General features: G+C 35.9%; 1 protein-coding gene across 3 annotated transcripts; it reads right to left on the minus strand.

The window, feature by feature from the left end:
* Positions 1–196,361: 196,361 nt before the first annotated feature.
* On the minus strand, positions 196,362–479,156 carry FSTL5 (follistatin like 5). Of its 3 annotated transcripts, XM_051619523.1 has the most exons (16): positions 478,943–479,156; positions 450,778–450,916; positions 430,961–430,994; positions 385,818–386,066; positions 326,276–326,472; positions 313,283–313,403; positions 288,086–288,252; positions 267,982–268,102; positions 258,543–258,704; positions 256,368–256,502; positions 239,697–239,723; positions 235,561–235,679; positions 231,648–231,797; positions 227,138–227,245; positions 225,507–225,631; positions 196,362–198,822 (listed from the first exon to the last, which is right to left on the minus strand). In XM_051619523.1, exons 2-16 carry the CDS (start codon positions 450,898–450,900, stop codon positions 198,120–198,122), a joined length of 2,541 nt encoding a protein of 846 aa, XP_051475483.1. In that variant the 5' UTR covers positions 450,901–450,916; positions 478,943–479,156; the 3' UTR covers positions 196,362–198,119. The 3 variants fall into 3 exon arrangements, with proteins under 3 accessions (XP_051475483.1, XP_051475484.1, XP_051475485.1); XM_051619524.1 differs by lacking the exon at positions 239,697–239,723; XM_051619525.1 differs by lacking the exons at positions 450,778–450,916; positions 478,943–479,156 and adding an exon at positions 435,836–435,868.
* Positions 479,157–576,716: the final 97,560 nt, after the last annotated feature.

A 576,716-nucleotide genomic window follows, 5' to 3' on the forward strand; every position in this document is an offset into this window, starting at 1 on the left:
TGGTACAGTAGTTGCTATTGTAAAACTGTTATCTGAATCCCTGATGTTACCCCCTTCCCTTTCTGTTTCTCCTTCCTTTCCTTCCCTACAAAATGTCACCAATCTCTGTTTTTTTCTTTACCTTTGAAAATGGAAAAAAGGTCATAAAAAAACCCCTCTCAGTTCAGTTTTAATTTTTGGGCAAGCTGTCACATGCAAGATGCTACATACTGTAGATTCTGGAACTGCTTTTGTCTGTTCAGAAGATGAAAAACAGTATCTCTCATAAAATATGCTGTTACTTATTCACAGATTTATCTGCTTTCTACAAATAAGTGAAGACCTTCTATAGTGGCATTAGAACTGTCACACAGGATACCTGACAAGCAGTCTTAGCACAGAAGTTAACAGTAACATTCAACTGATAGCAAAATAGTAAAGTTTACTTATTTCTATTAACTTAAACTGCTCTGTCTACAACAGTGACTTGAAATGGTTTAGGTAACTGAAGTTCTCCATAAGTGATTCTTATCAGTGACTGGCCTCCTAACCTGTGAATTACTAGCTTTTTCTGAGTCTTATTTCAAACTGTAACCATGTTTAAATTATTTAGAATGAAACCCAACACATATTCCAGGTGATTAATACATATTAAACTGGTGAAAAATTGTACATGTATTCTCTCCCTTCCAGCTTATTCAGTCAGTATAATTCACAAATGTGGGTGAGAAAATTTACAGACTTCACTATGATGTTTGACTGTAGTCAGGTCTTTGGGCCAATGAGCAAAGGTATGATTAGCTTTTTATCATAATTCAGAATGTCATAACTGATTTATTTCTGCATGTTGAAAGAGCTTTACATAATCCATAATAATAAAATCCACTCTTAAATCTCACAAACATGTGCAAATAGATGAACTATTGCATTCAATCCACCTGACTCAAATGATATGCACTATGAATATAACATGATTTTAAAGCTGAGGTTTAAGCATCATACACATAGGAGTATGAATGATATTATTTTATTCATAATGTCACTATTTCCAGTGATATTATTATTTTTAGTGACCTGTTTAGAGTTTATTGAAAGCTGCAGATAATATATAAATAGAAATAGTAACTTATGGTCTGATTAGGAATTTCTGCCTTGAATATTACTATGCATTGTGGAAGATGAACAAATTTGATGAGTCAGGTAGTAAAAACAGCTGTGACATTTTAAAATACTGCTTTCCATCATCCTACCTATAGCCTCTTGCTTTCTTATTATGTAAGTTTAAGGTGAGTGGAGTTTAAACAAACCCTAACAGTGTTTTGAAGCAACTTGGCCAGCTTTGCATGATAGCAGATAATGAATATTCATAGATCTTTTTCCAGCTGAGCAAGGATTCAATAGCCTCCCAATGAGGGATAAACATGGACAGACTGTGGGTAGTTAACACATTTAATTGACACAAGATGTTCTGTGGTGGACCAAAAATCCCTAGCTTTTCCAGGGTATTTTCTGGGTTAAACGAGAAAGCGTTCCGCTTTTAAACCAACTATGAAGTGCAACCTTACTTTGTTCACAGAAGGCCCTTTGAAATGAAAGACAACAAAAGGAAGAAAAGCACAATGTAAAATATGTTTCATAGCCAATCAGTACTGAGTAGTTTTCATTGTTTATGATTTTTAAATAAAAATTTCTGTTTGTTCACAGAGAAGTAATTTTTAAAAATATTTTATTATTTTTACTCTGTATAAATTGTAAATCTTTATAATTTCCTATATTTTCTTTGTATCCTATTTTAAACTTCCTTTTGGGTGGGGGTGAATTTTTTTAATGGTATTTTCCTTTTGTCTTAGTCATGAAAGTTTGACACTGAAATTAATTTCAGCCACTCAAAACCTATCCTGTTCCAGGTATCGTAAGAGCATGGAGAGAAATACAGCATTTAACTTAGCATAGGGATAAACTATTAAACTCAACAAACTACTTATGCTAATGTAATGCATTTTTTTCCCAGGGTAGTCTAGAGGAAAATGCTGTTCCATACCTTAATTTGCCATTTCAACCAGGAAACTTTAATCACTGATGGAAGGTTCTTATGGTACAATGTAGGTGGTACAACTTGCATGTAGGTATCGTAATTCTACAGCTAAGAAACCTTTTTTAAAATATTATCTTTGAAACATTGTACATTATTCCTTCTTTTATTTTCTCTTTCTCCTAAGGTATGTTACCAATACATAATTTAATTCTAATCTACAAGGAAAGCAGTTTTATTCTTGTGACACCAGGTAACATGGACTGGAAAAACAAGGAGATTGAGTAGTAGTGTAAGAAAATCAAAGAACAAATAAAGCATCCAATGCACAGATACTTGTAATCACCTTAAATATTTCTGTTACTTCTGCAAAAGGGGACAAAATACTCAGCGTAACTGTTTCTTCCAGTTATGCTGAAATGACCATGAATACAGTCTGTTGGAGTTTTTAACTTCCAAGCTGACGTCCATACAAGAAATTAAGTGGGCAAAATCAAACATATACAGTTGAACATTTTTGCACATAGTATACACTAATATTTACACTTCATATATATATCAAAGTATGTATTTATTACTACATATATAGTTTGGTTTCAACTGAAGTTGAGTACTGGTTTGTTCATAGTAATACTATTACTGCAAGTCCTGCTGCAGTCTGCTACCTTACTATTTAGGACTGATTTTCTTTCTTGTCCCACATGTGTATCACTTTCAAGTAAAAAGACAATGAAGAAATGTTTCAGCTTTTTGTGCATTTTCATCTCCCAGTTTAGAAGCAACTGTATGACAAATCAGGACATTTTCTATTGGAGTTAGCTTTTTTTTTTTTTTTTTTTAAATTGCCTGGGCATGTATCCTTTGATCCCTCTTCAGCTGCAAGAAATTGTTTGATTACAGCCCATCTCCACTTCCATTTGATTGCTAGCTTTGTAAAAATATCAGGATAATAGGATCTTTGTGCACCACTACATAACCACCTATGGTGTGGCTGTGTTTAACTCACCCAAAATAATAGAAGGAATCATAAATTTGCCAACTTACACTACTCCTTTTCAATATATTTGAATGACCGATGTTCGTGTCAAAACACAAACTACTCAAATTACTTACTTATGGCATAAACTAAACTTTTCTTCCAATCTGATATAGTCTTTGCATATAACCTCAGAACCAGGATTTTTGTGATTTTTAGAAAAAAAGAGCCTATTGTATCAAAGGAGGAATAAGTGGCCAAGTAAAACAGGAGGTAAGGATGAGTATGAGGATAAGGACTTATGAAGGAAGGAAAGGGAAAGGGGGAATTAGGGACAGCAGATGTTAGCAAACATGCAGGATCTCCAAGTGCTGGGGGAAAGAAGAAAATAAGAGAGCAGGGAATAAGGGTAATTTGCAACACTGGAAGAAAATACATAGCAAAATGCATATAAAAAAAAAATATGTGTTATCTATACAAAATACAAGGCAAAAAATCATGCTTGGCCTATTATCAAAATATCCTAAACACAACATAGCAGCAAATCATAAACAAATGGAAATTACTAGGAAATTATCAAACTGATGAGGAGTTTGGTTTTTTAACAGAAAATTTAAAATTACAATACTGATTAATTCAAAAGGTCTGTTGCCCATTAATCTATCTAGTATTTTGTAAAGCATCTGTTGTTATGTAAAAATGTAGAAAACAATATAGATTCTCATCTTCCCTCCAGTACTGGTTATGAGTAGTTTATAAGGCTCTCCAAAGCTTGACTTTTCATCCAGACCATTATGTCTCATAGTCACCAGTAGGATTTAATTATTCTTTGTGCATTTGCCTACACCACTTTTTAGTCTCTATTCATTCTGATCTTTACTGCACCCTAGAGCAATGAATCCAGCAACTTTAATTCTAGTTATATGAAACAATATTTACATTTGTTTAAACTTTACTGTTTATTTAATTTGTCTTACTATGCAAAACTCCATTCCTGCCTTCCTTACTCACTGCAGTATTGGCATGCTGTTGGGAATAAGCCCTAAGTGGCAGAGAAAATAGTAAAGGCTCTAGAAGAGGAGCACAAATATTTTTTTTCTATTTCTGTCAAGTCTTATGTATAGCAAAACCTAGCTTTGAAGATCAGGGACATTACTCAGGCTTCTTACCAAGCCTATATACAGTGGAAACTAGATTTTTCAGATAATTATGTCTGGCTATAGGAACACTGATTTCTGATAAATATTATTTGTGTTAGTGATTTTAAGAGCATAATGTATGAATTATTAGATGTGTGGCAAAGATTATAAACATAGAATATTTGCAGCACTTTTTGTAAATTTGTTTGAATAAACAACAAGAAAAGCCTACTCCAACAGTATATCACTGTAAAAGTATCACATACACCTGACTTTAAAGTACTGGCCAGAGTCCTAGCAGACCATAGACAATTCAACACGTTAAATGAAAAGTATTGGGAAATAAGCATTTCTGTGCTACCACAATTTGTCAAAGTCTTTTTTTCTCCAGAGGCAGTATCTGTCACAGTGATGTCTGAAAACATTTACAAGATGTTCAATAAATTGTCATCAGAATGAAAATATTTATCTTCAGTCTGCACTGACAAGTATCCTTGGGCTTAAACCTTACCCAGACTTTAAAGACACTTACAACAAAGTTCTGTTGACTATAGCTCCAGTGCAGCATATTACATATGACTTTGGGCTAACATACAACAATCTGCTAGAACAAACAAATTAATATTGATTCTTGTGGTTCATAGGTTTATGTATGTGTGCAGTAAATTGAAGAGTAAGTATTCATCTTAAGTGTTTTTTGTGGATGGATGAATGACTGTTGACACACACAAATATACATTTGGCAATATCTGTGTAAACATGTGGATGTCTGTGTATATATTATAATGAACTCATGTATTTTGAAAGCATTCACACAGACCTATAACATGAAATAGAAATATTTCATTCTAAGGCAGTTCACCACTGCAAATATCATTTTATTACCCTAGATGAAATACTCTTTTATCATAGGGAATAGTGTATATTTGTAGTTGAAAATCATGTTTGCTTAAAAGGAATGTAACTTCACTTTCTTGAAGTATTGAACAGTCTGAATGCAAGTGCAAATACCCTCACCTCTCCTTCCCCCACCAAAAAAAAACCCAAACAAAAACCCAGAAACCTGTAATAAAATAAGCACTGAAAGTGAAATGTCTGCCATGGGAGGAAAGAGCCAGTGTAATGGTAGTTAAAGCATAGTATGTTTAAGCCTGGGGATATCGTGAAACACAGATGTGTCATTCCTCGAACAAACAACAGACTAATAGTTGTGCTATACAGTCATAGGTGCAAGGTTTATTTAGAAGAAGCTGAGACTACATCAATTCTTATGTGCCATCCAAGGTTTCATATCATAGTCTCTAGCTGTTTGGGTTTTTTTGGATTAAGGAGCTCTCCTACTCACAAGTTCTATTAAGTATTCCAACTGTAGGCATTGTTTTTCTAACCAAAAATCCTAATTTGTGAAGTTTCTATGTGGGTATTTTTGTTTGGATTGATTTTTATTTTTTTTTTTAATTCACACAGGATCTGAAGCCACACAGACTGATACTTCTTGTCTTCTGTAACTTCCTATTCTGCTTGAAAGCATTCATCCTACTTTTGCATAACTGCCAGGCAACCAGTATTTTGCCTTCTATCCATGTGCATTATTACCTTTACAGAAAGTAATAAGGATGAGGGAAATCACTGTGCCACAAAGAAAACTAGTCTAGTGTTAAAGGTCTCATACACAAAAGCTTGGGTATGGCTATGCCAGACTCCCTGAGCAATATGAATCAAGTTGATGGAGACAGTATTGTATTTACAGATTGCCTCTGAGCAACTAGTAACCACTTCAGCCTTAGCACATGGAGCTGACCACTACATTTTACCCACAGTTCAAACCTCCCCACCGCAAACTCTGCTAGAGAAGAGACAAAACTATCTCTTTATAAATGAACAGAGTCAGAAGATACTTTCATAGAAAATTACCCTCACGTAAATCAGTTTACACACATGTATATATGTCTCCTGGGTAAGCACAAAAGATGTGTCAGAACTCATGAGTGGTAATTGATCTTCCACTCTATCTCTTCAGTCATCCACCTTTTAATCTGCTTTCATCTTCTTTAGATGAAGAGGTACTTTTCAATTACATTAAGTCTAAAGTTACAATCCTCTACTTCATTTACTTTTTCACATTAAGTGTTAATAAAACAGGCAAAAGGCCTGTATGTGTACCTAGATAAAATACTTTTGCTATGTGCTTGTACCATTTACACTACCTTATGCTGCTATAATACACTGTGTAGAAGTGCAACTCTAGGCACAAATACAGGCTGGAGAAAGAATGGCAAGAGAGCAGTCCCAAGACAAATGACTTGGGGTGGTGGCAGATGAGAAGCTCAATATGCTCCATCAGTGTGCACTCACAGCCCAGAAGGCCAACCATATCCTGGGCTGCATCAAAAGAAGTGTGGCCAGCAGGGCCAAGGAAGTGATTCTGCCCCTCTGCTCTGGTGAGGCCCCACCTGGAGTACTGTGTACAGCTCTGGAGCACTCAGCACAGGAAAGGCACAGAACTGTTGGAAAGGGTCCAGAAGAGGGCTATGAAGATGACCAACGGGCTAGAGCACCCCTGCTACAAAGACAGGCTGAGAGAATTGGAGCTATTCAGCCTGGAGAAGAGAAGGCTCCAGGGAGACCTTATAGCGGCCTTCCAGTAGCTGAAGGGGCTACAGGAAAGCTGGGGAGGGACTTTTCACCAGAGAGGTTAGTGACAGGACAAGGGGTAATGGTTTTAAACTGAAAGAGGGGAGATTTAGGTTAGACATCAGAAGAATTTCTTCACCATGAGGGTAATAAGGTCCTGGAACAGGTTGCTCAAGGAGGTGTTTAAGGCCAGGTTGGATGAGGTTTTTTGTGCAGCCTGGTCTAGTGTGAGGTGTCCCTGCTCGTGGCAGGAAGGTTGGAACCTGATGATCCTTAAGGTGCTTTCCAACCTTAACCATTCTATGATTCTATGATTCATTTCAAATGTATGAATCATATTTGCATATACATGCAAATGCATGTATAAAAAAAAGTCTGGAAATATGAAAGGCAATGTTTAATCATGAAGAATCCTTTGATTTTCTACACAATTTTGTTACAAAGAGCAGTATTACAGTAGAGAACTGTTAGGGTGCCTAGAAAGGGAGAGAGAGAGAACAGCACCTTCCATGAAGAACCTGACAAGGAATATTTGCAGGAGGAAAATAATATGTTACAGTGAAATACTTTTTTCTTTTCAAAATTATGTTTAGCTAAATCTATTTTTGTAGTGACATTAGCTGTAGAAAGGAAAAAATGTGACTGCCAGCAAGAGATGGAAGGACAATATTAATGCTCAAAAAGAATGATATTAGAGAAAACTGAAAATCTTTATGTTCCAGCAATAATACTATACAACATTCAGGTGTCATATAAATACTTTTAAAAGGCAGAAAACTGTAATTTCCAGTATACTTTCACTATTAAAATTATAATTATACACTGACAACATATTTAATAGCTCTTTTGCTTCCATTTTGCTTCTATGAGAGAACTGATTGTATTTATACAGTCAAGGGGAGCTTTTCTAAATCGCTGTCTATGATTTTCCTTAAGAAGTCAGCTAAGTAAAACGCAGTAGCAGTGTTTTATGAAATTTGATTATAGGCTGATATTGTAGGACACAGCATGGTTTGTGTAACATCAGTAGAATTTTTCATTGCTATTAAGAGCAGAGAACTACCATACTCCACACTTTTGCTTGATTATTTATAGCTTATTTACTACTGAAGTCATCTTACTAAATAGCATTTTCTGATCTACAAGATAACAAAACATATCACTTACACAGATCTACAATTTCTACTTGTTTTAAAAAATCAAAGCATGATCTCAAGGCTCTCTTGCTGTTATCACTGGACTATCTGAATTTCCAATTAAATATAATCCCTTGAAAAGTTTAATATATATTTTTAATAAATGTTCTCTGCAACAGTTTTAACAGTAATGACAACTCAATTTAGTGTTGGGTTTTTTTCCCTCTATTACTTTTCTTCTATAAGTATACCGTCAGTGATTTTACATGGAGATTGTTCCAAACAGCAACTGAAATTTTATCTTTCACCATTCAATTAAACCATTCTGTAGAACCATGAAAAGGGTAATTTATGCCAAATATTTACAATTCAGATCATTTCTGTATGGAACTGTTTTTAGAAATACATCAAACACAACAACAACAAAAACAACACACAAAAGAGAAATCTAGAAGAATGTAGTGTATGAATTTTTATCAAGGTTACTGTTCTCAATCTAGCCAGTGTCAGTTCATTATCCACCTGGAATAGTACCGGTTTGTCTAGTTGGTTACCATCTCTTTAGTTTGTTTTGCTTTGCTAGTTTGGGTTCTCATATTTTGGGGTTTTGTTCATTTGTTTCTCTTCCAACAGTGCAATTAACTTCTTAACTGAGATTTTGAGCTTTACAAAATGTTCTTTTTTTCTGAGTGCTGCTATCACCATGAGGTACTGCTACTGACTGCTTCTATGGAACCTGTTTTATCTGTGGGAAGAGAAGCTGCAGGAGTACAAAACAAGCAAAGCAGTCAAAACTAGGAAGGGCATGTTGTAAGGGGATTACCTCTATAGCATTTGATAAAAGACATATAAAGTAGCGTGAGAAAAGGATACAAATGTAAGAGCAAGCCAAAGAAATAAAAGTGTACAGTATTAATGCTTCATTAGAATAACTGCCCAGACATCTCAATTTTAATTGTCTGACCCATCTTCTAGAAATTATTTCAAGTAAGGAGAATGTCAATGCTACTATATGCAGAAGCAGGACCACCATAAAATTAGGCTTACTTTAGCCAAAAGCTAAAATCAATCTGTATCATTCAACTAACTACATTTTATTAATAATACCTAACTTTCCAGAGATTCAGATAATGCCTTGTGCAATAAGGAAAGGGTATCCTAATGTAATTTTAAGGCAATCCAAGCATTAAGTAGAAACAAATCTATAAAATAAATCAAAATATCCAGCAGGAAATGTACAGTGTTTTAATGCACAGTAGACAAATGCACATGCACATTTGACCATCTTTGTTCAAATCTACAAGTCTGTGTTCCCAATATATGTTTATCCTATCCTCAAGGAGAGGCTAGCTCCAGCAGAGCCCCTTGTGAAGGGAGGAGGTCACTCATTTCCCCAGAGAGCTGTTGAGTATCATCGGGGCAGGAAAGGGGCCAGGCTGGCAAGAGAGATCCAGCACAAAGGCTGGAGCTCATGCAGAGACTAAGAAGCAGCAGAGAGGCCACAGACACAGTGGAAAGAACTATTTTGGCACAGCAACAAGTTAACTGAACTGAAACACAGAAGTAAATTTCAATCTACAGGGACACAATATACAGCAGAAGATTAGTGTACTAATCTCTCTAATTCTGTTCTATTTCTTCATTGCTTTGAGTTATTTTGATTTTGGAAGTTAACATTCCCTTTTTAAAATTTTTATTTTTGAATACAGGTTACTTTTATCCATGAGGAAGTTAAGCACACCTGTTCTGCAGCAATGGCCAAATCATTATCACAGTTTATATCTGCACAGATACAGTGCAAGGCTACAGCTGCAACAATGTGTTCACAAAGGATAAAAAAATAATAATAATAAAAAATCCCTTATGACATGACTACAGCAAAGACGAAGACTTGCACAATGTTCCTGTAGGTGATGAGATGTTCAGGTAAAATGACACTTTCACCTTCACTGTCACCAAAAAAAAAAAAGGAGACAGAATAAAAATCCCTTTACTCCCCACTCTCTTTAATTGTTTCCATCTCATTCATGTCATTTCCAGAGCTGCTAAAATATAATTTGCTATGTTTTCTGACTCTTCATTCTGGAAATATCACTGTTAACACTTCATTGCCCTGCAAATATATGTGTTTTGTTTTTTTTTTAAATGTCACTCTGACTTAAATCCTACAATATTGGTCCATTCAAAACCTTACTAATAGATTTCAGCTTCTTGAACAGATGTATTTCCCAAAGTTTTCTACTTTCGGTATTTTCTAGCTTTCTAACCTCACTTTCTTCAGTAATGCCTGATTTCCATTGTTTTCCTTCTCCCTCTTCTAATGTTCTATTAAGTCGCTGAGCCCTGATCATGCCTGTTTTGGGTCTGGTTTTATGCACATTAAAATTCATTTTTAGCAATCCAGTTTCTGCTACATTTCTTTATCCTCTAAACTTCCCCAAAAAACACAGTAACACAGTATCTGTGTTTCCTTTCTCTGCACAAACAGAAATAATCCATATTCTGGCATAACATTAAAGACACAAATAAAACACACACTGAAAAATTCACTTGCTGCTGTGTATATACTTGGTTTTGACTTCAGTATGCATTAATATCTCAGGACTCCAAATTCCTTCTGTTTCTCTCCTTTAAAAATTTAAAATATGTGTATGTGAACTGAGCTCCTTGTCACTTTTGTTAAAGAATTCAGGAAAATTGTATCTTCTTTTTCTTACTTTTTAGAGCTTGAACTTTGAACTCTTGGCCTCTGCAGGAAAATGTCCCCTATTGCTTCTTTATAAAGAACTTTTCAGGAAGCATACTGCAAACTCAAAACCAAGTCATAGAATCATAGAATCATAGAATCATAGAATCTTAGGGTTGGAAGGGACCTCAAAGATCATCTAGTCCAACCCCCCCTGCTAGAGCAGGGTCACCTAGAGCACATCACACAAGAACGCATCCAGGTGGGTTTTGAATGACTGCAGTGAAGGAGACTCCACAACCTCCCTGGGCAGCCTGTTCATCCCCCATTAAGTGGTATAGCTAGGTATTCTTTTGGTATTAAACATTGCAACTTCTCTATGGAAATAAATAAACCTTTGTAATCTTGCTAAGTAAAAAATACAAAAAAAATTACACTGACATAACTCTCCAATTGGTTTCCTGTTTTCCTGCAACAAGACTACTTTGACAATTTGTTCTTTTTGTGCACATTGTGTATTTAGATTAGGTTCTTATTTCCTTGTTGTTAAGTTCTGAAAAGTATTATCAATTGTCATCACAGCACCATTGCTTTTTTGAGTGCAGTAGAGGGAAAGACTAAAAAGTCTATTGTGCCTTAGCTTTTCAAGACAAAGACATGGCACGTAAAACAAATGTCATCAGGTGATAAAGGAGTAACAACCTGTTGTCTTCAATTGAGCCAAAATATTATCATATATATCCTTTTTAATACTTCTAATAATGGCATGCCTTACTCTCATTGAAGCTTCTTCCATTTTTAATACAATTTGTGTACTAAAATGACATCTAGCAATCTGGAGTTCAACAAACTCCTATTTCACATATGCTTGTATTCTTCCCATTTCCCTGTTCCTAGAATAATTTATCCCCACATGGCTGCATGTTTACTCAAATAAAGCTTTCTCCCTGAGTGACTTTCTTCACTGGTATCCTCACTTCCATATTTAGAGTTGGGTGTAAATGTATATGACTAGGTTTATCCAAATCAGTTAACAATTTTCATTTATCGATTCGTTTTTAGGTTTATGCCTTAGATTACAATATCAACTGCAGTTGGATAAAATAGACATGACCGTGCGTTTTGGTAAAGACACTGATGTGACATTGATGGTAGTTGAGATAAAAGTCTAATTCAGGAGGTAAGTTGTTTCATCATTGCTAACAGAAAAGCAAACAATCCTAGCTAACCATTAAAATAGTTTGCTATTTTAAGTAGCAAGTAGCTATTTTAAGTAACAGGATAATCATGCATACTGAGATAAACCTTCCCCCCGCCCCCCCCCCCCGCCCTTTGTTTGAGATTAATATTTTCCATACCTTCAGCATAATATCTCAGGACAACCACTGTAGCAAGACTTGAACAGAAAATAAATAAACTAATTTGAAATTGCACAAATTTCCAATTTCTTGTAATAGATTAACAGTCAAGGAGAGCCACAACTGTAGGTTACATAACTGAAAATGAGAGGGAGAGAAGGCATATTTAACAACCTCATTGGTAAAGGCTGTGAAGAGAGGCAGTAATTACGTTACAGGTAAGTGGCAGTATGTGCTGGGAAAGAGGAAGGCTCTAAATATAAACGAAGGTGGCAAAAGTAGAGCTAAGTTTCCATCATGAAGTTATTAGGTACAAGGTTACAACTTGGATGCACAAAGTAAAAATAACTGGAGATAAATCAGTTGTACAGATGGAATTTTAAATGGTTAATTTTAAAATGTTTTGTGAATTTCTCTTACATTGCTCTGACTAACGGACGTTCTAAAGAAAATCTACTTTTTATTAAAAATTAATGAAAGCAGGGATTTAATAAAGGAAATTAATAGCAGAGAGGTGAGTCAACAGAAACTTGAACAAACTGAAAAGAAACTCCTCTGAGTTTAAAATTACATTTTGATCTTGCCATTAAGAGGAACCCTACTAATTTTGTTTCAGTGAAGTTTGGCAGCATTTATGACTATTGTTTCAATTCTAAGATCTTCGGGTTTTTTATACGATCCATTATATTAGAACTGATTATGATGCTGTGATGTTAAAAGCAGATTAAATTTTAAGTATTTGTAGTTTCCTCTGCAGCTTAAAGTATACCAAAGCATAAAAATGTCTAATGCTAGCATATCACAAGGGAACAGATACTTCATTGCAACCCTCCATGGCGGAGAGATGCAGAGGGATCATGTTTTTGTAGGGTTTTAATAGCTAGAGTTTGAGCCATTTAATCTAAGAAAAAGACAACATATTCTGCAACTAATAATTACGAAAGTTGTAATTACTGCAACAAAGAGAAGTTACAGGAGGGAAAATGGGCTGCTGCCATAATCAAAATTAAGTATTTCTGTCCATTTTCCAACATTCGTATCTAACGTGCTAGCTAGCTATTAAAAAGTGCTGATCTATAGTTAGCTCTTGAAATGCTACTCCTTTGGTGCTGGCACCTGCAGCAGTTTTCTAGTTTGCTCACAGGATGGTCTTCTCCTGTCAGCACCCCTGAGCAGTTTGTAAAATGCATGTGGATTCCCTACCCTGCACACCCCTTATCACCAAGCCCCACATAATTCATCTTAGTTAAATCCACATGCTCCAACTTCAGACCCTATTTTTCCTAGAATGCTGCACCAGGTCCCTTCACTAGAGCCTCAGGATGTTGTAAAACTCTTGCTTCAGTAAGATCAGCTGTGTTAGACTGCTTATGATGTACGAACAGGCTGCTCATAACTTCCATATACCCAGTTAAAACATGGTGAATGGCTGAAGAGGAAACAAAAAAAAAAATTACTAGAAGAACAAATTTGAGGCAAATTTCCAGTTGTGGTGCATTAGTTCCACACTCTGGGAGACTGCCTGCTTGGTGTACCAAGTAAAGTGATGACATCAGACAAATGAACAGTTTGACAGGCACAGAGCCACATAACAGAAAGAGGAAAGAGGTAAGCTTTTTCTGCAGTACCTACAGGTTCTTTTGTGGCCCAGAAGTAAAGGATTTCTCAGAAAAGAAGCTTCAAAATCTCCGTGTTTGGTTTAATAAATGTTCTTCCCTTTACCTTTCTTCTGAAGCAGCATTATTGGTACCAGGCATTTGGAGGTCCAGGATCTCTGTGTCAACAGCTCCAGTGGTTTCCTTGAAAATCTTGTAGTTATTACATATCTGTACGAAATAAACAGACATATATGATGAACACTCAAGAGACATTCTTCCTTCCCAAGTGTTTTAGATGTGATGTTGTGGTAAACAGTTGTCACCGTTTGACAGGTCTGACAACAATGCTGTCGATCCCCTCTCCCTCCCACCCAGGTAGGGAAGGAGAGAAAGAGAGAGACTTGGCTGGATTGAAAACTAAACTACACAGCTTTAATTAAACACTAATGATAGAAGAAAATATATACAATTATATACAGATATGTTCAGGTATGTGCAAGAGCTTCTCGCCTCCCCCCACCCCCAGCAACTCCCACCACACTCCCCTGAGCTGGAAACAGTCCTGAGAAATCCTGGATCTGCTGCTGGAGAAAGCACAGAGTGATGAGGGTCAGGAGAGCTCAAGCCTAAGGGTCGACGCTGATGGATGGATGGAGTCTTCCCCAGACGCCGGCCATGAATGGAAGAGAAAGGAAGACGAAGCAGGAAGGAAGTTGTCTTCTGTGATCTCTGACCTTCCTCTGAGCTTACGTAGATATATGGAATGGAATATCTCTGGTCAATTTTGCTGTCTGTCTAATTCAGCCTCCTACGGGGGGGGTCACAGATCTCCCCGTAGTGTCTGAGCCGGCAGAGTAAAGGTGCGACCTTGAAGCCCCAACAGTTAGAAAAACATTCCAATGTCTTATCAGCCTAGCTAGAACAGAATGTTGCTAGTTAAAAGAAAGCTCACTGAAGAAAAAAAAAAAAAATCAATAAAAAGGAAAATTGGCTTCATCCTGGCTCAAACCAGGACAACAGTGCATAACATAACCATCATGAGGTGCATTCTTTTATTGGCCTGAAACACCATGATCTAACTTGAGTGTTAAATTCTTATCCATTACCACTAGGAAGGAAATTATATCAGATAACTCCAAAATGCTAATGAAATAGCTGAAATCAACCAAGCCTCTATTTCCAAGGTCATAGTAGCACAAGTTAAAAGGAATACATTGACCCCGACAGTGGGTTTGGTGAGCAGTTTAACTGAGACCAAGGTATAAGTCTGTGATTATTTTATCTGCTTCAAAAATTTAATTTCAAGGCTTTACATATCACTCCATGTCATAATATCGACGTGAAAAACCTGGAATTCAAATTTAAAAGTAATTTTCAGATTTATAATGATGGGGTTTTTATTTATTTATTTTAATTATGGCACGTTTAGTGGTGTTAATTAGTGATTACTCAAAACACTACCATCCCAGCCAAAAGAATGCCTAGAACTCAGAGTAGAAAATGAGGTTTTATGAGATTGTTTTTGTAGAAACAGCAAAGAAATGCAGCACATCAGAAGTATTTTTACAGGAGCATTCTGACATTGCAGTCTTCCTTTATACTCTATTTTTAAATTTTGCTGGAGAGTGTAAATATCCCTGTTATTCTTGCATTGTTTGGTGTTTCTTTTTTTTTTAAATCTCATCCAGGACAGCAGTTAAATGATTTGAACTCGAATCTGCTGAGTGTAAAATATGTTGTGGTTTGTTGGTGTTTTGTTTATTTAAATCCAAGAGTATGAAAAATGGAAAGAGAAAGTTGAAATGACTGCCAAAGACAGTAATGCTTTCTTCCTTAGTTCACTGATTCTCTGCTGTCTTGTGCTCAGAGCCTGCAGTGATTTTCTAAAGTTATGCATTTTTGTAACATAGGTTGTTTGGGTTTTTTTGTGATAAGGAATGTGGTTGCTTTTAGACAGGGGAGGAAAAAAAAAGTTGGAACTTTTAACAGTATTTGAGTACAACAGCCCATTACAAAGTGAAGAGAAGAGAGATTTTGCTTTGGTGGATGAGACGTTACTACACTCTTACCTTTTACATGAGGCGTGTAAATTTTTTTTAAGAAAAATTTACCTGAAAGAAATCAAGATTCAAAATCATCCCTTATCAGACAATAAATTAAAATGTAAGTTCATTGAGAAATATTTGTATAAAAGAATTTGAGATAGAAAACATAACAGATTAAGAAAGATGTTCTCTTACTTACATGTGCAGATTTGGTGTACCAAGAACCAAGTTTATGAGAAGGAAGAAAATTCAGAAAACCTTTTCACTTATGAATTCAGAAATATGCTTTTGAAAACTCCAAAGCCAGAGAGTCAATTGAGATATTTTGTAGTTCATCATGCAGTATTTTTAGCTGCTTTAACAAAACCAGAAAATTACTGCCTTGACTACTGAGCATTGCAAAAATATGAAGATTATAAAAGGTTTCTGAAGCTATTTTCCAGAAATGCTTGAAATAAATTGTCATTGCTTTTCCTGTGTTACATGGATTTCTGGACCAAGACTGACCTTTTATATCCTTTACTCCAGGTGTCTCCCTGGTTGCCAGTACAAATCTGAAAGCTACTCTTCCTTTATTTAAATATCTGTGGTTTTATGAAGAGGAACAGGATCACTAGGAAAGAATTTGTAATCTTGGTTCACAGACTAACATGGTTATATCATGAAAGGTCTCCTTCACAAATGAAAAAAATCTTTTAAAGTCTTCCTTAAGGTAAACAAATACACTAAGTCAATCCTTCTATACAGCTCAATTCAAAAAGTATAGCTTAGCCTCACAGAAAATCCACAAACTGGTGGGTACTGAAGTCCACATTGCTTGGCCTGTATTAAAAAGGAAAAAACCTGTGTAACTGCTAATTGATAAGTAATGTAAAACTTTAATTAAGTGACCTGATAAAAGTCCAAATACCTATGGAATATCAGGTAATGAATGGTAGCAGTGTTTATCAGTGTTGATATCTGTATTTATTAGAATGTTAATTAGGAAAATAAGGTTACTAGGTAGTTTAGAAAGTTAAAAATAAAGCACCTGATTCTAACCTCTAATAATTATACTCAGGAAAACACAGTTCCAATGGTTTTAGTGATAACAGGGATATGTGATTATATCATCAGGGAAAATTCATAAGCCATTAAAATACTGTGCTAACATCCTAATATTTACTGTTACTTTTATTCTAAAATATCTTACACACCAAGAAACACACTACATTCCCTGTAAAACCTGAATAAATTATCTTTTCACAAGACCCACTATTAGTCGTGAATTCTACAATGTCGTAAGAATTGAGCCACGATACAGAACTAATATAAATAGCTATTTAACAGAAAGAAGATACTTAGAAAGACTTGTAATAGAACTGACAATGAACTTCTCATGTTGAATAGAAGCCAAATAAATCTCTTAGATTTTAAAATAAGGTGCATATCATGACATTAATTGCATCTGTGGTATGGCAGAGATCCCGTGTATAGCCATATTACCACTTTTTCAATAAGGCATTAGCAATTCCAAGAGAACTTAAAAAATGACATTGGCCAACATATGAAAGCTCCTTGTGAAACTGAAAAAAAGGAAGACACATATACCTTGGCTAAAAGAAAAATCAGAAAGCAATGTGTTAGGACAACAACAAACTGTTACTGAAGGATGTAAAACCTCCTCAAGTTAAGTGAAAAGAGTTTAGTAGGTCTGCAGAAGTAGGAGCACTGACAAGTTCAACTAATAAAGGTCTTAAGAGAGAAGGAAAAAAAAGAAAGGGAAAAAAGCAAACCACACACATTATCTTACTGTAAATGGTTTAACTTTGAAACAATATCTTAAGGAAACCAGAGTAAATTATATAATTTGCATAATTTAAGTACTATGCTTAAATCAAAGCACTAGAAAATATATTGCTTCTGCATTCCTGCCCCCTGAATCCAACTGAAAGCAATCTGACCTGCTTTTCTGTCTCCAGCAGCTATTATTTTGCACTGATAAAATATTCCAAGCCCTAGTAACAATATAAGAAACTTCTAGACTGGAGCAAATAGTGTTGCTTTCTTTTATGCATTGCTATTATACCTTAGATATCTATTATATCCATCAGCAAGTTTTCAGGCAAGATTGTGCGTTTCCTGTATTTCAGACGTTTAAATTTCCTGTATAAAAGTTATTGGTAATTATCAGCAGGTGACAGAGGCACTGAAAAGAGAGAGAATTCCTACAATATACTGTTCTTTTTGATTGCCTGAAGCATAGCAGGCTAAGCACAATGAATATATGCTGATAACTACCTTTTTCCTCCTTTTGTAAGTAAAAACTCCACCAGCATATTATAATGCAGATCGTTCACTGAAAATCTACAGAAATTAGTCAAAGCTGATATTTCTCACAAACTCCAAAGGACAAAAATAATACATATGAAGTAGAACATGCCTCAAATCATTCAGTCACATCTGCATACAGTATAGAATGAAGAAGGCAGTATATGACCAAGTGAAAAAGTTGTGCAGGATTGTATGTTTTCACAGGCAAAAATGATGTTTGAATGTGCTGGAGGGGTCTTACATATAAACACAATGAGAATTTCTAGAAATGTAGTTGGTTAAAAGTAAAGCATATTGATGCAACAGTACGTGAAAGGTAGGAAAATAGTAAATAAAGCTTGCAAGTCCAGATGGCAGTATATCTTGTTAGGTCAACATTTTATGCCTGATGCATTCCTACCTTTGAGGATTAGTAGCCAAATGAAATTAAGAGTGCTTTTTATTTGTTTCATAAAATGTCATGAAACGGTATTCTTATCCAAGATTTGTTCATGGGAGGACATCTCATATTATCAGATACTATTGCACTATGCCCATCTGGGAAGAAAAACCTTGTAGGATAGATTTTCCAAACTCTCACTGTGTTAGTAAGTAGTTATATATATTGATAACACAATGAGCAATTCTGAATTTTATTATTAGTTGTAAGATAATTTAATGCTAGAAATTTAATTCTACTTTGAAAATCACTCAAAATTACTAGTCTGCAAATCACTTTTAAGATAAATGTTTAGAAAAAGCAGTGTAAACTGACAGGAGCATTTGTTTTCTGGCCAACTACTAAGGAAGTAAGAATACCAATGGGTAAAAAGAGCAAATAAAAAATAAAAGTGTAATAAATTTTCCACATCTTAAAATTTTTGAGAGCAATATTTTTTCAAGTAAAATTGATATACAATATTTTCAAGTCCTGTGTTTCCCTTTACATCTGAATCAACAATATTTTTTTCTCTTTCTTCATTTTATTACCCCAATAAAGTTCTATGATACCCTCAACAGACCCAAAAAAGGATGTGCTCTCCTTCTGGTGATACAACTTCTTAGTTCCTTTTCTTCACTATTATTTTTTTTCCTACAAAAAGTAAAACCCCAAAGCTATCTCTAACCTCATTTAATCCTTTCAATACCTGGATAACCTGCCCTGCAGTATTTTATCTTTATCACACTCATGAAAGAAAGTGCTTTTGTATGCAACTTTCCATAGCAAGAGACTGGCACCTCAGGTTTGTGCTGTAAGACATGACACTATAATGCATGAAACATGAATTATTGAAAAAGTAAAGGAATCCTGAAACAGAACCTTTTTTTCTAAAGGCAAAATTGCAATTGAGATTCACAGACTGGATACCCTAAACAGCAAAGCCAGCCAAAACATGACTTGCTGAGAGATGAGTCAGGCTGTCATCTCAGGTCACTTCCTGGCAATTATGAGCTGTAGAGTCCACCTGCAACATGAACTTTTCAGAGAGAGACAACAAAACAAAGAATTGCACATTCACATTCTACGTTTTCGAGTAATTCTTCTTCCTTTACCCCCACTTCAGCTACGACCGAAGCCAATTATACAGTAAGTGGAAAAAACCCCCAACAATACTCCCCCTAAAAGTACATTAAAAACACAACCCTACCGCCCCAAATAAACAAATAACAACTAAAAAACCAAACAAAAAACCCAACCAAAACTCCAAACAAACAAACAAAAATCCTCAAAACAACTCAACCTTAAAACAGCTCCCAGAAGAGCTCATGGACCCTCTAGTTTTGAAATGTCAAGATGAGTAGTTAAGAGTACTGAATTCACACGCAAGATGTAGCCCAATCCAGTGGAGTGAACAACACACGTAACCCACCCCCTGAAAGGCTGGCTGACAGGAGTTGCTTCTGCTTCTTTTCCAGGCACTACTAAGAGTGAGGCTGACCACTAACCCCTCATGAGCAGACATTAGGGTCTGCACAGGCACAGTCACCTGCAAACACAATGGGAGAAGCCTTCACAGGCACCCACTGAAAACAGGGACAGCATGAACAATCTAGTCCTGTTTCTCAGGACTCTCAGGGTAAAACTCTTTCTCAGGTCTCACCAGTGTCCCAGGCGATGCATCCCTCTGGGGTCCAGCTTTCAGATTCCAACTCTGGCTAACCAGCTCCCAGACACTTGGTTACCCTACTAACCACCTCCCAGACATTTACTGCTTGCCAGCTAGTCTGCCTTCAAGCTTGCTGCTGGGTCACAAAGGCAGAAGAAAGACCACATTCACACAGAAAAAAAACACCAGTGGTTAAAAATGGGAGTTAAGCCAGAAGATGAGGTGTAGGGTTGGCAAGACAAGAGCACTAAAAAAGAGCCTGCTTATACATCCCTGACCTTTTTTATGCCCCTTTCTCTTAATTCCTCTGCATTTTGTTCTGTTCTGGTTCACAACTGTCCCTACACTTCAAAGATTTTCTTGTCTGTCCAAACATTCCATAATAATTTTTGTGCAACCCCTAAATTCTTGTTCAAAAGCAGAACATGCCTCTCTACCCCTCTCCAGGTATTCCCTAGTACATTCTGTCCTTTACGCAGTCAACCCTCTTAGTTTGTGCAGCATCCCTCTGTGGAAGCTCCAGTTCTGCAGCAGGGATAAAGGCTTAGGTCTTTGGGATTAAAAGCTGAGCTCTATCAGTCATGCTGGTTTTAGTAGCTGATTCAGAAGGACTAGGTTTCCTATCTCATTGCTTTTCTGATCACTGCTTTCCCTTTGTGTTTATTTTCAACAGCCATTGGGTATCCTTTCTTTTGTCAGTATTTCTGCAGAACGGTGAACAGAGATGTGTGCAGGCATTCTATTTTATTTTTTTATTATTAAATTATTTTTACATTTTATACAGTGAGGTCTAAAACTAGACTCCCTCAGACTGCATGAGTCATATGCTATCTATAAGACACTGAGAGGCTACAAAAGATGACAGTAGTTACAGACAGTAGCAAATCAGTGACATGAGGAATTATGTACTTCAATATATTATGTAAATAGAAGTATTAGGGACTTCAAAGACTTTAAAATCTATCAATTTAAGTAGAAATAAACTGACACATGTAATGGAATATTTAATGAACTCGAAGACAGCAAAATGGTTATAATCTTAAATTTGCTATAGTAAGTAACAGGAAGTTTGATACAAATACTGTATTGCAGATAGAACACTGTGCAAGCAATTAATGTCAAGGGATTTTTCCTCCTCTACAGGATTTTAAATATTTTTTTACTAGATGTCATTCTTCTGAACAAGAGAATATGAACTTCAGGTTTATTAAGACAGAAGCTTGTACATCAAGAATATTTGTAACTAACACATGAAAGCACTCTGAAAAAAAAAGTGTGTTGTTTTTTTTTAAAAAAGGAAAACTAGGTAAGTGCTAATTCATATGAAAAATATTTAAAGGATTAATACTTTTGATCTAAATGCCAGAGTTCAGAGAAAGGATGAAAAAGAAAATGGTACTATAGTGAAATCAAAGATGGATTATTTCTTTCTTTCTCTCTCTCTCTCTCTCCCCCTCTCTCTGGATTTTTTTTATGCATTCCTTCACCTAATCATAAGGAAGGTTAATAACTGTTGATAACTGTTCTTCATGCTTTTCAAGAACAAAGTGAGCAATCAATATTCTTTTCCTCCCCCCCCAAAAAAAAAAAAAAAACCAAACATTTTTAAACTGGAACATCTTTAATTTTTTAAAAAAATACATTACAGTACTTTTATCTGCTTTTTAAATAAAGATTCTTCTATCTCAGGCTCAAATCCTAGAAGTGCTTTGGAATTTTCCAAGGTTCACCTTGGAAACGCTAAGTGTCTACATAGAAGACTTTTAACAAGCTTCCAGCTCCAAAGTGATGGAAAATTTGGGATGTTTAGGTTATGTTTTAAAAATTGCCACTGTCTATATTATCCTTTTGATGTAACAAGATGGGACCAGATCAGAAAATACATACTGATTGAAAACATACATTCATACGCATACTTTATGTAAACCCCAATGTACCTGCTGGGCTTCTATGAAACTCTAATCAAGTAATACCAGAAACAAAAAAGATGTAGAGTTACATAGTGCTATTTCTATTAAGTGCAGGCCTGTCTTCTTAATTTACAATTATAAGCTTGCATTTTTCAAAACAAGTATTTCTGACATGTTTGGGCTTTGATTACGCCTCTTGGTTTACGCAGTCATTCTGGGTTCTTTTACGTCAGAGCACCCTTGATCCACAGAGAAAAGGTTTCTGAGTTGTTCAGCCTCTGCAAATTATTTTCTGGCCCTAATATTAAAGTAGTTTCAGAAAGATATGTGATGAGTTTTTCCATGTCGAACTCCATATGGACATATTTCTGCTGAAGTTCTGCTGGTACCCTGTGTACTTTTGCACTTTCACGTTCTAACATGGTCACCCTTTGCTTCTTTTAGGCTCTACCTGATACAAGGGCACTCCAAGCTGTGCTACAAAGAGCCAGCTGCTAACAGAGCACACCAGCTTGTGCCTGCATGCATGTATGCCTTCTACGGCGTAATGACAGCATATTTTACATTCATCTGCTTCTCCTGCTCCGTGTTTCCTGCTTCCTTTGTGTCCTTCTCCATTTATCTATCTAAACTATCTCTAAATTAATCCAAGACATTGAAAGCTATACAGGAGTGAAATTTGTAAATCAGCAACAAAAAAATTTTACACTTTGTATGGAGACTGCAGTCATATCAAAACTGTCCTTCTTTTCTCTTTCTTTCCAAGCCTCAGTTGCTGATACTAACACAATGGTGCTGTCCTTCAGTGAATGTCAGCTCATTCATGTAAGGAGATGCAAACATTTCTGGAGAGCACAGTGAACTCTCTTAGTATAGTATGGGCTGCTACTATCTCCAAATTAAAAAGTTTTAACATTTTTTTAAGACTTCCATCAAAAGATTTGAAAGGGAAGGAAAGCATTCTCTTTAATTAAGGTACATGCTTCATTCAGTAACTACTTTCCAAATGTATGAAAATTTAGAATATCTACCCAACAACTTTCATCTTTACTTCTGCATTTTTGTTTAAATAATTTTCTGAAATTTCTCTATTTACCTAATAAAAGCACACATTCTGCCATGCTGAAGAGACCTCTCATGTAGATGCCACACTGTGAGTTTGAGAACACAGCATGTGTTTCTATGACAGTGTCTTCAGATGCGATGAAATTCTGCCAGATGTAAGAGAAACGTCTACTCAAAGCAAACCTGCCTTGCCCCCTACACTCCCACGGACCTATTTTGACTGAATTTAAAAAGGTCAGGCACACCTGCAGTGCCACAGTACCAGTGTTCAGCCTCTCAGAAATCTTTTGCTTTGAAAGTGACGCAATGAAGACGGATGTGGAAGCAAAACCAGATGAAGCAGGGAAATTATCCAGTATGATTCAAAGCTTCATAAAAAAAGAAGCCACAAATTATTTTAGGGATACTTGATCAGGGTTGAGCCATTGTCTCAAAATGTTAAGCATTTCCCAAAAGATACAACATAACATTAAAAGACAATATGGTGAGTACAAATTGCATTAAAGTAGGTGTGCAAAGTATACACCAAATTTAAATTCTAAATGTGACCTTTGGAAGAACATCTTAATTTAAGTAAACACTTGAAAAAAGAATTTTAAAAGTCCCTTAAAATAAAATCACCACACATTTTCTCAGGTCAAAATTGTGTTGAACACTCACAATAACCCTCATATCAATTATTAGTAGTGATTATGGATTTTGATGCTTTTAAAAATCAGATCTCAAACTAAAATCAATCGGGTAAAAGTGTGCTCACATTCAGTGAGAAGAAGGACAGGGAAGTAGCGTTATTGCTAATGCACAAAAACACTCGTAGGGAATCCAGTAATTTCACAAACTTTTTATGCAACATTAAGTAATATATTAAGTAATAGGTCATCACCTATGAGGTCAGATTATGACATTCATCTTGCTCACACATTTTAAGAAAACTTTTTCTTCAAACTCTAAAACCATAATAAATTGCAGACAATGTTTTTAAAGACAGTTATTAATAAAAGAACACATGAAAAAGAGAAATTTTATATTTGCACTGGTTTTCTTCTGCAGTGCATTTTACTGTCTACATTTTAAGTAAGCAAATGCAGGTTTTGGCTGATTTTTTTTCTAGATGCTATGTTTTCTTTTTCCCTGTGATCCTCATTTAAATCCAATATGCGTGTTCATTGGCAATAAGAAAAGCACAGAAGCAGTCTTCTAGTTTAGAAATATTAAACCAATCCTATATTCTTAAAAAGTCTTTTCATTATCTCCACTTCTACTGTTATGTATCAATTTTTGAGGCACATTTGTGAAACACAGCTGATTGATTTTTTTACCTCCAGCTTTATTCTAGCTGCAAGAAACATCATACACTGCTAATAATGCTATCAGGATTGGTTTTTTTAGACTTGACTTGCACTAGCACTTTGCAGATCTTCTAATATTGATCCACGCCAGGAAGAATAATTAATTTAGTTCAAATTGTGATTATAACACGATTTATCATACCTTAAGGTAGCCTTGACCTGCATGTCATGAAATGTACCACAGGCAATTGTGGTGGTGACATTTCAGGGCTACAAACTTTTCCCATTTGTTTCTCTTTCTAAAAGTAAACAGACAATTCTACTAAATGCTTTGCTGAACTCATAAATTAAGCTTTTATAGTCCACATAACCATTTAGAATTGAACAATTTTCTTTGAAAGAGAAAAAGCCCAACAAAAATAACTGTCTTCACTTAAGTGTGACTTTATGTCTTATATCTAACTATAGAATCAAACTCACCTGACACAGAGAGGGTAACAAGAGCTTGTTACAGACTATTGCTGTTACAGTAACATCTAGGATATGAAGTCAATGACCAGGACTCTAAAGCCCTGAAGCTAACTGCATCAATGGTAGCAGCTGAAGTTCTTGTTTTGAAAGCCAACTTTTTTGAATGCAACAGGCCTTCTATGTGTGGAAAAAACCCATAACCATCACATAAGATTTTCTTCAGCTGGGTAGGAGGGGGTTCATCTAGTTTTATTAACTGTCAAGAGGGACCCAACATCTTTTATTTCTGTCCCTTTTTATTAGGAGTAATCATTTGACAGATTACAGAAACATGAAACAGTATGAACAACTGACTTTCCTACTGTGACAGGCCGCCGCACATTGCACTTGCATCTTTACCTCAGACTTATAAAAGGGAGAGACAACTGTGACCTACAGATAGCATACCACTAACCATGCAGCCCTCATGATTAAATGGACTGGTTAAGCTACATGTGCTTGCCAAATTTCTACTTCTTCAGAAAATTAATACAAGGTGTTTGGGAAACAGATGGCCAGGCATCTAAAAGTGAAATCAGAATCTCTTTTATGGTCTGTCGGGAACAGTTACGGGCAGCAGAATTGAAAGAGATTAACATGCTGTTGACAGTCTACTAAATCTTTATCATTTATTTAAAATAAGTAATTATTCTTTGCAAGAGGCCTTACTTCTACTAGTAGAGCTGTGCCTGAGAGAAGACCTAAAAGTTTTTTCTGTCACACTGAGTTTAGACCTCTCTGAAAGACAAGAAGCCACAATGCTGGTGTTTTCAGTCTCAAAAGAGAAATTTTGTGAAATGCAAATCCTTGTTGCCATCTCTGTCAGGACTTAGGAATGTTGTGTCCTGTTATTCAACTTAACTTCAATGTTTAACTTAGAGAACATTATCCTACTCTCTGTTACTGACTAGGTAAACAAACTTAATGGGAAGTTAGCTCAGTTATGGGTTTCATCACTTCGAACTCCTGCTTGTCTTTGTAGCTCTCCAGCTATTTCTGTTGCTTTTCTTGGGAAGACTTTCAGCTTGGTTTTTTTTGGCAGTAGGGTAAACTATGCTGTTGTGCAGTACAAATACAATGCTACCAGAATGCATGATCAGAACTTTATCCTTATTACAGGATGCTTCTGTATGCCCCACAGAAAGCCACCATTTCCTTCTTCTAGTATCCTCTTAATTTGTTGGAAAAATAGTCTCTAAGAGATGCTTCTGAGCTCCTAAGAAACTCAGACAAGTGAAAAAGTTCTGACATTTTTTTTCTTGCTGTATTTTGGCTGTAAGTTCATTCCCTTGCTTTGCATTAAGTATTTAAGAATACTGTCCCAATTCTTCTGCCCCATAAATTGACAGGGATTAACCCTGATATGCACTCAGCCCTTTTTGATTGCTGAATAGGAGTAAATCAACAAAACAGTTCCCATATCTATCCAAGCCTTTGGCAAATCAAGATGGGCTGTAAAGCTCAGACTGGAACAATTTTTGTGCCCTCACTATAGACAGTTTTGTTGTCATAGCATTTCAAGAAAGTATAATCAGATACTGCCCTGCAATCCATATGGAAAGAACTCCCAAGGGATTTTCCTCCTATCTTAAACTACACTTTCTTTTTTACTCATTATAAAGACATTATTTTTTGCTTTATTCTATTATATTATATGATTTTAAGGACATACATTTTTTAGTCCACTCAGTCTACTACATATCCTAGACAAAAGGGTAATCTTGAATGAGGTTGAATATATGTAAGATTTTATTCTGATGCCTTGTAAAAGAGGAAAAATTTTGTATATACAGTTGAACAGCAGATAACTGTAATGCAATGAAACAATACTTCACAAAGAAACATCTTCCCTTCGTCTCTAGGGATTTTTAAAAGCTAAGATTTTTTTTGCTTGTGAGAAAGTGGTAGTGAAGTAGACTAGAATTAGAATTAAGCCTATTACTGAAGGAGTTCTTACCAGGAAAACTTCAGACGTTACAGACCAGGCAGATTTTCTTTCTAGATGCAGGTTGGTCTACATATTTGTCACGAAAAAGTAACTTTTGAATATTAGACAACAATCACCCAACAATAAACATCTGATGAGTACTATCAACAAGACAGTATAAGTTCAGACCAATTAATATCTCAATTCTATATTACATTACAATTTTTCATTAATAATTAACACATACAAATCAACTCACATTCATGTAATGCATTCAAATAAGGCAGCAAGCTGAGGAAAGTTAAACTTAGCTGCTCATACAGGCCAATCTGTTTCTGTAACACTGATTTTGATAATTGTGTCAGTTATTATTATAAAATGAATTTTTTTAATACTTACATGGAATAAAGTTAACTATGGAGTGGACACAGACTCTTCCATGGGTTTTCTTTATTTTTTAAGCCGTATTTGCAACTGAAGTCATTTATGTTTGTTTCATATGTGTGAATACAAAACAAAAAAACGGTAAAATCTGCATTCAAACCCTAACCTTGGGAAAAGAGAAAAGCTTAGCTCATATTAGTTGTTAAGAAAATGTGTGGGTTTGCCACTTACTTTTTTTATTCCCTTCTGTATCATGGCTGGAGACATAAAAAAATCTTAACTAGTACAATACCAAAAACAATAGATCTGACCTGTTCTGAATACAAGTGTGAAGGTTGCTGAAGATGCCTTTACGGCATGAATAAAGGCTGACAGCCTTTATTTTATAGTAGTAAATTCATTCCACAGGACAGCATCCAAGCTGAATGAAACATGGGTTAAACAGCATTCCTGGTTGCACTAGCTGGTTCATTCAAGACTTTTTCCTAATAAGGTATGGAACTTAGGAGATCATTAAAAACAATTCAATAACTAAGTATGACTATAACACCTCTGTTAACTGTCACAGATCCCTTCACAGAACTGCTGGAATTGGAAGGGACCTCTAGAGATCATCTAGTCCAACTCTGCTGCTGCAGTAGGATAATCTAGAGCACTTTACACAGGACTGCATCCAGGTGGGTTTTGATTATCTCCAGAGTTGTAGACTCCAAAACCTCCCTGGGCAGCCTGTTCCAGTGCTTTGTCACTCTCACTGTAAAGAAGCTTTTTTCTTCATATTTAAATGGAACTTCCTATGTTCCAGCTTGTACCTGCTGCCCCTCGTTCTGACACTGGGAACTACTGAAAAGAGCCTGTCTCCATCTTCCTTGTACATACCCTTTAGATACTTGTATACATTGATAAGGTCTCCCCTCAGCCTTCTCATCTCCAGGCTAAAGAGTCCCAGCTCCTTCAGCCTTTCCTCAGAAGAGAGATGCTCCAATCCCCCAGTCATCTTCGTCACCCTCCTCTGGACTCTCTCCAGTAGCTCCCTGTCTCTCTTGAACTGTGAAGCCCAGAACTGAATGCAGTATTCCAGCTCTGGCCTCACCAGGGCAGAGTAGAGGGGGAAAATGACCTGCCTCGACCTACTGGCCATACTCTTCTTTATGCAACCTAGGATTCCACTGGCCTTTGATAATCTTAAGTTTGTGATGGTCTATTCACAAAAGATAATTTTAAGCTGGTTTTCTGAGGCTCTTTCTACTAGTAGGAAAATGAGAGACATTCTTTTAGAGGACAAATTGGAGCACATAAATCACCCTCTGGTAAGGACTTTTCACTTCTCTAAGTATAGGAGAAACCTAGGGAGACAAATCTCCTGGGCAGACATGAAGACCACTGAAATCAGAGGGGTTTGGAAATTTGAACGTTTATTAAACTAGGCGATTTTCTTTCTATATAATTTAAGCAAAGTAACATGCTATAGTAAAAAGAATGAATATCACTAAATCATGTTAATGTATTGGAAAAAGGATGTTAGGAGCCATCACTTAGAATTTAATATCTCCTTTTCAAGTAAGTCTCTCATCTTCCCTTGAAGGAAAGAAGATGCTTTAATAATTCAAGAACTCAGTTATTCAGGGAGGCTAGATCTATCTGACTACTAAAGCACTGATGGCTACACTCCTCTTTTTTCATATTGTTTTCTGTCCAGCCTTGACAAGCCCATAACTGACTGTTCAAAATGACACTGCAAATCTGAAAACTACGGTTCTTCTGATCACAAATTAATTCTTGTTGATGTATTATTAGCTAGCCATGAAACCAAAGGGTGGGTGAAAAAAAAAAACAAGCATTAAAAGTACAGACCTTTCAGTACTGTCTGCATCTATTTTCATATTCATATTGCCTTCTCCAAAGGAGGAAGCCTATAGTCATATAGGAAAGCTGTTAACTTTCCAAAGTTTTGGACCTCTACATGAAATTGTTTTAGCATTCTAAATGTAAAAATAGCTGATGAACGTTTAATCTACAACTGTACAAGAACATTTACTTCTGAACATCAAAGTGACTTGGTACAAAAGTTACAATAAACTAAAACAACAGAAAATATATCTGCCCTGTACACAAAAAAGCATTATAAGACATACTGCTTGATTAACCTTAAGAATGTTATTGAACACTAAAGTCTGTATCTCAGGATGTGCAAATGGCTGATGTGGCAGGTTAAACTGAATCTCCATTTTAGTTGCTTCTAAGTTACATTACTAAATAAGCAAGAAAGGATTGATTTTTGTGATGTTAGTATACATTTGTCTATTTACCTACCTGTTTGGTCTTCTACTAAGTACAAATATTAATAAAGGTAAATATGAATATATTTAGAAGTAATATAAGAACACTTCTATGATATTACTGCAATTGATTAGTTCAGGAAATAGTGCCACTAGGTATCTAGACTTCTACCACAAAGGAAATAATGTAAATTACTTTTGATTTTGTGGAAAATCTGAGAAAACTAATGAGTGGGAATGAACCATCTTTTTCACCATGTGGAAACAAAGTTTTCTCTGAAGTAGGTATCTCCAAGAGAGAAATCTAATGTCAGTATGATACCAAAGAATTTGAATGCTCAAATTGAATTAATAACTAATGTGATCTATAAGAAAAATATCAGATTTTTGTGTTGGTTTTTCTTTCATACAGTTATTAGATGTCAAGTTTCTACAGTGAAAATAATTTTCACAGGACTGAAGTATTTGGCCAACTTACTTTTTACTAAGCATTAATCTGATAAAAGCATAGCTTTAAGGTCAACAATAAATTTTAGAAAACTTGGGAAATCTCCACTCTGTCAATTAACAACAATGAAACTCTTAGTTAGACCCTCCCAGCACGAAGTATATCTAACTTGAACATTCAATAGCATCAACTGTGAGACAAAATGATTTTGGTAGTGTCTTCTGTACTTGCATTCTATGTTGTATATGACATTGCTGTACGCAAAAACAAAATTTTACACTAGATATAACAGGGCTTTGATAGTAGAGCAGGATTAATTATTCCATAGGATTTCAAGGAAGAATTATAAAGAACTATTTAAGAGTTTTCGCTAATGTGGTCCACTGTGCAGCACGTCTTGCAAGTCTGTATGTTATATCTAAAATAGAATATATGTTTAGAAAGATATTTAACTTTAGTTTATGATCTCTTATCCAGTTATCAAGAATACTAGTTGCCCTTTAAATGGCTCTATTAATTTATTATAATTAAGTGGCAATATTAAAAATTATTAAAATTTAAAATTTGCATATTTTTTCCCCCTCAATGTATCCAATGTCAGCTTCTGAAGTACAGATTCACTCATGTCTTTTCCTGGATACAGCCAGTTCTGTCTAATAAGGACTGTATTCTGATGTGCGTGACTGGTGACAGTAACATTGCTTCATTAACTTCAACTTAATGAGCTAAATCAGACAAGACGCTCATTGTTTGAAAGATTAGTTCTAGATTTTTTTTTCCAATTCTTAAAACCTTTTTTTCCAATGCCAGTTTTGAGTGTGGACATTAAAATTAGTTATATCATTCTAGTGTGGATCTCAGTAGCATCGTAAATTATTTACCACATTAATTCAACTATCTTCCACAAGAATTCAAGAATCACAAATCTTACTTTTTAACAGTTGTGCTCCGCTCCTCAGGTGTTTTTAATAATTTTTTTTGTCCGTTGGGATGCCTGAGAATTAATTAAAAAATCTGGACACCCATCCTAAAAATATGAATTGTAATATTCAGAGATACGTTTGTGATCCTGGTTTGTTTTTTGTTGTTGTTGTTTGTGGAGTTTTTTTTGTTGCGCCTTTTTTTTTTTTATATTCATTCATACTGTACAGTGAGCCAAGATGACTGAAAACAGTCTGTAGAACTTTATGGTTTCCCATTTATTAAAGCACAGACTAAGTCACTAAGCCGAATCCTCATTTTTACCTGGCTAAGACTGGAATTAACCTATTTCTCCTAAACATTTCCTGTTTTCTCAGCACTTCCTGCAACACACAGATTGCCAAATACTGAGTATATTTAAAATACTAGAGATTTCTTCAATAAATACGATATTATAATGAGAACTTTACTGCAGAGATATGCTTCTGAAACATTTTGCTCTACTTACGTGCAAGAAACAAGAAATCAACCTGTACATGTATATTATCCTGCTTTATTCAGTTAGACAGACAGTCTTTGAGCTGTCTGCAGATATGTTCTGCAGTGGTAAAGAACATGCTCATAAGGACAATACCTTGCTAAAACTGAAAACAATGAGAGTATAGCAGTGCGACAGTAACTCTCTTCTCCAACTCTAGGCTTTGAATGTTTTATAAAAGAGTTTTCACTACCTGTACTGAAATAACTATAAAGACTAATAACTAACAGCAACAAAGTGCTTTTCAGTGCAAACATACTATGTAATATAACTAAAAATTAACAAGAATAAATCCTCCAATAGAAGAAATTATCATTGCCCCAGGGGACTGTATGCTTCAAGATACATAAAATATTATTTCTTGTCCAAAAGGCCAGTTTAACATTCCAGGCATGCCTTCTAACATCTATTCTGCAATCAGTGAAAGCAAAGAGCTGCTAAACTAATAACAAAATTCAAAGAATGGTTTTCTTCCAGACCCTCATTTTTAAAAAAAACAAACCAAACAAAAACCCCAAAACCTAACAATTTTATTTTCTAAAATTGAACGACTACACTTAAAGAAGCAGCAAAAGTTTATTGCTCTGACCTGACATAATCATATGCAATACTCTATACATCAATACAATACGTATATGTTTCTATGTTGTTTAGATAAGAACTCTTTTTTGCCTTGTCTTCAGTAAGTTAGTTTATTCACCTATTTCAATACAGAAAATATCAATCTAGTTTATTTGGTTCAGGCATTAATTATGGGGTTTTGTGGTCCTTGTTGAAAATCCTTCATCTGGATTACTGTAATTAAGTAATTCTTACTTTATGTAACTTCTCTTTTCTTCTCCCCCAAGTCAACAGTTTCTGATCCAGGAAATAATTTCATGTGAGATAATTTTTGCATCTAAATCCCTGAAAGTCTATTACTTGAAATATTTATATTTATTCATTCACTGTTTATTGAAGTAGCATTTTGAACCATTCAGTTAAAGGCCACAACAGACTGTGTATAAACAGCGTAAACTCAAGTCTCCTACAGCATCTTAATGCACAGATTGAACTGCACAATGTGACTCAAGGCCATTTCACGTGTGTGTAGTCCTTTGTGGGCAATATATCAATGTGCCTGTTTTGAAACAATATCTTAATTTAGTGTCCCACAATATCGAGATTAAGTGAATCTTGGGGTGAATCCTAGGCTCTTAGCAGTTCCCTAGGAACTGCCTGCAGTAAATTGTTTCACTGCACGAGGAGGACCTAGAAAGCACATACACATGAAGGGTCAGCCTCTGCTGCTAAAGACACACTTCACTAATTACAAAGGCGGGGAAATGAAGGAATGCTTCCACAGATTTTTTACTGCCTCACACGACACAGTATGTTGATATCCATCTCAGGTTGGTCAGAGCCTGCCCTTCTGCCACTCAAATTCTGTGCCGTGAGCACAGCTCCTACACTTGCTGCATCTTCTGTGTCCCACATACTGAGACAGCATCAGTGCCTGTGTCAAGTCAAGACATTGGAAATGAGTGCAAGCAGCCTCTGCTGCTGCTTCTGAGAGTGCAAGGGAAGGAAAGTCCTTGCCACCATCCTCAGCTGTCCCTACAACCAAAACGGTTTGATAGGCAATTACAGATACAGCTCTGTCCCTATCTGAAAGGTACTCTCAAAGATGTCATGTTACGTAGCACAGAAGAGGAAACTACTCTCTAGAATCCACCAAGAGCTAATTCTTTCCTCTTCATGCACAGTTATTTCCTCTGCCCCAATGGAAATGTGAAAATAAGAGCTCTTCCAGGCAGAAATCTGACTTAGACCTTGAGAGTTGACAGTACCCAGGGACTGGTTGCTCCTAGAGCTATTATTTTATAAGGCAGCCCTTCAATAAAACAGCTGGTCATACAGATGCATCTAAAACTAAAGGCTGTTTATTTAAAAAATAAATCGAAATAGTTAAATAGTTAAAAAAATTAAAAGACAACAACTGGGAAAGTAAAGTCCTGATTTGAAGATCTTTCCATCACTTACTGTCTGAGCAATGAGGTTATCACCTACCATTTGGGTTATTACTTATCACAACAGACAAGAACTAAGATGAAACACACGCACAAAGAAATGAAGAAAGAAAAATCCTCCATGCACATAAAAGGCTTGTCCGTATTGATTTTCTATCAAGTTATAACTACAATGAAGCATACATCATCTTCTACATGTATGTGTATGTATGTGACAGAGAAACTGATATCTTACAAGAGAGAATATAGAAGAAGGATGAACTACTTATCAGCTGATTCAGCAACTGCAAAAAGTTTGCTTCAGTTTCTATAAAATGAAAACTTATTTCTTTACAGAGATAGAATCTTTTGCACATACGTTGGCATCATCAAAAGGAAGGACATAAAAAGAAATGTTTTAAAATACTTCATTAAATAAGCAAATAGTTCAATATACAGAGCCTCCTAATTTCATAATACTGGCTTTGGAAAGGGACTAAACCCCAAAGGGAAACCTTATCTCAGTTCACTCCTTTTAAAACCCAAAAGAAATAAATACAATCTTGTGCAAACATCAAGAACTAAAGAACAATTCCATTTTATCTTCTATAATTTTCATTATTAGTTATACTATATAAAAGATACTTACATGAGGTTAAATATCTTCACTATTTCATAACAGAAAATTCTGAAATGGGCTAATAGCTTACTTGAGGGAAATGGGTGTCAATGTCAGAAGTACAATTAAAATTTCACAGGTTTAGAGATCCTTGTTCTACACTATTACTTTATGCTTATATCTATAATGTCAAGAACAAAATTACATCCTACAGCCACTTATTAACATAAAAGCCTCCCAAAGCAGTGCATTTGGTATGTAACATCATCTATGTATCAGAGTGGTGTAAACCACACTGTAAGACTCAGCTTTACAGAGAACCATTAATGTTACTCAGAATCAAGGCTTAAACCTCTGCTGCTGCTTGACAAATGATAAAACATGGTGGCAGAGAATAAATTAAATAAACTGTATGCATCCTGAAACATTTTCTGAAGTATCAAAGATACTCTAAGCATCTTTCCAAGTCATTGAGAAGAAAGTGAGTTTTCTACATACTTGAGGGCTTTCAAGCAGCCTATACACTTAGTCCTGACACGACCATCAAGCTGTACCTTGCTGTGCATCAATTTAGCATCTACGTAAAGACTGAGAAATAAGCTGACAAGATTTAACTTCTACGGATTCTATTTATATGCTGTGAATAAGTAATCCCACATATTATTGATTATAATTTGAAAAATCGCATTCTAAAAGTGACAGCTTCTTCTACTATAATTTCCATACTGGGACACTTGCCAGGCAAAGCGGCTACTATGTAAGTAACAGGGCATCTCAACACATACTGGCTTTGTGTTTAGGCTTCCATCTGTAGCCTACATCTCTTTACTATCTATTTATGTCATTCATAGCAAAGAGAATATAAAATGTGGTTTTTATATATGTACATTTATGCATGTATATATATATGCATATGCATGTGTGTATATTTGTATATACGCAATCTATGGTTCGCTAGTGATTCATCAGGTTAATTTTTTTTTTCCTATTTTTCTAAGAAACATTAAAAAATGAGAGAGACCTCTTCTGTCATTTCTTCTCAACTATCTTGTTTCCTCTTTCTATCAACAAGTAATATTACATTAGTTTTTTTGAAAACCCCAAAGTATTTACGTCTGAAGGTATGGGAAGATAGAAGAGATGATGTCCAAAAATATGGTCAGAAAAGGGAAGTACACAGGGTTTTCTTTCTTAATTCACAAATATGTATCTTACTACAATAAATGAAAACAAGCCTATATTCGTTACGGAATCGTAAGGCTAAAAAAGATGAAAAAATCCCACACGCTCAGGTCACATTCTCTAATAGTATATGTAATAACAAAAAAAAAAGTGGTGCAAGAATACCTGTTTTGCTGCAGTTTTCCACTTTAAGTAAAAGGGAACACGTTCTATGTGGAAATGATTCCTTGTTTCCCTAACAATTCATATGTGACACCAAAACCTAGTTAAAACAGATCTGAGTGATGGCGAGGTTGGAAATACAGTACAGGTACAAATATCTTAGTAATAAAGCAAAGGTATCCATTAAGGTATTGATGACACAGAGTTTTTCTTTGGCATTAATCTCTTTCTCCAGCTTTTTTTAAATTGAAGGGCACTGGCTTACCATCATTTTAATATAAATAGAGCATTTGTTCCTACAGTGTTAACTGATCTAGGGAATATAAGACCTTTCCAAATCTCAGTTAATGTAATATATGTTCACTTCCTAGAATTAACAAAAAAAAGAAAATGAGCCACCAGTGCCCTTAACTCAATTAATTAGCTGTCCCTTGTCTATAGCTTTGTAATAATCAGGATTTTGATTCAACTTCTTGGAAAATGACTTTGAGAGATACAATCAGTTAGGCTATCTATTTCATTGTCTCGTGTGTTGTGTTTGGTGTTTTTTTTTTCAGCTGTACTGATACAAGAAGACAAAGCCGTACACTCGGTTTTGTCTTCAAACTTTTTTTTCTGATAAAGACCTGTAATAGTCCAGAAACACCTGTTTAGATAACTGGTGGCTTAGAAGACCTATTTGCAGTGAAGAGATTTTGTCCAGTATCATGCCAGCTCTTTTAAGATGTGCTTTTTGGGATGCTCATGCCTAGAGTCAATGAATTATGAAGTTGCTGAATCCTAAGACATTCAAGCAACTTTTAGTCAACTAGGTAAACTGATGAAAAACCTGATGAAGTTCAACAAGGGCAAGTGTAGAGTTTTGCATTTGGGGAAGAAAAATGCCATGTACCAGTACAGGTTGGGGGCTGACCTGCTGGAGAGCAGTGTAGGTGAAAGGGACCTGGGGGTCCTGGTAGACAGGAGGATGACCATGAGGCAGCAGTGTGCCCTTGTGGCTAAGAAGGCCAATGGCATCCTGGGGCGCATTAGAAAGGGGGTGGTCAGTCGGTCAAGAGAGGTTCTCCTCCCCCTCTATTCTGCATTGGTGAGGCCGCATCTGGAGTATTGTGTCCAGTTCTGGGCCCCTCAGTTCAAGGACAGGGAACTGCTTGAAAGAGTCCAGCGCAGAGCCACAAAGATGATGAAGGGAGTGGAACATCCCCGTTATGAGGAAAGGCTGAGGGAGCTGGGTCTCTTTAGTTTGGAGAAAAGGAGACTGAGGGGGGACCTTATCAATGTTTACAAATACGTAAAGGGTGAGTGTCAAGAAGATGGAGTTAAGCTTTTTTCAGTGATGACCAGTGATAGGACAAGGAGTAATGGATACAAATTGGAGCATAGGAGGTTTAAGGTGAATATCAGAAAAAAATTTTTTACTGTGAGAGTGACAGAGCACTGGAACAGGCTGCCCAGAGAGGCTGTGGAGTCTCCTTCACTGGAGACATTCAAAACCCGCCTGGACGCCTTCCTGTGTGATGTACTCTAGGTGACCCTGCTCTGGCAGGGGGGTTGGACTAGATGATCTTTTGAGGTCCTTCCAACCCCTAGGATTCTATGATTCTATGATTCTACTTAATTATCTGCTTCAATACTTTAACAAAAAAGAAAAATCTCGTTAGAGTAAAAAAACCTTAGGAGACCTTTGCCAGCTGAAGTTCATAGGCCAGAAATAAAAATCTGTTCTTCTCAGCCCTCTATCCCACTCTGCTTCCTCAGTCCATTTTCCTAACTCAGAACAGTCATAGTGAGAAAGGAAATAAATTCCATAGAATGCTCAGCACATGGAAAGCAGTCTCAGTAAGCAGATTTTAATATAGAAGAGTAGGAGAAGATGGTTCTTGACCCTTTTATATTTCCTGACTTACAATCCAACTTTCTCTGTGCCAAAGAAAATTCTCACACACATTTCCAGGAGCTGGTCAAGATCACTGTGTTCTCTAGATTTATTGCTACTTACTATTTTTTATGATATAAAAACTAGACTTCAGGTCTGGGAAACTAACATTTGAATAGTAGATATTTCAATACAGTAGGCAATCAAATAACTTTGATGGCAAGAATTATTCTGGCCAAGTGTAGACAAAATCACTTACGCCATCCAATTATGCAATTAGGTATCATTCATGCCAATTTTGCTCTCTTATGAAAGCTTACATATTAGAAACATTTATAGAATGTTGTTTCCTTTCTCTGTTTCATGAAAAAAATACTAGAACAAAATAAAATTATTATACTGAATCAAAGGAAATAAAAGAATGGGATTTACAGCTCTTCAGCTAACATTGAACTTGCTGGGTGTACCTACATCACTCTTGAAAAACAGGAAAGAAAATAAGCCTTCTGACCTAAGAACTGTTATGAATCTCTGCATTAATGAAGGACTACTAGTTGTTGGAGGTCATAATTATGAATATTTAATACTACAGAGAAGTGCTAATTCTGTTTGAGAAACACAGAATTGGGTAAATATCTTCTGCACAGTTGTTTTAGGATCATAAAATATTGTTCTAATTGGGCAGTTATAAGTGCTTGGAAGGAGAAAAACAGTTAGAAAAGAGCCACTTAATTTTATCAAATACAGGAAAAATAGAAACAGGAGTACTGACTGTTCAGGGGAAAAAAACATCTTTCTCCACAAACTGCTTTCTTTGTATCATCTGCATAGGAGTCCAGGTCTCTCTTGGACAGCAAAAGCTTTCATCATTGACATCTTTAACATGAAGAAAAGGCTGGCAGACACATACCTGGAAAGCTGTCTACAGCTTTATTGTACCACCTAAATATGCAGCCCTCGACAATAATGATGAAAAGATAGCCTTTGAATCATTGCTAGCCTCTTGTTTTTATGCTGATGGGAAAATGTTTGAGTTAAATGTGTATAACAAAATGCCAACCATTTATGAACAACAAAGGACTGACTTCTGACATCATTCCAGATTTACTTAGGATTAACTGGAGAAATGTCATGCTGCATATAGCTTAATTTTGAAATTATGACAAATGATTCATAAATTTCTGTTATGCTAGAGCATAGTTTCAGAAGTGTTTTGGCCATAAATCTGTCCTTTTTCTTTATGTTGAAAAGTAAATGTTATCTCAATAGATTATACTTTACTACCACTTCCTTGCATTTTGCCTACACAAAAATGGCAATAGAATTACCATTATAAATATTTTCAGGTTTTATATATTCATATTTGTAAAGCAGAAAACACAGACTTGTGCGTATAATACAGGAGATTGTCAAGAAATACTAAAATCAAATACTTATTATAAAGTAGCTTGGTGAGGACAGCAGTGGGTATTGATTTTTAGAACTTTTCAGTTTTAAGTTAATGGCATTAAAATAATAATGTTATCTTTGTGTAGGTTTGCAAACAAAAAAAGTAGCTTAGATCTTCATTATATTTGAGTGCTTTAACTTCCATGGCCCTGTGTCTGAAGTCACAGACTGGTTTATAGGAGCCTAGCTGTGTTCTTCTCATAGTTATGCACCTTCCACTAATGGAGATCCATGACTGACCTGCTGTGTGGCCTTACAGTTGAAGAAACTTTATACCCCATTATAGTCAGTTATGCAACACTTTAGATCTGAACACTTCAGAACCTATATTAGCTTAGAAAACATAAACAGAAGCCATGAACATTCTAACTGCAAGCAAAATAAGACAAAACCTGCTGCTAAAACATCAGCCCATAAAAGTTAGTGAACATAGAAACATCAAGCAAGATTTAAAATTTTACCCTAACTCTTACTCTAAAAAATCAGTTGGTGAAGTCATTCCTCAGGCCATCAGCTCTCAATGTCTTCTGAATAAAAAAATTAAATAAAAATATTAATGAAAAACAAGTATGCATAATGAAAAATAATAACACTCAAAATTATAAAAATATATGTAAGCATCATCCATATTAAAAAGACCACTCAGCAAATACTAACACCAACAAGAGTAACTAATTCTATACAAAATTACAGTGATCATATCAGAAGAAACAGAGGACTACCTAAATTCTTTGTTCACAATTGACTGGAAGTGCCAAGTAAAACTGTAACCCCAAGAAAAATTCAGTTCATGCAGATGGTTCCTTCTTTTTTGCTTTTATCCTTCATCCTCAAATGTGACAGTGCCTTCTCCCCAGGCCTGAGCAAGATGAAAGCACTAGTCTTCATCTTCTTAAAAGATAAGCTACAGCAGTGCTTAAGGTTCTTGGGCAGATAACCATAAACTGGTATGGCTATACAGGTGCAACAAACTATGGATGTCCGAGAGCATGGACAAAGCAGCTACATAGTTCCTCCAATTTAAATAGCCCTACTGGAGAAGAAAGAGTACATTGTTTTTAATTCTTCACTGAGTTATGACCATAATTACCACTGTTCTCTAAACTGCATGAAAGCATGTCTCAAAAAAGAATATGGTGGTTGGACATTGCTGTGACTAAACTATCACAAGTGCAAAGTGCATTTTTCAATGAATTTACCTTAACAATACTTCAGAGGAAATTAGAGATGTAACAAATATTCAAACAGTAGCAATTAGTGAGTATTCCTTCTGACTTTGATGCTAATTCTTGGTTGTTTGCTGTTTTAGAAAGTGTAGAGATTACACGAAGATGCACAGTAAGATACTTCAGGATAGTTCTCTGTGAAGATTAAACCTATATTGCAGAAGAGGACACTACTTCAATGCTCTTTGTAAAGGGAAACTAGTGCACAGTGAGCTTGTACAGTCTTATTGCAGCGTAATTTATTACACCTGAAACATTTCATGGACCACACTCCTTGAGTGTAAACCCCAAACGACCAGACCCACAGGTACAGAATGAGGAGTGAGAAACCCTCATGTAATTAATGAAATAGAATCACAGCTAATCTTTTAACTGCTCCTTTTTCAAAGATTCCTTAAAACATGCTCTGTCTAAAAAAAATTCTCTAGGGATATGTAATACAACTCTATGCAAATGGATGTAGCAGCCTATGACATATTAAATAGTGTACTGTAGAAGTATTGAGAGTACTCCATGAGACAGAATGTAATTTTCTGTGATGTGTTATAGGTTGTCCGTTATATTCACAAGGGCTTTTCCAAGAAATTATTAAATTTTAGGGATTATGCTTTCAGCAGCAAGTATGGCAGAAAAAATCCCAGTGGTTACAATTAGTGTAAGTGGGAACTGCATGACTGATTCTTAGCACGCAGCAGCTTATTCATAATAAATGTTGGTCTACATCAACCCTTATTACTTCCTGGAAGAAATCTGCTGTACAGAGATAGGATCCACTGAAAAGATGTACCTACTTTTTCCATAGCTGCAGATGCTTCAGAACAGCTGTGGCCCATATGACTGATAAATTACATAGGAAACTTATCTAGTACCAAGCAAAGTTAACTATGAAGTCCCTACAAAGGCATTTATTCACATAAAAAAAGAAGCTGCTCCATGGACAAATCAGATAAAACTATTAAAGGAGCAAATACTATAGAAGGCTAAAATAAGCTAAAAAGAAGAAAATCCTCAGGAATTAGGAAATTGAAACAATTTGTTTGCAAATGCATATGGAAGCACCCCATGCACATTTTTCATACAAGTGCAAAGGCTGGATATAACAGGGAACTGTATCTGGTACCATTATACAAAACTACAGAGCTACAGCTCTCTTGGCTTTAATGGTTGCAAACGGTCTATTACATAAATATGCTGCTTAATGTCATTTAGAAGAGCCCGAGAGAAGCTGTATTATTAAGAATATTTTTGAAACCACTTGGCATAAAACCAATTTTTTTTTTTACTCATTCTATTTACCATGTATACAGAAGGTCAAATTCGCCTTTTTGGGCTTGGTACAGTAACACAATTGTGCCTTGTGTTAGGATTATCAAAATATTTGCTTTAATTGACTCTTCTATTGTGGTTCAATTTGTCTCCTGTTATCTTAAGAGAATAAATGATAAATTGGGAGGGTAGAGGGGTGGACAAAAAGCCATCTATTAAAATAAACCCTATTTATGATGTATGAGAGACACTAACTGAAGCTCCTGAGGAAAAAGTACGAAGATTTGCTCGCTTGGTTGTTGCATCATAACTAGTAAAATCTTAATAGAATATTAGATTACCATATCAGTACAAAGGCTTTTAATGGACAATGAGAAGAGAAGGAGGAAAAGCTGTCATACAAGCACACAGAGTAGGTACACAGCTAACAATAAAGCTATTCACATTCAGACAAGGAGTTCACTGCAGTGATACTTCTCCTTTACAGAGATACTGAAGAAGAGTCACAAAACCAAATTTTACTGTTAATGTCCTCTTTTTCAGTTTGAGGCTTTATTTTCAGCTTCAGTAAGCAAAACTGATGCTTTGTAAAGGAAAAGCTTTTGGGAAAGGAAGGAATTTTTTTTTTCCAATAACAACAAAAATACTACCAAAACCAATCCTCTAGTTTTGCTTCTTATAAGAAAATCCACAGATAAGTCCATCTCAGCTACTAACAGCTGGTGAGAATTACCAATTTACAATTTAGTGTTTGCTAGAATTGTTATTGGAAGAAATACTATAAATGGAGATTATTTCCTTAAAAAATAAACCAAAATTGTTTCTCATCAGAAGTGAGGATAAAAGTTTCAGAATTCTCTGGTCTATAAATGATCCTTAAAATAGCCAGAAAATCTCTTACAACTTCCTCCTCTTCTAGGAATATCTCAGAAGTGGAAAGATGAATGAAACAGCTCTGCCATAATCTCATTTGCCAGTCTCCCCAATCATTTGAATTGGAGGAAAGTGCAGATATTGAGCCAGAAAAATAGTAGCTTTTCTTACTTTGTGGATGAACAGAAAAAGTTACGAAAGTGTATGGGATTAATAAAAGAAAATATTTAATAGAGAAAAATGCTAACCCTCTACCTGCTCTAGTAGTTTAAAGCTTTTGGGTCTTCCTTAAATCTTTCTTTGACTTAATGGCTGAGTTAACATGAGCAATCAGTGTGCAGTGATCCCTCTTTTAACATCAGTTCAATCAAAGCTGCACTTTAATGAAAAGTTAAAATTTAATTAGAAAACAAAACAAACAAAAACCCAAACCAAATCAAACAACCAAAACACAAATGAAAAAATAAAAAAAAAACCCATAACAACAAAAAACAACAACAAAACACACACAACAAAACAAACAAACAAAAGAAAACCAAAAAACCCCACACATCAGCAAAACTTGTTCCTTCTTTCAGTTAGATTAAATATCAGAAATCTTTCAGATTGAAAAAAATCTTGGGACTGCTCTAGAAACATTTTCTGAGTTCCTACTTAACAGCTTGACACATTTTACAGGTGACTGAGCTTGACTTGGAATTTTTGCTGCTTGAGCCTCTGTTCTTAGTCCTGTGCTTAATGCCCTAGCTGATGACATGAGCTGCTGGGTCTTTTTAATTTTTGTTATTACTCACACATCTGGCATTATTCAAATAGCATCATAACAGATCCTGGAGAAACAGTCAAGCTTCAAATGTTATGTATTCTCTTATTTTTTTCTTTTGCTTATGGAACCAGAAAGATTACAGTTATTTATTATTTTTACATCTGTGCCTATACTGTTCGCTTTGTATCTCACTAGGGACAAAACATTTATATTTCTGCTGCAAAATTCTGTCTAAGGATATTATGACATATTGATACAAACTTACAAATAAATTTTGTTCATGTATAGTGGAATAGCTGCAGACCATATCTTTCCAACTTGCAGAGATCAACACTCATTGAAAGTTTTACTTCTCTTTAGATGCCTTGCACTTCTCTGAAATACTATATATACTACTGTAAACAGTTTACTCCACACATTAACACCCTCCCCCCAATGGAAAAAAAAATATCTTTAAAAGTCTCACTTGTACTTTCCTGGAGACAACTTAGCGATGACACATCTTCCACCAAGGATCAGAGTTTTCACTGGCCCTTCCCAGCCATACTGATCTGTTTGCATGCTATTCCTTGGCAAATATATTATTTGACTGTCCAAAAAGGATGTGATTTGCAGTATTTAACAGTGTACAACTGGTTCACTTCATGTGCCGTTTCCAGGATAAAAACCACCTCTAAGAGGGCTTTCCCAAAGGAAGGTGAAAAAGAAACAGGGTGTGGGCTCCCCCCACATAAGACTAAACAAAATGCCTTTCAAGCCAGCACAGCAAGAGTGGCGTCTTTTTACTAATTTAGCCAAGGAGGGACTGGAACAGGCCTCTTGCTCTACCAGATAACTCCATAGCAAGAAAAACAGCACAAGGGTTACGATAACTGGCAGAAAAATGGACACTAGGTTAAAGACTGCCTCTAACAGAGCACGTACCTGGCCAGTGCTAATTGGCTAATTTAAACAGTGGTACTTTCTCGAACAGTGACTTCTAATCTATAAAAGAGGGCAAGACCCGCAGGCCGGTGCTCTCTGCCTGACTGGGATGAGACTCTGCTGCAGCACCTGAACGGGCCCGGAACGCCAGCCTCGCTGTCCGGAGGAGCCGAGAGGGAAGGGGGGGCTGCCCCGCGACCGCTGCCCAGAGAAGCGGAAAGGGGGGGGGGGGGGGGGGCGCCTGTGCCCGCTCCGCGGGGACCCTGCCCAAACCAAACTGGACCAAAGTAGGAGCTTGCCCAGCCTGCATTCGCCACCTACTGCTGGACTAAGGCCGTGCTTGCCGCAGCTGCTGCTGTTGGGAGGGGTCGCCTCGGCTACCGGGAAGCCGGCCCCACACAGACACACAGACACTCCAACTTTCCTGCCGGGCTCAAGTCCTGCCCTTTCACTCCATTGATTTTACACTCATCCTCAGAGTGTGCATTTGATAAGACCATAGTACCTTCGAATCCCTTTTCCAATATACACCTAGACAACCTCTCCTGAACCTTGATCCCTTAATTTGTGTTAACCCTTAATAAACCGATTCATTCGTAAACTAAAGATTGGTTTCAGTAGCAATTTGTGAGCGTGGTGGGAGGGTATTCTAATCTGCCCTCTAAGATACGGTCCCGCAGCGGCCGTTCCTCCGAGAGAGGGGAACGCCACGTGTGACCCTCGGGCTCATTCCCAAATCTCTCCACATTGGGGGGGGAAGTCGCGGAAACATCCTGACAGCAGCCGGTAGCCCCCCGATACCGGCCTGTGACACAGGGGGACAAGGAAACAGCCCAGAAGGCTGATCATACACAACAACAGAGCTTGCTGTTTACAAAACTAGATGAAGTAGTATAAAAATAAAAAAATACTCATTCAGTGATTTAAGTGTAGGACCTCCATCTTTTCCTTGTTAAACATGATGAGTATTCAAAATAAAGTGCATCCTGTAACAGGGACTCAAACCCAGACCGTGTATTCACAATTAAAGTAATACTTAAATTCTTTAGGAAATCTCTATCTTCTGTAGCTAAAGCACAAACCTGTTGCTCCCACAGAAGTAGAAGCACACTGAGCAGATTTTAAGATTAGCTTTTTCTGTGTCCAAATATAAGCACATGGATATAGCAGAACTGCACTTTTTTTTTTTTTTTTTTGGTACCAATTCCATGTAAAAACATTATCATAAGTGCCAGTAAACGGTCAGAAGCTTTATATTACTTGTGTTTGCTGCTCACAGTGCAAGGTGCCAGGGATGACCTGCTGGGCTTCTCATCAGCATGTTAGACTGGGCTGTGTGACCCTCAGTTTGATACCAAGTGTTTCTTGTAATGATCTGCCCTTTGACTGCAGGATAACAGCAAAGGCTACGACAATGGGGGCACAGCTTGGAAGCTAAGGTCCAAAAACTGTAAGCCACTCATTAATAGTCAGTTACAGGTCGCTGAAGAAGCCTGACCTTGAAAGCTGGGACAGGAGTGGTTTTGGTTTAAGTAGCAGCAGCTCAGCAAGGGAGACAGCAGCTAGAAACAGCACAAAGCACCTGCCCTGACAAAGTAAAGACCCTGAAAATACTTAGCCCAGGGACAGAGGTCAGAGCTGTAAACTACCTAGAAACTCAGCTGTCTTATGGAAGAATAGATCTCAGATTTTGAGGGAGAGAAAGCAGATGCATGGTTTTGTTTCAGCTCTCCTCCTTAGAGAACATCTCTGAAGCCTGACTGCTTTGATGGCTACAATCCGCAAGAGCCACTGCCATCAGAGTGAATCAAACATCACCTATGTGGTATTATAAACTAATTTAGATCAGTTTTCCAAATGCTTCTGTCACAGTGATCTCTAATTACCCAAGAAATATCAATGCATATATCATAATTTTATAATAATATTATTTCTTCATCTTTGAAGCCTGCCTTGACACTCAGGAGCCAATGAAAAGTGGTGACGTTTCATGGCATTTTCTTAAAATACTGCATTTGCTATCTGAAGCACATATACACAAGAGTTTGGGATTTTTTTGGGAGAGGGAAAAGGAAAGGAGGGCAAGTTGATCTACCACGGAGAAATACATATAGGAGTTTTGTTTTCTTTAATGAATACATGTATTAATTATAGATGTAAAGATATTTAAGAGCTTTTAGAAAATTGCCAGGGCTGGGCACTGTTCTACCACAAGCAGCTTTACATTGTACCCATCATCATGTAGGTGGCTTAATTATATTAAAAAAAACCTTGAAACTTTATACAATTCCTTTTTTTTACTTCTATTATAAATAATCAGGAGTTTCTCATGTCATGTCTCTTCCGGATCATTAATGCAAACAGTACATTAAACTATTATGGTTCTCCTTCACTATCCAAACACACCACTGTTAACATTTCACCCTCTTCAAAGCTGAGAAGTTATTCAGGCTCTTTGTTTTCTGTGTCTCATCCAGCTTCTGACCTGTGACAGAATATTAGCTCTCCCCTTATGACTGATCATTTTTAATGGCTTCTTCTGAAAGACTTTGCCAAAGGCTTTTGGAAAGCTTAGACAAACATCCATACCTATCTCGTTCACTCACCATTTTATTGACACCCTTAAGGAATTGTACTACATTAAATTAGAGGGCATTTTTTTTTTCCTTACAGAAGCCAATCTCTTTGTAAAATTACAATCCATTAAGTATTTAGTAACTTGATTTTTAAAATTTTACTTCTTCTAAAGTTTTTACTGAACACCAGTGTTTTCTAGAATCTCATCTGCCCCTCCCTCATAGGCCAGTAAAACACCTTCTGCTACAGCAACTGATTTAATGAACACCTATCTAGGTTTGGGTTTTTTGTTTGGTTGGTTTTTGTTCAGTCTCCTTCTCTCTGGTCCTTGAAAGTTCTTGGACATCTCCTGGGAACTTCTGCTGTAATTTGTCATTTGTTAACAGAATTTCTGCTTTTGACACTTCAATCTCCAGTAGTATCTTATCTTGAACATCTGAGAAACTGATACCATTTTTCTCCAAAAAAAGAACAGGAATAATTTAGAGAAGATGCATTTAATAGGCCTTCATCTTCAATTAGTGCTGTTCTCTCTGATTACACAAAGATAGTTCTGTTTGCTGGAGAAAAGAAGTGAAGGTATTTCCTCTTTATCTTCTCCACTTCCCTGACAAGAAGGCCTCAAGTTCCTCTCACAAGGGTCTACTATACATGAAGACAAGCACAGCTATGGAATTTATCTTGAAAAATTGTATTAGTATATCTGAGTACTGCACATATTTTTAGGTTTATATTGCACAAATTGCATGTGTCACTAAATAACTGGATCAATGTGGGAAAAAGCCAGTAAAAAAATTCACATTTCATCTCTGTGTGACCAGATTATCTTAAACTATCTTTAAAAATTACTTCTTTTTCGTGAACATTGGTGAAATTAGGAAGACGAAAAGTAACTTTCACTATTCTATTGGAAGCAATTAATGAACTAAATTACTGGAGTGCCAGCACGCATCTACCTTTTGAAGTATTCTTTCTAACATTCTGAATATTTCTTAATATTCAGACCAGTGTATGCACATTTATTTCAAGATATTTGGGGAATATTATGTCCTGTTAAAATTGTATTAATTCCAAAATAATTAGGCTGTATATGAGGAAAAGAAATTGTATCTTTCAGAATAAGAAGAAAGCTTTAAACATGAAAAATTCTTGTTAAGGATTTACATTTATCCTACACGAACTTGAAAATTATCTAAAAATGAATAAATTATTCTCCACTTCTACTTTCTTGGGTATATTGAAACAGTGATTTCACCTATAAGATACAGAGATTAATTTATTAACTATTGTGGAAATAACAGAGCTGAAGGGCTCTTCTGGAAATGCCATATCTGCAGTATGTTAAATACATTTTTGCAACGTTCAGGAGCCAGAGATCTAATTTCTTACTTCACTAGAAAAAAACACTGCTTGGAAACAAGTACTTTACAGTAAAATGTTACTGATTATGGCAATGATACCAACATATTTTAAATGGAAAAATCATCATAAAAAAAAAAAGTCTTTTAAAGAGTTTTTCACTTTTCATGGACATACAGAAGCTGTTGATAGGAGAGATTTTAAGGGCATTTAAAGCAAACTAACAAAAAACCCTTGAGCTTTCTGGTAGAGTAAATTATCGTGATTAATATTTCCACTAATTTCACTTTATAGAATGAGCATTTAATACAATTTTGGCATTTGTTATTGAAAATTATTCTGCATCCTAAAGTAGGGGATTTTTCACCAAATCATTTTTTATATTTTGTAGAGCATCTATATGAAGTTATGACTAAAATACTGGTAAACTATTAAATCTTTTATTAATCATAATATAGAATTATATGAGAAAAACAGCATAGCTGAGGTGAAGGCAAATCAGATGGAATCATGTATTTGTAGAAAATAACATATCAGCTTTTGCACAGGTATGGAAAATGTCTTACAACTTCCTCATCAAAAGGTGACAAAGGAAAGTTTCTCTCATAACTATATATATACACATCCATGCATACATACATGCATATGCACACATACACAGTCCCAACTCTCATTTTAGCAAAAGTTCAGCTCTAAAATCTTTCAATCATACTTGGATTGGTGTACAGTCTCTCATTTGTTTAAGAGTTTCCTCTGTTCCTTTTAAATCTGTCACAGGGTCAGTCTTTAAAGCTTCTACTCAAGTTCCTGTTTCAGTTCAAGGAGCTTTCTTTAAGGAAAAAAAACAAAAATAACAAACCTGCAGCTACCTTAAATACTTTTAAATGCTACTCAGAGTTTAAAAATTTTTTCTGATTAAACCCTAATTTATCATCTTTCCACATTTAATTGAACAAAAGTGAATCATGCAGACTTACATTTTTACATGTTTCTTAGCTGCCTAGATGAAAGATAGTTCATATTAGGCCATAAGGATCTATATATATATATCTCATAGGCAAAGATAACAAAAAATAAATAAATCATTTAAATGTAACCAAAAGCTACACTTCCACACAAAGAAAGAAACCTTGCCCTATTCTGCAGCTCATTTGGATGGTGCCAGTAGGCAGGGATGGGAACCAATCCATCAGGGGTTCATAGCAGTGCCCTTAGGAGCTGGGGTGAGCTAAGCACAAAAGTTCAAATCCTATTTCAGTTTTAATCCTCCCCAAATGTACTGATATTTAAAACAAAACCTTGTGTTCCATCCCAATTCAAGTTACCATGAGAAACCATAACAGGGACTTGTGGCAACTGCAGTCTGAGAAAACTGCTTTGCTGGAGTGTTACCAGTAAAAGAACAACTAAGTGCGCTGGCACACATCCAGAAAAGCACTTACATGAATGTTTCAATCAAAACTCCTGACTCATCTCAATCAATACACTAAAATTTCTTCTTTTTTTCAGATTTCTGTCACTTTATACCTGTTCGTGACACTTCGTAGCCTTTAGTTACAGCTAGCCTTCACTGTTGAAATTCTGAAAAAAGAAAACACTAAAAAAACCCTCAAAACAAACACAAAACTCTTTATGGCCTGATAGACAAGGTAGTGAATTACAATGTGATATGGATATATGCATAAAAGAAAAATACTGTAGCTTCACTGGTTTTAAAATAAAATTAAATGATAAATTATTAAAACTAATCCTATTTTTTAAATCATCTTGCTTTATACACATCTGTTCCTTGAAGAATAGTTTTCTCAACAGTGACTTTGTGATTTTGACTGGTTAATTAAATTCACTGTTTACATGACTGTTAAATTTTACTTGCATTTCATTTGTAACCACTTAGATGTTTACTTGTGCTTCAGATCACTTCACCAACCAATCATTCCTACAAATGACAGCTACAAAGATAACTGGTATATACTTCTGTGGAAATCAAATAGGATATTTTACCTGCACCAAATTGTGAAAGGTAGCAGAGCAAGAAACAGTTTTTCACATCTTGAGTCTGCAGAAATAGAACAGACACCCATAACAAAAATAATAGCATTGTGTTTTGCCTCTGCATTTGATTTCATTGAATACTTAGCACTTCTGAGGAAAAACAAAAAGAGGAAAGAAAAGGAAACTGACAGGAAGTAAATAGTGATTTGGATGTTCTTCAAATGCATGTTCTCATTCAATTATTTTTTTCAATACTCGCAGAATTTTCTTTTTCTGCATTTTTTCAAACAACTTCTTTAATATGTCAGTGAAGAACAAAAAGGTCATGCTGGCTTTGTTCTTCTGTGTGTTTCAAATAATCATGTGCTTGCTAGATTACCAATCACATAAAGTCTATTCAGCAAATAAAAACTGATACAAGCCAGAAAATTCAGACATCTGGCAACAAAAGTTTTAACTTTAACCTACCTGAAGTTCAAACAGCATTCAAACTTGTAGTGGGTAGTGAACCAAAACCATACAAATTAAAAGCCCACTGCAACATGCCATTCTCCTTCACTAGCCCAAAGTATCCTCATATGTGTAGTAATGAAACAGAGGGGTCCTGCACTACTTTTGCAGATGACATCAGACTGGGTCAACTGGTCTACACTGGAGGGCTGGCACACAATCAGAGGGGTGTTGGATAGATAGAAAAGTGGACTGACAGGATCCTTTTGAGCACCCTGAGAGCTGGCTTCCACATAGTAACAGAGTTTTTCCACATTTAATCAGTTTTTTCCTAATGCATTTCTAATGATGTGTCTATCAACCCATCTATTGATATTCTTAGATCAGATTAGACCATTTCTTATGTCAGTTGCAAGTAATAGGATTTTTTTGTGCTTTTCAGTTGCATGCAGCAGTTGCAAAACTTTTATGCCTTTATTTGTTCTTGCACTATCTGACCATGGGGTCATTAAAACATATGTTCACTTACAAAGCCTAATTATTTGTCCCTTTATATTTTATGTAATCTTAGCTTGTAGTATGGCAGTAACCTATGTCTTACTCTGACCAAAACAGCTGCAATATGACACTGTCTGTAGCATGCTAAATGCAGAACAATGCAGTACTTCTGACTAAGGACAGAAAATGTAGTATTCCTCTTTTTAAACTTCAGAAAAAAGGGTGATTCTCTTGATATGTGAATTAATAATTTCTTTCTATCTTTCTAGTCTTTTTCTTTAAAATAAAAATCATCACATTAGAGTTTCGGGAACTACATAAAGATGTTGCAAAAATAATGGCTTTTCATACATGAACTTGGCTGAGGGGTAAACATGAAACAAAGTAATTAAGGACAAATTGAGAGAAACCACTCAGCATCAACACTTCCAGACATCAATACTCCATCTAAGATACACAACATATTTTTAACTTTTCAAAATAAAGCCACTTTCTTAGATTTACCTACACAGGCATCCATCCCATTAATATATTCTAGTCTTCACGTAACATAACTCTTGATTCTTGCCTCATCCATCAGCTTTCTGAACCCTTTTTTCCTTCATTACAGGATTTGCCCCACCTATTCTGCTCACTTTTTTTTTTTTTTATCACTGACATCTTTGCAGCAACTAAGTATAGATCCAGAAACAAATGTATACATCACAGTAAGAAACATGACATCATTAGTTTTTAGGTGACTTGCCCTCCAGAACAAAACGCAAACCTGGAGACCTAGTGCCAGGTTTCTAGACGCTCTTTGTAAACAATCTAAAACCAAAGGAACATTTAGTAGCCAGCCACCTGTGTTAGCCCACACAAAATAACAGGCTCTTACAGAAAGGGCCACTCATCAAAAAGGATACCTGTATCTCAGTGGTTATCATCTTACTCATGTAAGATCCAGGTAGTATTTGATACTCTGCCCAAATGCCATAGGAGTTCTTCAGTTTCTGACAGAAAAGGCCCTGAAAGCCTGTCAGCTCCTCCTCTTGAAGTTTATCCACCCTTAGTTCTATGAACGTTGTTATAGTTTACATTTGCTGGCTCTGGAAACTTACTCTCCCCTGTGCACCAGGTGATTGGACTCATTACCAGCTCAGATTTAGCCACTGTTTAGAACATCCTGTGAAAACAGAAAAGCTTTAACAGGCTGAACTGAAACTGCTCCACTTTAAAATATGCTGTTCCTCAGCATCTGCAACACTCTTTATGCTTGAACCAAGTTAGAAGAAGTAAACAGAAAGGAACTAATTCTGCAAGCTGTAGGGGGAAATATGGATGAGCAGCTGGAAAGTAGAAGTAAAGAGAACAGTGAGGACAGGAGAATTACAGAGGGCAAGAAAAAATTCTTAAATATACCAGCACAAGAAAATGAGAAGTAAATGGAGTAGGTCACTACAGAGAAACAAAAATGTAACAACTCTCGATCAGAAAATATCTAAGACTTTGGGGAAACAAAATGGACAGTACATGGACAAAATTATCTGTATCAGAAGGAGCGAAGAAAAAGCTCAGGGATGTCTGGCTATGGAACAAACAAGAAAGATACCTTCACTATTTGGTTTGACATCCTTACAAAAGAGCAAGAAAGAAAACAAACATTTCTGTCTGTGAAAGAAAGAGACAAGCCAAAAGAGCTTTTGGAGGTAGCAGTATAGCCAAAAAATCCCAGAAGGTGGGACTCTGTAGTAGTCATAACAAGGAGCAGGTTGTGTTGAGTGTCTGACAGGGTGGGGCTGAACTTTCACTGCAGCTCTGCTGGACCAGGAAAAGCTGCATTGCTTCAAAAGCTGTAGCTGCCTCATGGGCTGTCAGTAGAAAGCAGACAACAAAGCTTCTTCATTAAGTTTCCTACTGTCTTCTCAAAACGACAACACTACATGACTTAAATTATGAAAAGGAATGCCTGAAAAATGTCCTGCATACAATTAGCCAGAAAATGCTAATACTTTCCAAGGGGTAGAGGCCCTGTTCTTTTTGACTTTAAGAACAATTCTGGACATAACACTTTAAAATGCACAATAGAGAACATCTGTGCAGTGGTAGGAGATTAACTCAGTGATCTAATAAATGTCTTTCCCCTCTAACTTCCATTACTCTGCTTTAGATTGTTCCTTAAATTTGGAGAGTTAAAATTAAATAAAGACAAGCTGTTGCACCACTGTAAGCCTTTGAAAAATCTGTTCAATTCATTCATGTGTGTTATCTCTCCATGGGCCAAATACTTTTTTCACTCATCTTGGTGTAGTGCTGTTGAAATCAGTATGAGAACTTTGAGTAACTGTTCTCCATTTCAGATTATGTTGCTTGTTTGGGAGTCTAACAGTCCTGAGAGTTTTACAACTCGAAAAACATCTGAGGGCTTACCGTCAATTATCCAAATACTGCTTGCAACTCCAGTGAAATAAATTAGAACAGAGCTCTGAGCTCCCATTGCTATTTAATGATAAAAGCTTTAAAAGACAAGTGGCCAGAGTCACACAGACCTCTCTGATGTCTCTGTGATCTCTAAGAGTGCTATTGAAGCAATGGTCTGTTTCTTAAGTGGCTCTGTCAACTGATCCCTCACTGAGTTTCATTTGATGTGTCTTTATCAGAGAATCACAGAATAAGCGAGGTTGGAAGAGACCCCCAGAGTGTCTGGTCCAACTGCCCTGTTCAAGCATGGACACCTAAAGCCAGCTGCCCAGGATCATATGCAGACAGCTTTTATATGTCTCTAAGGAGGGATACTCCACAATGCCCCTGGGCTGTACCAGGGCTCATAGTGAAAAAAATGGTTTCCAGATGTTCAGATGGAGTGTCCTGCTGTTTTGATTTGTGACCATTTTGCCTCTTGTTCTGACACTGGCATCACTGAAGAGAGTCTAGCCCCTTTGTCTTTGCGTCTTCCCTTCAGGTATTTTTATATACTGATCCACCCCACAAGCTTCCTCCAGGTTGAACAGTGCCAGCTTTCTCAGCCTTCTGTCAAAGAAGACATGGTCGGGTATCATCATCAGCCTTTTGATGCACTCTGTCCAGTATATCCATGTGTCTCTCATACTGAGAAGCTGAGAATCATTCAAATTTACACATTCTCTCGTCTGTGTTAGGAGGCTGAACATGCATGGACTACACTCACAGTGGTAATAGATTTTTGTAGTATTCTGACAAGTTCAAACATGTTTAGAGAAGGACTGCTTTCTGAATAAATGACCCTTTGATTCTTCGGGCCAGCTCAAAAGAAAATTAGCCCTATTATCTCTTTAGTCATCTGCACAGAATGCTTCTTTTGAATAGAACTTAAATTTTTTGTTACAAGCTTCTTGGTTTCCTTTAATTTTTGTATATTTTTTAAAGTGTTTGTTGAAAAACACTCATGAAGTAACCACTTGGAACAAACTAAAGCCTTCATTCCTTGGTTTGTAACTGCAGTAATGTCAATTATGTCCCATAGAGGGGCATATGATCAACCGTAACAGTAGAAGTGAACTCTGCATCTAACTTACAAAGTAAGCAACAAGAATGTTAGAAAAAAATTGCTGTAGCAGATTAAACCATTTTAGCTAGCAGCATGGTAACTCAGTATGAGGACCATTTCTAATGCAGGACTTGCTGTTGTCAGTTTCTAATGCATACACTAGGATTAGAAAATATAATAGCAGTCACAGCAAGGTTTCTTTAGTAATTATTCTAGTGGTAGAGAAATAAGAGTTCTTTACATAGGGAGCAAGAAACCACTACATGCCCTCAGGGAAAGGTCCAGCATCTCAATTCAGCAAAGTTCTTAGTCAAATATTTAATCCTAAGTACATAAATGATCCCATTGCACTAAAAGGTCAGCCTGCAGAAAATCCTATAAAATGGAAAAGCCTCTGGTTACTTATGCATACTGACACATCAACTCAAAACATACTCCCTCTGTCTGTTGTACAGTGAAAAATAACTGAGTACAGTGAATATAAATTATTATATATAAAATGGTATGGTAAAATCCTGGCATCAAATCATTCTCTTTACCAATAAAAGGTGCATAATATAGTTTCCCTTAACTCATTCCATTCAAGCACTAGCATTTGTCAGTCAGCATGTGTTGATACCAAGCCTGTAACAGTCCCAAAGGAACAGATGGAAAAGTCATTTTTGCCTGAGCCCTTAAATACATTGTTTTTCACCTGGGGGGGCGCAGGAAATTAAAAATCCTGTAACTTCCACTATAATACTGATTGGTTTTTGCTCTGCTTGGCATTAAGTCTGCTGTCAGAGCTAAGTGCAACACTGTCCTGGCTAACAACTAGTCTTCCACCTCTACAAGTACAACTGATGTGCCTCTTGCAGCCATAATTCACCTCCTATCGCATAAGCGTGCACTTGGTATAGAGTCAAAGTTAGTTATAATACAAGGACATTAAGATTTGCTTTGCAATGCACAGAATGGATCACAGTATGATTAGATTTGCAAATGTGTGAAGGGAAAGATGGTAAACCTGAATCTTTTTTGTGAACCTGTAAAACCACACACTGCGCTCTGCCCCACGTGATACAGCTTGCCTGCGTGATCAGACAATAATATGCAGCCATAACCACTCCTGAATTCCCCACTTTTCTGTAGAACAGAGGTTTTCCTGATGAAAATAATGTTGTATTTTACAGAATTGAGTAGCATGAGCAATCTGTCTGAGGCTCGGTCACAGAGGGAAGCCATGTGCTTTGGTGGCACTCGAGACCTTTATTTGAGAAAATAGAGTAATCAAGGAGAGGGGACATAAAAAAGAAAATGCAATGAAAGCTTCACAGAAAAGCAATTTCTAAGGCAGAAATAAAGAACAATAAGGATATGCCTATGAGTACATTATTGGTTCAGTTGTTAGTCAGCCTTTAACTAAGCCAAATATTGCACTTTTTTTTTTTTCTTGCTTTTCTCATATTCTACACATTCCACACCTTGGCCTTGTTTTCACATCCTCAGCACAAGAAAGACCTGTTAGAGAGCATCCAGAGAAGGGCCACCAAGATTACCAAAGGCCTGGAGCACCTCTGCTATAAAGACAGGCTGAGAAAGTTGGGGTTGTTCAGCCTAGAGAAGAGAAGGCTCCAGGGAGACCTTATAGAGGCCTTCCAGTACCTGAAGGGGACCTACAGAAAAGCTGGGGAGGACTTTTCATCAGAGAAGATAGTGATAGGACAAGGGGTAATGGTTTTAACCTGAGAGAGGGGAGATTTAGGTTAGATATTACGAAGAAATTCTTCACTGTAAGGGTGGTAAGGAACTAGAATGGGTTGCCCAGGGAGGTTGTTGATGCCCCATCCCTGGAGGTTTTTAAGGCCAGGTTGGATGAGGTTTTGTGCAACCTGATCTAGCGGTATGGTTCCCTACTCATGGCTGGGGAGTTGGAACTTGATGATCTTTAAGGTCCCTTCCAATCTTTATGATTCTATTAGTTCTATGATAATAATGAAACATCCTGTTACACCACACACCTTGTAATAAATGAAGCTAAAACTGCTGATGCAAACTAAAACACAGTAGACATAAAAAAATATAAAAAAATATAGTGAAACAAATCCAGTCAGTCAGGAGTGAAAGTCCTCAAAAAGGAGTAGTGCAAAAGGCAGCATCTCAGGATGCTTTTTGTATATTACTCCTTTTGTAGAATGGTAACTATGGAATTCAAGCAAGCCTATTACTGCTGTCAATGAATGTCTGAGACAACATGCTCCACAGCTAATCTCACCAGATTAACAGGACATTCAAAACACATTTACTGTTTCCATATGAGCTTCTCTTCTCAGCATTATCATAGCATAGTTAGTAATTCTCAGTGGGATTTTGAGTTTAATGAGGTTGTTTAATGAGGAAGCCTATTAACATTCACATGTGGGAATTAAAAGGTCATCCCTGTCTATGAGCAAATAAATCTTATTCCCCTTGGAAACTATTAGACAACCTGTGTATGTTTTTGTTTGATAGTCATCGCACCTGCACTACAAGAGGATCAGAAAGTTTTGTGGCACTCTCCAAACAAGAAGCTTTGCCACACCTCGTGAGGATTGGCCTACTCATTACTCCTCCTTTGGTTCACCACAAGAGGCTGCTGTTTCATCAGCTGCATTGACAGACTTATGATTAAGTACGATTCCAAGACAGTAGTGAAGGAATACTCTACCATATTCAAAATAAGAACTTCCCATGCTCTTAACTAATCCCTTTCCCACCTAGTACTTTCCTTTGTATGTAGGCTGTACATTTTTGTCTACATATGGCTAATGCTTTCTTTGTTTTAAATGGGGTTGTGGTGGGGTTTTTTTCTGGGAATTTACGTGCCGCCCTTCAGTTTTTCACTATCTTTTCAGTAACTTTGGCTAAGAAGACCACAGTTACGTTTAGTAACAGTGCAGCTTCCCTTCTTTCCCTCGTTTTTCCTAATAAATGCCAATGACTTGCCAGGCCATCTTGCATTCTTTTTGCATACTGCCTGCTCTCTTTTAAATACAATACATATGTCCAGCACTACAGAACACATGCACAGGAAGACAGTGACTGAAATTATAACATAATCAGTTCAGAATATAAACAGAGAAATGAAGGACACATACAGAAATAAATGAAGGGTGTCAGGAAGAAAACAAACAATCCAAATCCTCACCATCAAGGAAGAAAAAAGGGAAAGCAAGCCTTACTTGGGTTTCAGAGTGGACTATTATTCTGACAGCCAGATTTACAAGAAGGCCTGGAGGAAAATAATCAGAATTTCAGGACACCAGTCATATTTTGCTGCCTTCTGAAGCTCAATTTAAAGATAATTCCACCATGATCTCTAGGCATTTGTAATATTCCTCCCTGTGGGCTGCTGAACTCTGAGTCTCTGAGGTCTTTTCCTTTTTCATAGTCCATACCACTTCATCTCTACCTTATTTAGTCTGACAGGCTTCTCTTTTAGTGATCCAATTTTGCTTTTCTCTCTCCCCTAGCTTTGTGCTTTGACTCCTCTAGTAGGTACTCTTTTTGGTATGTGGCAATCAAGATCACTCCTGCTCTCTCTAGGAGGAATTGCCATGTTCATTTAAGCTTCAGTTTGACAAACATGCAAATACAGGTTTTATTTCAGGTTTAGAATTCAGTGAGATACAGCTCATGTCCAATAGCTTCCTTGAATCAGGACCTGTTAAATAATTCTTATGCTCTTTCAAGGTGTTTAGATAGTTATTAATGCAACAAGATATTAATCAATCATGCTAAAATTTTAAAATCCATGTGCACACAGAAGCAGTGTCTCCATAAAATTTATTGACATAACAAATTTACAATTTTTTTTTAAACCTTTCCTTGCTCTAACAATGACATCCAATTTTTTCAATGAGAAAAACGGTTCATGGAAGATGAAAGATAATTTTAGCAGCAATTCACATTGTATGCTGCTTCTACTCCCATCATGCAGTACATGCACATCCCTAAAAGATATTCCACATGTTTATCACTTTCTTATGTCATATTTCAAGCCTTTTTCTATTGAAATGCATGCATGTATTTATGTTCATAAACTAATGATAGGCACTGGTCCAGAATCTGCGCTCCACTTCACTGGTATAAATCTAGAATGTCTATTAGTATCAGCAGGCCTGTTTGTACTTATATCAGTGTAATGAAACTTAGATAAGGTACATTATCATCCCTCAACAGGAATAGCTATTGTCAATTGTCATTCTGTTCTGAAATTGCATTTAACAATAAGGTTGGGCATCCGTGCCAGAAGACAGCAATAGAATTCTCAATCAGTAATTATTAAAATAATAAATTAAAACAATAAAATTATGGCTTTTTCTGTGTTTGCTTATCAGCAGTCTTTCTCTACTTCAACAAAATACCTACCCTAAAAGACACTATCACAATACTGGGAATTTAACTAATGTGTAGCAGCTTTGTATGCATGGAATCAATGGACAATCTCAAAAAACAAACAAAACAAAACAGCCCAGCTTTTGCTTTTTTGCACTGTACCAGTTTACCTATTTCCCATGTCCCATTTCTAAGACAAAATATATTTCTGAAGCATGACACATTTTCTTTAGAGTATCACATATAATGCATTTTGAATACAGAGCTCTTGGGTGTTAACCTTTGGCAGGTTACAGTGCAGTCGTGAAGCAGAAATATGTTCTATAGTAGTGCAAATAATACAAGAAGTTCAATTCATACCTCCATTCCCTCCCACTTAGCTCAGCTTTGATCCCTACAAAGCATCAGATGGAAAAAGCTAATTCAAGATATATTTTCAAGAGCCAGTTCAGTAGGCTATTGAAGATGTGGATGATGTTTATGAGACAGTGATAATTATGGTTTGTTTTGCTAATATTTATTAAGCAGAAAAGATAAATTAATCCCTCAGTAATTAAATGGAAATTAAATGGCAGTAATTCCTTAGATTAAACAGAAAGCTAGGCCTTTTGTTATGTCTTAACTTCATTAAGCAATGTAAATTTTTCTGTAGTTTGTACACACTTTTCTAGGCTGTTAAAATTATTCCCAAATTAAAAACCAACATTTACTTCACATTTTTTATGTAGTGCACAACCATCAATTATAGAACACAAATATAAAAAATGTAAAAAAAACCCCAAACCAAAACAGCAACAAACAAACTGACCCACAAAAATATATAAATATAAATCTTAATCTTGTTACATTCCCTAGATTTATCTTCCAGAATGCACCTTTTTGCCCTTGGGTCTTGACTCTCATTTTGCTTCTAGACTACTAGCTTTGATTTAGCAGATTGGTTATTGGCTCCTCACAGTTAATTAACTTAAACCACAGCAGAAAAATTAAATCCCTTTTTAATTTAAAACAAAAGCATCCATTTTATTGTATCAAAGTCCAGTTTACTTTTGAAAATAGTGTTTACTGAAAACTGATACAAGCTACTGCCATGCAAGTGATGTAAGCAGCAGCATATTTCAGCTCACAAGACAACTGTTCAAAATTATCTTAAATGGTTCCTATGATCTATAATTCTCATTGTTCTGTAATAGCATGCTGCTAAGAAGCCAGAGTTTGCTGGCCTCATATGCTGGTCAGGTAGGAGAAAATAAGACAAAAACTGTTGCTTGCTTGGGGATCCTTATTTAAAATATGTAATAGTGTATATTCTAAAAAATGCACTGTCTTTGAAATGTTTTTTTCCTTAGAAGTGTGTTAAGGTAACTGGATTATCTAAAATAATCTGAACACTAGAGCTATGACAACATTAGAAAAAGCATGATTCAGTCTTAAAATTCTGAAATAATTCTTATTTAGTGAAATTCATATTAATCCAAAACAGCATAGCTAGGCATGTGAGAAAAATATTCAAAATAAGAATCAAACAATAATAAATGTATAGGTATGCTGGTTATCTTGGAATTAGAAGACAGACACAGCCACGTGACTGGATAACTAACTAATTCTGCTGAAGAAAATTAGTCTTCATTATTACTGTTGGAACAATTATTCAGTTTTCTGAATAAATCTACTAACAATCTAAGAACTGTCAATATTTAGCACACAGGAAAAGGGTTCTCAGAGAAGTTAGTTATTTTCAGTAGCCCACTCAGATCTAGGAATGACAGTCAGAATAAAATAAATGCTGAGGGTGAAATTAAGGCTCCACCAGCTTTGTGAAACTCTAGATAAGAGGTTTTCCTTATGTTTGTATCTTTCTATGAAAAAGCAAGATTAGAAGATTACATAATCATGCAGTTGGATTATCGGATATCACTAGAATTAGGCTACAGAGAATTACTAGACTCCTTTGAGTGTACCAAATCACTATCTTTTAAGTTAATCCATCTGCTCTGAAGTAGTTCAGACAGAGGAAACAATCAAAGCCAATGTGAACAAAAAAAAAGCTGTTACTCTGATGTTATTTCCTACCAGAGAAGACAGGAGAAAATCATCAGCCCTGTGTATCCACCCAGCTGCAGTTGCACAATACAGGAAGGTTATACAGTCCATCAGAAAATGTCACAATAAGAGAAAATCTGAACTAACCAAAGCTCTAGGACAGACGAAAACCAGAGCCCTGGCAGATCATTATAATGTCTTTAAATACAGCTTGCGCCTGCAAGGAAGGCATATTTTATTGAGAAGGAGAAAATGTGATTTCTAAAAGGATAACAGTTTCAAAAGCTTCTCATAAACATTTTTATTATCTGAAGTCTGAAGAGTTTAGTCTCTTCTTGCTAGATGTTTCAAGTATCTATATCTACAATGTCACGATGTCATACCCATCAAACAGAATTTTTTCAGGGTCACATTACTTGTCAGTCAACTTGCATTGAGTATGAAACTGCAATAGGAATAGCTTTCAAAGATTTTACCTTCTAAAAAGAGCATTCTTACATAAATCATGGTATACTATCTAGGCTGTAACAGTTGAAGGAAATCAGCTAGTAATAACGAAAGGAAAAAAAAATATTCTATGAAAAAGAACATGGAAAAAGCCTTTTAAAAGGGGGAATGAAATGAAAAAAACAACCAACAAACCAACAGTCAAACAGCAACAGAAAAACCCAACAAAACCCCACCAACACAAAAAACCAAGACAAGATTCCTTTAAGCTCCTCCTCCTGGCTTCCCTAACTATGCTCAATATTTTTGTGTGGAAAAACATAAATGCAATTTCTGTTTTTCTGTCACCTGTACAGTAGTTGGAAGTTAGTAGAAAAAATACAACCTGTTTATATGTTGTGTACCTGAAAATTCTGAGTTTTCCCTGATGAAAAAGAAAAAATAAACTTGGTTTATTTATCAATCCCAAGATATAGTGTGAAACATGATAAAATCTTTGAAACTAACATCTGAAAAGGGTGAATGAGAAAACTCTCTATGAACTCATAAAAGTATGTGAAACATTTTAAATTATAAACTGTATTTACAAATGTATTGCACACGTAAATCTCAGTATGAGTAAACCTGTCTGATGCAATACATGTGCAGTGCATCTATAAATCAATACACTTTAAATATAAATTGAGTTTATGTCATATATTCTATTACCTTTCAATCCTGGAAATAAAAAAATCAGTAAAATGGCCAAACACAACACAGTTCAATTGAAGTTTCATAGAAACATAAATACATGGGCAAGATTATAAATTATATTAGTTCCACAGACACAACTTGAGCTTTGCTCATCAAAAACCAGCATGAATAACTGAAATAATAGTGGTAGCAGAAATTTCAGTGTGACATATTTCTCTTTAGTGAACATCACTCAGAGTGGTCCCATAAAAAGACAGGAAGGCAAAATACATTTAATTAACCGGTCTCTGATGCAAGGATACGAATTTTCAGCAGTTTACAAATGTATTACACTATATGATATGTAGTAATAGTAGAAATTAACAGATGGTATGGGACTGGATACAAGGAACCCAATCACCGTAGCATTCTAGCATATTTATGAGACTCATCAATACAGTCACCTCTGGAGTAGCAAAGACGTGAGAAACAGTTTAGAAACAGAAGGTTTCTGCTATCGAATTATATTCTTTAGTTCATATGTTCATAATTGGGGAAATATAAAGGAAGACTGGCAAGGAAGACTGTAAACATGCTCAAGCGACCTTCACCTGAGATGCCGAAAAACACATACATGATGCTACTAATTGTTTAGTCTTATACATCTGACTAGTGGAACATCTGCGTTTAGGTAACGCAGGCGTGTGATAGACTCAGAGGCACCATTTTTAAAACGTTCTAGAGGTTCTTGCCTTGCTGTGGGAAAAGTCAAAGCACAGTGGAAAACTACTGCCTGCAAGAAATCCTTAATATACAAGCGAAAGCAGAAGGCTCAGAATCTCTCGTAAGACTTAAACAGGCATCGAGTGCCGTGGTGCCTGCTTTCCCACCTACGTGCCCATCCCCCTGGTGCGGCTGCGGAGATTCCCTGCTCAGCGAGGTGATGGGAATAAATTTGCTCTTCCAATTTTTAACTGTGGTTTTGTGGTTGTTCCTAAGTCCTGCTTGTGTGGGCTCACAAAAATCATCTTTCATTTAATGAATAAAATAATCTGAGAAATGTGTCATAAATATTAACCTTTTGCACCGTGGTGGGTCTAAACTTTAAAACCTCTCTTAGATACTTTCTTACTCATGATTAAAAAATTGTCAATTATTACATAAGCATTGCACAAAACACGAGGCTAACACTGCAAGGTGGAAGACATCCAAGAAAACATAGTAAGAGCTTAGGTAAGAGGCCTGGAAAAGTCTTTAATTAGACCTAAAATTTCATGTTAATTTCTAAATTCAAGCCTCATTAGGAAAGACTTCGTGTACTAAAAGCAAAGAGCAACATTACACTGGGAAGAAGTAGACTTTTACACTGTACTGCTGGAGGTTAAAAATACCATGAAACCAGCAAGCAAAACATTTTTTGGTGCCTTGGTTTTGAATGTTTCCAGGAATGGGGCAACTACCATCTCTCTGGGTAGTTTTATCCAGGACTCCCAAAACCTAAACACCACTTTTAAATAGGTCCAGATCGGATTTCTTTATCTTCAACTAGAAAAATTGATGGTTTTGAATGAAAATAATCCAAGATATTTCGGTTCCTCCAATTTAATAAGCACGTTGTGATAACATAAAATACTGCAAATTCATAAATTCAGGAAAATACTTTTGGATGTCATTAATTCTAATTATTGAGTGTTCTTTTACATACATTTTTCTTGACTCTATTTCCAAGTTTAAATCCCTTCTCTGCTGACAGATGATGCAGACCTGACAATCCAAAAATCTTTATTAGAGAATATGCTCGTAGCAGTGGGATTTAATAGAAACACTTCTGAAAATTGGATCACCAGCTGTATATTTTCCCTATTTGAAGCAACGGGCAATATAAAAATAAGATTTTTACTCAGTAACTGTGACAGAGGCACCCAAAAAGACACAGGAGCTAAGAATGAATACTTTTTCCAAGCAACGCTATTTAGCCCTCTGATAAATAAAAAATAATACCACAGGTTCAGATGTTAGTTGGGAATATTTATGCACTACACCATAACTACCTAAAGAATTCCTAAGCTTTTTTGACTAGTCTTAACATATATAATCTTAACCTGGATAATAATAATCCCACGTACACACTCAGACAAAACGGAAAGCCTCCCCCCTCGGGTGCCTGGAATCACTTGTCCAATAGAGAAAAGGCTCACCCAAAGATATATCTGGAAGAATTATCACTCACCAAAGATGAGGTCATTCAATCTCAAGAGGTTTCCTCAGGTGGTGTCCCGACCTAATGGGGAAGGCTTCCTGGCAGACCTCCCCTACTCCGAGGGAAAACCCAACTAGCTCACCTGCGGCGAACTCTGACCTAATAGACTAAATCAGATCTAAGCTGTGGTCATTAATTCCTGGGTCGAAACACCCTATTGGCTGTGGACCCAGCTCATTCTCAAAGGGTTCCCCCTGGCAATCCCCAAATTGCCCTCGAACACCAGGTGCCACCGTGTCTGCTGGCAGTTGCACAGCCCAGCAGGGGGTAAGACAGGTCTCGGCACCACTCAGTCTGACCTAACGAAGGCGGGCTCATCAGGTTTCTTTTGCCATCTCCAGCGAGCTTAACAGGTAATACAACAGCCCCCAGCACTGGCGGCGGGAGCCACAAATACTCTGGCACAGCAACGTTAGAACATAGTTCCTTCGCTATAGCAATAGTAAATAAGCCATACTGTATGTATACCTCCTTGCCATGAAAAATATCCAGAACAACAGACCCATTTTTGTATGTTTTCTTCATTTTGTAACTAAAATGCCTCCACTAAGAGTAATAATGCCTTGCTGACAACTCCAAAGATCAATAAATGAAGTATAAACTTGTAGTCGAGGCTGTTAACACAGTAGGTGATTAAGAAAACACATATAGTCCTAAAGTATTAAATAAATAAATAGATACAATTAAGGGAAGTAGCTGAAAAATTGCAATACTACAAAAAGGATCTGTGAGGAACTTAAGTTTTCACTTTGTTTTTCAGTAAAGGTTTTTCAAAACTAGCCACAGGCTTCAACACCCTTCACCTCACATCTCAGATCACCAGTCAACTAAGGTTCATTCACTAAAGGTTTATTAATTCCTGTCAATCTTAGTAATTTAAGTTCAAATTTTAAGGCCATTATTTAGAAGAAAAACCAAACCCACCACACAAAGAACTCCACTAGAATACAAACCTTTGTCAAGCTCTGGAAAAACAAGTACCAGGGAGAATGTTTTCTCTCCTTAACTTCTTCCACAGTCTTTAAGAACATTGTGAACTCTTGTACTAATAGTCTAAGCATAAAAATTTCAGTATTAATCAATGAATTAGAGTAGACACAATACAAGGCAGTCACTATTCCACACTAATTTCCTTAATGGTTCAATTTCCTTAATAGTCTTTATAATTTCACTAACATAAGAGAATTACTGAAAAATTCGTTTGACTTAATTTTACAGTAGGGGGGAAAAAAAAAAAAAAAAATGTCAGGGAATGAAAAGTGACCTTTGACAGAAACAGCAAAAATGCATGCATCTGCAGTGATCATTCTGATAAGAAACTCTCCAACTACATACCATAAAAATGTCACCTGAGGGTTGGTTTTTTTTTTTTCACAGATTACTTTCCTAGGCAAAGAAAGATTAATACATGGGAAAAAGCTCTCACTTTTATATATCTGATGTGGAAACTGTTATTTAAAACAAACCATTATTTCATTCATCCTAGAAGTATTCACAAAATTGGATGGGAAAATCTGTGTGAAACCAGGTACGCAAAACTTCCAGAGAACTAAGTAATTTCTTAGATACTTAACTCCCTCTGAACAGAATGTTAGGTAATTTTGGAAAGATATTTTTACCTAGTGAAATGTTTTTCTGTTATCTATAAAATGTCTACTTTAGTCCTTATGAAGAAGAAGTAATGACTCAAGAACAGCTAATTAGGGCATCCCTCTGGAAAAAGGGAGAAATAGTTTTAGGGTTTTTTCCCTGTTCTGTTTTCTGCATTTAGCATTATTTCCTTTCCTCCCCTAGAAAAGCCTTAAAAACTCTGGAAGTAATATTTAGAACTTTATGTTACACATAATCACTGGTGTGTTTTAATGGGAAATAACAAAACCCCCTCAAAACTCAGGCTATATTTCTTTGGTTTCCCAAACTTCTAGTGATCAGCATGACCTATCTGCAGAGATTTAACAGCGCCAGTTGTGAAGGTACTTTATAAAGTATGGTCTGTTAGTACTTAGAAAGTGACTTGAGATCACCACAAAGCTTGTTCCCGAGGCACACGCATTGTATTATTGATTTGTATTTGCACTGTTCTTTCTGCTATTTATCTTCTCAACAGAAGGTGACCTGATAGCTGTCTGTTAAGTAGGTGCATAGGGAGATGGTTTCTGGCTACAGAAGGTTCTTTATCTGGTAGTGAGAGCTGTAGGATTTCAAGTTAAAGATTAAGAGTTACAAATGAGGAAATTCTGCTTTTAGTGTGGGTCTTGTTGGGGTTTTCTACCTGTAAGTTTTTATCTGACAGAAGTATTCTATTACAATAGTTTTGGAATAGGAAATCTGGGTTTTCACCTAGCTGTGAATGTTTGAAAAAATATAATCCACTTTTGTGTGAAACTCTGCATTCTCTTTGAAAAAAATCAAATGCTTGAAAAACGCATCTTTTGAATATTGATTTACATGGAAAAGGTATCGACAGAAGCTGTCTTTTTTCCTGAAAAACAGTTATAGGGAAGGCAGCAGACTCATTAATCTGGGCTAGAAATGATAGCCACGGATAAAGGCAGATTTTGATGCAATAATTTACAAGTGCCCTTTGTATACATGTGAGTCTTCAAAGTGGAAACTGCATGTGATTATAATTTACTTTTGGAAATTACGGGTTCACCTAATCCTGATTGAGTTTCTTAAAGACACAGAAATTTAGATTGTGTCAAATTGTGCCTTCCTCAAATCTGACCTCCTAAATACCTTCCCAATATTAATTTAAAAATGATCTGCAGTGAGTATTTTGAATATGAGACTTTTACAGGTCATTGTGACCTAGGAAAAACACATCCATTTCTCTAGTGGATGAGTAAACAGTGATAAAGATTAGTCTAATGACAGTGAAGTAACCAATGAAAGCAATGAAAAGGGGTCCCAACAGACTCAGGTGCTGGCTACTACACTCTTATCTGCATTTAGTACTGACTAATTGTTGATCTTGATTTCCTTCCTTCACCAGCTTCCTTTACAACTCACATTAAATTGTACAGAATATGAGGTAGGCTATTCAAGGCACAACTTTATTATCCGTTTATTGTGTCTGATTAGCTAAAACCTTCATTGTAATATGCAGTGAAATTCATTATACAGCTACTGGAGTTTAACTCACACATAAAACGCTTAGAATAATCTCTTCAGCCTGAAATTAGACTGCCTTGCTTACCCTAAACAGCTCACTTTTATTTCCAGATCACTGGAGCTAAGAATGGCTTCAGCTAAAGATAAATCTTTTTTTAACTGGGAGAAACATTTTCACATTGAAAAAACAGGACAATCCACATATTTTTATACATTCCTTGAAGTCATAGCATAGAGAAATGTACCAAAATACAAAAACCAAATTCTTGTTAACCTCTAATTGTTTTCTAAATTAAATTTTAGAAATGTAGAAAGAATTTATTTTCTGACAAGTTACTGAATACAATTTTACTCAGAACAATGCAGCTGCAACGACTAGACAGGCTTGTTTTAGTTACTGTTAGTATTTTACTTTTTTTAATTACCAGTTCTTTAAATGGAACCAAAACCATGTCTCACTACCTCCAAAAATAAATCCTTCTTAGACTAAGTAAAAAAATGTAGAAACATCAGGGTGCTCTTATTATCTTGTCTCTGAAGTTTATAAATATGACAGGAGAGGTTAGGAAAGGGTTGTACGGACATGATCTCTTTTCTATGAAATGAAAGTTTTCCTGTAGCTTTAGCCTAGGAAACTGTTCTTAAATGCAACACTCTGCTACCCTTTATCAGGGAGTAAGATACCTCCAGCACACCAACATATCTTACAAGATACTTTAATTATTGGTCACACAATATCACATTGAGCAACATTATTATATTTTCTTACAAATAAAAACATTTGAGAACCCTCAGAAGTTTGCAAGTATATTTATAAATCCTCAAGATAGTACTTTTACACACCATTTCAAAGCTTTGTATATTTAATTGAATAGTTATCATTCACAGCCACACCAGACTGCAGAAGATATAAGTTTTTTATTAGAAGCTATAAAAATACAGATTCTGTCTGTTATGAAGTATTAGTAATTTATAACTCTGAGGCAGCACCAATATATACAAAGCAGCAAAACTAACCAGGAGAGCTAGAGTTTTGGGGAAAGGTGTCCATTATTTCTAATGAACTCTCTTTACACTGTCAGAGATTCCTGTGCAATTTCATTTCTGTGGAGACATAATGCATTTTATGATGTAATATTTTCTACATGATTATAGTTACACAACTACTCAAATCAATAAGCTACTTCTTAAGAGTCACTTAATTTCTGTTCCACTAGGCCAAAATTAAGTAAATTCCTTTTTGTGTTTTAAATATTCTGTTTGATTGACAGGGGCTGAACATGAGCCAGCAGTGTGTCCAGGTGGCCAAGAAGACCAACAGCATCCTGGCCTGCATCAGGAATAGTGTGACCAGCAGAACCGAGGAGGTGATCCTGCCCCTTCTACTCAGCCTTTGTGAGGCTGCACCTTAAGCACTGTGTACTTTTAGGCACTGCAGTATAGAAGGGACATCGAGGTGCTGGAGAGGGTGCAGAGATTGTCAAGTAGGCTGATCAGGGGTCTGGAGAACAGGTCATGAGAAGAGGCTGAGGGAGCTGGGGCTGTTCAGCCTGGAGGCGGAGGCTGAGGGGAGACCTCATTGCTCTCTACAACTACCTGAAAGGAGGTTGTGGTGAGGTGGGTGTTGGCCTCTTTTCCCTAGTAACTAACAACAGGACAAGAGGAAATGGAGTCAAGTTGCACCAGGGGAAGTTCAGATTGAATGTTAGGAAAAATTTCTTCACAGAAAGAGTGATAAGGCATTGGAAACAGGCTGCCCAGCGAGGTGGTGGAGGTGTTTAAAAAGGGATAGATGTAGTGTTTTGGGAGATGGTTCAGTGGTTAGGGATTGTGGGGCGGACAGTTGGACTTGAAGGTCAGTTCCAACCTCAATGATTCTATGATTCTATTTGATAGGTAAATTATATCTGATAAAGTAAAATATTTTCTTATTTTGGATAAATTTGTCAGTTAAGGCTAAGGAAATAATTTTTACAAAACAATGCAAGCCATGCCTTTTTATTTTCTCTAGTATCCCTACTGTGAAATATCAAAATGTCAGGAGAGAGAGAGAGAGAGGAGAGGCAAAATACTGCTAAACAGAATTAGAACTAAAATAAAGGCAAAGTAATTCTAGCCAAGTATTTAAAGATCAATCAAAAAATAAAAAATTACATACATCTAAACCCAATTACCTGACTGATGCATGATGCCTGAGTAATACCCAATAAATATCACAATAAATATCACTGATTTCTGATACATGAACAGAAGGATTAGTGCTCTTAATAGAACCTGGTCCCAAGGTAGAAAATCTGTGCAAACACAGTATCTGTGTCTCACATCAGAAACTTGTCTATATTAAAATTAGGATAATTTGAGACTATGAATATAGAAAACAAAGTATTTTTGCAATATGCAATGTGCAATCAGAGGTGAAGTATCTTCTTTTATCAGTCTAAAATCCTGGGAGTATTGAGCAAAATTATGCATGAATTTACTGTAGGAAAGCCAGCCCTAGAAATTTCTTGCAGCTCTAATGAGAGACATCATACATTTGGAGGAACCATTGTAGTAACTGTCAAATTAATTCTTGTGTGCAGCATATTTTAGGGTAAAAGATTTCCCTTGCAGAATAATGTTTGGGAAACACAAAGCACAACAACAACAAACATATTTCTGTATTGCCACACCAAAATGGAAATTATGAGTTAATCCACATTCCTTTTACCAAGTGCTTTAATGAGAAAATCCTGCATGGCAGTAAACAAAGACATACCTTTGTTGACCCATTGAAGTAAAAGGTTAGCCTTGACATATCTATGACTAATTCACAAGACAAACAGATAGGTAAGCGTCACACCATGCCATCAAAAAGAGAAACTCAGTAATTCTGTTTTTAATAAGCTTACTCTCCCTGAAATACTTGATTTCTCCAGAGTCATTATAATTTCTTCCTGCATCTCTTGTGGGCTAACTCTGTGTAGCACCCTATCACATTCATATCTATGAATAAAATTAACATACTGTATTAGTATAGTAACATTAATATATATTCATCAATTCCGCTTTAGAACCTTCAGATCATACAGACCTCTTTTATTCTCATGCCAGGAATTGCTTTCAAGCTATTGGGAATAACTGTTGTTCTCCATCCAATATTGTTGTAAAAGTTCTTAAAGTTCTATAGTTCGTGTATTTATCCAATATAAAAAGGAATTAATTCACTAGCCAGTGAAGTGAGAGAAAGCTCACATTTTGTTGTTGTCTAATGGCTTGAAGTGGTAGTATGAAGATTTCATATTAGTATTCAGACTGTTTTGGATTTTCATCTAATATGCAAATAAGGCAATGCAATTTAGACCTCTTTGGGATTATATTAACATTGCTTTCAAAAATACCAGAGCAGCTAGGGTAGTTATTTATTTTTCTGCAATAGATATAGGTAGGGACTTTCTCAGAAGATTAGTTTTATTAGTCAAATGTCTGATTAGTGATCAGACTATCAGAGATTAGTGATTTTACTATCACAAAGTGAATATACTTTATTTTTTATTTTCCTTTAACTATTCAGAGCTATTTGGCAGTAAGACCTGTCAAAACTATCTCAAAGGGTTGCTAATAAAATGAGAAGCTTTTAGAAGCCTATGTGGAGACCAAATGCCAGTACATCTTTAAGTTGCAAATAACCTTTCTGCTGAAATATGCACATGAACATGCACATATAAAAATATTCATCCTGCCTACAACTTGCTTTATCTAATATAAGGAAAAGAAGATTAAAAAAGAACACCCAGCTAGCCAAATATAACAATTTTTTTCTTTTTATTCTCTGAGGCCCAGTTGTACATCAGTTCAAAATTAAAAAAAAAAAAGAAAAAAAAAGAAAGAAAAAAGAGAAAGAAAAAAAACCCAAAAACTTACTATAAAACTGAATTGTTGACCATGACAATCTTTTCTTTCAATTGCTTCTACTAGTTCAAGTATGTTTACCCTCAACTTTTCCATATTCACATGACATTTTTTGTTTCCTGGGCAAATAAACTTCACCCTTTCCTACGCTCTGTCATAGCTTTCTTCAGTTACTTAAATATGATTTAGCTATTTTTTTTCCTTTAACCTTTTGCTTTTTCTGTATTGACATGACATTTATTTTCTTACCTCTATATACTTTGGACTGCTTGGAGCCAACCTGATTTTAAACAGAATTTTGGGCTGCTATAATAAATAATGCTGAGACACCTCGGAACTGAAGGCTTCAGAAGTTCTGCCCAACGGTGCAGAACAGGGCTTCTGTTTCAGGGTAGAAATAAGTATCTAATCATGCATCACGTGTCATACTGTCTTACAGTTAATCTGGCCAATTTCTGTTATAAAGTTATTTTTCAGGATTATTTTTGAGGTGATGTGGTCATGGTCAGTACAGCGTTACAAAACTGATATGTGCATGATTCTAAAAGTAAAAAATGCTACTGCAGCTATCAAAAATGACCTGACTGCATCTTGTATCACATCTATATTCAAAAGTAGAGCATAGGAGCTATTGCAGCACAGGGCTTGTAAAGGCAAAATCCAGTAGTCGTCAGGTTAAGGTGTTTTAGCAAAGCTGGTGAACTTCCAATACAATTCCTATGTCTTTCTGAATTAAGAACTATCGATAACTTACTGTTATGTCTTCAGTGACAACAGATTTTAGCCAGAGCAACCCCATTGTTGGAACAAAATTATAGCTGAAAATTATTACTACTTATGTAAACTAGCCAGGCTGAAATAAACTTTCCTCTTTCGTCTTTTTCCTCTTTCTTTATTTCCTGTGAAATGTAATCCCTCTGCAAGTTCTGTATGGATGACTTGCACAAGTAATAACTTGAGATATTAAATACATTTGACTTACAGTAACAATCACAGAACAAAACAATCCTGTTCTTCAGTGGTATCTATCTGCTGTTCAAAAATAAAAACAGTGTCTGCCACAGAACTTCTATATTGTAGAAGCAGTTGTCGAATAGCAAGAAAAAGCATTGTTTTCAGTTCCTTTTACAGCATGGAAAAAGGATTATATTCATTATTATCTTTCACATAAATAAACTTTGATCTATCTATTCCCTTGTCTTTTAATTAAAATATATATAATATTTTTCTTTAATGAATGCAAACTAAACATCTTACCAGTCCACTCCTTTTCACTTTATTACACATTTAGTCCTCCATCATGAGCTGTTACCTTTTCCAGGGAGAACTGGTACCACCACCTACCACCTTTCGAATGAAGCCTTCCATTTATCTATGAAAAGATATTTTTACAATTATTTAAAATGGATGCTTTGCTTCAACATACTGACATGCATAAACCTTCATCTAGCTTCTCTTTCTCTCCCAATCCTTTGATGTATAATGCAATAATATAATCTTTCGTTGTCTGTCATTCAAAAAGATCACAGATCATATACAGCCTACCTGTTTTTCACCATCCATCCTTATGTAACATCACAGGTTTGCTTCCCTTGATATGCAGGTTATTTATATTGTGTTTTATAATCTCTGAAAGATTATTTTATGGTTAATCCTAGACTTTGATGTAAGAGATTTTAAAATCAGTTCTCTTGGAAGGACTTTGACAATCGGAAGTGTTTAATTACAGCTCCTTATAACGCAGAATGGTAAAGTTCCTGAAAATGGAAATTCCACAGCTCCAAATGCCCAAAGCATTTCCAAAACTTGCATTACATTAAGGAAAAATCTTAGTCTTTTTTAAATGCAGAAAAAGTGTCAGTTTCTTCCCTTTGCTAGTGTTCAAATGCCTCACTGAGAATACTGGGAAAAGTACCAGAAAAAACAATCTTAGTAAGAATTACATGAGCTGTAGAAGTGTTACATCACATTTCTCTTTACATAGGTCTTCAAAGCAAAAATAGGATTATGGAACCCAAGCAATCTGCAGTTCATGCAATCCTCAGAAATTACTATTTAAAAAAAATGTTACTTGTATCTTCAAGACTCTCTGGATCTTCCTATGCGTAGTTTTTTGGTTGGCTGGTTGTTTTTTTTTACATCAGTGCTATGAAAACTTGAGCAAAACAGTGAAAAACAAACTAACCAATGGTTGAGTGTTTTTCAAAAACATATCCTTGTAGCAGGACACTTCATCTCTCTATATGCCTGCCTCAGTTCCCTTTTATGATTCAAGTGCTTTTGTGTCTCAGTTTTGCAGGCACAGGCCTGACATGAAAAGTTCCCACAAGAAGGGAAAAGGCCTAGCAAACTCTGAGCTGGTAACAACCTTGAAAGGTATAAACAGAGGGCCAAGTGGATGTGCATAACACCAGCTGCTCTCCAGTGATGAAGAACATGGAGCTCAGCCCAGCCACAACTAGGCCTGAAACAGAGATAAAGTAATAACAAACAGATAAACAACAGAGTTTGCTTCGTGAGAACAAGGCCTTCGTAGTTTTTTCTACTGATTTCCTTTCATTCTCCGATGAGAGATGTCAAAGGTATGGATAATGGTTAAATGACAGCAGTCAATCCACTTTATTCTATAAAAGCTTGGTCCCGTTTTTGATTAGAGAGATCTCCATACACTTTCCTCAGGAAGTTGCTGGACCTTCTTTCCTCCAGTGGGGATGTCAGCCAGAGAGACTGACTCTCAGGAGTTGTGGTCTGACCAAGAACACCCAGCTGTGGCCTCACAAGAGTAAGAAATACTACTCATTAACTGTCTTTATTAGCAAACTTAACATTCAGTAATCTTCATTATTAAGGTTAAGATTGTAAGATCCTTTAAAGATGATGGCTGATGTTTTAGGCCTAGTATGGTACTGGATAATAAGTAAGTTGCCAGCATTTTAGTGGTCAACCTTTGTTGTTTGATTTAATTAAAAGCAGTAAATTCACTGCTATTATACCCTTTGTATCCTAACTGTATTCTGTTCTTATCTCCCAGTTTCCCTACACTTTTACTGTATTCATGTCTCCTGTCCAGAATAATTAAACCCCCAACACTGTATGCAGTGAATCTTGATTACTGCATATATGCATTGTCTGTCATCAATCCCATTCGGGACAATCATACATTTACAGATCTTACTAACCTGTACCAAAACCTTGGCTACATATGTAGTTAAGGAGTACTCTTGTCAGCATCCTCCACAGCTTCAACAATTTTGATAATGTATAGGTGCAAGCATGAGAAAGAGTGAAGAATAAGGCTGAACAGGAAGAGTTTTTCAAGTGCAGCAACAAATCCTGCCATGAGGAAAAAGTAGGGACTTGAGAAGTATGTTGATGAAAAAGTGAAGGAAGAGACCCATACAAGTGCAAGGATACATAGCAAGTCCTTGGTCAAGTCTTTCACCCTTACAGCTCCTGCCCACCTGGCTCAGGGCAGTGGCCTTGTCCTGCAGCTCACATACTGCAGGTCAAGTTCTTTTTCCTAGGTTTTGAATAACTGGCCATGGAACAAATTCCATATTAAACTCGGGTGTGCTTTCAAGACAGAAATTCCCTTTAAACTGAGACACTCACCACCAAAAATTTTCATTTCTATTAGCCACATAATTAGAAATTACTGTGTAATAGTGATCATGATAAGCAATAGAAACTATGGTCTGAGTTTACACTCATGGCAGGATGACTTAATGTGATGTTACAGTACACACGAATGTCCAAGGCCTTTTGAGAAAGGCAAGTGAACTCTAATTTTCACATTCCACTGAATGGTCTATGGACCCGTTATATCACCCTGAAAATTAGTTGAAACACAAAAGTACTTAGACAGTGGCCTGGCTTCTCTGCCAGCTGTCTTCTGTTCAGCCCTGGCCACAGCATGGCTGGAGAGGGTGAGTAGCAGGGGAAAAGGAACTTTTGTTAGCTTGAAGTAAGATTTTAGATGGAATTATACTTAGCCCCCTGTAATATCAGCCCTCCATTAAAATTTTGTCTTACCTCTCATTGCTTTAAAGGGGAAGATGTTCAGAAGTTTATACATATATATTAAATATATATCTATATACAGATGTTTTTGTGTATTTTATGTAGAGATACACATATACCTTTCTCTCTCTATATATATATATACACACCTATATATATATAAGTTATTACTTGAAAAGAGCATTTCTCCATAGGCAATTGTAGCCATACTAAGCCAGAGGAGGCTGACACTGCATTCAGGCAGTATGTGCAGAAAGAAGTTAGATAAAGAGGGATGTCTCATAATGAAGTGCACTTTGTTGATAAGAGGACAAGCTGTCTGAATGCTGAATTCAGCTTGCTTCCTGTTGCAGAAACATCATGTGTAAAGGAGGCAGACAACAATGTGACAGTAATTTCAAAATTAAATTTGAAGATGTAAAGTCATTGTTAAACCAGGGACAGATTTTTAAGAAGCTACAAATGTCTTGCTCACCTCCCATTTGGATTTAAATCCTGAAACACTTGTAGTAAAGAGTTACAGAATGTGTGTCACATTTGAGATTTATAACTTTGGCACTAAATTCTATAAATGTACATTAAAAACATAAAAGGGAATCTTATCTTTACATTTGCTCTCTGGATAGTGACTACACCCCGAAAATCACTTGCTTGCTTCTTTGAAAACTGGTGCCCAACGGAAACTTTTATTTTTAATGTCATAGAAGCATCTGTCATTTCAAGATTCATTGAAGCTTGAAACCCATGAAGGACAAAATAAACAAATAAATAAGTTAAATGTTTTGCCACTTTCAATACCACAATCAGAAAAGGTCCACCGAAAGTATCTTGCAACTCTCTAGTGTATTTGATTGCCCAAAATACAGTATATTAAAAGCATATAAAATTACAAAATCCATATAATTATTAACAGATATCTACATAATTTCCTGCTCAACAGGTTAATACAGAATTGCAAGATAAATTTTGTAATAATTTTGAATCAATGTGGTAGGATATGCTACATGTTCTTAATATTACCTTACAGAAGCATTATTCTTCACAAGAGTGTGGAAGAAATTGGTCTAGAGAAGAAATTTTACTCTAGAGTTAAAACAAATGTACACAAGCAAGTACAAATTATTAAATCAGTTCCTTCCTTGCAGTATGTTTTTGAAGAACTTGAGCTCATTTCTCCTCTGACATGCCAAAGAAGTCTGTAGACAAACAGTGGAGATGAGAACTCTAATAGAGAAAAAGATTTGACAGACAAACATAAAGAAAAGAAGAAGAAAGGAAAGAATGGAAAAAAGGGATTAGTTTACAAAATCAGCTACCCAGAAGCAGAATTGCATGCACATTGAATCCTGAGGGGAATTTTTGAATTTGTTAGATTGACACAGTCATTCTTAAAGAAGATGGCATTCATTTAGAGCTGAATGATTATTTTTTTTTAGCCTCCTGCTGCCATAGTGACTCTCTTCACATCAATAATATCACTTTTATCTTCTCTTAAGAACAAAATTATCTATAAAATTGTATTTGAACAATTTTTGCTATAACTAAACATCTTGAGGTTTTTTTCCCTCTATAGATCCGGATTTAAGATGCACTAACAAAGCAAGTAGTCTCACACTTTAATTATGTTTTTTTTACAATTGCCTAGAAGGCAGGACCCATTTTGTTTCCTTTGTGTCTCTCAGAAGCCTTTGATACATTGGATGACAAGATGTCTGAGGATATAGATATGAGAAACAAGCTCAACTGACTGCATTCTTGGCTTTTCTCTGAGTGAAATGAAGACTAGAATTATGGATCACCTGGTCTTGGTCCCATTAAAAAAAAATATTGACGTGTTTTACTTTGCTCCTATTCTGAGGAACATATAAAAGCACACGTGTATACATAAACATAGGAGTAAAAAAATTAACCCCTGAAGAATATAACTTAGAAAGCACACCTGTTTTTTTGTCTCTATATTTAGATGCAGATGGTGTAATCACTCAAGGTAGCAAGATTAGATTAATTCTCTGCCTTCCCCACATAGGCTTCCTGTGTACATAATACATGTGCATTACTTACAGCTGTCTCCGTCTGCACAAACTATTCCATAATTTTCTGCTGGAGTTCATTCTTCTACAATTACTAGAATAAATTTTGACAGTTTCTCACTGCAAGAGAGAACTACTTTTACATATTCTTCTGCTAACTTTGGTGAGCATAAAAGATCATAAAAGGCCTAAAAGCACGTATGTTTTTGTATAAGTCATATTAGATTACTGCATATCCTGCTATGAAAAGCTGAACATCCTGGAGTTCTTGCTCACTTCGATATAACAACCCTTTTGAAATAGCAAACATTGAAATAAGCATATGCCAGCATAAACACAGTCCAAAGAAATAACGGTCCATCACATTCAATTGACCTGATCCTCATCTCATTGTGATCCCTGAACACAGTGTTTCTGTGTCTCATCACAGACAGAACTTCCTACATGTATCAGTACTTTGTTATATCAACATTGGACAATATTTATTTCTAACATGAGTAGCTGTCCTCTGAGCTAGGTCACTTTCTAGCTTGTCTCTCAGGTTCCACCCATCTTTTCCACTGAAAACAACTATATTAATCCTAGTAATTATTTTTTCTCCACTCCATTCTTTATATTTCACTTTGGACGCTCCTGTCCTAGTGGAGGTCTCATGGAAAACATCACTTGTTTAATCATTCTTGGCTAAAAATAGATGATAGAAAAATATTTCTCTCAGCTAGAAGATAATTTCTATCACTTTTACTTTCAAATGGATTATTAAACTACCTAGAGAGAAGCAGTGATGGCAAATTTCACATAAAAATTAGCTGTACTCATAAATAACTTATTGTCTAAAACCACCAATAACAAAAACCCTAGCTGAATTAAAGCTATTAAAGGCTATCATGGATAAACTAGTTAATTATTATGAGGCAACTAATGGCACAGCTAGTTGTAGTGACCAGGCTTCTGATCTTTTTAAGAATGGCATTCTATAAAATATCCTGTGGGTGGGATTTGGTGCCTGGTTTTATTCAGAATAAAATTATTTTCCTAACAGGCTTGTTTAGCCTACTGCCATTTCACAAGATTTGTCATATAACTCAAGCAATGAAAAATTTTCAGCACACCTATCAATGCCTGTGTGTACAAGGTGGCAGGAGAATGATTTGTATCATTACAATTTAGGTCACAGTCCCAAATTTTCATTACAGTGCGATAAATTCCAAGCTGTGAGAGCTTGATGCTTGTTAGGCAGTAAAAGTGCAACAGCAATTCAGCAAGGGACATTAAAAACATTAATGAACAAACTTAGTGGTCTGAAAATGAAACTTCTAAGAATGCAGAACAGTTCTCTTCAAAACCAGGAAACCGGAACTGTTTAAAATAAAGGCATTCCCAAAAGACACAGGTGATGCCACTGAAAGCAGAAACTCTTCAAATAAAATAGTTACTTTAGAGTATAACTGAGTCCTGGACAAGGAAACTAGCAAGACCATGTTGCTAATTAAAGACAAAGTTGTGAATTTGTCTCAAAGCAAATATTTGGTACTATTAAATTCCACAGAATATACCCAAAATAAGTCTATATTATAAAAGACATATTAGAGAGATGTTGCATTTTTTTCTCTCATCACAGGAAAAGGTTCTCATAGTGGAAGCATTTTTTAAACTGAATTACCACTTCAGTAGCCATAGCCACTGGTCACTTGTGTCCCCAACATTTCCTTCAATGTCAGTCTACAAGTTTAATTGGCAGTGTTTCCACTATAGCAGAATTAAAGGGGAGTGCCAGTCTGCAATGGTTCAAGGCCATACTGTGGCTGCTGTGTGTAGTGGACATGCATGACTTGTAAGTACCTAGCCAGATGGTAAGTAATGGGTGCCCAGCTGATATTTTTAGCACTGTGTGGCATGTATGACCATTTGAAAGATTCCCACATTAAGGAATAAGAGTAATAATTCCTGCAAGTGTTTAAAATATAGTGTTCGGCTATAAAGCTGAAGTACTGCAAGGCTGCAGGTCTAGAATAAACATTTTTCTTCAGGACAACCTCTGGAGAAAAATTGTTTGCATATGTCTTTCCAGATAATCACATAAAAGTAAACTCTTTTGGATGCTTCAATGATGGTTGTACTTATTAATTTAGAATCTATTCTATATGTGATATCCCAGGCTGAACTGGAAAAACGCTGTTAATCACTTTTCTAAGAAATAAAAATGAGGGCCATGATTGCTGCAGAATGGTTTAATATAAAATGAATTATTCATTTACTTTAAAAAACAGAGAAAAATATGATTCTGTCACTCTAGAGCCATTAAACAACACTTCATTTTCTTCTTAGTGCTTTCCTTAATTTTCATCTTATCTTTTTTTTATTCCATCTGCTTTTTTTACTTTTATAAATCTCAGACATAATATGACAAAAATTACATTGGTGGAGCTCTTAGATTAATGCTGGTTAAAGAAGTACGTGCTTAATTATCTTCCTGTGATTACCCTTCTTGTTAACCAGACACATTTAAAAAAAAATAAAATAATAAAAGTAAATTTTAGACAGATATGTGATGAAGGCTGCTGCAGGAGGGAGAAGAGATGGATATTGCTTCAGGTGGGTAGAGTGAAAGTGAACATACCATGAAAATTAGATTTCAAATGGTGTTGCAGATTTCCACTGTTTTGTTACACCAATATCAACAAATAACCGTTCATTCCCATTCTGGTCAGCTTTACCAATTTAATCCTTATATTGTGGGGTCAGGAGCATCAATTATTTATCCAAGTTAATCTGAAACATGATCTACTTTGCAGGCTGAAAGGCTGCTGTAAGGTGAATAAATGGGTCACTTGTTGATTTTATTGCTCACACCTGACCCATCCTGCACAAAAACACACAACAAATTTCCAGTGGGCACCATTTTTTTAAGTGGGCACTATTTTTCCTTTAAACATAATGGTTCGTTTGCTCTGCTGTACCAGCCTGCAAGAAAACTTGCCTCCCTGGTGAACAAACCATATTTAAAAGCTTTGTTAATGTTCACTACTATGTTTGCAAGGATTTGAAAACTCAGGCCTCACAAAACTTTCCCCAGAGAAGTGAGGAACCAGCACAAAAATAAGAACAATAAAAAATCGCTTCTACTTTTCTCCAATCTTGACTTCTATTAAATGTAATTCAAAAGATGTGTTTTCAGATGTAGGATAGAAACCAAAGCTGTTGCTGCATTGCATGATGAAGCATTGTGCATCTAAGCAGAGCTGACAGATGCTCCTGAGCAGCAGGCTGACAGCACAGTGGTACACCGCTCCCTCTAGCTGTTTGTGGGACAACACAAATATCCCTGCATGCCACTACACAGTATGGACATGCCAAATATCCTCTCTCTATAATAACTATTGCACATGATCTCACTTTTTCAGACCAAATTAAATCTAAAACTACATCCAGCCACTTTCTAATAATGCTGACTGAAAGTACATCAGCTAAAGAAAACATTAATAATTGGACTGATATAAATTTTTTTTCCATTATATTTTTCCCCACAGTTACTTAGTATGACTTGGTTGAAAGGAGACCAAATAAACATGTATTTTGACCTAAAATAATCAGGAATATTTTTTAGAAGCAAGGTGATACTTTAGACCACATAAAAGGCAATAAAAAGGAACCTTTTAACATCCCTTTGAACACACTGACTTCCAGGCAGTCAAAGATTCTATTCTTTGTCTTTTGAATGATGAGGAGAAAAAACCCTCACCCAAATCTTCTAATCTGGTATGGTGGGGGGAATATCCTACTAAAAATCCTAATGATTACTTGACTACTTATTTTTGAGTGTAAAATCTATATTATATCTATATTATATCTAGTAACATGAATAGTTCTCAGCTCTCCAGGGGAGGAATAATCCCATGTAGCAGTACATGCTGGCTGCCCAGAGAGGTTCTGGAGCCTCCATCTGTGAAGATGCTCAAACCCCAACTGGATACAATCCTGGACAACCAGCTCTTGACAGGTGAGTTGGACCAGATAATCTCAAGCAGTCTTTTCGTAGAATCATAGAATTATAAAGGTTGGAAAAGACCTTAAAAATCATCAAGTCCAACCATCAGCCCTACAACCCCTAATCACTAAACAATCTCCCAAAGCACCACATCTACTTGTTTTAAACACCTCCAGGGATGGTGCCTCCAACACCTCGCTGGGCAGCCTGTTTCCAATGCCTTATCACTCTTTCTGTGAAGAAATTTTTCCTAATATCCGAGCTGAACCTCCTCTGGCACAACTTGACTCCATTTCCTCTTGTCCTATTGTTAGTCACTAGGGAGAAGAAGCCAACATCCACCTCACTATAACCTCCTTTCAGGTAGTTGTAGAAAGCAATGTCTCCCCTCAGCCTCCTCTGCTGAACAGCTGAACAGCCAAACACCCCCAGCTCCCTCCAGATCCCTAACCAGCCTAGTTGCCCTTCTCTGCACCCTCTCCAGAACCTCGATGTCCTTCCTATGCCGTGGTGCCCAAAACTGCACAGAGTACTTGAGGTGCAGCCTCACCAATGATGAGTATAGGGGTGACCCAAATCTGAAAAGCAGGGCAGAGTAGCTCACTGTTTGCAGAATGTACTACTGAACTTAACTGTGTCATAGTACATTGCGTGCCCTGACATAAAATTTTAGAATAAAACCAACAATTAAACATTATTTTTTGACACCATTATCTTTACTTTCCATTAAAATGAAATCACAAAACTTTTCTAGATTAAGCTTATGCAAGGCAAAAGTAGCACAAGCAAAGCTGGATTTTTTTTACAGTGCTTACCAACTCTCAGAGGACAGAGGAAAATTTCTTGCAATGTCAAAATTTGCAGTTCACTTGTTTCCAACTAATTGACATTATGCTACTAGAATCCAGCTTGTACCATGGAATAATTATGAAGGCAAAAAGAAAATTACTTCATTCCTATTTAAAGCTCCCAGTAGGGAAGAGACAGACAAGTCTGGGAAATGTAGTGTCTTGCTAAGAAAGGTCAAGCTTTTGGGCTGCATTCAGAGCTACAAATAGAATGTCATCTACCTCAAAGGCACATGACTTTTAATTCCATAGATTTAAGTGTTTGAATTGTGCTTCAATGGCTTAAAACACAAAGAAACCTCAAAAGAGTTGAAGCTTCCATTGACATAAATGAGGGTAATTTGGACTTCAATACAGACATCATTTTGCCTTTCTTGCCACCTAAATAAGGGTGACCAGAGAACTAAAGTCTGAAACAGAACTAAAGGCAATCAGTCTTCCTTTCTAGGAGAAGACATTTTGGTAAGTATAGAAATGATACTGAGAAATCATTCCTAACATTCATCTTGCCACCCTTTCTAAATGTCACAATGCATATGATAGCTAAAAGCAGTTTTGATTTATTGATTAGGAATTTAAGGTCATGCTATCTCATGGGCTTGTGCAGAAAGAAAGAGTATCTGAGAAATCCTGTTATATACAGGAGCTATTTGTCATGGAAGAAGGTTTCCTCTTCTACTATAATTTAAATGAAAAATGTATCATTTGAGTTTCTAAATTAGCCTGTGAAAATGATTGAAGGCTGGATGCCTAGCTCCAGAAGGATTCCTTTGAAACCTGCTCTTAGATCTTTTAAGCATGTTAATTTATACTATCCATATGCAGATTAGTCACATTCAGGAATGGTCAAGTGCTTAAGAGATTACTGAGGCATATAAATTCTGTGGAAATGAATATTATACAAATTCGGATGGCATTTTGGAACAAACAATTTTTAAAACATAGCTATTTAATCTTATGTGTCTCCTTATTTATATATGTGGAAAACTTGAATAAATTGTGAACTTCAAAGTGAAGAGGTTATTTTTTGTTGTCTTTAGAAGTTGTCTTTACTTAATAAAAACTGTGTTTAGTGGCTAAAGTTAACTTTAAAAAAAATTGTTTTAATTTTTTCTTATCTGCTTATAACTTACTTTAAAAATGCATTCTCAAAACAAGTCACATATACTAATAATTCTCACAGAAACAGTTATACTTCAAGCTCACTATGAAAATTCTGACACATTTCAAGTCTTTTTTTTTCAGCTGATTTCCTTCTAGATTTTTAACCTTCAGTATCCATGTCTATCTTTTGACCTGAACTCTTCTTGTTTAGAAGACCAAAAAAGCAGGGAGAGCAGATTGTGTAAGAATGGTTTTCTTCCAAGTGATGAAAACAGTTTATGAATTAATTATCATTGCAGCCAAGCAGCAAGTGACTATGACAGTGCATTTTGACATAATGTAAAAATATATCAGGAAAAAGTTAAAATATTTTTCTGCAGAAAGCCAAAATCTAAGTGAGATATATCTATGTAAAGGTTCTACCCAAATTTGTGTCATCAGCAGTGAGTGGGCCAGATTCGGGAATCATATGCAAGACATATATAAATGTGTATACACAGAGAGACAGTTCCTAAATGGTACTACAGCCAGTAACAGAATTACTACAGTTAGGAATCTACATAAGCACTAGGTGTCTAATTCCTAATATTGCTATGGGGAATCAAGCACCAGTAAACATTAGATGACAGTTTGGAATCCCACCCAGAAAGTGGGGTTCCCACCCATTACCAGGTGTCATATGAGATTTCAGATCTCACATTTACCGTAACATAAAACAATGATGCTGCTTATACTGAGGGACAGAAAGATGGGAAAGCTTCATTACCCTTCAGAGTGACAAGCCAAGGAAAGTGTACATTACTTACTTTTTTTCCAGGGGTGATAAAGAAGGCAGTTGATATACATTACATGGAAATACAAGACCTCAGAGGCAAGATGGTCCTTATTGCTCTGACTACCTAACGTTGTGCAGCACAAGACTACTGAACTAGTGTGGTGCCCCCAATAAGCCATTGCATAGATGGAAAGAAACACAGAGCATTCATGGCTCCAGATAATGGAATCCTCTGCTGCCTCCAAGAATTTTCTTCAAGCTGTTCTGCTAGTCCCACATACTCTCCAGGGTAGGTCTGTGTGTTTAGAAAAGCTCAGCATTGACTCATACTTACTCTGTCACAAATCAGCTGAGACCACATTCAGTCAAAGATCTTGGAAAAACCTTGCTTTGACAAAAAGAGATAAGAGATTTTTATAGGAATGAACCCAAAATATAACATAGCAATAGGTCTGTGGCAATATTGTTGAATTCAGAATAAATCAACACTTGCTAACTGCCAAGTCTCTTAGTCAGGTTTGTCCATCTGTGCTCTGTGGCTTGACATCTACCCAAAGTAATTCTCAATATTTTAAGGCTGGCACATTGGAGATTAAGGGAGAAGAGGAGCCTACAAAAAGTTGTGCATTGCCTTAGTTGAGACTTCCAGTTGAACTTGAACCAAAGTACAACAATAAATAAATATCTTATCCTGTCATTTTGTTAATAATTTTGTTTTTCTTTTAGTGCTAAGGTTGTGAATCATGCTTTAAGACCCTGAACCCACTTGGTTTCTACTTTATTTGTCAAAAGGACTCAGCAAATGCCTTTAATGTTGAAGAAGTTTTACTGTTGTCCTGCAGCTGTAAGTTTTACATATCTCTGGAATTCATCTCCCTTAGGGAGCATGAAAGAGACAGCTAAGGGATGATGTTTAAGACCATCAGTACATATTATTAATATACTGAAAATAACTATTTTCAGCACTGATTTATTTTGTTGTGTGAATACATTTCTAATACAAATTACTAGGTTTGATTAATCCTAATTAACATTTCTCCCAGTTTCCATATTTAATGGCTAAAAAGGAACTGAAAGAAAGTAAAAGAATTTCCACACAACCTATGAGCCTAGAGGAAATACCAGATGTATATATCTATGTTTGCATTTCTTCCCTTGCAATGAATTTGTGTCTGAGCTTCACGTGACTTCATCAAGGTTGGAACCGGTCAATGGGCACAAATTAAACATGTAATTCCATCTAAATGTGAGAAAAACATTTTTACTATGAGGGTGCTCAAAGACCAAAACAGGTTTGCCCAGAGAAGTTGTGCATTCTCCGCTTTTGGAGATATTCAAAGCCTGACTGGACACATCCTAGACAACCTTTTCTAGCTAACTCTGCTTGTGAAATGAAAGGTGTAGGGTGGACTAGATGATCTCAAGAGGTCACTTTCAAACTTCAAACATTCTGTAATTCTGTGAATTTTGAGCATGTTAATGTGAGGTATCTAACATCCTTAGAATACCTCCTAGTTCATGTTTGAATAAAGACTGGCCATTAATTTTCTTTGGCACATTACATTTGAGTTTCAATACAGAAACTTAAGAGGTGAGGGAGATCCCATATTATATAAGAGAGACAAATTTAAAGCAAGACAAACAAAACATCAACAATGAGGATCTCTGAACTCCTTCCTTCCTTTGCAAGCCTGGCTGCACATCACTTTGTAGAGAAGCTAAAATAGGAGCTGCGATTTTAGTTTTGTTGTTTCAGCTGAATGGCAGCTGAGCTTCCACTCCAGATCATAGTTTTTAAAAAAATATAGGAAAAAATTCTATTATATCTATGTCTTTATAGCTGAGTGGAAAATCTAGAAAGGAAATATCTCTTCTAATTTAACCCAGGCTGGGTCACAAGTTATGTATTCTATTTAATTATTGGCAACAACTTTGTACAGTCCTTTTACTTATGAAAATTTTTTATTTTTTTTTTTTGGTAAGTTTATAGAGCCATCCCAACTTCGTAAATAACTATATTCATATCACTTTCTTGATTTTTAGAAAATAAATCCCATTCTAACTGATTAGGACTGAGCATATTTTGGAGACAGAGCTGGTCTAGCCAGACTTCTCCTTCACCCACAAATCTTTTGAAGCAGACTATGAATGTTGGGATCCTACCTAATCTTCAGTACTTAAGATCACAGCTAATTATTTTAAGAATAGGGCTTGTTCCTTGTTCAAACATTGCCATCCAACACAGCATACTAATTAAGAAAATTATTCTTTCCCACGTGAAGAGAGTGATTCAACACTCTAATGGAGTCCAAGTATATTTCTAATGAGAACTGATTACATTAACACATTCTGTGCTACTTCCAAAACTATAAATCCTTTTTGAAAAAAAACAACCTTAGTTCTTCATTAGGAAAAAAAACACGTGGAGACAGTAAAATCACGGATCACAAATTTTCAGCTAAACTAACATCCAAACACTGGTTGAGAAATTTTGTTAATGATAAAAATTTAAGACAGTGGACCAACATTTTATCTTAGACTTGCAAAAAGTACCAACTTCAAAGGCGTCATGGTGATTTTGCAGTCTGGCTAACACCACAGGCATGAAGTTAAATTAATAATGTCTGCACTGGATGTTTTTTCATATAACTCAAGCAAGGACTACAGAAGTTACTGAAGGTAGAAATATTAAAACATTAGATTTAGAGCTGCGTATCAGGAAACATAGAGGCTACACTTTCAGAAATATAGTTTTCTTCAAAATTTGATTTAAGGCTGTGATTTGACAAAATACTACTAAATAACAGAAACAAGAGCAGAGATGTAAGATGGCAGTAAATAGGGAGCAGTGTAATGAGGAGTCAGCTTTAAGACAGAAAAGTAAAAATCCTGGAAAGTAAAAGGAATTTATGGTAACTCATGTATGACATAAAAAAGAAAGACAAATTACAGTTTCACTATCAGTACACGATACACTAATAATATATACATATATTGAACCTAATCCCATCTTATATATATCATCCTGGTGAGTCAGTAAATAAAACTGTCAAGAAGAACAAAAGGAGAATGATTGTTCAGCACATTATCACTACTGCATGTACAATCTACATAAAGAAAAAGTAGTTTCAATAGAAAAGATGAAAATAACAACCAAAAAGCACCTCCTTTTTTTTTCTTTTCTGAAGAAAAAGTCAGAAACCTGCTGAGCAACAGCGAAAAGGATGTATCTGAAAATTCATGAAATATGTCAAAACATAAAAGTAAAAATTGGGTAGCAATTAAACCAGTTGGACACCATGAATAAGATGGAAGTAGTTAAGACCCAGAGGAGTAAACTACACAGATGGAAAGAAAAAACAAAATAGGCACCTAGGAGAAGGCTCAAAAAAAGTGTCTGAAGTAAGATGAGATGTAACAGCCATAGACATGCATAAATTGAAGTAATACCAATGAGGAAGATGTGAAAATAATCCCAATTAGAAACTTAAATTGTGCATGAAAACTGTTCTGCCTTGAAGCCAAGGATTAAAAGGGGTATAAAAAGGGGGTTTATGTAAGATCACATTTAAATAACTAGAATGAAAGCAACAGAACTTGTATCAAAAATAAGGAAGCCAGTACATTGCAGTTTGAAGAAGTAAAGGAGGCTGAGTATGGAATTTTTTACTCATCTCTGTAGACTAAGTCTTAAGCTTGAGCAGTAAATCAGTAGAAGGTAATCAGATTCATTACTAGGAACTGGAGCTAATCAGACATTTCAGTTCAACCAGGGACATTTCTATTCCTGAGGATATAAACAAAAATCTATCAGGCCGGACATAAAAACACAAAAATGAATGTGGTTTCAGGCTTGTAGTTAAGGTACCTCCATTCTAACTAAATGAAAAATACATGTTATGGTTCCTGCCACAAGCAACATTTGACTTTTGAAACAAATAATTACTTCCTAACAAAAGAGAAAGAGACCCTAGAGGAGCAATTTAATGGCTATAACTATTCTATCCTTAAAGCAATACTGTGTAAAATTGCTCTTGATCATTTTTCTGCATTGGACTCCAAAGGTCTGAGAAAGACAAGTTAAATAAGAAGCCATGTAAACATGGAGCATTAATTTAATTTTAACTCAAAATAATCAGAGCACAAAGACATGAAGAAAAACTGCATTAACTAGTAATCTAGAATTTGCTTGGGTATGATTTTTCTGAAAATGATATAAACAATTTTGAATAATTTTCTCTTTTATTAAACAAGTTGTAAAGTTTTGTAGGTGACTCAGCACCTACAGGTCACACATGTAATAATAACTTTCTGCATCTGATGACCCAACCCTATAAGGAAGTTCAGTCCTGCTTTTATAAAGTAGATAGATTTCTAAAAAGGAAAAAGAAAAACGAATCATTCTGATCTGTGTACATGTGCATTTTTTTCATCTTTCTTGATCAGACCTGGAAAACTAGTCTTCGGTTTATTGGTGTATGCCTTACTGTGTGAGAATTATACTATTATTGGCAATTGTCTTATTGCTTTGGACAAAAACAACAACAAAACAAACCCACAGGTAACAACTCAAAGGGCTTGAAAAGTTATGAGGCTGCCCCTGCCCTTGGACTTACCAAACTGATTAGTTAGGGTTACCAGCAGCCCAGTTGCTAGTGTTACTGAGGTGTCTCAAAGCAGAGTCTTCACAGTGTAGCACAGAATTAGAGTCTCAAATTAAGGAAGTAAATACTACTAAAACTTATTTAAGAATTGCTGGTTTATCCTTTGTTCTCCACTTCTTAAAGTTATTTTGTTATTCCCCATTCAGTCAACCTAACTTAAAATATGATATTTTCAGTCTGTTTTCTCTGTACACAATTCCCTGCATTGAGTGTTTTGTTACTGTATTTTTTATTTACAATCTTAGCAGCATTCTCAGTATGGAAAAAACTCTCATATTTTGAGGAAAAAAAAAATTATTCAGATATCCTTCAGAATGCAACCATTGCTATCCTCAGCTACAGGGAATCTTGATGACAATGGACCGACTTTTAACCCAGACAAACTTTGACTTTGCAAGAGTTGTTTTAAATGCTGTTTCGGCTTTTTGATGTTCCTAATTCCCACAAAGGTAGACTAAGCAGTGTGCCTGGCTAAAAGATAAATGCACTTTGAATCACATATGAATAAAAGTATTTTCTTGGAAATTCTCTTGAGCTGAAAGGCTGAATCCAACTATGTATTTACTCTGCCAGAAGATAAAACATCCATTGAACTCCATCTGAGCTTAAGAAAATAAGTTTTTATCTTTTTGCTCTGATTTTTTTTTGTCCACTTTGATGGTGACTGTTCTGAACACACTATTATTGGGTAAGAGCTGTGATGGTACATTTACTTGTAAAGCACCTGGTTGGTTTGTGTCAAGATAAACTAGGAAGTGTGAAAAGTAAATGTTAGAGATTATCTCAAACACACTTCAAAGTTTAGTGAATGTCTTTAAACCTGGTGACTCACTTACTAAATGCAATCAAATGTCTACTTTCCAGCACCTTATCAAACCTCTCTGCAGGCTAAAGTAATTAAGAATGCTTTTCACTTCACATTACAAGCTCAAAAGGTTATATCTGAGTTTAAATTCCCAACATTTTTTTTGTGGGCTTGTGTTGGTTTTGGTTGGGATAAAGTTAATTTTCTTCTTAGTAGCTAGTATGGGGCAGTGTTTTAGATTTGTGCTGAAAGCAATGTTGATAACACAGTGATGTTTCCATTGTTGCTGAGCAGTGCTTATACAGAGCCAAGGCCTTTTCTGCTTCTCACACCACTTCACCAGCAAATACACTGGGGGAGCACAAGAAGATGGGGGGGTACACAGCTGGAACAGCTGACTCCAGCTGACCAAAAGGACATTGCACACCATATGACATCATGCTCAGCACATAAAGCTGAGTGAAGAAGATGGAAGGGGGTGATGTTCTGAGTGATGGTATTTGTCTTCCCAAGTAACTCTTATGCCTAATTGAGCCCAGCTTCCCTGGAGATGGCTGGACATGTGCCTGCTGATGGGAAGGAGTGAATTAATTCCTTGTTTTGTTTTGCTTGCATGTGTACCTTTTTTTTAACCTACTGGACTGTCTGTATCACAACCTGTAAGTTTTCTCACTTTTACTGTTCTAATTCTCTCACCCATCCCATCAAGGGAAAATGAGTGAGGGGCTGTGTGGGATTTAGTTGTCAGCTGGGATTAAACCATGACAGGGTGTAGTGACAAATAACCTTTGCCTTCTATAAGGCTTTCCATTAAACAGAAACCTCAGAACTACACCAACATAGTTTTCTCTCCAACAGAAGCAATAATGTACTTTTGAAACTGAATTGTGGATTGTGCAATTTGATTAAGGAATTACCAGTGTTCTGTGACTCTTTAGTACATAAATATATGTAGTTTTTTTCTGTACCCAAAGATTAAAGTGCTCTCTCTGTTCCTATGTTACCTGCTAAGCACTTGGCAGTTAAGATCAGTGGTTCCACAGCTCATTGCCTGTTACTGAGACCCACATCTGAACTATTACAGATGCCGGGTTTATGATTTTGCAAAGCACCCTACCTACCCACAATAGTCCCTCTTGGAAAACAAATCAATCATTCACATTCTTATTTATTGTCAGCAACTTCTGCTGACAGAAGCTGCAGCTGCATGTCTCTTCATAGACTCCCATATATTTCATTCTATAGCATTATGTAAAGCCACATTTTTTCATTCTGGAAGCTATTTTGTGTTTGCAAAATACATCTGTCAAAAATCCCAGTATTTAAAAACACACAGTCAAGAATCAACATAGTATATCAGACATAGTAGCTTTGCAATGGCAAAACTTGCTTACACAGATGTAGGATTTACAAGCTTGCAACATCAAAATTCAAACTTCATGTTGAGTCTTCTACAATTAGGCCCTACCTGGGTGTCTGTTTTTCTCAGACATTCCAAGGAAATGCAGATCGATTATGTTGTTTATTTCTTACCCACAGACCTTCCCATCTGAAATGCAGGTACCAAACCTACAAATTTAAAAGGGAAGATACATAAAATATCTCTTCCATTAGAAAAGGTTAAAAACCCTACAAACAACAACAGAACCAATTACTAAATCATGCAGACTCAGGGAACACTTTAATCATATTATACAAAATTTTTAACTTACTTCTGTGCTTAATTCTTCATAGCTAATTCCCTTCTTTCTGTGCATTGCAGCATTTAAAGTTTCAGAGGGAAAATCAAACTGGCAAACAAACCACTCTAATACATTTCAGCACACAAGATTCAATAACAGATTTATCTGTATGCTCTCCTTGAATCAGAACAAATTTGAGGGCAGTTAATGCCTAATGATATAATCCAAGCACAACTTCTGCAACACGAAAACATTATACCAGCTTACCAAAGTCTCTGGAAAGGTCCTTCTCTGCTTTCTAACACAAAAATAATTGTCACCACTATACTAGGGAAACTGTAGAACACAACGAATAAGCAGAGGCAGTACTGGAGACTGAGACTCTATGTAAGTTTTTTCACAGTGGCCAACAGGACCAATAGCAGAGCTGAATAAACAGCGGCTGTCTCGTAGTTGTGTGTGATGGCATGAAACACTAACAACTCAATCTTTTATTTTTAGAGGTAGAATTACTTTTGCCCTATTTTGACTCTGAACACGAGTGTTTATTTGTATGAACACGATCAATTATATTTTTTCCAGTTGCAAGAAGGATCTTGCTTACCATAACAAACTTAAACTAATAACGTGACTACTAACAGATATTCTCAACTCCTGAACCATTCAGAACTGCTAACTAGATCACAAACTTAGTCTGTATTATCTTAATGAGTGTATACTGTAAGAACCTTCTCTTTTTCAGATTTATTTTTTTTCCCCTAGCTTATAGGTAGCAATCCTTTAAGAAGTCCAAAGTTAGAAGAGGAAATGTCAACTCCTCCTTCCAGAAACAATTTCATTTCTTAATATATTTGTGCAGGAAAATGACGAGGACTCGCTACATCCATTTTTGTGTTCACAGGATGACAGTGGCATAAGAAATCAGGCCACATAAACTTTTCAGATTTCACACTGAGTATGGAGCATTTGTCCAGTTTAATAAAGTTTTCTGGTAAATTAAGTGGTTAGCAAAAAATAAGCAATATGTGAACTTTACACAGCAACAAACAGAAATAAATAAGCACAAACACAATGTGACTCTTTCACAAACGAAAAAGATAGGTCTTCAACAGTACTGGTTTAATACCTGATATTAGAAAGAAATCTGTTTTGGAAGATCATGGAATGGAACGGAATAGAATCGTATCAGTCGGAAGGGACCTACAGTCATCAATTAGTCCAACTGCCTGGTCACTTCAGGGTGACCAAAAGCTACATCACTTTATAAAGGGCATTATCCAGCACAAACATCAGAAAGTGTTAATTTTTTTTTCCCCAGTTATTCTAAATGTGATTCATAGCTCTGTATAATCATTTCTACTCATAGCTAACATACCTTTCCAGGAATCAGCAAAACATTCATAGAGTTAATAAACTAATAACTGCTAGCAGTCTCTCAGGGAAAGAAAAGATACGATATGTTTTCCTCTATTTTATTTTTGGGGGGGTTTTGTTTTTTTTTTAAATGTATTGATCAGCATCCTGTTCCATGTGGCCTCTGTCCCCCAAGAACAATCCAATCTGGTGCTTTAAAAATCCAAACAGATTTATGGAGACTGACCAAATACTGGGAAAACTTCCACTCAGCTAATTTATTGACTCGCACTCAGGTGTTAATGGAAAACGCACTCATCCAGACATATTTTCAAGTTCTACTGAACTGCTTGAGTTTGTGAGCTTCCTGTATATATAGTGTCTTGAAAGCTAAGTTCAGTTCTCTACTGAATACATAAGTTTACTCAGAAGAATTTGTCAACTAGTGCAAAAAAATTCTTGTCCTTCTGCAGTAGCCTGTCAGTTTGGGAATCACATAGCACAGTCTGCACAGCATTTACAAGGACACTATGAGAAGTTGTGAAGACACAAGCAGACACAGTGCACGTTTCTTATTGTGGAGAAGGTGTTTAATTGTAGATCAAATGCAGCTGGAAGTTTTGCATAAATGTGACAAAGTGTGAAAGTGTAGGAAAGTCTTAATCCAAAACACTTGTACAAACCCTTGGTAAGCTAGGAATGGGATCAACAACAGGGTGCTTTTGGCTGCAGCCAGTAGATTGGAAGAGTAACTTAAACAATTATAAAGACGGATTTTTGTATTAGACAGACAATGGCTATTTGTGAACTTGACTGTAGTGTACTGCAGAGCTCATGTTTTCTTCTCAATATCCACTTCATCACATAAAGCAATTGAAGCCATTTCAAAGCTTTGCTAGTATTGTTTATACACATAGTATTTCAGTATTTGATGCAACATATTACTCTATGGTAAGCCATGCCTACCAGTTGGCTGAAAACACTGAGCTTTGTCAGGAGAAAAGTACTCCTGAGTTGCTAAAAAGATTTTTCACAATAAAGGCTGTTCAGATTCAGGAACCAAGATAATTTAACAGGCTGTGTTGAATCACACCACTTTTGAAGCTTTTGACCAGTGTTTCAATTGTACATGAGCACTTAAATTTACACAGCTTCATAAAGAACAGACTTAACTAACTAGCTAAATTACATAGCGTAGCATTAAAAAGGCAGCATCAGAACAGTTGTTACAGGTGAACTAGAGATATCACTGTTTGTTACACCAGGGCTCACACACTTCCTGGTTAAGTACCAGTCTTAGGTGCAAATCCTGCTGTAAATCCACCAAATGCTGCCTGTACTGCAGCAGGTGTATAATCTTGCAAATGAGAATGGCATGCTAGTTTTTGAGCACTGTTTATGGGTCTTTTTGCACTAGGTGGAGATCATACATCATTCACTACATGTCACCCAGATTCTGTTAAAAACATAAATTAGTACTTATCCATTAAACAAAAGAAGGAAATCTATTTTATTAGTCCCCTGGAAAATCTAAACAGATTATGCAACATCACACTTCCACCTACTAGAGAGCAATAAATTATGTATGTAGAAAGGGGAAATAAAAGTGGAAGTATCAAAGAAGAACAGCATATATCATAAGAATGCTGTTCACACGACAGGATGCAAGGCTCTATTGCTTTTTCTATTCTGAACTGGAATCCTCTGAGGATCATTTCAGCCTTAGAGCAATTCTTTTCACTTGATGTGCTACTCTAAAGTGGATGTGCTGTTTTTCTTTTGGATTTGTCCATCCCTGTAACTAGCAAGGAAATTCTAAATGCCACTGTACAGATACCCATACTGCTGAGATACAATAGGCAATTACGTCATATAAAATGTCAGCTTGAACGTGTATTTAAAATAAAGCATAAATGCTGCTCTTAGTGGTTACTTGAAAAACACCAAGAGATAGAGACTGGGAATTACATTAGAATTCCAAAGACTATCAATTAAATATCTCAAGAAGTTTCAGAGTGAGTGAGAAGCAGTAGCACAAGAAACAGACTTTTTCAGGAAAATAGCAAACTATTCATAGCTATTCAATTACCTTTTGGTGCCCAAGCAGCTCAAATTCCTCAGCTAGAAGTATTAATAAACCAGCTTGTGGGCTTGGGGGTTTTTTGTTTGTTTGATTGGAGACGTGGGAGGGGAGATACTTCAAAACATTGGACTAACTCAAATTCACACAACTTCTTACTTCATTTCCTGTTTTGCCTAAAACTGGTTGAACTGAGCCTGTTATGTCACAGAGCACATCGAAAACTTCATTCTTCTGTTTCTTGATAGGAAATATCGTACACAGTGCCTCTAGCTCTCTGACCGTTTTGGAATCATCTGCTCATACACGTTCAAAGCTTCTTTCTCTTGTTTCCACAACATGTGGTAGGAGCACCAGTCACTGCAACAAGTTCGTAACTGTCAACTGGTAATTTCACAGCAGCTCATTGCAGTGGTTAACTGCAACATGACTGTCATGTCAAATGACAGGGCATAAAGTTGATATGACTCATGACATTTCTGCATCTAAAATCTTGGCTCCTGTATATTACTGCAGCTGCTTTGAACTTCCTAGAGTAATCTGTTCCTCACAGAATATTCTGATACTCTTCAAGTTTAATTCTATTTGCTATTAATCTAGTTATGAGAAAACATAAAAAATATCACATTCACCTTTTCCTCTTGGAACTTCACTGTGATAGGAAGGCATATGTAGACTGCTAATCATGCTAAATGCCTAAACTAAGACAACTTTGGTTGATGCAGGCAAGATGTCATTTTCTTCTAATGATAAGCTTCAGTTTGCAAGGAATAAGCATGCAAGAGGTTTTCAGGGTTCAGCATTTAAGGCAAGAAAGTCTCAGAACAGATGGTATTTTTTCTTAATTACCTTTCTATTTACATTTGATCCTTTTATTCATAGATGAATATCCAATTATCCTTTTCTGTAAATCACACAATTTCCTATCTACACTTGCAAAAAACAAATCTAATATCAAGAAGTATATTCTGTGAATTACTTCCCTCTGATTCACACTTCCAGAAATTTTAAATCTATTTACTAAAATTTCTTAACTCAAGGTCTTATTGCCTCATCCAGATTTCCCTATATTTTATCATAAACAAGTTCTTCTGTTACTAATGGCAATAACAAACCCAATTCCCCTTAAATGCATACTGCCATCCCTCTAACTTCTTTACTTTTGCAGTCTTCTTTTCCTTCCTTGTTTCATCTGCATTTCTTGCTGATGATGTATTTTAGACACTAGATGTTTTTTCTTGGTTTGTTTGTCAAGTTCCCTTACAAAGAATGAGTTAAAAGAATTTCCTTCAGAAGAAGTCATGGAACTGGTTGAAACTGTCTTGAAGCAAGAATCTGTTCTGCTCTAAAATGATGAGCAAAAGACCACCTGCATATAAATATCTTTTTGCTTTATTTAATTTCATATTTTAGCTAGGCACTTTAGTCTCTCATTTAAACAGATATGTTTTCATGTTCACATTTAATAAAATATGGCTTTTGCGGCTGAATGTTATAACTCTTTTGATTCTTTTCAGATTTTACAAGGAAAAAGACCTAGACAAATCTATCACAAAGCCCTCACCAAGCTGCATATGTTAATTGGCAACAATCAGTTGACCAAGATATACATTATTTCAGCAACAAGCTAGAAGGTGCAAGAACTGAGTTAAGCCTCTGTTTTTTTTCAGGCTTGGCAATGCTGACCTGTATCTTTCTCTCTATTGAATTTTCACACCACCTTTGGGGATTTGCTTTTCTCTGACACAGCTCCACTTTGTCAAATTTGGCTGGACTTGGACAGGAAAGTGCAGACGTTTACAGGGATGAGAGAGAAATACTGCAAAATTACTGCATTCATTTTGCATAGTCTAACCCTTTTTTAGGATCAAAAATCAGAAGCATTCTGAACTAGGAGAAAGTAAGATTATTTTTTAAATGGTATGAGAGCAAAAAGAGATCTATCCACCAATTTTGCTTAGGTGTTCAAATGTGATAAGATTAGTGAAGGAAAAGACTATTGAGAACACCTAGTATATGAGCAATGGGAAGAGAAAGAAAAAAACAATAAAATAGTTGTTCCAAGAAGTGTAAGTGAATTGGCAAATAGATCACCTAAATAATACAGAATTAAATTATAGTAAGATAGTAGGGTAAGGATTTAAGAACGTGATAGACTACATTCCCTGGCAAGCTAAAAAGGATTACAGTGTTTTGCTGTGTCCACAAACCTTTTCATGTTTCTCTTCTATTATAGGCAGATGCCAATGCTTAGAAGAATAGTTCTAATAAACAAGGTCAAGTATAAATAGGTTTCCATTAAAAAAAAACAAACACACACACACACCTTTCAACCGGACATTTGCTCATGTGCTTTATCCCTACCTAAACAGTTACTGAAGAATGAACATACATGGAAAACCAGTCCTCACAGTATGTTGACATATGTACAGATACTGAATAAATGTAAAAGTAACTCTCATGGAAAGTACATATAATAATTTCCTATATCACTTATGCCAAACACACAAATGCAATTAGTTAGTTTTGGGGTTTTTTTTCTTATTTACTGAGAAACTCCTGGCTGTCACTATTTTGGGTAGAGAAGCAGACAAAATTTTTTAAGCAAAATAATGAGCGGAAGAAACCTTCAGTCTTTCATTTGCTAATTTCCTCCTTATTTCACGAGAAGTCTTAAGATGTTATTAACTTTGTTTCATCTTGCATCCATACAAGATGAACAGAGGGGGTAAAGAAAGAAGTGTTGAGAGAACTTCTGATGTTGTACTATAAAACTTTACTAGCTGAGCTAGGCAGCTAGCTCACTACATTGCTGTTTCTTTTATAGCAAGCTAGAGCAGAAGATAATACAAAAAGGATTTTTCAATAAATATTTCTAAAATGAACTATGTTTGCACTGGGATAAAAAGCCATAGCTTGAGGCACACAAAAATAAACAGACCAAACAGAGCTAATATTAGATCTAATATTGGAACAGGTTCCTGTGTGTTGTTTGCTGTTACTTTGGCTTGTAATAATCTGTTCAGCCTTAATATTTACCTTTTTGTACTACAGAGATTAGCATGACTCTACTTCTTTCTAAAGTCTTGAAATAGGCAAGAACAAATGTTAAAACAATTTTTTTTTCTTTAAACACCATGATCTTTAGGAGTAGCTTAAGTCAGCAAATCTTTATTGTCATACTGTCAAATTTTATCTATTTTCTTGAGAGTTTGGTTTTCATCTAGTCCCCTGTACTTCTGGCACATGGAAAAATTTTGTTAGCAGCAAAAATTTCAGTATATTCTCAATTTCTCTAGATTTGGAGAATCCACAGACAAGGAAGTTTACAGAAACATCTAGAGATTGTGAAACAAAACAAACAAACATAAACAAAACTTTAGAACAATTCAATAACTACTATTTGACATACATTTGTGCATGCTCCAATACATTCAAATCAACTTTTTCATCTCTAATTTAATTGCTCAAATTTAAAAGGTAATAAAGTTTACAAAAGACAGAAGGTGAAACCTTATTCCAAAAAGCATTGAAGAGATTTAGCAATAATGGTTTAGTCTAAACAACATAATCACTTTCAAAAAATGGATTCATAAATGAAAAAGTCCTTACGTGCACTGTCTCAGCTGCTGGAATTGGTACATATGTGCTCAAGTACTTTATAGTTGCTTAATGCAATCAGTTGATGTCAAATAAAGTTCTTCAATCACAATAAATTACTGTGTACAGGAGACAAAGGCAGAATATTTCGTATGAACACAGAAAGCAAGGAGACTTCAATTGGTATAAACAATTATGGGGGGGAAAAAATAGTTCAGTTTTCTTGTAGCAGGTTTTTAAATGCATTTTGCTCTCAGAAGCTGTCAGGTCTCACAATTTTTAAATAAATTGGCTTAAGAAAGCAGGTTATCATGAACTGTAAAGGTTTTCATGCTGCTTGCTGTCACAGAGCATTTAAAATGATCGTATGTTGTCACATTGGAATGTGTATTTTTGCCTTATAAATAATCCAGAGAATTAAGCAATACTAATCTTAAATGGTGTTAACCGATCCTTCCACACTTTTACTACCTAGAGTAGGTCTATTAATGTCTGGATCAAACAGATTAAAGAAGTTTGGTGGCTTCGGAGCATATTCACTTCCTCTTGGTCGACAAAATATATGACCAGTAATGCCTTAAATAATGCTTGCTCCTGAAACCCAGGACAATGGGGTGGATAGCAGACTTGTAATCAAAATACGTTTGTAACTTGACTTTGTGAAACCAAGAAACTCCTCTGATTCCCACCACTGATACCTATATGGTACCATCAGCAAATCCAAGCTATATAGAATGACACAAACACACAAGACAAGGACAAATAGATTTGAAGCAGGAAGGGCACAAAATTGGCTTACTAGAAATAAGCTGGGGGGCAGTACGTAAATGTTTGAGGGATGGTGGGCTAACAAGGTCTTTCAGTGTGCTGTTTCAGTGGAGGTAGGAGATGGAAAACCATGCGACAGCAAAGATGTAAGGGTTATTGTTGGGCTACTAACCATGGAAGTGCCTGAGAACAGGCAGGTAGGAATTAATCCTTCTCCCTGCAAAAAGACAGCAGGGCCAGCAGCTCAACTGAAGCACATCTACACAAATGCATGCAGCATGGACCACAAACAGGGGCAGTTGGAAGTCATTGAACTGGAGGAAAATATATATGATATAGTTGCCATGACAGAAATGTGGTGGGATGACTCGCACTAGTGGAGTGCTGCAGTCAGATGCTACAAGCTCTTCAGAAAGGGATTGGCAAAGAAGGAGAGGTGATGGGGTGACCCTGTATGTTAGGAACCAGTACAAATGCCTGGAACTTAAAGATAGTGACAACAGGGTTGGGTGTGCATGGATAAGAATCAGGGTGAAAGGCAAAAAGTCAGGGTGGTGGGAAACTGTTATAGACTGCCCAACCTGCGTGGAGAGACACAGTATTCTTTAGGCATGTGAGATAAGTCTCATGATCATTTGCCCTTGGAGGACTTCAACTTATCAGGTGTCTGCTGAAAATACAATGTAGCAAAAAGGAACAGCCCCAGAGGTTCTTAGGAGTGTGGAGAGGATAACTTCCTGACACAGCTGTGAGGGAGCCCAGCTGGACCTGCTATTCTTTACTGTATGCAGAGGGAAACAAAACAAGCAAGGATGAGGAAAAGGCTGAGGTACCTAATACTTTCTTTGCCTTAGTCTTTAGCAGTAGGACCAGTTGTTTGCTGGGTACCCAGTCTACTGAGAAGGAAGATAGGGATGGGGAGCAGAATTAAGCCCCCCCCATAATCCAAGAGCAGGTGATTAGCCACGCGTTGTACCACTTAGACATACACAGGTCTATGGGGCTGGATGAGGTCCACCCAAGGGCACTGAAGGAGCTGGCCAAACTGCTCATCAAGCCACTTTTCATCATTTACGGGCAGTACTTGCTAACCAGGAAAGTTCCACTTAACTGGAGATTAGGAAATGTGCCACCAATCTACAAGGAAACCTGGAAGGAGGATGCAAGGGACTAGAGGCCTGTCAGTTTGGCCTTGGTGTCAGGGACAGTTATAAAGCAGATCATCTTTCATGGTGCAGCAGGTAAAACCACTCAGCATGGGTGCATGAAAGGCAGGTCCTGCTTGATGAACTTGATCTCCTTCTATGACAAGGTGACCAGCTTAATGGATGAGGGAAAGACTGTGGATGTTGTTCACCTGGACTTCAGTAAAGCCTTTGATATGATTTCCCACAACATTCTCCTAGAGAAACTGGCTGCTCATGTCTTGGACTGGTGTATACTTCACTGGGAAAAAAAAAACAAAAACACAACAACAAACACTGGCTGGCTGGGCCCATAGAGTTCTGGTGAATGGAGTTAAATCCAGTTGGTGGGTGGACACCAGTGGTGTTCCCCAGGGCTCAGTATTGGGGCCAGTTCTGTTCATCTTTATCAGTGATCTGGACAAGGGGACCAAGAGCACTCTCAGTAAATTTGCAGATGACACCAAGTTGAAAGGGAGTGTTGATCTGCCTGAGGTTAGGAAGGTTCTACAGAGGTATCTGGGCAGTCTGGACTGAGGGGGCAAGGCAAACTATGTGAGGTTCAATAAGGCCAAGTGCAGTGTCCTGCACCTGTGTCATAAAAACCCCAGGCAACTCTACACGTTGGGAAAGAGTGGCTGGAAAACTGCCCAGTGGAAAAGGACCTGGTTGACAGCTGGATGAATATGAGACAGCAGTGTGCCCAGGTGGCCAAGAAGGCCAACAGCATCCTGGCTTGTATCACAACTACTGGGGTTAGCAGGAGCAGGGAAGTGATTGTCCCTCTGTAGTGGCACTGGTGAGACTGCACCTCAGATCCTGTGTTCGGTTTTGGGCCCCCCACTACAAGAGGGATATTGAGGTAGCACAATGTGTCCAGAGAAGAGTAACAAAGGTGGCGAAGGGTCTGAAGAACAAGTCTTATAAGGAACATCTGGGGGAACTGGGATTTTTTAGTCAGGAGAAAAGGAGGCTGAGGGGACACCTCATTGCTCTCTACAACTGCCGGAAAGGAGATTGTAGTGAAGTTAGGATTGGTCTCTTCTTCCCAGTGACAAGTGATAGGACGAGAGGAAATGGCCTCAAGTTGTGTCACGGGATATTTAAACTGGATATTAGAAAAAAAACTTATTGACTGAAGTGGTTATCAAAGACTGGAACAGGCTGCAAAGGGAGGTGGTTGAATCACGATCCCTGGAAGTGTTTGAAAGACATGTAGATGTGGTGCTTAGGGAGGTAGTTTAGCACAGGAGTCAGAAGAGTTAGGATAATTGTTGGAATAGAGAATTTTAAAATACCTTCCGAAAATCTCCTGTATTTGATGACATCTCCTCAGACTTTCTTAAAAACCTCAGATGAAACAGAAGTCTCTAGATGACATATTTCTTAAAGTTTAACATTATCTGATTAACTTTATATTTTATGCATCACAGTACTTACATGAATACATGTGTCCAAGAATGTTTACATATATTCTTAAGAAGAAGCAGCTGAACTCTGGGTACTATTCAACTTCTCTATTTTGCAGGTGTTATGAGGCAATGTAAAAAAAAATGTAAATTATTTAAGCTGAATTTGGAGCAAGCTGTAGAGATAGAGTGAACAAGGTTAATCACATTTGGAAGAACTGCTCAGGTCTCTTTTGAGACCCACTACATTCAGTCACTTTTCATGTACAACATTGTCTGTTGAGAACGTCTCTTTCCTAATAGATCAAACACCATAAATTCGCTCGATTCTTATACTTAGGAATAGAGAGGTTCTTATTTCCCTTGACAAATGAAGTAATTTATGTGACAATAATCAGTTACAGACTAAGCTTAGGTTCTTTGCTTTTAAGCCTGTGCCAGCAGTATGCCACACACCTTCTCTGCAAATTTCTTTCTTGGTTGAAGTGCATCAGCAATATCCTTCTCAACTGTCTAATGTCCCTTCTCATTACAAACCTTCTCATATAGTTATCACTATTCATTAAAAAAAAAAAAAAAAAAGATGAGGATTGGTTTTACCCCCAAGAACTGCTGCAGTTTTCTCATAAAACTTACAGCTTTAATATACTTATAAATCACAAACCCCAATTTTATTTTCTGGAAAAAGGATTATAATTCCCTGTTTTCCACTAAGTGACAAAACAAAAAGAAATTGTAGTTCTTTGGAATTATTGATTATTATTGATAGTTGCAATTCTAGAGCTGATTATCTTTCCCGTTAAACTCTTAAAAAAAAAAAATACACAGAATTTATTTTTTAACAAACTTAGTTTAACAGTATCAAAGTTCCTCTTCTGTTCAGGTGTCTCTCTCTACCTATATATAGAAGTTCAACCACCAGGATATCAAATCTTACACTTTTTTGTCAGTCTGTCTTTTGCATTGCCCAAGGAGCAACATTTGTCAACTTGGAATCATGTAAATGTATTTTTGGAAGTAATTCCACATGCCACTTAGTGTGACCTTCTTCTCCAAGTAGGGGCAACCTCATAGGTAGACCAGGTTCCTCTGAACCTCACACAGAGGCATTTTGAAAACCTTGAGAGCATCTCTTGCCAGCCTGCCCAAAAGGGTCAAGCACAACAAAGTTTTTCCTTATGTCCCTACATCCTATTGAAGATTGGGACTGCCACCTCTTGCCCTTTAATTGTGGATGTCTAGTAAGAGTCTAGCTCTATCTTTTCTGTAACCCTCCTTTATGTTGTGCCAGACTACAATGAGATTTTGTGCACTACCACAGGCTAAATTAATCAAGTTCCTTTGGCCTCTCTTTGTGTGTCTTGTTGTCCAGCCCCTCAGTTCATCTTAGTGGCACCCCACAGTACCCTATGCAGCTTGTCATCTCTTTCTCACTGGGGAGCCACAAACTATAGAAAGATGCCCTGCACCTGTTGTCAATCCCTTGAGGGAAGGAAGAGTATTTTAGAAAAAGAGCAGCAGAGAGATGGCTGACAAACAAATGCTGAGGATCAATAATCAAGCTTCATAACAGATGCTTAATAGAGGGGACAGTACATATGCAATTAACTGTATTTCATATCGACTTCCTCAACCCTATTCTGTCATCTCCCCCTGCCCCCATCAAAATTACAGGAGATATATCTAGTGAGATAGTAATTGCTATAGGCCCTAGACACTACCATTCACTTGGTAAACAGAGCTTGAAAAAGAAACTGCACAGAAGAACCAAACAGCATCAATCTAGCAGAACAGTCCCATAAAGCAGCTCAGGAAGATTCTACTTTATCACAGGAAGGGGAATATAGAACTTGTTTGAGATTAACCCCTTGAAAACATCCTTTAGATGAGCTGTGGATACAGGTCTTATACTGTGTAGTCACAGTAGGACCTATACAGATTTCCCCTCACCCTGGCCACATAGACTTAGGAAAGATGTTGTAGAGAGTGGCTGAAAATCTGAAGTTACCAGAATAGCAACATAAAATAATTCAAGGAAGGTCCATCATCATCTGTTCTCTGTACCTTCCCAGTCTTTCCCTGTGCAATTTGGCTGCTTTCTACAATTCCTTCCCTTCCCTTCTCACATAGCAATTTTCAGGTTTTGGCTTTTTTTTTGTTGTTGCTTTTAATTTTTTTCTTTCTCCATTGTTATATTCTTTCAAACATTTCTTTGCACATTAAAGTTTAGGTCAGCTGAACACCAGCTTGCTTTCTCTGAATTGTTTTTAAACTTCACATTAGAAGCCTTGGGATCTGGGACTCAACAGCATGTTGAAAACCACTGATCGCCTCCTAAAATTATATCATTTACAGATGTGGTATACTTCTTCTAAAATTATACCACTCACCAAAGCTATTTGTGGGCCACTCAGAGTGCTCTGCTGTCAAGGTCTAACAGCAAAGCCTGACAGACCTCTTCGACCCTCTCTTCTCCTTCTCAGCCACTCAGGTTTTCTACTTTCCTACTACACATGCTCAACCAGTCTCACTCTCCTGTTTTTACTAGAATATAGTATTTAAGCACAAGTTCATTTTGAGTCATTCAAGCAGCAAGCTAATTCTCTCTAAATATAATTTAATGGTTACCTGTGGTTCCTTGCAAACCTCAGCCCCAAGCAGTATGACAGAGCTCACAACCTGGGATTTTTTTTTACCCAAGGTCTGTGAGGGAAGTATAGTTTGTTTTCAACAAGCAGCCAGTCTGTTGTTTTCCTCTTGCCTGAATTGTATACTGTCTTTTACCAACTTATACTGATATATTTTATGTCAAGTAAGCCTTGCCAAGTTACTTGTCTTTCATTCCTTCACAACCAAAACCTCCTGCTGAAGAAAACATATGGTGTAACCCACCCCTGCACTGAACAATCTGTCTCTCCAATTCTTAGCTTTTTTCCTATTTTGATTAATGACATCACCAAAAAGATATTAAAAAAAAAATAAATTATTTCTTCACTTGTAAAGTTTCTGACATAGTTAAGTTTAGGCAAAATGCTGCTAACAGTCTAAACAGTAATAATAATAAATAAAGTAGAAAAAGCTGCGTCTTTCTGTGCATATCCAGCAGTACATCTGACTTATACTATGTTGCTGAGGATGATCTGTGTTTGATATATCTAACTTTTTACTTGAGAGCTGTCACATTAATAAAACCACTGAGGCCTGAAATTTGAGATTATAGAAATATCTTAAACCTCTCATACAATAATTTTAAGGGAATAATGGAGGTCTCTTTCCACACTTTTGTTAATGTCATTATCAAAGAAGACTTTCAATGCCTTATTTATCCAATACCTTGGATATATACAGCATAATACTGATTTTGTGTTGGAGAAAAAACCCAAGTACAACAATAGTACTTCACATAAGCAAAAAATCTATTTTTTACAGTTTTCCAATATACTTCTGAACAGAATACAAAGAATAACAAGCATCAAGTGCTGTTTACTAGTGAGGTTTCATCTATTCTGAAACTTTGCCTTGTTATTTTCTGAAGGAGATTGGAACAGATCAATAGTTACCTTTGCACGTTAATGTTTCTTACTTAACTTCTACCATTAGCTTTGTTATTGTTTCCAACATTTTTTAAAGCAGAATTTAATCTACAAAAGGCACTAAGCCCAGAAGGAGCAAAAAAATAGAGCTAAAAGATTCTGAAGTAATTTACAGAAAAAGGAGATCTTTAAAGTACATTTTATTACAACAAAAAGCTTATTATCTCTGATACGTATAGGGTAATTAAGCCCTGTTTGGAATTCACTCTCACTTTTCAAAAAGCAGCTTTCTGTGAGGGACTTAAATCTATTTTGAAGTTAAAAATTATACAGATTTTAAATTCTGTTCCAATACAAAATGTATTCTGTATTTAAGGCTGTCAGTGGTAGTTACACCATGCTGCAAAGGGATGAGTAGAATTTCTAGTAGGAAAACTGTTGAAATCCTTACAATAAAACTCCCTCCTAGAATATCTTTATGTGGTTTTCCTCTTTACACAAAGAATATATTGCTTTAATTCTCCTTACAACTGTTGTATTATGACAATATCTTTGTAGAACAAATTCTAGGACTACATTTGTTCCATCATTATATTTTATTGTGTTAGAGACAATTTGTTTTCTTGCTTGGAGTCAGCTAGTAACCTTTTGTTGTCATTAGTGTGGACAAAAACAGGTAAGAAAAGGAATTTTCTAGAGGAAGAGCAACAAAAATAAACTTTTATTCTGTCTGAGAATTATTACTTGTCAACAGGTAGTATAATAAAAACTGGGTTTTTACTTTTGTCTTGCCAATAATATGTTGAAAATCTTCTTAAAGAGGCTTGCTTTATTTGGGTCTGTCACTTTGAAAGAAAGACATAAGTTGAATATTTTACTTCTTATTCTGCACTGCAAAATACACTGGAAAAATGTTTTGAAATAGAGCTGCTCAGCTGCTCTTAATAGATTAAGAGAAATTGCTGGTTAGGTCTCATGTACTTGGAGTCTCCTCATTCATATAAGCCATCAAATACTTTATGGGGTTTATGTTAGATAGCGTGCTGCCCAAATGACAGCAGTAAAGGAAGTTTTTAGAAAGATGTGGAAGGAACATATTTCTGTTTTGCACCAACAGGCCATGCTAGAAGACAATTTGCTGAGCCTAAATTTTTTATTTTACAGTCAGACTTTTCTTCAGCCATTAATAAAAGCATAACCCCTGTGAAAAATAAAAAGAAATTGAAAGCTTTTAAAATGTATCCAGGCCACTCACAGACCAATATTTAAAGGAAATGGATCTTGTAAACTCAGCAGTTCAGCATTCAGCTTTGCACTGCAACTTCACTTTTCATTTGAAATTTTCTGGCAATGCGGCTGTAAAAGGATGTCTTATGGTCAGCCTCAGGAGTCCAACAGCAGCTTTACAAACATAACTTTGAGGCAACCTGCATTCACTGAAAATTTGGAAAAGTGCTAGACACCCACAGACTCTCATGTAGGGGTGACACAAACCACCCTGCTCAGAAGGCCAGAAGCCTTCAAAAACAGTGTCCTCTAAAAGTGTGCAGCTCCTTACATCTTCATGTAGCTAGAAACTGTCTAGAGAAAATAAGAAAACACCATTCATCTGAGTTCAAGCAACTGTATAAATATTATGCAAAGTCTCCTCTTATTATTTGCTGTCTACATCCAGGAACTCTTTGTTTAAATTAAGAATTTTCATTCAAAAATGAGGCAGCATAATTCTTTTTTTCCCTCCAATAAAGAGAGACACCTATGACCCTCCTTTAACAGGGATCAATATCAGGTTTTGCAAGAACAGAGAGCAAGTGCTTTGGAAGTACTGTGTATTTTACCCTCATGTTATAATATAGTTGGCTAAAGTTACATGAAATTGAGCCACAGATCACTTACATAATAAAATAATGTTATTCTAACTACAAACTGCAAAAAACATGATGGAGAGGTAGGTGAGACTCTTAATGTTTAAGCAGTTTTCAGTTTTTTTCTGGTTTCTACAGCAAGATTCACTTGCCTCACTGGAATGGATAACAACCTATAAAGAAAGAATTGAAAAATATGCCATGCAATGGAAGACTAAAGGGGGTCAAGCTTTTTCGATTACCAAATAGGTTGAGTTGTGAATCAATCTCAATTTGTGAGTATCTACAGCAGGAACAAGACTTTGGTAATGAATTCTTCAGTCTAGCACACAGAGATACAACAAACATGTAAGAGCTAGACAACAAAACTATACAAATCCAACCTATAGTAGTAGAGTGCACACCTCTTTACAATAAGACATTAAACACAAGAACAAGTTGGCAATTTTGCTAGATTGCAATGGATTCTCTGTCTCTGCCATTGTCAATAATACCTGACAGGATTAAGCCATCCTGCCATTTCTAATTTTATTTTCAAAAAAAAGCTATATTGTTGCTCAGGGACATGGAAGTTCTGTTTAGTATGTTACAGAATAGCTGTGTTTATACTGTTTCCTTCTTGCTTAATCATGGATGAGTAATTATATCAGATACTTGTAAAATGTACACACATTAAGGGTTCCCACCAACAAAACAAATCTGTCACTTTAAGTACTAGCAGTGGCATAATTTTCCTTGTCTTAAGAGGACATTTCCAGAAATCTTGTTAACAGTCAGATTTGGAAAGAAGGAGATGCCCCTAAAGAATCATACAAGGTATGTGGACATTCACTTTCATTCTTCTTGTTAGGGGACTACATGGCAAACTCCAGTGCTTCACACAAGAAATATTCCTTATGCTAAAAAAAAAAACCAAACACTTGCCCAATGTTAAATTGCCATGTTTGTCTTGGATATATAATGTTTTGTTTAGCTAATCCTAGTTATTATTTTTTCTTTTCTATTCTAGTATAGTTCTGAAAATTCCCCTTTATAATATGAAGTTCAAGTAAAATGAAACTGGATTTTTGTTTGTTCTTTTTCTGATTACTGTTTTTTATTTAAATGATTTAACTATTCCTCCCCAAGCAATAATTTCTTCTGGCTAGGAAGAAACGAATCTTTTTTTCTGGAAGCTTGTGGTATGGGAGAACTGAGCCATGTTACATCTAGCCCATAGGAAAAGTTCCATCGAATGAGGAAATTCAGTGTAGAATTTTTAGGTGAAGGAGTCCCCAACACAGCTGATGGAAGTGCAAAAAACCTTAAATCACTGCTGATCTTAGTGCAAGAACATTGGTTGGAGAGTAATAACAGACTGCGGCTGGATAAGAAATGAACTTCAGATCAAGCATGAGAGATTTCCTACAGACGGTGCTTGTGCAGAGTTTTATCTTTAGCTAAAAGAAACAGACCATGTTTTTGAGCAGTAAAAGGTTTCTTTTTTAATCCCATAGAGGATTTTCCAATATAAATTACTTCCAATTGCACATTTATTCTTGTGTGGGACCGTATGCAGGTATACATGACAGCTTCTGGTTGTACTTATATGGAAAATGTCACACTATAAATAATTTTTATTTCATAGGAGAAGAAGGAGTCAATAATTCAAATGTGGTGTAACCACAGGCAAAACTCCCAGCTATTTCTATCCATGACATACTCTGCACTATATTTATTCAAGAGCTTAATTTCAGGGTTCCTAGCTATTCTGTCTTTTTCTCATTTTAATTCCTTTGTTCTTTCTCTAGTCCTTAATATTCTAGTCCCTGAGATTCCAATTATATTCACTGAGATTCCATTTGCTGCAATTCATTCTTACAAGTTTCTGAATAATTTCAGTGACTAAGAGTAAGGTCATTTTCAAGACCAGTAAGCATTGAGATTACTCAAAAATCAGAAATTGTATTCTGATTGAGAAATACAGCAAAATTAAGAGGAGTACCTAAGAAAAGGAAGCTCTAAAACACAGAATTGCAAACAAATACATTCTGAAAAAACAACATAGTCTATATTGGCTTTAATTGGTTGGGCTATATATTTGGAGAAAACACTGATTTTTTTTAATTTTTGATTTTATTTTTTTTTAATTTCCTGAAAAGTATTTTTATGATGATGACTACAGCATAGGAAAGGCACTTTTATTTGCACAGTCATAAATCTAAAAAAATAAATTATACTAGTGATGTAATTTTCCTCCCAAATAAAACTACTACATCTTGCTATAAAAAGGGATGAGGGGGGAAACAAAGAGGAACTGTTTTTTTCATAGCATCAGTCAATTTAGAATCAATTTAACTTAGCTACATAAGGAAAATTATATGAGAAAATTGTGCACTTTTAAGTGTCAACAAAATGTACTTGTGCTAAAATATTCTCACCTTCAGTTAGTATGATAGTTTCCATTTTATACTGTTAAATTTTTTGGTTTCCACAATAATCATTTGCCTAAGAGAGATAATAGCAGACATTGTGCAGTACTATCTGCAGACAAACTGGAAATATGGATAAACCTTGCAAATGTGCAGCCAGAGAATATCACTAGAAAAAAAATATTCAAAAAAAATTCCCCCAAAATCCATTGGAAATGGACTGCTCATAATTTCTATTCCTATCTAAACCTTTACTAATATGCTTAACATTAGATATGCTGAAAATATTTAGATTTTAGAGTGGCACTGAAATTAAGTATGACAGACACATAGTAAATGAAAGAAGCCATGTGAGACTTGATTCTATAAAATAACAGGTTCAAAGAGCCGTATCTGGACAAGAGCTTAAGGATATACCTTATTATAAAGAATAAAATAGTACCAGGAAGGACTAAGGTATTGAGGATAAAATGAGACAAAAGGAAAAAATCATGCACATTAAAAACTACCTGGGTGTACAATGCAGAAAAAGCTTTCTTCAGTGCCCATCTACTGTTTAAAGTTTGACAAAAATATAACAGTTCTAATTCTTCTGTACATCTCCACGACCAGCGTAAGTTGTGGGATTGATAATCCATGCATATTTCTCATGAAGTTCTGATTCCTACGTTTTTCCAAACTTTCATTTTCTATATGTTCAGAGGCTGACAGAGTACACATCTTTCACATGTCTGTTGGGATGATTGTGGTGATGACACACTGGCAACTTTGAAGTAAAATTCATCAAAAAACAAAACAACAAATTAATTTTTAAAGCACAGCATATTAAAACAACAGACCAAAAGCATAAAAAGTTCAATTAACTTTCAAATGAGAAAACCCAAAAAAGAGCTGGCAAGTTAAATGGAAAACTACAGTAAAGCAGGACAGGTAATACTTTAAGATGAAACTTGCAGAAGGCATAAAAGATAATAACAGGAACGTTTTCAAACAGAAGAAGTAGGATGACTGTAGTCAGTGGGGCAAGTAGATTATCAAATTACAAAAGGAGCAGTAAAGCAAGGTGAAACTACTACAGAAAAATTAATCCTTTCATCAGTGTTCGCTATGGAGAAGGTCATGAAGGTTCTCTTCTTCACAAGGATGAGATGGAGAAACTATTTTTTTTTAAAGCCTCAATAGAAGAGGTTTTAGTGTGAACTAATAAATTGAACAGTAACAACTGTCAGGACCAGACAATTTGTTCAAGAGTGAAGGAAGTCTAGTATGAAGTTGTTCAGTGACCAATTGTGGCATATAAACTATTGCTCAAATCAAACACTGTGGCAAGAGGAATAAAAGACTGAATTGGTACAACTCTTGAGGAAGGACTCCTGCAAAGACTCAGGGGGCTACAAAATAGTACACTGGATATTAATCAGCAAAACATGTAGGAATTACAATGGAGAAACAATGGATGCACAGATATAAAGATAGATATATATAGATATTTCACAAAACTCCACACAGCTTCTATAGTCATTAATCATACAAAATCTACCAGATTACTTTAAAAGATTTATTGAGCATTGATTAATTCATATAATTAATTTGGATTTTCAGAACACTTTTAAGAAAGTTCCATTCATGGAACAAATCCTCCTGAAAACTATACTAAGGCACATGAAAAATAAGGAAGTGATTTGGTGTGATTCTGTGATGGTTTTGCAGTGTTAGTGGATAAGGAAAAAGCAACTGATGTAATCTACTTGAATTTGTGCAAGGCATTTGACATTGTCCCATTCAACACCCTTGTTTCTAAATTGGAGAGGCATGGACTTGATGGATGAACCACTTGGTGGCTAAGGAATTGGCTCTATGGTTGCACTCAGAGTTATGGTCAACCACTTGATGTCCAAGTAGAGATCAGTGACGAGTAGTGTTCCTCATCGGTTGGTAGTGGGACCCGTGCTGTTTAACATATGACTTATTGTTATTAAAAGTGGCTTTGAAGCACTACAAAGACACATTGCTTACATCACCAGAAGATGTTGGTCTTTGAGTTTCTTCTTTTACTATAAATCAAGCTTTGCAATAATTTTGAAAAGCTATTTGTTTTTTGCAGAGGTGCTATTAAACTAGCTGCAAATTTTGCAGTTGTATTCCTGTTTTTCAGTCAGTTCAAATGAAAAAACTCATACTAATAGTCAGAAATGTGGCTTATAACATCAATTTGTATCTGATAAGTTACATGTTCAGCCAATGCAAGTGCAGAATCCAAAATTGGGTATGACACAATGTTCCTAAAGGTAGTGTAAAATGGCTTCACAAATATTTTGAGGATGTTTGGTCTTTACAGTAAGCTATCTTGAGTTATACAGGAAAACAGTATTACCAAATGAAACTGGAACAAGAACATAGGGGGAAAAATAATGAAGAGGGAAAGGCAAAGTCAAAAAGAGTGAAGTGAGTAGGCAGAAAATTAACACATGAAATTTGAAAAAAATGGGAACAAAGTAAGTGAAAATTCAGAGATAAAAGAATGCAGGAAATGAGAAGACATTTTTACCAAGTCCAAATACTACCTGTGCTAATGAGCACTAGACAGAAAAAGCTTAACCACCTCTCTTGAAAACAAGGGAAAACTCAGAGAATAAGACCACAAGGAGACCAACAGAAAAGTTTAGGAGTGGAAGACTAAAGTTTTTTCTATACAATGTATAGTACCCACTGCAGTAGCAAGGAAAAAGGATGTAATTGTAGTGAGTCAAGACTATGCTTTTTACAATTTTTTAAATAATTTTTTTGCATAATGAGGATTTTTTTCTCTTAAAAAGAATCAGTGTCTCATTACTTGTAGCTATGCTTATCTAAAAGGAAGGAGCAAACATAGGTTGTTTGGACCGTGAAATGAACACTGGCTCTTAGACTAATAGACATATTTTGGTCCTTCTAGGTTGAACCATTTTTGGTATCTCTACCGAGTCTGCCTAGTAGGTTGAGACGTGTTCACAGGGAACAGGGACGTACTATCATTGTGCCATAAGAAGCTACTAAACATTGATACAATATCCCCTTTTGTTAAAATCTGAGACGACCTTGACTCAGACTGGTGCTTTAAGGTGAAGGGTAGTTCGGTAAATCAATGCTGATATATCTTCCAAAACTAAATTTTAGGAGATCTGGCATAGTACAGATTGTCATGTTATTGTCAGTTGTAACACTTAAAGAACTCTTTTAATGAGAATATGGCCAGAAACCATTCATAACCTCTGGCAACATGGGAAAAGATTTTTTAATCCAGTCTACTCTCTAGTTGACTGGCAGCACACACAAAAAAAGTAAATTCCAACTTGTTAATGTCAGAGACTTAATAGAGGAACAATCCCCACCGGTTCCTTTCCACAACATTAATAAATTTTTATAAATATTATGATCACATATAGTTTTAAATATACTCTGTTAATTACATTACATCATTGATATCTGATCAATTAACCCTCAGTGTGTGCTGTATTCGTATTTCTCTTTGCACCTGTGTATTACTTTGGAATTATCAGCTCTCCTGTTTGCTGCTCCCAGACACTGGAAAAAACTCACAAATGCTGAGTATAAAACATCTCTGGTAGATCTTTCCTACAACTAAGTTTACGAGTGAAATAGTGCATATAAAATAAGTTTCAGTGACTAGGGCAATGTTTAGAACTTTGTTTCTGCAGCTGTTACAGTTTTCAGGCTGTCACCTAGTGAGGTGGGGTAGGCTCACTTTCATGGAGTAAATAATACTACTAGTAAATCATACACTTTGTGGAGTACATTGGAAAGGATTTTTGTACTTGTATTGCATTGTCTGGCCCAAAAGAACACTGGTTGGTTGAATCTCCGATAGAGAGGCCATGTTAAAAGTGACAGCAAAATAAAAGCTACCCTGCTTAGAGTCATGATGCAGAACCTAAGAAATGGTTTTTTAATACTGTTCTATAGAGGATGGTACAAAAATCAAAAGAGTAGAACACAGACTGAAATTCTTTGTAAATTTAACAACACTGGATCTCCAAATTCAATCTGAATTGTGCTGTTTACTTCTTAGTCCCCACTGAGGATATGGATCTGTTTCTCAAAATTGCTACCCAATTAACATCTAGAAGGGCACCTGAATATTTTAAAATCTCAGCCGGAGGACAGTCTGTGATGAAAAGGTCAGTTTTCAAATGAGAGATTTCTCTTCCCCCCGCTTTTGTATGTAATATCCCATAATGAATGAGCAAACTGTTTTTCATGATTGCACCGCAACTGGAATAAGGAAATTAATTGTGCCAATCAGTCATCAAGTAGAAACCTGACACAAGTGTCTGCACATATTAACTGTGAAATTATTCAAAAGAATAAATATTCAGCATTAAAGTCTTCTGAGTGCATAGCACATGGTTATGTCTTCTTTCAGTAGTACTCACAGCACAGCTGTATTTGCTGCACCAAACAGAGATATAAGTCTAAAGCCAAAATGGGATTAATTAAGCAAGGGTTGTAGGATCACCACAGGCTGGTCCCAGCATCACAAATGAGATGAAGCCTCCAGTTCCTCCTGAGTGCTGGCCAAATAATTGTTCTGTAGCAGGCTGTACTTGGAAAGACAGCTCTGAATGCATGCTATTTGTGTAACCTCTTACAATTAAGCTAAGGATTAATCTGCTTGTTAATGTTTGTCATCATGGAAAGACTTTCCAAAGCCCTAGATACATTACTGCTGCCCACTATGACCATCTGCAACAATCAGCTCCTTGGAATAAATTTTGAAGTAGTGGTGCATTGAGACCTAAGACCATGCTGAAATTTAGAGGCTTGGAAAGACTGAGTTCTATCCATTTTATTAAGTATCATCTCCCAGATAAGCCTCTATTTCTGTTAAAGGAGAGTGACCCAGTTACCACGATTGCTGGTGAGAGAAAATAAGCCAAACAAACAGAACCACCAGAACTGCATTCTTAGCAATTGAATACTACAGATGCAAAGCTTGAAATGAAGGGAGCCATGGATCCCTCTGGGAAAAGAGGTGAGGGAGGGAACCCAGGACCCAAAAAAGAACCCCAGGCAGACAGGCTGAGGCTAAAAGGGAGCTGGTCAGCAATTGCCCAACAAAACCTTAGGGCTCAGTATTGAAAAGCAGCACACATCTTTAAGTTTAAAAATGTTAATTTAGGACAATAAATGGATAAGACAGATCAGAACAACCAAGAAGAATTAGTCTTAACTACTGATAATTTTACTTGTTAATTTTTCTTTTTAATCTGGTTTTCAGCCTCACAATTAAGACCACAAACTTCTGATTTGCTAAAAGAATTTTGTGCCAGTTTTGACCCACAGATCCCTTTGTAATAGAGAAGCCTCTAGGTGAAGGTGGCACAGTTCTGCAGAGTCATTAAAATTAAATGGTATATACGCATCACATATGCTAAAGAATTTAAAAAATCTCAGGTGTTTGAGGTATTGCAGCATCCTGCCAAACTAAATTAAGATTCCTTGTGAGAACTGGCAGCACCTCTTGTTTTCCAGGGAAGAATTTCCACTAGAAACACAGAGCAGCACCAGCCTGTAAGGAACAGGCAATGATAAACCCCCTAAATATCCATGGTAATTAAAAATAAAAAGTTATTATTACTTTATAATTTAAGGATACTTTTCATGTCTACTTGCAGTATTTTAAATACCTATTACCATACTATTTATGTATCATTGTTCACACAGGCATTAAATGAGAAAGGAAAAAAAAACTAATGTATTTGGTTTAAAATTTTCTTTCTATATTTGTCTTCTCCCCCCTCCTTCTATTACTAAATTACTACTTGTACCTAAACAAGAACTCTGATTTAGTTCTACTCCTGTAAAAGCCTTACAACTTTTTACTCACTATAGAAAAATGCAAACAGAGAAGAGGCACCTGGAGTCAACCGATATGTACACAGAACACTAGCTGTACTTACAGCATCCCTGCCGGGGGACATATGTTTCCTTAAAAAGATCATTTAACATTTTAAGCAAATAGTCTTTTCATGTTCTCACCCACTGAGAGATACATGAAGCATGACATCTTCCATCAGACCAGTGAGTACTCCTACCACCAAATGTGTTTAACAGGGCCAGAAAAGCCAAAGAAAATCTGGTAAACTCAAGCTGTTGAAGGTTGTGGAGATTTTAGAGCAACATATACTATGACAGATGTAGAATCAAGCTCTTATCCAACATTAAGAGCTGTCAGAGAGGTGAAAAAAAATATATGGGGGAAAAATGTAGAATTTTTTTTGTTTCTGTTTAAAATTAATTAGAAGTCAACCAGAAATTATGTATGTAAGATGCCTGAGACATTAGGACAACCAATAACGGTTTGACTGCATTTCAAATAAAGTGAGCTAAAGAGATAACAATTATTTAAATATTTATTTTTATAAGGGAAACCAAGGGGCAAAGAAGTTTGACACAAACACCCAGTATTGGAAACATTAAGGATGCTTCAATGGAAGACAGGTGCTTAGGGTTGTGCTACATCAGGTTCTCAGACTTAATATTGAAAGATGCATCCTAACAGTCATCAATAAAAGGATGTGAAAAAATTATTTTCTGATCTAGTAAGTTATTCAGTAAGAGAAGAACTAATGACTTACACTTGAAATGAAACAGTTGAAGTTCATAGTGTGGTTTTGGAGCTAAACTTTGCACTGCAGGTAGTAGCTGCCATCTGTTCAACTGTCTTATTTCAGCAATATTACTTGACAACAGCCAGTCACTTTCTAGCTAGATTGTGAAGTCACAGTGCTGGGTTCCACAAATATTAAGCAAGGGCTAAATTTTAACATCCCTTTTCAAATGCCCACTAGACGCAAAAATTCCAGGAAACAAAGAATACTTGGAATTTAATTATCAAAGAATCCTGCAAAGAAGCAGCAGAGAATCAGCACTGCAAGATTTGAGTACAGTTATCACCACGTGAAAGAAGACTGAGATGAATCTCCATGGATACAATTTAATATTTATCAGGGTATGTCTTAAGGAGATAAACATGCAGGAGGCAAGCTTGCACTAGAAACTTTTTCCCTTGTGGAATCCACTGAGATGGATGGAGATGCAGAGTTCTGTCTCCCACCAGCAAGTCTCTATAATTACAGCACCTCAGACTTCTTTGAGTGTATCAGCAGTCTAGTGAGACAACTCTAAAGTTGTAAATTTGTATTCATGAAATTACTAACAAGTTGTTACTTGGATTTTGCAGGGGAGCAGGTGGGAGGAGAATCAAATTATTCTGATCAAAAAATATGGAAGAAATTATTTATAGGCATGATCAGCAATCTTTCTTAAGTATGTACATACATAATCTTGTGGGCTAGTGAGCTGGAGTGTTTGATAAAGAAAACCATAAAAAAGAATGCTGTACCCAACTGCTAAAATAACGTAGTGCTCATGAAGTTATTTTGAGATGCTTCAGAGAACAACATTAGGACCAACAGTAGTGCACAGACAGCTTTCCTTTATAGGAACTAATAGAGACATGACAGAGAGAGACACTGATTATGATCAGGTAGATATATACAACCTGCAGAAACTGTGGAAATTAAAATTCAGTTTTCACCTTTGGGGCAAAAGCAAGTTTGAAGTAAAATTGCAAGCCAAACTACTGCTTAGTTGATCAAAACTCTGCAACATTCCCTGCATGATAAGTCGAGGATAAAGTCCGTAGTACTAGAAGGTGGCCAGAACAGCGTATAATTTACAGTGTATCTGTGCACAAAGAATAAACCATTAACATGTTACAGTTTGGCTGTATTTCTGATGAAGGACTTGGAGCAATCCAATAAATCACTGAATGGATGCCTTGCCACAGGCATTAAAAAAAAAAAAGTTATTCCTGGGTAAAGTATTTTCAAGATAAGTGCCACCTGAGCTATGTTGCAAATAGTACTTAATTTATGGGAAGGGGACCAAGGCCTCATCTCAGGAGTTTTAAACATGACATCAAATCCACAGTCCAGACTGTAAAAGGCATATTTCAGAGGTGATAGCACAGGTGCAGTATTTTCAGAGATGAAATAAAAAAAGATACTTTGACAAATGAGGCATAGTCCAAATCTAAAATTCTTGAACTAAGGCTCACCTACTAGGCTGGCCAAAGGGGAAGGAATAAGAAGGGTGAATAAGTAGTACCAATAGTATAAGCAAGAAAAGGGATTCTGTATTGAAGAATTTGAACTAGGAATCAGTAGGGCCATAATATGATATCAGAGCTATTTCCCTTGATAGGGAACACATCTTTGTCTAAAGGGACTCAAGTCAACAAACCCCTGCACAAAACACCAACAGCAAAAGTGTTAAAAAGAAACAAGCCAAGAACAGTACAGGTTACAAAATCAATAAATGGAAGTTGCACCAGGACTTTCCTCTCTATAGGTTTCTTGGAGTGCTATACAACATAATGGTGTATCTGTAAAACAAACAAAAAAACCCAACAACAAAACAAAACACAATTCTGCAATAAGATTCCCATATAGTTTTACAAGGGTGGCATCCCTTTATGTTAGTACCCAGCAAGCAGCATATGAAATACTTTGAGAGCAGCCTGGCTTTACTGAAGTAAGTGGAAAATTTGAAATAATTTTCAGTGGAGACAGGATGAAAGTCAGAGAGCAGTCCTATCGATTTCAGCAAGACTCCTAATTGTCTCAAACTATGCAACAGCCATAAATCTTTCAGGGAGCAGGGCTTCCAATTATTTGGTAGTGTATATTTACCAGATAAGAAGACAAGGTTTTGAAGCAGGCTGCAATGCTGACAAGTGTTTCAAATTAAATTAACTGCACTACCTCATTTTGTTGAATCTTAGGTATACTCAGTTTAACTGAAATGAGCATTCTGGATCAGCAGATATCAGAACCCTACTGTGAAATGAATTGGATAGCTAAAAGCAATAGCAACATCCTGCAGCAATGCCAGGAGCCATGGATGCACTAGCTCTGCGTCAGGGAACCTGGGTGGGCCAGGAACCATCTTTCAAGCCAAGCCTCTTAAGGTTTCCACACTTGCAGTTTCCAGGGTCCTTATCTTTATGGATTAGAAAGGAGGGGAAATCTCCAGACAGAAAAGATTTCAAGGTGTCTAGGCTGCTTGCCTCATGAATAGGATTTCCTTAAATACTCAGACTCTTTCCAGCCCACACGGAACAACCTTATTCCCTTGACTGCACTGTTTTTGAAGTCAAAGGCAGCAAGAGGAGGCCACATAGTCAAAACAGTTCAAGATGATGGAACAACTCTTCAGTCAGTTTTGCTTCCACATATGAAAGACCAAAAAAATTTAGGGATTCAACTTCTACAGTACTTACTTCTTTTTTTTTTTTCCTTGTGCTTGCTTGCATATATACAAGGAAGAAAGAGAAAGTTTATATATTCAGAATTGCAACTTGTTCTAACATTGTCAACATTTTTCTTTGGAAATTTGGTATCAGGTTCACACAAGCAAATTTCATACCTTGTCAAATAAATTAAAACTGAGGACTAGGGCAACTTGGACATCACACACACAAGTGCTTTTGTCAGCACACACGGAAAATACAAAATCACCCCTGTATAAATAATATGCCCTTTAATGTTTTCTATTAACTAGAACAATCTGATTTGCAACTGCTAGTCTAAAACTTGTTTAAATCAGCTCTCTAATCAATATTACATTAAATTCATCAATTGGTTATTTTCCCTTACTATGATTTCTTCTACAATTGATCTTTTAGTTCCGTAACATTATCCATAGCTATAAACTGTATTTTTAAAGTAATTAAGCTTCAGTGTTACTAGATAATATCAGATGTACTAGAACTATTTAACATTAGTCTCTTATAATCTTATTTCCTTAAACTATACCTTTTTTCAGTATTTGTATTTCACATAAATGTCATCAATAAAATTTGAGAAAAACACGGGTAACCTTTTTTGAACATACATGACAAAATTAAACACCAAGGATTGTAATTCTTTAGTTTATCTCCACTTTAAAATAAAGCTACTTGTATTAAAAATACCCCATGCCCTACACCCTATACATTTTAATTACTACAATTTACAAACTGCCACATAAAGTAACATTTTTAGCAAAATATAATGGTTACTGAATAATTTTTTTTTTTAATAGATTACTTAAAACATCTACAACCATTCCCTAGTGTTAACTTCAGATTTGAAAATATTACTATTGAAATGAAAATACAACATTTAATATATAATTTGCAATCAAGTCAATTTTGTAACATTATATAAACAAATATTTAAGAAATACCTTGTAATGCAAATTACGCTTTTAATTTTCTCATGTCTAAAAAACTGGTAAAAGAAGCCAAGTTTTCTGTATGGAAAAGTACTGAAGTCCTCAATTTATAATTACTGCTTGTGAAGCCAAACCAGTTGGGATTTTATCATTAGAAGTTCCATTCTCCATTAAAACTTCATTGTAATTTTATTAATACTGTTCAATTTGTTTTAACAGTGTTTTTCTACATAGAGGGTATTTGAAGGACTGACTGTACTAAAGGACAGGAAAGTTTGTGAGAAGAGCACAGTTTTAATTAATTTTGCAGAATACTTATGATAAATGAATCTCGTATTTATACTGATGAACACCTGAGACAATTTGAATCCTAAGATATATTCAGCTATCCAGGGAACAGAAACTGTATTTTATTATTTGTATCATTGATCAAAACAACAAGGATTTCACACATCAACCAAAAAAAAAACCCAACAAACCAAAAATCTACAACTCAAGGAGCTTCTTATGAACAAGTTACATATCAGTATCAAATTACTAAGAGAGACTTTAAAAAATATTTTCAGCTTTTTTTCCTGAAAACATGCACAATACATCTGAAAAATTTTATATTGAAATATATTTTAATCCTCATTATGAGCCTCAGGTATAAAGTGGAATGTGCCCCACCATGTGAACTTGCCTGACACCCTGAATGGGGACCTGCTTGGAGCATCATCCTGATTTTGTTCTTGTACTTACCCTTACAGAAACCCATGGCTAAGAAGCAGCCAGGGCACCACCTCCTATCCCAACACAAGCCAAGGACTGGCAGAGCCAGGATCAAGAAACCCTAAGGTTCACCATATTGTTGCAGCTAAAATCCCACACATGCTTTAGAAGAACTGAGTCAAGACTTTCCTCTGGTGGATTGCATCATTATTAGCTGACCTATTCAGTTCAAACAAGCTTATAATAAATCAAGATCAAAAAAAGATGTCCAGATTCTCCATTATCAGAGCTCCAGAGAAATTTTCTTAAGCAGACATAAGCAGAGCACTCCAGGTTTACTGAAGACAGAAAACCTAATCTTCCAGAAAGCTGAGAGCATCAGTGGATTTGCATGATTTTATGCTCTTCCTGAGGTATCCAGTTTTAACAACTCCTGGAGACACATGGTGGCTAGATGGACCTTTGCTCCATGAAGTAGGTGTGCTTTACTCTCTGTGTCAGCCCACCAGTGCCTACCAGCACAAACTGAGGACTTAACCAAAGGCTGGGGTCCCTTCTCACCTTTGTACACTATAGGACAATTTTGCCGTATTGTGTGGGATTTTTTTTTACAGGGAAAAACACTGTAAATAGAAAAATAAGAAAGTAACATTAGGTAGTTTAATTTAAACCCTATTCATCAGGATTTTATCCTACTTAAAAAGAGCATATGGTCACCAAATAAAGCATGCACCTTCCACCTGGTAAAGTCAAGTATACAGGAAAAGGATAACGTCCTCCAGAATGGGAACTTTTTCAAGAATACAAGTGTATTTTTATAGATAACTATCATACTGCTACACAAATATACACAGATATTTTTCACACTAATAATACTGGGGGCAAAGACAACAAGCAAACACACCTGGTCTTCTCAAGGTCTGAAAAACCCAGATGAGAACACAGAGACTGAGGTGATAGCATATCAAACAAAGCATTGTAAAATAATTGGACTATTCCTATGCAAATTAGAAGGGGGACTGGAAACTGCAATTGCAGTAACAGTGTGTCATGTTGCTGTGGCTACTTTTCCCTTTGTCAATAGTAGTTCATTTATGACACCTTAAAATATGCACAATAGAAGTACCACAAGAAATTAACCTAATAAAACAGTTAAATGGCACACGCACAGAAACATACTGCAGGGGGCAAGCAGGGCATGTGTTCACTTGTACATAAAGTACTTGCACATTTATTAGTGAAGTATGTATATTAATTTTGATTTTAAAAAAATATCATGTATTATTATTATAGCTTTTTTAATAGATGAAAACAACTTACAAGTGATGCCTAATAGATATAAACCAAAAATACTAACACATGTACCAAAATGTATAGTGTATTAAAGCATCATATTCAAGTATTTAAGTGTTGGCATTATCGTAATTTTTTTTTGAAGCTGAATTACTGAAGGTAAGAAAGATTTAAAATATTGAAATATTTGAGAAATTAGTATACGTTATATCGGCAGTAACTCCAAGTACTGTGCTCAGAGCTCACGATTTATTTCAGTGGCCAAGTGGAATTTTTGACAGCTCACAGAGTTCTGTAGGATAAATACCATCAGGCAACTTAGAGTATAGAACAGAATAAAGTCAGGGTTTTGTTTATTAAGAAACAGAGACATATATGAAGGAGTCTAATTACTTTGTACCCTGCAAAGAGGAACTAAATTACCTGGAAAATGAGAAATCTTTGAAAATGTTTCGTGTTCCATCCATACTGTGCACTAGAATGCAGGTTGAAGTTAACAACATAAAACTTACTAGTTTTGTTGTCATGATTCATATGAAGTATTAATTAAAAATAATACGTTTCATCATAATTTCTTGAAACAAAGTGTTTATAATAAAGGCATACTTAGTGAAAAAAAAATCGAGACAGACATTTTTCTGAAAGTTTTTTGTTTTGTCACTCCATGCTATGTGAAATGGGGCTTTTGAAGGAGGTTTACAAGGGAGATTCTCAGTATACAAGTAGTTTTAAAATCATGACTCAGAATCAGTTAGAAAAAAAGTTTGAAAATACACTGCAAACTTTAAGAGAAAAAAATATTTATGATGTTGTACTTAAATATTATTTTTAGGAGATGTATATAATCTCAGCACTCCAAGGATCGTTTGCACTGGGCAACATCTTATTATGTCACTATTATTCATTAATTTAAATCCATTCCTTGATTTGAATCTGGGCTGCAGTTGGGCAACTTTACAGGTAGTCTTGCTATACTTTCCACAATAAAACCAATGACTCCATAATGAATCATCCGTGAAGTCCTTACAGGATATTAGGTGTTTGTTGGGTGGTTTTTTTTGTTTGCATTTGGATTTTTTTACATCTCATACTGAAGTTATGTACAGAAAACCAGATGAATAATTTTAAGTAATGACATATTAATATATTTCCAGAACAATTGAATATATATTTTTACTTTTCCATACACAAGAGGATATTTACAGATGGGAGTTTGCTGAGTCTAACATATATAGCATCATATTGTCTTCCATCATATTAAAAGTAATAAATGTTGGTGAAATCCCCATCCTACTTAAATCAACCAGATTTTTCCCTTCACTTCAGTAACATAATTAAAAATATTTTAACTTTTAAATCCCTACATAAGGGATTACATGCAACAAAACCACAGAAGTTCATGAATCTTGGCAAAACAGTTATTTCTTACTGCTTTTATTGTTTAATTTTTAAAAATTATATTGCATTGATAATTTCTATGTTGCATGGAGAAGGAGTAACTGCTGTGACCGGGGTAATGCTGCACAGCTTGGTGCTTAATATCCCCTCACAGCTCTCAATTGCTCTCCAAGACTGGGGTGAAGGGAAGGGTCTCACATTTCCCTGACTTCTAATTTCTCTGAGCATATGATCTCTTTATCTCTTTCTGATAGAGGGCAAATTTTGTCCACTCTCTGCCCTTACGGTCACTTGAAGCAGCACTGACAATATGTTTTGTCCTCCAGCCCTGTGTAACTGACAGCTTCCACTGGAGACCTGAGCTGGGAGCCCTGACAGCATCTGTGCTCAGACTCATACCAGACAGCTTAGTCCAAATTTTCAAAAAAGCATAATAATAATAACAGTAACAACAACAATAATAATAATTAGAAATCTTCAAAATCATAGCTGTGTGGTTCTAAAATGTCAGTGTTTTTCCAAATCCAGGCTAAAGAGTAATTCTCCTGTTACTAAAGGTCTTAATAAACGTAAAGGGAATTTGTTTTAGTTCAAAAAATATCAGAAAATGTGTAAGAGGTAACAGGTTCTGTGCTGGTGTGATGTGGATTGCCAGCACTGGAAGTGGGCCAGATAATTTGCAAGACAAATATTAAAATCATTAATTAATAACTTTCTGAGCAGAAGGAGTTCAGTAAAAGAGGTAGGAACTAGCACTGTATGTTGTCAGTGATCAAGTGATTAAGAACTAGCCTATGTAGGATGTCTAATGAATAGGGGCCATGTTAATCAATATAAGCAGAGAAGACGATACATTTGGCTCCCGGAGACTACCAAGCGCAAGTAGAGAACAAACTATGTTATTTAGCAACCTTTCTGTAGGCAATATGCAGATTTTAGAACTGTGGTAGCAGCAGGAAATTTAATTTGAGAGATATACATTCTCAAGCTATTAGCAGTAAGACTAAACATTTTGTAATAATTTAAAAATATCTATTTTCAGACACAAACCACACTACATTCATTGTCACTCTGCACTCCAAATTGACAGTTCCAAATTCAGCAGCCACTTTCTTGGAAATCAGTATCTTTAAATAGATATTCAAGTAGTGGAAGAAATCTTTCCCTGTGTCATGGCACCACTACTAAACTCTTTATTGCTGTAACCCCAAACTGAGTTTAACCAGCAGCATCTTGTTCTCAACTGATCAGGATAACTTTTGGGAACAGCTACAAGCATCATTAACCCCAAGATATTTGATGACTAAAACTGAACACTGATTATCTGTGAGGGAAAGGACAATTTTCAGACTTGAAGCCATTTTTTCTCTTTTACAAAGAAGCCAAAAACGAATTAAGTAAATTAAGTTCAAGATTCTAGCTCAGTTTGAACACAGAAATTAAGCTTGGCTCACGACTAGAGCAAACGATCAGAAAAGTAATGGATTATCCATCCCTTGAAGTCTTAATTAGCTTTATGGAAACTATAATGCAAGGTGTAGTTACCAAAAATGTGTCTGATCTTATGTTTCTGTTTACATATTCATAAGATACTTAACAGTAAAGGAAGACAGACAATGGTTTCTTATACACAAACAGACTAGATAATTCAACAGTACCTTTTAAACTTAATTTTTTTTTAAATGTGGTGATAAAATACTTTTTTTTTTTTAAAGAAGCCAAACTGGCGCTATTGTAACAAAAAACAGTATATTCAAAAGAGAACAATAATTAAAGTCTGTTATCTGTACCACAGACTACTAGCTTTTGTTATTACCTGCCAGAAAGCATCTAACAGTAACTAGAAGAAAAAAAAAAACCTGTTATTTTTGCAAAACTTTAAGGTATTTCAAACAAAGAACTGTTATAAATAGCAGTGACTATAACACCAAGTTCTTACCACACATCAGTTTCAGAAAACATGAGATGATTTTTTCCCTACAGGTAAAAAAATTAGCTTTTTTGATAGACTTTAGTACACATAAAACATGTGTACTAAAAACGAAAACTACAAGCCATCTCTTACAGTGTGCAGGTTGAATGTCTATCATTACTCTAATATTAAAGTAAAAAATAAATAAATTTGAAAACAAGTAATCTAATCTCTGTTGCTTAATCAGAACAGTCCTAGAGGGGACTAGTACTTGGAAGTTCAGTGTGGGCCCAACTCTGGGTCACTCATGTGACTCAAAACCAAGGTGGAACAATTAAAGAACACATCTTATACCTGTTCTGTCTTGCATCAGTAAATTGTAACATCATAACAGTGACCATTATTTCCTACTTCCCATCCTGAGAAATTTCACAAGCTGAATATCTTGAACTTTCTAAAAGGCTCTAAACAGTCTCTCTTGGGCTCTAAAAATTTGCTCACATCCCGTTTGGGGGTTTTGGGTTCTTTTGGTTTTAATTTGTGTTTAAAACTTGTTCTGATGCTTATAATGAGATTTCAGTTGTTAGAGTTATTTTTAAAATGTATGGGTGAGTCAGGGAGCAAATGGATGATGTGATGCCTTAATGAGAATGTTTGCTGCCATAGAGATTAATACAGAAAATGGATTACACCACAAACCATTGCTGGATTGGATCTGAATTCATAGATATGTGAATAAAATAATAATTAGTGTTGATGAAGTGCATTACGGAGAGCATAAATAGATTTTTTGATAGTTTCTAAAGATTAAACATTGTAAATCATACAATACATTATTTAATTTCAGATGAAGCACTAAAATATCAAAATAGTCAAGTAGTATAGTCGTATGGTATTACACTTTTGATACAAACAAATGAGAAAGCTAAATTATTACTATAAAATGAACAGTGGTTACAGACGTTATAAAGCCAGTGAAACCACATCATTTCATGGTTTTCTTGAAAAGAGAAAATAAGTATTCTAACTTTAATATCTAGTATCATCAACCCTATATACAAAGGGAAGTCAGGAAAAATAATCTTTTTTCTTCTGTTAAATGGTCAAAGAGGCATCAACTAGGAGTGCAGAATGGACCTTCAGGAGACCAAGCATAAGATAGGTACAGCAGTGTGTTATGATAACAATTTGCACAAGCTTTTAATCTCTGAGACTTGTGATGGAGCATGGAAAAGATTATAGGCTAAAACCCCAAAATCTATACACTGTTTCAGATATTTTTCAAATAGGACAAATTTTGCATTTCCTTTTTCATTTTTCAGCTGAATGTAAGTTTACTACCAGCACACCTTAATTATTCTAGAGCAGTATAAACCAGGAAGAAATAATAGGATCAAACAATGACCTACCTACAAAAAATGTGTCAGTAGTCACATTAGTCATTTGTCTTATAGCTGAAAAGAAGAAAATCCTGTCTCTTGGTGGTGTAGTCTCTTTTACTCTGTATTTCTCTTAGACTTTTGTTTTTCTCTAATTTTTCCTGACTGACACATTAACTGTCAAAACTACACATGTTTTGAAAAGTCCATAGCAACCTTTTAGTTATGCTTTCTCCCACAGTACATTCTCGTTATGGAGTTAGCTGCAAATAAGCATATTGAAATTAACTTCAGAATTTTTAGCTTATTTATTTTTATGTTGTTTGATGCTTTTTTGTGTCTTGTTTTTATTTTTTAAACAAATCCATGACATTTCCTGTCATCATAATGAAAAGGTTATTAGGGGAGAAGTGTACTTGTAGAAAGTAAATAAGCAACATTGTTTTTAAATGTAAGATTAAAGGCCTATAGACAATAATTGGTAGCTAGTAGTAAATTATAACTTGGTACTTTGACTTTTAGTTTCATGTGAGGATAATAGTAAAATGCATACTACTCTGTCACATAATGAAGAACGAAATTACTCTAAATTGCAGGGAAGATCCAGTGTTGTGCTAACCAGCAGCAGCCACAAGTCATTGTTGTAGTGTATCTAAATATATTAAAAAATAGTTGCTATATTGTCAGAAGTGAAGTGCTCAAGGGAAGAACAGGGAAAACATGGGCCCACTGCTGAATAAATGGGAGCCTGGAAACAGAGGATGCAGGGAAGGCAGAGTTACTGAATACCTTCTTTGCTTCACTCTTTACTCCTAAGACCAACCTTCATTAATTCCAGACCCTAAAAGTAAGAGACAAAACCTGAAGGAAGACTCTCCTCTGGTCAATGAGGATTGGGTTAGAGATCAGTTCGGTAAACCGAACATACACAAATCCATAGGCCCTGATGGGATGCACCCATCAGTGTTGAGAGAGCTGGCTGATAACATTGCTCTACTATTCTCCTTCATTTGCAAAAGATCATGGCAAACAGGAGAGGTGCCTGAGGATTGGAGCAAAACCAGTGTCACTCCAGACTTCAAAAAGGGCAAGAAGGAAGGTCAAGGAAACTACTGACCAGTCAGTCTCACCTTCATCCCTGGAAAAATGACAGAGCAACTCATTCTGGTGGTCATCTCTAAGAATGTGAAAGAGAAGGTTATCAAGAGTAGCCAGCCTGGATTCACTAAGGGGAGATAATGTTTGACTAATCTGAAAGCCTTCTATGATAATATGGGTAGATGCTGGGAGTGCAATGGATGTCGTCAACCTCGATCTTAGCAAGGGTTTCGACACTGTCTCCCATAACATCTTTGTGAGTAAACTCAGGAAGTATGGGGTGGAAAAGTGGACAGGGAGATTGAGAACTGGCTAAACAATAGAGCCCAGAGGTTGGTATTCAATGGTGCAGAGACCAGCTGGAGACCTGTAACTAGTGGAGTTCCCCAGGGGTCCATGCTGGGTCCAGTCTTGTTTGACATTGTCAGTAACGACCTGGATGAGGGGAGAGACTGTATCCTCAGCAAGTTTGCTGATGATACAAAATTGGGAGGATTGTCTGATTCACAGGAAGGCTGTGTGGCCATTCAGTGAGATCTGGACAGACTGGAGAGCCGGGTAATGAGATTCAACAGGAGGAAATTCCTTCCCTGCACCTGGGAAGGAATAACACTACACACCAGTACAGATTAGGGAGTTGACCTAGAAAGTAGCTCTGTGGAGAAGGACCTTGGAGTTCTGGTGGACAAGTTAGCCATCGGGCGACAATGTGCCCTTGTGGCCAAGAAGGCCAATGTCATCCTGGGATGCATTAAGAAGAGTGTGTCCAACAGGTCATGGAAGGTCCTCCTCCCTCTTTACTCTGCCCTAGTGAGTCCACATCTGGAGTATTGTGTTCAATCTGGGCTCCGCAGCTCTAGAGGGACTAGGGGGACAGGGATTTACTTGAGACAGTCCAACGGCAGGCTATGAGGGTGATTAAGGAAGGGGACGTCTGTCTTAACAGGAAAGGCTGAGAGACCTGGGGCTGTTTGGTCTGGAGAAGAGAAGACTGAGACAGGATCTAATTGATGCATATAAATATGTGAAGGGTGGATGTCAAAAAGGAGAGGCCAATCTCTTTTCACTCATGCCCTGTGATAGGACAAGGGGCAATGGATGCAAACTGGAACACACAAAGTTCCACTTCATCATGAGGAAAACTTTCTTTACTGTAAGGGTTATGGAGCAGTGGAACAAGTTGCTCAGAGAGGTTGTGGAATCTCCTTCTCTGGAGACTTTCAAGACCCATCTGGATGCATTTCTGTGTAACGGTCCTAGGTGCTCTAGCAGGTGGTTTGAACTTGACGTCCAGAGGCCCCCTCCAACCCCTAAACATTCTACGATTCTATGATTGGCCAGTAGACTGTTACTTACCATCTATTTAATAAATTTTTAACAACTTAAAATTATTTTACACATAATATTGTTCTATCATTTATCATAGCCTCAAAATATGAAGGTGTCCTGGTTTGAGCCAGAATGAGACCAATTTTCATTTTACTGATTTTTTTTTTTCTTCCATGAACTCTCTTCTAAGCAGCACACTTGCTGAAAGCAGCAGCAGGTTTACCAGCAAGTGGACTGATAACATTCAAATGTTTATAGATACTGCTGAGAGACCAAGGACACTTTGCTCTACTTGTCAGATTTTCTACTTCAGACACTAAAGGAGCAGAAAAGTTCTATCTACAACCCTACAGTAGGGAGGAGCGGAGTAGACAGCAAAATTAGTGAACAGAAGTATTCCATTCCATGTATCTACATAATACTCAGTATAAATTCAGGAATCATGGAAGTCAAGCCCTTCTTCTTCCCTTCTCTTCTGTCCATAGCTGGTGTCCAGGGAGGACTCCCTCAATTCATCTCCTTTGATCCCTAGGCTCGTGCATTTCTGAGCCTCATAACTCTTCCCTCAGCTCCTGTCTGTTCTGCCACAATCTCCAGCAGCACTCCAGGACATTTCAGAACTGCTCACAGCTAAGGAGAGTACTGTGGGAGTTGCTGGGGGTGGGGGGACATGATAGGGGTTTCACACATTCCCTTGTATGTACAAATATACATATTTGTACATATTTTATCATTAGTATTTAAAGTTGTTTAGTTTAGTTTTCAATCCAGAAAGTCTCTCTGCTTATTCTCTCTCTCCTCTCCCTACATGTGTGGGAAGGGATCAAGAGCACTATTGTCACTCATTCAATAGCCAATCCTGAGTCAAACTATGACAGAAGTGTGTTTAAATATTAAAAAAAAAAATAATATTTTCACAGTAAAAGAAATGAAATTCAAATATCTTGCTTCCAAAAGAAGATACAAGAAATTTCACTATTATTACAAAGGCTTTGTTATTTTGCACATTTACTTTTTATTTAATTTTTAAATTTTTTTTGCTAAAGATCTCACCTCCACTTGGAACACTGAGCTGACGCACAAGAGCGATTCACATTGTTATTAGTTAGCATTTTGCTTCTTTTGGATCTGAGTAAAGATTTCTCTTTTTATTCTCCAAGTAGGCATCAGTTTTATGGACTTGCCTTTCTTCTTCTGTCACTGACATTTTGAGACAGAATGAAAAATTAAACATTGGGAATTTATCCCATTGCACTTTTTGTAGAGTGATGAAACTTCCTTCACCTTGAATGACATACTGAATATATGGAACTGTGGATGTGGGAGCTATGAAGTGAAACAGCAAAGTTATTTGTGATTTATAAGCTCCAGAAGGCTTTACATCAAAACAGCAGGAAGGGCTTTTATATGACCTAGAATGAATCCTGCTTCTTAGCAAACAGGAAAAACAACCCTAAGAACACAAGCTGATTGAAAGAATGTGATCTTCCTGTCGGTGAAACTGTCTCCCTACTGCTACTTATTCTAAATGAGACCCTCCGTTTTACTCCTAGTACTAAGCATTTCTCGGCCTCCAAAGGATTTATCACTTTCCTGTCTGAGTTTCCAGCAGACACTTTTCTTCCTCAAAAGATGAGATCACTGACCTTAGACTTTTAAAGGTCTAGTCTTCCATAACTTTGAAAACTTAAGTTGTATGCTGGCAAGTTACAGCAGATATAGCCTGTCATGAACTGGGCTATAATAATAACTTGTGTTTAAGCAGCTACTTAAAAAGTTGTCCTGGAATTAAAGGAGAGAAATTCACTCATTTCTCACCTATGTACACTCATATCTATATCTATTCTAACTCTATCTTCGTTTTAGCAGACAACATGCATATTCAACAGAGATGATGGTGCAATGCAAATATATTATTAATAGAATCATAGAATTGTTAAGGTTGGAAGGGACCTTAAAGATCATCTAGTTCCAACCCCCCTGCTATGAGCAGGGAACCCTACCACTAGATCAGGTTGCACAAAACCTCAACCAACCTGGCCTTAAGCACCTCCAGGAAGGGGGCATTAGCAACTTCCCTGGGCTACTTATTCCAGTAACTTACCACCCTTATAGTGAAGAATTTCTTCGTAATACCTAACCTAAATCTCCCCTCTCTCAGTTTAAAACCATTACCCCTTGTCCTACCACTATCTTCTCTGATGACAAGCCCCTCCCCAGCTTTCCTGTAGGCCCCTTCAAGCACTGGAAGACTGCAGTAAGGTCTCCCCAGAGCCTTGCCTTCTCCAGGCTGAATAGCCCCAACTCTCTCAGCCTGTCTTTGTAGCAGGGGTGCTCTAGCCCGTTGGTCATCTTTGTGGCCCTTCTCTGGACCTTCTCCAGCATGTCTATATCTTTCTTGTGCTGAGGGTTCCAGAGCTGTACACAGTATACCAGGTGCAGTCTCACCAGAGCAGAGTATCCCACCAGGGAGATCCCATCAGGGAAAGTGATATAATGACATAAAACACCACCACACTGGCTAGTACAAAGGCCTTCACAAAACTAAAAGGAGGAAGCCTCCTTCATTCTCCTTGCCCCACTGTATATTCCACAAAAGGCCAATCCTACCGTGGTATACTACCAAGCACACAACCCAGCTACTATGACTGCTGAATTCCTGAGAGAACTGTGCAGACTGCCTCAGGCACTTGGAGGTCATTATGAGACTACACTAACAGGTAAGGGCCTATTTTGTTAGGTACAAAGGCTGACAGGTAAGCACAGCAACAAAATACATGGAACAAGTTACATGCAGGTGTACCTGTACAAATAAACACATTCTTTTCCTACAATGTTACAACAGTTCTTCCAGCTCCCTGTCTTCCTTGTGCTGAAAATGACTTTGAAATGATTGTACCATTTCTTCACTTACCTGGCAAGGTTTGGGTTGCTTTCTTGGGGATTTGGGTTTGGTTTGTTGGGGTTGTTTTTTTTGTGTGTGTGTTCTTCATTTGGTTTTGGTTTTGCATGCAAAAATCTGAACTTTGAAAGACTGTTCACATGACAATACTGGAAGGTATTTAATTAGTTTGTAATTAGGTTGCTTAGGAGAAGTCACAGAAACTTCCTTAGCTTAGCAGCTGTCTTGTGCATACTCAGTACAAAAACTGATCTGAGAGGGAAAGCTAAAGACTGTGTTACTTCTCCAGGGTGCAAGAAGCCAAGACTGCTTAGAAAATTGAGCACTATGAAAGGAAGTCATCTCCACAAATTGAAAGCTGCTGGTATCCATCTTTTTCAAATGGCAAATCCCAGAGCATATGTTGCTCGACTCAGGCAAAAAGGTATCTCTGTATTGCTACTTTTATTTTTTTTTTTCCTGTAAGGAACAGTGCATATTTTTTTCTTGTCTGAAGATTTTTGGCCATGTCTTACAGTGTGGTCTGAACTGAGAGAACTAAAACCATGGCTGTAACTATTTCACAGAAATCTCACTTGCTGAAAACTTGAAACAGCTCATTCAGACACCACAACCCCTAGGGCAGTAACATCTGTTCCAATATAATGGTGTTATTTATTATTTGGTTACCCTATTACAATTTGCCTCTAAAACCTACTAAAATAAAGGGTGATTTTTTCCTTTCCATTTCCTATAAGCAGGACGATTACACAGTTTTCTACTGTTTTATTTGAAATGTAAAAATGTATCACAGACAAAGACGTCCAAGAAAATTTAGTTTCATGGAAGATCTCAACTTATTTTCTCAGGTTTGTTTTTCTTTTCCTCTTACCCAGAGGCAGAAGGCAAATTGCAAACATGTGCAAATACATGTAATACTACAGAATATTAAAAATAAAGCATTCTGGACCTTCTGTCTCCAATTCTTTTAGAGGAACCTGAATGTTTATCAGGCAAAAACTCAGTGTTAAAATGGCCAAAATAGGGAGGCATTCTAAAGCAAACTCCCAACCACCCAGTAAATAGATGATTTTTTAATCATGAATGTTTCAGTAAGGTGCAGGGTGTATAAATTGATTGTCCTATTGCAGGTTTCACTAAGATGCATGACAAAGCTATGGTTTAAATAAGAGAAATACATATGCTTTCTGTCAAAATGGTGAGAAGGGTGGAGTTTGTCTTTCAGCTTTCTCAGATGTGTCCACAGGAGCATGCAGCTGAAGGTGTTTGGGGATAGGCACTCAGAGCAGTAGTAAGCTCCCTTATAGGCACAACAGTGTAGCTTCACTATGCAGAAGAATAAAGTTTCAGGGACAGCAGGAGTGGGGTGCAGAGATTTTCATCTGCTCTTACAGATCTTATCACGGTCAAGGGGTAAAACACTGGTGGGTAAGGAGTCAGAGTGCCCTACAGCAAGGCAGCACAGAGGCAAAAGCAGCTGCTGCTCTACAGTACGTCACTGCTTACTGCTATGATGTCCATGTACAGCATGGAAGACCCTACTGCTTTGGGAAAAACACATTTCTTCTCTTTCTCTGCTAAATGGTTGTGACAAGGGCCTACTATCCTCTGAAAAAAAAAGTTTTGAGTGTGTTAGAAAACACAGAGATCTATCTTTAAAATTTTGCTAAATCTATGCTCATATACACCTTAAAGAAATCCTATACATAGTGGAAAAACACGTTTTTGACAGGTTTATTGTTCATTCCATTTCATGTAGCTGTCTGCATCTGATATCCTCCCCATAACTATTTTTAACAGAAATTCACATGCAAGATTAGCAGGTTGTGGCCTTTCTGAATTATATTGAAAACCAGGATTAAACATTTCCTAGATTTTGGTAAGATAACCACTTGCATCTGAGTTGCTGAGTGGTGGGAAGACTCTGGAGTAAACAGACAACTAATACAAATTCCTTACAGTGATGTTGCATAGACCTCTGACACTACTTCACTACAATAACAACTGTTAATTAAATCCACTCAACTAGAACATACTCTAGGAATCACTGATTTAATTTACTGAGCACTTCACATTTTAAATTATTAAAGAACAAATGGTACCAAAAAAAACTTGATCAAGCATGTTGCATTTTTCACAAGTTTTATAGCTTTCTTATAAAGGAGCAACATAAGTCAGCTTGTCCACTATGATATTAATTTTTCCAATTTCAGAGCTATTTGTCATGCCAAAGATCATCCTATTAACTGTTCTTTTTGGTGTCATAAATATCTGCAGTCATTTGTCAATACAGTTTCATCCTCCCTAAGAACATCTTTTATTTTAAGGTGGGATTTTTTCCCCCCCTTTTCCTACTTGTGAAGATATCATAATTCCCCATGGATGCACAAATCCCCATGGATTTCTTATTCTTCCTATATGCAAAGTATCTTAATATTCAGTATGCTAAGCTACCATTGCTCATTTTAACATCCATTGCTTGGAGCCAGCAAGCACTAGCAGTGCTGGGTAAAAACTTTACCCTAGTTTGATATAGCTGACAGCACAATGTTCTGTACAGTGACATGGCCATATAGTGTGAAATACCCTGAATATCAGTGTCCATTTTCTGACATCTGAAAATTGTTGAAAGATTTTGCAAATTCATCATTAAGGTTACCTATGACCAAAAAAATTAAAAATAATAGAATAAATAAAATAAAAATGCCACTTGTTTCACTGACACGTACATCCTCCAGAACAGCCCTGAACAGGCACCTCGAAGTCCAATAGCTGTGGGTTTCCAGAGGTCTGCCTTGACAGCAGATAGATCACAGCCCAAGGAAATCAGCACAACTAGTTTTCTTAGTCTCTGGTGTATACACTAAGGAACAAAAACCAAGCAGTGAATCATTAACCATGACAGAGACATCCACCTACAGACTATCACCATGTTGAATTACATGAGTATTTATCTTGACAGCCAGAATAAAACAGGAAGCTCTGAAAAACCTGTTTCAGCTGTTGTTAGTCTTTGATGTGCTTAACCATGCAGCTAATTCATGTAGCAGTAAACCTAATGAGTTAAAGATTATTATTAGACTGGTTTCAAAGAATAAGAAAATGGTTTAATGGCTTATTAGTATTATGCTTAATGGTTGTATCATGGCAAGGAGCTACTCTTAAAAATCATATGCATTATGGCACATCTCATGCTGTGTAAAGCAGATAAATCTAAGGCTTTCTTGAAAACAGCATATTTTCTATTTTCTTTAAAAGCCATTTTAACTGCTTAGAGAGATGTAGGAAAACACTATCGCTACCTCTTTGCCTATTTCTCAGCAGTTATGCATTGAACAATGTAGATAATGCACATCTAATGAGTATTTCATTTGCTCTGCTTGAGATCAGGCAGAGCACAGTAAGTTTCACTGAGACTAATTATTGTCCATACAAAACAACACTTGTAGAGCAAAGTTTAAGCAATTATTTTTCCTCTGTAAAAATGCAACTACCTTTAACACTTATATTTAGGGAAGAGGGGAAAAAATATCCAGGATACTGCTGGCATTTTGTAGCTATGTTTCTGCAGTCATTGTTGAATTCTTGTTACAGTTATGCTAATTTAATTCTGCAAATGTCTTCTGCTACTTGTCATGGATTTTATCATACTTCAAAAAATAAATTACTATAGAAAGAGCCTAGCATGAAACAATTTCAAGTTTTCTGAGAACTATTGATTACCTTCCCTCATTAGCTGCTACTGAAAACTGTTCAATAAGGTATAACAAAATAATAAAGGAGATAATACAGCTTTTTAGATAGTGCACACCTGTGGAAATTATTAAAGAACAGAGTAAATCTTCGAAGTAATGCACAGACCATATTCCTATTTTGTCTAAAGATGTTTTATTCCCCTAGCATACCAGCGAAAAGCTGTGTTCATATGTCACAGAGTCTGTTTCACAACAGTGATGCTCTGGGTTACAAGCAAATTGCTTGTTGTGGGGAATAACATTTCTAACACTCAATGTACTGATACCAAACCGTTTTTGGAGAGATCCTTAAAATCACTTCTTATTGCCAGAATGACTCCCAAATTCAGTAAAATTTGTTAACAGGGGCAGAAGGGCAGGGGGGAAGGCAAGAGGGTGACAAAATGTTAAAAGTGACACAGTGTTACTCCTGCTTAAGGTAAACATGAGACATTCAGAATTAGAAGAACACTACTAGTACTGATAGTACTAGTTCAGGAGAAATCCCTCATAATAGAAGCCCAGGAGGCTAACAGAGATCTCTAAGGTTAAAAACAAAAGCCAAAAAGGTTAGTTACTAGTTATGTAGTAGTAACTAATACTAGTTATGTCCTCTTTAGAGGACATAAATGAGAACAAGAACACATCCAATACATTTGAAACAGCACAATATAAAGACAATAGAAAAGAGATAACAAGAAATTACACAAGAGTTACAGTACTTATGAGAAGAACAACAAAGGGAGAGCAAAGAGAGAATTGCTGCAACATTATCCTCTCCAATTAAGGATGCAACAGCTAACCGATTCCAATACTTGAACATCAACATGAGCCACCTCCCCTTCAGTAAAGGAAGAATGTTACTTTTTTTATTTCCTGCTTCCCACATTTTATATACGATTTCTGAAATTGCAGTATTTTAAGGAGCAGCCTATGCATGTGTTTTGTGTCTAACCCAAAGTGATCAATTTCATAGCATCAAGTCACAGTAAGCACAGGTACAACAGCAGGCATGTGGCTGGAAAGGAGCTGGGATGATGGCAGGGGATGAAGTTTGTGATGAGTGGCAAATGGGGGCTGAAGCACAATTGTAACACAGGAATGTGTGGTTAGGGAATAAGAAGTTATCAGGCAACAGAAAGAAGATCGCAGGTTGTTGAAATTATATATATGGCCCAATGTCTGCTGTTGCACCTCAAACACCCCAAAACAAAATTCCCGCAACCATAGACTAACATGATTTTTCTCCATCTGACACCCAAGTACAAATTATTGTACAGTCCTGGGGAAGAAAATAATTACTTTACTGTAAAATCTGTGATAATGAATTCAAGTTCTGAGCTCCGTTGCACCACTTAGATACCTTAAAAACCAAGTATTATATTAATATACTCCTGAATCTATAAAAAGCCTGAAACCTACAAATTTTCATTCTTTTCTAAGGAAGTGTATATCCTGTTACATTAGACTGCATTTTTGCTGCTTAGGCATTCAGTTTTCCCAGGCACACTGGTAATATTTGACACATGATGCTTGCAAATATTTTCATCTCTGCTATTAAATCAAAAAACCTACCCTACATACACAAGCAAAGAACCTCTATGTATCAACTAAATCCCAACTATCCTGGTTAAGGTATTGCCTACCCCTAATTTTTCAAGAAATAATATACAACTAACATCAACATAGCCTTCTAAATTAGATCTGTATCATTAGATTTCCTTTCTACAGTTTAAGGACTTTCATCAAATAAGATACTGTATTTGCATACAGATAGGCCCAAATCTATGTTATATATATGGAAATATTATATTATTTTGTATTGAAGCTTATTAAGGGGTCAATATAATTAAAAGTAAGCAATAACATTTCTGGGTCATGCTTAATTTGTTATCTATTTCAAAACATTTCTCTATCTTTCTGCTATAAGCAATTTAAATGCCTTCTTAATTCATGATTGGCTTAAAAAAATACTTTGTTTAGTTCTTCCCTATAAAAACTAGGTACATCAAAACAAATTCAAGTACAGATATGAAGAACTTTTGTCAAAGGAAAAAAATTGTTACTTCACAGTCTCTCTTACTTGCCACCTATTTTTCATTGACTTTTCTTGTCAAAACTGGTATAAATAATGAAATTAATAAGATAGCTGTGAACATTGTTATTTCATAATAGCCAAAATAACTTCTATAATATGAAAGAGCAACTAATGAAGTTTCTGTTAAAGTAGATAAATACATGCCAAAGGCTAGCCCTAGAGAACAGTATCCTGGTAATATAATAATACATGGTTCCCATCAGGCTTTGTTATAGTTCTTGGATTTATTTAATTCTATTCAAGCCTAGCACAGTGCACGGAAAGAGCTTTTGGAGTATATAATCTAGCTTGCACAAAAATAAATATAACTAATTAATTTCAAACCAAAAGTAAACTGCAAAAAAAAAAAATCTAAATCACCTTTACCTACTATTTCAACATGCTCTTTTATTGTTAGTGCTAAAGTTTCTGTGACATCCATATTGTGACAATGCATATCTGGGGAATTCTGGATGTATAAGCTATGGTTTTTGTCTGAAATACAGAGTTGGAAGAATGTAAGTATGGAAAAACAAAGTGAAGTTTGGAAAGAGAAAGCCACATCTGGTGAACATTTTAAACTTATATCCACATTGCTTTCTTCTCTTTCTAAATCTCTGAACATGTGAAAAGTTTAAAAAGGAGGTAAGTTCAGCCAACTCTTTCTTCCACTCATCAAGACAGGAGAAGGTAATGGTCTCAGTGACCATCACTGCAAGGAATCCTAATTTTCTTGTTTCTTTAGCTAGTTTTTCCTGTGCATGCTGCCTCACACTCCTTAAAAGAAAACAAACCTATGCATTCTTTTCATTCAAAATGTGGTGCAACAAACTCAAATTAGAACAGAATCTTCATAGAGCAGATAAATGTGGTTTCAAATATTATGCAGAATACAATTAAGATGTGTCAATATTCTTTCCCCTCTTCTAATAAGGTACTGCAGCTCAACTGATTAAATGCATCTACAGTGAAACTGAATCAGAATGGCATGTTAAACCTTGAGTACTTTTTTTTTTTTTAAGAAAAACTAAAGAAATATGTAGTTTTTTACCTTTTAAATAAATAGGAAACATTTTACAAAAGTAGTTTTCAACAAAACTAGTATATAGAGTAACTTTTCAATGGCACATTGTTATTCTGGGAATGTACCTGTGATACTTTGGCAAATGAGTCTAAAATTGAATAAAAGTTGTAACACTCATTCAATTTTGAACATAACATATTTAATTTTGTTGATCACATACAGCTTCAGTCTCAAGCTTGCTTACCAGAAAATAGGTAAACTGGAAAAGCAGAATTTTGTTGACCATAGAACATACTGAAGACTGATTTGGTCAGCTTACATTCCAGATAAGAATTTGAGAAAGATAAACAAGAATTTTATTAACACTTTGTTGCAACACACAGCAAGCAGTAAGAACTACTTCTAATTTATATGTATAAGGAATTAACAATCTGAGTACATTGCTCACTGATGGATTTGGTTGTTATTTAGAGTAGTAAACAGAGGAAAAATTAAGGGTTTATTTATTTACACCCCTTACATTATTTTCCTCTTTTTATAAAAATATTCTTATAATAATTTCTCAGTCACAAAATCTGATAAAAACTGTAGCAACAAATTTATTAATTACATAGCAATATTCAACATTTGTAAAACTGCAAACTTATTTTACAAGTAATTAGAAAGATTTTAATCACTTCAGGAAAATCAAGATTTGTATAAGAACACTTAAATGAAAACTATCCACAAATACATGATAATCTTCTTCAATAACCAGCAGCTTAGTGCTGCAAAACAGTCACTTAAGAGGGATTCATCTGATTAAGAGACAGGTGCACAAGAATGAAGGAGCATAAACCTCATTTTCAAAGGAAAATTACTGTGACTGACCTCAGGTGAAATGGATTGCATTCTGGCTTGGACCTCTCTTTTACAACTGCCTCCAGAATTCTCATGACAAGGCTAATCTATATCCCTGAATTTTAAATGCACAGCCTTTTGTAAAAGGAAACACATCACTAGGTTTTATTTATTTTAATCAAAGCACTTTTAAGACAAAAGAAAAAAGGCCTCAGCTACGTGTCTCATTTTTTATTAATTCCTTCTACATTGTCTAGGCAAATCCTCCAGATCCACTATAAGATTCCCTTTTCCAGCTACAGCAGAATTAAAGCCTTAGGTCATCTGAAACCATGTACTCAGAAGACTTGCAAAAATTGAAGATTTCTGGACTAACCTAATTGGAGCTTGCCACTTTTCAATTATGCAAAATAATTGCCTGAATCTGCACCCCTCAGAATCCAATCTTTTTTGAATTTTACTCTTTCTACCTGAACTCAAAGATTTTTCTATATTTTTCTTTATAATATCTCTCAGTGTTAATAACTAACAGCAATACAGTGACAGCAATGCTTTTTCCTGAATGACTGCAGCAAGGTGAAGCCCCAGACCTGTGAAGCACTGAACAATTTGAGTTATAAGAAACCATCCTTGAGGAGCAGTTCCAGTATCTTCCTGGGAGAAACCACCTCTTTGAAATATGAGGCCTCAGAAGTTTCTCTGGTTTTCTGAATACACTCCATTTTAGTATTTGAACATATATATAATAATTACTGCCTTTTTTTTTTTAATATTCTCTTTGCCTTGTGCTCTGCAAGTAGTACTTTTGGCTCTTCTGTACTCCAGTGATTTTTATGCAAGTTTTCTGCTGTTGACTATCCTCTAGTTAAAGCACTTTTATTTTTCTGCTGGAAAATATAACATTTAGGTTTATTATCTAAGTGAAACAAGGAATGAGAACATCTAAGTTTCATCCTGGGCTCAACCAAATCATAGGTCTGATTTCTACCAAGTACTTCACTTGTGTCCCCTTCTCCTCTCACATACAGCTGGAAAAACATTTTTGTCTAAAGAAAACAAGCTTTACTGGGACCTGAAATTTCCTCTTAGCAAAACTATCCCAGTTTGCCCATCCATTTCCATTTATCTGAGAATTCATTCAGTTACAACCTAGGAAAGTGAATTATCTAGATATTAAATATTTGTTGTAAAGTATTTTGTTTGTGTTCCTCATTTCTGTGTTTATTGCTACTTGATGCTGAAACTTTCAGAATTCTAGAATAATTGTTTTTTTGTTAATGAAATTCTAGAGAAATAAAAAACCTTTTATTACTCTAATATTAACTCAGCCTTGTGCTGCACCACTGCAATTCAACCCTGACCTACAAAAGTGGTCAGGATTGAATATGTTTCAAATGTGTCCTTTTGCAGAAATTATAAAAAGAAAATAATTACATTTGTTCTATTAATATACTTGGAAAGCAAACAGCAAAACTGGTCAAAGTATAGAACCACAGAATCATAGAACAATTCAAGCTGGAAAAGACCCTTGGGATCACCGAGTCCAACCACCATCCCTACTCTACAAAGTTCTCGACATTAAACCATATCCACCAAGACCACATGCAAACAACCCTTAAACACATCCAGGGATGGTGACACAACCACCTCCCTGGGCAGCCTATTCCAGTGTCTAATCACTCTTTCTGTGAATTTTTTTCCCTAATGTCCAGTCTAAACCTCCCCTGTTGCAGCTTGAAGCCCGTCCCTCTTGTTCTGTTGCTAATTACCTGTGAAAAAGAGACCAGCAGCAACCTCCCTACAATGTCCTTTCAGGTAGTTGTAGAGACTGATGAGGACTCCTCTCAGCCTCCTCTTCCTCAAATTAAACATTCCCAGTTCCTTCAAGCATTCTTCATAAGATTTATTCTCTAGGCCCTTCACCAGCTTCGTTGCCCTCCTCTGTACTTGCTCCAGCACCTCGATATCTCACTTGAATTGAGGTGCCCAAATCTGGACACAATACTCCAGCTGTGGCCTCACCAGTGCTGATTACAGGGGGACAATTACCTCTCTACTTCTGCTGGTCACACTATTTCTAATAAGAAGCCAGGATGCCACTGGCTTTCTTGGCCACCTGGGCACACTGCTGGCTCATATTCAGCTGCTTCTCAATTAGAACCCCTAAGTACACTGTTAACTTGCGTTTTCTAAAAGATAATGTAAATCTTCACCATTGTCAGTCATTCAAAGTGAGTTTAATTTAATTAGAGTGTGTTTAATTATTCATTATTTAGAATAATCTGCACGGTGAATATCATTCCTATCCCCATTTGAGCAAATATTTGTTTTGTTACAATGCCAGCTTCAGAAACCAGATTTATTTTAAACAAAACCTTCAACATAATAAACTAACAAAGAAAACCCTATGGTTCTCATGCAAACAAACAAAACTCAACAATGAAAATTTATTGACAACTAATGTATGCTGATCAGTGGGACTGCTCTACCCTTGTAGGAAAAGTGATGCTTGTTAGCTTGAGAATGTCTAATATTCAACATAAAGATATTATTTTACAATTTTTTTTTCCCTTAGGCTGCCTTTAAATACAGACATGAGAACTAAACCCACTGATCTATCTCTACTCATCAATAGAAGTCCTTAACTTCAATTTAATAAAAAGTACTCTGTTGAAGTTTGCCCCAAATTAAATTAATTTCATAATTACCATAATAGAAATGAATGAGAATAAACATAACAAAAAGCTCATGGAGCAAAGTTAAGATGAACTAATATTAAACAAGATTGTGGGGGTTAAGGTTCTTTAATTGCAGCTTAACTTAAGAAAGTGAAAATCATTTTTGTGTGACTTGGAATACAGAAGCAACTGAAATGATTGACTAATAGGAAAAGTGTAGCACCCCATTCCGTCCCCCCTTGGTTACACAAAAAGAAGCCATCTCCCAAATGGCTTATTAAAACTGAGGAAACTAACCCTTCCACAGGTGGGAAAGCATACTGTTTTACCTCCCAAACTACAGTGCTGCAACACCAGTAAGGATAGTTCCTTACTATGTTACTCTATTTCAGATATATTGGCTTTTTCTATTAGTAATTTAAAAGTAGTTACAAGCAGGCAAAATAAAAATTCTTAATTTAAATACCTCGGGGAAGCTGTGAAATAGCTTGCTCTAAGCTATTGTTCTCCCTCTCAATCACTTCAAAAACTTAAATTTGTTGCTTGTAATTCTTCAATATCTAGAGATTTATAGCCAAATTATTTTTCCATGCTTTTCCCATTTTCCTCCCAAATTTTTCTCTGCAGCCAGCCATCAGACTGATCTCTTCCAATTAAGTTGTTTAGTTTTCTGTGTGCTGTGATAGCTGACAGACTTTAATATTAAAAACTAAACTGGATCCTTGATTCAAGTAGCTTTTTATTCTTTTGACATGATTAGAACATATTAAAAATTCCAATGACCTGCAGCTGGTAGGCAAAAGTCTTCAAAATATTGTAGGTGATAGGTACAGAATTGTGAAGGGGTAGGAAATGACGGCATGGGTGTTTTATTCAGAGGCTATGATGAGAAGGAAGAGCTGATACAAGTGGGGGAGCAGGAGTGTGGCCAGGATGGGGGAGGTGGGGAGGGATTCTGTAGCAACAGTAGCCCCAGCCTATGATGGTGATGCAGGATACAGTGCATGAGTCAGTCTTAGGAGAGAGCTAAAGTTCCCTTAGCTCCAGAGTACTTCCATATCTATAATCTTAGAGGCATCAGTTCAGCTAATTGTTTTCATTACTACAAAAAGAACACAGATTCCCTCTCTAACCTCTAAAGAGCTGTCAAGACTGTATGCAATTTTGCTGTTTCTACATACCAAGGTTTCAGAAAGAACGTTAAAAAATAATCAGAATTCTCCAGTTTTTTATATATTCTTTCCAAGAAAGTACTGATAATGAATTAACTATTATTTGATAGAAATTAAAGCCACTTCCATTAGCTGTGTGAAATACAAAATTAAAGATTTTTCATCTTTAAAATTAAAAACTATTTTCCAGTTACATTTTCAAGTAATTCTAAATGATACAGTTCCCACAGAACACACAAATTGGAGCTTTCATCACTTATTTAGACAGAAATTAACAAGTCATACCAACAAACCCAATTAACTTCCAACAAAACTCTAAAAGGCAAGAAAAAAAGATACATTGTTCTACAATTAAGGACTAATAGCAAAACAATTCTTTAATGAATCACTTAATATCTAATTGCTCCCAGAAACATGAATTTAATTAACAAGATTTTAAAGTTCCTGTGAAACATTTCACATCTCCCAAATGGCAGTTTCAGTTATCACTCATATCTATCATTCTACTTTACCTGAATGGAAAGACCCAATCCATTATGTCTAGTAGGAAAGGTAGAGATATCACTAAAAGAACCTAAAGAGAGTTTTACGCTGTACTGGAACCCAAGAGAGCCTATAGCTTTGAATCTTTCATTTTATTTTACCAAGTTACTGAAAAAGATAAGCTAATACTTTGCTGAGATGTCAGTCTATTCACAGAGGTCCCTCATGAAAAATATTCATTTGTTTTTTAACTCCTGTCTGAAGAAATGATTGCTGAGGTTGAAAGCTATCAGTATATCTGAAGTATAGCACTGAAGTCTGCTAAATGATCCATATCAGAAGATTTGGAGTTGGAGTTTCTGTGTTTTATTAAGATCTTTCTATTTTTAGTTTTTAAGAGTTTTATTTCTTTGATTCTTTCTTAACAGTAACACATCAGCTCACATAGATCATGTGAGCCCTCTGTCTCTTATACCACTGTCCTGGTTTGAGCCAGGATTAAGCCAATTTTTCTTTTCACTGATTTTTTTTTCCTTCAGTAAGCTTTCTTTTAACTAGCAACTGTGTGTTCTGCTAGGCTGATAAGACAGTGGAATGTTTTTCTAACTACTGAGGTTTCAAGGTTACACCTTCACTCCGCCGGCTCAGACACTATGGGGAGATCTCTGACCCCCCCCCGTGGGAGGCTGAGTTAGACAGACAGCAAAATTGGCCAAAGATATTCCATTCCATATATCTACGTAAGCTCAGAGGAAGGACAGAGATCTTAGAAGACAGCTTCCTTCTTCTTCTCGCTCTCTCTTCCGTCCATGGCCGGCGTCCAGGGAGGACTCTGCTCATCCATCACCATCGACCCTTAGGCTCGAGCTCTCCTGACCCTCATAACTCTCTGCTTTCTCCAGCAGCAGCTCCGGGATTCCTCGGGACTCTTCCCAGTTCGGGGGAGTGCTGTGGGAGTTGCTGGGGGTGGGGGGAGGCGAGAGGTTTTTGCCCATATCTGAATATATCTGTATATAATTGTATATATTTTCTTGTATGATTCATTAGTGTTTTAATTAAAGCTGTGTAGTTTAGTTTTCAATCCAGCCAAGTCTCTCTCTTTTTCTCTCTCTCCTTCCCTACCTGGGTGGGGGGGGAGGGGATCGAGAGCATTGTTGTCGGACCTGAGTCAAACGGTGACAACCACCATCAATGCTTTCATCCTAGCTCTTAGTGGGATACAAGTGCCCTGAGAGAGAAAAACCATTGTTATTACCTGAATTTTCAAAATTATTCCTGCACAGAAAAAAAAGAACAATCTCAGTTTGAATGCCATTTTGCTATCATCTTTCTTAATATTTCCACAGGGTCTTCTGTGAAATTTAAAGTCTTTTGTGTACCTTTATTTTTCAATAAATTATGTTAAAGTTAATTTACTACATACATAATATGAACCAAATAATGCATTTGCAGACATACCTACCATGATGAAGTAACTTAGAATCATATATTAGTTGTTATATGAAACACCTGCACAACAAGATAGAGACCTGCGTGTATATGCAGGAATAGTCTTCAGTTCCTTGTTATTCTTAAGAATTGGAGCAATGAGTTTTATTGTTAGCAGTTATTCTGTCATTCTTGTCCGAAAATTTATCTTCGGTATTTTTTTATTTTAAAGGAAGTGTCATATTACAGTTATAAGAAAAACAAGAATATCAACAGAATTACCGACAGACAGGAGCACCTATATACCAGTACCAATATTGATAAAAGTATACTTGTATACTACTACAATAGAAATTTATCCAGTAAAGAAAGAGTTTTAATTAAAGGCTGCAGGACATCTGGCTAGGTAGTACTGGGAAATAAAACCTGAGCTGAGAACCACAGAGAAATAATTTAAGAATTAAACATTCATCCCCTTTCTCTGATTTAGAAACTAAATTAATTTAATGGCTTACAAGAATCGCTGAAAAGTTCTTTCCAGAAATACCTGTGGGCAAGTTCACTTCAAAATGGGATGAATACTTCGATTATATTATCTACCTATATTCACAAAGGTACATTAACACTATCCGTATTTTATTACTTTCATTTTTCTTTCACAGGTCCAGAACACTTGAAGGATAAGCTACCATATGAAAAATACTGCAAAATTCTGTATTTTATTTCTGAAAAAAATACCATTTTTTATAGGTTGTCGTAAACTGATGGATAAAGTACTCCTTCCCCATCACAAGAAAACCCAAACACACAAAAAACCCAAATCAACCACAAACCACATACAAAAACCACAACAAAAAAGAAAACCAACATTCTTTTTCTCTAAAATAAAAAATTCACTTCTAAGAAATTAATATTCTCTGAAATGTCTTGATATACAGTATCCTTTGATTAATATAGTTGCTGTAGTTAATTCCTTAAGCAGATAACAAGAACAGAAAACTAAATGACAGACCACATATTCTTAAACTGAGGCAGACAATTTACCTCAATACCACATAACCTCAACTGAAAATTAAAAGATCGTAAAAAAAAAAATTAATCACAAATCATACTTTGTTATTATTTTTCCTACATAAGCACTTGAAAGGTATACATCGTATTTTTTTAAGATTACATGAAGTGGGTAATATTCCAAAAGGGTAATAATCTTATAAATTGTACAAAAATTAATGGCAAACAGATTACTGGTGCTACTTACTTTTAGATACTCCCTCCAATAACATTAATTACTCTAATACTTTTATTCAAATGCTTATGTTCTGAAGTCTTCTTCAATATAGGGCATTCCTTGCTTAATCCAGATCCTACCTGATCTGGATTAACTGATCCAGCCTGTTCTTTGCTGTTGGACATTTTGCACCTCTTACTTCTATAATTTTGGGGCAGTTGGTCTTAATATTGAAGAACTTAGAACTAATGGATAATCAACTTGATGAAATTCAACAAGGGTAAGTGTAGAGTCTTGCATCTGGGGAAGAACCCCATGCACCAGTACAGGTTGAGGGCTGACCTGCTGGAGAACAGTGTAGGAGAAAGGGACCTGGGCCTCCTGGTGGACAGGAGGATGACTATGAGCCAGCAACGTGCCCTTGAAGCCAAGAAGGCCAGTGGTATCCTGGGGTGTACTAGAAAGGGTGTGGGTAGTAGGTAAAGAGAGGTTCTCCTCCCCCCTTTATTCTGCCTTGGTGAGGCTGCATCTGGAATATTGTGTCCAGTTCTTGGCCCCTCAGTTCCAGGACAGGGAACTGCTTGAAAGAGTCCAGCGCAGAAGATGAAGGGAGTGGAACATCTCCCTTATGAGGAACAGCTGAGGGAGCTGGGCTCTTTAGCTTGGAGAAGAGGACACTGAGGGGCGACCTCATCAATATTTACAAATATGTTAAGGGCGAGTGTCTGGAGGATGGAGCCAGGCTTTTTTCAGTGATGTCTAGTGATAAGACAAGGGGCAATGGGTGCAAACTGGAGCATAGTAGGTTCCATGTAAACATCAGAAAAAACTTCTTTACTGTGAGAGTGACAGAGTACTGAAACAGGCTGCCCAGAGAGGTTGTGGAGTCTCCTTTGCTGGAGATATACAAAACCCGCCTGGATGCGTTCCTGTGTGATGTGCTGTAGGTGACCCTGCTCTGGCAGGGTGGTTGGACTAGATGATCTTTTGAGGTCCCTTCCAACCCCTAAGATTCTGTAATTCTGTGATCAACAGAGATAGAAGTTTCTCTCAATTATATAGATGACAATATGTTTAATATACAGAAGTTTAACTGAAAGAGAGTCTTAACATTTGGCTATGAAAAGCCTTCCTCATGAAACCGAAAGTCTGCTGTTACCCTTGCCACATGTTAGTTGTTGTAGTGTTTTCTGGATGACTGAGTTACAATTCTGTACTGTAGCGATAACATTCACACATCACTTGTGTGATGTGTATGACATCTTTGACAACCTGCATGTAACCATAAACATTCGCTAGACACTGAGTTAGTCTACAATGGTATCATGGCACAGAATTGGTATCAGCCGTTACACTTGCTAATATTTCTTCTGAGATCTCAGTGTATTTAACTTTTGTTAACAAAAATAGATTTTAACACTTACTTTAAAAATAGTATCCTCCTTAATTAATATACGAGTTATAAGAACTCGTGACTTTTTAGCAAAACTTGTTGTTTAGCAGATAATATGGTGGTCCTGTGATATGCATGATGGAAACATATTACAACTTTAAGGGAGGAAACTGTACAGCAGTTATTGACAAAGTCTAATTACTTTATTAAGTGGAAATAAAAAAAAATACCCTTTTTATAAAGTGTTCAGAGCTTGAATTAAGGATTTATTTATTTTTTGGCAAAGGAAATAAGTGTATTTCCTTTATCAATAGATCCATATACTTGTATCAATAATCATTAGAATTTCTTGAATACAGAATAATGTAAAAACAAAATTGTTACTTCTGTATATTATGTTGTTATTCCTTGCATGTCCTCAATTTTACCAGGTCTTTATTCCACTGTCTTTCCTCTGTCTTCAAAACATTTCTGTATCAAGTTCATGTTTTTTATTACCTAACTTTTCATCTGCTTCTTCCTCTTTATTTTCTTATCCACAAAAAAAAAAAAAGTTATTCTCCTTGTCTTCCTTCTCTTTACTCCATGGTCAAATATATATTTGGCTTCTACTTCCTGGCACTAAGGTCATATTATATGTACTAGCATATCACATGAATGAGCTTACTAACAGCTGTACCTGCATATACATTTGCACAACTGCTTCTTCTCTGTTGCTTTATGCCATTCTTGTCTATTGCTGCTCCTGTTTCAACATGCGTTGCCTTTACTATTTACATTATCTTTGCCTTCATAAAAATGGGAGGTATGGTGCCTATTGTTTTCTATTCCTAAATTGGAAATAGGAAAGAGCAGTGATATGTTAATTTGGTTGCTACCACACTCTTTACACCTCCATACTAATGCTGCCAAAGCTCACACTTCTTCTAGCTCTGCAAACACTGGGAAACAAAAAAATCATCATCTTTATCTGCTGTCTTCCTTCCCATACCCTCAGAAAGCTGCAAGTGAAATGCCTATCGACCCTTCCCTTCCAGATCTCAGATGTCTCCACTTAAAGGTGTGGTTTTGAGGAGACACAGTTGAGCAACATTTTCCACATTTTCAAATCTAAACTAACTTGTGACAAAACACAGAGTAGAGCCAAGCTAGGTAGGAAAGGCAACATCGCAGTAAAAGCTAAGCACACAGATTAAAGAGGAGAACAGAAGTATGCAAAGGCATACAATTTTAAAGAAAATACGGGGAATTTGACAATGACAACTCAGCAACAAAGACACCTTTGGGGTCATGGGGATGACAAACATTTATGCTTAGGCAGCAGCTAGCTTAGTCTCATCAATAGTGTGTATTCGCCAAAAAACAATTTGCTTTGCAGTTTTGCACTGTTTATAACCTTCTTGCATTCTCTCCATGCACATGGAAAAAGACATGTGAAGTGACCTGGCGCATGAATGCTGCATCAGAGAAAGCTACTGATTTAAAGACCAAGATCAGTCATTGCAATCAGCCAAAACCTCATCCCTGATGACCTTGGTTCCCTCACAGTTTGCTATACTAGGCAAAGCTGACATCAGAGAGAGGTTACCACCACTAAGCTGGAAACGTCCAAAACGCTCCTAGTGAGACCTGATGTTGCAAATAAAAAGGATAACTTCTCAATATTTTTTCCTTTTAGTTTAACCTTTGTTGCTATGCTTTGGCTTCCTGCAGCTGAGATGCATTGAAGGAGTGTAGAGAGTGCTGTGGTGCCATTACAATTCCTCTGTATAAGAAATGTTGTCTTTGATGAGAAATGGGAAACAAGGAAACTATGTGGCCCTCCCTGTCTCTCAGACAGCTTTTTCTCCTTAAGTTGTGCATAGAACCATTCCCCTCTCACTGGGTAATGTGCTGGTTTTGTTCAAATACACAAGTGAAAAGTACATGTGCTGTTCTGATCTAAAACTGCATTCACTGAAGAAGAAATAAGAATATCAAACGATTTCAGAGTGTGTTTGACTCGCTAGTGATTCAAAAATAGGCTTTCAAAAAGGGTGAAAAAAATGAAGGACAGTAGATATTTCCTTACCCAGCTTGCAACATTATAAAGAAGCAAATACCACCAGAAATGCTATTTTACCACAGGACATTGTGTTATCAGGCTTTATGTTCAGAAGACTGCAAAAATCACATTAGACATGCCTTACCTACTAGATTACATGGAAAAGGGCTGAGAAACACTCTGAAATACTACCCAAGTCACTCCAAATACTGAAAAAAACCTCAGCTGATTTTTTTCAGTTCTTGTATGATTCCTTTTTTTTTTTCCAGATAATTAAATCAATATAGGTGTACATAAGTAGAATGAAAGACTAAAGATTTGATCTTAGAGGGTTTCAATAACTGGTGTAACTAAAATATATGTATCCAACAGTATTCACTTTCAAAGTTTCATCCCCATATGAACTTCAAACAATTTAACAAATTCCTTCTTCTAATGAAAATACATATTTAAAGGGTCCACAGTACACTTGGGAGCAGAGAGGTCTTCATAGCAAGGTACAAACTTATGCTTCTCTACCAAGAAAATATTGACACATCCACACTGAATTTCAAATAACTATTTACATGAAAAGCTGGAGGGTGTGCATTTGCCATGAGAGCTCACTCAGGATGAGCCTCTCCATGGTCTTTCACAGTAGTGATGTCAGGCTTATGGGCCTGTAGTTCCCTGGATCCTCCTTCTGACCCTTCTTGTAGATGGGTGTCACGTTAGCCACCCCACAGTCTTCTAGCATGTCCAGGTGCAGAAACAGATCGTAATCTGCTTCATCCTGGACTACAGGGGAGTTGTTCTGCTCTGTGTCCTTATCTTCCAGCTCAGGAGGCTGAACACCCTGAGGAAAGCTGGTCTGACTATTAAAGACGGAGGCAAAATAGGCATTAAGTATCTCAGCCTTTTCCTCATCCTTGGTTGCAGTGTTCCCCTTAAACAGTCTGGGATAGACATGGTAAAGGGACCTCAACCTTTTTTGCTCCTATATCTATTTTTTTCTGATATTACTGGGTGCTATAAAATTTTCCATGGTCAGAATTACAAGTCTGATCATCTCATTGTCCAAGATCACTATACTTCATGAGCTGAGTTCTGTGCTGCTGAGTCTGTCATGAGAAACCAACGGGATGAAGATGCACCAGGCACAGATGAGGGAGGAAAAGCACTACTAAAGCTTACAAGGAAAAAACAAAACTAAGCTACTGGAAGCATGTTATCCATTTCCTTTTCATTAAACAAGACAAGACAGCAAGCATCTTATGCAAAGTTATTGGGGAAACCAATGTGATGATATTGGAGCTGCCCTATGAAGGGACAAAGAAAAGTATTTCCACTGCAAAATGAAAGTAAAGGAGGTTCTGCCAATAACTTTTAACTCCGTAAAATTTAGCAGCGAAATCTTAGCCGCTGCTATTGAAATAGCATCAATATTTTTGCATCATAAATCAATTTTGCCTCCCCACAACAGGTGTGATCAATTGTCATTGACTGTTTAGAGGATTTGAACAATAATATTCTGCATGCATCAATGAAGAGCTCATCATATAGACCAAAACTCTTCAATTCTCAACAATTTTCCATGGTAGTACACACACACAAAAAGATAAATCACCAAAGAATTTGTCAGGGTAGGGTTTTTTTAGCTTTCAAGTTAAAGTCTGTTTAGTGATTGCTAAACATCTAATAATTTGTCAGTTTTGCCAGGTGTACATCCGTTATCTCTGCTACCCTCATTTAGTGCTGACATTTTCCATCCACCCACTTAGCTGCTCTTGCTTACTCTCAGACACTGTATTTTTTAATGAGATTTATGTTTTCTAGCATCAGCTATTTTCCTTGAAGCTTAGATTGTCATAAAAGTACTGAGGTTACTCTCTTTTTATGGTCGTTTTTCAATATCAGGTGCACAGAAATTTTAACTATCATACTGTTATTAATTCATCCTTGCCTGCAACCCTGTGACCTGAATTAGGAAAATATAACATGTTCTAATCCACAGTTTAGAACTTCGTACAAACAAACAAAATAATAATAAGAGCAATAATTAAGAAAAAACCTTACAACTCCTCAATGTTCTTCATGAAACAGATCACATTTTTGTTTCAGTAAGTTATTAGCAGGTCATAAAATGAATATTTTTAACAGGAACACAGGTATTACACATTACCTACAGTGTTATGATCTAATTATTATGGTAGGTCTGATGCGCATTTGCTTATAGCTCTTCTACCTGTGAAGAGGAACCAACCTACAAATTCCTAGAAATTTTTTGGAATTTCTTTGTATTATAAAACTCCCAGAAAACTAATCTTATTTTCTCTCTAAACTGTGAACATTGCATCCATTCTACCACCTTCCTTTGTTTTTATCCTCAAGGTGTTGCAGCTTAAACCAGTTTGGTTTTCGTTTCTTTTGTTTTTTCAAATATAGCTGAGGACCATAAAAGCAGCTGTGTAAACAAAAAAAAAACTCCACCAAAAAAAAGGAAAATCATAATACTGTCTCTTTAAATTTCAGGTTCAACCCTTCCCTTATACTTTCATCAAAGAACAAGAGGAACAACTTCATTTTTCTGGTTTACAAATCACATTCAGATTTTACTATGCATGCACTAAAAAATCCTTTGAAAGGATCTGTTTAATTTTACACCAATAATGTATCATATTCAAAAAAATACAAACCACCACAATCATACATGGAAAATTAAATAGTACTTCTATGTGCTTTAACATTCATGGAATTAATTTGATTTCTAGCCTAGCTTTATTATATGTTGCAGAGGATGAACTCCTCACGCATAGAACACATAATCTGACTTTGACAATTAAATACGCAGTAATGAAGGCAGCAATAATTTACTCAAAATTGCAGGATTCTATCAATACAATGTGGCCCCAAAAGTCAATTTACTTACATATTACTTCAATTCAAACTAACAGTAGTCTAAAAATGTTAATCAGAACATGCTGCAACATAGAAGTCTTAACTCAGTCACCACATCATCTTGCTACACTGTGTTGGAAAGTCAAACGGCTGTAAAATGTATGTGATACCAGAAATCAGTTCCTTTAAATTCCCTTACAAGATTAAGGGCATTAGTGAACATTAAGTTAGTTATCATTTGCCCTTGTAATTAAAACTTTATACCTTTTTTTGCTGGTGAATGGAAATAGTAATTCCTTTAGCTGGACAACATGAGGACCCTATCTACATGAGTGTCTCTCTTTATGTATGGGTGGCTACATACAACCCTAATTTTGCTATTAATGTTAGAAAGCAATGCAGAAACAAACAAATACCTGCCAAGATTTCATTATTAAGCACTGTCTCAGTTCTATGTTGTAAACATTGTCTTTACTGTCTCATCTGTGGAAACCCCCTGGTTGGGCAATTGTAATAGATGGAGGCAATAAAAGCTGCTGCTCATCTTTGACTTTTCTGGAATATTGTATATTTTATAGGGTAAATTTTTAGAAATGTGTCATTTCCACAGTGCTTTCAATTTCATGTTACTCCAGTGTTAACATCCAGCTGCACAAAGGAATTCTACCATCCGGTATTTCTTCTTCTAAATCTGCTTTACTGCAACAGAAATGGGTAGATTTGAGTCTGGATTTTTCTATTTATTACTTAATAATAACTTGTTGAAGCCTGGGGAGAGAAGCTGTAAATTTTCTTTCCATAGCTGACAGAAGCTACAGGAACATCTCTCATCTTAAGTGTATCTCTCAGGTTCTCATCAGAGAAACAGGAAGACTATTTCAGCATATATTTTCCTCTCTAAAGGATATTGGAACAGTCTGGTCCCCTGCTAAGGGACACTGAAGATTTCCTTCCTTTACAAACACATTCTCACTTCTTTCAGAACTATGTGCAATGTAATACTATTATCTGTCAGACTGCCATTTCCCTTCTCTAGATGCTTTAAAAAGGAAAATCAACCCCTCTCACCCCCCTCAAAAAACAATCCACATGTATTTAATGTTACTCGATATTTCAGAATCGATACTTGTGAATGTTACACATCACATCCCTGTGTTTTTTATATACCTGTGTAGGGTAACATCTTTGCAGCCACAGAATGGGTTTTGGGCCCACCCAAAAGAACTTTCTGTAAAGAACATTTCTGTGACAAACTGCAGCTTTTCTTTCAAGTAACTTTTCCTGATTTGTGAAGAAAAACCCACACAAGGCTATTTTCATTCTTTTTTAGCAGTGCTTTTTGAAGCAAATCAAACATGATCATTTCTGCCTTTAAGTCTTACCAGAGAAGGACAGCACAGAGGTATAAAGAAGATTTTGAAGACTTCATTTTTATTGAGATATTCCCTTGCCTAAATGTACTGTGGTAAGATGTAGCTTTGTATAGAACACTGACTATCATATTGAATAATATATGTCATTGATTCCCTATAGTCCTATTGTCTACAACCATAAACTATTTCTTATTTTATAGGTCAAGGGTAATCTCTTTGAAGCAGTAACTGTATCTGATGTGTTTGACCAATGAGATCCATATTCATTAATAAAACACCTCTGTTTGCAGCAGTGAAAGGAAAGCTACATAATAAAAAACAAACATGCAACATGAAGATGGGCTGTTGTGAATAGTTGAGGGCACTTGAGTAAAACACAGTAACGTTCCATGTTTCATATTTTTGAGATTTTACATATATACAACCTGTTATTATTGCCATTTTAAAATTAAATATCTTTGAAAATAAATAATAACAAACTCAGCACATTTAATTATTTCTGCATAGGAGGCAGCTCCCATTCTTAAAATTACTACGTTTTGCCCTTGCCTGTCCAAAATTCTCCACTTTCAACTGATTTAATTGCATATAAAAACTTTACTCCCTCCTCTCACGACTCTGTTTTGTCAGATGCTGACGGCTAGGGAATTTATATTGAAATTCTTGCAACAACTCAAACTGTACACTGACTTTAGATAAGACAGTGAGCTTCTTTCCTCATCTACATTTTAGTAAAATTATTTCTTCATTATGTGGAGAATATATGATGTAGTCTGAAGAGTTTATAATACAGGTTTTATCTGAAGATGCTGGTTGGCTACAAATTGCAAAGCAAGCTTCCAAGACTAAGTCCAGATAATTAAAGATGTATCAACTGCATTGAATAACCTAGTGTTTTGCACTTAGAAAAGGCAATGCATGACACTTTTTTTTCCTTTTCTTAAATCACTGCTCATAATATCCATTAAGTTTTGCTAAGGGTTACTGGGTTGCTTTTTACTTTACCCTGTTATAGGTCAATTGAAACAGTACCTCTCCTTCAATCTCCAGATATCATTGTAATTTCTGAAATACTCTCTTAAACATTAAAATTACTTCTTCACTTCAACAGTCTGTTCCTCAAAACACTAAAGTGAACTTCATAGAAGTCAACTGAGCCAGGGTTTTACAGTTCATTTGTCTAGCATTTTTACGGCTGTCTTTTTGCTTCCAACAGCTAACTTGAAGCTTTTTGCCTCATACACATACTAATTTAAATGGAGCACACAATCCTATATTACATGTTATGTTGTTGGCAATGCTGATCTCTTCAGCAACATCCAACAGTATAACTTCTTGCAGGAAGATTTTGAATTCATATGTGATGCCATGAAAAATCAGGGAATTTATCTGCATTAGCATGGAATATAACACAACACATAATACTGCATGAAATAAATACACAAAAAGTAGTAAGAAAAAACCCAAAACCAAAACAAACAAAACCAACCTTGTTGGGTACCTAGCATTAGTAGGTACAGGAACAAAATTAAGTTCTAACATTTTCCTATTTAATCAAGCAGTTAAAAAAGAATGTGTGTTAAATGTCATACAAGCTGTATCACATCTTGTTGGTTTTGTATTACACACATTGATGCATACTTTATAAAAATGTATCAAGTTGGCTTATTTTTAACACTTATTCTATTCATTTGGTTATCTTGTATACAAGTTTTAATAATCTTCACAGAATCGTATAATGGCTGAGGTTGGAAAGGACCTTAAAGACCATCTAGTTCCAACCCCCCTGCATGGGCAGGAACACCTCCCACTCAACCAGGTTGCTCAGTACCCCATCCAACCTGGCCTTGAAGACCTCCAAGGATGGGGCATTCACAACCTCCCTGGGTGACCTGTTCCAGCATCTCACCACCCTCACAGGAAGAACTTTAAATCTTCAAGCTATTCAAAGCTAATTGGTTTTGTTTTGTAGTATAAGAGCTGTAAGAATTGTTTCTTCTGTCAGTAGCAAAAGTAGACGTGCAAACTTAATTTGGCTTTACATCGCATTTCTTTTAGTTGCTAGGTATAGTCTCCACCCCTTCAACACTGTGTTCAGGGTGGCCTATACTTTCAAATTAACAGTGCAAATATTTTCATTGTAAAACTATTTTCAAATAATTATAGTTCACTATTAAATATATAAAGTGAAGACATTTCTGTAGTAATTCAAATGATACATTAATTTTGCAAGTATATTGTTGTGGGGTTTCTTCTCTTAGTGCTGGATTGCAAATGATTCTTAAGGAATATTTTTGTGGGTTTACTGCATAAGCATGGAGAAGTCATATCATCTCTCTGCTCCATCTGTAAAGTTATTTTACAAATAGCAAGCTATCATTAGTAGCTACATGTGAGAAGCATCATACTGAAGAAAAATTCCAGAAATACTGAGTGTTTTTGTTCACTGGTCACATACAAGTTAAGCAAGAAAATTTATATGAAAAAAATAATTACACACTGGCTTGAAGTAAAGAAGTAAAATTCTATGTATGCATCGGATTTGGTTACTAGAGAACTTATCACAGGGTACTGGGAAAAAAAGAAGTCTTCGTAGGTTTTTGTATATACATGAGCAACTAAACCCACGCACTGAGGCTCAGCTTAAATACCCAAAATTTAAAAAAAAAAAATACACACCCAGATTTCCACTGAATGTAAACCTCCTGACCTGACTGAAAAAAACAATAGCAAGGATAACTTATAACGAAGAACATGATAATTTCTCTGTGCTTCCTTAATTTAAATAACCTAACTCTAGGGTGGTTTTTTTGTTACAGTTGCAAGAAATCTCATGGAAGATAATTTAACACTATACACTGTTATGCAACACCATTCAAGACAGTGTGATGATCAAGGAAGGAGAAAAAAAAAAAAAGAAAAGCATAAAAATAAGAAATAAGCTCATGCACAAGAGCTAGCTGTAAATACAGTCAGGAAACAACCTCTTTGTTTGTGACTTAAGGCCTTCAACAGAAAAAACCCTTGACATCTTCTACGAGACATTAGAAAGTATTTGATGACTTTCAATGTTCAGGTCTTACAGAAACATTCTTTATAGAAAACTGAGATTGTCAGGAGATGCTCTATGTATGTACTATATGTTTTTTCTGTTATAACAGGTGACGAGACACAATCTATAGTTCAAGACTCCCTTGTTGCTAGTAAAATATTTTTCCCATGAAACCACTGATTACCAGTGAGATTTTTCAAAACAATTTTCAAAATTAAATAGAGTAAGATATTCAACCCAAAGTTCTCTCAGAATTTAAAGTCTGGCACACACTCCAAGTTTCTTTTCTACTAGCCCAAATTTTGAGGCACCTGAACAAAGAGGTGAAATAGAAAGCAAAAAGGTTGCCAGCTGTAACATGATCCTCTTTCTAAATCTGTTTGGCATTCTCTGACAGATTTGTCTCTCTTGTGATTTTCCTTAATTTCTTTAAATTCCATATTTCTCTGTTCATCTAATTTTCTCCCTTCCATTACAGTCCTCAAGATGTTTTTCTGTGCCAGCATACTTGTTTACTCTCCTTATACTCAAGTCCATTTTATTGATACTACATTTATCAGAAAGAAACTAAATAAAACACATAGGGGTTTTTTTGTTTGCTTGTTTTTGGGGTTCTTTTTTTTTCCTTTGCTGGTTTTTCAGTAAAACTTCAGGGTATATTTTGAAAATACAGGGAGGAGAGGGAAAGGGGCTAATGATAGAATCATAGAATAGTTTGAGGTGGAAGGGACCTTAAAAATCGTCTAGTTCCAGCCATTCTGCATGGGCAGGAACACCTCCCACTATATCAGGTTGGTCAGGGCCCCATAAAACCTGGCCTTGAACACCTCCAGGAATGGGGCTTCCACAGCTTCCCTGGGGCAACCTGTTTCAGTGTCTCACCATCCTCACAATAAAGAATTTCCTCCTAATGTCTAACCTAAATCTCCCCTCTTCCAGTTTTGATCCATTACCTCCTGTCCTTTCACCATAAGCTCTTGTAAAAAGCCCCTCCCCAGCTTTCCTATAGGACCCCTTCAGTTACTGGAAGGTTGCTATACGGTTCCCATGGAGCCTTCTCCTCTCCAAGCTGAACAGCCCCAACTCTGTTTGTCCTCATATGAGAGGTCAGAATGCATATATGTAATGAGGTACCAAAAGAGTGAACTAGCACAAGAGTAGAAATCTAAATAAAACTATGCCTTCATAGATTACATACTTCATCTTATGCTGAAAATACAAAGCAGCTAATTTCCAATGAAACACTAGCATGAAAAATGAGTACAAAATAAAAGCCAAAGTAGCTGCTCATGCACAACTCCATGCAAATACAACACATGGAAAATAATAAACTGGCATTTATGAAACTTATGCTCAGCAGAGCATACAGTTCTAATAAACTGCATAATGAACATACTTCATTTAAAATCTTCGCTTAGAAACAAAACAAACAAAAAACCAAACCCAAATAAAAAAAACACCAAAAATCCCCCCAAAACATCAACAACAAACAAGAAGAGTTTAAATTAGTCATTTCAGGGGAAAAAAGAGTAACTATGCAATTAGATACGCATTGAGATATATAAAACTTGACCTATTCTGATAATAAATAACAAAACTGTGTGATACCAAGTTATTAATCAGAAGAAATATATACAAGTGGAAAAGGAAGAGAAGAGGGATTAATGTTCCCCTTCTTAGCTTGAATTTTTTATTTGACATATAATTTAAAAAAAAAAGATAAACAGAGTGTTGGAACACAAATAATTACATCAGTTTTTGTCTTTATGCTCTTTCACACTCCACATATTTTGTGGGCTTTTTTCTGCTACTACTATTTGGAAGTAATTCAAATGTTTCCCAGCGCTAGGGCATAGAATACTTGAAAATACAGAGAGATTTGATTATCCTAAATCATCAAGTGATAAAATTAAGACATTGAAGGACAAAATTTCTTACTGCAGTAGCCATACTGAACTGTGACCCTTCAGCAGCTTTGTGGGAAGCAAAATGAGCAACTGCCTTTTAATTAGGTCAGTTACAACCCTTAAATGTCTTCATTCTTGATTCTCTGTTAACAAAGTGCTTTTCAAACTACTATAGAAAAAGGGAAAAGTTTTCTTGCCCCTTAACTTTTATCCATACAATTTGCATGCAAGTGCTCCTATAATCTTGTTAGCTACAGTCAGTTGGATACAAGGCAACTTTTCAAGTGAGAGATCTTTACTGTTGCCTACAGCAACTGAGAAGGTGGCATTTTCTTTGACCTCAAAGCAGCAAGCAAGATAGTAAACCAGCATTACAGCCCCCAGAGGATGTTAACAGCTACAACACCACAGAACATGTGTTTCTAAGGAAGATTCATTCCAGTGAAGCATGGAAACGCCTTCTTATAGAAGAAGTCTTGGACTTCATCTTGAGCATTTTAATTAAACAAATGCCAAAACCAAGATCCTATTAAAGTTCTAGTTTTGGTCTTGAGTTTCCCAAGGTGGTAAACGTGATATGATAACATGTCACAATGGGAGGAAAATCAGGAGGTGTTCAAAGCATTATTGAGCAGAAATACTCAAGAGTATTATGTATGCACTGTTTATGACAAAACTTAAGGAGGACTGTTTAATTGAAAAGCGTGTAATGTGATTTTATCTTCCAAGCATTCATAAAGGCTTTAATGATAAAACCATCTGGACGTATCTTATCCTTAATAGCAGTCTTTACAGCATAGGATGAACAAAGCACCATTGCTCAATCCCCTTTTTAATGTATCTCAGATTACCTGTCTTTCAGAAAATGGAAGTCACTTTCAAAGTGAAAACTGAAACATGACAGAGGTTCAAATTGTTGTCTATCGCTGCATTATTATCATTACCTAATATAGGGCAAAACATTAATTTAGAAATTAGAGGGATCATGTAATCTGATGTTTTGCATCAGTAGGGAACTGCAGTTAATGATCCAATAAGCCATTTTAATTTCTATTTGATATAGACAGGCTAAAATACAGCACAACAGTATGTGGTTTTTGCAGAATAGGATCCTCACTGTCCATAGCCAGAGCTTAAAAAACAAAGGAAGGAACAAACCATAGTTTGATCAACTAGAACTGCAAGTCCATATAAAAATAAAATTAAATTTTATTGCTGCCAGGGAAATTAAGGCTTGTGTGACTAAATTACTTGATGTAAATATGGTCAAAAAGGGGTTGTATGACAGCTGCCTACAAGATCAGCAATAGGCCAAATGTTGAACTAATTAAAAATAAAAATAAAAATATTTCTTAAAAATTGCAGAAATGTTGAGATTGAAACAGCCGTTTTGCACTTCAGACACCATTAAGTTAATGTTCTGCTTAAGGTTACTGATCATTACCTAAAATACCTTTTTTGCTTGGCAGCTAACGGATATGAAGAAACCTCCAATAGGACTTTCCACCTCTTCCCATCTCTTGCAAGAACCCCTTACTCCAGCCACTGAAGTGCATTGCTTCTGGAGGGGGGCAAAAAGGGCTGCGTGAAGCACAATGGCACCTTTCCCAAGAACAAGTGTTTTCTAAAAGAGGTTTGTATCCCAGGACTTGGAATAATACTGTCAACAGTAAAAATGTCATTCTATTTATAATTAATTTCCTTAAAATGTAAGTATTAGTGCTCTTCTTTTTCCTAAAGTTACTTAAATGTTACCAGTATACTCACAAGAGTTGCAATCAGAATTACATTTTACACCTCATGCAAAGTATAAAAAGATAGAAACTATAAAAATGTTTCACTAAGAATCAATTACTTCTTCAAATCTGAACTCCAACTTTTTCCTCTGAGTTTAGCTTGGTGTTTACTGTGAGACTTGAAGAATCGACTGATATCTAAGGGTAGTAAAGAGAATAATGAGATGTAAGGAAGGCATATTAGAAGTTGAAAATCATCAACAAAGACAGACACAATAACAGAGGTGCAGAAAGAGGTAAAAGGAAATACAGTATTATCAACTTCGAAATTCAGGGGGAAAAAAGTTCATTAACATCCTAACTGTATTGCTAATGTTAAAATTTTCAGCCCAAAACTTCTACTATACCATGTTAAAAATGTGTTTTCTTCCTAGAGATGATAGGGACCTCTTCTAAGTACAGAACTATACTGACTCCATAGCAGTACAATTGTATCTCTTCCTAAAACCTGCTCTTCCTAAATACTCACATGTGAATGAAAAACAGGAAAGTCAGTTATGGAAGTATTTTTGTCCGATGAGCTTTGAAGCTTAGCCATTCCCCCCCCCCCCCTCCCCCCTCCGCCTCCCTATATGTACTTCCATATTAAGTGGATGATCTCTCAGTATGAAACACTCCTTACTTCTCTACTATTTCAGAAACACTACTTGTAATACATATTTATAGTTTTGAAGCTAGTTACCTTCACCCAAATCAAGACAGTCATATCTTTAATGTATTTCTCAGTTTTAACCAATGCAGAAACTACAGTTTCATACTTTACTTTTTATCTCTGTAGATGTGAGATCAGAGATGATTTATGAAGTTTAGTTGTGCTTTAGCTCTAGTGACTACACTGTCACGTAGATAGCTCCCTTTTCTTTTAACCAAAAGACCTAAATTGAGTTGTGCTCATGAGAAGATTCTATATGCATTATGTTTACTCTGTTGTCTTCTTTCTACAGTCATGTTTTCACCACTGCTTACCGTAAACTCATTAGCTAATCTACTTGGGGAGCACCTCAGGTCATGCTTCTTCAGAACAGGCAAGTTGTACTGCATGGAGAAGATAAATCAAAGGCAGCAGATTTACTTAGAACAGAGATCTCCTCAACAGTTCTCAAGGACAGTCATGCGCCATACATACAATTCCAGCTAGAAAGGGATGTGATTTTAATAAAGGTTATGCAACAATCAGTTCTAGATAGTGTTTTTCATACAGATACCAGCTTTTTACAAGTTCTTTTCTGTCTGTTCCTACACCTTTCTTTCTCATCATAATTAAAAAAAAAAAGCAAAAGTCAAAAGAAGAAAAACTCAGTAAACCATGGACATAAAAGACTGGATCTATATAAAAACTTGGAAACTCCAAGATTGAGATACTAAAGCATGATTCTAGAGGTTACTTACCAATGCAGTTAGCTAAGCTCTCATACTTAGGATTCTGCTGTTCAAGTCTGCTGATGCTTTAAGGTACTTGTGGTGCCACCAATGAACTCTTGATCCCATCAAGTGCTTGACACTTTAAGCAAGGACTTTGAACAAGTCAGCCTGCTCATAAGCTGAATACTTTGTAAATTGGCTCATAGTGTAAAGTAAAATACTTTTTTTTTGTTAAGAAAAAAACTACCACAAAATAAAAACTAAACCAGCCATATTACAGAAGACAGAGCACTGGCAAAGACAGATACTTAACTTCCCCAATACAGTAGCCAAAACATGCAGGATTTTTAATTAACCAGTTTCTTCGGGAAACATACAGGCAAGCATCTGTATTTAGCATCTTCCCAACTTTTTCCTTTTACCTGTAAGTAAATTCAATTACTTCCCTTGATACGCTAAGGACATTCTGTCTCATGAATGAAATACAAAGGTCAAGTTCTTCTGCACTGATATTCGCAAAAGTACATAGGGTATTTCACATAAAAACATTTTGTTCACTGATGACTCTCAGACAAGCCTGACTTCTCAGTTTCCCCAGCTCTCTACTTTGCTATCCAATGGAAGACTTACAGCATGGATAATCCCTATTGAACTTACTAAGCAACAGATGCCTAATACTGAAAGAATCATAATGCCTTTGTTGCTTAGGTTGTTACTGAGGTGTGGCTCCCTCTCTAGCCCTGCAAATCACAAAAACAGAAAAGCTGCCTGAAATCCTCTATCAGCATTATCAAAAGCATTGCTTTATAATCAGATTATCTAGATTCAATTCTTAGCATCCTTCAAATATTCTTAAACAAGGCAAACACCCCCAGAGCAATGCTAGGAATTTTTTCTCCCTCACATTTCCCTTGTAGCTGGAGTATTTCTATAAGGAGTTGAAGATAAAGTTCAAATCTTCTTTTCAGCTCCCTGATATTTCTACACTGTGGTCAAGATGCAACCAATTTCAAAAGCACAAAGGCAATTGCAATACTACTATTGGTCAACATGCTAAACTAACTGCTGCCAAACCAGTATTGTTTGACAGTACTCAGGTAGCCAGGTATACATTTGTCTTTTGGCAAAAAGTGGCATTAAATTTTGTAAAAGGTTTCCAGATAAAACCCTGGAAAACAAATGTGTGTAAGCTTACCATCTGCCCTGGGAAAGCTAGCAGAAACTACCAGAAAAGAGCCAAAAAAGCCAAACGCAAAACACAAAAAAATCTCACTATTAATTATGATGGCAGATAGAGTCAGAATGGCTTTTGAGAAGTGAAAGAGCACCATGAGGCTTGGGAACTAGCATTTAAAATAGTTAACAACTGCATGGATAAGGGAGATCCAACTGATACTGTCAACTACAAGGCTTTCAAGAAGATTACTTGCCAAAGCCTCTTAAACAAGGTAAGTAATCATGGAATGAAATAAAGGTCCTATGCAATTTGTCAAAAGATTGGATAAGGTGAATTTTCATAGCAGAGAAAGGCTGTGAAGAGGGTTTCACATATGCTGAGTTACATGCTATTCAACACTACATAATAATACAGTACCTATACATAAATTACTTGGAAAAGAAAAAAAAAAAACAAACAATGAAGTGGCAAAGGTCGTTGATGAAATTACACTGTTCAAAATAGAAGAGTTGAAAGATGACCAAAAAAACTGCAAAAGATGTTACAAAACCTATTTGCAGATGAAATTGAACATAAATGTGTGAAGTGGTGCATGTAACAAAGAAAAACCCCAGCTGTCTATATATAGTAATGTGCTTATACTTATTTTTAAAAAAGCAACAAACCCCCCCCCCAATAAATAGAGCTACAATAAATAATTCTGAAAAAGTTACAGCTGAAAGCATAATAGTAGCTTCCCTGATAATTGCTACGTTTATTTTGACTGCTGTACTTGACAGAGCCCACAAAATTATTTGAATGTCACACACACACACAAAAAAAGAATCAAACCTCTCTCCAAAGACTCAGAAGCTGAAGAAGTGTAAATTAAGAGCTCAGAAAAAAATCATGTTTGAAAGGCAGCTGCTTTCTGAACACGTTAGAAGCTAGCTATGTGGAATGATTTCTGAGTAAATGTAGTATTCACATCAGCACCAAAATAAATTAATTGGTAAAGAGGAAAGCCTCTGTCAACAAATATAATGCAACAACTTGCTCTGATCACAGAAGCTTACACATACTACTTGAGCAGTGCTTACATAGTAACCAGTAGAAAAACTGACATGAGCAGCATTATATTCTTTTATAAGGATGTAGAGGACAATTTCTGTTCTACCCAGTACCTGTTATGATTGTTCCTAGAATCAGCCTAAGGCAAGAAAATTTGTTCTTCAGTAATGGAAAGAGCGTGAATTTCCTAAGGGCTTCCTTTCTGAGACAGGACACAGAATTGCTTGATCAGTAGTATGCAATTTGTCACATTCTTAAATATCTTCAAAAATTATTATAGATAAATTTAAAATATATCTCATGGGGCTGGACCTGTAAATTTATTTCAAACTAGGATTTATTTCAATGCTAACATTTTTTTTTGCCACTTAACTAGCCATAAAATCATTTACACATCAGATGTCTCTGTTGTTGCCCAGCTGCTCTTGCTATTTTGCTGCTGCAGAAACAATTAAAACTAGAAGACTAGGATGTTACTTGATCTCTAAAATGACCCTATACCTTCACAAATAAAACAACCTCTTGAATATTTCAAATTAAATGCTAATCTTTAAGAAGACCCTTTAAAAATGCAGACTTAAAGGATTGTAGGCTAAAAGAAAAACTCCTTATTAGGCATCATAGGCACATGGCATCCATCATCCTACACTGATAAGTGTACTGAATATTTTAGACATTAGCTTTGAGCAAAACTAATAACCCTTTAGTTTTCCTCCAAACATATACTAGTTTTATTCTCTCTTCTGTGAAAGTAACAAATTCCAATACACACTCACTGAATAAACCCCCAAATAACCAGTGCTAGAGTATGACCCACAGTTAGAGAGAACACGACTGAAGTCACACAAGCATCTCAGTATCAGCAAAGTGTTGACAACTGTAAAAATTTATAAAGCAGACAAAAAAAAAAAAATCAGCAAGAAGATGATTTGGCTTACCTAGCAGTAAACTTTAATCAAAGACCCAAAATGTGCAAACCTACAAATTTATTTGATCAGTCATACTTTATAACTGGGATAAGTGCTTTTCCAAAGCTTATAATATATTATGACATCTGATGGGGGGAACTCTTGACATGCCAGTCATGAAAGAGACAGTGTCCCATAAAGAATCCTATAGTTTCAAAGACTGACATTTTTTGAAGTTATGTTTTCTTCACATTAAGAGAGAATGCATTTTCAAGAGTACTGTCTTTGATTTTTGTGAAGGTCTGAAAAATACCTGAAAATAGTAACTTTTACAGACAAATCCCTTATTAATATACAGATAAGGTTTTAGTTTTAGTTAAGGTTTTAGTTTTTTATTCTTTTACAGAAGCAAAACTCTTGTAAGTCTCCAAAAGCAAAGTAAAAAATAGCTGTTGTGACCTTCTGTTTCCAATTTGCAAGTGTCTTTAGCAATCCATAACTGTAATAATTGATCATAGAATCATAGAATCCTAGGGGTTGGAAGGGACCTCGAAAGATCTAGTCCAACCCCCCTGCCAGAGCAGGGTCACCTAGAGTACATCACAGGAATGCGTCCAGGCAGGTTTTGAATGTCTCCAGTGAAGAAGACTCCACAACCCAATGATGAAACTTTCTGCTGTCATACCTAAAATCTTTGTAAAGCTTCCATTATTACTTGAGCAATTGGTTATCACATGCTGTTGTTCTAATGGGTGCTTATGTATGACTGCAATATTAAGAACATACTCTTTGATTTTAAGCACTTCCTTTTTAAAAGAAAATTGTATATTAAATTCCAGAATTTCACAGTTTAATAACATTTCAAAATTTCAAATAACTTCTTCCTTCTGCTATAGAATAGCAGGCCACCCAGGGCAGTGATGCAGTCACCATCCCCGGAGGTATTTAAGAGTTTAGCTAAGGACTTGCCGATGTTAGGTTAAGAGTTGGGCTCGATCTCAAAGGCCTTTTCCTATCAAGGTAGTTCTGTGATTTTAAATAACCACTAAAAATATTTAAATGTATCTACTTTACTAGCTAAAATATTATTTTCTTTAATGAAATCTGCAAGATGGAAGAAAAATCATTACCTGAGAAGCTGTTATCATTACAACACTAAGTTACGAAATTGCAACGAGTTCTTCAGTCAAACCTGAGTTAAATAAAACCATGTTTTTAAAAGTACTATATAACCATAGGAAAGCCTACAACTCAAATTTAACTAGGTATATATTGCTTCCTAAGATTACAGTAGATTTGACCTTTAAACAAGATGGTTCCTCTTCTCATTTTTTAGTGACACTTTAATTTATAGGAACTATTAATGAGTTTCTTCGTGAACTAGAAAAAAGCAAGACAAACATCTTTTCGAAAAGTTTTCTGGTTTAAGTGTGGATATCAACTATCAGGTCAGGCATCAGTTTAGCCATTTACTTTTATTGCTCCTCAAGAAAAGAAGTCACAATAGAGAACAGTTAGAAAAAAGCCTCATACCCCTCAGTGTAATTTACTCACAAATATTTGTATTGGGTTTATGTGGCAAGGTTTTCATTGTGGGGACCTACAAAGGCATCTTCTGTGAGAAGAGACCAGGAGCCACCCCCATGTCAGACAGAGTGAGTTCCAGCAGGCTTCACCACTGGCCAAAGCTGAGCAAGAGCAGCAGTGACAATGTATTTAAGAGAGGGTAAAAAATGCTGCACGACAGTTGTGAGAGAGAAGCAACATAAGTAAAATTACTAAAAAGAAAATTTGCTTACAACTAATTCTCAGCACAAAGATACTGTTACTTTAGTTCAAGGAAGGCAAATGGGATAAAATAGGAAAAAAAAGGCTCAGGGAAAGAGTACCAAGTGCTGAATTTTATAGCTTTTGGTACAAGAACACAAAATGCCCTGCCTTACTGAGCTATATTTTAAAGTTGGTAGCTTACACTGTTATAGGTCTTAAAGACAGATAATTTTTAATATTGCCAATTAAGAAACTCACTTGGCTATGGTCTGCATTTCAATTTAACATTGGAGTAAGAATAATTTTAGATTAAAACACAGCACTATGAAGTCAAAGTATAAATTTTATCACGTCAGAGAATTCTAGATATTTTTTCAATACCCATGTGAAAGCAGAATATAAATAGGACCTGCCAGTAGACACAAATATCCTGAGGAATATCAGCTTAAGGGAAGAATTCTGAATTGTAGAGTAGTTTGTTCTCATAATACTATGACATCCAGTGTCTTCCAGATAAAAAAAGCAATAAAAAAAACTCTCCTGGTTGTAAGACATAAAGTAAAGGATTACTGTGATAAAGTCAATCAGTTGTCTCTGTAGAGCATTTTAGAATGTCTACAGCAAAAAAAGATGTGAGTTAAACATAAGTACAGGAAGAGAACCTTTACAGTAGTGTTTGACATTAGTGAAAAACCCTCAGACTGTTAGACTGGTTCGTCTTCCTAGAATTCTTACCATGTTCCTTTATGTAGCAAGGTGTTGAATGATTTTTTTCTGTTAAAGAGTCTGATAGGTTCTCCTAATTTTGTATTAGCAGTCAGATGGCCACATACATAAAGCACTGAAATCATAATGTAGTATATAAAAAAAAGTGAACAACAATACTTACAAAATAAAATTAAAGACTCTGGGGAAAGAAATACTGCTGCAATCTCCCAGAGGCTGAGAAAGAATTTATTACAGATGCAGCAATTAATTTATTGGGAAAGAAGCAGAGAATACCAAACTCCTAAAGTTGATTTATTCACAACTATTTGTATGCCTGAGCAGGTGTCTTGATAGCAACATCAGCAGCAAGTTTACAGTTCACAGGTGTAAGTCCCTTTCAGAACTCCAGCAAAAACATCTGTGTATTAACAACTTCAGCCTGCCAGAGAACAGTTTCTCATACTCCTGCTTTTCCCAAGATGCTGTTTCCAAAACTCTCTCTACAAAGAAACTGAAGCCTCTTTGTGTCTTTTTGCTTAGGTATAATCATAACCTTATTTAATATAGTCCTGGTTTGCGACTACAGACATAGCAGGATCAGCAATTCCCTGGCATACAGAGGCAAGGCTCCTATTAGCAGTCTTTGAATTTTCCTCAGTTACAAGCTATAGAAAACTCCAGTGAAAAGTTTGGAGTTTGTCACAAAACTTAACAATCCATTTTAGATAATCATAAATGCCCATCCCAAAGGCAGGGTAGCTGCATCATCAGTAGCCTATTTATCTCCATGCCGTCTCTGCAATAAGACTATTATTCTGATTTTTAAGGAGTAAGACACAGCAAAAGAGTCCTGAATCCACATTATATAACTGTGACTGAAATGCTCATTTCTTAAACACAGAAAGAATTAGCTATTTTGTAACAGTATTAAACGGCACCTCAAAGATCCATTGCTGAAAAAGCAACTGCCCAATAGAAAATACCAGGTCACGGGTGGAAAAAAGCTCTAGCTGCTTTGTGTTGGCAGGTAGGAATAAAACACAATCTTACTATCAAGTTTCAGTATGGAAATCCATCCTTCCACAAACTGTCCAGAAGTGAATAGATATTAAAAATGCAGCTTACCTGTGCTCTGTAAATTCTCAAAGATAGAAGATACACTATGAGTTATTTTAAGTGGTGTGAACATAGTTTAAAAGTGACTTTATTGTTTAAACAGCATAAAGGAAATCAAGAGCAAAAAGTCTCTTCATTGTACCTCTGATTTGGTTAACAAACACCAAAAACTGTGAGAAATACTTGTGCTCCAGCAAACTGTGAAAATGTATTAAAAGCTGCCGAGACTAAGAACATCAGGGCATTAATTCCAACCTCACTTAGATACAGTGGTGCCGCAGATTTACCGTTCCACCAGCTTTAATGACATCCTTGCAAGGTCTCTCTGGTCTACATAGGAAGGCTAAATCCTTTTTGCTGTTGGATATCCACTCTACCTGTCTCAAGGAGTGATAGCACCGGGTAGTAGAGAAAAAAAGCAATTGCCTCACTGAAGGCAGTGCTTTACAAGAATGACATTTTAGTTCTAATGAATCCCTTCCTGACATCCAAGCACATCAGAAGTACAGCTTTCTTGTACCATTGCGATCTGCTCCTCAGTTGGCAGGAGATGAGATTGACAGCTCACTTAACTTCATAGGGAGAGAGAGTACCTCTTGCCTCATGTAACTTGAAAGTGAGCCTTCTGGCAAGATAAGAGAGATAAGCTCCAATAGGAGAGACATCTGTTCTTGCTCAACTAAAAGGAAGGTGGTTCTGATGCCAGGATTCAAAGACAGAATAATGAAAATTGAACAGAATGAAGGAGCCTTTCTACACTGAATGATACTTATGATCCCCTAGTGGATGTCTCCTTTGTTAAACTTCAAATTTTATTCATATCTACAACATCAGTGTCTTGCTTGTTAAAATTCAGTATCATTACACAATGATATTTTACTGTGAAACATACTCAGTAACTGCAAGCAGGTTATAATTACTTCACAAATATACTTGTAAAACCTAATCAGACTCAGAAAATTGCAGCCATCCACCCTCTGAAAAAAAAACCAAACAAAACACCTTAATGGCATTTGTATGAAGTACGTATTTCAAAAAGTCTTCTATATTGTATAAGGTCTGCTACTTCATTATTACATGTTTATTTATGTAAGGAAAGATTGCCTAATTTCACAGGTGACAACTCTCATGCCCCTATACTCTGCTTCTTTGAGACCCCACCTGAAGTACTGTGACCAGCTCTGGAGACCTAAGCACAAGAAAGATGTGGACCCATTGGAGCAGGTCCAGAAGAGAGTAACAAAAATGGTCAGAGGGGCTAGAGCACCCTTCCTATGAAGACAGGCTGGCTGAACAAGTTGGGGTTATTCAGCATGGAGAAGAGAAGGCTCTGGGGAGACCACATAGCAACCTTCCAGTGCCTGAAGGGGGCTTATAAGAAAGACGAGGACAAACTTTTTAGTAGGACTTGTTGCAATAGTACAAGGAGTAATGGATTTAAAGTAAAAGAGGGTAGATTTAGAAGGAAGAAATTTTTTACCACAGGGGTGGTGAGACACTGGATAAGGTTGCCCAGAGAGGTGGTTGATGCCCCATCCCTGAAAACATTCAAGGCCAGGTCAGGTGGGGCTCTGAGTAAACTGATCTAGTTGGAGATGTCTCTGCTTGCAGCAAGGGTGTTGGACTAGATGACCTTTAAAGGCCCTTTCCAACCCAAAATACTCAATAATTCTGTTTATCAATTAGTTATATAGATAGGAGCTAGTCTGAAGGAAAAAGTTAGAGTTCTATGGAAGTATTCCTTTTAGAAATGGCTCACCAGTCTCATGTTGTTATTGCTAAATGTATAAAATGGTCCAAAGATGGCATTTATGATAACCTCTGAAATTCAAGTATTTCATGGCACTCTCTTTCAGCCAAGACATACTGTAGTATTAACTGTGATACAGCTTCAGAGACAGTTTGGGTATTTTTTGTTTGGTATTGATGTCTTTTTTTTTTTTTTCCAGTAGAAAAGAAGTGCTAATCCATCTATCTAATCAGTTTTTGTGGCATTTCTTGCTAAAGTAATGAAATAAAAATACTTTGGCTATTCAGAATGCTGTTATCCCTTGCATATGTTGCAGTCAGAAGGAAAAGATGTTATCATATGTATTAAAATATTGACTTTGATCAAGCAAAACAAATGTCAAAGTCCTAGTTGAGCAGAATTTGACACAATAATGATAGCAACCAAGTTATTAGTAATAGTTAAAAGAATTTGGAAAGCAGAAAATTATTGGAATGCAACTATTCTTGAATCAATGGTGAGCTTCATAGTATTGTGAAAAAGTGACCAACATAAACCTGGAGCCAGGAAAATTAAAATAAAATTACTCCAGTGAGTCGTCTGACAGTTGGAAGAACTATTTAAGTTTGTTTTAAACCATACCATGACATTTCTTTAGCTTAAATTTTGAACTGTTTAGAACTGACACTGATGTTTACCTTTTTGTACTGGAGTTGCCTTAATGCTAGAGCTTCTGTTTTGCAGAAGCAGAACCCATGCCCTCTGGGATTGTCCATTTCATAATATTGAAAACAATGAAGATGATAAATATGTTCACACTAAGGGGACTGGCTGGTCTACTAACCTGTCCTTTGGGACTCAGCTAATAGCAGTCTGTTTGTCCGAGCTGTCAGAAACAATGAAGATTATTTTGAAGGTTTTGAGACACCTATCATGCACTATCCTCCAGGGCTGCTTGGAGGAGTATAGTTTCATGAGAAAATATCAAAGTTTTCATCTCAGAACAAAAGGATATTTTTTAACTTCTCAAGAAAGAACAACTGTGAAGTCAAGCTCAGGAGCACATGCTTTCAAAAAAAAACCAACCAGACAGTAAAACCAAAAGTAAATGCTTACACTGACTGACTTCACCATGCCCATGCACATTCAGCCTCCCCAGACAACAACAACATTTGAAAAATAACAGTGCTTTTTACACAAAAACAGATTATTTTCCTGAATCACCATTTTTATGACAGAAAAAAAAGCTTTCATTTCAACTCCCTGTTCACTAAAGAGGAAGGACATGAAATAGCAGCAGCCTTTATTCTGAATCAGCATTAAATGGACATCACAAAATAGAACTATAAACTACTCTGATCAACACGTGGCTGAGGGGAGACTTAATTTCATTGCTCTTTACAACTACCTGAAAGGAGGTTATAGGGAGGTAGCTGACCTCTGCTCTCAAGTAAATAATGACAAGATGAGAGGAAATGGCCTGAAGCTGCAACAGGTTTGGAGGTTTAGACTGGATATTAGAAAAGATTTGTTTACTGAAAGAGTGGTTGGACAGTGAAACAGGCTGCCCAGGCAGGTGGTGGAGTCACCATCCCTGGAAGTGTTTAAAAGAAAGATATAGTTCTTAGTGACATGATTTAAAGACTGACTAGGTAAATTAGGTTATGGTAGGGGGATTTAGGTTATGGGTGGACTTGGTGATCTTGAAGGTCCCTTTCAACCAGGATGATTCTATGTTCTTCTTCATGTTCACTTAAAGAACAAAGACCTCCATATAGTTTTCAAGTGTGCCTGTCCGAAGCTGTATGCATTTAAAGTTCACATAATTAGGTTTCCACCATTTAAAAAAAATGCACAGAAACACATATTAACCATTCAATCTTGCTATCATCCTTCCTGTTCCAATTTGATTATTTTTTTTTTGTGGAGTTTATTGGCGCTCAGGGTTCTCCCTGTCCTACTACTGAAATGCCACTTTGAAGCACAGAAATGTCAGAATAGCACCCATGATTTTCTCATACTGAAACTTCAGAAGCATTTGATAACGTTTAGACATATTAGTACCATAAAAAACACGCTTAACAATGATCCATTTGTGTTGTGTATCCACATTAGCTGTATCTACCAGTTTAAATCATTGCCAGTCCCTTTAGCACTGTCCACCAGGACAAGATCCAATTGAAGATCAAGTCACTCAGTTAGGAATGTACGTCGGAGCCAGATTTCTGAATCACAGTTTAAATATACAGAGCTATTCAGCCCATGATGGAGAATGGTTCAGCCCATTCTAGATCCCACTGGCTGGATCTCAACCATGCTTATCTGATATTGCACAGGAAAAAAAACAACAAAACATATAGAGACTGGTACCTCTTACAAAGAGCACATTTACTTGACTTGTTATTCATTTCACTTTTAGTCAATGAATGCTTTTAACATTTCACTTTGCTCTACAATTTCCATCCACAACATTATCCATGGGAGATTTTATTTTCTAAATATTGGCACAGAAGCCTCAAGCTCATCTCCACTTTCGTTCTAAAACTACATTACAAAATACGTTTAAACTTTTTAAAACAGTCACATTCAAGTATTTCTTATCAGATGCATTACATTTGAAAAATATTTTGAATAGAATACTACAATATGGGATCCTTGTAAACATTATAATGACATTGCTTGAAGTTTTTAAATGAAAACATTAGTCCAAACTGCATGCTTTACATATTATCATCCAAGCCTCTCTTCTTTCTTACATAGGAGCTAGAGTGCTTTTCTGCAAAGGATATATTATTGTACTAGCTGTTTTTCTTCAGAGTTGTTCAACTCTGAGTTTAATTAATGAGAGGTACATACAAGAGACTTCATCAGTGACTTATAAGACAGCCTTGAGGCCACATCTTTTTTCTAATGGAAATGCCTTTCTTAATAAGTTACATGAGAAATATTTCCAGTCCATTTCCCTATAAGCATGAGGTCTTTTTCTTCACATTCATGTTAATGTAAAAACACCTGTTGTTTAGATTTGATCCAGATTACTTGTGATTTTGACCCCAGTTCTCACTATATAACAGCTTAATGTCTTTCCTCATTCTCATTTTATTTTTCAAGAATTATGTGCTTTGATTTCCACAACTTAACTAATGCAGCTTTGTCCATTCTTTCTTTATTCCTTTATTTATATTATAAAAATCCAACAACCACCCCCACACATTTTTTCCTCCATTTTTCACAGAATATATTTGTATGAGTCTTGCTCATTCTTTACACTATGAATCTTTAATCTTTTTATTTAATTGCAGACACTGTGAGGACATAGTTTATTAAGGACTATGACATCAACAACTCCTCACACCTCTATGCAGAGCTCCACAGGACCCTGAAACAGACCACATCCATGACCACCTATGTCACTTCATGGACAACTGATTTACTAAGAAGCATATCATCACCTTTGGACAGTTCACTCTTGTCTCTTTCACCACAGCTTTGCCTGAACCTGCAGTGGGCCCTGTACTAGCATATGCTGGTTTTGATCATCCAAGGCATTTAGCAAGTGTGCCTATAGATGTAACCTCAAAAGAGACATCTCTGTCAGGAATCTTAAAAGACTTGTGGTGTGGTCTATTTTGGAAGATTAAACACCATCTTGTTCCTGCACAACAGTAGGTAGTACATTATGTCTAAATGCATGACTGTTAACTGATAGCTGAAAAATAGTATTTCACATATTATTCCACATCTACATGGAAATTCTGAGCAGACTATCATCGTACTGAACATTCTCAGATAGAATTGCATTAAAAAAAAAAGTCAGAATTCTTATTCTAAGAGAAATCATCTCATCAGAGCTAAAATCAATGAAGAAATATAGTTTATCAGCAAACTGATATAAACATTTGGAAAAAACAGAGAAAATAAACCTTTTCAGTGCTTTCAGTTTCTCAGATATCCATTTGGCTAATTCAAATCAGATTATTATGTTCTGTCTTCTGTGTTAAATCATTTATCTGACTCTACTCCTACAGTCTCTACTACATAAAAATAAAATATATTACCTAAAAGCGTCCAGTTTTTGACAAATTTGGGTTAGCAACACACCAAAAAATTTAATGACGGTTATAGTTTTTCTCCATTAACAGTCTCTTTCATCTCCTATGGCTTGCAGAAAGATTGCCAGTTCCACTCAGAGACTCTACCCTGAAACACCAAGTTACCAGCAACAGGACTGCTCTGTTTTTAAGAGGTTGCATTCAGAAGCAAGAAGACCACTAACCACAACCTGTTCAGGACACATTTCACCACTGCTACTTTCCAGTGTAAGTTATACAAAGTAAAACAAACGATCTGGGAAATGCCAGGAGAACACAAACTTTAAGGCAAAAGGTTAATGCAAACACTGCCTCAACCCATTTCACATTGCTTCATCTCTATCATCTTTTCAGAACCATTAGGAGCACTGTATGTCACTAAAGCCAGCAGCTCATATTAAACACACATAAAGGTCTATCCATCATTACAGGCCATACTGCACATTTGAAAGACACTTGCAATTCTAGTTAAATTACTAAATTTTCTTTGGAAAGAAAAAAAAAATGAGATTCATCACACAATTACCTTAGCATCCTGCTGCAACAGAAAGGGTCTTCACAACTCATCTGTAGCTGTATACTTGGTTTTTCACATAATAGTTGACCAGAGGAAGAGTACTTAATCCAACTCCAGAGCAGGCAAGTTTTCCTAAAGAGAAAGGTGGAGCCCTGCTTTCTGAAATACCTGAATAGCTTCAGCTGGGCAATCACACCCACCCACTCACTCGTGGAAACACACATCACAGGTGTGGATAAGGAGATTTGCAAAGAGCAGACAAGAGAATTAAAAAACAAAGGGAAAAGGGAGATCAGGATGGAGTTCTGCGTAGAAAATAATTCTGTATTGGTTTATATCTAGTTTGAAGCGTTCTGTTAAAATAACTCCTTTATGCCATCAGTGTTTTAATGAATGTTACTTTGGCTTTAGTAAACTTGAAGCTTCAAGCGCAAGCAGATGAATCTCAAAGTTCTGTCTAGTTTGCAGACTCAGCAAATCCTTACATCCCTTTAAGGTTTTCTTTAAAATCTACTTGTTCTAACAAGAGGAAAAGAAAGAAAAAACATTAATTTTCAAATACCCATTGTTTGTGTAATCCTTAAAAACTAAGAACATAGTTACATTTGTCAGTAACAAGGGAACTCTCTTGCCATACAACGATACTGTATCTGTTAGAAAATGTTATAATTAATAAAAATCGTGAATATTTTAAAAAACACCCTATTTTTCAGAAAAAAATAGTCTAAGGAAAATTCATTGGTTTCAGCAGAACAAATGAATCTTGGTTCTAGATAGCAGTTTTAACTCAACAAAGAAACAAGAAACAGGCAAGGATTTGCATTTAACTACGGAAGACTGCAATCCAAATAATTGCTTTTTTAAAATTCTGAGTAGAGCTAGGATCTGTTGCCTCAGGCAGTCCTTGTTACAATTGCACATTTACCACCTTTACAACTGCTACATTTGATATTTATCTGGCCAAACGGGAAGAACTCTCTTGCTTGGTTGTCCTAATGCACACTTGAGTCAAGAATAAAAATGACTTCTCCCAAACTGCAAGTGCAAACACATGAGGCTGGATTAGTTTTCTTGTGGTTTAGTAAAATAGTTTTTTAGTTGTGTATCTCCTACAAAATATAAAATACAAAAAAATCTATGTGGGTGAAATGATTTTTGTGAATTTTTTTTTGTGCCATGGTCTAGGAACAATATCAAGAAATAACTCCTAAGGAACAAAGCACCTGCATAATCCTTGCAAGAAGAAAATACTCTTTACAATTGGCACTGCTAATCATAATTATGGGTAGGCTAATCATTATGGAAATTTATGAAACATCTCACTGATATCCCAAGAGGGCAATAACGCTTCTAAATAACAAGAGTTACTAATGGAGAGAAAGACTTTGCTCTGTTGTGAGTTTTTTTTTTTGTTTGTCAATGACAAAGGTTCTGTTCATATTTTGGTTGTATTCAACGAGGCTGCAACATGAGCCTTATTTCTTGAAATAATTCTAAGTGATAGCCAAAGAAACAGTGGGGACTTGTCAGAAAGTAGGCCTGATACTTTTCCTCCCTTCTGCACTGTTCAAAGGCAGTGGGCAAAGACTGGCAAATACTCTGCTGAAAAAAAATCTTGCTAGTGAAAATTCAGATTTGAGTATGCCGTAATAGAGTATAACCTTGGTAGCTTATGATGTTCTTGTTGCTGATACCATAAATGTTACATGTAGTATCATAGTTTAGACTATCCAAACTAATGCTAAAAATCTGAAGGCAGTTTCTCTTGTGTTCTAGTAGGAAGAACTTTTACAGATCCATAGCTAAGATTAATCTGATCTCCTCTGTTGTTCTAGTAGATGCCGGTAGTCATTCTTTAAGAAACATACAAGGAAAAGTAGAGAACAACCTTTTCTAACTTTGGAGAAGAATTTAGGTTTTTCCTGAGTTAGAGACAATCTAAAACATTATTTTTAATAGCAGTTGGAAAAACAGAGATACTAATTCTCCATGCTTCTTCACAAACTGACCTGAAGTTTTGACTCAGAAATAATATGTAAGCACTTAACATCTGAGTCAGAACAGAAAGGAATATTTTGTATTTACCGTAAAAACCTTTCTGTTTCTGAAATTATCTAGTATCAGTTTCATGAAACTAAGATTAACCAGCCTGGTAAATTCCTTGAGTATTTTTAGGCAAGTCATGCTTCGTGATGTTTTTGTTGTTTTTTTAAAGTTAGTACTCTGGAAAACTGGTAGTGGAATAGAAGCCTTTGAAAGACAACTTGAAAAAGAAAGAATTTAGGATCATAAAGAATAAAATACATGATTGTGAACAAGAAAAGGTTATTATAAATGACACTCTAATATATATATATTTACTCTTAGCCAAAGGAAAAATCTGAGAGACAGATTTGCAAGTTGTCAGTACAGCTTGCATCCACAGCATGTTTCATCATCTGAATTCTCTTAGTCCTTATCTTTGACACTCCAAAGGTCCAAAAGGGTTTTTGAAAACTCAGGCAGCTTCTGCTAAACAGATTTCCCACCTGCCACTTGTCCAAATAAATTTGCTTTCAAGCTTGAATGTATTTTTTCCTCTAACAGTTAGTAGCTGCTAATACTGTATTAGAAAGAAGAAAATTCACCTCAACCAACAGTGGAATAGTAGAATCCTGGTTTTTAATTTCATTATGGTAAAAATAGATTTACAGTTTCATCTGTCCTGCAACTCTTCTGCTGTGGAACTGTGTTTCTGATAAAGACCCAGATTTGTTTGCATAATTAAATTTCTTGAGAACTACTACACTGTTGGTAGTTGTGCTACAGTGCTGAGAATTTTCTGACAGTTTTCCAGCATGAACCTAGAACTGAATCCTTAATGTTGCACATCAGTGGATTTAGACTCTAATGCTTTTTGCATGTAGCTTCATCATGGTGAATCAGTAGTCATTTACTTACCAACAAACCTTAGAAATCTGGTTGCTGTTCAGTAGAAAGGAATTAGATTTTTTTTTTTAAATAACTTGTTTCTGTGATTTCAAGGGTGAAAGGAATGCAGATGTGAAAGATACTGCTATGAGAGTTTGGAGGCAAAAAATACTAATATGTTTTGTGAACTATCTGCATAGCCAGGTCTTTATTACATATTCAGACTAAAAGCTAAAACAGTTACCGGCAACTCCTAAAAGGCAATAATTTTCAGAAACAGCAAAACGTGAGAATATCTACTGTTTGAGGGAGGAAAAAAGAAAAAAGGATAAAAGATTAATTATGACAGTAATTGCAAATGCAAAGCCAAGATCTCGCAAAGCATTTCCAGAAAGGTATCCTGTGTATGACAAGTCATATGTTAATGGGTCCTTCTTGAAATACTGGGTCGAATTCATGCTACTTGCCTTAGAAACCCAACAGCAGATATTTTCAAGTATCTACACAGTTTTTGAGTGACAAAGCACTGGAACAGGCTGCCCAGAGAGGTTGTGGAGTCTCCTTCGCTGGAGATGTTCAAACCCCACCTGGACGTGTTCCTGTGTGATGTGCTCTAGGCGACCTTGCTCTGGCAGGGGGATTGGACTAGATGATCTTCTGAGGTCCCTTCCGACCCCTAAGATTCTGTGTTACTACTGAAATGTCCTTTCATACCCCAAATTCTTATAGTCCATTCTTAAAAATAATTGTACCTTTTTTTTTCCCCCCTCTTAATGGAAACCATATAGACGTCCATTTTTTGAAATATTAATTTAATTTTTATATTGATTTATTCTATTTTCAAATGCTAGGAGAGTTAAGTGCTGGTTTGGCTAAAATAGATTCAGCTGGGATACGGTTAATTTTCTTCTTAGTAGCAAGAATAGCACTTTTTTTAAAATTATTTAGTATGAGATTTGATATGAGAAGAATGTTGATAATATGTTGATGTTTTTACTCATTGCTAAGAAATCAAGGACTTCTCAATTTCCATGCTTTACTAATGTGAATATGCATAAGAAGCTGGGAGGGAGCATAGCCAGCACCACTGACACAAGCTGACCAAGGGGATATTCCATACCACGTTTTCATGGTCAGTACATAAAGCAGGAGGAATAAGAAGGAAGGGAGAGGATGTTCAGAGTGATGTCTTTTGTCTTTCCAAGTGACTGTTATATGTGACATAGCCCTGATTTCCTGGAAATGGCTGAACATTTAATTACTAATTATTACTAATAGTAACACCTGCTGATGGGAGGTAGCGAAGGAATTCCTTGTGTAGCTTTTGCTCTATTAAGCTGTTCTTACCTTAACCCACAAGCTTTATCACTTTTTGCCTAGTGATTCTCTCCGCATCCCACTAGCAGAGAGTGAGTGGTTGTGTGAGGCTTAGCTGTCAGATGGGGTTAAACCATGGGAAGATAAAGAGCTGCAGTAAAGATGCAATAACCCATCTGTATACATCTGTGGAATTTATAACAGACTTTGCATTTCCCAAAAAGGATAAGTTTTTTTCAAAAGACTTTTCAACATCCCAGTCATTTTAAACCCCTAACGGTATTGTTGGGGCCCATGAAATTATGTCAACCCAAGATATAATTCAGGTAGACCACTGCTTGATTTTTAGTGCTGTTACTTATGTCTCCAATTTATAGAAGATGCAAAAGATGCTTGCGACAAAAAAATATATCAAAAGAGAGAATTAGAATTACATATCATAGAATCATAGAATGGTTAAGGTTGGAAGGGACCTTAAAGATCATCAGGTTCCAACCTCCCTGCTATAAGCAGGGACACCTCACACTAGACCAGGTTGCACAAAGACTCATCCAACCTGGCCATAAACACCTCCAGAAATGCGGCTTCCACAACGTCCCTGGGCAACCTATTCCAGCACTTTATTACCCTCATGGTAAAGAACTTCTTCCTGAGGTCTTACTTAAATCTCCCCCCTTTCAGTTTAAAACTATTACCCCTGTTCCTGTCACCACCCTTTCTGGTCAAAAGCCCCTCCCCAGTTTTCCTGGATACCCCTTCAGGTACTTGAAGGCTGCTATAAGGTCTCCCCAGGGTCTTCTCCTCTCCAGGCTGAACAGCCTCAGCTTTCCCAGTCTGTCTTCATAGCAGAGTTACTCCAGCCTTTTGATCATCTCATAGACAACAGTTTTTATTCCAGGGATTTCATAAAGCCACTACAACAAGTATTTTACAATCTAAAATATTTTTCTAGTATTTTCTCCTTTAGTAAGTATGTGATACATAATCAATTTCAATTATTCAATATGTGGAAGCTAGTATGGACAGGTCTTGTAGACTAATTGTGTTCTTAGGAATAGGGAAAAGATGAAACTAAATGAAAGGTTGAAAGGTGACACAGTTCTCAGTTCTGACATAGGAGTGACAGGGCCGTTATGGGTATGTTATACTCAAAGAACTATTACGGCCAGAAGAGCACATAATGTTACAAAAGGAGCCAAGAATATATTTTTAACATAATTTAACAGTTAAAATTTACACTGAAAAACCTTACTGGTAATGTTGTTAAAATGGTTCAACACTTATTCATATCTACTGCTTTCTTTTGGCATTATACTTACCACTTACATCTCTTGTGCCACAAGTTTGATGCCATTATTCTTCACCAAGCACAGAGACGGTGGGGGAAATAGTATTGCAGCAGGCCATCAGCATCCTGAATTATTTTCAGTTAGGGCTTCGGTTTGGGTGTGTGCAGAATCCCTTCTGCAGCAATACTGGCATTCACCTGGGGCTATTTTTACACAATTTCTTATTACAATCTGCTTCTTTCCCGGTTTCCAACTAAAGTTTTAAAGTTGCACCATAGCCTCCATCACTTTTATTTGCTGTAAGGGGCTATATTCTTTAAACAGTGAATGGATAACCTGGTCTGTCAGACCTGTAGTGTAAAGGCTATTCCCAGGTCATAACTGAAACAATCTAGGCATTAATCACTATACCAAGCAAGAACAATTAAAAGCAGCTAAAAGCAGCTCAGGCCAGTGCAAGCCAAGTCAAGCCCTGAGACCTGCACCATCAGGTCAAGACAAAACCTGTGGCCTTTTACTGATCATGGCAAAGATCAAACTTACCAGTCCACAGATAGGGAAAAACAGCAACAATGGTCAAGTGGAGTTCATTGAAAGAACTTTAGTAGATTTTGTAGTCACCAAATCTGAGTGCTGGGTCATTACAGTTTGGAAAGAGGAAAGTAATCGTACAGGGTCTAGAATGCAATGAAAAACGGAAGGATCTGAATAAAAGATTAAAATTGTGAGGTCAAACAGTTAAGTAAGAATGTCTTATGGCAGTTAAAGAACTTTGTAGGTGGAAAAATATTAAGCAATTGCAAAAAAACCCGACCAAAACCCACACCAAACCAAACAAAAACCTATTCACATGTGCTAACATTCCCCAAAATTACCATGACTTAAATGTCACATTTTTGTGCCTTAACTGTATTGAATATATGGGTCACTGTCTAATAGATTTAGATGTGAGATTTGCTTTCAAAACTGTCACATCTAAGATCCTAATCCAGGAAGTGCATCTTGTGCTCACGAGTGTTGAACTAAATAGCCAGCCATATGAAAAAGGCCAGGTTACAATTTTACCACTAGATGGCTGTGTTGTTTATTTGAGTGTACCTTCTTTAAGAATTACTGTGGAAATAGCTTCTCCACAGATAAATTTCATTCTTACTAAGCAACAACTCATCTCTGTGTTCGTAGCTAAATGGAAATAATGCACATCTGGGGAAAACAAACAAACAAAACCACCAAAAAAACAAACTTGCTTGGCTTGTCATGATAAATCAGGAATTCCTATACAGACTGGATGTAAATTTGGAAGCTGAGATACTGTTGAAGGCATTTAATATATTAGATTTCAAATCAAAATAACAAACTATATCAGAAAATCACATGGTGACCATACATAGCATTGTAAGTAAGTTTGCAGTGCAAATCAAGTAGTTTAATTCTACATACAGACCTAAAAGAAACATTGTAACACCCAGTGCACAGAACAATATTTGTCTTTTCTTACATATTGCTATGAATTACCACTATTTGAACCTGCTTTTACAGATCATATTCCAGGCAAAATAAATCAGTGGAGATTAGGAGAAAAAAAAATGGAAAGCATTGTATTTCAATAATTACTTACAACTTGGTGTCCTTAAACAATTTTATTTGTATGTGCATCTGTCATTCCAGCAAATTCTCTTGTGAGTTTGTAGAGTGATTTAAGAAGCTCAGTTGCAGGGAACCCCCTTTGTATCCACTTCATGGAATCTCATTTCAGCAATTGCAGTTACTAAACTTCAACAAATTTTAGAGCACAAAAGGGTGCCACATTAAGGACAGAGAGATGGTATTCCAGGATTCAGTTCCTTTGGCAAAACTGCCCACAGAATGAAGAAGATGCTAAGACAGTCTATCAAGAGTGTCCTGACTTAAACTAACAGCATTTTTGCTGACCTGGCTGAAGCTGATTATCTCACATAACCTCACACAAGAAAAAAGACATTCTATTATTTAAGACCTAAAATCCCAAAACATTTTAATAAAGCATAATTTAGTAAAGTCTAAAACCATAATCCCAGAAACACCACTTAAAATACAGCCTAGCTGTGGAGGCAGCTAACCTACAACCTACCTTTGGTTTTGACTTTGAAGTTCCTCCATCTTGAAAGGCCCAAGTTCTGCTTCTGTGCAAGGCTACCTCAGCTTTGATAGCAATTAAGAGGTTTTAATGTTTCACTCATGACACAGTGCAATTTGGGTCAGAAAGTAGTAATCCCTTCATTGAGCTTTCCTGAAAAGCTGAATCCAGCAGAACTCTTGGCTAAAGGTTTGTATGGAAAAACCATGGACAGTATAATGATTGGAGTAACAGAGACAGTAAGAAATTTAATAATATACATTTTACATGTCGTGCTTAGATGCCCAATAGCATTGGTTTAGGATTTTTAAGTAAGCTAGAAAGGCAGAAGAATATCAGTTGGACATAACTTACTGCCAAGTGATCAAAGCAGAGACAGCTGTAGAAAAGGTAAACAGTAATGCAAATACTAATATATAGGGTTTTTTTTATGTTCCCAGAAGATATATGAAGATACTAAGGCCATTGCACAAGGTATTAATGAAATCTCATGCCAAAACCACCATTTAACCTATATGTTCAATATGGAAAAGTTCAAAACTGCTAGAACATTAGAAAATCCTGTCTTGGTAACACACAGTACTTTTCCATTTTTCAAATACAGTCTCCTTTTTTCCATGGAAACTCAAACAAGTGATTTATTGGATAAGTGTCATCTACAGCTGCAGCTATGACACCTCCAAGGGTCAAACCCTGACACCAGCTCTTTAAGCCCTGTGCCAGGAAGCAGTAGGAGCAGCTGAGGAATGGCAAGCCAGTAACAAAGGGTGAACGACAGGCTGCAATCTCACCCACAAGCACTTCAGTTCCATAGTCCCCAAACAAGAAGAGAGGAACCAGCAACAATAAGGAGGATCAGGCAGCTGTCCACAGATTTCCAGGAATGTCTGCTGTGACAAGGCAAGTCCAAGGTCAAGCCAGGTAGCCAAGCTGGAAAGGCCAGGAAGCCAAGGTGGAAAGGCCAGGAACCGTGAAGGGCAAGACAGCAGAACTCATGTAAGGGTCTGAGACCTAAGTGCTGTTCCTAGGCTGGGGGAGGGCACTAAAGGGGCTTCTCACAGCTGTTTCTCATTACTTAGCTCATTTCACAGCAATCTGACACAAGGTTATGCAGCTGGACCATAGCAGGGATGGCCCTGAGCACTGGCAGCCCTTGGAGGCAGAGGGAAGGGGTTGCACAGCTTGTTGGTGCCCTCAGTGCCCTGACATGCTGCAGAAACACTGTCACCACTCTCACATCTATTTCATGTTTCCTTTACTTCAAATGCTAGCCTTAGCCTCTACAAGGTCAGAAGATCCAGGATTCCCCTGTGTTTGCAGCTGGAAGGCTGTGTTGCTGGATTTTGGGCACCAAAACCATCAATAGGCTCAGAGATGCAGTATTATAATTTTATATTAGGTTTGATCATAGCACATAACAATATTTCCAGGGATTATATCCTGGAGGTGGAGGAGAACTAAATCCACACTTACAGCTCTTGGAACTTACAGGAAAAAAAAAAAAAAAAATCCTTTAAACAAAGAAGTGTATTCTATTTTATACAAACATTTGACATCTGATATGTTCTCTTTTACAGAATATTGTTAAGCACACGTTGCACTTCTTATCTGAAAGCAGACTGATCAGCTACTGTTGTCAGTGTCAGAAAGGCAAATTTTTCCTCAGGCAAGCCCTAGAACCACTCGGCTACACAGCTAGATGTTAAAGTGTTGCAGTGTCACCCCCCTTCGAAATGCAGCAGGATCTATATACCCCTACACAGGCCATCCTGTGGCAGTCCACTGAGAACTCATGTCTCTGCCCTCAACTTGTTCAGGTAACCCTCACTCAGGTAGACATCCTGTCAGCAGTTTGTCTTCTGCAAAAGTTGGTAGGACTTCTGCATTGCAGTGGGAACAACTTCACTGGCTCTGTAGTTGGGTGTCTGAGTCTCAGGCCTTTCTGTGAAGGTGGGCTCCTCCCAGGGGCCTTCTGTATGGGCCTGACAAACTGTGCAGCAACTGTGCAATACCTAAACTAGAAAGCCATTTTTAGCAGAATGAGTCCATGGTTGTGGCACTCACACAGGGGTCTATGGTCACCCATTGCGAGTTCAAACTCTCATTTAAGAATATAGAACCATAGAATCACTTAGGCTGGAAAAGACCTTTAAGATCATTGAATTGAACTGTTAATATACTCACCAAGGTCTAAGTGTTCATGAGATCTTTGCTTCCCAGGAAGCAGTACCACATTTTTTTATACTTTATTCACTGTATGTTAAGAAGAATGGTAAAGGAAGAGCAATTGGAGAGTTCGTGCTGATGGCTGGCACCTTACCCATAGGTAGTATCTTGCCTGAGACTGTGACAAGAGCTGCTGCCAAATTCAGAGGCAATTTGGCATCTTGAGCTGCATAAGCTGCTAAATCCCACTGAGTTCTTGTGGGGTTCTGGGATAAAGGTGTTTGCCTCAGGATGTCACATGATGCTTCTGCTCAGCATAAAAACATGATATTGCATACAGCCTCATACTGCTGCAATTCAGATATTAGCATTACAGAATACTATGAAGAAAAAAAAATATTTCAGATGTTATGAAAAAAAGGAATGCTAACAAAGAACACGTTGCCACTAATGTGACTGAGGCTTCCAGTAAGCTGATTAAAGTTATTTTTGTCCTAGTCATACTGATGAATGTAACAAACTGAAAGCCCATTTTTTCTTCTTGCAGTGCCTTGTTTGCCTGTTTTTCCAGAGATAAGAGACCAGCTGCAACAGTTCATAGCAACTCTGGCATTTACTAATAAGCTGTAAGAGTGTGGAAAGTGAGTGGCTGCTATTGCAGTGAAACTGCAGAGCTCTCTCAGCTTTTCAGTATTGTCACTTATTTCTATTGCTTAAAAAAAAGGAAAACAAAGTCAACTCATTTCCTGGTATTTGGTTATTTCTCTCGCACTTTTTCGTTTGGTGTTTTAAACCTCACGGGTCAGAAATTGTCAGGATTTGCTTGACCTGCCTTGAGATAATCCCCAGTAGTATGTCCTACAAAGACAAGAAAACATTAGCCTAGTTTTTTTCTAATAGTAGTAACGTATGGACTATATCAGCTATAATTTGTACACATTTTGTTTGGGGAAAAAAAGTTCATTTGTGATTGGGTGAAGCACAAAACATTTTGGTGCTTAAAGCACTTCTCTTTTCTCAAGAAACTTCCATTCAGGTGTTGTGAATGTCACTGGTTGCCTGATTGCCTTAAATGTTAGACGTGCAAAACACATAAAATGCCTGAGTACAAAAACCTCTGTGTACCTGCCTCCAGAACTTGGGCCTCTAAATTCTCCTGTGTGTGTCAGCTTCCTCTGAAATATTTTCTGGAAGACAAAGTGTCTGTTTCTGCGCATATCAAGATCTGACTGTATTTTAATGGTGCTAAGCAATTTCAGGATTTATTTGAGACCGAAGTGTCAGCAGAGAGTAGGCTTTTTTTTTGTCAGAGACAAACAGCAGGGTCTAATTCTGCACACTCTTCTTACTCTGGGCTTGATGCCATCCTAACATAAGTAATTAGATCAAAGGAATCTGTCCACACCATTCAATGCGCACAAATCTGAAATACCTCCTAGAAGCCTGGAAACTGCCAGCTAATTTGTTTATGTTTGAACAGGTAAAATGAGAAAGTCCATAGATGGTTTTTATGAATCCTGAGATACCAATTCCCATGCTCTTTCAGAGGAACCAGGGCTTTCAGCTGTGAATGTCGTTTAACCCCCACTCTCAAAGTTCAGGGCAAGTTCTACCTTAACCGAGCTCTCCATCATCGTTTCTTCATAGAAATCCTCAAACTATAAAAAGAACATAGCTAGGTCTCCTAACAAATATTACCCTTCAGCAAGCTAGGATATACAATCACATGTTTCAAATTATGTGCAGAGAACTCTACATATTAACAGAATTAACATTTTCATATCATACCTACTTTGGATGAAACCACTGTAATGGCGCATGGCGCTGTTGAAATCAGCCATGCTTTCACACATTATCACTTTTCAGTCTTCTCAAATTACAACAGATGTGATTCATTCTCCACAAATCTTGGATATTCAGCAGTTTCAGAAACAATAAGCTGAAACCTGGTCTGATTTTTCCTACTGAAAGAGGAGCAAATCAATTAAATCACACTAGGAAGCACAAGACCCAAATGGAATATTATATAGTATTTTGTAGCAGAAAAAATAGCATCTTTGTGATTCTTAAAGCAGATTGAGTGCAATATTAGCAAAACAATATTTTATTGATAGAAATGCTTCAGCCTCAGATTCATTTTAAACTTTGGTGTATTTTATATTTTTGTCTCAAGTCTACTCAGGATCTGAAGTTGTCAGTGGAGTGTGCTGAGGCTGTTCTCTGGTCCTAGACCTGAAGGGAATCAAAGGTCTGTCTTGGTTTGAACACACTTGAAGAACAGCCTAAATAAAGGTAAATCACTCTCCACCTTTCTTCTGTGATTCAGAGTTCCCAGGCATCTTTACAGATATGATATTATATGCTCATACTGTCTTCCCAACCTGTTCTTCTGAACTCCAGTAAGGAAAGAAAAATGTTTTGAGGTTTCTTTTTTTCCCACGTGCAGTCAATGGCATATTTGGATGGGCTTCTTTTTTATCCACTCATATAACAGTATTTCTCAAACAAAAAGAAAAAAAACACCTGTATATTGTCACACAATTATCCATCAAATACTTTGTTGTCTTTTTTATATGATGTCAGTCATTCCTGTGACTATTACTAACAAATATTTCCTGATAGAGGGACCTTTCTTGACCTGATAATTACCACCATCTCACTCAACATGAGAAACAAAAGTTGATAGAACTTTTAACTAAATGGCTTTGCTAAACTTTAGGAAACAAGGCAGAGTGTATTACTTCTGCCCAGACAGAAAACTATTAATTAATAGCTAAAAATCAGTAAAATAACTGTTCTGGATGTCATAATTGTTGATGAGGAGCCAGAGAATAAACTGTTTTCACAAAGAAGTAAAATGGGAAGTACTTCATAGAAGTAAAAAGGCAAACTGAAAAGGGAAACTTTAAGAGGCAGTTCAATACATTGTTTAAAATGATAAAGGAAAATGAAATCAATGAATAGCATTTTATTTCACTTATCTAGTAATCTATGAGATGCTAACACTATGTTTATTTAAAAACCCAGAAGAATTACTGTATTGACTTTCTTAGAAATCTTCTCAATTGATGCAAACTATCTGGAAAGAATGATATATCATATTACAGCATTTAAAATCATTAATACCTGATACCATTTTGAAATACAGAGGAAAATATCATCAGAAAAGCATAGTTAATTTTATTCTTTTGGCTTCCTTCTATACTATGGGTATGCTAAATTAACATTTTGTGTGCAGTTGAAATTTTAAAATCTTTCACAACTTTTCTAGGTTTCTTTCATTGTTAAAAAAGATTGCCTTTGAACAACAAGAGAAGAGATGACCAGCAATACAGCACTACCTGAACACTACAGCTGTCGAATTTCAAGCATGTAGTTCACCTGTATAAACCAGTAACTGGGAAAATACTTTGGAATTATTGAAGCTTAGAATAAAAAGAGGAATATAGTTTCCTATTAAATTCTATGTATCAGGAAAAAAAAAATTAGATTCTCGAAGAATGGTTTGGAATTATATTGGTATCAAATGATAAAAGAGAGAGTGAGAATACAGTACCCTCAACTCCCCAAAAAACTGAAATTCATATGAAAGCATATTTGGAGGAGCAACAGGGAAATTTAATTCTGTAATTTTACATAATACTAAATTATCATCTGTCTGTAAGGTGCATAAGTTATGATCAATCTCAGTCTGTGAAAATCTACAGTCAGTAACTTAACCTCTAAATAGGGTTTACTAAATCTTTAAAATAATAGTGCTCTAATTAAAGAAAAAAAAGGATAGATTCAATGGCAAAACTCTTTCTAGATTATTAAGCAATAAGAGTATTAAGTTATTAACAAAGTAGTTAACAGTTTATCCCCTCCTAGGAGACCTTGCTTCTGCCCTTAGAACATCACAGCTTTACTGTGTCTTATGCACAATTACATATGTCAGTAAACATAATTATGGCAAGCATGTAAAACAGGGACACACAATCATTTCTTCTACACGCATACAGCCAAGATGTTAAAAGCAGCAACATTTCTGTTACAAACCAACAGGACTGGGGCACCAAAACCAGTATAAATTCTAAAAGTGAGAATGAAAAATATAACAATAATAAAAAACTAAAGCAACCTTAAGGAGTTTTAGCTCATCTGAGAAAAATTCCTAAGCCCAAGACAGCAGTGCCCTGGCATCGACTGGAATTCTGTTAGACCCTGTGTTTTGGAGGGTTGTGTGCGATGTTGGGTTTAAACTCTGGAACTGATGTTTGCCTTCACCATTTACTGAGCCCAAAATCACTGATGTTTCCTGTGCTGAATTGAAGTTAATATTCCACCCGCTTGCTCCCAACCACAGTCAAGCTCCACTGAACATCCATTACTCCATCTCCCTGTAATTGTTGGCATCTCTAGCATGTGAAATAGCAGGAGGTAAACATAGGATCAAAGCACTGTAGTACTTACTGCTTTTGTTCCCTGCTACACAGATCTTGACTGATGTGCTGATGTCTCTCTTTCATGACTTTCCTCCTTAGTACACACAAAGTACTACTGCTAGGGGATATAAAAGACTAGCCCTACAAGATACCCATTATCCTCCAGAGTAAACACAGATGGAAAAAATGAGGCAAACACTTCCCTTTAGTAAGCTGAATGAAAGATGTCTTATTTGGATTTTTTTTAAAAAAAGACAGAAGTAGGAAAATGTCTCTTCATCACAAGACTGAGGTTAGCCAAGGTAAATGCAGCTTAACAAAGCAAGCAATGTAAAAGCAGTATTTTGTGGAAATTCATGAGGATATGAGAGAAAATTGTATTTCAGCCAGAATTGCTCTGGGCATCAGGCACAACTGGTATGGTCATGCTGATCTAGCAGGAAAAAGGCTCACTTGCTACCATAGTAGTGTTGAATGTTGTATTTAAGCTTACAGGGGAAAAGATGAATGCCACCCCAGAAGTACACTTAACTGGAAATACAGAGGACCCAGAAGCCATCAGTGGAAGAGAGGATGTGGAGATCTGACAGTTCAGCCTGAACTGTGTAAAGTATGTAGTTCTGCTCTCAAAGTATTGGAAGAAATGTTCTATTTGGCAAGAGCATTCAAATACTGTTGACCTCTTGTTAGTTAATCTTTACAGTAATCCTAGGGGAAATGGCTATTTATTTACAACTTTAATTAAGACACTTCAAAACTAATACTGCAATAACTTGGGAGACCTAGTTCCTCTTCCCATTTCATTTATGCAATATATTTCCTTACCACAACCCTCATTATAAATATGCTGTTGCTTCTACTTCCTCACAGTGTATGGCTGCATCATTAACAATGTTTTAGCATAGGTCTACTGAGACGAAAAAATAATGCTGATTATTCTTTTTTATATATATAATTATGTTTACACTTTATAGTATCTCTTAAAGACCATGTTCCCACCAATCATTTGCATTACACATTTTGCACTGGAAGCTGGGGAGGAATACTTTTTTTAAACATGTGACATTATTTCACAGAACTAAAATAATATCTTCCATTGTTATAATATGACAAAAACTGTAATAAATTTTGTTCCAGGGAAAAATGTTAAGGGACAGCTGGGGGCAGTGTATTTGCTCAGCAAATACATTAGTTTTTGTCATAGGTTTAATACACTTTTAATTAAAAGGAAAACATATACCTAAGTTTTTGTTACTAGAAATTTAAGAAGATATATTGCAAAATGAGAGAACTATTTTCTATCCTTGTGTAAAGATAAAGGACACCCTGCCTTAGGAAGATTAAAATAAGAACATTAACATCATTACTAATAACAAGAAGGGATTTTTTTAATCTCTTGGATTAGAATAAGAACTTGTTTAATATTCATAAGCTAGAAGAAGCAATTTTTCATGCATTACTTCTAAATAAGAAAAAGGCAATTTCAGTATCTTTCAGTCCTTTACCAGTAACTGAATTAGTCACACTTTGTGAAAGATAGCTCACCAAAGAGAGTTTAAAATAATTTTTAAATTAGTGACACAACAATCAAAGCATTTAACTTAATAAGAGGTAACAGGAGAGATTAAAGTGAAATATGTATTTTTAGCTCCTGGTTATGAATTTTATAAAACTGATGTAAATACAGTTTTGTTTTGAATGCAGTCTTGTTAGTACTTTCCCTGAAGACTTCTTTCCATGTTACTATTAAAAAAAAACCCAAACACACCACAAAACCCCCAAAATCCTCAAACCATCTGGTTGATTTCAATTACCTGTGTCAAAGTATATTAACATCTCTGCCTTGCACATATAAGACACTAGATCAGCTCTTAGATTACAGACCCATGTCTTCCTTCCCCAATATAGGAAAGAAATGGCTCACAGCGTTGTGTTCTGCATAACATATGCTTACTGACTGTGAAAGAACTAATACCAGCATAACATTTATTCCAATTTCATCCTTATTTTGATTCCACAAGTAGTGTAAGCACTGAAATATGCTTCTATGTGATATTCCACATATGAAGGGTTTAAAGTTTAACATCATATTTACTTATTTGGTACAATTGTCGTTGCTTGGGATCTTGGTGTAGTAGAGTAATAGAGCAGAATACTGAAATCACAACCCCATGCTTTTCCCATCTTGGCAACTAAATTCAGAGAAAATTTAATTCATACTTACAGGTCATTACTTCTGAATACTTAAATATGTCTTTTTTCTTCCTATATGTTCCACATTTTGTTGCTAACCTCAAAACAAGTTATCAGTAGGTTTCTTTAGGACACACTTAAAATTAAAACCAAACTGCAAAATATGAACTGATGAGAGGTAAACAGGACTTTCTCCATATTAAGTGTTTCCTTTGGAGGGATGGCCGTAGATATAACATGAGCTCTTCTACCTCAAATTAATCAGTAAGTTAACAAATCTTTTATTCCACGGCAGAACCATATTATAAAAGTACCTATTAGGTCTCAATGACATGCCCAGAACAGTTTTATTTAAAGAGTTGTGACCAAGGATACAGTTAACTGGCTATGTTCACATTTGGGTATATGCAGTCTCAGAGCATTAGGAGACCTTATCAACAATGGTGCTCTCAAGTACCCTTTCCATCTGCTATAGCTATTTTTCAGATATTTAGAAAGGAGAACTTACCTCTGCACACTGCATCCTGTGCAAGTGCTATTATCAGCTTGGGATTTCCTGGAAACTGTGAAATGTATTCCAGATACCAAAATGACAATATCCTTGGTTTAAGATGAGATGCTCAGAGCTAAATATTTCAAGTGACAAAACATATTACTTCTTGAATTTTGCTTAGGCCATATTTCAGCCCAGCCTTAACACTTGGGATTTTCATTAGCAAACATGTATTTAAACACCTGCTGTGCAAGGTCAGTCAGATACTTAAACAACTGAAATAAATTAAGAATTCTATTGTTTCAATACCCAAGTCATAATCATAAAATCACAAGATAGTTCAGGTTTGACAGAACCTCAGCAAGTTCCACTTCAGCTAAAGGTCAGATGGGCTTAATCCAGCCGGAGTTTGAAAAACTCCAAAGATGGAGACTGCACAACCTCTCTGGACAATCTGCTCCCATCCTTGGCTATCCTCACAGCTTTTCCTTTTGACCAGGCTGAAACTGTTGATTGAATTTATGCTGTTGTGTCTTGTCCTGCTATGCAGGGCTGTGAAAATCTAGCTCCATATTTTTTATATAGTGTCTCTCATAGGTACTAGCAGGCTGCTATCAGGCCTCCCTGAAGATGTCTCCTTTCCAGGATGAACAAGCCCCTTTACCTTAGGTCTCCCAACAGGGCTGACAGCAAAAAATGGAAATTGGGGTTCCAAATCTTTCCCTCATTCAGATGAATGGTTTCAGTGAGGCTGCTTGTATTTAAGAAAGCTGAACTTGAAGAAGGAAAACAACCAAAACAATCATTTGTCTAACTTCACTGAAAAAAATTATGAGAGTTGTGACAATTGTTTACACACAGTCTGGAAAATATTATCAAAGAAGAAGTAGAATTACTGAAGGCCAATAATTCTATCACAACAAATGGCATAGTCATGAAAAAAATTATGCTGGAAACCTTCACTTGTAAAATTTTAGAGGATTTTATAAGTAAATGTGGAAAATAAGTTTGTGACAACAGTCAATAAGTCTGGTATTTTGCAAATATATTTTTAAGGAAACAAAAATTATACTTTGCATATTGATTCCCGTTTTAAGCATTTTTCTGGTTACTTGGCCAAGCAAGGAAGGATTTGGTGGTGTTTTTTGTTTCATTTTCTCTTCAACAATAACAATCTTTATAATGGGTTTATTACCTTAAGTGAAGCTCTGAAATTGGCCACAACCTGGCACAAAAAGGGTACTGTAGGGTTATGTCGCTACTGTGTGATACATGCTGCTTGAGTGCTTAGAGCTAGCGTCAGAAATGACTTAGGGTTAGGTATTGCTGCTAAGTGGCTTTCTTGAGCTTATTATAACGTGTCCTCTATTTGAAGGGGAACTGTTGAGTACCTCAGAAATCAATCTTGGAGAGGCAGAGGATGAAAATGTGGTCTAAAGGTAGGTAATGGAACTGACAGAGATGTAGGACCCCACTATGACTTCAGTTTGCTACTGAGAACACCTGGAAGGTGTCTCCTGCCATTTTGGATTTGAATTCAGAAAGCTGACATGACCGATCTACAGCCTTTGAATATGTGGCCTTTCTTTTCTCTTAAAATGTAGATGTGGGAAGAATGGACAAAGGCTTCCTCCTTTTTGCATCCTATTCAGTGCTGACAGCACTTGTCCAGGATTCCACATAGCCTAGTTCAAATCCACACATTTACACAATGAAGTTAAATCAGACAAATTGTAATCTGTTGATCTATAAAATATTTACAAATCTTACTCACCTGTATCAGTTTTCCCTAAGGTTGTTTAAGATAATGATTGGAGAGCAAGTGAAAATGTTACTTAATGCAATTTTGAATTTCTATAAGATTTACTAGGAATGTTCCTGTAGCAATTAATTGATTCATTACTCTAGAAGCTCTTGAAATGCAGAACAGGTGTTCACTTCAAAATACCATGAAAAGAGGAAAAAATTAGTACAGATAAGTGGTTATTGTGGGGTTATTTTTAGAATTGAGACCTAACAATTTATTTACAAAACAACCTTCGATGTGTCCTGTTACTGATCCTCCCCTAGGTGAAAACCAATGTCCCAATTATCTGATGATGCTCTTTCAGTTGAAACCAAACTGAGTATTTTGTGTTAAGTAGGTAAAAATAATGTAATAATATTCTTAATACAGTATTAACAATTTGCAAGTCTGGTATTCTGTAATATGAATTTGGGAATATTTAATTTCTAACTGAAATGCAGACACCACAATGGTGTAACAAAACAGCTGTTCAATAATACAAAGAAATTATATTCAAGCTCAGAAGATAATGTCAATTAAAAGAAGTTGAAACTGGTGCTGAAGAGTGACTATTTAAAATGCAAATAGTGCTATGATTGTCTTAAATGTTCAGATGTCACTAAACTTGTAATTAACAGACAGCCTTACTTACTGATAGGGTGTGAGCAGGAGGCTCAAGAAAAATTCAAAATGACACTTTTAACGTCACTGATATCACTTACAAAAATATGTTGAGTTCTTTGAAACTTGTTTCATCATTTTTTCCATTGAAGCTTCTAAAGACGTTTATAGAACATATATTTCTTACATTTCTGCCAAGACATCTTATTTTTGGACTTACGAATGCTCTGACATCATACGTCTAGATGTTTGAAATATTTTTTTTCTTATGGGAAATATAATTAAATGCACTGAAGGGGTTCTCTGAGATTATTTTATATATTTATGCAGTTGCTTAACTAGCAATCTCTCCCAATAAACCAAGCGGTCAGAAGGTGTGTAAATGAAGACAAATGATGATCCTCTAGACTATATTAAAAAGGTTAAAAATGTCAAGGTGGTATTTTAATAAAAATCTCTACTATTTTATAGGAGAGACATTTTAAAGAAAGAAATCTGTTTTCAGTCTTTCATATGAACTGAATTATGTACATATAGTACTGCAGCAAATAACTAGCTTTTTATCAGCATGCAATAGTAGTTTAAAATATACCTTTGGGCATGGATTACTAAAAAGGTCTATTGCCAAACTGAACTTTTTTTACTTTGGCACCATTTTTTCTTTCTTTTGCTGACCCTTAAAATAGCCAAAATAACCTTTTCTCCATGTCTTATGAATAATACATTTTAAAAATATCTTACGAAAAGCAGCTTTACCACGACAATTCCCGGTGAAGTGCACTCAGTCTTGTACCCTCATCTGTGCTTCTAAAATTTGTTACCGTACAGGAACACAGTGGCAGCTGCGACAGGATTTTGTCATCATGTACATTTGGCTCCTTCCATTACATTTCCATTATCTTCCACTACTTTTCTCTAATGTATCTCTGTAAGAAAATTCTGAATATTGAGTTTGCAACAGTTTGTGAAATAAAATACGAGTGTTTACCACAAATTACGAGAAGGCACCCATTGCCTCTGCTTCCAACAGCAGACAGGATTCAAAAACAGCTGTCGTTACATCTAGGTTTCTATGAAAGGAAACCTGAAACACTGAAGACCGTGTTTGATTTTTCATTTATTCAATAGAATTAATCAATTCATGGGCACTAGAAACTTGTTTCAGTTCCATAAACATAGGAAACAAACAAGTCATGGTCTTTGAGCTATTATACTGGACTATCTAAACAAAATAGTGGGATTTGGCAATTAACCTTAGGAAACTGCTATAGCTAGAGTCAGAGATATTCGTAAGAGTGGGAACAATGAAACTGGCTTCAAACAATACTTCTAAACTGATTGGAAAAGTTTCTATACTATACAAATTACTGTGATATTATTGACATGTTAAAATCTGTTAAATTTTTTAGTAGATATTTCGGTCTCCTGTTTCATATAAAGAGCAATGTAGTTTATTCAATTTTTAAAGCTTCTCTAGTTCCGAAATATTGTTAATACAGAAGAAGAAGATGCTGCCAAAACTGACAACTGCCTTGGAGAGGGCAAAATAATTGTAAAATCCACCTACACTGAGCACACCAGACAGGGAGTTGTTCAGCTGTGCTACTGAAGTCTATGCTTCGGTTGGCCTTTATGTTTGTACAGCGTCTAGACTAGAAGATTTTAGATACAGAATCACAGAATCATAGAATTACCAAGGCTGGAAAAGACCTTTATGATCATTAAGTCCAGCCTATGGCCAACACCACCACATCTGCTAGACCATGGCATTAAGTGCCACATCCAGTCTTTCCCTGAACACATTCAGGGATGGTGCCTCCACCACTTCCCTGGGAAGTCCATTCCAATGTCTAATCACCCTCTCCTTGAGGAAGTACTTTCTAATATCCAACCTAAACCTCCCCTGGAGCAGCTTGAGGCCATGCCCTCTTGACTTGTTGCTAGCTGCCCAGAAAAAGAGCCCAGTCCCCACCTGAATACAATCTCCCTTCAGATAGTTGAAGAGAGTGATAAGGTCCCCCCTCAGTCTCCTCTTTTCCAGGCTAAACAACCCTAGCTCCCTTAGAGGCTAGGCATGGGAACAGACATCTGTCTATACTCCAATTACTCTGTGCCTAATTGATTCATAAATAGGCTTTCTAGCAGCCAAAGGAAACATTTCCAGCCTGGTAAGCTCTTCTAAAAAGTTTCCTTTCCTCAATGTGTATTATTTTATATATATATATATATGTAAAAATAGTGGGGAGATGAACTTCCCTGTATCTTGCTATCAGCTAAAGTCTGTGCTACACGCCCCTTCAGTGTGGCTATGTTGGAGCATTCACCAAAGTCAGAACTATTTAAAATGTATGGGCTTTATTCTCCTTTTGTCAAGCATTTTCTACATACAGAACATTCACATGGTGTGAGTTACAGAGGAAAAATGCATGAGACAGACTACTGCAAATAAGTAACTAACAGACAGTTTACATGATTCTTGTTCGTTCACAATGGAGAAAAGTTGTTAAAAAGGAAAACAGATTCAGTAGCTAGGAATGTAAGTAGACCATTATCTTAGTTAAATCTACCTACCAGGAGGTTTGCTCAAGCTAAAGAGAGATCTACTGTATCACACAGGGCAGGATGCTAAATGCACACAAGATTACAACGCTAGAAAATTCCAGATTTCTAAGCAATTTTGCACAATCTAAATTGCAGTAAAATTTTGCTTAAAAAAAGATATTATTTTTTGGATTGCCCTCAGTAAATGGAGGTCAATTTAAGAGCTTATAAGCTTTTAGCAAAAACATAAAAATAAAAATACCCCCAAACTTTTAAGTCATTGCTCTAAGTCTGGATAGTTGTTTACTGCTGGCTTTCTGATGCTACTGACTTGTTATTCTACTTCTGGGAATCTTATTTTTCCCATTTGTATATTTAACCATTGTTATTATTAGAATTCTAAGTAAACAAACTATAAAAAAATACAAAGTTTTTTTGTTTGTTCGTTTTTTGCACTAATCTAAATGGATGCATGGAATAGAAAATTTGTTGAGCTAACTGAATAGTTTAAAAAATATGGATCAATGGTACAACGCATAAGCACATAAGCAAAAATGTCACCTACTAGTTGTAGACTTCAGTTCTTTGTATTTTCAGTTTCTTAAAATGCATTTTGTTTGTTTTTAATAAGAGTTTCCTTGACGATATAAGTGAAGCTCTGTGATGCCAGGTTTTTAGAACGTGGTTTACTCTGAAAGGATAACTGCAGTATTTCTCTTTAGTAGAACTAAAACTCCTTGATGATGAAACCCTGTGGGAGCTGAAAAACCTAACGTGTTTTTTTTTTTTCTAAAAAAAGGTGAAGCTTCTGCAAGCAGCTCTTTCAACTAAGACTCACCATAAAAATAAACTCCTCAAAATGCAGTGATCAGAAAACACCGCAAATAGAATTTCTCCTGTTCTTCTTTTCATTTAAGTTCCACAACTAGAAATTTGATACTAAAAATTTCTTTCAAATGACAAGCAATCTTGTAGCCACAGTGGGAATAAACTACACAATTTCTATCCTTTACCTTTCATGTGAGACTTTCACTTCAAGGCACAAAAAGATTAAATAGTGGACTGGATAGAACAGGACATAACATTTCAGTTTAAGGAGTCAAAGGTTGGACAACAGCACTTTTTTTTTGAGTGTGTCTGAAGGAAACCAAACAAAAATTTGAATTATATTTAATAATTCCATTTACAAATGCAAAGTATTATATTAAATTCCCTGAAAATTTTTGTTGCATTTTGGGTTTTTCTTTGTTTGTTTGTTTCCCTACTTCTTAAAAAATAATGTATGTTATTTATCATCAATTTTAGTATTTAGTCATTTCTGTCAACCAACACAACCTCAGCTGGTAATTAATAAGGAGTACCATAATCAAATTAGTTTTAGTAATTTTTATGTGGAAGTTGATTCAAATTGTGTTCAAGTAAAAAAAGGTAACAACGTCTAACAATTCAAAGGTCTAACATTTTAAAATGAAAATTGTGTGAATTTGAAGAATAGTGTAATTTAAGTGCAATGTACTGTAAAATTATTAATTCTGTAAATATCTAACAAAGATCTTTATGCTTCTCCAACCCAAATTACTGTGTTGCCTCTCACAACTTCAGTGATTTCACAATTTAACTTATTGAGCCGTCCATCCAGGATAAACAGAGATTCCTTGGAAGGGGTCATGATATACTGACCAAAAAGGCCACTGTCCTTTATAAGACGATTCTTACTGTTCCAAGGCCATTCGCCTGCCTTGACAGGCTCTTTCAGACTCTTCACCATCTTAACCTTGCCAGAGGAAAGCTCCACAAAGAGAACATCAGTCTGTGTGCTGGAGCTGCAGTAGACATTGTATTGATGAGCTTCAGTGAATGATGGCTGAAAAGCTACATCAGATATGTGCAAATTAGTGTGAACGTCAAATGCATCCTGTATTTCTCCTCTCATTGTTATGGACTGGATCCTCATGAGACCTTTTGAATCATCAATGCTGACAAGGTAGTGTCCATCTGGAGAGACGTGTGGTGTGCCTGTTACGTCGCCATTGTATCCAATCACAGAATCAGTAACGCTGTCCACTATAAGCTGTGGTAGGACAGCCCCAGTGGTATCAGGCTTACAGCAGATAAAAAAATATCCACCAAGATGTGTATAAGCCAGTGACTCAGGAATGCAGTCATAATCCTTTAAACTAATTGTCTTGATGTATGACATAGTTTCTAGATCAATTTTCTGGAGCACAGGCTCATCCTTATGAAGGACAAATCCAAATCTGGAAGAAAAAGCACAAAATCAAAGAAAGTCAGAGCTACTGTATACATTATGTACAAATGGGGAAAGCCATTATAAGCAAAGTGAACTAGTATGTGCAGCCATGTATTGCTATATACCTCAGCTTCAAATACTTCAGTTATTAAGCAGTTTATAATACTTTATTTTTAGTGTTCTTGCAATTGTAATGTGAAGTGCACCAAATAAAATGTCTAAATCCCATTTATCTGATTAATAAGAAGAGTTTTTTCTTCCTACTGACATAGGAGAAAAGGTAAACATTGCTCTGAGCATATCTATTCAGCTAAAACTTTTACAAAAGCCAGGAAGGAGAAAAAGATAAAATATGTATAGATAGTACATCCCACATATTTTAATTCACTTAATATAATTCTTCAGCTCTCTTGGGAACATCAACCTAAACCAGGGCTTGTTGTTATTCAGATAATTATCTGAATCTTCCTCATTTTAATTTAGTACAAATAAGTTTATAAAATATATAAAAGGGTTTAGGTTTATACCTCCCAACTATCTAAGCCCCATAGTCTTACAATTTAAATTACTCTTTTTGCTTTTCCACACACCAGTGAATTTTCACTGAACATGAACAATATGGTTAAATAATTATAACATTTAAAACTAAAACTGTATGACTAACGTCTCTAGTGTTAATGGGTAAGTTCTGACTGCACAGTCATTTGACTGTATATACACAAAACTCACTGCTCTAAATATTATGGAGTCACATGAAAGTTCATTAGTTTTACTTATAATTTAAGTAGCTTTCACGGCACTTTTCACAAACAGCTGTTTTCCTTTGTCACATTTCTTAACATCTTCATCTGAATCTTTGATCCTAAGAATGAAGTTGCATGCTGATACAAAATCTAAAAATACCTTTCACATCCTGTTGATATAAGGCACTATGAAAGCCAGAATGTTCCAATAATTGAGTTGACAATAGAACAACCTTTTCACACTATACTTTGCAACACCAACATATTTACTAATCTGAGAACCACCAAAGCAACAGGCAAAAGGTTTCAGGACATTGTTCAGCCAGTTCCCCCAACATAAGACAGAGTATATGACATTTGTACTTCCTACTGAATTGATATAAGAATATATTTAATTTATATATGAACATTCTTAATTATAGTCACAACTTCCAAAATCCTTGCATACTGCTTCAGTATCTAAGATTACAGAACTACATAATTATTTTAATTGGAAGGGACCTCTGTATTTCATTGGGTCCAAGTCCCACCCAAAGAAGGGCCAGTGTGAACCAGATTGCCTGTGATTGTAAGTTGAGCTGATTATATTTTTTTTCTCTGATTATTCAGACACTTACAAAAATATATAATCTGAAATTGTCTTGATTAGAAAAAAAGGGTAAGTGAGCTTTTACAAAAGTTATATCAATATAACCTGACAACTACTGCTACTTTTCTATACACAAGGTCTGTTGTTCTGTTATAGAGGAAGAAAGGGAACATCAGGCAGAATTTTATTTTAGTTGTTTTCACCATCTAGTATTACCCTTTCCTTGATCTTTCTGAGCAACCATAAAGTCATTGATCCCTGATTCTGTTATTATGCAGTAAGCATTGTTCATGAGAAACAAACTTGTTCTCTATTATGGACAGAATCATCCTGTAATAGAAGAGGTCAACTAGCAAGCAACATTCTGACATTTCAGTTTATGGTCTACCGCAGTGTTAAATAACCAACATTATACACATGAACAGTGGTTAGAAAAGGACAACAGAATTAGCTTATTGATTGTCTTTTATATAACAGTCTCCCACGTAAAGCAACAATCAGTGAACTGTCCAAGATTGTTCACAACATTCGGGACGACTTACACATACCTGCTATTTGTTATTTACTCCTGCAAAACAATAACCAAAAAACCTAATGCATCTTAAAAAGAATTTTGATTAAGGGCTAGACATTGTCATCACTGTTGGTTTCAACATCAAATGCAAAACAAAACTACATAATCTAAATTGCTAAATCAAGCACTAAAAATCAGAAACCTTAAAAACAACAAAAAGCATATACAGAAAGTTAACTTAGTCAGTATAACACACAACAGAAACTCAGCCAAGCTTCTTGAGCTGTCAAGTTTATTGTGTATAATCAATCTTCAGCTCTATTTCTAACACAATAAGGTTAAAGTAATTACATGCAGACCACTCTCTCTTCATCCCTGCCTCCCTACATGTTACTGCATTGGAATCCACATCTGAGGAGCAGAGGTTTTAACGTGTGTGTATATGGGGGGATTAATGTGATGGAGATGGTTGGCTGAGTGGAGGATAACCATGCTCCTGCAGAGGGAAGTAAGGCATGAACTCACTGAGAATTCATCCTACGACTTAAGATTTAGCACGTACAGGGGACAGGTTAGACAACACAGAGAGGGAAAATGGAGGAAAGTGGACATACTGCTGTGCAAGAAGATGGAACATGCAAGAGAGGTTAGGGTATTAAAGAAACTGGACACCTGGGAGAATCAGTGATTATTGTGGAATGGCGTAATATGGGACAAAAATTACACTGGTTAATCCAAGCACAGAGAAACTTGTTTACAAGCGAGCTACACCATGTAATTCTGGGAAGCTGAATTAATAACACAAACAGGTGAATATTTGGAATATAGTAAAATTACTTATTTCTGAGATAAATAGGTAAAAATTACTATTTTCAAAGAAAAATTGATTTTTTCACTTAAGTTTCTCTTATTCAATATGATTTTTCAGATTTCTGTTCTTAGAAGAAATGCACTTAAGTTACATATGTTTATGAGTATCTGTGTTAAAATATAAACCTTCTATCAATTGGTGGTGTCATTTGCATAAATTAGAAAATAAATATAATGTTCATGAACCTTTCTCAATTTTCATTATTTTAATGAGTTAATGGTTATGTGAAGTCAAGGGAAATATTTAATTTTAGGTCAATGTGATGGGCAAGTACTGAATACATTAAACACTGTATTTGCAGCTATTAAATTATTATTTCATCTATTTTAAGGTAAGTACACAGTAAAGACATTTTTTGCTTTCATTACTTTTGACCTCAATTTCAATAGTGAACACAAAGAGAATTTTTTTTTTGTTTGAATTTGGTAAGCTGCCTTTGGGTTTGAAAATGTTATCTTTCTTTTCCAGTATGCCAGTACAAGCCAATGGGGGAAAAACAGGAAATCTTGTTTAAAAGAGAAACAATAGGCTCTCACAAAGCTATTTTTAGTACTTAAAACACAGACTTATATAAAATGACATTTTCAGAAATACATTAACATACAAAAAAGCACTTGCGTGACTTTGAAAATCCCATCAAACACCATATATATGCTTAAATATAGGAATACTTTAGAAAGTTTAGCCAATTGCTTTCAAAAACCGAACATAGCTAACATAGCACATCAAACATAGCTAAAATTGTCTTCTGCAATAGATCTGTTATAAAACATTCAAACATATTTGACACATTTTATTGTATATGTGTGTTGATCAGATTTCAAGATACTTTCATTTAACTCCGGAAAAAAACATAACTTTTTGCTGTATGTTTTGAGCTGCATTCTAGTTTCTATTCCACTTCAGAAAAAAAACCAACAAAACAATAATGCATTATAAAACATTTTCTACTACAAACTGCATTTAAGAATCTAAAAAAAATATACTTTAAACTGGACAAACCATTGTACAATTGTTTTCCTATATCACGTCAACCTGACAAGAAAAAAGAAAAAAATCTCTGTTCTGCTTGCAAATCTATTTATGGTAAAGACTTCCAGCTGATTAAAATGACCCTTTCCTTCTGAAGTAAAATAAAAATGTAAAACAAGATTAGCATCAATTATCTAAATCAGCAATTCTTATTTGCTGATTTAAATAATGAATAAAATGAAGGATTTAAATCAGTTTGATTCAAACAAATCTGCCTTACTTATAAGACTTGATTAAGCAATGGTAATGATTAATTTATGTGATTATTTTGCATTCAAATGTAATTGATTTCAAGAAGAATATATATGTAATTAATCTTTGCTTCTCAAATATTATTCCAAGATTAATATGATTTTGAACCACAGGTAGACTCACCTTATGTTAACTTTGGTTGCATAATACCCTTGATTACCAAAACAGTGAATATATTCTCTAAAGTTAAAGACAAGGTCTTACATACCTTCCCTAAACATTACATCAGCTGAAGGTGAGGAAAGACCCATATTCAACAACTAGCCTTTCCCTTGGAGGAGGATGTTTTGTCCTCCAGCTTCTCATTTCCTGGTGGTACCTTCTGCCAGAATAATCCCCTAAATTCTGCCAGCTAAGAGGTTTGCTTAAGCATTCCCCCATGCACACTACTGTGATGAAGTGCTTTGAACAGCATCTGTTGCTTAACCTTGTTGGTATTAATAAATAGTTTAGGTGCCAGACCAGGATGTGGGTATATGCCTTCCTACTAGTGCAGGCAGATTTAAAAAAAAAAAAAAAAAAAAAGTTTGTCTACAGCAAATCTCCAGATCTACCAGATCTCCAGAGTTAATCACATCCTTATTCTAGAGTGAATCAGCAAACACATTTCAAAAGATAAACTAGCTGATAACATAACATGCCTCAAGTATTTCAACCACAATATTCCAAAGCACTCTAGTTGCTCGCGCAGCTTCAACTGTTTCTTTGTAGTAGTGGCTGTCTCTTGCTCTGAAGCTATTAAAATATTAGATTTTATAGTCTGGTACTGCAGCAGCTAATAGTCTATTTTCTGATAATCAGCTACACCTGGATAACCATTGAAAATGTATCTTACTTTTAAAATGTGAAAGGGACAGTTTAGTAAAATTTTTCTGTGATTGTTCATTTTCAGGTTCTTAAATCTTCTTAGCTTTGTAGATCTAAGATTACTTACAACTATCAATGCTATTCATTGTGTTCTGCTTATTTCTGAATTTCAAAACACAGCTTTGTGAGATATGCCCTCACTTCCTTTAAACAGTGATTTCTTTAGCCCTGGAAAAATGTAATTCTACCTTCTTGTAGTGTTAACATGCTGAAGACTTTTTGCTTTATAATGTTTTCTAGTTTAAACTTGAAAAACCCACTACTTTGATGTAATGTTAGCCTAGAAGGTAATGTTTTTGGAGGTGAGTACACTAAAAGATCATCCATGTGAGCAGAATAATATATTGAACTTAGTAGCAGTTTTTACTTACTGACTTCAAAGCACTTTACAAATATTACAGAAAGTTAAGAAAGAAGCAGAATGGGTTGCTAAGGCTATAGAGTGATCTGCTGGCTAAGTCTGGGTGAAAATACAGATTATCTAAGGCCCAATGTGGTTCCTAACTGATCATGCTACTGGCTACCATTGCTTCTGAGGTCCTAAAAAGACACATGGAACCCAGTACATACAACTAAAATACACCATTTTGAATATGAAATCACTTCATCAAAATAGTATTTGTGGACATTAAAATTAGACAGAACTTTGGACATGGGTAGGAGAGCGGATCCAAAGTGGGAAGCTGGCAAACCTTTACAAAGGAACTGCCTTTCCCCAGAAACAGAAGTATGGCTGCCAAAGTAATTTATGTTTAATAGAATTTGATCAATACCATTTTTCAAACAATTCTTTCTCAGCCTGTCATATTGCCTGTAATTTTCAGTGCCCCAATTAAAATTCAGTAAAGCTGGATGGAGATGTAAATACCCAAACAGTTCAATAATACAGATGAAAAAGAAGTGGTGGAAAAAATATAGTTTCAAAGCTGTCAATCTTCTTGGAGGTAAAAGGATTTGGCAAGCTGTGTGCCTGATATATTTGTTTGTCTGCCTGTCTTGGTGAGAGCTGTGTGGCTGGGGTTTTGAGAAGCTGAACAAATTGAGAGAGGTCTGTTCATGTGCCTGTGGGGTTTGTGTGACTGCTTCTTAGTCTAAGAGAATTGCTGGCAAAGGCATAAGGAGAGAAAAAGTAATAGAACTTCTGGAGGGAAGATACAGAAGGAAAAAGGAGAAAATTGATAAGGAGAGCTAAGGTGCCCAAAGAACGAGAAATTACACTTTTGTTATCTAAAGATAAGGAAGTATTTTCCAAGCCACTAGCAATTGAGAACGATGATAAACAGAGCTTTTTTAGGAACATGTATCTGTCAGGTGAGATGATTTCTTCCTGATAATTTTGAAAGAGTTGACTAGCTCTTAACATTTTAATAAATCTCAGAATAACAGGAAAATTTAGAAAGTCCAGACAAGGTTGTTGATATATTTCTAAAATAAAGCCAGATACCCCAGCTAAACTGTCCAACTTGATGCATATGCCATGGAAATAATAAAATAGATTATAAGAGAACCAACTATAGAAAAACGTGAAAATAATGCAGTCAGAATGGGTTTACAGAAAAATGAACTTTTTCAGACAAGTCTAATGTAATTTCTTTATTAAAAAACCTTGCTGAAGGTAACTGAATATCAGGAGGGCATAGCTTTCTTAGAATAAAACAGATACCTGAAGGAAGAACAATTTCTCTGCAACAAAAATTAGTTGTCAATACAAAATCATTATTTTGCAGGGAAATTTCACTTCTGCTTGGGACCAAATTTTCACAGGCAATTTGCATGTAAACATGTGTCCATGACACTAAGGTCGTAGGTAATGACAGGAAAGTCATTACATTAGTGAGCTGCTCACTTAAGCAAAATGTCTTCAAATGTAGCCAAGTGTAAGGCTGAGCAACTTCATATGTGAATGAGAAATGTAGGACACACAGAACAATATTCTGGAAAGTGGTGACTATGAACGGATTTAAGGATCATAGCAGACATACATGTCAATATGAGATCTGAGTCTAATGAGTGGAAAAAAAGAAAAAAGACACAGAAAGACCCAAAAGCCCTTGAATTATAATAATTATTGCAGAATGAAACCAGACAAATTTATATTAGAAACAGGTAATTCTTTCTAACAACGGGAGTGATAAACCATTGCAACCAACTGCCACAGAGATGATGAATTTTCTTCAGTGGGAATCACCAGGTAAGGACTATTCTTTTTCTTGGAAGATTTGGCCAAGCCCAAGTACATACAGATTTAGAAATATTAGATTCACTACTTGAATCTCTGGATGACTATTAGAAAAGTTTAAAATCTATGGTATATACAGAAAGTCAGACAAGGTGTTTGTTAGGCTTTTTTGCTTTGTTTATACAATCAAAATTGTGTAAGTACAGTAGATTTTAATCTTAACACTACTCAGCCAGCTGATGCTGAGATTTTAAGGAGCCACCAAGTATTTCAAACCTCATGGAACTGTGATTTGACACAATACCTTAGCTCACATACACACAGAGAGAAAAGTGATATGCAGAGGAATCTGTCTTTCTGCAAGCCTGAGGTTTAGATGCCACTTTTACATCCACTGTAAAGAAATAATTTGTTTTTAAAAAATTAACCTTACACTGTTTCTGGTCTTAATTGTCAATTTCACATCTGAGCTGCTAGTAACATTTATGATGACTGATCTTTCATATACACATATATACTCTCAAAATAAACATCCCCCTTGACAACATTTATCTACAAATTCAGGAAATGTGTGAGGTGCTTATATGATGTTAAAACTATACAACTGTAACTGCTTTAATTTCCCTTGGGAAGAAAGATGGCTTAAGGCTGCGATGGTCATTCCTTTGAGGTTTATTGATCCAGCTGTAGAAGATCATGGTGGATAGGTTGGAGGAACAGTGATAGATCATGGAGACCTGCTTCAGAAGAGTTATCTGCTTGTATATCACAATGATCAGTTGCAAATAAATTTGAGCTCACTGTTCAGTAACAAAACTGCTGCCTTCTAACCACCAGGTGAATCTGTCTGTACTTGCCCTCTGTTCAACACTAAGAGCCTTCTCAGCGTGCCAGTGTCAGATTATTAACTCTGCTTTCATCGCCAGGTTGGCCTTCATCTTTCTGACGAGGAGGAAAGACAAACTGTAAAAGAACAGTACTTACCAAATTTGTCAGAAAACAGTATGGCAAGTCACTATGGTAAAAGGCAGCTCTGGATTACAGAGGTAGCTTAGGGTACCCAAAAAAGCCGTATTTAATAAAAGAGGGTGATTTAACAGAGCTGTAAGAAAATGTTGTCCTCCAGTGGTGTCTATAGAGGCCCAGGGTAATAGGAACATTTCATAAAATTGATATTACTAAGAGAGTTTTGTTGGAGGTCTCACTAAAGCAATCAGCAAGTGCATGGGCTTGAGCTTTTACTGTCCTAATTTTTTTTTCATTTAAAGTAAAGCAAAGCTATTAGGTCCAAGTAAAGAAGTCTGCACCACTACTCTGTGTTTCATTCTGTTCTGTGGACAGGTGAATAGAACCCCCAAAACTACTATAATCTTAAAACTTTTCAAAAACAAAAAAGGATTAAAAAAATACAGCCATTCGTAACTGCGCTATGAAATTGTCTGTCGCCTACGTTCTGTTAGCCTGGTTTTTATGATTAAGCTGTTGAAAAACAACAAGTGATTCTTGAAAGTGCTTTCACTTTTCCCAAATGATTTATAGATAGAGGGTGGCATATTTAATGCAAAGTTTCCTCTCATATAGATTGATATGCAGAAGCTTTCCACTGTTCATTAATCCCTGATTAATATTTATGAGAATCTCAACCCTTATGTCACTTCTATAAAGAGAAATCATGTGCAATATTAGACAGCATATAAAAGCATTTGCTAGAGTGCATATTGGGATCCCGTGCAACTCAAGCCTGCAAGACACAAGACCAGCTCTTCACATTTCCTGTAATCTATTTTACAGCTAATGCAAGTGGGAATCTGTAGCCTGTGGGCCTATCAGTCCCATTCCTGTATATGCTAGAACTGCAAAATATGAGATTGTTTCTTTCTTCATTTACTCTGTATGAATGAATATTTTAATCTCATTTTTTCAATATTTTCGGCTATACATTGTAACAACAGTTAAGAGAACTAGAAATACTACTATTCAGCAACTCTATAAACTTCCTGTATGAGTAGTATATTTGGCTGAGTTGGAGTTATTATTTTTCATTGCAGCCTACATTGCGCTGGTTTAGATTTGTGAATGGAAGTGTTGATAACCCAGTCCCCTCTCTTTCATCAGAGTATCAAATGCCTCAGAGTATGGGAAATTGTTCAACAAGTGGGTTTGTAGTAACTTGCTCACAGGAACTTGCCCATCATTGAGAAGTGACTTATGTCATGAAGTATGAAAGTTAAACTAATATTTGAAAAGGTATTTTGGAAATCTTACTGGGTATTATTCTTATATATCCACATTACCAGTTTTCAAAAGTCCTACTCTCCCTCTCTTTTATCACATCCAATTTTCACATTACATTTCACAACATTTCTGTTACCTGCCAGTGTTTGTGACAGATATAAAGGGTAAAACAAATTTTATTTTAATATAAATCCTCACATGGTATACAATAGATTAACTTATGAAGAAGTGTGCAAGTGCAGAGTATGTTACCACAACAGTGTTCATACAGCTAGATGCTTTTGACTGTCCAAAATACTTATTCAGTCACTATCCTTTAAAGTGGTTAATCCCATCCAAAGCATTTTTGGCAGAGATAGAAAGAAAAATGTTGTAACAAATATATAAGAACTGTGAAATATTTAAGAGGAAAAAGCTCTTGTTCATTACTCAAAAGCAAAATATTCCCATGGTGCCACACAAGAGTCAAAGTTACTTCGGCTAAACAGACTTGATAAAGAACTTGACAGGTATTTTATATAAAAGCAACATTCCTTTTTCAAAAATAAAAGTAACTATCTTTCTACAGTAAAAGGGGATTAGATCTGGTTTTAAAGTAGCTCACCACCTCTCCTCACTACAAATCTCATTCTCTACAGGTAGTATTCCTTTCCTGTAGACAACTACGTTTCTATGCATAACTATCCATATCAGCACATGAGTTAGATATCTAAGTTGTTAGTCTTGCCAGCAGAGATCTAGTCCACACAGACAAGAGTCCAGAGAATTTAAGATGACCAGTGCTGAAGCTCTGCAGGGGGCTGAGCAAAATTGCCTTCTAGACTCTACCTCTGTAGAAACTAGATCTTCATTAAATATAAAATAGACAGCTTACAGCCATGGATACATTAAATTTTCACACCTAAATATAGGTGCCTATCATCTGAACCTTGTACTCACCATAAGCATCCTATCAGAAAAAAAGGATAATATACAAAACAAGCCTTAATATGCAGAGATTTGGAAAATCAAAATTTAAATGACTAACACCGTATCAGGATGCGAGTTCACACTTATGCTTGAAAAAAAATGGTTGATTTCCCCAAGTTCAGGTATCACATGGCTCAAGAGGCTGTTAAAGTTGCCCTTTGTGGTCAGAAATTAAAATGACTGCTTAGAGGAACAGCTAGCACTGCTCCAAGAGCCTGGATAGAGAGAAGAATGTTGTGTAAGTCTCCATGCAAAACAGAGCTAAAAGCAGAGAGTATGTGCCTCTCAGAATTTTCAGGGATCTCTGAAGATGTTTTTCAGAGCTCTCAGAGTGAAGCTTTAACAGAAAACCATGAATTCACTTGGCTTTACACAAAGGGTGTATTTTTCCAACCATCGTAATCAGCTTCAATATCTTCTCAAGGCTAGACTCATCAAAAAGACAAACAAAAGCTCTACAGAATCTGCCTTTCATTTTTATCTTCTTAGGGTTTTGAAAGCTCTAAGAATTGCAGGCCAGTCTTATAAATTAATTTTCCAAAAGCAACATTGTCCCTATATCTTTGTGAACTACATTTCATGTCACTATTAAAGTATTTGACATAGCCTGTTAAAAGTAACACCGTAGTCTACTGCAAAATATCAAGATGGAATCACATCAAATGACTTTCAATAGCTTTCATTCATTGTATTAGCAAATTACAGCAAATATTTTTCAAGAAATAATAAATATAATGAATGAAATGTGGTAGATATCGTGCTGTGTTTACCAATTAAAAAACTTCAGAAAATGTTCTGGTTTTAGAAGATTAATTTTAAAAGAATTTCTGTTTGTGCACACAAGAACCATAAAAGCTGTGCAAAGGAACGATACACCAGCTATGCTAGACAATTTTTCACATTCTAGAGCATGGGTCCTGGGTGGAATCACAGAATGCCAGGGGTTGGAAGGGACCTCTGAAGATCATCGAGTCCAACCCCCCTGCCAGAGCAAGACAAAAAAAACTAGGGCAGATCACTCAGAAAGGCATCCAGACAGGTTTTGGAAGAGTCCAGAGAAGGAACTCCACAACCTCTCTGGGGAGCCTCTTTCTCTTCCTCTGTCACCCTCACAGTAAAGTTCTTCCTCATGTTGAGGTGGAACTTCCTGTGCTCGAGTTTGAATCCATTGCTCCTATCACAGGACACAAGTGAAAAGAGGTTGTCCCTGCCTTCTTGACACCCAGCCCTCATGCATTTACAGATATTAATTATATCCCCCTAGCACTGACCCTTGAGGGACGCCACTATTTACAGGTCTCCAGCTGGACTCTTCACCATTGATCACCACTCTTTGGGCTCTATTGTGTAGCCAGTTCTTAATCCAACTCACTGTCCGCTCTGCTATCCCACACTTCCTGAGCTTGCTCATGAGGATGTTATGGAAGAGTGTGTCAAAAGGCTGGCTAAGGTCAAGGTAGACTACATCCACCTGTCTCCCTTCAACTATCCATTCAGTCACAACATCATAGAAGGCTATCAGGTTAGTCAAGCATGATTTCCCCTTGGTAAATCCAAGCTGACTACTCCTGATAACCTTCTTCTCTTCCATGTGCTTTGAGATGACCTCCAAAATGAGATGCTCCATAATTTTTCCAGGAATGGATGGATACCCCAGTAAGAAATTCAAGTGTACTGTGGCACTACCACTTGAGGTAACTACACCACAGTTAGGTCCAACTTGTCTTACCTTTATTATTGCCTTTATATACTTTGAGATTGAAACAAGTTTACTGTGCAAAACATATTAAAATAAAGGTCACAATATCAAAAAAATAACAAAGAACTGAAACTCAAGGCAGGACATATGAACAGCCCTGTATAAACAAAGTTTATTTTAATTTGCTGCATTTGAAAAAAAACAGTTCTTCCCATAATAATACTGTATCTCCAGTAGTTATTCAGACTGAAGGATAATACTGAAACTTGTAGCTATACAAACTACTATCTTATTTTGATTGGAAGTTCTAGTCAAGCAAAGTATGAATTAATAATGTGCCAGATAATCCATACAAAGTTCCAAAGTCATGTGAATTCTGAGGCTGCCTCTTCAAAATTGTTTTTGCAAAGAATCATTCTTCCCCACCCTTCACGCAGAGCAAGTTAGTTTCCATCTTCTATGCACAAAGACTACCCAAGCAAGATGCTAGTGTGGAGCTGCCAACAAGCAGTAAATTAACAACCTGGCTTCCCGTATGTTATCTTCTTCCTTTAGACAAGCCACATATTTTGCTTACTAGTGCAACTGCATTTGTTATAAAAGAGGAAATATCTAAGCACTGGTTGAAAAGACAGGTAAAAAAAGGGAAGCTTAAGAAAATTTTCCTGAGAAATGCGGATAAATTTAATTATACTTTTTTTAAAAAAATAAGCATATTAACTTAAAACTGTACTTATTGTTGAGTTCAGAAAGACCAACAGAAGATGATGATGATGATGACTGATGATGTTAAAATTCATGCCCTCTTTACCTTTTTGTTTCTTTCCCTACATCCACAGAGTACTCTCATGAAGTCAACAGACATTTTTAAATGTAATTTAAGCAAAAGAGAAGAGAATGAGATGGGCTACAATCAAAATTAGCTGTCCAAGAAGCAAACAGTAGTATTGTTGCACAAAAGAGAATTTTTTAAACTTGTATATTCAATAAAACAGTAATAAACATTATCTACTTTATCATGAGTGAAAAACATTTGTATTTCAAGCCACTCAACTTTCTATACATTAGGGACAATTTATTTAAAAAAAAAAATGCAAAAAAAATCAAACTAGAATGATAAAGCTCTGTTACTACAAAGTTTGATCAAATCTGCTGACAAGAAGTTTTCTGGGACTTGGAGTGAATGCCATTAATTGCCTATGAACAATCTGTTAGAGGATCAGGGTAGACCCTGATGTATAAAAAGCTTCTGATCTGGCAACAAGGGAAAGTATTACCATTTAAACAAAATTCTAAAATAGAAGTGTTATATCCCAAACATCTTTTCTGATGAAAGGAAGTTACCCACAGTAGCTCTAGAAAAGGAAATATTAATAATTAGGGAAAGTAAAAAAGAAAACTGATCTAAGAAATGTTTTCTTAGCTGTATAGCTGAATTGTCTTCACTGGTCCTTTAAGATTTCATCACTAGCACAACAACAACAAAAAAAATAGACTTTTCCCTCTAACTAAGGATTTTCTAATAACTTTAAGTACAACACTACAACCATTACTTCCTTTGATCAAATTATTTTTCACTTTATATCCATACACTGATAACTCTAAGGAAGACTGTACACTTACTTGTTTTACTTCGGAGGCCTCGTATTCATACTATTTAAATAATCACAGAATTAATTTTACCTTACTTGAGTAATTTTAAAATACACAATTTCATTTTTATTGTCATTTTCTATTACAATTACTGTAGTATATAGCTCAAATAAAATATTTCCCTCTAGATAAAAAGCACACTTTTCTTTTTAGAAGTGTTTCTTATTTCAAAAACTGTCAGCATTGCAAGGGCATGCCAGTCTTCCCCTCAGGACTTACTAAATTATTATTGCCTAGTCTGGTTCATTTCTGGCAGGTTGCTGAGTAAAGACCTTTCTTTAATTTCTGCAGTTCAGAAATGGTTGTTTGATTATAACGTAAGGCTAAGTGGATTTTGCCCAGGAGCTATGGCTCATCAGCACAAATGGGGCCTTTCTTTTGGGTACTGTAACACTTTTTGACCTTTGAAGTTTTTTTCTTAATTTTGTTCCCGATGGTTTTTACAGCATTAAAAACACTTGCTTCATATTACTGTTTTGCATCAGAAAAGGCTTTTTTCTCTCTTTCCTTGGTATTTGTTTATAACAATATTATCATATCTGAGGAAATATTTTTAACTGGAGAACATTTTGATCATTCTCTATTTTTCTTTTTATGTGTGTGAACATATAAATTCACGCACATCTGTAAAAGATCTTTGTTTTCTTCATTATTTTTATTTAATTTTGCAATTAATTATTGTAAATGAAATATTTTTTAAATTCTCATAAAACCAGGAGAAATAACATTTGCAACAGTAATGTGTGACCAGGATAACATACCTGGGACATATTAGCACAACAGTCCTAAGAAACAGGAATGAGGATAAAATTGGTCAAAAAAGAAGAAAACTAAAAAACACAGAAGGTTGCTGGGCCACTCTTATGGAAAATGAGTAATTTTAGTGTAAAACAGATCATCACTCTCAGTTCTGTTAGATGAATGAAAAGGTCAGTTCTGATGAAGAACAAAATTGGATGGCAGGTCTCATTTTCTGAAGTATTGACAATTTTGTTATTCTATTGCTTGGGCAGAAATTCTGGGTTTTGAAATCTTCAGGTTTCTGAGTTCCTACAGACTGGCACATTAAATATCTCATCCATACCATTCCAAATAGAAGAAAAGATGTCCACACAGTAACAGGAATTCTCTTAAATTAATTAATCATGTGGGAGGAAAGAGGAAAACTAATATATCGATGTAACTTGCTTTGAACGAAAATCAATACTATTTTTATTCTTAATGGTGGATGAAGATTTGGAATACCTTTTCAGGACAAAAATCCATCAGAAGTCATATACACACTTCACAAGTTTACTTGATAATATTGTTACATAGAAATATAGGTCTCCAATAGATAAATCCAGACAGGTACATGGTACTCACTTATAAGATCTATGAAACTAACAGTTTTAAATCTATGGGAGCAGATTCTCTTAGTAAAGTTACAATTCTGGATTAGATCCTAAAATGTACTGAAATAGAGGCATGAAAACAGCAGTGGCTTGGAGAGGCGGAATCCCATAAAAGGCCTGCTGTGCTTCACAGAGGTGATAACAACTGCTGAACATCACTTGAGAGATCTAAATGAAAGGTAAGTGATTTTTATAGTATGTATTCAAAGATTTCAGAGATTTATAATCACAGATTTGTTCTGGAAGCACTGAAGATGTTTATTCTATTTTGATATTCCTTTGTGCATACCTCAAAGAAATGAATATGTTTTCTCTATTTCCATTCTCAGTGAGGGAATTCAGTGTAGAGAGGATTAAGTTGGATTAAGACCCCACAGTCAATGATGGCCAAAAACAGTAGAATGATTGATTCTCTTTCCTTCTCTCATTTCTCTCAAAACATATTGACCATTATTTGGAAAAAATATGGATATCAAGAACTTCAAGACCACCATGAAAGACAGAAGAGAAGAAATATCATTTCTACAAGGGCCCGAAGCAATTCTGAATGCTCTTCGAATGCAGGGATCTCCTTGAATTAAGCTTTGTGCTCAGACCTTGTATTTGAATAGCAACATTTCCATTCCTTGACAATAAGCAAGAGACAGGAATGAATGTTATAAAATAAATAATTTTTTAGCATTAGTAAGCTTTCAGTGATGGCCATAAATGGAGGTATAGTTTCTGAGTTTATCCTACATCATATTTAATAAGATTAGCTCTAGACTATAAAAAATGAGTGCCACAAATTTAATGCTTCTGAGCCAAAGTAAATGATGTTGTAAGTACCACCAACAAACTCGTCAATCTTATTGTAATAGTTTTCATTTGGACAGAAGAATCACAAGTGACACAATATTTTAAACACTTATTTGTGGGAGAGACTGTATGCAAGTTGTCTTCTGTAACTCAGCTGGATACAACCATGTAATTGTTTACGAGAGAAAGCTAAAAATTCCTTAACTCGTCTCATATTGATAACAAAAAAATCACAGTGTTTGAAATACTTTAAAATTTATATTATTATTTGTGATTTCTATTTCTTTTTTTGTGGGTTTTTTTTGTTTGTTTGTTGTAAATGTTATTCCAGCTTTAGATTTTACTTGCAGTGTTTAAGTCATATCTCACTAGAGATCCAGAAGAAAGAAATGGGCTGTCATCTGAAATTCATATTCAAGAATATCCTCAAACGACCCATGTGTAAAGAGCAACTTGGAAAATTTCCCTATAGCTGGCCAGATACTATAGTGGCTTCTTCAGTTCTTTTTTAGTTCTTTTTTTACTTCTTGCTGGAAGAGCAGACTTGTTTTAACATGTTTCACATAGTTCAAGAGTTTTGACCCAAGTTTAGTGCACATTTGCACAGGGATAAATCTGGAATTTTCTGGGTTCTAGTCATGCAGGAGTCTATGAATTGTGGAACACTTGCAACACATATAAATTCAATACATTTTTTAATTACTGCAAATTGTTGTACAACGATTACACTGTTCACAAGAAAATAATCCAAGAAATTTTAGGGCAAATCATCTTAATTTCTAGATTTTTTTGGAACCAAGGAATATATGAAACTATTTATGCTATATCATAAAGGAACTTACTCTCTGCAGAAGTGTATTTGTAGTGTTTTCAACAAATGTGTTTTTCTTTCTTTAACATGAAGGGAAAGAGAGCTAGCAATTTTATAAAAAAAAAATAATAAAAAAAAAAAGCAATAGAAGTCAAATTAAGAGCTAGCTAGACAGTGAACAGAAGACATGCCTAAAGATGTTCCTGGATTTCAATAAAAAGTAGAATAGGATAAAGAAGATCTGGCACTCCAGAAAATGTAGTAACATCAAGGTGCACAGACGTCATATGTAATGCAAAGTCACATTTATATATCTCAATAATCAGCACTAGAAGAGAACAAATAATGAGGCAGAGGTAAGAACTAAAAAGGTGATACATTATAAATGTCAAAACAGTCTCAAAAATTATTCTAATTTTAAAATTGAAATTCACATACTGTTACAACTGGGGATATGTTAATAGTCAAAAAAACAAATATAGAACTTTACAAAAATTCCTTTCTCTCCTTTTTTTTAATGAGTGACCCAAATCAAGAAAATATTAGACTGAACAAAAAAACCACCTTTTTGTATGAAAAAATATTATAAAATATTATTTTTGACACATAAAAGCACAAATAAATGACATTACTGTTGAAAAGGTAAGATTATAGTGGGGGGAAAAATTAAACACATAATTATAATTTGCTGAGCTCTAATTTGTAGAAAACATGGGGGCTGGGGTTTATTGGTAGTGTCTCTTTTAAGATGGAAGTTTGAATACTTTATCCAGAAGAAAATGTTACATGCTGACAGTTGGGAGCCCATGGAAGTTCCCTTCAAATCTTCAATTCATATGATCACACAAGCATCTCATCTTCATTTAAAATTAAAATATGGGTTTTAGCCTAAATGTAATTAATAAAAATCTATTAACAATGCTTAAAAATAAAAATGTGCAAATTAAAATTTCCAAACAGATTTTCACTATTCAAAAGTCACATATCTAAAACACAGCATAATTCTGGCTGCTATCAAGAAAATTAACTCCATCCAAGCCAGACTGAGCACAATCTTTAAAAAAAATAATTGTGATCTAGTAGATTTTTATCAAGCATACAGAAAAGTGGTGAGTTTTATAATGTTAAGTTTGACTCAAGGCTCAATCTTTATACTATTTTGGTTTATTTGGAAAACCAATAAGTAATTAAGGCAGTACTAAGATAATTTCTAATCACCGGGTACAAGATGTTACGTGCCGTAATTGCAGGGATTTGTTTCTTCTTACAGTTGATTACATTTTTATACATTTCATCGTGTCTTGTATTTTTACCTACTGATACATGCTGAATTTTTAAAAGGAGATAGGTACTACGAGACAGGTACAACAGTTACTTATTTATAATTGTGGTTGGTTTGGCTATTTCAGATGGATAGATCATATTATCCCAAAGGTAATGACTTCAGGACATGCAAAATGGAAAAAATGGGTGAAAACCAGTTCATCAAAGCTCCCCTCTGCTTTAGTAAAGCTGACTAGAATGACTTAAGTCAGGTTCTAGCCATTTCCTGAGCAAACAGGCAAAGACAAGTAAAACAGAAGGAATTTTCCTTTACTGATGCTAGTGTTTTATAGTGCTGCAAAAGCTGGCTGCAATCTCATGTTTTAGGCAACATTTGAAGGGAATTTTCAGTTCTAAATAGCCACACTGAAATGGAAATTATTTTTTTTCCTGTTGACAGCTGGCCTTTTTATTTTGAGAGCTTTGCGACATTTTACTTAAACTACCCAAGAGGAAAAGATCTGGACCATGAGATGAATGAATTGGTTAAGCAGCATTTATATTCTGTTGTCAGCTGCCATGGAAAAAGGCTTGCTGGACAAGTGATTACAGAAGCAAGAGAGTTTTCAAGATTATTTTCTTATCTGTGTGTTTGTGCATACATACATATATGTTGCAAGATTAGAAGCAATCACAGATTTTGGTACATTATAAAAATATTTTTATTTTAGCCACATTTAAATGTGCAATTAATTATTAACAAAAATTCATAACATTGAGCTGAAAATTAACTGTAAAATTCAAAATATTTTCAGTTTGGTTTCCAAAATCACCTGGATTAAAAAGATGTCATATGCACCTCAGAACATCAGGTCTTGGCCAGATTTCAGCGACAGCAAATTTTAACTGTATTTGTGGAGTGCCAGCACTTATTTAATAATTTCTGTAAGTGCTTTTCCACAGACACAGTTGGAAATCCTTACTGCCAACCACATTTTAAAATCTTCAAACATAGGTCCTTTTGAGTTAGAATGTAAGAGTTGAACTGAAGTAGTATACAGATCAAGTGTAAGTATGGGCACATGGAAATGTGCATGTACATAAAGGACTGGGAGCTTCCTAGTTTGGAGGTATGTAGTGGCTACAATTATGCTCTCATAGCTTTTTGAGCAGGGGCATGTGAACAGAGAGGAATGAAGTAGAGAATGTAGGTGTGATATACTGAAGGTACTGTACCTGCACATTTTCTGAACAGGAATTTATTTCAACAGTAGTTGCTGTAGCCAATGGCGGTAGCTGAACAAAATTTGAAAGCATTTAAACTGCCTGATCTAAATCTCTTAATCTTTCATTCTTTACATTTTTTATTTGGAAGGGACCTTAAGGATCATCAAGTTTCAGATCCCCTGCACGGGCAGGGACACCTCCCACTAGAACAGGCTACTCAGAGTCCCATCCAACCTGCCCTTGAACACCTCCAGGGACAGAGCCCCCACAGCAGCTCTGGGCAGCCTGTTCCAGTGTCTCAACACCCTTACACTGAAGAATTTATGCCTGATCTCTAACCTAAATCTCTCTTCTTTCAGCTTAAAACCATTACCCCTTGTCCTCTCACTGCAAGCCCCTGTGAAAAGACCCTCCCCAGCTTTCCTGTAGGCTCCCCTCAGGTACTGGAAGGCCACTACGAGGTCCCCTTGGAGCCTTCTCTCGTTCAGACTGAACAACCCCAACTCCCTCATAAGAGAGGTGCTCCAGCCCTCGGATCATTTTCGTGGCCCTTCTCTGGACACGTTCCAACAGGTCCACATCTTTCTTGTGCTGGGGGCACCAGAGCTGGATGCAGTATTCTAGGTGAGGTCTCACCAGGGCAGAGCAGAGGGGCAGAATCACCTCCCTCTACCTGCTGGCCACACTTCTTTTGATACAGCCCAGGATGGAGTTGGCCCTCGGGGATGCAACTGCACATTGGTGGCTCGTGTCCAGCTTTTGATTCACTAGTGCCCCCAGGTCCTTTCCACAGGGCTGCTCTGAAGTGTCACTTCCCCCAGCCTGTATTCGTATCTTGGGTTACCTCAGCCCAGGTGCAGGACCCTGCACTTGGCCTTGTTGAACCTCATGAGGTTCACTTGGGCTCACTTGTCTGGCTTGTTCAGGTCCCTTTGGATGGCATCCCATCCCTCTGGCATAACGACTACACCACCCAGCTTGGTGTCATCAGCAAACCTGCTGAGGGTGCTCTCAATGCCATTGTCAGTATTGTTAATGAAGATATTAAACAACACTGGGCCGAGCACTGACCCCTGAGGGACACCACTTGTAACTGTTTTCCATCTAGAGCCGTCGACCACTACTCTCTGGATGCGACCATCTAGCCAGTTTCTTATCCACTGAACAGTCCACCCATCAAACCCATATCTCTCCAATTTAGTGAGAAGGATGTGTGGGAGACCATGTCAAAAGCCTTGCAGAAGATGCAGAAATTGACTCTCTACTACCTCACCTCCTTCTTTCCTAAAAGTTCTACAAGCGCCTTTTTCAAAAAGCAACACATTATGGATCAAAAGTGTCCTCCTTTTGGGGGGCAAATACACAGAGACAGGAAAGAATGACTACAGGGTTCTCATTTAGCACTTCTCTCACAAAGACATATTTAACAGAGTGGGAGACTGAAGAGTGAACCCCTAACCTAGACAGACCTCCCTTTTGTGCTGTGCTACCATGTAGAATTCACTGGTAAGATTCCACAATCATTATCTGAAATTGCAGTTACTTTCTAGATCTTCTCTGCTTGCCCTCAAACTACTGAGCTTCTTTTTCTGATTCCTCAAGCTTTCAATTTATTTCGCCTGTAGCACTACATATATTTATAGCTTGATGATTAGGAACTGTTTCAAACTTTCCACTCTAATACGTCTTGTTAGCCGACTTTGTAAAATATTAAATTTCATCTTATCTTTGAGCTAAATCACATTGTCTATGTAAAAACATTTTATCTCTTTTGTTGATGCTTTGTCTATGGTTGACTCAGCATTTACCACATCCATTGTTTGACTTGCAAGACACTGAACAAAAAGTTATGTAGGATTTTTGAAGTGAAATAATATTTTCTGTTTGCTTATTTGCATATAAATACTGAAGATGCTCTCACAGTCCTTCAGCTAATTCAGACATCTGTAGGGGCTTAAACTCTGGAATGAAGTGTGAATTTACTGGGTTTCATTCAAGAAGGTTCACAGGAATGCAATGGCAGCACATTCTAGTTAAAGCAAGGCTCAGGTTTTGGTCTATTTTGTGCAAATGATAAAGTTTAATTTTAGAAAGATTGCTTCCCCTATTACCATACACAACAGAGAAATAAAAGAGAGAAAAACTCAGAAGATTTTAACTCTGTTCAGATCCCAAGCCATCTCATCAGTGAGCTGATTCTTTCACTTGTTAGGTCACCTAACTATATGACATTTAAAATAGTTGCTTAAAGATTAAAACATCTAAGAAGTTAGAGTTCCTCTATTACAGTGAGTTCATTTAATATTGCTTCTGAAAAATGCTACAGCAGTTTAATGATAGGCCTTAATATATTCCAATTATCTTTTGTTCACTTCAATTTATGAACACTGGAGCTGAAATAATCAGCCCTTTTGCTCCTTAGGCTTCCAAAATTATATTTCCATGATTATTGTACAAGTCATCTTTTTTGCATCCATCACATATACTAATTGCCATCGTCTATTTTTATGATAAGGAATGGTATTAGCAGACAATTAAGGATAAGATCATTAGTTTCTCTGAACTGCTTTGGCACCAAAAAAAATAGTTCACTGAATAAAATTTTCTTCTGAGCAAATTTGTAAAGCAAAATGCTGAAAACAGATACACTTAATTCTGAAAAAGGTACATCTACAAAAGGAATAAGCTCTGTATACATATGCCCAAATAATAAATGAAAAACCCCCACCCTTGGGATTTGTACCATTTATTATAGATTAATAGATCTCATCCTGTCTACTTTTGTGGCCCCAGTGTCTGATAACTTCTCAACAGCAGGGAGGAAGAGATCTTACTTTCAAGATGTGTGCACTGAAAATATGGGCCATGACGATGTGCATGAAAAACAATGCTTTACATTAATTCCTTCTATTGGAATATTTCAATGTATAATGACAGTGCATACATATGCCAGATGTAAAACAAAGCCAATGATTACAGCAGGACAGGCTGTTTTTCAAAATATACAAGAGAAACATATAATTTCCACCCTTTGAAATCTTCAGACTTCCAAAAGCAAGCCTGGGCAAACTGCTTTAAGGGTTCTTTCCAGTAACAGTCACTGGTTTGTGCCACAGCCTCTTTTCATTGCTGATAAGACTAAGAATTTCTGTGCATTGCACTTTGACTAGCTGGCAACTCATGAAAAGCAATGGGAAACTGACTTTCTTTAAAGTCTACGCTTGCATTTTGAAAATTTTGTCAGATAAAGAAAGAATTTTACTTCTATCATGAAGGAATGCTCAAAGGCATGAGGCAATCCTTCCTCTAAGAGTCAGCAGGAGAACGAGTCTTCACATACAAATTCTGGAATTAGGTTACCTACATTTTTAGAGCCTTATAATGGGGTGCCAACCTGATGTATCTACAGCTGCAGCTGCCTTTACAAGCAGGGATTTGCTATCTAGAAACATCACTGGGAATCTCTAAATATTATTAGGGAGGTAATTAGTAGATTTTTACTAAAAATATTATATACTGTCTTTTTTAATATATATATTTGTAGACAGTTGGCAGTTACAAAAGGATTACAGCCAAACCATTTTCTAATGGTGCTTAACTGCACAAAACTGTTTCTCCATCTCAGCAACAGAAAGAAATAGTTTGACTGGAACATAAAAGAGAGGAAGACACCTCCCCAGTCCACCAAAACTTACTAATGGTCCTGAATGTACTACAGTCATCTCCCCAGATTGATAAAGCTTTTCTTGTCCTCTTCTTTATACAGATCAACTATTCTCCAATTATGAAAGAGAGTTTAAACATAACAGAATCTTCTGAAGGCTCACTGCAGTTGTTCAGAGCATGAATGTTACGCTTGCTGGTTATACAACCATAAACTTATTTGCCCTGACTGCTGCTGTACCGTAAGTACAAACATTGCCTCCATCTGTGATAGGAAAACACTAGAAAAACATTTATTTTTTTCTTGGGATCAATTGTTGTTTACCTCAGACCAAAATTTTTACTAAGATGTAATTTAGCAATTATTCACTGCCTAAGAGAGCATTAAAATAGGGAATTTTCTTTTTTAATAATGGGCAGCCCATTTCTATTTTCATATACTAAAAAAACCCATGTAGGTAAAGCAAATGCATAGTTCCACAGCTTCTTAATAAAATTAATTTCCAATCAGTTTTTAATGCATATATATATATACGTATTATTGCCCATTAACATTTTAGATATTGCTAAAAAGAAAAAATGGATGACCCACCGTTATTTCTGTTCCTACGTGTCAACAAGCTTAATTGTCTTTACTTTCTGTCTCTTATACTTTACCTTGATTAAAGAATACCCAATTGGTCAGAATATACAGTGAACAGTAATACACTGTAGATGGTAGTAGGTGGTTTGTATTAACTGTGATATGAAACTTAATTCATACTTCTAAGTGGTATGCCTTTTGCCTAGAAATGCCATTATTCAGACAGGAAGTTTGGTTCTGGATGTAGATTTTGTAACCCATGCACACTATCTTCTGCTCCATCGTTCAAAATTCTAGTTGACAGATGACAAACGCACCTAGCTGCAGAAGGCTTTCACTGTTCTGGAAGGGGCTGGGGTTGCATGGTCAAAGGGAATGGAGTCCTAACAGGGTAAATAAGGCCCTTGAGAAGTTAGCTATACCAGCTAACTCAGCCACAGGGATTATTTCCCTTGTTTCATAGATGGGACATTTTGAAAGACAGAGTGTCCTGCTGCACCTTGTAGCTGTTTTTCACTATCCACACGCATAAAATGCTCCCTTCATTGGTATACACACCAAATAAAAATAAGGTCAAGCTTTATGTTTGTTGCCTAACATGCTTAACAAACACATGGATAGTATTATGGAGCATTTTTAATGTTAACTGGTGACAAGTTAGATTTTTACAAAGTTTTTCCTACATCAGTACTAATTTGATAAATACAGTCAATTAAAAATCTTCCCTGACACATTGCTCTCATAGCTTATTTTTATTTAAACAAAAAAACCCAAAGTACTTGAAGGCCAGATATTTAATATAAGGCAATTTTTAAAATGACTGGCTAATTCCACACAAATAGCTTTTAAAAGAATACAAAACAAATAAAAAATCAGTATTTGCCTTAATAGTGGGCTTGTTTCTTTTTTTTTCCTAGAAAATGGTCTCGGAATTAGATTGTATTTCAGAAAACTGTTCTTTGCACTTCAGGTAAGCATATGAGGAGGTAAAACAGTTCATTGCTGTTGAATTGCTTTGGTTGGTTAAAAACCCCAATTCTATGGTTTTGGACAAACTACTACAGGATTTTTGTATAAATGTTTTAGTTTTTATCCAATAGGTGAACAAAACATTTTTTTTAAAAAGGCCAAAAAAAGTGCAAAACTTACAACAAGATAATTATACTAGGCCTGAATTGCTGCACATATTTATTATATATCTGTAGTCATTTGTCCAATTTTATTCCTTCACTGCTTCATTTAATTGCATATTTCTTTTTTATTTCTGTGGGTCTTCTCTTATTCTTTAATTATCTTTTCTCCCAAATTGCATACAGGGCAGGTAAAATAGCTCATCAGCTGAAGGTAGCTGTGACTCACTGTGCAAAGCAGACTGCACCTACTTGACCTATTTAGGTAAAAAAAAACAACACATCAATCTGAGTTCCTTACTAGCTTTGGACTGGGCCTATTTTTATTTTCACAGTCTTGGTTCCCCACCTTGTATAATGTTTATTCCTGTCTTTTTCTTTTCCTATTTACATGAAAATTAATGAATCTAAATGTCTGTTCTGTTGGGGTAGTACCTCTCTAGTACTTGATAGCTTATGAAGCAGTACCTTTTGTTCTCTCAAGGCATTCCAGTTGCAAATGTAGCAGAATTATTTAATGCTTTTTTATGCCTGAGTATGAGGACTGCAGATTACTTTAGAGACACAATGTGCATTTATCTATTCAATTCAAGAAATATGGCAGTAATGGTAGTTAGAGTCAATTTCCTGTTCAGCTATATTAATTTACACATTCCTTTTTAAATTGCATATGGCTTAAGGCTAATTTACTTGTTAGTTAAGAGTTCTGTAGAAAATTTTTTTTAAATTATCTTTCACCAACAACCTCTTTAGGAAAAGTCAAATGTTTTTTGATTCAGACTAAATTAATCACAGGCACAAAGTGAGTAAATTCTGGAATAAATTGTAAAATCATCCAAAATTGTATGTTTCCACATTTAAAAGACTATTGCTCACTTCAGTCAGAAATTAGATCTTTTTTTAATAGAGATGAATATTTACACATGATTTGAGATTTTAGCTAAAAATAAAAGATGATGTCTCATAATTGTAGGACAGTTAAGATAATCTTCATTAAAACACTTCTATAGAAACTGGAACTTGGAAGAAAAGAATAAACAACTGAGTTAATAATCTGCAGAGGTATTTTGATCTGAAACAGATCTGTGTCACCTTGCAAAGGTGACATCTAAACATCTAAAGGGCTAATACATATGAATGCAATATTCAGATTTACAAATACTAGACTGCAGACTTTCTCAATCCCTACAGGTAGAGATGTTACAAAAAAAAAAAAAAAAATTATTGCACATTCTTACTAATGTATTTTGAACGAGGAAAATAGATTTTCACTTAAGAAACCTTGGAGAGATCTTGAAAAGGTTTCTGCTTTATGCCTGTATTAAGCGTTCTCCTCTTTTCCTGACACTCTCTTTCTCTGTCCCATATTGTCTTTTCTATTCCAGCTGGTCACTTTGTTACATACTTCCATACTTAGAGTAGCTCTATCACTAAAGCCCAAACTTTTCTGTTCTTTGGACAAAGACAATCCTACATTCACTGAGAGAAATAACTAAGGGCCCACAAATTTACAATTTCCTGGCAAAGATTACAATATAAACCATTTTAACATCACATACTCACCACACATGAAAAAAGAAAAATTTCATTCACACACCTAAAGCAAATTTATGTTACATGCTCAGTCATGATTTGTTTTAAGAACACAGATCCTGATGAATAAAACAGGTAAAAAGAACTGAATAAGCAGGAGAAGCCAGTTCGTAAAGAGTTAAGTAATGTTGTATCACAATTCCTTGTAAAAGTCCAAAAATGTTTTTTTTTTCTAGTCTGTTAATAAAGAAAATAACTCCAATTCAACTTACATGTAATACAATACAGCAAATACTACATATAGCACCTGCTCTGAGCAGTAGAGGAAATAAGGAAGTAGTATTTTTAAATTGTTATGCTCCTAAAATGGCAAATTATTTGAATATTGCAGTTATCAATTCCTCAAGAAAACTCCAGGTGATATTACATGTCAATTTTAGTGCACAGAGCAGTGGAGATTTTGAACATTTGATGAGATAAGGAAGAAAATCTCTAATAAATGTTATTCTGATAACTAGCTCGTTTTCAAGAAAACTCAAATTTAGTTTGTTTATGAAGAAGAGTGTTGCAAAGCAATATTGAAGTAGGTGGTGGGTTCTCAGAGTTTCAAATTTTAAAATTATATTTTCTTTGGAGACAATGTAGTAGTTCATTTGAAATTTAATTATAATTCAGCTAAAACTTACCTTATATGGGTAATTATGAGGGTTGTAACTGGAATGAAAAAGTCATCCACTCTGTCAAACTGCTTTCCCACTGGCTGAGTATGGATAGTGTGATGAGCAACACTCCCACTGGCTTGTGTTATCACCTACATAAAGTAACATTGTTATACACTATAGAAATACTCTTTCAAAATTTAATCTCTAGACAAATAAACTGAGTACAGTATTGCCTCTCTATTCCATCTCTTGTATTATCCTTCATTACCAAGAAAAAGAACACAAATTAAAGTGAATACAGATTTCAGAGAACTGCTATATACCTGGGCACTTTATCTTCATATTTATTTTTTTCCTCCTTTTTTCCCACCACTGAATCCATATTTATTCATTTACATTACTAAAGCTTCTAGCAGTTCCTAGTGCAAACTAAGGGTTTTTTAACACTAGATTCTATAATGAGATTAAATTTCTTGAGCACTTCAGCCAGAGTGAAAAGATGTTATCAAATGATCCACAAGATGCTATGGCCATGCACACTCCCAATTCCTGTCAATCATGAGGTAATTCAACAACATTTCAGAAGAGCTATATAAGTTTACATTTCTTAGATTGTTATGAACTGTTTTGCTTCAAATCCCCAAATCTTGGGGACCTTCTCTGAGGTAAATGTTTAGGGGTACATAAAAGATAATTTCATAAAATAGTCACTATGATTTTCACATACATGCATTTCAGAGCAGATTAAAAAAAGGAAAATAATCTCTTATCTGTACTGCAAGGAAAAGTGAAAGTGAAGATGAATAGTTGCTTTAAAACATGCTGATACTGACTCAATTATCAGTCATTTTGTGGGGAGAAGTGACAGCTAAACTCCCACAAATTACCTTGCATACTCATAGTTGCTAAGTGTCTGTAGGTGCCAAAAAGGTGTTTTCAAAAACGTTAATAATTTTTCTGCTTGAGCTCTGAATTTCTCTTATTCGTTATCCTATATATACATATTTAAAATACATAAGGATTTCAGTAACTTCAAAAAGAAAAGGAAAGTAAAAATAAAAAGTAATTTTGAAATGATGACAAAGTTGATCACCATATTCTCAGGGGGTTACTTTAAATAAGGAACAGAAAGTAATTAAAAAGTAGGAATGCAAGTACAGCTTCTTGAAATATTTCTATAGTGACTATCCCTAGGCTTGCCACTGCTTAGAGGCACAGGAAAAGTAAAGATTGTTAATATTTTACATCTAAAAAGAGCAGTCAGATGGAGCTTGTCACCCCCAGAGCATCAATACAATTTTAGTGAAATAGAATACAAGCCAGTTTATCATCCAATTTGGGAAAAAAAACCATCACAAACAGCACGAGTTTGCTTTTCAAAGACTGGCAGTTATAAAACACACTGCTGCTTTCAGCTCTATTTCTTATCCTTCTGTCAGTCCAGAATTATCACTTCTGAGTGAGGGTGTTGAAAACAATCTCCGTTTTAGCAAAATCAGTTGTCTGAATTGGTTTCCAGTTACCTGAAATAATTTCACTGCCCCTGCTGAGGTCATTATAATAGCGCTTAAAGGAAAATACACAAAAATGTTACAATTACACAGAAGTTCAACTTGTCTAGATTTCCTTGCATATACTCATTCTGACCACCTCACCTGCAATGTTGGAGAATTCTTTTCCATGTTTCCCCAGCTCAGCACCCAAACTTGATCATGTGATTTATCATAGTGTAGTTTCACTGGAACAGGATCTGTACTTACTGCCTGATGATAATGAAAATAGAAATTCTTAGTTTCTGTCACATTTTCCAAAGAAAAATAATACATAAGGTTGAATTAAAATGACTGGACGTGCACTTCCTGATGTTTTCAGATTGAATTTAAAAATTACATTCTTAATTGTTGAAACAGCCCTCTGATTAATTCAAAGCTACTGAATTGCTGAAAAAGTTATTCATTATGTGCTCTAAGAATTGGGATCAAAATTACATTATAGAGAAGTTATTAAGAAGCTGAAAACAAAGTTTTTAAATAAAATTAAAAATTGCTTATCTTCCTTCTCTCTCATCACCTCACTTCATACAGATCAGTTTTGAAACTACAACTCTTACTGGAAAATGGCTAAAAAGGGAAGAGTATTCTCAACCCACATAATGAAACCAACGTAAGGTGTTGCTACAGAGTCCTGCATAAAAGCAACACAATGTTGCTACACTCAAAGCTTCCTATCTCTGTTAAACTGGGCATATTCTGTTCAAGTTAGAAAGTTTGATTTCATGTTTTCCAATTATATTTGCTGCTTCTGGTAGACCTGTGATCAGAATCAAAGTGTTTTCCCTGCAACCTTGAGCACTGTCTCTTGAGACCACAAACCGTTTTAGACAGTTAAGCTCTACACTTCCTTTGTCATGAGGAGAATTGAAGATTTCAGAGATACGAACTGGGAGGACAACATATTTGATTAAGAGACATTCTGCATGAGGTAAACAACTGTGGGGGTTACTTTTCTATTTCAATCATTAAAGCAGAAAAAATTATTGGAAATTGTTTTTTAGTCTCACCATTATGGAACTGTAAAGCACAGCTGGTTTATCAGTTTGTCAAGAAGAGTACCAGCTGCCTAATTAAGTGAACCTAATTTAAACTAATCATGTAGATCCTCAAGATAATGCACTAATGGCTGGCTCAGACTGGTGATGATACTTAAACTGTGCTCCTGAGGTGTTGTAAGCCACACTTTCATCAAAGCAGAATTTGTTTTTCCTTTTGAAAACAGACAATAAAGCCAGGTTGCTCACTGGTTCATTTACAAACAAAAAGATACCCCTTGAAAAAGGTCATTCATGTTTGATAACATTTTTTTTGCTCTGGGCTAGAAGATAAGTTGTCTAATATAATACTTGGGCTGCTCTATAGCTAATCTGTTCAGGTGTGGCAAATTTCCGTTGGAGCACACATACACAACAAAAAGCCCTTTCAAATATGCTTTTAGCTGTAAGTTTTTTGCACCTTTATAAAATTTTTGTTAGAATGCTGCTCATGTTCAAAATATGAAGTATTCTCCACATTTGGTCCTACCAGAGTATGTATTTTTGAAAACTTGAGCAGATATGTAGCTTTCTTTTGACAGACTAGAAATACTTAAAATGTAAATAATATCCTCTATATTAATATGACATTTAGAGAAAAGTCAATCTAGTAAGCAAAATGCTCTCATTTATGAGCAGCTTAGTATCTAGTTACCAAAAATCAATTAAATTTTTTTTTCTGTACTAGGCAGTACTGTGAACAATGAAAATAGACTGATCTGCCTGAGAAATTAAACTCCCTTTTTAGCTTCCTGTTTGTATGTGTTTGTCCATGCTTATAAGAACATTTAGCATTTAGAAAAATTCCTGTTGCTTGCAAGAAACAAAACAAAAAATAAATTCTTATTATTAAAAAATAAGGAAGAGAGGGCTGTATTTGTTACAAGAAATACACAACAAAGTTATTTCTTGACTTGTCACTAGATTCCAAAGTAGCCTTCCTTCAATTCTAAAAGTCACCTGTGAACCAAGAGGGGTTTTATTTTTTATAACTTTATACTAAGTGTAAAAAATTGCACAGGTCTTGTGCTGTCATGATTTGTTTGTACTTTTTCCTTGCCTTTTTTTTTTTTTTTAAAATTTTTCTGTTTCTTTGTTTGGGTTTTTTTTTAATACTAACATGGTTAAGCTGGACACAGAGGAAGCCCCATAATACTTTTTCCATGTATTTGCCTAATTGTATCCCAGGAAATTATTTTCAGGTCAATAACAAATTGCAGAAATTCTGCTCAGGTGCCCAAAAGTTACAGTAACACATTTGGTTTAATTTATTTATCTGATTAATCTCTTACCCCTTAGACATATTGTCTTACCAAGAGTCTGTATTGAGTATAGACACTAAAAGATAATTTATTATTAACATCTAAACATTTTAGAACCTTATCACTCTCTTCAACTACCTGAAGGGAGGTTGTAGCCAGGTGGGGGCTGGGCTCTTTTTCCAGGCAACTAGCAGCAAGACAAGAGGGCATGGCCTCAAGCTGCTCCAGGGGAGGTTTAGGTTGGATATTAGAAAGTACTTCCTCAAGGAGAGGGTGATTAGACATTGGAATGGACTTCCCAGGGAAGTGGTGGAGGTATCATCCCTGGATGTGTTCAGGGAAAGACTGGATGTGGCACTTGGTGCCATGGTCTAGCAGATGTGGTGGTGTTGGTCATAAGCTGGACTTGATGGTCTTTTCCAGCCTTGGTAATTCTGTGTGATTCTGTGAAATCTGAGACTTTCACTCCTACTGCAAAGGGTTTCCACAGATGGGATAAATCTCATTCCATACTTCCCTATATTCACTATCTGGATATTATTAAAGTAATTGAAAAGCAAAGCTATTCTGTCACTAATAATTTCTTTGAAAGTGGAAGAGCTTTTTTTTTCATGTCTAGCATGAAAGCTTGTAGAGTATTTGGTTTTAGCTCAATATATTAGCTAAGGAGCACAGACTTAGTGCACAAAGATTTGTATAACACCTAGTCATCCTGTTTTTTCAGCTAATTACAGAATCTAGAAAATTTATGTGATAGATCAGCAACCTATCTAACTCCATCCAAAAACTGGATAGTTGATTTACATATTTCTAGGGCAGAGGATGTACTTTCAATTAGTGGCTAATTTATTGAATTTTATTTTTTAATTAGTATACATCATAGTGATAAGTATCTCTAAACACTCAGTTAATGGTAAAGTATTTTGTAAAATAAAAACTATGTAACTGAAAGCAAATTATTCCATAAATCCTGAGTTTAAAAGAAACTCCAGCTTCTCTAATGCTTTTCAGTGAGCTCAAAAGGCATAATATGCTCTTGCCACTGACATCTAGCTGCTAATAAATGCACTTAAATTTGTATTCCATCCACAAACTGTAGGAAAGCAAGATGATACATGAACATCAGCCAGAGACCCAGGAAACCACTGCTAGATATCATGGTCTTTCAAATCTGTGAATTGCAGCAAGTTTTTTAATCCTGAAGAAATATATTGTATTGGCTGTAAAAATGTCTTTTTTTCAAAAAGCAAAAATTCTTTATCCACTCAGTTAATCTCTACTTTGATATGCAAAGTTCAATTTAATTAAAAAAAGTAAAATAACAAAAAAATTATTAACTTTTTAATAAAACATTTTATCAGGAATTTTAAGGAAGCTATGTCCATTGAGCTAGCTGACACAGTATTCAGAAGACAGAAAATGCAGATGTTTCAAGAATGCAAATATATTAAAATTATTTACCAAGGTAATGTAATTTTAAAATTGAAACATGGTTAGGACTGGAAGGGAGGGACCTTTAAAGGTCTTCTAGACCAACGCCCCTGCAGTGAGCAGGGACATCTTCTACTACATCAGGTTTCTCAGAGCCCCATCTAACCTGGCCTTGAACATTTCCAGGGATGTGGGCATCTACCACTTCTGTGGGCAACATGTTTCAGCATTTCACCACCATTATTATAAAAAATTTCTTCCTAACAGCTAGTCTAAATCTACCCTCTCTTACTTTAAAGCCATCACGCCTTGTCCAATCACTACAGGCCTTACCAAAAAATCCATCCCTATCCTTCTTATAAGCCCCTTTTAAGTACTGCAAGGCTGCAGTACAGTTGCTCTGGATCCTAGTAAAATATATAAACTACACATTAAAGATTTTCCTTCATTTACCAGTGAAAAAGGCATGAAGAGAAGTTCTGTTTAAATATTTTATTAACAATTTAGATTAGTTTTCTAATTAAAATCCCCATGTTTTATGTAGCTAAAGAACATCTGTTTCCTAAGAATGCGCTACTACAAGTCATGCTGTAGATGTTAGGCATGTTTCTATGACTGACATTTGAATTAGAACACCCTGTGTGGTGTCAAAACCTCTTTAACAACTTCACATACAAGTGCCCTTTCTTCTGAGAATGAGAGCAGGCTTGTTAACAAGCTATTAACTAGCTTCAGAGCTCTTTGCCAGGAAAAAAAAATATTTCAGAAAAAGAAGCTTTTAAAGTACATGTCAAGATTTTGTATGATCTGTAATGTACATTAATTTTTTATGTTCAAATTGGATATTAACTGAAAAATAATAAATAATAAATAAATAATAAATACCTGTACAACTTTCTGAGACTGTACATCAACAATAAGAACTCTGTCAAGTGAGGGCTGAGTTACATAAATGAACTTGTCTTTTACATTAACAGCAGTTGCCCATACACACCGCTGAACTGAATCTCCATCTGCTTTAGGACAAACTTCATCCTATAATTCAACAGAAGCCAGCAAAATGTAAGAATCAAAACAGTCAACAACACAACAGAAAGAAAAATGATACTCTTTTTCTTCTTTTAAACTGTAAAATAAAAACGCAGAGAATTTAGAGAAGAAAAAAGGACAGGCAACATTAGGATCCAGACTAATCCAAACGGCGTGTTGTAAGCATTACACAACCCACAAGCACTTTAGTGTAAACCATACATCAGCTTTTCTGGATGTTTTCTAGGCATTCAGGCAGTTAGTTAGAAACTCATTTGGAACAATAATATGTGTGGAAATAAAGTAAGCAAGAGCCAGGGGACCTCAGACATGCATCCGAGAACACAGCAGTAGGGCAGTCAAATCCTAAACTGGGAAGATGATAATGTATAAACGGAGAGGACGAGAAGGAGATGTGGTGCAAGTTGTCACATGGCATAGGGGCAAAGCAGTGTTTCTGGTCACATGGAATACTGATATGTTGCTTCAAAGGTTAAGAACTTTGGCTCCTTCTGCCATCTCACTCAGCATCCGTGGATGAATCCCATCAGGTCCCATAGATTCATGCACTTTCAGGTTCTTTAGATGGTCATGAACCTGCTCTACACCTACGGCGGTGGGTAGTTCACTCTCCCAGTCCCTGCTTTCACCTTCTGTGGCCTTTGTGCTGAGGCTGGAGCACTTGCTAAAGAAGAGTGATGTAAAGAAGTCACTGAGGACCTCAGCCTTCTCAATATCCTGTGTTGCTATCTTGCCCGTTTCCTTCAGAAGAGGGCCTACATTCTCCTTGATTGTCCTTTTCTCCCCAGCATACCTAAAGAAGCTTTTCTTACTGTTCTTAACATCCCTGGCAAGATTTAATTCTAGCAGGGATTTGGCTCTCCTAACCTAATCCCTAACTGCTCAGACAACCTCTCTGTAATCCTCCCAGGATACCTGCCCTAGTTTCCACCCCCTGTGTGCTTCCTTCTTAAGTTTGAGATTTTCTAGGAGCTGCTTGCTTACCCATGTTGGCCTCCTGGAGTTTCTACCTGCCTTTCTCTTAGTTGGGATGCAATGCTCTTGGGCCTGGAGGAGGTGATCATTGAATATCAGCCAGCTTTCATGGGCCCCTCTACTCTCCAGGATGTTATCACAAGACACTCTCTTGAGCAGATCCCTGAAGAGGCTGAAATCTGCCCTCCTGAAGTCAAGGGTAGTAAGCTTGCTGTGAGCCCTCCTTGCTGCCCTAAGGATCTTGAACTCTACCATTTCATGGTCACTACAAGCTAGGTTGCCCTTGAGCTTAACATCCCTCACCAGCCCTTCCTCAATAGTGAGGACAAGATCCAGCACAGCACCTCTCCTTGTTGGTTCCTCGATTACTTGGAAAAGGAAGTTATCTTCCTTGCACTGTAGGAACCTCCTGGATTGTTTGTGTTTTGCAGAATTGTTCTTCCAACAGATGTCAGGGTGGTTGAAGTCTCCCATGAGGACCACAGTTTGTGAATGTGATGCTGCTCCTATCTGTCTATATTTATCCTCCTGCTCAGGAGACCTGTAGCAAACCCCCACTGTGATGCCGCCTCTGCCTTTCTTCCCCTTAATTTTAACCCATAAGCTCTCTGTTGGCTCCTCAGCCTTCCCCAGGGAGAGCTCCATGCACTACAGCTGGTCTTTGACACAGAGGGCATCATTAAGGATAAAATGATTAAGGATGCATTTTCCAAATAATTCTGATTTCTATTCTTGGCATAAGAATTTCTTAACCACCACATGTGATGGAAGGTGTTTCCACAGTGTTCAGGGAAATAACTAGAAATATTGTTGAATTTCATGGGCAAAATGACATGTATAAAGCTTAATTTCTGAATATATACTTATCACACCTACCCACAAACCAAAGATCACAGAATCACAGAATCTTAGGGGTTGGAAGGAACCTCAAAAGATCATCTAGTCCAACTCCCTGCCAGAGCAGGATCACCTAGAGCACATCACACAGGAAGGTGTCCAGGTGGGTTCTGAATGTCTCCAGTGAAGGAGACTCCACAACCTCTCTGGGCAGCCTGTTCCAGTGCTCTGTCACTCTCACAGTAAAGAAGTTTTTTCTGATGTTTATGTGGAACCTCCTGTGTTCCAGTTTGTATGTACTGCCCCTTGTCCTATCACTAGACATCACTGAAAAAAGCCTGGCTCCATCCTCCAGACACTTGCCCTTAACATATTTGTAAACATTGATGAGGTCGCCCCTCAGTATCCTCTTCTCCAAGCTAAAAAGACACAACTCCCTCAGCCTTCCCCTCGATAAGAGAGATGTTCCACTCCTTTCATCATCTTTGTGGCTCTGCACTGGACTCTTTCAAGCAGTTCCCTGTCCTTCTTGAACCAAGGGGCCCAGAACTGGTATCTGAAGATGGACAAGTCCACCTACTTTAAAATGGTAGTCATCGAGTAGCCTACTTCCCTGGTGTCTCTTCCTGCCCCCACCCGTGCCCCACCTTCTTCGGGGGAAAGAATATAATTATTATGCTATTTTAGGTTTTAAAGCTACCAAAAGGAAATTAGTTTGTCTTATCCATCCTGATTATTACCACATTTCAATAAAAATACACTTAAAATCTAGGCTGCACTTTAGACCAATAAAATTCTAACAGGCTTCTTAAATAATCAGCTTTTGAACTGAACAGCCATAAAAAAGCTCTTTGGCTTATTTTTGGCTGTGTCAACCTAATTTCACTTAAGCAGCACAAATCAAGGTATGATTAGCTGTTCAAAGCATAATTATTCACACTAAAATAAATCTTGCTGCTGAGTAGAGCAGCCTTTGACATCAATAATAACTGAAGAGGCAAATTCCACTGAGACAGTTCTGCTGTTATTTAAGTGTGCTTTAGGTATTAGGAAAAAAAGTTGAAGTGTACAGCTCATGGGTTATATATTTCAAGGTCACTCATTCAAGCCCAAATAATGAGAAAAAGTTATTATTTTTGAAAGGTGATAGATCATAAGGAACAAGTCTTAATGTAGTGACTAGTACCAAACGTTCCTGTGAGAACATGCATCATCTCAGCTAGCAATTTGATTAGCAGTAAAGGAAAAACAAAGAATAAATGGAAGTGGAGAATACACTACTGGTTTTTATGTGTTCTGCAAATGGAAACTACTACATAAATGCACAGAATTTGGTGAAATCAGCTATAAATCTGTTAACAATAAAGTTATTGAAACTACTTATATGAATTGTAAGTTGCAGTCAAAGCCATCAATCATCTCTACTAACTTCAGAGGAGCTGTAAGAGTGTGTATCAGGACAGGGATTTGCCTCATAATAACTGACAGTATAATATAGACAAACATCCAGTGGAGAAAAATAAACCATTAAAAATAATAACATTAGATTGTATACTAAATAGAAAGAGAACAAATCCCATATTCACAGAGATACACTTAAGGTGGAGAGGAGAAAAAAGCAACAACAAACAAGCCAGAAATAAAGAGTAGAGAGCTGTTAATGGAAAGGAGTGGGAAAAGAGAAAAGAAGCCAAAGAAAATAAAGGGTTTGAAAAGTAGAAAGGGAATATTCAGTCTAAAAAACAGATTGAAAGTTTGAATTTGAGCAAGGAAAATACAAGAAATTTTGAGTCCACCATTATAAGCTACTTATTAATTAAGAAGACATGGCTGAATTTATCAAGTAGAAAACACTAAACTAACAATAAAAAATTCTTATTTAAAAAACACTATAATTGACAAAACACTAGAAATGAATTTTTAAAAAATAACTTGCCTGAAAACCGAGGAGTTTTTCACTAGGCTTAATATGTCTCTGAAATTCACATTCCACTGGTTGTATTACTTTGATGCCATCTTCATAAAAAACATAAAACATGTTCCCAATTCCCAGACCTTAGGAACAAAAACACATTGAAATGTATAAAATATAATAATGACAAAAAAGAAAATCCTTGTCTTGAACCAAAAACCTCATGTTATTTTTGGTAGATCAATTTGTTAATGTGTATAGTGCTAATACTATGGGATCTTTTGTTATAAAACTAAAATTAAACTGTTACGTTATTCAGAATTAATTTCCCAGTTTTCTCCATTAGCAAGATGGTGTCTTTATGAATACACATCTAGAAATATGTATCTTGGCAGCTGCAATAATGAATGTGAACTTGTGAAATCACCTACATTGAAATTCAAGTAATATAAATTCTCCATGTATTCTTTTCTTTTTCTGAGGGGTGAAAGAATTGAAGTAATTTCTGTATAACATTGAAAGAGAAGTTCTGAATCTCTGTTATAAACTCTTATTTGACATTTCCTTCAGTCAGAAAACATCCTCTTTTTTATTTTATTGGAAAGCCATTGTTGGGCAGATATTAACTTCAAGTGTGAAGGGCCACAAATGTTTATGGAACTATTCAATCCTTCTTCTGTAATGTTGCTGAATGAGAGGCATGACACAATGTTTTGTGAAGAAGGTGGGAGCCAGATCTGTAGAATGAAGTCTCATAATATCTGTGGTCATGCTCATGATCACAAAAAAGGACATTCTCCTTAGTTTACCATGTGACAACTTTGCTATGTGGATGCTATGATAGATGATCAGTTCCTGTTTGTAAAATCGTAGGAAGAAAATCACAGTTCTCATAAAATTACAATTATAACCACTTCCGACAGCCAAACTGTGGGCTACAGTGATAAAAATATACATCTACCCTGGGTATAGGGCCCAACCTTCCACTTTACATAACAATATTTGGTATAAAAACATGAAAATAAAAACCCAGGAAAAACAAATTTCAGTCTGAAATTCTGCTCATCCTAAATTCTGAAGGAAAACCTACGTTGATAGAGAACACTTCATAATATAAGATGATAACATTAAAGGAGGCAGAGAAGTGTGTGTTTGTGTATAGACATATGTATGCACACACAAACATTAAAGTTCACAGTTGCCTTTAGGAATTGCATGGGCAAGACAGTCATTTAAGAGACAGTAATATGGATAAGGTTGCCAGGTCATGCCCAGAGCAAGTTATCTTTGAGAAATCTTGCAAAAGCATTTCCCACTTCTGGTCAAGTTTTCCTAAAAAGAAAGTACAGTCTCCAAGCAGGGTTTTCCTCATTTTAATCTATCAATTGGTTACAAAAAAGTGGGAGAGGAATTTGTGTATGCTGCATTTGGTGTAGGATAGAAGCAGGGTCAGGTTCAAAGATAACTTAGCAATCAGGTCTACTGAGCAAAGGGTGCACCAAGGGCAATATGCCCAGTCTGGCCAATGGGATACTTCTGTATGCCTTTGCAGGTAAATCATACAGCCTGTGTAATATAATATGTCAAGATCTTCCTTTAAAAAATGCCTTACATTGCATTGTAGAAGAATAGCTGGAATTCATAGATAAGCCTGACTGAGGTTAGGCTGCACCTACCAGTGAACACAGTGTAGAGATCTATAGCTGAACAACTGGCTTATCTTGTATCTTGGTGATAAATAAATATGTGGAGCTGGCTGGGGACAAAACAAGGCTTTCCCTTCTCTGTGGTCTCATTGACTAAAGTACATTACAGTTATTAGCAGGATAAGTAATACCAGAATGTGAGGAAGTAAATCAGCTAATAGCCCCAAGTTATACAGACATTCAATAAACAGACTTCTAAAACTTCCTCCTCAGTTGCCAATACTCTAGGCAGGCTTTACAACTTACAGATAACATTCGTGCATATAACCCATCTCAAATTTTTAAGGCTTTATTTTCAATGTCTGGTTACTATTGTTCACAAAACTGTTCTTCAAAATTAGTGGATACATAATAAGAAATGTCTTTCTTCCACTTTAAAACTGAGTTAGGGAAGTCAGTTAATGTAAGGAACCTTTGTGTTCCCCCTTCCAAGTTATTCTGACCTTTGAGCATGTGTCTACAAATATCTGTTCAAATATCTAATCCGTGCAAATATCTAATCACTTAGGCAAGCTGCTTCTTCACAACTACAGAAGCTATTCCTCTAAAGACACCTGACCTAAATTTGCATCCCTCCCCTCACCAAACCAAAAAAAGCCAGCACATTTACAATACAGTGCCAGAAGCAACAATTATAAATGCAAACATATTTGCTTCATTTAGACTGAATCTATATTTAAAACTGGCTAACAGTGACTGGAAAAAAATGTGGTGGTTTGGGGTTATTTTGCATATATATTAATATGTGGATATATTTGGGCATGTGTATATAGCATATTATTATTGCAATACAAATTAATGTACCTGCAAAATCCTTTCCAGATTTTCTGACATATACTCTTTTTACACATAAGCAAGCAGCTGTGATAAGGCCTTTGTGTACCCAACATACAAATACACACTGCAGGCATTAAAGCCTATCTATGGTTTCACAATCTTAATTGTCCTACTAGTTACTCATCCTACCCTTCCCATCAGTTAATACTTAGGTAACAGAAAATGACAGAGTATGCATGACCCAGAGTAGTTAGTGGTGATGCTTTTTGGCATCTTCAGGGTATTGCTCTCTTGTAACTGAATTCTGGCATCGAAACCAGTAACAATATTTGTTGGAAACACAAGGATTGGCCAATAAGGAACACAGGACAGATCAAGAAAATCTGCTATAGAAGATATTGTCACTTCACATTCTCAATCTCTACTGTATCTTTCCTCTAAAGAATCAAGTGGGTGTCAATTATGCTTTCAGTTTTATTCCAGATAAAACACAAGTGACACCTTTCCAATAAACAGTGAGAAAATACCATGTATTTGAAAACCTTGGTGTTGGAATATTCCTGTGCATCAGTTTAATTGTTAACAGTGGAATTGTATGAAATGCTGAACATGTCATTTGTACTCTGTGAGGCCACTAGAGCAGGAGGATCACAGCTGAGCTCCACTATCATCAAGGAACTGATTGTTCATACCAGCTAAGCAACTGGTAAAATAGAAATATTAAAAATAAAACTAGTTGGTATTTGTAAACACACTGGGAAATGTCAAAGGCTAATATGTAATTAGGCAAATGCAATATAAAATTTTTGAATCTTTAAGTAAATTTAAAATAAATCTTTGAGAAACATTCAGAAATACCATTTGCAGAATGAATTCATAGCAAAGCCTGATTCACTTACAGTATTATATATCTTGCAATGGAAGTAATTGAAACATTTGCTATTCCTGAAACACATTAATTCCTAAATTGCAACTTCAAATTAAGAACCGGAAACTTAGAGCAACGAAATGAGAACATGTGACAATACTTCAATTATTATATTTTTCTGCAATATGCTTTATGAGATTATCTCATATGTATGAAAATTAATGCCTGTCTTTGTCAGTAAAATAAAATTTCCATGCTTTCTATGTTAATAACACCTCAACTGTCTGTATTCATATTTATTCTTCAGTTGGTCACAAACAACAGACTCCCATTCCTCTCCACAACCTTTTCTATTAAGAAAATGCTTTGTGTCATTAAACAAAAACAGATACCTCAATTTTAATTAAACTGTTTAAGATTATAATATTGTCAAATAAGAATGATTTCTACAAAATCAATCACAACAGCATATAGGCTGATTGTTTGGAAACTTTAGCATGTCAGCAAACAAACAAAAGTAAAAGGTCTACCTTCTTAAAACGTTCTTCTTGTATCCCTAAAATTTTTGAACAGCTTATCTCCTTCTCTCTCCTCAAAAGAAAAAGCAGTTCACAAAAGTATCAGCACTTAAAGGATTATTTTCCACTATGTTTTTTTCTTTATATCAAATCCCTCAAATGTTGCAAGGGGAAGGCAATTACTATAACTGTAGAGTATGAACAAAACCCAGAACTAACACACAAAAGGAACAATAGAGGAACACTTCATTGTAATATGGAAAATATGAAAGAAGCTATCTGTATTAGTACCTTGCTCTCGCCACAATATGTTTGCAACTGCAGCATGTAAGAGAGAGAAAAAACAGAAAACACAAGTGAACAAGAAAATAACCATAAATTTATCTATCAATTCTGAAATAATTATGATGCTTTGACTTCTGATGCACTAAAATACTTCTACAGGTAAATCAATGGAAACAGTGAATTAACAATAAGATTAAATAAATATCTCTATGTCACATGAGAAAATTGTGATTAGCCATCATAGTTATTTGGGTTAGGGTAAATCTCATCTCCCTGGTTACACTCCTCCCCAAGTAAACTGTGTTAGCCTTTATCAATAGTGTGTTTCATAGTCCATTCCGAAAAGCATGTGGACACTGCATACACATAAATTACACAGACTAATAACAAATGATGTAATTTCCGTAATTTCCTTTAAGCACTGGACTTTGAAGAGATTTATTTCAGGACATAGTTATGAGAGAAATATGCAAAACCAAAATGCATACCAGATATTCTAAACTGCTGTGTAATGTTTGCCGTTAACTTTGGAAGACCAAGGTGGGAAGTATATGATGGCATGGAAACCAACTCTCACAAATTCTCTCAGCACAGCTACCTTATATGACCTTAGACACAGTGTTTAAAATGTGTCATTTAGTTATCTCTTGATAAAATGAGGGTGGTGATTAATTTTTACCTTCAGTGCTTTAAAGTGTATAAATGAGACTGCCATTTGAGTAGTAAGTAGCATTAGTACTGTTGAAGTGATACTAAATCCTAGCGTAAAAAAATTCTTCTTTCCCAACACAAAACTATTGGTGCAGCTTTCAAACATGCTCAGCCTGTGTTTTATTATCTTTAAACCAGCTTAATTCTCTGAACTATTATGTGTGCATTATTTTCAAATACCATCCTTGCCTTTCGTTTAATATTTGAACCACTAGGATCTAATAAACTGCCAAAGACCAAGATTAATGGAGTGTGCCATCATTTCATTTATTTAGGCTGAGTAGAAAACTTTTACCTCAGGAGGTAGAATTTCTGTTGAACTGCAGCTAATGTCAAAATGGAGTTAACATGTTTCAAAATTATTTCTCAATCATTTACCCGTGTACTTGCTTTTTTGATTTTAGGTTGTTTCTTTCAGAAGAGATTAGCTTTGAATTAAGTCCTGACTGCACTGGCTGAGTATGTGTCCTCCAGACAGCCAGCTGCTCTGAATGAAACTTCTTGGAGATGAAATCGCTAACACCAGTATGACTCTTAGATTTGGTTTACTATGTATTTCAGTGGCAGAATTAAGTGTGTGTGTACTGAGCACAGTACTTAACATCTCTTCGGCTATTACATTTAAACTATTTGATTATTCTCCTAAACTAGACTTCTGATTAGAAGTTGCAATCATGAGATGGAATATTAGTTTTATTGTTTTATTGACAGCTATTATTTTTTAAATAGCGACCTATTCAGTAGATCATCAGTAATGCAACTATAGAAAGAACAGACCAAAAGGTTTAAGAGATCTTGAATTACTTTAGTTTAGATGAGAAGAAAAAGGTGTTGATTTGTATAAAAAGAACATTTAAGAGAGAACAACATCCTTATGACTTTAAAGCTACAGGATGAAAGCAGCTGAAGCTTCCCCATGTCCTGATTTGATCCCCAAAGTTATTCCACAACCAAAAGGAGAAGAAATGGGGACAATATAGTACTGTCCTTCCCATCAACTAAATATGGCACTTTGTGAGCACTATGCAGTCAAGCCTTTCTGTATAAAAGCTGACAACTTCAAAGAGGGAATGCTATGGTGCTTATGTTCGTTTCCCTTTGTCAAAGCATTAAATCAGTCATTGGTACTTTTGACAGACAGTGGGCCTGGCAGTTCAGCCAGTTTTTCAATTCAACACAATGTCTGTGCATCTAATCTTACTTCATCCGTTTGCCTTTAAAGATGTCAGGGGAGACAGTGTCCAAAGGACTTCCTAAGGACAAGAAAACCAACATCAACTATTCCCCTCATCTACTCTGCCAGTCACCTGATTGCAGAAGGCTGTCAGGTTGACTAGGCATTATTTCCTTTGTAAATCCATGCTGACTTCTCCTGAACACCTTCTTGTTCTTTACGGTTTTGGGAACAGTGTCCAGGGTTATTTGCTTCATGTCCTTCCCAGGGATCAAGGTGAGGCTAATGGGCCTAGCATGTCTTGGAGTCTTCTTCTTGCCCTTCTTTAAGAGTGACACTGGCTTTCTACCAGCCTGCAGAAATCTCCCTTGATCACTATGATCCTTCAAAGATTATCAACAGTATTCTTGCATGCACCTTGTGGGTGCATCCTCTTCCAGCCCTTTGACCTGCAATAATCCAGTCTGATCCTACCCACCATAGGTGAGGTTTCCTTGCCAGAGGAAGATGTCCTTTCCAGACTTTTCCACTGCTCTCACATTCCTGGAACCAGTTTTGCCAGTAAAGACTGATGTGAAGAAGGCCTTCAGTAAAACTCAGCCCCTTCCAAGTCCTTTGTCATCAGGTCCCCTCAGCAGCAGGCCCCTATTTTCCCTAGCCTTCTTTTTGCTGCTGAAGTCTCTGTAGAAGCCTATCTTTTGCCCTTTATATCCCTCACCAGACTCAGCTACAAGTGGGTTTTGGAAATTCTAACTTCATCCATGCATGCCCAGACAGTGGCTCTATATTCAGATGACAGTTCTGTGTTTGTCTATGTCATCCTATATAGTCTTTTTTTGGTAATAAAGCAAATTAATTTACCCAGGGCAACCCAGAAGATTTTCTTTAAAATTAGTTTTCTCTTCACACTGTGAGGAAATAACCATGTAATATATGGCACTTGAGGTCCTCTAGACTTAGCCATAAAGTTCTGCTTTTTATCAGTCTTTTTTCTAGGGGTGACACAGAAAATAAAACAAAAAGTAATTACAATTATTCAAGTGCGTGAAACTACACAGCATCAAATAAAATTATTTAAGATGCTAAGTAATGAACACAGTAATTTATGTTAATGAAAAATGATGTTTGATTCTGAGTTTTGCTCAAAAAAAAGGGGGGTAGAGGGGGATAAAGAATGCTTTAAAAGCCCCACACTTGTAAATTTTAAAATTAACAAATCAGTTTGAAGAAAAATGAGACATTATTTAAGAGTGCAATATAAATTCATAAATAACAGCCACCAGTTCAGCTAATACAAACCAAGAAACCTCACATTACTTTAATCAGTACAATAATTTGTATTCAAGAAAGATTTCAAAAAGGGGAAAAAGGAAGACTCAGGGAACTACAGGCCAGTCAGTCTCACCTCTGTGTCTCGCAAGATCATGGAGCAGATCCTCCTGGAAAGTCTGCTAAGGCACACGGAAAATAAGAAGCTGACTAGGGGCAGCCAACAAGGCTTCTCTAAGGGCAGGTCATTGCTGACCAATCTGGTGGCCTTCTACAACAAGGCTACAGAGATGGTGGATGGTGGCAGAGCAGCTGACGTCATCTACCTGCATTTGTGCAAGGCGTTTGACACTGTCCCACATGACATCCTGGTCTCCAAACTGACAAGGCATGGATTTGACAGATGGACCACTTGGCGGATAAAAAATTGGCTGGATGGCTGCACCCAGAGAGTTGTGGTCAATGGCTCCATGTCCAAATGGAGGCAGGTGACAAGCGGTGACCCTCAGGGGTCAGCATGGGGACCAGTGCTGTTTAATATCTTTGTTGGAGACATGCACAGTGGGATTGAGTGTATCCTCAGCAAGTTTGCTGATGATACCAAGCTGTGTGGTGTGGATGGCACCCTAGAGGGAAGGGATGCCATCCAGAGGGACCTTGACAGGCTGGAGAGGTGGGCCAAAGCCAACCTCATGAAGTTCAACAAGGCCAAGTGCAGGGTCCTGCACCTGGCTTGGCGCAACCCCAGGCACAAATACAGGCTGAGGGAAGAACGGCTGGAGAGCAGTCCTGAGGAGAAGAACTTTGGGGTTAGTAGCTGATGAGAAGCTCGACATGGGCAGCCAGTGTGTGCTCACAGCCCAGAGAGCCAGCTGCATCCTGGGCTGCATCAAAAGAAGTGTGGCCAGCATGGCCAGGGAGGTGATTCTGCCCCTCTACTCTGCCCTAGTGAGACCCCACCTGGAATACTGTGTACAGCTTGGGAGCCCTGAGCACAAGAAAGATATTGACCTGCTGGGGAGGTCCAGAGAAGGACCACCAAGATGATCAAAGGGCTGGAACATCTGTGCTACAAAGACAGGCTGAGAGAGTTGGGGCTATTCAGCCTGGAGAAGAAAAGGCGTCGGGGAGACCTTATAGCGGCCTTCCAGTGCTTGAAGGGGCCTACAGGAAAGCTGGGGAAGGGCTTTTCATCAGAGAAGATAGTGATAGGACAAGGGGTAATGGTTTTAAACTGAGAGAGGGGAGATTTAGGTTAGACATCAGGAAGAAATTCTTCACCATGAGGGTAGAAAGGTGCTGGAATAGGTTGCCTAGGGAGGTTGTGGATGCCCCCTCCCTGGAGGCGTTTCAGGTCGGGTTGGATGAGGTTTTGTGCAACCTGGTCTAGTGGTAGGGTTCCCTGCTCATGGCAGGGGGGTTGGAACTAGATGATCTTTAAGGTCCCTTCCAATCTTAACCATTCTATGATTCTATGATAAGATATTCAATCCTGGGATAAAGACTGCAATGCTAGAACATCTCTAGGTAGAAAGTATATCGGGGAACATATTGTTTACCTTTCTTTTTGGTAAAGCAAAAATTAGTATCTTCAGCCCTATCCTATACTCAATTCTCAAACAAAACTCCGACACATAAAAATATGTAATTATTATTATTGATAGATCTTAATGCATTTTTGGGTATTTTTTTAGACAGAATACCACTGTCTTCTTTTGTGCACTATTTCCCTTTTTTATAAAATGAAGGATATTCAGACAATGTACAGTTTTTAAATAATACCAGGATATGTACTGGGATTCTTGCAGAAGACACTGTATTCAAGGAGTTGGTGCTGGAATGCCCATAATAGCCTGTGCTGTACACTGTTGTGTGTTATGACAGAGATAACATTGCAACCTGTCAGAAGATTTATGGTTTTGTTCATTATGCAAGACATAAGACACCACTGTATTTGAGGGAGAAGCAACCTCTCCATGAACAGGATCTGTGAAATGTGTCATGGGAAAATCCATCCAGAGTTCATCTGATGCATGAATGTAGGGTGCCCAGCACCTGAAGGGATGCAAGATTTACTCACTTTCTGTACTTCTGTTTTCATTCTCTCTTATTAAAGCAGCTATTTTATTACACTGTTGTTGGGCTTTTTATATTGACATCCAAAAAGAAACCTGCATGGTCTCTCTCTCTCCCCCCAGCCACCCAGAGCAGAACAGGGCAGTATCCATGTTTTACTGAAAGATATATATATTTTTTAATTTAATTTTTTTTTTAGGCACACTTACAGGTCCATAAAAATCACTCTTCATACATGGTCCTTACATAGCTATTCTATGTTTTTGTGCTCAGACCCAGCCTTTGAGCTTATGAGTAGCTAACAGAACATCTGAAAGCCTACTCTTTACCTTCGATACTCATTTTCTATGTTGGCTGAATGGTAATAGGTTGCACATATTTCAGTAAGCCTTGTCGTCTGTACTTCATGGAATTCTGCAGCAGATTGTAACAGCAGTACAGATTCTTATCCCCCTTGGATATAAATGACTGCAAAAATCCATGTTATTTCTGTTACTAAATGAGTAAGAAGGTACTACAATGGTACTTTCCAATAAAATCTGTATCTTACTCCTTCTTATCACATTGGTAATAAATGTCATTACATTCACTTTTCTGTCTAAACAGCCAATGTCAAAGTTTCCAACTATGTCAACTAGTGTTCTTCCTGCTTACTGTTATTTTTTCCAAATACTTAAGGCATAACAGTTGGAAATAAAAGTGCGTGTGTATATATATATTTGTGAGATTGATATTCAATTGGAGATTAAAAATAGCTCTTTTGCTTCCTTTTGGCAATGTAATTACATGTTCACATTATTATTAATCAGTACACAATACTATATATATATCCAGAAAAAAAAAAGCAAGATTAAGGCAATAAGATCCAGAGAAGAAAAACTTCCTGAGGTACAATACTTCACTTTCTTCCAGAAATAGTGTTTCCTTCTCTATCACATGCTTCAGTGATGACTACCTGAGAAAATGCTGAGTATTATTATTATTATCTGCCATTCTTTTGTACCTATTTTATGTATGTGAGGTTAAATAGTCTGATTTTTTTCCCCTTTTATCCCAGCACTACATATAACAAAAACTAAATGTTTTCAAAAATGCTATTATGCTGCAGCAGCACTCAAACAAAACAGATATCAATTAAAAATAACATCTGAAATATTTCCTAGCTTGCTGCACTCAGAGAACAATGTAGTTTAAAATGGCTTTAAGAAGGGGGAAAAACGGCAGAGAGGCATATTTTCTGCATTATAATTTATTCCAGTAAATAGGGGGAAAAAACCCACTGATTTCTTGTGAATGCAAACACTGATTTCTCATTAATTTAGAACCACTGCTGTTAATTCTAGGTTTTATCTCACTCAAGCACAACCTTTTTATTTAAAATTCTCTAAATATTTTACCTGGATTTCTATCAGAATGTAACAGCTGATAAATAAAAATCAACAGCTTCATATCAGCTCATTGTTACAGACTTTGCACCATCAGATAGGAAACTATTGTCCCTGTCCCTTTTCCAAGCCTGCAATCCTGAATGGCAAGAAGTCACAAGTAGATGTAATAGAAAATAGGACAGTGAGGAAGTAGCAATAGGGTCATGTGGCAGAGGTGTGAAACTCAACATTGTTTTTCAGAATTGTCCCACCATTATCTGATCTAATTTCATTAAAAAAATAATTTCAAGATATTCAAAGGGATGCTGTTTCCTTCACTGAAAGCCACTACCATTGACACCTGTTCTGGTTAATTATATTCACATCATAAACAGATTGTAATCGCTATCTTACTCTTTTTTCACATACTTCTAATGTATAAACACATCACCTTATGTTACAGGGTATATCTATACCATTATTACTACATGGTTGCTGAGCCACACAAGTTACTTTTATTTTAAAAAGAATTGTGCTAAAAGTGATTTATTTTTTGCTCAACTTCCACTACTCAAGCAGAATGAAAATATTTCTACTCATAACTGCTTATAGTTTTAGTCCTATAAGAAATTCAGATTTGTTTGGTTTATATAAAAATATATTTAAACCTTAATCTATTTGTGAAGCAAACAACCTCTTTTTTTTTTTTTTTCTTCCAAGTTACCTATCGCTTGCTTCAACTATTGTAAAATTAATTCTGCCAATACAAATTCTATCAAAATTCAGTTCTTCTGTGACATAAAAACTTGCAATTTCATCTCAGGTCAGGTTAATAAAAAGACAAAATACATATTTTTATTATTATTAAACTATTACTTGTCAAATAAAAGTCACAGGTAACACTTTACTTTTGGTCACATATGACCATGTTAGCTTATTACTTTTTTTCTTTTTTTTTTAAATCTTCATAATTAATCATGCTGAAGCTCTTTTCCATAGCACATTAATTCAATCCAGTCTACACTAGCAGGAAGAAAAAATCCTCATCAGCTCAATTTCTACCCTATACTTGTGAGTTTGAAATAAAGTCTTTGTCTATGATGCTGTCAACAAGTATAAATTAGTTTAGCTCTGCCATAAAATAAAATGTCAGCATAAATTATCTCTGAGGAAATTAGGTAAATAGGTACTATTCAGTGTAAGATGTGACAGGAAGATTCTATTAAAGTTGCATAAAGCCTTTCAGGGATAATTCAGTCCATAAATCACAGTCAAAAGGCTTTTAGTCTCATTCCAAGTTCTAGACAGTGGAGATGCCTGGTTGCTTATGATGGCCATAAACCTGTCAAGTCAGTAGCATTCAGATCACATAATCTCTTGTTAGGTGAGAGGAGTATGACATTACGTAAAAAAGGCACAGTTAGAAATAGATCTCCTGGATGGCATGGAATAGGTATATTGTTTTTTAAATTTATCCCCAAGACATAGTGCATGAGGCAAATAATTTTCATTCACCTTTTTTAACAAGGTGAAATCATCCGTAGGAGAAGTTGCTTTGCAATATATGATGATGTCATAGTTGGTGAACTAAGACATAAGTCTGTGATTGATGATCGAGAGTAAAAGCTACTAAATATTAAAATAACATCAAGTACCATCAAATTGGTCTTGAAAATGCCTTAACAACATTACTTGATAACTTTTTATTGTGACAGCTGTCTCCCGAAGCTGCATACACATATCAAATTTAGAGAAGTCATATTAATTGTTGGCAAACTAAACTGCATTTTATAAAATGAAATTTTGGAAAATGTTAAAAAGAAAATATTGTAAAAAACTGAAAATAAACTAAACAAGAAAGACACAAAATTGTTTAGCTTTAAAGGGAACAGCATGTTTTCATGATCTCTGGCTCTAGTTTGATAGGATATTAAGTTGAAACAGAGGAAACACAGGCAGAACTGTTGTATCTGTCAAAGTCATCAAGAGAAAAAAAAATGTTTCTTTTAAGTTGTTTTCCTGAAAAATATTATATTAGTAGTGAAGAATTTTAAGTATCTGAAAATCACCGCTGAAAATATTCCCTTGTCTTTAAAAACAAATCTTTTTTTGTTTTCCTGTTTTCTGCACTGTCAGATTTTCTTCTATAGATTACACTGATATACCCTATTCCATTATTTCAATTAAGTATTCCTATGCTAGTATAATTTTTCCTTCCTTTTTTTTAGCTCACATAATCGTTTATTTATACTTCTTGGCTATTAATTTTATTTCATATTCAGCTAACATTACTTTGACTAAAAATTGAAATCTGGACCAACTTCATGGGTCCTAATGCTTTCTGAACGTAACCTAAAAAAATCCCACAGATGGAAGTTGTCACTTCTTCCTCCTCTATTTGTGCTAATTTTTGTATCAACAAAAAAGGCAGTAATATCTTGCCTACTCAACCTTTCTCATCAATATATTGTCAAGTTATTATGTCAGAATATCTGTATTCCATATTTGAATTCTTCATTGTTTCAACAAGAGCAAGCTGATGATGTTGGTTTGCCTTATGGCTTCAAGGATTTGGGTCAATCCAAATTTGCAGTGTAGCTGACAATTTCTGTGCTCATGCTTTAAATGTTGCTAAATCCAGTAGTATGAAGGAGAAAGTATCAGTTAATAACAGATCTGAGAGTTCCTTAAAATGCATCTGCATATACTGGAAGCTACAAAATGAAAAGCCACCTTTATCAGTTGCTGCAGAGATGCTGAAGTGCTAGAATAAAGATCCTGTTTACAAAAAGAGAGAAATAGCAGTCCTGAAGAAAAGAAGTAGCCTTAGTTAAAATTAATATCCCTTTTTTGTACTACCAGAAGACACTCCAGCAGCTTGCTATTTCTTTACACCAATGCAGCAGGCCCTAAAAATCATCTCAAATGCCTGCTGAAGATAGAAGAAAAAGCATTGAGAGACCAGAGCAACTCAAGGTTTAAACTACAGTGCTGCAAACCAGACATTTCTATTAATGTTCTATTGACAATATTCTTCTATAAAGATTTTTAACCTGCATTTGCACAAAAGCAGGTTAATAACTGAAAACAGCAGCAGATTAAATACTTTACACCTTACAAAGACCAAGAAAGAGGGCAAATGATGTGGAATCAAGACAAACATTTAAAATAACCAGGTCCAAATGAAGTACATAAAAACACTTGCTGAAAGTTGTTTCAGATGCTTCATTCGTGCTATTGGTTTTGAAAAAATTTCAGAATGTATCAAAGTTCAAGAGGACTACCACTACATTTGCCTCTAGTAGCTCCCCCACTTCCTGAAACTTAACTCAAGTAGCTGTAGGCTAGTTAGATGTGGATATATATACTAGACAAAAGACCAGACAACACTCACACATAATTCAATTCAGTAAGAAATCAAAGGACAAGAATAAAATTATAGGGCAGCTAATACGTTCTAATGGAAATCAGGTCTTCTCAAGCAAACCTGATGATATACTTTGATGCAATAAGCAATTTGGTAATGTAAAAATTCATATAGATGTAACGTAGAATTTTGTTAAACATCTGATCTGTTAACAGTAATAAACTACATGTTAATTGAATTAAAAACTGCCAGACTGTTTCATCTGAAAAAGTAGTTTTCATTGTTAAAATCATTAGCAAAAGGTGAAGAATACAGAGCTTGAATGTGTCCAGAACAATGGTCAGTGAGTCATGGGTTAACCATTTTCATCAACGATCAGTGAACAAACATAAAATAATTTCCTAAGAATTACGTGTTATAATAAATACCAGAGTTACAAAAAGTTGTTTGAATTAAGTACATCTTTAAAATTAATTCAATTTTCAAAAGGTCAAATGCAAATTTAGACATCAAGAGAAAAGTAGTGCAGACTATGTGTACACTGGAGGGAACTAGGAGAGATGCGAAGGAACAAGATTTGGAAAGTGAGGACATAGAGCACAAGGTAGATAAACATGTAAACTTCCACTGCTGGTACTAGTGGATACAGAAGGAAAACATTACCAAATATGTATTTCTCTCTCCAAAATACTAAAGAAACAAATGATACATTTGCTTTTGCAAAGAGCAGTTCCCATTTTTTTAAGAAAAACGTTCCCAAACCACTTACATTTCTCAAGGCAAAATTACCCTGAGTTCTATGGCAACTGTCTTAGTATGAGAAACTCCTGTTTAATGTGTAAAAGTAATCAATACTTAACAATGGGGTATTCATAGGGCAAGAACTCTGGGTCAATTTAGGTCAATTTACTGGGAAAAAAAACAATCATATGAGAACCACAGGAGGAAGCTGAAGAGAAAACTGACTTCAAAATGGAAACTAAGCATTATTCTATTTTAGTGAAACCAAAATACCAAGACAACTGAGTGATTCACTGAATGTGTCTCTCAATCTGGCAGATGCATTTCTGGGAGGATGCACTTAAGGCAAACAAAGCATAAGATCTGTAATCAGGTAGAACAGGATGCAATTTAATGTCTTGAAGAACACAGATTCAAGTTAAATGAAATGGTTCTATCATGCTTAAATCTATGAATTAATGAAGTATCTGTTCTGAAAAATCCAACCTCATTGGAATTAAACAAAAATCAGATTTTAAACTGCTACTTGTATTACAAATATGATTACACCAGAGACTTCTTCCAACACAGCCAAGTTCTCTCAGGTATTATTAGAGGAGCATGACAATAAGGGAGACTCTGATGTCTTCAATGAGTTTTAGACCAGGTCATTAATCCCCAGAAAGTTTTTACCAGTGACCACAGGTGTTATCATCCAGATCACCCAGAGCAGATATTTCGTTCTTGATGGCTTTAACTGTAAATTTGAGGGAAAATAGAATTTACAGCACAAAAAGAGTTTCTAGTCTCTAGAGAATACACAGCACAGTTCTTGCATTAAGAAATATTATAGGTGTTGTTGTAGTAGGATGTACAGATCTATTCACTGTACGTACTGCATGGCTCTTGCTGACTCTCAAAGTCATGATACTTTAAAATTCATTTTCTGAAAAGATATACAAGCCAATAAAAAGAAGGCACAAGAAATACAGAAATAATTAGAATGTTTGTTTTCTTTATGGATCTAGGATGCTAATTAATACATAAAAGATAAATATCTAGAGGGAAAATAAACAAAACAAAAAAGTTTTACATTTGTATGAAATAGTGACCTTCCAACACCTACACAAGAGGTTCTCAAGAAGACAGTCAAGCTTTTCACAACTGGCTCTAAATCAATTGGTATTGTTGGAAAAAGCAGACAGGCTTTCACACACGCCCTTCTTCAGGTCTGAGACAGAAGCTGGATACTTCAAAGTCTTAAGAAGAATTACTGAGAGTTTAATAAGTAAAACTGAATTTAGATACGTAGATAGGAGAACACAATTTCTTTCTGCACAAAATGGTCAAAATGATACATGAACAACTAGATAAATAAATGTTATCAAATTTAGCTCACACTACAGACTGTTTCTACCTACAAAGCTTCTTTTGACTGATTTTGTTCATGTTTGTGATTTTCCTTTAATACACATTTATACTTCAATATGCTGTCTTACTTAAAAAGGCAAGTTAAATAAAATGTTTCACTTAACTAGAATACTAGAAAGTTCAGTTTTCTTATATATCTCTCTTATTTATTTGGTAATAGAAGTAGTGTTATTTTTCATGTAGATTAAAAAGGGGCAGTGGTATAAGATGCACACTGTTGCTGATCACAGAAATTTAATGACAAGACACAAAAGTGACTAGATACTCCTGGATGCACTCCACTTCTTACAAAGGATTATTATGTAGCTTTTAAGAGGTCATTTAGCCCTTGTGCTCTGATCTCTTTTTCCTCTCATTCTTTCTCTTTCAGTGTTCTAACCTGTCCTCTTCTGCTGCCTGTGTCCTCCCTTCCTTCTTCATATTACTATTCTCTTCCATCGTTCCTTTCCCCAGACCTGTTTCACTTCTTCAGTTTTATTCAGTCTTACTCCTCCTTAACTATCTTTCCTTGGATACTAGTTGGAGGACCACTCAAGGAGCCAAGAAAATCCAAAAGCACAAGAAAGTTATCCTCACTTTCACACCTACAAAAGCCCATGGAGCAAAGAAAAAGAAGTTTCATTGAGAATCTAACTCTATTCTGGTAGTCCTAAAGACTGGGTCTGCTGAGTGCAAATGGCATCTTCAGAACTCTACCAAACTCCCTAGAAGTGCCCACTCACTATAAAAAGCACTGATAGCTTGGAAATTTTCACTCCAGTGCCAAACACTGGAGAAATAATAATTTTTATTGCAGTATGTTCTAGTGATAAGCCAACTGCCTGAACCACCAATATCAAGTCCCAGATTGTGCTGTAAAAACCTTTCAGTAAAATTACTATAGTATTTTTAACATGAATAAAATCATGTTTTCTTCCTCACATCTGTTTCAGGAGCGGCCATGGTATATTAGCAGAATCATGAAAAATTAAAAGCAAGTTAAAAAGCTATTGCTTAAGACAGACAGCAATAACAGAATACTCCAATCTAAATGGTTGAAATCAGAGGAATTAAAACAAAATCTGATAAAAGACAGTACCAGACATTCATCACCTGTACTTATAAAAGATGCTTAGACAGCTAATATAAATTAGAATTTCCCCTAGAACATCACCAATCTAGCAAAAAGGCCACATGTATTTCGACACAAATGTTAGGTATATAAAGTTTCAGCTACAGAATGAGTTAACTGACAAAAAACAAAGCTGAAATTAAGGTATTTTAAAGAAAATAACTTGATTCTTGTCACCTGATACAATGCCAAAATGAAAACTTTTTTTTTTTCTGTTTATAATACAGACATATGTACTAAATGCTTTCATAACCAAAGCTGTGAATTTTGAAAACCTAGCAATCTGATAATATTTTAGGCACACAGGTGAAGGAATGCTTCTCTAATCTATTTATTCCTAATGACACTGGTTTTAATTTAGGCAGAGGTGCCAGAAAACAGATTTTCTCTCAGGAGCTGTTTATGCTACTATCCCCAAAGGAGTAAGCTAGCCATGCCCTTTCTGCTACATAGATCACATTTTTCTCAAAACACTGCCCTGAGTTCTCCACACAACAAATTTGGCATGTGTTGAAAATGAGATTCCACAGATAACTAATAAAAATTCTGGTTAGCAGACAAAGCAGCATTAAAACCTAAACATTTTTATATGCACATAAACAATGGATCAGATACAAAAGTGAACATTTTTTTTTTACTATTAAACTTTCTAGCAATAAAAAATACATACACTGATAAAAATGCAACCATATTCTCTATTCATTATTTGACTTATAAAATCACTGTCATGCTCAATGCAGTGCAATTGCAGTTTATATTTTAGAGCTCCACTGTAGAAGTTCTCACTACTCAATAGCAAATCAACTCAATGTTCTGAAAAATTTTAATTTTGCTATGATTTTTACCTTGTGTGACATTTAAAAAGCAGAGAAGCCCAGACTAACTGACAAGATGGTGTGAACATGTTCTACTTTTGTTCAAAGCAATATCCTGATATTTTTAGAATACAGTACTCCAGTAAGAATTTTATTTAAGAAAAAACAAAAACCAAACACATCTGCTTTACTCTTTTAAAGGAAGACAAAAGCAAAAATATTTAATAAAATGTCATCTAAGACAGGTATAGTTTATATCAGATCATATTAAAGCACTTTTACATCACCAGAGATCTTTAGAATGGAACTTGTGACCTAATCAGCAGGCTTTAAATTAAAGGAGAAACAGAATTGTTTGGCTTGGAAGGGACCTTAAAGAATATCGAGCAAGAGCATCATTGAGTTTGAAATGTGTGGGCAGGGAAACAAAAGCCTTCAGTCCTAACCAGGTGTTTTTACCTATGTCATTTTCTGCTCTAATAATCCCAAATTTGCTGCATGAAACAGTGTTTTGGGAGGAACACAAAAACAAGCAGAGTTAATAACAAAGCCCTTCTACTCTTAATTTCAGTTTTTTAATGCTAGCAACTCCTCCCTCTGAAGAGACTTCTTTTTTTAAACAGAAGCATTTATCTGAACAGTATCTATCAAATTTGTACTTGTGAAAGCAGTTTATTCATGTAGTTATTATAATGATATGGAGAGCAATTGGTTTTACTAGTATATACCTTAGTCTTGCATGTACAGAAATGAGCTTCTGAGCCGAGGTAAGCAAAGTACCAGAGTAAGCATTTCATGTAAACATCTCTTGCACCTATATTTGAATGATGTAATTATGCATCTATGGACTATATGTATATTTACATATCCACCAATTTTCAGGAAACCATGTTCAGACATCAAGGAATGGTAAAACATCTCCCTTCAACATACAACATGGAACTTGCAGAGTAAATGAATTTTATAGGAAGGAATGAATTAATTAATTAGGTTTATAATTTGTTTTACCTCATCTACATCTTTCATGACACCAATGGCCATCATAATAACTTAGTGCTAGTAGATACTCAAGCATTTGTTGCAAGCAGTGTTCGCTGCATAGCATGTCATTTTAAAAATCCTGTAAAGTAAGCTGATCTACAATTATTGCATCACATTACAATTCCTGAAAAGAGTATTTTATAGAGGTGTGGCTATTCCTGCATAATCAGTGGAGATGGGGTCTTCAGAGGACACAATTATGTAACTAACATATTTGGAAACAGGACAGTTGCACATAAATGCGTTGTTGTTAAGGACAAACAAGTCTTAACCATGCATAAACAAATTCTTGTTTGTTGGGGTTTTATAATTTGGCAACTTTCACAACATTTTTCACAGACTGCAAAAGGCAAATGGAGGTGACCGATTCATATCACCAGATGACTAGAGATTCAGCATGTTCAAACAGCTTATTTATCCTCAGCTGCCTTCTCAGAAATGTCTGAGCAGTCATTTTCATGGCACTTAAAAAAAAAACATGTTAAGACTTTTAAAATGACAGTTTTAATTAGTGTTGCTGAAAGCAGTTAAGAAAAGATTTTACCATTTGGATTATAAAATTTTCTTGCACGCAAAATTTCCTCTGAAATGTTTAAAGCTTAATAAAACTATATGTAAGTTAACTTAGTGTCTTACGACAGGAAGTGTCAGGCAGACTTGCAGTGTTACTAATTCTGCCTCTAGTATCTTCTGTCAAGTACTTACCACTATTGAATAAGCTTCTAGATAAAAACAAATGCCTTAAGTTAATGCAATCAGACTCACTAGTAAATTAGCTATAATTTTACTAGATCTAGTTCTAATTAATATGTAGCATTCATTAAAGTAACACATTTAAAAGACAAAAAACCAGCAAAAACAGATGAGTGAAGTATAAATTCAGGAACGGATTTTTCTGAGCAGAGGAGAGAAAGGGAAGGGTAAAGAATTATCAAGGCAGAAAAGAAACAGGTAATAAGGTTTATAAGCCCCACTACCATTCAACAGGGCATAAAGAAAGCTACTTTTCAACAATGGCAGAGATTTCTTTGGCACACTGAACTACCAACTTGGCAAGTGAATGTGGTCACTGCTTCTCCACACTTCTGGGAAGTCACAGTTATCAGGGCACAAAACAGCATGGGCAGTTGGAAGTGACCTGAATCTGCCAAACACTCTAGAAGGCAAGGCCAAGTCCTGTGATGACACATCAGGAGGACCAAGTTTGACTCTTGGTATACCTCAAGAGCACACAGGAAGAAAAACTGGAAAAGGTCTTCCTCCCATACCCCCATCAACTCCAGAAATCCTATTGCTTTGCCTTGTTTAGGCATCCGGTTCTTCTATCTCTTCATATTCCCTTAATACGCAACAAATCTATCATGAGGAAACTATCCAAATTTTAGCAGCAATATGAAAAATATGTCAATTCACAGAATCAGATATTTCATCTGATTTCTAAATAAATTTCAGATTACTGCCTTTGGTGGCTCTTGGATATAATTATTTAAACTTCTTTTTTTTTTAATAAAGTACCTACACATAGTAATTTTATTTTATTTTATATTTTATAGTTTTTAATAGCAACGTATTTTTATACTTCTCATAATACTTACGGGTCTTTCGGGCAGAATCTTCTACAAAAAGAGAGGAAATGTCTTCATCCACCCCTGCTTCATTCTTTGCAATACAGGTATAGGCTCCTGTATCTTCATAGCGCACATTGCTAATGTGAACCTCACTGCCATTGGCTGAAAACAGAGGAAAAATTCAACATGCAGACATACTACAATTCTTGCAGATTATACATTCACAAGGCTCTCTCAGCTCATACTAATTAAACCATTTTCACACCTGAGTTCATAACTTGGAGACGTGCCAAACTAATACCTTTGAATACCTTTGGATTACATGCACTATTATTCATCCCACAGGTATCTGGAATACTTCATATGATTTTGCACTTTAGAGCCAAATACCAGTCTGAGGTTTTATGTATGTTTAAATTACTGTAGCTGTCTTTTAAATCAGGTAAATATTATGGTTTTAGTACGTTGCATTTGGTCACTTGACAATACTGCTGGCTTTACATAAAACAATCCAGGTTTCCATGGAACATACTGGGCTAAAATTTCAACATAAGTAATAATTTAATAAATGTATCTGCTTTTTGAGGCACCTGGTTTTTGGTTTTGTGTGAATGCAGTGTAACAACAGAAAAAAGATGTGCATGGAATTTTACACCTACATCAGTGCCAGAGTATGTGGAAACCACTTCAGGTGTTGTATGTCAGCTTGAGTAGGGACATCAATAAATAGTCCAGGTTTCACAGGCAAAGGTCTTTTAAACATTTTGATATGAATAATGACGTAACCAATGTTTCATTTCATTTTAAGTCCAGCATTCTTTTCAACTGTGGGATCTATTTTATAAAAACAGGTTTGTAAGTATTCTAAAATATGGACTAGAAAGGGCACTGGGTTATGGTGTAACACTCCTTCTAGACCATATTTTGCTTGAAGCTAATGCACAGATAGTTTGACTTAGAAAAAATGCAATGAGATTTTCAAAATTTTGCTTCACATAAGTATATTCAAGAAAACAGAACTAAATGTATTTTGCTTAGTGAAGAGCCATTCTTATTTATTTATTATCAATATAAAATATAGTGGTAGGGGGAAAGAAATTCACCCAAATCCCTACAGGAGAAACTAACAGAATGCTGCTATAGAAGTGGAATCCATCACTTGCTACTCACAGTGGAATGTGTTTATACAATTGTTCACATATATCCAGGACAGAGGGCCATAAAAGAACAGATGACTATGACACCTATAGGGAAGGTAAGACACTCTTGAAAGAAGCACTTGCTGTCTGGCTGTCCTGCTGTTTCTGACACTGCAGCCTGATTGTCATCCTACCCTAATACATCTCCTCGTTTTGCAGATGAATGAGAGATGGTTTGAAAGGTAACAGTGGCATCGTGAGGTTATTTTTTTTCCTAAGGCTAATTAAAAATCACCAGAAGGACTGAAGAAGCTAGGTTTTGTGCTGGGCAGGTTCATGCGATTTGCTGAGCCCTGAAGATACATAGAAGATTCACAGACTAGCCTTTATTGTTGGTTAAAATTAAGACTTTCCTGTAGTTGTGGATTGTTTTTCCTCATGTGCAGTGTCTTTGCTCTCCCTTAGAGCTCTGCTGAGACCACTCAGAAAACAGCACATCCATTTCAGGTATTTCTCCTAGTGTCCCTTTCCACCATTCATTCAAATTCAGTTTCACTGAGATTCTTACCAGTCAAAAAAACTCTTTTCAGCTGAGCTGAAGTAAAGATAAAGTTTGGTTCGTGTTCTGACCGAAATTTAAATCTAGACTCATGAAAAACAACTAGATTAACATCAATGTATTAGGATAAAATATTTACAGACAAAAGCATTGCTTTCCAATTTAAATATTTGTGTTGAATACACATTGAATGGCATTAATATAGTTGTAGTGACAAATCCTAATATTGGTTTGGGACTGCGTGTTGGGCTGCATGCTCTACTCAGAAACTAAACATTTTTGCATAGAAAATTCATTGGTAGTCCTGCAGTAAGTGCAACCATTATTCTAATAATGAGAAAACAGTAGATATGTGTCTTGGGAGCAACTGGAAGACATCCTCTGAAGTATTTTAGCTCAGACTTCAAGCCTTGGTTAAAAGTATGTAAGAAGAACAGCTAGTACAGAAAGGATGCAATTATAAAGAATTTTCAACCTGTAGAAAACAATAAATATCCCCTTTACCTTGAAGAGTTAGCTGTTTGGATAACTTCGGAGTGATATCAATTCCATTCTTCAGCCAACCAAGTTGTGGGTTCGGAATACCCTCAGCATGGCACCGAAGGCTAGCTGTCACACCTGGTTCCCTTGCCTGGCTCTCTGGATAGACTCGAATGACGGGTGGAACTGAAGGCAGGAAAAAACTATGATTTAGTGGAGAAGAGTATTATCTTAATTTTAAGAAAAACAATTACAGGCAATTCTAAAGACTCCTGCTATTTATAACAACAGGGCAATGCACTGTTGTGGTATTAGTCAGGTATGCAGTGACATTGAATGTTGAACACTGTCACAGTGAGTTTATGAAGCAGAATGAATGTTCTGTGAGGAAAAACCTCTCGTCACTGTCTGTGTTATCAATGAAAAGAGCTTGAATTCTAATAGTTTGGGGTTGAGTAATAGGATTTTTTTTCCCTTAATTTTTTTTTAAAAATATAACTCATTTACAATCAGTCAATTACAATGTGAAACACAGAGATGTTAATCATCTTATCTCACAAAACTTTTCTTTAACACTTTCATCTCCACCTTTCCCCTCTCTCCAAAACACTTATCAGCAATCCATCTTACCTTTATAAAACATGTAACCACAGAATCACTTAATGGTTGAAGTTGAAAGGGACAACCAGAGTTAACCTCGTCTGAGCTCCACTGCTCAAGCAGGGTCACTTAGAGCCAGCTGTCCAGGACCATATCTAAACTGTAGAATATCTCCATGGAGGGAGACTCTAAGACCTGTCTGGGCAACCTGTGCCAGTGCTCAGTTATCCCTACACTAAAAAGTGTTTTCTGATGTTCTGACAGAACCTCCAGTGCCCAGGATACCATTTGCCTTTTTTACCACATGGGCACATTGCTGGGTCATATTCAACCTGGTGTCCACCAGGAGCCCAAGGTCTTTTCCTGCCAAGTTGCTTAATACCTGGGTGGCCCTCAGCATGTATTGCTGCATGGGGTTGTACCTCCCTAGAAGCAGGATTTTGCACTTCTCTCTGTTGAACTTCATGAGGTTCCTGCCACTCCTCCCAGCTTATTGTCATCTGCAAACCTGCTGAAGGTACATCGTGGTCTCATCATCCAGATCATTAATGAAGATATTAAACAGAACATTCATAAGACTAGTTTTCCAAGTTTCACTATTAGCAATATATAAGAATTCCTGGCAACACTTTTTCAAGCTTTGGAAGCTTGCTGCATGCAGTACATGCTTACCAACTAAAAATCTACTACACACCACTCATCAACTTTGGAGGAGAGAGGGCATATGATATCACAGTGGAAATATTATTATTGGTAATCAGTGATTAGCAAGACGAAAAACTCTTGCTGTGTAATTTTATTTAGATGAATAATTATTGATCTTATCTTTAATTAGATCTATAGAGAACTTGCTTGTGGTTGTTCCAAAAATTAAAAAAAAATAACAGTAACGAAGGTTAAAGAAGCACATTTCCTATTCCCCAAAGTTGTGTTTAATGCAGCTTGAAAAATGTGGAATACTTAGCTGCTGTCACAAAACACAGCTGTGTAGAGGATGAAGTATCAGTTGATAGTGAAAGAAGGTAACAAGATCAAAAATTAACTGCCTATTTTGCAACAAGACTGCATATTTTCAAATGTTATCCAACTGTTTACTAGAAATGTCCTGGTATGTTGTCTTATTAGAACACAGAAATGCCTCCAACTTCTACACTGCAAGAAATACACAAATGCACTTTATCTTAGATAGGATGCAAAAAATCAGCAGGTTTCAGGGATATTTTAAACCCAGTTAGAGATGAGGGTCTTCTAAAATAATATACACAGAAAATTAAACCTAACCACAACAAGCAAACTGCAAAAATATAAGAGAGCAAGGAAGAAGGTTAAAAATGAGAAAATTATGGCTGCTAGTTGCTTAGACTACCAGCTGAGAGCAAGAGCTTTTAAAAATCAGGGATTTAAGGTTTCCATTGAGTTTCCGAAAGGGACTTTGCTTTTATAGATGCAGATCTCTACTTTTCATCTCAAGCCTGACATTCCCATTTCTATTCCTCCTCCACTTCTCTCTCATAGGATGTGTATTCCATACGGAGACCTTGCATCCCCACTGTGTTCCTCACACAGCCCCACTTGACTGCATGCTGGGATGGCCTGAGTCTGTTTCGGCATCTCAGCTTCCAGATTTACTCTGCCTCATGCTTCCTAGGGTCTGATTTTCATATCTGTCCCATTCAGCATTTCTTGACCAAAGGTCCTTTAGCAGCCTACCCCATGCTGAAGATTTCCCACTGCATCAAAGCCAAACAGTTTAGTTTTCCACCTTCCCTCAAGGTGAGCAATAAGCTCCATCTCCTTAGAGACAGGACTGCCATCACTTAACACTCTCAAGCACCTTAGCAACACAAAAAGCTTCTAGGACCAATAGCAAAGCAATGCAAAACATTGCAGTCTGTTTTGTGTCTGTGAATTATTTAAGTACCACACCTTAAGAAGAAGAAGAAGAAGAAGAGAATTTTCTAACAGTCCAATCTTGGAGAATTTTCATTGTATAGAAAAAAGAATATATTACTTTAGCTTGGGCAGAAGGTAGATGATATTTTTGGAGCAACTTTATTCTTAGCAAAGTTTTAGAAAAGATTAAAACTGAAATATAATACTTCCTAAACAAACAGTCAAAACCTACATCGCAAGATGCTACTGTTGGTAAATGAACTACTCCAGGGTTAGGAGATGTCAAGGTGAGGACATGCTCAAGTGAAAGCAGGTCTGAGTTTCCTTCTACTGTCCCCTATGTCTTACTATGTCCTGTTCCCTTTAGCAGTGTTTTCCCAGACACAGGGGTACTTGCATGACACTAGAGTTTATTTCTCGCCCTACATTTCCTCCATTTCTTGACATTTCTCACTTTGCTCAAGAAATCTGTGTCTGATATGTTAGCTAGACAAAAAAAGTTTTTCAACTTTGTTTTGTAATTCCTTTTTTTGAGTTCAAATTACTCTGGAGCCTACCTGAATATGCGCCAAGAGCTGTGCAACTGAGGCATGCAGGCAATTCAAATATTAGTGCAGTGTGGGTTTAGTCTAAAAAATTATTTGATATGACAATTTTGATGTAAATACTTTGAGTTCATGTCAAACACTTTTTTTGTGTAACTGATCATAAACATTAGCCAAAAGCAAATTTTAAGTACATAAATATTGTGACAGTTCATGCTGATTTTCAAAGAGGTATATTCTAATATCTTAACCAAAAGAGGCCTACTTTATAAGGGAGAGGTCATTACAAAGGTTGAAAAGGGAGGGGAGAGAAGACAACATTGCATGACTGTATTTAGCAAAATCATGTATGTAACATGAACCCAAATCCCTTATTACTTGGTTCAAAAGTCATGTGAGACTGTTGGTTCCAAACATGGTGAATAGTCAAGCTCAGGGAATAGGATAACATTGTTTATACATAAAGAAGAAAAAAAAAAGTCACATTGCTGCTACAAATATATACTAAATTAATCTGTGACGTACACCATAAACTCATATCATTTCCAGAGCAAGCTTGGTTTGAAGTTAGTCTCCATGTTTGGTTGTAATATGGCTAACGACATTTTTTTTTTGTCTAGAACACCTTTCAGAAATGAAATTCCTCAAATTTACATTTCAAAAAAATCTAGGCTATGACATGTATATGCTTGCAAAATAGAAAAACTGAGTTAACAAAAAATATTTAAACTCATCTAAGTATCATGTCTATAACTGCCCTCATGATCAATATTGGCACCTCTGGTTACAGACAGCATAGATCTGTAACTTGAAAAACATTGAGCTAAAAAGAAAACGTGAACTTGCAAATATTTTTGGGTCAGATGTAGATATCACAATTCATTTAATCCTCAGATCAGTAATAAGAAGAAAGAGTAATCATTATTAAAAATGCTTCTTTCACACTCAAAATATCATTAGCAATAACATAAATCTAAGGAAAGAATCTTGGTTTATTATTCAAATCTGCTCTTTCAATTAACTGACGCAGTTGTCTGTTATCTTAAATAGTTGAATATAAGTGGTTAATTGAATACATTAATACCATCAAATGGCATTTTAGAGATGGATGGCCCCCTAAAAAATACAACTACGCGTATTACAAGAATATCTGGGTTTGTTACAATTTTTTTGCTCTGACCACTATTTACTGCTTTGTTTTGGAAGAACTCTGCTTTTGAACTTTTGAATGACTGCCATGGAAAAAAGACAGAGACTAATAGACAAGCATAAGGGAAAACACACAAATCGTTCTGAAATACAAATCAGGTAAAGACAGATTTTAGTGAAGAAATTTACAGAGCTGATATTATAAATATTTTACAGGAGATTGAATTATATAGCTCCTCTTTGTCTCCAGCGATACTAAGACCATCACACATACCTACCACTACTTGAGAACAAACTTTCTAATTCATGGAGTTTATGACCTCTGATGTCAACTACGTTAAAGGAAAAATACCTGATGGAATTAATATCAATACCAGGTATGGACAGGGGAAAGGGAGGATCAACCTAACAGGCTCAGATGCAACCTCAGAATCAAGCAGTCACAAAATTATACACTTAGAAAGTTTTAAGTATTATGTAAATGCTAATAACTAGCATTATTTAATGAAACAATTGCTCCTGTACCATTACAACTTTTATTTTGGGGGATATGCTTCCATTTTACATGAAAAAGGGTTAAATATTAACTTATTATAATAGGGCAGACAATGTTTATTATATCGTGTAAGATTAGACTGAATCTTCTTACTATAAAATGGACAACATTCAAGGACCACTTCTTGCAAGCCCAGGATCAGTGTGTCCCAATGGGTAGAAAATCTAGTAAGGGAGCTAGGAGACCAGCGTGGTTAAAAAAGGAACTGCTGGGCAAACTCAAATGGAAAAGGAAAATCTATAGATCATGGAAGGAGGGGCTGGTTACTTGGGAGGAATATAGGACTGTTGTCAGAGAATGTAGGGAGGCAACTAGGAAAGCTAAGGCCTCCTTGGAACTTAACCTTGCAAGTCGGGTTAAGGACAATAAAAAGGGCTTTTTCAAATACATAGCCAACAAAACTAATACCAGAGGCAATATAGGCCCACTGCTGAATGAGGTGGGTGCCCTGGTAACAGAGGATTTAAAGAAGGCAGAGGTGCTGAATGCCTTCTTTGCCTCTGTCTTTACTCCTGCAGGCTTTCCCCATGAGCCCCAGTCTCATATAGCCCCAGTAGAAGTCAAGATAAAGGAGGAGTTTGCCCAGGGTAGATGAGGATTGGGTTAGGGATCAGTTGCGTAATCTGGACATCCATAAATCGATGGGTCCAGATGAAATGCATCCAAGGGTGCTGAGGGAGCTGGCGGAGGTCATTGCTAGGCCACTCTCCATCATCTTCGGTAAGTCATGGGTAACAGGAGAGGTGCCTGAGGACTGGAGGATAGCAAATGTCACTCCAGTCTACAAGAAGGGCAAGAAGGAGGACCCGGGTAACTACAGACCGGTCAGCCTCACCTCCATCCCTGGAAAGGTGATGGAACAACTTGTCCTTGGCACTATCTCTAGACATATCAAAGAGATGGGGGTCATCAAGAGCAGTCAACATGGTTTTACCAAGGGTAAGTCATGTTTGACTAACCTCATAGCCTTCTATGAGGAAATTACTAGGTGGATAGATGATGGTAGAGCGGTGGATGTGGTCTATCTTGATTTCAGTAAAGCATTTGACACTGTCTCCCACAGCATCCTTGTAGATAAGTTGATCAAGTATGGGTTTGATGATCAGGCAGTGAGGTGGATCAAGAACTGGTTGAAAGGAAGGAGGCAGAGAGTTGTAGTCAATGGGGCAGAATCTAGTTGGAGGCCTGTGACTAGTGGAGTCCCTCAGGGGTCGGTACTGGGACCGGTGTTGTTCAACATCTTCATCAACGACCTGGATGAGGGTACAGAATGTACCCTCAGCAAGTTTGCTGGTGACACCAAGCTGGGAGGAGTGGCTGACACACCAGAAGGCTGTGCTGCCATTCAGAGGGACTTAGACAGGCTGGAGAGTTGGGCGGGGAGAAACATGATGAAGTTCAACAAGGGCAAGTGTAGAGTTTTGCATTTGGGGAAGAAAAATGCCATGTACCAGTACAGGTTGGGGGCTGACCTGCTGGAGAGCAGTGTAGGTGAAAGGGACCTGGGGATCCTGGTGGACAGAAGGATGACCATGAGCCAGCAGTGTGCCCTTGTGGCTAAGAAGGCCAATGGCATCCTGGGGTGTATTAGAAAGGGTGTGGTTAGTAGGTCAAGAGAGGTTCTCCTCCCCCTCTATTCTGCCTTGGTGAGGCCGCATCTGGAGTATTGTGTCCAGTTCTGGGCCCCTCAGTTCAGGAAGGACAGGGAACTGCTTGAAAGAGTCCAGCGCAGAGCCACAAAGATGATGAAGGGAGTGGAACATCTCCCTTATGAGGAAAGGCTGAGGGAGCTGGGTGTCTTTAGTTTGGAGAAAAGGAGACTGAGGGGTGACCTTATCAATGTTTACAAATACGTAAAGGGTGAGTGTCAAGAAGATGGAGTTAAGCTTTTTTCAGTGATGACCAGTGATAGGACAAGGAGTAATGGATACAAATTGGAGCATAGGAGGTTTAAGGTGAATATCAGAAATTTTTTTTTTACTGTGAGAGTGACAGAGCACTGGAACAGGCTGCCCAGAGAGGTTGTGGAGTCTCCTTCTCTGGAGACATTCAAGACCCGCCTGGACACCTTCCTGTGTGATGTACTCTAGGTGACCCTGCTCTGGCAGGGGGGTTGGACTAGATGATCTTTCGAGGTCCCTGCCAACCCCTAGGATTCTATGATTCTATGATTCTATGAAAATGTCTTTTACACTTCTGATTATACGTACTGTTAAAAGTTCAAAGAAACCTAATTATTCTTTAGTACTGTATGAGGCAATTCAAAACTAAAAAAAAAAATCCTAAAGATCTTAAGATTAAAATAAAAATAGATACAAATTTTATGTACATATAATATTTGCAAACTAGTCAATGTACAATATATAAATATTTTATTCTGAAAATATATAGATTTACACAGTGGAACTCAGGAAAGAATTTAAAATCCAATTACATTGTTTTTACTGAACCTTCACATTAGATCTTTGTGATCAATGGGGCCTCATTATCTCATTAACCTTCTGTCTGACTCTCCTGTTAAAGCAAGTATCATTAAAATAATTAGTCATTATCACAGCTACAAGAACTGACCATCATCCCTGTGCTTAGGAAGATTACTGCTTAGAAATACAGATCTAAACTGCAAAAGCTGTTCAATTGACCTTTAATCTCAATGGTTTTAACTCCATTTATCCACGACATTCATGGCAAATTATTCTATCGCTCAAAGGGACTCCCTTCACTTTTTGTCACTCCCCCAAAAATCAAGATCCTAAATGGTGTTGGAAAGTACCACTCCAGTTTGGAACAATAGCTATTTGAACAGAGCAAGCGTGGACCAGTCACTTTGTTTGGAAAACTTCAAATTTACACAAATGATACAGAGCAGCAATGGCAGTGATTGCCTTTGTCACCATAAAGGTTTACAGTGGTTTCCAGATGGAATATATCCTTTCCGTTTCTTCACCAGAAAAAATAGAGCTGTACTCCTTCACCTACGCCACATAATGTTTCTTCATCTTCTAGTCTTGCAGAAAACCTTCAGCTTAAGTGGAGTTTTGCCTCATTGTGTGCTAAACTGAGCTAAATATGAAAAATCTTAATATTTTAACTGTTGCAGCACAGGATTCAGGATTATTAGTAGATTGAAATAGGTGGGGAAAATATTGACAATAATATAATTTTGTTAATAAATTAGGGTAAGCCAGAACACATAAAACACAAAAGGAAAAAGATGGTCTAGTGTGTCTAACTCACCAATAAATCTGCTGTGTCTACAGGAATTAATATACAAGTCAATTGCACTTCAGTCTTCTCACTAGTCTACCCAGTATTTGCTACCTGACTTTCTAAATGACAGAAAAGAATTCCTGAATAAAATTTGAAGGAGGAAAAGGCATTGATGCCATGTATTAGCTCAGGAAGGACATTCTATTCACAAAGGGGAGGTGGGAGAAAATGGCAAAAAAAAAAAAAGAGATGGATAAATAGATATCCCAAACCAGTTTCCTGAAGAAACACAGTGGCAGAAACATGTTAAGAAAACTGCAAAGTACCACTCAAAATCAAAGTCATTTAAAGTGAGAAGAATGTTATCAACAGAAAGTGGAAAAAAACCCAGGTTATTAAAGGAAGAACTAATCATATTAGAAGGAGAGTAAAATAATCTTGGAAGCTTCACATGGTGTGAATATCAGGAAAAGATATGAATATAATAAAATATTTCCGCATTTTTTGATAGGAGATGTCAACAAAAGTCAAATTTAATAAGAGTTTATGCAACTGACTAACAATTAACAAAAAAAAAGAATGATGGCAACAGCAGGGGCCAAGAAACTAGGTCTGGAATACACTTTAGCAGAAACTTAGAGCCTGTTAATGGAAAGTAAATTTGCAGGAGAAGATTGAGTTCAAACAGAATTCTGGATAGGATTAAGTATCAACATGGATGACAAACACTGACAGTTCAGTGTGGAAAGACAGGCGGAAGAGTCAAAGATAAACATGAACTTTGAAAATAAAGGAAAGCACTAAGTCACCCAAAAAACAAAAGACATTAAACCTCACTGGGGATAAAGCACACTGGGATCCTTGGACTCTTCATCAGTGGAGGAGAACAACTGCATAAAATAATTTAGAAAAAAATTATGTAAGTGAAAAATCTAGGAGAGGGTACTATAGTTAATGAGAAGGGAACGGCCTGTCTTCAGGGCACCAGTAACAACTGCATTTAAGTTTGTCTAAGTACAGAGCTCAAGAAAGTGGTCCTAAGAACTTTAACAAATTTACAAAAATGTAAAATCAAATCCAGATGCCTAATCTACTAAAATCAGGATTATATTTCAAAATAATAAATTCAGAAGACCATATCAATTACCACTTTTTTTAAGGTAGTGCATTTTTTTAGTCTTATGTTAAATGTAACATTCATAACACAACATACCTGTGCACTTATTTTTTCAGGTGTGTTCTTCAAAATTACTAAATTAATACTAAAATATATAGTCCCCTGGATTATCATTACTCCTTTTAATAATGCTTATTCATAACAAAGTAATACATGAAAATTATTATATTTTAAAGTTTTCAAGGTTATTTATAGGAGAATGATACGGAAAAACAATTGTATCTTTTTCTGTTAAGATGTAACAACATAAAAAGAATAAACCAAGAACAGATCTGCTCAACAGCATTCAAGTCAAGGTCTCTTACAGCGTTGTAATTAGAACATTTTTCTTACCATTCACTTGGAGAATATGAGTTTGATGGAGTTTGTCATAGCCATCAGCGTAGCAGGTGTAATTTCCCATATGAGTTGTGGTAACCTTAGTAATGTACAAGGACCCATCATCTCCAAAATCCTACCGGGAAAGATTACAAACAAGGTTATCTAATTATGTCTGCATCTCTAGGGTAATTAGGCCCATCATCCTGGCAACAAAGCTGCAATGTAAATATCAAACATCACAAATATTAAACCAGAATACCTGACAGTAATCTGAAAACCAAATATTGTATTTGTAAATGTAGGACTAATTTGATCTTGCCACAGATTTTTCTTCTAAAAGAAAATACAACTTTTATTTTAACGACCAGTTAAACTCTGCAGAAGTAGTATGTTTGCTTATTTAGTAAAGATAGTTATTTACAGAAGAAAAGCTATTTAGGATTGGATCTGATCAGACAGAAAAACTAAATATCTGCATAATTTACCAAGATAAATGATATCCTGTGGAAGTGCAGTTATCCTTTGAAATGAGCAGATACACACAAAAAAACCCCAAAGAAACAACACCCCCCCCTTATTTTTCTTCAAGTTTGAATCACCGTTTTTAAATTAGTGCTTTTATATGGGCATATAGGTTCCATAGGATTAAACTTCAAAAGACTGATACTCATTTCAACTCTCAGTTCAATTGTCAGTTAAATTTCAAAGAATACATTATAATTTAAAATTTACAACATGTAAACTATGCCAATTTCCATGAAAATGTACAGAACAATTGTTATTCCTTGTTATTTTTCATGTCTGCAAGAATCACTCTAAAAGTCCTAATCTTATCTAGCTACTTCTCAACAATTAGTTTCTTTTTAGTCTCACGTAACAATATTTTTATTGTTATATATGCAGTGTATTTACATGAAACAGTGATTAAATTATTTGAGCAAAGAATACAAAATAGAAAACTATAAAAATAATTTTCAATCTAGTAGATAATTTCTGCCATAAAGTAATTCAGAAATTAAAGTGCACAAACTATGATGAAAAACATGCAAAACACAGTCACTGTTTCATACTGGGAAAAATATGCTGGATCTCCTCTGATATGTAAGTCAGCCCCTGTTCCTGAAAGGAACCTAAGCTTTCTTTTAACTTTCATCCTGAACTTATTCAGTGGTCAGCTTATACCTATATTATAATCCTTAACATAAACAGCCTCTAAAATAGACTTTAAAAATCTTTAAATAACTTAAACTATCCCCTCCTTGTGATTAACCACAGGATATGGTACTAAAAACACATACATACTATAATTAGATGCAACACAAATATTCACACACACAGAGGCTCATACACAGAGCCCAAACTATCCAACAGGTGTCTGACTCATTAGAGCAGGGATAGTTGCCAAGCTACAGTATCCATGTGTCTCACTGGATTCAGTGATTCATTACAGAAGCACCACTTTTGTAGAGTGATTTCAGGGTTCTGGGATTCCTGCAGACAAGTGTTACTGGTAAAGACAAAGGAGATGTTCAGCAAAGCAGCCTCTTCCACCTTTTTTCACCAGGTCCCTTGGTCTACTCAAGAGCAGATCCATATTTTACATAGTCTTCCTTTTGCTGTTGATACAGCCCTGAAGCCCTGCAGAAACCCTTCTTGCTTTTCTTCATGTCCCTCACCAGATTCAGTTCCAACTGGGCTTTGGCTTTCCTAATGCTATGCATTCAAATAGTTTATCCATGTCTTCCTGGGTCACTTGTCCTTGGTTCTATCTTCCTTTTTTGTTCCCTGTTATTCATTAATGACAGACTCTGGCTGACTTTGATTTCCTATTCATTGTGACAGACCACTCTTGAGCACAGAGGAGGTGATCCTTGAAAATTAACCAGCTCCCTTAGACCTCTATTTCCAGCATAGTCTCCTATGTGATTCTTCCAAGCACATCCTTGAAGAGGCTGAAACCTGCTCTCCTGAAGCCCAGGGCTGTGCTCCTGCTTTCTGCCTTGCTGTCTCCTCATAGGCACCTTGACTCTTCCATCTGGGCCAAGGTTGCTCTGACCTTTACATCCCCAAGCAGTTCTTCCGTATTTGTAAGTATGAGGCCCAGCAGAGCCTTTCTTTTCACTAGCTCCTCTATAATTTGTGTTTAACATTGTGACAGTCTAAGGAATTTACCTCAAACTAGAGGTATACACTAAGGCATTATAAAAATTTTCTTACACTCCATCTGAATTATATTCATCCCTAGGGAGTAATCAAGATCTGCTGATGTTAGAGCAAATGGAACATAGTAGGATTGGCTAAATCATGTCTGAGTTGCCAATTTTTGAAACTTTTCAAGTTAATCATATTTCACAGTCTGACCAAATGTACCTTTTAAGAAAAAAAAAAAGCATCTATAAAAATGACATGAGAACTTTTATAAACAAATGTAGTCAGCATGTTTATACTGTGACACAGCCACATTGCTATACTTTTAGTTTAGAATCAGGTATCTTTCTTGCCTCCTTTTCCATCTTAAAGCACATAATTTTACAAGAGCTGGATAGGAGGAAACACCTAGATTACTAACATTATATCTGCTAACAGCAAGCTCTTCCATTCTACATATCAATTACAGAATAGCATATGGGCTCTGGAAATATCTGAAACATTCTCCTTGGTTCTTCTTTGTGATCAAAGCTGCCTGTAACTGACAGTACAATAAATAAATAAATAAATAAATGAAGAATCATAGTTCAGGTGGATAAAGGTGGCTGTCCAATAGTCAAAAGAGAGAAAACAGTCCCTGAAATTCAGCACAGAGTTCTTCCTAGGTTCAGCTCATCCTCTTTGCCTAATGTATACGTTCTTTGTTTTCAATGAAAGAAGAAAAAAGAAGGCATTTAAAAGGGTGTTTAAATATGCACCATACCATTGAACCAAAACAGTTTTAGAAGTGCCTCTTTCCTTCTATCATAAAATGTCCCTACCAGTCACATGCTACCACTCTGGCATGCATTCCATACTCCATTTGAATGAAGGTCACTGCTTTAAAAGTGGATAACAGCCAGAGAACACTGGAGTAAAATTATTTCTTCAAAGAGACTGAAGCTGCAGTTATATGAAGCATTACAAATGGATACATAATCTTGAGGTCAAGCAAGACCATGTAATTTAAGAAATTCTTTAGCTGAAATTGCCTTAAGCCCCTATAAGATGCATTCTACAACTACCTGAGAAGTACTGTAGTATCTGTGGAGCTCCCCTGTACAAAGGGGAGGAAAAAGTCTACATTAATTCAGAGGTGCTGCTTCTCTTATGCTTCTCAGTTAAACTTGGTCTGCAGTCTAAAAACCAAAGCAATGTTGAGGTCCTTGGTTTCACACTGATGATAAGCTGATCATTGCTTTTCACCACAGTTCTGTGAAAATTACTTATGTCTATTAGAGCATTTGCACAAGTGTATATTCAATTTCATACTGAGTAGCAGCTGGCAATGAAGTACCACAAACATACCAAAGTGTTCAGGCAACATATGATGAAGCTTGCCTACTAATCATGGTTTTAGCTATCCATGTGACATTATTGCCTGAATGGGTGACTCAGTTTGCAAAACCATTTACTGCTGCTCCATAATAAGTTATCACCTACGAAATTCATTTTGAAAAATCTTTAGAGGGAACCTACAAGGAGATTTATGTAGGAAATAGATCCTATTTGTAAAATCTGTTCTTTAAAAAAACCCCTCTAAGTAAGAGTTTTTTCACTTTGCACTTACCTAGCTTCCCTATTACAAAACCTGAATTTTTGTTGCGGTGATCTAATTCCATAATACAGTGTCTAACTAAAAAGCAATGGGAAAAAACCTTTTGGTGTTTTGTGGTTTTTTTTTGGTTACGATGAAACTCAAATTTAGCCTGCTACCCACTATAAGGTCAAGATGTTTAATTTAACAAAATGTTTTAGTTCATATACTGATACAAGGGATAATTTTATTTTCTTAAATGCCCTTTTCCTTGCTGGATGAATTACTATACTTTTCCAGCTATTTCTTTAATTTGATCTTATTGGTCTCAATTAGTGCTACCTTCAAACACAGTCGCAGCTCTTCATAAATTTTTGGCATCTAGATAACATTTCCTGAGCTTATGAAATTGTAGAAGTCTATACTAAAATCAAGATATAGAATATCGGTGCTATTTCCTCTATCCAGAAGGCCTGTCACTGTACTACAGAAGAAAATCTAACTTGACATCTACTAAATTAATATAGAAGAAGAGAAGGCTCAGCTGTACTAAAATTTCTAAATGTAGCAAACATACTGTATGATTACAGTGACAAAATTACTGGCTTGTGAACAAAAGTTATCCTGTTTTGGTCCAGTGTGTTAGCTAGCATAGGATGAGCCTGTTTCAAATTTGGTTATAACAGCAGTGGTTCACTTGGCAGAAACAACCTGTTAATCAATGTAAAAACACCACTGAAAAGATAATGAGTATTTTCGACAAGTGCAAATTGTGAGCACCAGTGACAGCAACTGACAGTTGTTGGCATTAAGTGAATTTGAACACGCTGACCAAGACTTGCATTCTCTACTCAATCCCATAATTGATTGTGTCAGGGGAGAGATCATAGGGACATGCAAGTGACTCAATGGCAAATAAAGGATTCCGAGACAAGTGAACCAAAGAGAAATCTGGGGGATCCAACACTTCAGCCACGCACATGACCCAGATGGACCTGCTATGTTGACCCACCCAATTCTGGACTGAGCCACCTCCCATGCAGTAGGACAGGGAGGTCACATAATGAGCTGCCACATTCATCCACCTCACTTTCCTGAACTGTGCCATTTCTACCATGGAACTGGAAAGTTGCATAATTTGTGAACACATCTATCTGTCATGAAAGCGTTTTGGTAACCTCTGTGCTGTCAGTTTGGTCCTAAAAGGCAACATCCCAGCAGAAAAGAGTTTGGTTCCTTTGTGCATTTATATTTGTTGACTTCTTACATGCATCTTATTAAAATCAACTTAATCTTCATTTCCTTACAAAGTTTGTAACCTTCTCTGTAAATTCCTCAAATTCACAGAACAGTCTATCAAAAGCTTTTAAAATCAGAAAACACAGCTATAATATGTCACTCAGGGAGTTTGTAAGCTGCACAGTTAAAGAACTTTGATACAAAACATTACTATATGCTTCTTTATTCTTGTATTTTATTGTATTGAATTGTATTGTATTGTATTGAATATTATCAATGACAAAACACTGGGCTGCATAAACGTCTAGTCTGTTACTATTACATTTTAATGTAATAATGATCTCACTAACTACTTTCCCAATTTATTAGGATTTATTTTTTTCACTCCCCACTGCATTACTTTCCAGTTTTTCTTGTTTCCCAGAGAAGAGAAACTCAGTGATTTTATGCTCATATTTCACTCCAACTACCTTTTGTTATAACATCTTCAGTCTTCTTGTAGACTAAAATTTGAATGTAAAAATTAAAATCTAGGTTAGCTTCTCTTTCACTTCTTAGTTTTCCTTCCCTAAAAATATTTATTCAGAAAATGTATCTCACTGTATTTCTGCACCCAAAGGTGTCTGGATAACTAAACTTCATATTGCACAACTTTGTGGTTCAGATGATTCTACTAGTTGCTCAGTAAAAGAAAATAACCCACGTAAAAATTAACCCACCTGATAAGACTCTCAATAACTTGCCTTTCTTCAGATAACTATAGCTTTATGCATTAGCACTTCAGTTACATAGACAATATTTCTCCCCAAGTCTTCAATATCGCACTACGTAAGTTAACTTTTACTTTGATTATGTGAACCAATACAACCGCATTTCCTTTCAAAAAACCCCACCTTAATAACTCCAGCAATCTTCCCAGTTGTGTTTTTAAATCTCTTTCTAAAGTGTATATAATAGTAAGTTCAATTAACTTTTTTCCCCTTACTGGCTAAACACATTTTCAAAATGTTGTTCTTCAAGTTATTCATGGAAGAATGAAGAACAGCTCTTCAAAGACACAAAAGAGGTACTTAAACTTTACCTAGCAAATAGCTAATACTATAGCTGTCTAAATTTTTTTGCCTAATCTCAGCCAAAGATGTATGTGAGGAAAACAGGACATGTGATGGAGTGTATTAACATTTAGCTGCTAAATGCATCCTTATGCGAAGTTATTAGATATTTCTTTGAAGCACACTTACCTGCACCAGTCCTTGACTGATGCACTGTAGCATGATGATATCTTTAGGTACCATATCTATTTCATAAGTAAATGGATTATTTGTGTTATGGCTTCTCCCTTCTTTTTCATAGAAACTGTATAAAATATCCATGTAGCTATTTTACACAGACACAGTATTTCAGTGGGATTCCCACATGACATTGTCATTCCATCAGTGAGAGGTTTTAAGGGCAGGGCATTTTGTTGGTGTTGATTTTTTTCATTTTGTTATTTATTTTGTTGGTTGGTTGTTGTTTTTTTTTTTTACAACTACAAACTCAACATCCCTAGCTTATTGTTGTAGTGAGTTCAATGTTTATTTTGTTAATTAAAGCAAATAATTCAATGCAAAGAGAAATGAATATTGTAAGCAGTATTTGCACAGGGATGGTGAAGCATAAGCAGAGTTCTCTGACAATGAATGTTGACATACATTTTTTTATAGAATAACTCACAAGCTATGTCAAGGAAAAATGCATCCATACAAACACACACATGCATCGTTGAACCAGAGCCTTCAAACATCAACAGCAATACATATAAAGGGTTTCTTTAGCTTTTGAAAAATCATTTTATAACTCTAAAAATATTGCTACAAGTTCAATTTTTTTTAAACAGACTGTTGTTCAAAAATAAATGCATGGTACTTTTACAATTACACTGAGAAAATCTAATTGTATTTGTCATGAGTAAGAAAAATAGAATGGAAGAATTACTTTAACAATGACTCCACTGCAACTCTGTTCTGTTGAAGGACTTGACATTTAAGAATCACAATACGTGTCACGAATAACGATAAAAGGAATATGGGATCAAAACACTCATGTGACAATGAATCTTTGCTTAGTTGTTTTAGTGTTAATGCAACACAAACTTCAAGATGATTTTTGTTTACAAATCAATAACTATTTGGCTTTATAACTTACTTTCATATGCTAATGATTTGCATATGAGAGAGTTTATGATAGTTTGCCTGCACTTCTTCATTAACAGCTCCAGAAAGACTGTTGCCAGCTCTCCCCACATGAGAATGTATAATGAAACAGACCATTTAAATTTGTTCATCATCATAAAGACTAGGATTTTTTTTTTTGTTTTGGTTTGGGGGCAAGGGGTTTAAACCACAGTTAACTTATAGACAAAAAACTGCTCTCAAATATATTTTTTTTGGCTTTGTATAAAAACCTTCTGTACTGCAAATCTTGAGTATTCTCTCATCTATAGATCACAACCTCCCTGTTAAAAAACATCTCCCCCCAATTGAAAAAGTTCTTATTTTCCTTTTTACTCAGTGCATCCACAACACGAACCTGATAATTCAGTTCCTATAATTTAAGAAGTTCAGAAAATTGAACTAGGAATAAAGTCCAGATTTAGGTGATCTGAATAGATTATAACCAAAATCGACAGAGGACTTTTGTATTTTTTTTTAATCAGAAAACATAGTTGTTCTAGAAAAGAAGGCCTAACTCTGTCACAAAAAAAAAGCTTCTCATGTAGTGTTTAGAGTCCCAAATAACATCCAGGTAACTACAGTTAAACCATTAATGCCTATAATTCAAAAAGGGGTTTGGTACCTAGGTCCAGAGGATTCACCTTGAATTCAAAAAATGGGAAATATTTTCTTTCTGGTTTTTATGTTGGGTGTGTTGCTTGGTTGGGATTTTTTGTTGTTTGAGGGGGTTTTTCTCACTTTTTTTTCTATTGTAATTTTTCAGGCCTGGGTAATAGCTTTTGCCATTTCAGGTTTTTACAGCGAGATTCAAGTGTTTTATAAAATGCTTGAGAGAGAAACCAAGAGAAACTCAGAATAAAGAAAAAATTAAAAAGAGAGAAAAAAATAAAGAAGAAACAAAAAAAGAAGCAAAAAAGAAAATTGGAAAAAAATTGAAGAAAGATGAAAGAAATATAACAAGGACAATAAGAAAATAATACAGGGATGAGGACAGAAGAAAATTGCTAGGTCCATAAAAAATAGAATCAAGTAAGCACCAAATATTTTGAATTAATATTTTTACTACATGTGAGACCTGTATTTCTATTTGCAATTTTTGGAAAACCTAAAACAACTAAGAAAGTTATATTAGTTGGTATCTTTTTTACTGACAATTGGTAATGTAAACACTATAACACTATTGCGATATTGTCAGTGATAATGACAACAGAATTCGGGTCAGGATTTTCCCCTTCTCCTCTTTAAAGCAAAAGCTTGATCTTCTTACAGGAAAGGAAAAAATCATCAGCCTCTGAACTGGTCAGGAAAATAATCTGCACCTAAGAATTAAAATTTTGCATTGCTCTGCTAAGGAAAAAGCTGCATCAATAATATTTGCAAAACAACAGCTGTTTGCTTATAAAACACATAGTCAGTATACATAAACCCCTTATTTTTGCTGCCATGCTTTCTGCATTTTATTTCAGTTGACTCATGGAAGTACCAGTAATACTAATGTTGCATTTTTGTTCATATTTTATGTATTTATTTTTCAGAATCTGCACCTTACTTTATTGCAAGGAGACAGAGAGTAGAGAATCTTTTGAAGGTTAACTGGAAGCATTTTTAAAAACAATTATTGATGTATGCTTGGTTTGCCAAATAAATTCACCTCAGGCTTTTCACACTAATGTCAATTTTACAACTTCTACTTTCCAAGTAATCAGTCTCTCTGCTCATGTTGGGAGACCAATGCAACTCTTTGGTTTGCTACTGCATGTCAGGAAGAAATTAAATTCTATTAAAAAATCTGAGAATAACTGCATTTGGCATAACTTCAAGATTTTTCAAGTTTTCCTTCTAGCTCAAGGGGGAAAAGAAATAAAAAATTTCCTAAGCACAAAATTTGTATACCTTCTGTCAATCTAATGTTTTACAGCTTCAATGAGAACAAGTCCTGAATCTAGCATAAGTCCACTGCTCGAAAAACCAGACTGACAGAAAATTGTAAATCAAGTCAAAGCTTAAAAAAAAAGAACACAGGGTAATACAGTAAATAGCAATATAGTATATATAGTAGAAAGTGGCAGGATATTAAAAGAAACTCTATTCTGAAGAATGTAACAATAGTTACAAACAACACAAACAGCAGTTTGTGTTTATTAATGCAGGCTAACTTCTGTCCAGGGATATTAATGTTCCTCACTTAAGGAAATACAGGTGTATGATTTTTCCTTTATTCTCTTGGATACAGTAAGGACTGCAGTTTCACCACCTTATGAGTAAATAGTAGTATCTAATAAATGGTAACTTGCATTATTCTATGGAAAACATACCGCCGCTTTGTGCTTTTCAAACTATGTCAGTTGATTAAAAATTGGTTTTGCTACTTTGAAACCTAATAATATTACAAGTTTCCTAAGAACATGCAGAGGGACCACACAAAAAATATCATAAAGACCCTCACTCCTAGATCACCAGTAATAACAACAACCTCATTTTATACATAGTCGTGCAAAGAAAAGTTAGAGCTTATATCTGGGAGATATGTACTAGTTGTAAGTGACAGCTTTGCCAACACACTAGACCTCTTGAGTCATAAACCACCACTAACGTACTTCCCAACAAATTCTGAGATGTTAAGCTATCTTTCTATGAATCTGCAATAATGACTGCTAATTTATTTAGACATTCAGTATCTCCAACTGAGCAGATGCAGCTTATTTTAAATGGAAATTTCAGCATGCTCTGATACAGCTGTCTTTTTTATTGGTTCATGTTACACACAGAGATCTTCAGAATGACTCATACCATTTAACTTATACTCCTTTTTAACAAAAGAAATTGTTATATAATCAGATTTAATCAGATAAAGCAGTTTGACACTCATTGCTCATGTATTTTTCAATTTAACATCATAACCAGTGACATGAATTTATAATAATTATCCTATTATCACAGTTTATTACAATTCCCCCAAACTGTTCTTATTTTAAAATTGGCTCTAATTTTAGATGTATTTACTATTACACTCCAAGCTAGATCTGCAAAAAGAGACTAGCTTTGCACTGTGCAGTTTACTTGAATCAGATCATATCCAAAGTGATATCTAAGTGCTAGGCAGCCCCAAAGAAGCAGAAGTACTGACACAATTTACACTTTAAGATTACACAAATTAGGGTGAGATTTGTGGAATGAGCTTGGCAAGAGCATCCTCATTTTGATTTTCTTTCTTTAGACACATTTTATTTGCAGTAAGATGGCAAAGAAATCACTGAATACTCCATACATTTTCCTGATTCTAAAAACAAACTCTTCATAATCACACTGGGATAAGATTCACTTTATTTTCAGTCACTTAGCTTACTAGCACTTCGAAGTTTATTAAGTTTATTGGAGTTTTTTATATTCCTATTGCATAAAATACTAAGTTTTAGCTTTAGTTTCATGACTGCAAACTCTTTTTCTTAGGTTGGCCATAATTCATATATTTGATTCCTGAACTGTGCTCATCTTAAAGTAACAGAATTCACTTATTTCACAGAAGGACACTTCTCAGGCTGTTTCTTTACAAACTCAAGAGAATCAACAATACAAAACCCTTTAAACTTTCCTATTACTAAAATTTTCAGCCAGTTTTCATCCATTCCCTTCCATGTATTTCTAAACTATCCTGGGGTGACACAGACAGGTCAAGTACTTTCAAGCTTTATGCAGTCTGCTAAAGCCCACCGGGAAGCATTTTGTTTTATTACAAACTAACCTGTGTATATGTGATAAACCAAGCAATGGGCAATAAAATACCTTGTCAAACAAAAACAGCTATCAAATATCTTGCAGATACGACCATCTAAAACAAAAAAGATAGAGATTGGCAGGGAATCTCCCACTATGTGGTAGGTGCAGAGGAGATATGGGAGAAAAAAACCCCACAAAACAAAACAAACAAAAAATAAAATTAGTACCTTCAAACTTGATTTAAAAAATCAGAATAGTCATTTTGTCATTCTTAGTGTACAAGGGGGGAAAAAACCCCATCTCTTCTTCTACAAGCAGCATTAATATATGATCTACAGACAAAGGGAGAGAGAAAACAGGGCCAGTCACACATTACTAGGATGATTATTGATACAGTGTCCTTTCTTGTCAGTTCATTATCAATAATGTTATATAAGAAACAGTAACATACATGCTTAGAAAGACATTCAGTGCAATTCCTATACAAAAGGTTTTTTTTAAAAGGATATACCCAAATACATACAACAAGGTGAGTGACATCTACTCAGTGTCATCTTGTTTATAAAATGTCATGCGAGCTTGAATGCCAGCACAGCAGCTTCACGTAACAAGGCTCTAGCCCAGACTGACACACTCAATATTCAGTCAAATATTTTTCTTAGAACCTTTTAAGCAAACAGCAAATTCTAGTTGATCTGAACTAGCACTTAGTATGAGCTGGAGCACAACAAGCAAAGACTGAATTACACTAATAAAAAACTGAAAGCTGAAACAACTTACATTTAATACCAGTCTCAGTTATCTGCACACTTTACACATAAATTTCCTTTGTTCAAATCACTAATGCAACATAAAATGCTCATCAGTATAACATTTTACCACAAGAAAGATTCACTAGGCAAGATAAATTCCTTTATGTAAAGGAAAGTAAAAACACATCATTGCCATAAGCAGCTGCCTCAAGACTTTCACTGTAACCACTGAAAATAGTTATGTAGGAACAATTTTGTTTTCCTTTTCCCCTCTTTATGTAAATTAATTCTTGTGATAGTTCCTAGTGATGGCCTTTGCATGCACTGGTCATGGTTTCTGATCTGGAAAACTGTAAGCTATTGCAGGAAGATCCTGGTACAAAACAAGACAAATTAGAAAGTTGTCTGTGAAAAAAAAAAAAAAAAAAAAAGCTCATCTAGTTCAACCCCCTTGCAGCAAGCAGGGACATCTTCAACTAGATCAGGTTGCTCAGAGCTCAATCCAACCTGGTCTTGAATATTTCCAGGGATGGGGTTTCTGCCCCCATCTGAGCAACTGGTTCCAGTGGTTCACTGTCCTCACTGTAAAGAATTTCTGCCTTTTAGGCAGTCTAAATCTATCCTCTTTCAGATTAAAACCATTACCTCTTGTTCTATCACTACAGGCCCTGCTAAAAAGTCTGTCCCCATCTTTCTTATAAGCCTTCTTTAAGTACTGAAAGGCTGCAATAAGGTGTCCTCAAAGCCTTCTCTTCTCCAGGCTGAACAACTCCAACTCTCTCAGTGTTCTCTCGTAGGAGGGATGTTTCATCCCTCTGATTGTTTCTGTGGCCCTACTCTGGACCAGATCCAATGGGTCTTTGTCTTTCTTGTGCTAAAGACTCCAGAGTTGGACACAGTATTCCAGGTGGGGTCTCCCCAGTGCAGAGTAGACAGGAAGAATCATCTCCTTTGACCTGCTGGCCATGCTTCTTTTGATGCAGCCCAGGATATGGTTGGCTTTCAGGGCTGTGAGCGCACATTGCCAGCTCATGTTGAACTTTCATCCACCACTATGCCCAAGTCCTTCTCAGTGCTGCTCTAAATCTCTTCATCCTCCAGCCTGTAATGATATCAGGGGTTGCCCTGACCCAGGTGCAAAACCTTGCACTTGGCCTTGCTGAACATCATGAGGTTCACACAGACCCAATTCTCAGGCTTGCCCAAGTCTCTCTGGATGTCAACTGCATCATTGAAATTGATGTTGTCTGCAAATTTGCTGAGGATGCACTCAATCCCTCTACATCACTGATAAAGATAGCAAACAGTGCTGCTCACAAAATGGACTCCTGAGGGGCACTATTGACATCAGTCTCCACCTGGACATTGAGCTGTTGATCAGTACCCTCTGGAAGTGGCCATCCAACCAATTCCTCATCCACTAGACAGCCCACCCATCAAATCCTTACCTCTCCAATTTATAGAGAAGGATGTTGTGGGGCATTGTGTCAAAGGCCTTTCAGAAGTCCAGATAGACAACATCTCTTCCCTTGTCCACTGATGTCGCCACTCCACCACAGAAGACCACCACATTGGTCAGGCAGGACATGCCCTTAGTGAAGCTATGCCGGCTGTCTCAAGCACCTCCATGTGCCTTAGGATAGCTTCTAAGAGGATCCATTCCATGATCTTCCCAGGCATAGAGGTGACGCTGACAGGCTGGTAGTTCCCAGGGTCCTCCTTTCTACCCTCTTAAAAAATAGATGCAATGTTTCCCTTTTTCCACTCACTCGGGACATCACCTGACTGCCATCACTTTTCAAGTGTCATTGACAGTGGCTTAGCAACTACATCAGCCAATTCTCTCAGGAACTCTGGGATGCATCTCATCAGGTCTCACAGACTTAGACACATTCATGTTCCCCAGGTGGTTATGAATCCAATATTGAGTGGGACTTCGCTCTTCCAGTCCCTTTCTTGTGGTCTGTCCACTCAAGATGTGTGAGAAGAGAAGTCACCAGAAAAGACTGAGGCAAAAAAGCCTTCTCTTTGTTGTTACCAGTTTAACAATCTCACTCATCATGACGTTCTTTGATGTTCCTTTTCTGGCTGAGATACTGGTAGTTCTTCTTATTACTCTTTGCATGTCTTACCATGTTCTGCTTCAGCTGCACCTTGGCCACCCTGACCCCACCCCTATACAACCGGGCAGTGCCCCTATAGTATTTCTCAGCATTCCTGTCCCTGCTTCCACTGCTTCTGCATTTCCTTCTTGCTCTTTAGCTTGGCAAACAAGTCTCAACTCAGCCATGCCAAGCTCTTGCCTTTCTTGCCTGATTTCGTACATCTGGAGATCAAAAGCTCTTGCTCTTTGTGGAAAGAGTCCTTAGAGATCTGCCAGCTCTGCTCTGCTCCCTTGTCCCTAAGGGCAGTTTCCCAAGGGTCCTACTGACTAACTCCTTTAAGAGCTGGAAGTTTGCTTACCTAAAATTTAGGGTCCTGATTTTACTCTTTGCTTGACCTATATCCCCTCCTTTGCACACACTCCAGCACCTCCACGTCCTTCTTATAGTGAGGAGCCCAGAACAGAACACAGTACTTGAGGTGCAAACTCACAAGTGCCAACTACTGGGGTATGATCACCACCCTGATGGGACAATTTGAAATGTCTAAATATTGCTGTTATCAAAAATCTTGTTTAAACTAGTCAAGATAATCAACCTCCAGTGAGAATGGACAAGAACGCTTTCTTTTACTAAGTTACTCTGCCTTTTATTTTAGGTTAAAAAAAAACAAACCTTTTTTTTTCCCTTTTTTCTTTTAATTCAAGTTTTCAATTAAATACTTATATGAAAAGACTAAGAATGGGAAAGCATTAGAGAAATCTTCAATATCATCATTTGAAAAGCATGGCAGATATAGTATCTTGCGCTGTAATCCTATCAGAGCTCACAAGTTAAGCAGACTTGATCTGGGTAAGTAATTTGCTTCATGTCACTTTAGCAAGTAGAAGTACTGGTGATTTTACAAGTGGGTGGCAATTTTCTTCTGAGTCAGTACTGAACCAATACCTTGGTATAATTCTAAGTTGTTTTTTTTCAAACTACTATTATTTTTTAAAATATTACAAATGTTAGTTAAGCCAAACCCCCAATAAGTAGTTATGCCTCACCTATCTTACTTCTTCTTCCTGCAACACTTGGGAGGGAGGGTCACAAAGGGTTTCTTTTTTTGGTATTTAGACAATTGCACTTCTCTGAACAGTGAAACAGTCTCCTGGATATCAAAGTACTTTTTTCAATGGTGATGTGGCCCTCCTATTTAATACACTATAGATATGATTTCAAAGTCAGGGCTGTGAGCCACAGAAGGCCATTATTAACAAAGCAACTTTCTCATGCTTTTGAGAAGAACTGACCTTTCCTACTAGCTACAGCCTAGTCCAGGTTGCTCCTCTGAGACTTCTTTTCTAAAATAATAACCAGTAAAGCATTGGGGAGGCTTTTTGCATACTACAAAACCCTTTCACACTATTCTTATTAAATTGAAGCTGTGGAAAGCTTTAAGTCCAGTAGGACTAGTAGTCTAGTTCTGCAAAATGACCTGGAGAAGTTGGAAAAAATATGTAACTATTAATAAAAGCATTCAGAAATTATGCTGATTTTCATCCAGCTGAGAGAATGTATACTGTAGGAGAAAAAAAAAAAAAAGGAAAAAAAAAAGAAAAAGAAAAAAAAAAGTCTATACCGGTCTGTAAATATAAACCAGCAATTTTTTCATGCACTAATCAGAAATTAAAGAATTAACTAGGACTTAAAATCAGACTCCAAGAAAGGGAAAAGAAAAATAAATTATGGAAGAGAATTGAATTAAAGTATTGTACTGGTGGTCATGATTAAATATTTTTGGCATATCTAGAAGAAAAGGATTAGAGATCTGAAAAAGTTGATTGCATCATTGACAATAAATATTTTCACTTTACTTTTAAGATGGAATAGAGAAAAAAAAATTGCATTTGACCAATTAAATATGAAAGGTTTTAATACATCCTACTTAAAGAACCACTGTATAACAGATAAAGATTCTGTTATAAACACAAGCAAATAAATTCTTGGCAGACAGGGCATTTATATTTATGACCATCGCCTCAAAGTCATAACTGTGTCATATTAAGAATGATTCAAGCATGCATAAAGAGAAGTTTGTATGTTGGTCCATACTGTCCCATGGGGAAAGGGAATAATTCATGAGGCTAACCTAAGAATTTTCTAAGAAAGGAGGAAAACAGGATGGGAAGGAAGTGAAAGGAGAGGGTAGACGTCAAAGAGTCTTTTCTAGAGAATATGTTTAGCATTTTGGACAATCTGAAAACCTTTTTTATCAATTGCTGAGCAGAACTCTCTGGAATGGAACATGTTCTTTGAGAGGACATTAGCTTTAATGGCATCTCTATTATGGGGGTTTGAGGTTGCGCTTTTTCTTGGGAGAGGAAATATATCAATAAAATAATGCAGACTGTTGGATGAATACCAAAAAAGCGGAAGTTGTACTCTGTAAATTAGTTTTAACAAGATGGGCGTTCCCCACAACAAATTAGAAGTTTTGAGAGAAAGATAATCAATACATAATTTCAAAACCTCAAAAATTGAACTATAACATGCTTCTCATGAAAAGCAGCCTAAAGACAGATACGAGCTTTTATCAAGTTACTAATTTAGTATGTTAGCAGACGTTAAACTTTACATGCAGACAAGTCATCTAAGTAGACCTTATATAAATGTAAGAGCTAAGGGCTGACACCTTGTTAAAAAGGCACAATTGCTGACAGGTATAGGTGAGAAGCTGAAGGCAAAATTGAAGGAAAAGGTCAGAAAAAGACTAAAGTAAAATGAGTTGCAAAAACCGTTTAAAAAGTGAACAAACTAAGACAAAAAATAATGTGTATTGTCTTTGGGGAAAAAAAATCTGCTGTATCAAAATTTTCCAGAAGCAATAGGTTAGATAAATATATTCAAAGAGGTAAGTGGAAAACAGGTAACACATTTAAGATGCAGGATAAAAGGAGAAAAAGCCTTTCTAGACATGTACTAAAATACCAATAAAACGTCCCGTGATATCAATTCCGCAATAAGTCACAGAACAAATATATTACAATTTAAGTTAAAATTTGCAGAGGCATACAATTTTTCACAGCTTCATTTAGATGGATGCTGATTATCCCTGACTTCCAACAGTTTCAACGCGAGAAAGGTCAGTACCAAGACGCATTACTTCCACAAATAGTAACCATAAGTACAATAAGAAGAGTTGAGAGTACTCAGGACTTCTAAAATTACGAACTGGATATTATCAGTACCATTATGTATCTGACTACACACTTGACAGCATTCTCTAAGTTATTTAATAATTTTTAAAGTGCACTTCATAAATACAATTATTATCCTCCCTTGAAAGTCCAACGGTATACCTAAATATTTATTTTAAATGTCTTAAGAGTATATTACACCATTAATTACTTAAAACTAGCTCTTAGTGACTCCATAGTTGACAGTCTTAGGCATACATCCTGCTTACTTTCAGTAGAGGGGTGGAGTATTTTTCAACAAAATAAATTCAACAGCCAGAATTTTAGTTTAGACTTTGGCTCTTTTGCTTCTTCTTGTTGCATTTTTCTATTTGGCAAAACACTACAATATTATATTGTTCTGATTCTGTCTGTTCCTGAAGGCAATAGCTTAACTCCTACTGAGAGCACAGTGCTAAATACTTAATTTCTAAGTATGAGGGCTTGCTAAGATTTACAAAATCACATTGTCACTACTGCTTAGTCTGACTGTATGTGCTGACTTCCAGTTATGGGGATCTCTAAGACATTTTGTTGGAAAAAAATATTTATCTTCCCAGGTCAGTGTTTCTCATGTTTTCTTCTGAAAGTGTACTGCTATTTACACATCATTATTAGTGCAGAGATACACAGATACGGTTCTTGAACCACTGGGTAAATTAATAAATCCCAGAGTTAAGAAAACATTATTGTAGTTTAAAATACAGCCTAAGTAAAGCCTAGAATACATTACCTCTGGGGACATCTTAAATTATACAAGGACTTAGGGCTTTTGCATGTTTAAAATTGCCAGAATAAGTACAACACCCGCTCTAGTGGTTAAATTGCAACATAAACTGGAGCACGCTATGTTTGCCTCTGCATTTGTTTCCTTGAAGTTAATATTTAAGTACTATATTCATTTTCCATAGTGAAATATACAAAAAACACTCTTTTTTGTCCAATTATTTTTCTTTTCCCCAAGGTTTTCTTTTTACTACATTTCCTGAATGGATACTATATTATGGCTGCACAAACAATCTTTAAGCAAATGTGAAACTGTAAGAACCACAGAATATCTGATGAACAAGGTTCAGAAAGATATGGAATGACTAAAGAAATATGGAAGAAAAAAGAAATAATTAAATGAACCAATGGAAGATCTAGAAATATATATAGGGGGATAAAATCAGTGCAAACAGTGAAGCACATAAAATAAATTCTGAAGAAAAGATTGTCTGGGACCAATTTCACTCAATGTCTTTATGCCCATTCTTTTTGTTGTTTCCAAGTTCCATTAACTCTTTATTCCACTCTTTGTTAATTTATCTACAAAGAGATACTTGATTTGTATCACCTACGTATATTTGAGTGCAGTTAATTTTAGTGCCTCACCCCATGGATATTGGATCTCTCATCCTTTATTTTTGAATCATAACTAAATGTTAATATTAAAGGACTAAGCTATAACAATGTTTGCTTAAAAAGACTTCTAGGCATTACAGTTTATGTTTTTCTTAAGGAAACAAATAAATACATTAATCTTCAGAATTATGTGCTCCTGTTCACTGGAAGCTTTTACAGTTCTTACTGTACCTGTAAACAAAACACACACACACACATTAGCCCAGCACCCAGGTAACACTTTTCAGACCTTTCTTTTTATGATTGTGGGTTGTCAATCCGGTACACTGTCACACATTCCTCCTCTCCTATTAAATACAAACAAATCTGGCCAATTCTAGAAATTTCAACTTTGCTTTGAACATCTGACCATCACTGACTTTAAACTGGGTGTATCCTGAGTCTTCAAAAATTCCATACTCTCTTCCAGCTGTGATAAGTACCTCTGAAGTGTGCCAGGTTGGACCTGGCTAATAGCCAAACTCCCACCCAGCTGCTGGCTTTCTCACTCCCCCTCTGCCCCCTGTAGCAGGGCAGGAGGAGAAAATTAGGGGAACATCAATGAGGAAACTCATGGGTTGACATAAGGAGATGGAGATTGCTTACTAATTATTATGTTTACTAGTATTATGAGTATTTACAGAAAGCTAAAAAATATTGCAGAATGGAATTTGTGAACGTGGGCAAGACACTTTTGAACATCAGTCATATGATTAATACCCAACTAAAAAAGCAACAGCTATTTAACTTGGAAGTTTTCAGAGTATGCCAGTTGTATCCCAAGAATCTCTAGTGACTTAAAGCTACCATTCAAGCATGATGAGATTGTAATCTGTCCCTTATTTTACAAAGCACAACAGTGAGGAATCTCAGTTTACAAACAGAACTAATTTAAAAGCAGCAAACAAAACAAGTAATGCATACCTTAAAAATACAAGCATTAGTACAAAAATGCAATAAAACCAAATGAACCAGATATTTGACTGTGGTGGTATTCCACACACATAACAGTTCCAGTGATCTTGGACTCACAAGCACCAATTCCTGATATAATGGTTTGTCCACATTTATAACTTTGCTATTATAAAATGGCCAAAGCAAAGTCAAGCATACCCACAAGCAAACAAAATACAGTTGAAAGGTTATTTTTAGAGTTTTGCCAGAGATGCAATTATTTTTCTCATTTCCTATCTTGCTTCATATTTTGAGGTCATGGTAAAGTTAGGTGGCAAATATTTGTCTCTCTAAAAGAAGATTTCTATATTATACTGATATCCACTTATGATTCTTTGAGAAGTACCATAAACACTGCTGAATATTTGGAGAAATTATCACAACAAACAATTTAAATAATTCTTTTGGAAAAAATACATTGTTGTTTCATTATTGAGGATCATTATTATCTGTTTGTACTAAGACACTAGGCATTTCTTACAATTTTCATTTCTGAGATTTCCTTTTTCTTTTAGACGTTTAAAGACTACATAATCCTGAGTGTATAATGCTGACTATTTTGGGCTGCATTTTTTTCTTCATGTGCTTTTATCACTATATTTATTTTTAAATGGTTGGTCCATGAAAAGTTCTCTATATTTAACAATTAGATTTGTATACAAAACAAAAACACAGACTGAGTGTGGCAGACATAACCATTTCTATTTCTTTTGTTTGAAACATCAGAGCACGGACCTTGTTACATATCACTTTTCTATTCTTCATGAAAAGTTTTGATAATAGGCAGTTAAACAGAGCTCTTACTTACATTGATATCTTCTAAATCTAAGCTATTCAGGATGACATTATTCCTCTTCCAGATGATGGGAGGCCTCAGAGTTCCCTGGATTGCACAACTTAAGACAGCACTTTGTCCCACTGTTGCTGCAGTGGTGCTTATTTTTTGATCTTCAGGTAGACTCAGCTGAACTACCTCTGCAAAAGATATATGGTTGTAAGACTGATTAGAATGCAGTTTCACAAGGTTAATTAGCATGCAGTTTTTGTACATTACTAATTTAAGGATTTTAATTAGCATCAAAGTAATAAGAACTTCCAAAAACCACAGGAAGTTCACAGTATTTCAAATAAAGGTCAGCATGACATTTCATTAAATTGACTGACAAGTATCACCTTGTAAGAAGAGTAGCATATAACATGAAAACGAATTTCAGAGATAAGACTGTAACAAACATGATAATGTATCCAAAGTCAGACACTGGGACTTACTTGACAGTTAAGGCCAATGAAGCAGAGTAGTCAGCACCTTCATCTGAACTAAGATGGCAGTACTGCCTTAAGAGTCATTCATATGAGCTCATTTTCAGAAAAGGAAAATACAAATGGAGCCCAGAGTACAAAATATACATGACCAAGACTAAAATGGACAACAAAGTGAATTCTACATTCAGAATATAAAATTAAGGTATAAGATTTATTTTCTGGTAAGCCAGTTTTTATGGGGCTTTTTCCTTGATATCAGTGAAGACATCCTTTCCAGATCAAAGTGATGTTAGTAATTTCTCCCATTTCAGTCTCAGAAAAATTAATCATTGTCCAAACACATTGGTTTATGTCCTTTTTATTAAAAAAAAAAAAGTGTTAAAATAATTTCTACTATACTTCTCTTGTCAAATATATTCCGTCTACAACAGTTGCAGGAATTCAGAACCAGAATAATAAACAGATCAAAAAAATCTCTCTAATTACACAGGGGGAGGGGGTGGGGAAAGACAGAGGAAAAATGAAAGCCTGAAAAAATCCCGAGCACTTTATAGCATCAGTTCTGAAACTGCCCTGTTTGCCAACGAACAGAAGCAACAATCAGAATTGGCTACAGCACCTGGTAGGAGTACAGAATACAATACTATATAACAGTTAAAGACAAACCTGAAGTAACTGCAGTGCGTCCCATGAAATACTGTGAATTATCTTAGTTCAGAAATATTTGCTGCCTATTTTTGTATTTGTTGAGCAACACAGCAGAAACTGCTAGTGTGGATTCACAAGGCTATTTTACAAGGTCGCTTTTAATTTCTTTAGTACTACCTAAAATACCCCAAAGTAAAACATCTGTAAAACAATACATTTAGAAGAGGCAGTTTCAAGAGCATGTTAAAGGTTTTTGTTTGGGTTTGGAATATGTGTGTATAGTGTTTTTTCTTCAAGAAAGAAAAAAACATCAAGGATACATGTAAATTCTCATGTTCTTCATGGATGCATGTGTATGAGAAAATTCTATCAATACGAGACATTTGAGGAACAAAATTGCTTTTTCACATTCACAGTTATTGTTTGAATCATGAAGAAATTTCAACATTGCTCTTGAAAACTATCAAACATTCTCCAAAATGTGCTGCATATTCAAACTCACTTAATATCCTGTGAGAATAAAGACATGGCAGATAAAGAATAAACAACATGGTATCTGAAATATTGAAGAAAAAAAAAAGTGTGATTGTAATACAAAATAAATTTTGTAACTTAATTTTAAAAGAAGCAAAGACAATCTTCATGACATTAAACTCAGTGTGAACAAATATGCTGCTAAATACAGAGTACACAGCCTTGAAAGGAAAAGTATTTTTACATTTAAGTAATCCTTTGTTATACAATTTCTCAACTCTCAACAATTCCTCAACCCTTTAAACTCAACACTACAAAAGGTACACCTTGCTCTATTTTTTATTGCCTCTAGTATTTCATATTGCAAGAAAAATAATGCACCTCTTCAGTAACTACCTTTGTACAAAAACACAAACGAAAACCAAAGTAACTGAACAAATTTCAACATTAAAAAAAAAATAAAAGTGAGCATTCATGTTAATTTCAATCCATGTGAAAAAAATTCTCATTTTTTTAGGTTAACACAACATTCATCATTTTTCAAGTTTTCAATTAAACTTTAAAAAATTTAGACATGTACGACAGGAGTCCAGACCTTGAAACTTTCTCCACTAATCTATGTAGTAAACAGTTCTAATATTAAGAGAAGGCCACTTCACTGTGTCCCACAACTCATTTGGATACTTACATAAGAATGACACATTAATTTGATGGCACTGTATACTTTTCTCTTCTGTAATTGTTTGTAGGTGAGAGGCTGAACAGTTGAGAGCTCTCTTTTTCCGTGTGTGCCAAATTAAACATAACATTAAAAGTGCACACTTGTAAGGATTTTGTTGTATTAAACAGAAGAGCTATATAGTACTTCAAGATCATCCCAATAGCAATTTTCCCACTCAGTTGCTGGGGCATGAAAAATCTCTAGGTTTTTTATCTTTCGTTTTGTAAGTAAACTACAAAAGGCATCATGCTTCTATTCTTTTTTAACTAGCAAATGACTTTCATACAAGAAATTCACTAATCCTTCCACTATAGCAAAGTAGCAACTTTTAAGCAACCTAAGATTATTTATAGATTTTTTCGCCTCATAAAAGCAATACTTTGTAATTAACACATTTTTTTTTTCCAAGTGCAAGCGTAAGAGAGGCATCTGAATGTCTTCAAGAAAGAAAACTTTGCTGTTCTATAATTAAACAAAATGGTTCAATTTTGTGTGATTAAAAGTATTAATTCTATATTTAGACCAAAAAAACCCTGATTCTTTTCTTTTCCAAAAATAATGTTCTATGACTTAAAATTCTAGTGATACACCAGACACACACAAATGACATTGATTTATTTTTTTTCTAACTAGATGCATTATCTGACACAATTTGTTACACTAAGGAAAGGTATGAAATAAGTTTAATATTGTGCTATTTACTGTAGTTTTAAAAATTTACTGCATTAACAAAGGCATTTCAGACCCTATCTTATAGGAGATTGCTCTTCAGTGACACTATCATGTAAGACTTCCTGAGACACACCTGCAGGGCTACTGAATGACTCAAAACTTATGGTACAGAACTGACTGTACTAGTATTTTGCATCTTTAAAGCATTCACTATGTAAAGAGTGCAAAAAGCAGATAAACATTCTGATATTCCATCAAGGGGTAATTATCTGCATTTTCCAAAGTCACTATTTTTAATTTAGGAAAGTCATGAAACAATAATGAAATGAGCTTATACTATAGGGCCCTCAGCGAAAAATGCTAGCTTTCACATGATTGAGATAGCCCATTGAATCTCTACAGAATTTAAGTGCCTTTTTTCAGTTAACTCCAGTATTACTATGTATTCCTGTATACAGAAGACCAGTAACTACTATAGAAATGTTTGTAATTTTTAATCAGAGTGCAACAGTGGAAAAGGAACATCTATCAAATGTAAAACTTAACATTTGCTACCTTAGCAAAGATAGTATTCTGAAATACAAATAGAGAGAGGCATTAATGCATTATTTAGTTGATACAAATGGTTCACCTAATTTTTTTTAACTGCCTTATGTTTGATAGTAATTATGAAATTGCAAAAATAATAATATTAATAATACTAATAACGTAAGATGATAACACTAATTTTGCCAGATTAATTCCCTAAGAATTATTTACATAATGCGTTGTAAAATTATTTTGATCTCACTTTTACTGTGCCAGGCTTCAAGGCTGTCCAGATCCTCTACTGGTAATCCAACACTGATATACACTGATGATGACTCCCAGGTTTGGGCTTTTTTTTTTTTAGGGTATTAGTGAAAGCACTAAATATATTTGCTTCCCAGCTGGTCACTGGAGAACTTAATTAATAACTACTCAAAGGGATATCTTCCCATTTAAATGAACCAGTATCACCTCCCTTTTAGCCAGCTGTTTATTAGTTTTTTAATCTACTAATTTCCAGTATTTTAGTTACTGAACAGTTTCCTGTGTGTCATCATAGCAAGTGCTTTACAGGAAATTATGCAAGTACTTATTTCCTCATTGCTTCTCTTCAGTTATCTGGAATCTATTTTCTAGATTTACATTTGTTTGTCCTTTGGTTAAAATGAGATCAAATTAGGATCAGGTTATTTTTCGGATATAAATTTATTTCTGATATATTTCTAAAATATCTTAAGAATTACTGAAATCAAATGCAAACATCACTCCAAAGAAACTGGACAGTTATCCAACATCTTTTTTGGGGCGTATGTTTTCTTTTGCAGTACGTTGCATCTTCGGTCCACATCCCTACTACATACATCATTGTTACCTTTGTTCTTAAGCTTCAAGTATTTGTCCACCTCTATCACGTCGCACAGACAGGAACTTTTGGCAGATATAGACAACATATTCAAATAGATATCCCTAAATACCTCAAAACCCAAAGTACATAAAGTCATACACAGTGAGTGTATTCACTTATAAAGCTTTTAGGTCCACATGCAGCTCAGGAATTTTTTTTTAATTTATTGACCAATACAAGTGAAAGAGGGTAAGCATAAATAACTCTGAGGAAGGTATTACAATACTGCAAACAGCGATCAATTAACAGAGAGTGCAAATGCTTCAGTTTTCTTAGTTTGACCATTATTTACTAATTAAACTGTGAAAGGCAGGGAAAAGTAGTTTTCAAACCTGGCATTTTGCAGAAATATCGCAATAGTAAAAGGAATACATCAATAATGAAAGATTACTCTAAGAATTATTTTCTCAAGAGTCAATACATCTGGAGTTGTGATTTGCTGTAAAAGTTATGCTATATCAATATTGTGGGAAGCCAATAGATAAAATATTACCGTATTTTTAAAACATAGCAGGAGGAGTAGGGCAGTGCTAGAGAAAAAAAGTGAAGGCTGTGGTGTGCTTTGATTGATCCTTCTGTTTTCTTAATCCTAATTACAATGGTCTGATGTGCATACCACGGAACATTCTGATGCTCTAATTTAAACACATTTATAAAAAGTTGTTACATTCAGGTTTATTGACTTTTCTGAGGACATTATAGAACAGGTAGTGAAGGCTGGGCTATTTCAGTTCTCTACCTACAGGAAGAAAAAAAAAAAAATCTTATCTTCACCTCACCTGATGGCCCAAAGTAGAATGCAGGGACTCTACAGAACCATAGAACTAATTTGTGAGCTTAGAATACCAAATCAGCCTAGTAGGAGAAACACCAAAGCGTACTAAATTTCTTTATTTAAGTGGTTCCTGACTGTAAAAGCCAAGTTTTCAAAGCTAAAGAGTAAAATAAAATGTTATATTGGGAATTTGTGAATCACTTCATCACTGATTATCTATTAAGGGGAGAAAGACCTTACACGACTGTTGACTGTTTTGGCTAATTTGTACCATGTGAAACTTCTCATTTACTTATGTAAATTTTATGTATTTATGCATAGAAGCCAGAAAACACTCTTTTGAGTCAAACTACTGAAAATGATGCATTGGTCCCCACTATCTAAAATTAAGACCACATTAAGATTGTTTTGGTTTTTTTGCCTATTTCGAAAACCTTATTTAAAAGCAATCACTTAAAATGAAGCAAAGAAGCATTTTGTCCATGTACTACAGTAAGCTCTGTACTTAATGGATAGCATTACTTGCTGGCTTGAAAAGCTGAAATGCAGCTAGGTAATGTACCTTCTCCTCTTCTGGCATTAATCCCACTTTGCTCAAAATGACATAACAAAAGCTTTTTCATCAGTGTCACTTTGCTGTGCTTTTGCAGCAGTTTTAGAATCAGCACACATCACTATTAGCATGACTACTTTTGTCATTTCCTGCTCTATCTTGTGCTTTTAATTTGTTGTAAACATACTATTTGCATATTTAGTAGAACATTTCAGTATAGAAAGTGATAGAACACGGCTAGTGAGTGGCTGCTCTCTATGGTCCTATGCCAGCAAAGGAGTCTTGGTGTTTTCATAATTCATTTAACAGCACACACAAGAAGAAAAACATAACTTTTTCATGACTCCTTAATGTTTCAGCTGCAGAGCTTAGATTAGAATTCTGAAGGTCTTATTTCCAGCCTTAGGCCAGCACAGCAGAGGATTCTACTTCTATACCACAGCAACATGGTTGTTATTCAAAACTAAATGCTTTTAGCAGACTTACCATTATAATTAACATTTATTCATCTTTCATCTTTGCTGACAAAAGACTTGAAAATAATTTGCTGACAATTTTAATATTACAATAGCTCATGTTTTTAGGAAGTCCTGTACAAACCAATTCCACTAAGAAATTTAACATAAACCCTAAAAGAAAACTCAATCCTGTCTGCAGCTTTTTTTATAATAGCAGTCAATGAGCTTTAACAGAAAGAAATTGATGCTCGTGCTAGGAAACACTTATTTTATAGAAGAATTTAAAGCTTCTCTGTAAAACAAATGTGAAGCAAAACCCCTATGGTTTCTATTTCTTCTTACAAACATGGAACACAGTATTCTTTATTCAAATACCTAGAAACATTAATAATGCTACAGGTTTAAAAACTCCAGATAAGGTAGAATATTTCAACTGACCGCTTGCTTAAGTGAATTTAGCATCAAATTATTTTATTATTGAAACAGCTTTCATCTTATTTTGCTAGGACCAAAAATGACCACATAAGCAAATTTAGAAAAAAAAAAAGTAAATAAAATCACAAAATAAAATACAGAAGATGGTATTTTACAAAAGTTCACAGATATATGCAATTAAAAAGTGTTTACAATTAAAGAGAAGTCTACCATTTTAAAGGTTCCTTGAAGCAGAGAAAATGAATGTAGATGGTGAGAAGTAGCTCAAGGACTTTTAAAGATTGAGAACCTGAACAATAAAATGGTAGATAAATACAACAAGGGGGAAATATTATACAACAACAAAACCAATTGTTTTAATCTAGATCAGTGGGCTGTAAATTGACTTCACAGGAGAGACACAGTGTAGTGACTATAAGTATTTTTATCAACTCTTGTCATCTTTAGCAGAGAAAGACTTCAAACCAAAGATTAGGAATTCTTAGGAAAGAAACTAAAAGCAAACAAAAATCCCCATTATTTTTGCCCCATGGTTTGTACACATGTACCACATGCAGCTCTGGGACCCTGGCAAAGCAGATAAAAACTCAAAAGAAAAACAAGCATGATAAGGGCATAGAGCATAATAAAACATAATTTAAGGTATTTTATCAGCTTAAATTTACAAAGCACTTTAACTATAATAAAGCTGAATTAATTTTAAAAAAATAAACTTTTTTTTTTCAAATGTGAATGGTGGCAATCATTATAAAAATCAGCAATAATCACTTTTGATATGTCATTCACAAACTGAAAAATTAAAACAAAATTCCAAAGCTCATTCTACATGTTTAAAAACTTATTCTTCCTTTAATTAAATTAATTGTACTTGCTACATCCATTGAATCAAACTCCTATTCAAGACTTTGTTTCTCACAAGTCTGCACAGACTGAAGTACTCAACTGAACCCAAGTTATGAGTGCCATGAGGACAACAGTGATTCATTTAAGTCTTCTTAGAAATCAATAAAATATATCATTTCATTTGCTCTGCAGAGTGACAATATAATAAAAAAATAGTTCAGAAGCATTGTTGGTGGAAATATGAAGTCACTGATTCTTTAGGACTCTCTTTTTATTGTATACAGAAATACAGAATGTTTCTATGCAGCTGTACCTCATGTAATACATCATGCAAGATCCAGATTTGCCAGAAAGGCAGGATTAACAGCATTGACTGACAACCCAAATATATTCATCTGGTTTCTAAGATGATGATCCTATCATAGTTCCTTTGTATCAACATCTGACCCAGATCAGACAGTTGAAGATTTGCTTTATGGATGGGAAATGTATGAATTAAGAAACTTGTCAAGATACACCATGCAAATCTGGCTAAAGCCACTTTGGAAAATACAAATAAATATCTGTATGATTAGGTTTTGCCTAATATTCCTAAATCACTACTGCAGGAATACTAGGTAAACCTGGGCATGTATTGAAATGTATCACTACTGCTTATGGTAAGGGTATTTCCAATAGTGCAGATAAAAGGATCACGCTACAGATTGGTTTGTTATGACAATCCTTTGAAGTTGCAAAGGCCATTAATTCTTATGAAAACTTTTTCAGCCTAGAGGAAAACACGGGCCATGAAAGTCAACTCACTATCTATATGTCTTCAGGTCTTCTGTTGCAGGGAAAATCAGTAATAACATTGACAGTCTGTTTCTCATAGCCTATTTATTAGCAATATGGAAAACAATTGTAACTGTGCATTTCCTGACTGTCAAACTAGTTATTTTCCTTTACAAAAAATGGACTTCCAGCTTTTATGAACTCACAACTCTTGAAGAGAGAGTAAACAAACTGGCAAATAATAGATCTCTCTCCCTCCTGTTTGTACTATCATTTTACCAGATTAAAACTGCCTAGCCAAACTTAACATATCCTCTCACTATGTTCTGTAACTGATTTTATGCATCATTCAATGAATCCTACAGGAAATTTCAAAGTTCTTGTGATGGGTTAAAATTCAGTTTGATGCATGTTACTGGAATTGCTGATCTGAAAGTAGTCAGATGTGGTATCTTAGGCTTATGTGTTTATATACACTTGAAACCAAACATTCAAAGTTATATAACAATACATTACTAGCCAATAAAATCATAGCAAAAATTAATTTTGAAGTCAGACATTGGTATAATCTCTGCAGGGGAGTGGTTAATTCCTCAACACTGGACACTTTTAAGACTCTGCTTGACAAGGTGCTGGGCCATCACATCTAAACTATGAAAGGTTGGACCTGACGATCCCTGAGGTCTCCTCCAACCAGGAATTCTATGATTAACATCAAAATCCTTATGCACACAGCTAAGTCAACAGCTTCAGTTTGATGCTTCTATGCATCCTGTCAATGTCTATGCATTTCATCAACTCCATGACATGTTTCTGCACACTGGGTATTATCTACACTAAGAATATAAATTTTAAAATATATTCTAATAAATTTTATTATTTTTTTTTAATATTCTGGAAATGCTGACTACTGATCCAGTTGAATATGTCCCTGCTTACTGCAGAGGAGTTGGACTAGGTGACCTTTAAAGGTCCCTTCCAACACAAACTATTCTATGATTCTATTCTTCAAGAAAAAAACAAACACCATATATGAAAATGATATTTCATAGAAAGTGAACAAGGAGGTTGACATCCAGTAATGTCAGTTTTTATCTGCAAATCAATAATCACTCAAAAAAAATGCATTGAAATTGCACGTATACACAACCTTACATAACAGTGTTGTATTTAAAAGCAGTATTTTAGCAGCTTCTCTGGTTTACTTTCATTTAAAAACTTTGCTTTTTCTTTGAGTTGCTTTCACAATTACAGAGAGGATCAGATGTACTTTTTTCTTTCCCTCATCTCGTCTTACTCTCATCTCCTTTTATCTCTCCCCAGCCCTTCTTATTTCTCTACCTCACCACTCACGCCCACTGATCCTACTAGTTCTACTTATCCTTTCTTAAATATATTCAGACATACTATTTATGCAATAACTCTAGATACTGAAATGAGCATCAGCTTTTTTTTTTTTTAGATCTGGAATTATCACTGGGTGGGGCACGAGGAGTCCATGGTTACATCTGCTTTGCAGCTTGGGGGCACAACTTAGTGTGCTCGTAATTCAGTTTGTAGAAATGAACCCTTGTCAATTCCTGCCTGAATTTTGGGCAAGATGCTCCTAATCCATGCACATTTCCTCATGTATGGGAAGAAGAGAGCCATGATTTTCCAATAAACATGCTAGTCTGGACAACAGGGAGATCATGACAGTGAGCATTTTATTTTACATCCAGAATCTTAACTCAGATATTTTATTCGGATTTAGATCTTATTCTAAACAATAGCACACCGTTTAGAAGATGCTACTGGACTGTAATTTGCTGTCAGAATAGCAAGAGTATATACAATTAAGTACAGAAATATTAACCGGACTGTTTTCTATTGCTACTAACCTTTTAATTTGTTCCAAGATGAATAAATAGGTTGTTTTCAAGACACTAATCACTGATACATTGCTCAGTATAAATCAATACTAAATAACTACTTAGACTTTTCCAGTCATGTGTCAAATACATAATGACAAGTGAAATTATGTCTCTTCATGTGTGGTCATCCACCAGAATCCCAACATTTACCTAGACACTGTGTCCCCATAGATTTGACTTCTACAAACCAAAGAATCTAGAAACTGCTCATTACATCACTTTTTTCTGATCTTCTTGTATAGCTTTTTCCTAAGACCTGAAAGGGCACTCAGTTGCCTGCAACGTCAAGTCCTGACATCCCTGTAACACTTCCATAGCTTAAACACAAACTTCCCCAGCATCCTATCCAAGACTGCCCTTTTGCAGCTTATCTTCTCAGTCATCCACAGAACAAGCCAATGGATATTGCAAATACAGATTAAAACTTAAAAATCAAGTATTCATAAATTTGTAGAAAAGTAAACATAGTATCACTTCCCCTATTCCAAATCACTCTTTTCTTGAGAATTCCTCAGGATCTGAGTTTATGAAGCTGGGCATTCTCATCAGGCTCCAGACACAGGAAGAGACAGTTTTCCAGATCAGCTTAAAAAAAGTAAAAATTTCTACTGAATGAATGTTGATAAAGGCCCCATCTGGAAAGTGCTTCTTCACTAAGTATGGTTGAAGACAAATCATAAATGGAAAGGGGGAGGGGCAGAATGGGGGACATGGGATAGGAAGGACGCATACCGCATACTTTTGCAGTCTAACCTCCAAGTGTAGTCTAAATTTACAACATCAAGCAGAATCCATAGCTCTACAAAGTCCTTGATCTATCACAGTAACAGAACTGTATATTAAAATCACATTAGAAACACATCAAAAAATTCACATGGTTGGAACAGAAGTATCCTATAAAATGGCAAATTCCCAGGGAAGAAAACACTGGGCAAGCACACAGTGATAATTCCCCTGAATTCTTAGTACCCATCAATACAGTACTGCCTGAGCCAGAGGCAGTTTATGGTGGTGACATTAAAATAGTGAGTCAAAGAGTAAATTATCTGGCAAGAATAACATCAACCAGTAATTAGCTGGTCTGTCAGCTAAACAACTCAAAAATACCACTGTCATAACCTGAGGAATTCCTTAACTTGGAAGAGGTAGTTTCCTGTCATGAAGAAAGAAAATAAAGTCCTGTCATCATGCTTGTACAATATTATGATGTTAAAGGAGGGGAAAAAAAAAAAAAAAAAAGAAACTACAAGCCAAACCCCACATATTATTACTTTTTTTCTTCAAGGGGAAAAAAAAAAAAAGGCAAGCAGGTTGAAATCGCAAATGTCTAGGATTTTGTAACAACTATGACCCCTCAGTTAAAAACAAAACCCTCTCCTAAGGTATTCATACCTAAGGAACTTATTTTAAATACCATGGTTTAAATCTGCAAAATTAGAACTTCAAAGATTAAAGAGATTAAACCAATGCTGTCAGATAGATAGATAACCACTAGTTTATTCCAATGATATAAGCACAAAGTCAAAGAATGAAGTTTTGGGACACATCTATCTACTCACACATATACAAATACACTAAATCTATTTATGAACAACTTCACTATAAAATAAAACTCAAAGATAAAGGACTGTCTAGGGAGAAATAGTGGATGAGGTTATTAATAAACCTCTCTGGAGTTGTAAACATTAAATATAGACTATTTAATTAGAATTCATGTTAAGGCAAAAACGGAAAGCATTTCACAAGATCTTTCATAATAACCATCTTGATTTCTTTGCCTCACAACCCCAAACTATAATACAGTACTTATTACAGATTGCAAGTTCTGCCTAAACTCAGACCAAGTATCAGTTTCTTTGCTTTCCTCAAGCCAATCCCACTCACTATCCTGCTCACACCAATATGATTTTTGTTTCACCTATTACCCAACTCACATCCTAATTTTAACTGTTTGCCATCTGCTAAGAAATTCATCAAAGCTTGGATATGTCCTTCAAGTCCTCTTTCTTTCAACTTTCCAGGAGGTCACCATTTGTATCAGTTTTCTCAGCCCCCATCATTCTGGAAGGGAGGCCTTCCCTAGCTTCCCCATCACTCATTTGGCAGACAAGACACCTAATTCTTATTCTACACCCTATTCAGACAACTTATTCTCCATAAGCTGTATCAACAGTAAAATTAAACTAAAATACTGTCAAAAACTGAGTCACTTTAAAATCAGTTTGTCTATCCCTAGTAAGTCTCACTTTTTATTGAATTCCAGGATGGATATGGAAAACATGTTCTGGAGAGAAGACCTGATATTAAAGACAATTTTGTCTAACAGACTATATTGGATAACAGACTACCTTGGATACTTTCAACTGTTTTTGTTTTGCAGTACCCATCAAATTTCCAGTTGCTGTGAAATCTGCTGATTAGTGAGCATGAACTACTGACAGATTTTCTTTTCTTAACTTTCACAAACATCTCAATCATAACTTTGTCCTTATATACTACATTAATTGGGCATAGCTGAGTTTCATGTAGGGAATATATTTCTAGCTAAACAGTAATAGGATTAAAAGGCTTAATTTCTTTCAATGAGAAGAATATCCCATGATAACTGGGTCAAGGTTGCTGATTAGCCAAAATCAGATAATGCCATCAGATATTGACAAAATGATGTTGAAAAATGCCAAGCACAAAACAAACAACCCCACCTTCAGGTTTAACGCAACTCCAAAAGACAACTCACATTGACACTGTAACGATCAAATATATTAATTGACTTAACTACTGATAGTACTTCTCTTTAAAACATCTAAAAAGCTTTAAGATACATAGATAGAACTAATGAACCATGATGACTAACTAGTTTCAATAAAGACTTCCATTTGAAGAACATATAAAAAGCTGAGAAGGACCAATAAGCATGTAGAAGGCAAGTTATATGCTATATTCTCCAAATCCTCACAGGAAATCTAAAGATTAATAAAGTCAGTCATTATTCATTATAAGATCAATATTAAATGTTTAGCACATGACCAGTACAAGCTTCACCCATGCCAAAAATTAGGAAAATATGAAATTCTACCAAGATAAATGAAAAGTCTTGCACTTGGGACAGAGTAAACCCATGTAACAATGCAGATTCAGCTTTGTAAATAAGCATCCAGGTAGACCACAAAGTGAACATAAATAAAGAATTTTGGGCAAATCCCGGCCAGAAGTCCCCTCCAACATTTTTTGTGACTCAATGATCTGAGCTATGAGTTGATAAGAGACAAAAAGTCTGAGACAAATCTGAATTACTAATGGCAGTGGAAAGGGCTGTGAAATGCAAAGGTGATCTAGTTCATGTAGTTTAACTGGATTTTTTAAAAGCTCTAATCAGTATCCCTCAAGTCTTCATCAAGAGCTTTGAAGGGACAGCTACACATTTTACAAAATCTGCCAGTATGTCTTCATGTTTCAGTGTGAGACTAGGAAATAATAGCACTAACATCATATAGTAGAGGCATGGAAGTGAGACAAAGAAAGGTTAAATTGTACAAAAAGTTCAAAAGGCCTAGGTTCCCAACGTGATGGTGTTCTTTATCTGGACACCAATTTATTTACTCGAAGTGCAGCTTCAGTTAACTTCAGCTTTATCTAAGAGTATTCAGAATATTTGCAAAGGCATCCTTGTCTCAAAATCCATATCCTGAACATGAGGAATATGCAATCATGTGCAGTTACAATTCAGCTAAACTGAATGATGGATTATGCTTTGATTCATAACCTCTTAATGATAAGCTCAGTTAAGTGTCACTAGCTGAAAACGACAGAAAATAAACCACAGCATTAACTACTACCAACAGCTTAGGAATTACTTTTTTCAAATTTCACTACACTTAAAAGTTACATACTACGACCGCCAAATCCAAATTGCCACATCTGTGGATTTGTGCAAAAGCATTTTTTGATTAGCACACATGTTGTGAGAGGTACTACAAATGACAGAGGAAAGCACTTAACCAGCTGATACTGCCTGGGAAACAGCAAACAAGATTCAAAGTAAGAAGTCAACTACACATCCAATAGAAAATGTTTTCAGTCCTTTACCTGACATGCTACCCACAACAGGCAAAAACCTGCTCTGACTGTGCAGAACATGCAACCAACAATACTACTGAGACTGACAATGGAAGCACAAATGCCTTAAAACAAGTTTCATAAGCTCTGATAAAGTAAGCCATCAGAATCTCTTCTGGGATTGCCTTCATTTTTTCCAACTTCATAAAACTTTATAAAATGGCATCCCCATTCATTCCCAACCCCACCATCCTCTTCTCCTACCCTCTGTCAGTGCCAGCAGAAGAAAGTGCTAGAAGCCTGACTAAGAATCCTAAGTTTTATAAGACCTAAGAATAGGATTTTCTCCTTGGGTGGCACTGAAGAACTATTGATCCTAACATAAAAAAAGAACCAAGTTATTTTAAAACTACACACAGCAAGTACTAAGAATTACACCTTAGCTAGCCTGTGGTAAAGTATCAACACAGATTCCCAAGGAGAAACTAAAGCAGTTTGGACTGTTCCCTATGCAAGCAAACAAAAAAGGCAATTAAACGTTAAAAACCTCTCAACCAAGGCTTTTGCACTCATGTGCTACAGAGAGCTTTCAAAATACTTTCTACCTGCCTCTCATTCATTTATTTGCATTGCTGAGGTTTCTTTAGATGTTTTAAAATCCTCATTGCCTACTGAGGTAAAGCATGGGATTGGAATAAAAACAGTAGCAGAATATGGAAGCTGTCTTTATTTTTTCTGCTCTAATCAGGTCTAAAGGAGTTAGTATTTTAGAGAAAAAATAAATTTGAAGGTAGAGCATTTTCCTGCAAAGTACAGCTCAGAAAAAGGGCATATTTCCAAGTGCTACTCATCTCACAAAAACTAGTTTCTGTGAGAGAAAACATGAAATATTTCCTTTCCTCATCAAATACAAATTCAGCAATCAGTTCTAACCACAGTTAATTAACAGAGGTAGAAAAAAGGCCAAAAATAATTTGTATAGAATTGTCTGTTCCTGCTCAAGAAAACTGTGGCAACATTAACATTTTTTTAAAAACACATGTGATCAATGTTTATCTGGGTGTTGAAACCAGAGTAAGGATTTTTATTCTTATTTTGCAATTGGCACTGGTGAGCGGCAGAAAAACAAAACAGTGAAAAGGCATACCTTACTTAGGCTTTCTGGATAGTTTTTGCTGACTTGCCCACGGCCACTTGGAGGGAAATCCAAGATTGTCAAAGGCAGTTATTTTTATTGGTCATTTCTCTGGGTCTGGTACCAGTGGATGCATTTATTAACCAACTATCGTAATAAACAGATTTTATACCTGATTCAGTATAAGCCATTTTATTCATCGTACTAATTGTACTCATGATGCAGTACCATGTGGCTTTAATGTAATTCTTCATTTCCACCCCTGTCTCAGCAGATTGTCTCCTCAGAGCACGGAGCGCAGACAGCCTGTGGCCTGACAACACTTGCACATGATGAATACTCAGGCAGAAACAGTCCAGATCTGTGAGACTGGCAAAATTTTTATGGTTTGAACAAGTACAACTTAGTTTCATTGACTGAGGCATTTGTGAGCAAAGTAAGTAACTTTGAAACCTAGCCTCAGGAAATTAAGTTAGGTGTTAAATATAGCTTTTTTATCCAGATAACACAGAAATGCCAATTCACCAAAGTAATAGAGATAATTGGTTACAACTTATTTATTGTAGTGTATGCTGTTGAATTTGTCTAAACAAAGAAAGGAATTTATGTAAAAATCCATTTCTGTATGTTTGTCATGTTTGCACATGACTAGTTCAAGCAAAAACTTTTTATTTAAATGCTAAGAGCTAGTAAAAATATTTTCAAGTAATATTACTAGTATAGATCCAAATTTAACGCTCCTTCTGTTTATTGCAAATACAGATGCTGAACATCAATACTGCACACTTGCAGGTACCTCAAATGAAACATTTAAAATGCAGCAGTTCAATCTATGAAGTATTTCTTGAAGTAATCAATAATGAAATGGGAATTTTAGGAGGAGAGTTGACAGCCCTGGTAACTCACATTTTTACGCAAGAAGATTTCAGTTCATAAATATAATAATTTGCCAATTTTATTTACAGTGTAGGTTCATTTCACTTTCAAATTTCAAAGCTTCTTTCCCAGAAGTAATAGAATTTCTAAACATTTAGGACTTCTGGACTTAATCCAAGTTTTTTAATAACGCAACTTTGTAAAAACTCCTCATCCACTTCTGTCAGGAAAATGACAGCAGAACATTCTAAAACAGTAATTCAGATTTAAATTACCCGAACAGCAGATGTAGTTAGAAAGTCTGAAGCACAGCAGAACTACTATATTTCTACTTCAGAAAGAGGAGGGCCACATAACTGTTATTCAATAGTTCCCTGCAATCTGAAGACTAGAGTTATGAATCAGCAACTCATAAAAATCTTTAACATGGAAATAAGCACAGATGGGAGCAGTTTTAGGATGAAAGAGATTCTGAAAAATTTATCAACTGGCTGATGTCCACTTACATTTAGAGGGGGGGGGGGGGGGGGGGGGGGAAATAAAACCAGAACTCAGGATAGGCTCTGTTACCTGACTGTACAGAGGCTTCTAACTTTTATTTGCTGAGTAGTTTTGCTCTTCTTAAGAGTAGATGTCTGTGTGAAGGATCATGACTTTGTGTTGAGCACAGTGGCACTTTCTGCCAACAAGCAGGACTTGGTGTACTCCTCTCCTGGCATTGTGTATATTGCTTAGGTATGAAACCTTTAGAGTATAATTTGCAGTTTCATGAAAACATCAACTCAGTCCTGATTATGTGACAATAAAAGGAAATATTAGATAAAGGATGGATGCTACTCAAATAGGAAAACATGATGTTGCCACTGTATATGCCATGTCACATGAGCAACTGAACTGCTTGCTTTTTGTCCCTCCCTCTGTAACTACAAACAAAAGTATCTTGCAGACTAGAAATAAGGAACAATTTATAATTTTCTTATAATACAATAAATAAAAAATAATAAATAGATGTGCACAATGAAAAAAATCCAAATTATTCTGTCCAGAACTCATTAAATTCTTAAAGTCTCTGAAACAGAGTATAATAGACATTAATTTCATGTAGGTCCAAAAAAGCAATCAAATTTATGACTGAGGCATCCATCAAGAGCTATTAAACACAAGCAGTCTCTGAGACAAAAATCACTAGAAAAGAGAAAGTATATTGAAGGAATCTTGCATGTTCTTTCTTCTTTTGTAATCTTCACTAAGAACACTTAGAGCAAAGATACTGGACTAGATGTATCCTTGTTCTGACCCAGAGAAGCTGTTGATATGTATGTGTTGTTACTCAAAGTAGACATTAACTCAGCACTGCATAAGCAAAACCAAAATATAAATCTTTGTTTAGTATCAATTATTTCTTAAATAGAGTGTTCAGCAACTTTTAAAACACTTCAACTATTCCCTCCAACAAATACCTCGCTACTATGTGTCTAGGTTGGGAAGAATTATAATCACAATGAAAAACAATTTATTTTTTTTTTAAATAACATTTTCTCCAATCAATTATTCACGGCAGAGTGGCAACCAGATAAACTGTTTGGGTCTCTTCCATCTTAGTCAATCAGTTTCCCAATTCTTATATTGAGTAACTACATAGAGAAGGCTTATGTGGTTTTCCCCTCCTCCAGGTTTTCACTGTTTTGCATCTTTTTAAAACATGTTTTCAAACAATATTGCACTGTGTATAACTCTGCTTCATAGCCTTCATATGGCACCTTCTTTTTTACCATGGTCAAAATTGCATTTCCATATAAATAATTTGCTAATCTTACATTAATCTACTTGACATAAAATTTGATAATTCGCAAGCATAACCTGTTCTGAAAACTGGCTTGAGAATCTACTGACCATTTAATCCTGTATACAGCACAACCACAGGGAAATTTAGTTTCCTCATTTCCATTGGTATAAGATGTTAAGGTTTTTTGTTGGAGGTTGAAGGGGAAGAATGGGATTTTGTGTGGGTGTGTTTAAGTTCAAAAGCATCCAATATACAGCTGGATAATTGCTCATGTTTTAGTCTGAATATAAAACATGTAACAGTCATCCAACTAAGGCCTCCACTGATAAGAGGATGTGGAGTTCGCATGATATACATTTTTATCAAACATATTCAGCAACCCACTCATAAGTGTTCCTACTGAATTCAGCTCACTGGTATCTCTCTAATGAACACATTAATCATTATTATATGCAATTAGAAGATGGTATTTCTGAGAAGTTAGAAAGACAGGAGTGATAAGGAGCAAGAAGCATCACAGTTTAGAATACTATTACCAGATACCATCAAAATAGCTTTGACAGACTGGAGTATTTTATATTCTTTCCCCCCTAACCATACAGGTGTTAATATTTATACGGAGCTGTAGCAGCCTAAATTCTGTGGTGCTACATGCCTTAACTCTATAGACAACCAAATATTTTCAGCACTGACAGCATATGGGAATCTATTAACACTTCAGTTATCTGCGGTATTTTAACCAGGCAAATACTTGATGACAAGATATCAAGAGTTACTGAATTTCTTATTTTTTAAAAATAATTTTTTCATGTATATCTTCAAATATACCAAATAGTTCTCTCAGTACAGGATTAAATTGATCCTACTTTCCAAAACTGAAATAACAAGGAAATTACATTTTCCTTCCTTTAACATATGACTTTAGAAAATGAAGTAGTCAGCTAGTCATAAGTAACAATTTGTCATGACAGAATCCTTTTGTCTAAGCATCTTGTGAATGCACTAAAATGACTGGCATTAATTATCTAGCGTGTGCACTGGTAACTGCTACCACTAGACTAATAAGATAATGACAAGTTTTAAAGAACGATATTCTGCCTTGAAAAAAAACTTTGTATATTTTTCTTGAAGAGAATGGTCTTTTTTCACATTCAGTTATATTACAATATCAATCACAAAACCAACCTCCCTGACAAGAAAAAAAAAGTTAAGCCTAAAATATATTTTTTTAATATTTTTTAAATATTTAAAGAGCTATGGGAAAACACTATAGTAAAACTTGAAATTGTGCTATTGCAGAAATGAGGTTAGTAAAGCATTTCCTGAAATAAGAACCATTTGCCAGAACCCAATTCACCATGATTAACGGAGTGAACTTAAAATGTTTCTTCTCCAACATATTCTTTGCAATGAAGAAATTTTTGAGGTAATTTTTCCTTATTTTAGGTAATAGATATTTGAGGGCATTCAGTCAAAAAAACTTTCTCAATATACCATAATCCATTTTTCTGTAACACTAAGATCTACAAAAAAGCTCAAAAGCTTCACAAAATTGGAATTATTTTTTATTAGCTCCATTTACAGCATTACCAAAGTACTTTCATATAACCTAGGTGCAAAACAGTGTCTTCAGAATCGCTTTTTACAGTGTAAATGTCAGATATGCTTAAGAAATCCTGGTATCTTGGGAATTACAAGAAGCCTTTTATAATCTTTTTCTGACTGTCGTAATTTTTCTATTTTTATTTACCCAGATGTGAGAAGAAAACCAAAGCAACCAAATAAACTAGAGGAGTTCTCAAAATACCCCAAAATAAAAACCCAACAGCATTCTTTTGGGAAAACTTGCTCCTTTGGACTCCATACCATAATAGACTGGGAGGTATAAAGATGAAACTACACATTCCAAATGTTCAGATTAAATAAGTCAGTACTACTTTTCTAAAGTGCTTGATATTTAAGAATCATCAGCGAAGTCAACCCTGTATGGAGCATAAAGTAACACAAAGCAGCTCAAAACATCCTTCAAATAAATAAATTGATTCATAGATAGAAAAAGCATCTTATTTATTCAGCCTGCATCTGAAATACTTATGTTATCTCAGTGATCGGAACACTTCCCTTCCAATGTCCTGGGAAAACGAATTAGAACCACCTTTTCTTCCCTTTTTTTCTGTTTCTTAAGCACAACTGAGAAATTACCTCTGAGTCTTACCACATAACAGCAAAGTTTTCTCAAATTTCTAGTTAACAGTGCTTCTGAGAGTCTTTCAATTTGAACAAATATTTTATTATTTAAATTTAATGCTGAACTAACAAACTGTTTACTTCAACATGCAGTAATAATCTCTTTTTATTAACTTGATTTTAAATTAGTGCATTCAGCTGTAAGGAAAATAAAAACGACTACCTAGACATGTAAGGAAATAGCTGAGACATAGTTGGGAACATTTCACCCATGTCTTAAACTGGGACTAACACACTCTGTTTTCTCTATTTTGTTTCTGAAAGAAGTCAACTGATAGCATTGGAGGTCAGCAGAATTCAAGATTCCTACACAAAATCTCCTAATATTTTTCATTATTTCATAATAGCCAAAGACTTTGTGAAATATTTAATTAACTCATGCCAGCTTAACACAGCCTTAAATGTTACTTGATTCCCCCAAAACATGAAGAAAAAAACTTTGGCATCTGGCCTTAGCAGACGGTTTAATTCTAAATTTACAGAACTGCAACCCTTTTATGTAGCATCACAATGCAATCATATTTAATTAATACTACATTTCTAGATACCTGTTCTTAGAAACAACAGCTTCTTCACACGTGATTTTGTTCATTCTGACACTTTTTATCCAGTTTTTACACTACCCAAGTCAGTGCAAAGATTCTACACCTTAGGAGAGACAGTAGCAGGGCTACATAAAATGATAAGCACCATACCTCATGAGAATTTTATGACAAGCATGTAGAATAACTGATCTTGCAGTACCTTAATAAAATGTTTCATTTTGTGTATATACAGAAGGCAGGCAAAATCAGGCCAAATTTTAAAAGAAAAAACAAAAAAAAAACCTCTTGGGCTGCATGATACTATTTAAGTATTAACATGTTTTGAATGTGAGCTATAAAGAAGGTATGTTAAAATTGGGTATCTCCTGCATTGATCCAGATCTGAACAGGTAAAGTACACCAACAGCTTCACATTTCCCAGAGGATTTCTACATTGCCAATCAGTAACACTTCAGATTTATTTTTTTTAAAGTGCTCTTTTTACCCAGAGACCTTTTTTAATCAGGAACATTACAATAAAAAAATTCTAAAACCAAAATATAACAAACAAAACACCACTACCAAAAAACCCACAAAAAACATAAACAGTCTTAGTGGGGAAGCACCAAATAAGCACAAGTATCATAATTTGGAAATCACCTGGCATCAAAATGAATTGATTATGACTTTGTGACATGTGAGAAACATCAGGCATACTAACATCAATCTCTGAAACAACATTTAATGCCTTAAAGATTTACTTGTTTGAAATTATCAGTTTTAAATTCTGCCTACTCAAAAGAAGAGGCTGCATTGTTTTCCAGCTGAGAATGTCTAGGTTGAAAATACATGTAGCACAGGTAGAAATTAAAAAGATAGATTAGGTTGAGTAAAAAAAATATTACCACTAAGTTCAATAGCTCCTACTCAGTATGATGTTAAGTGGTATTTTCAGAGGTTATTGCTGAAATACAATACCCTCTGGAACAATCTGATACACGCTAGTTGTTGCTGAAAAGGAATTAATGGTAGCAGAAGACAGAGCAATACCTCTTCTTCCCTCAGAAAATCTTTCCTTTACTACTTGTTAACCTGTTTTACTACTGCAGACTCATAGTTATAAAGCTCTGACTCAGATTTCACATTAAATACAATAGTTGCGACCTCATACTGAAGTCACTGGAAGTATAAATTCAGTAAGTATTTTCTGAGTTAGGCTTTGTGGACTTGAGGATAACAAAGAAGCCAATGGAAAGTCTCATTAGATTCAATGAAAAATTTGATATAGATTTCATTTTTAGGGCTGGCTTTTTGCTAAATTCTGGTCTAATTTCCTTTGGAAATAAAGATACACATTTCAAAAAAATATTTGTGACCATGCACCTCTAATAATTGCTTCTGACAAATTCAAGTAAAAGTAAAGCTAATTCCTTTCCACATGATTTCATACACAATAAAGCACCGAGTTTGACAATCAAATTAATCACTGGCTTCACTTTACCCCCTGAAAGCTACTCCCGAATTCTGTAATTTCAGTCCAGATCAACTTCTGCAATACCTGCTCTTACTACAGGTTTACACAACACTTTATACAAAAACCTCAGCAATAAGAGTGCTTAGAATCCGAATCTGATCTCTGTGACCTGAACAGTATTTCAAAACTGAAGGTACTTTTAAATACATGAAGCATGTACAGCAACAATATACATGATGTTGAATAACAGCTGTACAAGAGACGGCATTGTTAACAGTCTGGAGCACTAGCTGAAAGCGTAAGTAATTACGGGGAAAATATAAGGCATCACTCATAGAATACTATAAAATTAGGTTATTTGGCTTTGGCCAACTAATTCTGACAATTTACTGTACATCTAGAGGAAATTTTTACACTCAGGTCCTCAGTGTGAGGGCCTTCCACGGCCCCTTTATTAAACATAACATAAAAACAGTTCTACACTCACAATAGAAAACAATTCTGAAAGATATTGCTATTTCATTTTCATCATTTTATGCAGGATGTCTATAGCTACATCAAGCATTTAGTTCCAATATTTACAATAAACTTGTTATTTATATCCACTGTATTCAATTAGTTCTACTCAAGCATCTAAATTAGTGTCACTCTTTCTACTACAATCACAAAGGGAAGTGTCTACATGTACCTCTGCATCTACTGAGTGATCAAACAATAATTTATTACTATTTACTTGTTTGTGGTATGCCTTGCAATCCAACATGAAGGCCAGCTGAAGAATCTGCTTTGCAGTTATCTTTTAGATAGTACTTTAAAGGAGGAAAACTTGCAAGATTATTTATTTTAGAAAGATTACTAGAAGACAAACAATAAGAGTTTCTGTAACCCATATTGCTACTTCTACCACCTAGTCCTATTATTTCAATGCTCATATAATTCTGTCTTAAAAACAAAGGCATTAGAACTGCTTTCCTTCTACACTCTATCTTCCACTTCCTCTCCATACTTAAAAGAGGAAAAAAACCACCCCAAAACCAAACAACCTTTGAATTCTGTGCAGCAGTTTTGAATGGAATCCACTTTTCCAGCATTGCAAACCCAAATTTTCTCCACTGCCCTCCTGAGTGAATACATATCAGAAAATCCTGTTCCAGCAGTTGGGCAGACAAGCTTTAATGAGGAGAGTTCAACACAGTTCTCAAATCGACCACTTCACTGCTGTTAAGAATACAGGCAAATCCCTTGGGAGTAGCAGGTATTAAACTGAGATTAGGTTCTAAATATAGATGAAGAAGGTGAAGATAAAAGAATGAAAAATCAGAGACAAATACACTGTCAAGCTCAACAGACAGGGGACCATGTGAGGGGTGAAAAATTCGACAAGCATTCTTTATTTAAAAAAAACCCAAACCCCAATTATATCTTTTAAACCTCTTTAAATAACAAATAAGACTATTTAGAAGATCATCCCCTGCAAATAGTATTATTTGGTTATAATCTTTCACTCATTATATTGTTATGAAACATTTTTTGAAAAATCCTTCCTATTTTGATTTGTTCTTCATGTCTGAAAGTATCCAAACTGGAGAAAAAATAACCTTTTCCATACAGCACAAACCTGTTAATTCTTAATTATGATGTATAATTACAATATAACATAATTATAACTTTGAAATGCAAAAGTGATATTATTCAATGCTTAAAGAAAATTCTGGAAAAATCAGTTTTATTTTTATTTGTAATAAGTATTTTTCAATGTTCTTATTGCACTTTACTAGAGAAAACTAAAACGCCAGGAAGCAGGATCAAGTGTTTTTCAGGAGCAGTAAGCCATCAGTTCAGCTAAGCAGTATCACAAAATCACAGTTTCTGAAAGACTTTCAGGGAAATAAAAATAAAATCCAATGGGAAAAACCAGGAAACTTCCAGGCAGTCTTTCTTGATTATTAATTTCATGTTTATTCTCAGTGCTTTCCACGCAGCCTTTTTTTCCCTATTACCCATTAATTACATTTTCGTTTTAAACTCTAGAAATAGTTTTGGATCTTTTTTCATTTAACATCATCTAAAGTTGCTGAGAGCTGTCAGTTGTGCAAAGATAAGGTACAAGACAAAGCAACAGGCTTTTACTGGCAATGACTCAAAATGAAGATACATTGACTAGACAATGCAACTCTAACAATTGGAAAAGCCAAGCACAAACTTGATCTGCCATGCTGCCAGCTTGTTGAGGACCAACAGCTATTGGAAGCAAAGTCAGACTTCAAGATTTGGTCTGAGATTTGAGGTAGATGGGACTGAAAATCATCAGTTCTTATCTGCGTAACAAAATATATTGATCTATATTCTATTGCATGTAATATACCATATGAAAGCTCTCAAAATCTTTCTTCTGCAACTCAATACCCTGTTGACCCATAGCCCAGTGGCTCAGTCAAGATGTTCTTATGTACTGTACACATTTGTCCTGAGACATCTTTGGCACTCAGAGGAAAAAATACCTGGCAAAACTATATCACAAATCTATATCTCCCTCTGAGTCCTATTAGGTGCTTTATGTAGAAGTGGCTCATTTGTGGCAGGGTTTGTCAGAAATGGTCTTATCAGCATTCAAAAATACAGGGTGTCAGGACTGTTCTAGCTTTTTCAGTCCTGACCACACTACTTCCCACTTGTGTGCAAGACAGAATTTATTAGTGGACACTGGCATTAAGACAGATTATCTATGAATTCTCCATTACCAAAAACCCTCAGAAATCTGGACACTAATGGATCTCATGGATTTCTGCTAAGTTGTTCTCTACAATATCACGACTGTTAAATCATCCTCATTGTTTAAGTACAGCATCAGAATGTATTGAGATTTTAAAACTTAAATATATATCATTTTAGAAAAACAAAGTGAGAGAAAGAAAACTGAAAGAATATGCTAATCTTTGTACTTACGAAAAGCTCTGTAGAATTCTTCCAGAGCTAGGTGCTTGTCGCTATTATAATCATCGTATTTCAGCAAATCGAACAGAGAGCAGTCAGACAGATCCTTGCCAAGTTCATCTCGTTTTATTACCTGACAAGAAAATTATAACCATGAAATTACATTTGAGCTCTTAAGAGTTCTCTGGTATAATTAATTCTTTCTAATAATGATTTAATAGATCATTTTAAGGTTGCTGTGGGGCAATGAACTGCAACTGTGTAAAGTCAGGGATTTCCAGTTACTTTGTAATTATTTATTGCAGTTCTAAAAGTTAGTACCTTTAGGACAGACTCACTGAGATTAGACAAAAGTTTCTAGAGTATATAAATAATAGTTATAATAGGGATAGACAGAAGCACTATGAAGACAGTGTGGATGTTAAAGCTGATTTTACTTTAGAAGTATAGGAATGGTGATTAAGAAATATTTAAATACACTTGAGATACTAATTTCCCAAGTACACATGGCATAACGTCTTTTTCCTCTCAGTCTAATTCCTAAACTCAAAAAACAAATTCAGATATTTTTCAAAAATAACTAACATAAATCCTACTGTTTGTATCAACTTCTTACAGGCTTTTGACAAGCCTATTATCTTCCCAACGACCTGTTCTAAAGTAGCTGACCTGAAAAGACTCCTTCTCCTCAATATGGGCACATAGGCTTTGTATGATCATAATTAATAGATATTAGATTTTAACTCCAACAAACACTTGCCATAAAAATGTTATTTAATTTGTGCACCAATTTCAATTAAAGTCTCTATATGTTGTAGGAAGATGTTGATAACCACAAATATTCAGAAATCTCATTTTACATGCTGCATGTATCAAACCCACTGAACCAAAGAAGGAAATCCAATGCAACTCCTTGTTGTGATGTTGCACAGTTCTAAGTTTTATACCAGGCACAGAAGAAACTAATGTAACTACAGTTAATTCCTTTGTAAAATAATTACTTTTCCTACCCTCTATGTGTCTCCCAAACTCCAAAACCTTTACATTTGCATTATCATACTATAGCTTCTAAAAAACAGAAGATACAAAGGATTTTGTGTTTGATTTGCTCTGCAAAAGACTGAGCAGGAATAGAAAGGAAAGCTTTCAGTTATTATTTACATAAATAGAAGATTTCTAAACAAATAGCAAATAAAAGGAGTATTAGAGCAAAGAGAAAGGACACTAAGATTTTATTGGACCAGAAGCAATCTTCTGTATATTAATATAAAAGCATTATAAAAGATAATAATTTGTTAGTACATTAGAAAGTATTAAAACCATTCACAAAGAAAAAAAATCACCAAAAAAACCCTTCAACTATTATTAGAGGTACATACTATGCTTCACAGCACTAGCTGCTTCTCATACTTAAAAAGCCTGTTTAGTAAGATTACATTAAACTGAATTAAGAAAAAAAAAGGAATTGTATAGATCTTACAGCTGGTACATAAATGACAAAAATGTAGCCTGGGAAAAAAATAATTCTATGCTTATTGTAATTATACAAGTAGTACTAAAGCCCTATTGGTGTATATTGAAAACTTCTCTGTAAAAGAACTCTGAGATTTCAAGGCCATTAAATGTGCTTAAAATCACAGCTGGTTCATGAAAAAGGAACATTTATGGTGAGAAGTATTGTTCATTTGCGTGGTTTTCATGAAAGATGGTCTTAAATATATTAAAACACTTCTTTCTTCTAGATTTAATTACACAAACAAGGATTAAACTTTGCACCTAAGGTGATACAATAAAACCTTTGTCAAATTTAGCCGACCAACATTTGCCACTATAGTACCACATTTTTAATTGCATATTAGTGTTCTCAAATTCAATGACAGGGCAGATTTAGATTAGATAATTCCTTTACTGTCAGCAACGTATGACACTGGAAGAGGACACTCAAGGAAGTCGTGGATCCCCTATCAGTGGAAGTGTTCAAGGCCAGGCTGGATGGGGCTTTAAAGCAAGCTGGTCTAGTGGGAGCTGTCCCTGCCCATGCAGGGGGGTTTGAACTAGATGATCTTTAAGGTCCCTTCCAACCCAAACCATTCTATGATTCTATATTTTAACATGATAGAGCCTGTCAGAGAAGCCAAATTTTCATTTTATTTTACTTATGCAAGAGATTTAATTTACAAAGGCAGCTTGCTAAACCTAACATCTTCTTGTAGGTATTTTTAATTTCACAGTCTACAGCATTACAAGAGAAAAATACATTAAATTAATTATTAATAAAGCATATACTGCATGAATAACAATGTCAGTAATTGAAAAATCTTAAAATAAAAGAGATGTCAGTAAGGAATCATCAGTAGCTGATACAACTCAGTGGGATGATTCTATGAGTATTTTGAAAGTCTGAGGTCTCATACTAATGCCTTTTAATAATTCATAAATTATACAGAAAAACTGTCAGATGGTATATACTGTTGAACGTGATTAACAATGAGGGGGACAGAACAGGAAGTAAATGGATCACATACTTGCATGTTTTCAGGAAAAGGATTTGTGTTTTTATAGAACCAACTACAAGGTCATTCATCTAAAAACAAGAACCTAGACATTCCTTAATAAGGGTACGTGGGTCCATGAAAAGAGGCATGATTTGCTGTGAACAAGGAATTGTCATAAATTGTAGGATCATTCTGTAGCCTAATCAAGTAGTATGATCTTTTGAAGTGTAACAAGGCAACTAAAGGTAGAAAGGCAATGGTGGGACTGATACTGAAATGCAACATTCAAGCTTTGACCTGTATGTGTTAAAATTTCATGTTGAGAAACTACGAGTGAACTTTTCAAGTTAGAAAGGACCTATAAAAATAACTGGAAGCCCGCTGAAGACACTTTATATGAAAAGCTGAGAAGAATCCATCTTCTAGGCTTTTGTTTTGGTTTTTTAAAGGCATACTAAGAACTGACCATGTCACATTCTACAGGTATTTTCACAGGGGAAAAAATAAACATGGATGCTTCAGTTTGGCAAACAAAACTTAACAGGACAGGAAAAATTATTAACACATCTGAAACCAAAAAAGAAAAGCCACAGGAACTATTAACCTTGAATCCTTGGATTCTTAAGTTCTCCTTGACGTTTTCAAATAATGGCTGCACACTTCCTTGTAGCCCTTTTTTGTTTCAGCCAAAGGCAAGACATAAAGCATTTTAAATTAAAAGTGTAGGACAAACAGAATAAAATGCCTATGATACATAAATTAGATTAGATAACAGTATATCACAGATAATCTAACAGTGAGCCTTAAATTTTAAATTATCTTAATCTCTGTTCATGGAGGAGAGAAGAGTAAAAAAATAAGGAAACTGATTCTTGAGCCAATTTTTTAAGCAAAGCCTGTTTACTTCAAAGAAAATGCTACAGAAACACAAATACAAACAAAAACTGCCTTTACAGGGAAAATGATGGTTCAGTCATGTATGTTAATCTTTCCTAAAAGTAAATATCTCATTGTAATGGTATCACTCTGCGTTTGACCTAGAGTACATCAAACACTGTGGGAATCATGCTCCAAATTAATTCCGGCTGCACAAGAGGTTTCAGTTACCTTGTTGTACCCTCTTCAACAGAGTGCAACTTCTTGAAAATAAAAATATTTTATCATTATGAAATCAAATTAATAAGAGTTGGTAAATTGTTCCTTGCTTTAAACTCCCTTAGCCCAGTTAAATCAGTATTCTCACACCTTACCAGCATGTTCTGTAGGCAGCACACCATCCTTTATTTGGTGTCTATAGTAGAGCACTACCTTCAGAAATTTGGAGTAGAATAAGCAGATACAGGACTTCTGCATCACAAAAGAGATCCCTGAGCAAACAGAGATCTGAACTGGCAAACTCACATAGAGTAGCACGTAAAGGCATGGACTCAATTTCGGTTAAAGGCATTATCTCAATAGTGTCCCATACTAATTGAGTTACACTGCTCAGATATGAGGTTTCTCTCTGCAAACTACTGCAATAAGAGTCACACTTCTTAGCAGGGGGAAGACCTAATCTGACTCAGATGATGTAAACATGCTGCAAGCGTAATGCTGAAGCAGTAGATATCTAGCTTACAGTATAAGACCAGAATAGGTATTAAGACAACACAGAAGGCATGGGTAAAAATCTGCAGCTAACGATTAGACCCAGAACTACCAGCACCCTCAGCCTGTGCCTTTGGAGCTAAGCAAAATAAAATAATAGGGAGCTGAGTGCAAAGTCTTCCAACATTCCACTTTGTGTTCACGTGCAGTTAGCACCAGCCCTTGCACCTACCCAGGAAATGGAGCTGGGTCCAGCTTCCTTCACAGCCAGTTGCTATTCCAAAGGAAACCATTTCATAGGACAGAAATTAAGAACCATTGAGCCAGAGGACACAAACTGAAGAAGTGTAACTGCTTGGCCGAACCTCAATTTCACTGGCTAGAGAATGGGATATTCTAGGAAACCCCAGCATCAGAAACTGTTTCTTCTGTATTTTGCATTAGCCAATTGCTTGACTGTGCCGACATAATCTGTGTGTAAGGTCCTCTTCTTTAAAAAGATTTCTTCTCAGACTTCAGGCATACACTCACCAAAAACTGAGAAATTAATAGCTGCAAGATCATCTAGCAGTTAGGTTTTGCAATGATCACACACTCTTAAGGATCCCAAATGTGCCATTTGGACTGAAGACTTATAGGTATCTACCCACATATAAGAAATATTCACGTTGTCAATATACATGCAAGGTTATTATTCTAATACTAGATATAAAGTAGCATAAATCCCATTTTAAAGGGTATTCACAGCCTTTTTTCTTTCCTTTCATGCAATTCCAGTAGCTAAATAAAAACAAAGTCACCAAACACAGATTAAGATGCTGGGGTTTTGAACTATGATCACAGTGTTTGTAAGCTATAGTCCACTACTAATCCCTAAAAAGTTGACAGCTGGGGGAAAAGAGAAGTTTCATGTAGGATCCTTGCTTATATTTTGAATCTAGAATTTAATACAATTCATATTCAGCTGTTCTTAGATTAGTGAGGGTAAAAATAAGTAATAAAACCTAAATAATAAGGTATTATTAATTAATAGGCATAAGATAAATAGAACTATAGCTTAGCAGGCAAAATATGCTTCTGCCTATGCCACAGGCAGGAAACATCAATGTTTATTAAAAAATTCAAAGATAGGAGATAGGCTTATTATCCTTTCTCTCAGTTCCAAGTTCTCCAAATAACACAGTGATACCACTGCTAAATGACAAAATCACAAGTCATAAAGGTAGTGCTTTTTTTAATCAGTTTGAGAAACTAATGCTCACAGAAAAGATGCACTTTATATTAATTGGAGCTGTGCAAACAAGTGCCACGAAGTATCAGCCTGCATAATTTGCAACAACATTATCATTAATACAGAAATAGACCCAGAAGTTATTACTGTTTTATTTCAGATCTCAGTGGCACAACATAGGCAACACAGTTTAGGAATCTTAATCTTTTCCTTCAAAGACGGACCCTTATTCAGGCCAAACTGTTGCATAAAAAAGGACACATCTGTTCTCAATTCACAAACAAGCAAAAGTTTCATTAGCAAATACAGTAACTGACAGTGACTGAAGCAAAACTGAGAAAAAAAAAACAATGTAAAGAATAAACAACAGGAAGAAACTAATTAAAATGATATCTTACCTATACATTTAGCAGCAAATAATACTGTATTAAACAAACCAATTATATATGTAATTCCTTCAGATTGCATTTTTAAGGTAACATACAGTAACCAAACTGTTTATAGCTACAGCTCTACTCATCTACAGCAAGTGCATTCTTCTAAGGCACAGCACATTCCTGAGAATTATAGATAAGCACACTTGCCTACACATAGCCATAAAGACAACAGTATTTAATTCTTCAGTTTGTTTCTTCTGCAGCAGAATTTACATTAGAACTTTTAAATTGATGCTTTAGGTAAAGATGCTGTATATACATACACACACACACACCCAGCTTGGTGTATTTATCTACAAAAACGCTCATTAAAAAGCAGGAAAGGAAGAGGAAAATGTATTAAATTTTCAGTTTGCTTCCAGATTGTAATTTCCATTTTCTGTAAAATTTTGCTTTCTTAACTCACTGTATAAGGCATACATATAAGGAAAGCAATAAGTCTAATCATGTATAGATCATTTCACTTCCACACACACAAGGAACTTGAATTTCACTGTTGAGGAATCACAGAATCTTAGGGGTTGGAAGGGACCTCAAAAGATCATCTAGTCCAAACCCCCTGCCAGAGCAGGGTCACCTAGAGTACATCACATAGGAATGCATCCAGGTGGGTCTTGAATGTCTCCAGTGAAGGAGACTCCACAACTTCTCTGGGCAGCCTGTTCCAGTGCTCTGTCACTCTCACAGTAAAAAATTTTTTCCTGATATTCACATTGAACCTCCTATGCTCCAGTTTGCATCCATTACCCCTTGTACCATCAAGGAAGATGAAGTAATCTTAGAGCTTCTGAATCGTTCACTGATGGCAGCCAGAAAACGATTACTGTTTATAAATAGCAATTCTACCACACAGGAATAACTGCATTCATCACTGGAAAAACCCATTTTATTCCCATGTCTCCCCATAACACTTCCAATGTCTTTTTTCTTATATACAGCAACAACAATATAGAGTAATCAAGCAGTCTACAATGATAGAAAAACTGACATTTCATTTATATATCTGTATTGAACGGCAGTTTGTTTTTCCATAAAAGTGAAATGAATCTGTTAATAACTGAATATTCATAGCTAACCAGAAGAATCAATTATCTTCCTTTATTTTGAATTAATTTAAAATATTTTACAGTGCTTTAGACACAAACCAAAATCAAAGCTCTAAGGAACTTTAGTAGAAATCTTCCAGATATGTGGTATCAATGTTAGATCACAGGTAATGAAGATGATGAAAATTCTGCCTCTTTCATAGCCCATCTTTTTGGAAGGGTGGATACTCTTTCTGATTAAGTTTCTACCTCTCAAAACAAAGTGGTCTAATAGGTTGACTTAATCGGTAAGTCCTTTCAAAATCAAGCTACATATGACTTGCCAATACAGTGTGTAGAATCTAGAACATTACATTAGTCAGGCTCAGCAGTGAAAGCAATCAAGTCAGAGAATTCATATGGGGAAAAAAAAACATTCACTTAGCTTGCATGGAACTACATAATCCTACCACTTTTCTATCGTCTTTGCAGACTTACTTGTCTGACATTTACACCATTAAAGGTGTAATATTGTAATTATTTTTAACAGCAATTCTGTAATAGGTTACAGAGCTGTGAAAAAAATTTATACCCAGATAATAACTGTTGAAATAAAATAATGGCCTGTCAGTTTATATTTTGTTGATATAATACCTGAAATACATTGTTTTATTTTATCACTATTTGAAATAGCTTTTTAATAAAAAGGGGTATTTTTTATTTTTCTGGAGAAGAACATTTATTTCTCTTGCATCAAGATCAAATGCAGGAACCTTATGATTTCTGATTCAAAATGCATCAATACAAATTGGAGGGTTGCTGTCATCATTTCCAATCTCCAACTGATTAATTTCAATTTTACATTACATAGGATGACTATATAGACACCTATGAGATAGTAAAATGCAATCCAAAAGCCTGATTGAAGTCATTGCACAGCAAGATTGAGGAGCTGTAAAATTTAAGATGCACTAAAACCTGAAGTTTGATACTCATATGAACATAAATTAACTTCAAGAGTCCTTGTTGTTTTCAACAACAAATACATTCTTTTCCATATTCCTTTAATGTAATTAAATTTAAAATGCAGAAAGACACTATCGTTTATGACAGGTCTGCACTTTTCAAAATTTTGGCTGTATTGTGAGCATAAATGAGAAATTTCTCCTCTAATCCTGAGAACATTTTTGAAGAGTATGATAATACCTCTCACCCAGCCCTGGTGAAGTTCAAAGACCTTTTTAACATTCTTTCACCACCACCACCCCGTTCTATTCAACAATGACATTCTCAAGAAAGTTAATGGGCCCAGTATTCTCTCAGTATCAGGGACCTCTCTCACATTATGAGGAATACCGTTCAGACACGGTATTCAAAGACTAAGTCTTTTTATTACTTGTCTCCTACTAGGACAATTTCATAGAATCATCATAGAATCATAGGGGTTGGAAGGGACCTCGAAAGATCATCTAGTCCAACCCCCCTGCCAGAGCAGGGTCACCTAGAGCACATCACATAGGAAGGCGTCCAGGCGGGTTTTGAATGTCTCCAGCAATGGAGACACCACAACCTCTCTGGGCAGCCTGTTCCAGTGCTCTGTCACTCTCACAGTAAAAAAATTTTTCCTGATATTCACCTTAAACCTCCTATGCTCCAATTTGTATCCATTACTCCTTGTCCTATCATTGGTCATCACTGAAAAAAGCTTAACTCCATCTTCTTGACACTCACCCTTTACGTATTTGTAAACATTGATAAGGTCACCCCTCAGTCTCCTTTTCTCCAAACTAAAGAGACCCAGCTCCCTCAGCCTTTCCTCATAAGGGGGATGTTCCACTCCCTTAATCATCTTTGTGGCTCTGCGCTGGACTCTTTCAAGCACTTCCCTGTCCTTCCTGAACTGAGGGGCCCAGAACTGGACACAATACTCCAGATGCGGCCTCACCAAGGCAGAATAGAGGGGGAGGAGAACCTCTCTTGACCTACTAACCACACCCTTTCTAATACACCCCAGGATGCCATTGGCCTTCTTAGCCACAAGGGCACACTGCTGGCTCATGGTCATCCTTCTGTCCACCAGGATCCCCAGGTCCCTTTCACCTACACTGCTCTCCAGCAGGTCAGCCCCCAACCTGTACTGGTACATGGCATTTTTCTTCCCCAAATGCAAAACTCTACACTTGCCCTTGTTGAACTTCATCAGGTTTTTCCCCACCCAACTCTCCAGCCTGTCTAAGTCCCTCTGAATGGCAGCACAGCCTTCTGGTGTGTCAGCCACTCCTCCCAGCTTGGTGTCACCAGCAAACTTGCTGAGGGTACATTCTATACCCTCATCCAGGTCGTTGATGAAGATGTTGAACAACACCGGTCCCAGTACCGACCCCTGAGGGACTCCACTAGTCACAGGCCTCCAACTAGATTTTGCCCCATTGACTACAACTCTCTGCCTCCTTCCTTTCAACCAGTTCTTGATTCACCTCACTGCCTGATCATCAAACCCATACTTGATCAACTTATCTACAAGGATGCTGTGGGAGACAGTGTCAAATGCTTTACTGAAATCAAGATAGACCACATCCACCGCTCTACCATCATCTATCTATAGTTACCTGGGTCCTCCTTCTTACCCTTCTTGTAGACTGGAGTGACATTTGCTATCCTCCAGTCCTCAGGCACCTCTCCTGTTACCCATGACTTACCGAAGATGATGGAGAGTGGCCTAGCAATGACCTCCGCCAGCTCTCTCAGCACCCTTGGATGCATTTCATCCGGACCCATTGATTTATGGATGTCCAGATTACGCAACTGATCCCTAACCCAATCCTCATCTACCTGGGCAAACTCCTCCTTTATCTTGACTTCTACTGGGGCTATATGAGACTGGGGCTCATGGGGAAATCCTGCAGGAGTAAAGACAGAGGCAAAGAAGGCATTCAGCACCTCTGCCTTCTTTAAATCCTCTGTCACCAGGGCTCCCGCCTCATTCAACAGTGGGCCTATATTGCCTCTGGTATTAGTTTTGTTGGCTATGTATTTGAAAAAGCCCTTTCTATTATCCTTAACCTGACTTGCAAGGTTAAGTTCCAAGGAGGCCTTAGCTTTCCTAGTTGCCTCCCTACATCCTCTGACAACAGTCCTATATTCCTCCCAAGTAACCAGCCCCTCCTTCCATGATCTATAGATTTTCCTTTTCCATTTGAGTTTGCCCAGCAGTTCCTTTTTTAACCACGCTGGTCTCCTAGCTCCCTTACTAGATTTTCTACCCATTGGGACACACTGATCCTGGGCTTGCAAGAAGTGATCCTTGAATGTTGACCAGCTATCTTGAGCCCCTTTACCTTCTAGCACTCTGTCCCATGGGACTTCCCTTAACAATTGATTGAGGAGGCCGAATTTTGCTCTGTGGAAGTCCAGGGTTCTGGTCCTGCTGGGTATTCTGTTCCTTCCACACAGGATCCTGAACTCCACCATCTCGTGATCACTGCAGCCAAGGCTGCCATTGACCACCACTGCTTCAACAAGGCCCTCCTTGTTGGTGAGCACAAGATCCAGGAGCGCTCCTCTTCTAGTTGGCTTATCCACCATTTGCATTAAGAAGTTGTCATCAATGCACTGGAGGAACCTCCTAGACTGTGAAAGGCTGGCTGTGTAAGTCTTCCAGCAGATATCGGGGTAGTTAAAATCTCCCGTGAGGACCAAGGACTGTAATCGTGAGGCTGCCTTCAGCTGCCTGTAGAAAGCCTCATCAACTTCCTCATCTTGATCAGGAGGTCTGTAGTAGACCCCCACAACTGTATCACCCATACCACCCTGCCCTTTAATTCTTACCCAAAGACTTTCAACTCGCCCCTCATCAGCCCCTGTACAAAACTCAATACATTCTAGTTGCTCTCTCACATAAAGAGCAGCTCCACCACCTCGCTTCACCGACCGATCTTTCCTAAAAAGCACATCGCCATCCATGGCCACATTCCAGTCGTGTGAGCTGTCCCACCATGTCTCTGTTATTGCTACCAGATCATAACCCTCATACACTAAGGGCAGAAGAGAGCAAGAGTCTAATCCCATCTTGGAAAAAGAAAAATCTTGATTTATCAAGCCATTTTGCTCAATAAAAGCCAAAAACATTTCTTGGGCTAAGCACAAGAGGATGAAAAAAACAGTCAAGTTATCAACAATCAGAGATGATGCTCTGAAAAACAATACATTTCATTTGAAGATATTGCTCTGAGTTCTTTTAATTTGTCATCCTGTTTAAGTCTTCAGAGAGAACTGAGTCACACGCTTGGTTTGTTCTCAGTAAATATGAACGTTAAATATCTTCCTCTATCAGATTAAGACAAAGATTTACACATATTGAGATTACACAAGAGCGGGGTTCTTAAATGCAAAGCCACACACTATTGAATGCTTCCCTTTGCTACATGAGACACAGGTTCTCAGCTGAATGTTCTGCTATCAAAAAGGCTTCATGAAAAACAGCTGTAGTTTCTATTTTTTCTTCTCTTCAAATTGGCTAAAGATCCATTCTGAGACCAAAAAGTTAGTTCATTGTATCTCTTGCAAAATATATAACAACAAACCACATAGCACTAACAATTAACTTACTTTACATTATTCTTTAGATTGAATAATGTTTCTGCAATTAATTTTAGCAGAACCACCAAGGATCATGTTTGAATTATAAGGCTGTTTCACCTGGTTCCATACCCATGAAAAAACATCACTTTCTGGTTGCCACTATAAATTAACTTTTGTAGGAAAATGTGGAAAAATTAGGCATGGCAAGTTTGAAAATACCACAAAGTAAGAATCTTTTATTTATCTATAACCATGTTTGACACAGAAAAAAAGTGAAGAGGAAAATAATATTTGTTGCCACTGAATAAAGTATTGTTTCTTTATACAAACCTGGGATTCTAAGATATATTTTTATACTAGCCTCTGGCACTAGCATTTTACTCCTGCTCCTCTAATAAAAAGAGTATGAAACACTGATAATTAGAAAACAGATTGTAGCGCTGAACGTATTCAACTATTTTCCAGTAGTTATATGAGGGCTATGGCAACCCAGTCAAGCTATTTGCAAGTAGCAAAATAAAGAAGAATCGAAAATTCAGTTAATTTAGACTGCCAACTAGTACACTATTCACTATCACATTGTTTCAAATCATCTATGTCTGATTCCTATATATGTTACGTATTCAGATAGTATATTGATATAAAAAGTATTATTTGTAAAATATATACAGGCACCAAATTCCCTTGCAAGCTGAAATTCTGAGGCAGTCTAAAAAACAGCAGGAAAACCCAATCTTATAAAGTAAAAAACCTTATAAAAAACCCCCAAAAAACTCTAATTTTTTAAAAATTTGCAATGTGTTATTATTTGAAATTGTACCTATATTTGCATACAGCCTCTGGTCCTGGGAAATATCACAAAAACTTTAGAGGTAAACTATATGAAAAGGATAATTCCAGCCTAACACCTTACGTATAATAGATTCACTTGTAAAAAATTCTTAACACTGCCAGGAAACTTAAAATACAGTATTATGATAAACAGTGGCATCTAACAAATAATACTTTTCTTGAATTCTTAAGTGGCTGCCTAGTATTAGATTCATTAATATAGCTCAGACATTATTCAGTTTCTCAAACATGGACTTTTACAATATCAAGTAAATCAAAGTACATTTTAATAGTTAGCGCTTCTATGTAGATTACAGCTAGTGCTGTCACGCCCACCAGAGCAGTAATTATTAGTTTAGAACTTTAAATAGTTAAAGTTTGCTGTTTAGAGACTACCATGGACTCCCACTACTTTTGTGCTTCTATAGCCCCAATTTGTACAAAGCAATAATATTAAGCATTAAACAAGTTATTTAAAATAGAATTTTATTTTTTTTCAACTTCTAAAATAGATCTATACAGTCAGACTTTATGACAGCATGCTGTGGATAGTAAAAGAACTCACGGTCAAAGCAACATACACTGTTCTAACCCCCAAAGGTATATCCCAAGACATTGTATGCAAATTTCTAAATAATCACTGTGGAATTTCTTAATAATTTGGCTTTTCCAGTACTCTTGAATGACATTTTCCACTCCAGACTTACATATATTTTCTAAAGTGAAAGCCTCTTAAGACACAATGTTCCATGTGTGCAGGTCCTGACAAAGACAACTGAATAGCTACTGTCCTAATGGAAACAAAATCTAAATCTTACCTGAGATAATTCATTAGTGTCCACAAGTCCGTTGCTGTCTGAATCAAAATAATTAAACAGTTGATCTACAAGAAGTTTCTTTAAAGCCATTTTCTCATCAACTGTTTTATCTTTTGATTGTGCAATGTATCGCCGATGTTGTAGATCCAGTAATACATTTTTCACTTTGGCATACTCAGCAGGCTTGCATTTATCTCCTGGTAAGAAAATACACAAAATAATATTATTTTTAATGTTATTTCTTATTAAGAGTTTAAAAGTAAATTTAAAAAAAAATAAACAGGAAAAAAAAAAAAAGCAGAGAGTATCAACAATACCAAAAGGGTTGCTTTTTGAGGTAACAGATTTGTTCTGTAGTAGTTTGATCAACATAATTTCCATATCTGGTCTTCAGCTTAAGGTCAACAAATTATTGCATGTCTAGATACTTTCTGTAGACAAAATTTTCTGTGTATGGAAACTAAGGAAATGTTAACAGTTAACTTTTTTTTGTTTAGACCATTCCAGAAATGCAGCTGCATCTTAAGATTTTTTTTAAGCATTACCTTTGGTAAAACATTTCATACAAACATTAATAAATTCATATTACAATGTAATATAAGCAGTAAAATCTGCAAATATAATAGGAAATTATACATTATAAAGGATATATTTCATAGTGATATTTTACCTCAGAAATTAGAAATTACACTTGAGTGCTCACAAGCTAGGTCTACCTTTTCATTTACTGGACATACCAAACTTACTTGAACAAGAGAATGTGAGATTTCCAGAGGAAAATATATCTTTGACAAGACCTAGTTTACTCTTTTCATTATCAGTTCCTCTATAAAGCAGAAATTGCTAAAGCAAATGTCCTACATATTACAATCACTACTTATTCTAAACCCAAACAAACTATAGTGTTTGTTATTCTTTTATATCAGTTACCATGTATCTGAAATTTAACAGAGAAAGAGTTCAGAAGTTTGTGTGTCTATTAAGATAACCTTACTATTTCAAAAGTGTTTTTTTTTAAATGAGGTATGTAAAAGTGGACCAGAAAAAAATCCATGTATTTGTTGCAAACATATATTCACTGTTAGCTACTACTCAAGTTAACTCCAAGTAGTGAATCCAAGGCTAGAGCAATACACTGAATAGCAAAGAATGCTGTGTCCCATTCTTTTATTTAGGTGCTATGATGAAGACATAAGTATTGATGAGGAACAATTCTTTACCACAAACTGCTTAGGCAGCTGTTTTGTTTTGCAGTTGGATCCTACTTAACAAACATCTAGTTTACATATACCAGAATTTAGTTTATTATTTTGGTGAATTTAATGGTATACACATTATTACGGTGAGTGTATCTCTTCATAAAGGAGAGAGAGAATAAGTTCCTAAATGCTTCTCACTGTCCTCGTGAGATTCAGATCTAGAAGGACTCCTATGATAGAAATCACATTGTGGAAGTAGAGAAAAAAGTTTATAGGAATCAAAACCACCCTAGCATTTTTTTTTTTTTTTTTTTCTAAAACCCACTGCCTGTTGAGTAACTATCTGAAAAATCCAACTGAAGTAACAGAAATAAACAAACCCAAGCTCCATTTAACTGACAGCCTAAGCTACACACAGTATTTGCGTATTTGTCCTTATCTGCCAGATGCACTGAGATTCAGGACACACAACTTGTAAGAGCTGAGTTCTACATGACTGCTTTTAAGTGGTTTAATGCAAAAATACTCAGTAAGAAAACATGCTTGTTCCTTAGCCATTCTGCAGCTCCAGTGAGCAAACCCTTCCATCTGAATGGGTGCAAGCTCCACGTGGTAGGGAGGGAAGGGAGCACTTAACTTCAACATACTCTAATTTATCTGGATGAAATCCAAAAGACTGGGTGAGAAAAACAATTATCATCTTTGACTCACCTAGATAACTTTTCTGGCTCTGGTATCCTCAGATAGAAACAGTTAAGTTTTACTCTGGTGCAGCTGGAGCCTAACATCATTTTACCCATATTCCTGGGGGAGGGAGTCAAAACAAATCCTTATTCTTAGATGCTACACTGCTCAGACATAGCTACTATGTCCCTGTAAATTTTTTATCAAACAGATAATTTCTTAATATTATCTTTCATATTGTGGATTTCTCACAGTTACTTTGATGTGTTGCTATGCATCTGAGTTAGAAAAAGCAAGAAAATAGAAAAAACTGACTTCTTTTTCCTTGAGGAATGGGACAATACCCCTGCAACAACAGAAAAACAACTACAAATAAGTGCTTTGGTTTGGTTTCTGTTGCCCTAGAGTTTGGAGGTTTTTTTGGGTGACTGTTCATGGCAGATCATAATAAGTAATGTAAAATACTGTCTCTGAAGGACAAATAATTGATGTATTCATTTGATAAATCTTGGGAGGAGTACAGATGTTCAGTATACACAAGGGAAACATGTAAGTAAAGGTAGCTGCCACTTGCAGACAGTAAAGTTGCTTAAGAAACTGATGAGAAGTAATTTTTTTCTTTAATTGCACCAAATAAAAAAAATAGAGAATAGGGAGAAAAGTATTGTCTGCTACTTACAGTACATACACTTACATAAGTGCAGGTAACTTACACTCCTCAAAAAGAGCGTGAACACTGTATAACAATTCTACCCCGAAGTCTGAATCTATTTTTTCCTGTTATTGCTTTAGTTTTCATCATGTTCTCTGAGTAATCTGTTGAAATAGAATTATTATTTTGATCTAACACCCACCTTCTAAATTTTAGTATGAATTCTAAGAATAGATTTTAGGCTAGTGGCAGATGAACCTTGAGTTTATAATCTAAACTCATTATAGCTGTGGTAAACCAGGGTAACACACAGCTATATGAAATTAAAACTTTTCATTTTGTACATAATTTAAAGTAGTCTTTACAACAAAAGACCACATAACACTTGAACGTAAGGACAAACATGATCAATGGGTGCAAGTGACATATAATGTGATCCTAAGGAAACAATGAGACACTGCTCATTAACACAATGCACAGTTTCATTAACAAATCACTCTCTTATCTTATTGTCATGACTGCCTTTTACTGTAATATTTGAGGAAATGTGAACAAGATGTTTACATTAGACCACCCTCAGGCTGGAACAGCAGTACAGAGAAAAAAATCAGAGCTACTTTATATATGTTCTAATTTGGTAAGCAGTACTTGTGAAATGGTTGTCTCAATAGTAAATGGGGATTAAGTACAACAATCTTTCTAGTGAGGAAAGTTAATTATATTTAAACATAATTGAGAAATACAAAGTACTGGGAACATACCGCAATTATATTACTTCTGAAGAGATCTACTAAATTATATATAATTATTTACGCATATGAGACAGTAAATTACACAGTGGATAATTTACTAACTTTCTAGTACTTTTTAGGCTTCCTAAGCAAAGAAATAGCTAATGTCTGAAAAACTGCTAAAAAGCTGTAAAAGCAAATTTTGTGGGGTTTATTATTATTATTATTATTGTTGTTGTTGTTATTATTTTATTTCTATTAGAGAAGTCGAAACACTTGGCTATCTCCTTTCATTCAGTACAAGTATTACACGTGTACCTCTGTTATGTTGGAAACAGATGCAAATTAGATTTTGAGTGCAATTTTTTCTCCTAGACAGTATTAGATTCTCCCATAATGCAGAAAAAAAAGGCTTATTTGACAATTTAAGTGTTACTTAATTTGCAAGAGAAAGATATATATCAAATCTAACTAGTTATTTATGACTACTTGGCAAAGCAGTCTTTAACACCTGTAAAAAATATTGAAGAACCAGCTAAGATAATAGTTTGTAGAGTCACTACTTAAATACAAATCCAGATACCAGATTCTTGTATTGAATAGTTTTTTGAAAAATACTAATATGCACAGAAAAGGAAAGAAAGACCATACAGTTTTAAAAATGCAATAAAGACAAACCATCTGATTTCTGTTCTCAGTTCTTTCACCACCTTAATGAGTAATACCTTGGTTTTTTCACCTCTCCTTGCTTTAGCACCTCGACCTACACAGCAGATAATAACTCTTACGTCAGAAAGATCTGGAATCACTCATATTCATGGAGAGTCTATCTCCACAAAAGTCATCAGCTGCTGGATACAATTGGATTCTTAGAAATTTTATGATTGTGGCTTGAGTTGTACCTATATAGCACAAGTGGATTCCACAAAGACATCTTTCCTTCAAATTAAAATCACTTTGGTTTTCCCAGAAGTGGCAACTAGTTTTCAGTGGACTGTATCATATAATGAACAGTTTCAAGTATTCTAAATCAGATATAAACATAAATCAGATTTTTCTAAAATGCAATAGGCCTGACAAGCAGCAAGACTATTGCCCTTCTACATGCATTCTGAACTCATTCAGAATAATCTAAGTAGCCAAATCTCTTCACTGCAAATTGTATTCCATGGAGCAAGAATGAATAATTAATCCAAAACATACACACAGATATCCACACATATATAAATTAATTCAAATATGTAAAGATACATTCATGCTCACTTACACACTCCCATCCAGAATGAAGTCACTACAGATATGGTCTCATAACAATTCATTTTCAAACACAATACAAGAGACAACTCTAAGGTCTTCATTCATTCAGCTATTTTTCAAGATTCATTCTCTACAGCTGGAGCATTAAAAGTTCTAATCTTACTTGTAGTCCTTACGTATAAAGGAACAATTTAAGACATCAAAATTGCTTAGGCTTATCTGAAAGAAACTTCAGGTTCAGATGTAATTTTGTAATATTATTTTCCACTATCAAACTCTTATTTTCCAAACATAGAGCTCAACAATTTTGACCCTTACTCTTCACTCTTCTCACTGAAACTCTGAAACTGCACCTAAATAGAAGCAATCTCACTTGTAAATAGCCCTAACATTTGATCTGTGGTTCAGAGGCCGAGGGGGCCAAGAAGGGGGGATAAGCGGAGTAAATTAAAACTTCTCCCTATTGCAGATCTGTTTTAAATAAAAGAGAAAATTTTCCACCACTTTCTAAAAACATGAGAGTTTAGGGCTACAAATCTTGGCCCTGCTGCTGTTCAGGTTTAGGAATACAGTGCTTAAAAAAAAACCCACAAGAAAACAAACAAAAAAAAATCTGAGTTCGGCTTTTTTAAATCCAATTTAGCACTCAATCGGCACATGGGCTGCTTCGTGCCTTATTTTGTAGCATCCATACTTTCCAATGACTTTCATATAATTATCTAAATCCAAATTCAGCATGACTGTCAGATATTTCAGTGTTTGGACTTCAGTTCTTCTGTCTAAATAGGTCTAAGGAACTACAAGAATTGTAAAGAATATTCAACACAGGGCTTTCTATTTGTATGCAAAATATATACAAAAACACCTCCCATACATATAAACACCCTACAACCCAGACAGGCACAAAAATATTACATTTTAAAGTTCTATCTGTTGTAAATACTTCTAAGTGTACCATATCCGGTACATAAAATAAAAATTTATCTATCTCTTCAAATCCTTATTTTCACTTTGTAAATAAGGAATAATTATTCCCTTTCCTCAAATATTACCAGTCAAAATACTCTTGACTATTCTACTCTTTCAAAACTATAAATCATATGACAGAAGTAATAATTTTACATAATTATACATATATGCAACGAGTCTGGTGTCTGGTCTTATCTGGAGACATAGATAAACAGCTTTTCAGTGCTTAAAGCAATTAATAGCTAAGATAAATTATTCAGATTTTCCTTACAGATATATCATTTATGTTAAATACCGTTAAAAGCTTAATCAAATCTGCATTAAGAAAATAGAAAGATAGGTCACATTATTTCTTTTTCTTTCCAGGACTAGTTAGAACAAATGTTATATGCTGTGAGAATGATTAATCTGAAAAGTAACTAGGAAATTAAGAGAAGCACCAAAGTCAGCTTTTGGGGTAGTGGTGTGGGGAGAGGCTTCTACTTGTTAAAGCAGAGTGGTTAACACAGATATCTCAACAGAAGAAAATAGGTCATATAAACTTTCACCTTCAAGATGACATTGGAATGCTGGAGCTGGTTGACAATAATGATCAAAACATCATTTTCCACAGCTGAGAAAACACTATATGTACCAGTTGTTCAGACTGTGTGTTAGCATCACAAACACCATGAGCAGAGTTAGCATCTAATTGGCAAACGAAAACTCTTCTACAGAATTGACCCTGCTGTCAAAAAAAACAAATCCACACCAATTTCAACCAGGTATCACTTCTAAAAATTTCTGGATGTCTCAGATGCTTACCTTAAGTTATTCTACCACAAAAATAGAGAAGACATTATAATGGGCACATTAACAAATGTGCCAGAGTTCCCAAATATACGAGAGTACATGAAGTATCTTATTCTTCTCTTCCCAACGTGCTGAAGACACTACCTGTTCCCTTTTGTCTTTGTGCATCCAGCTCAAGCTTTCAGACCAGTTTTTCTATTTGTCTCATAAATTAAAAAAAAAAAAACCCACACACTTGCATTTAATAAAAAACAATAATAAGATAATCTGGACTCCCTTGTATTTCTTATTTTAATAAAAGAAAACTGAGAAAAACAAAAACAAAAAAAGATGGAAGTAGTGTGCCTCAAAGGCAGACATCGCTAAAAATTAAGGTTGAGATAGGAGTTTAATGGAGCATTTTATTCTCCCCTCTAGTGGAGTTAACCCAACCATTGCTGTCCGTCTTCCTTCCACAGGGCTTAAGACCATTTTTGACTTGCATTATCTAGAGGGATACTATGAAAACCATGAAATGCTACAGGCTCACATTGAAGGGAACAAACAAACAAAACACAAAAAACCCCACAAAACAAAGCGAACATAAAACCACAAAAAAACACACACACCACAAAAAAACACACACACCACAAAAAAACACACACACCACAAAAAAACACACACACCACAAAAAAACACACACACCACAAAAAAACACAGCCAAAAAGATTAAATAGTATTCCAAATCCAATTACAATAGTATGCCATAAATACTCATGGAATGTAAACTTAGCCATACATCTATGTAGAGTTCTGCTTTTGTGGCTCAGGAAGCATGTGTCAGAGGGCTCTCTTTTTTTGTTTAAATAAAAAAGTTACTGAAAGATGAAATATAAGTTACACTAAGTCACAATCTTCCTTTGCTCAAGGGCTTCTCAGAGATGCAGAGTATTTACAGATTTACACAGGTGAGACCTAGTTAAGCCTAACAACTACAGCACTGCAATTAAAACAGTTCTGTTCCTCCCCCTCTATCCTACATTCCCACCACTTCCTTTGTTTCACTTCTAGCACAATTGGCTTTTGGTGCTAATTACCTAAGTTGTTAAATTCAGCCTTTTGCTATATGAAAATGAGAATTAACTTTGTTTGTGGATATTTATTTATGGAACCAAAAATGTATTGGTTTTCCAGTTAATAGTTTAAGCAGTCTATTACCTTGATTTTTTAAATTCACTCAGAAAAGCCTCAAAAACACAGAAAAAAAAATTATCTTAAAGCCTTCCTAGTATCTTCTTGAAATATCTATTTTATGCTTACCCTTGCCATTTTTCTCTGGGTACTAAAGTTTCAGTCTTTTCCTCAGAAAGAGTGGGGGCCATAAGGATTCAAGGGCACCATGAGATAATAATCAGGAGGATTAAGCTGGAGAAGGTTCTTCCTTCTCCGTTCTAGGTATCTGCTTCGGTTAGTTCTATAAATTTCACTATCAGAACCCGTGGGGTTTTTTCAGTAACAAAGTCAAGTATGAAAAAAGATAAAATCAGTCGCAGTTGAAATAAAAGGCTATTGTTTTGCATCAATTATCCTTGTACGGTTTTGAGAGAGCTTAAGGTAAATGGTAGGCAATAGTCATTTGACAACTAGACAGTTTCTGAAACCAGTAAAATCAGGTCCATACAAAGCAATCTGTGTGGGTCTTGGGTTATTTTTAAACCAGGAGGAAAAAAAAAAGGAAAAAAAAAAGCATTCTACAGCATTAATAATCTCTGAGGAACAATTACAGTATAAACTAAAGCAATTCAGAAAAATCTGAGCTACAGTGGACCAAGGTCAGTAGGTGTACGCGATGAAACTTGATTTCTGCCAGCTGAAGGAAAAGACAAATAGTGCTTCGCAGGTTGAGCCTCATAGATCTGTACTTGTTCTCTGATTTCTCCATCCTTTCCTCAGAGACACAAGGGTATATGCTGGTTTGGCAATAGAAGGAGGAAAACAAGATTTATAAACTGAAACTCAATTAAAGGAGCATGCCACTTGCCCTTGAATCCACACCAGAATGTAGCCTAACTATACTAGTCTGGCACCAGTAAGCATGTGATCAGGCTGATCATTTTTAACAACTTCATGTATCACTTTATGTTCAGTGTTTCTCTACTGTACTTAGTGTAGGCTTGAAACTGTATTCTGAGGTTTAAACAAATTTTGAAAACTGCTATTGTTGTCAAAAAGATTTTAGTGAAATCAGAAACCTTGCTGAACCCTCTGTGCAGCCTCATTTATTTTAATGTTACCAGGTCATCTACTATACACTAAATTTCTACATGCTTAACTAATTCAGGGTTCCAGAAAGAAAGGTGATATAGGAAAAGACAGCAGTGTGCTATGAAGACAGATAGCAGCATGAAGGGCTTAAATACTGTTAACATGGCTGCCAGCACTTTATAATAACAGACCTTATCATGGGTCTTGCAATATCACTGCATGACAGATGAAGCAAAGGTAAAGTGCTGTGGCAATCATACACATTAGTACTATCTACTGTGAAGGTTTTATATATAAAAACTCTGTATTCTTTTAAAATAATTTAGCATCACAGACACATCCAAATTTTTTTTGCTCATACTACTCCTTGAAGTTAAGAGTTTTGTAAATCAATGCAAGAGAAAAACTAAGCCTACATAAAACTCATCCTCTTTTACTTTTAGAGATGCAGTGTGCATCTTGCAAAATCGTGGGATTATACAAAAATGTATTTTGACCAGTCATCCCTAAACAGAATTTGGATCACTCTTTCCTTCCACAGTCAGTCATAGAAAAGGCTACCTAGAGAGAGCAGATCAACAATTTTATTTTAGCCTCACTACAAAGAAAGAAGTGTTTCTCTACACAACTACAAAAAGCCTGATGACCTTGTAGTTGTTTCAAAGATGTTATTATCTGTCTTTACGTACAGATTTGTATCTTTATTCTCATCTGTGGTTTGATGCAGGAAGACATTTTAAAATAATTAGACTCGTCAGCTTTTCACCAATTGCAATGAAATGCATAACTTTGGCTTCTTAAAACTGAAGCTTTGCTTTTATGAGTTTTGTTCAGCACTTAACCTTCAGTAGAACATGTCTTAACTCACACATATATTTTAAAGTAGTTTAATTTTTATTCACTTTCATATTGATTATGTGTATCTAGATAAATTTCTTCACACAATTAAAAAAGAAATGCCTATTGCTTTATCACTCTCAAAGTGGGGAGGGTTTATTCAAATTAAGCTTTGCCAAAATTTAAACAAGAAATTAAAGCCATCTTTTCCATTACTGTCTAGGGAAGAAATGGTATAATTAGATGAGGCTTACTTTAAAATACAATGATTTTGCTCTTTAAAACAAACAAAACCAACATAACTAACAAAAAATCCCAAAACCTAGATCAAGTAAAGTTGAAATTTAACTGAAACTTCAGTATTTTATAATTTTATACAGAGTAGGGCAAAAGCCCAAACTTAAGTCCCCACCTTTCTATCACACTATATTTCTATCCTAAGACAGTATCCATACCACAGTTTAAAAATCTAGCAAAAATCACATGCAAATGGCTTTTTGGAAAAATATTTGTAACACACTTAAAATAAGACACATAAAGGGCACAGAATTTGTGCTCCATGAGAGGAATTATAAACCGAAACACATAGAAACACCAACCAGATGCACACACTAAACAACTTAAGATTTATTCAATTTTTAAGTTTGGTATTTTTCCATGTGAAAAAAGGGTCAATAGTTGGAAAGTTAGGACAGAAAATTACTGAAAGTTGGCATTATGTAATGCTAACTCAGTGACTTCATTTTTTGCCAGAAATAGTACGATACACATTTTCACGAGAATTACAGAATTACTGCATTTCTGCACCTATCACCTCACTTCTCAAAATAAGCAGTTTTCTTAGCTTTGGTACAATTTTTTCTGAGCTAACGGCACTTCAATTAGAAATACATTGCTTCAAGTTTATTTAACTAACCTAAGAAGCAATTTGTTCTAAGAACATTCAGGGTATATTGTGACACTTTAACTTTACTCTTTTAAGTAATGACCTCTAAATAGTTGAGTTCCTATGGCATAAAGAGAGTACTGAAAGTTCCACTGCACTCAAGTCCCCTGAAAAGTCAAGACACTTTTCACACAACTGTATTTTGCATGCAAAATGTATGATAGTGTTTTAACAACTCAAGTTTGGGCTTGATCAACCTGGCAATTGGAACTCAATGATCTTTTAGGTCCCTTCCAATCCAAACCATTCTATGACTCTAGGAATCCAACAAAAATACTTTTCAATAAGGTATGTCTAAGTCTTTGTTTCCAGTTTGCTCCCTCACACAGTGACCCCTTCACAGCTGACAAGGTAAATCAGGAAGAGGGGAAAAGCTGAAATACAAACATATGTAATGAAAAACAAAAGAAATACAAACAACAACATAAAACATAAAAGCTTATACTCAGCCTACTCCTGGAGAGTAGCAGACAGAGCAGCAGGCCAAGAGGGATGATCCCCAGGAAACGGAACTGTCCCCCCTCAACCTACCTCCCCCTTTCTAATTATCGTGAGCTGAGTGGTATGGGATACCTCGTTAGTCACCCTGGAGCAGCTGCCCTGACTTGAGCTCCCAGCTGACTCAGGGCTACTACTGGCCTGCTCTGAATGGCTGGCCTGTGTTTCTATCCCAGTGAAACCAGGACAGTCCACACTCTGCAGAAAGTTACTATGGTTTATTTCTAATTTCTAATTACTATGGTATATAGTAGTAGTTCATACAGTAGGTAAGTTTCTGCTGAAGTCTAGAGAAGATATTAAAGAGGGCAATCTGGTTACGTTTGGTCTTGATATGCTTCATTTTACTTACTGATGTATATAAGATCCTATTTTACTACAAGTTTTGAAGATACAGAAAGTATTTTTTCCTCAGAGTTCTTTAAAAACTAGAGGAAAACATTTCAATTAATACTAATTCAAATAAAAATAATTCCATTCAAAAGCTAGTAGAAGAAAATAAATTACAGTAATTAAAAATCTACCTTATCTTTTCTGCTAAGAAGCAGTCTATCTTCTGCCTTTTCAGATATTACTGACCTTTAATTCTTTTATTTACAGGTACATATCAGAACTCAAACTTTTTCTTCAATAAAATTTCAAATTTTCAGTGAAGCAAATGACTTTGTGACAGCTTCAGCTATAGAATTCTCTAAGCAGCACTAGCCACATATTTCCATCTGAGATTTTAACATGTACGTGTTAAAGAAACAACTAAGTCTGCATACTCCATTGCTAAGAAAGTTTTCTTTATTTAGGAGATACAGAAACCAAAGCAATATGGAGGTAACAAAAATTCAACAAAATTTCCTACCATTTTAAGATCTTCTCTGCTTTTCATGTCATCATTTTGCTTGAATAAAGTAGAATGAAGGAAATTGTTCATTTATTTGCACTAATTCTAATTTTAATTTATCATAATCTTGCTTTCTCTCTGTGACTGTTGAATAGTGTTTTATAACTAATTTAATGCAGCTGCCTTTCCACCATAAGATGACTTTGTCCAAACCACAATCCAAGACAAGTGTCAGAAATAACAAGATGTCTATTTAAGAAGGTACCATGGGTATTAATCATTACTATTAAGATTCCAAAAAGAAGTTATATGCAGGCCTTCTTTTGCATCTGAACTTAAAGAGAACCCATTTAAATATGTTCTTTTGGCATTACCAATGGATTCTGACATCTGTTAGCATAGACACCAAACAGAGTTAACTTCCAAATAATGAAACTGGAATCTCAATAGTTTTCTTTCCTGGAAAAGTCCTTTTGTTAGTTGTTTTTTCTGTTATTGTTGTTTTGTTTTAACAAACTAACAAAACAAATAAAATAAAATAAAATAAAATAACAGCAAAAGTCTCTTTGACTCAACTGATTTTAAGGTTTTAGGATAAAAATAAGTATTTTAAAAAATCAGGCTGTACTCTTACTAAATGACAATAGCTGACTTGAAAGGCCATTAGTGAACAAAAAAATACCATGTAACAATTATTGTCACATTTTTTTAGCTGTTAAAAACATATTCCAGCTCTATTATTATTACACATCAATAAAAAGTGGAAAGCCTTTAAAAATTTTTTATTACTCTCTCAATCTAAATAAAATATTTCTTTGATAATGTTAAAATTTACTTGTGTTTGCATTGCCTCATTAATGGCTTTTCTTGGCACGATTTTAAAGATCACTGAGCAAAGTGCCAAGAGATCACATAAGCTTGTCTTTTCAATACCTAACACATATACTTCTTCCTGTGCAGGTCTATTTATAGTTACTAGATTTTATATAAAGTATCTAAAATACATGGATTGGTTTATCTAGGTAAATATGACACTGAACACAAGATAATCTTAAAACTCTTTAAAACAAGGACCTTCAACCTGTTTACTAATATGGGCCACAGCAATTTTGGGTCCATCTATCATCTCACAACAGATCCTGTAACTGTCAAAGCTGACAGTTTTAATTCTATGCACCTCTTCACCGATAAATGGAGGTGGTGTAATATTTCAGAATATCAAAACTGCAAAATGGATACAATTATTCTCCATTTATACAAGTTACACCCTTGTCTGTCACTTCTATTCTTATCTATATATTAGTCACCACTTAAATCTCATTTTCAGGTTTCTACTGATAATAGCTTCAATATCTTATAGCAGGTTTTGAGAGTTTTCAGAATTTGAGATAGTGACAGGACCCAGTCAGATGAAGGCCTGAGATGGAACTCCTCCTTTCAAAGTTTTAAAGTAAGGCTTCCAGTCTCTAAAAACAAATACTCAATGAGAAAAAGGCAACGTTATAGGTTGCCTTTTGAGGTATTCCTCAAAATAGGAATTTTAATTCCAAACCATACTAAAATGCTCTGCCCCACCATATATTTTGTAAAGTTTTTGCACAGTCCTAAAGCCATGCAGGCTGTGTGCCTACTGAGAAGGAGCCACATTCTCCCTCCAAGATGTTTTATCTGGCCAGAGTGCAAACACCAAGACATTGTACAGCAAGAGCAGGAAGGCTTTTAGTGACTGAATTATATTAGTATCTGCAAACTGAAAATGTGAAATGAAATTATATATCTTTGTTAAAACAAGTGTTAATGTTTTGATAATTGCATTTAATATATCTGATCAACCTCAAAAATAATAACTTAGGGAAAAGAGGGGTCAATTTTTCCTCAAAACTACGGACGCAAAAATTACATTGAAATGCTTCCTTAACACAATGAAAAACCTTATTTTAAAAATACCTTATTACATCATCAGTTATTATATATTATTTTAGAGAAAAAACAGTTCCAGTTTCAAACGTAATATTCTAGTTGCCTCTGTTAACTAAGAACAGGAGCTGCTGTGCTGGTTAAGAGAACTACAACAGCATAAAAATAATGTAAAATGAGAGGCCTGGACAACATTGAAACTCCAAGCACAAATTTATTATGAAAACATGTTTGTTTGAGTTTTCAGAGTCCTAAACAACAAAGAAACAAATGTCAAACAAGTTAAAAAATAAGAGTAGATACATTAAACAATAACTGTCATTTAAAAGTTAGCCCCTGCCATGTGATAGTTCTGATACTGTTCCAGACAAAATATTTTGTTAGGAAATTGTCAGAAACTGAAAATGTGCACTAAAAATAATAAAGCAACAGCTAAGTGTTTGGTTGTTGTTGTTTTTTTAATAATATATCAGATAATTATTTCTTCAAAGCACCTAAGATTTTGAAAAGTGTCAGTTATCCAGTTAAGAATGGGAAAATAATAACGAGATTAAACTGCTTAAGATAACCATATTCAGAGCAAAACAAATTTAGCAGCTAGTTTATTTTTGCTGTTTCAGAAAAACAGGAATACAGTGGAAACACTACAATAAAGGACTAGCAGTTGCACAGAAATAATTGTAGTTATAGCTATAAACAACAATTACCCTCAGTTATTTTTGTACTAGAGAGCAATCATCAAATCTAGAAACTCATCAAAGAAAATCTCAACTTCATATAAATGTCTTCTTGGTTGGTTGCTTGAAATAACAGGCCCAGATTTTATTTACATAATATTCCCTCTGCTTTTGTTTCTTATACTAGATGACACCGTGATAAAGAAATTAATATTTTGATAAAAATATTTCCTTCATACATGAGAGAAACTATATACATATAGAATTGTACTACTACTAGCAGATTACTTAGTGGTTTTGTTAAACTCCAATCCATTTTTTCAAACTCATTCTAATTCAGAATTAAACTATAGGAAATTACCAGAAAACTCATGAACTGCCTAAAAACATACTTCACATGCTCTGGAAAATGGTGACAAAATCTGTTGATTCAGTATGAGTGATTTCTGCATACTCGAACAAGACTTTTATTTTTGGTTAATTTTCTCAATAATTAGACACCCAAAGTGTATTTTCAAAAATACCTGTCTGGAAATAAAAAGCATGTATCAAGTCTTCAAGTCTTCTCATTCTAATATCCACGGGCATACAAAACTGATTTAAAGACTAAAGTCTTTAGAAAATGCAGTACATTGGAAAGAAAATTATACTGTGATATGCATCCCACTCTGTGTGAAGGGATGGCACTCAGTGATTTTCAAGTGTAAGTAGATTTAATCTAAATTTGTCTCTAGACCTTGAAAAAAAGGGAAGAGGAGGAAAACAGGTGGAAAGGGTTTCATATTACCCTAATTTAAAGATTATTTTCAGGTTAAGTAGTTCTCATAGATTTCTACCACTGACAGGGAAACAATTTAGCCTGTTATCAAACTCAGAGATTGAAGTCTATAATTTACAAACAAGGAGTTCCACAACATTCATGTGGTAGAGGCAAGGAATACTATTTTTGTTATGATGATGATGATGATGATGACTATTATTACTATTATTCTTGCCCTGAGAGAAGAGTGAGATTAAAGCACTACAGAAATTTGCATTCCAATTCTAGATTTTTTTACAGACAGTTCCAGTTGCTTACACTGTGCATTATGTGTTCAGTGCCCCCTGAAAAAGAGAGATTTCTTGTTTCTTCTCCAAACTAATACATTGCAGGCTTTCCAGACAGTCACTCCATAAAAATTTTTGAGAATGAAACTCGGTCTTTTTTTCTATTCTTTCCTCTACACTCATTAGCTAGTAAGGGGGGGGCGTGGAGGGTGCACATAAAATGGTATTTTAGAAAGCATAAAATAACTTTGGATTTCTATAAATATGAAGATTGCTTTCTTTTTCTACAGTTGGAAGCATGGACATTCTTCACATCTGGGTTGGCAGGGAAATGTCCCTGAGGTTTTTTTTGTTTTAAAGAGAAATGCAAAGTTCCCACTTTAGTACATCTCAGAAAATCATTATTCCCCCATTAGATGCATTGGAAGGGAAAAAAAATGAACAGCAATTAGATACAGATTTTCATCTTTTTAAGTTAAACAACTTATTTCCCATTCTAACTTCACCTGCTCTGTTTTTGGAAGAGATAGTCAAGATCCTTCCCAAATACTCAAAATGTCAAAGAGACTGTAAATGTTAAGAAAATGTAATTACCAATAAGCAGAATTCTCTGAGATGCAAAGTCCACATGTGCATTTGTACTTCGTGATAGATAAAATGAGTTGAGGAATTTTTTTGGTGTTGTAATAAATAGACCAAAATATCAGTGTGTAAATCAGAACACGGCCTCTTGTGCATATATTGCAAATATCACTGCATTGGACTGAATAAGAAAATAGTGGAAAGTGAGTAAACATGACATGCAGTTCTTTCAGACTTCCCTTTTTGTTAATCTTTCTTTAAAAGTCTAAGGAACTGCTACCATGTCAATTCAAAACTTAGTGATTCCAAGCAATGCCCTGACCACTGAAAATTACTTTGAGTCTTTCCTGTGAATAAGAACCTACGTTAAAGGCTGTCAACCACAGCTAATAGAGCAAGGGTACACTGCTGTGTGAGCATAAACGGAAGCAGCAGGAAAGCACGATACGTGTCTCCAAGAAAGGGATCTTCTAGTTACATTTGTAGGTCAGCTGAAACGTGTTATAAGCCTCCAAGGCAGTTCTATCATTTCTGACTTGTAGGAGGTTTTAATGCAATCTGTAATTCTTCAAATATCCACCAAGTCAAACGGTCAAGAATTCTGGGAGTGCATTTGAATTCTAGTTCTTGACCAGCTTCACAGTCACAAGCCCTTTTGAAAAAAGTATCAGTAATATGAGAAGACGTACTACTCAAGGTGGACATTGATTACTAAATATGAACCTATTAACTAGGCGAAACACTGTGCCTGCATTTATTCCAAAGAGATGAAGATGTAAAGGGGTTTCTTGTGGAAGGCCCTTTCAACTTTAAGAATAACCTAAATCATGAGTGAGATTTAAAATTGTCACTTACGTCAAAGTACTTAATTGTCTACACAGATACTCAATTCTTCATTTAACTTCTCAGTTTAAATGTACAAAGTCTACAGTACTTCTTAAAATCCTCTTGAATAATGCTTTAAATTCAATTGGATATGGTGTGTATCACCAGAGACAGATAGGGGTGCCCCTCAACTCTAACTAATAGAGAAATGAACTCATGAAGAAGTCACTTTGCCTTAATGGTCTTAATTCTCATGTTAAGTAAATTAGCATGTGCCAGAGAAGTTAATTACATTCTATTCTCACAATCTGTACTCTTGATAATAAAGCTGATCTGACCTTAAAGAAGATGGGGACAGCCTTCCTGGCATAAACAATTGCCCAGACTTCAGAGATATCCCTGAGGCATCTTGGCAGATGCAGCCTCAGATACTGAATAGGTGCCAGAAGGCACCAAGAACTTGAAGAAAAGGAACTGGAAAAGAAAATCTATTTCCAGAAGACATTTAAATGTGAGAAGCCTGATAGTAGAGTATAAGAAAAGGGAGATCGCCTCATCAAGGATTCTTAGTAGGGCAGGTAGTGACAATCATAGCACAGGCACTGACATTCCTGCTGCTAAAAATCTTATACATTCATTGGCTCAGATCTACTCTTTTTGTTTTCACAGTGGAAGCTTCTGATGACAAGCCATGATCACAAGCACATTTCAGATGCTCAGAACAGCCACTCTGGCTATACACTGAGAAAACAATATATATCCTAACTGGGCATCATCTTTGAGGTTCCCAACTCCTGACCGTTCTATGGGACTATGAAAAAAAAAAACAAAAAACTTCAGCAGAAATTTCCAAGTACACTTGTGCCATGCATGTTATGAACAATAGCCCAAGCAATTCCAGAGCTGTGAAGGTCACAGACAGCTTAACAAACTTATTCCATTTTTTCCCCCAGGGCAAAGAGAAACTAAACACATAAAAAGAAAATCGTAACAGGAAGAACAAATATTAATAAACTAAGTAGGTCTGAATTGTAAAAAACAACAACAAAACACCATAACAGAGTATTTTAAATTAATGTTTTAAATTAGGACAGGAAGACAGAATAAAGTGTGTGGGGCACACTGACTTTATCCATGCATGAGCACAAAACACCCTCAATTGATACTGCTATTTCAACATACACATAGACTATTATTAAAAGTAAGTACATACTGCAATTCATGCTGAAAAAAACACTATCACTATTTTACCAAAAGAGCTTCTTGCAAAGGATCAAATATAGGAATCTAAACTCAGATCTGAGCATTAACTAACTTTATGGTGTGTATCCTCACATCTCAGTTGAGGAACACTAATTCTTTTATTCAAAAAAACTTCCAGTTTAACATTCATAAGTGGGTATATATTTAGGTAGTTCTTTGAGTCATCTTTTATCTTCAACACATGCTGCCATGGTGTAACCTTCTGGAATAGAGTCCATAGTCAGTATTTTTCTCCAAAGCTAGTTCTCATCACGCAATACTGATGGTGACTTTTTTACCAAAGCTAGTCCTCTGAGCAGAATTTCACTAGACATAACTATTTATTGGTGTGCATTAGGATATTGACAGATACGAAGAAATACATTTGTCAGAACAGAAATATTTGGTGAGTAACAAGCACTGGTTATTTAAATCACAGCTTTCAACAGGTGTAGTTTCTGTTATTGTCTATTTGCCATCTGACACTAAAATCAGGACTACTATTTGTTTCATGTTAAAAAAAACACTACACAAACCCAACCAACCAACAAAACACAAAGTCATACTCAGGAAATACAAATGTTATCTTTTCAAAAGAATTTCTATCCTGAAGGCAGATTCACAGGATAGGATCACACATGTCTTTACCTTGCCCCATTCTGTTTCTCTACCACTAATTTTTCCTTCACAGTTTCTGACTTGTTGTACAGTTGTTCTGCTCACTGCAGTAGAATGAATCATGCCAAAAGCAAAAGGGATCTTGCACTCTTGTATTAGCACTGAATTGCTGGACTATAATAATATTTTGTTCTCCAATTACTCAATGAATTAATATGCAAAGGATCTCTCAGCAGCACACACTGAGTGTTTCCACAGATCACTGCAGTTGTTCTATATTATAATTTGCCCCACCCCTAAAGCAAAGAGAGGTCTCAACATGCTTTCCCTGTGGACATAATGTTTCTATCAAACAGATGGATGGACTTCCTCAATCTTTCTAATAAGAGTTAATGGAAATTAAAAAATAATTTATTGACTGATGGCAGATGGCTGAAGGATTTTGCAGGGGTATGACTCACGTAAATTACAACACAAGCAAATTCAGCCTATTGCTGTGGACAAAAGGTTAGTTCTGCATTAAATTAAGAACATTCTTCTCGTATGTTAAAAGGAAGTAAACACTCTCCTTACTTCACCAGACATGATCATCTAAGACATCAACGGTCCCTTGATAAACATACAACACAAGCTTTCTTTGCATTCTTGGGAGGAAGCCCGTAGAAACATTCATGATAAAACATATTCTGCTCAGACTTAAAAATGGCTGCTGCCTATATACTTTAAATTGTCTCCTACAGTCCCAGCTCCTCACAAACTATGGCATTCTCCGTGTCTACTAACAGGTTCCATTGTTCTGTGTTACTCATGAGCAAAGCAAAGGCAAAAACAGCTAGAAGCAAACACACAAACAGCTAGATGCAAACATAAACTGCAGAGCTTTTTGTTACAGTGTTACCCCAGTTGCCACGGATAGGAACAGATAATACTGCTGGTCTGCTGAAAAGAGTAGCAGTTTTGCTTTGTGTGTTTAGTCTACAAACTCAACAGGAACACAACAAAATCATGAAAAGGCAATTAAACCATAAAAAATACAACCCTATTTTTCCTTAACCCATTAAAGGATTTTTTTACCACAAATACATACACATACAGAAAATTTCAGCGTTGACAGAAACCACAACATTCTATAAACTTAGCCAATCAAATGAAGAATGAGTTTATAGAATTACTTTCAATCTTAACAGGTTCATCGACAAAACTCAGTTAGTGGAGTTAATGGTTTGTAACATAGGCTTACTGCTATTTTCAAAGTTTTCAAAGCTGTTTTCCATGCCCTTTTCTTAACACACAGTGAGAGCTACATTAGAACACAATCTGTAGACTTTGTTTGTGCAATCTTAAAACTATGGTTCTCACTAACATGGTGGGAAGATGACTTGTTCTTCATCTCAAGTCTAATTGAATTTAACCCATTTAAAGGCTATGTAATTTCACTAAAAAAAAAAATTAGATTTTTCTGCTTTCAATAACAGCTAAAACAAGTTCATACCATTTGTGTTGTATTTACTATGAACTTCAATGATTTTAAAATGAAGAAAATGGGAAGTGAAAGAGTTGAAATATTTAATGCTTAATTGGACTTAATGAACTTTAAATGAGTTTTTGAACAAGTGTGTGGGGGATGAAAACCTCAATTCTGCTCAATGCTAAAAAAGTATTTTCATAGAGCATTAATCCCGAATAAATCTAACTTATCTTTTAAAAGCTGTGCTAGCATTCTAATGATTTTTTTCTACCACAATAATGGAAATACATCTCTTATCTCAGTTGTCTGTTTGCATTTTTAAAAGCTAAATCCTTCTGTAAATTCCTGTTATAAAATATGACAATTAAATGTATTAAACTGTGATTAGTTGACACAAGACAAAACACAACATCTAACTTTTTCCATAAGCTAGGACTTTCTGGAAAGTATTGAATGCACCATGCAGTACCATTTTATTTTTTCAAGGTAGACCAACAGATATAAGTACAAGCCAATACTGCTTAATTTAAACACAATATTGAAAAAAAGTATGATTTGCAGATTTATTGATTTAAAGAATTTCAATAAAGCAAGCACGCATGTTAATTACTCAAAACAGATTAGTTTACGAGCAAGTGACTGTTCATGAAGTTTGAAAAAAGATACATAGGACAATGACATGAGGGACCAAAAATATATTTAAATATAAACCAGGAAAGTGGGATATGTGGTTTTTTTAAACCATTCAACCAAACTATTTATTTTATGCTAGCAAAATGAAGCATGAAATAACTAAATTTGCTTATAACTCATAATTGTTAAGAAATTGCCAAAAAAAATTCAATCTAAACAACTGTTTCTGTTGAAGTCCAGATACTAAGTACTACAGGGTGTAGTCACATGTTATTTTAAGAAAGAAATACAACAGTAGTTATGGGGAAAAGCAGTTTATATTCCCTTGAATACTCAGCAAGAATACTCAGTAAGTGTTTCTATGTGCCCAGCAATATCCTTTGAACTTTCTTCAGAACCTCTGAACCTCCCAGGAATTTAACTTTTTTTCCATACTCATCTCATCCTTCTAGTATTTCATATTTCACTTGGGTACTTCAGCTGCTAAAGAAGATTCTTACGCTGTTAGAAAGAAGGAACACACTACCTTCATCTTTTTGGTTTCTCATGCTGGTGATTACAGTGGTTTGTTCCTGTACTGACACAAACTTTACTACAAGTTTCCGGACTGCTTGCCATACTCCTTTACTATCCCCACCTTTCTTTCAAATAGGTAAGAGTAGGCCTAGGCAGGTCTCTGGAAGGTCAGCCTTTAGTGATGCTCTACACAAAGTAAATATGTGGCCTTTGCATTCCAGACATGCTGCAAGTACTTAATGCAGATTGCTTGGAATTTTCAGCCATATTCACTAAGGAAAGAATGTTATAAAAAAAATTGTCATCTTCATGAAGGCTATTCAATACACCAATTTTCTGTCCACCATCCTCAAATTCCTTGACTGGTCTATATATAAAGTCATAGTTATAATTACTTTCCTGGTGTCCCAGACACCAAGTTTAAGTGCTTTAATGATTTTCTTCCTTATTTGGCAATGCAGACCTATAGAATTTCTGCACTGAATAGAAGATCACATAAAAGTGATGGGAGGACCAGGGAGGTGATCCTGCCCCTATACTCATCCTTGGTGAGACTGCACCTCAAGCACTGTGTGCAGTTTTGGGCACTGCAGTATAAGAAGGACATTGAGGTGCTGGAGAGGGTGCAGAGAAGGGCAACTAAGCTGATTAGGGGTCTGGAGAACAGGTCTTACGAGGAGAAGCTGAAGGAGGTGGGCCTGTTAAACCTGGAGAAGAGGAGGCTGAGGGGTGATCTCTCTACAAATATCTGAAAGGAGGTTGTAGGGAGGTGTGTGTTAGCCTCTTCTCCCTAGTGACTAGTAACAGGACAAGAGGAAATGGAGTAAGTTACGACAGGAAAGGTTCAGATTGAATGTTAGGAAAATTTCTTCACAGAAGAGTGGTGAGGCACTGGAACAGGCTGCCCAGGGAGGTGGGGGAGGCACCAACCCTGGAGATGTTCAAAAAAGGGGTAGATGTGGTGTTTTGGGAGATGGTTTAGTGGTTAGGGGTTGTGGGGAAAACAGTTGGACTTGATGATCATGAAGGTCTTTTCCAACCTTTATGATGATTCTTTGTTCCCAGGCAAATTTCTGAGGGAGTAGAGCTCTCTTCTTTTGGGGCTTTCTTAAGCATTATTCTGATTTTTTTATTTTTTTTCCAAGTGCCACAGTAATTCTTGCAGTTCTGAAAAAAGGGTCTGAAAAAAATTTCAAATTTTTCAAGTTTAATTTTGTGGTTTAAAAGATTTGATGGCATCAACGTTGATTCACATAAAAATCTCATGACTACAAAAACGTATGGGTTTAATCTATCTAGATCACTGGCTAAACAAAAATAAGAAGAGAAAAATATCTGTATTAATTTATTCAGATCAGGCCAGCCTATAACTTTTTCTTGAGACAAATTAGCTAACTGCCAATCCCCAAAGAGGGTAAGAAGGAAAATATATGTATTTTCCTCTATCTCCCAGCCTACGCTTCTCTTCAGATGTTTGTGTAATAATGCTGTCTCCCTCTTCCCTTGCCGCATCTATTCTGCAATAGGTCTTTCCCATCAGAGGCTACATCAAAACTCTTTCACACTTGGTACCCAACAATGCTCAAGTATAACTCCAACCTTAAATGCTGGAATGCTGGAACTAGGGAGAACAAGTGGAGAAGACTTAGTCAATGGCACTCTAAGTATCTCCAGTGGATGCCAGACAGAGACATCTAAAGATAGCTTTTTTTCCTGACAATTGTGTATTCTGAAGTTGATGTTTTATTTAATTTCTATTTATTTTATAAAGTTAAAGAGCATAAATACAGAAAAGGAAACAGACTTCAAATCAACAACTACAACAAAATCTTGATGCAATAATCCCACCCTCCTATCCCCAAAACCAAAAAAATCCCTTTAAGATCATGAAATCCACAGTAACAGGCAACTCATAATAATATGCTACTCTTGGGATATGGAAGGACACAAAGTAATACCTCAGCAAAAGACTGACAGGATAAAAATAGATTTTTTTTTTATTTTTTTTTTTAAGAATATGATGTAATAATGTGCAAAACCAAGGTATTCTCAGAGACAACTGAGATATAATAGAGAATTCAAAAGCCTATCACAAGAATACTGTCAGACAGCTGAGCAGAAGTCAATGTCAGAAAACACAGAACAACCCAGTGAACTACTCAGGCAAATGTCACAAACTAGGCTAATATGTAGCATCCAGGAAGAAGATAATAAAACAGAAACCTATTATATTGCCTGAATTAAAAGGGTTCAGTATAATATGCTCAGTATGGACAAAAGGGTAAGAAAAGTTCTATTGACTAAGAGGAAAGGATGACACTCAAGTGGAGTATAAATAAGCCAACAGTGAGTAACTTGCTATTCCACAAATTGTAAGCTAAACTCAAAAGGAAAGCCAGTGTGCTTCCAAAGGCACTGGTAGTACAGGCAAGCACACTGCAGAGAGGTAGTTGTGAGAGCCTCAAAGAATACAGTAAGATGAATGTTACTGGAAAAAAAGGTGCTTGTGAATGTGATCAAGGCACAGCAGTAAGACACTCGTTTAACTAGCAGTCTTTTTGATAACTTCATTGTCTGTCTGATCACAGAATGTTTATTATCAAAAACATCTGGACAGTCCTAGCTCTCAGAGACTATATTCAGCTATAGTATCCCAACTTAATGTTTTGTCACCTGATGAAAGGGGTAAGTCATCAAACTCATCTGTACTTCGGACTGTAAAACTACAAGTGACACCAATGAATCATGGATTGTCACCTTCTGACATTTTATTCCAGAAAAAAAAAAAAAGTATGTTTGCATTGTTAGAATCTAATGTCAATGTCACTGCAGACCTGTAAAGAGATTTAAAAAAATAAAAAATAAAAAAATTCCCAGATGTTCTTTTGGGTTAGAAACTGTCATTTCTTTCTGAAAATTGTATAAATTGAGAGACCAAATGTTTCAAAGACAAAGGAAGCACCTATCTAGAGAGACAAAAACATTTTGCTCTCAGGTTCAAGAAAATACTTTTGTTTTATTTCATTAAGTCCAGATGTACTGCACTATCAAGAAGGGGGCTGACCTGCTGGAAAGGAGCTCTGCAGAGAAGCACCTGGGAGTCCTGGCAGACAAGTTGACCATGAGCCAGCAAAGTGCCCTTGTGACCAAGAAGGCCAATGGCATCCTGGAGTGCATTAAGAAGAGTCACAGGTTGAGGGAGGTTATGCTGCCCAGCTACTCTGCTTTAGTGAGGCCACATCTGGAGTACTGTGCCCTGTTCTGGGCTCTCCAGTGAAAACAGACAAGGAACTACTGGAAAGAGTTGAGTGGAAGATTAGAGGACTAGAGGATTGCAGCATCTCTCTTACAAGGAAAAGCTGAGGGGCCTGGGTCTGTTTAGCCTGGAGAAGACTGAGAAGAGATATTTATAAATATCTAAAAGGTGGATGTCAGGGGGATGGGACCAGGCTCTTTTCAGTGGCACCCAGCGACAGGACAGGAGGCAATAGGCACAAAATAGATCACAGGAAGCTCCATCTGACCATGAGGAAAAATGTCTTTACTTTGAGGGTGACAGCACTGGAAAAGGTTGCCCAGAGAGGCTGTAGTCTTCTCTGGAGATTTTCAAAACCAGTCTGGACACGATCATGTGCAGACTGCTCAAGGTGAACCTGCATTAGCAAGGGGGTTGGACTACATGGTCTCCAGAGGTCCTTTCCAACCCATACCATTCTATGATTGTATTATTACCAGGACATTTTGAACATTTCAAACAAATATTTATCTGAGGTAGCAAATAGCAATTCATAGAACTATAAACAGCACAAGACCCTTAAAACATCAGAGCAGTACTTTCTGTCTGTTATTCCAAATGCATGCTAGGTATACCTGTTCATGGCAGCAAAGGAACACATTCCTAGAGAATAAAGTGTCAGAAATTCAGATGAAAAACCTTATAAAGGATGTACAAAGCTAACTTCCTTTTTTTTGTTTGTTTTGAAACAGTATTAATAAAAAAAAAGTATGCAATACAGTTATGAGTTCCTAGCAATAGATGTCTCGCACATGCCAGAGCAGCAAACTAATAGCAGGAGGACCTAACAGCAGGACTGTTACAGTAAGAACCACCTTGTTATAATATAGTTAACATCTGTGCTTCCTAAATGGCACAGTCAATGAACATAATGGTTATTGCCATGTATTCACATTTTGCCACATGCATATGCATGGCAAATACTGAGTAATCAAATCAAAAAGCAAAAAAAAAAAAAAAAAGAAAAAAACCTAAAAATCCCTATTTCTGTCTTTCCACCTTCGTTTCAACTTCTATATGAAATTTTTATCTTCAGCTAAAACACACACTAAAGTTCTACAGATAAGCCAACCAGTCACAACCAGTCAGTGTTATTAGGTGTAATAAGGTAAGGACATAATCAGCAATGCACCTTTATATCTCGGCAAGATCACATAAAAATGCTGGAGTAGGTCCTACTGGCTTGTGTATATTTAGTAGTTTTATAACTGTAATTATGTAGTAATGCCAAAGATCTCAGTTAAGCAATTACTAAAAGCTTACACATCTGGGATTTTTAAGACTAAAGGTAGAAAAAAAAATATATTTCAAATATTATAATTTAATCCTCAAACCCCTCAAGTAACATTTTAGGGCAAATACTGTTGACTTCTACACTTGTCATTATTTTAAAGCCAGTTAAAATTACTTTTAAAAAATGGTTTCTAGCTACCCTGGGTAGCTAAGGCTTCTATATGAAGAACCATATACCCTTTCATTGAGGGGAGAGAAATATGGGCTGCCATTCCCCCAGGAAAATATGATTTAAGACTAGGATTTCAGTTAAGGACAAATAAAAGAAACACACAATCATCTTTCCAAGATATTTGCTTCTTTCTCAGACTGGATCCTACATGTAGCTGAGGCTGCAGCTTTAGATTGCCATAAATCTTATTCTTAAAAGATAATTTCCATTTTATTCCATGGTATCTTGGCACTTTATAAACAGTTGTCTGCATTTTATGCAATCCAAAATTACATTGCATCAGTTGACCTAGAGAATGGTAAAGCTGCAATGACTCAGTCTTAATGCTGAATTTCTTGAGCAAACTGGTTTTGCTTAATGGGACAAACAAGCTTCTTATTAAAACTACATAGAGTAGCTAAAGTATACTGGAAAAGCACTGTGTGTATGTCAATATATAAACCTTCCTTAGTACTTAATCTTTAATTACTAAGATTTAATCTTAAGAAAACCTTTAGAATGTAACTGTGATTTTTTTTAAACCCATTAATAAATTTAGTATGATTTAAAAAAAAAAAAAAAAGTTTTAGTCTTTACCTGACTTTAAAGCTTCCTAAATGTTACAAATAGGCCTATAGCAGCCATACTGTCACAGCAGCCATTTCACTTCAGAAAAATTATATGAGAGCACTTCATTAGATGAGGAGGAAGGATCCAAGAATGTTCACCCCAGAGAAATTAAAACATGATTGCTCAATACAATTGGTGTTAGGACTTCCATAAGTCTAAGACACTCAGTATCCAAAGGACATGAAGCATTTGATCTATATTAATTCCACAAATGCTGACATCATGCCTAAGGAAATAAAATGGCTATATATCAACTGGCTGTTACCCTCCACCAACAACTTTAAATAAGGCTTTCCTGGAATAAAATTATTACCAAAAATACAGTGATATGCACAATAGAAATATTAAGGTTCTCCGTATTTTGCAAACCTCAATATTTTCAGTAGTGAATAAAGAACTATTTTAACCATATTAGAAAATGCTCAACAGGCATTCCAGTCCTAACTGCAGGCAGGATTTGCAGGGCACATAACAATTACATATATATATTTGCATTACTACCTCCTCAAGGCTTATAGTAGATTAATGTATAATAAAATTGAGATTGGCAAAATACTGGAAACAGTGAAGCTAGAGGTAATTAGCCTAGCTGGAAATGAATTCTGAGGAGCTTTTGATGAGAGGTGACATAAGAGAGATGAACACGTGTTTCCAAACAGAGTATAGTGCAAACAAGAAAACATCAGAAGTGGTTGGTTGAAATTTTTGTAACCAAGTTCAAACATTGCTTGTAAAATGTGCATATAGCATTATTGTTCAATTTTGTTTTGTCTAGTGAATTACACTTGTATGTTGTTCCATGTTAAAAGAAATATTTTATAAATTCTCTTAAAATTCCTCTACACAGAATTACTGCCTTTAAAAATGTTAGACATACTGAGAATAGAAGGAAGAAAAACGTATAGGGAGGTTTTTTTAACCATTTTTACCAGTGCTCTGGCTGAATTTATCTTTAAGATATCTCCACAATTGAAAAAAAAGAATTCCAATGCTTTTATTTTTGCAGAAAATTAGTGAAGGTGGGGACAGGTCTTTGTTTTGAGCCCACACTGGGTTTTTTCCTAACTCTCTAGCATGTAACATGCTATCACCAAATTTCTTCTGTAAAACAAAGCATGTGTTAGCTCAAAGTAATTAAAAAACTTTATTTCAATCAATTTTAAAGTGTATCATTCTTTACTTCAGATACTCTAGGCACAAGATGCTTGCTCTTAATGACTCAAAATCCTGTCCTTTATAATGGTCCTGTGTCATTACGAAAAGCTACCAGTTTTTAATTTTCTTTTTTCTCCTTTTTTCTCCCATCTTTAAAAAAAAAAATAGATAAAATCTAATCTTTAGAATATTTCATTCAAACCCTAAGCAAAACATGAGTCCATATAGTATGTACATTGTAATACAAAACGTAAGATTATATTGATTTTATGAAGGTAATTAATATTGCGGAAGTTTCACCTTCTATATTTCCATGTGCACTTAAGTATCAAGTTGCCATTGAATCTATATAATGTCTGTACATATTTCTTTTAGATTTAAAAAATACTAAAAAACTTATTAAAAAAAAATCTATGACCATTAGAATACATAAGATCTTGAAAACAAAAATTATTAAGCAAAGTGTCTTTGCCTTCACAGGCAAATAATACTTACTAGAAGCTGGGTTTAGTACTCCCAGTATTATAAGGGAAACATTCAAATCTAAAGGTAACTTTGATGTACAAATGGCATGGGCTCACAGACTGAAGTTGCATGTTCAATGTATTATTTTCTTTACAGAAAGTAAGCTTACACTTCCAAGAGGTATTCCTATAAAATTTGAAAGACTTTATAACATTAAATATAATTGCAATGGGGAACTGCAAGCGTGTCCAAGACCAACAACCATTTTATATTTTATCTCCATATTCTCTCTTATTTAATACAGTGAGCACATCCACATCCAGGCATGTAACAGTTCCTATATGCCTCTGAAGGAATACACAACAGCTGTTGGTCTAAAATTATACATACTTCTAAAATTTTATTTTCTGCACATACATGTTGTAGAGTGTTCTCTTATATTCTCCAGGAAGTAACACCATCAGTATGAGTATTGTAATAAATCAAAATAGAAATGTATTCTCCTTAAAAATCTCAAAACAAATGTGGCCTCAGAATAAACTAAACTTTACATTTGTTATCTTTTTAAGCTAACATAGTGGTTCATAAAACATAGTTGGCATATAAAAGTCTAACGCAGTCTATGTCCCCATGAATTAGCAGGTGTGCTGCAAGAACAAAATTCTGAATTTCATCAGCTCTGCAACTTGGAGATGAGTGATAATTTACTAAGAACCACCTGCTTCTATATTATTTTAACTAAATTTTACTCTCTATAAATATATACTAAGTCCATCAGAAAACTGTCAGATTGTACTTCAGGATGTACATAAAGCAATGGAAATTACAAGACATACCTTTTTGCGCACACATACTTGTCAGAAAATGCACAAAGTGGAATGACACGCTTCATTAGCTTTTTTTCTTTCAAGGCAAGTATGTCTACTGTTGTACATATCTATCTGCTGCTAGAGACAGCAGTATTCAAGAGAAGTGCCAAGTACTGGAGCAGAATACAGTGATGTTTCCCTAGATCCTGACAGAGTTCGATTTACAGTCTCACATGGGCCTCCAAATAAAACTGCTTCCTGCACCATTAAGACTTCCACATAATTCTTTTTAAATTACTTTTTGCTTGGAGAAGAACTGTTGTGCTTTCCACCTGAGAACATCAGGTAGCCTGTTATATATTAAGGATATGCAATACAGTGAAGCAAAACTCTGACTGTGGTTTTTAGTATGTACCAAATTTCCATTCTCCAGAACACAACATCTAAAACTTAAATCAAATTATAACAAAAGTTAATTATTGAGGCAGGCCTGTCTAGATGACAGTATCTTCTGTGACTCCAGCAACATCCCTGAAGAATCCTGCATCACCCTAGTTATAGCTGTATAATTGTACAGTCCCATCCACTTAATGACTTAAAAAAAAAAAAATTAAAAAAATTATTTTGATCATCACATGACTGTGTTTCAGTTTTATTCAGAGCCAACTTGAAGGAAGACACAGTTTTTATGTTACCTACATAATTCAATAAGTAACTCTAGCCATTCCAGGTACTGGTTGTATGCACAGGTTGAAAAAGAACTACAAATCCTGGACTGAATTTGTCTTATTTCACCCTGTTTCCACTGACCAATGTATTATAAACACGTGGATGACCAATAGGTTGTGAAAGGAATTTAAACTGGATGGCTTTTGTGGATTCTTGCATTGTGGATGTCTTTTTGCATTAGGTTAATATTAACAACTGTTACTAATTAATTCTGACATTGTTTACAGATTTTTTTTTTAAATAGATTGAACAATTTGTCTTGAATAGACAGATACTGGGTTAGTGTAAGTGGAGAAGGGTGAAAGTTCTCCAATTCATCTTAGAGTCTTGACAGATATTTTCAGCTACTCAACAAGTCATAGAATCATATAATCACTTCGGTTGGAAGAGACCTTCAAGATCATTGAGTCCAACCATTAACCCTACTCTACCAAGTCCAGCACCTCGGTGACTTCTAAACACATCCAGGGATGGTGACTCATCCACCTCCCTGGGCAGCATGTTAGAATGTCTGACAACACCTTCAGTGAAATAGTTCCTCCTAATGTCTAGTCTGAACCTCCCCTGGTGCCGCTTGAGGCCATTTCCTCTTGTTCTATCACCAGTTACTTGTGAGAAGAGACCAGCGCCTGCCTCCTTACAATGTCCTTGTCCTTTCAGGTAGTTAAAGAGGGTGATGAGATCTCCCCTCAACCTCCTTTTCTTCAGAATAAACAGCCTCAGTTCCCTAAACCACCCCTCATAAGGCTCGCAAGGTTTGTTCTCAAGGCCCTTCACCAGCTTTGTTGCCCTTCTCTGAACATGCTCCAGCACCTCAGTGTCTTTCCTGTACTGAGGTGGCCAAAACTGGACACAGTTCTCGAGGCGGAGCCTAACCTATACAGAGGGACGATCACCTCCCTGGTCCTGCTGGCCACACTATTTCTAATACAGGCCAGGATACCACTGGCCTTCTTGGCCACTGGGGCACACTGCTGGCTCATATTCAGCAACCTATCAATCAGAACTCCCAGGTCCCTTACTGATGGACAGCTTTCCAGCCACTCCTCCCCAAGCCTGTAGCATTGTGTGGAGCTGTTGTGGCCCAAGTGCAGGACATGAAACTGAACAAAAGAAGAGAAATCTGACACAGCCTCAAGTTTGTGTTTCTAACTAAACCACAATCAAAGCTTGCAATTTTATAAAAAACTTACGATTCTAAAATTTTTGCACTTTTCCAGAACAGCCACTACCAGTGCTTCAAAAATAAGAAAAATAAAAGTTACATCATGACAGTGATTGTATTCTCAAATAATAAAGCAATAACTGATTTTTTTTTTTAAGCAATCCTATACTTCTAGAGGAAAATATCAAGGAATAATGCTTTGAGTACCAGTTTGATGCAGCAAAAGAATCATCAAGTATCAAGAATTATTTTTATTGTAAAAATATGTTATAAACTGTGAACAGAAGATAATTCACAATAATAGAAAAATTAGAAAAAGCAATGTACTAAGCCTCTGCCTACAGTGCTACAGTCCCTAAGAGATGATAGATTTTATTTTTTTTTTCTTTCCCCTTGAGTGTTTCACTGACTAAGAAAAGCTCAAATTCAATGCAAGCTTCTTTAGATTTCTTTTTAGAGAAGACATTGAGACAGGGTAAATGAGTACACCTAAGTTGAATGCTGTTCCTCACTGGGGACGTGTCTTCACACAGCTTCGTCCCCTTCAAAAAATCTTTATATAACACCCTCCATCAGTGGATTTTATAGAACTTCACAGAGGAAACAAGGTATTATTTTCCTTCAGTGTACAGTGAGGAAAACCATACAGAAACCTCAATACAGGTATCAAGGGCAATTTCTCAAAGCTAAAACCACATAGGAATTTTCAAACAAGGTTCTGATGCTGACAACTAACTCCCATAATCTTAAAGGCTTGGAAAAATCTCAACATACTTTGTTTAACATCCATGGAGACCAATGGAAGAGTTACCTTACCTTTACCCTTCTCAGTAGCTTCTGGGACTGTGCATTCCCAGAAACTATTAATTTCCAGTTTTACCCCAGCCCTATCCAGAAATATGGTAACAAAGCCAGAAATAAATGCCAGATCTCAGAAGAGCAAGCTGGGTATAAGACAGAACACCTTGACTGCCAGACACTGATTTGGCTAGCATCATCAAGGACAAAACAAATGAGACCTTTTTGGGCTTTTGATTTTATAATCTCTTGACTAGGGGCTTCTTTCCATTTGATACTCCAATGGCACTTATATCTAATAATAAGTATGTACTGACAGTTGAGCTTTTATGTTGCTAGCATACTTATTTTTTATTCATTTATGAAGTCCAAGACCAAAAATATTAATGCATCAATATGAGGAGAACAGTAAAAGATAAGAGCTTAATTTCCCTAAACTTTTCTATTATGCCTCATTTCCTAACATAAATGGACTTCATTTTCACTAAAAGAATCCTGTTTGATTTACAGAGTATTAAGTCACATTGAGTATTAAGTCACATTTCATTTCTGAAATACAATGTGATTAGTAATTATGTTCAGAGACAGATAATGTACCCACATCGCTAACACTTTCACAAAGTCTGGAAATAATTATTGCACTACTCAAAAACAGGCTTGGAATGTGTGAAAAGTTTAACACAGAGAGAGTAAGTCAGAAGGTCAAGAACTTCTAGAAAATTTTTGAACTTTTTCTTCCTATTGGTTTATTATGTCAGTTCTCTCCACATAATTTCAGAAAAAAAAAACCCTATGAATAAAACTTTCAGGAAGACATTTCTAAGCACATTGGATGCTTACATTCTTTCCATTTCCTCCACTATTCAGAAATTGAGTAGTATCTCTAATAACCAGCTTTATCTAGCTAGACTCTAGATCGTCTTCTACCAATTCTCCAGCACTTTGTACAGACACACTTTGCATTGTTTTCTTAGAGTTGTGTTTGGCTTTTTAAAAGTAATATTCCAAACTAACTACGGCAGCATAAAGAGGTACAAGAGTGAGCTAGACAAGGATGAGGATGTAGTTCCATGAGCTACTTATGTCAAACTAAATCTGAACTGCTGCTGAAAAAAAAAAAAAATTATAATCCCCCTGCTCCTCCCATCTAGTTAATGCGTTTCCTTCCTCACTCATCAGCATTAGACTTCTAAAGCTCTGCAGAAAATTTAGAAAACCAGTCTATATTTAAACATTTTAATTGCCAACTCTAAATTTTATTTAAATTTATAAAGTTTCCATCAATGCTGGCCTGACTTGGCTACAATTTCCCAGAGGTTTCTGCAACTGTACTTAATTACAGCTGATAAGCACTTGAACTTTTATAATAAACAATCTCAGCTTTCTCACAACTGTGCATAAGAGAGCTTTCTAGGTTTGATAAGATTCCCAGTTTGCAGGGTATAATATCAGGATAGCAGCTCCTCAGGACTAGATCCAGATGTCTTTTGCTCTTCTTTGTTGTGGTCTGTAAACTCCAAAGTTTACATAGGTTGAGACGCTCACTGGTGAGAATCAGTGCTCATATGGGGCAGTGGACTTAGCCATTTTGCTTGCTCCAAAACCAAGAAAACAACAACAGAAAAAAGCACACGATGAATAAAAAAGCAGCAAGTTCTTTGCCTTTTTCAGCTGTTTATCCTTTATTTTGCCAATTTGCCATTCTCCATTTCGCAGAAGTCTTAAACTGATTTTCCAGGAGAGGTTATTTTCTTTTATGCATATTTATCACAGATGTCAAATCTGAAAGTTTTCTTCTCACTTCTTCTTGAGCTATGCAAACAGAGTGATGCTTGTGAAGGGCTTTGTTCTGTGGCTTCTTAGTTAGAGCATTACTGATACGGGAACTGAACACAATTAACCAGGCATCATAAGTTATCCATGCACTGATTTCTGAGAAGCTCACACAAATTGCTGTTTTTTATTGTAATGTCAAATTTGCAGTGAAGACTTACATATTTGGGGGTACTGCTCCCATATGAGAAAAATCTGTACAGCTCCACTTAGTTTAGTGGAACTACATTGTTTATACTGTTAAAAGAATATGATCCACTGTAATTTGGGACTCAAACACAGATACAATAAAATTTAACATAGCTTGGGAAGGATCTATTCTAAAAACAGCTTGCAAGCATCAGATAACTACTCTCTTCATATAGCTACAAGGATGGATTTTTTTTTATATCTTACTTAATTCCATTTAGTATATGATGCAGATGAATTAATGCTACAAGAGGAAAAAATGAAGGAATGTTTATAAAAATGTGTAAACATGTTTACAGTCCTTTGCTGCACATTCATTCCATCTCATTTTTACTTAATTACAGATATTCTTGAATAGCAATGAAGAAAGCTTCTGCAAGCATCCCTTGCTACTGAACCGGAGAAATTACAAAACATGGCAAAAAGGCTAGTTCTTCTGTAGGGACTCACTCTCTAAAGGTCAGTGATGACCTCATGATGGTATCTTTCTCAGTTATTTAAACAGGTTTATTACAAAGATCTTCAAGAGTATCAGGACTTTGAGTGGTTAGAAATTTATCAGACATATTCCACTGTGAGACAAGATGCAAATTAAACTTGCCTCTGGTTTCTATAACTATATCTGTCCTGCTAGTTAGGAGTGAATGGTAGAAACATTTATTATTCTCCAGCTTCCATCCTTCTCTAACATTTCTAGTTTTGGTCATATCCTTTTTATATTTACAATACATAAAAGGAGATCAGCTTTCTACATTACTGAAGCAATTCTTTCTGGCTATAAGATCTCTCTTGTGCATGGTTCCTCACTCAGTCCTGAGACAATACAAAGTTACAAAAGACCTTTAGACAAAAGTCATTTTCCCTTTTACCAATTCTATTTAATAAGTGCAGTACAAGTTGCTATCCAAGAGCTAAATACTACTGCCATTACTTTGTTGCCAAGGGCAGCTGCTAATGAGTTCTTTCTTGGTACAATTATTAATGTAGCATTTTCCATTACATGCTCTGCTTTACATTATTCTAACCATGCCAAAATGTAACCATTTATGCAGCAATACTGTTTGTTATTTTTCTCCTTTTAAAAAATGAACAATAACCATTAGATGTTGCATATAGTAATATACATAATAATATGCATAATAATAATATACCCACTGTTTTTAAAGGTTACAATTTTCTTCTGATTTCTAAAGTGCTTACTTCCCGTAAATTCAAATAATATCTCCAGTGCACTCATTTGAAACTGGACTGGGAATGGAGTATTTCTTCTGCAACTACAAAGATGCATTCTCCTTTCAATAATTAATCCAGTATTCCTCAGTGCATAAATCCACAAAACCTAAAATACTCCACATAGGTTTTATTTACTCTGGTGGTTAAATAACAAGAATACCACTTCAAAAAGCATGCCTCAGATCAAGGCAAACCATAGACCACAAACGGAATATTCCCCCCATTCCCAGTTGCTTTTGCTAGAAGCCAAAGGACATCATCTGAAGTGATCCAGAAACTGAAAACAAGCTGCAATTGCATTTTGGCTATCATCTCAATGTTTTTCTTGTCCGGGCATAATATAGGAGAAAGCATCCTGCTGGGCAGACAAAAGGGTAAGAAGCTATAATGGAAGAAAGAAGAGAGTGATCATTTTGATGAGCAGAGTTAAAAAGAGGAAGAGACTGGAATAGACCCCAGGTGAGATGGGGAAGCAGATACTATTTGAGAAGGTACTAATTGTATGATAGAGCATAGGTCAAAAAGAGCTTAAATTTGAAGAGTATTATCAAACACAGACTTTGTGTTGCTATTTTTTCCATTGATATTCTAGGAAATAACTATGAAACTTTGGACAAGTATGTCCTTCATACTTTTTAAGTGAGAGGCTGTCAGGGGTTGTATTACACCATTACTGTTGCTTTGCCCTTCTTGCATCTGAGAACTTGCTCAGCCAGCTGGAATCAAGATAGTACGACATAGAAACTTGTTCTGGTTTATTTATTAAAAAGAATTAAAACTTTTAATATATTGAAGGAATACAATAACTATAAAGGATGCCATAAACTTCTGAAAAGTGTAAGCTAAACAGCTAATGCTATTTAGATCAAACTTAATTTGACTTCATTCAACACACCCAAATGCATATAGTATTAAAGGAACAATTGCTAATCCGTGTCATTAAGTCCACAATATAGACAAAACTCAGGAAAGAAACACCCAGGCTCAAATAAACTATTACCCTCTCCACCTAGACTAAGAAGTTCCACCTAACCTCATGAAAGGCTAAAGAATAAGCACTGAAGGGGAAAAGCATTAAGGGAGCTCATTACTCTCACAGGAGCTAGAAAGCCTACAAGTAGAAATTTCTACACTACATTAGTCACTTACCTGTAACTAAAGGTCTTATATTGAAAAAACTTACTTACATATGTATCCTCAATGATGATAAATTAAACAATTTGCTGAATAAAGGACTACTTTGGGCCCTAAAAACTATATTATACATATTATGTGAGAGGACATACCACACTGGTTAGAGAGGGAGAATTTTGATGTTTTGTCTTCTAGAAATGATTTAAAGATATTCTTGCCTACTTTACAGAATTAGCCCATTTTTATCTAAACCAGACTAGTAGCCTGCATTAATAATATCAGAAAGGAATATTAGGAACGAGTATCAAAAGTTAATTTTAAAATGGTGTGGTAAAAAGGAAGTCTCAATTCACAGGAAAGAAAACAGCCATTCAATTTTGTCAATTTCTGGCTAAATTCCATAGTTATTCACAAGGGCACAGGGAAAAGGAAAACAAAACCATCCAAAGAATGAAAACTACTCCTATTTTAGTGAGTGATTTAATGCAGTCGCAAAATTATTTCATACTTATTTGAATTCATAAGGGAATAAAGTACTAATAATCTACACTCAGAGCTTTAAGACACAGTGTCTATTGAACAGTGTAAGGAAGATATATATATATTTTTTTATTAGGCCTAGTACTCACCATCTCAGTAATGACCTAAAGATTCAGTAACTAATAAGCTCAAGAAAATACAAATTACACCAGAGATAAAGTAATACCAATGAGACAGAGATTTTCAAAACATAATCTGAAAATAGTGAAATTGGATTACATTGGGAAAAATAATTTCAAACAGCTGTTGAATAAAAAGAAAATATTTTCAGAGTACCATCACAGCAGAGGATTTAGGAGAGAAAACAATATATTTTATTGGTGCAAACAGGGAGCAAGAAAGCCGTTGCAGCTGTGTATACCAAAAGTTCCATATGACAGTGTTTGGGTACTTGCTATAGTGCACTTCCACAGCTGCTTCTGGAACAACATGTTCATTTCTGGGCACATGACCAGAAAATTATTGCTGAATTACAACAGACTTTAGGAACAGTGAAGGAATTAAATGCCAGAGGGAGTTTCATGTTACAATATTTAGGTGAGCTAAATATGAACTGCTCTCCTCAGCAAGGACTTAAAAAACAAGGAAATCAAATATAATTCTAAGGTGAAACAACATGGTTGGAGAAGATTGAATTGCCATAGGAAACACAAATAAAAATAACTACATTAAAATTTAAAAAATTAGATAGTTAACTATCTCGGGAAATAGTCTTAGACTAGAAGAAAAGTGCTTGATACAATTTTCTCTTCTGTGACACTGAGAAAAGCTTCTTTGGAAAATTTAAAACTAGGATAGTCCAGAACTTTACACACAAAATTAAAGGAAGCCAAAAAGCTTGGGCACAGTCAAGATTAGGATATAGTATGAAACAACGAAGGTTTCATGTCTGAGAAAAGAAAGCCAATGCAAAAGCAGAGACAGCCAGAAACGCCAGAACAGTCCTAAACAAGACTACTATTTCTCAGCACTTCACTTGATCTCTCAGAACTTGTGTTGATTAGTAGTTTCCATCGGTATCACCTAGTTCTATAAAATATGTTTTTCAATACTGGATGTATATTAGCAGCCTAATCGGACCTGAAAATCTGCCATCAGTTATAGCAAATATTTATTGGAAATGTGAGACCTGAACTAGGCAAGGTAACTCAAATAAAAATCAAAGTCTCACTTTCTTACAAACTGAGTCTACCTTACTCTGAAAATAATTAGCTCATTCAGACTCAAACAAATTAACAGATGCAAAAGACTTACTTCAGAGAGAACCAGCTTAAAGAAAATCTTGGGAAAAAAAATTAAAAATCTCTTGAAGGATAAAGAAAGCAAAAAAAGTCAATTTAATAAACTCAAACTTCAAAGACTTCTCAGCCATGAATCATGGGAGTTTTAAAAAGGTCAATTTCAGCTCTCAGGTATGCCTGACTCAAGTTAGATTACAGTAAGAAATTGCTTTAATTATGTCAAGCCAACTAACTGTATCCCCGAAGTTTTTAGCTCTAATAGTCATAGCTAAGGAATTTTGAGTGATTTTATCAAAACCACTATATTCATTTCAAAGCATCATTTGGGATCAAATTTTGCCTCTTAGTTACAGCACTTGAAATCAGTATTAAACTCTCAAAATTAACTCAGATTCTGTTTACAAAAGCCTTCAGACTTACAAAGCAATCAGAAATTGAGTGCAGCTTTAATAACTAACAGTGGGGAATACTTCTCACAATTCAGACGCTCACACGAAAAAATTAAAAACTTCAAACCTTCCTTAGATAAATTATTCATTCTCACATACCATATCCCCAGGAAGATCCTTTAGCTATGAGACGAGAGAATATTAAAAAAATAATAATAAAAAAAAAATTAAAAACCCTACCTTTTAATCTCTTCAGTTGAATTTCTGCAGTTTAAAACAGTAATTGAAGAAAAGACTAGAACTTGATCTTTTCACATTAGTGCTCCAACAGGCTAGAAAATATTTCCCACCTATTAACCAGCACAATGACTCTTTAAGACTCTTCCAACCAGAATAGACCAACCAACCAACTACAGGCACTGCTGCTGAGAGATATGATTCTTGAGTTGGAGTCTCCACCCCAAATTAAACAGAAGGAGCCAATGCCTCCATTTCTATGAGCTTTAGAAGCGCTTCAACAGAGCCCTGAGGACACCTTGGAAAATTAGTTTCTACACGTGAAATACAGAGAAAAACACGGAAATTTTGACTCTGTGCCAGACAGATTCCAGACAATCTTATTTAGTGCATCTGTGACAGTCACATACCTTGGCAGCAACAAGTTGTAGGTTGTTAATTAAAAAAGCGTGCGTACTTATTTTTTGCATTAACATGTTAAACTAAGATGCCAGAGGGACTGTAAAACAAAAAAGGAATCCCATCCTTACTGTCCAAGGGATTTCGTGGAGTTGGCTGGCATTGGAGGAAATCTTTGTTCACAATGATAGTTACTATGCAATTGTCTCAATGAACTGTCCCATTACCTTCCTGAAGGAGCCCTTCTTGTTAGACAACCCATGTCATTTAGCGTATTCCCTGAGAGCCAAGGCTTATAATTAACACCTTTTCCTCTCCTGCTATTTGCTTAAATCAATCTTTCAAACACCTGTTTCTTCTGCTATCACGATAAATTTCATCTTATACTAGTTCCCAATGCTCTCCAAATGTAAATTTTCACAATTATAGAAAACTATCTAAACACAAAAGAAACCCCAAAACCAAAAATCTACTAGGCAACATTTATCCATTAGGAAAGCCAACTGGGACATGAACTTTGAAAATTACATATATTTACATATCTCGTGCCTGAGTTCTATAGACTTTGATATGCTGAAGCTAATTACTAGATAACATCGTATTAATAAAAACAATGAAGGAGAACAACAACAGCAAGATAAGTGAAAAAGATTTTTAAAAAAACCTATTATCTGAGACAACAGTTTGCCAGTATATCTGACAATATTTATCAACGAAAGATTTGCCATAGAAATAGTAATTCAGTATCTTGAAAATCCCAGACTTATGCATAGTGATGCAAGGGTATTCCCATGCCATGCATTATCTGTCTTATTCAAAGAAAGGAACTGGAAATTAACTTTCCAAGCAGCAGATCTAAGGAAAGAGTATTTCCTATATATAGCACAAATAAATTGAATAATTCCTTCTTACAGAAGATTTTATAAGAAAAAAGTATAAATGGGATTTGTTGCAGAACCAGGCAGCCAGGGTGCCAGAGGTGTATATCCACCATGATACAGAAACATAATTTTGAGCTCTCAATCCTTAACTTCCTTAACTTCCAGGAACTGGGAAGACATACCCATGAAAATTATCTTAAGAAGAGTTAAATATAGATACAAGTTTATTTTTTAAGCATGTTTTGCATTGATGAATAATGTAAAGCTAAATTCACAAAAACATGCAAAGGAAATTAAGACGACATTATCATAAACGAAAAATAAAAGTTAAGACAGGCAAGGATACAGAGTGCATGGAGGAATAGAACCAATTTCTCTCTCCATCCTCCTGGTGTACAGCTTTAATTTGAAAAATACTACTAATATTTACCGCTCACTAAAAGGGACAGGGAGCTATAAATCACAAGACCCAAGTACATTGCTCAGAATTTCAAGAAATGCAGTTATGAATGCATTTTTGAGAAAGAAATAAAAAATGTTATAAAAAAACCCTGAAGTTTGCAGTTGCTATTCTTGAGTTTCTACATGAAATTATAATAAGTAACTTAATACCTTTACCAGTGGATAGCTACACATAAGCATATACTAAGCATATTTGGAACTTCAAATCATTGAAGCAAAACACTCTACTGAATATGTTGTCTGAGGACAACCACACATAAGAGTAACTTGAAATGAGATGAAAACATAACATCCTCATTAGGAAACTCAGAAAGAGTGGGCTTGATGAGCGGACAGTGAGGTGGATTGAGAGCTAGTTGTGTAACAGATCTTAGAGGGCGGTGATCAACAGATCAGGGTCGAGTTGGAGGCCAGTAACCAGTGGTGTCCCCAAGGGATCAATACTCGGTCTGGTCTTGTGCAACGTGTTCATCAATGATCTGGATGAGGGGACAGAGTGTATCCTCAGCAAGCTTACTGATGATACCAAACTGTGAGGGGTGGCTGACACTCCAGAGGCCTGTGCTGCCATTCAGCATGACCTGGACAGGCTCGAGAGCTGGGCAGAGAAGAACCTCATGAGGTTCAATAAGAGCAACTGTAGGGCCCTGCACCTGCAAAGAAAGAACCCCAAGCAGCCATATAGGTTAGGGGTGGATCCACTGGAAAGTAGTTCAGAGAAGGACCTTGGAGTCCTGACTGACAGTAAAAATTATCCATGAGCCAGCAGTGTGCCCTTGCTGCCAAGAAGGCCAATGGTATCCTAGGTTGCATAAAGAAGAGTGTGGCCAGTAGGTCGAGGGAGGTCATTCTACTCTGCTGGAATACTGCATCCAGTTCTGGGCTCCACAGTTCAAGAGAGACAGGGAGCTACTGGAGAGTCCAGAGGATGGCAATGAAGATGACTGGGGGATTGGAGCAGCTCTCTTATGAGGAAAGGCTGAAAGAGCTGGGATTCTTCAGCCTAGAGATGAGATGGCTGAGGTATATGTATACATTATCAATGTATACAAGTACCTAAAGGGTGGGTGCAAGGAAGATGGAGATAGACTCTTCTCAGTAGTTCCCAGTGTCAGAACAAGGGGCAACAGGTACAAGTTGGAACACAGGAAGTTCCATTTAAATATGAGAAAACTTCTTTACAGTGAGAGTGACAGAGCACTGGAACAGGCTGCCTAGGGAGGTTGTGGAGTCTCCATCTCTGGAGATACTCAAAACCCATCTGGATGCAGTCCTGTGTAAAGTGCTCTAGGTTATCCTACTTCAGTGGGAGAGTTGGACTAGATGATCTCTAAAGGTCCCTTGCAACTCTAGCGATTCTGTGACTGTGAAAAAACATTAGTTTCTAGCAAAATACATTGTGGTTAATTTCAAAGAGGTTTTACTTGTTGTTTCCATTTTAAAAATAAAATTACCTATTAAATTGAGTGGCAATTAGCATTTTAATGATTATATTGTACAAGGGGTAAAACAAGGTTCCATTGCACCAGTACTACAGAAGTTCTCTGTTCCAAAAAATTTACCATTTCATTACATTCAGCATGTTCCTACATGTTCCTAGAAGTAACAACTAACTTGCAGGGAAGTTCATGTATAGTCAGCATTTCCATTAGTTAATAGTTTTGATTAACAACTAAAAAAAAAAAAAAATTAACTGAAAAAAAAATCAAAACCATACACAAGTTAATCAGAGGGCAACTTCATTGTACATATTACAAGGCTGTTACACCTAAGTATCACTTCACTTTCAAGAGTCTTCTAAGCAAGTATCAATTAAGAAGTTAGTAAATAATATTTTTCTAGAATATTATACACATTCTTGCCACCAAAACCAAAGTCCTTGCACAGAAAAACACCTAATAATTTGAAATGGATTTCTTCTAAAAGTGCAGATGAGATTTAGGAAGCTAATTTTAACTCCTACAAACTTACTAGGTAAGTACATAGATAAAATACTTCTTACAAAGAGATGCCAATTAACACTGAAACAAGTGATGTGATACTTAACATGGTATTACTTCTGCCTCCCTATAAGTCCTTTACTCCCCTCTGTGATGAAATTTACTAGCCGTAACAAAGCCAATGAGGAAACGCTCAGTGACTTCAGCCGAGTCAGCTTTTTGTGATTCCTACTGCAGAGCAGAAAGAAGACAAGAGTGAAGAGCTTCATAAATCACAATGCAGTGACAGATCCATAATGGGAGAGATACAGATATACTTTAGGGAATCCAAAAATCTCTCTATAGTATTTACATATCTGACAACACTAAACCCATAATCTATTGTCTAAAACAGCAAAAATCAGGACATTCTGGGTAAGAATTTTACATACCACAGTTTGCTATTGCTGAAATGAATATAGAAACATAGAATCATCCTGGTTGGAAGGGACCTTGAAGATCATCTAGTCCAACCATAACCTAAATCCCCCTACCATAACTTAATCTACCCATTCAGTGCTTAAATCATGTCACTAAGCACTATATATTTCTTTTAAACACTTCCAGGGATGGTGACTCCACTACCTCCCTGGGCAGCCTGTTCCACTCTCCAACCACTCTTTCAGTAAAGAAATTCTTTCTATTACCCAGTCTAAACCTCCTCTGATGCAGCTTCAGGCCATTTCTTCTCATCTTTATGTGCTTGAGAGGCCAGCTCCCACCTCCCTACAACATCCTTTCAGGTAGCTGTAAAAAGCAATGAGGTCTCCCCTCAGCGTCCTCTTCTTCAAACTAAACAATCCCAGTTCCCTCGACCTCTCCTCATGGGGCTTATTTTCCAGAACTTTCACCAGCTTGGTAGCTCTCCATGACATAGTTCTTATAGTGAGGGACCCAGAACTGCAACACAGTACTTGATGTGTGGCCTCACCATTGCCAAGTACAGGGGCATGATCACCTCTCTACTCCAGCTGGCCACACTATTCCTGATGCAGGCCAGGATGCTGCTGGCCTTCTTGACCACCTAGGCACTCTGTTGGCTCATGTCAAGTTGGCTGTCAACCAGCAAACCCCAAGTCCTTCTCCAGCATAGAGTTTTCCAATCACTCATCCCCAAGCCTGTAGCTTTGCATGGGGTTGTTGTGACCAAAGTGCAGGACCTGGCACTCAGTCTTGTTAAACCTCATACAACTGGCCTCAGCCCATTGATCCAGTCTGTGCATATTGGCCAGATTAAAGGAATATGAAATTATCTTATAGTCAGTTATTACTTCTTTACTCAAAGCAATTAAAAACCAAAAACTCCAACTAATTCCCTACAAGCAACCCAAACTTCCGTAGTTTTTAAGATGTGTCCGCAACTTACAAATTTTAATACACAGAGTATTTGAAATATATTTTTTTAAAGTATGAATCAATTAAATTCTTTCGACTATAGACCAGACTGACATTTTATCTAGTTGTTCCTAACAGAATTCAAATGGTTGCTCTCACAGGACAGACACATATTACATTGCATACAGAGCAGCGGCCATTAGAAGCTTGGTCTTCAAGCACAGGAATATGAAAAAAAAAAACACAACCAAAAAGCCAACACTATATCTTATATAGCCTCTATCAGTAAAAAGACTTCGCTATCCTGTCAGTAATACTATTTACACTTTATTTTATGTACAAAGATTTTCACAGGATGATACCCTTCCATTTCTGGAAGTCAAAATATTCAGTTCTGATTAAATCTCTGGAGACTATTCTGTGCTAACCTTAACTTCCACTGAGCATGCACCAGCACAAGTTAACCAAAAGGTTTAGGTAAAAGACTGAATTTTTTAAAAGGACATGAAAAACTGAAGCAGGTACCCAAGTAGGTACACAGAATTACAAGGTTTGTCTCTAAAGCATAGAAATTATACATAAAACTTGTAACAAAGTGACCGAAACAGTACACTAAGCCATTTTGTTAAGCAGAAATGCAGAATTAAAGCTTCCTACATAATACTAACCCCACTAGCTTCTGCAAACACATTTTGACATTATTAATCATTACATCATCACAAAACATGTACATTTTCACTTTTCAGGGGTCTTTAGTTTCTGTAAATCTGCCATGATTAATAGGTACACTCCATATGGAAACATCAACAACATAATGTTTTTCAGGTCATAAGAAACTAAACAAGCGAAATCCTACTATACAATCACCAGTTCAAGTAAAATAGTGCTTTACATTTACATCTATAAAACAAAACTTCAGCCAACTCATTATGGATATTTGCAGATTATAAACAATATCAAAATAAAGAGAATCATTAACTCAAACTCCAAGAGCTAACAGTTTAACCTTGCATAACATACATGGAATGTACATGTAGGCAAAACATACTTTGCATATCCTATTAGTCAAAATACTTATCAGACCACACACTACTGAGTGATTTGCCACCTGGTGAGATAACATTATGATGAGTTGCTCAAGTAGCTACTGAAGTCTGCTGAAAGACTAAAATGGCTTTAGTATTAGGCCTTGTATCAGAAATACCAGAGTCCTGTCCTTTTTGGTGGTAGTGCTGTATGTGTATCTACATCATATTTACCAGCAATCTGTCTTATTTTAGCCAGTGATTACTTTGTTACTTTTGCAGATCAGATAATTTACCAAGAATTGTGTCTTTATCTTTTGCGTGGGGTTTTTTTGTGTGGTTTTATTTGGGGGGGTTGTGTTTTTTGTGTTTTGGTTTGGTTTGGTTTTGGTTTTGTGTGTTTTGGTTTTGTTTTTTCTTTTGGGGGTTTGTTCTTCTTTTATAATAAAAACTCACTTAAAAGTAAAACATTTTTAGATTTGCAACCACAGGCAAAATCCCATGCATTCCCCAAGCATAATAAGAGAGTGAAAGTCTTATATATATAAACAAATTTTATTAATTATCCCATAAAAACCTTGCTGGGAGGACTGTTCACTGACATTGTTTTCAAATTATGAATTAAGGGAATAATTATATTTATATTTGGCTGGCTGAATTGCTAGGACATGATTTGCCTATCATAACAGTATGGGATGTATTTCAGAGTTGATACTGGATGTCAGCAGAGGAAATTGAAAATAGTTCATTTGATAGATTTCTACCTTTAAGAGGTTTCTTTTCTATTAAGAAAGGAAATGGTGCTATTGCCTGTAAATGGAGTTAAAATGCTATTAAATTACTGTACTTTGAAATACATCCCAAAGCTATTTGATGTCTCTTCCTGCATCTTATTAGCAGTCACGAAAATTCCTTTTACATCCACAGAGACTCTGATGGAGATACAAAAGTAAAGTTCAACCTTAGGAATAAACCTTGACCAAGGTCACTTCGAGAAAGACCAAGCAATAGAACACTGAGGCTACAGCAGTTTGTCTCAACTGTCACACTTGCCATGTGAAAGAGGGAAATAACTCACTGATGCAGTTTTCAAAATGCAGAAAAAGCAGAACAATAAAATTCCCAGACTCAGTGTTTATTCCCTAAAATATAAAGGAAGATGGTGGTTTCACACAATGGAAGTGCATCCTCCACAGAACAGAAAATAAATCCCTCCAAGTCATTCAGGGAGGAATATTCTTTAACTTTGGACACAGTCTCACAGGGAAGAAAACCCCCAAAATACACCTGTAGACTTTTTTTTTTTTTTTCTGGATTGAGACCTATGAAATCTGTCAACAGGAAATGGCATTCCTCAGGAAATCTCCATCCCTATAGTTCAATCACAAACTAGTGTTAGCTCTACCCGATCCTTAAAGACCTACACAAGACCTACACACTCTGCCGAACATCACTACTCCTCGATAACCGTTAAGCACATGAATTTAAAGGATAGAACACAATGCACTTTTCTGGCAATTGTAACAGAGCTTACACTTCCCAGAGTAACAACTGAGGAGTATTTAGAACATGGACACACTATATATTTAAAGTTAGGAATGTGTTAATTTGAATTTTAAAACACACTTATTTGTTGACACATGGAAAGCAAAGTGTATATAGACACCTTTGTGTTTAGAAATACTTTTGAGAGCACAACTCATTCTGAAATCTCTAAATAATCTATGACAGTCAATTGGTTGAAGTACATTTCATCAAGTCAAGAGAACCTTCCTCCATTCCTTAAGTTAGGAAAGTTGTAAGAAATGCAGAAAACTGCAACTGGATAACTGTACAGCCTTTCACCTGCACACAGATAACTTTCTTTCTCTTAGCGTTCTTCTAAGCTCCGATTAGAAAAGAAACTTCTGCTCAAAGCCACCCATGGGTTTTCCACTGCTGCTATGAAAAGATACTTAAAAAAAACCCCCACAACCCACAATCAAGCAGTAAACGCGCATTTTCAGCCCTCAGAGAGCACATTGCCTAGCAAGGAAAAACTTAAAGAGGCAGTAACTATGATAGCCTGTGAACATCTGTGCTACTGTCAGACCTCCAATTCTAAAATGCTTTTTAATCTAGTAATCTAGTATTCTGAAAAACCACCTTTACACAACTATCAATGGTTCATTCTGGGCTACTTCATGGCTTGACAGAGTACTGCCGATCTCATAAGCGTGACAGACTTGAGAGATCAAGGACATTAACCAGCCAGCCAATTCACAGACTGAAGCAGCTAACATTTTATACCAAGTACAACAATGAAATGCCCATAGGATCCATTTCTTAGAATTTGTCTTCACTGGAATTCTAGCCTGACAGTTTCTTTGTTTTGTGGGGGTTCTTTTGTTTGCTTTGGTTTGGGGCTTTTTGAGGACTGCAACACTACTCTCATTTCCAATTCAGTATCTAGTTTCTCAATTGCATGGCAGTTTTGAGCTTTTATTTCTGAAAAAAAGGAGTATAAAAATAAAAATTTTTGCAAAGCATCAGGAACATCAGGAAAAAATAAAATGTCACACTGTAACACTCCTAAAGACCAAGCAACGTAACAGTGTACTTCAATGCAAAAACTAAAACAGCAAGTTAGAAGAAAAAATCCAAGTTATTCCTTTTACACTCTTTCTACAGAAACTTGTGTTTCTATCTTTACAAAATGAACTGTTTTTTTGATTGGTCAAAATTGTAGCTGCTCTGTATCACCTGCATAGTAACAGTTCTCGTTTAGTGAAAAGATGCATCTCTAAGCTTTAAATATTTAACTTTTATTTGGAGCTTTATTATGAACAATCTTTTATTTCCTTTTTAATTTACTTGCTCAGGAATAAATATTGTATATACACTTAAGGTGATGCCATTTCTGGAGAGTTATTAGGCCGCCTTATCTATATTTATGGACTGATCACCCTACTTCTGCCATATTGCATCTATCCAGCAGTACAAAACTAAAAGCTTTTTCCATCTGTTTTTTGCTAGTATTACAATTTTAAAAATAACTGTATTTCAAAAGAAAATTTTTCAAAGGGACGAAGGAAGAATTTTCAGTGAACTTTCTGGTTAATTTTCATTTGCACATGTAATTATAGTAATTTTTGCATTCAGCTTCTTGTGAAGTGAGCCACCTCTTTCCCACTAGTACAGCAGCAAATAAAAAGGTTTACATATTAACATGAATGTATTTAACCTTTACTTGTAATATTAGGTACACTTTCTCTTACAAGAGTTAGAGAATTAAGATCCTTTCTTCTTTGATTTATTTTAGAAATAACAATACCCCATTCAGCCTTCTGCACTGAAAGCACAAATCTTTACATTATGCATTATAAAAAAACATTTAAATACTGCAAATATTGAACAGTTCATCAGATGAACTCTGCATAAGCTTTCTATGTTATCAAATTCTCGTTAGAGTCCAATTCTCTTTGTCAAAATAGCTGCAAAGCACTGTCTAAACTTTAACAAAAACAAGCACAAAATTAGAAATGTATCTGTGCCATCATTCATGTTTCAATTAAAAATTCCTTTCACTTCAAGGTCCAGAATGTTTGGCAAAGTGTTTATATACAACTCAAGAAAACATTTTTAGCATATTTAGACTGAAAAAGGCAACCACAAGGCATCATAGAGTCCCAGTCTTCTGACTGTCTAAATATCAGCACTGTTCAAGGAAACAACTTCCTTTGTAGTCAACATAACCAGATTTTCATCTTCTAGAAATACGTATGCAAAATGGACACCATCCACAGATATTTTACAGCATGAAATATGAATGTGAAGATGCACACCAGGCCCCGCAAGGCTTGAAAGTTTCCTCACTACAACTACCACCACTAATATTTGAAAATAGAGGAAAACAACTGATAAAATGGAGAAAATATTGTTGTTTGTTTGGTAGTGTTTGTGTTGGTTTTTTTTAAATGCTTTTTTTTGGGAGAGGCGGAAGATTTTTTTAGATGACATTACAGTTATATTTGTATGTACAGGTTAGTGTCATAGAATCATAGAATCATAGGGGTTGGAAAGGACCTCGAAAGATCATCTAGTCCAACCCCCCTGCCAGAGCAGGGTCACCTAGAGTACATCACATAGGAAGGCGTCCAGGTGGGTTTTGAATGTCTCCAGCGAAGGAAACTCCACAACCTCTCTGGGCAGCCTGTTCCAGTGCTCTGTCATTCTCACAGTAAAAAATTTTTTTCTGATATTCACCTTAAACCTCCTGTGCTCCAATTTGTATCCATTACTCCTTGTCCTATCACTGGTCATCACTGAAAAAAGCTTAACTCCATCTTCTTGACACTCACCCTTTACGTATTTGTAAACATTGATGAGGTCACCCCTCAGTCTCCTTTTCTCCAAACTAAAGAGACCCAGCTCTCTCAGCCTTTCTAGTGTCAAGAAGAAGATATCAAGAGCACTCTAATGGCCATACTTATCAAGCATAGACATACACTCATTTATCTATTAATTACAAAAATGCGTAAAGGTTTTAAGCTGTTATTACTAGATATTTCAGTTAAGCCCCTGAGGTCTCCCTGTTAATTGTTATTTTCAGAATTACTTGCTAGTCTAACACAAACTGTATTAAGCAAAGACCAACACACACAAACAAAAAAATCCACTAAGCACAGGAAATTTAACGCAAGTGCTTTTTGAGGTCTTTTTTTTTTTTTTTCCCCTTACCAAAATGCATATTCTGTACAAACACTGGTGATAAACAAGTCTAACTCTATTTTTTCAAAGCATCTGAATTTTCTGTGTACTCTTAAACTTTTGAACACTTTAAAGGGGTCACACAAGAAAATCATTAAGAGCTTAAACTGTGAGGTCAGTATCTAAAGCCTACAAAGTAGATCAACCATATCCATTTTAAGTGAGAAAGTGCCTGCCACCAGCTGTGATGTCCACCAACCCCAACCTTTCAGAGACAGACAGCTTCACAAAATGCTGCACCATTTCACTGCGTGCCTGTGTCTTGAACAGTGGAGCTAGGAGCTCTTTCTTGCTTCCGGGCCTGGATTTACATTTCAGGCAAATACTGAGACCATTTCAGGACAACATTCAAGTTGACTAACTTGTGTCCTTTTCCCTAATCCTTACATTCTGTGGAAAAAGTTAAGGAAGTAAGTGAGAAATTGGGACATGGTTCCTGCATCATTAGGGATGTCAGTCCTAACGTAAACCAACAGGAAAAGCCCAGCTCACCATGCAGGCACTCTATGATACACTTCCTTACGACACTTAATGTCAGCTCTCTGCTATTAATTGTCAATGAGCTACCTTAAACTAACTATCCTATGTGAAAAAAAAATGTTGAAGAATATTCCTTTTTGTTCTGATGTTAGACAACCCCAGCACCTCTGGAAATGGTCGTCAGATCCTAACATGTCACTGGAACAGCCATGCAGCAGGATATTAGCCAGTTTTGTGAAAAACCTAGGCTACAGGCTCTTTTTGCTAGTTTGGAACAAAAACTCTGTCATGTTTCTCATCATCTTTAAGGTTAATGCTCTAACCATGAGGCCTGTGAAAGACTATTTAAAATCTTCAGAGTGTTGCTCCCCTTGCTGCCATTCTTAACTGCCATTTGAATACTAAAATCAGCAAACAGGACAAGTGGTCTTGCATTTGGATTGCATTTTTACATTTTGTATAATGGCAAATGTCATATTATTGGTAAGAACAGAGTGGTCTTGATAAAACAGCATGTTTCAATTAACTCTATTACTTTTTTTTTGTTAAGGATTATTCGTTTCAAACTTTTAACATAGTATTACCTTCTGCATGTGTCATGCTTGCAATATACCACTTACTCTTAAAGTGAATCTAATCTTCATCACCCAGTGCAAAGGCTTGAATAAGACCCTGAGTTCATTCAGATTACAGTGACAGAGAAACTTCCACAGTGAGTAGAACGGTTTTTTCCCTGGTAATCCTTGGCACTTACGGGGCTTTTTGTATACGAAAATATGAAATACATTATTTATAACTTCTTTTAAAAAAACTCCAAAAATATTGTGAAGATTCAAGAAAGCATTAGCATTTTATATATACATACACACATTTATCCTATGTACAGCTTAAGTCAATTATCATCATGTATCTAATATATACTGATTTCTTATGTTCAGCATTATTAGGGACTTAAAAATATTTTGCCAGTTAATTTTCTACAAGGTTTATTAGAAAAGTATGTTTTTCCAGCCACCGTAGCAAGAATTTCTGCTTTAAAACTCCATCATACAGTAAAAAAGATTGATATATTCCCAATGCGGCCATTCACCATCTGCTTAAGCAAATACACTTAAAGTTGCTTCTACAATTGTGATAAAATGACAACAAATCTAAGAGCACACAGAGCTTATAATCTAAAATGATGATTGTACAACTATACTTTGGATCACTGGGGACCAATAAAAACCTTTATATTCCATTCAAATGGCAAGGACCTTTACCAAAGAGAAGCTGAAACAGGAAAATAAATAAGAAATTATCAATTCAGTTGTTGTCTTCAATTTAGGAGCACTAATGAAAGAACTTCTTGACCCTAATTAGTATTTAGCACCTCAAAGATATTTTTCTCTCTTCCTAATTTTTTAATAGATACACAAGACTTTCCGTTTTACTAGACTTTAGGAGTGGGGGTTTTTTTCTCATTTTCTAGGTGAGATTAATCATAAGCACAAGTAAATTCCATATTCTTAACAACAGTTCAGCTAAGATTCTCGTGTAGACTGTTATTCTTCTAATTATCAAAGTGATGACTTGGAAATGCTAAATTCATACCTTCTTCCTTGCACAGGGAAATATCCTGACAAAGGCTGAATAGGAAATGAAAAGTGGCAATTTCATTAGTCAGTAACACTTCTTCTATTCTGTACAACTAACGTTACTAGATAGATATAAAATCTATATTAAAACACTGCTAATAGGAAAGCTTGAATACACTGCATGTTTACCTGGAATCTTAGTAATAATCCTACAGAGAATACAGCAAAGAACTCTGCTGCTTTAAGGCCAACATCAGCAGTTTTCTTTGGCAGAAACACTTTTTTCAGCAGTCTTGGTCTGTAAATGGTGGAAAGAAAAAAAACAACAAAAAAACCTACCATCTGTTTCAGCCCTGAGGGAGACAAACTTTCCTGGTACTATATAGTTCAAGATTTAATTGCACCCAGACCCAACACAAGTAAATGCAAAAATATAAACTATCATTCTTAGCAAGTGGAAGTTTCATAGAATTTTACTTTATCTTATTTCTTTGGGGTACACTTTAACCTATTTTTGCTGTAATCTGTTTTCCTTTATTTCTGCTGTTTGCTTTCAACAATTTTAAATTAAATCCACATTATTGTTCCAGATAAAGAGAAAACTAAAGGATCTAATTAGAATTCATTGCCCATTTTATCAAATTTCATTTACTCTATGCTTATCAGGAAGAATATATTTGCTAATGACAGTGGAAACATCTTCTAGTCTCAAATAACTTTTTTTCTTAAAGCACACTAGTTTCTTCATGAAAAGTAAAAGCTTCAAATAATGTAAATTTTATAAATGTTAAGATATTTTTAATATCGGTAGCAAAACTCTGATTTCTATGGCAGTAAAAGGGAGAAGTTCAGAGTTCAAGAGAGAACTAAATTAGACAGAGGCAAAATTAAGCTTTTAAAATCAGTTTCAGCTGGAGGATTCTTTGGGCCATTCTACATAAACTTCAACATGAGCCAAGTCCATTTTATCTCAGGACAAAGTCTGACCCCTAATTTTTAGAATATGTTCTGTTTTCATTGTAGTTTATGTTAAAATGAGTATTGTATGTCATCAACAATTCCATAACAAATAAACAAAATGCTGTCACTGGATCACCCTACTTATTGTATGCCTCTGCCAGGCTTCAAATTGTCTTTTGCTTGCAATGCTTTGTGTTACAGTGGTGTATAATAATTACCTTATTTTTAAAAAACCGAAAGTAATATATTTAGTACATAAAACCTACCAAGTTCTGTTAGGTAGATGTACATTGATGAGTTCCTCCATGGGCCTTCTCATCTCCAGGCTGAACAGGCCCAGCCTGTCCATGTAGGAAGAGGTGTTCCAGTCCCTTAATCCTCTGTAGCCCTTCACTGAACTCTCTCCAGTAAACTCACGTCCCTCTTGCACTAGGGAGCCCAGAACTGGACAAATTACCCCAGGTATGGCATCATCAGTACTGACTAGCTGGAAGGATCACTTCCCTTGCGCTGCTGGCAGTACTCTGTCTGATGAAGCACAGGATACCATTAGCCCTCTCTGTCACAGGGGTATTTTGTTAGCTGATCCCTTCTCATCATACCAGTCCTATGCTACAGTATCCCTCTCTTATCATGCTCCCTTGTACAAAAAGAATGATAAAACAGATAGCTGCACACCATCTGCTTCTATGTATAATGCTTAGAAATAACTTCTCTTTCACTATTCAACCAAATGCAAACTAAACTGCTCACTTGAACTTTATGTAGCATTTGTTATAGTAAGAAGAAAGCAGATGAGGTACTTCATTCAATACATAAAACCCACAATGTCTAGGAATATCGTAATTTACAGCAAGAATTAACAATATATGCACTTCTAATTAAAAAGATTTCAAGGGTCTTTCTTTTTCTAGGAAATATTATGTGGGTATGCTGATTTGGAAAAACTATTGTAGTATATTTGGCACCTGTATAGGAGCTGTAAGCATTTGTGAAACTGCTGATGCAAACACAGTATCTCCATGTTAAGCCAAAAATCACTAAAACTTACCTCTTTTTTTCCTCCCCTTAAACACTCTTTCCCTTTTTACTTGGAGAAGAAGCAGGGGGGGAATGAACCCCAAACCAAAACCAAAACATCCAGTGTAGTTTCACTCAAATGCCTAAAGCTCATACAGAGTGTAAGTATATTATCATAAATAGGCAATGAGTTGCCATCTACATTAAGAAAATAGACCATCTGTTTAATCACATCTACATTTAAAATGTTCCTTGTCTTGATAGAGACTTTAAAATGCAGCTTTCAGTATAAGTGCAACTTCTCTGAACAGATTCAACTTCTAGTAATGAAGCAGGCAAATTCAAATACTTCTACCAACAAAAATCTGGGATGTCCATACACTCACTTCTTTGTGTGGCAACTAACAGCAGTGATGCCCCTAAAAGCAATTTTAACTTCATTAAATTTTGTACAGAGGTTAACTAGAGAACATACATTCCCCATCATTATATGAATGCAGAATGCATAATAGGTTAGAGCTTATTAACACATTTATTCCAGTGTTGAAGGAATTAATATGCAACAATTGGGACTGCTCCAGCTACTGAAAATAAGAGATGTCTTTACAGTATGTCTTCAGCCAGTCAAAAAACTCCTGTATTTATAATGTGTTTGAGGTTCGTCACAGCCTAGAGTACTAGGCTTCAGTTGCAAAGTGGTACAATACCAGCAACAGTAACAAATGCAGAGAGTAGGATGAATTTTTAAAATAAGCATGTTACATAGACAGTATCGTAAATACCCTGCACTCATGTTCACTCTGCAGATTCAGTAGCAGGTATTACATTGGTAGGCCTTGCATTTCTGTTAGTTTAGGCAATTTAAGAAAATTGTGGGCAATTTAAGAGAGGTGTTTGTGACAAATTTTTCATGGATGCTTGAGGAAAAACAATTACAGTCTTCCAAAAGCATGAGCAATACAGCTCAACCAAATGAATGAGGGCACAGCAGACCAGAAGAAAAGTGCTTAAATTTAGGTCATTATTTTGAAGTACAATTAAAAGAACCAGTTTTCCATTGGTTAGAGCACCACTTTCCAACAAAAAATGCGGAAAGAAGCAGAATATATACCTGCCATTAACACAACACTGATTTTTACCACTCTCTGAATCTGCAGTTACTCATGTTAATAGTTAAAAGCATATACAAATCCTGCATGAAGTAATTCTTAAAAAAAAAACCTTAAATTGTTAAGTGTTGCACTAAAGTCAGCATACACAGATAATGGGCTGAATTCCTAATGTACATCAAATAATTCCTATGCTTTATCAAACATGTTTTAAGATTAAGCAGAATCTTACTTCTTAGTCTTCTGATAGAGTTCTAAAAGATTTTTCAAATTTCTTTTCATAATTGAGTTTATGTTGAATATATATCTGGAGCTTGACAGTTAATCAGCAGCAACCTTAAGGGTATATGCTATCTGCAGGAATTCAAGCGTTCAGAAAGGATATAATAATGATGTTTTTGAGAACTGCAGAGAAGCCAGCTGATAGAGGAATAAGCAAAGACATCTTAGGAAGAAGTTCAACTGCAATGAAAACACTATACCAGAATGCCATTCAAATAAACATATTGTGAATGTCTGTTGAGACTGTCTAATGATTAACATTAAATAATAAGTGTGGGTATTCAAGATTTATATTTAAGAAGAAATATTTCCTGAAGTGAAATTGGTAGAATGGCAAAGACTTATATTCTGCTTTCAAAGTATATGGCCATTAAATGAGATTAAATATATCAGTGCTTCTAAATCAACATGTCTATATTTTAGGAACCAGCCTAAAACCAGTCACCTAGGGCACAAATCACACACACAAAGTAACAAAACAAAGCCAAAACAACAACTTTGAGCTGTCCCTGCAAGGCTAGACTGGTGTTCTAGATCTTTTCTGTGGGCTACTGTTAGGATTTAGGTTGAAGTTACTTTCAAAAGAAAAAGCCTGCAGCCTTTCACCTAGTATTTGTGAAGTCTGCTTCTAAAATCCTGTGTTGATTTTACTCAAGAGATGTGCTCTGTGCAAAACAAACACCAAAGCTTTGTTCTGAATCTGTTCCTGCTGTCTTATTTGTTAATTTTTAGTTCCTTTATTGGAATACCAGATAGACTACTCATATCTACACTCAGCATGCCCTGATGATTTTGTAAGCCTTCTCCATATCCCTTATAAGCCATTTAGTACTTTTGATCATCTTGTTGTCATCTGCGAGTATTTCCAGCTTGCCCAGACCGCTTCTGAATCTGTTCACAGTCAGCTCTTTTCTTCGCTGCCTTGAACAACTGCATATCAGCAGCAAATTTTCCTTTCCCAAGTTTCTACCTTCTCTTTTGAGAAAACACACTGGCAAGAACACAGCAGTCCTCAGAAATCTAGCCATTAACAGATTAAAAGATTCACTAAATGAAAAATGAGACAAGGATAGAAAGAGAAGTAAAATAAGGATACTACAGAAGCTATCTGTAATAAAAGCTTAAATATGGAGTAACTTGTATCCCAGAAATATTCTAGAAAAGTCATAGTACATAGAAGTATCTATTACATTCCTGAGCATTCCAAGTAAACAGCAGTTTGTCATAACAATTGGGTGTATCTCTGTGTATAGAAATACACTTAATGTAAAATGTACAGAATGTGACAGCCAGGAAGGTGTTATACAACAGTATCAAGAGCAGCGAGATCCAGATGGCCTGATTTCTCCTTGCACAATATGTTAATCTGCTCTGACACACGAAGTGCATGGCCTGAGAACAGCCAGAACACTGGAAGCAGAGAGGCTGCAGAAGCCACCCATCCATATAGCCATGTAGTCAGCAAGCCAACAAAAGTTGGTGCCAACCAGAATGGCATCAGCGTGTCACATTTACCAGCTCACACTGTCAATGTCAGATCTAGTGAATAACTGAACTTAGATTTTCACCACTGCTATTTCCTTTAGTTAATAATTTATGTTTCCTCTTCTTCCCACCACTAAACTCACCATCCCAGCACTTATCCACCCCTCTTTTCTCCTTGGCACTCGCTTCTTAACTTCCTTCTATTAATACCTTTCCTTTCACTTTTACCTTCTATATTTTGTTCAGGCATTAAAAACTAATAAAACCACAAATACAATAAACACCAAGGCTAAGTAAACTAAGAGCCAAGCAACTGCTTATTTCCCCATTCCTTCATTCTATCAGTTGAAATAATAATTTGAGATCTTTCTCACACAGAACATTCCTTAGATCACCAAGGATTTCCTAGAGTTCTTTTAAGTTCTAAGAATAATTTTAAATATTTTAAAACATTGTTATACAGTTAAGGCCTGAGAGCACCTTTGAAAGTGGTTGTTGAACTTGCATTCACTAAAATCAAGTCACAGGACACTGAACTTCCCAGGTGGAAAATGGAGGACTCAACAGGTATAAAAAATACTTCAAATATGATCCTTTTTTCTATGATCTAAAAGTAATTACCTTCTCTGCATAATACATTTTGCCTCCATGTGAGAATTTGAGACAGCTTATTGAGTAACTCAGATGGTCAGAGTCAACATCTAAGACATGAAAAAAGTTGTTCAGTGTCTGATGCAAGACATCATGACATGCCAATAAGCAACTGACAGAAAAATTACTGTAAGAGTGGAGAAAAAGTAATTTCTAACTAAGGATGGCCGTTACTTTGATCCATGTAAAAAATGTACAATTTGCATAACAGCACCAGTTGTCTGGGAAAGACAAAGAGATACTTAAAACTTCCTACTTCTTTCCCTGCCTTCCCTAATATATTTTCTCTCCCCTGGTCCAGCTGAGAAGGGGAGTGATAAAGCCAGGGTCAACACACCACCATGCTGGAGAATATATTCAACAGCCACAAATGGAAACAGTGCTTTGTCACTTGTCCTGTGCTACAGCAATGAATAAGCTGAAGTTAACAAGATTAGAAACTGTAATTGGTACAGCCTATATATACCAAATAAATATATACCAAATAAAATAAAGCAAAATATCTGTCCCCAGCCTCACCTGTTTAACACAAATGGAGTGAACATGAGAAAGAAGAGAGAAAACTAAATATTTTACACTCTTTGCAGTCATCTAGAAGACCCGAGTATCTTGATAGATAACAGTTTTTAGAAGGCAACTCAGAGCAAGTAACTTGGATACCTTAGTCCTTTTCTGAATATTGCCACTGACTAAAGAGAAACCTACTTTTTAAATCCAGCATCTAAATTAGGTACCAAAAGTTGAACACCATTCAGATATTTCATTGTCCACTACAACAGACATGAAACTAACATGGGAAATTTAAAACTTAAGACAAGCTAACAAAACTTGAGGCAGTGTTTGAATGATATTTCTAGCTGAAGTACTGCCTCACTTTCCATTTCAGTAAATAAACCTCACTACGTTTTTCCTCCCCTCAGAAAAGGAAACAATACAATTTTTCACAAACATGCTCTGAATGTATTTCTATTGTGTACAGCACACTGAAGAACCATAAATTTGAACATTTTAGTGTTTTTTACTCTCATTTATTCTATCAGAGTACTGAATTAAAAAAAACACAACAAAACAAAAAAACTACACAACAAAAAACTGTTGAGATTGTGTGCTTTTTTGAAACACAAACCATTTGCTACAAGCCCCATAAGCTATACACCTGAAATAAAATACTCATTTTGCACTACCTCAGAAGACACAAACTTAAAGTCTATACATCATGACGACATACCAATTTTGGAGTGTCCACATTTCATTTTTAACAAATTTAAAATTTCATTATTACAAGTGTATTTCCCCTTATAAGATTTCCACACATTCCTGTTTAATCTACGGACCCCTGTCCCTTAACATGTTTTTGATAAAGTTGCTGAGCTTAACATGTCCTGTTGAAGGAGGCGAAGTGCTTGGCCTTGCCAGTCACCTAATTTACTCAGCAATGAACAAATATACAAAGCCCAATTGTGTAAGCATTATGTTTTTTTCTTTAATTAAATTGTTAGGAAAATATAATTTTTTGTGAGTTCTCCCCCACCCCCCCCAAATTCAGTTTTTCTACTACAATACCCTTCAGAATAGTGAAGGTATTGGGCATTACTGGGGCTGTTTGGATTTGTTAAAAAAAGCCTAACTTTTCATTTAAAGGAAAATCCCTCAACCACAAATGTAGTGAAAAATTCAACTTTGAAAGTTTTATAATTTGTTCACTTGAACAACTTTATACTAGACTACAATCTTGAAAATTCTCATTAAAATTTAAGTGGAATATTTTCATTTAAATTAATGTTCCCTAGAAAGATGAATTTCATTTAACAGAAATATTGTAGCAATTTTTTTTTTTCTGTGGTGATAGCATTTATTTGTTATTACTGAGAATGCAACTATGTCCACAACATATGTTAACAAAAATGGGACAATCTTTATAAAGAATATTAATTAGTTCAATCCCTAAGTAGATCTCATTACAAATGGCCTTATTTAAAAACATTCCCCCCAAAAAAAGCCATCTGTCTGTTTAACCAGTAAAAACATACTGCAAACTAGTCAAAGCACTCATACACATGCTTAATCAAGGTCTGTATTGGCAGAATTTCAGAAACCTGCAAGGTGTGCTCATTGTTGACATTATAAGTGACAATATAAGATGTTTAACAAACTATACCTCTCAGCATTCATAAGATTAAAAAGTAGTTATTCTTGCATGCTTTAGTAAATATGAAAGTAAACTCTTCATTGTCCAAATTCAATGGAAGACTTACTTAGCTATGAACAAGCTGTTAGGCTATCAGATCACGTTCAAGTATGAGTGCAGGTCCTTCAGCCTTACAAAACCCCTCTGAAATCCTAAATTCTGTTTTTCTTGTAACAAATATCAATATCCTTCAGGCTTTGGGACTGTAAATACATTCAGATGGATGAGGTCAACAACCATATTTATAAGGCAAGCTGCCATGGATTAATTTCCAAAAGACAACTGGTTGATTTAAGTTAAGAAGGGATGATTAATCAGAGCACTGAGTACAAATAAAAATTTAAAAAAAAAAAAATCCATAGGATATCTCTGCAGTGAGATACATACTGTACTAAATTTTTGAGTCATCTATTCACTCTGTGGAGCCTCCCATAGAGCTTTGATTGAACTGCTTGAAAACACGTACATGACAGCAAGATTCCAGATACTATTCAGCCATGCTTACCTTTGTAGAAGCAATCTTCACTGTGGACAATGGTGACCTTTTGCTTTTTCAGACAGGCAGCCCGGTGCACCTCACAATGGTTTTCATAGAATTCTCCATCAGAACCACAGACAGGCTTGTAATGTGGCTTGCAGCGCTCCATGCACAGACACTCTGCTTGGCCAGTCCCTCCATTCACAACGCAGTGTCTACCCAGACCACAGTACTTGTTTTCACATGATCCAAAATGGCCACCTTGACTCATATACCCTTAAAAAAAAAAAAAAAAAAAAAGTAGACATTCACACATTGAGATTGACACACAGGAATAACTAGAGCCAGGTCAAGGCTCTTAACCAACATGGAGAATAAAAGAGAACAGCAGCTCTGTGATGCCAAGAATATTTCAAGGAACAGAGCATGATGGAAATGCAGGATTAATATATAAAATGAATGGCAGCTAGAAGGAGTTAAATGAGCCTCTGCTGGCATTTCAGTGAGACAAATGGGATTTGGATAAGCAACAGGACTTTAAGAGGGGTGCAGTAAAAGTAAAGGAGCTTCTGCTAGCTGCAACTCCCACATTCTTCTGTTCCTAGAACATGGAAATGGATTATCTACACTAGGTGACCAAAGCAATCTGTCTCTTTCTACCCTAGCTGTGCTGCTGCCAACATGTCAAATAAGTACTGAGGTCAGTTGCAGATCTCTAGAGGAAATGGGAAGTTCAGTGCACAGTAATGTTTCCTTTAACATATCCTCAGTTTCCTCTTGGCTGCCATAGAACTAAGTATGCGGTCACTTCTTAGTGATGGAAAGGGTAGGAGGAGAAAAAAACCCAAACTGTCAAATGCAATTACCCAAACTTCAAGTATGTAGCTGCTCTGATACCATAATTGTTTCCTAAAATAAGTATAAAATATTAAAATATCTCCAAATGTGGAACAGACACTGCCCTTCGCAGTTACTACATATTATTCTCTTGCTCTAACGCTCCTAATCTCCAAAATGAATAAAAACTGGATCCTCAAATATCATATATAACTAGTTTTCTATTTCCTTGCAGTACTTTCCTTATCCTTGCAGCCTACCTGAATGATGCTCAGCTGCTTGATAAAAAATAGTACAAACAAACAAATGGCAATGTGTAATTTGGTAGTATTAGATTCATTTTCTGTAGTGAAGAGTTTATGTGACAATACCATAGTCTGACATACATTGTTTCTAATCACTAAGACTTTGTGGGTTTTAACTGCAATGGCAGAAGTAAATCCTTACCACTTACTCTTCTTAAGCGTACAGGACTGTAAAACCTAAGACATCAGTACACTGATTCTTTGCTTTCTCATACAGCAGAAATTTTCTACAGACAAATGTACTATGGAAAGCATGCAAGTATGAAATTTAGCTTTAATATGACAATCCTTTTGCTGTATTATTTTATTACAAATTGAGAGGACTAAGTTGCGAGGACTGTATCTGCACCTCTGATATATCTAATATAACTATGTTACAGTCATTTTTATACACATGGATGAAACGGTATAGGACAGGCTGATGGTGGGTTTAATTGTTCATGAACCAAACTGACCCGAAATAGGCAAACTCAATTAACTGTTAAAAATCTCCCATAAGTTTCTGAAAATACCATTCCTTCTGACAATGTGTCACTACCATATACAGACAACAGACCATTTACTGACAGAAATTAACGTAAAGCCCGTTTCCTTCTACTACTGCTAACCCAAATGCAGTCTTGCAACATCCAAGAGTGCAGAACTAGTCATGCACACACATTTCAGAATTACAGGGCTTCTTTGAAGTATTAGAATTGTTGCAGTTTGAGGCCAAAGTACATAAATCATTATTATTTCTGCTTTCTGAATTGGAAGATAAAGACCTCAATCTGACAGCTGCTCTGAAATACTAAGAGGTGTGTGGTGACTCAACAATGCACTGCTATATATTGCTGTGAAAGCAGAAACCAATTTAAGAATTCATTTGGGACTTAATTTTAGTACTATAATTGAATCTGATGTCTGAATGCAAAACAGCTCCTTTCAGATGAGGGAGAATGATTTGCATAATTTATATTGATATTTATAATATTGGTATATGTCAGCATATACCAATCATGTACATCAATAAACAAGCAAGCATTTTGCCCTAATGAAAAACTGTATGACTTTATGAAATGTTTGATCAATGCCTCCATTTTACTCCACTAACTATTCCAAAACAATATATATATTTGCATACATCCCTGCATACGCAACTCCTATTGAAGTCAATAGTAAAATTCCCATTGACGTCAAAAGAGGTACAAATCTTTCTTCATAGTCTCTGCCTTAAGTTCATTTATTTTTAATGCCTGTTTAACAAGAACTGTTCTGTGCTATTTTTAATGTAGAAACTTGCAGTTGTTCTAATATATTTGATGAAATGGATCAGCTATGCAGTGTTTCAAGTGTTCTATTTAAGAAATAGAACATGTTTATATTTAAGAAAAAAACGTTTAAACAATTCCACCAACTAGTGGTTGCCTGATCATTCACAGCAAAAAATTAAATAAAATCCATGCAACTTCAAATGAGGTGACTAAATGTTCACAAACATAATCGATACAAATTTGAACTAAAAGCACACCCAATTCTGAAAAGGTAAACAAATATTCAACAGACACTGAGAGACAAAAAATAAACGGGTTTAGACATAAGCAATTTAATTAAAAAAAAAAAAAAAAGCTAGCGACACACAAACATAGGAATTTTAATGCTACCAGCAAAAAAACAAGGTTACATGTAATGGCGTGGATTGGGTCTTCATAGGTAAAGTCAAAATATTATTGTCGTGGATCAAAACAAATTAGCAAAAGGTGCAGGGCAAATGCAGTCATCTTGGATTTTTTTTCTTTCACCTAAGTAAGCAATGCAGCACTAAGTGCTGCAACTAAATAATGAAGAAACAATTGCAAGGAACTATTTGTGAGTCCTACCAAGAGAAGCTTTTCCACAGATACTTATGTTTCCTCTTTACATTTCTGAGGAATTATTAATGAAATATAAGGACAACCAGGCTTCTGATTCACAGAGGAATAAACCAGTACAACGGAGATTTCAGACGTTTTGAAAAGCCTTGGTAAGGGGCACTTACTAACTATGGATAAAGAGCACTAGCACTTTATTGTCAGAGCTGAAAAAAAAGCAAAATGTTTGATCAAATAGGATAGTACAAAAATGCATTAACCTTTTTGTTTACAAAATTGCATTATCTGCAAGTCTTTGCTTGTTGCCAAACAAGTCTTTAAAAACAGAGATAAAAATTGGATATACAAAAACTTCTGTAGTCATACTAAGATTTAGTTGATAAAGGCAAGTAAAGCACAGCACTGTTTTAGTCCCCTGTGCTTGGTTAGGGTGACCTAACTGTTTGTTTTGACTGGTAGAGGTACTGTAAAATATTCAGGACTCTTACATAGGATATGCTTTTCATCAAGTTGCAGCTGTCTTCCTGACTGTACCACGGTAGGAGGAATGAAAACTCACTGTATAAACTAGCCCTCAAACAAACCAACTTCTGCTTTTCACTGTTCCGGCCCAGCTTGCAAGAATCACTGTATTTGGCAAATTCTTCATTTCAGTTTTTGCTTCCAAAAGAAGGGAGTTATTTTAGGAAGCCGTATTTTTCACAGAATCACAGAATCCTACAGGTTGGAAGGGACCTCGAAAGATCATCTAGTCCAATCCTCCTGCCAGAGCACGGCCACCCAGAGCACATCACACAGGAATGTGTCCAGGCGGGTTTTGAATGTCTTCAGTGAAGGAAACTCCACAACCTATCTGGGCAGCCTGTTCCAGTGCTCTGTCACTTTCACAGTAAAGAAGTTCTTCCTGATATTCACATGGAACCTCCTATGCTCCAGTTTGTATCCATTGCCCCTTGTCCTATCAGTGGTCATCACTGAAAAGAGCTTGGAATAGAGCTGCTTCCTGTTCAGGTGTAAAAGTATACCACCAATCTGGTCATTATCAGACAAGAAACCATCTTTTAAACCCACATGGGCTGTGACCTGCAGCCCATTAAACAAAACACCTGTGTATTCCAGTGACTCTCAGGGAATTGCCACTACTGTTTTGCTTACATGGAATTATTATTAATGCCAGCATACTTTTGATAGAGTGATAATGGAAGTTTTTGAGAATTCTATTTTTTAAATGCCAGTGTAGAAAAGTACCTGTACCCATATTAGCTATCTTGGCATACTGTGAATTTGCAGCAAAGAAAGTGTAAACCAATACATTCCAAGAGTATGGAAAACAAAATGTACTTTGTATAATTTGAAAATAAAGCTATGATAATTTAAATATTTCCTGACTTATGTTAAAAAACACCACCATTTAAGAAGTATCATTAAAAGTGTATTATGCCTGAGACAGCCAAAGCAGTCATGCAGGTTTTTTCAGCTTCTCTTGAAACTGAAACTCTATAAATAGACATAAAATGAAGGAACAAGTAAAAAGAAAAGAGTTTGCTTTCAGAAAATTGAGAATGCTAAATTTTTTTGCTTTTCTTTTAAGACAAATATTAAATAGAGTTTCAACCTGTCACTTAGGATTCCACATACATGTTTCCCTAGACTAAAGCCAGCTCAACAGCACCCATAGCTGAGCAAGTTTTAGGTCACAGTTGCATCATTTACACTTGGGAATTAAGCACATGTTTTAGGCTGACAGGAATATAGAATTTTTTCTTTAACTGATCTCTTTAGCAAAACATAAAACATGGTAACTTTGGAAATTCACGAGCGCATGAATTGCCACATTCTCCAGGTGGCCTAAGGCTGGAATACACACAGACTTTTGGTAAGTTGAGCCCTCTCTCAGAAACTCAGATGATTTTTTAAATTATGTTCCTAACAACATAATTTGCATTCACTGCTTCTGTCACAATGTGTAGCTTTATTTACATGTCATTTGAAACAATGGCAGCTATTTTTTGAAATAATACAACATTATCCTGTGTACAAGTAACTGATGCTGATTTCTGGAGTCAACAGTCTTGTCCCCCTCTCCTCCTTTATTTAAAAGGATTCTGTAAATGACAATTCCAGGTCCACAGCTGTATTTTTGTCTTTCCACTTAAAGGTCCCTTCTCTCTCTTCATATTCAACTTTTTTTCTTATTATGTTCAGTTTGTCTAGATGTTAAGTTTAAAGCACAGGAAGAAAAAAAAAAATCAATTAACTATCCAATACATTCTTATGTTGTCTACATGCTGTATTGGAGGCCAAAGACAGACATCAAAGGAAGAGGGAACTATGGCAAGAAATTATAGCTGAGAAAATTTACTTAATAATAGCATTGTTCCTTACTTCAGAATAAAAAAGTTATGAATAAAAAAAAAGAACAAACAAGATACAATAGTCGAGGAAAAAAGAGCAACTTGTTTGTCTAATTAAATTTGATAGAGGAGAAAGGGGTAAGATTTGTCAAATCACAGGTATGAAGAAAAAAAATCTCATAGATGAAAAAAACCCTTAAAATTATGGTACTTCACCACAAGGAAAATCATTACAGGAGCATTTCAAACACAGTCAGAGTTTGAATACAATGAGTATGAACAAAATAGCTAAATGCCACCATTCATAAAGGTGGAAGAGCATTCACAGAAGGCTGACCACATGAAGAGTTTTTCTGATGAGTTCAACAGCACTAGAATTACAGATAAACAAGTCTAAGGAACTCTGCTGCCTTACACTTTTAAGGTAAACCTTTTAATGTTAAGGTAATGAGATAGGAGCTGAAAGAAGTTTAAAAATGGCATACATAGGCACAAGAATGTACCACATAGCTCTAATTAACTGCAACAAAATGCCTGCATACATTCGGTTATAAAAATAATAAATCAGTGGGTAAAATGTGAGGGATAATTTTAAACCACATAGTAGGATTAGAAATATGAAGTTCAAAAGAGTAAATCTACAGACATAAAATATGCAGGTTTTACTTAAATCACTATTTTTCTAATGGTTTAAAAGTGTAAAACAGTAAAAAAAAACTTTTGTTAGAATATTGTTCCTCCTCCCAGGGATCTTTCAAAAGAAGAGGGGCAAACCTGCTCTGAAGAAGATAAGAGAGAGCTATTCATATTTCCACACCAGAAAAAAACCTCCTCTTCACAGGTCTGTCAAGCAATTCCTTATCATGTACTGTTTTCCACAACTCTGGTAGCCCTAGCTGTCACTGAAAGCAGCAATGTGTGTCTCTTCAAAAGCTTCTCAAAGACAGAGGCAAAACAGAAGTTCGTATTGGCAGCAATAGCAGTTGAAAGACAGGAGGAAGGGCGGGGGTGGGGAGGTAGCCCCGCACCCGGGCAGGGGCGGGATGAGCACCAGCCACTTTCAGCTCACACCCCTGAACCCTGCTCCCACGCATACGGGTGATAGTAATACATAATTCATTTGCTGTGCCATCGTTTTCTTTCAGCAGCCACCAACTGAGCTGGAGTACTTTATACAACAGTCTACTTTGCCCACACCTGCAATGATTTTTTTACTGGATATCATACTGTCTTCTCCTCTGTTCTTCCCTGCCCAGCTTGCCTGCCCCCCCCCCAAAAAAAAAAAGCCGCCATCGCCCCCTTATCTCCCCTTAAGTGAGTCCCCCCTCTTAATTCTTTTTAGGGGGATTGGAAGTACTGTAAGCACTTGCACCTGCTTAGAATTTTATTGAAATATGGTGTGCTCAACATTTATCAGTAAGGAATTACAAACAGAAACAGGCACGGACACTACAACCACACGATTTTATTTATTTATTTTTACCTTAGAAGCCAGGCTAAATACACTTAGGAAAATGCCTGCATTGTATATTAAAATAAAATTACTTTCGTGTTCTCCTGTAAATGTAAATTAGGAACAAATAGGAGAAAGTGCCACACTTCTAAAGGAATGACAATATGCAAAACTACAGTGAGTAAAACCCTCTAATACCAAGAAGGTTTGTAATTATTGCATACCCAGCTATTAACTGAAATACTGAAAACTCCCAAATGAGTGTATCTGCTGGTCAGAAACAGCAACTTGTGAATCCCTTTCTTCTAACAGCACTCAGCAGTTGTCTTGAGCCAACAGAACTTAGCTTCCTCAGAAAAGAAAAAAAAAGGCAAATCATACCTCCTCAGTTTGAATCAAACTTAAGACAGTGACCAAAACACCACATAAGAAAAAGGAAATGAATACACAGCCACAACTAGTACTACATTTAAAAAAAAAATATCTTCTACTTATCAGGCAGAAACTTTTTTCACCTGCCCCTCCCCCTTCCTCTTCGCTGACCTTTAAGGGCTTTCTCCGCTGCCGCTGCCTCGGGGCTTGCCGCCAGCATTCCCGGCTCCTTCGGGACAGCCAACGGCCATTTCCCGACTCTGCACCGGGAGGTTCAGCTCCTCTCATCTTACAATTAAAGTCGACTTTCTGTGGCTTCCTGCCTCTGTAAAGTTCCTTGCTCACTCAGAAGGCTTTTAAGTATCTGCTTTGATATCAGAGCATAACAAATGACTGGGACAACTCCAGAGCAGTGCCCTGTTCAGATTTCTGCCTGGGCCAAAATCAGTTTCACCACTAAAGCGCTGCTGGGCAACCCCTCGGCCCTGTGACCAGGGCCCGGACAGCAGGGTCCTGTGTGCAACCTCAGGGCCCAAGGGTCGGCACGCTCTTTAGGTGAAATTACTGCCCTGGCTAGGACTGTTCATGTGTTCGTGCTTCTTGGGATCAAGAAAGTGTCGCTAAATTCATTGCTAGGAGGTGATTTGGAAATCTGTGTTCAGAAAATGCAAAAGCCAGTGATGCCTGCAAAAGCCGAAGACTGGATTTAATCATGCACAAAAAATCTTTCTGCCCCATCATTCTAGAATAGGAAAAAAAGAAAAACAATTTGTTACTACCAAAAAGAAGACCAGAAATTTTCTGTCACATGTAGATTCTAGAAAGGGAAGTCAAAGGCTCTTCACTACACTTATACTGGTGAGGATGTGGCTCAGAGGTGAGATTTCTTGCTTGTATCTAAGTCACTACACCTCTGTATTGTACTGCTTCTTGTCAAGACCCAACTTTGCCTCAGCTTATTGGTGACGGTAGGGTTTTTATGAATGTGTATTTTTAAAGTTTACAATTTTTTTCTGGGTGATTTCTGACTACTGTAATTGGTTGGTTTTTTTAAATTAGAACAATAGGTATTATTCTATGCAAATAATGAAAAAAGAGAAAGAAAAAAACTTCAGAAACAGTACATGAGAGCCCTTGGGTATTTTTCTTTTGTGTATGATATGCAAGTTAAAAAATAATCGAATCAGAAAGGCAAGATTTTTACTATCCTTCCCAAAAGCTGATTTAAGAGGTGGACAGGCTGGAGAGGGTCAAAAGAAGGGCCACAAGGATGATCAGAAGACTGGAGAACCTGCCATATGAGGAGAAGCTGGAAAAACTGGGTTTGTTCAGCCTTGAGAAAAGAAGGCTTCAGGGAGACCTTATTACCATGTTCCAGTACTTAAAGGGTGGCTACCAAGAAGATGGAGGCTCCCTATTTACAAGGAGTAATAGGCACTAGTCGCTCCTGGGGAGATTCCGATTGGACACAAGAGGTAAACTTTTCACCATTAGGATGATCAAACATTGGAATAGTCTCCCAAGGGAAGTGGCAGATTCCCCAACATTGGACACTTAAGTGTCAGCCTGACAGGGTGGTAAGCCATCTCATATAAAATATACTATTACCTAAAAAGGTTGGACCAGATGATCCTTGAGGTCCCTTCCAACCCGGTGTTCTATGATTCTAAGATTCTATGATTATACTAAGACTTGTAAAAATCCCCTTTGTTGATTATTGTCCTTTTATTTGTCCAGTGACCATTAAATTAGTTAAACTATCTGTGGGCTCAATAAATGCTACTTGTCTTATACAGGAGAATGAAACACATCTAGCAGGCCTGAAACAAACAGCCGAACAGATTTGGAATAAGCACTGCTGGATCTACATGTAAATGTAGACTGATGTCCTTCAAGTGGTTTCAATCCAGCAATTCATTAATTTAAATTAAATCCTACTGTACCTAGCATTTACTGTTTTGCTTTCCCACGTATTATCTATGTCATTTGAAAAATGTTTATTATTCATTTAACATTAGACCAGTGGTGAACAGCTGATGCTCTAAAACAGTGGGAAATTACACGTTTGCCTCATCACAGATACATGGACCTTTATTCAAATGGTTGATTGCTTTTCAATTGCAGCACAGCAGGCAATCCTCTTTTCTGCCAAATGTGCTACCCACTGTCAGTGAGAGCAGGAAATTTGCATCACAGCGACAGCAGTTTTGAAAAGGTCATCGTTTGAACCTTTCAGACATTTTAATGCTTATTTGAAACATAGCTTGCCGAAAATCACAAAGGGCTAGCTTGTTCTCAGTCAGACAAAACAACTTCAGTGCTGCTCACTTGTTGCTTTTTAGTTTTAGCAACAATGATCAAAACAAGCAGAAGTCCCATGTAAATAATTGTCTGGAATTTTCCTTTTGCTTAGTTAAAAATTAGAAAGGCTGTTAGGATTTGGTCTCAAGAACTAAGGTAGTAATTAATGTGTCATGCAATAATATTAGCTGCTCGTCTATGGTAACTTTTCACATGAAGAACAGATTTGTCAATTTTGAGTTAACACAGTGAAAGACTATTGTTTCCTCCATAGGCACATGTGGCTTTCCCTGGGATTAAAAATGCTCTTATATGAAATGACATGGTAAACAGAAAATTTGACTTAAACCCTGATCAAGTAGTTGGCAATAAAATGGTCATTCAATTATCCATGGTACAAACTAGCAAACCATATTCCAGATAAACAATTTCTGTGTTAGATACTGAATCAACACTGTTTTGTTGGAGTTTTTTTGGAGTTATCAAAGTCTTCTCTGCAGAAAAGAGCTGTGATGGCTTTCTGCTACCTTTCCCAGGGACCCCTACTAAAAAAAGTAGCATGTGCATTGAGCAGCATTTAAACTATTTGTTTGAAGTGCAGCATCATTTCTGTTCAAGGAAAGCTAAAATGAATTTGACATCCATTTTTTACAAGTTGTTACTAAGGAACTGTGGTGGGTTGACCCTGGCTGCTAGGTAAGTGCCCACAAAGTCGCTTGCTCAGCCTCCCCCAGGAATTCAGAAGGAATTGAGTAAGGAATTTATTCACTAATTCTTGTCAACAGGCAGATTCCCAGCCACCTCCCAGAAACTTGTACACATAACAAGGCCATGCCTTAACCAACAATATCCCCTCCTCCTCCTTTCCCCCAGCTGTTACTGCCAAACAAGTGTCAAATGCTACAGCATTTCCATTTGCTCAGTTTGGGTCAGCAGTCCCGGCCATGTCCCCTCCCAGCTTCTTGCTTTGAGAGCTGCTGAGTTGGAAAAAGACCTTGATGCTGTGCAAGCATTGCTCAGCAATAGCTAAGACCCAACACTGCCTTAGTTACTACCAACATGGCACTATGCAAGCTGCTACAAGGAAATGAAATTTCAATGCAGACAGGCCGAGTACAGGGACACAGTGTGAGAGCTTTAGTAAACCCAGAAAGTTAAGGGTAGCAGGAGGGGAACAGCAGGAAGTTAATCTAAACTGTTAATCAGTGGACTTTTTTTTTTTTTTTTGGGGGGGAAAGCATATTTAGAAGATTATTATAATGGGCTTTATATACATAATTTCTAATTCAATTTCTTAAACAAAAGTATTAATAGACTAATATTTGCCATATCCTTTACCTGTGTGGAGCACAAACACATGATATTTAACAATGTAGAGCTTAGTAAGGTGAGCTATAATCTTTAAAAGCCCTTCAGAAAGAATAAAACAGAATACTGCATACCTGTATATATATAATCACAGAATGGTTTGCCTTGTAAGAGACCTTAAAGATCAATTAGTTCCAATTCTCCTGCGAAGGACAGGGACACCTCCCACTAGAACAGGTTGCTGCAAGCCCCATCCAACCTGGCCTTGAACACTTCCAGGGATGGGGCATCCACAACTTCCCTGGGCAACTGGTTCCACTGTCTCACAGCCCCACCATAAAGAATTACTTTAGTATAGCTCTTAAAAACATTAACTTAGCTAACAAACTTTGACCAATGATCCATGTGTGGCTAAGAAAAAAAACAACCCTAAAAAAAAACCACAACAAAACAAACTAAAACCACCAACAAACCTTTCAATATGTAAATGTCACTCCTAAAGGTATGCAATTTTTGGAAAAAGTCTTATAGGGACCGTAAAAAGAAGTCTTAAAAAGAATGTCTTTACAAAGAATAGACATATAAATGGTGAAGCAATACCATTTGACTGTGGACCTTGTTAAAAGAAAATCTTCATCTGAAATAGGCCTGAATGTTCAGGACTTAATTTGGCCATGTTAAGTTTAGCTATAAAGTTAAGCATAGCAAAATGCACCGTGCACACACCTCTTGTTTCAGAGCAGAATTGATCCAATCTGCTCCATATATTCAGCAAAGTTGTGGGTTTTTTCTGAAGGAGTTTCATAGAATCATAGAATCATAGAATCTTAGGGGTTGGAAGGGACCTCGAAAGATCATCTAGTCCAACCCCCCCTGCTAGAGCAGGGTCACCTAGAGCACATCACACAAGAACGCATCCAGGTGGGTTTTGAATGTCTCCAGTGAAGGAGACTCCACAACCTCCCTGGGCAGCCTGTTCCAGTGCTCTGTCACTCTCACAGTAAAAAATTTTTTTCGTATATTCACCTTGAACCTCCTATGCTCCAATTTCCACCCATTACCCCTTGTCCTATCACTGGTCATCACCGAGAAAAGCCTAACTCCATCTCCCTGACACTCACCCCTTACGTATTTGTAAACATTAATGAGGTTACCCCTCAGTCTCCTTTTCTCCAAGCTAAAGAGACCCAGCTCCCTCAGCCTCTCCTCATAAGGGAGATGTTCTGCTCCCTTATCATCTTTGTAGCTCTGCGCTGGACTCTCTCAAGCAGATCCCTGTCCTTCCTGAACTGAGGGGCCCAGAACTGGACACAATACTCCAGATGCGGCCTCACCAATGCAGAATAAAGAGGTAGGAGAACCTCTCTTGACCTACTAACCACACCCTTTCTAATGCACCCCAGGATGCCGTTGGCCTTCTTGGCCACAAGGGCACACTGCTGGCTCATGGTCATCCTCCTGTCTACCAGGATTCCCAGGTCCCTTTCTCCTACACTGCTCTCCAGCAGGTCAGCCCCCAACCTGTACTGGTGCATGGCGTTTTTCTTCCCCAAATGCAGAACTCTACACTTGCCCTTGTTGAACTTCATCATGTTTCTCCCCGCCCAAGTCTCCAGCCTGTCTAAGTCTCTCTGAATGGCAGCACAGCCTTCTGGTGTGTCAGCCACTCCTCCCAGCTTAGTGTCATCAGCAAACTTGCTGAGGGTACATTCTATACCCTCATCCAGGTCGTTGATGAAGATGTTGAACAACACCGGTCCCAGTACCGACCCCTGAGGGACTCCACTGGTCACACACCTCCAACCAGATTCTGCCCCATTGACTACAACTCTCTGACTTCTTCCTTTCAACCAGTTCTTGATCCATCTCACTACCTGATCACCAAACCCATACCTGATCAACTTATCTACAAGGATGCTGTGGGAGACGGTGTCAAATGCTTTACTGAAATCAAGGTATACCACATCTACCGCTCTACCATCATCTATCCACCTAGTAATTTCCTCATAGAAGGCTATGAGGTTAGTCAAACATGATTTACCCTTGATAAAACCATGCTGACTGCTCCTGATGACCCCCATATCCTTGATATGCCTGGAGATAGTGACAAGAACAAGTTGTTCCATCACCTTTCCAGGGATGGAGGTGAGGCTGACCGGTCTATAGTTACCCGGGTCCTCCTTCTTGCCCTTCTTGTAGACTGGTGTAACATTTGCTATCCTCCAGTCCTCAGGCACCTCACCTGTTACCCATGACTTACCAAAGATGATGGAGAGTGGCCTAGCAATGACCTCGGCCAGCTCCCTCAGCACCCTTGGGTGCATTCCATCCGGACCCATCGATTTATGGATGTCCAGATTACTCAACTGATCCCTAACCCAATCCTCATCTACCATGGCAAACTCCTCCTCTATCTTGACTTCTTCTGGGGCTATATGAATCTGGGGCTCATGGGGAAATCCTGCAGGAGTAAAGACAGAGGCAAAGAAGGCGTTCAGCACCTCTGCCTTCTTTATATCCTCTGTCACCAGGGCTCCCACCTCATTCATCAGAGGGCCGATATTGCCCCTAGTGTTAGTTTTGTTAGCTATGTATTTGAAAAAGCCCTTTCTATTATCCTTAACCTGACTTGCAAGGTTAAGTTCCAAGGAGGCCTTAGCTTTCCTAATTGCCTCCCTACATCCTCTGACAACAGACCTATATTCCTCCCAAGTGACCAGCCCCTCCTTCCATGATCTGTAGATTTTCCTCTTCCACTTGAGTTTGCCCAGTAGTTCCTTTTTTAACCATGCAGGTCTCCTAGCTCCCTTACTAGATTTCCTAACCATTGGGATGCTCTGATCCTGTGCTCGCAAGAAGTGGTCCTTGAATGTTGACCAACTATCTTGAGCCCCTTTACCTTCTAGCACTCTGTCCCATGGGATTTCCCTTAACAGTTGATTAACGAGGCCAAAGTTTGCCTTGTGGAAGTCCAGGGTTCTGATCCTGCTGGGTATTCTGTTCCTTCCACACAGGATCCTGAACTCCACCATCTCGTGATCACTGCAGCCAAGGCTGCCATTGACCACCACTGCTTCAATAAGGCCCTCCTTGTTAGTTAATACAAGATCCAGGAGCGCTCCTCTTCTAGTTGGCTTGTCCACCATTTGCATTAAGAAGTTATCATCAATGCACTGGAGGAACCTCCTAGACTGTGAAAGGCTGGCTGTGTAAGTCTTCCAGCAGATATCGGGGTAGTTAAAATCTCCCGTGAGGACTAGGGCCTGTAGTTGTGAGGCTGCTTTCAACTGCCTGTAGAAAGCCTCATCAACTTCCTCATCTTGATCTGGAGGTCTGTAGTAGACCCCCACAACTGTATCACCCACACCAGCCTGCCCCTTAATTCTTACCCACAGACTTTCAACTTGCCCCTCATCGGCCCCTGCACAAAACTCAATACATTCTAGTTGCTCTCTCACATAAAGAGCAACTCCACCACCTCGCTTCCCCGCCCTATCTTTCCTAAAAAGCACATAACCATCCATGACCACATTCCAGTCATGTGAGCTGTCCCACCATGTCTCTGTTATTGCTACCAGAGTTTTGAGTTAACCCAAAATACCTACAATTATCAAAGCCCACCCTAAAAGCTAGACTGTACTAAAATGAAAAGGCAAAATGCTTTTCCTGATCTCCATGGTGGGGAATGTTGTTCCAAGGAAAGAAAAAACAAAAACAGAAAAGTGAAGCATCAAAAATCTTCATATTGACATGTGATATGAGAATATTCCTCTTTGAAAAAGTTATTTAAAAAATAGTCCACATAAACAACCTCTTAAAAACCATTTATACATCTATTTATAAGTCTTTATACTTACTAAATATTAAAAATTACTCTTTAAGCCAGACATGTCCATTCAAAAAAAATAAAAGTAATTTTTTTCATCGAATGTAATGCACTAGTGATATGACTCAGTCAGCTACTGAAAAACTGTTCTTCTTCTGTGCCTGAACTATGTAATTCCTAAAAAAAATAAGATTAAATAATAGTTTTGGTGCTAAACAACAGTAAGACAGTTACAATTGTTTAAGTCTAGTATCCTTTTATATAATTATTTTTATTATTTTGGTTCTTCTAATAAATATGTAAAAACAAACTAAACCAAAAATACAAACAGTGCTATCTTGTATATCGTGGAAAATCAGTTATAAGAAAATGCATACATATTTTTATGAATGAAAAAGCATTTAGATTTCAACAGAAAGAAAAATCCTAGTCAGATATTCCAACTGTCATGCTTTTTGTATTAGTTGATAAAACTTCTGTTACAAATTGCCCTTATTATAAACATGGCAAAAATAGTATTTTGCTTCTTGGATCATATTAGAAATGTATAAAACCCACTAGCATTACTACATATAATTGTCAATTAATCTACGGCTATAGTAATAGACTATCATTACGCATTTCAGAAATACAAGCTACACGAGTAATTTCACAAAAATAAAGATAATTTAAAAGTACTGTTCAAGAGAGCACTGTCTACAAGTGCAACTACAGTGATTCTTAACTGCCACACCTCTGGTTCAGTGGCTGCAGTTCTTCTATTGGAAAACAGCAAAGGTAAAACTGGAAATTATGGTCAGCACAGCTACCAAATCACTGTCAATTCTTTCAAAGTTTTAGCTATGGAAGTGCAGAAACTTTTCAAATGAATAAAAATCCTGTTGTAATATTTATTGTATGTGTAATTTCCAAACAGAAGGTTACTTTTCATACACATTAGTAACGCTAAATAGTTTGTTATACATCATACTTTCTTAAGTGATTTCAATTAATTAATGAAATGAGACACATGGTTGTAAATTTACGTTTTGTAACTAGAGAAATAAACACTGCAGGGGGAATAAGTATTTTGGGCTACTAATTTTATTTTTGTTTTTATTATACAGAATTGAAAGTTAATTCAGGGCAACAAAGCCTGCTTATGCTTGGCAATTCTAAGTAATTAATTGCAACAGAAATAAACATTTAATCACAAATCCTTTATAAATTGCAATGCCTTTGTAACTAAATTTTACAATTGTTTTCAGCTTAAACTGTTTGGTTTAATGACTGAAATTATAATGCAGGATTTTTTTTATCTGTGCTTAAGTGCGACCATCTAATCTTTCCAAGTACAACAGTTTGAGAACTGGCAAAGAAATCTGAGATCTGTCTGATTTGACTAATTAGTTTAAAGTTACTGGAATGACCCAGCTGATTTGCTTAGCTTTCCAAAAACCAATTATATCTTTACACTATACATTTATCCTTACATACAAACATAACTGAATTGTAACTGTATTATTTTCTTTTTATTACTACACAAAAAGGTAACATTCATATAATGCTTATGAACATTGTAAGTTATGGCAGAGCTTATTTTACTGTCTTAATTTCATCTTGTGTGCAGTTGAAGTAGCACAGCACTACAGTCCAGGAAAAAATGAGTAAGGTACAAATAGTAATAGGAATGGGTATGCACTTTTTTAAAGCAGTTTAATCCATAAATCACCATAGCTATCTCTGAAGAATTTGGACATCAGTGTACTTCCAGTCATGCTCATTAGCACAAACTTGCTGCTAATTGTGTCTTCAAAGCTATCCATTACTTTATAATAATTTAATTTGCATCATTTTTTGAATGTTCAAGCAAAGCTAAATGGTACCTTAATAGCATTGCTACATATGTATTCATAAAGGAATTTCAGAGAATTCTGTTAGAGCAACAATTTCTAGAAAACAGCAAAATGATGGATCATGTAATTGTGTTTAAAGCTCTCTGGAGCTCACATAAACCTTTCGTGAAAAGTAGTTGGAAAGCACATCACCTAAAAAGACTGCTTTTTGTTTTCTTTATATTTATTCTTAATTTTCCACCTGAATTTGATAGCCAGTGTAAAGAATATTCATAAATATACATGGCCAAATGTTTTTCTACATAACTTTACCGGAGTGGATTGATTTTGGCTGAGTCTGTATGCTATGACAATGTGTAAGTATTAAACTGAATTTATTTCTTCCTCCCTCTTCCGCACTTCCACAAGAATTGTATGCCTTTCTCTCTCATCTTCCCCTTCTTGAAGGAAATTTTTTGAGTGGACAATGGTATTGACAGTAATATTCCACTGACAAGAACACCACAGGAGCACCACAGATGAACTCAGCAAGAAAAACTCATCAAAGTTCTGCGGATTCTGCAATCCAGTCAAGTCAAACTGATATTTTCAGAGATAGAGGGAGACACACTCTCCCGTAACCTGTTACTTGTGTGCTATGGTAAAACAGACCTGAAGATTTTCAAGGCAGTGATGCCAGCTGAAACAGATAGGAGTGTGCTTGCCTCATGTCTTGAACTCACTCATATTTGATCAGTTTAAATTGATCAGTTTAAGTATAACTCTAAATTACACAAGTTTCTATCTGCCATGTTGTAGAATCATTTTAATGTTGTTGATGTAAAACATAAGAGGTAGTGAGCAGGTAAAGTCTGAGAGACATATTTAGATAGCGTAAAATGTTAACTGTATTCTTAAAATGTGTAAAATCGCTGATCATTTGTATAATAGTATAAAGAATACATGTGAACAGAAGTACTAGTCTCAAAAATAATGTAACAGTTGATGCATATAATATAGGGCAGTTTAAAAAATATTTTTATGAAATCTATGTTCTTAGAGACATATTGAGAAATTAAAGTATGACTAAAATAATTTTAGTCTTTTGAATGCCAGACTTGGGGAATAATCTCACTATTTTGGTCTGTTGAAGCTGTCAGTTCTGCATCTTACATACTCACCAATCTGTAATCAAATAATTACTCTGACTTTTCTGCATTTTCAACTGCTCTAAGCAAGTTGTTACGAAGTGACTAGTTTTGTCTCTATTGACCAAATGTTTGATTTTGGAGGCAATAACTCTATCCCAGTAAACATTTTGGTACTTTCCCCCCAATACATCATGTTTTCCTAAGCTCATATTTTTCCATGAAAACAAGAAATTGAAAGTTTTCTTCTTTGAAAAATAATCTATTCTAATTCTCTATACATCATAAATCTAGGACTACTCAGGAAGTGACTCAAACCTTGCTGCTATTCCAGCCTTTCTGGTAATCTGTGGTCCCAAAATTTGAACTGAAAGACTGTGCTCATATTCTGCATAAACTGCAAAATAGTATTCAGACGAGGTCTACATCACTTGACACATCTCCATAGAGATCTGACATTGAACTGATGAATGCTGCAGTCTTGGGACCATCCATGGTCATGGAGAATATGAATTTCTAAATCTGCATCATAAAGTCAGTGCCCAGTCCAGGAAGCAGTGTTAAGGAGGATAGTTTTCATTTAACCAATGCATGAGCTTTACCTAAATATTGATGAAAGTTAAGTTGAAGAGAAAGTGATCTGTTACAAGGTCTTTTTACCTCATGGGGGTTTTAGTTTTGTTTTTTTGGTGTTTTTTGTTTTTTGGTTTTTTTGAGGGGGGTTTAGTTGGTTGGTTTTGGTTTTTTGCATTGGTTTTATTTTATTCTGAGGAGATGATTAGTAGTTTCTATTCTTGGAATCAACACTACAGTTACTTTGTTCCAGCTTAGTTTTTAACTTCACCTTGATGATAATCTCTTACTATCACCTAGGAAGAGCCTTGATGTAAAACATTATGCTAAACAACCCTCAACAACCATAGGAGTTGGCCAGGTATGATAATAGCTCAAAAGTTCATGTACTTGTTTTGTGTTTTTGTAGCAGCCAGATACAAATGAAACAGCCCCAGAGGCAGAAGCTGCCTTCGATCGACTTCTCTTTTCCTGTTTTTCTGTGCTGATCCTGTTTTGACCTTAAAATGAATCAGACATTCAGTAACATCCAACTCAAGATCTTGTAAAATTAGGATTTTCTCTTTACTCTCATTATTACCATCTCATTAATAACCATTACACAAACCAAAATAAAACGAGGGAAAACAACTTCTGGAAGAAAAAAAAAAAAGTTCCAAAATTTTTTTCCTGAATAAAAATACTTGATATATTTAAAATTAATTAAATATTAAATTATTTTACTCCTAGTGATTTTTAAAGTCTTAAATGTTTTCTGTGTTTTCCTGATCAAAATTCACAAAGTTTAACATACAAATGTCATTTTTCATTAGTAAGCTAGACATTAGTGGCTGGACACAAATACAATTGCTTTTAAGTGTTTAATGATGTAATAGTAAACAAGATCTGTGAGACAGCTCCAGTGGTGCTCTCTACTCAACACTGCCTTGCTATTTGATTCGTGCACAATCTTAACATTTATGTGCCTATTTACAGAAAAATATTATGTCTCTGTGCTTAAGCTTTTACAGAACAATTGCAATTAGAACAAAATAATCTTATATGTAGTGTCATGCAGAACATTCAAAGTGCGTGCAAAGAACAAAGACTTGAAATCAGAATATTCAGAATAATTGAGCAAAGTGCTAAGTGCATCATCTGAAGTTGTACTGGTAGCATCTGATTCCTGAAGGTAACATTGAAAGCATACTGAGTTGTAATAACTAAACTTGGCGGACTTTCAAGCTCTGAGTTTTGTTTTGTTTGTTTGAGTTGTTGTTTTTTTTTCTTATAAATGGACTACGTATCATTTTAGTTCAGCATTTGCTTAACTTCAGGACTGTAAAAATGAGAAATCATGCTGCATGTTTTTTTGTCCCTCTTTCAATTTCTTTTTACTGAAATCAAGGAAATATCATTTTACAGTACAGACATGAACAGATAGCCCATAAGAAGACCCTTCTTATGTTATTGGATCTGCACTGATTTGAAAATAGAGTATGTTCTTCATTGAATTCATGAATGGTGAACAGCAGAATATAAAACAGAAGTGAGCTAAGTTTGTATTGAACAAATATATAAATATATTAACAAATACCAAAACAACTGCCAAAAATTGTTTAGTGGGTAGTGATTTTCCTAACCCTATTCTTACTTTTTAAAATTGTATTTTAATAACAAGCAAAAAAAAAAATCTATCTTAACACTTTCTCAGTACTTAGTGCTTTTGATTGTAAAATAATGTGCAGTCTCATAACGATATCTAACAGACCCTTTTTAAAGACAAAACACCCCAGAGAAATAGCAGATGAGCAAAGTATTGCTTCTTTTCCCAACTTTCAATTCAGTACATATAATCTAATAATCAAACAAAGGACACATAGTCCTGTTTCTTGATTCTGACTACCTTAAGTTTATTTTCTTTATTCCAATATGTGGGAGGGAGGAAGAATCTTCACTGCAGTTCAGGCTTCCTAGGGGTAGCCATCAGCTTGAAAATAACCAGTCAGTGTAATACTTTGAAAATCAATTTGTGGTGACTGAACTTGAGTGTGGTGGAAGATAAAAGCCAGAAAGGTAAACATCTTAATCATGTGATTTTGGTTCCTAAGTTCGCATCTAAGGAAATACACAAAACACAGCTAAAGAAATAGTAAAAAATCTGGTTTCCTTTGCTTATTTGGTTCAGCCAAAGCATTTAGAAAAAAAGTTTATCTGTGTTATGAACTCAAATGTGTAAAGTAATGTAGGGATGCATGTGTTGGTTTATTACTTCTTCACTAGGGCCTTATTTTGCATGGTTGTGTTTCTTACCTGTCCTAACATTCATAATAGTTTCCAAGATAATCTAATTTTGCAATAATTCAGTCAGGTGTAAATTCTGGGCCTTGAATAGCCTCACTTTCTACTCCAAGTAGAAAAAAAAGTAATCTTAAGAGACTTGGAGATAGCAGTAGAAAGTTCTTGAGATCATGAAATTTTGTGAGCAAGATTAATTCCCTCAAGCACGGCAGTTATTAAAACTCAACTAGTGACAAGGACTTGAATGTTAGGAAAGACTATCATTGCTACGTTCCCCTTAGAATAAGAGGAACATTATAAAGAGTTATCTAAAAAAGCCTCAATGTTTAATTTTCTGTCTTTGTTGTTGAACCATTCTGAAACAATCTCATTGAAAATGCTGCCTTCCTGAAGAACAGTCAGTGCAAAACCAAGAAAAGCTAGATGTTAGGAAAACAGAAGGTCTATAAATCATAAACTGAAGTAGAAAACAGCAGAATACCCACAACCCAAAGACCAAGATGAGTCAAGTGTTAAATAAAATGATGAAATGAAATTAAATGTAATCTACTCTAAAGCGTTATCTACTCTTTAAAAAAATGCAACATGACATGTATGCATAATATAATGCATAATTCATCTTATCTAATATCTCAGAAAATCAACTAAAATAGCATTAAGAACTAGATCTATTTTAATTCTAAGCTGACACAGTCTTTCAAAAATAAATATCAACAAAATCTGAGGCTAAACTGAAAAATGCATTTTTTGAATAAGCCAAATAACATCTATCACCAGACACATAACTCTATATTCCTATATACATATCTAGCTATTTTATAAACTATGTTCCAAGCCATTACATGGAATATTGACATGCACTGCTATGTTCTGAGTTCAAAAAACTATAGTAAAGCATGTAATTCTGAAGAAGGGAAAACAGCAAAGGAAAGTAAGATATGAGGTGAAAAGAGCTGTTACTGCCAGCTATTTATCAAGGATTCTTTAACATCATTCATACGGCTTGTGTGTAAACAGGGACAAAGAGCAAAGACACTTGCACTCTGTGTTTTAGAGAGAGAGAGGTATTATCCTGGAACTCTTTGATTGCTTTTCCTAATACTACTATCCTTTCTGGAAAGCAACATGGAAGTATAGCAGTATATTATAATAATAAAAATAAAAATAAAAATAAAAATATAATAATAATAATTATTATAATTATAATTATAATTCCCTCCCACTCTTCAAGAAAAAATTGCTTAATTGCTGTGACTCTCAGCCATCCTTAAAGTTACAAAAATAGCTTATGGCTCTTTTTGAGGAAATAAGGTATTCCAGCCAAGCACTGCCTGTTCCTCACCCTCAAAAAGCTTCTTTCATTTCTATTATGTTCTCCTTTGTTCCAACAAGAGAGAAAGTAAACCCCTCTTTCTGAAATTCACAAACACCTACACCTGTTTTCTTAGTCAGTCAAGACTTAACGTGAAAAGCTTTAGCAGGCAGACTTGTTACTTTATGCAAGGACATACAGTGAGAGGACAAGAGGAGATGGCTTTAAGCTGGAAGAGGTTAGATTTTTATTACACTAGTAAGCATTTTCATGCTGAGGATACTGAAAGAATAGCGATCATATTGAACAAAGCTGACCGGAAAACACTGTTCTTGCCAGAATTGGTCCATGTTCTTCATTTACTTAACTTTTTATTAGAAAATATAAATTTATTGAAAAAAATTTCTTCATTACAAGACATTCACTTGAAAAAACTGTCCATTTAAAGTGGTTGAGACTGTAATAGACAGTAGTCTGAGTTTTGCTGAGGGCACAGGATACTAAAGCAGCTCATATTTAAAATATTTGAAGGTAATAGGACTTACTGAGGGTAAAAAGCCCCTCAGCTCTGAACAAATTACAATAAACTCTGAGTAGTCTCAGTTCACTGTCACACGGAACTTAAGATTTATTTCTGAAACAAAAAAAGATCAGCAACTTCAGTCAAAAGTTTGTCCAAGCTTGAGCATACTTTTGATTTTCCCCATTTTGAGGAAGTTTTCTCCATGTATCTCTGAAATAGTGCAGTCAGTTTCTTGTTCCCTTTGCAGCTTGCTTTCCATTAATATTACTTAAATTAATGGTATTCAGTAGGATAGAGCTTCAACTATATAAAAACCTGACAACAGGTGACACAGTACAGGAGTCTTATAATCTGTTCAGAGCCCTCATCTCTTCCATCCTCTTGCAGTGAAATGAGTATTGTTTCTAGTGTCAATTCAGAAAAGGAAAATTATTAATACTTCACATTCTGCACTAATACACATGCACATTTCTCTTCTCTGCTGTCATTTCCAATACTGTAGAACAGAATTTTGTCTCATTACTCCTAAGGTACAGAACCTAGCACTTCTTTCTTTTCATTTTTATTCCTATTTCTACTACTTCACCTTTAAAAAGTCACATCTTCTGAGTGGCTTCTGCTATTCCTTCTAAGCTAAACTTTTTTAAAAGTGCAGAAAAATCTTCAACCACCCCAAGATACTTTTTATATCCATGTGTAATTCTAGTAAAGATAAGAATAAGGAACCTTAGTTCTCTCACAGACTACTATACCACTGTAGCTGTTATTACACAACAGTACTCCCATAAACAACATATTAACACCTCAAAATAATACAGATGCTTCATAAACAATGTAGTGTTATTACAATAGCACCATATGCAGATAACGGATGACTTTCTATTAAATATATTTAAGATAGCTGGGTTTCATTTAATACAAATCAGTCAGAAAGCAGATTAAGCCATGTTAATACTAACTTAGTTCTCTAAACACTAGGTAATTTCTTAGCCATTACAGTAAAACAAAGCAGTTCACACCAATTTTTGTGTTAACAGCAAACTGTCCATGTAGGTCATCCATTCCTCTGAGGAAGATGAAGAGGCCAGAGAGGGAAGACAGGCATGTCTGCTGTCTATACTCCTAAATCTCCCACAATTGTCTCAAGTGAAAATTAGTGATTCCCAAGCAAATTTACAAATAATGTAACAAAATAATATAATCTTTTTCTATTCACAGTTATCTCCCACTGTAATATGAACGTTTGACAATAGCACAGCTATTTTCTATTGGAATTAGACATTTCAACAATGTCCAGCTAAGTCAACGAACAGAATTTTAAGAAACTAGAGATGTCTTCTCCAAGACCAAAATTAGATTTTTTCAACTGCTAGTTAGTGTTTGTTTTACTTTTGAAAGATAAACAGGTGACCACACCAACTTTAGGCTCTGCATCGGTTCATTCATGATCATTTGGCTTTTTTTTAATTATTCTCTGTTGTATACTATTTTTGTCCTGCTTATCCTAACAATGTTTCCCCCATATAAGGAAATACTAAAGCTATAAAGTCTGCTAGCCAGTAGACTCGCCCTAGATAAACAGAAAATCCCTGAGCAGATTAGTGGTTTGCAAATATTTTAATGGTTTCCTCTGAGACAAAAGTCTGGACTCCTTTAATGAAAGCAAAGATTACAAATGTAATCTCATACTGGGGCTAGCTCTTCAATTCTCAAATCTGCAACCAAATCAGCAAAATACCTGTTAAGAACAGAATAATATGACTTGTGATCCACCTAGTGTTTAGAATTCAGGAGGGTGTTTTTGAATATTCTAGGATAAGGAGGTACTATGAGAAAAGCTGACAGAAAAAAAGTATAGGAGAAACACAGATTATAACTCCTGAGGACATTAAGGAAGGACAAACTAGGTCTATACAGGTGTATTATTTTTCCAGAGATTTATGAATTCTCTGTGCAAATCTGACCAGGGTTGACGCACTACACAATATGTACTGTCATTTAGTGCCGAAGATAAATACACAGAAAGTCTGCAAGTTTAGTAGGAACTAGCAACACACAAGAGTACTGTGTGGGCTAACACTAATTTCTCCGTGGACTCTGACATCTATGGTTAGACAACCCATACATGCAGGATATCTTCAATACATAGATATATGCGGAATTCTATAGCCACAGACAGAACCTGCATCAGCCAGATGAGCATTCAAGACCATATTATTGGACCAAAGGAATCACATGAATTACAGTAGTTCATATGTAGAAAGCAAGTTCAGGATAGTCAAAAGCAGTGGTTGTTCTGCTGCCTAAAAACATTTTCTATGCTCTTTCATGAATCTGTATCAAGATTGTGGTATCACAGCCACTAAACCACAAAATTTCTGCATCTGCTCCATGACCTCAACACTGTAATCTTTAAAATTACTTCTGTGTGCATGACTTGCTTTTGGCGATACGTGCAAACTGGAATCAAGGCAAAACTATTTTTGTAGATATTATTACTGAAAAATTAAACAATGTTATACCTGCTATTAACTGCCGCTCTCATTAAAATACAAGCAGGAAATACAGTTTTAGTACCAAGCAATTAGCTAATGCATTCATATATTTGAAGAATTCCTAGTGACAATTTCAGAGTGCCATTTAGACTATAATCGGAGACTGTTACTCCACTGAGCACCAAAAAAATATACTTTGATTTTTCAGATATCTATTTTGTAACACAAATATATCTCGTTTTAGAAATTAGTAGATAATACATATTCTGCTAAGCCTCGTAGCTGTATCACTGCAGGGAAGAAGCAGATCAAATCCAAATGTATTGCATATTTCTGTTTGCTGAATAATGTAAAACCCACAAACTAGTTATCAATTTTTCAGATAACAAAAAATGGAACGGTTTATTTTTCATTATACGAATTTCATTATTTAGTAGAATAAAATGACTACTCCATTATTTATCATTTGCTGCTTATTTATTTAGTATAGGAGTAGCCAAATATTTCAGCCCAACAGCCAAAAAGTCAGTTTGATATTCTTCAAAACTACATTCTTTCTAGGTCCAGAAAAACATGTTAAAATATAAAAGGTGAACAAAAAAAAAGAAGCAAGACATATCCTGTTCTCCGTCTCTCAGGAAAATAAAATAAATCAATAATAAGAAACAAACAACAACAACAAAACAACCCACATGGAAACAGAACCAATCAAACTGTAGAACATTTAGTAATGAGAAAATAATAATGAAAAGGAGTATGTCAAAAGTAAGGCATTTCTACATGCCTTTAGAAGCTGAGTAGAATTCTACACATCCAAAATGTCTCATCTTTTTCCATTCTGAAACTGTCAGCTTTGGTTTTACACATGATGACCAAGTTTCAGAAATCCATACATAAACTTTGGCATTCAAATTAATGCAATGCAAATTTCAAGCTCCTGATCATCTGTCTGTGTGGAAAGACTGGGCAGAGTCACAGTCCCAGTTGGCAGGGGTCTGCCTCCCAGTCATTTCACTATGGGCTTCCTGTGGCTCTAACAAATTCACTCGATGTAATACGGATGTCAGTTCCTGCTCCTGAAAGTCCTACCTTATCTCACAAAGCTCCTGGGAAAAAAATAACCATTTATAACTGAGGGCATACAGATACTGAAAATAAAGGTCATTTTCAATAGCTGGCTGGATTACATGTATGCTCCATGACTTTGACAAAATCAAACATTAACATGACATGACTACTCCTTCAAAAAGAGGACGTACATCCTATAGACAGTTCTAAATTTAATGTAATCCTTGCAGCTTCTGCAGTTGTATTTCATGGCTGATAAAATGCTACTGTTATTTTTTTCATTTAGAAAATAGCGACATACTTAGCCTCTAGGATCTCCTGTTCACTGACTTCTCACAAACATTTCCTCTCTATTTATTTAGTGGAAAATCTAGTATTTCTCAAAGTAGTGTCACCATCTGAAGTTACAAAATGTTCAGGACAGAATAAAAAGATAGGAGTCCGTTAGCTTTCTTTCTATGCATGACATCATTCACACTGTCCATGTAAATGAGCTCACAAGTCATGAATCAAACATCAAGGAAAAATTAACGCAAAAATAGCGATATCGGTTCACCAGACTTTTCTCTCATATTTTGAGCATGATGCCAGAAGAAGTGCCCGGGTCTCCTTCTTTGTATCTTAAAACACTTCCTTGTTTGCTCTGTTCCAGCTTCATCTTCCTAACAAGAGGCATGATCAAATTGGCTGGTCAAAATGTTGTTTAACCGACAGGCATTAATTTTTAAGGAAAATTTTAAAATGCATTGTTTCCATCGTTTGCTGAAAGATGGCATAATTTCCTTGGCCCCTTTTTTTATGCTCATCACAACCTACCTTTTCTACCTCAACTTGATCAATGATTGTAGAACCTTTTTATGCAAAATCACACTGTTGGCAAGTGACTTTATAACATCTATCACTGGTATTTGGAAAACGAGCATTTTTGTTAATTCAATTAGTCTGAATGAATCTGAAAAATATCCAATATTTTGCAAAGCATAAGGGGGCAATTTGGACAATGTATTGCTATGACACTTTCATGGATCTTTGAAAAACTTTGAGAATTATGTGGTCTAATTTAAGTCTCTGCAGTCAAAATCCAGCACACTTGTAGAATCTCACTGAAGTCAATCAGGGTCAATATATGTATGTAAAACTCTGCCCACCTTTTGATGCCATGGCCTGCAAAACATGATTTCACATCTGTTAAAAAATCCTCCTGTTCAAATTAGTTTTCATTAAAATTCATTGCTTGGATAATTTTTAGACCACTTAAAATCAGTAATCTCTTTAGCACTGCTGTCTGCAGGTAAACTAATGTTTCTTGGTAACTAGTGTGATTAAAGAGATCTTTAAAAAGTGATACACAAGAATACCATGAACTAAAATTACTTATCTTTGTACGCTTAACATTCTATGAATAAAAGTGGGGTTTGATACTAGTCTTCAAGTTGTCCTTCCAGTGCCCTAGCTGAAATTAAAAAATGTCAAATTCTAAGCCTGTTTAATTTAGAATAGCAAAGAATTAATCTTAATAATGAAATAGCTCCATATGGCATTGTCTTTGAATCATTAGAGGATTTGCAGATAGTATCTTGTGAATGCAAGCAAGATAATAATAAAAGGACGGATGCCAAATAGGCCTTTTTCCAAACACTGGTGGGCATGCATATTAAACAAAATGCAAATATTTACTTTTCTGATAGCAACTACATCAGATTGTTAAGGTATCTGATGGGACACTTTCATCCCAGTATGGGAAACAGTACTGACCTTCATACTCTGTATGGCTACCATGTAGCTTGCTTGTATTTATGACTCCCCTAACCTCTAAACATTTGTCACTATTGGAAGAATAAAATAGACATAGAAAAGGGCAGTCTCAGCCAGTACAGAAAAGCTTGAAAGAAAGAAAACAGGCTTCATTTCTCATATCTCTCTAAAGGGGAAGGAAAGGAAGAAATGCCACTTGCAACTTGTAAATGGGCATATACAAAGTTCTTTTTTCTTAGTAAACAAGGAAGGAGGATCATAATGGGTCACACACCTTCATGTTCAGCAATCAGTACAACCAGCAAGTATTCTAGAATATATAGGCATATGAAAAACTATGTTTTAAGAGAGCGCTGGTAAAGACTGAGTGTACACAGTCACGCAGATAGACAAGTTTTGGTGACATTCATTACCAAAAAACCTCCCCAACAACCCCTCCCTCTCCAAATAAACTTAAACCAAAAAACATCTGTACTATTGGATACTTCAGCTGGTCTGTTTTACTCTTGAACTACATTAAGCTTCCAAATCTTGCCTAATCCAACACTTAAAATTGGAGTGGAAATAAAGTAAGAGATGGGAAAAGGCTTAGGATTTCCTGCTACTTTCATTATACTTGCAGCAGATAACATGATACCTTCAAATCACAGAAATGTTAGGGGTTGGAAGGGACCTCTGAAGATCATCGAGTCCAACCCGCTTGCCAGAGCAGGACCAAAACTAGGGCAGAACACTCAGAAAGGCATCCAGACAGTCTGGAAAGTCTCCAGAGAAGAAGACTCCACAACCTCTTTGGAGAGCCTGTTCCAGTCCTCTGTAACCCTCAGTAAAGAAGTTCTTCCTCATGTTGAGGGGGAACTTCCTGTGCAAATAGGCATTTATATCTTTAAAGTCTATTAAAGGTTCTCAGGGAATGCTTTTTCCTAAGTTTTATTTCTGTTCTGGGTAGATATTATCTTTCAGCACATTTTTTATTGACCACAGGCAGGAAATGGAGATGCTGCAAGACAAACTTGAAGTAACAGTTTGAAAGTTTTCTATTTTTTTAATCAAAGACTAGCAATTTCATTTTTTTTAATTCATCACAGCAACATCTGCCATCAGAAATTCGAAAATCATGTGATGTAATTTGCACCAAAAACTATCCTACTGTTCCAGTCCTCACTGTATATATTTTGGAGTATGCCACATTCTTTTACTTCCATAGTAACAGAAAGCACACACAGAAATAAATTTTAAACAAAAAATCCCTGCACTGTTGAAAGATCTGTGAGTGAAGCCTTTGTGAAACAATTGGTTCCATTGCTGTGCCTCTGGAAAATTTTACTCCTATCTTCTTTAAGTTATTGTCTGGGTCTGATGGCAAAACCTTAACTCCATCTTCCACTAATGTACTTTATTTCACTTGATAATGCTTTTATGCAAGCTGGCACTTCAAGGGAAAATCATTTGCACCAGATACGGAGATGATGAGGTGAGTTTTTTTGCTCACTTGCTTGCATTTTTATTTTATTTTACATTACTTTCATATAAAGGCAAAGCATAGAAGGATCAGAAAATAAGGGCAAGAAGCTAATTCCCAGTCTTCTGGAACAGAAAAAAGCCAATAGTCAGGGCTTGTATTAAAGATGTTACATAAAACCTAAAAGTCTGTTAGTTGATCAAGCTCATCTTTGTGACATGTCATGACATTGCTTTTGCTGTTATGTTAGGGCAACCTGACCACTTCCCTCAACAGAATGAAATGTCACATTTCAACAATAGTTTTTCTTTTACACTGAATTATTTTTAAAGGCAAATATTTAAACTTCTATTGCAGAGATGTGAAATGTGTTTTCATAATACAACCTTTCAACATGTGATAACAGTCCACTTTTCAAAATTGCACTTGCTATGGTCATACATGTTTGCTGTTCATTTAAAAGTTATTGATACATTTTTATGACCAGCAAAGCTGAAGAGCCTGTGAAAACAGTTTATTATTGAGTAACCTCATAACTTTTTCTCCGCTACTTCAGTGTTTAGTGTGGTCTCTGTCAAGTTAATCATGTTTTGGAGGAAAGTTATAAATATGCAGAACAAAGAATCAGGAGTCATAAGTAATTCAGTTTGAAAGGGACATCATGGGGTCTCTAGCTGATGGTGCTGTTCGCTCAATGCAGAGTCAGGTATGAAGTTAGAACAGATTGCTCGGGGCTTTATCAAGCCAGGTCTATTTGAAATTCAAGAACAGTCTAAATAATTACTAGCCAGCCACGTGCAAAATGAACTATATTATTACCAGCATCCATCCCTGTATATAATTTAAAACAATCTATACCACGCAGACAAATTTCTGCATTTGGCATCATTATCAAGCTTTCTATGGAAATAAAAGTTTCATATTTGTTTCAGCATATTTCCTGACTGTCCTTATGCTAATGTAATACACAGAAAATACTTGCACTGACTGCCTAAAGCATCTAACATAAGCTTCTGATTTATTTTTTTCCCCTACATTGAAACTAAGTTTTTAAACTTAAGTTGTAAGAAAGAAATTTTTTACAATTAGTGTGGTGAAACACTGGAACAGGTTGCCCAGAGAGGCAGTAGAAGTCCCATCCCTGGAAACATTCAAGGTCAGGATAGACAGGGCTCTGAGTAACCTGATCTAGTTGAAGATCTTCTGGCTCACTGCAAGGGGACTGGACTAGATAAGCCTCAAAGGTCCCTTCCAACTCAAAATATTCTATAATTCTGTGAACTCAAAAACAGCAAGGACCTGAACAAGGGTTATAATTTAATTAGATAAGCATGTAAAGAAGTGTAGATCATGTGAAATCATGTGGAATCCCCCTTTGTTTTATAGGGCTTTTTATCTCTAGATGTAAAGATAACAAATGTTTCAATTGTGTACAAGAGCAAAACAAACCCTAAATCTGTCAATTAGTGTCAATCTATACTATGAAATTGTATTTACCAAGTTATAATCAAAACAGTTTAAAGCTAATCTGTATTTTAACTGTAATATTGCAGAGCTTAGTAATTGTCCCCATCTTCATTGTGAACAAATGGGAGCTTAGATTCACTCTTTACACAACTAATTCCCCACTAAATTTTCAAAACAAGCAAAATTAAAAACTAAAACCCCATTGATTTATGGCTTAGTCCTGATATTTTGTTTGTATGTCTGTGAACATATACAGACATATTTCTATAAGCTTATTCATATATATTTACATAGGGCCATGTTGAGCCACCTAGAAAGACTGTTTAAGCAATACAAATACATTCTCTTTGGATTTATGATGCTGTATGTCTTCTACCAATTTTATTCCATTAATCAGACTCAGAATTCTATATACTGGTTGTATTTTGAGATGACAATGACAATTATAAAGAGTAATAAGATTTTTCAGTTCTTCTGGGGAAAGAAGGCCAGATTACTGCTAATTAGACCTGAGTGCAAGCTACATAAATGATCTTATGAGCATAGAAATTAGGACTTGAAAATGCTATTTTATTGGAGGTTTTTTTCCCCATTTGTAGTGCATTTTTAGTGGGCAATTATCCTTAAAGGTACAAAATCACAGCTTTTACATTTTATGAGGAAAAATCAATGTGTGATAATTAGAACCTTAGTGACACTTATGATACAAATGGGAATTTTGTATGTCTTTCTCTTTGGCAAAATTCTTTATTCTTCCCTTCCTCCCAAGAGCCTTCATTTAATCAGCTCTGTGCAGGATTTTATAAAGATAAGAAAAATGCTTGCTTTAATATTCCAGGATTTGTTTATTTTTTGAAGCATAATAATTTTCTTTCTTAAATTTCTACTCAAGAAATGCCATAATTGATTTTTATCAGTATTTGACTGATTATTGCTAAATGCCAGCATTTACAATCATATGTGTTTTTAGTGCATAATTTAAATAGAGAGTAATTTGAACCTTATTACTGAGCATTTTGTGCTGAGATGCTGCCAAAAAAGCTATCTAAGCCTTTGCTTAGACTTTGTCTAGACACAAAGAGAAATACTTGGGGGTGGGGGGAGAAGGAGGAGGAGAAAATATCCTACTGTATCACTTTGGTGTTGGCTAAAAAGACACTTGCTTTTTGGTATTTAGATGTGTAATCATTTGAGTCAAATCTCTTAGACTATTTAAACAAGGATTAGCCAGGACTTTATCTACTATGGATTTACCTTTTAACCAATCCCTGTACAAGAAAATTCTGATATATTAATGGACAAAAATCTGTCATATCGTATTTTTTTCACAGGCTGGAAATGCTGATAAACAGCTTTTTGATCAGTAACTGTTGCCTAAGCAGCTAAATGCCTCCACTTGTTGTGCAGGACTACACGGGATGACAGTTTATTGCTACCATGGCCATAATAGCATATGACAATCCTTTCAGTATCTGAGCAAAATAGAATTTGGCAAATCTTATTGTCAGCTATTATAATTTTGTAAGACAAACATTTTCTGACAATTATCTATACATCATAGATACGAAAAAATCTTAAAGAATCACTAGAAATTTATCCTGTTAGGATTTCAGATAGCATCTCAAAGATACAAAAAATATTTGAATGAGTATTAATTAGTAAAATACAGTTATTTCTCAATGATTCATCAGCCCCCTCCCCCGCCCCCCAAGGCGATGGAAGCCTAGGTGAAATGACAAGCAATATGCAGGTAAAAACATTAGCCAAATTGATCATTCACCAGAACTGTTTTCACTCAGGCTATCCCATAAAGTCCTCTCCTTTTTGGACTGAAACTGAAAGTTATGTGTTCTATGACTATGAAAAAATGTAGAAGTAACTTCAAATACTTAATCTCTAAAAAGGTTTGGAAGTTCAACAACAAATCCTACCCTTGGACAGTCAAGGGAGGCTGCGTTTTAAAGCCTTACATGTCTCCTAAAAACACAGATTATGTTCTGCTGTTTCAAATAATCAAAAGGTATGAACAGCTGAAAAATTAAGACTTAAGACACATGAAAAATGGAGACTTAGCTTAAACAAAATGGGACACGAGTGGGAAACAGAACACCGAAAAAGGCAGCTGTAAAGAAAATGATCCAGGCCATGGCTACACAAATGGAGTTCTTTACACAGGAAATAGAAGGCAACATGTCACCGTTTGACTCAGGTCCGACAACAATGCTCTCGATCCCCTCCCCCCCCACCCAGGTAGGGAAGGAGAGAGAGAAAAAGAGAGAGACTTGGCTGGATTGAAAACTAAACTACACAGCTTTAATTAAAACACTAATGAATCATACAAGAAAATATATACAATTATATACAGATATATTCAGATATGGGCAAAAACCTCTCGCCTCCCCCCACCCCCAGCAACTCCCACAGCACTCCCCTGAACTGGGAAGAGTCCCGAGGAATCCCGGAGCTGCTGCTGGAGAAAGCAGAGAGTTATGAGGGTCAGGAGAGCTCGAGCCTAAGGGTCGATGGTGATGGATGAGCAGAGTCCTCCCCGGACGCCGGCCATGGACGGAAGAGAAAGCGAGAAGAAGAAGGAAGCTGTCTTCTATGATCTCTGACCTTCCTTCGAGCTTACGTAGATATATGGAATGGAATATATTTGGCCAATTTTGCTGTCTGTCTAACTCAGCCTCCCACGGGGGGGGTCAGAGATCTCCCCATAGTGTCTGAGCCGGCGGAGTGAAGGTGTAACCTTGAAACCTCAGTAGTTAGAAAAACATTCCACTGTCTTATCAGCCTAGCAGAACACACAGTTGCTAGTTAAAAGAAAGCTTACTGAAGAAAAAAAAAATCAGTGAAAAGAAAAATTGGCTTAATCCTGGCTCAAACCAGGACACAACAAAAGAGAGCTTTTATTATATCCCAAATTAAGTGTGTTACCTTGCCCTATAAACAGATTACATTGGACTACTCCTCCAGATAAGGGAAGTCTTGCTTCAATTTAAAGGAGAGGCTGTGGGTCCTTCTACTGTCTCCTTAAGGCAATTTCATGAGTGTTTATTAATGTATCACTTTACACAAACTCAGATTTCTCTACTGTCAAAGCACCAAACCTCCTTAGTTCTACAGAACCAGGGAAATTCCTCCTGAAAAATGTTTCATTCCACTTCTACTTTATAATTTGCATGCAATCGCACATGGTATTTTAAATCTGGTGCTACCATATTAATTCATGCAAAAGGGAATATGCACATAAATAAATGTCTTCCTGTATGCAGTGATAACTACCTCTTGTTTAAAAATAATGTTAACTTAGCTAATTTTTCATCCCAGGAATTCCATACTCTTTTCAAGTATTTTTACCAAAACACTTTCAAGTCTTCCATTCTGCTAGGCAAAACAAGCTGAGTTTTACACTTACACAACTTAGAAGATACTGTCTGATCACTGCAGTAGCCTTTCTGTGTACCTGTTCAAGATTAAATTCAATTAAATCAAACATGAACACTCAGACATAGATACAGTATGTCAGATGTAGTTTAAGTAGTGTTGTATATAATATTTATTACCTATCTCTACTAAGAAAACCTTCCTTGATATGTTATGAACACATCTCGGCTTTTATGACATTTTGGTTATTCAAGTCATCATAAAGTTGATGAACTTTTTTTCTCCTTCCATTTTCCTTCGTTGTTTCTAAATTATAATCTTGATTATAGCAAAAAGGTTATTCCAGTTCCTTGAAATCTGTACCATCATATTTAATCTCATTTTCAATATAAATCTGAAAATAATTCAATTGCTTCAGTGATATATGCAGACCTATATTTTGCTTATTCACATGTCAGAGTACTAGATTATTAGTATGGTATTAGATAGACAGATAGGTATCTGTACTAGATACCCAGATATTTAAATTATTTCCTTAAGTTCCCTACATTCTTCACAGTAGGAATCATCAGAGAGAGTATTTTCTCATACTTTTGTCATGCAGACGAAAATAACAGAAAACTGTTGCTGTTCATCTTCTGGGACAAACCTCAGTATTTCTTTAAATAAGATTATTTAAAATGCTTTTGAGTCAAGAAAAAGGAAAAGAGGAGAAGAAACAAACCACAGTTTCATTAAGTAGTATTGAATAGGTATGGATGGGTCTATTTTTAATAGTTGATGCAGTTTAGTTTACCGCTGGTTCATCTAAGGAATTAAGGTTTTTGAGGTACTTGGGAAGCTAGTTAAAATTTAAGAATTAAAAATTGAAAGGCATTTATAAAAGAAATCTACTTTTTATATTTGTAAATGAAAAAGCAGAAAGCCATTTGATTGACAGCAGCCTCTGATTGGATCTCTTCAGTAAAGGATCTAATAATTACCCACATTTAAACTGCTAGTTAAAATGGATGCATTCATCCCTTGCAAAGTCTCCTTAGAAACACTAGACTTTTATCCATAATCAAAACAGACATCTGGGTCCACCCTTTATGATAATGTGCTGTGCAGCTTTATTAATCTGACCTTTGGAAACGAATGAGAAATTTAATACTGCCCAACCATAATTGTTAGTGGCAGGCATTTTAGCAGTCTTTAATTTGCACTTCACTTTAATATCTGCTTCCAGTTATGGTGTAAACGTGAACAGGATCTGACATGGTTAATTGCATTCTAGTGTCTGAAGCTGTGGCAAAAGAGTGTGCTTGGACTAAACTAGAACATGGCCTTAATGGATAATGAAAAGCATCAACCCTTGCTATGCAAAGAGTAAGGCAAAAAATGAATACTGTAATTGTTTCAACTGGCATCTGAGTGATATGCAGTGCTGAAATGTTTAGGAATGAGGGTAGGGGTAGAAATCATGTTCACCAGACTCATCTTTCAATGTTATGGGAGTTCTGGATTGTCCTTTAAGCTGCTTGCAAGAGATAGCTGATATGAGAAAATATGTTCCCAATGTATAATCAATAACATTCTAAAGAATTCATAATGAATGCAAAAAGTAATTCTGTTTTAGATGGTGTAAGGAAATTTCTCCTGTGTAACACTTAGTTTTTTTCTGCATAATTGTTCTTAAAATAAATGTTTTATAGCTTATAAACAGCATAGAAATCCTATCTGGAAGTTATGTTGATAGCTGTTAAACTTTGGTGCTATAAATGTGCAATTAAAAAACAGTGTCACAGTACCTGAATTAAAAAGACATCTATTTATGGATATTTATTTTAAAGCAATGTAAATTAAATAGAATTCATTTCTGAAATGTCAGTATGTGTGATTTATTGTTTCTGAATGTCATGTACTCCTTCTGGACTTCACCTTTTCTTTCAGGACAACTCCTCTCCCTTATAAGCAGTTTAATTGAACGATTGTCTTGCTTTAAAAAAGCATGCTTACAGAGCTTGTAAAGAACCCTGCAGATTTTTAAAAGGATCTCTATGTATATTTTTTTCAGAAATATAAATACTGTACCTTCCCTTTTTTTCAGTGAAGAGGTGGCACAGAGGACTCTTTTAGATAAGCTTACATTGAGATAATACTGCGATCTTCTGAAAAAGCTATGGTTACACTATAGAAGAATAAAAACTAATTTGAAAGTTGCTTTAATATCAATTATTTTGCTATTACTTTGCATACTTATTTGCAAGCAAAATGTAAGTTTCTAATGTAACATTGTAAGACCTTCCATAGATACTATTCTTTTTGATAGTCTATACTAAAAGGAAACCTTCAAAGTGTTAAGATATGAAGATTACCTTGTTTCAACAATATGAAACACAGAAGTTGCTCTTTCTATCATTCTGATTCTTTTCAGTTGTACCAGTTGCCTTCTACCTCACAAGTACTGTGAAAAAACCCACCCCCACAATAATTATATGCCAAACTTAACTAAGACACCTATGGTGCTGATAGAAATTGTATTTTAGTCCCCATTACAAGAATGGTAACGTTCTGCAAAGAAGCACACTATGCAGAAGAGGTAACATTTAAAACCTTATATACCTAAGGGCACCAAAACTTTGAGAGCTTTAAGCTTCACATGGTTCTTAGGTTTCAATTGTTAATCAAATTAATATTCACTACATGTGAGTAGCATCACACACACAGCCTACAGAGACTGCACTAATGTTTATATTATGCTGTGGGAACTGTTCTTCTTCTTCCCCAACTACATCTAAACAAAATACCTTTTAAGTCAGCAAAGGCCTTCTGCTGATTATTCCCAGCTAACAGACCAAAACCAGGCCTGCTGCTCAGGGACAAATGAAAGCAAACCAACAGGTGTGGTACAAGGCAGGAAGGATGGGCGACAAGATATGCGTTGCTCCGATTAGTTACTGCCCTAACTTGGGGCTTATGGATGCTAATTGGCTCTGGACAGTGACACTGGCTGGACAGGGGGGTCACGGGGGTATAAAGGAGGGGTGAGTTCAGCAGGTGGGACCAAGGCCTGCTGTGATGCTTCCTGGGTGGGACACCCCCTGCGGCGGAGCCTGGCGCTGGGATTCTGCCGGGCCTGCCTGCCTGCCGGCCTGCCTGCCGGCCCCGGGGATCGAGCCTGAGCCTCTTAGAGGTGAGCGTGCCGGGATTCTGACCCCTGCAGCACCGGGTCCTCCCCGCAGCCGTCGGGGCCGGGGCCGGAGTACCCTCCCTCCCCCATTTAGCTGCCGCCGCTAACCCCTGAAACGAGGGATTTCGAGATACATACGCACAAACACACACCCACACCCCCACACTCTCTCTCTCTCTCTCTTTAACTGTCCTGCCGGGCTCAACTCCTCCCTCCCTCTCCTTTGATCCACAACCCTCTCGCAGAGAACGCCGTAAGGGCACAGCACTTTTTGCATGACCTCCCTAAAGGGCACATTACTTCCCTTCTATATCCCTGGTAGGCATTTGCCATTTTTACATTTTCCCTAAACCTCATCCCACAGTTTGTGTTAACCCTCAATAAACCGGTTAATTCGTAAACTAAACATTGGTCTCAGTAGCAATTCGTGGGCGCGGCGGGGGTGCATGCTAACCACCGCTCTAAAACACGGTCGCGCAGCGGCCGCTCCTCTCTGAGAGGCAGCGCCACGTGTGACGCTCCGGCTCATTCAACAACCCCTGCACACCGGGGTTGTTGCCTCCTGACAGCCGATAGCCCCCCCGGCATCGGCTCGCGACAGATGCGTATTAAAGGATCCAAATGCACTTTCTCAAAGCATTGAATTGTCTCTAAATTTAGTGCAAGTCTTAAGTGCTCATGAGCTAAATTGTATTACTTCATAAAGCCGTCTGTGGTTTCCGTACCTCTAAAGAAGAAAGCAGTCAACCAAAGCTAGAATTACTGAAAGTACACATATTTCAGAATATTTCTTCTTTAAAGTGAAATATAGTCTTGTCTTAAGCACAGAGGAGAGTCATAATATATGAAATTATGAAGCTTTTAGCATTATTTTTTTTCACTTACAAAACTCAGTGTAATTAATAATTAAAGAATAAACTAACTTAAAGAGAGTCACACTGATTAACTCTCAGCCTACGTGAGAAGTAACACAAGAAACTCTACAAAACATTTTCAATGGAGTGTTCAAGTTAAACAGTAGCTAATATTACATGGAAGCTTTTAAACAAAATGTACATGAAAAATAAGTAAAGAACTTCAGAGTGACAAACTATATTGCTATTCAATATCATTTGTGGGTCACGGATCATTAAAATTCAGACTACTGATAAATTTAAATTCAAATAAAGCCAAATTACTACATTCATCCTTTGAGTGACTTCTTTAAAGTCTTAACATAGATGAATATGTATTCCAGTGAGTACTCAGGAATCCCCCCTGCCTCCCCAAACAGGGTTGAATTGCTTCATTGCTGTATGTGCTCAGATGAAGTGTTTATGCTCTACAGAGAGGAACTTTATGAATACCTTATGAATATTTTCTCAAGTGAAGTTTAAAACGTCTACTTTGAAATAGATTTAGCAATTTAATAAAATGGAACCTAAATTTTAGAAGGACATGGGTGAATTTAAAAAAAAAAACAACAAAACAACTACATAAGGGCACCAATCTCATGTTAGCTCTACTATGCTAGTACATACAGAAATAACATCTCTTGTTAGTATAGAGATAGTTTGCAGAAGAGTTCTTGCCTGGAATTTGGACACAGGTAATTTTGTTCCCTTCTAAGTTCCTGGATGGCATGAATATTACACGCGAGAAGAAAAATGAAGTCAAATGTCTGTTTCTCTGCCATAAAGCAAACGAAAAGAAAAAATAAATTTTGTGCATAATTGTTGAAAATAAAGAACCTTGCAAAGCTGTATTGTACAGCACAGACCTTGTATTAATTTATACTTTCAAAGTCTGGGTAATTACACTGTCAAAGATATTACCTAGAACTGATAACTGACCCACACACTTTGCCTTTCCTCAAGGAGCTTCAGGTTGGTTTGAAAATAATATTGTGAGACTATCTGGTATATTAAAAGTATTTTCACAGATAAGGAGTTTTGTTTCTTTATAATGTGTTTCATAATCTAACTTTGAACTGATTCCAAACCTAGAAAAATAGAAATACATTTTTACAAATGTCAGTCATGCTAAAGCCATTCCAACATAATAATAAATAAATAGAACTCCATAACATTCAGTTAACACCATGTCTCTGGGTCTTTTTTAAGACCTTGGAAATGAAAAGGAATGGAGTATTATGCCAGTGGAAGACTCAGTTGACTAAGCTTTGGAGGAGAATGGAATAGGATAAAGGGGATAGTCTATGACACACTTAATTCAAACACTCCTCATAACACCTCTTAAAAGTTTATTCACTCAGGTAAGGTGGAACATAACAAAAAAGAACATCAGAATAAAGAACACTGTAGGCCAGATTATTTAGCAGCTGCATTCCAATGAAAAACACTCTTGGAAAACAGTGACCTGCCTGCTGTTACAATATATTCTCCAAAATACTGCACTGTTTTTTGATATGTACTGTTCAACCAGAGAAGCATTACTACGGTGTGACAAACTAAAACATTAATCAATTCAGTCCAGGAGGACTGTAGTTCAGAGCCTAACTATAGTGACATAAAACAAATCTGTTGAAATATGAATTTGAAATAATAAGATTGAGCAGACATAATGAGTTACTGGATACAGGACAGGAAGTAATGAAGTGCAATTTTTACCATAATTAATTGGTTTCATATGACAAAAGATGCTGATGCCATGTATTTCATATCAGAACATACACAGTTCTGTCCATTATAAAAAATAGTGTCAGACAGCCATATTGCAGGACAGACATAAGAGTTTGCTCGTCCAGGCATTTGAGAGTACCTCAAAATAAGTTGTCACTTTTAAAAGTTATTGCTTCAATTAAGGCCTTACTGATTTTGTCACTTAAATTCTTTCAGGTTTTGACAATCTTAAGCTTTTCTCACTCCTTCTTGTCTTACATTTATCATTGTTTAGAAAGACTACAACATCAATCTAGAATCCCAGACGAGACCATGAGTGTTACACAGCAATGTTAAATGTTTTAAGGAGTAAAAAGCAAGAGATGCAAATGATGCCCATATCACAGAATCACAGAATCTTAGGGGTTGGAAGGGACCTCGAAAGATCATCTAGTCCAACTGTCCTGCTAGAGCACGGTCACCTAGAGCACGTCACACAGGAACATGTCCAGGAAGGCTTTGAATGTCTCCAGCAAAGGAGACTCCACAACCTCTCTGGGCAGCCTGTTCCAGTGCTCTGTCACTCTCACAGTAAAGGTTTTTTTTCCTGATGTTTACGTGGAACCTCCAGTGTTCCAGTTTGCACCCATTGCCCCTTGTCCTATCACTGGACATCACTGAAAAAAGCCTGGCTCCATCCTCCTGATGCTTGCCCTTAATGTATTTGTAAACATTGATGAGGTCACCCCTCAGTCTCCTCTTCTCCAAGCCAAAGAGACTCAGCTCCCTCAGCCTTTCCATTCTCTTAATCATCTTTGTGGCTCTGCGCTGGACTCTTTCAAGAAGTTCCCTGTCCTGCTTGAACTGAGGGGCCAAGAACTGGACACAATATTCCAAATGCGGCCTCACCAAGGCAGAATAGAGGGGGAGGAGAATCTCCCTTGACCTACTAACCACGCCCTTTCTAATGCACCCCAGGATGCCACTGGCCTTCTTGGCTACAAGGGCACATTGCTGGCTCATGGTCATCCTCCTGTCCACCAGGACCCCCAGGTCCCTTTCTCCTACACTGCTCTCCAGCAGGTCAGCCCCCAACCTGTTCTGGTACATGGGGTTGTTCTTCCCCAGATGCAGATATGGTATCCTCTTTTATTTTCTTTGTAGTAGTTAAGGATCTTAAAAGGAACAAATATTTGCTAATGATGTCAGAAGAGCATGGCAAAATATTAATAATAATAGGGAATTATATTTTTGAAACTGACCTGTGAGTCAGCAATTATTTTACATTCATATTATTAAAGGTAAATATAAAATGAGAAGGATTAAATACAATTAGGAACACAGGTTATAATTAAAATACTGTCAGTCAATATTCTCCTGTTTGATTTTGGGTGTTAATATTGTTCAAAGCTCAGATCAATAACAGCTAGCAAAAAAATTAACAATCTACTACACAGTCAGTCTCTCAAGTCTTCTTAACTTTCTTAAGTAAAACTGTTCAAGTTAATATCATTCAAATTATTTACAGGCACATTTTGCAAATCCTATTAAAAGTATATGTTTTCCAAATCTCAGCTGAAGCAATTTTTCCATCTTTCAATAACAATTATGTAAGTTACTTAAACAAATATCCAAAGTTACACAAGTTGTATACAGTATCATCTCATTCAGTCTCAGCAAAATGACCACCTTACTCTCAGCCTAAATTCAAAACTGTTTTTTAGCTTTTTGGTTCTGGTAGATTTTCTCTGGCTTTGCTGTTGTTACATTACACTTTGCTTTTCTAGACTGAAACTAATTTTTAATTCTTAAAAAAGAAAATTATTGTATTGAAATTCAAAATAACTGTGGCTGAGTTTGGGAGCTAATAATCTGAACCACTAGTAGTTACCTGAAATATTTTGTGACTAATTATTTCCTGTGTGCCCATGCTTTTTCTGAGATTACATCAAGATTACATTGATGACTGGCAAAAATAAAGTCACTATGTGTCACTAGTCAACCTTCTGGTTCTTCAGAAATAAAAGTTTTGCAGAACAATCTTGTCAGAAACAATTTCCACTTTAAAGTTCATTATATACTTAGTCAAAAGCTCCGGGAAGTCTCCAAAGTTAAGTGTAACTTGGGAAGAAAATTCTGAACACTGCTTGAGTAGAACACAATTTCTGATATTGCCAAACATATTTCCTACTCATCACAAAAACATCGTTTTTGTTATCCACTACAGGTTTGGAATAAAATGCTCATTTGTCTGAAGGGGTCAGCACTGGAAAAGAGAAGTAAAGAAGGTAAAATTGTAACTCAAAGTCAACAAGAAAAATTCAGCAAGCTTTTAGTTAGTGATTGCCTTATTTCTTTCATGTTAATGGCATGTGCTATGAAAGTAGTTTTGTTTGTATTTTGCACTGGTGACAACAATTCTCATGCAGGAAGAATTCTCTGGATGTTTGCCAGCATACACTAGAATTGTAAAATGTTAACGTATTATTTTACATAAAAGCAGTGTTTCTCATTTCTCAGGCAGTGTACACAAAGTTCTGTTATCCATTAAGTGAAACAAGAAAAAGAATATCACAGATCAGAGAGAGATGGGATTAGCGTCAGAACACAACATGGTTGAGCATTGGCTTCTATTTTGGTGTGATTGACTTAGTGTCTGACAGCAGAAGTAACAGATGGGAAAAACAAGTGGGTCAGAAAAATGTCAGCAGAAAAAAAAAAACACACTACAAAAAACCAACATCATTAATAGACTGAGCAGTAATCAGATTTGTGTTATAGCAATAAATTAAATTAAAATAATTATGCATTTATAATATAAGATACAGAACAGTGCTTGTTATTAATGTCTTGATCCTGCTGAAGGCATTTGACTTCAATTCAGCTGTAATAGTCTCCTCTTATAAAAATACAGGCCTAAGTAAATACTGGATAAAAATTCAGTACTGAAATACTGCTATCAGTGGAAGTTATGAAGCACACCAGAGTCTCCTCCTAAGTTTCATTTGGTAGGAATGTTTAATATGGGCTGTAATAGCCTTCTTAATTAAGAGCATTTTTCAGAACATTGGTTCTGAAAGTTGCAGAACCTTTAAGGAGCCACAGAAAATATTTTTGTCCTTTTATTGTGTACTGTACTGTCCTGAGCACCTGGGGATAATTTACCTGTTTCACAAGAACACATGCAGAGCACAATGCATTTAGATACTGCATGTGAAGGGCAGATACTCATTGACAATGCAGGAATGTTTATATTGAAACACTCAATTTATATTGTTTCACCCAAACCAACCAGTATTTGAAGCAGAAAAACTTATATCATCATTTACAAATGAAATAAAAATACCTTTCTGAAAGTTCTCAATGACATGGAAAAAGAACACATGAAAACAAATGAGAAATATAAAACATATTAGAAGAGACAGCCAAGAAAACCTAACCACAGAACAACCCCCAAAAAACTTTAAACAATTGAGCATATCTTTATATATATGAAGGTAGAATAATTTTCCAAGGCTACCCTATGTGTGAGTAGTCCATTTCAGACCACTGAAATCTTCCAAGTTGAATTGTCAGTTTAGGCAGATACATGCACAGTATGCAGGAAGTTTAGTAGATTAAATTTTTCCTCAAGAGAAGTTACGGATGTAATCACAACAAATTATTTGCAGCTGAGCACCAATTTCACTGCCTGTTTGGTGGTAATGGTTATTTCCTTTCAAGTAGAGCATTATGCATTGTCTGTGGTTGTGGGCAATATTTTATAAGCCTTTGAAAATTGTTTCTGTGGTTAGTTAACTAAACTAACAGTTAATTCATTTGATGGGCACTCCCAACTATCTCATTATCTTGTTCCTGCTTTTACTTGCTCCTGACATATACACCATAACGACCATTCACCTGACAACTGGGCAGGGTGGTAGTGGGGAGTTTTCAACATAAATAAATAATAATAACCTAAAAGAATGGCCAATTTCAGTATTCTTTGAAGGTAGAAGCTAAAAGATTGTTGGATTTTTTTGTTCATTTTATCATGCACAGTCCTCAAATGAAGGGCAGTAGGTCCTTCAGAGGATGTAGATTATCATATAATTGTAGAACCACAGAAAGGTTTGGAAGGGACCCTAAAGATCATCTAGTTCCAACCCACCTGCCATGGGCAGGGACACCTCCAGGTTGCTCCAAGACCCATCCAACATGGCCTTCAACACCTCCAGGGATGGGGCTTCCACAACGTACTTCCCTGAGCAACGTTTTCCAGTGTCTCACCAACCTCACACTGAATAATTTCTTTTTAATGTCTAATGTAAATCTACCCTCTTTTAGCTTAAAACCATTAGCCCTTGTCTGTGTGTAGCTTATCACTACACACCCTTGTAACAAGTCCCTCCCCAGCTTTCCTGTAGGCTCCTTCAGGTACTGGAAGGCAGCTATGAGATCTCCCTGCAGCCTTCTCTTCTCCAGGCTGAACAAACCCAGCCCCCTCAGCCTGTCCTTGTAGGAGAGGTGCTCCAGTCATGAGCATCACAATTTTCCTGACACAGCTCCAAAAAACCATCAGATTGATTTTGTGTTTAGATGCCCATGTATCACCTTAGTCTGAGGTAAAGCAAGGAAACTGAGATGAATGACTAGTGTGATACATGAATAACTGAATTAAGAACAGCTAACTCAGATCATTGTATCAAGCATTGTTTCCTAAGGCAATGAAAAGATGTAGGTTACTTTGTCACTTAATTCCCCCCTCTCTTTGTAACCTTTAACTGATTTCTTACCTTTGTTTTTCTTTTTCAACTACCTCATAGCCCTACCTCTGTATGCACCTACAATATCAAGACAACAATCTTTGCATCCTTTGGCAATTTTGCCTTTCAGTGCTTGATTAACAAATTTTTAAATAAGAGATTTGGGTATTCCATCTTTTAACAGACTATGTTAGAAAGAAGCATGAAATCCACAATTTGGGTTTCTGAACTCTTCTATTGGGATACAAGGCTGGTTTTTTTTTAACCTGGATATTCTATTTCAAGTAGTGCTTTAGCCACTGGCACAGAGTAAGGTGCAGAGAAAGTATAAAAAGGTTGTATGCAAAAACCACAGATGGCAATAGTTTTGCAAGGCATCCTACTAAGGGCATGATTAATTTGTGCATAAATTGGAACTACATCCAAACACAGATTTACTAAATGGAAAGGGAGAAGCTAAAGTGAAAGTATTGATGTTTCATTGAAGTATGATAGGCATCCATAGTCAAGGTCACAAACGTAGTGAGAATCTATGCAACCCACCACATCTGGGGTACAGCAGCCAGCCTTGTTCATCTCTAGCAAAGTTCCAAAAGTATTTGCCTTCTACATTTCATGCCCCTTTCCTGGGTATTTTTTTGTAATTCCAAATACCAAAATACTCAGAAAACAATTTGTCTGCATTTTTTTTTTTCCCAACAATGGATATTAGCTTTGTAATAATTACAAGAATCTTCACATTCTGAAAATAATTAGCACTTACCTTTATTTCTTGAGCTTTCCTGATTCTTTTCCTGCTGCAATTAAAAGTAGAAAAAATATATTACTTACAGAATTAGTTACATAGACATACAGATCCAAAAGAGATTTAGTCAATTTCATCTTCCCTTCTGCTCCAATATAAAAATCAGCTACGCTCTGCTGGCAGCAGAAAGATTGCTATGTAAACTTGCTCTAAACTCCTCTAGTATTTTTCACATTAGGTGATGATTTTTTGCACAATAACAGTAATTAAGTGCTGAAAAACATTGTCCAGAAAGGCTGTCCAGTTTCTGCCACTTTACCTCTGACTTTGGAGATATTCATAATTGAACTGAACGAGACCCCCTGTGCGACCTGATGTAATTTTGAAGTTAGATCCACTTTGAGTGACTAGTTTAATAGGTGGCCCTGGAGCAGTACTTAACTGTCCTCAGTTTCCTCCTGAATGAAACTTTGCCATAATCCCCTCAACTACTTTTTTTTTTTTAATTTTTCCTGATTTGCTTGCATCACATTGAACATAGGAAACATTTCATCTTTAAAGCAAAACAATCTTCTATTGTTTCAATTATCTTCCAGTCTTCTGATTCTATTTTTTAAACAATTTTTAACATGTGTTGCCTAAAGTATTCCAATATTCCAATTCAGAATTGTCTAGAACTAAGGACTTTTAAAATATGCCAGCTCTATAACTGAATCAGCAACACATAACATATATTGGCATTTTTCAAAATAACATTTCCTATCCAAAAAAGCAGTATGACACAGCTGATTCACAGTCAACATGTTTTTGACTATGAGTCCCTTAGTTATTCGCTCTAACCCACCAACCTCTTCTTATAGCACTTTTATCTAGTTGTTTGTCATCTTGAATTTTATTTGAAATACCACTTTATCATTTTTCTGTAAAAATGTCTTTAAAAATAACATTAAAATGTTAGTTGATAACAGGAAAAGATTCCTTCTACTGAGGCAATACCACACAAAAATGGATGCATACTAAAGCATCCAAATCTCTTTTTTGAATAAGCAGGGCAAGTCATTCTCAAACTGATTTCCAGAAGACTAAACCCGAGCAAGTTGTTAATGGAGTAAAAGATTTTACACTTCCTGCTATGCAAAAATACCTGTCTTTTACATCTTGAAGACTAAATTTGTAGTTCTATTATACCTTAAAAAGTCTACATTTGAGATGTCTTATTATTCTTTTAGTTATTTCTAATGAGGAGGAACAGGAAAGGAGGGCAGAGAGTAGGGAAAGAAAATTAAGTTGAGTCAGCACTGGGGTGCCTTGCAACCTAAACCATTCTATGTATCTATGATTGACTAGTATCATATCATCTGCACACAGTATGAAACAACACGTGGGCATTTTAAAACCTCACAGTGGTGGATATTTATTTTATATTCTCATTAAAATAATAACTGTTGTATAACCCTTATGCATTTTAATGTAATATTAATTCTCACTACTAATATACCAAGAACTGAAATTGTGTCAACCAAAAGGTATGTGTGAACATAATGCATATATGAAAGGAGCCATGACTGAATTAAGTAGGCTTTTAACAATTTATGAAGTAATGGGCAAATACTTGCAAGGCTGATCACTAGAAATCCACCAAACATAAGTAAGTGGCAGAGAAAATGGAAAATAACATAGTAAAAGTGCATGTAACAAACACAATGATACCAAAGAGCTTTGGATGAGACACAAAGCCTTTGGATGGCACAAGATAACTCCATTATTAGCTGAATATAAGGTGGCCTGAGGAACCTGACAAGAGTGCTCACTGTAGGAGAGCAGTGGGGATTGAAAACCATATGTATGAATTAATTAGTTCCCAAGAGAAGTATCACATTTAATACAGGACAAGTTAACTGGTTGTTACCAGAAACTGGGACAACTATTACATCTATCTGGATGATGCTGGTTTATCGTAAAGGTATCAGCACAACCTCTTAGTCTGACCCACTTACTTCTAGTTTAGGTCAGATATTAGGCTTTGCTTAATTCTAGCTCTTCATTCTTACCCTGCTGATCTCTGAGTCCATAAGAGTCTAAGAAAATATTTTTTCCATCAGCCATATACTATGCTGTCAGGGTGCTAGTCTCAAATTTTGTAAATATTTATACAAAAGAATTGTTAATCAGAATTTGTGAACAAGTACTTGTTTTAATAATTTCAAAATGTGTTGACTTACTGCCATCAAGCTAACAAAGCAGCACTGCATAAAAAACTTGGTTGTGAAAAAAACCCCAACATTTGTTTATGGAGTTATTAACTCAAAAGTTTTAAGTGGCTGAAATTAATAATTTTACAATTTTGAACTAAAAATTAAGTCAATGCAATAATTAATTGAAAATACACAAGCATTTCCAGCCTCAAGCTCCCTATAAATATAAATTGTGATAATTGTTCAGAAAACATTTTACCTTTTGTAATTTTACTTGCACAATGATTCTTCTACAAGTTCCAGAATAATGAATTCTAAATGCTGCTGAAATTCTTTTTTATTTGAACAAGTACTTATAAAGCTACATTTCCTAGTTATTTTATACACCAAAATATTGAATGAAAATATATTTGAAAATTAATGGTATATTTACACAGTAACTTATTTTTAAGCAGTGTTTCTTAAATGCTCTACTTTCTATATCTAAAACATGTCAGTGTCTTACTAAAGAGCGTGATTTCTCTGCTTAGTGTGAGTAGTAAAGACTCATTTGTAAGAAAGAAACAAGTAAAATACAAATAGAAATTGAAAATAAAAGGAAAAAAGCAGCAAGTCAGTAAGTTGATTTAGCAAAGGACTCACTAAATACTCTGAAACTACAACTAAAGTTGACAGCTCTTCTGTTTATTCATTTTTATTTCACTGTCTGACACACCACCTGTTGTTTGCTTGGCAAACATTGAGGAATTATTTGCTGCTTTAGAATTTTATGCCAGAAAAAATGGCATTGGGAACAGGCTAAATGAAAAACACTTCTAAATGTATTTTTCTACTACCAAATGCTTTAAAAAAATAAATTTTAACAAGAAGAGGAAATCAGATAACTTTTTTTACTTTTGTTTCAATTTTTTTTTCAAAGGATTATTTTTAACATTCCATAACATATTGATAACAAAGATAGCATACTGATCATACTTCAGTACTAATTGCACAGTATAATTCTATCTATATAAATCAAGATTTTGTTATTATGATGTTTCTATCAGGTTCATTTAGTCTTAAGTATGTCCAGATTGTATATATAAAGCCATGGAAATAATGGAATATCTACACCAAAACAATGTGACAAAACCTGTACCTATCCAGATACTATATTTTAAATTTTCTCCTCGACTACATTAAAAATACTGGTAAGATTTAAAACCAACCAACCAACAACCAACACCAAAAAAAACCCAAAACACCACCAAAAAAACCCACTTTCTTCTTTATTGACCATAAAACATGGTATACATGCTTAATGGTTCCTAAATACATTTAATGGTGTTTACTGAAATATAGGATATGATATGGCAGGCTGACTTTACAAATAACTCTAAAGCTTCGATTTTTATGCTGTTCTGATTTTCATGTTGTACTAAAATTAAAACAATAGCTTTATTATTATTGCTTAACTCCTTTTACCTTTTTTTTTTCAACTACAATCAGAATTTGGTTTAGAAGATCTGTCTACAACTTCCACTTAGTCATGAAAAATAATTTGGCTTTATTTTTATGTCTTTAGAGGTCAGAGTGAGACCTAGATTTTAACAGACCAGTGTAAAACTTACTACCCGAAAAATAAAACCAAACAAAATCAAGCAAAAAACCCAAGAAACAAAAACAAACAAAACTAAACCAACCACAAAACAAAAAAAAAAGACTGAGAGCCAAGATATAGCCAAGTTATGTTAGCATTCAGATACTCTGATTTGTAGGCTCTATAAAAACTGTTTAGTCCCACAAAGCTCACCAGTCTTTTTTCCCTTCCTTTAGTTTGCAAGTAGAAGAATAGATTATTTTTTTTTTTTCCAACAAAGCTGCAAAGCCTATAATGTCTGCTGCTTACACTACAATAAGTAGATTCTGAAGGCTTAATCCAAGCATTGGTTACTAGATCAGAGTAGCCTTGCAGGAAAGCAATCTTAAAATTAAAATCTTGGTATCAAAGGAGAAAAGGAGCACTAAAAAGGATGAGAAAGACTTTTCCAGGGAGAACAGAGTGCAACAGGCTTGGAAAAGTTAGGAAAGGAAATAAACTTACTCAGATGAAATTTTAAAATTAAAAAAAACATGATTTATTTTTTTAATGAAATATGTTAAGATCTCAGTAACACAAAACCCCCCAGATTTCAAGGGAAAAAAGGCATTAGCTGAAAATATATTTTATTTATTTAAAAACCTTTTTTCTTTAACTTTATTTTCTTTAACATTCAGCTGAAGATCTTTGAGCAGCATATCTTTGTTTTCTCAAAACACTTTAATTTCAAGCTGCCATTTAGCATACTAGGAAAAAACTTTGCTACAAGATCATAGACCGGCCTCTGTGTGATACGCCTTGTGCCAGCAAGACCCTTGGTAGTAGCAAAGGGCATCCAGATTGAAAGAGAAGTCTGTACGTCTCAAGTTTTCTCCAGATTAACCAGTGATTAGACTAGGTGTAACATCTCTGAACTGTGAAATTAATCTTCTGCCTAGCAAAAGCCTTCCATACTAGACTTTTCATCTGAAAACATAGTTTAAAAATATAGAAAAACTTATTCAGAATGTGCTTAAAATACAGATTCTTGATTATTTTTTTAAAATAACACTTAATTTCTATAGAAAACCACTAAGAAGCAGTTACTTATGTCAGTGAGTAAATATTATAAACACCTACAATTAAGACAATTCAGTTCAGATGCTCAGAGATACAGGAAGTGCTCTTCCTGGTGGGAAACAAACAAACAAACAAATCTCTCAGAGTTCTGGAACTTGAGAGAGGTAAACAAATAATTGTTAATCATGACAGACATTTCCACTTGCATTTGTATGGCAATGCTAGGTTTTTGGTGCTAGTTGGCCTGAAAATAAAAAATTTCTATCCGTATATTATTAGAAAGCATGTAAATATGCAATTATTACTTTATTAAGTGTAATAAACTAATTCTGTATAAATATTGGGGTGTGGAGGACTTAAGAGGCCTGCTTTTACACACATTTCTGTTATATTTCTTCTGTATTATATTATGAGATATAAACAAAATATATTCAGCTCCCTTGTTAACAATCAAAGAAATTATACTTATTTATTGTCTGAATAACACTGGAATTATTACATGAACCACAACATCATATTGTTATCTATTGCTATGAGTCATCTGCAAGCAGAACAAATCATCTTGGATCCCAGGATTTTTTTATCTGCTTCAATATAGGAAAATATTATTTAATGTAACAGTCTCCAATCACATTAATCAGACAAGTTGCATCATTTTGCATGGTTTTGTGCTGCCTCATATTTTATCAGCCTGATGAAGTCTACTGATGCAGAACATATTAGAACTGTAAAGAAACATTTCTTGTGTGTCCAACAGACTGAATTCAATGTAAGCTTTTCAAAGCACAGTGGATAAAAATAGTGAAAATGTCTAATTCTGTGCTGTGTTTGTGAACTTAAAAACATCATGAATGACTGACTACAAAAATTGCTATTCTGGCAAATTGTAAGTTAGATACTATTTGCAATATATATCAAACCAGGTTCTGCAAATAAACTGTTTTAAATATACAAGAAATGCTCTTGCAAGGTAAAACGCTCCTTTTCTAGTGCTGTTTTCTCTTTGCCTTAACACAAGTAATATCAATATCTCTTAAAACATCCTAAAATTTAACATAATCATTATTTAGAAATTACACATTTGGTAAATAATGTTGTCATGGTATCAAATTTTAATTAGAAAAAAGGCTTCATATTAGCAATTAGAGGAGCAGAATGGTCAAAGGGACTCTAACATACAGTGATTCTAAAGAAGGTGCACAGTTATTTATAAAAAAGACCAGAGCTGATCTGTAAAGGTAAATAATATTCTAGGACTAACAAAATCCACCAGCCATTTTAAAAACATTAAAGCTAGTTTCTTAGCCCCGTTTAAAGATGTACCATGTGCACCCTGTTTGTTTTTCGCTTTTTGGAAGACGAGTTGGTGTTTACAAGTCATGGGTGTTGCACATAGAAGCGTATTTACTGCCATTTAATTCTATATTTTTCAAAGACAAACTACATATTTGTATTGCATTTAGAACCTCACGCCTCTCTCTAACTGAATCATCCACCAAGCATCTGGGTATGTATCTGAAAGTGTGAGCTAGTGATAAAGAGCAGCCTTATTTCTCTCTTGCAAAACTCAGGCAAAGCCTCCTTTTCCATGCTTGCTGCATTTAAAACGTAGCTGTTGAATTAATGGAATTCTTAAAATTATCAAAGTGCTAGTTAGTCTAAAACATATGGTAGATTGTCTTTGATATGTGACAAAAATTATAATAATTTAAGAAACATAAACCACTAACTACAGAAACTCTGATGAAAGAGAGTGCAAATTTATTTCCTTGATTAACATTTAATAACAAAAGTTTGTTGTCATCATAAAATGCAGTTAAAAAGCATAAAATTTGTTTTGTGTTCATTACCTTAAATGTTCATTCTGCAGTGGGAGTACTTTGTCACTGTAAAATTACTTTTTAAAATATTTAAAGAAATAATTGTTATTAAAGGTAATATTTCGTTGAGAGAGGAATGAAGATAAGTATTTGTACCATGCTGTTACAACATATACAAGCTATGGTAGCTGAACAACATATTAGCTTATATTAATACTACAGCTTTAAATACAAGAAATCTAAATTATTCATGTACAGAAACTTTTTATTAATCGATGAAATAGTAGCATGGTAACAGGCATAGAGAGCAAGTGCACATGCAGCATGAACAACTTAGTAAACTATTCTCAGAATCAATTTGATCAATGACATTAAGTTGAAGATTTGTGTTTCAAAAAAGTTTCACAGAATTGGACTTAATCAGACTCTCAGCAATGGCAGTATAATTGCAATTTAAACTAAATACACATGCAAAGCAGAAGGAACAGCAGTTACATTTCTAAAGCTATTCTGTTAAGTAGAATCAAACAGGGTTTTGCTTATTACACTACAGAAGAATAAGCAAGAGTGATCCATTTTCCTATTGCTCTTGTCAGAATACTACTAGAGAGAGCTTTATAATATAATGTTCGTACTAGAACTCTTTCATTGGCATTTTGCATACACAGCTCAGTCTTGTTCGAGATTGCCACCATATATGACAGCAAATTCTGGGAAAATAATATGCCACTGGTTGTTCTTGCATCAATTAACACATCATATGAATGTAAGATTGTGTGAAGGAAACGAGATGCAGAGCACGGTGGCTAGGCAGAAATAAGGAAAAATGTAAAGCTCTTGAAACTTTCAGAATTAATTACATTCCCTGGATTAGATATTATTAGATATTACAGTCTTAATGTTGGTCTTAGAGGCCTCTGGAGAAAATCTGAAGGCTTCTGTTCATGAATCCTTATGAAAGGAACCAAACAGCATTTGGGAAGGGTAGATACAAGAGCAAAATACTTGTTTCATTAAAAGAACAGCACAAAAAAAGCTCCAATTACAGAGTTGGATGTGGCAGGAACTGTGAAATCTGCTAATTTGTTTCTTGGTTTGCTGATTTAGATCCCTGAGGAATATGGAGAACAATTGTGGCAGACCCAGAAAGGGCTTGTTGCTCTTCAGACACAGCAAATTACAACTCCTCAAAGCAAAGGGGAAGCAGAGAAGAAGTAAACATATGCATAAATTCCACATAATCTTGTCTATGCCTATATACTTTTAAGGAAAACTATCTCCAGACCAGGCTTCAACAAAGCATGCACTTTCTTCTGTCCACTTTCCATCCATAGAAGTTCTATGCATGGGCTAATCCAGTTTTTCTATTTGAGCATGTCTGAGCATGCATTATAAACAAATCACCTAAATGTGTTGGTAGGGCACATCCTAGTCTTAAAGAAAGCCTTGGTGTAAAGCAGAACAAAGCCTTTGCCCTTAAGGTAAAACAATTGCTGTGGACTGAAGATCTTTAGTACCAACTGCATTGAAGTAGCTTCATGCTAGTGTCATGGTAACATTGTGTACACCGAATAGATTTCTGGAAACCCAATTACATGCTACAGAATTTTTTTTATTTTTTTTTTTTCAAAATAGGCAGAAAGAGAAAGATCAATGCATTTTAAAAGCAATTATTCTTCTGGTAAAATTGTTCATGATACATGTGGACACATTTCCTAGAAATGCTGTCAAGTGTAAAAAGACCTGTCTGCAGCAGGCTGCAGATAGCTCCCTAAGGGAAATAAGCACCCTAGAGTTAGGCCTCTATGCCTTGATTAGTATTGCAGCTGAAAAGGAACTGAGTAGTATTGATTTTTATCTTATCTTTAAATTCAAGGAATCTCATTTCACTAAATCATTGCTTTTTAGTAGGATTGTAAAGTTTTCTTTTGTCCTTTTTATTCCGATGTTAGATCTTGTCTAAGAGGAATTTTGTGTATTCTACAGGCCCAATAAAACAGTAGGCAGAGGCCAAATATAGTCTGTCTTTCCTTCATTTCACTGAGAGAAAGGTCTGTTATCCAGCTTTTGGTTTGTTTGTTTGTTTTTGTTTCAGTTTGGTTTTTTTGAGAAAAATTCTTCTGCTGACTTCAAGGATTAATTCTTCCATAGGCTGCAAACCTTCTGTATTTACACTGCTTTCATTAGCCAATTCTCCTAAAACAACTGGCCACAGTTCTGAGCTTAACAGGAAAAAAAAACCCAAACACAAATTAACAAATCATGCATAGTTGCTTATTCTGGATTAATTTTTTAAGCAGCTTTTCTAGAAATACAATGTAACTACAGCTTCTTTTATATGATGACTTCATACTTTGTTCTTTGATGACAAATAAAATACATGTTAAATATATAAGCAGTCTCATATCATGTGACAGAAAAAAGTTCTACCTATTTTATATGGCTGTGCAGTGTTGCTTTAACCATTAACAACACATGGTTTAAATAGTGGGGAAAAAACATAGTTGAAACATATACCCATATGCTCATGTACTGAAGATTGTGTAAGCAATGTGTGTATTCAAATCCAGGCTACAGCTCTCCTTAGTTAAGTTGGAGGACTTATGAATGCTACATTAATGATGGCTACACAAAAGTAGATTACTGCTATTTGTGTGTATTTGGCATTAAACTTTATATACTCAGACATTCTGTGTAAAATTAGTTTCCCATGTATGGACAGCATAAGACATACCTCCTGACAGCCTACCAAGAAAGAAATGAGATAACACAGGAAAGTTGATGAGATGCTGTAGATTAATATACTTATCTCATGTAGTTTGTAAGTTAATCAAATTCAGCATATATATTTATTTTGACATTATCTGAGGACACTCCAGATATTAGACAAAAAAGAGGGAGTTCTCCAAGAGGCAATACTTTAACATACTGAATTATCACTGGAAATTGTAAGGGACAGTATTTAATAGGTATTCCATTATTTTCCCCCTCCTAAAACACCAGTGACCTTCACAATTACTGAAAAGTATTTTATTTCCTGACAATAGTTTTATTTTTAAAAAAGTAAAAAAAAAAAAAATATCCCAAGTACAGATGGATCTTAGCTGCACAATTCCCATTGACATTAATAGGAGTAATTTTCCTAAAACGCCTGTTCCTTGGCATTTTTGTATAAATTTCTAAGATGGTTTTTAAGTGTAATTTTCTGAAGTGTAATTTTCTAAAAGCCACATAATGCACATTGCATTTTATTGTTCAGCCTGTTTGAGGCTCATTCAGCTCTTATCTTTCATCTTTGCAAATTTTTGTCTAGATAAAAGAAAATCTGCAGAAAGAATGGCAATTAGAGAGTACAGACACAAAAGCATCAACATGAATTGCCTTCTTACAATCCAGAAATGCAAGGAATATTTAGTCTGAGTTAAGACATAATTATGGATATAATATCTACCAGTATTGATTATAACCAAGATGCTGAGAAGTTTCTAGGAATAATATTTTGTTTCTTCCAGTCATTTTACAAAGACAAGATAAAGTGCTGTTGCAAAGGAGAAGTTCATTATTTGAGTATTAATCAGTTGCACCTGCCCCTTTGGAAAGTGTTCAACTCTATATTTGAAGAATACTTTAATTTTAACCAGAGATTTGATGAAAGGCTATACTGTGTTATCTACTGTGTGACCTTTAAGAAACTAGAAAATAAAATTAATATTACATTTTTTTGCTATTGAATCTTGAAAATTCAAGATTAGTTCAGTATTTTATTACTGAATTTCAATTATCTTTTTATAATGAAGCATGAAATAATGCTATATACATTTCAGAGATACCAACACTTGGTTATAGTTTCCCTACTGTAAAGTAGGTAAAAAAAAAAAACAAACAAACATGCAAAGAGCTGAAATAACTCCTGAAGTTCTAATATAATTCACAAGAGTGTATTTTTTATTTATAGTTCTTTCTTTATATATTAAAATGATACCTATTTTTCTTTCCTGCCTTAGACTTCTACCAATAGATGCAACTATAATAGAGTATTAATAACATATTTCAATCATTTGCTTGTACCAAACCAAAGACTTTCATTGCATTCTATCTCATGATGGAGTAGATACTAGGAAGCAGGCATTGGAAAGAGAAGACACCTGTATTCAAATTACAAACTCTGTTGTTTAGTAATTGTTAATAATGAAACATCAAGGGAAATTATTTGAAAATATTAAGGTATACAAAGTTTTTGAAATGTATGCTTTACTCATGTCCCAGTTGCAGGAGGAATGAAGGAATATAGAAATAAATGGGAGACTGTTATGGAAAGTCAGACTGGCTAATGCAGTGTTTTCTCAGACATTTGGAAAAACCACACAAACTGTCAATTTCCATGACATTGGTCTTTGAGAATTTTTAGGATCAGCTTATTGTAATACAGTAGTTACTATTAATTTTAACATAGAATTGTTATATCAAATGATGTAGCACCAAATAATGCTAGATACACCAACTAAGCTAAACAAATTGTCTTAAGAAAATGGAGTGCTAATTCTCTATTACTGGCATTGATAAATTAAGTATAATCCTCAGGTAAGAGTAATGGAAATTAATAGCATTTCCATGAACTGCTATAGAGAATGGAAGATTGTGCTGATACCTCAGCAGAGTGATAGACCTTACTTCTCCTTAGGAATTGCATTTGAATTATAGGCTCTTTATTCCAGGTTACATACCCAGTTATAGGCTATACATTAAACAAATGACTGAAAATTTTTATTTGGTTTGTTTTCATGGCAAGAGGGGATATATAAGGAATAAGCTTGTCAGATTTTTCTATTTTCAAATTAATATTTTGTTATATGCATTTAGTAGGGGAATTCAAATGCAAAAAAATAATGGACTTAACAATGAACATTAAGCAGTTTTTATTAATATCATGCCATGTTAAAGAAATATATATCACTATGGAACTTAGTTCATATAAATGTACTATGTTCATCAATGGAACAGTATAAGCGTAGCAGTGTTAACAAACTATATCAAATGAAAGTTTTAAAATGCAAAGAGGTAAAAAGACACGTCAAGTAAAATAATCTCTTGCTAATCTCTTGTATCATCTTCAAAAAGTTCAAATAGTAATTTTTTAATATTAAAGTTTGGAAGATCTTTGTTTTAACTTCTATGGCTTTTTAGACTTTTACATTCTATGTTCTTAAAAGCATTTAAGCATACTTTGAATCAATGAATAGCAATCAAAACAGAAATTATTAACACATCTTCTAATTAAGCTGTTATTAGACTTCCCAGTTTCTTTGTGTGTCAGGCCCGAGCAGAGCTATCAAAATTTCTAATGTTTTCAATGGGCATCTTAACATTTAGACCCACTATTTGAAAAAGAAATAAAAACAGTGTTTTGGAGAGGTTTCTTTGCAGGTTATTTTGTTTAGATTGGGATTTCTTGTTGTTTTGTTTATTCTATTTATTTATCAATAATCTGAAACTGAAAGACAAATTCCCTTAGCTTGTGGGTGAAGGGATTTGAGCATACGATGGATGTAATGTTATGGCCTGGTAAGATTTACCAGGGACTGAGTTATCAAATGGAATGTCCTTAGCTGGACTACTTATATGAACCTACTAGCAAATATAAAAGAGGAAGAGTCAAAATAAAAGTCATGGCAACTATTGTAACCTATGCAGGGTCAGACTGAGTTTTCCAGTTACAAAACTCTTAAAAGGAAAAGCTGTTGAAGAAAACTAAATAAGGTATACCTAAATATAGATCCATGTTTATTAGCATGGCTCCTTTGCAAAGCTTTCAATTGCGGGGGGGGGGGGGGGGGGGGGGGGGTGTAAAGAAAGCTGATCAGGAAAATAACGTACATATTGTAATAGCAAATACTGTTACTGGAGGTTAACAAAGGTCACAGTTCACATGATGTACAGACAGGTCGTTTAACCTGATGCCTTAGTAACATGAGATCAGGCCAGTTGGTATTTAAAAACAAACAAACAAACAAAAAAAGGTGTAGTAGTAGTTCATCAAATATGTTTTTATCTGAAACATTAGAATTCTGCTCCCACTGCACATCATATTCCTAGAAAAATTATCACAGTTCAAAAATTACTACCGCAAATATAACTAGGGCAACTTAATTAATTAAAAAGGAATTAAACTAGTGAGATATTTTCCTATTGTTAAAAAGAGAACATTTTCTTAACTTTTTTTTCTATCACACAAATTATATATACTTATCAAGATTCTGAAATAATTGCTGATATAAGTTGTGTTTGGATCAACTCCCACACAGGAGAAAGGTCCCAAAACCATTGTCTTATCTATTCAGAGGCTAACTGGAAATCCGCCTCCTAGAAGGCAATGTGAGAAGGCCAAGCTGAGTACTGTTGAAGATAATTAATTACATTACCTCCATATACCACTACTTTGTATTTTTTTTTCATTGCCAAGCTAACACATGAAATTAAAAAGGTAAGGATAATCAAAAGCCTGATAATGTATGTGGATCTCATCATCCCTTAAAATAATTGGGTGAGATTAATCATTTCCCAAGCAGTGATTTTCAGTAACAGGAACACAAGACATAGCTACTGCAAGAGGTTCAGTACAATGGTAAAGATGCACCTTTTTTCCCTCCCTGGCCCCATAGACTTCATGACTAAACTTTATAGCTAGATGCTGCCAATGAGTTAGCATTGTCAGACAGCTTGAAAGAAAGCTGGAAGAAGGACTACAGAAGAAATTTTACAGAGAGATTTTACACACAACTTTCCTAAGTCTTTTTCAAAAAATGCTTTGATTGTGTAGTGAGAGATAGCAAAAATAAATTGTTTAATTTATATCCACTATTAATATACAACGGTTGTAATAGGACTTTTTAAAAATTAGCCATGACTTTGAATGATACTGCCCACAGGAAAAAGCAGATTAGAATGCAGAACACACTCCCTCTCCCTGAGAAAGAAAAATAAAATTAAGTTTCTGACTACAGTTAGACAAGTTATTAAGGGGGAGGAAGAAAAAGCAATGAAATTCTGGAATTTGCATAGGACACAGATGCTGTGTTCAGGGCGATTCAGAAGGAAGAAAATTCTCTTGTTATCTTACAGCTGAGAACAGCATTGACATGCTCAGGAAAAGCTCTGTTCTTAGTCCTCAGAATTCACTGCTGCATCTAGCTGCAATGGATTGTTTTTTACCCTCTGTCTCTAGGACAGAAGACCTTAGAGGATCAAATTTTATGACTTCTCAGATTCTGCAGGCAAACCAATTTTCCAGATAAACACTATGAACTCGAAACCTCAGGTGGTTTGGAGACTAGGCCACACAAGGAAAGCTCAGGCTATTTCTGAATCCTGAAATACTACTTTCTGTGCATTTCTTTCTTGGTTATGATACCCTAAAAAAATATAAAATCACTGGACACTCAGCCTGTCTGTATTTTACATTTCATTGGAACACAGAGTGTGCTGTTAGTTGAAGAAGAATGTTTTATAACTTAAAGGAAAAAAAAAAAATCTAACTGCAGAACATGCATTCTGTGCTTTGTACTTATATATTCAAACCCATCTTTAATACACTGGGAGAACATGTTAAGGCCACTGTATGTTTTTCTCCTTCTTTGTTTCATTCAGCCAAAGTTATTATTGCTTAAATACCTCTAAACTGGACCTAGTTCTAGTCTAACCTAAACACCTCTAAAATTACTTCATCCTGAGGCCTACATTAATGAGGCAGTTGAACTGCCTCACTTAGCAGCAAACAGCAATGGTAAGAAGGGAGGAAAAGAGAACAAGGGAAAGAGGCAGGTTTTTCACAGGAAGATGAAAGAACTGTTTTAGTCTGGAGAAATAACACAGTGACTGCTGTACATTAGACACAGATCCCACTAGCTCTTTGGTAAAATAAGACAAAATAAGGGCAAGGCTAGAAACAGTTTGGGTCAATTTGGCAAAATCAGTTGTTAGAAGTCCATTAAAGCTGTTAAAAACAGAACACAACCCCTTTGCTGTACCCTCTATAACCACCTGCTTAGCTGGACAAAAAGCTCTTTACTGATTGAAACTCCAGCCAAACCCCAGGCCAAATTCCAAATGTCCTCAATTCTTCCCTCTCTCCTTTACCCAAACCCCCTTGACTGTTGCTCCCCCTACCCCTCCTTACTCTCCTGAGATTGCTCTTGGCTAGGCAGTACAACCCTGAGTGTAATGAATATAGTGGTCTTAACTCCCTAAGATAAGAATTGGGCCCAAGTAAAAGGCATCCAGGTGATGATGACTGAATTAGCAATCTTCTCTGATTGTCCCTTGGAGACTAAATTCAAACAACTCCCTACCCATAATGACATAATTCACAACAAGGCACTGTTGTTAATATTGTTCCTTGCCTAACCACATGAATCATCTGGCTTGCAGAGGAGGGTTGTGCATGCATGTGTTAGATATGCAGTCTTGGCATGCGCTGGAATATACATATGAATTACATATTTCTTAATCTCTGACAGAGAATCAGAAACCGACAGACAGCATTTTGTTGGCTGCCGCCTGCCTGTTTTTTGCTTAGAAATATCAGGGCATACATTTTTTCACTGAAGACATAGCATAGACGTTGCATAAACATTGCTCTCTGTCAGAGCCATGCAAATTACAGGAAGAAAATTCATTAGGATACTAGAAATAGTTCCTAGTAATTTCAGGTGGGAACCTAGATATTAACAAATTGCTTACAATACTTCAGCAGCAATACAAGATGACTCCCAAATGGGAAGTCCCTTACAAACTTTTCCAGTGTTTTGACAAATGAAGAACTGAGGATTAACTGGCATAACAAGAAATCCACATGCTATTCAGACATAGCCTAATATTTTTCAGTATAATTACATAAGTGCAAGCCATGGCAGTTGAACAAGGGGACTAAAAATAACATTTTCAGGAGTGCTTTGTAATACTTCTTCTCCATTCCAGTTCAAGCCATCTCATCTCTTCTTGGTTTTCAGTATTTTGTGTATAAAAATGGCCATTATAATGGTCATGATATTGAACATTACTGCAATTTTTGTTAGAAAACTTCTGGAAAAATAAACCTAATATTTGAAAGTCAGCAGCTCTTCTTAGGCACTGAATATTAAAATTCCACTGTAATATAAGAACAGTTCCAACTAATATATAGCTAAACTAGGAAACAGTTCAAAGTAGAAACTTATCATTAATAAAGCATAAGATAAATTAGAAATTCTACTGAAGAATAGTCTGATAATTCCTACAGATCAAGTCAAACACATAAAAAATCATTTCTAGACAGTATGAAATTTCTGCATATAGAATATAAAGAGCATATAAAGAATATAAAGAGCAAAGTTGGGAAACCATCAAAATCCACAGCACTAGATCTAACTTTTTGTTAGTGTTAGATGATGGCAACTTCACTTACTATCAGATGCTCTGACATTAGCCAAGGAAACATTGCAGTCCAGATTCAGAAGTTATCTATATACTTTAAACATATTTTACTGTGATTTTCTGCACAGTTTTAACAAAAACAAAACAAAAGTAATATTGGAACCTGAAAAATAGTTTCAACTGCTAGTGAAAATGCTGAATTTTTAAAGGCTGCACAATTATCTTCTAAGGAAAAACTGGATATGGGCTTTGACACATTGCAGCACTGAAAATTTCTATGAGTAAGACCAATATACCAATACTCCTGGTTATTCCCACCACTGAAGAAGGATATGACTTCCATACAACTGTGGCACAATAATTAAATCTGCTATACATTCGGTTCTCTCTAAAGTAGCATGAAATAGTGCCATGTAGTTGTTAAAGTATCTGTCCTTGTATTTAATCTATTACAAATAATATAAAAAAGCTCCCAAAAATCTATGGAAACCAAGAACACAGACAATGCCATGAGTGAAGAAGGATAATGATATAACTGAATATTCTGTTCTGAGAAAAATATATGCTCCTAGTCCTTTTTTGAATGCAATATGGTTACACATGGAAAGCTGAAAACTCATGAAGGCAGCATCTTAACCAGAATGGTCTGTAATCTCTAAACTGGAGCTTTGGGTAATTTTTGTGAGCTTTCTAAAGAGCCAGGTGACTTACCTGGCAAAACATGCTGGGACTTCCTAGTGATCTACCTGCATGGCTTGCTTTCCTCTGCAAACCAGGATGTGAGGAACTGCATAGCTCTGAACCACACATGACAGATATTATCAGTGTTTTTCTAATTATAATTTTTTTCTAAAAAATCTTTAAGTCTGTTTAAAATTCATCAGTAAAATCCCACCGTTATTAGGCTGACTATATTTATTGTAAAATGCCTATGAATTAATTATATTTTATCAAATGTAATTATTAATGATGTATTTTAATGAATCACAGAATCGTTGAGATTGAAAGGGACCTCTGGAAGTCACCTTGTCCAAACCCCCTGCTCATGCACAGTCACCTACAGCACGTTGCCCAGGACCATGTCCAGGCAGCTTTAAAATATCTCCAAGGATGGAGACTCCATAAACTCCTTTGGCAACCTGTTCTGGTGTTCAGTCACTCTCATAGTAAAAAATTGTTTTATTATCCATAAAATATTTTTTTTCCTATTTATATTTTTTCCTTATGCATGTTTTTCATATGTGTTCAGCCCGTCACACATTCACACTTTACACCAACTTCTAATTCCCGTGCTTGAAGAGCTTAATTTGTTCATAAACCTTTTTAAACAATGAAACTTTTATGACATCAATGCCTGTTCTCAACATGAACATGATTATTTTTTCAAGATAATACCTAAGTACCAACAGAACTGTTTTTCCCTGCAGTCTGAAATTTGGAGCTGCTCTGGTTAAATTGCCACCCAAGACAGATACATATCCCTTTATTAGAGCAAGAGTGATTACTGGGTTATTCTGCTTTGTTTCAATCTTTGCACTCGTAAACTTGCATACATATTGCTTGATCAAAGCAAATATGACTCTGCTGATATTCATTATCGTCTTCTATTTGCAATAAGTATTCTACTTGCATAATTTAACCTAAGCACTTGATATATTAACTGCTAGATTGAAGCAGAAAATCTCCTTTACCATATTGTGTTTTGAATATGTGTATCTGTGTCAGAACTGGTTTTAAAAGCTGACTTTAGAAAAGTTTTGCATTTCTTTTATACTAACACTTACTCATAAAAAAGCTGAACTGCACTAAACCATTTTTTTTCCACCTAGACATATTGCCTAGGAACCCCTATATTTTCTTTGTTTTTCATAATACATTTTTATGTCATGTTTTCATTATTCTTTTTCCTTTTCCTTTACATTTTTCCCTAGCATTCATTTCCTTTCTCTGTAAGCTTTATCTTCTTTTAAAAGTACAATGTCTGCTTATAGGATATGCCATTTGCTTCTGTTCAGTAAGTATGCATATTTTTAATGTGCTTTTCAAAATGTGTAAGGGAAGAAAAAGAGAGAAAAAGTCTACCTTTCATGTGCATATATACAGATGTGTCTATGTGTGTGGACACAGGCCTGTGTGTGATCCTCCCAACACTGGAATGTTTATGACGGCCTATTTCTAGTATTAGGTGAGAGTTATCAGAGGATTAGAGGTATTATTAAAGAAAAGCAACATATTATGAGTTCCACATACAATCTGATGTTAGTGTCAGATACCATCTACATCATGTTCTATAAACCTGATGTCCTGTCCTTCATTCTTCAGACATTACTCATGATTTTGCTTGTGGTCTTTCTTTGTACAAGTGATTTCTCTCTCACATGGTTCATTCCACAGTTATGCTACTAGTCTCTCATTCCTTCTCAGTTTTGAAGTATTCTTCTTATGCTGTTTTGATGTATTTTATTTAAAGCTGACAAATTGAAGTAAAGAGATGAGACAAAGTTTCTGATTTTGTAAAATAGTGTGAACACCTGCTTTCTTATGCAGTTACATATTTATTTAACTGGGGGCCTAATTTATTAGTTATTCTGACTGAGCAGTATTCACTAGAGGATGCACAATTTTATAATGAAATTTATATTTTTGTATTTTATTTTCCATCTTTTAGAAACTTTCTGTATTTAACATATATATTATACTACAATAACCTGATAGGCAAATATTTTATTCATTTGAGCTGAACAGTTATCAGCTCCTCCTCCATATATGCTGAGAAAGAATCAGAAGATACTGGGTCATTTTTTTCAAATTAAGAAGTAAGAGGAAATAGCTTTCATATTTTATAGAAAGTATTGAGAAATTTAACTACTTAGGTCTTGAAACTAAGATTTATCATTCTGCCTACAATTCAGACTTCCTACTTTAAGCATTTAGATTCAGAAGAAGGGGGGGAAAAGAGAGTTTTGTAATCTCTTTTGGCCTGATTTCATGCTTTAGGGCTCCTCAGGTGTTGATCCCATAGCTACCATGCCAAGAAGAATGAAAGAAATTGATCAGATCTGTGCTAGCTTCAGATAGTCCATGGAGATATTACAGCTCTATTACTTGTTTTGCAGGACCACGACAGAACCACAGCAGCAGTTGCTCTTCTAACTACCAGAAGAAAAGCAGGATTTGTTAACTGAGAACTGTTGTGGAAGTCCTGGATTTGTGATAAAGCTGTGGCAGGTGGGCAAAATGTGAATGGCAGGTAGTGCTTTAAGATGGGAAACCCGGTATCTCAGGAAACATTTGCATTATGCCATGGTTCAAAACTCCTAAATTCAGTGAGTGCCATGAAAATCAACCTCATGCAGACAAGTTTTTTTTTTATTAGATAACATCAACACCATGCCACTTTGACAGGCAGTTTCCTCATTTGCTGCTTGGTCTGAAATCCAGTGAGTACTGAGACAAGTCGTTGGCTTAAGCAGTTGCTGACACTTGCTTTACAAAACAAACTCTCCTGGCTGTCTCTGAGTATCTGTTAATATACATAATCTCTAGTTTGTGAAACTAGAACAGAGTTTACCTCACTATCTTTGGAAGATTTCTGGACTTTCAAATCAAAACAGCCCCTCTTAACTTGTCAAATCAACTCTATATTTTTTCAGGTGTTGTTACTGAAAAAGCGAAATTCTAAACATTACTCCAATAAACACAAGACAAGGCTGGTGTGCAATTCAACCCTTGATCATGGAAGAAGAGCTGAAAGTGCCAGAGAACAATCTGTACCTTGTGGCGTAACCTCATTAGGGGCTGATAGGGCCTAAAGTCGTATCCTTCCTTGGCTGGCCACCCATCTGCTCCCAGCAAAATGCATCCAAGAAGTAAAACAGCTGACCACCACATAAACATCTTTACAGGTCTGTTCCTGTGAAAATAAAATATAAAAGTTTAGGGACAGGCTGCAATATTACTTTGGCACAACTTCTATAATGTAAGTTTACAGTACTAATATCCCATTTGTAGGCTTGAATAAATATAATAGAAATGGGTTAATACATCTGGCACAACAACAAAGAGAAAAAAAAAGGTAATAATGTCACTATTCAATACTAATATGAGTGGTTCACTTAGAAAACAACAAGGAAAAGCCTCGGAAAAGTTATAAAAGTAATAGAAAAGTTCAGGTGGAAAATTCAACACTATTTTTCTCAAATGAAGAAAAAAAGATAATGAACAACATGTTCATCAACTCTTTCTTTTAAATGCAGTCTCTTGTGATGCACTGTTCATAACCAGAAAGATATCACTATAAAATATCCTGCATACACCTATTATTATCTCTTCCTGACCAGCACTGAAGTCTTAAATGTAGCAAAGCACTGTTTTTTCTGCCAATATTCTTGAGGAATTACTGAAATTACATACAGTCTATAAGCTTTATTGCATATGTCAGCATTATGTTTCCAGTCTGTTAAGTAAAATCCCAAAATCTTTCCCTGAAATTCACTGCAATCAAATGCAAAATTCAGGATAGATTGATTTTTTTTTCTCTGGTTGGTTTGGGTTTTTGATTGTTTCTACTTCAAAATCCCACAAGTCATGTTAGAGATAACCTGAACCGGCAGATCACTACCGTGGTAAATGCACCAGGACCTACAACTTGTTACAAACAAATCCAAAAAAGCAAATGAGATATTGAAGAACTGTAAGGTTATAGGATACTTCAGAAAACTAAGTAAATACTTTTGTAGTAGGACTAATGTAATTTAGTGAATGTTGTTCATCTTCAGAAACAGTTGTTTCAAATTGTGTAATTGCTACAGTTTTGTAAGTACCTATTTCTTTATACTTGTCTAATTCTACTTTATGTTTAGCAAGAAAAATACTGTCATCCTAGAGGAGACTTGCAACAATTCTTACCAGATATTTCATGACATTGCATAGTGTCTTTTACTGTGAACTGTACCATGTACAGGAAGGGGTTCAATAACTATTGTTATTTGCATAAACAATGGCACCTCACTGAAATTAAATCATAGATTTAAGACAAACCTGTGACTACTGTGATGAACTGAAAAGTGAAAGAAATATAATTTATATCAAATTTCTCTTCTTTTGCAAAGCTTAATGCTTATAGCATTGCATATGTTATATAAAAATTTTTTAAAAAAGAGAAAAAGGGAGGACAAGGCCACTCTTAATAGCTGATGCAACATTTTTGTTTCACAGTAAGAGAAACTAACAGAAGGATATTTGCCTAACTGCCATTTTATTATTAAACTAGAATACTGGATTAACACTGGAATAGGTTGCCTAGAGAGGTGGTGGAGACCCCATTCCTGAAGACATTTAAGGTCAGGCTTGATGGAGCTCTGAGCAATCTGGACTAGTTGGAGATGTCCCTGCTTATTGTAGGAGGTTTGGACCAAATGACCTTTGTAGGTCCCATCCAAGCCAATACGTTCTATGATTCTGTGAATTTCAGACTATTTTTTAAAGGTACATTTTAAAAGTAAATCAAAGAATCATCAGACTTGGAAGGGACCTCTAGAGATCATCTAATCCAACTCCTTGGCTAAAGAAGGATGACCTAAAGTGCATTATTTAGAGCTGCATCCAGGTGGGTCTTGAATATCCCCAGAGAAGGGGACTCCACAACCTCCCTGGAAAGCCTGTTCCAGTGCCCTGTCACTTTCACCATAAACAAGTTTTTCCTCATATTTAACAGGAGCTTTCTATGTTCCAGCTTGTGCTCATTGCCCCTTGTCCTGTCACTGGGAACTACTCAGAAGACTCTGGCTCCATCCTCTTTGCACCCACCCTTTAGATACTTTGGGGCATTAATAAGGTCTCCCCTCAGTCTTCTCTCCAGGCTAAAGAGTCCCCGCTCTCTCAGCCTTTCCTCATCAGAGAGATGCTCCAATCCCCCGATCATCTTTGTTCCCCTCCGCTGGGCTCTCTCTAGTAGTTCCCTGTCTCTCTTGAACTGGGGAGCCCAGAACTGGACACAGCATTCTGAGGTGGCCTCACCAATGCAGAGTAGAGGGGGAGAATGACCTCTCTCGAACTACTGGCCACACTCTTCCTTATGCACCCCAGGATTCCACTGGCTTTCTTAACAACAAGGGCACATTGCTGGCTCATGGATAATTTACTAGCTACCAGGCCTCCCAGATCCTTCTCCTTGGAACTGCTTTCCAGCAGGTCCACCCCTAACCTATATTGGTGCATAAGATTTTTCCTCCCCAGGTGCAGGAGGACCCTACACTTCTCCTTGTTGAAACTCATTAGGTTCTCCTCTGCCCAGCACAGCCCTCTGGAGTGTCAGTCACCCCTCCTAGTTTGGTATCGTCAGCAAAATTGCTGATTCTGTGACTCTAGCCTTATTTCTGTTCACAGTCTAAGTAACGGGATCCTGCATAAGCCTGCTACCCTTCTTTGGGGACTACTCTATCAAAACTTGGTAAAACCACTTAACAGTTGCTGTCTGTTTCATTCTCATTCTAGCTGAATTTTACCAGTTTTTGTATTTTTAACTCAAATTAGACTGAGATCAATATACCATGCTACTTTGGCACCACTTACATACTGTTCCAACAAAAGCAATCTCATTCTGGGTCTCTGTATTAGTCAAATTTAAGATTTCTTCTCATTTATCATTGCTTATTCCAGTGGTTCCCACTTGAAGTATCTGGTTTTGGTACTCCAGCTACTATACATAGTAGAGGTATCTAGATCTCTTGTAGAATATGTTAAGCAGGGAATTATTTGAAACAAAGATGACAGGCTCTACTGCAGAGAGATATTTTGCATAAATAACAAGGCTTGTTCTTTTATATCTGTTCACTAACTGGATAATAAATCAATGATAGAAACTGACACACTGAATAAGTTTTCCTGGGTTCTCTTCATGCTTCCACCAAAACAGAACTAGCAACCAGATGGTCCAGTGGACCTTCACTATGGGGTTATTGTAACAAATCTAGCTCATTGACTCAAAACACTGGAAAAGAATATTTCAGAATTCAAAATTCAAATATGTGGTGGAATGGCATTTTCCTTCACTGCTTCTATTGTAGTTCTCAGTAAGTCCATTACAAGAAAAAAAAAAACAAAACAAAAAAACACAGAACAGAATCTTTACTTTTAAACTTGAAGAAAACACCCCTTTATTTGTGTTTATTGAAAAAAACCAGTCTTTGAAAATAGTATATTGTTAACATTCAAGGCCAGAATCAGATTAGTTTATCATTTATGCATGCTAAAACTAGCTATGAAACTGTCCCCTTTGTACACTTGTGTACAATCTCTCTCCATCCAACAAAAATTAGGTTGGAGAACAGTCATTTCACAGAAGACATAAGGGCAACCACATTCCACCACCCTCCCATCTAAACCGCATATATTTTAGTCTCATGGTGTTAAAGAATAGAGTCCTTATATTTTGAAAACTGTTTGACCATGAAAGGCTTCTCCTTTGTACTTGTTCAAAAAAGAGAAAATTATCACATGCTCAGTTTCTGACTTCATTTTGTGTTATTTGGATGAACACTTAAAATGTAAATTAACAAAGTCAGTTTTCTGGAAAGATGCCACCTAATATCCCAAAGTATGTACAGTGTCTGCAGTTCTTATTTGCCTTTCAGAAATTAAAATGTATATGTTTTTGCAAAGTACTATAAATTCTCTACATTATTGCACAACCTAGTGGTTATTTATTTTACAAATACTACCAAAACCACAGTTCTCCTTAAAACAATGCTATTATTAAGTTTTTATTTTAAGAAAAAATATCTGCCTTAAAGACTTACATTATTAAAGAGTTGAATTACAGAGATGGAATAAAAATGAGCTTTCAAAGCTTCATTACAACTCTAGATTTTGTTGCTGGGTGTAGGTGAACAGAAATAAATAGACTAGAATTACAGAATTGTTTAGGCTGGAAAAGACCCTTAAAATCACCAAGTCCAATAGGAAACCTAGCACTGCCAAGTCCACCACTAAACTATTTCTCTCAGCACCACATCTACACATTTTAAATATCTTCAGAGATGGTGACTCAACTACTTCCCTGGGCAGCTTGTTCCAGTGCTGAGCAACTCATTCCGTGAATACCTTTTGCCAAATGTCCAATCTAAATCTCCCCTGACTTAATCTGAGGCTGTTTCCTCTTGTCCTACTGCTTTTTAGTAGGGAAAAGAGACCAACCCCCACCTCACTACAGTCTCCTTTCAGGTAGTTGTAGAGGACATAAGGTCTCCCCTCATCCTTCTTTTCGCCAGATTAAAGAACCCCAGTTCCCTCAGCCACTCCTTATAATACTTGTGCTCTAGATCTTTCACCAGCTTCATAGCCCTTCTTTGGACAATAAGGTATTAATTGTATATATTAATGATCCATAAAATAACCCACTTCTTATTTCTTTCTTCAGGTAAAGCACAAGATTTTTGTACATTTATTTTAATTGTTATATTACCAAACAATAAAAATTGCATTTTTAAAGGATGGACTCTGGGTCAAAGTGAGGTATTTCTAAACTCAAATTTACATTACCAATGTAGATCTTCTTTACTCATTTATTATAGTTTGACAGAATTTGATGTTCCTGTGGTTGGATAACATTTTTCTATATTTTTAACTTAATTACATATTCGTAGAGCAGTGGCTTTAAGGTTCCTATTTTATGCCTACTTTTATTTTCACTTTAATTGTTTAGTTTATGTCAAGTAATGGTGGATATAATGAGTTTTAAGGTGTCAGAAACTTCTTCACAGATCGTTACATTTGAATATATGTATGACTACAGTTACTTAGCATGCTCTTATTAAGTGCATAGAATATTATTACAAATATATCTTTAGATAAGTGGAGATAAGAAGGCTTAAAAAATTTCAGAGTCAAACATATGGTTAATGTAGTTATTAAATATTATAATCAAAACTATTTTTCTTAGGAAAATATTATTAATACAGATTTTAATAAATATTTTGAAACGTGAGAGTTCAAATATAGAGCTCCTGAGTACAAGCAACTTAGTCTTTTGTATTTTTATGCTATCACTGTTGGGAAAAGCGGGAAAAAAGTTCCATTTTAGTCTCCTAGACAGTGTGTGTGTATACATACATGTTTTCAAGAACTCTGGAAGGGGATGGGGAGGCTGGTGTGAGAGCCTTAACCAAAGATGAGTAAGACATTAATCTCATTTTCCATCTCTCAGGGGACTTGCCACAGACTGAAACTTAGGATCTGAGTTAAGCAGCTGCACAGTCCAAGAAGATGGGGGAGAAGTCAGCTTTGCGAGAAACATTCCAGGAAATAAGCAAGTGTTATGGAATTACATTTGGCAATTTCAGTGAAATGCTATTGAACAGGTATTTTTCTTCTTGGGTTTGTCACATCACTGAGGCATCACCCAGAAAGCAGTGCAGTGAATTTGCTTGTGCTGTGAAAGTTACAAAATTGAACTGTCAGACAGGTACAACGTTCCTGACCTTCACAGTTTTTTCCAATGATGTGATTTTCATGCAGCATACTTAAGAAAATATAAGCTCTACATATTACAATACAGCTCTTACATACCTTTAAGGATTTCAAGAAAAGATAATAACTTACACATTGTTTAATATAATTATGAATAGACTTCCACTTTCTAGAGATCTCAGTTGAGTACCATCTGGCATCTTTTGGCATTCTGAAATTATTTCTTTCTAAGGCGTTGCAGGAATAAGATGTATTTCCACCCTGTACTCGTACCACTCTAAAGCTTAACATTTTCTTTTATCCTGTATGTTTATTTTACTTTTAACCTACTTCACCAAGGGCTGTCATTAAGCAGCTATTAATCAACATATACCTTGTATTTCAAAAAACTTGGCTCTAATTCTTTATTTGAAATAAGCAGTAATGTGATACTGGAGAGGGAGGCAAATATTGCTTAATAGCTACTTAAAAAATTGGTAGATATTTAAAGGATAAGTAAAGAAACAATGAGAGAATGGTTAGTGTATTCCCCCAAGTCTATTTACTGTCTGAGCTAGAAACTGCAGATGGCTATTTTGCCTAATATGCACTAGTGGACTTCTTAGCTCCTTGAGTTTGTCTGCTTCATTTTTTAATTTATACATTATTTTATTTCCATTACATTAGTTGGGTGTGAAGAGTTCTGCACCTTTATATTCATATAACCCTGTCTGGAAATCTAATTAGTTTAGTTTATTTATTTTGTTTACTCTCTCTTCAGGCAGAGACCCATCTGGACCTTTGGGTTTCCCTGTTTCTTTCTCTGTACAATCCTACATCTATTCCTTTTTTTAAAAGGCATTTTCAAGACAAAGATGCACCAAGCACTTAGCCAGCAAGATATTTTTTAATTCTATTCCAATAATTCTTTAAAATATTTTAATGTATAATTTAAATGAGAAATTACAATTTTATATTTTATAAATTGATATATGCATCTATATGTATTTAATAAATTATACATTAAGTAGTTTATAGTATTATTTATAATATAACAAGTTAAAATTCAGAGAGAAATAAAAAAAATTTCAGCAGACATTGTGGTATATATGAAAGATTTGTCTGCTACTAAACACAGACCTGAAATTCTCAAACAACTATTAACAGTAATTCCTTATGTCCTATGAATACAAAGAGCTAATTCACAGATATACATTGCATGCAAATAATTCGGATGCTGGGTTTTTTTCCTCATGTATATTAATTGTCATTAACCATGAGTTTAATCGACTATTTTACCAATAAACTGATCTCTATTGTGAGATTCTCGTGTCATTCATTGACAGCCTTAGATTTGTTTTAAAGAGTGAAGGATATGGAACAGATAATGGTTATTCCTTATTTCTCACTGTACAGTAAGTTCTTTGTTATCAAATTTAGATTTTCCTTTCTAATTCTCAGAAATCTGTCCTCTTACTATTTAGCCAGTTTCCAGAGCATTAATGAATCTGATGCACATAGTGATTTTCTCACTATTGACTTCTCTCCATCTCAGTTATCCCTGAAACTTTTTGATAAATTATTATTCTTGTAATCTGTGACAAGTTTGCTCCTTTAAAATCTTGGTTGAAGAACACTACTGGGAGAGCTGTACCTTCTGAATTGGCAGCTGGAATATTCTAAGGCGTCTCACTTGCCTCGTGTAAGTAAGGGAATTCAGATTGCAGGGTCATTCTTCAAGTGAGTAACCTCTTCTGCCGTGTATAAGTTGTAGATTGTGTTACTGTTCTATCATATTTTTTCATAAAATTTCCACAATAATTATTATATTGAAAACTTCTTCAGAACATTTACTCATGTATTCAGTTTGCAGCCATTCTTATAGAAACAGTTTTTATCTAGTTGCCTTATGAGAGTATATTCTCCAAGCTGACCCTCATCGCTGGGATGGGGGAAAAAATACTCTGTTCAAACCAGACTTGCAAAGAAGAAAGACTCAAGAATGGTACTCTACTGAAACTTACAAAGCACAACTATGAAATATTTTATTTCATTAAAGAAAATTATACTTGTTAAAATTCTAATTGGTATACACTCTTGATTAAAAGTATGATCATTGAATAAATTTGATAGAGTGCAATCAAACACTATTTAGTCTGCTCAGCAGAGCAACTGGGGCTAATCTTCTAGTCTTGAAACTTTTAGACTGTCTCAGAAGTGGTTTATGCTGCAAGATGTTCAGTTACAGATCAATCACTATTTTACTTATTTAAGAAAAAAAGACAAAATACCTTAAAATTATATATTACCCCTTTACTTATGTTGGGCTATTGATTTTACAGCATTAAACTGCTTGAATTTCCAAATCTTGCAGTTGATGTTAAACATTCTTCAATATTTCTATTCCACTCAAACCCTCAAATAGTATTAATAATAGGGAAAGAATTCAAACACACAACCAAAGTTGGAAGCAAATGGTTTTACATAAACTGTATATTCAACATCTTTGAACTTTAACTATCACTAGTAAATTCTGTACATTCCTCTGCAAACAAAGGCTCCTTAGACTGATACATATCAGCATGTGTACATTATTATTTAATATGCATATGCACAAATTACAGATATTTATGGTGTCTGTGTGTGATGAACATTGCCTGCTTTATCTTATAACTAATGACAGTACTACACTCAGTAAGAAAGAGATAACTTCTTTGAGCACAATTGGTTCTTTTCTTCAATTCCTAAGCCACTAGAAATGACAAATCTTGGAGGTGGGAAAAAATATTTCTTATCTATTTTTATTTCCATTAAAGGTTGTTTAAAAAGTAGTATACCAATTAATTCAAATATTTCACTTAATTCTTTTTTTTAAGCAAACTACATTAAAAGTTCACAGAATTGCCACAGTTATCCTTGTTGATAAACTAAGACACCCCTGAGTTGGAGACAACTCCTTTTAACTCTTGAGAAAATGCAATGTAAGTCTCCCTTTTCTCTCCTGCTGATGCTTTTCACTCTTGCAAGTTCAATATTTTGTGGAAAACAAACTAAATTCTCATTCTGACACCTTCCTTACGAATATCTCATAAAAATTAATGTATTCTAGAATACCATGGAGAGTGCTTCCTTTCAAAGTTTATTATGCTTTCTAAATTTTCTCAACGATTGTAAATGTACATTTTGTTCTCTGCCTGACTCTTCCTTTGGAATTGTTGGACTAGCACAGATGTTGCTATTCTGAGTTTTGTAGATATATACTAAGCCATATTTTGCCTTTCCTCATGCTGTAATCTTCAGAGAAGACTGAAAAAATACCATAGTATACACAACCCATTCCAAATGTGATGTACATATACGTACAGTGTATAAAAAAAATCATATTAATGAAAGCTGGCTTAGCCAGAGTTTGTGAAAGTTTATACCTAAATACAAGAATTACCTACTTTTAAATTTACATATCTTTAAAATTAAGAAATTTTCCACTTCTCAAAGAAATTGTTTTCACAATTCCTCAGCAATTATGCTCTTGTTGTCTGTTACTAAAAGGTGATTACCCAGGATATTTGGCATTAAGAGACATAATTCATTTGAAAATACAACAATTTCACCCTAATAAAATTAATCACCTTAATGCACAAAGTATAATAAATGAAATTGTAAGTACTGGCTACATCACTGCATTCCTCCTACCTTTGCGAGAGGAGAGATGTCATATATTAGCCTAACATTATTTAATAGATCATTTTCAACACATCACAGAGTAGTAGTGTATACCCTCAGGACATGTCAGTCTTTGTATTTTACAAACTATTAACCTGGAAAAAAAATAATAAAATTAACTATTTTGTGTGAATCAGAAAAAGAGCATAAGTTCTGTCACCATATTCAGTTTTATTAATACGTTTATAATACAGCTACAGTAATAAATATAAACCATGCTTCATTGCCTGTGACTTTGAAGACTTCGTTGTATATACTGATGGATGCAAATACCTGTCAGGAAAGAATACATCACTGCCCTTTCTTGAAACGCTTTCATCGACTATTATGGCTCAATGACAGATAATCATGTGCAAACAAGACATTTTTTTGTATAAACAGAAATTATTATACTGCATGAAGTTTGAACATGTAGCAGAAGTTTTAGTCAAAATTGTGTCTTCTCTCATTAGTCTGCCTTTACTACCACACACAAACGTCTCCACATCTTTATGCACAGTCTGCATCCTCAAAAACCTCATGACAACAATCTCTAAGCTATCACACCAAAAATAATCACAGTATCAAGATTCTCTGTATGAATGAAGCCCCCATCCCTATCTATCAAAATCTGTCCTCATTAAAATGCTATGTGGGAAGCAGCTAGCAGTGTTGTGGCAGCAGCTCTCCCTGCCAGGACTTGCTGCCAGCTTTCACACACAGCACACCTCACCCTGTCACCCTCTAGTTCTCCTCCAGAAGTGGCAGCCACTCTCTGAACTGAGTTGTTAGGTCACCTTAACTAAGTACAGCAGGCTTGGGGCTTGCAACAGCGAAGCGCAGTGCCACCACGGCAGCCAATAGCTCCTGCATCTGTGTGCCAATCTGTTCTGTCTCTCAGCAGCTACTTTAGGTGGCTACAGCCACCGGCTGCTCAGGCAAACGCTCCTCACCCTGCACCCACTGAAAGAAGCTGGCAGAGGCATTTCAGAACAGCCAGCAATGCTGCTGACAGCTTATGTGCTGGAACACACAAGCAGCGAATTACAGTTTTTTTACATCTCATGAAAATCACTCACCATGCCATGTGAATCCTGCCTTCTGCTGACTCCTGTCCATCTCTTCCTCACCCCTTTCCTGATTTAAATGCAAAACTATCATGCTGCACAAGTGGAAGGTGGAGTATAGACCCTTGCACTCCTGGTCCTGTACTAACATATTTGGTGTTTTTGTAGACATTACAAACTTATCAGATGGCTCTCAGATGTATCCCCTAGAGCATCTCCATGGTCAGCAGCCAGCACAAGGGCCAGGTTTTCCTCACTGTTACTCTCTTTCTGCCTTCACTCTACTTGCACTGCCAGGTGCTGGTGACTAAAAATAGGAGGCCTAGGGAGCAAGCGTTCTTGAGGGATGCAAGTAAGATGCATCTGGCCAGAGGTTTTCTAGAAGAGGTCCTTTGGAATTTGGTGTAAAATTTACAGGTGGCTCGCAAGATTCCGGACATAAGTGACATGAGTGTGCTGGGGGCATTTCTGAAAGGCCAGAATGCCTGGAATACAGATGCAGCAGGGACACTTATTAGGTGAATTCTTTGCTACTAACTTTAGACTTTTATTTAATCTTACCCTTTCAAGTATATTTATTTATTTAAAGGATAACTCCAGATGTCTTAATGTCAGTGACTCGAGTTTCAATGAGTTATAACGAAATGAGAAACAGCAATTTTAAACCTTTCTTATCGTGTTCTTCACACAATCTCACAACTGCAATCTCACTATTTTTTAATATTAAAGAAATCAGAACAAAATGAGAGTACTATATTTCACATATTTCATAGGAGCTCTCTTAAATAGAACTGAGTTGTTAATGTTGATTTAATTTTTTCCTAAGACTTCAGTATGAACCTGAGGAAAGTGGTGTATTTCCCATCATTGATATATAAATGTGCCAATTTGTGTAAATTATACTGTCAGCACAGCAGCCTCTTTCTTCCATCATTAAGAAAGCTTGTTATAGCTAGTTCTTCAATATCCTAGAGGACTAATATTTATCATCATGGCAGTAACTGAACTGATAGGAATCCAACTGCTTTATGTTATTAGATCAGAAATATATAATCTTCCAGCTTAGAACTCAGGCAAATATTTTTGTATTGTTAAAATTTTACAGAATTTGTAAATTAACACCTAACATACCAGTGCATAACTGTGTGCTCTCTGCATGCCAGAAGAACAGAAATCTTTTGTTTCCATTTTTTAGCCTTCTTAAAAAAAACACTGTAAACATTAATTAAATGTACGAAGAAACAACAGCTGTTGACACTTCCAAAGTAAATAATAAAGCATATTTTTTAGCAAATACATCTCCCTAGAGAAGGCAAAATAGCCGCTGAAGACATAACTTTTTAATAAAACAAGTAAGCTACTAAATTAAACACAAAAATTCCTCTGTATTTTATGTGGTATGCTAATCTACTACTGCTAGGAGATTTTTAGGTTTTGGTAGAAAATTAGCTACAAAGAAAAATACTGAAGCCTTGGCATTACTGAACTTCTTGAGTGAACATTAAACCAGGATATGCCTACCATTAATTCAAACTTTAATGATAATTTTGTGAATCTCTTTCTGCTGAGCAAGTATTTTGGTTAATATTATGATTTTATCTCATTACTTCAATGAAACTTGCTCTCCTGAAGTGCTCTACCCAAAGATGGGCCCCATCTTTATTACCCAATGAAAAAGATTTTTCAATAACTTCGCTGATTTCAAGTCAACCCACCTGGAAACTGGTGGTCAAAATCACCATGAAAGTGGCAAAATTGGAACAGGCAGGTTTCAATTTTTTACCTCTAAGAGGGTTTGGAGTAATAGAAGTATAAAGGTCTAAAGGAGGAAACCAGGTGCTGAAAAACAAACACGTAAAGAGAGAAGGCAAGTAGTTTAGGGCAGTGAAAGTAGTGTTTCAGCAGCCTTCATAGCATGGGAAGATAGCTGGAGGACACATCAGCAAGAAACATGATATGAGAAAATCTATGACATGTAAGAAACCATGGGCTCCCTGCCTCCTTCAACACAGATGAACATTTAGCAGAAGGACATGGATCCACCTTGGTGTGATTAAGAGGATTACACACAACAGTACAAACACTGATTTGAAATATCAAATCATCAAACTGCAACGAATAAAGATGCATGTGAGTTTTGGTATCACTGGATCGAACCACAGCTTGATCAGTAAACAACAGGACTGATGAATGGTTGCAGCTATTTAATTAAACAAGGACTTTCAGTAGCTGAGGGCAGTCTGTCCTTACTGGGATTGAACCAAAAATACATTTGCCCTCCAGTGCTCTCCCCCAGTGCCTTCATTAATATAACTAAGTCAACTACAGATGAAATCCCAACTAATTCAAAACATGGAAACAATTCTAAAATCCACATTTACTACGTTGTGTCAAGAATTGTAACCTATTTATAGAGCTTAGTAACAGTGAAGATTCACAAGAATGGAAACAAAACTCAAAAATAACTCAACTAAAATTAAGGAAATACAATGTTGCTTGTGGTTGTTTTTTAAAAAAGTTTTTGTCTAATTATGCAGAACAACAAAAATATACAAGTAGATGAAAGTGTTCTGTACTTGAATGGCTAAAATAGTTAAAGGCATTTTCTTATTTTAATTTAACTAGTGTGGAGATGTTTGCCCCTCTTCTTTCCTGCTTTGCAGCAACCTGTCTCTCATCTCTCCTGCTGCAAAGGTCAACTTTCTTCATGAGCTTGAATTCAGCATAGTCAGAAAGAAATACAGAAAATTGCACTTACTCTGTCAGTCATAAAGCTGACTTGGGTTGCTAGTGCAACATGTCATATTCAAGAGCTCTCTGAGAGTCATCAATTGAGGAAGTGTCCAGAACCTGTCAGCTTGGCTGGTTTTCTTTGGGGATATTATGGGAACAAGTTTGAAGATCTGATGTGTGCTAGACATGCAGCGTCACTCGGACATTAAAGTACAAGTGAATAAAAGATGGATCTTCTCTCCTTACGTAAAATTAAATTAATTGACTGAGTATGAAGGCAAAATATACAGTTCTGAGATTTTACAGAACAAAAAACCCCACCTTGCATTGTCATACCTGATGAATTGTTTTTTATTGTGACAGCTGACTCAATCTTTTACAATCTACGGTTTATAGTACATTTAGTACATCATTATAGATAATTTTTCATTATAGATAATTTTTCATTAAACAACTGCAGATTTCTGTAAAACTTGCCTAGATATTTCTAATAAAATAAACAAATTTTTCTTACTGTATGCTGTCTATTGCATTTATTAGGATCACAATCTTAATTTTCTGCTATCTTTTAACCGCCTTATACTACTTTAAAATTTTATTGAGTATGGTTTTACAGCGCTCTTATATATCTACTACACAAAAGCCTGCCAAGTGGATACTTGAAAGCTGACAGTAAGTAAAACAGAAAACCTACAATGTCCTTATGAGCTTGCATCTAAACTGGATTGTAAAGTAAGATTTTCAATAATCCATTAGCTAAAGAAAAATTGTCATTTCTGAGAAGGATGGGAGTGGGATAATACAAAACAAACTAAAGAGCAGCCAATACATTGGTGATGAAACTGTCAGTATGTGAAAGTAATTAATTTTGTCTCTCTCCCTCCACCACTGTATAATATATTAACAAGCAATTGTGTTGTTTATTTGATGAAAAACAAAAATTATGTATATATTTATTTTGGAAAGGCAAAATGCAAAGTAAACAACTTAGGTTAATTAATGTAATAGAAATACAGGGAAAAGTTAAAGTAAATTTCACTGGACCCAAGTTTTAACCATACATGCTTTGATCATACTGAAGTATGACCACCACCAGACACTCAGTAACACATCTGGTGTGTAGCAAGAGCATCCCATCTCCCTTCTCAAATAAAGTTATTGCTCTGAAACTACAACCTCAAGAGTAATCACCCCGTGTCCCTGAGACGTAAGATTGTACTCCCTTTTTCACTCCACTCTGACAGTGTTCCCAATTTCTGAGTCAACCACATTGACTCGGCAATTGTCTAGGACACCTTTGTGAAGCACAGCACTCTATGATGAGGAGCCAGGAGATGTTGCTGAACATTGCATTGTTTTCCTATTGCTCAGCCACAAATGCCAATCAGATAATTTGTGGCAAGTGTCCAATTACTGCAGCTACACACAGGCTCTTTATTGATGAATCAGTTACTGTCAGCATGAATTGCATCCTCAGTGCTGACTCAGGTAAGCATCCTTACACGATTAGAATCGAAAGTTCTTCTTGTCTCTGTATTTTGAAGGCTTGGCAATGCCTGCCCTTCAGCAATTTAAAATTTTTCTTGTTTTCCATATAAGATTTTCTGCAAACTGTCACTGATTAATGAAAACAGAAGTTGTGGATACCCCATCACTGGAAGGGCAGGTTGGATGGGGCTTCAAGCAACCTGGTCTAGTGGGAGGTGTCCCTGCCCATGGTGGGAACTAGATGGTCTTGAAGGTCCCTCCCAACCCAAACTATTCGATGATTCTATGCAGAAAAAATGTTTTCATCTTGTTCAGCAACACGTGATGCAATCTGAGTCCTATTACATTTCTTCTGTTGCAGCGCTTATGTGACCACTCAGCAGAGAAAAGAGCCTAAATTGAGGCTATCCAGATGAAAGAGAGCCTCTTTTTGGTCCTTAATTGATTACTTTCATATTAATAAGTTTCATATAATTGTTCTCATATTCTCTAAATCTCTAATTTTGGCCTATGCTGGAAAAGCAGGATTAACTTGCCTACAGATGGAGGAAAAAATCCATCTTTGTTTCTTATCTTTAACATCTTAAATGTACAATTGCTTAAATGATACAATCTATATATTCAATGAAGAGAAAGGACAACCATTCCTATCTTTCAGAGCAAGGCAGTACACAGATCATCTTGAATCACAGCCAACTGCAAACCTACATCAAGCTGTCTCTCTTTGCCTTGTTCAAAAACAAGGCCTGGGACTGAGTTACTCCTGTAGCAATAGAAATTTCCAGAGGGAAGAAGAAGAGAATGTCAAAGGATAAAGGCAGTGAATGAAGGGTACCATACTGAAGAAACACATTCACTGTTCCTCTTGTTGGCATGGGGCAGGAGATAAGGACAAATGGGATGTCACCCCGAGCTGACAACCTAAGCTCTGATTTGAGAAGTGCCACCAGGTACTGCTCCCTTTTCATGGCCCATAATAACACCACAGCATCAAAGTTCCCCACAGTTGTGAGTGCACAATACAACATTACACAACATGCATTAGGAAAAAAACAAAACAAAAAGAGAGAGTAGTGCCATTAAAAGAATGCAAAATTGTCCCTTATTTCTGAAGTTACTTAACATCTTTGAACATCATCTATGAAAGATAGCTTGGATTCAGCTCTATATTTTGCCCCAGTTATGGCTACACTGAAAGCCCAAGGGGGATTAAAATCTAAAAAAGGGTTATGTAAAAACTACTCCAGAAGAACCATTTTGTAGAAAGCTAGGGAAGCCAGCACTTTCCAACTCTATTATTGTATTATTTTTTTTTTACCATAATGAGATATCAAGCATGCTTAGGAGGATAAATGTAGCTATAATGCTATTTGCTTTCCAGCAATCTCTTTCTAGAATAACATTCCCACAAGCCTAACATCAGCCACTTGAATTTATACTATATGAACAAATTATCCCAGCAGAAGCCCTGAAAGAAAAGCTTAAAACTATGCCTCGGGGGGGGGGGGGAAGAAGCATGGGGGGGAGGGGGAATAGTTACATGCAGCTCAGTGACAGAAGTCATAGGACTGTGCTGTTCTGTTCAACTTTTATCTCGGATTATTATTTTAACAGCCTACTATATGTCCAGAGTAACATGCTAGACCAAATCTATTTTACATAATTTTAAAGAAAGTTGGCTTGTTCCATGAGAGCTTAAGCTGACCTCAGGCCACGATATTCCAGCTAATAAACCAGTTGAGGTGAAGGGCAGTGGAGGAAAATACTAACTTCAGGCTAGATCAGCTCCCTAGTCCAGCTCACTACCCGCTCATACGAACACTATTGGTCAACAGAAGGAAAAACTGATCAACAAGTGTAACAGGATGGGAGGGATAGCAGTGGCCCTGATACAGATCAATTAATGCTTCTCCAGAAATTGTTGCTGGTTTTTTTGTTTGTTTTATAATACTTTATTAGTCTTATAATTGCAGAAATCCATAATTCCAGTAGATGCTCTTCTACATTTCTTAGCATATTAATGAAGCTTTATTTTAATTTTTAGGTCCAGACAAACTAAAGACCATCTAAATTGATCTTTAAGTAAAGCAGTTAAGTAATCATAAAATTTGTGTGGCTTTGTGCGTGACACCCTCTTTCTCAGTATCTGCACATAACACAGGAAAAGCATCTTCATTTTACTAGACACAGAAGATTTTTAAATCATTCTATCAATGCTATTTAGTGACTGTTTGCAAAATAATGGATTATATAGTTTAATACTTTTACCTTTTGTTTTCCTGGTGGATAGTGTTCATAAGGACTTATCTATTTAGCTGCAATGTGAAAATACATAGCTTATTCTCCAATTCATGGCTTTACTTGCTCCATTATGTCAAAGTAAGCATGTTAAACTTTAAATCACTATACTTAAAATATAATCAAAATGTTTTAGTAATACAGATTTTTACCATTAATATTCTTCTGTTGTTGGAGTTGCCCACTGACTCTGAGTTCATAATGTTTCCTGCAGATGGTCAGAAATAATATGCAGGCAAGGATGAAGAGGCTGTAGCAAATTTCAAAACAATGCCATAGGCTACATTACAGACATGTTAGTTTAGTAATTTAGTGTGGAGCTGCACATTTGGTGACTGATTTATGGAAATGCAACCATACCAGTTTTCAGTCTGGGAGCAAAGGAAAGTTCCACACCCCTCCACTCTCCCTTTTCTTTTTCCAAAAGTAATTCCACATTTTTTTTCCACTAGTAGCTGAAAGATAGAAGAGTAGCTATCTCATTATTTCATTGTCTTTTGGTGGGTCATGAGCTATGTTCTTCTGGATTAGGATTATTTCATCAGTGCTTTAATTCTTAGCAGATGCTGTGATCTCCAGCAAAACAAACAAACAAACAACACACAAAAACAAACAAAAACAACAAACAAAAACCAAACAACTGTTTTTCTAGTGAGATATGTCAAAGGTTTCTGCCTTCTGCCTAAATATTTTGCATTAAAATCTAATTACTGCTGAAGAGAAAAATGGCACTGCCTCAATATTTCTGAGTCCATAAAATAATGATTTTTTTCCTAAGGATATTTAAGAACACTTTCAGAAGTTTTTGTTAATTTATATATACAATTACTTCATTTTTGTCTTCACTTTCCACTCTGTTCTTTAATCCCAGTTCTGCTAAATTCTGACCCTTTATTTGTAAGCAGTTATGTGGCAGCTTCTGGGTAGAGATGTATATTAGTATGAGTCCAATGGAAGAGCAGGATTCTGACTGTCCAGCTCCTAAAAAGAACAGCCTTTTATCTTCTGTTCTCCATTTCTTGGTAATCTTGAGAGATTAGGCAAACTCAAAAATGTACTAAATTAGAAATCCGTGGCTAACGCTTCTTTCAAGGCACTTGTTCATGTTTGAAAACTCATAGACAACAAATTTTAATATAGTTATTTTAATATAGTGATAATTTCCATGGGTTTTTTTTTGTTTGCTGTGTTGTTTTGGTTCTTTTTACCCTGTCTTTATATAAAGTATAATTAAATTCTAAAAATCATTTACTATGGAAGATCCCCTCTCTGGATTGTTTCTCCACAACCTATTCCCATTAACAAACCTCAGATGAATATATTTGTCATGCACATAATTTTAAATTGGGAAACTTCAACTTTGAACGTTCAACTTTTATCACTCATCTTTGTAAATTAACTTAACCTTCACTACACGTTGCATATTCAATGAACTTTGGCATTGTGTTGACTGAAAGGTGTTTGACTGTCTTCTGTAACACTTTTTTTTGTGCCTCAGTTTAAGTTACTTAAAGGAAGTATTTAAACTTGTGAAGCTTTACAGTTGACATTTTGTATCCCATGAAAGGCTACAAGATGAAAGTGTTAGAAATTTTTATCACCAAAAAAAAAAAGGTTTATTCAGAAAGAGGCCATTTGTGAAATTAATTACTAACAAAAGGAGGGAGGAAAAAAAGTAAAAGATAACAAAGGAAGACTAAAATGCATAATTAATCCTGCACATAAATATCAGAAATAGAATAAAGTTATGCATTACATCCATCCCACATAAATAATTCTGATGCAATTATTACAGGATTGTGATAAAACTGATCCCCCAGACACTAGTCAAAAGCAATGAAAACTTCATTATCTGGTTACTAATCTAGTCTATAAGAAGAACAAAAGTATGATGAGAAGCTACTTGTCCCTATTATTCACTGACAAAGAGCGATAGCAATAACTCTTTTCAGCAAATAGTATTCCTTCTTGCCCTCCCTAATTAGCCATGGTGTGTAGTTACCAAAGGTCACCTCAAAAATCTGGTTCCAGTGAGAAATGACTAACCAACGCTAAAAAACCCTCAAAATGACTATATTTTTCCTTTCTTACAAAGACTGAGCTGGGTCTTACAGGGATGTTAATGGTTATAAATCAATGTGCCACAGCATCCTTCTGCTGCATGCTGGGATAAGAAAATGTATGTTGCAAATCAAAATTGTAATGTGAGGCCTTAAGAATCTCAGATGCTTGGGAAGTTTAAAGTAAGTCTTTACTATGAACCTTATTTTTAAAAATATATAAAAAAAATTTAAAAAGTATAAATTACTTTTGCAATACTTTATATAATAAACATTGTAACTCTTATTGGAAGAACTGAAAATTAATTATTAAATAACACAGGCTTTTGTCTTTCAGAATCTCTATGCATGCATACAACCTAGTGTTCACTTTATTAGGAAAAAAGAACAAAGATACAAAAAACTGCTTACATTTTAACTGTTAGGAGCTTCATGATCAGACCATCATCAAGCTTTCTTTCAGCTTTTAAAGGCAAGATAACTCCAGAAACAAATATACAGTTTATCAAAAATACAAGACTAACTCACAAAATTTGGACCTTTTGTCTCCACAAGGAAAGTAAAGAATGATAACACCAAAATTATTAGCCATATTACTTCACACAGCTTATGGAGGAGTCAGGTGCAGCACATAAATGAATAAAAACTACAAACTCATTACAGTCCACAAATTGTATCACAAAGTTTCATTTATATCTCTTTATTAATTTAAGACTGTTTTATTTCAGAAATAATGATATAATGGAGGGTGGAGGGGTGTTTTGGTGTTGATTTTCGAGGCTTTAGAAATATAAATTAAAAAATCAGTGTAGTTTAAGTTTTTATGTATATACCATATCTATTTTTACAAAGAGAATATGGAAACCCTTTTTAAAGTCTATTTATGCATGGAAGAAATTATTTAGAGGCTAGAGCAGTAGATGAATGTGACTATCACACTGAAAAGATATAAAGGACACAAATACATTAAAATATTAGATTTTTGGTCCATAGGGGACATAAATTTTAAGATCTGATGCCTGAAGCACTCTGCTAATGCTTCAAATGAAACCTCAAGGTGCAGCTAACTTTCTCCCACCCCACTGACTGCAACAAGAACATAAAAATGTAGGCTGTTCAAATATTTTTGTGATAATAATTCTCTAAGCATAAGAGAATCAGACTATTATTAGACAGTAGATAAAATGTAATTATAGCTAAGCAACACAGTTTAAATTAACTTTAAAAACTGTTTCTAGTTCAAAGAATAATCAACATAATACAAAAGTTAAATCTCAGGAGTGATGTTACTTATGTTTCTTCTTTTAGTTCCAAGGAATTAATTAAATCAGCTCATGCAACTATGTGTAGAACATTTTTTTACAGATGTCACTGTTTATCAAAACCAGCCTGTAGCAAAAATAATAAAAACTGAAATAGAATTATGATTTTCATGTTAGGATACTACCATAAGACTATTGCTAGGTTTCTGAATTCCATTAGAATATAAAGGTGCCACAAATGAAAGACAGAAGCATAACATGTGTGTTAAAGGACAAATTTAAAATTAGTATTTGAACTCTCCAATATACTAAGTGAAATTCATTCACATTAAAAGCAATAAGAATTAAATGCAATATATGATCAGTCTTCAAACTATCATAATCTGGTGCTGTGTGCCTTGTGGTTTATTCTAAATAAGAATTATACCTGTCAAAGGACTTGATAATATGGAAGAACAGCAATATGATGAACTGTATTTCAATTTGAAAATCAGCACTCAATATTAATAACATTGATTTCTCACTGAAGGTGAGTTTATGGCTAACCTTGGCTGCTGCAGGGAGAGGGAGGACTCATGCGGCTTAATTCCATTTTACAAGGACAAGCCAAACATACTGTCAGAAAGAGCTTCTCTTCCTTTTCTGGGGCCTTTCCACTGTTAAATCAGATTATGAATGGAATTCATGTATCCATCTTGGACCAGAGTGAAGAAGAAAAGCAAGACTGACTGATAAAATAAGAAAGTTCATTTTAATATCAGGTTTTGCACTCCTTTGAATACTGTAGGACTAACTGAGAAAATTATTGAAAATAATACTGTCTTTCTGCCCATTTTATGGGTCTTTGCCTTTCAGACCTGAGGAATACCTGGATAACACTGAGAAAATCTGCCTTTACCAAAAGTACCTGGTCTCAGAATTCATTCTACAGGTTCAACAATCTCAAATCTTTCATAAAAAGTGAACACCCACCAAGATGTTGCACAAAGTTTGTGTCTTAAGAAGGCTTTTACTTTTTGACTCAAACCAGAACCTTAGAAGGGGAAAATTAGACGCTGCTAGAAATGGTGATGCAGAAGTGACTAGAAATGCCCTAAAAGGCACCAAAATAATTATTCTTCTCCTAAAAAAGAAATGCAAGAAGCATTTTAAAAAATAACATGGTGCATCTCTTCTTTTACTTAAGTACAACAGGTTATTTTATTCTGTGTTAATAGGAACTGGTACTGCTACTGGTACTTAAAAGATAGATACTTGTGAGTTGGTCATTTGTTTATGAGCATCTAGCTTTTCATTACACTTGAGTCTTTTCTCAGAAATCTTTTCTGTTTATATACTAGATGTGTTTGAAACTTGCATAAAAAAATAAATCTGATGCTGCCAAGGATAATTTCTTCAAAGAAAATTTAGAATTTAGTAACTTCTCCATGTAGAGGATTCTATCTTAAAAATGTTATGTAGTTGTACTTGGTGCACCCTCATCTAGAGTTCATAGAGAGAACAAATGCATCCTAGGAATTATATCTTGACTAGAGGCCATATTGCTGCACTTTCCTGGAAAAAGCATCCTTTTGGAGCAAATTATGTAATATATAATTCATAGAATCACAGAATGCTAGGAATTGGAAGGGACCTCAAAATATCATCTAGTCCAACCCCCCTGCCAGAGCAGGGTCACCTAGAGTACATCACACAGGAATGCGTCCAGGTGGGTTTTGAATGTCTCCAGCAAAGGAGACTCCACAACTTCTCTGGGCAGCCTGTTCCAGTGCTCTGTCACTCTCACAGTAAAGTTCTTCCTGATATTCACATGGAACCTCCTATGCTCCAGTTTGCATCCATTGCCCCTTGTACTATCACTAGACATCACTGAAAAAAGCCTGGCTCCATCCTCCTGACACTTGCCCTTAACGTATTTGTAAACATTGATGAGGTCGCCCCTGAGTCTCCTCTTCTCCAAGCTAAAGAGATCCAGCTCCCTCAGCCTTTCCTCATCAGGGAGATGTTCTACTCCATCATCTTTGTGGCTCTGTGCTGGACTCTTTCAAGCAGTTCCCTGTCCTTCTTGAACTGAGGGGCCCAGAACTGGACACAATATTCCAGATGGGGCGTTACCAAGACAGAAAAGTTTCTTCCAAATCTATTTTACTTCTCCTTTTAAATTATGAAGTTGTAAGTATTTTGTCTTTATATGTAGATAGAGTCTGCAATGTTTTTCAATGCTGGTCATCAACATCTTGAGTTAGATCACATCTAGTGTAGTGCCTTTTGAGTTAGGCTCTCTTGTGACTGGATATATGAAGCAACTTTTTCACAATTATTTTGCCCACTTTTCTACAGTTTATTTACATTTTTTCCCTACTGAATTCTTCTGCATTTCCATGCATCCAATGTTTTTGTTGCTCCTGTTTCTTGTTATAACTGAAAGACTGTGACTGTCACCAAATACAGTCCTCATACTAAAGGATTATTTATGTATTTTTTTATATATGTAATAAATATACTTATGTAATTGTAATGTTTATGGTACTATATTCCTAATAGAAACAAAAGTAATTTTTTTTTTTGCCTACTCTTGCACGTGACTTAATATTTCCATTGATCTACCACAATGATGCAATGATGTGAAAGTGCTTTTTTTTCCCTTAGTAATTATTGTTGGCAAAGATTAACAAAACCCGTAAGTAACATGTTTTATCTCTTACAGTGGTGTTTTAAATAAAGTTTATGAAATAAAATATGAAAAAAATATGCAACTTGAAATTTTCAACTTTAAAACATATCATAATCTGCAAGCTATTTGTAAAAGAAATTTATTTGCACTACCTATCATGAAAGAAGAATATATTCTACCTGGTTTCAGTTCATCACTCATTGACTTGTTCAATTGTGACAAGAAGTAGAGTGATTTATATATTGGTTAGAAAGAAAGAGTTCTGTAATAATAAAATTATGTACAGCTCAGACTTACAATGCAGAGAGCATCTAAAATATTTTGTTTCCTAATGGACACAAAAGTATGCTAAGTAATAATCTAGAAGTTCCTATCTTTCAATAAAAGAGCATTTTTAATAAGGAATAATGTTTTATCTAACTAATATTATGAGCTGGCTTTTTATTGCTTTCTGTAGGTATTAAGAACTTCTTTGTGAAGAGAGTAAAAATTCTTTCAGAAAGTTTTTAATATGCTGATTTTAAAATGATAGTTGCTTTTAATGCAAGAACGCCTATTCAGTGATAAAAATATTTCAGAATTACAATAAGCCTTACTTAGAGGAACACGTGAAAAAAGCTCGTTCTGTCAGGAAAAGAAAGAAGTATTTTAAATATTCCTCATTTTTCAACTAACATTTTAAAGTAATTTATTATACAAAAAAGTCTTTCTGAAGCCTGCTCTAAAAAGCACTGCTGGACACCAATCTCAATTAATTCAAATGCAAATAAACTGTGAACTTCAGCCTACTTCAAGCAATCAGTACAAGCATTGCCAACTCTCATTTAACTCTTTAGAACATATTTTCTCAAGATTTGCACAACTTGGTAATGCAGCCAAATAACTTGCTACTAATTTCACTTAGTGTACAGTAAAAAGTGTGATTAATTGAATAGACTAGCTATAATAATTTTTAGGGTTGTAAAGGTAAATATCTGCACAAACACTGCTATCAAATAAAACTAAAAATAGTTAACAAATGTGTATTTTCAAGTAGTTCCCATACCAACTAGATAAGGAATCATGACTGGTCAGACTACAAGAGTTTGGATGATTTAAACTTATTTAATTACATCTTTTGGACAGTATACTCAGCCAATACAACCAGAAAAATGGGAGATACTGTCAAATGGGTAGGCATTTTCACAGTTCTGCCTCACTAACTGTGTAGAAATTTCTTTATCTGCACTAGCCCATCTGAATGAAGATACATCTGTTAATATCTGTAAGAGCTGGAAAAGAACACAACCTACCTACTAGAAGATAAGACTTTCTAACTAGAGGCTACTCAATTAACCCAAAACCTAAAGAAATAACTTTTAAAATAGCACAAAAAAAGAGTTAGCCTGTGGGTTTGATTTCTCTTTACTATGTTCCCTGGGCCTTAGTAATCTTTGATATGGGGCTGTTAGAGGGAGTTTCATACAGCACTGTTTTCAAAGGTGTTGGTCAACCACAACTCATTCAGCCCACAGTCTTCTCAGCATTTCTTTACTACAGAGACAAAATTTCAACTTACTATTCTTCTAATAATATGGGAGTGTTCTGAGTCCTTTCTGTCTACTAAGAGGCAAGGAAAAGCATGCTGTATTAAATTTATATAATATCTTACACAAACAAGTTTCCAGCCTTTTCATTTGTTGACAGCTATTCCCTATGCTTCAGAGAAAAACAAACAAAACCCACACAACACACCAGAACATGAAAAAGAAAAAAAGAAAAAAGCTTGAACTATAAGACAGGATTAAACAGATTTGCAAATAAACTTGCTAATCTATTTACTTTACTATAAAATTATGTGGCATAATAGGCCAAGCTACACTGAATAATTAACAACTATTTTCTTGCTCTTACTTTGAAAAACGAACAAAGTCTAGAGTGGCATTTGATATATTACTCCCCCTTGAGCCTCTGATTCACTTCTGAGATGTTTAATGCCCTAAATTATCTCATAATATTTGCCAGTCTTGAAAAAAACATTCAGAATTAGCTACCTACGCTTCATCTAACCTCTTACCTTTGACATTTCTAAGCCAAATTCAGAACTGTTAAAAGACAGAAGTATTCATACTGGAACTCCACCTTTTTATTTAGGTTTAAAACTAAAAAAAAAAAAGCAAGCAGAGCCTTGCTTTCGTTAGTGCTTTATATTCTCTCAAAGTCAGAGAAGAATGACACAAAATCTGTGTTTTCTAAAATGTTATATAAAACAACAGTTTAAAACTGTTTACAATTATACCCAGGGGAGAAAAAAAGGTTTTATATTTATTAGAGACATAATTTACATGATTGCAATATTTCTTTTTTCTAGGACTTAATATCTACTATTTTAAACAAATGTGAGGATTATTGCATAAACTCACAACACCAAATATCAGAAGGACCAAGTAGCATGATTAGATAGATCTAGAACATACCTAGAACTGAGAAACCATAGCAGTTGTTTTTCTACTGAGTACCATTTACTGCCAACAGCTGTCCCTCAGTGTATAGCTAAGTGACCCTCTATATAATATGGGCTTAGAAAGTCTGACAAGTTATGTGTATGTTGCTATCATCAGTAGTTTTAAGCATGTGCCTGCACTTGCATGTCTTTCTATGTTGGTCAGTGTAAGCAGCATTTTAAACAGGGGGTTTCTCTGAATATTGATTTTATGACAAAACTCTGCCCCGAGTTTGCATTAGTTCTGCAGTCAGCTGGTTTGGTCCAATCATTAGCATCCTGCTTACTTCAACTTCTGGATGTTGTTGTTACGAGTCTTGGAACTGCACACTATGCAAAAATTACGTCCTTATACAAATAGATTTGGAGAAGGATTATTACTGAAGACAGACTTTTTCTAATTAGAACAGATGACCAAAATGGCTATGGACCACACTTGATATTTAGAACACCATTTTGTTGAAAAATAGCAGTGACATATTACTTGAGAGTCCACATATCATTTCAAATCTCCATTTCTTTAAACATTATTTATAAAATAAAGCAGCTCAATACAAATGAAGGCAAAACATTACATAGAGAATACAATCAGATATAAGATATACATTTGAAAGTGTAGAATTAATGTCTTAACATGACAGTTTATCATCATACTGATGCTAGTAAAATGACTGATCTCAGTGAGATCAATTACTTCTACTCATCTAATGATGGATATAGTTCCTTTGCAGTTAACAGGATTGTGTATATGAACAAAAGACTACTCAAGCAAACATGGATTTGCAAATTCAGGCCCTTTATATTTACAACTAAACATAAAAAGGTCATGTAATTAATGAGTTGTTTTGTTGTTTGTTTTCAGTGTCTTTTTTTCCCTCAGTTAATGCACTGTTTGCACTACATGCTTCAAAATTAACTTTTCCACAATATTTTTGTAATATCTACCTTAGAAAGGAAGTATCCTACATCTTCATACTTTTAGAAGTATCATTATTTAAAATTATATGAAAACATTTCAAAGCAAATGAATATTCATGTCAATGATGGATGGTAAGAGCTATCCTAGCTGATGGATAGACTATTAATGAAGTTTTGCAACCAATGCAAGTGCTGCATAATAAACTTTATTTCCCTACATTTGAGACAACAGCTGCTCTGTAATTGGGGGTGGGGAAGAGGAGGAAGGGCCCATTAGTGACAAAGGGGGAATAGTGAACATATGTACTTCCTAATTCTACCTTCTACCTAGCCTTGGCAACCTGAACTACTTTCTCCTCAATTTGCTTGCTTTTAACTTCACTCCTCTGTAGTTTTGTGCTGCTGCCTAATGGTTAACTTTATACTCTAGCTGATAAAATTTTTCAGGAAAAGCAATCCACCTTAACAGTAAACTAATGATGCAGGAGTAAAAAAATGCTTTAGTAATATGAAACAGTCTCATCAGCTTCATCTCACCCAGCAAAAGTTGCCTCACACTCACAATTGCTACAACTAGTAGCACTTATACCAGACAGCTATGTAAAGAAACAGTGTGGTTTAGGTCCTAGTTCCAAAGAAAATTCATCACAGCTCCAAGAGTATGAAGAGCTATGTAATGCTAAAAAACACAGGGTGGGCACCCCACCCCCCTGCTTGCTCTGTTCAGCCATCTCAGTAGCACTAGCTACAAGCAGCAGCAGTCCATTCCTTTTGAAATCAGCTTTAATCTCATACGGAAATCCCTGTGTGGTACTCTGCGTGTGCAGAAATCCCTGCATGGCACTCTGCCCTGTACATGTTGAAATCCCTGCATGGCACTTGGTTCTGTATGTGCAGAACTCTGACAACTCACTGAAGGAGGAGAAAACCCCTCTGTGAAGCAAAGTGGTCAACCAAGCTTGCAAAAGGCTAAAAAATTATGAAATAGCATGGCATTTCATCTGCCCACACTTCCCAGTTCTGTTCAATTACCGACAACAGCAGTCCTATAATGCAACATAGTACTGTGGTATTAAATGAGAGATTCACATTTTCACCTTGTTGGAGCCTGGAGAAAGGCCTGACGTTCATCAGTCAATATCCAAGGAAACAATCCACAACTTTCACAGTCACACCACATTGACCGTGGAGATATAGGCAGGGATGATCACTTTCGGAAAGATGCTGTTTCACAAGTTCACAGTGTTACAGCTTAAATTGTTCATCAGGTAACGAGGTATCACCCTCCTTATGTTACACAGGCATACAAGCACCACAAGAACCCAGAGCAACGTGAGGCTACGCTTTTAAATCCCCTTTAATTCCCATTTAGCTTCTCGACTTCCCAGACCGACCTTAATTATCCCTTCTTCTGCAGACAGAATAGATTTGAGCTCTTCTTTTTCCCCAAAACAGATGTTTATACAAAGCAACTTCTGCAATGTCTTTTGCTATGTTTTTATAAAACTCAAGATTTCTATAATAAAATATATTCCAACATGTAAACACTATCCTGACAGCAAGTTTTTCAGAAAAATAAGCCTCTAACTTTTCATTCTAGATTGCCCTTTTGTTTACAGAGCCCTTTTCACTGAAGGCTGAACACCTCTTTACTAAGCATTGCCCCTACACTGACCTAAGCTCCCAGCTTTGCCTTTAACTGCCAGCTCCTCCATTCCAGTCGTCACCCCACTACCACTTATAAGCAGATTAAAAAAAATAATAATAATATGAAAAAAAAAATTTAAAAGTGTAGGATTCCTGCTTACCTTATCCAAGAGTCACCAAAGTCCACAAGGAAAACCAAAAAACAAACTCCGGGTCCTCGCCGAGGATCGCAGGCAGAGGAAGGAATACTTCTCCTAACAAAGCCAAAACCGGACCCGCCACGATCCGGCGAAGGAACTGGCTACTCCGGAGAAAACTCGCAGCAATTCCGGGCACGGCGCTTCCCGCCGCGGAGCGCGCAGCCCCCGGCCCCGAGCGCAGCGGGGAGGCGGCGCGGGGCGCCCGCCCTTCAGCACCCGCAGCGCCGCGGACAGCACCAGCACCGGCCCCGCGCCCCGCTCCCGCCGCCGCCACCGACCGCCGCCGCTCCTCTCCGCCCGGCCTGGCGCGCCTCGGCCCGCCCACCCCTGCCCCGCCCCCGGAGCGCCGGCATCACCCTGCGTGTACCCAAACTTACTCTCAACTGCCCCCCACCTCCCCTTCCTTTTAAAAAAAAAAATAAAAAAATATATTCATTTATTTGATGGGGCAGCGGAGGCAAGAATCTCGTACTTCACCTCCCCTTCTCGCCTAAGGAGCTTCCCCCGCTCTTGCCCTGATGGAAGTTCACCGCTCCCCCCGCCCCGCAGCAGTATCGCCCCCTCACTTGTCCCTCCGCCTCCCCCCACACCGTGCCTGGGCCCTACAGAAGATGGGAAATCGAAGTCTCCTCCCCAAGCAGCTGCTCCCAGAGCAGTTTGGGTGGATTGCAGGAGAAAGAAAAGCAACTGCTCTGAAAGAGCAAGCAGCTCCCAGCCGGAGCACAGAGGAATTTTGTGCTTCCATTTTTAAAGCAGGGTGAATGTTACGCAATATTTATAAGCTTTAATGTATCAAGCGGCTATCTGAAAGCTCAAGTATGCCGTAGGCTTTGCACAGCCTGGATCGGTAATCCCCAGCATCCATATTAAGTTTTAGTGCCCCAGCCTCCAGGTAGCGCTCCTCGCTGATAACCCATGCTATAAACATTGACGTGTTACTATGAATCATCTTTAGTTATGAGACAGAAGAAAAAAATTACCCTGAGATAAGATCAGTAATTACATCCTCTGATTATAAAATGAAAACAAGTATCTTTGGGACAAACAGAAACAAACAAAAGAGAAAAAACAGAAGCAAACAGCCTAAAAAAATAAGTAATATATTTTACATGAGGTCAAGAAAAGAAACAATAGCTCGAAGTCTCAACTGAATCTACCTTATTATGAGATAACAGGTTTAGTTATCTGATTTATTACTTTAAATTAACTTCACATCCATTCCATGACTTTTAAAGAATACCTGCTTAATCTTCAATGTTGGATTCATTATGGAAATGAAGTATCTACTCTCCATGGTGTTTTATGTTACATGGTTCTGGCCTTTTGGGAAAATGTGTTACAGATTCAAGTATTAAACTGTCTTCAAATCATCTGTGACTAGGGTAAGACAGACAGAGGTCAGCTGTGCTGATGTATACCAGTGTACCAGGTTAAATTATACTTGTGTCTACATCTGGAATAAACTTGTAGGCAGAAATAAAACTAGGTAGATCTTGTGCTTAAAGAACTGCACTAGTTAAAATAGGAAATAATAAAGCAGGATAAGTTGGACTGCATTAGCTTATCACTGTTTTGCAAGGGAGTACTTCTTGGACTGCTAATTAGGTCATGGCACTGCAAGAAGAAACGTGATGAGCTTTTACACACAAAAGTGTAGAATGTAAAGCCAAATCAACTGGACTTCCAAGGATCCAACCTTTTAGAATTGCCAGTTATTATAAAGCCAGCTTGGCTGGCATCTGGATAACATTTCTGAATCACTATTATTCTATTTCTCCTCTCTTTTTTCTCTTAAGCCCTCTCAGGTTTATTTTGCAAAGTCCAAAAGGTGCAAAACTAATGGTGAGTCAACTTTGCTTCCTACTAGCATAGCCACACTAGAAACTCTTCTGGGATACAGGTAAACCTAAAAAAGACTGGTTCCAAACAAAGTGGAAATTTAAATCTTATGAGAGCAAACAGGGACCTTGCTCATTCATTCTCCTTTGCCATTATGAAAGTACAGGAAAAAAATAATCAATAATTACATAAATGTTTTATATAACTGGATTAATGAAGCAGTCAGGAAATCTATTAAATTATTCGAGGTCTAACATACTATAGTTTACTACTTGACATACTTGAGGCCACACCTGGAGTATTGCATCCAGATTTGGGCACCTCAATTCAAGAGAGACATTGAGGTGCTGGAGCGAGTACAGAGGAGGGCAACGAAGCTGGTGAAGGGCCTAGAGAATAAATCTTATGACGAACGCTTGAAAGAGATGGAAATATTTAATTTGAGGAAGAGGGGGTTGAGGGGAGACCTCATCAGTCTCTACAGCTACCTGAAAGGTCATTGTAGAGAGGTTGGTGCTGGTCTCTTCTCACAGGTAATTAGCGACAGAACAAGAAGGAATGGCTTCAAGCTGCAACAGGGGAAGTTTAGACTGGACATTAGGAAAAAAGATTTCACAGAAAGAGTGGTTAGACACTGGAATAGGCTGCCCAGGGAGGTGGTTGAGTCACCATCCCTAGATGTGTTTAAGGGTCATTTGGATGTGGTGGTGGTGGTGGATATGGTTTAAGGGAGAACTTTGTAGAGTAGGGATGATGGTTGGACTCAGTGATCTCAAGGGTCTTTTCCAACCTGAATAGTTCTATGATACTACTTGTAACTTACTGCAAATTGGTAGGCAGGGAACCCAAAAAATAGCACATGGAAAACCCTCAAAAAAATCTGAAAATCTCTAAATCTTTTGAGGACTTGCACTCTTAAATCTGAGAGTAAATAATGATACAACAGTGTAATATGGTAAGGTATCTGGCATTCTTGCATTTTTAAATGTATCTAGTCACGCTCTTGTTTCTTCTTTGGACACTCAGTGGGAATTTCAGTTTACAAAGCTCATATTTAATTAAAATTACCTCGATGTATTTGTAGCACACATTTTCTGTTGTTTGGTTTTTTTCCTCTAATTTAACTCTGTATCAGCTATCACCAGTAACAGTTAGAAAATAAATTTTGCTTATTATTTTCCTGACAGCTTTCTGTCTTCTGCTTAATATCTGAGCTCCATTTTGTGTACTGTTTGCTCTATTTCTCAAAAAAAAAAAAGTGAGCAAAATAAATTTTTCATTCTTTGTGACCCGTACATTACATCATCATGGTTTGCAGTTCGAAACATTTTAGTGCACAGAGTATTGCAGTGGGATATTACTTTACTTGATGAAATGCAGACCAATGTACTTTAATGGAGAATTTATTCAGTGTTTAACACTTTTTAGTCTAGAGAGCCTGCTGATGCTTAATAGCAATTTTCTGGTCTCCATAACCTTAATTTGGACAGTTTATGGTAGTACCTTACTGGATCCATGTAGTATGCCACAATTTTCAGAATTTGTTATACTAAAGAGTCCCACATGCTTGGCATTCATTTATGCTTAGTGTTCATTTTTCTACCTGAATCACTGAAGCAATTGCCATTTTTATATTGGGCAAAGCAGAAGCCATGCAGTGAGTATTAATGTTTTTCTTGTAAAGGTGTGAAACACAGAGGAACTTCAAAGCCATTTTATGCTTAAGGCTAGACGTGTTCATAATGAAGATTCTCTATTTTGTACTTATGAGGTGCTGTTTAATATAGGATCCAATAAGCAGGAAACTTTAGGTAAAACAAAGAGAAGATCAAAGTCTCAATATATTAAGGAAAAGTCAATGCAAGTAACACATGATGAAAGTTGTTTAGCAACCCACTCAGTATTTGCTCGCACACAATCTACCCATAACTCATTGAATTTAGAGAAACAGTCACTTTCTTTTACTAAATTGTATCTCCTTTCCTACTACAAATAATTCTGGAGAAAGGTTTACTTACTTTGTAAACAACATTGCATGCAAAATGAATGCAGGCTTAGAAAGTAAGTTCGGTATTTTAGAAGCAACTTTTTTTATTCTCTTGGCTTTCCTACTGCCAACACTTCTAAAGCTTTTATTTATTTATTCTATTAGAAATCAGTAAGGAAAAAAAAATTGTAAGTTTCAAACACTTGCACGATTACTCACTTTTCAAATTATTCCAATGAGTCATGTATGGCTTGGTAGCACTCACAACCTATAAATTCAACAACTTTTTTATATGTAGTATTTCTTTAAACACTCAAAATAAGCAGAACATTGCCATGAATGGCATTATTGCATTTCCAAAGAATTCAGGATATTAAAATCTGATACTACCAAGTATCCGTTAATTTGTTGTCCCAGCTTACCTGACAGTTACAAAATAGGAAACAAGACTATAAATTTATTTTTCTTCTTTGCATCAAGAATATACAACACTTTAAACATAGTTCCATTTGTAGCTTACTACCAAAAGTAGTTTTAGGCAATCTGATAGACTGAAGCAATAATCTTATTACAAAATATACAGTCCAAAATACTGCCCTTTGTAGGATTTAATTTCTACTTCTTTTTAAAATATTATTCCTTTTTTTCATTGGAAGAAGACAGCTGCCTCTTCAGTGCAGCTGTTACTGGTGAAGATCATTGATTAGCTTGAAGTCTATGACAGCAAAAGAATGCTTAGCCTGCTCTGACATGAGATGACATGAAATAATCCTCTAAATATCTCTCACACACAGCATGAAGTCTGGACACATACATCCTTTCCCCATCTTCCACTGGTCTAATTTACTCAATGTCTGTTTGATGTTTTAATGAAAGACAATACTGCATCTGCTATAAACTCTTTGCTGACCAAAAAGCGCAATGAAGTGTACAGAGACCTGGATTGGTGCTTTTATAACAGCAGGGCATCATAAGTACTAGAATGGCAGACAGTGGCAAATGGTACAGAAGAAAATTAGCTTACTTGTGGCTTGAAAAAAGGTTGTGCCAACCATCTGGCACAGGAGATCTCCCAAATGACAAAAGGATCATAAAGGCCCACTACAGTTTACCCCATCTCTCTTCAGTGCTAGCTCTCACAAAGGGACTAATTTCCTTAAATAAAAGGAATGTGCAGTAGTGTTCACACTAAAGAAACCTACCTTTGAAATGCATAGAAATTATTCAGATTTCTACCAGAAAACAGCTGTCAACTCAGGAGGAAAAAAGAATTAAGAATACCAGGGTCTGAGGTTAGATCTGTAGATTTCTCCAGTATTTCTAATCAAATAAATATTATAGGTTCATTTCACTGTGCAGCAACTTTGCAATGATAATGACTCTGACAAGATGACATTGCCCTCATTCTCATCTTGTGAAGATAAAGTAACAACTGATTAAACAGTAAAAAGATAATACACTCCAGAATTAACATCTACATTAAAAAGTATTGAAAAATAATTTAGAATAAGGATATTTAATTTTTTTATCATCTAGCCTTTTCTGCCTTCACTCGGGATCAAATAATTATTCATTATTGAAATCTGAAAACACCACCACTCGATAATTCGACTAAAAAAGCTCCCAAACACAACGAGAAAGCTGGAGATACTAGATTTCAGTACTTAGTCGTGAGGTTTATGAGAGACCTCTTAGGGCATCTATTGGGGAATCTCAGTATTGCACTGTAAAGAAGAACCTGTTAGAAAGGGCAATAAAGTTGTCTGGGTTTTTTCTGTTAACAGATTTAAACAAAAACATGAATCCTAACTTTTTTCTTGGCAGTCCTCATTCAAATGACTAGAGCATATCAAGTAAACAACCAAGTAAGAAAAGTGTTTTAACATTGATCCTGAAAACATCACAGCTTAAAGCATTCAGTGATGGAAGTGAAAGAGCTAATACTTCACATTTCATAATTCGGCATCTCATTCAATCTTGAGTATTTTAATATGTATTAACACACCATGCTGTCCTTCTCTAAAAATCTGAAATACTATGTTGCTTGAAAAAGTTTACAAAAATCATATTGAGAAATTTAATTCATAAGGATTTGTTATCAGCAAAGTTTTTGGGTTAGGCTTGTTTAGTCTTTACTTTGGCTTTCCAACCTATTTATATACTCTTCCTTTTGAATTTTTACCTATGAAGCTCTGTGGTAGTAATCCTGACATCTTTACATGTTTGCCATGGTTTATTTCTGTCCACTAACGTGAAATATTCTCTGTTCTGTACCTCATTTCCTCAAAGTCACACACAGGGGTGATTTCTGGAGACAGACGCTGTGTAGCTAGGAGTTTTAGCTAGTTTGTGATAGAAATAAAATAATTGTGTAACTTATTTTACAGAACAAATATAGTTTGAAATGTTATCAATAAAGTAGCAAGTACTCTGTTTCAGCCTTCTTAGGCTGTATATATTGTTAAGCAGAAGTTGGGTCAGGTCTTCTATCTTCCCTTACATAGTTTTTTTCTTTCCAAAGAGACAGTGACCTGTACCAGTCACCTGTAAACTATAGATAGGTAGGTCTAAAACTTTGTAGAAATAACTAACAACAAGAAACCCACAACAACACCACACCTAACCTGAGGCACACTGGCAAATTGTTAATATCCACGATCACTGCAGTTTAAGTAACCTTACCCCCACCAATAAAAATCCCCTTGAGCAGCAATGGATAAGTTGGCTCAATAAGATATAAAAATTATTTTGTGTATCCACGGAAAACTGCAACCTAAAACATCATCTTTCACAGAAATTTTAAAAAGCCATGCAGAGTTCTGTGGCAGTGTTTGAACATCACGTGTTCTCAAATTCCCCATGTAGTCTTGTAACCATCCAGGAATTGTCTGATCGTTACTGCACTAGAGGATAATTTCTCCTACCTTCATCTGTCCTAAGGAGATGAAACATCTAAGCCAATCTAAATAACGATTGCATGTCTGGAACACAAGTCTAAATGAATATATACTGATGTGCAGCCTAATTCATTTCCCAGCTGTCCTTCAGCGAACAAGCACTAAAGAGGTAGAATACAAGTTTCAAAGCAGCAACCAAGTGGATAAACTCAGAAACTCTCTCCTTACTCCACCTGCAATCGTGCTGTCCCATTCACAATAAATTGAGTCTTTTGCAATTGGTAAAACACTTCCTATAGGAAGCATTTTACTCACAATGTCATGGTTTCTTCCACAATCTTGAGGGGTGATTGAGAAAAATCTAAAGCTGCAATTGGGACACTGCAGTGTCAGTTGGGTAAACTGACTTACACCCAATACTGAATTTACAATATTAAAAACCAAGGAAGAAGACAAGGAGATGAAGAAAAGAAGCATAGGACTCAGAGGTGTATTTTCAGGACAGGTGATTTCCTGAGCAAAATATCAGTGGAACAACCGAAGATGCTGAATGGCAAGACAAGATCACAGATAAAAGGATTCTCGAGACAGTTGAATGTAGGAAGTAGAGATAACATGAAGTGACAAAGAGACAAAAGAAAGACTTGAGGATTCTGGGTAGATTTACACTAGATATTAGGAAAAACTTCTTTCCTGTGAGGGTGCTGAGGCACTGGAACAGTTTGCCCAGAGAAGTTGTGGATACCCCATCCCTGGAAGTGTTCAAGGCCAGGTTGGATGAAGCTTCAAGCAACCTGGTCTAGTGGGAGGTATCCATACCCATGCAGGGCCATTGGAACTAGATGATCTCTAAAGTTCCTTTCAACCCAAATAATTCCATGATTCTATGAATAGAAAAAAAGCAGGTGAGAAGGAGGAAGAGAGACAGGCAAAAAACAATTAAATTCCTGGAACAAGTGGAAGGACTAGAGAGGGAAAACAGATAGGAAAACTCAGTACATACAGTAGGGGAGAGGCAAAAGAGTGGTGGAAAGGCCACCTCAAGTTTCACCTGCTTTATTTTCTGGAAAGTACACTGCAAGATTTTGTTCAAAAGGAAAGAAGCAGAGGAGAAAGACTGATGGATAAATCATTTATGGTTGCATCCGCAGAATGGGAAATCATACACAAAAACTAGCACGCAAAAAATATTAAGGAACTCAGGAAACAGTTTCAGCATCTATTTGAAGAAAAAAAAAAAACAAACAAGAAAAAATTGCAAGTCATGTTAGAATGTCTGCATCTCTTATTACAGAAGAGATTAAACCCAGTGTGAACTGGTAGTCTTCATAATAATCTCTTAAAAATTTTCTACAGATGAAGATTTATTCACTCCGTAAATTTCCACGTAAGTCTGAATAATGAATATGTTTGAAAACCAGTGATCTGGCAAACACAAGAATGGCAAAATTAATGAGTTATTAATGTAATATATTTGCGCAGCTCTACTAGTGCTCCAAAAATACAAGAGGGGGAAACAACATCAACTGGACAATAGTAGTTCAAATACATTCCAACACTACGCACTACTTTCAGGCTTTACCAGACATAATGGAGCTTATAGTGGAATCAGCAACAGTATGAGTGGATAGCGGGTAATTACTCAAATCCCTTCAAAATAAAATAATGTTATACTCAAAGCTGTGTTAGGAGCCAAGCAATACATAGGCCTATTAGGAGAATTGCCTAAACTAACCATAAAAACACAGCAAAATCACATTATCTTACTTAAAGCCACTTTTAACACAGGACCATATAGTAGTCAAGTCTCTGTGGATGTAAGAAAAAGTTACTACATGTGAAGTTCTTATCTATTCCAGCTATGGCTGCTAAACCCATCCATGTATCATGGAGGTAAGTCAGTAGCTGGCTTAAGAGTAGATTAGGAACAGGTGTCAGTCTAGTTGTACTAGCAAAGCAGACTAAAATAATCTATAATCTGTTGGTAGTGCAGCTTTGTTTTAGCCTAAACACTCTTTGAAACACATTTTGGAAATAAACCACAGTATTAAACTGGGACATGGGCTTTTGTTGAGATCATGCTCTCTCTCTTTTCTAAATTGGGTAGTACAATTATAGTCAGCAAAGCAGTCTCAATAATATGCATGAGCAAAGTCAAGTTCATTGTGCTTGTGCATATACTAAAGCATTCCAACAGCAACTTAAGAAAAAAAAAGTTAAATTAAGAGTTAAGGAAAATTACACTGGGATACTATATCTATTTTCAAACATTAAAAGCAGTGTTATAGCAAGTGCTTTGATTTGCTGTCTGTGGATCAATCTAACCAAGTATGCACCTGGTTTAGCAGATCTGTTTGATTGTATATGAAAAGGTACATGACTATGTATGTGAAACAGTGTGATGGCTGCAAAATTTAATCTTAGCTCAAGAGGGATGAAAGTGTGCATCATCATATAAACAAAGTAGCAAAAAAAAGTAGATTATTTAGACATTTTTTGATGCATGGATCTTATTTCTATCCAATTCCCTAAAGCATTTGCCAAGTTCACTTTCATCAAAGACTAACCCTTCATGTTAGTTTTGAAATGGCATTTCTACATCCTATCAGCAATGATTATTCAGCAAACTGCACCTGAATATGTGGAATCCTGCTTAAAATTCTATCCTATCTTTCAAGTCTTGCTTTCAAATCCCTCATTCATTACCCATCTGAAAAAATTGATTGTAATTAAACTCAAGGTCACCACTCAACTAGCCCTTATTCCTTGCACATATATATATACACACTCAACAGTTCTTAACATACTACTAATCAGTCTGCAGAGAGCATGTTGTGTACGGGACAATTCAGACAGCCTATTTTGGATATAACTTTTTTGTGTAGCATTAGGAAAGGTATCATAAGGCACTCTTTAGTTTATAGTGATTCTTTCCATGAGTTGTCTTTGAAGGAATTAAAATTCCTGCAAATCCAAGCTGTAGGAGATTTTTCCAACTGATTCCATCTTGCAGCTTTTGGAACTGTTGTCTGTTTTGGAGGTCAAGTATGAACAACTTGCAAATATTTTTGCAACAATAAAACACATCTCCTTTTATGAGTAGTCTTTCTTTTATATTCCTGATACAGTTTCATACAGTCTTCCAAATCTCCCAGAAAGGACAATTCTAGTGATCTTAAGTGGAGGGCAATGAATTTTATTTAGCATGACTGAGACTATTCTTATGCTACTTCTTTCCATGGAGTCTAAAGCAAGGAGACAATTATTGTTATATATAAGCATCTAATTCTTCACATTTTAATTTGTACTTCAGCATTATTAGTTTCCAGACTCCCTTAGAGTCTAACTGAAAATTTAGATACCTAATTTTAAGTTTCAAGACATGAAGAGTAATCACCCCTGTTCTACTTGAGCTCTTCCAGCAGTGTTTGTTTTGATTAGATAAACATAAAATAATTAGAAAACTCTCAATATGAATGTTTTGTTGTCTTTCAGCACAGCTTATCATACTCTGTTTGCTCCATGTATCTCAAAATTTCATGCTGCCATTAGCAGTTGTGATTTTTGTTTAAAAATTGAGTTATCCATTATCTTTTGTGCCTTTTTCATCAAACGTGAAACAGTGAAGAAACTGTTTGGTGTGCTATAATGTATCTGTCACATGCAGTGCCCTGCAGAGTAAATGTAGAAGGGTAATCTGCGTTACTGAAAAAACTAACATGTGGAACAATCTGTAGAACATTAAACATTAACTCTACTTTTTTTTTTTTCTCCTTTCCTTGCAATTTTCCATGACTCAGAATGTGAACAGTATGCATTAAAACATCTTACATAGAGCCATAGGACTCCACTGAGCAATTCAGATGAGAATTGTTAGAAGATAATCTCCTGAGATGTGGGCATTTCAAATTTCATCCTTCATCTCAACTAACATGAAAAACTGATGTTTCCTTTTTAGAACTTGACATGTGCTTAAAATTAATCACCTATTCATACATTCTTTCCTTACAGAAGAGTATTAATTCTTCTGATTTTGTGGGCTGTGGCAAACTGAAGAACTAAGGAAATTTTCAATCTATTTATCTCCCAGCTGTGTTAAAACAAAGAATGCTACAAAAACTGCTATTTACATTGATGGTCTCTTGGCAATAATAACTAAATAATCAATTTTAAAATAAATTCAAATATTAGAAACAACACATTTTCAGAATACCAAAAAGAAATTGTTGACACAGTTATCTTACTTTTGTGGTCTTTTTCCTACTTCATAGTCATGTGCATTTTTTTTCCCAGTTCTTCCTTAATTTCCAAGTTCTTGAGCATTTTTATAAAGGCCTCGTTCAGTGTTCTTTTGAGTTTTGTCAAGTAATGAGTATCTTGTGTTTCTCAAGGTGTTTTAAAGCTGCTATCCTGGCGTGGCCCCTCTCATACAGCTACACTAGCTGTTATCCCTTCAGGTTTCATCAGTCTCACTGAGGTTTTGTCCACTTAGTCTTCTAGGGAACACGTTTACATGAATGGCCTTTGAAACAAATATTCCAGAGGATGTTGAACCTCTTCAGTGGAACATCAGTATATGGAGTATTTGAGGTAGAATTCCTGATTTCTAGACTATAATAGAGGATTTCTGTTATGTTCAGTAAACCAGCCTAAAATACCCATCTTCAAATAGATAGCTATTTATGCAATAAGAATTCAACTCAAGTGAATTTTAGCAAAACTACTAAAACCCAAAAATCTGACTAGCCCTACATTATGTTCTTGTAACATACTTCAAATTGTTCTTGGTTCATTTATTTTACGTGGAGTTTTAGTAAAAGTACACCTTCCAAAACGGAGGTATAAAAAGTGTGATCATCACAAAGACTAGCTCTACAGTCAGCGCTAAAAATCGTAGGAGAGAAATGCAAGGCAGCACTCAAATTGCCATACAGCAACCCTGATTTTGGCTAAAATGCCCATGATGTCATCATTACTTTTGGTAAGGACGGCTTTGCAGGCTGTCCTGTTTCATGAATTGCATTGCTTACACAGAAATATCCAGAAAATTTTAAGGATGTCTGAATCTGATTTGAGAACAGAGTAGTTGTGGAAACTCTTGAAGACTGTTTTACAGTAAAGTGTTTGATGACAGTTCTACAGCCTATGCTGTCCAAATTCTCCAACAATAGCTGGTGTCTATGAAGTGTCAGTGGCTTCACACAAAGATGGTCAACCATGTCTAGCAAATATCAAAAGAAGAACCAAAGGTATAAATATGAATATTATTGTTTGAAACCAATTTTAAACTAAAAAATGTATTCAGTGTTGCATAAGTTCCTGTATCCTGCCACACAAAGCAGAAAAATCACTTGTTATCACTAATTTGTAGCTTTAACTATTCTTTTTGCTATCCTTTTGTTTTCTAGTGTAGCTAGCTGAGGTGTTGTAACAATTATCTAAGGGCTGTTTGTTGCTTTGATAGTGTATTACCCAGAGGCCATATCATAGAAAAAGTGTCTTTGCTTCCTCACATTAGTCCCTATGGTAGCAATGCTGAAAAAAGCAAAGGCCTTAGAAAGGCAGCAGAAGACTACCTCAAAGAATTAGAGCATTAAGGAGGTCACTACAACTAGTTCAATAAGTAGGGTAACAAATATAATTGTTCCAAACATGATAATGCAATTTACTGAGCTTGTCCATCTTGCTTATGTGAGAAAACAGTTCCCTTGCAATCCCATGCTTGCATACTTGCCTGTGATATTATGACTCTGTGATGGAAACTCAGCTTCCAGCTACAGGCCACCTGAGTCTTTGATTATCAACTATTCTTTATGAAATATTAAATATTTCTCTGGTGTCAAGTTGATTAGAGTGACACTTTTTGTATCCTTTTGGTTTCCCCAGCTACCAGAGGAACTAATTTGAGAAAGAAATGGAACAGTTTAATTTTGTATGAGAACACTTAATTTGTAGATTACATAACTCCCTCTAAATTTGCTAATGTGTAAATGACCTTAAGCAAATTAGTTTAAGAGTTAGTACATATAAACTTATCCGATAAGATGAATACTGTTATACAGGATCAGGTTTGCAGTATCCCAGCTTCACTAACACCATTAATTTTCCTGATTCTGCTCAGCATATTTGGTGACTCGTAATTGGGAAATCACTAAACCAACAAGAATGTGGTAAAATACTTTTCCCCAGTCTATACCTGGAAGAATCCAGAATTCCATTTTGACACTTGTAGGTTTTGTTTGGCTGTTTTTTATTTTCTTTATGTAAATGCTTGTTTTTTAATCTGATAAACAATTAGAAGCATCACACTGTGGACATTTATATTATACAATTGCAGTCATCATAGAAACACCATTTTTACAACGTTTGTTATCTTTCATCAGGATCAATCATTTCTTGTTTTATATGAAAGCTTACCAGCAACTGTTCTGAGTGCCTCTGACAACCTCACCTGTCTTTTAGGCTCTTTCCAGCAAAACAGTCATGTGTCTCTTATTTTTATCCCATATTTTTTAAGTCCCTTCAATCTTATTAAGTCCTGTGCAAGACACTATAATGGCCAGATGATTCAGTGGTTCCCATCTGTGCAGGAAAAGCTTTGGTAGCACCAGTCAGGATTTTTATCTAAAATCCTCTCATCAGGGCAAGATTATTGTACAGTTTGTCTGGAAGACTTAATGAAATTATAATTCTTTCAAAATCAGAGGGGAAAAAAATCACATATATTCAAGAGTGCAGGATTTCACCCATTCTGAGGCTTGCATTCCCTCTTGTGAAATAAGGGATAACTCAAAAAACATAATTTGGAGGGGTTTGTTTTAAATGGAACAATCACCTCTTTATTTTTGAATCCTGCATCTGTAAAGAAGTAGGGTGAATTGAGAATCTATGTATTTGTACCAAAAGGTCTTATAATGACAGTTTGCTGTCTTTAATTTCAGTTATTCTTCTAGAGCACATACTTGAAGTACTGTGAATGCTATATATGCTGAGTGAGATTGCTACTTCATTTCCCTTTATTTTCTTGAACTGTTGACCACAAAACAACACTGCTGCTACGAAGTGCTCAGACTTTTCAACACTTTGTTATTCATCACATTAAAATTTACCACTTCATCATATTTTCTCTTCTATCATGGCTTTCAGATCTCCCAGGACCTATCTTTGTTTTTCTTTTACTTGTTTCCTGTGGTATTATTTGTGCTCAGAAAATATCTCTACTGTAAGAGCTATAATTAGGGTAGCGGTTTTCAGCCTTCAGGCAGTTTTGAGTAAATATGAGAACTGTGCTATTTGCATCCCTGAAAATGAGTATTGCTTCTTTCATTTGGCCTTATACATTACCTAGGGTCTGGAAAAGGAAAATGCAAATATTGGCTTACTGCTATCAGTCCCATGTCCCTGCAACACAGTAAAAACTTAGACACTGTAAACTTGAAATACAGTACAGTTTAACTGAGGTTTTAACTTAATGACTCTCAAATGATATGCAATATTCTCTATGGGTTTGGAGGATGCATTTTTGGGACATGATGCTCAGCAGAAGAGCCCTCTCACATAGCTCAGCTTCCCCCACCTTCCCCCCCAACCACTCTCAGTCTGTAGCCTTCTTCCACACTCTCCTGCCCTCAAAACAATAGCAGTCAATTATAGACAGGTAGAGATAGACTAGCTTTTCACCATTTAATATTTTGTTTCTATATAACTTTTTTTCTGTGCTATGGACTGTAGTTGAAGCAGGAATGTTTAAAAAATAGAACGTGACCTCTTACTTAAAATAATGCTACTTAACTTGTGAGTACATTAGAAATACAAATACCTTTCAGAAATTAAACAGCTATGCCATACGGAGCATAATTTTGAAAAACACCCCACAAAAGTACTTGCAGTGCTTTTTAATCTGGCTATTCCCACGTTGTACAAAAAGATTTTGCAAACCTGTGACTTCTCTTAGCTGCCACGGTCGTTGCTGGGTCAGTGGGCTGCTAGCAGGGCTGTCTCACTGATGTTACACAAGCAAAATTAACTAGCCTAGAAGCTGCTTCTGCTCAAGTTCTGTGCCAGCATATGATTTCTCAGGTGTCAGCTGATTCTTCCTACAGCTATGTACAGAAGCTTTGGCTGTGATGCACAGATAAGTATCTGTAAGTAGGGCTGCTATTCCATTACTACCCAAGCACCTTTATTAAATTCCAAGCACTTCACGTTACCTTCGTATTCCTTGTCATCATGTTGTTCTTCATAACTCCATACATAATAATAATTAATAGTACCAGTACTGGCTTGACAAGAGAGCCTAGAGCACCTAAACACTGACCTAAAAAAAGACAAACTCAGGTATCTCAGAGCACTTGAACTTCGCCACTAGAGGGTTTAAGGTTTGGGGTTTTTTTAACAGGAAGGCATTTTCTATTTTCCCATGCTCATCACAGTATTTCTCATGAGACAAGTTAATTTGAATCACTGCCCAAGACCTTACTCTTGGTGCTATTAAAATTATCCAGTGCCTTTCCTTTGACTTGAACAATAAAGTTTGACTAAGCAATATATTAATAAAGATATACAAGTCAACTGAGAGTAAAGTCTGTTTATTATATAGCTAAAAGAAACACAAACTTAGGAGTTAGGCATGTTTTTCTTATTTGTAAGACGTTTTCTCTTAGCATTGTTCCTCATTCCTTATTCTACTATACTTTTAGCACACAGGTGAGAGGATGAGAGCAGTTGAGCATGAAGACGAAGCACAAGAACAGATGAGAGGTGAAGAAAATAGAAACTAGAAGTGCTACTGCTTCCTGTTTCACACCATCTCCCTTATCCCATGGTTGTCCAACTCAATACTCTTTTTTTGTAATATAATGTTTTTGTACTTGCTCTCATAATGTATTTCTCAATTGAACAAACTAGTTTCTTCCAAAAGAGAAGCCTGACATAGTTAATAAGGCAGTTTATTAAGGCCAATGCCTACTTAGAGTCCTTTTCAGCTTTTCAGTTTGACCTAAGAATCTTTCTTCTTTTACCACCTTCACATACTCATGCCATCCTGTGCCCTAAGAACATATTTTTAAAAGAGAAACAACAAAAATAAACCCTCACTCATTGAGAAGACTTAAGTCAATTAAAAATTACCAAAAAACCCCTTATGTTAAATGACAAGCCATAAAGACCCAATAATGTCGTGAGTCACCACTGCACCAACCAGTTCAAATGTAGTCCTTCATTTGACTTTGCCTGAAGAGTTTTCTACTTTCATCTGAGTTATTACAACCAAAAGAAGCTGATCCCTAGAAACTTAAAGTATCACTCTACACTAAGAGAAACAGAAGCTTATTAATTCATCCATAGCCTTATGTATATAAAAAGGTGATAATAGAAAGTGCAACCTTTGCAACAGAAACTTCCACTTGCATTATCTACTTCTGTACACATATACCCATATTTGTGTGCGTATATATACACATGCATAGATGTACATCTGTATGTATTTTAATCCTCAAAGTTGTAGATGTGCATTTATTCTCTATTCTAAGTATGAAAATTAATCACTGTAAAGATGTGTGCCATAACCTTTTAGTTGAAATGTTCCACAATATGTCTTTCATAAAGAAATAAATAAGTTTATTTGAAAAATAAATAAAAAACCCCCAAAACTCAAGAAAAAGACAAAATTACCTCAGGAAAATAATAAATTATAGCTATTAATAGTAAAACTATTTTAAAAAAATAAAATTCACGTAAGACTACTGTAGAAAACATAATTTGAAATATGTTACTTTTTAAATATGAACTTCAAGACATTTCTGTTGCAGCATATTTTAAAACAAATTGTCATAATTTTTACTTGGTAAATTCCGTAGCTTACTGCCTACTCATTTATGCACACGCCCCATGGTTTCTAATCAAATGCAGCAAACCACATCAATTTTGTTTTGCTTTCAGAAGTGATGGATGATTTAGCTTTGTTCAGAGAAGGTACAGATGTGCAAGTTTTCCTCAAAGAAAAACTTAGATGCAAGACTATGTTACTTTAAATATTAATTTAGTATATAACCCCTAGTCAGTGACAAATTTCCCATCTTTTCATTCTCACACCGATTTGATTGCTCAGCAAGCTTCTATATAATTAAAGTGCTCAGTTTCCAACTTTGGATCTCTTAAGTTTCTTGAAAATTCAGCAGCTACCCTATTATTTTTGTACTACATTGACAAGACTAATATTTGGCATAAAATCATAATTAGTATAAATAAGGGAAGACTTTAGAAAAGCCAGACTGTGAAGTAGAGGACTCAAAGTAAAATACAAATAAAAAGATGGTCACAAACAAATGAAAAATTTATGCTGTTTGACTTAGAGAAGAAGTTCTGTTCAAAAAAGATAATGGTTTCTTCTTCCTTTCAATTGATCAAATACATACTTGCAAAATCTTTTCAAGTGTCATATTTGTCTAATCAATCAAGCTATACTATTTTTTGCTCCAAAGATTTGTAATTAACGTAACAACGTAAGTATTTGAGCCAAATGAAACAGATTTTGTAAACACAGTTTAGTGTGGTAACAAACAAAATGCCTTATTAAAAAAAATCTCAATGTCACACTCATTGTTCACTCTTTATCTGTTTGTAGCCTTGTAAGCAAAAATAACTAGGTATATAAGAATAGGATTCTCTATAATTTATGACTGCCTAAATTGTAGATGTTCTTTGATTACAGTTAGACAGAATTTACATGTGTTGCAAATAATTATTAGAATTTGCCTTTATCTTTTCCTTGGCAGGCAAAGCCTTGTTTTGAGGTGTGAGAGTATCTATTTTAGCAAAATCTTAAATACTCTGAATAGAAAACATTCCACACCTGCCACTGAAATTTGGTGTTCCACTTTGATATCTCTCATTCTACGGCAGTCAAATTGCATTTGAATTAACTTTTTTTCAAGCAAGTGCTTTAGTACCTGTTTAATGTGTTTTACCTCACTACATTTGTTGTGTTAGTTTGAAAGTCTGTTTGGAAAACACTGGTCTATCTAATGGGAAACTATAGGGAGACTGCCTCTCCCATGGGAGCAAGAGAGCCCAAGGTGGCATCAGCAGGAGCAGCAGCAAGAACCTGGCAATCTTGAGCTTATGCGGAGTCCAAGAAATAATTAAAATGAATGCTCTGAGAGCCCTCCTCCAAAACAGGAAGAGCCCAGTTCTTCAAGGCAAACTTCGCAGACAGGACTAAAAGTCAGAAAGCCATGGAGTTGACTGAAACCAAGCCTGTAAATGAGAAGCTATTAAGACAGGGTCTGCAAGACTTTTTTTGGTCCTATTCTTCTCTTACCAATTCAAATCAACTTCAACATAAAAAAATTAAAATTGTCTATATTATAAATAAAACCAGTAATTTGATTTTAGCCTCCTTTTTGAGAAGCTCAGAATCAGGATGAACTACAGGGTTCTGCTGTAATGCTCTGGCTGTCTCAGGGCCAACCTACAGAACCATATATTGGCTGAAGAACAAAAGCAAGTAGAAAAATAAATGTTTTGGTGCTAAATAAAAACTTGCAGGCAACAACTTTTGTAGGACATTTCGTAGGAAGAGCTGAAAGGAATTTGGGGAGGTATGTGTATGGAAAGTAAATGTAAATGTGGGAAAGACAGACAAAGGCCTGAAGCATATACCAGCACATGAAATTATTGCACCATAAACTCCTGGAAGAAAGACGGAAACTAAAATTCCTGTGTGGAAATAATTGTAGTTCTACAAAAAAAACCTCAGGCAGCAGCACATGCAGACGCACATGAAGACTGTATAATCACTTGTTTTCAAGGAAGATGAATTCAGACTACAACTGAATCCCAAGTTGGAGAACATACAGGCTACAGGGCTAAAGGAGAGTATTTTGGCTTGTCTAGCTTAGTTAAAAATAACAGACTAACAGGGAAAATTACTCACATTTATTTAAAAAAAAGCCTCATGTGAAAAACAAAGCAAGTAAAATTCTCTTTTCATATAATAGGAAATATAACACTGGCATAAACAAAAAAGGTATACCCTTCATTATCGATTCAGGCCAAAGAAAACCTTAACCGAATGATTCCAGAAGAAACACTGAAGATATATTTAAGCTGAGAAGGCCTCCCAACCCCCCTTACTTTAAAATGTTATTTTTTCACCTTATGAAAGCAATAATTAAATGGCTTTCACTAGTCTATCGAGGGACTGGCTTCTTTCATTCCCATGTTCCTATTATTCTGTGCCAGTTTTTAGGTCAATTTAATAAAATGAAATAAGATTCACTTTTAAGAGCCTTGTAATATTTATTTGAAAACAATGAAATATTATGTTCAATACCACCTTTATTTCCTGAATATAAACCTCCAGTTAACAAACATTTCAACTATAGAGTTGAAAAACCCAGATATAAGAAGCATCTATTATATAGGAAGGACAAAGTCCCTTATTTTAGGCCACATGAGAATGAGAAATTCTGCAATGCTGGCCTGTGTTCTATAACCAATGTAAAGTAAGCTATTTTTTCCCTTTGTTTTTACTTTGTCTGTTCTGAGAGTCGTGAGACACTGAAGCACGTTGCCCAGGGAGGCTGTGGATGCCCCCCTCCCTGGATGTGTTCAGTGTCAGGTTGGATGGGGCTTGGAGCAATCTGTTCTAGTTGGAGATGTCCCTGCTTGTTGTAGGAGGGTTGAACTAGGTGATCTTTAAGGCCCTTTCCAATTCAAACTGTTTTAAGATTCTATGGTTCTATTTCTACCACTGAAAAGCAGCATCAGAATAGAAACAAGTCACCATTCTCTGTCAAAAGGAACAAGTGGGGAACTACTCAGCACTGCCCTACTGCATCAGACCTCTGCTAGGAAAGGCTGAAAGAGTTAGATCTGAGATCAGAAGTTCAAAGGACATCTAATTGCTGCCTCTACCTGCATAGCAGGAATCTCAAGAGAAGATAAAAGTGGTCTCTTCTAGAAATGCTCAGTGAAAGGAGAGGCAACAAGCAGAAATTGCAGCAGGGGAAATACCAACAACTTGCAAGAAAACATTCCTCACAGAGAAAGCAGTCAAACATTGGAGCAGGCTGTCCAGAAAGTTTGGAGACATCAAAACTTAGCTGGACAAGTGCCTCAGCAATCTGATCTGACTTTGAGCAGGAGGCTGGACAAGACAACCTCCCAAGATACCTTCATTATTCTAAAAATGGTGTATATTTCTGCAGCTCTTGCTTGAACTGGTAAGAAATGGCTGCATGTCTTTCTGGAAATTATACTTTAAACTTGTATCTTTCAGATTATATGTAAAAATCACATAATAAACAAATTATAGCTTACTAATTAAGAGTATTACTGAAAAATAGGAAGACAATCTTATCCATAAACTCCAAACAAGTGGATGAACCAAAACAGGTCTGTGGGCTGATTTTACAGACTTAGAAATCCACATGTATTACAGTATAGAAACAAACATGCTGGATCCTCAGTGTGGTGTTACCTTTTCATAATAGAGTTTTTGAACCACTATAGTTTTTGTCAATTTATTTTTGCATTCATTGAAAACAAAACACACAAAAAAATGCACACAGTCAAATTCATGCTGAGAAAAATATTGTCTAAACTTCATAAAGTATGCTGTAAATACTGAAAAACTTTACCAACATACCTGCATTTTGTCACTATGCAAACGTGTGTAGGTGAAGGTTATTTCCCCAAAAACATTAGCTATTAATGCTATGCATGCCAATGGCAAAATGATGTGAAAGAATTTTTTTAAAACAGGACCTTCCTGACATAACTGTCTGGAAGTCAAATAATTTATTCTGATTAGAAACATGCATATTTCAGTTTATGCCAATATTTGCATTGACTATGAATAATATATTCATTCTTCATGCAATTAAAATGGGGTGTAAAAACCTAATCACGTTAGATATTCGCCTAGTAGCAAATTGTTCAGATTAGCATTTTTCCGATTAGTCCCTTCAGAAGCAAATAAATAACAAACTGTATGTTTAGCCCTGTGGTCCTATAAATAAGTGTTGACAACATTAGTAGTAGTAGGTCATAGGTTTTCTATTGAGTTTGCAAGGCCTCAGTACCAAGATTTATCAGATTTGCTTGCTCCAAGCTTGTCTTGACCTGCCTTGAGGTTTCTTTTCACTTGATTTAGCTATAACCGGAATGTTTTAACAACCAGATGGGTATGCTTACCTTGGTTTGTACGTACGTATCTTTGTATGGGACACATACAGTTTTTATATACATGGTAGCAGCAAGCAGTTAATCTATGCAGAGTGGGGTACTTATGGCTTCAGCAGAATAACAGACTACAGAGGAAAAGGCACCTGGCACGATAGAAGGGGCCTCAAGAAGAGGCAGCACTGGATGCAGCACAGAGGAGTACCTGGAATGTCAAGAAATGGGGCACCAGCTAGCAAAGGAAACCTTTGGGTTTGCATACTATAAACTAAAGGTCAGCTGAAGAAACTCTGGACAAAACTGGCTGTAAGAGTCACAGAACAAAGAAAAAAATATATCTAGCATATGTACAATGCATCACAGAGCACATTCACAGACCAGTGAAGAAACAACCAGGTGCAAAGACATTAAAAATCTCACGTTTTACATATTCTAGGGCAAAGAGGAAGAAAATTATCAGATTACTTCAGACAAAGAGATGCTGACAACTTGCCATATTTTTCTCCCTTCTTCCCCCTCACTACTTCCCACACCAGTGAAAGAGTAAGAACTACTAAGAGGCGTGCATTTCATTGTCTTAATATTTACTGCACTGTTCTTTAACTTCATTGTCTTTTGTACTAGTATTCTCTTTATTATAGTTTTTTTCTTTAATAATTTTATCTGAACAGCTAAAAATAATTCTTAGATTTGTTTGTTAAGACTTCAGTTAAGAAAATAACAAACTCTGACCTTCTGTAAAAGGTGTGTTTCCATGTTACAAGGTATTGTGCATAACATTTGCTTTAGTTCTATCAAGTGTCATAACAATAACAAGATCATGGACAACAGTTCAATTATGCCTAGAAGACTGTTTAATTATTCTTTAATATTAATCTAGATATCAATAAAAATGAGTCAGTAAGTTGTCTATTCTAATTCAGAAAAAACCGCAACACTCTGCATATTTTGATATGCATATTTTAGCACTTCAGTTCTAAGTGAAGATTGCCACCTCTTGCCCTGTTTTCATTGTTTTTTGTTTGTTTCACAATATTCTAGCAGACAGTTTTCTGGTAAGAAAATTAGGTGTTTCATAGAATCATAGAATGGTCTTTATTGGCAGGACCTTAAAGATCATCCAGTTCCAATCCCTCTGCATGGGCAGAGACACCTCCCACTAGACCAGATTGCTCAAAATCCCATCTAACCTGGCCTTGAACACTTCCAGAGGGGAAGCATCCACAACTTGCCTGGGAAACCTGTTCCGTTGCCTCACCACCATCATAGTAAAGAATTTCTTCCTAATATCTAATTTTAATTGATCCTCTACCCTTTTTATTTATTTTTCTTTTATGAAAAGTCACGAAAAAACCCACAGTATTGTTACTTGTTCTGGAAATCAGACTTTTACTTTTCCAACCATCCATATCTACAAAAATTGTTGGAATATGTAAATATACTCTACAGCTAAAGAGATCTTTGAATCAAAAACGCCAAACACTTTTTTGCCCTCAAAAAATATTTGATTAATACCTCATGGGTTGTTCCCTAAGTATAAACAAATAAAAAATACAGAACACCTAGAAGGACGTTCTCTTTGTATAACAGGCACAAAAGAAAAAGAATAACTGTATGTTTTAGTGTTTCCACGCATGGTGTTTTTGTAATCTACACTACACAAAGTAAGAGATGGTCATTTGCTCATCTCAAATACCTCAGTTCAACTCCTCTCACTCCAGTGTGTTCCTTCTCAACTGAGAATTTGGCTAGATACTAGTTAGCCCAGAGTGAAACACATATACAACCAAAAGGGAGTACTACAGATCTTTTTGGGCAGGGAGAAGACTTTTGTCCCTATGCGGAAATTAGAGATCCTTCAGAAGACTGCTAATTTATTCTTGAACACTCATTACTCCATACTTGTGTGCATGCGTAACTGGGAAGGAGACAGAGGGATGTGAGGAGATTCTGGTCACAGCAGGTACAGTGTATGATTGCACCTCAGAGATTTTACGATTAGAAAATGTGTTATGTTGATTAGATTTTTTTCTAAGCTGTAACTTGACACCTTGCAAATCTTTTCTCTTAAAATACATTACTTGTGTCATTAACATTTCTGTATGATATATATGAACATCCTAAGATAATAATACAAATAATGGATGCTTCTTACAATGTCAGCTCAAGATGGTAAGTGACTTGTTTTGTTAAATGTGACCTTCTCAAGTTCAGTGACTGAACATCATTTGCCAATGTCTGCACTATGCAAATAAAGTATGTCACCTGCAAATTTTATTTCATATACCGAAATATGAGCTTATTCCTGTAAAACATGTGATGTGTTAAGGCTCAAACACAGCAAAGCACTTGGTGCACTCTTTGGCTTAAAACAATGCTTCTATTCCAAAGTGTTAAAAAAATTCCAAATCTTTTGTTCATCTGACAGGTGCAAAGCTTCTAGATATAAGCATTTAATGAAGACACTAGCGTAAGCTCAGACAGCACAGAAATTGTTTCAGACAGTAGTAATTTCACATAGCTAAGCTAGACACGTTCAGCTTGCCTAGTTAGTGCATTTCGTTTTACAGGTACATTGAATGCTGCTAATCTGGAGGCTGAGCCTACACAGGGATGCTATCTGAGACAAGCAGATAAATCAGGCAGCAGGAAGAGTCTAGCTGCAGCTCTGTGCAGACCATCTCTGAAATTATGAATTATTCTGCACAGAGTAATTCTCAATGAAGCTGATATACAAAGTGGACCCAATAGGCTTCACCACACAAAATTGCAAACTGCATTCATTCAAATCAAATAGCTGTGAACCAAATATTACCCTGTCTACAAAAACAATAATGATGAAAAGCAATTTCTGTTACTCTTAGTATGCTTTGAATGAGATCACGTTAACTATAGCAGGGACTGGAAGCAGACAAGAAATCTCTAGTGTTAAAAACAAAGTTTCTGTAGGTAAAATACAGTGAGCATTGTTTGTTGTAGTTTAATTTGTATTTGCATGCTTGATGGCACTTTTATACTTACTACATAAATTATGATCATTTGGCCTGGCACTGCAAATGTCACTCTTTGTATTTTCTCAGGGAAAAAACAAAAACAACCTCCTCTCCCAAAATCCCAAAACAGCCAGCTTCCAGGATATTGCTGGACTTAATTGGTATTTTGAATTATTTTATGAAAAAAACCAGGGATTTAAATAAAGATTCCTTAATTGTTTATGAATAATTTTTCTACACAACTTAATCAGGTTCCTTCTTCTGGATTCAATGAAAACAATATTAAGCTGAAATATATATTAAAGTGTATTTAAAACTACACCATTAAAATAATTTTTGAAATATTATTAGATAGTTTTGCATATCATTCAAAGATCAGCGGGAACTCCCACACCCTTAGAATTGCATACCCACCCACAGCGTTTGGCTTTATTTACCGGTTCTTTCACCTTCGTAATACTAAAGGTGATACATTTGCACTATCAAGCAAGGCTCACATTCAAATGCTTGATCTAAGGTAAAGACAGGGCTCAGAAACATGGCAATAAATAAGACTCATAATCCTGCATGGGTGAAGAATGTTTTCATATTATATTTGCTTTCTCTCTGTCCACAGAAAGCGTCTCGACTAAAGGTTAAGGGGGTTTACAATTCAAGAAGAGCAACAGAAATATCTTAGAAACAAATAACGAAAAACAAGTTGCATAACACTGAGGATTTTAGTCTATTACAGTTAATGGAAATGAAGGAACACAAAAATCTGCTTTAAATGGGCATTACTTTCATCTTGGGTATCTCATCTTTCTTAGCTGCCAAGATTTCTGGTTTATGAAAAAGCTGGACAGTAACAGCATTCCCTGTCTTTCATCCCTACAACAATCACACTTCCTCCTCTAGTGTTAACTGCTCAGTACTTACTTTCTGGGCACAATAATTAATTATATTGAAAATTACACAGCCATTGCCTTTCACCACAACAAATGAACTTTGCAGAATGTCAGCAGCAGCAGCAGCACATTCTCTCAGAAGTAATGTGAAAAACGTATGTCAAAGAAAGGATAATTACCTGTTATTTTTGTACTATATAGGTAATTCTGACATTTTCTTAATATCAGTTAATATACCAAAGGATATCAGAGTCTTTATGATACTCTTTTCTACAGGAAGAATTATTTTACTATAGCAGAAGTATAAATCACTTGCAAAGTGAACACAACATGTTTAAAATAAAAAAGAACACTACTCAAAATGCTCAGATACCTTTTGAATTACCCTTCAAAACAATTTAAGTTTCAGTACTGGCATTCTCCTTGTAAATTAGAAGCAAAATCTGTAATCTTTCAGTAAATTAAATGGAAGGGTTTTCAGCAAAACCACGTCTACTTTTTTATGTGAAAAGAAGACTGTTTATTTTTAAATTGCTGTTGAAATTGCAAACTCTTGTGTACTATTCAGCCACCTTCTTCTCACAAACACCCAAATAAGATCTCTATTTCTAATGATTGTGTCCTGTGGCTTGTTTTACTGATAGTCTGGTTAGTCTGTCTAGAAGCATAAATCATTTTCATACTCTTTAATATCCAGTTTGCACCAAAATTTTAGAAGCGCATACATAATAAAGACATCAGAATAAGCTATTACATTTTATCTGTCTCTTTGTACGCTACTTTTCAGACTCCTTAACCCATCAGATAAATTCCTTCTATTTGCTGTAATGTGGTATTAACAAACTAGTATCAGAGAACACACCAATCAGTTATATTACCTTTTAACATTAGTTTTCCCTATATCTGGTCAAAGTTGTAAATATGCTTAGTTAAAAGACTGAAAACTGAAACTTTGACATATCAGAAATACAGGTCAATAACTTCTGATTACCTGATTTTGCCCAACTGATGTAATTACACTGAAACTGATGAAATTTTTAAGATATTCATTACTGCAGGAAAGCTCAACCCTTATTGCTAGATTCATTCAACTCCACTCTCCACAGCTTGGAGTGGAATTCTGACCTCTTTTTTACTAAACCTTGAGCAGCTTCCACCTGTCATCTGTGAATGTCAAATTGCCATACAAAACTTATTCTTTTGAAATATCAAAAAGCAGTGTACAAAAATTTACACGTCAGCATCTTCATGTTCATATTTAACACTTCCAGTAATATTTTATTTATAATCAGGATTTGTAGGTTATTTTGGATTTCTCTGCTTTTTAAGTTCAGAAATAGCAATAGTTAAGCAAAGGCCTTTCGAGAAATAGATAATGAAGAAATTTATCTTAGTCTTCCAAATATGAATAAAAAGCCAAGTTTATAACTATACTAAAAGACAACTCAATCTTCAAACTTACTATGTAACAGAAATCTATGTTTGCCATGTGTACTAAATGAGGTTCTTTTTTGGGGTTCCACATACATATGGATATGAAAATTTCACACAGGCCCCGAACATGAATACTAAAGACTGACTCCATTTCTGCTAGAAACAAACAAAAAAGCCTCTTATTTACTTAGCTTACTATGTCTTCAGCAAAATTCCTAAGTCTTCAGAAATAGTAACACTGAATGCATACTTTGGTAGACATTACTAATTATTAATACAAGCCAGAGTGGTAGCTCATACTACTCAGCTAATAGGTATGATTGTAGCTTCTGACAGCATCCAAAATTCCCTATCACTCCTGCACTCATTGGTTTACCATTACTCCTGGAAATTAAGTTCACCCAGTATTGCCTAGAAAGAGAGATTCTCTCACCAGATCAACCATACACATGTACAAATAAGTTCGATACTTTACCCCAACATAGCAGTTTGAGAAACTGAACCTGCTTCTCCTCCCACCTCTCCATCAGCTCACTCTCCTCTTTGCTGGGAAACACACTAGGGCACCCACACTACCAATGCAGATGTGCCTGTTCTTAAACACAAAATGATGCCTCTGCATTGGCTCACATAAATTCCAAGTAACTCAAAAAGACGAATATGGAATATATAAAAAAGAGCTACTGCACAGCAATTTGGCAATTACAGCTTTACAGCTTCATGTGCCTGAGCTGCTTATGCCAGTAATATTTACAATACACGCTCAGACCATCAAATACAATCAGCAGTTCCTTTACCACATAGTTTTAACAATATACTGTGAGTGTCTTGACAGGTATAAAATGTTATCAATTAAATAGAAAAATGTATCATACTAGAGCTGGTTTTTTTTGTTAGCAAGCGATATGTACCTGGTAAGCAGATTAACTTTTTTTTCCCATTATTATGCCAGCCTGTGGCTAAGATACTGTTGCTGAACCAGACTATCTCCATTGATATCTATCTCTTAGCAAGATCAATTTATACAAAGAAGGAGTAGAAAAGGCCCCAAAGAAGCACATACACTGAAAGGGCTGCAGAAACCTAGTCCATTATCTACAGTTCAGACAGTAAAAAGATCAAAGTAATAAACACGAAGAACACTTCATAAATCCAGGTATGCAATACATTGGGACTATAAATTGTTAACATTGACTAATACAGTATAACACAGATACTGGAAAAAGGACAAGGGTTGGTCCTTTCCTCCCCTCCCTCGACATTATTTTAATTTGTTGTATTCAGTATTTTCTTTCCCTTCTCCTCTCCTGTTCCACGGCCTTGACAGCATTACTTTACACATTTCAAATTAATCCACAAATCTACAAGGTGAGCAAAAGGTGATTAAATGTGGTAACAAGTAGAATTATACTTCTTACATGGTCTCAGCAGAGGTTCAAACCCAACATGGAGCAAAAAAAGAGGAAAATCTAAAGAGATGGTATGATCATATAGTTCCATGAGTGCATATCAGGACTTCCTCCCAGCTGTATTCCTTTCATTTTTACCAATACAATTAGCAGGTTTCAGTGTTGAAAAAACAATGACTTCTCACAATTACGAGAAACTATTTTTCTAAACTAGTAAAAAAGCTAGTTTAAGTATTGGTACTTCTGTGCAATGCTACTTCAGTGCAACAGGTATTTTATTTTATTTGAGGATACAAAGAAGACAGAATTACTGAATGCTTTCTTTGTGTTTGCTGCTGGGGACTGTCCTCAGGAGCCAGAGACCCCTGAGACCCCAGAGGAAGTCAGTAGAAAGGAAGAGTTTGCCTTGGTTGATGAAGACTGTTAGGGATCAGTTAAGCAGTGTGGACATCCATAAGTCCACTGGCCCAGATGGGGTGTACTCATGGGTGTTGATGGAGCTGGCAGAAGTCATTGCTAGGCCACTCTCCACCATCTTTGGTAAGTCTTGAGGAACAGGAGAGGTCTGTGAGGACTGGAGGAAAGCAAAAGTTTTCAAACTCCAGTTTTCAAAAATGGTAAGGAGGACCCAGGTAACAATAGACAGGTCAGCCTCAACTCCAACCCTGGAAAGGTGTTGGAACAACTTATCCTCTGCACTTTCTCTAAGCATATCAAGGATAAGAGGGTTGTTAGGAGCAGTCAACATGGTTTTACCAAGGGGAAAATTAATTTTTAACCAACCTGGTAGCCTTTTATGAGGACATAACCAGGTGGATAGATGGTAGTAATGCAGTGGATGTGGTTTATCTTGACATTTGAGAGTCTCCCACAGCATCCTCACAGTCAAACTGAGGAAGTATGGCCTCGATGATGGGGTAGGGACGTGGATTGTGAACTGTTTAAAGGAAAGAAGTCAGGGAGTCATGGTCAATAGGACAGAGTCTAGTTGGAGGCCTGTATCTAGTGCAGTCCCTCAGGGGTTGGTACTGGGACCAGTACTATTCAACCTATTCATAAGTGACCTGGATGAGGGAACAGAGTACACTGTCAGCAAGTTTGCTGATGACACTAAACTGGAAGGTGTGGCTGACACACCAGAAGGCTGTGCTGCCATTCAGTGAGACCTGGACAGGCTGGAGAGTTGGACAGGGAGAAATCTAATTAAATAAAACAAAGGCAAGTGAAGAGTCTTGCATATGGGAAAGAACAACCCCATGTACCAGTACAGGTTGGGGGCTGATCTGTTGGAAAGCAGCATAGGAAAAAGGGACCTGGAGGTCCTGGTGGACAGAAGGATGACCATGAGCCAGCAATGTGCTCTTGTGGCCAAGAAGGCCAATGGTGTTCTGGGATGTATTAGAAGTGATGTGGTTAGTAGGTAGAGAGAGATTCTTCTCCCCCCCTACTCTGCTCATGAGGCCACATCTGGAATATTGTGTCCAGTTCTGGGCCCCTCAGTTCAAGGACAGGGAACTGCCTGAAAGAGTCCACTGCAGAGCCATAATGATGATGAAGGGAGTGGAACATCTCCTTTATGAGGAAACGCTGAGGAAGCTGGGTGTCCCTAGCTTGGAGAAGGAGACTGAGGGGTGACCTCATTCATGTTTACAAAAATGTAAAAGGCGAGTGTCAGGAGGATGGAGCCAGGCTCTTCTCAGTGATGTCCCATGATAGGACAACAGGCAATGGGAGCAAGCTGGAACACAGGAGGTTCCACATAAACATACAGTAAACCTTTTTCATTGCAGGGGTGACAGAGCACTGGAACAGGCTGCCCAGAGAGGTTGTGGTGTCACTTCTCTGAAGACATTCAAAACTCACCTGGATGTGTTCCTGTGTGACCTACTCTAGGTGATCTTGCTCTGGCAGGGGGGTTGGACTAGATGATCTTTCGAGGTCCCTTCCAACTCTTAATATTCGGTGGTCCTGTGATAATATATACAGCTAATTCTCTGAACGTTGTAAGTTAGTATATTTACCATACAAGGACTAAAATTCCATAAACTGTTAGGCTGACAGAGGTCAAGCACACCTCAGTTGTGTGAGATGATTCCACAATTCTGGCTGCAACACATTACTGAAAAAGGAAGGTACGACTGAAGAGTGATTCAAAAACCAACCCAGAAAAATCAGACCAAGAATCAGACACTTCAAATAACATGGTGTGCACAGAAGAAAATAAAAATAAAAATTAAATGCATATCCTTGCTTTTCGCTTCATTATTCCCCAGCCAAACTGCCCTGGCAATCACCTTCATAAGGCTTAGGCTGATAGTTTTTAGTGTTTTGCTGAACATGCACAAACTTTTTTTTGAAAGTTAGAAGAGGAAAGTGTAAAATGTTAAAAGTGAAATAAAAAAACCCAACACGCAAGCACTTATTTTGTTGCTCTGAATTTAGAACAAGAAACTTGAACTAGTATCAAATATACCAGCAAAGACACAAGGTTAGAACAAATGTGTGTGTCAATACCCAGTAGCTGAAACCCCCTAAACGGGACAGCATAGAGAGGGCAACATTTATACTCAGTTCAGAGATTGATAATAATCTGTTTTAAAGTTCTGGCACTGGAATTCTTCGCAGTCACTCCCCTCAACTACACCATTACAAGTAAGAGGTGTAGAAATACACCGTTCAAGCCTTGTGACTTTGTGCCCTTGTTATAAAAATTATAACTAAATATGGCAGATTGGCTAATGGAAAACCTTATTGAAGCAACACCAAGTTCAAATATTCCTTTAGAAAATATAGTATACATGTATAAATGTTTCATCCTCTATTTAAGTTGCATTTCCAAAAATAACCACCTCTTAAAATGCTGATGTAATTAGAACATACAAGAATCAGCCAATTTCAATCCTCAAGGTGCAGATAACTGTTAGCTTGAGTTAGGTGTTAGCAGAGGCAAGTATGGTGCATTATATAAACAGAAAATATAGCGTTTATGTATCTGCTTACAAGAATGCTGTAAAAATAATAGTGTGACAGCAATTTTGTTAGATTTGACTGTTTATTAGAGAGCCAAAAAGGTGTTAAACACCACAAAATAATGAGAAAAGAAATAAAAGATATTTGTGAAAGTTATTCACAAAAAATAATGAGAATCTTTAACAGACGACACATGTTTTTGCTAGTCCTAACACTGTATTATTTTGACATGTAAACTAGAGATAGTTGTATTTTTAAGTTATGCCTCTTTATTACAGTACATCTTACAATACATTGTTTTAATTAGAGTTACATACTAGGGTTAAAACCAACCTGCTCATGAATAGCGTATGAAATTTTTCATTAAAAGACCACCAAATTATATATATTTATTGAAACTGCCAGGAATTCTGCAGAAAAGTTCAACAATATTTACCATATTATTACACTAATGAAACTTGTTCTTTCTAGTCAATAAATAGAAGTTCATAAGAATTCCTAGAAGTTTCTTAAAGGTTAATGTATCTTCAGATGCATAAGAAAAAGCACACCTAAGTATGTTCCCAGGTCTTAAAAAAAAATCTGAATGTAAAAAAATATTCAAGAAAGCAACCTAATAAACAAGTTTTGCACTTTTTGGTGGTAAACTGATCAGATATAGAACAATATCTGAGTGTTTTCAGAAGATGACATGGAAAAACATTCTATAAGAAGATACTAACTTCAGGAGGCACAGATGTAGTAGAAAGAACCATTAAAAAGAAGGGTAATTACTAATGGAATATTAAATTATCCCATAACTGATTAAAAAATACACAATGGTATTAAGAATAGAATAAGATATAAACTCTTGGCCTTCGTCATTACAAAGTAAACAAAGTGAAAACAGTAGATACACTTAATCTTTCAAACAATTTATGTTGGATAAAGTGATTGGCTCTCTAAAGGTGGTAGAAGTAGTCAGAAAACATAGTTCAAGTAGGATTAGCATTTGTTTCTGTGATAGGCCTATTATAGTATTAGGAGATTTGTATCTATACCTCTGAGAAGACAGGAGACAATTACAGAAACAGTGTGACCCACACAGTGCTTCAGAGCCTTGCAATAGGTTCTGCTAAGCTCTGCAGAAATACTGTTCTCCTCTATCATACTCCTGCACAAATGCTCATCCTTGAGAAGCTCTCTTGTGCATGGCCAGAATTGCAGTTCAAACAAACAAATAATCACACACACCCTCCCCCCTCTCTCATTAGTGCAATGCAAGGTTTGACTGTTGCTGGAAACAAGCAAATTAGACATGGATAAAATCACATAGAAAACTATTGGAGGAAGAGGGGAGCTTATGCGTATTTTCCCCACACATAATTGTATGATCACAACCCGTTGAGAAGTAGAATGGCCATACCATCCTTTTTTCTGCCTAAAGGTGAAGCCCAAATTGATTTAAATGAAACAAAATACCTAAGTATCTCAATATCATTTAGACACAAATCAGAAACAAATTTAGCAGGACTTTCATTTGCATAAGACAGAACTGGCATTTCACATTCCACTATTAACTGAACCATAATGAATTTTTCGAAAGTTACACTATTTCAATTCACAGCTTATACGCTTTCCTTAATGAAATCTCTTAAGAACAAAACCACTAAACAGTTACACTATATACAACAAATGTATCCCATGAACAAAGAGCTTGTTATCAAGAACATCACTAAAATAAGCTGGCAAAATTTTAAAAACCAGCACTTAAAAAGTTATAAAACTTTCATGTTCATCCAAAAATTATTAGGGTAAAAAAAAAATAACTTTGTTAGAAAAATCTCAAAATAATCTTAAGTGATTATCAATGTAAACAATATTACAAACACAAAAGTATTTCATCACAAGTTACATCAGAATTATGAAAACTTTTTCCAAAAGCAGCAATAAAGTTAAAGTTTTGCTTTACATTTTTTTTAATGCCTGGATTGTATACTTTAAATTTCCTTGCATGTCTTTCTCAGCAATAAAGCTTTATGTTTTTACAACTTTTTTTTTTCTAATTACAGAAAGCAGAGAGGTATTTCAACAGTTATATTAGTTTCTTAAACTTTGTAGCTGAAACATTGAGAAAAATTTTGTCATACATAAATAAATCCTCAGTACTTACATATTACTTTTCAAGTTGCAAGTCTATACACAAAATTTACTAGTACTCAACAAAACAGCAGTATCTTGCTTTGTACTCACAAGTGCACAGTGGTAAGAAACTCAAAGAAAAACAGCTTCACAATCTTGTTAATCTCCAGCAAACACTTCAAGGATGAAAAAAATCGGTATTGTGCAGTGGGGAAAGAAACTTGATTTTGTGATTGGGTGAGGGTGATAGGGAGGAGCAGCAGCAGGTGTCTCTAAAACTAATTAGCAGGTTTTGAGACCATTAGGGACTATGCCAGCACCTGTGTTAACCCACTGGCCACAGGTGGCCTTGTGCAGCTGCATCCAGCCCCTTCAGAAGGGAGCTGGGTTCTTGTGCAGTCCATCAGCTGCTGCTGGAGGGTCTACTGTGCTGGAGGGTCCTGCCTATCGTATTCATCCTGCCTACACATCTCATATGCACACATCTCATGTGCCAGCACACAGGCAGGCTGGCAGAACATATAGTTGGAAAGCGGTAGAAAAGCTTGTAATATTTCTTATTCATGTTTCTTCCTGTGGGCCATCAAAAAGAGGTACTTCAAACTGCTTCATGTATTTCAATGCAGAAAGGAAATCAGAAGTTCAAGGGGAGCTGAGTAAAATTGTCATGCTTTGTCTTACCAGGTAGGATGACTTTCCCAGACTTCTTAAACAAAACAACAAACCCGACTAATTACTTGTGTAGCAAAACAAATTTGATTACATACTAGTGTTGCTGCCATAACTAGTAGACTTGAATAACAGGTAATTCTGTTAAAATTATATGCATGTATGTATCCCTATCTCTCCTCATGACTTTGTAGAGTCAACTACTCAATGAGTGTGGGACAGGAACATATGTGTGAACAGGCTGTGCTAATAAAATGCTTGTTACATTATCAGGAAATTACAGCTCGACCACTGGAGAAAATAAAACCTGACCTTAAAAGGAGATCCAAAAAGTACAAGCACTGGATGGTCACAAAGGTCCTGGGGATACAAACATGAATCTGTAAGGGTCAGTTACTGGTGGTTGAAGGGATGCAAGCCTTAGAAGCAGGAAAATTACTTTCAGGGCAGCAGGGAGAGAACAAAGAGCAAGTATCGACTGTAAGTAAAAACACTGCATAGATTGTAAGACTCAGATGTAGCATGGAATCTGCAGGCTAATGCAGAAAGAGCAAGTAAACAGACTGCCAGAAAATACATACATATGAAAACTCAGCTGCATCCAAGGGTAAGAAGGAAGAAGTCCTCCACATCATACACCTCTGGTCAAGAATTCCCTGTACTGCCTTCTCTGCTAACTAATCAACCTAACAATTAATTTCTGGCTCTGTAGATTGGTGCATTTCTTTAGCCCACACCAAATGCATGTGATTTTTGGTTTCATGCCCCATTCTAGAGACTTGGTTGCAAGATTTGAATGTCACACCATGTGGAATCACATCAAGCTGCAAACCAGACATGCCGCAATTTGTAAAGCTGCCCTTCACTACCATTTTTCCAGTTTGACTGCTTTAAAAGTCCAGCCCATTTTTAGGCATGTTAGGGTCAACTACTGCTAATTTGCAGAAAGATAAAGTTTCTTCCATGTTCATGGCAAGTAGCACTTTTTACCATTATAAAATTATATAGAAGTTAAATATATATATTTTCATACACTTAAAGTAACTTATTTTATACAAGAGACCTTACATTCTCTGCCCACTGCATATATAGCTTATGTTTTTTGCTTCATGGCTTTTGTTGCAGTACTGATTTTTTATTTATTATTTTTTTTTGTCTATCTGTTCAACTCTCTACCACAACATTTCTAATTCTATTTGAAGAGAATGCAGCATTCAGAATTGTTGTGTTTAGTTTGGGATGTGATTCTCCAGTGGCATATCTCGGCAGCAAATGTTGAACAGCTGGAAACTACCTAATTAGAACAGGGAGGAAAAAAAGAAAAAGGATGTTTGAGATGAATAATAATCACATCCCTTGCACTCGTAGCTTCTTATTTATGTAGCATACACCTGCACCTCATTGGCAATGAAAATAATTGTAGGATGAAACACTAAGACTGCCTGATATCATATTTCTCCTTCTGGGAGCTTTAAATAGATTTTGTGTTCCTTTAATTATATAGGTAGATTTGTTTACTGAAGCATTCATGTTAAAACTCACTTCATGCAAAGGAGAAAATTAAGTTTTTAATTGTGTTTCTTTGGGAAGGCTACATAGTTAAGATGATTTGCTATCTTCTGTTCTCTGCACACCTTCTACAGGCTATAATCATGGCAACTCAATGCAAAACACCTTCAGTGGCATAAAGTTTTCATACTGTAAATATGCACACATTTCTAAAAGTACATTGCGGCAGAGATAGGACTAACACATCATGATGGTCATAAGTATCAGCCCTTTATTTTAGGTTACACAGCATTCTTATGCCTTTTCTCCTGTCCACGCGCCTTATGCTTCCTTCCCATTGGTTAGCAGCTTCTGTTCATGCTTTCTATCTTATTTTGTGATAGGTTACAAGTTTCTTACATTTTCTTACAAGAATGTCAACACACATGCGTATCTCTCATACCTTCTTTTCCTACAGACATGTTTGTATCTAACTGTCAAGGGCACAGCTGTAGTTTGTCGAGATCAAGGCCACCCAGGGCCCATAGCTGATCGCCCACAATTCCCCCTTTTCATTTTTCAATAACAAGGGCTGTGTTTACCATCCTCTGCAGGGCCCTTTGCAGAGTAGAAAGCAAACACAGCACTACCAACAAAATGACAGTGATGACATAATCTTGACAATTCTGTTTGCAACAAGCTTTTAACCCATCCTGATATGTTTCAACCTTCCAACCATTTATTCAGTCCAAACACTCCGTTATCTTCTGTGATCCTTTTGGTGGTGTCACTCAGTTCCTGCATGCCCATGTGGATTGGCTTTGAGTTGTCTTTCAAGTCCACATTCCAACAAAGCTTCACATCAGTGTCCATAAGCTAACAATAGGAAATCAATAGCAGCATAATTCTATAAAACAACATGGCAAACACTATTCATATTAGTTACTAAGAAACTCAATAATTCAGAAATCTCATTAGCTCCTTTTACCACAAAGCACGTTAACTTACTCAATTCTATCAAAGCATTTGCATTAGCATTTGAGTTTACATTTGTGTTTGCAGCCGCAAGCTGAAGCAAAAAATAAACTAACAGCATAAGTGCTCCCTAGCATTCCACAAATCTACTGTGTTAATACAATCCAACATTATCTGTTACAATTCTCTTTTTTGCCTATAGTGATGGGTATAATTAGGTTACAATTTCTTGCATTTTCTTACAAGAATGTCAACACACATCCGTATCTCTCATACCTTCTTTTCCTACAGACATGTTTGTCTCTAACTGTCAAGGGCACAGCTGTAGTTTGTCAAGATCAAGACCACCCAGGGCCCATAGCTGATCGCCCACAGTACATCAGTGTATTAGGGTTTTCAAAAACACCTGCATTAGTGGCTCATCCACATCTTCAGGTAACAAAATATTATTATAAGTAGGGCCCTCAGAACCTAAACCAAACCATAGTAAAATTTAGATTGAAAGATTCCTATTAACTTCAGAGAAATTAACTCAAGCAGGACTACTTACATGGATAATATTAAACAGAGAAATAGAAATGCAGCATGCCTTGGTGTTGTCTGTTTTTCTTAACATCAAATTCACTTTTTGTTTAGTGTAAACTCTTCTCTCTCATGATTACAGAATAAACCCTGGAATTGTCTCTGAGCATATGTTAATGACTCAGATCTAAACAACAAGAACAAAAAGTTCAGAATAGATTAAAAACAATTCTGTTTTTTGTTTTGAAAAACACTGGAAGATTTTTGAGAAAATCTCATTAAATTTTTACCATATAAGACTTGTGATCAGATTTTCCAATTTTACAATTCCATTAAAAATATCTGGGAGCAGTTATAATCTTGGAGTTACCTAACTCAGTGCTCTGTCATTTCAGATTCAGACAGCTAGGGAGACACTGTTCTCTTAATGGATCTAAAAGCTTAAGCTACTTCAAACGAAGCAAAACAAAGCAGGCAGCACACTGAAAACTGACCTGCGGTGAGTACACAGAGAAACAAGATGCAGTGTAGAGCAGAGGGCTCTCTTCCAGGCTTAGCTCCACATTTGTTGTATCAGGTATGTCAGCAATTGTGAACACTCTGTTTTTCTGCTGATATTGTAGCAATTTAGATATGAACAGGGGTGTTCACTTTGTCCACTAATGCACACTGCAATGTTGCATAAATCTAAAAGCTAGTTCAGTACCTGACCCTTTCTGAGAAACACAGTACATGCAACATGCACCATACATCTTTGTACATGTACATCTCTGTAAAGGTTAATTGAAACTTTCTGCCATGTTGTTGTTCCATACTCTGATGGCCGCCCATTTCAATTTGGGGATCTTTGCCAAAAACTATTTTGTAATGTTTTGCTCTGTTTCTTGCCCAAACACATGAACCCATTTGCCATAGTTATTCTGATTGATATTGTTTCCTATGCATTTCATCTTTTTTACTAAGCCCGCAAGGATATAATAAGGTAGTTACTAATTCTCTTGCAGAGCATTCTTGATTTTCTATGATACCTACCTTGCAAATCTTATTTTCACTTTTGTTGGCTGCATATGTCCCTCCTCATCAAGGTCCTAATTTATTTGAGCATTATAGCTTCATTCTGTATCTCTAACTGTTAATAATCAAGGACAATGTTGTATGTTGTTTAGGTTGTACAGGATAAATGGTACAGCTTAGAGGTGTTTGCTTTGGTTTGGGTTTTTTTTGTTTGTTTGTTGTGTTTTTTTTCTCAATGAATGTATTTCTTAATCCAAATTGTTCATCCTGTTAACAATTTATCCTCTAAACAAATGTAAAAACAAAATTTACAGTAGCAACAAGAGTAGTTGGGTTGATACATCAGTTTAATCATCTCAGCTTTGCTTGTTTCATAGAGACACAGAACACAAAAAATCTGGAGAGCTGTCAATATGTTTGCCTATTATTACCAAGCACTAACTTCAAGAAAGGAAAATGTATGGAAGTGAAAATTGCTTATGACTTTTTGGGTCTCTTTCCATTTGAGTTTTTAACTCTCTAGGGAATGAAAACACATACCTCAAATTAAGTCTGATGTTACTCTTCTATTCCTTAGTCACAACATAAAATAATTTTAAAGAAACATTAATGCTGACTGCAATACTTGTAGGCTTCACTTCCAGCTTAAACATACTCTGTAAAATACTGCTCAGCCTTAGGCTGGAATAAATGCAGCTGCCTTTGTTATAACTTGATGCAGTAGGCAGGTATGTTTTTCCCTCTTAGAAAAGTCTGCAGTCAGAGCTGCCTGCTACTGAAATATTTTTTTTATTTTCACCAACTTGCTGCTTGGTTGCTGTTCATAAGCTCTGAGCTGTTAACTGTTGTAAGGCCCCCTGCAGTGGCTGCATCTTTAATAGTTCTGTATAAAGTATTACAAAGATAATGCAATTAAACATTTTCCCCTTGAGTGTTGATGGTGGTAACTGAAAGACGAATGCCAGAGTTCACTGGCATCGTGCCAGAGTACATGAACCCTTAAATCCAATTCAGGATTTAGGCTTTTAAGTATTATCTTAGATAAACCCCAAAATTCATTCACAAAACCCTGCTCAGCATTTGTCTCCCAGTCTGGGGGTTCTTTAACTTGAAAGATTGTTCCTTATTCAACTCACAAGTATTCCGGGTATGTAATTTTTGATTCTTTGCACAATCACAACTTCTATAGTCTGGTCAGCAAAAAATTTGCCTTTATACCCTTTAGCATATAGAACACAGGCACAGTGTCCAGATCCTCCAAGGAGTCTCAATTCTTAAAATGCAAAAGAGACCAATCAGCATCTTATATGGAAAATCAGACAGGGCTAGCCTCCAGCCTTCTGTTGGAGAGAGATGTTCATGGACTCAAAATAATAGCAAAAGGGAGAAGACCTGGAGTCCACTCACTTGAACCTGAGAACTCCTAGCTCTGGTTCAGTTTAATCTCTGATCCTAACCTGTAAAATGCAAAAACAATTCTGGAAGCAAGAAAGAGGAGCAAGACCTTCCTACCAGTCTCTTCCTTTCTGTTTGTGTCTGATGAAATTTACACAGTACTGGAGGACAGCAGAGCCTATCCTAGCTTTTAATTAGACCACTAGGATACTTTCTTAGGATACATGGCATTAAAACTTCCTGTAAAAAATTATATAAAACTCGGATATACTGTTTTCCAGATGAGTTCTGTGTGAAGTTCTGATGTAAAAGATGGTAATTACCACCTTTAAAATAAACACTGCAGTTAATTTATATAAAAATTCTAAACATATGTACTTTAGGTTAGATGTTAAATTATCCAGAGCAGAGAGTATCTCATGTTTTCTGATGTTGCCTTCACAGTTGGGCTTGTGAGACACCTTCCCTTGAACTGAAGTCTCCTCTGCCATTTCTGGGCTCTATTTCCTCACATTTGTAGCTTGTAACTAAAAATACACATTACTGAGTCACAGTTTGTTCCTTCCCCCACATCTAGAGCCAGGTAAACAAACACCTGGAACTCCAGATTGCTCTAGCAAGTCACAACATTTGTTTTGAATTCCACAACGTTCAGCGCATTGCAGGAAGTGTTACACCACGCATGGAAGTTTTGTGCAGTGTTTAGGAGTTTACACCATGAAATATGTCACTGTGTACAAGCGTTTTAGCAGGAAAGACTGAAAAAGGTATCAGCAATCAAAGCACCCTGCTATAAAGGAACAACCCTGCTCAAGTTGATTATCCTCTACATTTGACTACTTTCCCCACCCCATGCAGAAATACAAAAACATTCCCTAAAAGCCAGAAACTGTAAGGTCATTGGGATTCACTTAGGTACCAGAGAATTTTCATAGTGATACATCATAGAATATTTGTTAGTAAATTCAATAGAAATATAGCCTAATAAAAGTTTACTAAAACAATGAATTTCTATACTAAGGGTTGCTTTTAAAACAAGGTGCTTTGTGAAACTATCAGTCAACTATGCCAAGCATCCTGTAGGTTGTGATAACATCAAGTCTTCTAAGACCCTGGGCGCCTACAGACACACTGATGTGGATTCTGACCCACCTGGGCAATCTACCAGCGGAGACTGGAGACAGGACCAGGACAGAGACAGGACAAAGACGACAAAGGACTAGAATCAACAAAGAACCCCACAGGAGACCCTCGAGCATGCATAATTACAAAGATAGCCAATTCCAGGAAATAAAATGACTATGTAGAAGAATTCTGGGAACTCATTGACATGGAACTGAATATGCATGTTTTTGGTGTATATTAGTAGGGGTGTTTCACTGACTCGTTGGAGCACTCATGGTGGATAATTCCCCAGTGCTTCCCAGCGCTGCAATAAAGAATGCCTACTCAATAACAGCTTGTTTGTTGTTATTGGGTCTTGATCTCGCAATCCTTACCCAGCCGCACCTAGCCTCCCACTGTGGTGAGGAGTGTTAGAAAGCAAGGGGGTTTGGAAGCTCTGAATTTTTGTTTCAATAGGCACTTAAAACATCAGATAATTTTTATCTGGAAGTTCAGCACAAACCTGGGTATAATTTTCCTTTATGCAGTGCAAAACTGGTAACTGTACAAGTGAATTTCTTTACAGATTTTGTCACAAGATGACAGAGATTATATTGTACTCATCTGACAGTGAGAAAGTCTTCTGTAATGTATAAAAGGAAAACATGATCAGAGCTTCTAACTTTTATTGACGTTTTAATACATCTTCCTATAGTATAGCATAGATTGATTTAAAAATCTGTAAAATTCCTCCTCCCACAGTATCCACAAAGAACAACAGGCACAAGAACAACTTTTGTGTAACATGAAATAGTCCATTTTATCTGAATTCCCAGGACTGATGCTTCAGGTTGAAAGAAGATTGAAGTAAATGATTTTTAGAAGTAATGATGCAATCCACACCTTTCAAAAAAAAAAACACAACAAACCCAAACAAAACCAAAACAAACAAACAAAACAACAAAAACCCACAAAAACCAAACCAAAAAAAACAATGAAACAAAAAAAACCACACACAACCAAAAATCAGAAAGATTAAGGGAGGGGAGGGAAAAAACCATTAGATTTCAGATGGCTAATTAGCAAGTACATCTTTAGGCTTGCATCTTTATGACAACTAATTATGCTAATAAGACGCACAGTGACTGACTCCTTTTTTAGAAAGTCAAAGAAGTTAGAATTCAACCTACAGCTACCATTTAAGCAGACAGCTGTTGAGGGATACATTTTCTAAGCTGTGTGGGGGAGTTACTACAAAGGTAAGGCTGGTCGTGACAGCAGCTTTCACAACCGTTGATGATGTAGCTCTTTCTGTTCAATATTAATAAATTCAGCATGCAATTATTTTGCCATCTGTCTCCTGTAGAACTGTTTATTCTTTCCTTCAAGTAAATACACCAAGAAAACATATTGAATAATTTCCTCAAATATAACAACTACTAAATTACTATAATGAGGTTTAGTATGCCCTGTAAGAATATAAGGCTATTAGTAACAGAATTTTTTGTCTTTTCTACTACCCATAATTGCCAAAACAAATTGCTTATCTGTAGAATAAAATTATCATATCTTTCAGCATGTACAGAGAGGTGTAGCTTTTTTAAATTTACCTATGAAAATTAATATCAGCCTAAATTCTGCAGTTCAAGCTCAACGGGTTAAAATCTGCTTTCCAGTTTTATTACTCTCTATTAATAATTCCACAGGAAACTGAGTACATGCTAACTGTTCTACTTGTATTAGCTAAAAACAAGCCAAAAGTAGCTCTATGGGGATACAAGCTTATTCAAACACAATCTATGTGTCTGAAACTTCAAATCTCTGTTTTGCAACTTCTAACATTTTGCTAAAGGAAGCTATTACCAAAAGGGAATACATATGCAACCAAAATAAATGGTCCTTCATGCTCTAATTATTTGCTACCTAAAAGAACCAAGTACATTTGGGAAGTGTTGAGGAAATAGAAAAGAGAATAGAATAGAAATAGAATAGAAAACATGAAAGAAGAATAAAATGTGGTGAATAAAAAATTCAAGTGCAAAATGATAAGACTTCCAGAACTTAGAACTCAAATCATTGTTATAATCAAAAGGGAACCTTCATCTCTTTTTTATTCAATTTTAAATTCTTTAATATGTCATATTTTTAAGGAAGAATATTATATAAGATCCAACAACAAAACCACAAGAATGAGAAAAAAAAAAGTAACTATCCTAAACACAGAGAATACTAAAATTGTATGGTCTGCAGACATCAGCTCACCTGGCCCTACTGTTGTAATATCATGATCACTGTGACATGAAGAAATGGTAAACTGGGGGGGAAATAAATAAATAAAAAGTTATTAATAAATATTTAGATTATCTCATGTAATAGTCCCTGGATTTGATTCATCACCCCAGACAGACACTATGCAAGGCAGACTGAAGTGTCATATCACTTGACATAGAAATGAGAACTAAGTGGGAGGGGTTTTTGTTTGCTTTTGGTTTATTTTTTTAATAAAAAAAACCCTGACACCAAGCATACCACCTGCAAAAATAGCAATCTACCATTTGTGAATATATTCCTTTATCAGTTGGGCTTGTTCAGCTTGTAGAAGACAAGGCTCCAGGGAGACCTTAGAGCAGCCTTCCCTTACCTGAAGGGGGCCTACAGGATAGCTGGGGAGGGGCTTTTTACAAAGGCATTTAGTGAAAGTACTAGAGGTAATTGTTTCAGACTGAAAAAAGGTGGATTCAGATTAAATATCTGGAAGAAATTCTTTAGTGTGAGAATGGTGAGACAATGAAACAAGTTTCCCAGGTGTCCTGGTCTGAGCCAGGATGAAGCCAATTTTCCTTTTACTGATTTTTTTTTCCTTCAGTAAGCTTTCTTTTAACTAGTCACAGAGCCTTCCAATTAAGGGTGATAAGAGAGGGATGTTTTTCTAACTGCTAGGGCTTCAAGGTCGCACCTTCACTCTGCCGGCTCAGACACTATGGGGAAATCTATGACCCCTCCATAGGAGGCTGAATTAGACAGCAAAATTGGCCAGAGATATTCCATTCCATATAGCTATGTAAGCTCAGACGAAGGTCAGAGATCACAGAAGACAGCTTCCTTCCTTCTTCTTCTTTCCTTCTCTTCCGTCCATGGCCAGTGTCCGGGGAGGACTCCGTCCACCCAGCATTGTCGACCCCCAGGCTCGAGCTCTCCTGACCTTCCTCACTCTGTGCTTTCTCCAGCAGCTCCGGGATAATATCAAAAAACTACCACACTATACTAAGGGAACAGAGTCTTTTTACAGTAGAGGTTGAGATCCACTCACAATGCTTATCACACTTGTCTATTGTCCTTGACGGCTCTCTTCGTGTACACAGAGGGTGGGGGCTAAAACTGTGTAGGGGCCTTTTACCATGATAACGACATCCTGTTACCTGTATTATCTGTCCTATTGTCAGCATTTAAGCCTGCACCCTGTAATGGAGCCAGTGTATCAGTCCTTGCCAGGCCACCAATTATCAGTCTTTAGCACAGTAATTCCGAGTCCCATTTAACACAAGCTGTATTCCTTTCACACAGCAATGGAAATGGAACAACTTTCTGTGATGCTGATAATCGCTGTCTTCCCCACTCTTCATTGATTCAGTCATTCTGGACCTTGACAAACTTTGCTGGACAGCTACTCTGACATGTTGAGTCAGACAATGTCGAAGTACCTGCAGAACTGGAAACTGTATTAGTTATGTTGCACAAAGCTGTGATGGAGACGAACCAGAAAGAAGGATCCGAGGTTGAAGCGAACTTGCTATACGGCATGATTTCAACATGAGTTCCCCTACTATTCTGTTATCGTCTTGCCCTACTTAATTGCAGCCTCCGCTCCAGAGCCTGAGGAGCAGGAAAGGGAAGGCGAGGGGCTGCAGCTGTTGGAGCTGCAGAATGCACATTCGGTGCCAGCCCTAGTGACCAGCAGGAAGAGTAAAGAGGGACATAATGCGGATGAGATGGTTGTTAGTGGATAAAGTAGATTAACGAGGTATGTAACAAAAAGATAGGAGGGAACTAAACAAGAAAGAAAAAAAAATAACCACCTGTGGTCATTTGACCCCAACGACTGCCCTGTAATTTACATTGAGAGCATCAGAAACTTCTGTTGCAGCAATCTCAGCGCAGTAGGGTTTGCTTAATAGGAGCCTGATTCTTCTCATTATTCGAACCTGTTGCTACTGTTTAACATATGGTAAACTGCAATGGATGAGTCATTAAACTTTTTTCTAGATAACCCATCAGAAATCCTCCAGACATCACTATTATTGTGTCCACAAACAGCGGAGGATCTCAGATCGCAGTAAAAAGGCACCAGGACTCATTACCAAGCAATAGCCAGCAGCAAAGACAATTATCTGAGTGAATGCTCCTGCTTTGCTCTCAGGATGGCTTAAATTAACCTGTTTATCATTCGGCTGAAACACGAAGGAAAAAACTGCTTCAGCTCACGTAGAAGACAGAGATTCATTTAAGATTGAAGACTAAGTTTAGGATCCTTTTGTCACGCAGTTCCTGGGAAGAAGTAGCTAGCCTCATTATTTCTAGTTGACAACTTTTAAAGGCATAGATCACTTCCTAAGCCACCTTGATGTTTCGACTTGTCATTTCTTCCATTTGAGAATCAAGACCAGTGTGTTTACTTGCTCTAACTCAAGGCATCCAAAAAAGTTGCAAGACTCAGCTTGTAAAACACATTTCAGTACGGATTTGAAGTGAATTGCAGTTCTTCTCTTCTCCATCTCATAATCTCACACACAGAGAGCATCTAGTTACTCTAAAAGCTTTCAAGACTAATTTTTTCTTAGTGTACCCCAGATTTTTTTTCCCACACTTTTTGTTTATCAGTCATAATGCCCCAACATCAGTACATAATAAAATACACAACAGAATTACAAATAATTTTCTATAAATACTCTGAAGCACAAGGAAAAAAAAAGACACACTCAGATATATATATATTCAAATTATTATCCAAGAATTATCCATTTTCATACTTTGAGCTGAGCAACTCTGAATAAAAGAAATAACAATCAAAACCCAACATATATAAGGTGAATCATAATCTAGAAAGCTTATATCATCTAGTGTAGTAGAAGTGGAAATGGTACAGTTAATTTAAGCACATAGAAAACACATGGATTTTGGAGAGATTTAATATAATCCCTTGTTCTTGTTCAGCTTTCATTCCCTTCCACAAATAATGAAAAAAAATTAACACAGTATTTCCTGACAGGTGACCACAGAATTTATAATAAATGCAGATATTTAGAAACATAAAACTGAGGTCAGCTCTACAGCACTTAGTAAGATGTTTCAGATGCTTCAGATTTATTTGTTCAGAGCTAGGCCTCTGATCATCACTTGACCTAATCTCATCTGGGATGGTGAAGGCTGTCCTATGGTGACTTTGACAATACAGAAGTGGCAAGTGTCCTCCTAATAGCTTTTATTGCCTGATGGAGAAAGTATGGGAACTATTTTCATTGGTGATGCATATCTTTTCATTGCAGAAGAAAATCTGGACAGTCTTTCAACAAGAGCCATCTCCTTTCTCATGACATAGAAACAGTGTTTATGCATACATTATACTTGCTAATGATTTTAACGTAGTGGTCTGGGTTAGACTTACTGAAACATTTGCATTATCATAGGCTTTTCATGTTAATCTCAAATCACCTGCTTCCTGAGATTTGTATTGATGATTTCCTAGGTTTGGCTTGATCTTAATTATTGCCTCTCATGGAATATGTCATTTAGCACAAATTCTAATATACTGTGATCTCTACTGGAAAGATTTGCTTGATACCACTAAGCAGAAATACTTTCCATACCTAGGAATCTGCCTTACTATCCCTTAGCACCATGGAATGTATATTTCAGATACTGGCAGTTCTAATAATAAATTAATTCTTAGGATAAATAAAAACAATTTTTCATCCTCAGCAAGTAAGTGCTTCAAGCTGAAAAAATGGTCAGAGCAAATTTAAGAAAAATTGCTGATGGCCTAACTCTACATATAGAGAACCAGAGGAAAATCTTCGTGCTTCTGGCTGCCCTTCCAGATATTTAATGAGGGACCATCTAGTATAAGAAATAAACTAGTAAACCAGTGAAGACAAAGAGCTATAATTTTTTCACACAAAAATGTCTTCAAATGAGTAATGTGTTGATCATGCTTAAATGGACAGCACAGATTAATTTAAAACACTCTTACATAGATTACTCTTTAGAAGAAACTTTTTTTCTACTTCACTGCCGTGATAAAGTGAAACATAGAAACTACTGAACAAACCACAGACACTAAATGTCAACGTAAAACATATAATAGTAAGGTTAGAATAAAATGATCGTTCCATTCATGTCCATTTATGATGAACTTCAAAGACAAAAGTTTTACTGGTAACTTCAGAATTTCAGACTCTGAAATTTTTATGCCTTGAGAAGCATACTCTAGAATTAAATAATAGACATGTATCTAAGAAATTGCTCAGTGTCACAGTACAGATGTGGTTGGATACAAGTATCAAAAGCATTATTAAACCTATCTCTGCAACCCAGGGAATAATTCCAAGCACCATCTCCGGATTCCCTACATATGAATATTTCTGATTCCTCTTTCTGCAGCTGACAAAACAAATTAGTATTTGATTGGTCTTTAGAATAAAATGAGCATTTAAATTAAGGGACTAGTAACATGGCTTCCCATTGCTTTTTAAAAAAACTCGCAAGCTTAGACTGGACATGGTCACTGTGAAAGTACATCTGAGGGTAGCTGTTTTGCTATTAGAGCTAGATTCCAAAAGGATGCTCTATGATGAATGAAAGTGTCTTGGAAAATAACAGCAAAATTTGGTACAAGAATGATCTTGAAAATACTCTAATATGTTTATCTATCTGCACTAACTTTATGATCACATTATTTAGAAGAGTTGCTACCACATTAAGTTTCTTACTACATATACTCTAAGTTAGTATGAACTTAAAAATAGACATATAGTTCTGTGTGAATCAACACAACAGTCTGTTATATTTAGGAGCATAAAACCATAATTAGCCCATACTGCATAATACCATTTAATTAATGTATGAGCACAGATCTTTCTAACCAGAAATACTATTTTTAGATAAATAGACTGTTGAAAATAATTGCTACTATAAGAAAATAATTCTTCTCTATACTCAATTTCCTGATTATGTAATTTAAGAAGCATCATTGACTCCCTCAGAAGCCAACAGTAGCTATACCTCTCAATCAGTGTCACATGGACTTATTTTTGAGAAACAGCTGGGCTCAAATTACAGATTATTTCCTCAGACAGTCTTGCATTACCTCAATGTCTGACTTGCCTTGATCTGGTATGTTAACATCCTTTACTTTCTTTTATTTAAAAGAAGCAACTGCATACCTCAAGATTAATCTATCAGAACAAGAAAATTGGTTCAACAAGGAGCAATTTTTGCTTCTATTATGGTTCTGATAAGAAAAGTGCCAAAAAAAACCCCCATAAATCAACAGGAAGAGGTGTCATTGTCTCTAGTATTTTTAAGGTTATCAAGATTCTTACAGGCAGTAGTAAATTGCACTACAGGAAATTTTACACTAGCTCATTCAAGTGCTAGTCAAAAAACATTTGCATATACTTTAAAAGACACTGAATTCAATGTCCTAAAGGCATTAAATATCCCAAACTGTGAACATGTGACTTTAGTCGATGCATTATAACATATATAATTAAAAATATGTCATTCTGCCTGTATAATGTTGCTGCAGGATTACCCACAAGCCCAAGCCAAAACTAGATTGTGAGAAGGGGGAGGTTAAATATATTAGAAGAATGTGTGCATTATCAGTATGAGTGGACAAAGATCATCATCAGGATAACAGATTCAAAACTCTTCAGGAACACAAGCCTGGTTACCATGATGTTCTGATAATTTTCTACCAGGTTGAAATCAGCTTGTTTTGGTTTGTTTTGTTATTTCCTTCCATGTGTATCATCATGACACTGAAAACACTCCTGGAATAAACAAATTTTACCAGTAGAAAATGAAATTCAAAGTGGCCTTCAGTGGCAGCAGGCAAGCAACTCCCTTCCTTTTTTCTGTACTTCATATTTCTCATCTATTATGTTGTGTATTATATTTACAGTATTAATAGTATATTTTGTACGTATTTTACTATCTAGTAATAAAATGATTGTTGGGTTGTTTTGTTTTGTTTTCTGAGAGATACTAATGAAATTATCATTAAAAGAAAAACACACACACAAGACCAAACCAAAACCAAACAAACACCACTCAAACAAAACCACAACAAAAAAAAGAGGTAGCCAAAACTCCTGTAGAGCTATCCAGATAAAGTGACTACTGATTTTGAAAAAAGTTTGGCAAATCAATTTTGATACATATCCTCTTGTTTTTTCAGGATAATCCAAGAAACCTCACTATTGTCAGTAGCCAGTGTAAGCCCAGCTATCTAACACTCTCTAATCATTTAAATGCTCCCGGTCCTGGAAGCTGCTTTACTTGAACAAGGTACTTATTGATTGGAATAATAACAAAATAAAAGAGTAGTCTTAGTCCTATGAGAATCTCTTGTCCAAACCATTCTTTCAAAAAAAACCCACCACAACTGCTTAGAAAATGTTGGAAATGGAACTATGAGGGTCTATTATAAGGAGTGAAGGACAATACAGTCACATGTAAAGACATAGCAGAAGATACTAAAATGCAGACAGTAGACCTATGAAGTTATTTGGGACTACAGGAGAAAACAGACAAAACAAACGTTAAAGGCTGCATGACAAGCATCTTAAACTAAAGATGTCTGTGACGCAGAGATAAAACATGCCCCAGCAAAAGCCACATCTGTAATTAATGTTAATTCTTATTTGATAGGACATATATTGAAGCTTGCTTTCTGCTATATTCCCAAAGCAGCAACAAAAAAGAAATACAGAAAAGGACTCTCATATTCTAAGTACTCTCTAGCTGTTTCATGCTCCCTTCCTATCCCATCTGCTAAAATAATTTAATTCCTTCCTTTTCTTCCCTCAAATTTTCATTTTTAGTTTTGTTCTTCTGAATTGTGAAAGTCCCTAAACTAACTGTTTAAATATTCAGTGTCATAAATACAGTTTTTAATAATTTCTTCTGTAATAAATGCTCTAATTTAAATGTGACAAATATATTAATCAGGCCTATCATATTAGGACATACTCCAATACTAATTTATAATACTAGAAAAGCTCCAACACTTGTTGACCATTTGTCATTAAATACTTAGAGAATAGATAGCTCAAGGATACAATCAACATTAAGTCACATTTTAAAATTATGTCAGAGAAGAATAAATACAAGCTGAGTGTTTTTCAATCCATTCAAATCTCATTAACTTACTTTTGTAAGTCAGAGCTTAACCTAAGCTATAAATACAGTTCATTTTTTTGCTGCCTGGCTAAGCCAGCTGCTTCTGCTTCCATGTTCAAGTAACATATGCACTGACATGTGGCCATATTAATAACTCTTGTTTGGCTTGGGAATGCCACTGAAATTTCACTCCTCCATACATCACTCTGAAGTAGGAAAAAGTGCAAAAAATTCAAATTCCAAGTAGATATTCAATAATCCAAGTGACTCCCAGATGTACTCAGAATATTGCTGCATTGTCTCAGTTCTGCCTTTTATTTACATATACATAAGCACTTCCCCCCATCTGAATCTCTTAGCACCTTTCATAAGGGTTTTTTTGGACAAAAGGAGAAAAATTAAAAGCAGGATGCATTCCTGCTATAGTAACCACACCTCAACCTGCTACAAAATAACCTCCTTTAAGTGAAAAATAACGGCCGTTTATCTTTCAAATAGCTACACTTAGACATTTTAATTACTATCAGCAGTACCCACTTGGAAGAAACTTACATAGGAGCAGGAGTGTTTCTGTATAGCTTGTGCGTATAGCGGATATTAGGAAAAATTTATTTACTGAAAGGGTTGTCAGGCACTGGAACAGGCTGCCCAGGGAAGTGGTTTAGTCATCATCTCTGGAGGTATTTAAATTATGTGTAGATGTGGTGCTTAGGGACACAGCTTAGTGGTGGACTTTGCAGTGCTAGGTTTATAGTTGGACTCGCTGATCTTAAAGGTCTTTTCCAACCAAACCAATTCTATGATTCTATTCTATGATTTTGGACAGGGTCACCTCCTTTCTGTAGTAGGATTATGCTTATGATTATATAACACATCAGACAGTTGTTGACCCTCTTATATACCTGTATATTAAACAGAATATTCAGAAACTTAACAAGATTATTGACATATCACAAAATCCTTTAGGGACACTCATTTCCCAAAAGTTCAGGTAATACCTTGTGATTGACACAGCTGAAGAAAGTAATCTAGTGAAATTCCTGAATTTATTTATTTATTTATTTTTAATTGACTGTATGGCTGCTGACTGCACAGTCTTTTCTCACTGCTGGTGAAGAAAGACCATAATTTCTGTCTCAACTAGTTTTGTATGACTTTTAAAACACTTTCAGACACAGTGACTACATTTACATTGGAAAATTTTTCAGTCTTTGCCTGCAGATGGAGAAGAAAGTATCTAGCAAGGCATTGCTTGCCTCCTTCCTTTTATATAACATGTAAATGGTGATTTGTATGATTTTCCCTGTGTAAGGGAAACAAGATTTGTGTCATACATATTGTGAATGCCAACATCCAACCATAAGGAAAAATTAAGGTTATGAAACATATTTTCAATGGAATAAAAAATAATACAAAAAAATTAATCATAATGTTCAAGATTTTCTGTGTGACATCACTAAACCTCTGGTGACACTATATCAAAAGAGCAAAAGCAAAGGGAATGGTAACTTTTTTGATACAAATTTAAAAGAAAATGTAGAGCTGGAAATATGTTACTTACAGCAGTTGTGGTCTTATGTAAGTTAGGACTTGGCCTTGAATGTTTTTCTCCCTTGATCTGCTTTTGGTTCCTCAGGAAGCACAATTACCACAACCAAGTCTGGGCAAGGCTGATCTAGCAAGTAAGAATATGACTGTAAATAATGAAGGGAGCTATCATAAAGAACAAAATGGATTTTAAAGTACATGTGGAAAGGAACTAAAAATAAAAATTAAAAAATTTCTTTTATTCTGAAACATGCTTAGTGCACAACCAATATTACAAGTGAGGAGAAAAAACAGATTTTCTAATTGTGTTTCTTCAATGGCCCTAAAAAAACTCAGGTAAACTTTATATCCCAAAATGACAAAAGAGTAATTTTGTCTTTGGGGATTATTTCAGTGACTTCACAGAGATGTAAATAATGATATAAACTTCAAGGTCATAGAGAAAGAAAAATCAGTTTTAAAGCTTTATCTTACACCTTTTGTTGCTATTTTAAGCTTTTCAATTAACAATATTTCGGTTCTCTCCAGAAAGAGTAACCAAAAGGTTATAGTTGACAAAAACTGTAGATCTGCATTATTTTGTTTTCTAAGACACTAGGAAATGAAGATGTTTATTCTCCCTTAATCACAATATAGCCACACATTATAATTTAAGAAGTTCTGGCTTCTTGCAGGAAATAGAAAAATGAAATTTAAGGGAGCAACAAGAGAAGAGAGAGAAAAATAATAATCACAAAACTGAAATAAATAGAAGCGTGGAGAAGGAAAGGTACAAGTATCAGGGAACATAACTCAGATGTGATATTCCCTCTCAAAAAGCTGTTATATTTAAGCTCATCCTGCAGCCTATCTGAATATCAAGACCACTAAAAAAATTTGGAGATTAAAAAAGTCGATAAAACAAGAATCTTAGATGGCACTGGGCTGCCATAATTCTGCCCCAAAGACAAACTGGTCAGCCATTTTCCTATCAGTTCTAAAATCCCAAATTGTTTCCTGTGAGTAGGTGTTCAGTACAATGTGCTGAGTTTAGTCATCTATGTGCTGTAACTGCCCTCTCTTACATGCATGTTTGGACAAATATTAGCTCAGTGAAATGACACTTGTTCAACCAACTGCTACACAGAGTCTTAGGAATCAGAATTCCTTTGTGCAGGAAGCTTTAATACAATCTTAGGATCTCAGAAAACCAGAGCACTAAGATTTATCAGTATTTGACCTTCTTCAATGACAAAGGTAGCTGTAAAATTGTATTTAAGATTCAGTATAATAATTAAGACTTAAGAATTAAGACTATCTTTCCATGATAAAAGGCAAATACCTTTCACGGATCCACCTGACTAAGTAGGAGAAAAACACGGTTGCCAACAAGCTGACCAATTTGGTAAGGAGAACTTAAAATTAGGAATGACAGAGCAGGGAAATGATGACCAACAAGTTGTCCAGAGAGCTGGTGGAGTGTCTACCTTTGAAGATACTCATACCAACTGGACATGATCCTAAGCAATCAATACTTGCAGGAAGTTGGACTAGACATTCTCCAGAGGTCCCCTGTAAACATCTACCATCCTGCAAACCTGTAATTCTGTGAATAAGCATCAGCTTCCTGGCACTTAAACTGAGAGAAATTCTGCAATGAACAGCCTACTTATGAGTCATAATCTATGTAGAAACATCTAGGTCACACGTCCAGTTATTTATGATGCTGATTGTAAAGAAACGACAAGCATTTGCTGCTGGCTACTGGAATTCTCTGTGGTTTTCCACAAAGATTAAGGGAGACTTCTTTTATTTTTCTGCAAGCCACAGACAGCTTTTCATGATGCAAAGTTAGCATGGCTCTTTTCTACTAGGCTTTTGTGGAGAGTTATTGTTCAGTCCATCAAGTGGTCTGTCTGGATCAAAAGAACACAAAGTAAGTTCTATTGCTCTAAATTTCACTGGTGAACACTCATCAGGCTACATTATAATCAGACCCTTCTTTGCATGTGTTATGAAAAGCAGCTTTTCAAAGTACGGCATCATAATTTGCAACATCTACTAGATAATAATTATCTCTATTTCTCTGAGCCTGTGTAATAATTCATCATGTTACTTTTCTATTTCCTCTTGCTTTTCAGTTACAGCTCCTCATACAATAGAAAGTTCTTTATGTACTCTATGTACATGGGATGTAATCTTTCACTAGGCAGAAAAGCACAAAAATGTTTTAAATGTCAACCTGCAAAATTTTCTCTTATGGGTAAAAGGCATTCTACAAATGGACCATATATTATGCAGCACAGAGCAAAATATTAAATGCAGTGCTGTATAACTCTACATATTGGCAGTATAGGCCATGAATAACAATCAGAAAACAATTTACCAACATGAGTGTCAAAATCCCACGTGTAAGACACAAGGCTGGACTACAGGTATACATTACATATCCGTGTAACACACCAGCATGTATGAGCTTAATTTAAATTTTTATTTGCCTGTCATCCTATTGAACTTCAAGATTGTTCTCTGCAACCACACCTTTGAGGTTTGATATGTTTCTTGTCAAGCATTTATTGAAGTTCCTGGACTTTTCCTCCCTTATTTTATGCCCGTGTTGGAATTCATTTGTCATGTGTAATAATGTTTGAGTTATCTTTATGTTATAATCTTGCATTTTCAACAACTTAAGTATTTCTCATGATTTTGGAGGAAAGCTTAACAATGTAAGTTTCATTAGTTAAAAAAAAACATGAGTGCTAACCAAAGAAGCTTGATTTATTTTTCCTAAGCAACTGGACCAGGCAATACTTTAAATATAGTATATACAGATAACATTACTTCTCACTTACTCAACACCATTCTGAGTAATTTCTCTTCATAATTCCTGTCATATGGTAATAGGACACCAGTTCCTTTCTGCAGCAGTCTTTCTCCCCTTAAGCTCTTCTGAAAACATGTCTCTCCTTACATCTCTTAAATAATTAATAGTCGATGTCAAGGGAGAAATAAACTCCATAAGGCATGAAAAATAAAGTCAACAGGAAAAGTTTCAGGTTTGTTGTTGGGTGTTTTGTTGTTGTTTTTAAGTAAAAGAATCCTGTCTTTTATTATTAATGACTTCTGTAACCATAAAGTTAGTACACTCTTCTCTTATTAAAACAAATAACTTTAGTTCTCAGACTGTATGGTTCCAGTAAAACATTTTTCTAACAGCAAGGGAAACACATAGAGGGCAAAACATCCATCAACAGCACCATTCATGACCATACAACCAACTTTTCTAGCACTGTACAAAATAAATGACAATTGTCTTCCTCCGTCAATAGGAACACACTGGGGCATATTTTAGGGCAAAATCAAGTCTATTATATTTTTATTTTTACCATCTGACAGTCCAAAGAACTGATGTTTCTACGAATTCCTGTAGGCTTCCCTGCTGGAAACACCCTGATTAGCAGATATATAGGGTTAAATCAGTGAAGGAGTGTTACCTTGAAAAGTCTTGCACTGACTTGGTATGAATTTTTGTTCTATGTAGAAACAGCAGTTGACTGAAAGTAAAGAGCAGAAATGAAATCTTACACATGAAAAATACTTCATTTTATGCAAACACATCCAGCATGACCATGATGTAACAGTGCATAAATAAATAAATTTATAGAAGGTAGAAACCAAGTATGTATTCTTGGTTGTTCAGATTTTTCCATGCAGACGTCTTTCAAGGAATTAATTATAAGATATGAAAGTTCATGATGTTTTCTACAGTGAGCTGAAAAAAAATAGAAGTATTGTATTAAAAATAGAAAGGCATTTTGAGAGCATAGTTTGGCTCATTCCGTGGTTCTCATTCTGAAATATTGACTTGAGAACTCCCATCACCTGTGCAGAACCAGGCTTGAAAAATGAAGTAGGGAGGTATCAGCATTTTTAGTGGCATAATTAATTTTCAGTATAATGAATTGTAAAGTGTTCACATCAAGTTGTCTACAGCTTGGACTGTAGTTTTGTTTCTCTAACAAGTGCTGTTTTATTGTGGGTCAATAATCTTGACAAACTAGTTAGCTGGAATGGCTTTCATACAAAGCAATAAACAACAAATAAGACTTCCTCTAAGAAATAACATTTACAAAAGAGGTAATTCTTGGCATTTTTATTCAAAACTTATCCTCTTCCAAGCTGACTTCACCATTTGAAGCCAAAATAATTACTTCTTATAGTACTGACAGGAAAAACACTGGGAGCAAAATCAGCTCAGGGGACATCTGGTGTCCTTTAGCAGCATACCTAATTTAAAGAAGTGACTTTATAGGTATAACACCTAACACTTCCCAATCCCCAAATACACATTTGAACATGCTATTTATTGGGCAACAGGAATATTATTATTTAGCCATCAAGATTTAATTTTTCCCCTATAGCTCCTACTACTGTGTTTAGCAAATTTAAGGGATCTGTGTTACTAAAAAACCTCCAGACTTCATAAATAGGCAAAAATCCTTGGATTTTGGTAGTGCAAGACTACATATAGTTATCAGTTAGCATAGACAAACAAGAGCACATCAGCAATTATGAAGAGCTGGGCTGAGAACTTACTACCCACACTATATGAATTGTGTAGCTTGTTTCAACTAGTTCCACTCTAGCTGAAGGGACCAAATACTCACTGGTGTCTGATGTGCATTGAACACACTCCTGGAGAGCATCTGTAATTTAATTTTGTCTGAGAGGAATCCAGTTCAAGCACTCAGAGACTTCTCCACAACATCAACCAAAGCACAGCAAGCAAAGACAATTGGGCTATTCACTTGAAAAGCATGCTTCTGTTCCAAACTAAACCACTACTATTTGTCACACTGACACTTTCTCAGATATATCAGTCTTTTTCACAGGACAAAATGAGACATCGATGCTCTTCTGATAACAAGCAGATTTGTTCAGGGATAATGATGATACTAATAATTTTAAGAAACATAAAGCTACAGCAAGCATCACTCTGGGGCAAGTAAATTTTCAACATATAATCAGAAAACAATTAATGCATTAATAGTAGGAGGTAGCTTTTCCTGGAAGTCATAGACATCTAGTCCTCTTTGTTAGATATATGGTAACTAGCTGACTTTCAGAGTTTTAAATCTCTACAGATGTCATTTTGTAGTTATAGATTACTTTAGCATTCATGTAAGTTCCACTTTTTCCCAGAGAGAAAATTACCTTTATCCTGAGGGCATTAACCAGAATATTTTATCCGAGGTTCCAGTTCTTCTGATAAAAAATATTCTTGCCAATCTGTTACACGGAAATATCTAGTGTACAGTGTTTTCTGAAACCTTGGTTGCAAGCTAGCTTGACTTAATTCTTCAGCATACACATAAACTGGAGCAGCCACTGAGCAAACCTCAGATGACTTGTGTGTTGCTGTCAGTGATTTCCACAAGACTTTCACCTTGAATTCACCATATATTAAATTTGCAATATAATGGCCTACTACATTGAAGAACATTGATAACTTTTTTCTTCAGCTAAGGAAAATAAGAGACAGATGACTCAGTGACATCCATTCAGAGAGTTGCATGTCACCACCAGAGGAAATTGGACAGCCTCTATTAAATCTGGGAGTGGATCAGAAGCCTCACATTGGCATTAAACTCTAATTCTAGGGAGAATTTTTCCTGATGAATAGAGCTGTATTTATGATTAGCAAGAACAACTGATAGAAGACATGTAGAAGACTAGAAAGTGGTACTAACATTAAAATGCTCATTAGTTGCAGATACTTAAATTACACAGGTTTTACTAGGAATTAAAAAGATTTATTTGCAGCCCAGAAAGTCTGGAGAGAGGGAAGAGGGCAAAAAAAGGAGAAAACACACGGAACAGTTTATCTGTCTTCTGGAAGATGCCAAATTAAGTTCCAATTTCAAAGCACATCCTGTTTTAGATGCAAAAATGTTTTAAGCTTTAGAGGGGAAATTTTATCCCCTGCAAAATTTTTGGACTTTGTTGTTTTGATGTGGTCACTGAAATCAGCAGAATACTTGTCTATAATAATTTTTGGAACTCAAAATTATTCCTTAGCCCTTATTCAGCAAAGCATATATGTGCGTACTTTAATTTCTGGTTAGAGGTTCTACTGAATAGAATTTTGAAAGTGTAGTTCATATTACATATGAAATGCTTTTTCATGAAGTTACATTCCCTTGTTGGCGCCAAAAACTCCAGTTTTAATGTGCAAACTGAGATCCATTGCACAGTGCTGCTGAGATGGTAGGAAATATGTAAATACACATACTTGAACAGGCCATTTCCATAAATTCTTGTTCTAAACACTGCTTTGCAGCTTCCTGAAGTGTTCCAAACTAGGACTAGTATTGTCCTTTTTAGTACAGAACTATAAAATGTTAGCTCCATGACATTTACATCCTCACTGATGCACACGATACAATTGCATTTTGAGGTAGTAAGAGCATAAGATAGGAAAGGCTACAGTTGAACGACCTTTACCTGGAAATGGCTCTAAAAATGATTTTGAAATAAAAAAATTATTGCTTTTCTTCTCCAGTTTTACATAGCTGGTGGGTATTACTGCTTCAAGATTATCTATACCAGACACAATACTGTTCAACAGCAGGAAAAAACTACATAACTGATCAAGTTCAGCCTGTTTAAAAGTTAGTATTACCATCTAGTGGCAGTCAGAAGGATTTTAGAGAGCACATTGTTCAATGCAGTGTTTTGTTTATTACATGAGAACAAGACATCTAGACGTTTTCTACCGGTATTACACTCATTTAAGCACATCAGTTAACTATTTGGCTAGCATTTTAATGTAGAATCTAATTACAATTTATGAAATGGTGGCTTTATAGTATTGGTAAAAAGCTAAAATTTATCTTTATTTTTTCTTCCCTTTTCTCATAGAATTTTTCACATAACTTTGGAGCTAGACAGATGCCTATCTGAAATATTTAATATAGACTAAGTATACACATTCTTATACTTTTAATTCCTGTATTTTGCAGAATAAATAAATCAATTGCACACTACTACTATACAGTAATTTTTTTTCAGTTCGTTTCAGCCTTACCATCTCACAGACAATGCTGTGTAACACAATATTTTAAATGGCATTGTTTAAAGTATAAACTGCTCTCAAGATGAAATAATTGTGTACCTCTAGTCAAGAAACAAAATCTGTTCAATAGTATTTCTCCAATATTGTGTACACCACCTTTCCAACTTACCCATTTTTTACTCCTCTTCTTAACGTCACTTTTTTGCAACATATTTGTGTAGGAAAAATAAAAGCTTTTATTACATGCTAAACAATGGTAATAACAAGTTCTAGTAAATAACCAAATGCCTCTTTTTTAAATGTCACACCGAACTTCACTGAATACTTATTATTCATAGGATCAGGATATTGATAATTGTTGTTGTGATACACTACTGTTTCTTTTCAATTATAATAAACAAACACTGATAGACTGACTTGACTTTACTCATACTCAACATGAGTTGTCATGCTAATCATACCATTGAGACATTAGATAATCTAAAATCCAAATTCTGTCCCATCTACCACAGTTCTCTAAAACTTCTGTTCCTATGTAGTCCAATATATTATCATTTCTTCAGCTCATTCAAGACATTTCTTACTATTTTGGTGTTTTATTGATTCCAAACAAAGAGAAGAATCCTCTGTATTGCTCTGAGGAAATCTGGTTTGGTTTTCCCTCTTGCCAAACAGTTTCTGCCTCAATTCTTTGGAGCAATTTAAACATCTCACTCCACAAAATTATTCTTCCCTTTGCATAATTGATATTTTTTTCCCAAACTCTGCCTTCTCCTTTTCCTCTGGTTGTTTTTTGTTTGTTTGTTTGTTTTGTTGCTGTTGTTTTACACAAAATATTCTGCCTAGACTTTTTGTCTCCAGCAGGTACTAAGTAAAAAAAAAATACTGGGGCCCTTACAGAGCCATGTACAGCATTTTGTATGCTTTACAAACAATGATGTCTGATCATTGCTAACTTGGAATTCACAGAATAACCACAAATGCTGTAGATTATAAAAAATTATTCCAATAAACCGCAAGTATTATTATAAGTTTACTATGTAAACCAGAAGTTTATTATGTGGCCCTCCCACAGCATATAGATGGTGCAGTTTGCAACCATACACCATTCTTTGTTTTAAGTGCCAGAAATATATGTGCAGTAACCCAATCAGAAGAGCCAGTGGGGGGGGAAAAAAAAAAAAAAAAAAAGGGTCTTTGACTCTGAAATGCTAATTATATCAGAATGGCAAAAGTTAAATGCAAAAAAATTCCAAAAACTTTTGGTCAGGGAAAGAACATGGCAAAGAGCTGGAAGATACTTCACTATTTTCTTAGAAGCACATGATATTCAGGGAAAACCAATAGGTGAAGTCTCCACTCTGTTACAAGTGGTAAGTCTTGAGGCTTTTGGCATCCATGGTTCAGTCCACTGTGAACATGAAGGACTGGTAAATTACTAGATACAGTCATTCCGTAATCACAATACTATGAACATGAGAAAGTGCCAGCTGGCAACGATATAGGAGTTTCTGGGATTTTTTTATATTTCGCCTTTGAACATCCAGCAAATATACAAAAGCACACAAAAAGTACATATACTCATTTGTATTCATGAAAAAAACCCAAACTAACTATGACAACATTATCTGCAAATGCCCACTTACTGAAGGCTGGTGGATATTCTTCAACCAGTGGACTGAAAAATAATAAGGACATTATGTATTACACTAATGCAGGTCCTTGTGCATTCCCAAAAACCCTGATATAATGCAAAATCCTACTAGCAACCTGTGATCAGGAAAAAGGTGATTGCAACTTGATAGTGGTATTGGCTATTATTGACCAACACTACACACCCTCTGGCCAGTATCAGCGTATGTTATTGTAATAAATAGTATCTTTTATCAACACTTCACTTATAGCAGCAGTATGACATAGAGGGGTGCATATGAATTACACAAGCACTCTTTAAACCAATTTCTGCAGACTGCCAGGAAGTGGCAGTACAGAACAGTTTCACGCTCATATTCTTGTTTTCAAGAAGCTGCTACTCTGAGAAGACATTCATTTGCAGCCATGTTTCCTCTGCCTGCTCTGTGCATGTTGTTTGATAATTACAGTTTAGTCCGTAGCTGTTCAATTTCTAAGTCCATCTGAATTATTTTGTCTCTGAGAAGGAAATTTTCTGCAACACAACTTGCGTGACTCTTCTTCAGAGACAGTGCAGTGACTGAAGGTGTGATTTGGAAACAGAAGGGTTTAGAAAGCAAAGGGTAGAAAGTGGGAGAAGAGGAACTAGCAATATGTTTTTGAAAGGTAGAATGAGAAGTCTGAGGCAAGTAACTTTGCTGGGTATGTGAGGTTAAGTGCAGAGCATTGGCTGGTGTTGAAGGTAATGGTGTTTGAGAGAAAAAGAGAGGTTTTCCATATTTGAAAGGATTGTACAACACTTATTCTCTCCTCTGTTTCTATCACTTTGCTTAGCAGGACAAGCTAATAAGGGAAAAAGATACACTGTTAGGTCTTGCTGGGGCCCACTGATTAAATGCAATTTTAAGTTATTTCAGTCCATATATTAACTGTCAGGTTTGTTCAGACATCTTCAGTACAACGTTTTGATCAGTTACTCCTTTTTGAGACTATGACAGGAAAATACTGTTTCAAAAGCAGAGATGCTCTTTTATTTGCAGAACTGTAAGATACCTTGTTTTACAAACAGGGTCCCCTCTTACACACCTCCAGACAGCTCTGCAAAATTGCAGTGAATTTTCTTTACTTACTAGACACAGACAGGGTCTTACAAAGAAAACTGATTTAGAAAGTTTGATTTTAAATACGTCTTTTACCAAATCAGACCATTTACAAGTCAGTTGAGACCAGAAGGTATCATATAAGATTTATTAGTGGTTGAAGCTGAGGGGATAGTTTTCTCTTTTCTAATTTATTGTTAGTTTCCCTTGTTACTGAGAAACAGCTTGTGTTGCTTTTATGGCACATTACTTTTTCAAAATACAAGGTGGGTAACACACAGCTAAGATATCGCCCTCATCTGGTACTTCCTTTTTTGGCACTTTCTCATTTCTTTTTAAACTGGATACTTCTTTTTACTTAGATAAGAAAGTTACATGTGGCATTGTTAAATAATTGTATTAACATATTTTAAAACCAGAGAGATGTACATGATAATCCAGTCTGACCTTCTGCAAGTCACAAGCCATGAAAACCCAGCCTGTAGCTGCTGCAGGTAGCACAGCACACCTTTAGTGTAGATCTGTTCTGTATCAGTAGTTGCCAAACTGAAGGCTCACATGAATAAATTAGGAACACTCTATGCTTCACAGACCTTCTCTTCTCATATATTATGGGTCTTTCTTATTGCTTAGCATTACTACTGTCCTTCTGGAATTTAAAAAACATATTAATCATGATATTGTGTTTTTTCTAGGTCACTATGTTCAATTTTAAATATCTTATTAGGGACAACTCTGCTTCACAGTAATTTATAAAATTCTGAGATTGCTTGAATTGCCATATGTTAGTTTATGTGATGAAAAGCTCATTCCTGCATGCAAAAAAGTAGCACAGTGACACATACACAGGTGTGGGAACCCCAGTAACCTAATCAGAGAAAGGAAGCCTGTGTCCCAGCATCTCCCAGGGCTGTCCAATGAAAGCCTTAGTCCCGTGGCCTGGGGGACACCCATCACTGTGAGCTGACAGAAGGGGCTGTCTGGAGCACATTGCAGGCTGAAAGGGGTTACTGCCTATGGGAACATGGCAAGAAAGTTCTTGATGATCTAGTTAACTGACCATTTGTAGCAGTGAGTTAAACAGGACTTCATGCCAGTTCAACAAACTTGGGAGACAACTGTTTCTACTGTCTAGGTGATGATCTTCAACAGATACACCTCAGAAAATCTCCCCTTATGGGACATTACCCCAAGCATGTTCTCTTTCAGGTAGGTACTGTTGACTCAGATGCTGAACTCACCCAGGAATGCCAGTTATATGGGCTACTTGTATAGAAAATAACATGTCCCACTATCTATAACTAAAAATGTCACAGTTCATCAAATTAGGAAATATCAGATAGCCTAGAAATAATTCTGTGGGAGACCTTCAGAAAAATTACTCTGGTGAAAACAAAAAGCAAAAAAGGCAACCTGATTTCTTTGCAGAGTCAATGCCTTTTACTGCAGTTAATACAAAGGCTTGTTGTGTAGATGAGGTGATCTGATACAATAAACATTTTTTAAAATAACTTTTCCTGACACAATTATGAAGGAAATATTTTTAAGTCTCTACAATGTGTCCCATGCCTGGCTTCAGGGTTTATTGGAAACCACCTGCAAGAAGATTTTACTAACTGATTTACTCTGCTATTCATGTAACACCTTTATATCATCCTTGAAGACAAGTTATAATAATTATTAGAAAAATATTAATATTTGTATTTAAAAACTTTTTAGATTAAGCCTTTTGTGAGTCTTCATTTATTTACATGTCTCCCGACTGTTTTATTTCTTGGGTTTATGTTTTATACCTTTCTCAGGTATTTGTCAGTCATTGGACAGGCTATTCTTCTATAAATATGACAAATGCCTGTGAACACATGAAAAAAATCAGCTATCTCATTTCTTTAACAGCTGCTATTTATACATTGACTGTCAGAGTCCTTTCAATTTCAATCAGTTTTTACTGTTTGCATGACCTTCTTTCTCTGAGTACATTACAATGCTGGCTTCTACTTTGTAGACCATCTCCAAGTATGATTTAAAGTGTGCTACGTCCAGTATCTCCCCTCCTCCCACCTCCTCTCCTTTCCCGCATCCCCAGCCCCTCAATAAATAAGTAATCATTCTTTTTGTTGATCACTCTTTTGTTATTGGATATTTTGGCTTTTAAGATGCATTTTTCATTCCCATCTAGACAGGGATGAGAGTCTGCTATGAGAAGTGAAGTTCCCTATAGATCTTCTTGCTAGATGAAGTGGGACCCAAGACTACAGTGACCTGCTGGGACTTCCCAAGGGTTGGTGGCAGGGCTCCACAGAACCCCTCTCTGCCTAGTCCCCTGATCCAGCCCACTTGAGGGAGTGCTAGAATTCTTCATTTCATGCCCACTGAAGACTTGGGGCACTTTGGCCAACATTTCATGGATGAAGGGGAAGCACCTCTTTTCCTGTATCAAGTAGCCCAAAACAGTGACCACAGTCAGTACAGCACCAATAAAAGCAATACATGTTGTCCAAACTGTTAGAACTGGCAGGTAAATGTTTGTCACCCAGCAGACCTCAGCAAAGACTTCTTACATACAGCCTCTAATGAGTGTCCCCACTGCTTTAAACAGGCCAAGAGACTTATTAGGAAAGGGGCAATAGAACTGATATATAACACAGTGGGTTTAATGAAACAAGTAAAGAAGGTAATTATTATTTGAATATTTGTGTCTAACTGTGTATATTCAGGAGACAAATTAATAGCTTTAATAGACTAAGCTCATAGACAGAAAGGAGAACAGACCTGCAAGTCTGTGACCTACCACTGCTGTCAGTGAATATCATAACCATGCACTGGCTTAGAAAATAGCAAATTATCAAAAAAAGACAGTCATTGCTGAACACAGAAGCATTCCATTTATTAAGTACCTTATTAGAACTACATGAGGTTTTGACATATTGGGTACATTTACCTTTATGCTAAAAGACTGATTAGATTTACACAAGAATAACCTTGTTATAACAACTGTGTGACTAAATTTGAACTTGTCTCCTCTCTGCACGTGATTAACAGTTTTTAACATCGTTTGTTGAAGGATTTTTTTGGTCAACAACTTTAATACCTCTTTTCAAATAGTTGACGATAAACATGTGGAAAAAGGGGGTATGAATGCTCATCTTTAGCAAATCAGACTGCATTCTGCATTTCTGAAGCCATGGGAACTCTCATAATACATGATGACTAGCCTTCATTGAAACAGCAAATTCTGTGAAGGACTTGTATGAAGCCATAGAAGTACAAAACCAGCAGTATCACAGGAATTATTGGTAATAAGTAATTTTTTGTGGTCAATTTTAACTAGTGTAGAAAAAGAAATAATCAGAATATTTTCTGCTTTACCTGAAAGTATCTACCAAAAGTATGAAGTTTCACAGGAAAGATATAAGTTGTAATTTATTTTTAGTGTTAATAAATCTTGCCTGGACTGAACATCACTGGTTGGAGGGAGGAAGCAGATGATGGGGACACATTTGGACTACTGTTTTCTGTTTCCTAACTTTTATGGTAAAAGTCTTTCCTACAGACCAGACTACAGAAGTGTTATAGGTACAAATACTAAGCGAGAAGTAAACAGTGTTACTATATAGATTTTTTTTTCTTTCAGCCAGGGTTATGACAATTTCAAATGGACTTTGGATACACAAGAAAATTCTCAGCATGCATGCTAGCGATAGCATTTTAATCTGAGAGAAACCAATCCAATGTAATAAGCAGTGGAAGATGTACAGGAATCATCTGATACAGTAAATTTTTTCAACAGTCTCATATAAACAGTCTCTCAACTTCTAAAACTAAGCAGAAAGCAGAGGAAATTCACAAAATAGAAAGCAAAAATTTGAATTCCATACAGACAAAATGGAAAATAAAGAGAAGAGTGGTAAATATTACATTGTTTTTGTGGGTTACTGAAGCTGAAGAACTGGAGACAGGCTACATACTCAAAAAAAGAAGGGAAGGCCAGTGGTAGAAATATCTGGACGGGTAGAAATGGTAGAAATCTGCAAAGTTTCAGCATTTAATTTGCCACAAACGATGGTAACAAAGATGCAGAAAGGACAAGTCTGAATTTTTGGTCTATTTCTGAATTATATTCTGCAAATCTGATTTTCTTTAAAGAAAATACATATATATGAAAAAAAACCTGATTCTGAAAACTTCTGTTTTATGTCAGATCCTGTAACAACCTTAAATACAACTAAATGCAGTTGATAAACTGCTACTTTCAGCAGTATCACTCTTGCATTCATCCTGAACTTTGTTACAGTTTAGGTTTCTACTCCTCCTTCCCATTTATTCTTTTCGACCCCCTGACTTTGACTTACTTGCAGATGTTTACTCTAAATTTTAGAAAGAGGCAGTTTTCAGAACTGCATTTTCTATGCCAAGTCAGAGCAGTTCTTGGACTGAAACATATCTCAGTGGTGTTCATATTCTTTTGTACTTTAAAAGCAGAGACATATTTATACACAAGCTAAAGCTTTGTGGAGGCCTATGCACTACTTAATCACTTGCCATTCTTTGCTGTAAAGCATTCTCTAAACATTTTTACTGACTGTAACTAGTGGGGAGGAAAAAAGGCTCTGAATGATGTTTCTAACTTGCACCACTAGGTAGCAGCAAAGGATAAAAGGAAAGATTTAAAAGTAACCACTAAAGGCCATAGTGGAGAGGGAAGAAATAACCAGAGAAGTCTAACAATTCTGATTGATCCCCCACAGCCTAATTTCATACATGTGAGAATGCAGGCATGACTAACTTGGTGTAAATTTGATATTAATCAGGCAAAAAAAAAGGTTCTATCTGGGTGTGATTTCAACCAGACATTTGGTTGCAATCCTCCTTTTCTTAGCAAGTCTTTGATTTTAGCAATTCATTGTGTTTGGTAGCCTAGCCAAGATACCATCACCACTGTTCAGTAGGTCAAGATCAACTGCATGAAAAAACATGAATTGGTTGTTAGGACTGACCAAATTGGGCACATTTATTTCTGCACTTTGAGGGACTTCCCTCTTTGTCTCTGTGATAAGAGAACAGAAAAAGTAATCTTTCTTCATTTTAACAGATGTATGATCTAAAGAACATGTTTCAGTATTTCCGAGTGCATTCAAAATTGCATTAATTAAGATTTCATCTGTCTGTTACTGGTATCAGCTATTCGGGGTAACTAAAATTAGACGAACTTTGCAAACCAGCTCCGTGGTGGCTTTTTTGTTCCCACTTAGTATATAGCATTTTCTTGCAGACAATGAAGGGAGCTCTCGACCTCTAACCATATATCTCATTCTTCACCTTAAATTGCACTGCACATTAAGCCACCAGATGGCAGATACTCCTCATCAGACTAACAGCTAATTAAGATTGAGAAATATTTAAAATTTTAAATGAGGTTCTAAGGTTTGTTGGCACTATTATCTTTGGTAGCTTTTTTAAGCATGCTATTCTGTCTACATTAAATGATATCCTGACTGATTGGACAAGGTAGAATGTTTTATTCTTTTCAAATGGAACTTCTTACTGCCTTTGTTGTTACTCTGAATAAGCTTCAGTTAAAATATTTTTTCCACATACATGTGTGTCATAACACTGATTCATTAATACATAGGTAGACAGGAGCAATAAATGACAGGATTTCCTTGGCTAAACCAAGAAAAAGTACCAGTGTGTGTTTAAAAACAAACAAACAAACAAAACCAAACAATAAACAAAACCCAAAAATATGGGGGGCAAGGTGGAAAGAATTCTTGACAAGACATAGACACTAATAGTGCTCAAAGTCTGCTGACTACTCCAGAAGCCTATGCTAATGGATGTATTTTTTGCTTTTATAGTCTATGATTGATTGCTTGATAAATCACAATTTCTAATTTCTAATTCTGTGTGTGTCATCCATCTAGCAGGACAAACATTGATCCTTTTCTCAGGTGATTAGTCATTTATGACTCTTTTGTTAAAGACAGGAATAGGAACTAGGCGAAAACTATGAAGTTATAGACATGTAAAGGCCTGCCATAGATTGTTATTACTAATAGAGATGAATATAGACTTACAGTGTAATGTTGAGAAAGTGATGCACATTTTTAATCAGAAAACCTCTCTTAGGTGAGTCCTAAATCACAGTAATACATGAAGGTTCTGTCCAAAACTTCTGCAGATATATTAAGTATATGTAATGACATGCAGTATGAATTTCTGATAATGAGCTGTTATTTTCTTCAACATCTTCAGTTTTCCAAGTGAATTCATAGACAGCTAGTATCCAGGCTATTATTATGACAGCACAGTTTGCAAAGAGAAGCATCCTGGTCAAGCAGTCAAACAAATCTGAGCTTCCAAATGAAAAAAATCTGGCAAACAAATCACGACAGACCAGAGAAAACAGAACAAAAAGGTAGCTTCCTTCTCATTCTGCTTTTGTACATACTGCAACATATGTCTGTGATGTAACTCTTCTCCAAGGTTTAATCTCTACTCAGTACCAGGTAAGAATATTGATGGATGTGTGCGAGAGAAAAAAATAACCGTCCACCACATGTTGAAGATATCATATAATCATGTAGTTAGAAGCAGCTCAGCATTTCTTTGGGCTCATAAAATCATTAAAAAGGTGGAAATTCTCTATTCACATCATAGGAATATAAAAAGCTACAAGGATTGAGAGTCAGCTTATTTACCATTCAGTTATTTCTTGCTGATGCGGCCTACTTTTTTGCACTTAAAAAAACCCAACAACATAAGGGACTAAAAACTTTCATTGTGAGTCTTCCTAAAAGCAATTTGAACATTTTCTAGCTGCAGTTTGTTAGGAAGCTTTTCACTGCAACTTTTCAGTAATTATTATTCATGGTAGGGGTGGCTGAAAGGTTTTTGAGTAATACATTACTGAAAATTTTTTCACTGGTTTTAGCCGAGTTATTTACTTACAACTCCAATTTTGTAATATTTTTCTTGTTCTAAACTGTGTCACATATTTTAAAAGGAAAGGATTTGTTGAAATAACCAATGGGGGACACAAACTTTAAGGTCCCTTCCAGCTCAAACCATTCTATGATTGTATGAAGTTAGTTGTCTTTCAAGTAGCCAAAATATAGTCACTCTTGAGGTCTGTAAGGGACTGAAACTACCCCACTCATTAAAGTGATGATGAGTATTGCACTAGTCTCTGTCTTTCAACAGCTCAATTCATCAACACCTATCACCTCAAACTCTTTGGGACCACAGAAATTACCTTCACAGTTAGTCTAAGGCATGAATCATTAATGAGCTACATTCATTTGCTTAGATGTTTGCATCTATCATGTTTGATCATGTGTGATTTTACATACCATCAGAAAATTCACATATGAAGACAGTTCACAACAAATGACTTCAACAGTGAAAGTTAGGGAACAATTTTACCCTTCGTCAAACCAAGAAATTGTTATATGGACATATCCTAAATTCAGTCAAAGTGACACTTGTAATTCCAGGTGAGCAGCACATTCTTCAGTTTATTTAAAAGGGTGCCAAGTTTTTTCTGAAATGTTTAGGAACAAATATATCTCAAAAAGTAATGTATTTTTTAGAACCTTTTGAAGGTTTTCAAGGAAGATTTTGCTATAAAAATCAGCACGTGTGAATCAGGATGTGAAATGGTTCTCCCTCAGAACACAGACTGAGATAAGATAAATGAATCTCCAAATAAGTTCATTAAGGAGTTATCCATAAAGTCAGTTAAATCATAGATCCAAACCCCTGCTTAATCAAAAGGATCTCTTTTCTTTCCTGACATCTTTCATCAAGAACTATAAATGTGATGTAAATTTGAATGTTGAATTAAATAGACTTTAAATTTTACTTAATCTGGCACAAGTAAAAAGTGGTTTCAAATGTAACTGGTTAATGCATCTCATTTAATGTGTGAAATTCTGTAACTGGAACACCTACTGAAATAACGAACTGATTTCTTAGCAAGTGTTCAACTTTCCAGTGTATTTTACAAAAATTTCCAAGACAGGAGTATGTATCCTTAAGGAAATTATGCAAGGCGGACTGTGGAAACTAGTTAAGAAAACCCAGCTAAATAGCATCCATTTTACCTCTCCCTTCAGATTCATAGTTACCATAAACCACTGTATTTTTAGGTGCTATATTCCTATCATACAGATGTTCAAAATGAGAAGCTGGATACTTTTCCCATTCATTCTGTTCAGCTTGCTTTCATGAAATACTTAAATCCAAATGAGGTTTGAGATTTTGAAGTCCCTGACATCACCAAAGGTGGTTAGATTAGGTCAATTTTCGGTTAAAATAAAACATTCTAATTTCACTCACATTGGGCTTGGACAGAAATAGATTCAAAAGTTCCAGAAAGTCAGGCTGTAGCGTCTTAGGAACATATGGACTCACCCATATGTGTTGTTCTTGCAACTCTCCCCAGAGTCCCACGCCAATGGCTTTCTAAAATACCTTTTTTTTTTTTTTTTTTTTTTTTTAAGTTGGAACATATCAAAATAGAAATGCCTGAATAAGCACATATCTGAAATTAAAAGTATTTTCTTGGTGTTTATAACTTACCCTATATCTTGCAAAACTCCAAATTGAAACCACAAATTGAATCTGCTATTTTTGAGAGCACACTCTTGTCGACATCCAGGTGGTTGCTTGAATATTTCTGAGTAGTATGACTCCAGAGACAAAGGAAATTATGCATAAATATGCAAATTTTATAAAATAATGCCTAATGTCTTATTCAGTGTGAGACTAGCTTTTAAAATAATATGTTAGGTTTCTGTCAATTTATGTAATAAAAACTCTAAAATGGGAGATGAATTGTAGCCCCACTAAACCAATTTATTTTTTTTTACTGGGCAGCCAGCAGATGGTCCTAATTTTCAGCCATTACAGTTTAACCTGGATTAGCCTCGCTCAAATAAAATTCATAACACTGTGATATCCAGCTTTTGCCTCTCAGCTAGATGTTACACACAACAGCAATCCTCCTCAGTACTGAGCCTGTTCCCTCTGTACAACTATCCAGAAAAGAAGCTTCTTTAACAGAACTTTATCTTTGTCTTACTGCCACTCAATTATGGATAGATCACATGAGAACATACCAATGAACCTGTTAAATTAAAATTGCAAAAACATACCCAATATTTTATATAACAAAGATCAGAAAATTTAATCAGAGGACAATTTTAAAAGCTAGAAGTTTACCTTTCTGATCTCACTAAAGGTTTTAAAATATAAGAGTCAGAATTTTAAGGGCACTCAGCACCTAAGTGTATCCTTTAAAAAGGATGAGACATCCTTGATATCTTGAAAAATCAAACTACATATATTTAAGCATTAGTGTACAAGCTTAAGTGCAGGCATCCAAAATTTAAAATTCTGGTCAGCTTTCTTAAAATACATGGTTAAATTAAGTGTTACTTTTTGTCCTTTTACCTAGAAAATTATTCCATTTCACTCCCAGATACATCCCTCCATAATGCTTACAATGGATGGTGGAAAGTGCCCCAGTGCAGCATCAGTTACATAGTCCAACAAACCCTGTCTTCTTATGAAGCACAGAAAAGAAAAATTTCTCCAATGCACTGACAAAACAAATCCTTTCAGAGACAGGAGGCAGGCTTTTAAGAATGTACCTGCCTATCTCCCAAAAACAGTCAGACCACTACAAGTTGTTTCACAGTGGCTCCATTCAAGCTGAAAAGAGAGCACCTGCACTGGTCAAATCCTAGCAAACTCAGTTTACATAAACCGGCTATTCCTATAGAGAAAAACTTATAACCATAATGTAATTTTAAATTTGATATTAATACTGATGGCTGCTTTGCAGTCCTCACCGTCTGCCATACCAGGCTGCATATATATATATTTTTTTTTTTTAACAGTCATATTCTCATTCTGCCAAAAACCAAAACAAAACAGGAACTGCATGCACTCTGCTTCAAAACGTGAAAAATTTTAACAGCCTAACACTGACATTTAAGGAGCTTTAAGGCATGAACTACACACAAAAACTATTTTTCAGACACAAGTTCACTCGCTTCTGGTTGTACTTTGCAAATAACAAAGTTGCCTTTTATGCAATTTGCATATTTTTCTAGAAGATTATTTGGTGCCATCAGCAAACTTTATCCTTAAGCACAAATTGCCACAGTTTTTCTAAGGAAATTCTGTGTGTTCATTTATTTCTGGGACATGTTAAAAAACATAGTCTGAGAAACATATCTCCCAAGAACTTGTAAAACAGTAACAAGCTGAAAATGTGAGTAGACTGTCAGAAAATCCTGGAAGGGAATAAAACCACTACTCCAAACATTCTAGGTTTTATCATAATAGGAACACTGAAAAATGGCTCAGATAAAACAGAAAGAGACTAATTTTTTTCAGTAAGTTGCTACAGAAAGTTGGAAGTAAAAACAAAATGGTAACAAACTGAATTGTGGCAGACCAATGGGTTTTTGCAGATACTGGCATTCTTTCTCTCTAGGCACGTCACTCAGGAACTCCATACCAACCACAAGCCTACAACTTCCATATAATGCAGTTCATTGTACTTGTATAAACTAGAAAGAGTCCAAGATGTTTTTTTTTTCCATTAGCACTATTTTCCCTGCACTTTATATTCCATTTGTCTTAGGCAATACATCCAAAACAGACTGTTCTTCAAAACACCAGGCCACCTCTCATATCCTCAAGAACCACCAGGCTCTGATTTGTAAGGCACATTTTCTGCCTACTGAGCATCTGCCCAATGGGCATAAGAGTTGTGGAAGCTGTAAAGAGTTTATTTTATAGGAGGTTACTGGACTGCCAGAGAACGTCAAAGCTGCTTTTAAGTTTAGCCCTCTTCGTGTACTTTCATTATATTGTTGATGGAATGCTGTAAAAACTGGCTGTAGCAACAGAAATAACAAAATACTCTTTGATAAGGCATCAGTGGTAAAAGATATGGTCACGTATTTCATATTTAGAATCTCAATATTTGCTTCCAGGCCTTAGAAACTTGGAGTTCACACCAATTTAGAGCAAAACACCACAGAAAATGCCCCCAACACATGGCTATTTCATGGTCCTACTTCTCTCTATCATCTCTCAGCATAGATAGCAATTTTGTTCATAACTCTAATTGTTTAGCCATAATAATTTAAGCTTCCTATGATGCTGATCTTTATAATAATGTATATGGTCAGTGCTTTCAAGTTTATCAGTAAATCTGCAAGAACTTATTTATTCACTTCTTCATAAACAGCTTCAGATGCACTAAATAAACTCAAAAAATAAAGCTGTAAGTCAGGTCCATTCAGAGCTAAGTCATCTACTCATTCAGAATACCTACAGAAACAGGTATTTTCTGGTCTTTCATCATCAATATTTGGAGTCTTTCTTTAAAAGCAAAAACATGGGTTTAGGACATTTCTATCACAATTGTTTCAGATAATAAATATTAATGCTTCAATGATTTGATCATTTTTATGTTATCAGCACAAATGCTAGAAAGTAATAATCATAAAACTTACAGAAAGTTTAATATTCCTGTCACTGGTAGGAAAAGTAGCAGTATATCATCTATAAAAAGTAATACTTTATTGAGCTTCTAAATATATTGCTCTGCAGCAAAGTGCACTGAAAAATAATGCATTGAATATTAAGTTGACTTTTAAAATCAGGTGGAATATTATTCCTTAGAACAGGCTCGTTGGAGCACCTGCAAAAATTATTTTTATTTAGAAAAGCTAATATCTTAAACTTTTTGTCAGGAACAAACAAATTCTGGCAAACTAACCGATAAGAAACCTACATTTTAAAATGAAGACAAACTGAAGTTACGACGCAATCCTCTTCTGTAAGAAAAAGAAATTAAACCTATGCTTTCTCAATAGGTGACATAAGTATTCAGCTATTAGACACTTTGAGATGGCTTGCATGCCTGTACTTTCTCTGCTAAGCCACACAAGAACACATAGGATCTGATTTCTGTTGATATTGACGGAAAAAAAATCTGTCAAAAATATCTCAAAAGTGTTTGCAGCCTTCTATTTGAGCTGCAGGGCTAGAAATGCTGCTGGGCTTCCATGGTATGACCAGCTTTTCACAGACCTTCCTTAAAAGAATGATTCGTGCACACAGTGAAAAATTACATATTTTCTAATTTCTGTTCATAAGGCCATTGACAAAAGAGAAAACGAGTGCTGCTGCCATACACACAGCTAGAATAATAATAATAATAAATAAACTCAATTTCAATGTATGTGCATGATTTATAAAGGGGTTAATAAGCAAAGAAACCAGCACAATTTCTGCTAATCCTTGATATAACTTTCAAGGTACAGTCCTCTGGTGTGGATCTGCTTTACCAATTTAATGCTTCTGTCTCAATTTGTCACAGTTCTGATGTAATGTGTTTCTGTATTAGAGTCTACTGCAGAGCTGAGCTGTGTGAATAATGGATTTTTTATTGTGCTGGCTGAACCACAAAAAATTTCTTGGGTCAAATGGAATATTTCATTTTCTGTTTGTTTGGGTATTTATTGCAAAATTTTACTGTACGAAACGAGTTTCCAAATAAATTTCTTTACCTTTAAGTTATCAAAACATGAGCACTTTGGCTTAAAAAAAATTAAAATGCTTTTCCTTCCCTAAAATATTCAATAGATGAGCTGGGGTTTTATAAGTACTTTGTCTGGTTTTATTGCTGAGAAAGCTTCTCTTTTCTTCGTGCCTTTTGATCAAGCTCTGGGCATGAACAGAGACAACTACAATTCTTACAGTAATACGTGTTGCTATAAGGTACATTTTTTGACAACTTTTCTGAGATTAGCTTATGTTTGTTCCTTGTTTCATTCTTTATCCAAAGGCAAATATATTGTGCAGATTTAGCTTTCCAATTATTTTTTAAAAAAACATTTTTCACTTTAAAATTTAGCTCCCCATTCTCGGGCCAGTTTATATGCAAGTAGAACAAGACAGTAGAATATGTTGTCTTGATGAAATAAAGTAAAAGAAGTACAAAAATCTATCAAACACCATACTTTCTGGAAGCAATTTAGAAAGAGCTATTACCCACACACAGACATTTCATACTAATTACTTGGAGAATAACTGAATGTATAATTTCATATATTGACTGAATTGCAGATAAACAGTTTAAGCAGAATGATTAGAAGATTGGATGCAATGTGCTCTTTCTCACCCCCTTTATTCTGAAATCTCAAAAGCTGGGAAAAGGGGAAGTAAGTGATATCAGGAATAGAATTAAGCATTGTTTTCAAGCAACTAATATATTATTTTCTCTTGCAGTCATATGTAAAGCTTCATTTTTTTTAAAATGCCCTAGTAAAATTAAGCTTTCAAAAATTAAGAATTTATAGGATTTTTCACAATCAAAAGTTAAAAAAAACCCAACAATGACACTGCTTGTCTTCAGAAAAAATAAATTCAAATCCCTATGAGAAGGATCAGAAGAAAGAAGAGAGATTAGCACTGCAATTTTCCACATCCAAAGAAGTATTCCAGTCACTGGAGATAATTAACACTACTTCGATGGACTCACAATCACCATTAACTACACTGCAGCTAGTTGGCTGCCAGGCACCTTGCCTGCTACCCATGTAAACTCATACCCTGAAGTGAGACAATGATTTAGAGAGGATCATCTCAATGGCAATGTCTCTCTGAATTTTCAGACAATTTGTCTTACTCTTTCCTCCATATGATCCGAACTTTTGCCTCCTCTGCAATGACTGGAAAAACTTCTTCCTCTGGCCTGCCTGTGTCCATCATGGATTGGTTTGTCCTCAGACACCCAGAGCAACACAGTGCAACCAAAATACAGCTCTAGGTTAAAACACATCCAATACAGGTAGCATACTTGAAGATATACTTGCTGAAATATACATACGTATTTAAACACACACAGAAGAAAAATCCCAGGCACTATACTAAGCAATGTATTATTTAAATTCAACTCATCCAGACAAGCTATACATTTTGAGATACCAGTTTCTGTCCTCTACTAAATACAGTGTTTCCACTTTTATTATAGAAAAATTACCAAATGCCTTAAGCAATTGAAGTTGACACCCAGAATTTTCAGCAGATCATTCCAGTCTTAAGCATATGAAAACAAAGTCTTGTTTTTTTATAACTAATATGTTGGCAACACAGATCTGTAATCAACTCACATGCTGTGTCCCAAGATGTTAAAAAAGCTCTGAAAACGGAGAGATCTTCAAATTTCTTGTGTACCATTTTTTGCTCGCTCCCCTTCCCCATGTCTCTCTAAATACAAAATCGTTCAGGGGAGATAAATCATTTAAACAATCAGACCTTGACTCTGACCAGAAACTTCTTAGAATTACTGCTGCACTAATTATCTGTTACACGAATAATGATGAAGCAACACTGATTCAGTTTCAGAGCAATGACCAATAACTACTACAGACTGATGGGATGGAAGCTCTGTAGAAAACAGGCTGGCATATTTGTTACAGTCATGTATATACAGCATGCTGTACACCTTCACTGAGAAAGAATGACAGCTATATTTCAGAAGCAAAATGAAAGTCAGAAAAATAGATAAAGTCAGTGAAGTTGTGGAGCAAGATTTGTTTGGGGCCTGTATAATTTTTCTGTATTAACAACTGAGATGCAAATATACTCTTAAAACTGTGTTTTCTCACAACTGTTGCTATTCATGTGATTCAGCAAGATTATATAAGTTGCACTATAACATTTAAACTTTTGTTTCCTCAGATTTCATCATTATTCCCTGAAGTCTTTCATTCACAACAACTCTTGAGATGGAGTGGTATTTAATCTTGCTGTTGAAAATCATCTACCCTATTTATAATTCACGACAAAACTGAAATACAAATTCTGTTGCAGAAACAGAATTAAAAACTTCCAGTATGGATAATATTTTATTGTTGGTGAAGAGGGATCAGTCTAAGTTAAATTTAAGCAAATGGAAACTTTGCAAGTCCTAGACCAGAATTCTTGACTTCTCAACCTCATCTTAGTATTTCAAACTTACCGACAGCATAAAAAGTTGCCAAAAGCTGAATGAAACAACAATAACAAAAAGAAAGCTAAAGAAGAAAACTTTATCATATGTTGATTACTCATCACAATTATAAGATAATCCCTCCACTTTTGCCCAATATGAAGAAATCCAAAGGTTATTCTTTGCAATTTGGATTAAAAAAAACCCATGAAGAAAAACATTTTCAGTAGGTTGCTACAGACCCACATCACAGACTCAAATGAGCAGGAGGAATTTAAACCTGATCTATTTGACCCAAGAACATTAGCTTAAAGGAAGCTTTCAGGAAGTAAATGCTGATACTTTTACAAGACTCAGCTTGGGTTTGTATGTAGACATCTGCCTACAGAAACAGCTTTCCCTGAAGACTACAGGAATGCTGGGTGCATGAATTCATTTGGAGTCAGCCTCCACGACAGCAGCACAGGAGAGTTATCTGCACCTTAGTCAAATTTTTGGGATCTGAGGAATCTCTGGAGACTGAGAAGACATTTTGGATTATCTACTGCTAGGAACAACAACAAAACTAAGCCATTTTATGGACTTAGCCCTTCAAGTTTGTTTTCTATGTAATAGACTGATTTCTTATTGCTATACTGTTTTGTCAATTCACAATTCAGATGTCAAGAAACTGAATTTGACCTTGTTTCTTTGGAAACAAGGAGGCAATTTTTGGAGGCAATTCTGCAACCCATGAATTATTAGAAAACAACCCATTTAACATAGCTCTATATCACCCCAGGAGCAGTCAGTTTAATACTTTTTCTCCGGCTTGGACTTACAAATTTTGAATGCTTATGTAATAATCTACTCAAGTCCAACAAAACAAATTTAATTTTCTCTGTTCAATTCATCCAGCTAGCTTTTCATAACACGTTGCCATTCTATGGTTTTGTTTCAGAGTTTGACTTTTATATTCAAAGGTTCACCAGAAAGAAAACATTTTTTTCTCTTCACTAAGTATTTATTAATGTGTTTTTTTTTTTCCTGAACAATTCTTAAAATCCTGAGATATTTATTTGAGGGTTTTTTACTATTCAGACTTTGTTTTACTGTGTAAAGGAACAAGAGCCTCCAGGAAACAGAAAAGCCACATGCACACACACATGAAACCCACCATATTAATTTCACTGCTGTTGCTAACAGAAGTTTCCCTCCCCTGCTTATCTCCATTAGTTTTTTCATCAAAGGTAAAGATACAAGTATTCAACAAGTCCTCAAATAAAAAGATTTCAAGAAACTAAAAAAAAAAATAAATCCCGAAAGAAAACCCAAGTCCCAAAAAAGCAAAGTCAGAAAGCTGCTCTTAGCTCTTGAATGGTTTCAAGTGTGGAAGAGGGATAAGTCTTTCTCAGGTGTCCTGACTTGACTAAAGGAAAGAGCATCATGCGATAAAAGTGACAAAATTGAACTCTGTCTCGGTTTAGAGGTCAGGGCAAGCCAAAACCCAGAGAAAAGAATTGCTCTCTGTTACTCCCTTCCACCCTCCCAGGGGAAGATAAAAGCAGAATAAGGAAGAGAAACTTAAAGGTCGGAAGTTAAAACTGGAACAGGGAAGGGATTGTAACATGTGGGATGAGGAGCAAATACACAAATATTTACAAAACCTATCTCAGTGATTGCTGATGTAAGTATCCGAAGGTCCCTTGCCACAGGGCTGACTCAGGAAAAGGGTCCAGGGCTCTTTCCAGCACCTGATAGATTTAAATCTTGCTGAACACGTGGCTAGCTGATGACAACACAGGAGCTGCTCTCCAAGACCTCTGCACACAGCAAGGAGCAAGGCAGAAGGGAGCAGGAAGGGCTGGACCTCCGGTCCTCTTGTCTTTTATAGGGCATGACAGGAACTAGGAGGGAATACCGACCCCTCTCAGTTCTGCTCCCCAGATCTCTCTTGGTCCTAATATTCATTACCCTAAAATTAGCCTGGGCCTCTCCAAACCATAACAAACTCTCAAGAAGTCATAACAGTATCCTTAGGATGAGAATAGAAATAACTAGATTTAAAAAAAATATAACAATTAAAAAATTCCGCAAGTAAATAATAACTTGAAGTCTGTACTTGTTTATTATCAATAAAAATGAAGTGTACGTAATCAGTCTTTAGGCTGTTACTGAAGAATTCAGTGCCCTTACTTACATTGAACTCCAAGCATGTGTAAGAAAGCCAGTACAGATTTACTCTATAATTTACCTGTTCCACATGTTGCAGTTTACTATACGTAGGAAACTATATTTAGTTTTGGATTCACAAGGCCTTAAATAGCTGACAATAAAACTTGTAGTTCATGAGAACATTCTAATTAGTTATTCAAAAACACATCAGTACAGAGTTTGTTAAATTTCAAGCAATAGGAAGCTAAGCATTTCCTCCAGAATTTGGTTTATTAATCTATACATTCTTTTATGGGGTTTTTTTGTTTGTTTTTATTTTTTTTTTTTTTTTCCTTTGAACAGCATTCAGTATTAAAAGCTGGTAAACATTCTACAAGTAGTTTATGTTCTGTTGAAATGCATTTGTTATGCAACAATTTAAAACGTGAGTGTAGCTGCAGGGGAAAAAAAAAGGGAAGGCTTTAATAAAGACACTCACATGCTGCACGTTGGCAGTAATTAAGGAAGGCAGTATTTTTCTTGGTTAGGCGGGAGACTTCAAATACCTCACACTGAACACACTGAATTTTTTTACAGTGTATGAACACAGTTTCTTAAAATTGCATATATTTTTTTTTTGTAACATGCTGACATGTGATTGAAACAGTAGGGGAAAGAAACTCTGCATTGAAAAATGAGGTTTAAGAAAATATGTTTTAAAAAATATGTTAGGGACAAAACAATGAATTGAAGAAAGAAGAAACTAGTGCATGTATTTCCAGTACCTTCTGTGAACTACTCACAAAAAGGTAAAAAGCCTGCACTGCCACAAGATAGTTCCCTTTCATAGTAAAAGTTATAGGAGCAGACTCTGGGAGGAGAGGAAAACAAAAACAAAGGAACTCCCACATCGCAGCTGGGTGGAAGGTGTTCTTGCTACTCAGTCAGGTTCATTCTAGTATTGCTGTGATTAGTTGCTCAGAAACACAAGTTTACAATCATCTGCATTAACTTTTATTCTCTCAAAATCTTATTCTTAGAAATTTTATCAATTTTTTCTATCCTAACTCTGTCTTTCACGCTATTTAAAAAACCCCATCATTCTAATTCTACAGGAAAAAAAAAAAAAAAACTAAAAGTGTGTGGTGTGGAAACCTTCTTTAAAGAAGGATTTAATTTTTTAAAATCTTTTAATTTCTTTATCAAATTTCAAACTTCTCATGAACCAATGCATTTTGTGGCCACTTCTTAAAAGGTTTTAAGTTATCTATTTATCTGTACAATGAATTTCTAGGAAATGTTACTTTTTCTGAAGAGATAGGATTGAGAAGGAACATTTAAGTCATCTTAGTTACAAATATAACAAAATAATTTAAGATTGCCTGAAATAGTTGTGGTAGTGTACACATTGTTCAGATAAAATTAACAGGTCTAATTTGTTGTTAATGACTTACAATTGATATAATTTAGACTATTCATATAATAGTTATGATGTAATAGCTTCATACATTTACAGATCTTTTAACAGCCCTCAACCATTGTACTGCAGACAGATACCTGAAAAAGACTTAAGACCTAGAACATACTGAGATTTCCAGAATTAATATAACTTTAAAGAAGGTCTTTTCTTTTGGAAAGCAGGATAGCCTCATTCTGAGGTCATTTTGAAACCAAAACCTGTCAGCAAGGTCTCTCTCTGACTCTGATTTCCAGTGAAAAAAATGGGGAGAAAATCTGTTGTAAAGTCTCTTAATATTGTACCAGCCTTGCAAAGTGTGGAAGAGTGAGCAAGTATAGACAGGCTTTATACACAATAAGGTGCAAAGTGATTAAAATCAACTTGAACAACATCAGGGATGCATCACAGCCTCCCGTTCAAGCTTCTGACTTCATATTTTGAGGATTAGAGCAATCTGGGGCTGGAAGGTATATGTATGTATCCTCTTACTTATTTTTACAAAAACATAGCCTGAATCTTACATGTTCACTGGCAAATAACTAAGTGGGAGCACATACACTACTTCTACAAATGCTTAACATGGAAGGAAATCCCAACTTTCCTTCACACCTCCCCTTGAATAAAAAAACCCCAACAAACAATAAAAACACAACACCCAAAAAACAACCAACTTCCCCTACAGAAATCTTCTCAAAACCCATAGAACACTTCATCTGTGAAAATGTAGGTTTCCAAGGAAATAATATCTTGTACAGGAAGGACACTAACAAGGATGCAGATTGTGTTTCTTGGATCTTTTTTCCTTGACCAGTAACAAAATTTCTAGAAAAAGATTGTGTTGAATGTCACATTATTTCAGCAAACAACAACCAAAAAACCCAGACAAAACCAAAAACAACACCTATCTTGACGTGATTATGAATGCTTCTCTCTTTGCTATGTGCATAAAGTGAGACACTGAATTCAAATTTTCTCTGTAATCTACAATGTAATATTTGTTCTGTTCAATTGTTATTTTCCGTTGTATATGGGTAAGGTTAGGTAATGCTCCATCTTTTTCAAAGCTGTTGCAAAAGTTTAAAGAGGGACTAATAAGTTTTTGGCTGTAGGTTCTTGAGAATCAAGTAGAAACAGGAAGTGGCCTTAACTGCAGATATTAGGTCTAAAATTCAAAGAACTATGTACTTTTGAGCTCCATTACAGAAGTCTCATCGAGCCTTGTGAATGTTATTTAACTCATTATCCCTAACTAATTATGTGGATGAGAATGTTACACAGATAATAGCCATGAGGGCAGGGGGGTGAACAGTAGGAGAACATTTTTTTGACTGAAATTTTCATTTCACATACCTTTCACTGAATCTTTTGTTCTTTAAGTCCCTTGTTTTCTAATTTCCACTTGCAATATATTTAATATTTAACACGCCTGTCACCACATGTCTCTGTCACAGTAGACACAGCAAAACATCAGGCTTCTTTATACCTCCCTGACACCACAGGGGTTATCCTGTGAACAAATGCAGGTACTTCTTATATTCCAAAATGAAAGGGTATGCAAGACCTACACAGGTGTATCTTTCCTCCCCTCCCTTCCTCATCTCAAGGATGTGTGTGTCTGAAGACAAAAGAGAGAAAAAAGCAGCAAAGAGTACCATGGAAACAGACACAGCAGCAATAGTCATGGGCTCAGATCTGATTGCTTCCTCATTAACTTAACACAGATAAACCCTGCAATATGTTTTACATTGAGCACTGACTGAAAGTTTCTCTACTAACAGCTTGAAGTTTCTATCTTTATCAATCCATACTGTGCCCAGAGCAATACGGTTTCTCACATAATCAGGTTGAAAACTGCTTTTTAACAAAGACATGAAACTGTCAGCTTCTCCTGGTGATTTAAACAGTCCCCAGAACCATGTCAGAAAAGTTCTGACTTTTGTCAAAGAGGGGATTTTTTTCCTTTTTTTGCTGCTGTTTTGTTCATTAAGAAGAAACAAAAATAATAAAAAGGCATTCCTAAGACCACAGCCAGTGTAGTCTCTTTGGCACCTTTCACACTGAAGATTAGGTACTTTTCAGTAGAAGGTAACCAAAGTATTCCCTGGCTCCTGTTGCACCCAAGCTTCCTTCCAACCTTCAGTAGCATGTAGACTATGGAGTGGGAAGGCTAATGCACAGTCAGGTCTTACCGTAAGATAACATAACAAAACTAGGCAAACATTAAAATAAAACCAGGAGATCCAGAGGGGAAACACTCTCAAATCCTGGAGTTTAAACATTTTAAGTCAAATAATTTTAATACAGTTTTGTGATTTGTCGTTATCACTATTGAAGTATTCACTGATAACTGGAAAGTGCAAAGACCCCTTAGCAAATAAACTATAAAATTAGTACCAGCGGCCTTTTCTTTTTCCTAACAGGAGGGAGAGAATGTAGCTTCAGAAACTCTCTCAAGTACATGTGTTAGTAATCAAGGACCAAGGCTTGCTGTTGGGTCAGCAGTGACCTTATAAGTCATTATGACAGCAGCAAGAAATGTGATCAGCCATCTTTCCTCCTCAGTATATGTTAGAAAATACAACATGACAATGTTGCACAACACCTGCTCATGTTAATGAAACTGAGAAACCTGACAGAACTTGCAGTGCATTCTACTAAAGAAGCTAATGCCGAGGCTCACAGGACATCCAGGAGTGGACAACATGTTGCCCAGAATGACAGCTACTGTGGAACATGACACATATTGATAAAAATGTATAATATTTAAGCAAGGATTACCAAACTTGCTTTAAAGTAAGCCTTCAAAACATTTTAAAAGGCTACATGTTTTTTCTGCTAAACTTTTTTTTTTTTCTACTAGAGGAATTCAAGTAAAAACCTAGTGAGCCTTAACCAGAAATTACCAGAACACCTGGTCTACTGAAGAATACATCCCATTGTTCAGCCACACATGTTGGAAAAGAGAAAAAGAACACAATGGATTTTAAAATATTAAACCAAACAATAATACGCATTTGCAAATACTGTACAGATATACTAGAGAATCTCAAGGTGGTGGGGGAGGGAGGAAGAAAAAGAAATTGTCTCCCGTACTCAATTTTAAATCCAACAACAAATACACAAAAAATCAGTGTATGGTCCAGGAAACAGAGAGAATGCAATCCTGGTACTCATGTAATAAATATCAGAGTACAGCATGACCCAACTCTACAATATTGCACATCTCAACACTGCAGAACACTGAGCCACCACATTTCACAGACTTAGCCAACAAAGAGGAACAGAATTAGGAGGGCAGGACTTAGTTTTTTCTAATTAAAAACAACAACACCATTTCTCTGTTTCTTTTCCATCTAACAAAACGGAAAGAAAAGCTGTCACAAGCTTGTCTTTCTCAGTTAAAACTTCTAAGTAAATCCTTCCAGGATTTGTACCCAACTTTCTTAAGACATAAGTGCAGAAGCACTAAGCTATGGGAGCACTGAGCTCATGTGGCCCTAACACAGCTCTGAAAACCAACACATTTCAGAAAACATCTGATAGACCTGGAGCAGACTTTCTGAGATGGCAGTTCAAAATTAGGAGTTTCAACTTCCTATTTTCCTCTTAATTTAGCTTCCTAACTTGGTTAACATTTCTGAATTCAGTCTAAACTTGAGTACACTGTCAGTCATCTCAACATCATATTTTTCAGTATTAACTGACAGGATAATTTTCTACAAAAATACCTGACATTCAAATAAAATGCTCTGACTTCAATTATAGCACATAACACTGCAACAAATGTATCAACCAACATTTGATATAAGTAATTCTCAGTTCCCATGCTACCAGAAAGTTTTATTCTTATGTTTGCAGTTTAATAATAGTAATATTTAGTAAGTTCCAGAAGTTAAGGGGTAGAGGGGAGAAGTTCAATGTTACCATATTTTATTGAAGGTATTCTATTCAGACTTATACAACTTTTCTTTAAGTCGTGTGGATCCTCTAAAATGCATTATTTTTTTTCTCTAAATGAGAGTGATCTTTATAATTTTTTATAAGTTATGACAGAAACTGCTAAAATATTGGAGTCCAAAACTAGAAAAATGTCACTAAGTTAACAGCCTACTTGCAAAAACAAATAAACAGAAAAGCCGGAGGTTCTTGAGAAGGAGCAAAATTAGAAGATTAAATCCAGCTACAATTATAGGAATACATTTCGCTACAATTATAGGAATACATTTTGATACATGTTTTGATCCCAGCATATCATATAGGGGAAGATAGAGACATTTTATGCATAAAAGTGCCTCTGTCTTTCAAATGACTTTGAAATATCCTGCAAGTTCCAACAACGTTCTGAAAACTGGAATATGTTCTCAAATGTAATTTTTTTATTTGAAAATGAACAGAGATTTCATTTCTATACAGGTTTCCTCAAACCAAGAGAAGCACTCTTGTTTTCAGGATATAAGAAACTAAAAGCATTTGAAAGCCTGGATTGCCACTGAAACCTCTAATCAACCTGACCAGGCACATATCAAACAACCAAGACTTTCTTCTTTTCTTCTTTTTCAATATCCCTGCTATACATCAGATGTAGTTCTTTTACCATGAAAATCTCATTTTTCCAAAGTAATTTCCTTCTTTGTTATTGTTCTTTAACTAAGAACAAATGTGTCTAGTGAATGACCTTTAATGTGCCATGCAATCTCTCTGCTCATATAGTGCCCGGACAAGTGAAATAACTATTTCCTTATTTATAGCCTGCAATTTCACTCAATTTTGATGTATTACAGTCCCCATACACTTTTTTTGGTCCCTCTGGACTTTACATTAATTGCATTCAGGGTCTACAGCCTCACTTGCAGCTAAGCTGCAAATAGTGTTACCTCTAAAGATACTAATCAGATATTTGTAGCAATAACAGATGTTTTTAACTTACTGCACACGCCATCTAATTAAAGATGATATATTTTTATGTTTAAAGTTTCCCTATTTTATTTTTCAAGCAGGAATATACTTTTTCAGACATAAGCTTAAGTTAAAGGTACAGTGACTTCCACCTTTGTCAACTTAACCTACTAAAGGTTTCTCCTGGTATGATTGCATAACCTGTTAGAAAAACAGATGGATCGTTATAAAACACTGAGCAAAAGATATATATTTAGACACACCATTCATTATGTGGAAGGCATACTTCCCCACATCCCCAGTATCTTCTCAGAAATATAAAAAGTTGAGAAACAGAATGAAGCATTGGTAGAAGAGTTTTTATCAAGTGGAATGGAAATAGGTTAAAAAAAAAAAAAAAAAAAAAAAAAAAAGTTCCTTAAGATACATTTTATTAGCAGGAGAAAAGACTAAGCCAGAGAGGGAAGACCTTCCCTACATTGAGCCATGGCAGCTCTCTTCTGCAGGAGTCTGCAGGAATTAATATCTGTTTAGGATGAGATACTACCAACCTCATGGCTGTAAGGCACAGGAGAAGGATGCCTCACCTCAGGCAAGAGCTGTCACCAGAAATGTGGGAGCCTGCTGTTTATAGGGCTGATTCACAGAAATTTAAGCCTCTATGGTTTTTGCTTTCTGGTCAAGTGTTCATATGGATTCAGCCAGCCATTTTACTCTAGTACATTACATGAAAAAAAAGTCCTCCAAAACCTTAATTCAAGATATTTCCATGGAAGGCTCAGATTAAGATCCTCCACGTAGTTGGGAAATTAAGACTATTTAGACTGATTCTTAGTGATCAGCATGACAAATAAAGATGTTGATTTAAAACATGCTTGATAAAGCTCAATAAGTAAAATAAAAATTAAATTATCCAATTTTGAAGCGAATTACTTTTCCTGAGGTTCTCATAAAAGTTAAATTGCATGAGATAAATTGAATAAGTTCAATAAGAAGAAATTAAATTAATTGAATCACATTACAGAAATTAAAAATAAGAAAAGCATAATTAGATATAATCAAGATCTCATTATCTTAGCAAGGAGTTCTCAATTGTAACATATAAGAATACCTTCAGAATGGCCTAGCACAAAGGATAGGATCAACAGACACTCCTGGAATGTCTGTTAAAAAACTAGGGGAGAAATAGTTTGAAAGTGTTACCAAACCACTACCAATTGATATCAAACAGCTAAAATAAACAGTTTCACTGATGTTACCATTTTCCTCTTGTTCTAAATGCACTTTTGTAACAGAGGCACCCACAAACACACAGGGGTTTACTAGGAAAGAATATTTATTCCAATCAACACTATTTAGCACTCCAATAAATCACCACCCTTGGATCCAGCAATGACCTTCTTACAGTTCTGCAGCCCAGCATGGATTAAGACTAGAAATTGGTCCCAGTACCACCCAGTCTAACTCCACAAAGGTGTTAAAATGTAGCTACTTCTGTCAGCTCCAGAAACAGTTAATGTAACAGCCTCCAGCACAGGGGTGGGGAAATGAGTGCTCTGCCACAACTTTCCACAAAAGCTTCTCAAGGTATTTTGCAAACGCTTATTTAATTTTTGAAGTAGCTCTTGGACCTTCACCATGTTGGTTCACAATTAGTGCTGCTGACCTGTAGAGAACACTTGCTAAAAAGAAAAAGAAGCTCCTGTACCCTAAGGCTTGCATTCAAAATACACTCACATACAGATGATTACAAACTCAGCTTGGCTTCATACTTTTATGCCACAATTATTTTCTCCAGACCACAACTTGCCTCTTACAATTAAAGTTAGAGCAACCAATTAATTTTCATCTCCTAAAATAATAAAAAAACTATATTTTCCAGAATTAATCTAGGCCTAATACAGAGACAGGGCTAACAGCTTCTTTCAGGCATCTCTTCTGTCCCACAGTTAAACCCTTTTATTAGGCTTTCATTCTAGTTTATTATAATAGTTTATTTTTTTTTCCATTTTTAACAAAATAATTAATGATAAACATATTTTAGATTAAATCTTTCCATATTAGCTACCGATAAGTGATATTGAAGCAGGGACTTGTAACCGATCTGTCCATCCAGAAAACAACCTTTGAGAAAAATCCTGGACTTCCATGGGCAAAGACTCTTCTTCAATTTAATTTAATAGCCAGCCCCCTCTCTGCAAACAGGCTTTAACTGTAAAGAGTATTGATATTTGCATCTGATATGTCTACAAGGCTTCCCATTTCCTTCAAGGCTGTGTTCACTGACAATTAAAAAAGATATATTTAAAAACAAATCTGCATGTGTCATTTTACTTGCAGCCAAAAGCCATTTTCAGAAGAATGCAGGACTCCTAGCACACAGATAAGCCTGTCAGCTTTCTGCAGGATTAGACAATTAAGCACGCAGCCAAGTGATGCAGTGACAACAGGTCCCCATCCTTTCTTGCAAGGGTTCTTTGACCCTCCCTGTGAACAGGCAGGAGGTAATCTAGCAATGTGTTATGCTGCTTGCTGTTTCTCAGACCCTTCATAAAAATGAAAATCTAGTACCTTGAATTGATTTTCTTTTTCTTCTGAAAGTTTTCACTGTCTCCCCTGAAGACCACTCAACATTTCTCAGAAAACTGCAAAGTAGCTCCTTTGTGCTAGCAGGAAATAAGGATGGTAGCCCTAAAAATTTAATGGAAACCCACAGGGAAAGCAAAGTCTCGATGGGGTGTGTGGCAGACTGTGACTTGTACAAGCATGTTCTGTAATATTCTGCTTGTACAGAAGAAAGATGCCAGGAAAATTATATAAAGTTGGCTTCAAAATATTAATTATTCTGTTTGTGATGGGGCTGTACTTCTGTTGATCCTCTTCACAAAAAAAAAAAAAAAAAAGAAAAAAGAAAAAAAAGAAAACTGCTAGAAGGCAGCACGTTAATTACTATTTCTCTTCCACTCCTCTGCACAACTGATAGCATTTCAGTAAAATCCACCACACTAAGCATGTCACACTAACAAATATGTGATATACTTGTATCACCAGACAAAGACTTCTTGTTCCTCACCTACATTCTGTTCTTTATTCTAGAAATCAGTTTATTTTCACTGGTAATTAAATGGAATATACATATATTGTTCTGTGCAATATCATTAAATATAATTAGATTTTATTTTTACTTCATCACAAAGATGTAGCTAGATGGAAAAACTCACTGAGAAATATAATTTCATCTATTCCTTAGGAAAATTACTTCTTTGGATTTATCTCATTCTTTCTCAATATGCAGAGGTTTTTTGCCTATTTTAACCTGCAATTAAAAGAAAAGACATTAAGGACTGAGTTTAAAAAAAAACCACAACAAAGACAACCAATGCCAACATTCAAAAGGAAAAATAAACATTTGTATCATTACAGGAAGCAAAATAAATTTTATTTACCTGGACACAAGAATCTATCAGAAAATTTCTGTTGACACCATTTACTTCAGCAAACACTGACTGAGTAGGAAAAAGTCCTTCTGAAAATGTAATTGCTTCAATGAAACCTCTCCTTAGAAACAAATTTTTACCTCAGGGAGAACATTCCAGTCCAGATGAGGGAAGAAAATACTTAAGCAGTTCCACTTGGGAATGTTGGTTTCATTACATCTCAGGTGAGGGTTATAATCACATGGCCAATAGTAATCCTTCAAAAGGAATTCCACAAGTGCTGCTAATAAACTAGATCTGATGTCTAATAAATAACAATGAGCTTAGAAATGCATCATCCAAAAAAACCCAGTTCTTGTAATGATCAGCATGATTATGTGGTTGTAGAAGATGTGGTCACATTGTGGGTCCATAAAAATACAGCAGCTTTAGATGGAAACACTGAGAGAAAGCATGTAAAGAATACCAGTAATTTGGTATTACAGCCAGTTGTCAGAGATTCAAAAGGCTTTGTGGGGCCCTTGGCATGACTAATAAGAGACTTTAAGTCATTTCCCTATCATCTCCAGAGGACATCACAGAGACTAGCTACTATCTGGCCTAAAGGTACTCCCAAAAAAAGCTCCACAAGTATAGACTTGTCTTCAGGTAGTAGGAAAGCCAAAGAAGGGTGAATCTCAAGAGTATTTAACTGTCTTTGCAGAAGAGGACTTAACCTGTAGCATGATTTGTGCTACTATTTCAATAGAAAAATGTCATTCTTCATTACTATAGTGAAAAAAGATATATAAAATACTATCTACTTTACGTTTCATTTCATGTGGTTGGGATAAGATCTATGTATCTGTCTTTGCATACGCTTCTAATTATTGTAAGAGCAAAATGCTTCTACTCATTGATAGCACTGCGGTTAATGTTTTGTTGTTATTGAAATGCCCTAGGGAATACAAAAGTGATATTGAATAAATGAGAAAAATATTAGAAATTGTTATAAATATTTTGCTTTTACAAGTAAAATATTGATTAAGACAATAAATGCTCCATAATTCAAATGTAATCACCACACAATCGCATTTCAGTTTTTATTTTTCTTTAGTTAATTATTTCCTGTAAAGTATTCTTTGTAAGATTTTTTTTTTTTGCTAGAAATTCAAAATTACTCCCTATAGAGGCATTAAAGTATTTGTAATTTGGGTCCCTACTTAAAAGCACATTAAGGCAAAAACTTCATAAATAGAGATGCTTTCCTGAACTGCTGCATTATATTGAATATATATTGAATATATATTGAATATATTGAATATATATTATATATATAATATTGAATGTTATATTGAATATATATATAATTGCATCAGTCAATATTTTCCTTCTTATTCTCTTCTCTGGAGAAAATTTGTCTTCAAGAAATCTTATATCAACTCTTCAATATGTTTGCTGATATCAGAAAGAAAATGAAAGGAAATTGTTGACTGAGAAATTAAAGTGGTTTATGGCAAGACATTAAGGTTCATCTTGTGCAGGACTGCTGGTGGAAAGTAAACACTTTTACAACTCCTCTGACTGGGTGATGTCACAGTGTTCCTAGGCCTATTTCAGAAGTTTTTTCAAGTAAATTATTTTAATACAGTTCTCAGCTTGTCTCCTGTTGTAGATTTTGTTGTAGATGTTGTCCACTGATAAGATTTTTGGACATTATATTTCCCATAACACATAGGAAAATTTGGTAACAGTGTAAGTTCTGTGACTGAGGATATCGTGTATGTTCTCTTTCAGAACCTCAAAGGCTCAGTTTACCAAAGTTGCAAGAGTAATTGTAGGATCGAAACAAAGGAGCAGGCCAAGCTGGTATGGAAGTCTCAAAAAAGAAAAATGTTTTTCTAAAAATAATTAATAGTATTCAGGAGATTTTCAGGGATTTCACTAGATCCTACTTCAGATACAACTGACAGGAAAATCTGAGATCTGCAGTGGATGATCATTGGAGAAAGATGATTTTGTCAAGAAATCATATTGAAGACATATGCCAAGTATCAGCTACTTTAATTTAAAATAGCAATAGTACAGTGTCTTTAGAAGTGGTGTATGCTTCCTTTTTTCCCCCTCTAAATAGGTGTCCCCGATCTGTCAAGTTTGTCTTACAAAATTCTTCTGAATTCAAATTACATGTAAGTTACCAGTGAAGTGAAATGTACTGCTGTTGTGAAAATTTGTTGTGAAAATGAAGGACAGGAGGAGGGAAAGTGAGGGAGGAAAATTTCAGCTCACTTCAGTGATCAACCTGGAAAATATTTGGACAATCATAGTTCTTCACAAGAAGTTCCTAAATAACCATCTTTTGGGAGAAATTCTCTCTCTACAGGCAATCCCTGCCTATTCCTCTGCTATGGCAAGTCACGGTGGGCAACATATAAGCCCACAAAAGGAGTGTGAATCCTGCACATATTACACATTGTAACTGATGTAACATTTCTCATTTCTGATATTTCCCAGAACTATTCACAGTTTGAGACTTGGGGAGGGTTGGCGAAATCACCTGCTAAAGTTGCCACCTTTTTATACCCCTGTGACCCCCCTGTCCAGCTAGTGTCACTGTCCAGAGCCAAATAGCATCCATGAGTCTCAAGTTAGGGCGGTAACTAATAGGGGCAATACATAACTTGTTGCCCATCCTTCCTGCCATGTATCACACCTGTTTCGCTTTCGTTTTTCCCTGAGCAGCAGGCCTGGTTTTGGTCCATTAGTTGGGTATAATCAGCAGAAGGCCTTGCCTGACTTAAAAGGCATTTTGTTTAGACTTCTGTGGGGAAGAAGAAGAACCCTTTCCCACAGACTTCATGGCTACTTCCCAGACAAATGGGGAGTGGTACTGAAAATTTCTGGATTATGGATAGCCTTCCTGTAACAACAAACAAGCCTGTTCATTTTGCAGTGGAACAGAGCAGCTGAAGTGGGGCACCAAAAGCTCCTGTCTGTTGCATCAGCTTCAAGTTGCCACCCTCCAGCTGAAACACATCTGACAGTACAAAATTGGGTATAACAAGGGCAGGAGGTCAAGCAATTCTGAACTGTGTACCTCAAACCCAAGCATGCAAAATGATTGTGCCCTTCGTTATGCAGTGATCTTTCACTTCTTTACATAGGAACACAAGATGTACTTAATGCCTATTTACTTCATTCTAAAGGTTTCAATTTCTTTTTGAGATTTTTGAATCTGTGGAAATCTAATTCCTTTAATTATTTTTAAAATAAATTTTAAAAATAAAAAATCCATTCCTAATCTGCAGGTTGTCTCCACTTTTCATTGTTCTTCCTTTCCACCCCAGTGTGAAGATCCAACAGATGATTCAATTTAAGATTACAGTAGAAGGCTGCTAGACCTTGGTGATCATGTAGTCAAATGGATGTCACCACAGACTTGGCTGCTTGTTTCTTATATTTTTGTTATTAATTCAGAAAAAGTTTCTTCCAAAGAAAGAGTAGCAAAGCCAGGGAATAGAAGCTACAGAAAAAAAAATAATAAAAAAAATTGATGTATTTTCAAATTTTGAAGGAAAAAAAGTCTCAGGTACTAAACAGAATCTGAAATAATCCAGGAAAAAAACAAAACACAAAACACCCATATAAACATCAAAACTTAAAACACAAAAGGCTTTGGGGCACTTGACTGATGAACAGCAAGAAAAAGCCAGGTCATGGAAAGCATGTGTGTTCATTTCATCCTGTGCATACCCATAAATGTTTTATTTGGAATCTTACAAAGCTCATGTGTACCTGCCAAACTTTATTGCTGGCCCTAAAAACAGGGAGTCCACCAATCTCTGATTTCATGGTAAAAGTTCAAACAAGGTGTCAGAGTGCTTCAGAAAACTAAATGCTAGAACCTGCATAAAATCTGGGAGGCTTAAAAGCAGACAGCTTAAAGTATTGTGATCAGCTACAGCTGGCTGTCCCATTCAAGTGTCTTTATAACACCACAGTTCAGGGCAATAGCATCACTTCATATTGTTTATACCTCCTGTACTCCTGTAGTAGCTTGTACCCTTAGCTACCACTCTCAACATTGTGGATCCTACACTGCTAGGGTACATGTCACAGGCAAAACTTTTGTCACAGATGCAGTGGGAGATACAAAACAAGACATAAAATAAAGGCAGACAGTGGACCAAATTTTTTTGTAAACTGAGAAAAATGTAGAGAAATAATTTAGATGCAAGAGATAGGACTTCTATTGTCTATTTTTCAGAATGTAATGTGACAACAAAGAGACAGAAAACCAAATCCGGAAGTAGCACAAGTGCCAAGGGAACAGACCACTAATTAACTAATTACCTCACTATGAATTATTCAGATTAATTTAGACAAATACTGTGAAGGGCCCTAAAAACTCTGCATATATCACACAAGGATGCTTTACTGTGCCATTTCCTAATCTGTGCTTATAAAAGGCAACATGACACCATACTAACATGATGTCCTGATTTGAGCCAGGATTAAGCCAATTTTCCTTTTACTGATTTTTTTTTTTCCCTTCAGTAAGCTTTCTTTTAACTAGCAGCAGAGTGTTCCAATTAAGACTTATAACAGTGAAATGTTTTTCTAACTGCTGGGTGTTCAAGGTCACACCTTTACTCTGCCAGCTCAAACACTATGGGGAGATCTATGACCCCCCCGTAGGAGGCTGAGTTAGACAGACGGCAAAACTGGCCAGAGATATTCCATTCCATGTATCTACGTAAGCTCAGAGGAAGGTCAGAGATCCCAGAAGACAACTTCCTTCCTGCTTCTTCTTCCCTTCTCTTCTGTCCATGGCCGGTATCTGGGGAGGACTCCGTCCATCCTTCACCATCGATCCCCAGGCTTGAGTTCTCCTGACCCTCATCAGTCTGCTCTCTCTTCAGCAGCAGTCTGGAACTTTTTGGGACTGTTCCCAGCTAAGGAGAGTGCTGTGGGAGTTGCTGGGGGTGGGAGGAGGCAACAGGGGCTTTGTACATTTCCTGAACACATTTGTATATAATTGTATATATTTTCTTCTATCATTAGTGTTTAATTAATTAATTTAGTGTTTAATTTAATTAATTAGTTTTCAATCCAGCAAAGTCTCTCTCTTTTTCTCTCTCTCCTTCCCTACCTGGGTGGGAGGGGGAGGAGATCGAGAGTGTTGTTGTCAAATGGTGACACATGAAATTATCTGACAGAACAACTTTTTACTGCTGTAGTTGTAGCTGCTTGCAAGCACTGCAAAGCAGGCATATTCTTACTGACTCTTGCAGCAGATAAATTGTTATTCTAATTGTGTGTTCATGTATTTTAAAAATTTCCTTTCTTCTTTTCAATGCATCTTATTCCCAACAATATCTATACCCCAGATTCAGGCTGAAAGAGATTACATTACCTTGTCAATCACTCGTTCTGCTGACAGGGTGACAGTAGCTACAAATCTAAGCCACTTCTTTATGCTCCTTAGCAGAAACAAAAGTCCTAGTAAAAGCTCTGACTTCTCTGCAGATCAATCAGCATGCCTGGCCATTGCATGAAAGCTTAAAATATTACTGAATTATTGAATACTATAATTATGTTTCTAGCTTATTGAGATGCAAGGTTTAACCTGGTGAGCAACAGTGTGTTATGAACAGAATAAAAAAAAATTGCTCCCCCCAAAATGTGTAAGTTTCTTTTCTGAATTACCTAATTAGCCCAACAGTTCTATTGTGGGTGAAGTTTTGGGAACACCCTCCTGTGCTGGCACACAACCTGTTCAATTCAATCAACAGCCCTCCATACAGGTCCTATTTGACACCCTCTGTATCAGAGGAAACAAAAAATTTGTACTTCATTTGAGAAGTAAATTATGGCCTGACTACATGCTGATTTTTTGGATGAAACTTTCATTTCACATCCAAATAAAAAAGCAGGTATTGGAAATGTTGGCCACTCAAGTTCCTGGTAAGATTTAAATGTGAAACGTAAGGCATACCATGAAAAAAAATTAAACTGTACAGTATTTAAAAACAGGTGGCAATGAAAGAGAATTGCTGAAAATTGTCCATGTTATTTTCAATTTTAACTCATTCTGCTTGGCTCCATAAGTACATAGATGTTAAATGAAAAGAAGTCTCATGGGACAGTTCATATCTAAACACACTTCAAAAATACTCCATCTATAAAGAACTGTTACATGTTCCGTTTATTCATGAAGTTATATCTTGAAATCACATACACACACCACAACCTCCCTTCTCAATATATGAAAACACAAGGCAAAATATGAAAATTCAGGAGTGCTATCCCATGCTCTACTGCATTTGTCAGAAGCAAGACCGTTGGTGAACATTTCTGTATGGTTATTGTTGAGATGCCATTGCACAGATGTATGAGCCAAGAAGCCATTTAGCTACATCAGCAGACAGCAGTGCTGGCAGTAACAAAGCCTGCCTTTGCACTGGACTTCCGTATCGCTGGTATAGTGCTGTATTACTGGCTTCCAGCTAGAGATCGTTTCATGTCTTACTGGAAAGCCTACAGACATGGCACATACCTGAGAGTCTGAGAAGGCCAGCATCCCCTAGCTATATACTCTCCATAGCGAAGAATATGTCAAACCACCTTTTACTGATGCTTTCAGTATAGAAGAGTTCTGACAATAGCTGAAATCAAAGAACTTTTCTACTACACTTACACAAGGCACATGTATTATGCTGTGAACCAGTAGTTGCTAAACCTCAGGTCTTAAAAGATAGTCTAATAATTACTAGTAGGAAAAGACAGCAGTGGAAGAGAAAGAATGACAGCCAAGATTATGATGAATGTCTTAATTATTTAGAAGCAAAGTCCATAAAGTATGGAGTGCTTCAAGCAGTCTGTAGTGGAAATGGGGAGCCTCCGTTCAGAAACTAACTATATATTGTCCTGTAGCATCCAAATAAAGCTGATCTCTCTCTTCAAAGGGTGTCAGCTCTAGGTATACGTGCCCAGATCATGTCTACCTAAACAAATCTTGATTTTGTGCCGTACATTGAAAGTCACTCTGAGCAGAGACTCTGCATAGAACAGTGCACCTATAATCTCCATCAGGCTGGAGTGTAGAATAACTGCATTGTGTTTCTTCCACAAGAGAATCATAGAATTGTTTTGGTTGGGAAAGACCTTTAGAGTCCAACCATGACTACTTGAGAGCCTTTGTCAACCTGTTACTGAATAAGTACTTCTAATTAAGGAATCACAAATGGCTCAAACAGTTTTGCCATGCTTTTCTTCTAGGATGAAAATAATGAGTTTTTTAATCATATTATCACGTAGACTTCCCTGGGCAAGAGGAAGAAATGGTATTTTGCCCACCTCTGTAGAGAAAGCAAGTATGGGCATAACTGCACCAGCAAAGCAGGGACCATAGCAAAGTTACGTGAATTGATTAGAGAGGAGGGTAAGCGGTGTTACAACTGTGAGTGTTTTTTTCTGTAGCTGAACTGATTTTGGTGACAAAATAATGGGAAGCAGCTGGGGAAAGGAAAGGTTAGGAAGCAAAAGTAAAATTAGCTCAGAATGTTTGGTAGCAACCAGTTCTCCATGAATTCTACTTTCATTGAATTAAGACATAAAACCTCCAAAAAATTTTCTTTCCTGCTGGGATATAAACAACAAGAAATATGAATTCCTCTTCAATTAGCGTAACTAAGCAAACAAAATATTAGAACAGAGAGGATATAGTTCTACTTCTTTAGATTTGGAATATATTAACAATATTGTTACTGGGTTTTTTTATTAGATCAGTCAGTCAGCAGTATGTATCCAAAGGAAAAATGAGCCTCCTATGAATGTGATGCTATTGTGTGTTATTCAGTTAGCATATTCCTTCACAAAAATTAAGAGCTACACTTTCACATGGATGCTGTTGAAATGTCATTTAGTTCTAATTACAGAACACTTGATTGACTAACATTTTGTTTTTCCCTCTGTTCTTTGAATAGCTCTTCCACAGCTTTTGCCAGCATCTTCCTGGCTTCTTAAAGCAAAACTAAATGTACTTCACAAAGACATTGTCTGTGTGTGTTAGAACCAAAGAAAAATATTTATGTTACAAATATTGAATTTCTTTACAATATTCACTGTTGAATACACTTTTATTAATAAATAACTGTGGCATTCAGTGGAAATGCCATATAATCCACTTGTTTCTTTTGTTAAGAAAAGGATTTTAAATGTTTTGAGGTTTTAAAGTCACTATTCCAATGGCTGAATTGTCTAACCTTTTCATGTAATGTTGTGAAAGAAACATGAACCTCCTGGTGAGTTATACTAAATGAAAATGCCAGCTGAAAAGTCACTGAAAACAAATCTGTCTTACACTCTTTTTACTGAGGCTAATATGCTATAGAAGCTGCAATGTAAAATTAAATAAAATAGGAAGGGAAGGGGAAGGAAAAAAAAGAAATACATTATTTTTCAAATACAGCTGAAGGCAACCCAACTAGACATGAAGGCTTTTGTTGATGTACTAAATTTGCATATCTGTCAGGTTTAAGCTTCCTAAATCCCTAAGTAAAATATTGTTCAATTGTACTACCTGGAAAGGCATAGCAGCTTTTAAAAATTAAACTGTCCCTGAATTTCTGTTCAGTTTCTCCCTGAATGATTGAATAGTCAAATTCTAACCTCACTGCTTAAGGGGCCCAAAGAAAAGATAAATAATCATAAAAATTAAATCTGTTTGTAGCAGCTGCTACATTGAATTTCAATAGTTAGCCAAGTAGTTTTTCCAGGATAAGATGGGTATTTTTAGAAATTATTTTACATAAAAATGGATGCCATACATACTGTGAATCAGTTCAAGCTCTATTTTGATAAATTATGAAAAAAAAAAATACTGTCCTTTAAATGTATATTTTAAAAGGCAATTTCAAATGGTAATAGGAAAAATCAGCAGCTCCTGTTCACTTTCCACTGCGTAAATCAAGGATTACAATGTTAAAAAAAAAAAAAAAAAAAAAATTGTCTTTAGCCTGAATAAAATAGGATTTTCTGTAGCATGAACATTTACAGGGGCAACATCTAGCTCTGTCCCAAAGCCATCATGACTTCTAAGATTCACACCAGGACTACATGAAAGGGCAGTGGCAACAAAGGCTTAGCAAAGAAGCTCCTACACAATGGAAAGCATCAAAACAATGCAGAGAAGGTTAAGCAAAAGTTCAATCCTCCAACACACTAATCTTCAGAAGAACACTGAGCAACATTAATATTTCCCAAGAGGTTCAACAATGAAGCATGGAAAACATACCTATTCATCTTGCATGAACACAGTCTCTAAATCAGAGGATAACCTGACCAACATGAAATACTTTGACTCTTCTCATTAAACTCCTAATACAGTTTCAGAGCTCAAAACCCCTTGAGCATTTGAGAATTTCCACCATGTAGCAAATGAACACTACATGATTATTGTGGGTCACAAACAGACGCACCCATGTTCATACAGGTGAGGTAATTCTCAGCTAGCAGTACTCTCTAGTACTGTGTGAACTTTTATTTCCTGTTTTTCCTCCTCAGGTAACTGTTACATTCACAAGTCTTCTTTCTTTTGGATTCCATGGCTACTTGGCACATCACCAGCCTATCTTAGCTGTCCTTGAATTTATTAATGAAAATGAGTATGACACTGTGATTTGACAAATTTGTAGCTCCTGTCCTGCCTTACAATATAATCAATTAGAGAGGGAAATGGAGTGCAAACTCTCCTTCCACCTTCAGCAGCAGTGTCAGGAATCCTTCTCTACTTTATTGCATACTAAACAAATTACGGATGGATACAAACCTCCTAAAAATTATTTGAGGAAGCAGCAGATTTATTTCTCACCTTGCACTAGGAAGACAGGCAAGTTACTATATAATTTCTTTTCTGACTTCTCAGGAAGATAAAAATACCTGTGTCCATTACTACATCTCAGGGGAAATAAACATTCCTCAGTCCGCTGTGATCACAACCAGAATGAGTTCAGAAGTTTCAAAGAGGCTTAACGAAATAGGACGCATAGATGAAGATCCATGGCTGGCCAGTCAAAATTTGCAGATGGCCCTAACACACACTCTAAAACTGAAGGGGAATTGATAAGGTGTTTTTTTCATGCCACCACTGTTTTACTCTGCCAGCCACTTGCTATGCAA

This window comes from Apus apus, chromosome 4, assembly GCF_020740795.1.
Source record: "Apus apus isolate bApuApu2 chromosome 4, bApuApu2.pri.cur, whole genome shotgun sequence".
Classification (NCBI taxonomy): Eukaryota; Metazoa; Chordata; class Aves; order Apodiformes; family Apodidae; genus Apus; species Apus apus.

Bases quoted from the DNA above. Each gene is read 5' to 3' on its own strand.
- FSTL5 (XM_051619523.1), bottom strand. From the start codon at position 450,900: ATGTTTATGTGGTGGTCAGCTGTTTTACTTCTTGGATGCATTTTGCTG. The intron at 288,253-313,282 runs GTAAGTACAAAG...TATCTTTTGCAG, and splicing joins AGAATTCTACAGAGCTTTTC to AGGTAGTTCAGCTGAGTCTA. The intron at 268,103-288,085 runs GTAAGTAAGAGC...CTTTCCCGGTAG, and splicing joins TAGATTTAGAAGATATCAAT to GATTTTGGAGATGATGGGTC.